Source organism: Neofelis nebulosa, chromosome 7, assembly GCF_028018385.1.
Source record: "Neofelis nebulosa isolate mNeoNeb1 chromosome 7, mNeoNeb1.pri, whole genome shotgun sequence".
In the NCBI taxonomy this organism is placed as follows: Eukaryota; Metazoa; Chordata; class Mammalia; order Carnivora; family Felidae; genus Neofelis; species Neofelis nebulosa.
Window position 1 is genome coordinate 11,040,942 of NC_080788.1, and position 576,716 is coordinate 11,617,657.

At 45.4% G+C, this 576,716-nt stretch overlaps 1 protein-coding gene and 4 long non-coding RNA genes across 8 annotated transcripts; 2 read left to right on the forward strand and 3 right to left on the reverse strand.

The window, feature by feature from the left end:
• The first annotated feature begins 164,747 nt into the window (after nt 1-164,747).
• Nucleotides 164,748-478,599, forward strand: SLCO3A1 (solute carrier organic anion transporter family member 3A1). 4 transcript variants are annotated; one of them, XM_058736684.1, is made up of 11 exons: nt 164,748-165,088; nt 229,759-230,224; nt 397,701-397,799; nt 407,392-407,655; nt 423,401-423,565; nt 428,595-428,793; nt 431,039-431,177; nt 444,716-444,891; nt 449,381-449,445; nt 469,149-469,391; nt 477,918-478,599. In XM_058736684.1, the coding sequence occupies exons 1-11, from the start codon at nt 164,909-164,911 to the stop codon at nt 477,998-478,000; spliced, it is 2,079 nt and encodes a 692-aa protein (XP_058592667.1). In that variant the 5' UTR covers nt 164,748-164,908; the 3' UTR covers nt 478,001-478,599. The 4 variants fall into 4 exon arrangements, with proteins under 4 accessions (XP_058592667.1, XP_058592668.1, XP_058592666.1 ...); XM_058736685.1 differs by lacking the exon at nt 477,918-478,599 and adding an exon at nt 469,687-470,561; XM_058736683.1 differs by lacking the exon at nt 477,918-478,599 and having other exon boundaries at nt 469,149-470,561.
• LOC131516077 (uncharacterized) lies at nt 241,298-244,524 on the reverse strand. The gene is made up of 3 exons (XR_009263845.1): nt 244,297-244,524; nt 243,683-243,796; nt 241,298-241,430 (listed from the first exon to the last, which is right to left on the reverse strand). It is a non-coding gene; the product is annotated as an uncharacterized LOC131516077 (long non-coding RNA).
• Nucleotides 277,488-284,486, forward strand: LOC131516074 (uncharacterized). The gene is made up of 2 exons (XR_009263842.1): nt 277,488-277,767; nt 278,033-284,486. It is a non-coding gene; the product is annotated as an uncharacterized LOC131516074 (long non-coding RNA).
• Nucleotides 399,021-403,263, reverse strand: LOC131516076 (uncharacterized). Its single transcript, XR_009263844.1, has 2 exons — nt 402,406-403,263; nt 399,021-401,779 (listed from the first exon to the last, which is right to left on the reverse strand). It is a non-coding gene; the product is annotated as an uncharacterized LOC131516076 (long non-coding RNA).
• Nucleotides 455,812-469,036, reverse strand: LOC131516075 (uncharacterized). The gene is made up of 5 exons (XR_009263843.1): nt 468,688-469,036; nt 467,343-467,442; nt 465,297-465,427; nt 458,281-460,134; nt 455,812-456,341 (listed from the first exon to the last, which is right to left on the reverse strand). It is a non-coding gene; the product is annotated as an uncharacterized LOC131516075 (long non-coding RNA).
• Nucleotides 478,600-576,716: the final 98,117 nt, after the last annotated feature.

Here is a 576,716-nt window from a genome sequence, read left to right on the forward strand (position 1 = left end):
TGGTGTGGAGAGGAAGATTTTGAGCCCAGGAGCCAATGTCTTCAACAAGGGGGAAGGATAGGCTGTTTAGTTGATAGAAAAAGAGGGGGAGAAGTGCTATGATCATATGAACGAGGCTAAGAGAAACAAAACTTTTTGAATGAGGCAGAATAAGGGTCTGGAAGCAGAAATCAGGGGACACAAAACCCACCTTATTACTGTGAGCTGCATGGGATATGAGAGACTAAACAGCCACCACTAAGAAGAACGGAGCAGAGGGAAGTGATCTCTTCCAGGGGAGGCAGCTCTCAGTTAAGTCAGAACGTAAAGGGGATATCTGGTGAACTTGAAGATGTAGATGAGTCTGTTGGTAATGGAGCAGTAGTCAGGATTCAACAGGACCAAGATGAAGGTGAGGCAATGAGGCCAGGTCCTGCTAGGGCAGGGCCAGAATGTTTTAACCGACTGAGTCACCCAGGCGCCTGTAGAATGTTTTAAAAAATGGATGTTAAGGAAACAGCAAGTTAACATTGATAGAATGTGGTGAATATGGCTATTTGTTATATTGGTGGTGGGACCAGTAAGGGGATAACTAAAGATGGCCGCCGTCCAATGTGAAAGACATGATAATACATGTAGCAAGAGAATAAAAGACTTAAATGTGACTATAAGGACTAATAAGAACCTGTTACTCGTTTTGGTGAGGGATGGAGGAGAGATTTCAGTAGAAGGCAAATGACAGTGAAGATCCAAAAGTGACTACAGTTATGGCCTGAGGATATCAAGAGGATGGTTGGTGGTACATTCAATAGAAATAAGGATGTTTGTAAGATAAGTCGTATTGAGTTTGAAGGAAGTGACCAACATTGAGATGGTTTTTCACAGTACAGGCATGGTATTTGGGGTTGAGACTGGAGATGCGGGTGTCATCCACACATTGCCAGTGAGTGGTCCGTGAGATGGCAGAGATCTCTGACGGCCATGGCAGAGCAGGTAAGGAAATGTTCAGTGGCACAGGATCCTTTCTGAGGACCCCACGTGATCCCCTCCTCTCAAGAGGAGGTCCAGGCTCCATTAACACCAGACCTGGCTTATAGAGCCTCCCTGATTTCTCCTGAAACTTAAGTATTTTCCAAAAGCAACTTTTACTGGAGAAAACTAACAATGATGTAAATTCCAAAAGTCTAACAATGGATGTTTTCGGAATATCATCTGCTCATTAAAATTGAACTTTAAGTAGAGCCTGAATGCAAATAAGATCAGTCTGAAGGCATGGTCCACCAAGGCTCTGATTCACCTTCTTTAACATATGTACACCTGTTTTTCTGGCCTCCTAGCTTGATCTTAATCGTATTTATTGACAGATTGATAAGGCTGTTCCTACTGGTTGGTGACGTGATGTTTCCTCTCCAATTGTTCTAAAGTAGCATCTTAAGATCTCAGGTGGGCACACGCAGAGATAAAGTGGAATTATTGATGTTCTACCAGTGATGTTCTACTAAATACCTTGGTGAAAATGTTTCAGAAATCTACAAAAGAGAGGATACATATAGGCCTCTCCCCCTAGCGTGTATTTTTTGTGTGTTTTCCACAACAAGCGTGCATTACATTTTCAATAGGTAAAAATAAGTTTTATTTACATTAAATAGAAAAAAAAGAGTGGTTTGAAATTTATCTAACAAAAAAGAGAATTGTTAGGTTATCATGGGTAGAAAATTGCAATCTTGGATCTAGGGATTTATGCATTTTCTAGAGGTAGTTCAGGATACATTTGAGAGAAGTCTATTATTTCTTGTATTATTTGGGGCATGCACCATTAGAAAGGCTTAAAGAAGGCTTTTACTGATTAAATATTTACCAGGAAAGACTTGATAACAACCCAACCACCTTTTAAGCATTCAAATGAGTGGCAAAGTGTCCCACAGGGGAGAATCACAGGAAAATTATAAGAGATAGCATTTCTAGCAACTCCCTTAATGCATCCTTTATGACCCCTGAACAACAAAAAGGATATCTGGTCTTTCAAAGCTTCTACTTAGAAAATCCTCAACACTCATTGACAGAGAGCAATTTCCTATTTTTGGAAAACTAAGATAAAGAGTTTGCCCAAAACACACACAAAAAAGCCAGGAATTATAAGAAGATCCCACAAAGAAGCTCTTGGCATACATTCATCCTTCATCCATTCATACAACATGCATGGAGTGGGAGCATGCACTCTAGAAAGCAATACACTTGTCACTGTGGGGGCCAGGAAAGCAAGTATCATCCTGAAAGTGACTTATATTTTAGGAGGAAAGATAAAATATGCACACAAACAATAAAAACAACACCAGGGAGCCTATGACAAATGTCCTAGAAGATCTTCAAAGAAGGTGTCGTGCATAGGGAGTAATCATGTTCTGCGGAAGCCAGAGAAAGTTTCAGTCCAGACGTGGTGTGAAGTATGAAATGTGGGGAAATTGTTTCCCAAAGCAGACTGTTTCAGCAGACAGCAGAGGCACTGAGTATGACAAGGGAGATAAGCAGGAATCAAATTCACATTCTGGGGGAAGACTGGAAGCCTGTACAGATATCACAACACTATTTGAGAAAAGGATATCAAGCTATTTTTTTTTTTGAATGATACGGCCCTTCCATGGCCCATCAGGAGAGGGCCCTAATGCTCAAATTTGCTTTAGCCTCCATTCTTATTTAATTTTTGAGTACTTGAGTACTTGAGTACTCCATTCTTATTTAATTTTTTTTTTTTTTTTTTTTTTTTTTTTTTTTTTTGATGAGTACTCCATTCTTAAGGCCAGGTTGTTGAGTTAAGCGGACTGAGGGGAAGTCTGTCTCTGTCACTTACTACCTATATGATTTTAGGCAAATCACTTATTTTTCAGAACATCAGTTTCTTCAAACAATCCCTACCTCAAACGATACCTACTTCAAATAATACCTCCTGGTAGAGTTGGAAATGGCAACCCACTTTTCCTTTTGGGGAACTCTCCCCTCCCTTATTCTCAGCCAATGAGTCAGAGCCCGCCTCATAATTCATGGGTTGGTTCTATGGCTTTGTCCATCAAATAACCATATCCCCATGGGGCATGGGCCCCAAGCCAGGCCAACCTGGATCAACCCTCCCCCATTCCCCCAGGATATTGCTGCAATCAACAGGAATTCTTTCTCCCCCGGGGCTGCTGAGCTAATAGAACATAAACCCAGAGGAGCTGGTGACCAAATGACCTTCACAATGAAAGAATCTGGAGCCAACACAGCCAACCACAGATCCTAGAGACAGAGATAATGGCCTAATGGTAAATCAGAGCTGTGCTTACAGCAGTCTGAGAAGGTTTCTGCCAACTTCAGCCACCAGTGCCCTGACCAATACACTACAGTGATGGCCATCCTGTGATATCGGATTACCCAGAAAACCTGCCAGTCGATTCAACATTAATAAACATGGTGGATCACCCACTATGTGCTAGGCAGGGCCTTCTGTGCTGGGCTCTGCCAGGAACACAGAAACGAAGAATCTGCTTCCATGGAACTTTCAGTGCCACGTAACTACATGGAATCACTGGCTTCCACTCTGTCCATCCATATTTCCCAATTCCTTCTTACAATGCAGATATCCCCTCATATATTATAGGTGTGCCTGAGACAAATCGCTCCACCAGTTTGACTGGATAAGCTGAATTTACTGATAAAATTAGTCAACAACAGATGTAACTGGATCTTCCATAGATAATTTAAGGTTGTGTAGATTATTTTGTGGGGGTCATGAACAATTCCCAGGCATAACTGTCTCTAATTCTCATTAAATGCTGGAATTTCAGTGGACGAGTGACATTATTTTGGAGATAGCAATACATGCGCCATAATTTCTTTATCTAGAGTAAATTCATTGGAAATCTGGGGACTTTCGCTATGGTCAGTAACACATTACGTACGGCCTTTTAGCAACTGGTGGATCTCACCAATGCCCTGCAGCACCAAAATTGAGAAGCACCGATGTGTAAACAACACAAAACCCAGATCACATGTATACCTGATTCCTGCCCTAAAGAGGGAGCTGAACACAAACTTTCCTTTGGCACTGTATCCCTAGCACCTAGCAGAGAGCTTGACACAGGAAGATCAATTAATATTTGTTGACGTGGGCTGAACCTCAACTCCTACTGTAAACCGATGGAACATGTTTTACCAAAGCAAACTGCGTGCCATTTCTTCTCAGAAAACTCACCTAGAGCAAATCACATCCCTTATCACCTTCAAAAGATACTTAAAGCTCACAGCCTTGATGATAGATTTTTAGCCTACTGCTTCTCAAACTGAGCTGCACAGGAGAATCACCTGGGGAGCTTTTAAAACTCCTCATGCCTGGCTTGCGTTCTGGATCAATTGAATCAGAGTGGTTGGAGGTGAGACGCAGGTGTCGGTATTTTTTAAACTTCCCCAGGTGATTTCAATATGTAGCCAAGGTTGAGGAACACTCTAGTAAAGCTACTTTTATCCAGTTCCTGTATTATCTCTGTTACCCATTCTTATCTGTAATCTCTGCTGCCCTGGTTCAGACCAGCCCTGGAATATAATGGTTTCATAAGAGCAGTAACAAAATATTAGATCTCTGATACCATCCCCACCAGTGGAATTGTTAGAATCCCAGATGCCTCTCTTAAGATTCAGGAGGAGAGGAACAAAAGACATCTCCTGGGATTCCTTCCCATGCCCAAGTTCCTTTCCCTGAGAGCCATCAAGCCCTACCCACTCAGAGAAATGGGCCCCTGAAGTCATGGACACGTTCTATGAAACTTGCTCCCACTCTCCTACAACCCACCCACCTTCTTCTTGCCGTAGCTCAAAGGATTTTAAATCTGAAGGTGCGTCAGAATCACCACGGGTTGCTTGGGAGAGCAGATATGGGAACCCTTACCTCTAGAACTTCTAATTCAGTGAGACTGGGGTAGGGCTTGAGAATCTGTGTTTCAAACACACCCCCAAGTATGGCTGGGGCTGCTGGTCTGAGGACCATCCTTGGAGAACCACTGCCATAGCTGATTAGATCTGACCCAGACTTAGGCATTGGAATTCTCTCCTTGACTCTGGGGTAAACTCTGAAGACTGCTGTGTTTGTCTCCTAGTGTTGCTGTAAGAAAAGACCACAAACTGTCCCTGGTACAGTTCAAGCCCAAGGATTGACTGTATCTTCTTATCTTCTCCAGCCCACTGGTACTCTCCAGTCCCTGATTACTGACTCTTTGCCCTGGCTTTAGACTTCCTGAATTTTTATTTTTATTTATTTTTATTTATTTATTTTTTACCTGACCTTTAGAGTTGAACTTGACCCTTGCCATCAGGTTGCCCTCCTGGATCACTCACCATATCTATCCCCACTGATCGGATGGCCCCTTACTCTTCCTCTTTGACCAGACCATCCTCCACACGTTGATACTTCTGATGTGCCCACAACACCTCCCGTGTTCATGGGGAGCTCTGGGTAGGTATCTGGTATATGTTTGGTCACTTTGGAATTCCCTGCAATGCTTTTTCTGTTGAAAAATCAATATATGAAATACTCTCCCTCCCTTTCCTATGCTCCCAATCTCAAATCCAGGTTTACTATATTACCTCTGCATACAAGATCTGTATTAATCATCCCACTCTTTGTTTTGGGTCACGATCTCACGGTTTGTGGGATTGAGCCCTGTGTCAGACTCTGTGCTGACAGCATGGAGCCTGCTTGGGATTCTCTCTCTTCTCCCTCTCTCTCTGCCCTCCCTTTCTCTCTCTGTCTCTCTCTCTCAAAAATAAACAAATAAACATTTTTTTAAAAAGATATGTGGATTGGATTTGTGTCATTCTTTCTTTTCTCAAAAATGGTGAGTACCTATTTTAGATAGGCAATGGGGCTATGGTGATGGACAAGAGTACCACTTCATCGAATGGGAGAGGAAAAGATCATAAACAAATAAATAAATAATATTCTTACAGATAGCGAGAAGTGTGTGAAGAAAGCTATTTTTAACCTAATGCTTAATTTATACAACTAGTGGTTGCCATCCATATTCAGGGCTTTTAGCCAAGAAAAAATGTGCAGTAAAGCCCAGGAATAACTTACACAGGCTTTTCAAGAAAATATGTGTTCTTTTATTTTTTTTAATGTTTATTTCTTTTGAGAGAGAGAGAGAGAGAGAGAGAGAGAGAGAGAGAATCCCAAACAGGCTCTCTGCTGTCAGTGTAGTGCCCGACGCAGGGCTCCATCCCATGAACTGTGAGATCATGACCTGAGCCTAAATCCAGAGCTGGACACTCAAACGACTGAGCTCCCCAGGTGCCCCACATGTGTTCTTTTAAAAACTCCTTTTTGAGCAATGCATCTAACCTTACACTCCGTGTTCATATTCCAGTTATCCATGAACATGGTAATACTTGTGGCTAATGTAACTGAGCACTTGAAACATACCAGACACTCTGCTAGGAGCTTAATGTGTATAATCTCAGTCACTCATCCAACAAATTTATTCAGGAAGCAGTGTTTTTGTCCCCATTGTACAGATGAAAGACTGAGGCTGAGAGCCCATGCACACTCTGAGTTATAGAGCCTGGGAATAGAATTCATACAAACCCAGGTGAAGGTGGTGTATCGTCCCCCTGAGCAGAAGCCAGGCTCAGAAAGCCAGAGATGGTAGCCTCTACCTTTTTAGCTTTGTGGTGTTGAGTTTACAGCAAGGACTCCACAATAGCAACATTTATTGAGTGCCCAATATTGCACAACAATCCAACAAACCATTATTATCTTGCATTTCCAAATGAGGAAACTGAGGAATAGATATATTTGCTGTAGATCGTGTAGGTGCTAAGTGACGAGCCAGAGTGCAATGCCAGGCAGTCGAGATCAGTGTTGGAATGCGTGCTAGTCGCCTGGAGGGCTTGGTAAAACCCAGAGGGCTAGGCCCCCAACGCCAGGTTCAGCCTATCTTCCTGGGGCCTGAGATTCTATAGAAGATCAAGGGACGCTGACTGGGCTGCTGGTCCCCAGGGGACCTCGTTTTGAGTAAGGATGGTCTAGACCAAGAATCCATGCTCTCAATTACTGAGTCATGGTGTTTCTGCAGTAGATTAATACTTGCAGATTGAGTAACAGGCAATCATTTGTATAATAATAAAGCAGCAATCAGCATATCCCCTATCCATTGACCACGTTAATCAGACATTTGCATTTCTATTCCAGTACTCTCTCAGCTTTTACCCAGATCATTCATTCAAGAATAGGGGGCTCTGCCAACCTCTTTGGAAGAAATCTATGCTAATCAGCGTAGGTCTGAGAGCTTTCTAGAGGGCTGGGGGCTCAGGGCCTCAGGCCAAGAGGCAAGAAATCCTGCCTTGCCCCGATACCTTCAACTCTTCCAACTGGAATGAAACTAAACCCCGTATCTGGGCCCAGAAGGCCCAGGTGAGCCAGCCCTTTTCTGCCTTCCAACAGTTTTCAAAACAAGATAAGCCTTTTCCCAGACACAGGGCCTTTATACTTGTCCCGTTTCCAACCGTTTGTCTCTCATAGTTATTTCTGATGTCACAGAAAACCAGAGCCAGACAGAAGTTAAAACAGCAAAGGCATATTTTATTTAGGATCTATTGCAGGAGTGGGAGAAAGACCTCAGCAGAGAACCGGGTTCCAATTCAAATACAACAAAGACAAGGGGGGATTCACAGCCAAGGAGCAAGGAGGGGGGTGCCAGATGGAAAAAGATGAAGCACCAGAGGTGAGGAGGAACTTTGGCTAATCTGAATTGGTAGGCTTCTTGCTGAAGGCAGGCCAGGGTGATAAGATATGGGGGAGCACGGGGAGACATGGAATTCAATCAGATATCTTGGGTGGTCCACTATCAAGAGGGAAGGATGAGGAATTTGATCAGATGGGAAGGGTGGAGGGGGGTGGAAATTTCCTCTCAACTGATCTAGTAGGATTCTCCTTGCAACTGGACTTAGCAGGCCAAGGACAGACCCCAAGGGCAAAACCTAGTCAGAAAGAAGATGCAGAAAGCCTTTGGTTAAAGACAGGGTCTGTCACTGACAACCCATTGCCCTTACGATCCGTATCATACGCTTTGACACTTTGTGAAGTCTTTCCTGTTTTGTTGTTTTGATTTCTTTCTTCCTTTTTTTTTTTTTTTTCATGTGTATAAATGTTTTCTCTTCTTGAGACCATAAGCACTGTCAGGAACTTTTGTTTTCCTCGCATTTCAAGAACCGTAGCAGATGCCCGTTACCATCCTTGTCTTCACAAGTTTGCAATGTTCCAGGGAAGACTAGGCGTGCACACAGAGCTGGCATGTGAGACGGAAGGGCCGCAGCGGAGATCACAACCGAGTTCTATGGGATCGCAGAGAGGATTGCGGTCCAAGCCAATTCTAGCCTGGAGATTGGAAGTAGGCTGCCGAATGGGGTTATAAAAAGGCTGCAAGGGAGAGAAAGAGAGAGAGAGGAGGGAGAGGAGGGAGAAGGGCATACTTGGCAAAAGAGTCCTTGCAAACATAAGCCAGAGTTTCGTTTGTTTCCTTCTTTTGTTATTTTTGGTTTTGTTTAAATGTTTCATGTAAATGTTTCATGTAAATGTTTCATTGAAGTACGAGATACAAACAGAGCAGTTCAGCACACAAATCTCATCGGTCTTTGGAGTAAATGTTTCCTTTTTAACACAACCCAAACCCAAAAGGAGAGTGTTTCGAGTCCCCAGAGCCCCTTCCTGCCTTCTCCAGCTGTTCCCACTAAAAGCAACCTCTGTCCAGATGTCCATCACCAAGGATTAGTCTGGCCTGTTTGCAAACTTTCTATAGATAAAACCATGTTGTATATTCCTTTGTGTCTGGTTTCTTCTGCTCAACCCGTGTGTGGGGTTGACCCAGGACTATTTCTTTTCATTGCTGTGTAGTATTCTGTCATCTGATTAGTTCACTTCCATGTATCCATTTTCCTGCCGATGGACTTATAGATTGTTTACAGGTTCTACCTACCGCAATAATGTCGCGAAATTGCCGTCTGTGATTTTTGGAAAGCATACAGAACTTTCTGTTGCGTGTATCTGTGCTTGGTTATCCAATATAGGTGCACCACTTAATACTCCCAAGAGCGAATTATGAGTTCCAGCTACCTCAGATCCTTATCAATATTGCCAAAAAGTTTTCTTCCTCAATTTCTCATTTTTCAACAGGATATCTTTTTCTTACTGATTTTTTTGATGTTCTTTTTTCAACGTACGTTTGGTAGGAATCTTTCGCTAGATATACGTGTCATGAATACTTAGTCATGCTCTTAATTTTGATATACACGCTCAGGTCACCTGTGGACAATTATTATTTGAATTCGACTTCTCTAACCATTGTGCCTTTTATTTCTTTCTTTTGCCTTCTTGTGCTACCTGGGTCCTCCCATGTGATGTGAAACAGAAATGGTTACAGAGAGCATTCTTGCCTCACATCCAAATTTGCATTCTTCTCTTTCAACCTGTGTAGGATTTTTGTGGAAGAGTTTCTGTAGAGATGCTTCACCACATTAAGGGAGTTTCCTTCTACTCCTAATTTGTAAAAAAGGATTTTTTTGTTTGTTTTCCTGATTGAGGATTGAATTTAATCAAATGCTTTTTATGCATTTATGAACATGATCCTGAGATTTTTCACCTTTTTTCTGTTAGTGTTAAAACTAAGCTTGCACTCCTGGATTTCAACCTGGCTGTAGTCTGTTGTTTTTCCAGGTCACTGGGTTCAACTTGTTATTACTTTGTTTAGGATTTTGGCCTCTATGTTTGTGAGGGATATTGGCAAATGTCTTTCCTTTCTTACAGTATGCCCATCAGGTTGGGTGTCAAAGTTATTCTGGTTTCATAAAATATGTCCCGATGCCCTCCCCCTTTTTCTATTCTCTGGAGGATTTCGTGTAACATTGGGTTCTTTATTCCTTAAATGTTTGCAAAAATTGATCTATGCATTTCTCTTTTCTCTTGGATTTTGACCTCTAAAATCCAGCTGTCTTGGCTACTTTGTGATGATTTCACACAACTTTTTTTGTTGTTTGTTTGTTTGTTTGTTTGTTTGTTTTGTAACCAGATTTTGTAATGATTCTCGGCACGATGTTGTTCTGATACAACTGAGTCATTATACAGACCTTTCTTAAGGGCCATGTGTGAATGAAGCATAGATTGTGCACAATGAGTGGTTGGAAACACAGCCACGTTGGTTTTCAATCATGCAGCACCTTGCATTGCAGAGAATACTAAGCAGTGGGGCTCGCTGGTGGGTTTTGAGTAGAGATACAATATGATCAGACCTGGAATTTGGAAACTAAATATGACAAACATGGCAAATATGAATAAATAAATGTGCCATGAAAGGAAGGAAGAATAGGGAAGGTGTTATGGCAAGAGTTCAGAGAAAGCAAATAAGGATCTGCTTAGGAGAGTGCCAATAAAAACGTCAAAGACCTCCTTTAAGCCAGTGGTTCTCAAAGGAGGTCCCTGTAGCAGCAGTTTATCACAGTTTCCCACAGTTTATCTGGGAACTTTGCTGGCAATGCAGATCCTTGGCCCTGCCCCCGACCTACTGAATCAGAATGTCTAGGGAGATGCCCAACAAACTGTGCTCTAAGAAACCCTCCAGGTGATTCTGATATTGATTCGATTTTGCAAAATGACCACTTTAGACCAAACTTTAGCCTTTCTCACAGCTTGGGATGACTGTGTGGTACCAGTTCTGGCCCATGAAACATGGAAGAATGTGTTCTAATAAAAAGGACAGATGGAGGGGCACCCGGGGGGGCTCAGTCAGTTAAGCATCCGGCTTCAGCTCAGGTCATGATCTTGAGGTCTGTGAGTTCGAACCCCACGTCGGGCTCTGTGCTGACAGCTCAGAGCTTGGAGCCTGCTTTGGATTCTCTGTCTCCCCCTCTCTCTGCCCCTCTCCTCTCCTCATTCTCTGTCTCTCTGTCTCTCTCTCAAAAATAAATAAACATTAAAAAAAATTTTTTTAAAAAGGACAGATGGAGTTGAGGTTGCCCATTTTTCTTCCTTCCTGCCCTGAGTGCTGATCGACGGAGGCAAAAGCTCTGAGGACCGAGAAGTTCAACGGGTTAAGGATAGCAAGGTGGAAAGACAGAAGATCCAAGGTTCTTGATAACATCACTACGCCTCACACCAGCCCCACACTGTCTACCTTTACATAATTAAATGCATCTGTCACGCAATTCACTGGTAACCGATATCCTGCGGCTTGCAGCGAGATGAATTCCTAGCTGATATCTGTGTCACGTTTATACCTGGCACCTAGTAGGAGATCCTAAGTGATAGTTCCCCTTGATAAAGTCAAAAGAAGGAAAAAAAGGGTTTGCAGCGTGTTCATTTAACCTACTTCTGGGGAAGAGCTACCTGCTAAGTGTTTTTCTCCCCAAAGAGATCACAGCTTTGAGTAACATTCTATTTAATACCTTGGGCAGAAAAGGCAGTTTTGAATGTTGTAAAGACATCTCTTCACTGGATGAAGTCCCTTCTGTGTGTGAGCCCAGAAAGCCAGGCATCACAGTGCTATCTCCTTGGCAAAACCGCTCGCCTGACTCCCATCAGAAAGGGAAATCCACCATGAATAAAAGCCCCACTGAGATACTCACACCAGGGACGAGTCTGTTCCTCTCTTATGCCTGCTGTCGGGATCCATCTCTGAATACAGTTCCGTGCTTTCCCCAGGACTTTGTGGAATGAGAATTGTGATTTCTGGCACAGGAGTCCATCCCACAGGGCAGTGGGAGGTGCCTGGAAGCTCTGTCCCCATGTCTTGGATCTCCCTCTCCAAGTGCGCTCCAGATGGCAGCCGGGACTTCTCCAAGTCTCAGACATGCTTGGGTGGCATTTGTGACTTGCGTGTGACAGTCCCGTTCTAAAGGGACCCACCACAGTGCTCAACAAAAAACTCTAGTGGGAAACATCAGCCCGGTGGCTCACAAGGAGTCTGTCCTGGGGTGTCCCCTAAACCCTTACCTCCTGGCTCCTAATTTCTGCTCTGAGTTGTAGGTGCCCTTGGGAGTCCCAGGCAGGATGTTATGTGAGTACAAATCCGGAATCACCTCCACGGAGAGCTTTTTGGCACTGACCACCCCTTTTCAAATGACAAACCCTCCTCCAAACTAGCATACACGTTCCCGAGTCTTTCCCGTATTTTCTCAGCATAGGACTTATCACCATCTGGCATCTTATATGCTTTACTTACTCAAGTTTTTATTGTCTTCCCTCCTCCACTGGACTGTAGGGTTTATGAGAGCAGTAATTTTTGCTTGTTTGTTCATTACTACATATCCACAATATTTGCAAAAGTACCTGCCACGTAGAAGGTGTTCAATAAATGTTCAAGAACAGACACCTCTGAACTGGCCGGCTGACAGGTCCTGACACATGGCACTCCCTTTCCTGCCATAAAGAATGCTCTAAAGAATAAACCTTAGGGGACATTAGGCTCCAAATTCTTCTGCGGTTTATTCCATGTCAGCAGAGACTGGTTGAATGATAATGCTGACTAACAATAACCACTGGGGCGCCTGGGTGGCTCAGTCAGTGAAGCCTCTGACTCTTGGTCTCGGCTCAGGTTGTGATCTCATGGCTCGTGAGTTCGGGTCCCACATGGGGCCAGCTGCACTGGCAGCTCAGAGCCTGCTTGGAATTTTCTCTCCCTCTCTCTCTGCCCCTACCCCACTCGTGCTCTCTCTCAAAATAAATGAATAAACTTAAAAAAGCTTTTAAAAATAATAACTATTATTAATTTAAGACTCACAGCATGCCAGCCATGACAGGTGCTTTAGATGCATTCTCTTATTTCATTCTCAGAACAGCCCTAGCGGCTTCGGTCCCATTTGATCGATGAGAACAAGGAGGCTCAGAGGTCTCTGCTGACTCATTCAGGCTCTCACAGCTCATCAGTAGCAGATCCGGGACTTGAACTTGGGGCTCTTAGACGCCAGAGCCTGGGCTTCCCCCACCACCTCCCTGGAGAACAGCTACAGCATTAACTTGACAGATTTGGAACCCTGATTTCTCTTCCTCTTGTGGGAAAAGACAGGTATTTTTGTGCAAGCCCAGGGATCCGATGGCTGCTCAGAGATGCATTATTCCAGACCTCCCTCCCGCCCGAATACATAGAGAAAAATACTTGGCAGAAGTGACAGAAGTGAAGCTCTGACGAGATGTTGGCTGTTTAGGTGTTTATGTACCTTCCCGAAGAAGGAAATAAAAGCATTTTATGTGGTATGAACTTACTTATTTTGGCCAAGTTTTTTTTTTTTTTTTTTTTTTTAACAGTGTCAGGGCAGACAATTTCAGAACTCCTATTTCTTAAAGAAATGTCTAATATAGGGGCCCCTCCGTGGCTTAGTCGGTTGAGCCTCCGACTTGGGCTCAGGTCATGATCTCACGGTTTGTGGGTTTGAGACCCGCATTGGGCTCAGTGCCGACAGCTCGGAGCCTGGAGCCTGTTTCCGATTCTGTGTCTCCCTCTCTCTCTGCCCCTCCCCCGTTCATGCTCTGTCTCTCTCTGTCCCAAAAATAAATAAAAAATGTTGAAAAAAAAATTAAAAAAAAAAATCAATAGATGTTAAAAAATTAAAAAAAAGAAATGTCTAATATAATTAGACACTAGCACAAATCTTAAAATTAATAATACTGATAATAGTGACAAATACTTATTATGGGTTGGGCTTCAAATCTGCAACAGCTATTATGAGCAAATAAAGGAGTAAACTCAAGGCTAACCGGTCGTTTTTAAGGAATGGCTTCCTTTGGTCACCCACGTCACTGCTCCCTTGATGAGTTTTGCTCCAACAGCACCAAATGGCACAGAGGTCCTCAACTGCCCCATGTTGTTTCATGTTTTTAAGCCTTCACTCACTCAGTTCTCTCTTCCTGAAATGCCTTTCCCCTCTTGTTGGCATTAGGAACTCCTATCTGTTCCTCAGGACTCTTCTTGGGTCTTAGGTCACTTCTCCTAAGCCTCATAAATATTTTTTTCAAGATGTGATTTTTTAGTAATCTCTGCATCCAATGTGGGCCTCCTTGAGCCCACAACTTTGAGATCAAGAGTCACATGGTCCACCGACAGAGCCAGCCGGGCACCCCAAGAAGCCTCTAAGTCTTAGTTGTCTGTTTCTCCGCTGTGTACCCAAGGGCCCTGTACTTACTTGCTGCATACACAACACAGGGTCATTTTTCCTTTATTAAGGCATAAGCCTCATGAGGGAAGGGACTTCCATCTATGCAGTTAGCAACACTCAGCAATGCTTTGGAACCAGAGTGCTAAAGAGCTCAGCTGAAAGCAAAGAGGCTTAAATGGAGTACATCATAGCATGACTAGGCATGGAGTTAAGGAGGCCTACTAATTGATAATGTAACCAAAGTTTTAGACATCCAGAAATCCCCCACTGGGTGCGCTCAAACATCATCTTTGCCGACTTGTGCTAGTGTAATTTTGGAGCATGCCCAATGACGCGAAGAGAGTGTTAAGCACAATCAGGGGAAAGAGAGGTATAAGACATGATCCTTGAATGACTGCATCAAAGGAAAAAGGACAAAAAGAAAGGCCCACTGGGCTGCAGTCTGTTTATTCCCTGGCCTAAATCTCTAGCAGGAGGTAGAACAGCACCACATCTAAGGAAAGAAATTCCTTTGACCACCCTGCAGGAAACACCTCGAGCTCAATGCCTTCATTATTTTTGATCTGGAATACAGAATTCCTCCTCTGGATCTCGGACACACCACGTTGGAAGACTTCTGCCAAGAGTCAAGTTGACTGGCATCTTAAAGCATTTCTCTGCAGCAGAATTGCCGAAGAGCACCTACCCACGGTTTGTTCAACCAACCGAGGGACGCAAAAGGCTTGGCTTGGAGCCCCACACCTTTCCAGCATGTCTAGGACCCGTCTCTGCAAAGATGATGGCAAAGGTCTGTTCAAGTGTCTGAAGCTTCACAGGCTCTGTGCAGGGAGGGGGCAGATGTTTATTAAATGAAGGAAAATTGGGGGCACCTGGGTGGCTCAGTCGGTCAAGCGTCCGACTCTGGATTTCAGCTCAGGTCACGGTCTAGTGGTTTGTGGGATCAAACCCCTTGCTGGGGTCCAGGCTGACATGAAGGAACCTGCTTGGGATTCGCTCTCCCCACCTCTCTCTGCCCCTCCTCTGCTCGTGCTCTCTCTCTCTCTCTCAAAAATAAATAAATAGAAAAAATGCTAAAAAATAAATCAATAAAAAAATGCTAAAAAATAAATCAAGGAAAGTTTATTTCTGGACTATTGGAAAGCAGCCGACCTCCCACAGGATCTTCAAGGCTTGACTTCTATGGGAGGATTAAAATGAAATTGAACTTTCACATGACCAAGGGATTCACCTCCCCTCTCCAAATTTCCATCTCTACAATCTGCTATGAATCTCCTGTCTCCATCATGTCTCTGCCCTCAGCACACGCAAGAGGCTCTTCGCCCTGGACCCTGCTTAACATGTTTAGAAATGCTGAATTCAACAAAGCTGAGTGGGTTTCTTTGCAGCAGGACTTCTCAGAGCCTTCAGTCTCTTTGACACAGACAGGGCATGCAGCCTTTCCCAAGGTTATCTGACCATGGGATCATCCTCCTCCTTTTCACTGGAGCGGTTCATGGGGCTGGTGGCCACCAATGCACACTGAGATCATCAGAAATCCGATCTCATGTTTGAAAACGCTATACTAAGTGAAAAAAGCCAGTCATAAAAGATCCCATACAGTATGATGTCATTTACATGAAATGTCCAGAACAGGCACATCTATAAAGACAGAAAGCAAATTAGTGTTTGCCAAGGGGGAGGGCTGAAGGTGGTGGGGAGTGACTGCTAACGGGTTAAGAGTTTTCTTTCGAGGTGGTGAAGTATTCTAAAATTAAAATTATGGTGATGATTGCATGAGTCTATCAATATGTTTCAAAACCCTGGAACTCTGCACTTCAAATGGTATGGAATTTTATGATATGTAAATTATATGTCAACAAAGCTGTTAAAATACTTCTTACAAAGATCCTTTAAAGATCATTTTCACTCCTGCCAATTAAACTGGTTCTTCCTTTTTCTTTCCCTTTCTTCTTTTACCTCTTTCCCCTCCCCAGCTTTTTGTTGGTCTGCTGGCCCAGTTCAGTCCCTTCCAGTATCTTCTGACAAACTGATTTTTCCTAATAAGGAACACGCGTGCACAGTGGGAAAATGATGATCAGTACTGAAAAGCACACGATGAGACATAAAGGCATCTAGTCTTCACTGAACTCTCATTGCATTCTCAGATGTAACTGCAATCAACAGTTTCTCACGGGTCCCTTTGGAAAGAGTTTACACATTCATAGCCCGTGTCCATATGGTGCCTATATTTTTGCACAGCTTGGACCACACTTTATTCTGCATCTTGTTTGTCTCGTTTCGTGGTGTATTTCAGAGACCTTTTCGTGTTTGCACATACAGACCAATGATGTCTACTTAACAGCAGCATAGGGGTCATGGAATATTTATGCCATATTTATACAATCAGTTCCCTGTTAAGGTATTTAGGCTGTCCCCACATGTGGGTGATTTTTATGTTTTGCTATTATATAAACGATACTCCAATAAGCATCTTTGTGTATTGATGTAGGATAATTACTAGGAAGTGTTCATGGAGTCAAAGCCATGTGACTGCGGATGTGGATAAATGGAGCTAGACTGTGCCCCCACACACAACCACATCCTCAGGGAATGGGGGAGCCAGTGTGTGTTCCCTTAGCCTGGGACAGTCCCACCCTGTCTCAGTCCAGAGCGCTGACCACCCCAAGCTCTGCCCCGGCTGAAATCCTTCACGAATGTTGTAATGCAAGGGTTTATTCTCAGCCTTCCACCGCTTCCCAGGGAGATGCCCACTGTCCTCCGTTCTCTCCAGTTTTCCTTCTGGAGAGCAGGGCCTCCGTGACTTACACCCAGACACACAGTGAATATGTGGACGGCCTATTACTGCCCCGTCCGAGAAAGGGCCATGTCAGCTCATCTTCTGACTTTATGCTTCTCTGACTAATGGTCCTGGCTCTCCCTCGCATCCCTGCTTAACCTTGAGGACAGTCACTTAACTTCTGATGGCGTCTGTCGCTACGTCAACTTATGCAGATGGTGGAGATGACAGTGGCAGAAGGTGGTGTTAGCCACGTGTGAGGCTTGAGGTATTTGTGTTCAGGGAGGGGTGGGGAGGCCCGTGGAGGTGGGCATAAAACTAGACGGCTACTTTTGAGTGCACGGGCACCCAGTAAAAATAGTGGTAGCATAATAGTGTGAACGTTTCTGGTTCTCCTGTAGATGCTCTGATACAACTGAAAGGATTGTGGTTTCAGCTCTGATATGGGTCTGTCACTCTTAAGGATGAGTGTGGACTAGAGCAAGACAAGCTACCAAAGACTCACCTCACTTACGTCTCAAAATCAGATCCAGTTCTATCACACGCCTAGGCTATTGAAAGTGACCCCAATTCCATCACATTACCTTCTTCTGGGGTCAAATTTCCAGCCCCTGCTAGATTAGAGTTTTGATACTTGTGAACCTAAGTGGCCTTGAAGTGACATCAGATGAAGAGAAAATACTTTCTGTCCTTAAGTTTTGATCCAACGAAGTTCCAGCCTCCATGCCAACATGGGGGTTCGAGGCTCAGCTCTGACATTGATAAGCAAGGGTGGGCTGGGGTGGGGGAGGTCCTTGGGTAGAGGGGCAGCACTTAACTTTTCTGGACACGTTGTTCTTCAGCTATAAAATGAGGGTGTTGGCTTAGGGTCACAACCTCAGATGCCTGTAGGAGCCGGGTCCTTACCCGCATGTGCACAGCGGGCCAGGGAGACTGGGCTCTCAGGGGACCTCAAACCTAACCTATGGGGAGGGGCGGCCACTGCTCAGTGACAGCTGATTGCTGCCATGCAATACTGAGGGCTCCAATACCCCTAGGCCAAACAAAACAAGTCTGCATGCTTGTGGGGGTACTTTCTCTATCACCCTGCTCTGACTCTGATGCTCTACTATATTCCAAATAGCATGAAATAAGAATCATACGGGCTATGCCTTCATTAACAATTTGGCAGGCTTACACACTCTTCCAAGCACTTGATAGTAGTAATGATAAGAATCAGAATTAGCTTATTAGTAAGAATTAGCTTATTCAATCCTCTAAGCAAACCGATGACGTAGAAACTGTAAATTATCCCCATTTTACGGAGGAGAAAACAGAGACAGAGAAACGCAGTACCTGACCTGACGTGACATTTCTAGCTGTTGGTAGAATTAGGTACCGATCTCGGGCAAGTCTAACGGGCCTCCAGACCCCGAACCACAGGGACATGTGGGACCCTAATGTGCCCATTCTTCAGCCCAGTTTATATGGATGCCTTCTTCCCACAGCTGGGCCTCTCCAGCCCCAACCCGTGTGCCACACCACCCAGCCTGTCGTCACCCCACACCGGCTACGTGATCATCTGGCTCCTGCACCAGACCTTCTCTTAGTGCACGCAAGGCCCCCGCTTCACCACGGGAGTGGGACAGTTCTCAGGCCGGCCAATCTCCATGTGCCTAGTTCTTCTACACTCAGGGGACCCCCACTCCAGAGAGTTCTAAGATGCTGTCATACTGATTCCACACTGCCGCTACCTCGCCTCATAAATCACAGGCGAGAGGGGTTCCAGGTCTTCCCAGCCCCAAGAACAAGCTCCTCCAAGAAGATGGGCCATTTGAGGAAGGACAGACAGGTGAGAAAAGAGGATATGAGTCCGTTTGGGAGGAAATCTGTAAGTAACCTTGTAAGATTTGAATAAAGTCCTCCCTGGAGACATAATGGGTATTTCCATCAACAGACCAAAGAAATGGGGAAATGAGTGAGAACCCCTTCATACCACAGTTTCCCATCTCCAGATATGGATCCGATTCCTGCCCCTCCATCCACATAGGCTTGTGTCCAGATCAAACAAATGACTGTTGGTGGTGAAAGTAGCTTATAAATTCTTTTTTTTTTTTTTTTTTTTTTTTTCTTCAACATTTATTTATTTTTGGGACAGAGAGAGACAGAGCATGAACGGGGGAGGGGCAGAGAGAGAGGGAGACACAGAAGCGGAAACAGGCTCCAGGCTCCGAGCCGTCAGCCCAGAGCCTGACGCGGGGCTCGAACTCACGGAGCGCGAGATCGTGACCTGGCTGAAGTCGGACGCCCAACCGACTGCGCCACCCAGGTGCCCCAAGTAGCTTATAAATTCTAACACAGCGGCCAACGATGAAGTATGACTGATTTCCCGAAATTAGCTGGGTGTTAAATGAATTAGAAGTCCAGGGGTGACAGTCCCTACAAACAAATACCTGTTTTTTTTAATAGGCATAATTTCAGTGTGGCATTTAATTGACTCCTATATGAGTATGTCCACCATCATATGTTTGAGATTCTTTCTTTAGACTAAGCTGAATTTCCCTTTATTATAAAGAGGCATTTTAGGAACAATTCTTTCGGTGCTGATCGTATTCTTACCTCTGCTTATTCATATTTCTGCTTTAAAAATCAGAAGGGAAAGTGTCTGGGGAATAATTAAATGTGTCTGGTGGGGTATTTCCCCCCTGATGGGAGAGGAGATGGAATTTGGGGATTTGAAGCGACCCTAAGAATATAATACCGTGCTACAGAGCTACCAAAATCCTGCCTGATTTGTAAATTTGCGTTTCCATGGTAACTCAAGTGTGTAGTTAAATAATCCTCACTGGTGTATGACTGAATTCCAGCAACTCTTCCTAAACCTTCAGCCTATTCTAATCCCACAGCTGTTGCCATGGAAATGATCAGATAAGATTCAGTCCTGGAGGCAGATGGGCCTATGGAGGAAGCTAAGTCCCGGCCTACATACAGCCCCCAAAATACGAGGTTTTGTCTTGCTTTGTTTTTGTTTTTGTGGGTTCCCCCCCCCCACCTCAGACTTTGATCCACAGAAGGAAGGCCGCCTTCGATGAGAGGCTCAGGTAGCATGACATCATGAAAATCAGTCTTGGGGGTTGGAAGTCTGGAGCAAATGAGGAGCAGTCCATTCCAAAATACTACTGAGGAATGGAAAATTGGGATGCTTTCCTCTGACTCCATTTTGGACGCTTGCTCTAAGAGCTCATCACACAAGGGGTGTTCTTGCACGTATGGGTGTCCCCAAAGTGATTTCCAGGCCATGCCCCACCCCACAAGGAGGGTCACACCAGGTCACTGCTCGATGGCTTTGCCAGCCCAGGAGGGGCCCTACATTCCTCATTGTGCGTGGTTGATGGAAGTTTATAGTGTGTCCCCAGGGCCAGCTCAGGCTGTGTCAGCAATGTCCCTAAAACCACAAGTGACAGACTTTTTCTGCGTCTTCACCAGCAGTGTTTTATCATGTGCATTCTTGCAAACAGATTGTTTGGAATGACCTAATATTTAGATCACTGTCTCTAAGCGCTGTGTCGATGAAGTTGTGTTCTGTTCGAAATAGAAGCCATCCCATGTCTCTTTGAGCCGTGTGATTTTGTACATTGTAAAGTCCTTGCCAGATACTTCAGGGGGGGGGGAGAGGGGAGGGCCGCCAGCCCCCAAAGCCACCGTGCCTTTCAGTGGGGCACATTCCCTGCCACGTGCAAGCCCCACCGTGTCGGAGGAGAAGGAGACAAACCTCATGGTAACATTTATGGAATCCCAGAAACGGAAGGGTCCTTACGGGGGGTCTCAGGGAATTACTGTCGGGCTCACAGTTCAGGACTCAGGCATTTTCCTCTGTGGGTCTTCTCACGCTGCCACCGTTTGCCAAAGGATCCAAGAGTTACCACCATTCTGACCTTTATTTTCCTTATCCTACAGAGCCCCAGCTGAATTCCTACAGTGTGGTTCTTACTGATTATTCCCTTTCAGAAGCTTTACTTGTACATGCTATGCCTCATTTCATAAATTTTCACTTACATACGTGTTCAATAAACATCTATTGAATTAATAATTAATCGCTGGAATTAATAATTCATTGTTAATGTAATAATAATGCAAGTAATAATTAATGTACTACATAATTCGAGGCACCAGGGCAGAGTGTTTGGAATAAGAGGCTGCTATCAAACTGTTAATATTTATCTTGGTCTAAGTGACCTCGCTAACCACAGTTATAGAGCTACAGAGTGGCGACTTTTACTACCTGCTTAGTAAGTTGTATATTTGAGGTGACAAAGGTTCTGCTTTTCAATGACACAGAGTAGAATTTCACTGTTGCTCTTGTCCTGTCCATTTTCATGACTATAAGTGATATTGAAAACTGACAAGGGCTGAATCCTTTTTTTAATGAGAAAAATGAAAAACGGGAACTGCAAGTTGGCTGATCTCCAGCTGACTTCTGGGACTCTGATTAGTTCTGCACAGGTGCATCGTCTTTCCCTGAGCTGCATAGCCTAGCGTTCATGCCTACGGACCTCGTGAGCCAACGGAGGTAGCCTTCGTTGACCCACGTGCTCTTCCGGTCATCGTTCCGGCCTGCGTAGTAATTCAAACTTTGTGGACACCCTGTTCTCCTGAAGCTGAGGTCTCTCTAATTTCAGGGAACGCTCTTCATGTGCAAGAATGTGGACTTGTTACTGTGTGGTCCATCAAGGTCATTGCCACCACCCTGAGAAGTTCTGGGTTGGAAGTTCACGGTCATTTGGCAGAAAATGGCCCCAGATGTGGCCATGTTAAGTGCTTGTCTTCAGATGCTCCTTCTCCAGATCCAGCCAGGTTTCAAATGCCCACAAATGCACCTCTGAAGATCTCTAAAATTTGCCCTCTCTCACACCACCATCATCTCCCTCCTCAGGCAACTGTGGTAGCCTTGATTCATCTCCCAGAGGCCCTCTTGGTCCCATTCAAGGCAGAGCCAAAGCACTGTTTTCCTCCCCAGTGTAGCCTGCAGCCAGCTTGTCTGCCGTCCTCAGGCCCAGCCACACACCCAGCTCCCCAAGGTGTGCACCAATCGGGAGCACTCCTGCCCCTGCCCCTTGCCCCAGGCTGACTTCTACTCACCCTGCAGCCTTAGCTGAAACGTCACTTCCCAGAAAAGGCCTTGGCTGAGCTCCCAGATCAGCTTGCGTCTTACTCTCATAAATCCTTCTTGCATAGTGTACATGTAGTTAGAGGAATTTACCACAACTGCAACCACATAGCAATGCATATTATCTATAGTCCCTTCTAGAAGGTAAGCTCCATAAAGACAAAGACTGTTTATCTTGTGCATCTTGGTTTCCCAAATGCGTGGCACAGAGGAGATGCCTGAAAAGCAGCTTTTAAAATAAAGAGTGAGGGGAACCTGGGTGGCTCGGTTGGTTAAGCGTCCGACTCTTCGTTTCTGCTCAGGTCATGATCTCACAGTTTTTGAGTTGAGCCCCACATCGGGCTCTGCACTGAATGTGCAGAGCCTGCTTGGGATTCTCTCTCTCCCTTGCTCTCTGACCCCTCCCCTGCTTGCTCTCTATCTCTCTAAATAAATAAATAAAAACTTTTAAAAACCAAAAGTAATAAATAATAAATAAATAAAATAATGAATCGCAGTGGGTAAATGGAGGGGGAAATTGGACACCGGCAGTGAGAGGGTTTGGGCAGTTAAAAGAAGGTTATTGGGAAAGTCACTGATGCTGAAGAATAGGCAAGAAAGAAGGGACACCTTGGGTCCAGTTGAAATAATTGAGCACCTACGTGCACCAGACCCTGAGCCAGATCTCTTCCCTCAAGGGAAAGGGATCTGTTCACAGTCTAGTGAGGGCAACATACACCTAGGTGTAAATGTATAGCATACACTCTTTTGAATCACACAAGTTCAATCGTATGTGCTTCACCCACACACACAACAGACATTCCATGTGTCATGTTTTATGCCACAGGATATCAGCACGATTTGGCAGATCTAAATATGCTACTCTGGGTTCCTGCCAGCATCTTTCCCCCATGAGGTTTATTCCCGTACTTGAAGATGGGTATTTGTCTTAAATCGTGCACTTTCCCTCCATTCAACTTCTTCACCCGGTGCTCAACTGCAGCAAAGATGACCCACGTCAGGGCCAACAGGAGAAAACGCTAGAAGTAGGATTCAACAGAAGGAGGAGCTGAGCTGCAATGCAGTCTCAACGAAGACCTCGGCCGATCCCATGGAAAGCTCCAGAGCTGTGATGCCTCTCTGGAGTTTATCAGTGGGGCCGGACTTTTGAATCCCCACATTGACCAGCTGTCGGATGCAGGAGGCCCAAGGATTGGGAGCAACCTTTTACGAGGCAGCTCTACTGGGCTGAAGGCATTTCCTGGGGGAGAAATTCAGCCATAAGCAGTCAGTAGGAAACCCTCGGGGACGCTGGGGAATGAGTGCCTTTGCCCTGAAGGTGAGACCAGGGAGAAGAGGCAGCCAAAGATTCTAGACACCAGCTTGCTTCCCCATAACAGGATCCTTTCCCATCATCGACTTGTGCTGACTGGTGGATAGAGGCATGTAGAAATGTGCTGTCCCTTCAAGAAAGAGTTAAAGATGTTTCCCAAAGGTGAGAGCATGAGGATGATTTTGCCCTTAGAAACAGGAGTGGTGACCAGAGATGAGTCTCGGAGAGCTTTGTGGCTCCGAGCAGTGCTGTGGGCCAGAGCTCCTTGCTCCCTTGCTGCCTTTCCTGTTCTTAGAAGGAGCGATTTGTCCTCAGCTGAAGTGCAGGAATGACTGCCAGGGAGGCTCGCAGAGTTGCAAACAATCACGGAGATCTTGCCTCAAGCCTCGCCGAGCTGCTGCTGGGTGGGAAGGGCAAACCCGAGAGACAAGCCCACTGCCCGGCTCTTTCAAGATTCCACGTGCTCCCGCAGTCCTGTGCAAACCCCTCATCCAAGCGGCAGCGCCTGGAACAGTGACAGGCTCTCCATCTTTGCCCACCAATTATACGTGCAGTTGTGCATCAACACTCTGATCTGAATAAACCGTCAGGGGAGCCACGGCCCTTTTGGCCACACACTGCCCACTGTTTTTCCAAAGCTCCAGTCCTTCCATTTTTTTCCGCTCCTTTCTGCCTTGTCCCCTGATTGCAGTGCTGATGGAGTGATGGAGCCACCGCACTGGGAACGCCTCTTGCTGCACAAGGGATGAGAAGGTCAGGTGGGTGTGGCTTTGCCACCTGCCACTACATCATCCTGACACAACCCCTTTCCAGGCCAAAAGCAATTCGATGGTCAGATTCTTCCTTTCCAAGCTTATTACAGAATTGCTCGAAGCTCTTATATCTTTCCAGAGAAACCGTAAAACCTTTGTCACATTTCCGGAACCCCTTTCCTATTGGGACCAGCCTGCCACTCACCACTAACCCACATTTTTGTCTATCCCTTTGTTCAAACACGTACTGAGCACCTGCTGTATGCCAGGCTGTATCCTGGGTTCTGGAGGCAAGGACACGGCAGAGACACTGTTTACTTCCTAAGGCTGTCCCACTGCCAGACAAAGCAGTGATGGGGTGTCCCTGGAGATGCACAACTGGAAGGGTCACCTGCCTCAGAACCTTACTGCCCGGACCTGCTGCTCCCCAATACCCAGCACTAGCCTCCTGTGGGTGTTGGGCATCGAAATGCAACTGAGGGACTGAACTCGTAAGTTTCTTTCATTCCAGTTAACTTTAATTTAAAAACGAAGATCCTCTTCCATTACTGAAAAACTTGTAAGTACACTTAGGACAACTTGAGAATGTGGGTCTCCTTTTTGAACTCTAAATGTTAGGAAGGCTAAGTAGACTTCAAGTCTTCCCAAAGAAAGTTTATCATCCACACGGAACTGTGCCATAAAGTGTAAAACTCACACAAGATTTCTAAGACTCAGACTGAAAAGAAGAATGTAAAATGTCCCATTAGTAATGTATATTTATTACATGTGGAAATGACAATACTTTGGATATATTGGGTTAAATAAAACGTATTATTGAAATTAATCACCTCGGGTTTTATTTTCACTCTTTAAACCGTGGCTTCTAGAAGGTTTTTTGTTTTTTGTTTTTTTTAGAAAATTTTAAATTACATATATGACATACGTTGTATTGGATAGTAGTGTTGTAGAAGAAGAAACAGATGAGGACATTAAAAATTAAAATCTCATGTGGTTATGTGTATGATAGAGAGGTGAGGGACAAACAGGCGGGGTATCTCACACAGGGGTGTGTAGGAGCTCGCAGAAAAGAGAGGAAAGGACGTTCTTATCAGACAACTTGATGCTGTAAAGACAAGGAAGCACAGGAAAAGTTCCTACATCAAAAACATAAATGAATTAGAATTTTTGTTTAAGTTTATTTATTTATTGAGAGAGAGAGAGAGAGAGAGAGAGAGCATGAGCAGGGGAGGGGCAGAGAGAGAGAGGGAGAGAGAATTCCAAGCAGGCTCTGTCAGCACTGAACCTGACTCATGGTTGGGGGGATGGGGTGGGGAGGGAAGAGGGGTGTGGTCACGAACCCGTGAGATCTTGACCTGAGCTGAAATCAAGAGTCGGATGCTTAATCGACTGAGCCACCCAGGGGCCCCTACGTGAATTAGAGTTTGTAACGGGGTTGTCAATAAAAGCGGGATCAGAAATTGAAGGACTTTGTGCACCAAATGAAGGGACCTGAGCCTTATCCTAAAGACAATCAAGAACCATTGAGAGACTTTAAGGAAAGTGGCCGTGTGGAGAATGAATTTAACCAGATGCCTCTGAAGCCCCTCCCCTACCTGCAGAGGACAGCGAAGCAGAAATCCAGGGGTCCAGCCTGCCCCCTGAAGGAGGGGATGATCAGGGAAGGGGGAGAGGAGGGGAAGAAACAATCCAGATTGCTGTTGCCATCTGTAGGAATAACAACGTCAGCCACAGACAGGAGTTTTCAGGAAAAGAAGGAATCTTATATTCATGTTCATGTGACTTTCTTTTCTGAAAAAAGATCAAGTTCTTCTTAGAAAGTACAGACCGAACCTGTGAAAACAAACACATATACTTAGGAAGGCGAGTTACAACCAGAGAACCCTGAAAACATGAGCTTCTGACAAACCAAATCAATTAATTTATACCCTGTGGCATGAAAAATGCAATTACAAAAAGAAGGGGGAAAAAAACTGGCCATGTTGTGAAGACAGATTTTCCAGGATTACATCCAACCTTGACATGATTCTGATCCTGTTTATTTGACTGCTCTGTGTGGTCAGGCCTCACTTTCATGTTCTTGGCCTGGGGACCCTTCAGGCAAACGGCTTTGAGTACAAATATTCTAGTTCTTTTTTGGGATTCTCTCATTATGTGCCGACTGCATCATTAGTTCTAACCTCATTTCATGACTAATTTACATTTACTTTCCTATCAGGAGGTCATAGTTTTTTGTCGTTGTTGTTCTGTTTTGTTTTACAAGGAAATGTAAATTGTTGTATTTCTGTTTTTCCATTAAGCACCTACCATTTGGGAATTATGTGTCATTCTCTATCTCCCAAGAAGGACTGAATGAGTCAGAATTGAAAATGTGTAAAATGCCTCTGGCTTCTTAGAAAAAGAATGGTCTAGAAGTAAAAACAGAAATATGGATTTAAGAGTATCACAGGAAAATCCCTGGGTTTAATCAAAGCAAATGGTAACCAGTTACTGGGCGGCTTCTTGGCACAGACCTGGGAAGAGGAGTCGGGAGGCTGAATCCCAGTCCTACTGTGCGTCTAGCCTCTGTGCCTCGTGGGCCATTCACTTCATTGCCCCTGACTTGCACTTCCTAGTGTGTGAAGTTAAAACCATATCTGTGGGGGCTGTAAGGAGAACCGAAACAAATACCTTCCCGAAAACCAACTGAGGAGTAAACACTTTTCCATTGGGCATCACTAGCAATGACAAATTTTTGAGGACGCTAACCACGATTCCGGTGGTTGGTGTCATTGTTGTTTAAACTTCCTGAGCCCAGCACATCCCTCAGCACATGGGCTACAGCAGGTGCCCGATAAATGTTGCCAAGTGGAAGCCTTATTTCTCATGGAGTTCTTCTCATGATACTGTTTTGAGAGATCCTCCTTCCCACCGCACTTTATTCCTTTATGAATTCTTTTTTTTCTTAATGTTTATTTATTTTTGAGAGAGATAGAGCACTGATGGGGGAGGAGCAGAGAGAGGAGACAGAGAATCCCAAGCAGGCTCCGCACTGACAATGAACAGCCAGATGCGGGGCTCGAACACACTCGCCGGGAGATCATGACCTGAGCCGGAGTCAGACGCTTTACCAACTGAGCCACCCAGGCACACCTCTTTTATGAGTCCTTAGAACCATCTCCTGCCTCCCATATACGTACCTAAGTCCCTGGGTTTGCAAGGCTGGCTCTCCGTGCTGACTATTCCACCAAAGGCTCACTTTTCACCTTTCTTGTGGGTCAAAAGCCACCTCCAGCTTGTCGTCATCTACGCCGCTCTCTGTTGCTGACCTCTGTTTCTCGTTCCTCCCAGTCTGATTTCTAGAAAAATCCATGACCTCCCTCTTCTTTTATATACCCACAAATGACTTTCAAATTTCAGTTTGCCCTTGAACACTTCCCTGGCTTTCTCTCTCTCTCTCTCTCTTTTTAATATCCGCAAATTGTTTGCCTCATTGTCAGGGAAACTCTCTTTCTCTCCTTTCCTTTTTTTACACAGTTCAACTTCTGCTCCACTATAATCTTTCTCATCATGTGGTTTCTCTTTTGGTTAAACCCATTATTTGACACAGTTTACAGCCTCCCCCCAGCTTTACCTTCAGTACCTCGGGCTCCTGTTTAATGCTACGTTTCGCACTGATTGTTTCCTTCTGGGTTAGGGCCATTATTGATGCCATAATATTTTATGATCACAGAGTATTCGGTCTCTAAGAACTTAGGCAAATATAATGCATTTTGGAAAGGGCAAGAGAGAGGAGATTGGCCACCATTTAAAAAGCACAATCGGTGCTTCTGTAGGAAACTGGAATGTGTCACAACCTGTTCTCTCAAGTGCTAATTAGCCCTTTGTCTCACTAGACAGACTGTATTTCAGGACTCCGGGCGTTTGTGTTCTTTCATATCTTATTCTACTTACTGACTGCTTTTCTCAGTGTGATTCCATTGTTCCAGGCCAGCCAGAGGACAAAAAGAGATGAGGAGGATAGTTATAACCGTAACAACTAAAATTTCTAGAGGCTTCACCAGATAAGTCAGGCATCCTTCCAAGAATGTTAACTCCTTTTATCCACCAATGATCCTGTGATGTGGGCATGATTATGATCCCAATGTTATATATAAGAACATTGAGGCATTGAGTTTAAGCAGCTTGTTCGAGCTACTCTGCCAGTAAGAGATGGAACATAAAGAAAGGCATAAAAGCCATATTAAGTGCACAGCTGTGTCTGCAAGAGGTTGATCTGCTGGTAACATTGGGCTCCCGCCAACTTAGAACATGTATTGGTGAAGGAGGGCCCAGGCAGCGCGGTGATTGTGTCAAATATGGAAGGCAGCTGTAAGGGTTGGAGGAGAACACATCAGTGCAGAAGAACTGCTAAGACAGAAAACCAGTTTCATGACCAGTTATATGAGGTCAAAATTTAGGGTCTACTACCCCAAAGCATGTGCCATCGTAGTGGGATAGTAATGCTTTCCAGTGGAAGTACTATAGCTTAAATCTGTGGACAGCTGAGGTCAAATGGTAGCTACCATTTCACACTGGGGACCAAAGGGCCACCAGATTGGGATTCCCTATTATGGCGCCAGAGTCCATATGATTGGACCCGCATTAGTGACTCCATTGTGATTTCACTCCCTAAGATTTCTTTCTGTTTGCATGGGACACTTCAGATTGCTAAGCAGAGAATGGAGGGGGGAAGGAGTTAGTTTTCACAAGGGAATGCATAAATACATGCCTTGGTGCTAAGTCATTCTAAACCTTCCAACACACTGAAAGTCATGAATTGAATAAGGCCTTCTGCAAGGAAGCTCACTGCCATTACTCAAACATTTACACTCTTGTCAGCAGTGGTTTCCATTCCACCAACATAATGATGGCCATTCCTGAAGCCTTTCCCAATCTTGTCCAACTGATGCTCATCTAATACCTCTTAACAAAGTCTTTAATCGCTAAACTGGTACACCGCTCTGGAAAACAGTGTGGAGGTTTTCAAAAAATTAAAAATAGATCTCCCCTATGACCCAGCAATAGCACTGCTAGGAATTTACCCAAGGGATACAGGAGTGATGATGCATAGGGGCACATGTACCCCAATGGTTATAGCAGCACTTTCAACAATAGCCAAATTATGGAAAGAGACTAAATGTCCATTGACTGATGAATGGATAAAGAAGATATGGTTTATATATTCAATGGAATACTACTTGGCAATGAGAAAGAATGAAATCTGGCCATTTGCAGCAATGTGGATGGAACTGGAGGGTATTATGCTAAGTGAAATAAGTCAGTCAGAGAAAGACAGATACCATATGTTTTCACTCATATGTGGATCTTGAGAAACTTAACAGAAGACCATGAGGGAGGGGAAAGGGGGAAAAAAAGCTACAAACAGAGAGGGAGGGAGGCAAACCATAAGACACTCTTAAATATAGAGAACAAACAGAGGGTTGATGGGGGAAGGGGGGAGAGGGACAAGTGGGTGATGGGCATTGAGGAGGGCACTTGTTGGGTTCAGCACTGGGTGTTGCATGGAAACCAACTTGACAATAAATTATATTTTAAAAATAAAAATAAATAAAAAATTAAAAAAAAATCTTTAGTCCCTAAGCAGTATGAGAGATCCCAATGGTGCTTGGTGCTTCTTTAATAGAGCAGTTACCATATTGCATTATAATCCTTTATTTATCACACTGCTGTGAATACACTGTTTCTTGGACGGCAACCCCATTGTACAGAATCTACATTATAGACCTGTAACATTTAGAGCAACAGGATTACCAGGTAGCATATACTCAGTAAATACATGGAAAGATGAGCGAAATCATAAATGAACACGTAAACTGACACAGCCTCAATCTACCTTTCAATTACTTTAAAGTACGTATTCTAACCATAGTTGCACCAGGGTTTGATCAGAAAAACAGAGCCATAATGAGCGATGCAGGATATGAGATTTATTCTAAGAATTTGACCTCACACAATGGTGAAAGCTGATTAAACAGGTCCTTGTAAAGCATTGCTTCTTCATCTGATGCCAGGGCTGAAGTCAGCAGTGCAGGCAGTTAGGAAGGGAAAATGGACATGAAGTGGGGGGGGGGGGGGGTGCGGGTAACAGGGACAAATTGGAACCCTTGAAGACGAATTGGTACACACGTCTGCCTCCAACCTCAAAAATGCAGGCAATATTGGTGTCTCTTACCATGGACTTGCATGTGTACCTTGGCCAAGATTCAGAGCAGCTGACGGAAGAGATCTGATACAAGTTCAAGAAGCTACAAGCATGGTTGCTACTCCTTGCCAACAAGGCAAGCCAACAGATCATGAGCTGCAACATTGCCTGGTAATCCAACACTGACCTTCCAGATCAGGCACGAATCTTTCCCATAGCCAGCCCTAACCAGGAACTGTGGGACAGCGTGGGAATTCTGGGAAATGTAGTTCCAGTTTATCCAGGTTGACACTACACAAAGGCCCCACGATAGATACACTTTCAATAGTCTGTCCCAAGAAAACTGAGTCTCATTGTGACATCTGAGTTTCCATCTTAATTAGGGCACATGCACACGAGGAGGAGGGAATCAGAAGAGCCCGAGAATGCAATCACCGGAGGGACTGTGGTGGTCTGCATTATTGGTTCCAATTTCTCACCCCTCTCCACATCTACACCCTTATTTGCCTCATGGTGGACAGGTTGTATTTTCCTGAGCCTTGACTTTGGGCTTGGCCATGAAACTTACTTTGGCCAGTAACATATGGGTAGAAGGGATAATGAAGTAGATTTCAGCCTAGATCTTAAGAGGCTGCACATGTTTCCTCTTGCCCTCTTGCTCTTTCACTGTCACTGTGGGAAGATCACGTCTAGGCTAGCCCACTGATGGTAGGAGGAATATCAGAAAAAAATGGAGCAGAGCCATACAGCCCCAATACAGGTACATAAGCAATAACAATTCATGGTTGTTCTAAGCTCTGTGTTGTGGAGTTGTTTATTACACCACAATAACTAACCAGTACAACTCAAAGCAGACAGGAGAGGGGCCACTTGGAGGCTGCCTTCCGAGCAGCTAAACCTTAGCTTTTGCATGAGTATCAATGCCAACCACTACTTATTTGGAGTTCTTATATCCAAGCCTTTGCAACTGCTCAAAAGTGAGCCATGTGAAGTAGGAAGTGTGGCTCTCAGGGGGAGGGAGGGAAGAAGACATCTCTGATGGGGGACATACCTGGCCAGCCATGGCACAAAATGGAGACACGTTCATCCGTAGCCAGAGCCTGCAAATTTGATGAAGTTAAAGTTCAGGTGTGCACAGAGGAGGTCAGGACTTGGTAGGACTTGGAGTTTTTGTAAAGTAAACTTATTTTCAGGTGCAGTTTGGCTGATGAACAGCTGAGGACCTGTCCTCAGCATAGCTTCTCCAGAAACAGCTTCTTCTTTTTTTTTTTAAGTTTTATTTATTTTGAGAGAGAATGTGCATGAGTGGGGGAAGGGCAGATAGAGAAAGAGAGAGAGAGAGACTGAGGGAGAGAGAATCCCAAGCAGGCTCTGCACTGTCCGCACACAGCCTGACACAGGGATCAATCCCAGGAACAGTGAGATCATGAGCTGAGCCAAAATCAAAAGTCAGATGCTTAACCAACTGAGCCACCCAGATGTAAGGGAAACAGCTTCTTCGGATGGCTCCCCATCACCCGCAGGATAAATGGCAATTGCCTCAACACAACAAATAAGGTACTTTTCTGACCCCGCCTCGTTGCACCTTCAGAGACCTCTCCAGCCCCTTCTTGTTACTCCTGCTCTCTCACACCTGCAAGTTCTTGTCTAGAGTGTTCCTCTCTCTTCTCTACCCGGCAGGCTCCCATTCTTTCTTTGGAGGCAATCAGAAATGTTCTATTTTGTCTGTGTTTTTCCCACTCTTTATCTACTTCCAGCCTCCTAGCCCACCTCTCCGCAGAATCATTGCTCATCTGAGTACTGTCTTCACTGTGTTACTGCCCTTCTCTACTAAACTATGACTTCTTGCGGGCAGGGAACGGGTCTCCCTTACCACTGTGTCCTTCTTTAGTGTTTAACCCAAAGCCTGGCCCAAGAGAGGTAAGCAGGAGATTGTAGCCATTGAGATTCAGTTGCTAAGATACTTTTCAAGAGGACAAAAGTTGTTCTTTACTGAAGCTTGTATTGTTATCCCCAAAGGTGACCTCCTAGGGCGTTGTTGATAATCACCGGATGCCAAGGCAAAGACATGGATGTTTCAATTCTTTTTAGAAAGGAGGTCAGCTGGGAATAAGAGAAGAGCCTGCAACTTAAAAATATGCCTTAAAAAATCCCAAACACATAAAACGACTAAATTCCTGTCTAATGCAAAATAGCTTAACAGAGACCCAGTTTAAACGGGCCACTTAAATACATGCTCAGAGGACATATGCTTATCAGGGCTTTCACTTGGCTTCAGATCCTTCCCTCTCAAACAGCTACATTTTCTTTTCCCAGAACCCTGTCACATTTCCCAAACACCACTCCTTAAGCTTTCAGCCCTTGGAAAAAGCTGAAGCAATGTTTTTACCTTACCAAATTGACCATCGAGTCAAAGCAGTACTTTGGCAAGGTAGCAGGGAGGCCTCCACTTCTTTCAGTTTTAGACGTAGCAGAAAGGAGTGCAGTCTGTCATTGACCTTCATGCTTTGGCCCACAGAGGCCTAATCACCTCCCGTGTGTTGGGGCAGCCTTGCATCCTCCGGGGTTCCAGATCTCTGAGCAATCTGCGCATCACCCTGCCGCCGGCTGCGGCCCACTAGTCAGCGCCGATAGGGGGCGCTAGAGAGCGACTCTGAGGCTGTGGGAGCCAGAAGGAACTTGCCCCTTTCTCCTCGCTTTCTGTTCCTCTCAGGCCCTGCTAGCCTTGCGTCTTCACCTCTGAAGCAGCAGATAAATACAGTTTTCAACATTTGCAGAAAACAGCTTATTGTACCCTCCAAGCCCATAGACTCAAGCACCATCCCCTCGAAAGGCTCTGAATTTAAATTCCACGGGAATCTGCCTCTACTTTTAAGATATTCCAGTCTCTTCACTTTGCTTCTCCAGCCGTAGAGGTGCTTGCCACTTTGAAGTTGCAACTCCTTGGAACCTTAGAACTGTCTTGTTTTTTTTTTTCCCCTTTCATTTAGCTACATAACGACTTTATACTTGGCTAATCATTCTTGATGTTAAATTCTCTCTGTTTAAGTAACTGGTGTGATTTCTGTCTCCTGAGTGGACTTTGGCTCTGATGGGCTGGTATGTGGAAATACTTCAGCGGACTGTTCCTTCCCCTGCACCCACTGGGAGGCTTCCTATGGTGTTGATGTCCCTGTTAGGATATCCTGACTGACAGGGCTGGTGCGCACCCCTTCCTGTGGTGGTTTCACACTGCCCGCCCCGCACCTTTCCAGCCCCCCTTCCGATCATGGGGATCTCATGCTCAGGTCTCCAGCACCCACCCTTCTACTGTAGCTCACAGTCTGGCCTTCTGCCCTGGGCTCCCTCAAGATTTTCCAAGCCCCCAGACTATGTGAAGTCACCTGATGGTTAACAATTGGCTCTATGGGGGGATGGGGAGGAGTCCTGTTTTGTGGCATTTGCCAACTTCTATGATTTGTCAACGCTCCCACCATGGCCATTTTCATGGAACACAGAGTTGGGGAAAGAGGCACAGTATTACCTCATTATATAGTAGTTTCACCATATGAGTAAAACAGACATAGATGATCTCAAAAGCATACATAATAGGAACATGTAGTAAAAGAATAAAAAAATGATGATGATGTATTTCCTTTATTTTTAACATGTTTTATTTAATTGTAATTTCATTTGGCTTTAATTATTAATGGCTCTGTTTAACAACTGGGTTGTAGAATTTCTGAAAATTAACAGTGAGCTCCCACCAGCCACTAAGAGCTAGCTCAAGTTCACCATGGGTCACAGCTGTATTTTCCAGGTGTCTCCACCACCCTGGACATTCATGGAATCCTGGGCTTAATGCAGACCAAGCGTAGCATGGTTCAATAAACCCAGGCTGCCATTCTATTTCTTCCCCATCACCCCAGCCATACACCTCAGATATAAATCGGTTATCTGGGGGAACAGCCTACAAGGTGTACAAATAAAGATACCCCAGAACTCCAGGGATATCAGCCTCCTACCATTAGAAAGGGATCATGGGGGTTTCTCCACCTTTGCCCAGAACTGCTTTGAGGATTTTCCTTTTGTGAAAAGTCACCAGCTGATTTGAGAAAGAAAATGTGAGAAGAGGACAAATCAGAAAAAAGGCAGGGGCAGGGGACAGTTTGGAGCAGTGGGAATTTCTACTCTTCGCACTGGATCCTAGACCTCGGTCATCCTTGAGTAAGACCTACCAGTTCTCTTACGTCAGAGCCACAAATTCCACACAAACCTCTGAAGGTCAGCTAGTCTTTTCAACAAACTTGGTCTCTGAAAGCTCCCCAAGGTTTTTACCCTTTCAGATACTCAAACTCAGGAAGCAGAGTTCAGGTTCAAGTTCATTTCCCTCTCCAGGACCCACTAATATCTTTATTTCTCTCATTTCCTGTTCATTCCCCCACCTCCTCTACTTCTCAATAGCTCAAAATATCTCCATTTTTTTTAAGGCTGGAAATTCTGGAAGTGAATCCAAGCAAACTCTTCCTTTTGGCTTTCTGCCTGCCTTCCCTGAATCAGTGGACAGTGAAGACATAACCATTGAAAAGCAAAGGAAGGGAACACAAAGAAGAAAAACAGTTAATATTTCCCTGAGGGCTTCTGTGAATCTCGAAGATGATAAATATTAACTATTGAGATTGTAATGTGAAATCTTGTTTAAATTCTTGGTATTTCTGGAAGAAGTCCCTTGTGCTGGGTTTCCCCATTGTGTCAAATGTCTCTTGTGAACTGTTTATGTAAACTGGTTGTAACTGGGGGACCTCCTGATGCAAATGGTTGGCTTGATCAAAATCAAAATGGCAAAACTTTGACCAGAGTTAACACTTGAATAATAAGAAATCAAGTTGTAACCTTGAATTAGTTGCTGATTTTGCTGCTGAATTAGTTGTAACCTTGAATTAGTTGCTGATTTTGCAAGGCAGTTCAGGTCTGTTAAGAGCTAATGTTTTTAAATGCTTGCACGTGCTAGGCACAGGACCAAGCGCAGCTAGCCAAGGACGTGGGCATCATTTTACACCCATTTTAGAGATGAGGATATGGAAGCAATAAATGTAACCACAGTTTGTAATGGCAGGGACAGGAATTGAACCCATGCAGTCTGTTGTAGGTACACTGGAATGATTATCATTTTTACCAAGGAGGAAACCGAGGCCCCGTAGAAGTAAAGCGCCCTGAAGATGTGCCCACCTGGCCACCCTCCAGCCCCACTTCTGATCATGGGGATCTCATGCTCACATCCCCAGCACCACCCCCTCGACCACAGCTCCCAACCTGGGCCGAGCAGAGATTGGAACTCCGGCCCTGCCCATCTCTGACATGTTGCTTCTTAAAGGCACTGCTCTGCGTGGCGGCACAATGATGGAGAGTCCCCAGGCACACATTAGTCGAATTACACTTAACTACTGCAGAGGCTTATTATGCATTTTCATCTTCTTAGTGCTTTCTAATTAAAAAGGAGGGGAGTGGTGATCTTTTTGCTCTGTAACTTCTGTTTTCTCTGAGTGGAAAGCAGAGGGCCCCCAACGAGAGCCTTTGCATAATAGAGCTTATTGTATTGCAATCAGCTGTTTAAGTGTAGAGTTCTCCAAGGTCCCTTTTTACTGGAGAGAGTTAATTAACAACACAGCCACTAATCACTTACCCGTGCTTAGTCTTGATTGCAAAGAATATGTGAACATACTAAGTCACCTTAAAGTCTTAAAGTGTGCCCCTACTGTCGCAGGCTTTAATTAATGGTAATAATAGTAATAATAATGTTAATATGACTTGACATCGAGTGCTTACTAAGGACCTGGTACTTTGCAAAGTGGTTTTTATTCAATCCTCACAAAGAAGATACATACTATTATTTTCGTCTCCACCTTGCTGAGGAAAAGCCAGAGGTGAAGGTCAGGTGAATGTGACACAGCTGGCTTTTTTTTTTTTTAATTTTAAAAAATGTATTAGTTAGTAACTAATTCGAGTTAGTTAACGTACAGTGTAGTCTTGGTTTCAGGAGTAGAACCTGGTAATTCATCTCTTACATACTATACCCAGTGCTCATCTCAACAAGTGCCCGCCTCAATGCCCACCACCCATATAGGTCATCTGCCCACCTACCTCCCCTCCAGCAACCCTCAGTTTGTCCTCTGTATTTAGGACTCTCTTATGGTCTGCCTCCCTCTCTGTTTTTATCTTATTTTTCCTCCCCTTCCTTTATGTTCATCTGCTGTTTCTCAAATTCCACATATGGGTGAAATCATATGACACCGTGACAGAGTTGACCCTTCAACTCAGGTGCATGCAAATCCCGGCCCAGACTCTGAGCCTTGACAGCCTCCGTGTCTCAGGCAATGGGGATAATAAATCATTTCCTTTTCTGTTGAACCAGGGAACCCTTTTACTCATCCAGCAGAGCTCAGAGTCAAGAAATCTAAGAAATTGAAAAAAAGACCCTCCCAGCAATAAACTGAAGTTACAAGACCATTTGATTGTAACGAAGGAAACCTTTGCAAGACTCACTTGAGTTTGGGGAAATGGCAGCCAAACCCAAAGCCAGTAGCGATCCACCCTCCCAGCGGTGCTCCCATGACTGAGACTTCTACATGGCAGCATGTGGGTGGCCTCTGAGTGGCCAAGTACAAGCTCAGCTGAGTGGTACAAGTTACCAACTCTTGTAGCTAAGGCTGACTCTTCAGTGTCCAAGAAGAACCTGTTCCCATGCTCAGGTTGGGGGTGGGAGCTGGGCACGAAACAAAAGAATTAGGAGACTATAACCAAGCCCCCTTCCTATGGTCCTTACGTACGTGACATCACAACCTATCTCCTCTTCCTAGAATATTCATTCATGCCCATCAGATCCTCCTCCCCAACTCCAAAGACGCTTTTAGTCTCAGCTTTAATTTCCTTTTTTCATGGCAACCTCTCCTGACCCCCAGAAGAGGCCACACATCAGTCTCTCTGTGCCAGGGAAGCCTCTGGTGTGTGTAACAATGGGAGTATTTATCTGGGTAAGTGTTGATTAAATATCTCTTTTCAGTGCCTGATTGCAAATTCTACGTCTTATTCTTTGTTCTACCTCCAGCCCAGTTCAGTGCCTGATCCTAAAGGACACTCACAAATACTGATTGTATTAGTGGCCTGGGGCTGCCCACTAAAGTACCGAAAACCCCAGGCAGCTTAAAACAATAGGAATTGTCTCCCAGCTCTGGGGGCCAGAATCTGAAGTTAAATTGTGGGCAGGGTCATGCTCATTCTGAAGGCTAGAGGGAAGAACCTCTCCCAGACTCTTCTGGCTTTTGTCGTTGGTAGCAATCCTTTGTGTGTGTGTTCCCTGGGTTTCATAGATATGTCCCTCCAGTCACTCCTCCCTGGGTGGCTTCACGCTGACTTTCCTTTGTGCATGTCTGTCTCTGTGTTTAAGCTTCCTTCTTTTTTTTTCAAACAAAAGGTCTCACATATTTATTACTGAACCAACCTACTGGTGCAGAGGCAGAGTAACAGAGAAAAATCATTTCCCCGAGAAAGCGTGTCTATTGTTCAGACAGTAGTGGTGTTTGCAGAGTGACAGGATAGGAGCCCGTGACCTTCATGCAGCATAAGTAGATGTGCTGTCTCACGTGCAATCCCTTATAGACCCAGCCTGGTTCTTGTCCAGTTCCTCCTCTTGGAGTTGTACCTGAGTTTGTTACCGGTTTTCACTCAAAGCCCCTGGAGAGGGGGCCAATTCTACCTTTGTTTCATGGCCAGGAATCGCTTGATCCTGAAAGTCTTGTGAGAAGATAAGGCAAGGAGCTGTCACCGGAATACACCATGATGGAGGAGAAAAGGAGACTCTTTGTTTTGTTTTGTTTTTTTTTAATTTTTTACAGTTTATTTATTTATTTTGAGGGAGAGACAGCATGAGTGGGGGAGGGTCAGAGAGCGAGGGAGAGAGAGATAATCCCAAGCAGGCTCCACACTGTCAGCGCAGATCCTGATGCAGGGTTTGAACTCACGAAACCGAGAGATCACGACCTGAGCCAAAACCGAGAGTCAGACTCTTAACCGACTGAAACACCCATGTGCCCCAGAAGACACTTTTTATATAAGGGGGCCACTCATGTGGGATTAAGGCCTACCCTAATGACCTCATTTTCACTCAATTACCTTTGTAAAGAAACTATTTCTTTATACGTTCACATGCGCAGGTCCTGGAGGTTGGGACTTCGACATATCCTTTTTAGGAGACACAGTGTGACCCATAACAGCGACTGAATGAATAAATAAATATTGGGTGCTATAACTTTCCTCATTTGCAACATGATAATAACACTTGTTTTGATTCCAGATGCAATTTTGAGATATGCAAGCAGTAAATGGCAATAGCGCATGGCATTCCTCTGCCTACCAGTAAATGTGATTGGACCGGCCAACGTATCTGGGGGGATGTTTTAAGTGTAATTAGACCAAAGTTTAGGTGCAATCAGAATACAGTTCAAATATCGGATAGGAGAGGATAGGGGAACAGGAATTGCAAAATATGCAAAGGTGAGAATTTCTACGCCCCAAATCCAGGCCTGGGGTATGACACGTGCAGTGTGCTCATGAGGTGAGTGGCCTTCAGAGGCACAGAGGCAAATAGATGGGCTCTGGGGGAGACAGATTTGAGCTGGGACCTTGGCTCTGTGCCTCTCTTGAACTATGCATCTCTCTCGGTGTTAGTTTCCTAATCTATAAAATGGGCTAATAGCCCTTTCATAGCCCCACTGAGGTCCTAGGGGAGGTTGAATGGAGTCATCTTACACACGTGTAGCACAGCAACCGGTGTATAATAACCAGTCCCTAAATGGAAGATTTGTATGTAATATATGTTTGGGCTGTGCTAAAAGCCCGGGCCGTGCAGCTGGCACGACTATGTGGCAACATGGACACACTGCAGGGTGACTCTGGTGGCAGTGACCTGGAACTGGCATCTCTGGTCTCCGGCCGTCTCTCCGGCTTAGCTGAGAGAGAACCATGGAACACCGTCCTCCGTTCCTGTGTTTCTCCCCTCTCCCATCTAGCAGCAGGCACCCAGGAAAGGATGCAGAACGGGTGCAAATACAAAACTGCACCAGTGGTCCATGTCCTGAGTCTGTGGGGACAGATGTGAACGCAGCACCACGTTAGATGCATTAGGATTAGGGCCTCTTTCCAGGAGGTCAAGGAAAAGGAGGTGAGCAGCTGTGTTGATCGCAGGTGGCTCTCTGCCTCCAAGTAAAGCACACAAAAGGCGTTGTTTGAGATGCCAGGAATGCCGGGACATTCTTCAGGGACAAGAGGACTATGGACACAGAGCTCCAGCTGCCCCATGAAGAGGGCTGCAGCCAGTGTGGCCGAGCGTGTTGTTGCTAAAAGTACTGGCAATCCTGGAAGGGCCATTCGTTGGCTCGTTGAAGCATCGGGCTCCCGTGTTTTAAAGCTACGTCGGTGTGACATTTTGGGGTCCACCAGAACTTGACTCAGATCTTGGTGGAGCCACATCCTAGCCGGGTGATCAAGGAGAAATGACTTAATCTGAGTCTCGGTTATTTCAGCAGAGGCACGAGGATGGTTCCTATGTCCTAAAGACGATTGAGAGGAGTTAATGAGACGGGTGTGCCAAAGGTCCAGCACGGGGCCTGGGACAGAGAGAACACCTGATAACAGGTAGCCAGCGCCCCTCCAGGTTACAGGTCAAATATCAGGACTCAAATCCCGGCTCAGCTAGTTACTCTCTATGAGATCTTGGGCCAGTTAACTTCTTCGTATCTCTGTTTTTCCACCTATAAATTGAGAATCTTTATATATGTCCACAACCCGCTATCCACAATTTCCAAATCCAAATGCTTCAGGACACCAAAAAGATTTTCTCTAATTCCACTGGTGATAAAAGCTGACCTCCGCTGGCAGGAAGCTGTTTCCAATCTCCATCTATCCCACTCGGTATAAATATGCACATTGATTATGGAGATGTTGTCCCAGACCTGATTGGGGGTGTTACATAATATATGGTGTATGAATTCCGCCACCTTCCTAAAATTTGAAAACTCTGAATTCTGAAAACCATCTGGCCTCAAGGCGTACTAGAGACCTGCATGTAGGACCCAGTTTGTGGGGCTGGAAGACTGTTGGGACCATCTATGGAGGACAGGACCCAGCACACGGAGGGCTTGGTGAGGGCACTCAGGTCCACGGGTCACAGACTCTCGACACCCAACCACAAAGGTCAAAATCCTGTTCCACCGCTTTTTCTGCGTGACCTTTGGTGAGCTCCTAACCTTTCTCGTTTTCCGCACTGTGAAATGATCATTGTGACAATAATTAACAAATAAACTAAAGCAATTAGTATATGTAAAGCACTTGGTAAATTGCCTAGTACATAATAAATACTACTAAGTGTTAGCTTTGATTATAATAATTATTACATTTGTATACGTAGGTGAAAATTCCTTCTTTTTAAAGGGCATGGCATTACAGCAAAACTCAGAAACCAAGGCACTTGAACTTGGATTGCTATTCCAAGAATTTTCCGGGGACTAGAAAGGTTACCCAGTGTATTAATCTAAACTGACCTTTTGTGCCTTCCCTAATCAGATCAAAGCACTTTTCATTAAAATAGTTTTATTTTATTTTATTTTCACGTAATGTGCTTGATGAATTCTGCCCCCCCCCCCCAGGGATCTGATATGACAAAAATAAGAACAAAATGGTTATTTCTGGCTCTTAGCAACACAAATATTCGGATGGACAGGTGAGGAGGGGGATGGTTGAAGAATCACCCAGGGAGGATGCTGTGCTAGGTGTTGTTGGATGTGACACCTGTTTCTACTGCCTTCTGCCCCTCCCAGGGTGGTCGTGGACGGGTGCCATTCATATTTCCAAGAGAGCTTGTGGTGGGGCTGGGGGACAGCATCATACGCGCCCCCCACCCCACCATTTGCATCTACCCCATGTGTGCTGAGACCACATGTCCCCACGTGGCTGACAACTGGTGCCTAAGTACAGCAGGGGTCCTGGTGCCAGCCCACACCTGCCACCAGTTCGGGATTCCTTTAATGGGCACTGTTGGCCTGGTCAAGACTTTTTTAGAACTTCAGTGGGAGGCTTGTCCTACTCAGGCCTTTCTTTCCCCTCTCCTCAGACAGACGCCTCGTTGGCGTTGGAGTCTGAAGGCTCTCCCTGCCTAGTAGCGCTTTATCACCGTTATTGTTCAGAGACAGTCACTCTAATAGGTATCTTGCACACCGAATCTTCTCTAATGCATCTTGGTGTTGGTTCCTTGATAGGCCCTCGCTGACACAGCCTGTGTTTATTTCACAGACTCCCTTGCCTTGAGGGTTCAGGATGGTATTTGGGTTCTGTCTCTGAGATGTTCTTGCTGGGAACTTGGAAAGGAGAAGGAAAGGAGCGGTGGGGGTAGCTGACCGTTGGGTTTCAGCAGATAGAGGTTTTGCAGCAGCCAGATTCTGCATGCCATACTCTGATCACCAGCTTCGTGGACTCAGGCTACTGTGACATTGGCAGTGGCAGCAGGGAGCCCCAGGTCACAGCTGCTGCGGCAGGATTTCAAAGCCAAGTAGCAGCCCCTTAGCTCCTGCTCTTACAGCAATTCCAATAATTTCAAAAACAATTATTTCCCCGAACTGGGCTTCTTTCTGCTTAAAACGCCCGAGGTGATTTCTGTGTCTTGCACCGAATACTGACTGATGCAGCAATGGCTTTGCAGGTTGCAATGTTGACTTTTCTATGCTCAGGGAAACAATTTAATAAAGCTGTTACCTTCTCTAGCTTGGAAGTGCGACTACAGACCCACCAAGCCAGTAACTCAAGAAGGGATTATAAAAAAAAAAACTAAAGGATTAATTTGTGTTGGCTGCTCCTCACAAGGTGTTTCAAGAAAAATTGAGCTCCCTTAAGGATTAGCAGTGCGCAACCAGAGATGGAAGGGAACGGAGAGTTCGGGGATTAAGGTCGTCGCTCTGTTGGAAAGGCAACTGCTTCCATACCTGATTTTCTTGAGCCAGTCAGTTCTTGAGATAGTCCTTCTTTACCTAGTCAAAGGGGTCTTTCTCTGGACGATGAATTAAATGGCCATCTTATTTATGCCCCAGATAGCTAGACAGAGGACAACTGTTCGAACCTTTTCCAAAGACCTCTTAAGTCCTTCTAGTCAAACGTCAGGTCAAGCAAAGGCATCCATCGCTGACCAAGGATGGAACTGGAGGTGTTAGCTTCCAACCCAACCCCCTCGTCTTCACAATGTCTGCCTGTAGGATTTCCTCTGTTCTGGACTGCTTGACTCTCCCCAAGTTTCCTTTTCTATTTGAGGGTTTTTATTGCCGTTGCCCTGGTCCTGCTTGCTTATTGTATATTGAGGGGTGGAGGTGCCGGTAAACTATCTTCTTGTTTACAGGTTACTGAACCATAAAGAGCCAAAGTCAGACCCGAGATTCTTGACTTTGAGCTTAGTAATTCAGAAACCAGCTGGTATGTAGGGTTGTCTCCCTTGGGGAAAAGTGATTCTGTTCCATGTGTGGGAGGAAGGAGACACATGGATAATTGGAGGCCAGAGGGGTAGGCTGTGTTAGAGACAGATCATTATGCATAAAAATCCTTTCCCCAATTCTGCTCATGTGTTTCAGTCAGGGTCCAATCAGGAAAACACAAACGCCACCAGGCCTTTCCTCGAGAGGGAATTTAACATGGAATCGGTTTCACAGGGACAGATGAGATAACCCAGAAATTAGCAGTGTCCGAAGACTGTTGTTACTTCGGGGATTAAAGGGACAAAGGCAGTAGGCAAAAACCAGAAGCACAATGTCCATCTCTTGGGAGAGCCAGGACTGTGGAGGGAGGAGCTGTCTGGCAAGAGGTGGAGTGACAGAGGAAACACAGCTAAGGCAGAGAGGGAGAAAACTGCCCAGCCTTCTCTCCTGCTCCCACCATCCAGGAGATAAGGTTGGTTCCCTGTGATATATATCGTGGGCCAGGGACTCTGGGCATCAGGCTGGATTGCATTTCCTAACCTCCCTTACAGTTAGCTGTGCCACGTGATTACGTTCTCTCCTTTGGGGTGTGAGCAGAAATCATGTGCCAACTTTCAAAGCTTGGGGCTCACAGCAGTGGGCATGCTGCCTCCTTGTGACCTTCCTCCTACTCCCCAGCTGCCATGGGGGGATTTAGAATTCACTGAACAGACAGTGACATGTACTAGCAGAAGGGAGAGCGATGCTTGGAAGAAACCCAATGACATGGACAATTCACCTGGGAAAAGGTACAAAAGGGAGAGACAAACCATGTTCTTTAAGACACTGTAGTGTTGCGTCTTTTGGCTGCTACAGCTTAGGTCTTTATCCTAATAGAGATGTTTCTCTTCTTAATTTATCTGTTTGTTCATTTATTCAAACATCTGTCATCACCTGTGATGTAGGCATTCGGGTACAGGAGATAAAAGTATGAACAAGTTCTTACTTCTCAGGGAGGTCACTGCCTACTAGGGAAGACTGAACATAATGCACAGAAAGTTACAGCACAGGGTAATGAGTACATATAAATACAACAGATCGAGGACAGAAAACTAACACGGCTTAGGAACCATTCTTAAAGGACAGCATTGAGGGGCACCTGGGTGGCTCAGTGGGTTAAGCGGCCAACTCCTGATTTTGGCTCAGGTCACGATCTCACAGTTTGTGAGATCATGTCCTGAGTTGGGCTCTGCACCAGGCGTGGAGGCTGCTTGGGATTCTCTCTCTCCCTCTCCTTCTACCCTTCCCCAGCTCTCGTGCTCTCTCTCTCTCTTTCTTAAAATAAATAAATAAATATTTAAAAAAGAAAAAGGAAAGAATTGACAGTCGGGGACTTGGAGGAAGAGTATTAAGCATCACTACTAGTGAATGAAAACCTGCTCTGTGGCAGGACCTTTATCAGGTCCCTGGAATATATAATCACTAACACTCACAATATGGAGACATGTGTTAACACTTCTGATTTTACAAGTAGAGACACAGAAATTCAGAGAGTTTAAATTATTTCCCTAGGGCCACACAATTAATTGTTAAGACTGAAGCCCAGGTTGACCTGACTTTAAAACCAATGTTCTTCACGCCGGTCAGAGTGGCCAAAATGAACAAATCAGGAGACTATAGATGCTGGAGAGGATGTGGAGAAACGGGAACCCTCTTGCACTGTTGGTAGGAATACAAATTGGTGCAGTCGGTCTGGAAAACAGTGTGGAGGTTCCTCAAAAAATTAAAAATAGACCTACCCTATGACCCAGCAGTAGCACTGCTAGGAATTTACCCAAGGGATACAGGAGTACTGATGCATAGGGGCACTTGTACCCCAATGTTTATAGCAGCACTCTCAACAATAGCCAAATTGTGGAAAAAGCCTAAATGTCCATCAACTGATGAATGGATAAAGAAATTGTGGTTTATATACACAATGGAGGACTATGTGGCAATGAGAAAGAATGAAATCTGGCCCTTTGTAGCAACGTGGATGGAACTGGAGAGTGTGATGCTAAGTGAAATAAGCCATACAGAGAAAGACAGATACCATGTGTTTTCACTCTTATGTGGATCCTGAGAAACTTAACAGAAACCCATGGGGGAGGGGAAGGAAAAAAAAAAAAAAAGAGGTTAGAGAGGGAGAGAGCCAAAGCATAAGAGACTGTTAAAAACTGAGAACAAACTGAGGGTTGATGGGGGGTGGGAAGGAGGGGAGGGGGGGTGATGGGTATTGAGGAGGGCACCTTTTGGGATGAGCACTGGGTGTTGTATGGAAACCAATTTGACAATAAATTTCATATATTGAAAAAATAAATAAATAAAACCAATGTTCTTTCTGCTGCGGTAAAGTCATCTCTCCATCCAATGAGCTTCTTCAGTTTTGTGATACACTTAACAGAGCACCTGCTGGATGCTTGTCTGACCTGCCCTCAACGTTTATCTAATGCATCGCTCAGGCCTATGAGGAGACGATGGAAGAAAGCGTGGCAAGAAGAAGCCACTGTCATTACATGATTTATTTGCTTTATTTCTGACCAGAATACGGTACTCACCACCAGCATGACTGCCCTCCTTATTTCATATCAGATTTGTTCTAAATGACTTCAGGCTGTTTCCCAAAAAAGCCAGACAAAGATTTACCACCATGAAGGATGTTCAAAAGAAATGCTTCAGGCTCTGGCCACATTTAATAGCTTTGTGTCTGAAAGTTCTGGGCAATTGACAGGACAAGAGAGCCACTTTCCACTGGGCCCGAAGTCCCCATTTTTTAGGTATCTGAAAAGGAGACATTGCAGATTGCATTAACTCTAGGAGACATCTTCTAATGACCAAGAATAGGTGACAAAGCCAACACTTACCTCCAAACACTAGATTAATAATTGAACAAGATTGTGACACTCTGTGCAGCACTGCTTCTAAAAAACTTAAATAAGACCGACTGATATCAACAGGGATTTTATCTGGGTATCTCCTTGACATGATAAGAGGGAATGAGAACCGTAATTATCTATTGGAAATGAACGACATAAGGCTTTTCAGAGTCCCAAAGCCAATCTTTTCCCATTTCAAATGATGTGAAGTTGCCAGTCTCTGCCCTTTTTGCAAATGATAGTTAAAAAAAAAATAAGAAAAGATATTTTGAAGGCAACTGTTTTTAAAACAGGACAAGATAATATGGTCTCAGAGCGAAAGGGTCATAAATTATGTCCTGTGATAATCTAGCCACAGTGTGCCTCTGAGTTCTTATGGAGAAGTCATTATTTAACAGTAAATAACGCATAGGTCATACAATGTTTTCTTTGAGGAAATTTGCAGTATTTGACTGATTCTTCATTCACAAAACATTCACAAAAAGAAGTATGTGAAAGGCACAGGGAGGTCGGTTTTGCAGGGACAGAGGCCAAGGCGTGAAGTGATTATGCCAAAGATGACAGACAAAAAACACACTTTGGCGTACAGAATCTAAATCTCCTGAGTCAAGGGCCCACTAAACCCCAGTTTTTTCTATGCTTGCCTATTAGGCATTTTTGCTAACATTCGTTAATGATCGGAATGACATATCTAATCAAGATCTCACAGAAACATGATGGGATATTGAGCTTGCTGATATACACACCAAATAAATCAGCTCACAAAAAGATAAGAAATCAGATACCCCATTCTCTTCTGGGATGTCTATGAAAAACAAACCAAATCAAATCTCTTCACTGGGCTTGGATTACTAGTAGGTACAGATACATCTTAATTTAGCTTCATTGCTCCTTGAGATCCTACAAATAAACTGAAAACTAAGAAGATACTTTTGGTCCGTGTGACATTATTTATCTTTTTCTGATGTCTCGAAAGAGGTTTCCAGCCTAGTTGAGAATTTGGGGAAAAGAGATAAATCTGCCTTTTTTTTTTTTCTTTTTAAGAATGAGAATACATTGAAGATAAGAACTGTCAGAGGTCTGGAAGAATTTATCTTGTCACTGGCTCACTGACTTGCTTTTCAAGGCAATCCCAAGAACACCAAGCAACGTTTTTGCAATGTCTCACTGTTGGGATTGTCCTCGGTAGCATATCTGTTCCACATCCCCTCAATGCACGCGCTCCCAAGATGAGACGGTAGGAAGAGACGTAACAAACAACGTGCTCTCTTTCACTGTGCTGAGACGCTCAAAATTTTCTCATTTTCACTGTGTGTCCTTCATGTAGGTATCTCCAGTTCACACCCAGCCAGAGGAGGTAGAGGAGAGAAAGGACCCTCCACAGGGGCTGCTCTCTGCTCCCAGCGGGGAGCCTTTTTACTGTCCATCCCTCGTTACTGTTGGCTTGTCCTCCTGACGCGCGGCCACCTGGGGAGGAGCTGTTCTACTTCATCACCACATCTCCATGCTTTCTTTTTTCTCCCTTTGTCCTCCTTCCTCTTCTGCTCCTCTCTTTCCCTTTCAGCCTCGTCAGTTCTTGCAACTCCCCAGATGTGGCCAACATGCTCTCCAACTCCCACTACCCACATGGTGGTCTGGTGAATGTCTCCCACCCCCTGGGTTGCCCTCCAGTTCCTCCCCGAGGTGGTTTTTGTTTATCCACACCAGTGGTCATCTTATCATCAATAGAAAAATTGAGCCGGGGCAACAAAAGGACTCTAGAGCCCTGAGCAAAGCTGTGTCTGAGATGAAAAGTCCTCAGTGTAACTTGTGGAGTCTTCTGGTGACCACTGGGGCTTGTATCCATGCCAGCCAGTGTGCTACTGAAAGCAGCTATTTGCTCCTCTCTGGAGGTAGAGGAAGTGAGCAGATGGGGACTTCTGCTTCCTTCCTCCAATCTTACGTTACTTCTTCAGCCTGTTTTCTGACCTTCAGGAAGTGGGAGAGGACAATCATGTGAGCTGACGAGGGAGAGAGCCTCACAGCTCCAAGACCTCCTGCCACTGTTAGTATGCGTGGCCTCTCCCTTCTTGACTCTACACCTCTACTCAAGAACTTTGCAAGCTCTTACTTCTCCAAACCCCCTTATTCACTCAAAGAAGAAATGGAGCAATTTTGGTCAGACCAAGAGTAGGCAGCCAAGACTGCAGACTCCATATTAGACTTTGCGCTGAGCCCGGTTTTATTCATTTGCTGCGATTCCTAACATACTTGTATGCACCAACATGGTGAAAGTGTGGGGTCCGTTAGGGATGAGTATTAACACCTGCCTGTTTCAGCATCTTCCTAAAGGACTAGGAGACAATTAAGAGAGAGAGGTCCAAGATTTCCAAAGTCTGGGACTCTAAGGAGTCATCAGGGCTCTAAGGAACCAAATGAAAAGAGGTGGGTCACAGAAGCATCTATGAGTCTGCAAACCAGGAGTTTGTGGTGATTCTTAACAGGGCTAAGCGCGAAATAAATGTTTCAGGACAAGAATAATCCAAATTGGAAATAGCATGAATGGTCAGAGCTATTGATGGAAATGAGGTTCACAAAGACAGCCGGGTAGAGACCATTAAAGCTTATTCCTCACAGAAAGCAAAGTTGCTACTATTTTTTATTAATCCTAATAGGTTACTTGTTTATTGTGTGGATTAAGGTTATACATCATCTACATATGTCATATCATCTGTAAACGATACTCACTTTATCTCTCCCTTTCCAACCCTATGCCATTTATTTTCCTTGCCTCATTGCACTAGATGATACCTTCAGCAAAATGTTGAGTGGAAATGGCAAAAGTAGAGGCCAATGTCTTACTCCTCGTCTCAGAAGGAAAGTTTTCAGTATTTCATCATTAAATATGAGATTTGCTATGGGGTGTGTATAGATAACCCTTACATTAAGGAAGACGTCTATTTTGCTTAGAGTTTCTCTCTTGAACAAATGTGAATCATGTTGCATATGTTATCCACTTATTGGCTTAATCACATGCCTTGCCCTATATTACCACTTGGGGAGTTGTGTCATTTGATTTTTCCATGTTAAACTAACCCTGCATTTCTGAAATAATGCCAACCTAACCGTGATGTATTATCCTTTTTGTATGTCACTAGATTCCAGTTGTTAATATTTTATTTAGGACTTTTGCACCTAAGCTCATGAGACAGCAAATAGGTTTTTCTTCTGACGCCCTTGTTCAATTTTGTTATAAAAGCTATGCTAACCTCATAAAATATATTGGGAACAGGTCGGAAAGTGTACCTTATTTTTCTACTTTCTGTGCATGCTGAAAGTTAGCTCATTTCTCTACAGTCCCATTTTCTCTGGATTTTTTGACTTTTCTGATCTTGACTCTCTTACCACCCCTAAATTCCAATTCCTTTTTTTCCCCATCTGTGGGTCTTTGATCTCTGTAACACCATCGTCTTATGCTCTGAGAGCAAAAATGGTGGTAAACATAGAGTTCACATTAATCTGTTCTTCTCCTTTGAATGTCTTGGCCCCTCAAAACCTGGCTCCCGTGGTCACTCTATGATGCCTCAACAGCTTTTTAAAATCCAGATTTTACGGTTTGGGGGGGCCATTTATCGTAACCAAAAGAGGAAATGCAATTCTCATCTTTAGGGTTGATGTCAGATTGAATCACTTCTCATTGTTCTTTCTTTGGATAACAGAATACTGGGGGATATCAGGTGATGTCAGGTGGAGGTATGAATGAGTGGTTACACGAAGAGTGTCAGCAGTCAGAACCAGGCTTGAGTTACAGCTCTGTGACTCTGCAGAACTTCTCCAAACCTCAGTATATCATTTTAATATGGAATAACAATAATGTATGTCTCATAGGTTTATTGCAAAGACTTAGTAAAAAAAAATATATGTGAGGTGGTTTTCCAGTGCCTAAAGCATGGTAAGACAAAGGGCTTGCTAACGTTGAATTAACATTACTATTTGCCCTGATTTCTGTGTCCTTTTTATTTCTCTTTCTTAATGACTTTTGGGTTACTATTTTACCCAAATGTAGAAAAGACTGACTTTTGGCTTTCTGTCCAGTCTGCATATAATAGGTGCTCAGTTACTCAGTTAATATTTGCTGAATGGATTAATCGAAAGCATTTGATTCAACATGTAGAATTCGATGTGGTTTATTTAATTCCATTGATTTCAAAATAATGATGATTTCCATCTGCAGTATTAAGTCATGACCTTATCAGTCATTTTTCCATGAAGCCAGGTGCAATCTCACTCAGTGAAATAATCTTGAGATGCCAACAACCATTCCCACCTCTATCCCAAACAAGTGGAAAGGAACCTGGTGCTTCCAAGGTAAATAATGGAGTCCCACTACTGCAAAGGGCAGAATCATAACCTCATTAAAAAGAAATAACTTTTGGGGCGCCTGGGTGGCGCAGTCGGTTAAGCGTCCGACTTCAGCCAGGTCACGATCTCGCGGTCCGTGAGTTCGAGCCCCGCGTCAGGCTCTGGGCTGATGGCTCGGAGCCTGGAGCCTGTTTCCGATTCTGTGTCTCCCTCTCTCTCTGCCCCTCCCCCGTTCATGCTCTGTCTCTCTCTGTCCCAAAAAAAAAAAAAAAAAAAAAAAAAAAGAAATAACTTTCCCTTGTTGTGATTTTATATTGTATAGTCTTTAAGAAAATATGAATGTTTGGGCTTGGATAAGTTTCACAGCCTGGCAAAGGGACCTATAGACCATAGCTGAAAAGAGCACTTGGATAGAAGGATCTAGTCTTACTCTTGCCCACACAACTGAGCCTATCCTCATCCCCAGTGCCTATGAAGTACTATCACCCACCTGGCTGGAGCCCAAGGCATGTCTCAGAACCTGGAGACTGGACCAGAGTAATCTATGAGAGTAGAAGATGAGATCTCTATTGTGGAAGGAATGGGCTTTCCCAAAGCAGGAGATGGTCTTGTTAGATGATGAGGGCGCCGAAGGGAAGATCAGGTCCGCCTTCAGGGGAGAGTCCTGGGCATGGAGAAGCTCAAGATTTTAGAGGGCTTGACACATACAATTTCAGAGTCATTGCTAGGAAAATAATGCATAAATGAAGACACAAAAATCACATATTCAAAGGTGATCATTTATTTGGAACTTGGAGAGAAATTACTACAAATGACAAATTTTAAAATCATCACCACACACATGCAGTCAATACCATCGTATTTTGATTGACACCCCTCTTGAATAGTGTTTCCCATAGTTTTTGGCTACATACCTGGGATGATTTTGAAATATTTCCTATAGAGAGAAGAGGAAAGGAAAGGAAAGGAAGCTAAAGGAAGCCTTTCCTTTAGCATGTTAGAGCAAAATTTATTTTTTACTATGAGAATTTAGGAAACTTCTTTTAGCTTCAAAATTACTTTTGGTCACGTCATATGCTGATTTTGAAGTTGTTGTCAATTCCTGAAAACCAGGATCTACTTTATTTCCTTTTCTTATGAGGTATTAGGTTTGGAAGAATTTTCCAGACTAATATCTGACTTTGTGTTTCATTGTTTTATGTCTCTCTCCTCCTACCCACATTCTTGTGTTTCTGGGCCCCCATGAGACCTTCTCATGATGTTGGGCCATGGTCCTTTGGGTGGCGATGCTGAATGAGTCAGTACATAGGGCACAGTGACTATTTCTAGAAGCCATTCCAATACAGAATAGCTACTGGTAACTATACAGCAGTGTGTAGTGAGAGCAACAAGATAAATATTTTACATTGAGACAGAAACATCTATGGGCACTCTAATGGCCCTGAATCTGAGGAAATGTGTGACAGAGCATAACATGGAATGGCAAAAGCAGGTGGTTCTTAATTGCATGAATTAAAATATCTTACTTCTGCCATTTGTACAGAAATCTATGAGCACTTGAACACATAGCTAGGCCTCCTCCTAGGGCCTTACAGGGGCTCACGCAGGTGAGGGGCCTAGAAACTAAAACTTCATTAGCTTCTTGCAAATCCACCCCGGCCGGAACACCTATCTTTGACCACTTCTTTCCTTGTGTGAGACAAAGTTCTAAATTAGCTGGAACTTTATTTTGTTTCCCTTCTGAAAATGTCTTCTATTGTTCAGCAAAGAATTTTACATGGACTCATGTATGAGTCTTGTGGAGATGGAAGGGTAGAGCAGGAAAGGAATGGGGGATTTTTCTTCCCAAAGAGATTTCAGCCCCCAGGGGTGAAGAAGCTTCAGCCCATCAAGGTAACTACTCCACCAAATTGCCAGTAGGGGATGACTTCAGTGGATTCCTGCATCCAAAGAGGGCATAGGTGGGTCATACGTCTTTACAAAGCAGGATTCCCAGGATACGATGGATTTGAAAGGTAATGAGTATATCTTCTCCATCATACCCCCCACACACTTGCCCTGCACCTACCATTTGGCCCTCATGGGATAGTCAAACAAGGAACTCAGATCCCGAAGCCATTTGGCAAGGATTAAAAAAACAAGAGGAAGAAAACAGAGCTATGGCTACTGTCTATAAAAATCCTATACTTTTTTTGTTTGGGTCATTTTTATGGTTAAAACATAAATAGAAGACTATCCCCTCAAAATGGGTTCTGGTCCATGAAGCTTTGGCCACTTCAATCATGAGTACAATTCTTCTACTGCTAATCAGCATGGAGGGTTGAGGATATCCACTACTGACTGGGCCCCAGTCTGCCCAGAAGATAGAGGTTGGTTGCTGTCCCTGTGACACCAACTGGGGTCAAGTGGACATGGGAACTGAGGAGTTAAGATAACCCAGACACAAGGGTCTAACAGAACAATGTGTCCCTGTTCTTCATCTTGGGCTGAGGAATTTACCAATGCTGCATTGGACGAAGACCAGGTCCGTTCCCTGGTTACAAAGGCCCATTCTCACTAGGGAAAAAGGCAGCTTGCATGTGCCCTCCTGGAATTCTATAAAAGCAAATGCTATGCTTTTTTGCTTGTGTGTGTGTGTGTGTGTGTGTGTGCGCGCGCGCACGCGCGCCTGTGTGCGTGCACATGCGCATATACGGCAAACATTTGAAAAATGCTTTATGGCCTCATGTTGGGGTCACAATTACTTAGATGTGCTGCCTGATTCCAAAGTTCGTAGTTATTCTACTCCACAGCTGGCTGTCTCATTAAAGAGATTCTCTAGACTGGCAAAAAATAATAGCTTTCTAGAACCACTGAGCTATGCAGACTATGTGATGAGTTGAAATAAAATATACCATCATAAGAATACTTAATAGTAATCAAATGCCTATTGGCACAAATGAATGATAGAATACTAGAGCTAGGAGAAACCTTACACTGAATCATGGATTTAACTAATATTCATTGAGTACCTACCTATTGTGTTTAGTGCATTATTCCATGCACAAGAGATACAAAAATGAATGAGCTACACAGATTATTTGCCCTCATGGAGTTTACATTCTAGTAGAGGAAACAGACAATTAACAAGTAAGATAAATTATGATAATCGTAAGTGTTATTATGGAAATAAACTAGGTGTATGACAGACAGTCGCTGTGCAGAGTGGGAGATCTTTAGGTAAGTGGTCATGGAAAGCGTCCATGCTGAATATCCCACATGTGCCCATACAGATTCTACTGTCTACCCTTCTTCACAAGCTCTGAGACCCTGGAGGTTGATGTCTACTCAATTCTTATGATACAGCAAATTCAATTGATATCTGAAGTGTCTGGGGGCAGACAGGGATGCATTAGGAAGGCCCTGGGAAACCCCAACAGGAGAATCACCATGCACACCCATCGGATTTGGGAGTGAGGCCACACACATGGTACCATTTCCGTGGGGAACCAGCAAGTCAACTGGGAGCAGCATGTGAGATACTCATATCCCACATAAATGCCCCCAAGGGGTATCCATACTGGAGGAAGCTATCAACAATTAGATAGACAAGATTATCTGTCCTGTAAATGTCAGCCAGTCTCTTTTCCAGTCTATGCTAGTGTTTGCTTAGAAGGCCTGAACAGGGTGGCCCTGAGGGCAAAGATAGAGACAACATATGGGTCAATAGTATGGACTTCCCCTTGACTCAGCCTCATTCAGCTAGTGCACCTGCTGAGAGCCCAACAGCTCAATAGAAGAAGACAATATTGAATCCCTGACATGGTGCCATTCTTTTGGGGCACCTGCCAGAAAAGGGCCTTTATATGGTGGAGAGAGTAACACTTTTTCCCCATAGTAGTACATATTCCAGATACGGATTTGACTTCCTTTCTTGCAGCAATTCTGCCAGCCCTGCCATTCAGGGATTTACAGAATTTCTTTTCTCTCTTCTTGGTATCCCTCGTATTGCCTACGCCAGCAAAGGAAGTAAGGCAATGAGAACTTATAGTCAAGACACTGTGTTTGATCCTGTACATGGATCAGTTCACATCACTGTCCCATGATCTAGGCACTATTATTATCCACTGAAATGAAGACTTGGGGAGTTTAAGAAACTTGTTCCAACTGGTCAGCTAGCTTGTACTTTGGAGAAATACTGTACTTCTTTGGAGAAATAACTGATTCCAGAGTTGGGGAAAGGAAAATACAAGGTAAGCCAGATACATCTTAGTGTGTCAGAAAATAAGGAAGTGCCCCTTCCCCAACAAAAAAAATAGAAAGAAGAAAAAGAAAGTAAGGAGGGAAGGAGGGAAGGAGAGGGGGAGGGAGACAGGTATGCTTGTCAAAAAAATACCGGGCAACCTAAAAAGCTCTCAGCGGCCAAAGCCAGAACAATTTGAGCAACAAAATCGATATCATGTTGGGTCGTAACCCAAAGAGTATAACAAAAATCCATGAATCCATACTGATGTAGTTGACCAGCGTGGCTTGAAATCTGTGGGTCCACTTAAATGAAAAAATTTTTAAATAAACACAGTACAGTACTGTAAATGTATTTTCTCCTCCTTATGATACTCTTAAAAATATGTTCTTTTCTTTAGCTTATCTTATTGTAAGAATACAGTATATAACACAATATACAAAGATATATACAAAATATATCTTAATTGGCTATTTATGTTGTCGTTAAGTCTCCTGGTCAACAGTAGGCTATTAATTAAGTTTTTGGGGGAGTCAAAAATTATACATGGATTTTCAACTGTGAAAGAGTCAGCCCCCCAACCCCTGTGTTGTTCGAGGTTCAACTGTATAAATAATTGATTGAACAAATAAACACAAGGAGGAGAAGGAAAAAATCTTTCTTACAGAAGAATTACAAATAATGTATGTAGATTCTCCCTTACCCAAGAGATAGGACTTAATCCCTCTCCCCTTGAATTCAGGCTGTACTTAAAAAGTAGCTTATAGAAAGAGGGACATACTAACCTGAGAGTGGAGAAACCAAGGGATCAAGGTTAACATCACATCACCAGTAATAAGTCACACTGGTATCTTGTGTTGCCTGACACAGTGCAGTGAGAAGGGCACCACACTGTCATGTTTTTCTGCAAAATTCTTAACCTGTATAATCATGAGAAAACACCAAACAAACCCAACCTGAAGGACATTCTGCAAAATATCTGACCGGCATTCTTCAAAACTGTCAAGGTCGTGGAGACATAAGGAAAAATGGAGAAACTATGGAGAAATATGGCTAAGTGCACTGTGATGTCCTGAATCGGAGATCAGAACAAAAATAGGGCGCTAAGTGGGAAAATTGACAAAATAAAGTCTGTGGTTTAAAGTGTTATACCAATGTGAATTTCTTAGTTTTGACAGCTATAGCATGGTTATGCATGATACTAACATTAGGAAAAGCTGAGCAAAAAGTATGTGGGAAGTCTCTGTACCAACTCTTCAGCTTTTCTATAAGTCTAAAATTATTACAAAGTAAAAAGCTTTTGAAAACATTCAGAAAACACACACACACACACACACACACACACACACAAAACAGACCACTGTACTAGATCGCCTCTGAGTCATAGTATTTGACAGAAAGAATTTCCCTGGGTACTCTCCACTTGGGAACATTTAGTCACAGGCCAGAGAAAATTTGCCTCTCTATCCAATGAACAGACAAAATAAAGGATAAAAAGAGAAACATAAAAAGTTGATTAGCTCTCCAGTTTATAGAGACTCCTCTGACAGGCCTGCACTACTAAGAACTGTGAACAACTGAATAAATTTAATGCCACTACCTACCATCAGCTACCAGTTCCGTTGAGTTTTTCTCTAAATAGTCATGAAAACCACAGGTCTTACATCTTTTGCTAAAATCTCCAACTTGACTAGAAAAATATAGCGTACCACCCCTGATGAACAGTCACTGGAATAAATCATTTGAGACAATCAGAAGCTCCATTATGCATTTGCCTGAAAAATCCGCCTCCTTGGTGAATATCTTTGATGCATTTCTCAAGTCTCACTCCACTGCAACTCACTGTTCTGGTGAATCAGTAGAGACAGAAGATGGATACAGCAAACCAAGGAGGTGAAATGGAATTACTGAGAAGTACAATGGAGGGCGCCGGCTTCTCCAGAGCAGCGGGGCTTCCTTTGGTCACGAGTTGCTGTGGGACCCACGCCTCTTCAATGCAGTTGGCATTTAATAACGGCATATTTGCGGAACACCTACCTCTGAAATTCTAAGAAATAACCGTCACCACATGCCAGCACCATAACGATCATTCTTTTATGACCAACCCTGCATAATAGGCATTATGATCTCGATGGCTAGAAGTGAAGAGATTAAGACTCAGAGTCATTAAGCCACATGGTTAACTGGGCACCAAATCTACATTTCCCTGGCTTCAGACCTCAAGCATTTCCCCAGACATAGTGCTGCTTATTCACAGGGAGTGGATCACTGCTAACGTGTGCAAAATAACACATACTCTACACCCTGCACAACAAATGAGAGCTCTGAGGTCACTATTTAAATAATTTAATTTTTTTTAATGTTTATTTATTTTTGAGGGAGAGAGAGAGAGAGGAAGCACTAGCAGCGGAGGGGCAGAGAGAAAGAGATTGGCAGAGAATCCCAGGCAGGCTCCGCATTGTCAACACAGAGCATAACACAGGGGCTCGAACCCACAAACCATAAGATCATGACCTGAACAGAAGTCAAGAGTCAGGTGCTTAACCGACTGAGCCACCCAGGCACCCCTAAATAAATCATTTTTTAAAATGGGAGATCGGTCAAATAACATTCGGTTATTAGTTGACTCCGATTTCCTCTATTTTTTTTTCTTTGAAAGGTAATGCTCTATGTTCCATGAAGCATTGGAAGGAAGTACGAGTTCTCAACGGCAGAGACACCCGTTCCAGATCGAATCCAGGGAACTATCTTTTTAACATTTTTCTCCACTGGAGTCGCAAGAAACTGCTTTCTTCTTTTCAAAAGCAGCAATAACAAAAAGTACGTGTGTTATAGGAGAAAAGTCTCTTGAGTAGAAGCACCGACAGCAGTTTCGGTACAAACCCATAGCTGCTTCTCCCAAAAGAAACATTCAACACTAAAAAGGTGTAGAGAGAAACTTGGTAAACAGAAGTTCACACAGCAAAAACATCAGAGTCACAACCTTGGGAACACGCTCCAGAAATGAAAACAAGATTCAAACAGGCAGTGGGGGCACTGGCTGACCAAACTTCAGCTCTGTTTTTTTTATATAAATATTTTGGATTTGCAGTTGTTATACAATATAAAAAGGCATATAGTATAAAAAGACATCTAGGTATATGCTTTTTATATTTTGGATTTGTATATTTTTATCGAGGTACCTAAATATGTCATAATAGAGAGATATGAAATATAAAAGTATATTTATATATAATATGTATAATAAATTCAAAGTATGAAATAAGGCACATTGTGTTAAATAATATTTTTTATTTTAAAATGAACTGAGGGGCACCTGGGTGGCTCTCACCCGTTGGCTAAGGGTCTGACTTCAGCTCAGGTCATGATCTCACAGCTTGTGAGTTCAAGCCCTGTGTTGGGCTTCCGTGCTGACAGCTCAGAGCCTGGAGCTTGCTTCAGATTCTGTGTCTCCCTTTCTCTCTGCCCCTCGTCTGCTCGCACTCTGTCTCTCTCTCAAAAATAAATAAACATTTAAAAAATTAAAAATAAATAAATAAACATGAAAAAAAAAACTTTTAAAAAAATGAATTGATAGTCCCACTCTTCTTTTCTGACTCAGAAGTCAGGAGTAGTTGATTGGATGTGGGGGCATCCCCTGACTGGTTGAGAACACCACGGCAGAACAGTAGTGTATAACTGGGGGGAAGTTCTGAGTCCTTTAAGAATGTGATAGAAACTATGAAGTGTCTTCTGTGAAAATTAATACATACCCCTTCATGTTGATTTTCTTTCTGAGATGTCCGTGGACACCTGGTAACCATCCTGGTGGAGAGCCCTGGGGCCTCCCAAACCTTCTTCCATATTTGCTTAATAGACTTAGAGAAAGAGATTGATAAGCCATCAGGATTTCTAAAACACAGTCTATGCATCTTTTGTGAAAGGAGCTATGAGTTTATCTACTTGCACATATGGGATTGATTTCTGTGCCTTCCGATTTCTAGGTAATGTTCCAAACACACATAATTGAAATCAGGAAGACAATGAAAGACCAGAGCAGGAGACTAAGCACTCTTAGGCTTTGGTGCATTAGCAAGAGGTCCCCGAAGCTTTGAATCTGATGAGTATCAGCCAGACCTTGAAGGCCAAAGAGTCTGGTTCACAGAAACATGGCTGGGGGAGCCAGAATGTTGTCCTGGCCCTCTCCAGTTCCTCTCCAGGGCAGAGAAACAGGTGGGATATGGTGTCGGAGCTGAGATAATGAAATCAATGTGCTGAGCACATGGGCTGGCCCCAAATAATGGAATGGAGCTACACCATGTACGCATTTCACTTGCATTAATTCAACTGCACCCAACAAGGAAATTAGAAGGCAAAAGCCTACGTAAGGGCAACATAAAGAGTGAATGATTTAAATAATGCAGGCTATGAGGCCATTCCACTCAATGAATACAGGCCAAAAGGCAATGGATGCAAGGCTTTTGTCAATACCAAGGAGAAGGGGAAGAACATGTCAAGCATTTTAAGGCTTTCTTGGCCACTGGCAAGGAAGCCAGGCCATTTTTCAGCCAGACAAAAGAGTGAGTGTTGACGAAAAGCAAAGAGAAATTAAGACCAAGGCCACAAAGTTTCAGAATGAGACAAGCCTGTGAAATCATCTGCAAAAGACAGAAAAACCTAGATATCTTTGGTAGTGGAGGAGGGTAGAGGATGAGTACTTTCTATCATAGAAATGGCCATACAATATTCATTGTTGGCAGAAAAAGAAAAAGGAAAACAAAAGTACATGTTAACAAAGAAATATGGCCAGAGGTCCCAAGTCACTAGCTGCTGTATTCTTGCATCAGTCCAGTATATCATTGGATTACACATTTGTTGGAGGCTCCTAGGTTTTCTCACTGAGAGATATTGAAAGCACTCCCTCAATAAAGTGAAGATTATGTCACACCTGACCTTGAGCAAAAGAAAACCAAATAAGGAAGTCACCGTCATGTAAAATACTAGACTGAGCTCCACAAGTATCCACATGTGTGTGAAAAGCACTTGGTCCAGATTAAATCCTGTCCATCACCATCGCTGACTCAGCCCCAGTGATGAAAGACTGGGGTCACAGCCCGTGAGGGGAAGATGTAGGCCTGAGTCAACATTTCATCCTTAACTCTCTCCAGAAATTACTGACCAGAGTTCTCCAGGGTCTCTGCCCTTGTCATCAATAATTAAACCTCAAAGAAAGTCCAGCCCACGAGAGTCACAGTACATGAAGTGGCCATTTCATTGACTTCAAGGACAAGTGGAAATTACTGTACCAAAGATCAAATGCAATTCAGGGGCAGAAAATGGTGACGAGAGATAAAGAATCCCTCCTTATCATTGTGACCTACCTTAGAGTTGGCAGAAACGAATCATATTTGCAAGTACATTTATCTGTAAAATTCTGTTATCACACCTGCAAAATTGCTACAAAAAGTTATCACTCTAATTCCTATAGTACTTTGCAGTTTACGATGTGCCTTAATACATATTGTCTCATGCCATGGTGGGGGTTAGGAGCCTGAGGCTCAGGGTGTTTGGTGACTCATCGAGGTGCAGACCTGGAATGGGGTTGCCTGTTTGGTCACAATGGTGAGGAACCAAATTTAGTCACTAATAACATCCTGTACTGAGCTACAAAAGAAAAGGAACAGTTTCGTTCTCCATTCTCTTGGGGCAGCAACTTGCAAGGTTCTAAAAAACCAATGAGGCTATTAGGGCATTGGTTCCTCCCATTCTATGACTAACCCAGGAGGAGTGGATGCCCAATTTTACAGGTGACCCTGGAAATAATGCTGGCTTTCCCTTCTTTCCTACACACTCCCAATTCAGTGCTGTTGTTTTGTTACTTTGGATTCCCCTCCTCCGTTTATTCATGATAAAGCCCTTCCAATTCTCAACACTCTAAACTATGTGTGAATACAGATGCAGGAGGCATTTGCAATGTACAGAACGTTCCATGACTCCATCTACCTCTGGACGATGCGGCAAATGTATGTTGGTCTTCTGGCACCTTTGTAACAGGAATTGTCTCATAGAAAACCGAAAAGGGCAGACGATGGCTTATTTTGTATGTAATTTAGGCAGCCTTTTATTTATTCTTGTGTGGTTGTTATAATGTGTCTGGAACTCAATATTATGTTCAAACCTCCAGATCCCTAATACAGTTGAAAATAAAATGGAAGGGACAACTTCAATTTTAAAGAGGAAAACAAGTGCTGAACTCATATAACTCCAGGAAAGTCTCAAGAAGTCCCATGCACAAGTGCTTCTCAGAATGGGCCCTCCTTCCAAATAAAACCCAAATCCAGTCCATACTCTGATAGCCAGAGAGAGGACAAATTTCTACTTCTGGATCGTGCTACCAGGGTAAAATTTTCAAAGTATTCATTTTTCACATGATGGGACAATAGACACACATTCAAATGAAGTTTTCAAACCATTTGCAATGCCATGGGAAGCAAATGAAGATATTAGACTATCTATGTTCTATAATCTCTTTGATATAAAAACCATATGATATACAATATATTTTAAGTGGCCAGAAAGAAGCACATGAAATGTTTATTACTAATGATCTCTGAGCTATACAGTGATGATTGACCCTTGTGCTTTTTCCTTCTCCTAAATTCCTACAGTGGTCATATATTGCTTTTCTCTTTTTAAAAAAAAAGTATTTTTTCTTTAAGAAGCCTTTCCCATTTGAGAGCAATAATGTGTCCGTTTGGACTCCAGAGATGAACTACTGCAGCTCCCCCTACCTTCGGGACTTAACTCTAAATGCTCTACCAGCCCTTGCCTTTCCCAGTCTGACTGCTCTTCCCAGGCAAGCTTGTCTACTCCCATTGCTTCTGTTATAATCCGTACACAGATCACTGCCAAATGTATATCCCCATTCCGGAACTTTCTTCTGAACTCTAAATCTATGCATACAGGTGTTCATTTAGCATGTCTACCACGATCGGTCACTGGCAACTTGAAGTCACTGTTTGCAAATCAGAACTCAGGGCCCCCGCTCTATGCCCAGCCCCCTTCCAGTTTCCCGTGTCAGTGAATGTCATCGCCACATCCACCATTACAGAAGCCAGGCACCTGGCTTGCCCTCCTCCTCTCTATCATACCGCATATACCCAATATGTTAATCAGGCCTACGGCTTCTTCTTACAAAATGTCTCTCAAATCTATCTGCTTTGCTTCATCTTTATGGCCACTCCACTGGGTGAAGCTGTCATCTTTCCATCGGAGCACGGCCACACGTTCCAGAGGTTCTTCTGCATCTACTCTTGCCTTCCTCCAGTCAAATTTATCATTTTGAAAACGTAAATCTGGCCATGTATTACTCCAAACTTTAAATCCTTCAATCCTTCCCTCTTTCTTTTAAAATGAAATATAAAATGTCTGTCAAAATCTACAGGACTCCAAACAATATGGCCGCCTCCTTTTTCATCATCCTCTTCCAGTTCTATCCTTTCCCTGGATTTCTGCAGTCTGGTATTATGGAGGGGAAAAAACCCAGAGAATTTGAAAATGAGGCTTCCTTCACCTTTTATAAAAACTGCATTGCAGGAAGGAAGAAGGAGACATCTTACCTGCCAAGGGTCAGGGACATCCTCAGCCCAGTTTCTTAACACATAAAAGTGACAAGCTTTCTTTCTGTTCTGGACACAACAGAGAGTCCCTCTAAGACTTGCCCTATATTCAGTTAAGGAGAGGACCTTGTGATGCTCAGGTAAGGAAGAAGAAACGTAGTAATGCTTACCAGGGAGGCAAAGGTGAACCCTGACATAAGCCATCAAATAGCAAAAGGCTATTTGTATAGGGGGTCTGAGAACATGTATTTAAAGAAAGTATTTGTCCAGTAAAGCCTTTAGGGTCAATACGGGATTACAGTATTTGCCCAAGAGAGTAAGGCATTGAAGCTCTATACAGGACTCAAGATGTTTGCCCAAGGCAGTAAAACATTAAGGATCTCTTTGGCTGATATTTGTAGAGAATGAATCAAGACCATCTGTTCATCATAAGTGCCTCAAGGAAGAAAGAAAGTGTCTTCCTGCTCAGTTCTGTTTCACGTGCTGTCTGTTCTATTTGAAACACTCTTCTTCTCTTTGCCTCTTCCCCTCTTCCAGGATAATTCCTATTCTTCCTGGGGATCTCAGTGCAACATCTGTGACATCGTCCCTGCTTAACTGATCATCAGCTAATAACTGATTAACTACTTCCCTAATCAACTCTTCTAGAACTCCCAACATGTTGTCCAATGAATTCATTAATTGACTAATTCAGATTAGAGTCTAAGCTCCAGAATATGACTATCAGACTCACCATCACCACCCCTACTCTCAGCACAGGATCTTGCACATTTTAGAAATATTTGCTGAAAGAATAAATTAATTCTTTGTGTCATTTAATATTTGTTTATTTATCCTACCAAACAGTAACTCCCTTGACACAAGGATGTTGTCGGATTTCTCTTTGTATCTCCTCATATGTGATTTAATATAGCACTTGGCCCATGATAAATCTTCAATGTTTTTATACATATCTAAATAAATAAATAAAAAGGGAGACAAATAATAGTAGTTTCTTTTATCATGACCTTATGAGATATAACATAAATTTTTGGCTGCAGGATCCTTTCATTATTTAAACTTATTTAGGACCTCAAAAAGCTATCGTTCATCTGATATGCACACACACATATTCACATATATATTATATATATATGTGAATATGTGAATAATATATATATATATATATATATATATATATATACCTACACATACATACATACATACATATGTGTATTTATAAACTGAGGATTAAAGCTGAAAAAGTTTTTAAAATGTCAACTTAATGATTTATTAAAATAACAAACTGAGGCACCTGGGTGGCTCAATTGGTTGAGCATCTGGCTTCGGCTCAGGTCATGATCTCGTGATTTGTGAGTTTGAGCCCCCCGAACAGCCCCCCTCTGTGCTGACAGCTCAGAGCCTGGACCCTGCTTCAGATTCTGTCTCCTTCTCTCACTGCCCCTCCCCAACTTGCACTCTGTCTCTCTCAAAAATAAATAAACATTAAAAAAGTTTTTTTAATAAAATAATAAACTCATTACATGTTAATAAAAATACCACATTTTTATGAAAAATGTTATATTTCCAAAGCCCAAACAAGTATTTAGTTAGAAGAATGACATTATTTTGCAATCAAAAAAATCTCTTTAGGGGTGCCTGGGTGGCTCAGTTAGGTAATCATTCAACTGTTAATATCAGTTCAGGTCGTGATCTCACGGTACTGAGATCAAGCCCTGCATAGCACTCTGCACTGAGCGTGGAACCTGCTTGGGATTCTCTTTCTCCCTCTTTCTCTGCCTCTCCCCCACTTGTGCTTCCTCTCTCTCAAAATAAATAAACTTAAAAAAAATCTCTTTAAGGTCTAGCTTAAAGAGGACAATTAGCAGAATTCTGATACCTGCAATCTGCCACAATATGTTGGTTTGTTTGAAGTCTGTGAAGAAGATCTGGCACCACCCAGCTGTGTAGTTGGGAGAGATTTTAATAGCCTTTTCCAATAATTATGGCTATTCTCCTTTACTACTACACCAACACTCAACAAGTGGCAATTTCTTAAATATTAGCTGCCATGTAGAATCTGAAACATTATGGATTAACTTTTTTTCACATACTACATTAAAATCTATCAGTTTATTTTGTCCTTTGTCCTTTGTCCTTTGTTCTTTGTCCTTCAACTCATACACGTCTTTGTAACATGGTGCCATGATCATTTGGAAAATATCAGTTCACCGAGTTATGCTGATCCTCTGTCCTAGTTCATTATACAACATGCAAAAATTATGTATATTAATATCACTGTCAATTTCATCAAAAAAGTCATTATCAGAAAGCTGTCAAGCTCACAATGGCAAATACAAAATCTGAAGGTCTAATTTTCACCAGAAACCTTGAATTTCATCATTGGCAAGAAAAATTCAGTTGTTCTATTTAATGTGATGGGTTCACTTCACGTGTTTTTAGAAAACTATTTTCCAAATACCCAAGTCTGAACAACCAGAGCTTATCCATCATTGTTTCAAGTAAAATTGGCTATTCCAGCTCTTAACTTAGGTAATTATACAAGTGCTTTCCCTCTAGATAAAGCATCACGCTTCATATGCAGCAGAAGTGTTTTATATGTGCTTGCTTTTTGACAGTGCAGTACTCAAGGGTGGAATCGAATAGCCGGTGCACAATGGGCATCCACTGACAATCAATATTCCATCCTGGAGTTCACCCTTCAGCCCCTGTTGCTTCTGATGCAAAGTTATGCTTTCTAATACCTCTGTCTTCCAGACAAGGTCATCAAACTCTGCACATACAAATTATACCTCTAAACCTAGCTGATAATGTTATTATCATTATCCCTCACTATAGGCATGCCTTGTTCACATGGCAGACTAGGCAAGAGAATACAGATGCCAGTTAGAAAAGAACAAAATAAAACCAACTTAAATTTCAGTTTCTCTTGCTGCTGGGTGGGGTGACTCCTTAAATATTAATCAAGAGCACATGGAGGTAGGAAAAAGAAAGCTAAACAACACTCGGGGTATGTCTGGGGATTGGAGAGGATGATGTTGGTACAGAAGAGGAAGTAATCAGAGAGCAAGAGACCAGAAAGGAGTCTTGAAGATGGCACTGAGACTGGGGGTAATTTTCTTCCCCATTAAATAATCATAAGAGTTTCCAAAAACACTTACCTCATTGATGTAGTGATTTAGCCAAGAAGTGCAAAACCACTGTCATTAGGGAACAAATAAACGGTTCAGGAAATTAATAATAGAGCAACCACCAGGAGCCACAGAGCCCCCTCCCTCCCCGGAAAAACAGTTTCACCCCTCACTCCCCCTCGATTGGATGCCCTTTTCACTGTCAACAAGTGCTTGAAAACATTCTTAAGCATTTTGAGATTAGGATTTGGAGAGATTTTTAGCCTTGAAATGCATTTGGTGTTTGATGTGTATTTTCTCTGCTAAGTAAAGCTCTCTCAAGAGTATCTTTATATGGGATAAACCAAGAGAAGGGGGAATGTCTTAGTTTTAGAAACTTCATGAAAGATGCTCCTGAAATGAAGATTCTTCCAAGAACAGAATTTCTATGATTTTTTTTTTCTCAAGCAAAAGTTGAATTCCAATCAAGCTCTATCACCTTGGACAAGTTACTTGACCTCTCTAAGCCTCTGTTTCTTCCTTTTTGAAGCAAAGATTATAGTAGTCTTTACAAAGACAGCTGTGAGGGTTAAGTAAGATGCTGCACATGCAGCATTTAGCACTGTCTGGCGCACCCTAATACGTCATAAATAGTGGCACGAGTGATGGTGCCAGCGACCATGGCAGAAATGGCGGTGGTGGCGAGAGTGATTCCGGTGGTAATTGAGATCATAGCGGTGGCAGCAGGGGTGGGAGTGGTGGTGGAGGTGGTGGCAGCAGTGGCAGCAGTAGTGATGGCGATAATTGTGGTGATGATCGAGATGGTGATGGTGGTGCTAGTGGCAATGCTGGAGGCAGTGGTGGTGAGGGTGATGGTAGAGCTGACGCGGGGGGGGGGGGGGGCGGTGATAGACGTGGTGGCGGAGGAGGTGGAGCTGATGGAAGCGGATGTGGAGGTGCTGACAGAGGTGGTGGAGGTGATGGTGATGGTGGTGGAAGCGATGGTGGAGGTGGAGGTGATGGTGGTGGTGGAGGTGTGGTAAAGGTGACGGAGACGGTGGCGGGGAAAGATGGCGGTGGGGTCGGAGTGAAGGTGATAGAGGTGTAGGCGATGGTAGTGGAAGTGGGGCGATGGTGGAGGTAGTGGAGGTGGAGGTGGTGGTGGAGGCGATGGAAGTGATGGTGGAGAAAGATGGTTATGGCGGAGGTGGAGGTGATGGTGGAGGTGGTGGTGGAGGAAATGGAGGTGATGGTAAATGTGATGGAGGAGGCAGTGGCGTGGCCGCACGTGTTTGTTATTAAAGCCAGGGGGGTTACCTCTGAGGGAGAACAACCCGAACTACCTCGGTCGTCAGAGTTGATCGGTCTCTGCAAAGGCATTCTCTTAACGCGTGACAAGTGTAGAAGACCATCTTTCATGTCGGGCTTTACGAGTTTTCTGGCTCTGCAGCTGACAATATATGTCTTCCACTCCTGATACTCCCTGTGGCTGCAAAAGTTGGGAAGAGGAGCTAAAATAACAGAAAATGAACCCTGTTTATTGAATGAGCTTAACTCGATAGAGGGTGAAAAGGTCAATGTAAGTCTTTCTCCTTCTGCTCCTTCAAACCCAACTTTTTCTTCCACTCGTTCCTGGATGAAATCTCAGTAAGATTTTCTGTTTTTAAATTTTTTTTTTATAATAAACAAATAATCCCTTGGTTTCGGTATCAGAGTGTGGGGTCCAATGGCCTCATTGCCTAACTTCTCTGGAGTAAAGTACAATACCGAAGACGCTGTAAATTCCTTACCCAGCGCCATCTTGTTTCAGGCTGGACACCCGGTCTCTGCCTTTCCACGCAGGGCCAGGAGGGCGAGCAGATTAGGGGAAGAGGGAAGCATCCTCCCCACTGACAAGTTGTCATGTGGGCTGGTCCTTCCAGATGGAAGGTGTAAGGCACACATTTGCTGGGCTTTGCCCTCGTAGGCACTGTCGCAGGGTCCTTGCAGATTCACCGCACGTCACACATGTGCACACCACGCACACACACCAACACATACACACCGCTCACACATACCATAAATACTAGACATATAACACACACACACACACACACACACACACATGCACACACACCATACCACTGAGAACAGCTTTCTCCGTTTCTCAGTACAAGCCAGACCTCTCTCCTCAAGCTCTGGACATCTTCTGGCTCACCCTTCCCATAGGATCACACTGTTCCCCCAGGATGTCTTCTTTGGTCCCTTCACCAAGTCCCCATCTGGTCCCTAGAGCACACTCACCAACTTTGCTCTTTATAATCAGACAAATCCAGCATCAGTCATGGCTACTCCTCTTTGGAATCTCTCGACGATGCTAACACACCTTTCTGTGGGCCCCAGATGCCAGGGGGCTCACGCTGGGCTCTCTGATGGCGGCAGGGGGGGGGGGGGGTGGATCACAGCCTTCCCACTTGACTAGGGTAACTAGAAGCCTTCTCTACCCCCCACCCAGGGGACAGAGTGTGGAGCACAGCACCCTGACAACTCTGTCAAAGGCACCCTCCTGCACCAGCCCCTCCCTCCACCCTTGAGCCTGGAGGTGGGTGAAGGGCTGTGGCTTGCACAACTGGTTTTCCAATCTCTCAGCAAGCACTGCTAAGAGGGTGGGGGTACTTGGCACCTACTGTGCTGCTCTAAGGCTTTGAGGCCCTGCTGAAAGCCTCAGACAGACTGAGTGGCGTTTTAACCTTCTCCCACAATAGGGCCGAAATGCTGGCAAATAAGAATGAAACAACAACAAAACTATGAACCTATCGGTCTAGGAAAACAAAAAGAAGACCATAATAATGAGAAAACACGCTGCATTTGCTGGGCAAAGCTTTTACAGGTATTTTTATATAATTTCCAAAGACTAAGCGATGGATATGGGGATCACAGTAATAACCTAACGCTTGGATGACATGGCAGAGTTTACAAACAGCTTTCTCACACATCTCATTCGGTTCTCTTAAGAAGCCTGCGAGGTTGGTGCTGTCTGTCACATTCGATAGAAGAGTCGGGGTCAGGAGTGGCAAAGGGAGCTCATCTCACCAGCTAACCCACGTTAAATGAGACCTGCCGCCTAGGGAGGTGACTTCAAAGTACAGTTTAAATGCAGAAGTAGAAAACAAGCATTCAGGTGCTCATATGGCAACTCAATGTTGCCACAACATATCAGTGTGTGATCAGTGGACTTGTTTCCCTGAGCAGGAAGTGGGCGGGGGGGAGGGGTTGTTATCAAACCCACATGCTGAGTCTCATGCCCATGAGCTGGGTACCAGTCATGAGCGGTAGGACCGCATTCCAGTCTGCTATCTGTTGGGAATTAAAGAGAAAAATCTGGCTCTTTACAGCAGAGAATTTGAAATGTCGTGCCCCACACAGAATAGTGTATTCATGATGAGGTTTTGGGGTGACGTTGGGGTTCAGAGCTGACAGACAAGAAAGAATTCTTGAAGACATCTTTGGTGCAAAAAGGTGATTTTATCAAAGCACAGGGACAGGACCCATGGGCAGAAAGAGCTGCACTGGGGTTGTGAAGAATGGCTTGTTACATACTATGTTGCTGGGGAGGTAAAGGCAAAAGGGAAGTTTCCAAAGAGATTTTCATCTGCTAAAGAAGGCTCCCAGGATACTGGAGGCCCAGCTATTGTCAAGCTAAGGTTGTTTTTTCCCTCTAGCAAATTATTAACGGAAAGACAATAGGGAGTTCCTAGAGAAATGTTATACTCTGCCAGCCTCAACTATTTGTCAAAGGGCTGCAGGTTATAAGGCAACTTAATTTTGCCTGCCATTTTCTTCTTGCCTTTGTTCCCCCACATCACTATGGAGGGGAAGATGATGTCGGGGATCCAGGAAACTAAGTCTATAGGTTTCTGGAGATTAAACTATTGATAAGATTGCCTTTTTCTCGTAATTTACTAATATATTTGTAAACTGATGGAGACTCCTGTCCTTTATGACTGTGGTCTCTATCGGTTAACCATTTGTTTTCTCTCCTTTCTTTTGTTTCTGGGCAGCAGGGAGTGCCTGAGGAATATCACACAGATCCCACCTGGGGTGGGGGGGTTTGTATACTAGCTTGTACTTTGCCTTCAGACTGCCTTATGCTCCCTCTTCTTTCAGAAGCATCCAAAGCCCAGGCAATTGTGCTGTGGTTGAGCAATGATGTCTACTGTTAGCATGCAGCATACCACACTATGCCCTCTCTGCTAGGTCTTGGGGTCCTGGAATAGTAGAACACCCTTAGATCTTGAAAAGAGACATATTTGTGAAAAGGGAAGCTAAGTGTGACACTGATAGACCTGATTACAGAAGCACCTTCTGCCTTCAAAATGTCAAAATTTCAAAGACATTTCACACATACTATCTCATTGGTACTCAGGATGATTCTGATAAGGCAAAGAAAAGAGTATTAATCCCTGTGTTGCAGAGAGGAAAACTGAACCTGAACTGTTAAGTTTCTGCCCATAATCAAGATCTGTATGGGGCGCCTAGGTGGCTCAGTTGGTTAAGCATCCAACTTTGGCTCAGGTCATGATCTCGCGGTTTGTGGAGTTTGAGTCCCATGTCGGGCTCGGTGCTGACAGCTTAGAGCCTGAAGCTTGCTTCAGATTTTGTGTCTCCCCACTCTCTTTACCTCCCATGCTCATGCTGTGTCTCTGTCTGTCAATAATAAATAAACGTTAAGAAACATTTTTTTAAAAGAGCTGGAAAGTGGGGGTAGGGGAATGGGAGCCCAGGACCCCAATATGTCAGGCATCACCACCTCAGACAGCCACCCGCCCATGTTACATTGACATAAAGAGATACATGGGAAAGCTCAGAGCAAAACGAAAATGTCATATGATAGCAGTTTTGCTACAGAAAAGTTGAGATAATTTCATGGATGACATTCCAAGATGGTTTTTAGATTGACATCACAGAAGACAGGCCACCCTGGTAATAAAAAGCAATTTCCACTTTCAAACAAATGTCCTGGCTACAGAGGAACATGGGGCCAAGCTCAGGGTGGCAATTTCTCCCTTCATTTGATATCTTAGGCCTTGTTCTAGATATGGTCCCTTGTGCAGTATTATAAATAGGTCCTGTGTCCAACATACATCTGTGGATCACTTGCTGTGTGTCAAAGACACACAGGCACTAGGGGCACAGACAAGAACAGAAACAAAAGATGCCTGGGTAAATATTTGCAATGATCTGTCTCACGTGTAATAATAATAACTATGTAGAGGTGTCTGGGTGGCTCAGTTGGTTAAGCATCCAACTTTGGCTCAGGTCATGATCTCATGTTTTGTGGGTTCAAGCCCTGTGTTGGGCTCTGTGGTGACAACTCAGAGCCTGAAGCCTAATTCAGATTCTATGTCTCCCTCTCTCTCTTCCCCTCCTTTGCACTCTCTGTCTCTCTCAAATAAATCAACATTTGAAAAATTTTTAAAAAGAAATAATAAATATGTAGGAGCTTCAGAACTGCTTCCAAAGAGTGAGTGATTAATTCCATGAGTGGAGGGGGTGAGGAACGCAGGAAGGAAAAGGATTCGCAAAGGAAATGACCCCATTGGTGGCATATTTTGAAGGGTGAGTAGGCAGACAATGCAAGAAAGGGCATTCAGACAAAAGGAATAGCATAGCAAAGGCACAGAGGCTCCAAACCACATGATGGGTTTGAAGAAATGTTGATGATTTTATTCATCATGTGTGTTGATTGTGGTAAAATATATACAACACAAAACTTAATGTTTCAAGTGTACAATTCAGTGCCATTAAGTACATTCAAATCTAGAGTTGACCTTCACGATGTAGTTTTTAAGAGAAACTCATTTATTGTTTACATGAAGGGTAAACACTGCCTTACTGAAACTAGCCCAGCACTTGACCTTACAAAGACTTAGTTTCTTCTTTGAGTACATAAGGATACTAACAGAACCTGTCTCACTGGGTTGTTGCAAAGGTTTGCCATGTAGAGTGATTAGAACAGCGTTAGCTCATGGTGAATGCTTACTGTTTGCTTGTTGTTGATGGTGATGACTGGTGGTGGTGGTGATCTCCACTTGACTTGGCCATTCACCCCCCACCACCATACCCTGGCTTCTAGGACCAAATATGGAATGAATATGGGATCACTCAATTGTGATATCACAGTATAGAGCATTGCTGAGCCTACAGTGGTTTCACCAAGACTATTCTGCTTGGTGTCTACAGGGTAGGGGTTGATGAACTGCTGGCCTAGCCAGAAGGTCAAGGACATATTGAGCTAAGTCTCTCTTCCTAGAAAACTTACAACCCAGCCACCCACTTCCTGTGAATACAGTTGGGTCCTCACTGTTCACAGATTCCATATTTGTGAAATTACCTCCTTGCTAAAATTTATTTGTAACTCAAAAGTCAATACTCATGGCACTTCAGTGGTCATTTGTAGACCTGCACAGAGTGGTGAAAAATTTAAGTTGTGATGTACGCGTTCCCAGCTGAGTTCAATAAGGTGCCTCTGCCTTCTTGTTTCAGCTCTCATTCTGTAAACAAGTGCCCTTTTCACAGTCTACTTGGTGCACGTTTTTCACATTTCTGTGCTTTTTGTTAGTGATGTTGCTTTTCAAAACGGCCCACAGGCATAGTGCTAAAGTGCTGTCTAGTGCTCCTCAGTACAAGGAGGCCATGACGTGCCTGATGGAGAAAGTAGGCACATTGGCTAAGCTTTGTTGGGGCATGAGTTCTGGTGCTGTTGGCCATGAGCTCAATGTTAATGAATCAACAACATCTACTAAACAAGATGTCTTTACACAGAAACACATCTAAAACCAGCTTACATATGGGTGGGTTGATGAAAATGTGACCAGAGAATTGCAGGAAACTAACCCTGAACTTCTAGAAACAATGGTTCAGGATTTGCTATTTGTGTGTTTGTGGTGACTTTTTCAAACGTTAAGGACTTTGAATAACAGGAATCAGCCAAGCAAGGAAGAAAACGGCCCACGGAGGCCTACAGTGTGTAAACACATTTTCAGAGAGGAGGGTACAGGGGACAATGAAGGCTCCTCTCGGGCACCACATTCTGGTGGAGTGGGCAGGCCTTCTGCTCCTCTGTCTCCTGATTCAAGGAAGATAAATATTCCCTTGGTTGTTTAGACACAAGAAATCTCCATAACTAGTAAAATAAAGGTTTCTGGGAACAGACTTTCGAGGTTAGGTTTGGGGTACATGAACTTTCCTTTCCAGAACGCTGTCCATGTAGCCTCAAAATGGTTTAAATCCCAATTTTCCTTTCCCCTGAAAATGTGGGGTAGCTTCTGGGAAATGACTCAGCTCCTTTGCTGGCCAGACCACCCCATGTCTTTTCTTCTAAGCACTACTCAGAGAGATACTAAAATATCCCACAGATGACTGCTTTGTTATCTGTCTTGGCTGATGATGACATCCACCTCTGGGGCCATCACAAAGTGATGAGATCCTGCTTTTGCACAGTTAAAAAATGTGTTTCCCCTCTTGCCCCTGGGGGTCATGTCTAGAACTGAGTAGGAGATGTCTGGTCTTACGGTGACATTCTGAGAGGGGATACCGTGAGCTGAAATGCCTGGAGGAGGTGGTGCCTCATGGCTGAGGGGGCCCACGACAGACACCTCATTGCCCATCATGTATTTCAGGGCTTCCTCTGCAAAGCCGCTGTGCAGAGCTGACCTGGGGGTGACAGGACTACCTCGTGCATTGGAGGAGAGCCTTTGTACGTGCCCTGAGTGGCACTTCCCTAAGGGCTCCCCTGTTCTTCCTCTCACCTTCCCTCTTTCCTTTCTCCTCCTTCTGTCTCTGCTCCCTGCCTCCCTGTCATCTCTCCATCTGGATCAGCTCAAACACCCTTTAGTACTAATCAATACCACACCCTTGCTAGTGGGTGAATGGAATTTAGAGACCAATGTCTTAGGTCTGAGCCCTTCTTTGTCACTCATTAATTGCATATGCTTGGTCAGCTTGTTCATCAAATATCGCGCGTCTACTCGGTTCCAGGTACCATTCTGGGCCCTCGGGTTAGTTCAGGAAGTCAGCAGAATAGGTGGCCATCCTCATGAAGCTCAGATTCTAGCGGGCATAGAAAGATAACAAATAGTAAATGTAGTAATCACATAAGTTAGGAAATGATAAATGGTAAGGGAGAAAAAACATGGAACAGGATTAAGAGGACGCACACAGCAGTATAAGGAAAGACCACATGACTCTACGTGTGCACATGTAAATGTGGGTGATACTCCCTGGCTCTCCTTCCCAGGATGCAGTGAGACAATACAGATGAAAGAGACATATAAATCATAAACCATTAGATGAATGTTTACTATTTGTGGAAGAATCTTCTCATCTGCACGAGCCAAAGTTATGTGATGGAAATTCGCATGTGTTCCTCAACACATCGTGTGCCATTTATTGTGTCTGCTCTGTCCTCCGGAGAACCTCCTCTTATCTCCAAGCTGAACATCATTATCTCAGTTTTGTGGCTAGAAAAACAAGGCTCAGAAGTGAAGTAACCCACCCAAGGTCAGGTCACAGAACTGGGGGAAACCCAGAACTGGGCTGAGGATCCACTTCCGTCTTCCTGAGCCTCTTTCCTCAGGGGATCCAAAGCGTTAACCTGGCCAGGTGACCTCTAAAATTCCTCCAATTCCAAGAGCGCTCGGCGTCTCCGTGATTACTCTTCTGGGTGAGGATAATTGGATGACCCAGAGAAAAACACGTCTCTGAAGGAAATGCGTCCCTTAGTTTCTAACAGGAAGGTCATTTCTCAGCAATCCTGGCAGCATAGACCTTGGGGGAAACTGCCATCAGGGAGCTGGCAGGGGGGGATGAATGGGGGGCTGCGGAAGCATGACTCAAGGGGCTTCCTCCACCTTGTGGGGTCGTGGAATCCAAGAAGAAAATAAAAGCATGAGGGATTCTGTTGGTACTTCCAAGGCTCCTAATAACAAAACAAGAAGAATGACCACAGCTGAAGAAGCAGCTTCTGACAGAGAGGTAATTATCAGAAGGGAGAAGCCTTCATTCTTTAAAGACAGAGAACTGCCTGTACAGTTCAATTCAAAGTACAAGGTAGTTTAGGAGGGGGGGGGGGAATATATATATATATTTTACAAAAATATATACATGTTATATAAATATATTAATATTTATATAAATATATATTAATATATAAATAATATATATGTATATAATTTCAAGTTCCAAGCTTGTGCACAGAAAGAATTGACAAGCATGTTAAAGATTGCTCACCAAAATGTTGACCAGGAAAAAATGTTTTTTTCATGCCATTTTTCCCAGCGTTTCAGGTTTTGAGATATTAAATCACTTAATATTATAGATAACGTAGTGTTTTTTGGCTGTTATCTCGTGTCTGATCCCTGCCAGGTTATGAATAAAGATAGTCTGATTTACATATTTATTAGCTACATTTCACAAGAAAATAGCAGCCCTGCATCTCCCATGGTCCATAATCTGCACTGACTGGCAAGGACATTTAAAATAAGCCCCTGTCACAAATTCTCATTTTATACTGGTCACAGTGAGAGCTGTGCATAAAATTATAATAAGAACACACTCCCAAGTCTGTGCTGAATATCAAGTTTAAGTGCTATGAGGTCATCTGGTGAGTCTGTGACCCTTCTAATTAGGTAAGGGAGTTACCGATACCCCTGAATCCCCACCTCGGGAACACTGTGGCCTGGATCGGCTCACAGAACAAAGGTTCAGATCACGACATGCTCTGTCTGGAGGCAGTGGCATTGGTGACCTTTGCAGAAAGGCCTCTCACTTAGAGGTGGCATTGAATGGAGCGCCCTGTGTCTGGGCCCTAACATCTATGATGGTTTGTCTAGAACCACTTGGACCCCACTTCCAGTCGTTCTCCTGGGAACACTGGTTCTTCCACCAGAAAGCTCTGACCATAATTAGTCTCCTAGACCAATTTCCATTATCTTGTAGAAAAACATGTGTATATAAAATTTTAGCAAGGATTTATCTTCACAGACAGAGGAGGACCTGTCACGTGGAAATGATTTGGTAAGGAAGTGAAGGTTAGAGTTGGTTCCTAGGACCTCTGGTATCTTCTCATTTCCTGCAGTGGAGATGCCCACCTATGTTGAGGGAGGAGTATACCCTGCAGGTAGGCACAGGAGAATAAAATTGTGAATGTATCCACATTTTCGTTTTCTAACTACATCTTGGGTTTAAATAAAATTTCTAACTACTGGCATCATTGAGTGATGATCCAATATTATGTTAGGGGCACTGTCTGAATTGGACTCGGACCCACATTTACTATGAAAAAGGAAATCTCTCCAATACGCTGCTGCTTAACTTAGTTAACTTGGTGAACTTAGAGGTTAGTCCAACCTCTTGCTGACCTCCTGGTCATGGGCAAGACTGTAAAACAACGTGGGCATCTGGCCCAGAGCTTCTTTAAAAGAGGCATTTATTGGGGCACCTGGGTGGCTCAGTCAGTTAAGCATCGGACTCTTGGTTTGGGCTTGGGTCATAATCTCGCAGGTTCATGGGTTTGAGTCCCACATCAGGCTCCCCACTGACAGTGTGGAGTCTGCTCTGGATTATCTCTCTCCCTCTCTCTCTGCCCCTCCTCTGCTTGTTCTCTCTCTTTCAAAATAAATAAGTAAACATTAAAAAATATTTAAGGAGGCATTTATTGTCTCTTTTTTTTCAAGCACGTGGAAACACCTTTATACCTGTTTGAAAGGGAGGCATCTTATGAAAAGTCACACCAAGCATAATTTGCATCCTTATCAAAGGAGAGCATCACGAGGCTGCTTCAGAGACTTGCTGGCAACTCAGAGATCCTGTTTCTGGGCCATCAGTCTTCTCTTAACTGCTTTAGCCAAGATGTATTCATTTACTCGGAGATTCATTCATTTACCCAGAGATTTATTCCCATAAACACAGAGATGAGACACATAATATGCATCTAAGGATCACTGGTTGAAACTCCAGGGGGAAAATGCTGATAGGTAGGAAAGTGTCTTCCTTCAGACAAATATCTAGTTTTTCTTTGCTTCAATTATCTTGAAACTGGAATGTTCCAACTAAGCTTGACCATCTAAGGTCAGGGACTTCCCACAGACATGTGGCTCTTGTGGAAAATGAGATCGATCGTTACCTAATCTTCCCCAGGACTTCTGTGAACTGGCACACTATTTGGATGACCTGACTTTCTCCTTGAGTAGTTTAAGCACACTGGCAACTCCTCACGGTAAAAACAAGGCTTTCTCTCCAACGTTTAACCTCCCAACCAGAATCAAGACACTTTCAGGAGGGACAATATACACCACAGACTCATCAGAGATTTCCCTGAGATGTTCCATTGTAGCCTTAGAGGAACACAAGGGATGGAGACCAAGCGAGAGCCAATAGGACGCTGCAGGAGACAATGAGGTTGAATTGGGGTGGGAAAGTTGGCCCTGAGAACAAGAACTGCCTCCGACTCCCACCGCCCTCTCCTCCCCACCTACCAAAGAGATTCTCTCTCTGCTGGTCCTCCCCAAAGTCGTCATTCAATAGGAAATTTGGAAACTGCCTAGGAAATTTGGAAATTATGCATGTGTGTGTGAGAGAGAGGGGGAGAGAAAGAATGAATAAAGAAATGAAGATCGTAAGAAAGACAAAAGGTAACAAGAGTTGGCAAGGATGTGAAGAAAACACCCCGGTGCACTGTTGGTGGGAATGTAAATTGGTGCAGTCACTGTGGAAAGCAGCATGGAAATGCCTCAAAATATTAAAAGTAGAACTGCCATATGATCCCGAATTCTACTTGTGGCTGTTTATCCAACATAAATGAAGAGATAGCTGCATTCCCATGTTTGTTCCAGCATTATTCACAATGGCTAAGATATGGAAACAAGCTAAATGTCCATCAGTGGATGAATGGGTAAAGAAAACTGGCATAAATATATGAACGGATACCATTCAGTCTTAAAAATTAAAAAAAGAAGGAAATCCTGCCATGAGCACCAACATGGATGAGTCTGGAGGACATTATGCTGGGTGAAATAAGCCAGACACAGAAAGACGAATAGTGTATGGCCTCACTTACATGAGGAATCTATAAGAGTCGAAGTGGTAGGAGCAGAGAGTAGAAAGGTGGTTGCCAGGAGCTGGGGGAAGGGGGATCTGGGAAGATGTTGGCCAAAGGGAACGAAGCTTCAGTTATATTAGATAAATAGTTCTGGAGATCTGATGTACAGCATGGTAACTATGGCTAACAATAGTGTATTGTATACTTGAAATTTACTAAGAGAGTGGATCTTAAGTGTTCCAGAAGGAGGAGGAGGAGGAGGAGGAGGAGGAGGAGGAAGGTGACATATATGTTAATTAACCTGATTATAGTGATTATTTTACAATGTATACATATTTCAAAATATCACGTTGTATACCTTACATATGTACAATTTTTGTCAATTATACCTTAATAAAGCTGGGGGGGAAAATGAAGGTAACAAATTCGGGAGTACCTACTGAACTCCTGTACCAGGCTCCCTTGAACTTGACTTGCCCCTCTTTGATGATGAACAAGCACCACACTCAATGTGGGTAGGTAGCTTACCTCCAGCTAATAAAAGCCAGGTTCTTTAGGAATAAGGAAATGTCTACACTGAAAACTCTGTGGATCACCCAAGTGGAAGAGAATGATTAATCTGTACAACCTCTCCACACCCAAGTTTCCTCAGCTTAAAATAAAGATCCTAATAAAGTCTATCCCATGGGGTTGTCATAAAGATTGAATTCATTCATTCATGAAAAGCTTTTAGAACATAAGTGGTTAATAAGTGGTAGCTCGCATTTATATTTGCAGCAACACAACATAGTAAAGATAAAAATAAGATCCTGGGGCGCCTGGGTGGCGCAGTCGGTTAAGCGTCCGACTTCAGCCAGGTCACGATCTCGCGGTCCGTGAGTTGCAGCCCCGCGTCAGGCTCTGGGCTGATGGCTCGGAGCCTGGAGCCTGTTTCCGATTCTGTGTCTCCCTCTCTCTCTGCCCCTCCCCCGTTCATGCTCTGTCTCTCTCTGTCCCAAAAAAAAAAAAAAAAAAAAAAAAATAAGATCCTGTGTCCAGAAACTTGCCATTCAGGGGGACGGCAGGCATTAAAATAAACAGAGGGTGGGGCACCTGGGTGGCTCAGTCGGTTCAGCATCTGACTTCGGCTCAGGTCACCATCTCGCAGTTCTTGAGTGTGAGCCCCTCACCGGGCTCTGTGCTGACAGCTCAGAGCCTGGAGCCTGCTTTGGATTCTGCATCTCCCTCTCTCCCCATCCCTCCCCCACTCACACACTCTCTCTCTCTCAAAAATAAATAAACATTAAAAAAATAAAACAGATGGAACAAATAGGACAATTCCTACAGCGGAAGTGAGTGCGTTGGGGAAGCTTAGGGTTTCCCCACATTTTCTGGAGAATAAAGAAAGACTCCCAGAAAGGGTGGCATTTGAGCTAAAATATCAAGGATAAATAGTGGGGGTGTTTTCCACACATTATAGGAATTCTTCTTTTCTCCAAGGCAAGGACAGAGAATATGCAAAGGCACCCAGATGCAACGCAACCATGGTTGGCCAAAGTTCAAATACTTCAGACCCTGAACTCTAAGGTGGCTCATTATGAACCAAGTGTAAAATAAATCAGTGATATGATTTTTTTTAACGGCCAGAAATGTGAAAAGTTGGGCAAGCAGGAACCAATTCACACTTCTTAACTATAGGGAAGTTGATACTAACAGGCTTCTTGTTTAAAGGAAAGCATCAGATGTTTCTGCTCCTAGCTATTATTTAGTTCTAGAGCAATGGAATAACACTGTCTGTATTCTCTGGAAATTATCCTAATTAAGTAAACAATACCCAAGATCTGAAACAGATCCTGAGGCAGTGTTACCAATGTGTAATTTAAGGGTGGAAGCATGTTTTTATTTGAAGTCTCCTGTTTTCCAGGTACTAAAAAGCATCATGACCCTGACCCAGACAAGGTGTCATTTCCTATTGTTATTAGTCAAGTGCTCTCCCCGAGAGACAAAACCATAAGACACGTGTGTCTGTATCTGTATCGTACTCATTTCCGTCTATCTTTCTATAAAGATATTTATTGTAAGGAATTAGTAAATTGGCTCACACAATTATGGAGGCTGGAGATTGACAAGTCCCAAGATCTGCTGTCAGCAAGCTGGAGACCCAGGAGAGCCAGTGAGTTCATTGCAGTCTGAGTCAGAAGGCCTGACAAACAGGAGAGCAAATGATCTCGTTTTAGCTCAAAAGCCTACAGGGTAGAGAGAGACCCAGGAAGAACCAATGTTTCCATTCCAGTCTGAAGGTAGGAGAAAACCAATGTGCCAGCTTGAGGGCAATTCTCCCTCACTCTTGGGAGGATTACCTTTTTTGTTCCATCCAGGACTTCACCTGATTGGACAAGGCCCACCCACAGCATGGAGACAATCCTTTTTACTCAGTCCATCACTTCAAATGTTGATCTCATCTGGAAACACCCTCACAAGACTTTCCCAGATTAATGTTTGACAAAATATCTGGGCACTGTGTGGTCCAGTCAAGTTGACACATAAAATTAATCATAATTGGATACGTAAGATTTAAAATCAAGAAAGGCTTCTTCAGAGTTAGAAGACCTGATTCACATTTCCTTACCCACCAAGATCTCTTATGTCTCTGCAGCAAAGTATAAGGCGACAGAGGATTATTAGAAGGGATCCAAACATTTGTAATTTATAACAAAAAGCTCTGCGGACTCCCATAATGAGAGAGGGGGAAACACTCTGACATCAGAACACTTGACTCTGCTAAGTTTCCAAGGCAGTGCGTGGCTGTTCCTTATAAAATATATATCATTCAAATCCTGCTCCGGGATACAGCAGACTTTACAGCTGCCCACACAGCACAAACAAAAACAATGTTCTGGCGATCACTTCTCAGACCTGATGGATATATACAGGCAACCCTGTTAATTTGGAGCTGGGGTGATTTTTCTCTTGGCCTTCCTTACCGGTCTTTGCTGTGCACATCAATCACACTAATTGGTTAATCGTGAGCTTTGCACTGAGTGTCCTGCTGCTTGAAATCCCCAGGGAGTTTCATTTGAGGCAGAAAAATTTCTACCTCACCATCCCCGCACAAAACCCTTTTCCCCAAATTGGAAAAGAGTCAAGACTTCATTAAGACTTTTCTCCCCTTGAAGTGTCCACTTAATCACTCCCTTTTGCACCTCACTTAATAGCTCAGAGACAAGGTTTCATTCTGGCACCTCCTTGTACTCGAACTCATGAACCACGAGATCATGACCAACTTAGCCAACTGGCAAAGCCTTCAGTCTAGAAACTGTGTAGCCCGTGATTCTCAAGCCCTGCTTACTGTCTCTATGGCATGTGCCTTACAGGAAATCTATATATTTGGGCCTTCAGATGGCCGAATTATATTTCTCATGTGTATTTAGCCTTTGTCCACAGTTTTCTGGCTCGCAATTCCCAAAACCCTTGAAATTTCCTAAGTCAGAAAGATGTCTTTTGTTATGTTAATGACGGCAACTTTTGGACACTCCCTCTTCCGAGGTGAGGCTGGTTGCTGGCAGGATCAATCCTGTAGAACTTTCAGTCCTACCTCCTGACCTCCCAGGAGGGGAGAGGAGTGGGGCTGGAGGTTGAATCAGCCAATGACCAGTGACTTAGTCAATCAAGATTACTCCAAGAAGCCTCCATTAACCCCCCTCCCCCCCCCCCACCACCACCCAGGGACCCCTAGGTGGCTCAGTCAATTGACCATCTGACTTCAACTCAGGTCGTGATCTCCAGGTGTGGTTCATGAGTTTGAGCCCCATATCAGGCTCCCTGCTATCAGCCTGTCAGCGCAGAGCCGGCTTCAGATCCTCTGTCCCCCTCTCTCTGCCCCTCCCCTGATTGCGCTCTCCCAAAAAATAAATTAAAAAATACTAAAAATAAAAAACAAAAACCCAAAAAAGCTGAGTTCAGAGAGTTTCTGGGCTGGTGAACACATGGGATGCAGGAAGAATGATGTCATGCCTAGAGAGGGCATGGAAACTTCGTGCCCTTTCTCCGTATTTTGCCCTCTCTTATATCTGGCCGTTGATTCATATCCTTTAGAGTTACCTTTAATAAACTGGTAAACTAAGTATTTACTAAGCATAAAATGAGTGAGCTCTGTGAGCTGCACCAGCAACTCAGTCGAACCTGAGGAGACCATTGGACCTCCAATGCGTAGCTGGTGGGTCAGAAGCCCAGGTGTCACCTGAGGCTTGCACCTGTCATCTGAAGTGGGGACAGGAGGCTGTCTTGTAGGACTCAACCCTTAACCTGTGGAATCTGATGCTCTCTCTGGGTAGAGTGTCAGAATTGAGTTGAGACACCCTGCTGGTGTCTAGGAATTATTTGGTATTGTATGTAGGGGAATCTCCCTCCCACCTTGTTGGAATTGGATCTTGAAACTTTAAAAAACCCACAAATTGACCAGATTATGTATACAATTCTTTTTAGAAGAAATGGCTTATTAACAGGAAAGATCTTGGGGTGCCTGGGTGGCTCAGTCGGTTAAGCGTCCGACTTCACCTCAGGTCATGATCTCATGGCTCGTGAGTTCGAGCCCTGCGTCGGGCTCTGTGATGACAGCTCAGAGCCTGGAGCCTGCTTCAGATTCTGTCTCGCTCTCTCTCTGCCTCTCCCCTGCTCACTCTCTCTTTCTCTCCTTCAAAATAAATAAACATTAAAAAAATTATTAACAGGAAAGAGTTTTACATTACAGTTGTGAGAATAGCCGTAAGTGTTTAGATTTTTGTTTTCAATAACAGGGAAGACTAAGCCATCGATGGGATATTTCAGAACCTTAAGGATATCAGAATGAAGTATCAGTTGTCAGATTCTTTTAACAAAAATGTCTTCATAGTTTTTACTTCAACATGTAGAAAAGGGCTCATTTTCTTTTTTCAAATCAATGAAACATTCTGGGTGAAGCAATACACTCATTTACCTAGGACTATTTACAGAAGTTATCTTTTTCTTAAATACAAAGTTATTGTACCTATTTTTAATCGGATTTTGCATTGACTATATTTTACTGTATTAATAATAAATGGTGAACTCAGTTTCTGAAATTAAACTTCAAAAAAAATTTTTTTAATTTTTTTAATGTTTATTTTTGAGAAAGAGAGAGAGAGAGAGAGCACTAGCGAGGGAGGGACAGAGACAGAGGGAGACACAGAATCCGAAGTCAGACGTTTAACTGACTGAGCCACCCAGGCACCCCTAAAATTTTATTTAATGTTGATCTTATTTTTGAGAGAGAGAGACAGAGAGAGAGAAAGCGTGAGCGGGGGAGGGACAGAGAGAGAGAGAGAAGGGGGCGCAGAATCCGAAGCAGGTTCCAGGCTCCCAGCTGTCAGCGCAGAGCCCGACGCTGGGCTGGAACTCACGAACCTCGAGATTATGACCTCAGCGGAAGTCGGCGCTTAACCTGCTGTGCCACCCAAATGCTCCTTAAATTAAACTTTTTATTTGCAATTAAAAAAAAAAAAAAGTAGGGACGGTTGCCCTCCTTCAAGCAGTCAGCTTCTAAACTGTATCGATCTATCCAAACCCAGCACCCCTGCCCGTGTGCAAAGGCTAATTGTTTATTTTCAGGCTGGTGGTTCCACCACCGTGTTAGGGGTTTACGAAGCAGCCCCTCCTCCAGGGCTGCCACGTGGAGGCAGTTAGTCCTGCTTCCATCTGTTCTACACCCAAGTCTGCCTAAGAAGACTGCTGAACGGAGGGTCCACGAGCACAAAAATTTGTAGGCAATTATTTAGGAAACTTACTCCCTTACTCCTTGGCACCTTTGTTGGAATTAACTACTTGATTTTATGTATTCATAAACTAGACTAGACTACAGTAACAAGTCAATCCCAACTGCTGGGGGCTTCCCACGACAATGACGTATTGCTTTGGCACAACAACTTATGCGACCAACACTGGTTGGCAGAGGGTCTGCTCCAGGGGACACTGAGGGACTCAGATTGACCAATGCTCTAACATCTCCCTCCAAGCCCTGCATATCACCAGGGCGGGGCAAGAGAGAGATTGAAGGTCAGGCACTGGCCGTTTGAAATCTACAACCTGAGGGGCGCCTGGGTGGCTCAGTCGCTTCAGCGTGGGACTTTAGCTCAGGTCGTGATCTTGTAGTTGGTGAGTTTGAGCCCCGTGTGGGACTCTGTGCTGGGAGCCTGGAGCCTGCTTTAGATTCTGTGTCTCCCTCTCTCTCTCTCTCTCTCTGCCCCTCCCCAAATCATGCTCTGTCTCTCTCTCTCTCTCTCAAAAATAAATAAACATTAAAAAAAATTTTTTAACATAATCTACAACCTAAAAGGATAAATACCTCTTCTACTGTCACCATTGGCCAGAATGTGCACATGGCCCCATCCAAGTGAAAGGGGCTGGGAAGTACAGAATTCCCAGGGCCCAAGAATCAGAGAAGAATGGATTATCTGGTGATGTCCATCACAGCTTGTCTCTTTTTTCTGTCACTTCAGACTTCCGACTTTCAACTCCCTTCCACCCTTTTTCTGATTTTACGACATCTTTGGACCTTTTTTCTGGAAGTCTTGTCATCAGTATCTTTGTCCTTGCTCTCTCACAGTGAACTTCCATACAAGTCAGATACGCACACACACATGCATACACACACATTGGGGAATGGGGTCTGACAATTGGTTGACCAGCCTATTGCTGACTCTGGTCCAATCTCAGTTAGACATGCCCCCCCCCCCTCTGTGTGTGTGTGTGTGTGTGTGTGTGTGCGTGTGTGGTGGGAGAAGGAGATTGGCAGGTACATCCCCATCCAAGTGCAAAAATAGCAAATTCAACTGAAATGATCTGACAGATTTTTTTTTTTAATTATAACACTCATTGCTGGCAGAGACACAGAAAGGCAGACATGCTCATACATTACAGGTGAGAGTGAACTTTGGTACATTTCTGAAGGACAATTTGGCAAAACCTATCAAGAGATTTAAAATCATGTATATACTTTGCCCCTGCAATTCCATTTCTAAATTTGTTCGTAGGGGTAAGCACAAAGATTTAGTTGTAAAGTGGTTCAGTATAACATTATTTATTATAGGCTTAAAACATTCTGGATGCCCAACGATAGGGAATGAAATAAATCATTTCACATTTTTGGATGCTACCCAACAATTAAAATTACATTGTGGAAATATATTTACTGACGTGTAAAGCTGTTCATAAGTTTTTGTTCTTTGTTCCCATTTTGAAAACAACTACACACACACACTTTCTGTCTTCCCATAAGGGTCAACTCCGATGATTTTTCATCTTCTCTTAATTACTGGAAATGGCTTTCTAGCAGAAAATTTGTGTAAAAATACTGTTTTGTTTTGTTTTGTTTTGTTTTTGAGAGAGAAAGAGAGAGAGGGTGCAAGCAAGTGAGGGATAGAGAGAGAGAATCCCAGGAGGGGCAAAGGAAGAGAGAGAGAGAAGAGAGAGAAAGGCGGGGCTCACCTGAAGCAGGGCTCGTGTTTTTTTACCCAAAGTGAGGCTCGCGTTCACCTGAAGTGGGGCTCAAGCTCATCTGATGTGGAACTCAAACTCACAAACCGTGAGGTCATAACCTGAGCCGAAGTCAGACACTTGACGACTAAGCCACCCAGGCGCCCCTAAAAATACTGTTTTGAAAACATTTGAAATGTGGCATTTTGAAGGAGACCTGTTGGTATTGAACCATCCATGTGACATCCCGACTCACCCTGAAACCCCCAGTGGACAGATCTCATAACCACTTGGCTAAAGCTCTCAGTTCTTTTATATGGTATTCACCTAGCAAACACCTGACCCGTGATAAGTCATGCCTGTGGCTTTGTGCTTCCGCTAATTTCACTCTCTAGTTATTTGGGAGGGAATACCTACAAGAGCCTTTTGCAAATCCTCCTCCCGGAACTTTGAATTTAGACCCCCCTTTTCTCTTGCATCTGATTCTAAACTAGCTCCATGGTTCCGAGCACCATGAGCTATGCATAGGAAACTTTCCTCAACCTCCAACCTGCCCCATCCTTCAGAAGCCTATCTCAATAAATGTTATTTATTATCACCAAACCCCAAGGGTCAATTCTCATCCCTTCGTATATTCCCATCATTCCACTCATGGGAACAGGATCAGATACAAAAACAAAGTTGCTTATATTTGTATAACTTGTGTATAACTCATGAAAACCTGGGTCAGCCATGAAACTCGGGTTGACAGTTCGGTCCGGAAAGTTATAAAGACAGAAGAACACCATTAAACCAAATTCCTGGTAAGGGCTTGTTTATCCTAACAGCTGGAGTCTGACGATTTTAAAGGTTTTGAATTACCTTGTATGTTTTTCCAACATTTGTCATGGGTGTTTGACTAAGATGCAGCAAGGCAAAATTTTCTGCAAACAGGCTCTTCTGTTTCAATGTGGAAGTCCGTGACTGCCCTCACAAAAATTTCCTCTTGTTAAGGTTGGGCTAAGTATACCAATAAGTGTTATGTATGTAGCAGGTGCAAATGGAGAAAATAGAGGCTCTTCTATTGACTTGAAAATGAACGTCCACCTTTCCTTCAGATCAGCCTTTGTTTGTATGACTTGTGCTGTTCAGACTCGTGTTTCATTTGGTAACAGAATTGCATCTCTGCCTTTCGGGCCAATTTGTCCGCCATCACGTCAGAATCAATGAGCATTCTTTATTGGTCTAAGAGTGCTAAGCTAAGTGCTAAGTGAGAGGCATTGCACTGGAAGAAAGAAAAATATGACTCTGCTAAGAATTTTTCAGCACTTTCCAAAGTACTTCTCCCTAACTCTACCCTCTGGTGGGGCTACAGTCCTAAGGAAGGCATTCGTACAAACACACATGGAGCCCTCCAAGGCCAGGCGCACACCAGCTATTTGAGGACCGTGTGTGTGTGAGTGACAAATTCTCCTGCTGGGTATGTTATCGCACATCGTGGTGAAACTGAGGAGCAAGCCATCTGGATCGACTTTATACTCTGAAATATAAGGTTTCAGAATTGGATGAAATGCACATTTATTTTTTGAGGTAGCTCGTTAGGAAGAAGGAATGGGCGCGGTGGAGGTCAAAGCCAAACAGACATTGAGATGTCCGATACCTAGGTAGATAAGGGGTGGTGACCCAAGAGGATTTGTTTCATTAGCTGGGATCTGCAAGCTCCCCCCAGGAGAGTTCTTTACTTATAGATGCATATGCCCCACCCCCGTTCAACATACACAGTTTAGGTGGGAGCAAGAGGTTAAACCTATAAGGATAAGATTACCAAACGTAATGTGACTCGCACTATAAACCCAGTAGCCTCTGGGCTGACCAAGGGCCCCTTTTAATATAATGTTACTATTTGCTGTGTATCATCTTGGTAGAGGCATCACCAAATTTACTGTGGCTTTTTTCAACAAGATGGCTAATCACTGTTGAGATGAAAGCCCTCGACTAAATCAGCAATAAATCAAATTCACTTAAAGCTCTATATTGCAGTTTGGTGAGAGAGCCAACACTTGAGAGAGTAACTTACAAGGTCAGCTGTTCGGCTGCTGACAGCAGTCACTGAGTTAAAGTCTCATCTTATTTCATCAACTAGGGGGACTGAAGAAGAGGAAGTGCATTTAGGAAGGGATGGACTGGGCTGGCGGTTATGGATGGCGATGTCCTCAACAGTGTACAGCCAGTGAAAAGGACACAGGCTCTTGCTACTCCTTCTGTGAGCCTAGGGTTCAATGGGGAAGGACCTAGATGCATTGGGGCAGGAATGATATCCATCAGCAGGAAGATGGTAACAGGAAGTAAAGAGGTAGGTTGATGTAGCAGAAAGGGAACTGGATTAGAACCGGAAAAGCTGGTTTCACTGTGGGGCTTTGACAAAGAACATGACCTTTCTTCCCCTGAGCCGTAGTGGTCATTGCATACAGAATGTACATGTTTTCTAGGGCTGCCATAAAAATCAGCATAGACCGGGAAGCTGACATGCCAGAATTTTGTTTTCTCACAATTCTGGAGACTGGAGTCCAAACTCAAGAGTTTGTTTCTTCTGAGGCCTCTCTCTCCTTGGCTTGCAGATGGCCACCTTATCATTTCAGATGTGTCCTCATACGGTCTTTCCTCTGTGTGCACCCAGGTGTCTCTCTGGGTATTCAGATTTCTTCTTCTTATAAGGATGCCAGTCCTATGACCTCATTTTAACATAACCCTCTCTTTAAAGGCCCTATCTCCAAATAGAGTCATATTTAGAGATATGAAGGGTTAGAGCTTTAACATATGCATTTAGGGGAGGAAAATTTGTAAGGTAAAATTGAAAAGGGTGGGTGGGGGGGGGAATGAGGAATAAGGCATATAGACCATATTTAAAAAATATTTTGGCCACTGGACATCCATTGTCCTTCATAATGGTACCTGGATTTCCTTTGGGAATTCACCTCCCCAGCCCCATACGCTGGGTGCTGTGAAAATGCCCTGCATTCCCACCACAGAAGCTTAGAGGTCCTTGCAAAGACTTTCTCCTAGACGCTTCCTTATGTGAACTCTATGCATCCCAGGTGGAAAAGCACACACATCAGTTGGCTGACTGGTTGAATTCTCCAAGAGCTGTGTTTCCTATTAAAATGATGTGATGGTGCACCTGGGTGGCTCAGTCAGTTAAGTGTCTGACTCTTTTTTTTAATTTTTTTTTTAACGTTTATTTATTTTTGAGACAGAGAGAGACAGAGCATGAACGGGGGAGGGTCAGAGAGAGAGGGAGACACAGAATCTGAAACAGGCTCCAGGCTCTGAGCGGTCAGCACAGAGCCCGACGCGGGGCTCGAACTCATGGACCGCAAGATCATGACCTGAACCGAAGTCGGCTGCTTAACTGACTGAGCCACCCAGGTGCCCCAAGTGTCTGACTCTTGATTTCAGCTCAGGCATGACCTTAAGGGTTCATGGGATCAAGTCCCACCTGGGGCTCGGCACTGACAGCATGAACCTCCTTGGGATTCTCTCCCTCCCTCTTTCTCTGCCTCTCTCTCTCTCTCTCTCTCTCTCAAAATAAATAAGCTTAAAAAATGATGTGAGGACAGAGAAAATTTGCTGGGCTTCCCTCATGTCATCTGAAAAGCTCAGATAGTCTCATATCTCATGACATCCTGCTCCCAAGTCTGGTTTTCTGACCTTATTGCTGATCTTAATGGTTCCCAATATCCTTTCCCAGAATTCCCTGTTGTTTAAAGTAGTGAGGGTTTGCATTCTGCTTGCAAAGAGTCACCAAGTAGAAGGGTGGACAGAAAGACATTTGCAAGAGAGGAGGAGGGATGGAAGAAAAGGAGGATGGAAAGTTGAAAGGAAAGAGGTGAGAATTGATGGAACAAAGGGGCTCATGGAAGGAAAGAAAAGAAGCAGGGGTGAAAGAATCAAAAGGTCATGAGGGATAACTACCCGCATCTTCCTTGAGTGAAATCAGCTCCATGCCCAGAGTAGAGAATACGGTTTCCCTCTCATGTTTAACCTACAGAGTTACCACTCAGAAGATCTTTCTGTTCACACAAACTAGTGCGGCCCTGGTCCTCTCAGGTCATTTCAACACCAAAAGGTTTCACCTCCACAAGCAGTCTGTGGTTATGAAGCCTTACATGAGGCTGAAATTTGCTCCCAGTAATCTATACCCTCTGGAGAAATTCAAAACAGGTCTCCTGACAGACTTGCTAATATTTTACAACTGATGGAGAGAGACAAGGTGAAGTTACCACAGAGAGAAGCTACCCTCATTGAGGTCACTATACCCCGGATGCTGGTCCACAGCTTCGTAGGTCCAGAAACCCAAGTTAGCCAAGGAACTCAGAAGGGACTGCTCAACTCAATCAAATTCACAATACGTTTGATGGGTAGAACAGGATCCCAATTTCTCAATACAAAAGTACTAGGTTAGAATCAGATCTGGATCACAAATTGGCCCCTGTATTTCTTAACCGTGTGATTTTATGTGCAACCTCATTAACTTCGTTGGGGCTGAGTAACACCCATAGTTGGTACAAGGGTTGCACTAGGTGTTACCTGTAAAGTGCCTAGAGCATTGTGGGGCTCAGCACATGTCAGTTGTATTCTCTAGCCTTCTGTACCAGTCTCTTCTCCTGAACCTCCTCAGATGCTCCCAGCCTCACCTGTTCATGTTCCAGCTACTACAGCAGCAGCCAGCTCTGGATGGGCTCTGGCTAATTCCATGCAGGCACAACCTAGAAGTGCCTTCCTCTTGCCTGTGCCTGTCCCTGTCCATCATGGCCATCCCTGCTGGCTTGGACATGTGAGAGGCTGCAGACTGCTTCTTGGTGCCCATCTGTGTACAGCCTTGAAGGGTGGGGGAGTTACCATCATAGAGTGAGTCTTTGACCAAGGATATAAATCCTTCCCTTTTTCTCCCCTCCACTGTCCTGAGATCTTTTATAAGGCTTCTCAGAGGACCATCATTTCATCCCTAGAACTGAGTCCCTCAGAATTTGGTAACCAGTGGCACTTGGCCATGGTTAATTCAGTAAGTTATCCTTATATTGGCTTTGTCTCCTTCTCTCCCTTATTCCCTCAGACCCTCACTCCCTGCCTGATAATAACACAAAAGCCTTTTCCTCAAACCTAGGTTAAAAGGAACTCTGACCCCCTTTCCTTTTCTGGCCACCAGAATACCCCCATTGGTCTGTCCACTGTCTGGATCAGGCAACTTCTGTGATACCCAGGAGTTCAGATTCATAGTTAGCAGTTTGCTGCTATTGGTATATCCATGTAACGCAATATCATGCAGCCCCCAAATGAAGGAAATGCTGGCATGTAGTACAGCATGGGTGACCCTTGAGGACATTATGCTAAGTAAATAAGCCAGTCACAGGATGACAAAAACTAGAATAGTAAAATTCATAGAAACGGAAAGTAGGATGGTGATTACCAGGGGCCCAGGGGAGAGATAAATGGGGAGTTTGTAATGGGTAAAGAGTTTCATTTTTACAAGTTGCACAGCAATGTGACTGTACTTTATAAGACTTCATTGGGGCCATTCCTGCTATAATTTGTAAACCATTCTTTAATATAGCCAAAGATTATGCTCAACTTAGTCTGTATTAATTAAACTATAAGTATCACCTAAGCTATGGTTTAGATCTTGGAAGCCCCTATTATGGATTGGATTGTGTCTTTCACACCAAAGTCATATATTGCAAGCCCTAACCCCCAGTACCTTAGAATACGACCTTATTTGGAAATATGGCCATTGAAGATATAATAGTTAAGATGTCATCGGGTGGGTCCTAATCCAATATGAACAGTGTCTTTATGAAAAGGAAAAATTTGGAGATATACACACACAAGGAAAACTCCACGTGAAGGTGAAGGCGGAGATTCTAGAAAGCAGGAAACACCAAAGATCACTGGTAAAACACCCAAACCTAGGAGAAAGACATGTAACAGGTTCTTCTTTATAGGGCTTCAGAAGGATCCAACACTACTGATGTCTGATTTCAGACTTCTGGCCTCCAGAACCCTGAGACAATAAATTTGTGTTGTCTAAGCCATCCACCCCGTACATGGTACTTTGTCACAGCTGCCCTAGTAAACTAATCCAAGCCCCTCCAAAGTCTTTTCTGCAAGTCAGGTCTCCCCTCGCCTGTACTGTGCAATTTTTCTTTTCTTTTTATACCCAGGAGCAAAACTTCATATATATTTTGTATAAGTTTGGTTCCGAAGGTATGCCATCCATATCACTGTGACTCTTGCTTCTGTTATACTAGATTGCATTTGCTTCCCTTCCAGGCTTATATGATCTGCAGACTGAACATTGAGTCCCTCGGGGGTAAGGACTGTGTCTTCCTTCTCGTGGGATTAAGAGTGTGACTCAATGGTGCTTAGAATGACTTCGGCCTCACAGGAAGATATGCATTCCGCCTGGCGGAATGAATAATACTGGTTTTATTATTGATGTCACCGACATGTTTATGTGAATGGCAGATTTCCCATAGGCCAACCCAAGTCAGCAAGATGGAAAATCATATCTCTTTCCATTAAAATGTCTTGGTGGTAATATAACAAAAGAGTCACAATCTTATTATAATTTTAATTAAAAAAAAAATAGAAGCATCTAAAAACCAACAGCTTAGCCTGTGTCTCTACCCGCTCTCTTTCTTTCTCTTTGGTGGAGGTTTTGCCCCAACCCCCCCCATATATATAATATATACTTATACATTATATATATTAAAAATATATATTATATATTTAATAAAAAATATATATTAATATATAATTATAGAGACAGAAAGAGAAATAGCACTAGATCTGTCTATCGAGATATAGACATAGAGATATCATTATGTATCATATATGCATATTCACATAGAGAACGAATGGCCTGGCTGAATTCAATATAGAGGAAGGGCAGAGTATATCTTTTGTATGTTGAAATAACTTACCCCAAATTCTCTATTTGGCTCAGCACAGTTCTCAGTTTTCATTATGGGTAAATCATGTTTCACACTATGGCACATAAAGGAAGCAGCTCGGACTTCATTTTTCTCATTCCAGCCCATCACACCAGTAATCATAGAACCTGTTGACTTGGACCATCTTGCTCCTTAGTTACCATTAACTCTGAGTGATCTCAGATGTATCACTTCACCGTCCTGGGCATCTGGGAAACAAGAGCCTTGGGGCAGCTAAACTTTGAGGACCCCTTCAGCCATGATTCGGGGATGCTTTGGGGTGATGGGGGACAGGGAATGTTTCATCATCAATATATGCTTTCAAAATGGCAATTCTCTTCTTAAGGAAGGCAATTCTTGCCAGCAATTCATAGTTGACAGAGACAGAATTGGAACAGGTTTAGAAATCATAATTTAAATCTCTCTCAAGACCTTTTTTCTAATGTTTGTAAGTGAAATATGTCAAAAGCACTATATCTACTGGTGTGAATTTTTATTGAATATCAAGAGTAAATAATGTATGAATTGGAAAGAAGTTTCTATTAAATCTATTTGAGGCCTTATGTAAATAAAGCTATTCAACTTGTGCTTTGCTTCAATATAGATGCAGCATTAATATTTATCTACAAATAATCCATGGCTATTATTTTTACAGGTCCCTAAAACAATATATGCCTTTGAAAGACATGTGAGGAAGCAGGAGCTGTCCCAAACCTCCAGAGGACACCCTAGATAATAATTCTTCTGTTATCTGACCGCCTAGGCAATGCCAGGCATTCTTTTGTGATCATTAGAGGCAGCTGCAGCCCTGGGGGGAAGAGAAGGCAAAGGATTTTAGGGAGATGTCAAATGGACAGTGATGAAGGAGCAGGGAGTTCCCATTAGTACAGAAGCATAATATTGGGTAAATGTAGAAAATAAATTAATTAAATTTTGCTTTCTCCCTAAAACAGAGCCCCCACCAAAATATTCCTTGAGGAAACAAACCTATGTTGGTGACCAACTCTGCATAGGAAATATTACAAATGCAATCTCATCAAAGCCCACGACAGCTCAGGGAAATACTCCTGTTGGCCTCCATTTATAGATCTGTTAGGCGTTGTTCAATGTGTAAGGTAGGGCAGGAAAAAACAGCGTTTATTCAATATTTATCACATTCCAAAAATTGTGATAGATTTGATTAACCCTCACAAGAATCCTTTGAAATATGAGTCCGTTTCACAGATGAGTAAACTGAGGCTAGCAGATGTTATGTATCTCAACGAAACAAAAAGTGCCAGAGTTGAACTTGGCACTGTAGACTCTTGAGTATTAACACTTTCCATTCTATTCTGCTGCATCATGGAGTATAGTTAGAATTTTATATAAAAAAATTAACAACCCTAAAAACACTAAGTCTCATTAAAATTACTATTAAAGCAATGGGACATTTTCCCCATAGTCCCAAGTTTAGACATATTTCAAAAGGGCAAACTTTTCTCCAACCTTTCTTCCTGAATCCTTCGACACAGCAAAACAGTTTTTAACTCAAGATCCACAGACTGGCTTCAGGGGTCAACGAACCTTCTGGAATTGTATGTAAAATTGTGTGTGTGTGTGTGTGTGTGTGTGTAGCTTTCAATTTTAGAAAAGTCTCAATTTCAAAGAAAGTTAGGAATTAATGGGATAGATTCAAGGAATTATTATTAGCCTCCTGGCCACTGGAGCTTTGATAGACCATTGAGACAATGGACAATATAAGCCACAGAGGAGGTGGTTGAAATGAAGTATCTCAGGAGAAATTCACTGACAAGCTGAAGAGAAGAGAGAGTATAACCAATTCGTGGATCAAATCATATGCAAGTGCATCCCAATCAGTCTTGAGCGCCATAGCTAGGAAGGACCTTGACTGACAAGGGAGTAACCAGAGGCGAATGACTACAGTGAGTGTTGCATCTGGAGACCACATAATACACAGAACTGTTGGAAGAACAAGGGGTAAAAGGAACTCCCAGACATTGAGAGTAGGTGTGTAAATTGTACATATGGCAATATGTAATAATCTAAAAACATGGCTATTCTACAACTCAGCAATTCTCCCAGTTCATAGAGAAACTCTTACCCTGTGTACAAGGAGCCACGTAGAGAACTGCATTTGAGCATTGTGGATAACAGCAAAAAGAAAAAGAAAAGAACAAAAAAGAGAAAGAGGAGGAGGAGAAGGAAGGAGAGGAAGAAGAAAAAGAAGAGGGAGAGGGGGAGGGGGAGGGAAGAAGGCAACTACGTTTATATTTATCAACAGAATAGGTTCCAAAAAAGTGTAAAATATTCACAGAATGGGAAGTAAACAGCAGCTGAAATGAACAAGAAACACATATACCAATACCAGACAAATCTCAACACAAATTCCCAACACAAAAGTAAAAAGGGTTACACAGAATATGATAGTCCTCATATAAACTTTAAAATCATAAAAAAATAAATAAACTTTAAAATCATGCAAAACAAAACATTGTTTATGTACACATACATATGTGGTAAAAGTATAAACATGTGCACGGAAATGATTCTACAAACATCAGAGTGGTGGTTATTCCAGGGGGTCGGGTAAGGAATGGCATTAGAGCACTTACGAAGGGAGTTTCGGCTTTCTTTGAAATGTTTTCTTTATATTTTCTTTTTCATTTTTTTTAACATTTATTTATTTTTGAGAGACAGAGAGAGACAGAGCATGAGCAGGAGAGGGGCAGAGAGAGAGAGAGGGAGACACAGAATCCAATGCAAGCTCCAGGCTCTGAGCTGTCAGCACAGAGCCCGACGCGAGGCTCAAACTCACAAACTGCAAGGTCATGACCTGAGCCGAAGTCAGGCACTTAACCGACAGAGCCACCCAGGTGTCCCTGAAATGTTTTCTTTTTAAAACCCTGAAGCAAATATGGAAAAACAGTACAATTAAACAAAGGTGGTGGTGGGTACATTTTATTACTGTTGTTATTATTTCTTCACATGTCTGTGTTTGACATAGTTCATGATATTGAAGCACAAACAGACATGTGAGCTGCCTTCATTGGAAAGTTTGGTTTGAGACAGCATGTCTTTTGAGGCAATTCCTGTAACCGTCTAAGACTAAATTAAATGGTGGGTCTTTTCCAGGTAGAAGCCTGTCAGAACCTAGTGCCCCCAACAGCATCTTTATGTGCCAATAAGAAGCCTGCACTGGGCTCCTGGGTGTCTCAGTCGGGTAAGCTTCCAACTTTTGCTCAGGTCATGATTTCACAGTTCATGAGTTCGAGCCCCACTCGGACTCTGTGCTAATAGCTCAGAGCCTGGACCCTGCTTCAGAATCCATGTCTTCCTCTCTCTCTGTCCCTCCCCCACTCATGCTCTGTCTCTGTCTCTCAAAAATAAATAAACATTAAAAAATTAAAAAAAAAAGAAGCCTGCATTTGTTTCTTTAGCTGCTTTGTTTCCTGTACTGTGCCAGAATCACCACCAGAGCAGAATCCTAGGAAGAGCTGTGCTGAGCCTCTCCTGCCCCACCAGCAAGACTGAAGTCTGGCTTCCAGCCCTACAGTTTGCCTGTATTTCCTCTCCTGAGCAGGAGGGAGCAGTCTGCACTTCCCTCCTGTGTTCTTTTATTTTTCTACAAGGTTTTTAATTTTTATTATTTTTTAAAAAAATTTTTAAATAATTTATTGTCATGTTAGCTAACATCCAGTGGATACAGTGTAGTCTTAGCTTCAGGAGTAGACTCCGCGATTCATCGCTTACATACAACACCCAGTGCTCATCCCAACAAGCGCCCTCCTCAATGCCCATCACCCATTTTCCCTGTCCCCCAACCCCCCACCCCCAGCAACCCTCAGTTTGGTCTCTAAGAGTCTCTTATAGTTTGCCTCCCTCTCTGTTTGTAAATTATTTTTCCTTCCCTTCCCTATGGTCTTCTGTTAAGTTTCTCAAATTCCAAGTAACCTATCTTTCTCTGACTGGCTTATTTCACTGAGCATAATACCTTCCAGTTCCAACCATGTTGCTGCAAATGGCAGGATTTCATTCTTTCTCATTTCCAAGTAGTATTCCATTGTGTGTGTGTGTATATATATATATATATATATATACACACACACACACACACACACACACACACATATATATATATATATACATATACATATATATACCACATTTTCTTTATCCATTCTTCTGTTGATGGACATTCGGGTTCTTTCCATACTTTGGCTATTGTTGATAGTGCTGCTATAAACATGGGGGTACAAGTGCCCCTATGCATCAGCACTCCTGTATCCTTTGGATAAATTCCCAGTGGTGCTATTGCTGGGTCATAAGGTAGTTCTATTTTTAATTTTTTTGTGAAATCTCCACACTGTTTTCCAGAGCGGCTGCACCAGTTTGTATTCCCACCAACAGTGTAAGAGGGTTCCCATTTCTCCACCTCCTCACCAGCATCTGTTTCCTGAGTTGTTAATTTTAGCCACCCTGACCAGTGTGAGGTGGTATCTCAATGTGGTTTTGATTTGTATTTCCCTGATGGTGAATGATGTTGAGCTTTTTTTCATGTGTCAGTTGGCCATCTGGATGTCTTCTTTGGAAAAGTGTCTATTCATGTCTTCTGCCCATTTCTTCACTGGATTGTTTTTTGGGTGTTGCGTTTGATAAGTTCTTTACAGATTTTGGATGCTAACCTTTTATCTGATGTGTCATTTGCAAATATCTTCTCCCGTTCCGTTGGTTGCCTTTCAGTTTTGTTGATTGTTTCCCTCACTGTGCAGAAACTTTTTACCTTGATGAGGTCCCAATAGTTCATTTTTGTTTTTATTTCTCTCGCCTTTGGAGACATGTCAAGTAAGAAGTTGCTGCAGCTGAGGTCAAAGAGGTTGCTGCCTGTTCCTTCCCGTGTTCTGCCCCTGGTCCCTGTGGTTCTGCTGAGCCATCAGCTGTAGCTCCACGTTTGCCAAGTTGTGATACACTCCAGAATAATTTCATGATCATACCAAACACCTCGAGCACAGCTCCAAGTAAGAAATTCAAGAAAACCAAAGCCTCTTTCCTCCTGTCTTTATCATGCAGCTTTGTTCTCTATTAAAACCTCTGGGGCTTTGAAAGTATTTGATGAGCAAATGTCAAGTAGCTTAGATTGTTGTGGCTTTGTCACTTCCTGCATAGCTGGCCCTGTTCTGCCCCCACCTATTTGCTCCCCACCCACTGCTCTTTTCTGCTGTCAGTTCCCCAGCACCCAGGAGAGCCATGGGCCAGGCTTTGTGCCCCTTGCTTTCGTGCAAGATATCTGCTGCTTCTATGATGCCTTTTTTTTTTTTTTTTTTTTTTTTGCCTGACTGTCCCTTCTTCCTCCTGGAGATCACAGCTCAGGTGCTGGTTCCAGGAAACTGGGCATTAATTCCTAAACCCCAGAATGGTCCCTGTGTGGCAGAGTATAGCACTACCATAACCCTTACGGTATTATATTGAAATGTCCTGTTTGCATGCTCCCCTCCACCATGGGGGCTTTCTCCAAGGCGGACCCAAAGCCATTGTTATTGGCTAGAAGTTATTGTACATGATCTCTTACCAACCACCCGAAAAGTCTAGGCATTATTTTTATCCCCACCTTGCAAGTAAGGAGAGCAAGGTTTGGAATGGTGAAGTCTCTTGCTCAAGGTCATTAGATTAGAAAGGAACGGAGGGAGGTTTCAAGTCCAGTGTGTCAGACCCCAAAGTCCATGAACTTAACCATTCAGCTAGATAGTCTTGTTCACCTTGCAACGCAGCACCCCGCCTCAGCCCTCCATTCTCTACAGGGTGCCTCGCGTGGCGTTGGCGCTCAGTCAACAGCTGTCTAATACAACTGAATTGGATCCAGTTTGGAGATAAGGAAATTACATTCATACCGCTTTCATCGGAGTCAGGAAGAATGCACCGGTCTTTTTATATGTATGGGTTTTAAATATATTTATCTCATTTTTTTCCCCTAAGTGGCAGGATAATGAATCATCTTTCTCATCAATACATGCAAGCACAATGCAAACTGCAGACAAAAGGGCTGCATATTTGCAAATGCAATTCGTTGTTGGCGTGTAACCATCTTGCACTTCTGCACCCCTAGACTCACATCGACCAGGCTAACGTGCGTGAGTAAAAATGAGGGAGAAAGAGCTTTAACTACATTTGCAAACTGTTCAGTAATTTATAAGGTGGCTCTCAACTGTTGCTACGTCAAGCCTGTGCACGTACTGTGTCACTGTCCCTTTAAATATGACTCTCTTGCTCTTTGGGGAAAGGGGAATGATGTATATTTCTAATTAGAACAGACCAGGCTCTTCCACACTCTGTTTGGTTCCCCGCAGGTTACACTATTTGCCAATATCTATTGAACTGTAGCGGTAACAGGAAAAACTTCCAAGTCTAATCAACTAGAAATTCTTTGGCTCCCTTCCTCTTGAGTGGAATCATATTTTTGCTCTTGAGGTCATCTTTATATATGAGAGGGGGGACAGGGCTGAGAGAAAATTGGTATGAAAAATAGAGCAAAGTTCCAGACTCTCTCCCCAGAGCTCATGGAAGATTCTGGCCTTTTATTATTCATGCTTAATGCTGACACCATCCCCCCTGCCTGGAGAGCATGCCAGGATCTTCACAGCACCCTGCCTTCTTCTTACCAGCTGCTGGGGTTGGCATCTGTTAAAATGTTTCATTTTCCTCCCGCCCTCACACCCGGGCACTGCGGTGGTGGGACGGGTCAAGACAGATGGGGTGTCCGTTCATCCCCAGGCTTGCTCCCCACTCTGAAACCCTCACCACTTCTCCCACTTGACCCACCTCATCCTCATGCCTAAGGCCCCCTCAGCCCTGAACATCACCCTCCCCAAAGTTCACCATTTAGGGATGAAGGATACCAGTCAGCTGAAATTAAACACTGAAAAATTAAAATTTAAACACTGAAAATATGCTCCCCATGAAGAATTACTTTAAGGCCGGAAGTTCACCTTTTACTGATAATGCCCCTGCTCTTGTAAATCTAATCCAAAAGTCACTGTAGTGGTAGCATTCTGGAACTGTCAAGAATATATTTTAAGGCAGCTGAAAGCTATTTAGAAAATCTAGGATTTGACTACATCATAACTGGTGCCTTAGAAATAATAGATGACAAGCAAAGGGGCAAGAACATTAGCTGAATACTGTTCATGCTGGGCACTGCATTAGATTCTGAAGTCACATCTCATTTACCCGCTGGATAAATGTAAAAATCCACATTCTTGGGGCACCCAGGCGGTTCAGTTGGTTGAGCATCTGACTCTTGGTTTCAGCTCAGGTCATGATCCCACGGTCATGGAATCGAGCACCACATTGGACTCTGTGCTGAGCGTGGAACCTGCTTAAGATTTTCTCTCACTCCTTCTGCCTCTCTCTCTCTCTCTCTCTCTCCTGTAAGATAAAGTTTTAAAAATCCACATTCTTCTTAACTGAAACCCATGGGGGAGAGGAAGGAAAAAAAAAAAAAAAAAAGAGGTTAGAGTGGGAGAGAGCCAAAGCATAAGAGACTGTTAAAAACTGAGAACAAACTGAGGGTTGATGGGGGGTGGGAGGGAGGGGAGGGTGGGGGATGGGTATTGAGGAGGGCACCTTGTGGGATGAGCACTGGGTGTTGTATGGAAACCAATTCGACAATAAATTTCATATATTGAAAAAATAAATAAATAAAAAATAAAAAAATAAAAATCCACATTCTTGCAGTTGAGAATGCTGAGGCTCAAGGAGGTCAAATAACTCTTCCAAGGTCACACACCTAAGTGCAAACTTGAACCCTGGTCAGGTGACCTCCAAAGTGTTTATTTTACCTCAACCCCATACTGGGAGACCAAGTATTGGCCCAGGCCACATAGAATCAGAACAAGAGAAGGGTGCATGGCCCTATGGGCCAAATCCAATGCCTAGATTAGGAGCTGTGCCCAAGCAAGGGCAAGGTGTTAACAGAGAAGAGCATAATGGCCAGTAGATGCACGAGGTGCATGTGGCGAGGCACGAGGAAGCAGGAAAGAGGTTCCAGGGAGGTATAGAACAGGCCCAAGGAGAGCGATGTTCAGGGCCAGGGTGGACAGACAATGGGCAGAGAATTGCATGCTCAGTCACTAGACCAGAACCTCAGGATTGGGGAGACACTCAAGCCAAGCTTGGCCTGAGGCTGAGGTGCTAAGAGAATAGCCCGGGACCCCTGTGTGCCTGGATCAGGGATGACGCTGAGCCCTCAGAAGCCTCTCTGTTATCTTAGGTCCCCAGGTTGAGAGATCTGCAAAGTTGTGCAAATGTGAGGCTCACTGACCCTGGGAAGGCCTCAGGCAGAGCCCAAATATGATCATGTTTCACAGAAGCCAACAGGATTACCAGCTGCCTCCACATTCGGTCAGTCAGCACATCACCCTCTCAGCTGCCAAACGCTCCATCGGGCCCTTTGATTCTTGTATTCCTCTGAGAGTTGGTGCCACCTCACCACTGTGCAGGAGGCCGAGTTCTACTCTAGGCATAAAGAGATAAAAACCATGGGCACCTGGGTGGCTCAGTCGGTTAAGCGTCCGACTCTTGATTTTGGCTCAGGTCACGATCTCATGGTTCCTGAGATCAAGCCTCCCGCGGGGCTCTGCACTGACAGTATGCTTGGGATCCTCTCTCTCCCTCTCTCTCTCTCTGCCACTCCCCACTCACATTCTGTGTGTGTGTGTGTGTGTCCCTCAAAAATAAATAAATAAAATTCTTAAAAAAGATTGCTAACAATCTTCTACCAGGAAGTGTTCCAAGATGAGATCCCTCTGGCTTGACTTTCCCTTGAGCATACAGGACCACGTGGCTAGAGTTCGTCAGCAGGCCCTTCTTTACCAAAGTACACCTCCTGAAAAGGGGGGCAGAAAGCCACGTTGTTCCCCCAGATCATATTTGAAATATGCATAAAGCAGCTTGCTATTATCCAGTAGGAAATCCTTATTAAACAAAATGATCATTTCAGGGCGCCTGGGTGGCGCAGTCGGTTAAGCGTCCGACTTCAGCCAGGTCACGATCTCGCGGTCCGTGAGTTCGAGCCCCGCGTCGGGCTCTGGGCTGATGGCTCGGAGCCTGGAGCCTGTTTCCGATTCTGTGTCTCCCTCTCTCTCTGCCCCTCCCCCGTTCATGCTCTGTCTCTCTCTGTCCCAAAAATAAATAAAACACGTTGAAAAAAAAAAATTAAAAAAAAAAAAAAAACAAAATGATCATTTGGCATACAAACAATCCCACCCTACGTGTCTCATTGCTAAGTATGAATGCTGCAGAAGGCAGGTTTTCTTGCCTAGATATCTGTGGGTTCCCTGGGTATGTATAATCACGGAAGCTTGACATACCTTGAAATTGTCTTTCCCTTCGAATTGTATGAGAATCTTCAGATCAAAGAACCCATTTTTTAAACTCAGTTTGTAAACTCATTTTTTAAACTCTTGCACAGTGCCACTGTGTAAGGCTTGACTGCTGGCCTGCCTGGCTCCACGATGGTCTCAACCGGCTCAGGGACAACGTGCGGGGCAGACAGGTGGCTTAATCTGTGTGGATGCTGTCCTCTGGTTGCACGTGAGGATGCTGCGTGGAAGGCGGCCCTTCTAGGGGGGCAACGTGGTTCAGGTTTTGTTCTTCAAGTCTTCTCTGATCTACCCATCTGAGGTACCAGAATCCCACAGGCCTAGGGAGTTACATCCTTAGGCTGAACTTCTCTCTCCTCAAAAGGATGAAGCAACATAAAATGATAGAAAGAGAAATGACCCTCACATCGGGCAGGCTGAGCTCAAACAGCATCGTTGGTAATTACTGTGTGGGCAAAGGCCTAAACGTAACCTCTGAAGACTGTTCATTTCTACGATGAGATCAATAGTACCCACTTCAGAAACTTGTGGACAAGAAATGGGTCTGGATCCAAGAGGCCCTTAGTGAGTGACACACAGCTGCAGATAACATTCCTCCTTTGAATTTCAAAATTTTAATGAAAATGATTTTTAAGAAAAACCGAATCCAGGGGCACATGGGTGGCTCAGTCAATGAAGCGTCCGACTTCCACTCAGGTCATGATCTCGCGGTTCATGAGTTTGAGCCCCACGTCGGGCTCTGTGCTGACAGCTTGGACCCTGGAGCCTGCTTTGGATTCTGTGTCTCCCTCTCTCTTTGCCCCTCCCCCACTTGCTCTTGCTCTCTCTCTCTCTCTCTCTCTCTCAAAAATAAATAAACATTAAGGAAAAAAAAACTGAATCCATGCCCTTTTAAAAAAATGACTCCAAGTGCACCAAATTATATTTGGTTTGCTAAAAGGCTGACAAGTTAAAACATATCTCCATAAAATATGTTTATGCACATATACTTTATTATGTCTCCAGATACTATGCACCTGAGGGTGGGTCGGCAGGGACACACACACACACACACACACACACACACACACCACACCCCAAATCAATTGCAGATGTGACGAGTATTTGGTTCCAGCATTGATTTCCAGTCCCTCCTCACTGAGGAATTATCATTGCTAAACTGAATTAATATCACGTCTTATTATTGTAAACACACTTACTGGCAAGGATTTCACCAGGGCTCCTTAGTTACTGGTCCCTAAACCTGGCGCTGGCTGGGTTGGACCAGCGGCCCCAAGTCACCTGGTTGCCATGGAGAGAAACAGAGCCCAGTCCTTTGACAGAGCTAATAGGCCCCTTTAGGATTTGCACTTGCCCTCAAAGAAGAGATGGGGTGCCACACCCAGCGTGGTGACTCCGGCGGGGGGTGGGAAACTTCTGCCACACCCCAGGGGTAACACCCACACCCCACTCTCCTGACGTATTTGGTTGTTAACTAGATCATATCACGAATTGAGTTTCGGTGTAATTATTCATGCAGCAGTCTCTGTCCCGGGCAGGCCTACGAGTTTTTTGTGTGTACGTGGAGTATGGGGTATTCATTTGTGTGTCCCAGTGTCTAGTGTGCCTTATGTAGCTCCTGGCACCATACCTGATTAGTTGGATGGATGGATGGATGGATGGATAGATGGATGGATGAAGGAAGGATGGATAGACGGGTGGGTGGGTGGCACCTTTGCTATTTTAGCTACCTGTATCAACCTTGATCTGGACACACAGGAGAAGTTTTTAAAAATAATAATTTACCCTATTTTTTAAAGATTGTCGATTATCATCTCCCCCATGACCAGAAGCTGAGTCTCTTGACGATCAGTGGCAGGTGGTTATGCTACCCTGTACCACATCCTTGTATATATCAGCTTCTATCTCAAGGCTATGCCTCAAATGATCTTCTGGCCCCCTAACACCATTACCACCCACACCCAGTCTTTCCCTTTGAAGGGGGTTAGACTACGCCACGCCTAAATATGTATGCCACGTTGACATAAGCTGACAATAACTGAGAAGTAGCAGATGCAGGAAAAGCACCCGCCCTCCCCCTATCTGCTTAGAAAGAGTTCTCCACTTCCCTTTGTGAAGGTTTCCTCTCTCTCTCACACCAGGAAGTGAAGAACATCCTCTACCACCAAAACTGGAGATAGCACAGAGATGAGTCTGCACAAACAAAACCTCACGAAATAACCCTTATCTGCCATTCGTTTCCCCCAAATATTTACCTCCTCCAAATGTAACTACCGCGCATAGAAACCCAACCCCATTTTCTCTGTCTAGTCCTGTCTGCACTACATATCCCTCTGTTAGAATGGCCCAGAAGCCCCAGGTCTAACTGACGTTGGGGCATTTCACTTTTTTTCCATGAAAACCTCCCTGGACATGTAAAAATCAATATCAAATAAAACACATGTGCCTCTTCCCCCATTCATCTGTTTAATTCGCAGATCTCAGGAGCAGAATGTAAGAGGGTGGAGGAGAAGGTTTTTCTCTCTTATACCCTTCTGTACCTCTCTCCTGGCCTGATTTTGGACCATTGGGGCTCAGAATAAACTGCAACCCAGAAGGCACTGGAAGGCTTATAAACGAGCACTTTATCTAATCAATATGTAAATACCTGAGAGGTTTACCTGCTTGAAAACACTTCTTTGATACTAGGAGGCCAGACTTCACAGCTGCCAGTTCCCAGTCTTTGAGAAAAATGCTTCCCTCTCCCTCCTCCTTGACAGTGGTTCCAGCTCTGTTCCTTTCTTTCTCCTCTCTGCCCCCCTCCTCTTCTCCCTCACTCCTGGAGGCCCTGTTAGAGACCTCCGATCAGTCTCTAGGTTGTATGCTGGCTGGAAGATCCCCTAGCCCAGGAGGATTTCCTCCTCAAAAAGTCATTCACCCTGATTTAGCTTATTTCATGTCCCAAACCCTCTAAACCGACATGACTGCTAAAAGTCCCAACCTTTGATTAGCCTTCTTAAAAACGCCTTCTTGTTTATGTTGGTCATCAAAAAATTAGGTAAGGAAGCTCCAGCATCTGAAATCAATGCCCAGGGGTTGGCCCCTCACTGTTTGAGCATTAGCCACCTGCCAGACCTGGAAGGCTCTTCAGAGAATGTCTTCAGCTGTGTCTGCTGAAGAGCGCTGGGCAGCACCTGTCACCTCCTACACGTTTGCAGCCACCGGCCCTGCCTGGGAAGATCCTCAGGGCTTGGGACAGAAGCTAGTACCCTCAGAGTATCCCTGTGTTCCTGGACCCCTCCCCTCTGCCTTGTCATTAGATGAGCCCTAACGCAGAAAATGAGCTGGTATTTTGGATTCTCGTTCTCCTCCATATTTCTGTTGATCTACAGCAAGAAGTGGGCGGGGGGGGGGCAGTCTCTGGAGTGGGGAGGAAGGAGAATGTTGACTTGAGTCTGTCATCCTCAAACCGGATGTCTTCCTGTGAGTATGGAAGTGACAACAGGAAGAGTTTCATCTTCACACCCATTTTCCAAAAGTTGAAGGAGGGGCTCTGTTTCCACGCTGTTGGGTTTTTTTGTCGTAATCTGTCTGACTGTCCTCAGCAAGTGCCAGAGTTCCCACTCACCTGCTGTCTTTGGTGCATTTCATTTTTTGTGGTCAAGTCCAGATGCTTGGAGTACCCCAAAACCCAGGAGTGTCCAGAGGGGTGTCCAGCCAAGTGTGTGTGCAGGATCACTGGTAAGCTTCTCCCCGGGAGCCGGTTTTCTGTTTGGGTGGATTATACTGTACTGTCTAGAAGGAGAGAGCTTCCAGAATATTTTACGCCTTTGCTTCAAAAAGGAGCAGTGTCCACAGTGAGTCAGATTGCCTAAGTAGGAGGCCTGGGTCTGTCACTGCCACTAAGAGGTTTAGCATGGGTCACCAGCTTCTCTCAACATGAGTTGTCACAGAGAGCTGTGGGGAGCCAGACTAAGTTCACCTGGGTTAAGGCCTTCTGTGCAGTGTGAGCTCTCAGTGTCAGCAGCTAGGCCTCACGTGCACACCTGCCTCCTGCTGCTTCTCCCCAAGTTTTCGACAGAAGGCATTTTCCAGTGCCAAGGATGAATTTCCCAAACGGTGTTTCCCAACTCTCAGCACCTCAAGAACCCTTGGCCCCTCCATGTCTGATGATTTTATAATTTGTCTCCTCCCTCCCTGGAAAGGGACAGCAGGGTAGAGGCAAAATCATATCTGGGTGGGGCCATGTTCACTCTGCTTTTCCATGTGGTAAAGGATCCTTATTTTTGTAAGTCCTTGGTGACCCCATACAGGGATCTGAGAGGGGCTGTGAAGCTGCCACATTCCAGTCTTCCAGAGACAGAGCTGTAGGGATGGTTTTGGAGAGAGGTATCTCAAGGACATTTTATCCCAAGACCATCAGCAAAAAAGGGATATCAAGAATAGAATCCTGAAAATCCAAAAACATTTTTGATGAGTTATCAGACTGGAAGGAGTCTCTTAGACTCTAGAAAGACAGAGCAGGCTAGGGAAGGGCCTGGACAAGGAGTCAGAAGACATGGGTTTGAAGACATACCCTGACCTTGAGAATTGTGCTCTTGGGAGCACTTGGGTGGCTCAGTCAGTTAAGCATCTGACTTCAGCTCAGGTCATGGTCTTGTGGTTTGTGAGTTTGAGCCCCACATCGGGCTCTGCACTGACGGCTCAGAGCCTGGAGCTTGCTTCAGATTCTGTGTCTCCCATTCTCTCTGTTCCTCCCCCGCTCATGGGCTCTCTCTCTCTCTCTCTCAAAAATAAATAAACATTAAAAAAAAAGAAGAATTGTGGCCTTGATCAAGACAGCTAATGTCTGGGGCCATGACTTCCTCAACTCTCAATTAGGGGTATTAACTTCTTTTTCTCATGTTTGGTGTAGAGGCTTCGTGGGGATTTGTGTGGAAGACATTTGAAAATGATGATGTGCCACACAGCAGTATTATTAAAAATTATGAGTAATAACGATAGTAAGAAGGAGAGTCTGAAGGTTAGAGTTCTTCAGTGCTTTTCAGAATTGTATAAGAAAAGAGGACTTTTTTTTGAAATGCTATCTAACATGACCCTCAAGAAGAAAAAATGTTTTCCATTGTGAGCCAGAATCCATATACATATGTCTGGGTGTACACGTATGTATTAGGGTTCTCCAGAGAAACTGAACCAATAGGACACACATTTAGAGATGATTATAAGGTATTGGCTCATGTAATTTTGGAGGCTGAGAAGGCCCATAATCTGCCATTGGTAGACTGGAGACCCAAGAGAGTCAGTTGTAGAGATGCCAGTTTTAAAAAGATTTTTTTTTTATTTTTTTAATGTTCATTTATTTTTGACAGAGAGAGAGAGAGAGAGAGAGAAAGAGAGAGAGAGAGAGACAAAGCATCGGTGGGGGAGGGGCAGAGAGAGAGGGAGACACAGAATCCAAAGCAAGTTCCAGGCTCTGAGCTGTCAGCATAGAGCTCCACATGGGGCTCGAACCCACAAACTGAGAGATCATGACCGGAGCTGAAGTCGGAGGCTCAACCGACTGAGCCACCCAGGCGCCCCAAAAAAGATTTTTTTAATGTTTATTTATTTTTCATTGAGAGAGAAAGAAAAAGTGCAAGTGGGGGAGGGGCACGAAGAGGGAGACAAAGGATCTGAAGCAGGCTCAGTACTGTGAGCTCAGAGTGATATCATGACCAGAGCAGAAATCAAGAGTCGCCGTTTTAACCAACTGAGCCACCCAGAGGCCCCTAGATTCCAGTTTAAGTCTGAAGAACCAAGCATACCAAGGACAGGAGAAGAGTGATGTCCCATCTCAACAGTTGGGCAGAGAGCAAATCCAACCTTCTTCCACCTTTCTGTTCTAAGCAGGCCCTCAACCAACGGGATGCTGTTCCCCTCCACTGGAGGGAGGGCAATCAGCTTTATTCAGTCCACCTATTTGAATGCTAATCTCTTTTTCTTTTTTTTTTTGAATGTTAATCTCTTCAGGCAACACTTTCAAGACCCATCCACAGATATTGACCAAATATCTGGGCTTCCCTTGGCCCAGTGATGTGGACCCATTAAAAGAACCATCCTAACATATAAAAACAAAAGCGTCACAAAATAATATTTATCTGGAAGACAAAAATGGACTCTGATATTTTCCATTCTTTTTTATTCTACTTGAAATAAAATGCTGGTCATAATTCCTTAAATTAATTTAAAAACCACTCATAGGTCACAACTGCTGCTCGAACAACTCCAGACTAACAGATCAGGAGTCATATAGCCTCCTAGAAAGGGCCTGATGGTAAATCTTTTAGGCTTTGCAGATCATGGAGTTTCTGTTGCAGGAGGCAGCCATGGGCATGCATAAATGAAGGGACATGGCTATGTATCAATAAAACTTCATTCACAAAAACAGGTGGCCAGTCCACTGGCCACAGTTTGCTGACTCCAGGTCTAGATGAATTCGTGTCCTTTAGGTAGAAATGTACTCACCATGGTAAAAACCATCTGGGGCTCAGAATCCACTGTAGAGCTTGCTAACAACCTCAATTTGGCCTCCTGTATCAATCCACCCTCACATGGAGAGAGAGTTCTTCCAACAGCACAAACAGCCAGTCCAGAGTCACATGACAAGTTCTCCCAGTGCAGATTAACAAACTGGCATCTGGTTGTGAGTTGAATTACTGTGAGTCATTGCCCAAGAGCCTGATCAGACCTGGTTGAAAAGAGAAGTCATGTTCCTGTGCCTACAGGTCTAAGGACCAGATTCCAAAATGTCACATCTCACAAAGTACTACATTCCCGGCCCCACTCCTTCCCCTCTGCCACAGCCTAGAGAAGCAAGAATGGCAGAATATTAACTATGGAAACCAAAACAATCCTACACTGGAATGTGCAGTTGCGTTCTCATTAGGGGTTTTCATGTGACACTGCGTGACTATGAGAGAGGAAACTGCAAAGATCACTCTGGTGAAGGGTACATTTTTATCTGAAGTTTTCTAATATGCAATTTAAATTATTTTAAAATTGGAATATCCCAGAAAATCATCTCATTTCTGTTTCAAAATGAGCAAAGCCCATCCTAGGCAGCCCCTGACACAGACAGGCTGTGGTTTTTGCAACCTGTAATATGCAACCAATGACCTTGAATTATTTCCTTTTTCCCCTTGCTTAATGCCTGAAGGGCATTGGCTTCATTGTGAGCCCACACAGGGGTCAGCAAGCCCTTTCATATGGGACCAGATAATAAATAATTTAAGTTTTGCAGGGCCAAAGGCAAAATCAAAGACATCATGTAGGTATTTATAGAACTATTTATAATGTAATCATTTAAAAATGTAAAAATCATTCTTAGTTCAGAGGACTAACAAAAACAAAAGTAAGGCTACATTTAGCCCATAGGCCATAGTTTGTGAACCTCTGGCTTAGAGGGAGAGAGAGCAGGACAGGACCAAGGCAGCATTATTTAACTAGAAAAAAAACATTACAGATTTGGCTTTTGGAATATATGCTTTCGATGTCACTGCCCCTTTTGAAGGGTAGTATTAACCAAAGGGAATGTTTTGTATTAAACTAGAGATACTTACTAGGTGAAAAATTACACATGTAAGGTACATGTGGTTATAAGATTTTAAAGGTAAAATTACATGATTGAGTTTAGTTATAAATATTCTTTATGATTTAGTGTAGATATATGGTATTTTAGTATAGTGGCTATAGGAAAACAAGTCTTCAACAATAAGTTGAAGACACTGGTACGGTGCTGTAGAGGAAGATTCCCTAAGAATTCCATATTCTTGAGACCCATACAATAAAGTCAGAAAGGGAAATGTTTAGAATCTGGCCAGTAGAGCAGAAGTCACCATGAAGATTGCACCCGTGTGTCCTGTTATGTGACCTTGAGCACATGCTAACGACATACAGAAAGCAAAACCATCTGAAAATAAGGTACAAAGAAAATCAGGGATGAGGAAGGATTATAGTAGAGTTGGGTAAAGAACAGAGCGAAATAGTGGAGACCCCGACTGGAAAATACAAGAAAGAAGCCTGAGTCCCTGTGAACGAGAGCATGTGAGACAATGAACATTTGTACCGAACTACGCATCTTCATAATTCCATGTTGTCCCATCTGTTCTGCTCATCGTTATTGCCGAATAACCTGAGGCAGTGTAACCAGAAAGAGAATTAATTGGGAATTTTAGTCAAGGAGGGAAGCATGGTCTTGGCCAGGGAAACAGACTCAAACATCAGGGCTTCGGGATGAAATGAGGCTCAAAGTGGGAGAATCAGTACAAAGATCTGAAGCCATAAGGAACAGCAACGTGTAGCATTCAGGACCCACGGCAGGTAGGCACGCAGATATAGGTGGCCAAGGACAGGGGTGAATACTGTACAAGAGAGCGACGAGCCTCCAAACTTAAACGGCACAGGGAATACTCGATCCAGATGGTTGATATAACAAAAACATAGCCAGAAAATATAAGACCATTTTTCCTATGGGATTATCTCAAGATAATATTGATTATCCATCACTGTTATGCTCATAAGTATACCTTTGTGTGTGTTATCTACACCACAGATGGCAGGCACTTAACAAATGTTCTGTCAATAAAAGATAGTCACTAACTGATCATAGTTCTCTTTTCCCCTGAGCTCAGACGCAGTCTCAAAATTCTTCTCAGAAGAGCCCTTCAGTATTTCACTGATGGTTCATCGGGGTTGGTACATGAAAGGAAACATGTATGCCATCCTGATATGTGGATTGAGCGGTGAGCTTAAATTTTTAGCGTAGCATCCACCAAACTTTTATTTTGATTACCACCTTGAAGGCTTGTTACATTCAGTTCAAGAATTTTACCTGAGTTCTTGCCACTAGGTTAGCATTTCAACAAATATTCACACTGGATTTGCCGTTGGATGTCCCATTCACGTAAGTGACATAGACTCCAGAAATTGTCAATCATTACTAGTTTTATTTCCAATGGAAGGGATTGCCCCTCACCTCAAGTAATATAGGATTAACCTGCATTCATCTCTGAGATCTGGAAAGGTAATTGAATTAAGTTTAGTTTCAACTGATTAAAAATTCATTAGAATTTAGAATCTTGATGAAATTTTTTCGTTGACTATTTTTATGACGTGAGCACATTCAAAGACACTCTAGACTTTTCATTCTCCTCACTGAAATACCTGTCACTGAGGTAACATCATGTAGTCGCTAGAACCCTCCTTTACTGAATAAAAGATAAGGGACAAGATGTTATCCATTTCTGGTAGAGTAGCCTGTTGCAGACCAATTTTGCCAGTAAGAATAACTAGAAAATCTGATCACAATTCAAAAAAAGTGCCATTTGAAGGCACTGGAGAGCTATCAAAGCAGCAGAGAAGAGAAGCACATTACTGTGAGCCTGACATTCTAGATATTTTCCCTTTGAGGCATTTGTTAATTCTAAAGCAGCTTAGAGCCAAGAGACTAAAAAGTTAGAGTATAAAGCAGTATCTAACAGATTGAAAGGTTATGCAGAGATTTTGGTAACCTCATGGAGCTTGAAAGACAGATATTGAAGGTCAGAACTCACCACCAAATAGAAGGATCCCTGGTAAACAGCCCAACTTCCCAGAACCAGCCCAGAACCACAGGAGAAATAAACCCTAGGAGTAAAGGTAAGCTGGAAATTGACCATCCCCCCACAAAAACTGAAACCATTGTTCAAACCACTCAATCCCAAACTGGATTAAAGAGATCTGACCCAAGTTTAATTGACTGCCAAAAAGAAAAAATAAATCCTCTGGGGAGGAAGATGTCAGCCAGAGATTCCTATGATCTTGATAACATTCTACACAATATTTGACCCTCAATAAAAAAATGACTGGACATGCTAGTAATTAGAAAAGCTAATTAAAAATCAAAAGAGGAAGACAGAATAAAATGACAAGCTGGAAGATTTCATTAGAGTGTTTTTTTAAAGAGACTAATGAAACTCTCACACTGAAAATGTAAAAACCAGGACCTTATTAGATGAGTTAAGCAGTAAATTAGACATAGCAGAAAAGAGGATTAGTGAACTGGCATATAGGTCAATAGAAAATATTCAGACTAAATAATAGAGACAAAAAACATCAAGGTACTAAAAGGTTTTATTAGACATACAGGTTACATTAATAAGATTTATATATTTGGTTAATTAGTGTAACAGAAAAAAGGTAGAAAAGTCTGTGACAGAAGCAATATTTGAAGAGATGATAACTGAAAAAAACACCAGCAAACTGCAGAAAGACATCAAATCAAAGACTCAAAAGCTGTTTGACTCCTCAGCAGAGTTGAAAAAAAAAACAACCCCACCTTCCCACAAAGAAAATTCCAAGATAAAATGGCTTCCAGACCATATAGACTAGATTATCTTCAATGATAATTCTAGTCCTAAAATTCTGACTATAAATAATGGATGCATTTTTTATGCATCATAGAATAGAGTTATTTCTCCTGTGCCTTGCCTGAATTTTTGACCCACAAAATTATGGAGTTAATAAAATGATTGATTACACATACATACACACACACACACTTTCTTCTGAAGAAAGCCCCAAGACCAAATGTCTTCATTGGCAAGTATTTCCAAATAGTGAAGGAAAGATCACAATAATCTTCAACAGAATTTTTCAGAGAATAGTGAACACTTTCTAATGAATATTATGAGATCAGTATAACCTTGATTGCCAAAACTGATAAGACATTCTAAAAAATTAAAATTATAGATAAATTTCTCTCATGAACATAGATCAAAAAAATATTAAATAGCAAACTGAGACCAAGAATATATAAAAAAGATAATACACTAGGACTAAAAAAGATAACGCACTTATTCTAGGAGTTCAAGGTTGGTTTTCAAACTCAGAAGTCCATTCATTATTGATAATTCTTCCCACTAACAAAATAAAGGAGGAAACTAAAATAATTATCTCAATAGATGCAGAAAAAATGTTTGACAAAACTCTACCATGACTCATGATTAAAAAAAAAGCAAACCATCTATAAAAAGGAACCTCTTTAAACTTATAAAGAATGCTACAAAACACCAATAGCAAACATCATATTTAATGATCCGCTAGTGCAATTTTTACCAGGGACTAGAAGTAAGACAATGACTGTACTCCCTCCATTCCTATTCGACTTTGGAGGGTGCGACAATTGCAATATATTATGAAATAAAAAGCATACAGACATGCATGCATACTTAAAATAAGCGTGCATGAATTACAATTGAATAGAAATAAAGCTGCCATTTACAGACAACATGATTGTAGACATAGAAAAGTTTTAAGTCTACAAACTGTAAAATTAGTAAATGAATTTAGCAAGGGTTTTGCCTATAAGATAAATATCAAAAATACATTTCATTCCCATATGCCAGCAACAGTTTAAGAAACAAATTAAACAAATAATACCATGTAGAAGAATATCCAAATAAAATTTCAAATATCTACACCCAAACTAATGCACAAGCCATCTATAAAATAGAAAGAATAATATTGAAATAATGTAAATAAAACCTAAATAAGTGGAAGGATATGTTATGTTTCATGGATAAGAAGAATCACTGGTGTAATGTGCAAATTTTTCCAAGTTGACCTAAATCCCAGCAGGCTTATTTGTGTGCGTGTATGTGTGGAAACCAACAATCTCAAATTTGAAATTTACATGGAAATGCAGAGATCCCAAGGTAGCCAGGATAAACTTGAACTATTTCTACCATTGGACATCATAACTTATTATAAAGGCATTATAATTAAGATATTAAGTAGTGTGAGCATAGATAAGTAAGAGTCCAAAGAAAGAGTCCAGAGGCAGACCCACACACAAAGGAGGACTTGATTTATGACAGAAGGAAAAGAGGGTCTGTTAACAATAATGCTGCTGGATCAGCTGAATATTTATATGGAAAACAAACCAACAAAGGAAACTAAAACATGGGCTTTACCTTAACCCACATACAAAACTCAGTTTTAAATGGATTATAGAAGATACAGGAGAATGCTTTCAGGGCTATTTAGTTTGGCAATGATTTTTTTTTTTTTAAGAGAGAGAGCACAAGCAGGGGAGAGGGGCAGAGGAGAGAGAGAGAGAGAGAGAGAGAGAGAGAGAGAGAGAATCTTAAGCAGGCTCCATGCTCAGTGCAGAGCCTGATGCAGGAGAGCTGGACACTCAACTGACTGAGCCACCCAGGTGTTCTGGCAAAAATTTCTTAAACAGGAAAATATAAGCACTACTTGTAAAAGGGAAAATAAGTACTATTGGGAGAATGGAATCACAAGTCACATAGTTGGAGAATATATTTTAATTCATATTAGCAGCAAAAGAATCATATCCAGAATACAGACAGATTGTACAAATAAGGTAAAAGATCACTAGAAATGAAAGAAAATAGAAAAAAAAAATCAATAGAAAATGAGCAAAGGATTTGAACAGGCAGTTTAAAAAAACATATAAAAGTCACTAGGACAATGCATACGAAAGCCACAGTAAAATACCATTACACACTCAGAAGAAGAGAATGAGTGAAAGTAAAAGGATTGGCCATACCAAATACGAGTCCGTTGTGGAGAAATTGGAATCTTCATGCATCTCCAGTGGGAGCATAAATTAGTGCCAATACTTTGGAAAACTATTTGGCATTCTGCAAAAGGTGAGCACACTCATGTTCTGTGATCCAGAAGTTCCATTCTTAGGCATAGATGTACCCAGCAGAAACGCACACATTGGTTGACCAACAGATATGTTCAAGAATACTCACAGTGGCCTTATTCATAATAACCGAGCATCAGATACAGTGCAAATTGTCCATCAGTAGTAGAATGGATCAATAGATGGAATATCAGAGAGCAATGAGATGAACAACTTCCTTCTTCGTGCAAAATATGAGTAAAACTCATGAAGATAATGGTTTCCTCTATAGGAAGTCCAAAAACAGACAAAGCTAATCTCTTGTGTCTATAAATCAGGCGAGGGGCACATTGGCAGAACAGCGTGGTGGTAAGTGGACACACAGTGGCTGACCATCCTGAATTCCCTTGGACTGAGTAACCCAGACACAGGGTTTTCAGTGCTAAAACAATTAATCCCAAGCAAACTGGGATGGTCGGTCACCCTAACCGGCAGCGTCCCAAGAGGTGCCTCTGCTGGGCTGGTGAGGTTCTCTTTCTACGTCTGGGTGATGGTTACATGGCAGTCGCTTTGTGATTGATCACTTTGTGATCAGTTTATGATTTGTCATCCCTTTTTTCATACATGATTCACTAATGTATTTAAGCTGTTCAACCTATCTAGTGTCTATTGACAAATGTAGAATAATGTAGGGTTGTACAGAAAATGAATTGTCCCCAAGTTGTTTATTGATTCATATATGCTTTTCCTGCTGATTGGAAAGGCATCAAGCTAATACTGACTCTCTGTAGATGATATAGATATAGATATAGATATAGATATAGATATAGATATAGATATAGATACAGATATACATATACATATACATATACATATACATATACATCCATATACACCTAGGGGTAGGCACCATTCCAGGAACTGGAAATACAAAAGCGAACAGTGCTTCTATTCTCAGGGGACTTCCATTCAGGTGGCAGGGACAGTCAAGAAACAAGTTCTAGATTGTATAACATACTATTAGGTAGATATGTGTAACAACAACAACGACAACAACAACAAATTAAAAGGGCCAGTGTAAAGGGCAACCAGGGTTGAAATATGGGAAAGAGTGGTCAGAGAAGGTTGTTCAATATAAGTGGCATTCAGTGGAGACCTGAATGGAGTGAAGGAACACACTAACATCTTGGAGGAAGAGAGCAAAAGGGAGCAATGAGTGCAAAGTTCCTGAGATGGGAGCAGAAAATCCATCCCTTTCAAGCACTTATTGCAAATAAAATGATTTGGGGGTGTCAGGGTGGCTCAGTCAGTTGAGTGTCCAACTCTTGATCTCAGCTCGGGTCTTGATCTCAGGGTCGTGAGCTCAAGCCCCGTGTTGGGCTCTGTGCCGGGCATGGAGCCAGTTTTAAAAAACGAGACAGAGGAGGGAAACAAAGGCAAATAAAACTGCTTGTCTAAAGTCTTTCTTCCCCACCACCCACTGGTGGCTCCATCAGGGCACCCACCATACCTGACTTCCTCACCAATCTTTCCCACCATCGTGCATGGCGCATACACTTCCCTGGTACGTATTTGCAGAATGAATAAATTACAGAACTGCATTTTTACATACCCTTCAGTGTGTTCCTGGGCTATCCCTTCTGTCCCAGGAATCTATTTGTGCCTCGGTCCCACACAGGGACTTTAGAGTTTGTCTTACCATTTGGTGATACAATTGCGGGAGGCATGATTCAAGCAGTGGGCTATGTCCTGGAGATACAACTGTGAGTAAAAATAGACAGACGGTGTCATTGTTCTCATGAGGGTCAAATCCTAGTAGGATCTTGGAGGAAGAAGAGCTTAATTTCAAAGGAGAAACTGGCAGGATTTTCTAGGTCTGAGGAATAAATGCATAAAAGTGGGAAATGGGTAGAACATCTTATCAGGATGGATGAGCAGGTTTTCAGATCAGACATAGACAAACCTACTAAATGAAGCTCGGGTTTTTATTCGAGGTGAGCTTCTTGGGAGCCCTTTGTCGGTTCTAAAAAGGGCGTGCTATTTCCAGTCCTGAAACCAAGTGGTGAGTGTTAGTATCTGTGAAACAGAGCCCAGAATAAATTCCCGCTGAGATTGTATGACCAGTGTGGTGCATGGTGTGATCCGTTCATCTGATCCTCCCGAAGTCGCAGCAACACAAACAGCTCGGATTGTTCCCCTGTGCCCTCCCTTTGAACCAGCGCAGGCCTGGGGCCCAAGGGTTAAGTGTGGATCTAAAAAATTAAACGGCTCTCTGAGAAAGTTCCAGACGATAACCCAGTTGTGCCCCGTGGCGGGTGCCCGCTTCTCCACTGCCCCGGTCGGAGATAGTATTTCGGGCTGTCCTAGATTTTGGAGGGTGAGATGGCAGAAGGTAAAAATGTCACTGTCCTTGGCCAGGTGAGGATGCCAAGGCAGATTTAGAAACCTCGTCAACTCCGTGCTCAGGATAGCAATTAGACATGTATTTTGGTCTTTGCACCTTGGTTGCAAATATTTCCAGTGTTTTACGTTTATGTTACGCTCTCTCATTGTGAGCTTCTGCCCCAGTAGGTGAGACTGGGCTCTCTCGTATTTCATGTTTCATATTTTGGTGTAAAGTTTGGTTCTGACCAAATTTTCAGAAGCCCAAACCATGCCCTAGGTGCTCTTGAAAGACCATTTAAGTACATGAATGGAATTGTTTCACAATGCACATAATTGCCCAGTTTCGTAGGTTTGAGTTTTAAAAGCTTGAGCTTTGGTAAAGCAAGATAGACCTGTAGTGACGCCTCACCTCCCTGGTTTCTGCTCTGAGAAGAGGTCTCCCATTCTTTCTGCCCTCCATTTACCTTTTTAAAAATTAAGAGTTTCTAATTTATATGGGTATACAGAGCACATATTTTTTTTTTTTTTGTCTCCTTTCATTCTCGAGACCCTATTAAATTAGGAGAGAAGTATAAAAAAGCGTTAAACCACTAACAGTAAAGAAATAGAGTGGGGAGGAGAGGAATTAAGAGCAACACAATTATTGGCTAATGAGAAATTTCTAATACTTTCCAGAAGGCAAAAGCCAGTGAGAGCATCTGATAAAGAGAATGATGTGGAGAAGCAGGAGTCCGAATTAAATCATACCAGTCATAGATTGCATTTTTGGGTGGGAAGTTTTGGAAGGAATCCGGGACGCTGCCCTACCTAAGGAGCAGCTGTGAAGATCCCAGATCGTTATCTTGACTAACAGAGCCCTGGGCAAACTTGGTTTAGCTTTGATTTCCTATCAGGTCCTTTCCTTATTAATTTGTTTACCCAACACTTACTGAGTCCTGAGAAGTGTCAGGCAATGTTTCAGAAGCAGGGGATCCAAATTTGAATAATATACAGTATATATCTTTGGGGAATGGCAGGGTCTAATGGGAGAAAGAGATGTGTAAACATCATAATTAGGGTGCAGTATGAGAAGCTCTATAATGAAGTGCTTACAGAATCACAGAGCATGTAGAGGTTTCTGGGTGGCTCAGTTGGTCGAGCGTCTGACTTCAGCTCTGGTCATGCTCTTACCGTTCCCGAGTTTGAGCCCCACGTAGGGGCCTGGAGCCTGCCTTAGATTCCGTGTCTCCCTCTCTCTGCCCCTCCCATGCACATGCTCTGTCTCTCTCTCAAAAATAAATGAACATTTAAAAAAAATTTTTTTTAATTAAAAAAAAAAGAGAATCACGGAGCATGGACCCTCCTTTCTTCCAGGGGACGAAGTGAGATTAGAAAAGTTTTATAAAGGAGCTAATGTTTGATGTGAGTCCTGAAGGAGGCTGGGATATCTCAGGCAGAGAATGGGAGAACATAATAGTGTTAAGAAACAACAGGCCCCAAATGGAGTCACTTTCGCTAAGTCTCACTGAAGCTTAAAACCTACATGAACTTCAGTGTCAGCCTCTCCCAGGAGTGGAATTTTAAACCAATCAGTCTAGAATTTCCTGATCAGCACTAAGTGAGGTAATCTGCAAGATAAGACCCCCTGCGTTCCCCCTAAGGGAAGGTGATCTTGCTGGAAACAATCTTTTCTCCTGCCCGCAAACCCATTTCTGCCTATAAAATGTCTCCATTTTGCGCAGCTACTCAAAGCTCCCTTCTATTTGGTAGATGGGACACTGCCCGTGAATCGTTGAACAAAGCCGACTAGATCTTCAAATTTATGCCATTGAATTTTGTTTTTTTAATGAATGAATAAACAATGTCATCAGCGTTTCTGGGCATTTAAAAAAAAAAATCAGGCTCCACCCATGTTACTAAGGCCCAGTGCAGTCATACCTTTTATCAGAGTAGACTGGAAACACCCAAGAGCCTACAGCTCAACAGATATATCCCTAGTATCATTCATCAAATGAAGATCTATGGGGGTCAAGAACTCTTGTTGAGATTTAAAAACCCTCTTGGAGACGCAGGTGTATTAGTTACACGGAGGTGCCATTTGCTTTAATCGTATAATCAATACTAACTACTCAGACTGATACCCGAAATAAAATTTGTTCACGTGTGCATGGAGAGAGGTTATCTTAATAGAAGACTTACGCTTTTGTGAAGTAGGGCATTGGAGATCATCCTATCACAGCTATCATATTTAAGTGCATACCTCTAAGCTAGGCAATCTCCTAAGTGTTTATCTCGTTTTCTACTTCCAAACCTCTATCAAAAAGAGTATTATTATCTAAGTTTTACATAGAAGGAAATTGAAGATAAGAGGAGTGAAGGACAGAGTCCAAGTTCAACTCAGCCGGCCAGTGATAGGATCAGAACTTAAACCAAATCTGCTGCTTTTCCCTACCATTGGGGTGGCAACATTCTTCTAGAAAGGGCCAGATAGTAAATAATTTTAGGTTTTGTAGGCCATACAGTCACTGCCCTGAGTTTTCAACCCTGTGGATGGAATGTGAAAACAGCCAGACAATAAGTAAGCCCATGAGCATGACTGTGTGCCAATAAAGCTTCATTTATGGACTCCAGAATATGGTTTACATATCATTCTCATGTGTCAAAAATAGTCTCATTTTTTTCAACAATTAAAAAACATAAAAATCACTTTTTAAGGGTGCCTGGGTGGCTCAGTCGGTTAAGCGTCCCACTTGGGTTCAGGTCATGATCTCACTGTTCATGGGTTCGAGACCCACGTCGGGTGGGCTCTCTGTTGTCAGTGCAGAGCCTGCTTGAGATTCTCTGCCTGCCTGTCTCTCAATCCCTCCCTTATTCGCATGCGCTCTTTCTCTCTCAAAAATAAATAAACATTAAAAAAATTTAAAAAACCAAAACATTTTTAGCTGCAAGCTCTACATATTTATATTTACCCTTATGTATATCTAAAAAAAATACAAAAAATACATAAAATACCTATCCTATGACCTTCCTATTGAACTACGCTCATTCATTTGAGTCCTACTTTAGCCCGACTTATCAATGCAGTTTTGTTCGCATGTGAATGTAAAATACTTCAGTTTTTATTTCAATTTATTTATTTTTTAAAAAATTTTTTTAAATGTTTTTATTTATTTTTGAGACAGAGAGAGACAGAGCATGAACGGGGGAGGGTCAGAGAGAGAGGGAGACACAGAATCTGAAACAGGCTCCAGGCTCTGAGCTGTCAGCCCAGAGCCCGATGCGGGGCTCAAACTCACGGACCACAAGATCATGACCTGAGCCGAAGTCAGACGCTCAACCGACTGAGCCACCCAGGCGCCCCAGTTTTTATTTCAATTTAATATATTCTCATTTTTCATATGTTTTACTAATAGGGAAGTCATATATGATCGTTACTTCTATCATAATTATTATTTGAGATTAGGTATTTCCATGTGGAGATAATTGGTTTCTTGCTTTTCTTTTATCTATCATTTATGTTAACAATTAGCCAAACTCTGATTCTTGATAAAATTTCATAAAGAATGATTGTTTTATCATTAAAATTTTTTTTTATAGTTTATTTATTTTGAGAGAGAGAGAGAGAGAGAGAGAGCGAGCAGGGGGGAGGGGCAGAGAGAGAGGAAGAGAGAGAATCCCAAGCAGGGTCCACACTGTCAGCGCAGAGCCCAACGTGGGCTTAAATAGCACGAACCATGGGATCATGACCTGAGTTGAAATCAAAGCGTTGGACCCTTAACCGACTGAGCCACCCAGGTGTACCGTTTTATCATTAAAGAAAAAAAGGAAAAACAGGCAATGGGCTGGATTTGGCTCTTGGGCCAACTGCTGACTCCCTACACTCTACTTCCCTCCACTTAGGCAATAGGAATGCTAAAGGTGCCTGCAAAGTGGACTTGAGAAAAGGCAGAGAAGATCTGGGGAAAAAAATGTGTGTCCCTTGAAGTCTAGCCAAGGAATGAGGTGGCACTGATGTGCCAGGACTTCATCTTTCTGTTAAATCTGATGGTCCTTTAGCACCACAGGCTGGTGCAACACCAATTTAGATGCCAGGAATAGCCTATAAGTCTGCAAACTCCAGGAGTCCCTGGTTCAGCTGGTTCAGCCCTTTCTCGCCAGGCCAGTGCAAGGTTTCTCATCTTGTTTTCACTTCCTCATCCTTGGAGAAGGGAGGAAGCAAAAGAATTGGGAATGTGACAATCACACATCTGAAAACAACATGGTCCAGACTCCTGCTCTCATTCATTCTCTCCTCTCCACCTGTATTAATATTTACTATAGACAACTGAAAATACCAAACACAGGGATCTGAAATACAAGAAAGAAGTGCATTTCCTTCTCACAGAAACTTAAACAGTCAGAGTGGATCTTTTCCCCTGACTGTCCGGCTGTCAACTGGCAGCTGTCAATGGGTGGTCCAAGATGTCTGCTCCCTTCTGGCCATCATGTCTGCATTCCCAAGAGAAAAATATAGAAGAGCAGGACTTCCACATTTTAGGGCACTCCCATTTCTGCTTACATCCTGATAGAACATGGTCATTGTCACACCTAGCTGCAAAGGAATCTGAGAAATGTAGACTCTGATTCTTGGCATTCAAGTATGCAGCTAGTCTTTAGGGTAGCAAGAAGGGGAGAAGAGATGTTGGTGCATAATTGGCAGTTTCTGCCACACAGTTCATTGATGGAGAGGGACTTTTCCCACCTTTTGCTCTTGACTTTTACCTCTACCACACTGATATAAAGGATTCTAACACCTACTTCTCTCTTGGACAAAGCCCAGAGTTGCTCATCCTGAATTTACACCTTCCCTGTGTATCTGTCTCACCTGGCTACCACTATCAACATACAGCCTGTCTTCCTGTTTATCCTCTTTCTTTACCTTTCTTCATTAGTACCCTGGCTCCTTTCCATTGGATTCACGACATTACATTTTGGCCACAGACTCTGGGACCACAGTAGGACCTTCCAGGTTGACCTGATTTCCAGGACCCCCATCCTGATCTCCTTGGGTGGCTCCTCCACCCATCTCACATTCAATGTGTCTCCCAGACTGAACCCATTACCTTTAAGCTAACATTGAATATCTGAAGCAGAGACATGAATCCATTTTGATCCCAACGATACATTAAAAAATGATAAAGGGAAAACCACAAATATAGAGAAAAATGCCTAATTAGCCATTGTTTCTCCAAGAAATCAAGTTTAAGTAAAATTTAAAGAGCTACAACATGGTCTCATTATTAGACATTATTAAATCAGTGGTAATAAATTTGATTTGCTGATATGCAAATCTTAAGTTTTGAAAAATATATATATTAGTTGAATGGCATTCAGTAGCCCAGCTACTGATAGGATAAGGTCATCAGTAGAATTCCTAATATAGGTTTGGTTTTTTTTCAGTATTGAAGAGAGCAAAATGAGACATTGCCTTTTGTTCTTTTTTTTTTTTTCATATTTAGAAGTACAATTACATGTCATCAGAAGAGATATTTTTAAAAATGTATTACAGAGTCATTTCTTTGTAAGAAGAGGGGACATTTCCATAGGATAAGCTTTTTTCGTCAAGGCTATTCTCTCTCAAGCTGAAGTCCCCTGGTTATAAGGTTAAAATGACATAAACATGAAATGTGCTAATTGGGTGTCCTGAATTATACAGGGTAGCAAATAGACTGTTCCAGAAATGCCAGTCATGTGTAACATGCAGCCACCCAAGCACCCTCAGGCCAGCATCACTCCTTGAACTTGTCTCTCTCTTATTGGCCAGGTATCTTTGTTTACAGTCTATATATGCAGGTTTGAGTTTAAGAAATTGGAAACAAAAGCATGCCATAGGAGAAACTCATTTTACTAATGAGCAGAGTTTAGTGGATCGTCCTTTTGAGGTTAAGAATATTGTGGTTCAAGTATTTTTTTTTTATCTTTTTCCTCATCTTTACCTCCTCCAAAAAAACTTCTCCAAATGCTTACATTACTTTTCAAGGCTCTTTTGAGTCTGATTTATGTCTTTTGGATGTTATGCTGTGCAGAAATTGGCCTGGAGGCCGCCCAGGATGATTTTGTTTATATATATTTGATTTAGCTTTATACTTTCTACAGATATGGAAGAGTGTCCCCAAAATGGCCTCTGGCAATGTGTTCATCACTTAGTTTAAAGCATATGACACAATCGCTCCTCTCGTTGCAAGCAGGCAGGGTCAGAAGAAGCCACATACATATGCATATGTTGGAAACTAAGTAGACCTAAAATTAGGACATTAGAGTATAAGAGTTTAAAAAACATTACCTCCATCCAGTCCCTTTAGCTTTTCTCAGTGCATCTTCCCCAAATGTCTTCAGACTAGGAACCAAGGTCTTTTTCTTGTTTATGAAAACCTATACACTATGGCCACCAATAGTGCTCTCATTATGGCAGCCATGTACTTTTTCCTGGGTTCACATTCCGTATGCCAGGTGTTTTAGAGAACTCAAAGAAGGTGGTGGTTGAATTTTTTAAAAAGTTTTTTGACTGAAGTGCAGCTGACATATTTAATTTTTTAAGGTCAAATATTTGTTGAACTCTTACTTCATACCAGGTATACATGAAGAGGCAGCTGATAAGTCAGTTGAGAATTTTCCCTCCTACAGTTTTTAGCCCGATGTTCGAACTGACAGTGACTTTGTCACTGCCACTGCTTTCTTTGTGTTTAATTGGGCTTTGAAGGACCATTAGGAGTCTTCCCCATGAAATAGTTCCTGAGAAAAGCAGAGAGGGTTGAGAAAATGTTTCCAGATTCATAAAATTGGCAGTAGGCATAACATAAAAGGCCTAATAAGCAATCCAGGGTTGCCAATGAATGAAAGGCAAGGGTAAGTGGGGAATGAGGCTGGAGAATTGTGAACCAAGAATATATAGCTCCTATAAATACTAAAAAAAGACAGGATATTAATTTCAGAGGTACCACGTTTATAGAATTTTTTTGTCATTATTAAATAAAAGTCAAGGGCTGCGTGATGAGATCCACCAAAGCTTATACTGCTTGCTCTGTTTTGTTCTTATTATGGAAAGGAAATAACTTTAACAAGCAATGCAAAGACCACATCCCGGCAATTACTCTGGTTTTTGCTATTGGTATGAGCCTCATGTCGCTAAAAGCCTATTGGAAAGTAGCAATTATACTGGAAATGTAACGCTCTATTATCATCATCAGAATTACTTCCTCCACATGTTGCTAATTCAGAACAGACACAACATGGACTTCTTTATTGGCCAGAGGGGAATTGACATTATCTCAGGCCTTGTCCATATCAAGAGAGATTTCTGCTTCCTAACACATTTTCCATAAATTTACTACAGAGATCTAAATTGAATATTGTGACTTCAAAGTCAAGGGCCTTTAGGAGATTAGATCATCAGAGTTGACTGAATCAAAAGGTTGGGCTGCTGTTGGATTGTCAGGATGCTCCTAGAGAGTGGTGGGTCAAATCTGAGGGGTCTCTGTTGCAGAGCCTATTGTTGTAACTAGGTTAAGACAAAGAGATCATCTTGGTCTCATCCCTTGTCCAAGGGAGACATGGCCTACGACAAAAGAAGCCAATATATTTCTGTGAGATTTGGGGTGGCTCATGGATTGGAAAAGATGTGGCTGTTGTCACCTGGAGACATTAAAAGACAGCAGGGGCAGGGGGCACCTGGGTGGCTCAGTCAGTTAAGCGTCCGACTTTGGCTCAGGTCATGATCTCACAGCTAGTGAGTTCGAGCCCCGCGTCGGGCTCTGTGCTGACAGCTTGGAGCCTGGAGCCTGCTTCAGTTCTGTGTTTCCCTCTCTCTCTGGCCCCACCCCACTCATGCTCTGTCTCTCTCTATTTTAAAAATAAATACACATTTTTTTTTTTAAATGTAAAAGACAACAGGTATTTTGAGACCATGGTTGGACTACACTTAGTGAAAATGGCCCTAAGCTATAATCATCCTGAAATGTAACATTATCTTTGAAATTTGCATGTGGTTTATTGCTTTAAGTGCCATCACCCTAAGTCTCCAGTGCCTTAGCCCATTCAGTAGAGGCACTAAAGTAACCACAAACTTCTTAGTCTTTGTCCCTCTTCCAGTGAGCTGGCTCATTTGCTAGCTTTCAGGCCTTCTGGGACCAGTCAATTATGAAATAAGATCATACATTTGTAGTGCTAAGGATACCCAAGGGCCCCGTGGGGGAGGGACAGAGGAGGGACAATGATGAAATAAATGTACCCTTGGATGAGTTCCCATTATAAATGGGTCCTGAAGTTTACTGGGTTATCGTGCCATAAAAGAATCTTTGATTGGCTACTGAATGTCATTCTGTCTCCACACAGGTTTCTTCTGTCATCTCCCATCTTTCTCTCTTTCCTCATGCTCCACAATCCTGCTACATGACTTTCCCAAATGCCTCCTCCTTCCCACCTCCCTCCTCATTCTCTGATCTGCCCATAATTAGCAGATATGAAAGAACTGAAACTCAGTAGTGAGACGGTGTTTCCTGTGCTTGGCAGCACTGAAGAAACTACAATCCGCTGTCCTAGGGACTGGGATGGTCCAAATTAAGGCCGCAGCATCCAGGGTTTGGCTTCTGAGAGAGGGAGCCTCTCAAAGAAACCAAGAACAGAAAAAGACAGAAGATGTGCCTAAGTTAAAGCCTGGAGAGAAACACTGTGATGTAGAAAGAGCAAACTTGGGTGTCAGAAAGGCCTGGGTGTAAATTTCAACTCTGTCCTTCATAAATTATGTGGCCTTAAGAGTCGTTTCATATCTATGACCTCCAATTTCCTTGTCTGTAAACTGAGTATAATAAAAGGTTATTATAAGGATTGTAAGGCATATACATTGTATCTGGCACATGGTAGGTATGTGATGAATATGAATTATTATTCTAGCATCAATATCATCATGAGGCTGAGAACCATGCTGAAGATACCAAACTCGGTTGGTAAATCCAAAGGGGAGGTATAGACACCAAAAACAGTAGACAAAAGTCAAGAATCTGAATGGGAATGAAGTGAGTTCTGGGTAGTGTCCATGAAAGCTGAAATGCCTATAGCCTATCTATACTGGTCTCAAGTCCCATGGTATGTGAATGGGTTAGGCTTGTTTAAATGTATAGGGTAGGTCAACACCCTCTACCAGTGGGTGAATTTGAGGCTCCTCTCCTGTCCCCAAACCCAGGATGCAGCTTATCTGATAGGAGCTTCTGGACATAGTCCATCCATGGAGATGCCATCTTTTCTCTCCCCTCTGCTGGGGCCGGGCTTCTGTGAGTGTGAAAGTGAAGGAAGCAATGGAACACAGTCCTGTCTGTGACAGACCCAAATTCAGTTGTTTGGAAGAAATGTTCATATTACTTTCTTGGTTCAGGCATACCTATGAGAAAAGAGAGGATGTCAGGGGAAAATGAGGGAGGAAGCTCTGACAGGTAGAAAAAGGCACCCAGGACTAAAAAACAAACAAAGAGGTTACTGCTCCTTACATTCAGTACAGTACATTCACTTATGAGTGAATTTCGGGCTTAGGAAGGTGATGTCCTCATTGCTAAAATGAAGAATGGGCTTTAGGTAACCACCAACATTAGGCAAGAAAGTAAGCCCTTCTATTTTTCCATTTCCTCATCTATAAAATGGGAAAGCATGAGTCTAGACTCTATTAAAAATCATATTGACTTTTTTTTGTCTTACACCCTGGTGTCACGTACTCATTAATAGCTGCAACTTGTTGTATAAGAAATAGAGATTAAGGGGTGCCTGGGTGGCATGGTTAGTTAAATGTCTGACCCTTGAGTTCAGCTCAGATCATTATCTCAAGGTTTGTGAGTTTGGGCCCCGTGTTGGACTCTGTGCTGATGGTGTGGAGCCTGCTTAGGATTCTGTCCCTCCTTCTTTCTGCCCTTCTCCCCTGCCTGTGCTCTCTCACTCTCCCTCTCTCAAAAATAAACCTTAAAAAATTTAAAAAAGAAGAAAGAAAGAAAGAAAGAAAGAAAGAAAGAAAGAAAGAAAGAAAGAAAGAAAGAAAGAAAAAAGAAACAGAGATCAAGACATGTTTTACACCATTTCCCAGAGGTCCCAACCAAATGAATTCCAAATTAAGGAGATTTTGGATTGTATGTATTTATAAAATGGAAAGATAACATTTTTGCTTCTTCTGTTCACATTTCCCCCAGGACTAATTTAAATCCAGAAGAAATAAAGAGGTTAGGAAGAACTTTCTTTTGCTGAGCTTGTTTTTCTAACATTGCATGTTATTTCATAGCATTGGTAACACAATATGATGACCAAAAACGTGCTAGGCTTCTTAGTTCAACTGAATTGGTTTCCAAGCAATGGTGGGAACAAAGCCCATAGGAAAATTTCACCTGCCAGACACATTGCTGATAGGGAGTCTGTGAGAATTAATGGCAACTCTCTTAATCTTTTTTCATGATTATTATCCAATTGATTCAAACTCATAAAAAAAATTCACCCATTTTTCCCAACCCCAGCCCCAACTCTGGCAACCAACAATCTGTTCTCTGTATCTATGAGCTTGGGAGTATTTTTTGGTTTTGGTTTTGGTTTTTTAGATTCCACATATAATAGAAATCATACACTACTTTTCTTTCCCTATCTGACTTATTGCACTTAGTATAGTGCCCTTGAGGTCCATCCATGTTGTTGCAAGTGGCAAGATTGCATCCTTTTTTTGTGGCTGAATGATATTCTATTGTGTATATATACAAGTTTCTTTATCTCTTCATCTGTCAGTGGACACTTAGGTTGTTTCCATATCTTGGCTATTGTAAATAATGCTGCAATAAACATAGGGGTACATGTATCTTTTCAAACTAATATTTTAATTTTCTTTGGGTAAACGTACCCAGAAGAGAGATTGCTGGATCATATGGGAGTTCTCCTTTTAATGTTTAGAGGAGCCCCCATACCCTTTCCATAGTGGCTGAACAATTTGAATTCCCACCAACAGAGCACATGGGTTCCCTTTTCTCCACAACCTTCCCAACACATGTTCTTTCTTATCGTTTTGATGGTGGCCATTCTAACAGGTGTGAAATGATATTTCATTGTGGTTTTGATCTGCATTTCCCTGATGATGAGTGATGAGCATCTTTTCATGTACCTGTTGGATATCTATATGCCCTCTTTGAAAAGATGTCTATTCAGATCTTCTGCCCATTTTTATATCAGATTGCTTGTTTTATTGTTATTGAATTGTAAGAGTTCTGTATATGGTTTTGATACTAGCCCCTTATCAGATACATGATTTGCAAATATTGCAAATATTTGCACTGCCATTCAGTGTGTTGCCTTTCATTTTGCTGATGGTTTCCTTTGCTGTGCAGAAGGTCCTTAGTTTGATATAGTCCCACTTGTTTATTTTTATCTTGCTGCTTTTGTTTTTGTCATCAGAACAAAATATCATCAACAAGATCTATGTCAAGGAGCTTACCACCTACGTTTTCTTTTAGGAGTTTTATAGTTTTTGGTGTTACATACAAGTCTTTAATAATAATTTGGAGTTAATTTTGTATATGGTGTAATCCAGTTTCATTCTTTTGCTTGTGGCTGTCTAAAGTATTCTGACACCATTTATTAAAGACACTGTCCTTTCCATAGGGTATATTCTTGGCTTTTTTGTTGGAAATTAGTTGGCTGCATATATGTGGGCTTATGTCTGAACTCTCTGTTCTGTTCTATTGATCTATGTGTCTGTTTTTATGCCAATACCATAACTATTTCAATTATTATAGCTTTGTAATATAATTTGAAATCAGGGAATGTGAGGCCTCCAGCTTTGTTTACCTTTCTCAAGATTGGTTTGGCTGTTTGGGGTCTTCTGTGGTTCCGTACAAGTATTAAGATTGTTTGTTCCATTTCTGTGAAAAATGCCACTGGAAATTCGGTAGGGATTGCATGGATTCTGTATATTACTTTAGGAAATACAGACATTTCAACAATGTTAATTATGTTAATTATTATATTTTCTGTCTCTCTGTTGAAGTTTTCCCTGTGTTTACCTATTCTTCTCCCCACTTCACTGAGCATCTGTATGGCCATGACTTGGAATTTTTTTGTTTTTATCAGATAAGTTACTTATCTCCATTTTATTAAGGTTTTTTTTTCTGAGATTTCATCTTGTTCTTTCATTTGCAACATATTCCTGTTTCTTCATTTTGCTTCATTCACTGTTTCTTTTCTTTTTTTTAAGTGTATTTATTTATTTTTGAGAGAGAGAGAGAGAGCGAGCATGTGAGTTGGGGAGGGGCAGACAGAGAGGGTGACAGACAATCCCTGCAGGCTCCACGCTACCAGCAAAGAGCCTTACACAGGACTTGAACTCACTAACCGTCAGATCATGACCTGACCCGAAATCAAGAGTCGGACACTTAACCCACTGAGCCACCCAGGTGCTCCTTTCTGTTTGTTTCTATACAACCATCTCTCCAAGTCGTATAGGAGTGGCTTCGTGTAGGGGGTGAAGCTTATTGTTCAATCCTGTCCTGGCTCTTGGTTGTCTCTCAAATCTTGGTGCTTGTCCAAGTAGCCTTTTATATTCTAATAGTTCCCATTAGTTAAGGATGTGCCAAGACCTGTCAGTGTCCCAAAGGGGAAAATCTCAGCACCTAGATTCAGGCTGACTGGAAGCCAGACCCTCAGGCATCAGCTTTCAAAAGTATACAAATATATACAGTTCCATGGAACCTCCATCATAAGCCCCACTAACCGCCAGAGCCAGGTGATCTAGAGGTGTTCCCTAGGCAGCGACCATAAAAACTGGGGCACCAGACATAAAAAGCAGGACACCAGGCATGGGTAAATCTTCCCTCCGGGAGATACTGGTTCTCTGGAATGTGGCAGAGGGTGGGCGCAAGGATAGCACCTGCCCTCCAGGTCTCTAGAAAGGATTATAGTCAGCTCCTAAATACATGTTTAATTAGAAACCTGCCCTTTAGGCCACAGTCATGATGACTAGGTAATAGGCCTCCACTACAGAAATGTGAGCTCCTGGGTCTATAGCTTATTGCTGTGCCCTGGGGGTGGTAGCTGTTTAAGAATTCTTTCTCAATGGGTTACAGTCTGTCCTGGGGGACCTGCAATCATAAGCCCCAATGGCCACAGGAGCAAAGTGATACAGAGGTGCTTTCTGGTGGGAGTTGCAAAAACTGGGGTGTGTGAACTCCTTTTTGGGCAACACAGATGATTACAGTCAGGAACACAAGCTCTCCTGGCCTTCAGCCTTCAGAGTGAGGAGATCAAGACGTATCTTCTGGAGCAGGGGGGGTGGGGCAGCCACAAAATTCAATGCTCCAAACAAAAAGTGAAGGAGGTGGTTGCTTCTATTAGGACCTCGGCCCCAAGGGCAGGCATCTAATCTAACATGCATCTCTAGAAGCCTGCTGGGACACTCTCCAGGGACGGAGACTGACAGGTGCCATCTTTATGCTTTCCCTATACCATACTCCATAATGACTTTCAAGGATAAGAAATCCAGTTGGGGTGTGTGTGTGTGTGTGTGTGTGTGTGTGTTTGAGTGGATAGGTGGTGGTTGAAGATGAACACAAACATCCACTGCTTATTATCTGCTACATGCCAGGCCCCGTGTTCAGCATTTTTACATTAATTATTTCACTTAATCTTCATGACCATCTCATGAGGCTGGTATATATTATGAACTCCGTTTGAAGAGGACAAACCTAAAGCTAGAAATGCCCAAGTTCACGCAGCTAGAAAATGGCAGTGGTATAGGGCAAACTGTGGTGCCTTCACACATTGACTCAATAAATGTTGATTAAACACCTATGAAGTTCCAGACACAGTGCTCAGTACTTTGGTGCCGGGCTGATTAAACACAGATACGGACTTTAACTTCCATCTACCGAGAAAGAGGAGTGGGCATGAACTATAGAAACAACAACAGCAAAAGCAAACAAACAAACAAGAACCCCACGTGTTAGAAGAGCGACAAACACACGGACTGAAGAGTTACGTGGCACTTGGAGAGCCACCATAATTGGGGGATTTGCCCTCATCAGGAAGGTTGGGAAGATCTCCCTGATGTGTCTGGTTTGAGCCGAGGTTTGAAGACCATTACGGACAGAGGGGAGAGCATAACCAGCATGTGCAAAAAGTCCTATGGCGGGAAAGATGACGGGGACCACGAGGGACTAAGAGAAAGGCAATGTGACTGACATGGAAAGAGCAAAGGGAAGGGTGGTGCACTGTGTAGCCGGAGAGCAAGACAGGACCGGGCCACGGAGAGCCTTATGGGCCAAAGTGTAAAATTTTCTTCTAAGAGCAGTGGAACCACATTGCAATTTCTGAGCAGGGAAAACATGGAGCTACTACATTAGATGCAAATTTTCCTCTTTATTTTGCCAGTGGAAATGAGGTCAAGTAAACACCCACCATGTGGAAAGGGAAGGGAACAGAAGAAACAAGGGGACAGTGTTTTATGCTTTTTTTCCTTGAGGGTATTGACCTAACCAGAGATCATTAGCAATAGAGTGACAGTCTACAGTGACAAACATGACATGAAAACCCACAAAGGGCCCAACGTGGCTTCTAAAGTGCTTTGCCAATGGAAATCTTGCCCCAGTTCCCAGTTACTCTTAAAACACAGTCACATGAGAAACAGATGAGTTTTATTTGCTTTATCTACAAACCAATAGATTTAAGGTGCCTACTCTCCCAATGTGGTGGTTAGTAAGACCAAACATGCATATAAATCAAACACACCAATGAGTCTGATGTCCTGCATTTTAAGTTATCTCTGGTGTTTTTGAGTGATGTATGGGCATTTTCTCTCTCTGTTCAAGGACCCCAGCCCTTTTAGATATACAGGGTTCTCCTAGAAGGAATAACCAGAGCAAGTCAAAATTGGTTTCATTTCTTTTGTTCAAGTGAGCATATTTGTATCAGCTCTGAGAGAGAATTGTGGCATAAGAGAAAGGACTTGAGCACCAAAGATGCTCAACCATTTCTGGGAAAATCAGAAATTTTGTGCTTACTTCTGTATGTGTGAATATTAAGTTTTTGAACTTGAAGAAGTTCCTTTATAGATTAAAAAGGGAAAGAATCTCAAGTTCAGTTCCCCGTACTTCAGAAAGTACAAGGCTGTATGAAAGATCTTGAAAGAAGCAGAAATGAAAGGGAAACCAAGAACATTCTAGAAAACTGGTCTTTCGTTTTGGGGGGACCATAGACAGCAGAGGGTACTCAAACTAGCCCTTTCCATGATCTCAATGTGTCCTGTTCACAGAGTTGATATTCACATATTAATTTCTGCAAAAGTAGCAGGACCATCCCTGCTGCCTCCAGCTGGGACTCTCTCACTCTTCAGCAAGCCCTGCATGATGCTTCTGAGTCTGGCCTCCACCGATGTCTCGACTCTGCTCTGATCTCTCTGTTGTACTTTATGTGGTGGTCTTATAACATGTCCATGGGGTGCCTGGGTGGCTCAGTCAGTTAAGTGTCTGACTTTGGCTCAGGTCACGATCTCACCATTAGTGAGAGCCCCACATCAGGCTCTCTGCTGTCAGCTCGGAGCCTGCTCTGAATCCTCTGTTTCCCTCTCTCTCTGTCTCTCCCCTGCCTTCTTTCTCTCAAAAATAAATAAAAAGTGAAAACCATATATGTCCACAAGTTCAAATTCCTCTTTCCAAAAGGTGGGGCTAATTATTTAGCTTTCTTTTGGGCTAGACTTCTTGACTCACTGCTAACAGATAGAAGATTGTAGAAGTGGTAGGATGTGGCACCTGAAAATAGGTCATAGAAGATATCACAGGTTTACCCTTGCTTACTTGTTTTTTAATTTTAAAATTTTTTGTCTGTTTTATGTTTATTTATTTTTGAGAGAGACACACACACACAGAGCACAAGCAGGGAAAGAGCAGAGAGAGAGGGGGACACACAGAACCCGAAGCAGGCTCCGGTCTTCAAGGTGTCAAAGCAGAGCCCGACCCGGGGCTGGAACTCACAAACTGTGAGATCAGGACCTGAGCTGAAGTCAGACACCCAACCCACTGAGGCACCCAGGCGCCCCCTTCCTTTCTTTCTTGGATTGCTCACTCTGTGGGAAGCCAGCTGTCTTGTGCAGACACTCAGGCAGCCCTATGGAGAGGCCCACATGTGGGGAATGAAGGCTTCCCACCGATAGCCACACAAGTGCCCCATCTTGGAGGTGAATCTAACAGCCCCAGTCAAGCTTGCAGATGACTGCAGCTGCAGCCCGTATCCTGAGTGGCCCTGAGCCAGAGCCCCTGTCTAAACTGCCCCTCAATTCCTGGCCCATAAAAACTAAAGGAAATAAAAGTCTGCTGTTTTACGCCTCTATGCTTTGGCGTAATTTGTTACATAGCAATAGAGGACGCATATATAATAATAGTAACCAAAAAAAAAATTCACTAACACTTTAGTAGAATATAATCTCCTTGAAAAAAAGTCTCGCTATTGGAACCTCAGCGCACTGGCCCCAAGTCAGTGCTCAGTACGTACGTAGTCGTTGGTTAAATGAATAAGAATTTAGTTACATTGACTGGTATTATGTTATTCCTTTTACATGTATTTTCTGACACAATTCTCCCAGCTCTTCTACAGGTGTATTTTTGTCTTTGTTTTACAGGTAACCAATGTAAGATGCAGAAAGATTATGCTTGTACATTATGGGATCTCTGGGACCCCAGGACCGAAGGCTTACAGAGAAGTCTGTAGAAGCCCCGTGGACTTAGGGCTAGTCACGGGGCTTTTGATATCTGTTTTTGCACCTACTGTACCATCAGGTAGAAACACGTTCTTCTCACACCTCGCCTCAGACAGAACTGACAACTGAGCCAAAAAGTGCCAAAGCTCTCGTGGAGGTGCAACGGCCACAGGCTCCTGCAAGAAAGCACGAGAATAAGTTCAGTTGCTTAGGAAGGAAAGACCCGAGAGGAGGAAGGATGGGCAGGACCCACACGGGGTAAATAGGAATAAGCCGTTGACCCTCTCAACAGGGCCCGCCTCCCCCCTGTGGTTTTACACAAGTCACATCTCTAGCATTGGCAGCGAGGCTTTAGGCTGGTTCAGAACCGTAGGAGCAAAGTGCCCAGATCTAGGCAAGATCCGTAAGAGTCTCCCCGGATTCTCCAAACACAGCACACGCCAGGGATTTTCTAAGGCTCCAAGTCTCTAAATTTCATTCCTGGCCCTTCTCTAAGCTTTGATGGAAAAATGTTGAGTTGTTGAAAACAAGGTTAAGAGAGATTAACCTACCAAATCCAACCAACAATTTACCCGTAGTGAACACTAACCAGATATGTTCCTGTCTAAACACACAGTATCTTTGTGGTCACCTACTTTTTCCTTTTAAAACATAAAAATCTGGAATGCCAATGTTCTTTAGGAAGTGCTGGAGAGTTTCCCCTTGTGCTGTAGCACACTGACTTTCTGCACATTTCATGAGATGCTGTGGTTCTGGGAGGAGATAGTTAAACTTGGAAATAATCTTACCCATCTTTGCCTTTAATATCTTTAGTCCTTCCTCTAGGATGGCTAATTTTTTGTGTGTGAAATTAATTTTTGAATAGAGTTTCAGAAGCTTTTATGGCCCACCAGAGAATCTTGAGATAATGCATTTCAATACTTTCCCGACATGCAGCTTATTTCTCTGGTGGGAAAAGAGGGAGATAGGGAACACATTTTATTTATTTTTTAATGTCAAAATAAGTTTTAGAAGAATACTTAGTAACATAGAAAGAAGCTCACTATTGCTACAAGTGAAAAAGAAACAGTATGTATATTATGATATACTCACATTAAGTATATAGACAAATTTAAGTTTATATATATATATATATATATATATATATATATATACAAAAGACCAGGACAGACATGAAATATTAATAATAACCCTCCCTCTCTTCTTCCCTCTGTCCACCCATTCTTTCCTTCCGGCGTCTCTTGTGTGTCTGCTTAGTGTTGGGCACCATCCCAGGCTTCAGGTGCCCAGAGAGGAGATTCACTTCTGCCCTCAGGTGGCTCACAATCAAGTGAGAAAGTCACTGAAATAAACAGAAAAAACTAGATTTATAAAAGGCAGCATGGCATAGTGGCTCTGAGAACATAACCTGAAGATTAACACAGACCTGAGTACGAATCATGGTTTTGCCTTTAAAGATGTGACCTTAGGCAAATTTTCTCACTTCTCCAAGCTCCAATGTCCACAGGTACAAGTGGGAATGAAACAACCCACCTCACATGATGGTCGTAAGGAACAAATGAAAATCCCATGAATGTGAAGCAGTCAGCTCGATCTGGCCATAGTGACCTAACAGATGAGGGAGCCTAAGGCAAGCTGACAGGCCTCAAACATCTCTCCCCACCCCCGACCCCCAGGTGGGATATGTGTGATAATCCTCAGGCACTTCTGGCTGCCCAAGAACAAAGGAAAGGGAAAACCAAATGGTTAACTTGATAGAGATCCTAGTCCTGCAGGACCTAAGTCCCCATCACCCCTCCATAGTCATGTGGGAAACTAAGGCAGAAGGAAATGGCAGACAGAACTAAATTTCCTTATAACCTGTAGCCCACTGGCAACTACTTGAGGCCGGCAGAGCGAAACATTTCTCCAGGAACTCCCTACTGTCTTAATGCTAATGCTTTGCTAGAGGGAAAAACAACCTTACCATGACAATAGCTAGGCCTCCGGAATCTTGTGGGTCTTCTTTAGCATATGAAAATCTCACTAGAAACTTCCCCTGGACTTTACCTCCAACTCCATAGTATATAACCAGTCTCTCCTGGAGATCCCCAGGCAGCTCTCCCTGCCCAAGAGTCCTGTCCCCTGTGCTTTAATAAAATCACCTTTTTGCACCAAAGAGATCTTCAAGAATTCTTTCTTGGCGGTCAGCTCCAGACCGCACGAACCCCACTATCACCCCAAAACCTCATCACTAACCACTCAGTAAATGGCCACCATTGGCTGTTATTACAGAGGGCAGAAGAGGAGTTCAGAGGAAGCCAATAGGCTTCTGAAGATACAGATCCCTGAGTTCATAGTCATATGACCAACCGTGAACTGGTCATGACAAATCACTAACCTAGAGTTTGTATTCTTTGCAAGTCCAATCATTGGTCAAAACCTGCCATTGGTGTCTTACAAAAGTGTCCGCAACACCCAATACAATACCCAAGTCCTGTCTAACAAGACCACTCTTTTTTTTTTTTTTTTTTTTTTTAAAGCTTTTAGCTTTCCCCATGTCTGTAGGCTCTTCTGAAGGAACACTCTGGGGTAGCCCCCTACCACATGGCAAATCCAAAACCCACTCAAAGACCTCCACCAGAGACCCTCAGAGTCCTGGCTTCCTGCATTTCTTCCCTTTTCATTTTTCCTTTTCCTCTTCCTCTTACAGGAAATGTTAGTTCCTATCATAACTAAAAGAATTCCTAAATTCGACTTCCTCATGGTGACAGAGTGAAGTCACAGCCGGTGGAGTCAGGCGGCCCTGAGTCTGAATCCTGTGGCTCAGGGCCCAGGAATGTTAAGCAGCTAACCTGAGCCAGCCCTGTCCTTCTGTGTTTGCCTGAGAGTGAAAATAGAGCTACTTCATGGGTCTGTCGCGGGGATGAAATGAAGGTCACTAGCCCAGTAACCAAAACTTGGCACATCCTCCATACATGTAGGTTTTCTTCCTTTTTCAATAAAAAACGATGGATTGACTGTATTTACACAGACTTTTATGATTCTGCCACTAAATGCCAACAGGCCCTCATTCTCTTTCCGTATGCATTCAGAGATAAATAGGCCTTTCAGATGCTTTTAAAGTTGTAGCCCAGTTGAACTAATTATGTATGTTTTGCGGGGAGGGTTCACACCTACTCATTTTTAGCGTAATCAGACAATAGTGACAAGAGAAGAAAGGAAAACAACCGTTGGTCAGATTGACGGAGCTCCATTCATTACCAAGACCCAGTGGTCTGAATGAAAAAGGGTTGAATTGAAAGGTTGAATTGAAGGATTAAGATACTCCAAGGTCAAGCAAAGTGACCCAAATGTTTTATTCATCCGTTTATGCAGATTGTCACTCCTTGGGCAACTATGAGATACATGCACAGCGCTATCCTAGAAAAAATGGAAGGCGATATCCTCTGTTTCTGCAAGAGAGAATTTGGTAGATAAAAATCAAACCTACATCTGTGATCTCTCTTTACGGGGCTCCGTATTCTGTTGGCTGCAAATCCTGCTCACATAGGTGTCCTCTATTCCCTCACCTCCTTCACATACCTCAGCTGTTTATTGGGTACCTGCTCTTCCATTTTCTCAAAGGATACCACTAACCTTGTAATTGCTAAAACAATGGGCTTTTTCCCCCACCCAGCTCTTCGGGTGTGCACCGAACAGGGAAGGGGCAGAGAGAGAGGGGGACAGAGGATCTGAACCAGGTTTTTTCTGACAGCAGAGATGCGGGGCTCGAACTCAGGAACCCTGAGATCATGACCTGAGCCGAAGTCAGATGCTCAACCACCTGAGCCATCCAGGCACCCCTCCCCCCGCATCCAGCTCTTAGCCAACTCAGTTTCTCCCTGGTTTCTACACAGTTCACTGATCCTTTCTCGAATTTCTCTTGTATCACTCCACTTCGATTCACCATCTTCATTTTTGGCCAAGTTATTTATTGAAAATCCTTTTCTGCCTCTATTGCTCTACTGTGTAGAATCATTTTGACATTTTTCTAGGGCCTATGAGATAAAGTACAATTTCCCTGATGCTACCTGGAAAGGCCCTTTGGACCTTGCTCTGGCCTATCCTGGCAGCCTTGTCTTCTTGTGGTCCCCTTAGAAAGCTTATGTCCAGTGATGTGAAACAACTTTTTTTTTTTTTTTTCCAAATTGGCCATGCCCTTCCAACCCTCCCTTCCTCTGCTTCCATGGGCTTACTCAGATGGGATAGAAAATTCCCGGGCTTAACATCAACTTGGCCCTTGAAACTGTTGTATGCTTATCTCCATCCCTAGCTTTGAGTTACTTTATAAGAAGGACATGCTTCCTCTTGATGCCCCAAGCTCTAGCAAAACGCCTGGCAAATCATGGGAGGAAATCAAACTTTGTTGGATGAACAACAAAACCTCTGTTGGTTTACCTCTATAATTTCTCAACTGTCTTTATCCTCATTTGCATTCTCTCTGTAGTGTCTCAAACTAGAGGGCTAAGTCTCTTACTTAGACTGTCACAGAGGCTTTTAATTCTTCTCCTTTGTGTTCTATGTCACCTCAGTAGCATTCATCCAAAGCACAGAAGTCAGAGCAATGGTCCGAAAGTATTATTTGCACATCAGCAGTTGGTAAATATCCACTGATCCAGTCCCCCAGCGATGCCCTGCCAGCCTAGCCACCAACACACTTCCTCCAAGACTTCGGGTTGGAGGAACCTGGCACATCAGGGGATTTCTAAGACCTTGTCTCCAGAGGAAGACCAGAATTGATCCTACTTGATTGGTGTTTAGCCTATACCTCAGTATCCGCTTACAAACTGTCAATGGTTGGCATGACCTAACTAATAAAGTCAAAATTTTTTGTCATGGTCTCAGGGCCTTCATAATTAGATACCATTTTCAGCCTTATTTACAAATAATAGGTGTGATATCCTATACCTAAACTTAATATGTTTAGGCATCATTCGGAGGATCTTGCTCCAAATGTAGATTCTGATTCGGTAGGGCGGGAATGAGGGTCCAGGACTGCATTTCTACTAAGGGCCAGGTGATGTCGATGCCTCTGCTCCACAGACCATAGCTTTGAGTAATGAGGGACTCAAACCAAACCACCTCTGCCCCTTTTTCTTCTACTTGGAATGCTCTCTGGTCTCCATTAATTAACTGATTAATCCCCCAAAGCCAAGCTCAAATGCAACCTTCTCACTAAAATGTTTTCTTATCTCCTGAAGTAAATATGAACTCTTCCCTCTTGGAATTCTTGTATGTTTGATAAGGGAAATCAATCGCCCAAAAGGTGTAACTAGCAAAGTTTTCACATATATTTCCACTTTAAGAAAAGTTTAATTGTTTTCCTGTAAGGTGACCCAACCATACCCTACAATGACCTACACATTCATTACTAGCTCTGCATAGTAATTAAAGTACTATAGAAGGCTCCCATTCATTCATGACAAAATAACCAGAAGAATCTGAACAACCTAGATTGTGAAGAATTGCACGATAATAACTTATGTTCATGGTAATAACCCAGAAGCACAAGGAGCTTAAAATAGCTTCTGAATCATCAAAGAAAGGTTACAATTACATTCAGCACATTTTAGTGCTAAATGAATTTGTGTTCCAAGTCTCTGAAAACTGACATGTGGCATATGTGTGTGTGTGTGTGTGTGTGTGTGTGTGTTCCAATTCCTTACAAACATATATAAAGACCATATAATTGTCTTTTATAGTTACATACAATATTCACCACTCTCGGCACCAAGTCTGTGCCTGCGTTCCCCTAACACAGGCCACATGATTTCTCATGGAAAAAAAAATAGAAATCTAGGGTTCTACTGTACTTGCTGAATTCCCAAAATAAAGTCCTCAAAGCCCTCGGTGTTTTCCTAAAGTTGAAACCTTACAATTATCTGGACCGAGCCTGGGACTGGTTATTTTATGGACTCCCATAATTGATGCATATTCACTCTTCATGCCATAGAGATTTGCAATGGATTACAAAACACACACAATAAAATTTCAAAAACAAATTGACTTAAATACGTAGAAAGGAAAACAAGGGTTGAGTGTGCATGAAGCCGGGAAGAGTGGTTGCCTGGACATGGGTTTTATAAGATGCTGCATAATTGGGGCACCCGAATGGCGCTGTCCTTTGAGCATCCAACTTTGGATCAGGTCATGATCTCGAGGTTTGTGAGTTTGAGCCCTGCGTCGGGCTTGCAGCTGTCAGTGCAGAGCCAGCTCTGGATCCTCTGTCCCCCTCCACCTTTGCCCTTCCCCGGCTCGTGTTCTCTTTTCCTCAAAAAAAAAAAAAGATGCTGCATAATTGTCAACCTGGAGCAAGGATGTCAGTACATGTAGGTCTGACTTCCTGCTTCCCCTTCCTCCTTCCTCTTCCGTTCCCCTAGCCCATCATGGCAGATGAACAGGTGTCTCCCTTCTTCCTCTTCTCTGGGGCTTGCTTGTACATGAGCCCTCCTCATCCAGAGTTAACATATGCCTCCCTGTCTTCTCTGGGATTATATCAGTATTCTTGCTTAATATATTAGGGAAAATAAATCACACAACTGTTTCACATTTTTAAAAAATTATATATAATATATTCTCCCCTAATAAACTTTTATATCTTCCCCCCACATAAAGACATTTCCTTTTGTCCAGGAATCTAACTCCTTTCAAGAAAGAGGGAACTAGATCTTGTCCTGCACTTGTATTTTCATTCATCTTCCAAGCCTCCTGAGTCAGGCCACATGAATCTTATTATTAGCTGAAAGTCTCACGTCCCATCGATGAAGATCTTTCTCATTTTGAAAAAACTTGACTTTCCCAACACTGGCTCTCTCTTCAGTGGGATCTGGCCACACAATCAGGCAAAGCTTTCCTCTGCGGACTAGCTCTCCAGCCGACATCACCTGCCTCATCCTGCCTGTTGCCTCCAAAGTGTGGTGCAAGAAACAGGTGCTGCCTGAGCATTGTTCCACTTCCTGGTTTCCCAGGAGCACTTGGCGCTGCTCCTCCCCCAACCTCCATCCAGTTACCTTTAGGAAGAAGTCTTTCCCTAGACGTTTAATCCTTTGTATATCATTGTTATCTGTACTTCACAGGGTGGATCTGTTAAAAATTAGGAGAGCCAGGGAGGCCTGGGCCAAAACCCCCAAGAGAGGATAGGCAGGCACAGATGCCAGACTGCAGGATTCTCAGCAGGAGGAGGGGGAGGGTCACGGACCTTTATCACTAAGGCCCCTTCATGGATTCTTAGTCTTTGAAAGAAGTCCCTTCCTAGAGAACACAAAGCCATCTCCATGACATAACCTTAGGTCAACAACAAAAGGCCTGGGACAAATTTGAACTGGCCATGTTATACAGAGGGAGACTGGAGGTCGTGGTCTGGCCAGAAGGGAGATTGAGAGGAAGCTGTCTGAGTGTGCAGAGCTGCTGAAGAGTGGGTCATCCATAGGATGAGGCCAGTGCCAGCAGAAAGCCCGGGGTGTCTTAATCAGTAGAAAAAGTGTCCGTATCTTAGTCGTCACAGCATGAGGAGAGGGACTTCTTCTGTAAGAGAAGATGGAAACAGTGGAAGCAGGCCAGACCTGGTGGCTGCTGACCAGGGCCACCCACTGCCACCATTGGTCTTCCATCCATTGGTAGAAGCATTCTGTGTTTAGAGGCTATACTGGGGTCCTCTCCTTGATTGGCCTATTGCCTACGGACAACGCGCTAGAAACTTGTCAGCACCTGAACAGAGTCTTGAACTTTGATGAGGGGAGGGGAAACTGGCGAGACTGGCAGAATGGACCAGAAGTTTCCCTGAGACAGGGCAGCCGTGGGGCACGCTGCCCCTGATAGACTGGCTCTCCCTTGTATTCTTCCTTGCTTTTCTCTCTGCCTTCAACTTTTAAGAATCCTTTGGTTCCTGGGGAACCTGGGTGGCTCAGTCAGTTGAGCATCCAACTCTTGATTTAGGCCCAGGTTACGATCTCACGCTTCGTGAGATCGAGCCCTGTGTCGGGCTCCATGCGCTGACATCACGGATCCTGCTTGGGATTCTCTCTCTCCCTCTCTCTACCCCTCCCCTGCTCACTCTCTTTCTCTCTTTCTCTCTCTCCCCACCCCCCCCCCAAAAAAAATAAACTTAAAAAAAAAAAAAGAATCCTTTGGTTCCTGATTGGCCATAAATTGTCTTTGGCATGCCTCAAAGCTTCAGGGTTTATGTTGGCCTATTTTTTATAAATCTACTTTACTTCTTAGACACAATTTGCCTTGATCTCAGTAATTTCTCTCTGCCTTGATTCAAAGCCTCGGACTCTCTCCTATCCATGACAAATACCTGACTCTTTCAATCACGTTTTATTTTCCTCAGGCTCCGTTTCCTACCCTTTATCATCAACGCACTGCCATTTACATCACTGCACGAAAATACCCGAAACAATCAAGAAAGGTACCATCTTTGTGTTGTAAAGATGAAGAGAGAATCATATGAGGATTTCCTGGATGACCAAGTTCTCAGCACCATGACGATTGCCTATCTGATTACCTAGGAGAGGTTAGGTGGTAACGATAATGATGATGAACACCCACCCACTTCATTATTATTTTTATATTACAATTGAAGCACAATATATTAGAATTGGAAGGGACCTTGGAGATCATAAGATACGCTACTGTTGTACAGAGACGTAAAAAGTGAACCAGAAAGTTTAAGGCCTTTGCCCAGAATCTTAGGGCTAATCAGTAAAGGTGCTAAGGCCAAAACCGAAGTTTCCAGAATTCCAAGTATAATATTCTTGCCACTGGACTAGAGGCTCATTTAACACACATATGTAAATAGTAAATAGAATTGGACTTCAGTGGTAAAGCTCAGAAGAATTTGCTTCACTCATTTATCCCATTCCTACTTATCGAGTGCCCACTATGTACCAGCACTCTACCAGGAAAAGGAGGTAAGGGTGTGAGCATAGACACCAACGCTATCTATGAGTCTTAGTTATTAAGCAAATATCCATGCAAATTGATTGTAGCGTATCTCATTTATTTTGAGGTGCAACTATTTATTTAAATATCTCAGCGTATCCAATATTAAGACTCTTAACACCATTCTTACCATGGAGTTGGCCTGGGGGTCCAATTCTTCCAGAGAGAATTAGCATTTGTTTCTTTTACCTGGGGCTACTCCCAACTTGGGACACACACCCCCACCACCACAACCACCACTGTCTTTACACTACATTCTCTGCTCCAAGGTTTCCTGGACCACACTTGTAGTCAGACCTCACACCACAAACCTGTATGATGTTCGCCTTCGGGTTCACATTGCCAGGAGAGATTTTTCTACCTGCTTCCACAAGGGGCTAAGGTTGAATGTTTTTAAAATGTTCCCATACGTCCATACTAGAGTGGTGCATTTTACAATCAATGGATCTTAAGTTCTACCTATTACAGTGGCTACGAATTACAGTAAGAGTTGCAAAAGAATAACGCAGGGTGGCCCAAGGAGACATATAGGCTGACCTGATTAAAATTTTTTTTTAATGTTTATTTATTTTTGAAGGAGACAGAGACAGAGCATGAGTGGGAGAGGGGCAGAGAGAGAGGGAGACACAGAATCTGAAGCAGGCCTTAGGCTCTGAGCTGTCAGCACAGAGCCCAACGCGGGGCTCAAACTCACGAGCGGTGAGATCATGACCTGAGCCAAAGTCGGATGCTTAATCGACTGAACCACCCAGGGGCCCCTAGGCTGACCTGATCTAGATGGAAGGCTTCTGTAAATAAGTGATCAGGAAACTGTATTCGTTTGTGAGAGCTGCCATAACAAAAAATCAAAGACCGGGTGGCTTAAACCACAGAAATTTATTCCCTCACACAGTTCTGGTGGCTGGAAGTCCCAGATCAAGGTGTCAGCAAGGTTAGTTCCTCCTGAGCCCTCTCTCCTTGGGTGTAGATGACCATCTTCTTTGTGTCTTCACATGCTCTCCCCTCTGTGTATCTGTGTCCTAATCTTCTCTTCTTAGAAGAAGTGCTATCAGATTAGGACCCACCCACATGACCTCATTTGACCTTAATTAGCTCTTTAAAGACCCTATCTTCAACTACAGCCCCTAACATAAACTGAGGCCTGGTGCTGGGACCAATGACCGAGGAGCTGAGCATTCCATACTGGAGGAACAGTCTGTGCAAAGCCCATTGAGAGAAAGAGGCCAGGGTTAATTTTAAATCCCTTTAGTGTGAAATCTCCAAAGGAAAATGACGTCATTTCGGTGAATCAGTTTCTCTTGAAATCTTTAATAGAAATAAGATGGATTCCTACCTAGAAATTACTCTTAAAAATCAGACTTTTGAAAGTAAATAGGGTTATGCTCTTTGATTATAATGATCACCACGATTTCTTCAATCTGAACTTGACTTTGTTCTTTGTTGCTGTGCTAAACGTGCCGTGCATTGACATGCAGATCTGTAACACGATAAATTACCACCATTACATACATACATGGGTAGGTATTAAAACCATTTCTTCTCACTGCTTTTTCAGAAGAGCCTCATTTCCAGGGGCCAAGTGTTCCGGACAGGGCAAATAGCTTGCGGCACTGGACAAAAAAGTATGATTTGTAACAGTTTCATAGAAGGATGCACTCCATCTGGTGTATGCATGATGCCATTCCTCTTGGCCCATCCTCTCGAAATCAGTGTAGAAGCTCATGCCCATCCCAGCATCCCTTCAAAGGTGTTTCTTGGGACTTCAAAAAAGTGATAATGACTGTTGGCCATCTGTATGCTCAACGTTACTAGTCATAGGGGAAATGCAAATTAAAATCACTATGAGATATTGCTTTACACCTGTCAGAATGGCTAAAATCAAAAACACAAAAAATAAGTGTTGGTGAGGATGTGGGAAAAAAGGAACCCTCGCACACCGTTGACGGACATGTAAATTGGTGCCTCCCCTGTGAGAAACAGTATAGCAGTTCCTCAAAAAATTAAAAATAGAGTTACCATATAGTCCAGTAATTCCACCACTAAGTATTTACCCAAAGAAAACAAAAGCACTCATTTGAAAAGATATAATTACCCCTATGTTTACTGCAGCATTGTTTACAATAGCCAAGAAATGGAAGCAACCCAAATATTCACCTGTACGTGAATGGACAAAGTTGTGATATATCTATCTATCTATCTATCTATCTATATCTATATCTATATAGATCTCATCCTTTTTTGTGGCTAATATTTCATTTTATATCTATCTACCTATATCTATCTATATCTATATCTATATATACAGATATAGATCTATATATAGATATAGATAGATATAGGTAGGTAGATAGATAGATAGATATAAAATGAAATATTAGCCACAAAAAAGGATGAGATTTTACCATTTGCAACAACATGCATGGATCTAGAGAGTATTATGCTAAGTCAGTCAGAGAAAGACAAATACCATATGATTTCACTCATATGTACAGTTTAAGAAACAAACAGGGGCACCTGGGTGGCTCAGTTGAGCATCCAACTTCGGCTCAGGTCACGATCTCATGGTTCATGAGTTTGAACACCAGATCGGGCTCACTGCTGTCAGCCTGTCAGTGCAGAGCCAGCTTCAGATCCTCTGTTCCCCTCTCTCTGCCCCTCTGCAGCTTGCGTTCTCCCCCCAAAAGAATATATATTTTTAAAAAAGAAACAGACAAAGAAAAAAATGGGATAAATGAAAAACAGAGTCTTAAATATAGAAAATAAAATGATTGCTGCCAGAGAGGAGGTGGCTGGGGGGGATGGGTGAAATAGACAAAGAGGCTTAAGAGAAGGGGCGCCTGGGTGGCTCAGTCATTTAGGCATCAGACTTCGGATCAGGTCATGATCTCATAGTTCGTGAGTTCGAGCCCCGAGTTGGGCTCTGTGCTCACAGCTTGGAGCCTGTTTCGGATTCTGTGTCTCTCTCCCTCTCTCTCTGCCCCTCGAGCTCTGTCTCTCTCATCCTTACTTATCCAGTACTTATGCTGAGAAATATATAGACTTGTTGAATCGTTATATTGTACACCTAAAGCTAATTTAACACCATATATTAATTATATGGTAATTAAAAAATGAAAGCGGGAAGGCTCAATTCCTTCCCCGCCCCCCTCCCCATATATGGCTCCATAGCAAACAGGGCGCAAGAATTTTTCCGCTTTTCCTGGACCATCTCAGAACTCAAAGATTTGAAATCCCAAGTTGTTACGAGATTAGACAATAAGGACATCCTTGTATTTTCAGAGTTCTGCTACAAGAGCTTCTTGACAGAAGCCAACGATGCCCTGCATTGTAGAAGTGTCCAGTTACACTCCAGCCCATCCAGATGAAATGCTCGATCCTTTTTCAAGCAAGTGCTCTGATCCTGAGTGACCAAAACACACGTGTGAATTCCTAGGAGCGTGTTCAGCCTTTGCCCTGCTCTGTACTTGGGTGGTGCGGTAAGCAGACCTAAATGTCTCTTTGTGTGTCCTAGGCTAGAATGTGGGGTTCGGGAAGCTCCTTGGCAGGTCGTTCCTTCGGAGCAAGGGCACACTGCTCCAAGGGGTCGGAGAACGTGCTGCGAGCTGCTTCCTTGGTCGCTAGTGCTCTGCCACCCTTAAGTTGAAACAGCAGAGGTGGTCCCCAGCAACGGGAGGTGGGACAGTTGGTCTTTCTGCAGTCTAACCTTAAATTGGGTGGAAGAGGTGGGAACTTCTCACCAGCCGGCTTCTAATTCCATTTCCTTCAAGACCCCACGTTGGTCATTATGAACATTCCAGGAAAAAAAATCTCCCTACCTTCTCCTCCCTGTTTTGTGCTACTGTGATTACTTCATGCAGGGAAGACGCTTTGGCTTTGATGAAGAGCAGTGATGGCAGGTGAACTGATCATTCATTCATTCAAACAGTAAGTAACAGGCACCCACTACGTGCTCCGTGCTGCTCTGCATGTGACACACTCTGTTCCCAGGTCTCTTCCACTGAAACTGTTGTGTGGCATATCTTCATTTTCTTCTTTTTTTCCCCCTCTTACTTTAAGGCTTATATAATTGTTTGGTTAGGTCAAATAATTGTATTTGGTTTGGAAAAAGAAAAAGAGAGAGAGAGAGAGAGAGAGAGGAAGCCTCAGAATGGGTAAGTCCCGACTTGAGTCGTTAATTTCAGGCCGTGTAGAACAAAGCTGCTGTACTACTTCAAAGATAGAAATAAGGCAAATATTCAGCTATTGTAGATCTGAAGCACTTTCAGAGAAAAGAGTGAACTGACAGCAATAACATTCCCAAAGAATTGATTAAACCAAAATTTCTTGCACCTGGGAAAAACTGGAGGCTTATGCGATGAAATGCACCTTTTATTTCAAAGCTAAACTTTGAAGTTTGAAAATAAAAGCGAAAGACTTGTGGCCCGGGACACAAGGGCTGTTCCAACCTAATGTGTTAGTTGGAATTTCAAAGGGAAATGATTAGAGGTGAGCACTCCCTTGTGTGCACGAGCTCTGGGAATCCAGCACTGAGGACCAGGCAGGACCTGCCGCTAATATCACCACCAGGTAATTGATTGGCTTCGATGGGGAAAAGTTTAAGGCACAGAACCCTTGAAGGGAAAATCATCAGATCCTGCCTGCCTGTGATCCTGAGTCAAAGGCTGGGAAAGGGACTATTTCCTCTCTCCTCTGCCCTCCTCCTGGAAATGGCCACATAGAGGCTGGGATTGGGGCTCACAATACGGATCTAGATTACAAGGTGGATCCATGGGAGATGTAGAGCAGTGGAGCTTTTTTACCTGGGAGCTTTAAACTTTTTTAAGTTCATTTATTTTTGAGAAAGAGAGCAGGGAAGGGGCAGAGAGAGAGGGAGAGACAGAGAGAATCCCAAGCGGGCTCCATGCCACCAGGGCAGACCCCCCTGCGGGGCTCGAGCCCACAACCAAACCACCAGATCATGACCTGAGCCAAAGTCGGATGCTTCACTGACTGAGCCACCCAGAGACCCCTACCTGGGAGCTTTTAAAACTTTTGATACTCAAACCATGCTGGAGAGGGGTCTGAGGATGACCCATTAAGTCAGGCTGTAGGGTAGGTGGTTGAGAACCAGGTATTAGCACGTTTTGACGCCCCCCTGTGTCTCCAATGCATAGCAAGGGAGAGACAATTGCTTGCCACTTGGGGCAGGACACCTGCTCTGCCATGACAGACCTTGCCTTCCTCCTCTCACCGTAATACCATGACCCTGGGAAGAATTGTTTGCCCCGTATCTCCATCTGGACTGCCCAAATTCCTCCACCTCCTTGTAATGACACTGCTGGACCAGGAAGGAAAGGACTCAGGTCCCCTCCTTAGTGTAGACATATGTGCAAGCTTCTACTATCTTTAAACCAACAAGCAAGCCAACTCACCTCCATAGACTTGGAGCTCCTCTAGTAAAACCTCTCTTCTTCTTGGCATCCAGATGGCTTCAGAAAAAGAACCCATTGCATGCACTTACTGTCCATACCCTCTTAATTTCCACCCTGTCAGTATTTAAAACATGCTGATATTTTGCTTATCATAGACTTTTTTTTGAATTAACTTTGATATTTTAAAAACACTGCCTTAAAATATTATTAATCATGATTATTTTGTTTTTTGGCACCCCCTTAGATTTTGCTCCCAAGGTGAATGTTCACCTCACGTGTCTTACCAGAGTCCTGGCCCTGTTCTATATACTCCTCAACCTATTATGATCTGCTTCTGTTCCCCAAAATGCAATAGAAACTAACCGTGAAAGGTTCATAGAAAATCCTTGATGTGTTATTTTTTCAAAATACATTTTTTGGGGGGTACCTGGGGCTCAGTCTGTTGAGCGTCTGACTTCAGCTCAGGTCATGATCTTGTGGTTCGTGAGTTTAAGCCCTACACCAGGCTTGCTGCTGTTAGCCTGTCAGTGGAGAGCCCACTTCGGATCCTCTGTCCCTCTTTCTCTGTGCCTCCATCGCTTGGGCTCTCCCAAAAATAAATAAATATTTAAAAAATAATAAAATACTTTTTTAGTTGACATTGTTTTGAGCATTTCAAACACTTCAAACAATAAATAAAACGTACACAAATATAATGATTACAAAAAAACATTACAATACTTGTACCTAAACCTATACCTAAAATGTCAACCTCTTGTTTGCTTCCCAATTTCTTTATTATTTTAATGTCACTTCCATACTTCCTAAAATTACAGTGGTGCTTAATTACAAACCTTCCCAAAGGAATAGTATTCTTACCAGATCAGAAAGAAAATGAGTATCAATTCAGATAGCCAAGGTTACAGGATCTGGTTGATCAATCGATTCCTGGTTATGGCACAAACCCAGGTTATTTCTCCCAATGCTTTTCAAACCCAAGCCAGGACAGCAGGCTGAAACTTTCTTTTTAAGATAATCTTTTCTTTCTATATCAATTAAGAAAAAATGTAGGTCCAAGCTTTTCCCATGGATTATTGTTTTTAGTAACCTGGAACTTCCCTCATTAAATGTTGAAATCTTGGGGTGCCTGGATGGCTCATTCAGTTGAGTGTCCAACTCTTGATTTTGGCTCAGGTCATGACCTCAGGGTCATGGGGTCAAATGGTGTTGGACTCCATGCTGAGTGTGGAGCCTGCTTTGAGATTCTCTCTTTCTTCCCCTCGGCCCCTCTCCCTTGCTTGCACACACGATCTCTTTCTGTCTGAAATATAAAAAGAAAGAAGAAAGAAAAGAAAGAAAGAAAGAAAGAAAGAAAGAAAGAAAGAAAAGGAGAGGAGAGGAGAGGAGAGGAGAGGAGAGGAGAGGAGAGGAGAGGAGAGGAAAGGAAAGGAAAGGAAAGGAAAGGAAAGGAAAGGAAAGGAAAGGAAAGGAAAGGAAGGGAAATGTTGAAGTCCTTCTTGACCAGCATGACATAACCCATTGTCCCGTCATTGTGATTACTGGGTCATTGTGATAACTTGGTCTATTGGCATTATTTAAAATGTATGGATGCCAGACCAGTGTCTCATTATAAGTCATGGTTTCATCTCCCAGGAGCGGGAGAACAAGGTTATGCAGTGAGGGCTCCTTTACAAGGCATTTGGCCTATTCATCATCTTGAAACACAGTTTTGAGCCTCCTTTCTGTCGAGTTATTGTGTGTGAACATTGGTGTCATTAAGTCTCTACTCTTGGTTCTGTATATTTTCTGAGGGTGATTTGGCTTAGTTTCCTGTGTTTTCCCTCCTGTACTCACTCAGATAGACATCAGTTTCATGTCTCTGTTTTAAAATCAAACCATTAATAGAAGAAATAAAATACCAATTTGTGTTAACCTCCTCATTAAAATTAATAAAAAATTAAGCAAGTCCCTTTATAGCCAACTTCTCTGCTCATCCAAATTACCTTTAGTGTACTTTATATGAACTTTTAATAACATTATGAAATTATGGCCTTTCACAAACCCAACATATTTCAATTAACCACGATTATTATACCCATTCTGATGCTCAAATTCCAATTTGGCTGGTAGGAAACTTCTTAAGCTACGTCTTTTGTTCTTTCAGCATTGTTCCTGGCATCTTTGAAAGCATCTCTGCTTTTTGGCAACCGTAGGGTATTCCAGGACGATTCTAGTCTGTGCATATCTGCTCAGGCGCGTGAACTTGGGCTCATGCCAGACATGTTAGCTCCATACCGTGAAGAATCAGGGATCCAAATCTGGGTGATGAGGGCTTCATGTGAGAATAGGCAGTGAAGAGAATGATGCTGCTGTTCACATACTTCTAGCAGGAAAACGATTGCTTTTTAACATCATGTGTTCACATTGATTTTTTTTCGACTATTATTAACATAATTAAGTGTCTGTACTTTACTCACCTTATAGCATGAGGTTTTATTGACCTCGAAGACTTTCTAATATATTATGCAATACATGACCTCAGCTTGAACCTTCCTTCTTTTATAGTTCTACCCATGATATTGGCTTTTGTGTTTGTCTTCACATCACGCTGACATTCAAGGACTCTGAGAAATTGGTCTTTGTTCCACCACCTCGTTGGAGCTATTGTGGTCACCGATTTTCAGTCTCATCCCCAGTGAATTCTCTCAGCCCCTGGACAATGTACCTAAATGTTTCTTGCCCCTGAGGAGTAATTGTTCCGGATGGCCGCATATTGATTTTCCTCAATTCTAAGAAAGGCTTGGCTTCACTGTATCTGAAGAGTCTTCTCTGGTTGGGATTCAGCCTTGGAGAACACCACTTTCCCCTTCGTCCATACGTCCTTTACCACCAGCTCTATATCTGCCCCCATAGTATTTAGTCATTGACTTCCAACATATTCGACCGTAGGAATCTGAAGGAAGAAAGATGTGATCTCTCGAGAGTCTCAGTGACAACATGAAAAGGAGAGCAGCGTCTTTGCCCTGTCTTAGCTCAGTTAATATACTTCCTTCTAGAAATCCTTGTTTTCTTACATTTTTATTGAGTGCCTTCCTTGACTGGTAACTAACTTACTGACCCCTTTGTGTAAGGGATCTGGAATGCCACCAGGGTTCGCTCTGGCTGCTACAGGTTTAACTTCCATTCACCAGTTGGGTGGGGGATGGGAGCCACCATTATCTTTGGAGTTGTGCCAAAGATACCCTGTTACCTTTACACTTAGGGAGAGGGCTCTGGACGAGGAAAAGGGACAACAATTGCTTAAAGAGATAAGAGATGGAACGTAAGAGAAAACAAAGATACGCCTATACATCTGATCTCCTATTCAAAATAACCTTAGCAGGATGGAGTTTAAATCTCACAGCAGCCTGAGTTTCATTTTGTGCCTTTGAGCTGGGGCAGGGCACTTGAGAAATGTTAGTTTGCTGGAGACTTCCCATTAAACAAGACAAACTGGGTCCAGAAATGATGGAGTATGTATAATTTTTTTAAATTGTAATTCTAATGCATATATATATATATATATATATATATATATATATATATATATTTAATGGTAACTTGGAAATGTACATGAACGTCAAACCTGCTATGAGAGAGCCAGGCTCTGTGCCAGGCGCTGGGCATTCCATACCTCTTCCAATACTCATAGCAACGTGCTGGGACAGGTTCTAATTTTATTCCCATTTGAAAGATAGGTAAATTGACGTTTAGGAAGGTTAAGCAAATTATTCATGGTCGTAAACTAGTAGGTGGTAAATTCAAATTCAGGTGACTCAAATTCAGGTAGTCTGACTCTGACTCCAGGACCCATAGTCCTAAATATGCTGCGTATGTGTGTGTGTATGTGTATGTGTGTACAACAAAAATTGGACCACACTACACATCCCATCTGGAGTTCTCCTTGTTTTTTTCACTTATTAGTTTATCAAGAGCAGTTCTCCTTTCTTATAACGTGTTATAAAAAATAGTTTTAAGAAAGGGTGACTACCGGGGCACCTGGGTGGCTCAGTCGGTTAAGCATCCAAACGCTGGATCTGGCTCAGGTTGTGATCTCATGGTCCATGTGAGATCTAGCCCTGAGTCAGACTCTGAGCTGATGGTAGGAAGCCTACTTGGGATTCTCTCTCTCTCTGCTCCTCTCCCCCGCTCACTTGAGCGTGCACGCGCTCTCTCTCTCTCAAAACAAATAAATAAACAAATAAACATTAAAAAAGAAAATGAGTGATTACTTGGGGTGCCCGGCTGCTTCAGTGGATAAAACATGTGACTTTTGATCTCAGGGATGTGAGTTCAAGCCCTACATTGTGTGTGAAGACTACTTCAAAAAACAACCAACAAAAAACGGGTGAATACTGTCTTTCAGTGAAAATGTAATGTCATTTTGCCAGTCCCTTATTAATGAGCATATACATCCTTCCCAATTTTTCAGTATTATAAACAATTATTCAATACACATTAAGCAACAAACGATAAAGCATCGTACTTGAATTTTTGCTTGTGTCTCTGATGATTTTCTTCAGACAGATTCATTAGAAGAGAATTATTGAGCCAATGGAAGTGAAGAATTTGAGTGCCCTGATAGGCAGGACCAACCACTTTCCACAGAGTGGCACGAATTCACACCTCTGCCAGCACTTTGCTAGTGAGCCTTTCCATCAAACTTCCACGAGCACAATTTTTTTTCTTTTTTTTTTTTAATTTTTTCACATTTATTCATTTTTGAGAGACAGAGACAGAGCATGAGAGGGCGAGGCGCAGAGAGAGAAGGAGACACTGAATCCGAAGCAGCCTCCAGGCTCTGAGCGTCAGCACAGAGCCTGATGTGGGGCTCGAACTCATGAACCATGAGGTCATGACCTGAGCCAGTGGGAAGCTTAACCAACCGAGTTACCCAGGCACCCCGAAAATTTTCTTTAGAAAATGTTTTGCCACGTTGGAGGGTGAATAAAATGTATCTTGTATTTGTTTTCATTAGCAGTTGTTTGATTAGTTGCGAGTGTGAATATTTTTGCATGGTCATTGAATTTTGTGTTTCTTTACATTTTCTGTGTGGACCCTCTGACCACATTTCTTTTGGAGTAATAGAGTTTTACTTACCGATTTGTAAAGGCACTTTATGTTTGACATTACCCTCCTGCCCCATTGCTAAATCACCTTTCCCAGTTTGTGAGTTCATTGTTGCGAGTGATGTTTCTTGGCATAGGGTAGTCCTAATTGTGTAATGATAAAGTCTTTCCGGCTTTTCCTTTGTAACTATTTCTGTTGCTCTTGTGTGTAGAATGTCTTTCCCTCTCCAGAGATCTAATAATTATTCACTTATATTTTTGTCTACGTGCTGTTCTTTCATCTATTTGTTTTTATTGTTGTTTTTGTGTTGGTCTGTTCCACGGCGAGGCTATAATTTGAGTCTATCAATTTTCTCAAACATTTGATGAACAACCCGTTCCTTTCACATTTTTGTTGTGCTTACTTTATTAAGCTGGGATACATACTAGACTCTATTTCAGGGACGATTGCTCAATTCTATCAATCTGTCTGCCAGTTCTTGAGTTTCTACCATACTGTTTTGTTGGATGTTGCTTGCAATATATTTTAATACCTCATAGGATGTGCTTCCTTAATATAATTGCCTGATTTTCAATATTTACATCATTTTTTAACTTGTTTTTAACCTGTATAAACTGTAGAATCACTACGCCATATAAGCAACATAATATTGGCTTATCTTTTGGTTTTCATCATATTGAAATATGTAACATGTCATTGCAAAATTATAATAGTATTTATTGTTCTTTGGTTGGGCTATCTTTCCAATTTTTTTTTAATGTTTATTTATTTTTGAGAGAGAGACAGAGTGCAAGTGGGTGAGAGGCAGAGAGAAAGGGAGAGACAGAATCTGAACAGGTTCCAGGCTCTGAGCTGTCAGCACAGAGCCTGATGTAGGGCTCAGACTCGGGAACGATGAGATCATAACCTGAATTGAAGTTGGATGCTTAACTGACTGAGCCACCAGGTGCCCCTATCTTTGTTAGTTTTATATCAGTGTAATGTTAACTTCACACAGTGAATCTTTATATTTTCAGCTTTTGTTTTTATATCTGGAAAAATCATATGACATGGAATTATCTGTCCTTGTGAAAGTCTGAAAGTTATCACTGGTGAAATTTTAAAGCAATGGGATATCTTTATAGGTAATCATTTTAGGATCAGGTCAAGTTTTCCATGAAAATATCTATTTACTTCAGTTTTCCAAATTTACTAACACATTGTTTTTGAATAATACTTTTTGATTTGCTAAAAATTTCCTGTTCTTATTTTTACATTTCTGTTTTACTTTAAATTTTTTTTTCTCCCTCTACTCATATATTCTTGAGTTGCGTTAAAAAAACTGTTCTTGGATTTGTGCACCAACTTTACTGTTTCTATTTTTAATAATTTGTTCATTTTTTTCTATGCTTATCTTTAGAAAATCTTTTATTCTGTTTCCCTTGTTTTAAATACATTTTAATTATATATAGTACAAATCCTTTGAAATGTATCTGTTTTGTCTACTTGTTTTTCCAAAGACCAGTCATTCTATAAAAGGCTTGCATAAAATAATTGTTTCTGTCCATTTCTTCTTGTACATCTTTGCTTCATGTAGTTGATGCATAAAATATATATCCCTTTTATATCTTGAAGGCTGCACATTTTTATGCATACTTTGACTCATTTAATATTTTTGGCCCTGTTTCTAGTCTTGTATGAACTTAATATTAATATCTTCATTTTTTTCTTTGTTTATGTTTTTCTAGTAAGTCTTTATTCATTTTTTATTTTTAATCTATTTGTATCATTTTGTATTTTTGTTCTGGATACATTTCTCATGAGTAGGTCACAGTTGGATTTTCTTTCCCCAATCCTGATGTTTTAACATTTTAATGTAGGAGGATGAATCATTTACATTTATTGTTGTAACTGTCCCATTTTCTCATCCTGGATGATTATTTGGGATATCTGGGGGGTTGCTCAGGCAGAGTTCAGGGGAACTAAGCCTGACCACTGACAGGAGAAACAGCCTCAGGCATGAAAACAAGGGAAAGCTCAAACTTGGTCATAGCCAAGGCCATCTTGCAAAGAGAGGAACATTCTAAATCTCGAGTCTGTGGAATTGGTCAGAAATCTAGAACAGCATCCAAATCAAAGAGTTTTCAAAAAGCAAACACAGTTGAGGAGTAGGTTCAGAAAACAGAGCCAGGAGAGCTTCCTGGGGAAGCTTGGGGAGACCCAAGTATTTTCAATCTTTTTCTGTAAATGATAATGGAAAAAAAAGTAATGATGGCCACAACGATTTACAACAACTTGTTTATTGACATTGGATTAAGTTCTTTCAATAAAGATTCCCTTTAATCCCCACAACTCCCCATGCTATTCTACTTTTACAGACAGGAAAACAGGCTCTGCATTTTCCAGACCAAAGTGAGTCAGTGCCAGAACCACTTTCTGAAAACAAATTTCCCTAACTCAAAAGCACACGATTTTGACCATTATGTTATACTGTTTTCTTCCCAATATTATAATTGTTCTCATTTTTTATCTTCCTAATTTTTACAAGCATATATTATCTTGAATTATTTGAATTAGGTTTTTCAAAATCACACTTGAATGCATACCTTCTCTAATTATCAAATTCATGAGCATAATTCATAACTTCTGATTCCTTCTCCTGTAAGACAAGGAATGGGGCACCCTTCTACTTCCCCACATACTCTTTTTCCCATCTTTGCCAATGTCATTTGCAATTATGGACCTATTTATTATTGGTCTTATTTTTAGTTATTCTATTTCAAGAAACAACAACAAAAACTTTCCATTTGTACTGCTATTTTATTTATAGCTTTTTTTTTTTTTTTTTTTTTTTTTTACTTAATTCTGTATGTTTAGCTGGGACTGTCACAATGGTTTTGAAGCCACCTCTTTTATTCTTGAGTTTTTGTCTTTAATTAATATGTTTTTCCATTTGAACGTATCTTTAGGTAAATTTTTCAAGAAAAGCACAGGGGTGGTATCTTTTTTGAGCCCTTGATTAGAATATCTAAGAATGTCTTTTTTGTTTTCTTTGCAAATTAGCAGCATTTCAGCTTGAGTCAAGACCATTTTCTTTCAGTACCATTTAGACTTTGTTCCATTATCATCTGGCATCCAGTCTTGGGATGCACAGTTGATTTAGACTGTTTTCGTTTGATGATAAGTAACTTTAATGCTTTGTCTGGATGTTTGCAGAATTAAAAAAAAATCCTTTATAGTCAAACAAATTTGCTATATTATGTCTAACTGTGAATATCTCTTCATTAATTTTGCCTAGAGACGGTGTACTAGTTTAAATTGTACATTCCATTTTTTTTTTCCAGCTTGAAAAGTTTTCTTCCATTCTTTGTCTCCAATGTTGTAGCAACATCGTTTGTTCTGGTTATATCTTTCTGTGGGGGAAGGGGGTCCTTCTTATCCATGTCGTAAGTCTTTATTTGTGATCTACCAAATCATCCATCTTTTCTCTCATCATTTTTATCTCTGTTTCTCTTCTCTTGTTGATAGGAAACTTTTTTGGCTTGTTTCCTACATCAGTTATTGGGTCTTCCGAAATTTTTATTGTGATCTTTACTGCCTCGAGATCAGATGTCAATGCCACAATTTTAATTTTAGCTTACCAGAGTCCTATTCTTATCTTCCAGTTTCCTCTTTGAATTCGGTTGGAATCCCAAGCATCACCTTTGTCATCTAATGCTTCATTATTTCAGAAAGTACATCCGGTTAGTATTTTTTAAGAACACAAAGCAGCGGGATTAAATTTTTTCTTGTCTTATCTAGTCAACTTTTTTTTTTTTTTTTTTTTTTTTTTTTTTAATAAGCAGGCTTTTTCTTTGTCTTATTGGTCTGGGGAGTCTGTTTTATGTTACAGAATATTTTTCATAGATGCAATGTATCTTTATCCCACCTTCCAACACATGCACACTCACTGCTTCTTAAAAGAAGGGATACCTATAGAAGTTGGTTGTACTTTGGATCTGCTAGAATCTTCCTCTTAAAAATTAAATTGGAGAGCAAGTTATGGTGCATACTCTCTGCCCTAATTTCCAGTGCCTAGCTAGCAATGTGAACTGTTAGATCATGGCAGAAATTTCTCCTGCTTCCCTGACTATTCCTTTGTAAACGGGAAATGAATTAATTATTAAATAGCTTAAAACATTTCATAGTCTTTTTGTGGCCCAAAACGGTGCATGAGGGGCTTTGATTCCAAGAAAGGCAATGCTTTCAATGTATGTGGCAGATTGTGTTTTCCAAGGATGGCCACAGCAATGTTTACCCCATCTCATAGGTTCTTCTAACAACGCGGCTCTGACCCACTTTCATTGAGAGATGACTTCTGTGATCTCTTCCCCTGAGTCTAGGTGGAGCTTTGTGGCTGCCTCCATCCACAGAATGTGGCAGAAATGATGCTGCATGACTGAAGGCTAGGTCATAAAAGTCCCATGGTCTGGTATCCCCAAGGCTGCCATTCTGGAGAGATCATGAAGAAAGAACACAAGCAGAGATGCCAGGAGCTGCAGGAAGGCACAGATGTTCCAGCCCCCAGCCGTTTGAACCTTTCTAGCCCAGGACACAGGCATGCGAATGAGTGAGACCGCCAGTGATTCCAGCCCTCAGTCCTGCAGCTGCCCCAGCTGATGACAGAGTCCAGTTCTCCCCACCGAGCCCTGCCCAGATTGCAGATTCTGGAGGAAAATGAATCCATGAACATTGTTGCTTAAGCCATTAAGTTTTGGGGTGGCTTGTTACATGCCATTAGATAATCGAAAATGTTTTTCCCATCCCCACCCCACCTGCATTACTATATTACCCACTCCCTATATTACTATACACTTTATATCCCAGGACATACACTGCAACTACCCACTGTTTTCACTGAGGCCCATTGTGCTCTTCGGGGATTTACAACTGCATAGATTTAGCAAGATGAGAGAGCACTGAGCTGAGTGTCCTCGGGCAGCCAAAAGGTGACCATCAGGCTTTCCGACTAGGCAATCAGCCCAGGTCCCCGATGCAGAGCCCTCTTGTCCTTCTTCCCCGTGGAGGAAGGAGGCACTCTTCCTTGGTCATCCCATTCGAAACTGGACAATCCATATTTGGGATCCTGGAGTTTCAGCCAGATTAAGTCCTGGCAGCCCTTTTGGGTATTCATGGGTATTTTAAGGGGAGCTGGGAAAGGGAAGTTCACGCGGCCTTCAGGACCCTGAAGTCCCAGCTTGAGTTCTGAGATTCAGAGGTGTTGCCACAACAACAATCAGACACAAAATGGAACCACAAGAGGACCCCTCTCCCGATGCCCTGGCCTTGTCAGTCACCCATGCTCTGTGGGACTCCGTGGTGCGATGGTTCCAGGAGAAGGAAAATAGCCAGTGCCTGTTTTTCAACTTAGTCTGTCCTTCTAAAGCCCCCAGTACAAAGAAGCGGGGAATACACAGAAACGCTGACGTGCTGCCGGAAGTCGCCTAACTCCAAGCTGCTTTTGACAGCATCCTGGACTGGTTCACTCCTTCCCAAATCATAACATGCATATCAATTGCTTGGGGATCTTGTTAAAATTTAAATTCTGGTTCCGAACACACGGGCTGCGGTCTGAGCGTCTGTGTTTCTAGCAAGCTCCCAGGTGACACCAGTGCTGCCGGTCCTCGGACAACACTTCGAGTGCGGAGGCTCTGGGCACTTCCTGTTGTTTTCACTTCCTGAAGGCAGCTCAGAAAGACTCTCACTTCCCGCCTCCCTAGGTGTGGTTTTACAGCTATTGCCACTATTATGTCCCCTGTCTCTTTGTCTCCCAGTGCTTATGGGCTCCTCCTGCCATTTTGTCCTGTTCTACACCTGTTGGGCAGCTCAGGCAGGGAAGGGTCGCTTCTTGTGTCCTCGATAATTTGTTCCCTGTTCAGTAGTTACTGACCCTTCTGGGCCCGCCTCATCCAGGGGCAGAAATATAGAGATGGAGACACTGATCGGAGGCTCGTCAGGGAGAAGGGCAGCCAGTGCCCTCCACAATGGGACAAACACCAAGGCAGAGGATGACATAGGTGGTAAGGGGATGTAGGTGTGGGGAGGCAGTGGGAAGCTGGGAGGACAAGAATGAGAGGGTATTCTTTAAAGGCTTCCCGGAGGAGGTGATCTTTTAGCTGACTCTTAAGGTACTGGTGGTTGCAAGCCAGCCGAAGAAAGGGGAGGGAAGGGCATCCTGGGCAGAGGGAATAGCAGGCGGATATGTTTGGAGGAGGAGAAAGCATGGTGAGCTCAAGGGACTGCAGTTACTTAATTATGGCCAGAGCCTGGCGTGTACGTGAAGGGCTGGGGGAGGGGTAAGGTAGTGGAGTAGCTTGCTCTGTCTGCCCTAAAGAAAGACAGACTGGGTGGCTTAACCAGAGATTGGTTTTTTTCACAATTCTGGCTGCTAGAAGTCTGACATCAAGGTGTCAGTAGGCTTGGTGTCTTCTGAGGCTTCTCCCCTTGACTTGCAGACCCTCTCTGCTCCCTGGGTCCTCACATGGTTGCCTTTCTTGAGCTTTCTGTGTCCTAATCCTCTTTCTTTTTTTTTTTTTTTTTTTTTTTTTTTTTTTTATTTATTTATTTTTGGGACAGAGAGAGACAGAGCATGAACGGGGGAGGGGCAGAGAGAGAGGGAGACACAGAATCGGAAACAGGCTCCAGGCTCCGAGCCATCAGCCCAGAGCCTGACGTGGGGCTCGAACTCACGGACCGCGAGATCGTGACCTGGCTGAAGTCGGACGCTTAACCGACTGCGCCACCCAGGCGCCCCCTCTTTCTAAAAGGATACTGGTCTTGTATGAGGGCCCACCGTAAAGATCTCATTTCACCTCACTCACCTCTTTAAAGGTCCCTCCTCCAAATACCATCATATTTTGAGGTGCTGGGGATTAGGACTTCAACCTATGAATTTTGGGGTGATTTAACTCAGCCCAGAACAAGCAGTCAGAGGTAGGATGACCTTCTTGGTCGGTCGTTTTGCACTCCTCAACCCTTTTTATTTGCTGTCTCATAGGGGAGGAGCTGGACAGGGTTTGGAGGAAGAGAGTTGGGTATGGGGGAGGACCCTAATCCGAGCTGGGTATTCCTTTCTTTGATCTGCATACGCTTTCTCTATTACTAATACTCTTGTTTTAGGTTTCAGTGGCACCCTACACCCGTGGCTTTTCTTTCCTGGTCTTTTTATTTTATTTTTTAAATGTTTTATTTATTTTTGAGAGAGTGCAAGCCGGGGAGGGGCAGAGAGAAGGGGACAGAAGATCTGAAGTGGGTTCTGCGCTGACAGCTGTGAGCCCGATGTTGGGCTTGAACTCATGAACTGTGTGTGAGATCGTGACCTGAGCTGAAGTCGGACGCTCAACTGACTGAGCCAGCCAGGTGCCCCTCTTTCCTGGTCTTCTCATATGTCCTTTCTTCCATCAGCCAGAGGATTAATGGACTGCAGTGTGCCATGACCACCTGGGGTACCCAGGGCTGGAGCTGACCACCCCTGAAGAGGGCAGACAGCTGTGGCCACTTTCTGCTGGGCTCGGGACCCACCAAACTCTTGTCATGTTATTAACTTGGAAACCTCACAGCTCTTTGCCAGCGATGCTGGCTCATTTCATTTGTTCATTTCATTTGCTCACATTTACCATCAGTACCCATCCTTAAAACACAAGGGTTTGTGTGCATTTTTGAGACTGGGAGCAAAACTGGGAAACTTGCCCTTGAGAGAGAAAAGGCGTTGTGTCGGGAAAGGCACTCATGAGGACAAGTCTTGCTGCTCCAGGAATGTGGGAGCAGGTCCCTGGGGACAATACCTGGAAGGAAGCTGTCTATAAACCTTGACACCTTCTGGGTCATTTTCCTGTCCTTTTCATAAATATTAAGCTTCTTGGCAGGAGGCCTGTTAGACACTGCACAGGACAAAGGATCCTTTATTTTTAAAGTAAAACAGGGGCGCCTGGGTGGCTGAGTCGGTTGGGCGTCCGACTTCAGCTCAGGTTATAATCTCACGGTCCGTTGGTTTGAGCCCTGCATCGGGCTCTGTGCTGACAGCTCAGAGCCTGGAGCCTGCTTCGGATTCTGTCTCCCTTTCTCTCTGCCTTTCCCCCCACTTGCAATCTCTCTCTCTCAAAAATAAATAAACCTGAAAAAAATTCTTTAAAGTAAAACACTCTACTCTTAAGAAACTAACAGTCTATTTGGATAAACACATTCTATGTACCCACATATCAGTTGAAGGCAGCCAACGATGAACTCCCCAAATACACCAATATTGGTAAATGTTTATCATTTGTATTGTTTCTTTTGTCTCAAGGCTCATCTTCCACAAATAAAAGACATTTCTAAATCCCGAGTTTCTCCTATCGGTTGTCCAATTTCCTTGGATGTTCTTTCTTTTGGTCTTTCTTCCATGTCTCCAGTTGGATTTGGGTCTCACATGTTTAAAATTGCATCTACACTGATGTTTATCCTTTTCACTTCTTTGGTGATCTATTCAAATTAAGAGATATAATTGAAAATACTGAGCTCTGAATATAGTAAGTGGCAAACCCAGGCTATATGGTAGAAAGGCATATGGATAAGGCTAATTGGCAAGTGGGGGTGGGGAGAGAAAAACTCTGAGAAAGAGAAAATAGGCTTCAACTCAGCCCAAATATTAGTTTCAAGCCAAAGAAGTTGGCCTAGCCCCAACTCTATCCTTGGTTGGACACAATGTATGATTGCTGTATTTTCAGAAAAAGAAAAAAAAAATCCATCCATAGGGTGAGAATATAAGCATCTATTTTCCATCCCAGCGACAATCAGAAATCATTCTTTGCATTTATTTTTTCCACTTTGTATTTGCCTGTGAACAAAATTGAAGCTGGCAAAGGATGGTTCATGTGAATTACTTGAACAACAGTTTCTCATTGTGTTGAATTACATTGAGGCTGCTTGCTGGGAAATCTTGCCACAGCCCAGTAACAGTGAAAGATATTGTCATTCCCCCCCACCCCATGGCCATGAAGTTAACCCACTTCTCTCCCACATAAATGAGTTGGTGGTGGGGGATGAAAGCTCTCCAAATCCTAATCCCAAGCATTTACGTATGGCTTATTAATATTTTTGGAATCAAAAGCCAGTCTGTCTTCCCAAGTCACCCGACTTTCATCATGCTTCCTTCCCTACGTCACAGATTACGTGGCTTGTCACCGTTTGGAATACCTCTGGCAGCCAACCAAGTAAGGAGTGTTGGAACCCCAGGCCTAGCTAGCAATATTTTCACCTAATTTAGGAAAGTCCAATTTAGAACCTAGGCAAGAAAAGTAGTAGAAAGGCCAAAATAATCACAAGGGTCCTTCAGGCATCTGTAATGCCTACTGTTCCTGAATTTACCATCCACCACTAGGGGGATACATGATGAAAAAGGGTCCAGGCTGGAAGTGGTGGCTATGGCATTTCTCCAAGGGAACAGCTAAGGCCGTCCAGTTGAGGAACTGGATGGGATTTAAGCTCTGTTTACCTTGCTTGCCACAGGATAGTCAACAATCCATTTCAGAGGCTGGTTGGAGGGGGATGCAACAGATCATGGGAGGGCTGAAGGCCCTCTGGATCTCCCCCCTCCTCCTGGCTGCTCCCACCAATTTGGGGTGGAAAATGCAGTTTTCAATTCCCGCCACTGGGGAGCTGTAAGCTCCTAAGAGCCACCTGCTGCTTTTAATCATGAGTGAAACGGGGCTTATAAGACCAGCGCTCCCTGTTGGGAGGCTTGAATCAGCGGTCACGTGCCAGTGGCATGCAGATATGAAGATTGTCCTGTTCCTTTGCTGCTCCCTCTGCACACAGGAGAAACCAAGCACGAGAACCTGCTGCTCATAAACCCACCTCCTCAACCCTGGAGCCCCGATCTACGGGTAAATAAAGGACGACCGCCGAGGGAAGGAAATTGAATGTGTTCAATTCTTTCCGATGGTTGTTGAGGCTGACACATGATTTCTTTCTGGCTGACTCTAACTACTCTTTAAGGCTTCGGCCACAACATTCTTCTCTGGCCGCTTACCATGAATTATATGAAGAAGCTACAATCCTAATCTGGAGTCCTCTCCTTGGCAGAAGTGTTTGATTTCTTTAAGGACAGTTTTTATGTAAAATAAATGACCCCAAACTGAAAAAAGCCTGTGCCCCTCTGGGACTACACACAAGGCAGTGTGGTACAGAGCGAAGGCAGCTGGACTTGGATTCAAGTCCTGTCCCCTTTGAGCTGTGTAACACTGGGCTAGTCACTATATATCTCTGAGTCTCCATTTATAAAGCAGAAACCATGGGAGTTCCCTTGTCCCCAAGAGACAGACCACTGGGTGATAGGGAGTCATCAACAACCTGGACTTGTTTCAAAGGCTGGTCCTGCCATTGACTGGATATGTGACATTGGTAAGGTGAGTCAACCTTTCTGGGCTTCCGTTTTCTGACCTGTAAAATGAGCTAATAACAGTATCTGGTTTAGAGGATGGCTGTGAGGGTTCAGTTGTAAACACAGGTGAAGCACTTCGAATGGGGCCTGGCCAGAGTAAGCACGCAATACACATGAGCTCTTTGGGGGCGCCTGGGTGGCTCAGGGAGTTAAGCATCCGACCCTTGATTTTGGCTCAGGGCACGATTCCACGATTCACGAGTTTGAGCCCCGTTTTGGGTTCTGCACTGACAGCACAGAGCCCACTTGGGATTCTCTCTCCCTCTCTCTCTCTCTGCCCCTCTCCCATTCTCTCAAAATAAATAAATAAACTGAAAAAAATTAGCTCTTGTTATTTCAAAGCACGTGAACAACACTTATGGACTATAATGCACTCTGCTGTTTCAACAGCAGTGGGACAAGTAAACATCTCAGTTTTGCAGCGTGAAGCCACAGAGGCAGGCAGGGAGCTAGCTCATCAAAGGTCTTCTCAGGAAAAGTCAGGAGATGCTCCCTTGACGTCAGAGTGTCGGAGAGGCCCCAGCCCTTCAAAAGCAGGACTCAGTAGAAAAGTCTGCTGTGAGGCAGCGTGGGGGCGGGGAGGGGGGCGGCGAGATTTGGAAAGGGGCTGCAGGAAGGTGACAGACTCTTGGGAATTGGTGCAGCCCCAGGTGACAGGAATTGGGGGAAAAATGGAAAAAGGCCTTTGTTGGGGGGAGCCAATTCAGATAGCAGACAGCCAAGACAAGGAGAGGGGAGCATCTGAAAGGGACACCAGGTCTAGGTGAGATCATGTCTAGAACCAGAGGATGAGGCCGTTTTCATTTCAATGGCATGGCAAGACAGCACCCCCACCATGACACCATCCATTCCCATTCCCATTCTTCGGGAGGAAGTAAACATTTCGGATGTGTTCATTGCTCTTCAGTTTCAGATTGAAGCCTGCGTGTTTCAATTCAAAGCCTTCAGTTTCAATTGAAGCCATTCTCAGGAGCCTAGGAGAAGGGCACATTTTCTTTGACCCGTTATTAAGTAAACTCTTTATAAACAATTGTTTGAACCACCCCTCCTCTCAGTGGCCCAGGCAGAAGTTGCTGAGGGCTTCCTGGTACTGATCCAGTCCTTTCCAGTTTCTCTGAGCTTCCAAAAGCCTGCGGACCACTAGTAGATCTTATTGGTGGTGCCTTGTGGCCCAAACTCCTGGTAATGATTATAAAGAGCGGCTGCCTCGGGGGCTCGGGCTTACAGGCCAAGACCAGGAAGGGCAGCCTGGGCCACAGTACTAGGGGAGGCCTGGGCTAATCGCTTCCCGCTGACTTCAGCCTCGGCTGCATCATTCCTGAGGATGGACTCCAGGCAGATGGAGGGCTGGACAAGGCCCTCTGCTGGGGTCGCTGCGACCTTGCAGCCACCTAGACACTGCGGCCTGGGGGCGACTGATAGTCTGTGCGGTTCTCGACGGATTAATCGAACTTCCCACTAGAAAAGCTTTTCTTCCTTCAGGTCGGGAGCCCTTTAGGCACGCCCAGCGGCCCGGGGGAGCAGGAGCAGGGACCGGCGGGTTGCGGACGCCGCCAGCAGCTCTGACCTCTGGCACCTCCCCAAGCCCCGGGGCGCAACATCTGTCCCCAGAAATACCCGGGCAGAGGGGGAGCGAGCGCGTCCACCCCTCCCTGGGTAACTCGGTCTTCGCTCTCTTCCTAGAAACCGCCCCTCCTTTCCCGTCTAGCGCCGCGAAGCCGCAGCACTCGGTCCCCATCCCGCGGGGGCGCCCGCGCACCCCACCTCGGTGCCCCCAGTTCCTCGCGCAGCACCGCCCAGCGCCCGCGGGGGCGCCCCGTGCCCCGCAGCGCCACCTAGGGGCGGGGCACCGCCTTCCTCCCTCCTGGGCACCCCCTCCCTCCCTGCGCGCGCGCCCCGAGCCGGTCCCCCTCGCGCCTCCCCGAGGGCGAGCTGGCGGCGAGGGGCGGCCCGGCCTCGGGGCAGACGCAGGGAGGCGAGGGCCGGCGCGGCCGGCTGGCGAAGGGAAGCGGGCGATGGCAGCGGCGGGCGTCCGCGGGCGGCGAAGCGGCGGCGGCGGCGGCGGCGGCGGCGGCGGCGGCGGCGGGCGGCGCGAGGAGCCCCTGTGATTGGCACAGCCCGAGCCGGAGGAGGAGGCGCGGGGAGGGCGGAGGAGGAGGAGGAGGAGGTGGAGGAGGAGGAGGAGGAGGAGGAAAGGGGCGAGCGCGCGCGGCGGCGGCAGCGGCGGCGGCGGCGAGGAGCTGTGCCTTCCACCTCTCCAGCCCCGGCAGGACGGGGGCGGCCGCCGCGGGCCCGGGGCGGGGACAGCACGCAGCCTCGCCGCGCACACCCCCGCCCGGCAGCGGGCCCGACACCCGGGGCGAGCGGGAAAGCGGCAGCGGCGGCGGCGGCGGGGGAAGGATGCAGGGGAAGAAGCCGGGAGGCTCGTCGGGCGGCGGCCGGAGCGGCGAGCTGCAGGGGGACGAGGCGCAGAGGAACAAGAAGAAGAAAAAGAAGGTGTCCTGCTTCTCCAACATCAAGATCTTCCTGGTGTCCGAGTGCGCCCTGATGCTGGCGCAGGGCACGGTGGGCGCCTACCTGGTGAGTCCCCGTGCCAACTCCGCCGCGGGGGCCCCCTCCCCGGCCCGGCGCTCGGGCGGCCGGCTGGCACGGGGAGGGGGCCGCCTGGGGCCCGGGGGCAGGCGGGCATGACCTCGGCCCGGCGCGGAGGTTGGCGAGTGGTGCAGCGGCGGCCGCCGGGGGAGCTGCCGGCCCGGGCTGCCGAGCGAGCCGGGAGCGGGCGGGACCGCGGATGCCGGCAGCTGCTCGCGCGGCCGGCGGGGGCCTGGGGTGCCCGGGGAGGAGAGGCGGCGGGCAGGTGGCCGGGAAACCGTTTGCTTCCCCGCCGGGAAGGCGCAGCCAGAGGGTGAGTTCAGGAGCCCCCTTGGAGAGGCAGGCATCGTGGGTTTCAGGTGACCTGCACATGGGAAGAAAAGCCAGTTGAGCATCCTGCGTCCTCCACTCTTTCCATTCCATCCGCCTCGAGAACAAATTCATTATGCATCATTTTCTCCGGGCGCTTTCCCCATGCGCCAGTTACGGAGGGTGGGGGGTGGTATTTAACAGCTTAGAGTAAAATGCACCCGAGTGTGGCCCTGTTCGGAGCCTGGGCTGCAGGGGGAATATTCCCTCTTCGTATCCCAATAGCCATCTTTTGGCGTCTGGGATAAAGTTACAGTACCTGGAGAGCAGCTGCGAGTTTGTGTAGCTCCTGCTACCCGAGCTTAAGACCTCGATTCCCCACCGTGGTCTCTCGCCGGCAAGGGGGTCGCATTATTTTGCACTATGTGCGTCTATTTCATTTGCCTTCTGACAGGGGATATTAATGCTCAGACGGCCCAGGGGTGCCTGGCATATCAGAGGAAACAGCTTGTAATGACTCAGCACTGTCAAATACCTACTTTGTCGCCTTGTCCTGCCCCGCGCGGGTGGTCCCGACTTGAGTTCCAGAGAGCGCACTTCCAGACCCGAGTCCAGCCCTGCCTACACAGGAGAAGATTTTGTCAGTGTATAGTGTTAAGTCATTACTTTGGTGATTGACCTGAAACATGAAATGAAACGTCAGAGACTTTGAGTGTTCCTGAACAAGTTTGACGGAGATAGAATTGGACAGGATTTTGGCTGTTGGAATACCACATCCTCAGATAGAACCATGCTTTTCCTGATGTACCACTAATCCCTCCTTCTTGGCCTTGGGGTGCAGTTAATGAAGGCTGGACTGGTGGGTGCCCTGTACCATTCATAGTCTCCAAAGACTCCCGGCTTACAGTCAGAGGGAAGTACAAGCAGGCTTGTAGCGTAGGGGAACGTCATTTTTGTGGTTAGCAGAGAGGATTGTTCAAACTCAGCTCTGTTCCTGGGGTGCCAAAGTTACAGGGCTCCTGAAAATCAGCTGCATTTCCTTTGCTCCTTGTGAGATGAAAGTGTTTTAAGTCCCCGTCTCTGTGCATCCTTGACTTGTATGCTGCAGGTGAGCCCTGTAGCCCAAAGCACAGTTTTCTTCGGTGTTTAGATTTTTGTTGTACAAAATGCACTTTTCTCGGTAGTTCCAGCACAGACGGTCCCTGTTTGGGGGGTCAGTTTATCAGCACTTTCACGGAGGGAATTTTGACTGTTACGATATTAAGATAGCTATGTGTATTACCAAGATGCAAATGCGTATTAACAAGATATTTGTGGGTCTGTGCTGAAGCATATGCAAAGTATGTACTACCTAACCGGGGTCTGTGTTTGGGGAGGTAATTAGTGTATCAACAGCTGCCTTCGGGTTTACCAGTTTGTTTGCCTGAAGCCAGTTTTGTTCAGTAGGGTGCGTTATTCATGCGTGGCAAACAGGAACGGAACTTTTCACACCATGAATGATAAAGGCCTGGTCTTAGTTTTTTAGCTTGCCATGATCTAAGGGTTTTAGAAAGGAACGAGGCTGAGCTTCAACTAGATGAGTAGCCTGGGCTCCTTTAGAAAGTTAAGAAGCAGAGGGCTGCTGGTGAAGCTGGATACCTAAAGGCAGGGCTGGCTGGCACCGGGAGATAGAAAGTTGACTTTAATCCCAGAGTAGGCCAGTGGCAGGAATTCAGTCCACCTGGTTGTTGGTGGTGGGGGCAGAGGGGGGCTGCTGGCATTTCCAGCCTGGGCTAATAGAAAGCCTGGTTCAGAGGGGTAGGGTAACAGGAGTCGACAGATGACCAGCAGAAGGCGGATGGAGGCCCAGGAGAGGACAGGCCTAGGAAACTGAATTTATTTTGATTACTAGGAGTGGAGGGATAGGGTGCTCAGGGCTCTGCCCTGCCCGGCTGCCCTGGACTCTCTGTGGCCATCTGAACCTCGTGAAAATAAATAGTTTGCTTGCCAGGGTCGACTGAATCAGGTTGCTGTGGGTTTTGTTTTTCTGGGCCACTTGGGAGTTTTCTGTTCATCTGTTAATTTGGAGGTGGAATAAAAAGTTATTCCTGCAGCTGTGTGTGACTTCTTCATGGATAATTTGAGAATGAAACGTTGTAGGATGTTTGCAGGAAAGGCAGACGTCTGCGTTTTAATTCATCATGGCTTTCTTAAGAAACCTCAGAGCCTGCTTTTCTAGGTGATCATACGCACTGTCAGGGTCCATGTGCCAGGGGTGTGTTATATATGATCTTTGCGTTGGCAATCAGCCTGCCTCTCCGATGAAGCATTTTCAGGTACCTGATGAAGGGCACACCGTGGGACATTGCCAACAGTGCTTGCTTTGATAGCAAGAGGGGTTATCGAAAGTTCTATGCCAGCGACATTATTTTAATCTATTTGATCCCAGTAGTCCATGCAGCTACCTTATTATTTTGTCTTCTCAGATGCCGTGTTTTATATTTGGAGGCTTCATTTCATTTCTCCCTTTACTTTCTGAAAAGGGCTTGCCCTGTGTCTTCAATTGCACTGGTGTAAGCTCCCCAACTGCACAACTGAAGCAGGAAGTTGCCTGTGATTTGAGAAGCAACTTTGTAAAGCAGGACTGTGTGTGTGTGTGTGTGTGTGTGTGTGTGTGTGTGTGTGCGCACGCGCGCGCGCGCGCTTTCCCTCAAGAACCTGCCCAGGGAGGAAACTCAAGGGAGACTTGTATATGAGACAAACACCAATTGTTAAGCTGGGCAGGGGACCAGCAACTTTTTGCCTCCATGTGTGTGCGGGTGTGGGGGTGGGATGGGGTGTGGGGGGGGGGTCTCCCAGGGGGATGCTGAAGGTTATTGACCCTGACACCCAGATGCTGTGATAGTAGAGATAAGGTAATCGCGCAACCCCCCCGGCCAGCTGTGGATTCTGAAATCTGCTACACTTGCAAGTGTTGTAACTGGAAATCATACTTCAGATAAGCCAATGTCACAGGGATGTTCTCTCCTAGTCCCTTAAACTGCCTGAGTGGCTATGCGATACTTTGTTGAGCATAAGAAGAGAGACCCATCCGGTTTGATCGGCAAGGTGTGCTCGGTCAAGAATGCGATTTTCCTTTACTTGGGTCTTTGCTTTGGGTGGCTCCAGTCTGAACTGACCTTGCAAGGATGTGATCTCTGCTTAAGTCTCGGCCCCTTTGGAGAAGGCTTAGGCCTATGGGAACTGCAGGAGAGAAAGTTATTTTGTGTGTACTTCATGGTGATGTGTGGAGACCCACTGAGATGTCTCAAGCCATTCTTGGAGGCCAGCCCTGCGTGTAGAGCTTCGTGTGTGTTATCAAATTGCCGAGGACTGGAGTCGATAAGGCTGTGTACAGGAAATTAAAACCTTGACACCTCTGGGCAGTTAGGATTGAGGCTCACATACAAATGCATTTGAATTTCCTCAGGATGCAAACTTGACAAGGCCTGTTGAGTCTCCAGGGTGGGGTGCACAGACAGTGCCTAGGACCCGGGGTGGGCATTTCCCTATTTAGAGTTTTGCAAACCCTAAGTCGGAGGTTGTCGTGACAAAATAATTCGCCGGATGACTGAGTGCATGTAACAGCACTCCCATCTCACTGATTTATAGTCACTTTAAAAAGTGTTAGGCCTGAGAGCATTCAGTGGCTTGCAATTACTTGTAAGATGAAACTACTGGATTTGTTATTCTTCTTTTTTTTTTTTCCTCTCTCCCTAAAGAAGCATCATTTTGAAGATGGGTTTTTACATCTCTTACCCAGAAGCAGACAGCTGAGGGACATTTTTAAAGTCCTTGTCAAATTAGTATGATGACTAAGGCGACTGTATTTTACTTAATCAAATTATTTTACACACTTATGGTTACTCGAAGTGACAAATTCCCTGCCATTTGCATAATTACTATATAGCCCCAGGTAGTAAGAAATACAATTACCCTGATTTTTTTTTTCCTTGCTGTTTGGTTGCACATGTTTAGCTAATAATTATTTAGGGGAAAAATGATTTCTGCAAATTCCTTTCAATCAGCTTTGTGTACACAGCTTAGTTTCTCTAGGGGTTTTCTCTTGTGGGTTTCATGGTCAAAGAAATGGGATCAGTGGGCTGTAAAGCGGGCAAGATCCTTCCTGAATTTTGGAACTCTCCCCCTTTTCCATTTTAGATACCTTACAAAGCAGAGGACACAGAGGCCTCTCCGCAGGGGCACTGTCTTGCTAATCACATGCCCAGCATTTAAGCTCATCTTCTTGCTTGCCTGCTGCCAGAATGGCATTGCTCTGTGTTAAGCTGGATAAGTTTCTACTTGGGCAGAGGCAGTTGGAGCAAGAGGGTCTCTGCATCTCTCTTGCTCATCTTGAAGCAAGCTTTCAAGTGCTGCTTGTTTATGGAGGGGCTCACATAGCCATCACTGGGGATGAGTAAGTGTAACCTAGCAAAAAACAATGAGGAGGCAGCCACAGTTGAAGACGATGAAGGCCTGGAATAAAGACCAACAAAATCCGTGAATGTTCCTGGTTAATTGCAGACAGGGGTGTTCCTTTCAGGGTCTAGGCCTCCTGCAGAGGGAGTGGCAAGGACTCCCGCTGAGCTGACCTTGTTCCTTGGATTGAGGAGGGCTCCTTGAGGTGCCAGGCAAGGAGGGTGGGGCCTGCCAGGTGACTGGGCAGGCAGGTCTGCAGAAGTTGCCCCCCTCTTGCTGGGGTGGAGAATAAAACTCTACCAGCAGTATTTCTCCTTTCAACTTGGTGAACACATTTAACTTGCAGGGATTTAAATTTTTTTTTTTTTTTTAAGTTTATTTTTGACAGAGACAGAGTGTGAGCATGAGCTGGGGAGGGGCAGAGAGGGAGGGAGACACAGAATCCAAAGCAGGCTCCAGGCGCCGAGCTGTCAGCACAGAGCCCAACGCGGGGCTCGAATTCACAAGCCCCGAGATCATGACCTGGGCCGAAGTCGGATGCTTAACAGACTGAGCCACCCGGGCACCCCAAACTTGCAGGGATTTAACTGCAGCACATCATTTAATAAATAACCACATTCCTCCAAAGGAGAATCACCGTACTCAACACTTCTACTCATATTTTGTATACCTACTCCTATTATGTTACGTATGTTAATGTGTGCATTGTGTGCATTACACGTTTACATACGTACACGTTCTGGTGTAGGGTTGCATAGACCAAATATTGAATGCTGTCCCTTTTGGACGTCGTTAAGGGACATTTTGCTGGTAATTTTGATTGTGTGGCTTAAACATGGGTTTAGAACTCCCCTGAAGTCAAGTGACCTATATTCTGTACTCTCTCAGAAATGTTTTTGGTAATCTGTAAGCCGGAAAGATAGCATCCTTGTTCCTTTAACTTAGTTTTGCTTTCTGTTGCTGTATCTGTATCTACAAAATAGGAAATAAGTAGGGGGAAAAAGGGTGGAATCAGTGACTTTGGTTCACAGGATAAATAAAATTGGTATGGTTTGAGAAACTTGTATTTTATGTAACCCAAGTGTCTATGTGTTCATGTTAAAATGACTAAACGTGGTTAAAACCCCAAATGAAATGGTTAAAATTGCCAGGTAGGAGAATGATAAGCATCTGCGGCAACCGTGGCTCAATGGATGAGCTTCCGAAGACCTGGGATTCACACCCACGTTCTCCCCTTCTTGGCTGTGTGTTCCTAAACTGATTACTTAACCTCTCTGTGCCTTGGTTTTTCATTTTAAAACTGGGGTCTAATAATACTCCTAACGATTCTCTGAGGATTCACTGAATTGGTACATGGAAAGCATTTTGAATGCTAACTGGCACATGCTGTTTGATATATACGAGCTATTAATAATGACATGGTTGTACATATTTTCCACAGGCATTCAGTTTGTAGCCCCAACAAATGAGAAATAAAATTATTTCAATCAAACTTTGATTTGGGTGTAGTGAACTGTACTCTCAGGTAGTTCCCTTGTTCTGCATGAACATTTTGTCCAGGAGGTAAAATGTTTTTAGAAGCAAGAAATAAGTACCAGTTGCTAATTCTGTTTATTCCCTTATTCTAAATGTAGCAATCCATTTTGTCTTAAAGACGCTGTAAGAATTACCAGTCACGTGGGAGAGGAGTTCGCTCTAGTAATGGTTCTGTTGAGCGTTTCTAGCCAGTGGGTACTTGGAGGTGGGTGGACAGGGGCGCTTGGGACGGCTGGGAGGGACAGGCGTCCTGATGCCTCGTTTTGGGGGGCCCTGTTTCCCGTCGCTCTGGTCTGTGGCTACAGGATAGGGAATCCTTGATGGTCCTCTATGTTGCAGGCAGCTGAGGAGCAGTGAAGAGTGTTGGCTATGGAGTCAGAAGACTTGGACTTGAACCTGGGCCTGCTACCTACCGGCTCCCGGTCACTTGACTTACCTGAGTCCCAATATTGTCATCTGAAAAGTGGGACCGACTTACAGATGGTTGAGATATTGGAATAAATGGACACATGATAGAGTGCTCTCCTAGGGTACAGGATTCAGTACTTGCTTTGCTGCTAATGACACAACTCTAGTCGCTGACCTTGGCATAACCAAAGTCCTTCACCAGGGCCTGAGAATTTGGGGTATTGTGTGAGGCCTCTGTTTTGTTTCCCACGTTGGAGATTGGGGCCCTCATAGCTCAGTCTGCTTCTCTGGGTGAAGAGTGGCCACTTCAAAGCAGCCTGGAGTGTCAGGATTCGGGGATCAAGGGACATATGTCCTGGACATATGCTGTCCTCCGGTCAGCGACCTTGGAGCTTGGTCCTGGTTGCCGGTGGGGGGGGGGGGGTGCGGGGCGGGGGCTCAGGTCTCCTGCCACACCCACTGCTTCTTCTTAATCCTCCTGCAGTGCTCGACAGGGCTCAGCAGGCACAATTGGGGCATTTTCCTCATCTTGACCCTTTTTGGTTTCTCTGAAGCAGAGCAAGTAGGCTCTTTTTTAAAGTTAAAAAACTTTTTTTTGATGTTTACTTATTTTTGAGAGACCGAGCATGAGCGGGGGAGAGGCACTGAGAGAGGGAGACAAGAATGTAAAGCAAGCTCCAGGCTCTGAGCTGTCTGCACAGAACCCGATGCGGGACTTGAACTCACAGACCTCGAGATCATGACCTGAGCCGAAGTCGGACGCTTAACCGACTGAGCCACCGAGGCACCCTGAGCAGGCTCTTGATAGATGCCGTGCTGTTTCTCTTCCCCCGGGTCCATTCATCTCCACTTACGATGATTGTTTAGGGGGTTACCTTTGCACAGCGCCCCTCTGGTCACACCTGTCCTTGGGAAGGATAAGGAATGGACTGGGCTCTTCTCAGTGAATCAACCTGCAGCATCTGTTTTAGGCGAGTTCTTAGCTTCACATTCAAGGGCCACGGGCTTCACAAGAGAGCACACGCTCTCTGAACACCACTGCATCCCCAGACTCTGCTGGCTGGGTGTCGACTTCCCCGAGGAAGAAACCCTATCAGCTTCCTAAGACCCTGGACCTTCTGTAGCCACAGTTGAGTGAACAAGCCTGGCTGGGGGCAGGGGGTGGGAGGGGTGCTGTGTCGTGGGCTCTCCAGTGACAATACGCAGAGCGGAAACGCTCCACTGGGTGTAGAGGAATCTCTGCAGCCGGCTGTTCCCAGCTTCTTTATTTCTGTTCTTCTTTGTGGCTTCGAGACGAGCCTTTCTGAAAAGGGAACCCCTTCCTAATGGAGGGTTTAGTAGCTCAATTTAATAGAAATGATCGTAACCAGCCCAGCTGTTTCCTGAAACGAGCGGACATTCCTCTTTAAATAGGGAATGGTTATTTCCCTGAGACATAATAGTCGGTCATTAAAATTTTCTTGGACTTAATACAAATGTCTCATTTATGACTTCCAGTCAGCACTTCAGTGGAACAGTTTGAAAGCCAAAGACAACATAGGTTGGCTCCAAGCCACAGGTTTTGAATGGGGCTGGGGAGGGGGTAGTATGGAGCCCACTTACTCCCCTTTGCCTCCATGATTTCCTTCATAAATACCTTCATGAGTTCCTTCATAAATAAAAGGTGCCTTCAACACCTCTTCAATACTCTGTTCTTCTGGGACATCACATCCCCAGTGGCATTTTAAGATGCCTGGTAACAGAATGGAAGAGCCCTGAGTGTAACAGTGAGGTCTTATTTCCTTAGCATTGGGTTTGGTTAAAATCTTTGCCACGAGCACAGAAGCAAGCTGTGGCCACAACCCGTCCAAGTGGGCAGTGGTATGGTGGGTCCCTGGCATGTCCCAGCAGGTCTGAGTTACTGTGGGATAGAGTGAGTCCATTCAAAAGCCTAGGGAGTGCCTTTCTTCTGTCTGTGCGTCTGTCTGTCCACCCACCTACACTCCGTATGTGAGTTCTGTACTATGTGGTGGCAGATTCTGATTTGTCTGGCAAGTTGCCCTTTGGGATGGGTCTCTGGATAATTAACTTGGCTGTCCGGGTGACCCTCGAAACCTTTCATCGGTGGGAATAAAGCCTGTTGTGGCTGTCTCTTCCTAGCTCCCCGAGTTCCCGATGATGCAGAGTTAGCAGAAATAGGAAGGAGCCAAGAGCGGGCTTTCAACACATAGTCCTGGGGAATATAATAGAATATTAGGCATCTTGCTCCCTAAGTCACTGCCTACACAACTACCAGAACTTAAGCAAGATAGAGATGATTCTTTTTACCTCCATTTCTGCACTTGCAAGGTTGGTGCAGGGAGAACAGTGTCACAATGGTGCTTTCGATTAAAGACTATTGTCAGATGTTCTTGGGACTGGCTGTTGTCTTTCCCTCCTCCCCTCTTTGGGAGAAGGCTTATGTAAAATAGACACACTCCGTCTGTAATTGTTGGATCTGCTCCCCCAGCCTGACGCTGCCTCTTTCCCATCCTCGGCTGATTCGAATGAGAAATTACCACCTTGAATATAAGCAAGTGGAAATTGGAAAGCCGCCCTCCGACTGATTATGTAAGCTCTAAAATAGTGTACCTGAAATCTTGTGTTTCCCTCGCTGAGAATTCTCTTAATGAAGGTACAAATTTCTAAGCGCCGACCTGTATGTTTTTGTTATGTAAGCTTCCATTATTGTGACCCCAACCTGTGAAAGAGAGTGGTGTTGATTAGTTAATCTCTCCGTTGGCTTTCAGGGTCAGAGAATCATTGGAAGTAGACTCACAGAGCCACCTAGAGCTCTCCCCCTGGAACTTGGCAGCCTGCTGCTTCAGCACCAGCACCTTCTCTCCAGGGGTGCATAGGCTCGTTCTGTGTCTGAGGTCACCCTGACTCTCCGGGTGGCAGAGGGCAGGTGTCCGTGAAGGCTTGAGAGGTTGCTTGTGCGATTCAGTGGCATGTTCGGGAATAATCCAACACTGTCGATTGTGACGGGCATCCGTGCTTTGGACATTTCATTTCCCAAAGTCCCCCTACCATCGCCTTTGGGGTGTATTTTGCCTCGTGTTGCATAATTTGCCGGTCTTTTGTTGTGGCTCATTCCCACCATCCTCTTCTCAGGCTGCACGCTGCGTGGCCCATTTCACATTTACAGCCTCCTAAAGTGTAGACAAGGAGCTTATTTTGTGGCCAGAGTGGACACTGGGAGGAAATACTTAAAAGAAACTAGACGAGTTGAAAGAGATCCAGAAGAGCTTCAGAAAGGCCTCCCCTGTCTTCATGCGGAAAATTTAGGACAAGACTCACAACTGATTGTGTGATTTATCATGTGGCGGGTCGCATTGTCTCCCCAGTGTGGTAAATACTGTGTCGTCTGGGAGGCTGAAATGCCAAGGGGAGTTTTTCAGCCAGCCGAAGGAAGGATGTCTTCTGGAAACAAAACCCACAAAGTAGCACCTTCGCTTTACCTTTGCCAAATCTGTGGAGATGCATACGAATCGAAAAGGCCGTCAGTGTAGCTCTGTGGCTTGCGGGTGATGGGAGCAGGTGGGGAGGGCGTCCTTACCACACATGGGCTCAGAGGGGCGCGTGGAGCCAGCAGGACTTGGGCTAAAAGCGGATGCAGCCCCGTGAACCTTCTGAGATGCACAGGTGGAACCGACTGTCCACTCGGCATGTCGTCCCTGTGTCCCAAGGTTGGCCTTGGCTTGCGTTCTTAGGTCTCTTTAAAAATAACGGGTGCCTGGGTGGCTCAGTTGGTTAAGTGTCCGACTTCAGCTCAGGTCATGATCTCACAAGACTGTGGGTTCGAGCCCCATATCAGGCTCTGTGCTGACAGCTCAGAGCCCGGAGCCTGCTTCTGATTCTGTATCTCCCTCTCTCTCTGCCCTTCCCCTGCTCATGCTCTGTCTCTCTCTGTCGCAAAAATAAATAAAAAAAACATTAAAAAAAAAAACAAAAATAAATAAACATTAAAAAAAAAATAACATAGCCAAGGGGGGCCACCCGGGTGACTCAGTCGGTTGCACGTCTGACTCTTGACTTCGGCTCAGGTCATGATCTCGTTGGTTCAAGGGTTAGGGCCCTGCGTTGGCCTCTGCATTGACAGTATGGAGCCTGCTTGGGGTTCTCTCTCTCCACCCCCCCCCGCCCCTCCCCTCCCCCAAATAAATAAACTTAACAATTTTTATATTAAAAAATATCTGCCCTTACTGCTTTTCATCTTAGGCAAAATTGGCACAGGATTAAGTAATTTACCCAAACATGCAGCCCCTACCCTCCAGAGCTAGCCCCCCACGTTAGCTCGCGGGGTGAGTAGGTGAACAGTCCAGAAGAGTTTCATTTTTGGAAATAATGATTGTAAACATACAAATAAAAGTAATGTTTTGGTGAATGCAGGAAAAAAGTCCACTTTTTTTTCTCTTTTAAAATATTCCTTTATATATATATATATATATATATATATATATATATATATGTATGTATATATACACACACATATATATACATATATGTATATATAGACCGTTTCCTAATAGGCTTCATACCTATCCTTAATCTGGTGAGCAGGTAAAAATACATACACTTGTATTTATCCGTCTTCTGATACTTTAGATTTCACTGGGGAACGCTTTGTCACTTAAAAGTAGTAGGACCAAGGCAGCTATTAAAAATGCCTCTAGGGCTTCAGGCACCCAAGGCCATCAGGGAGGCTGTGCAGTGTGACAAGGGACACGTTTTAGAGCCCCCATAAGGAAGCTGAGTGTTCCTGTGTTCAGGTCTGTCGCCTCCGTGACTGCTTTTCTCTTTGCACCCGGTGAGCTGAGCTCTGGTGGTCACGGTGGTCAGCTCAGCTCTGTCGCCTCCTGGTTGTTCATTAATTTTATTCTTGCCTCCCTGTGCTGGCCCCTGACGCCACAGGGCCACGCTTCACCAGCCCTGGCAGGATGTCCCAGTCGGATCCATCAGACCTCTGTGAGAGCGTGCTCCCAGGAGTCAAACCCTGGTCACTCCTGAGTAGGACTCCTGTGCCAGGCTTATGCTACAGGCACTGTCAATATCCTTCTTCTAGCTGTTTCCTTTGTTGGTTTCTCACCGTCCTCATTGGGTGGGTAATATAAGCTAAGCTCTCAGTCCTACAGGAGGTAAAGATCCAGTCCCACCTTTGACCACAGACTGTATGTTAATTCTTGCCTTCCCGGATGGACCCTATTGTATTTTATTTGGGGGGTGGGGGTGGGGGTGGGGAGTGTGGTCTTCATATTCTATTTAAACCTTCCCCTGTGGAGTTCAGAGGATAGTAGGGGCATTCCCAAACATTTTCTGTATCTCTGATGTTAGAGAAAAATTGGGTTATACATTCTCCCTTAGATATAGAAAGGTGTGACGTGTAGTACAGAGAAAGTGACTTTGACAGTTCATCCTTTGGTTGGAGGAAGACTTGGACCCAGGGGCGGGAAGGTGGATGACGATATGAATGAGTTTCTAGGGCATTTCTGAAGGAAGAAATGGGGTGTATTGGTTCCCTGGGGCTCTGCTGAAACAAACTAACCATACACGGGGTGGCTTCCAACAACAGATTTATTTTCTGGCAATCCTAGAGGCCAGGAGCCTGAAATCAAGGTGTCGGCAGGTGCGTCCTTCTTCTGAGACTCCAGGTAGGATCGTTTCTTGCTTCTTTGTAGTTCCTGACAGTGGCCCTTGATCTTTGATGTTCCTTAGATAGGCTTTGTACCCCTCCCTTATGTGACTCTGAGGTCACATGGCATTTTTCTTCTGTGTCTCTCTCCTCCTCATAGAAGGACACCATTCCTCTTGGATTAGGATCTACCCTAATGCCCTCATCTTACCTTAACTACATTTGCTAAGACCTTGTTGCAAATAAGGTCACATTTCCAGATATAAGGAATTAGGGCTTCATCCTAGTCCTTTTTGGGGGACACGATTCAACTCATGATACCAGGAGCAAAATAGAGCAAAGGACCCTAAAATGGTTTGATGGTACAAAGAAGAAGAAAAAGAAAAAGACAGACTCTTTGCCCTCTTCAGGGTTTTGGGTTGGGTAGGAAACTTCTGGAATGTTGGTCGGCGTGTCATTCTTTGCAGATGTGCTATCCTGTGACAATCCTTGTTTCCTTTCTGAATAAGTAAGGGGATAACTATGTTTCTGTCTGTGGGGTGGTGGTTAGGCTGCGGGAGTGAGCCCAGTTGCGTTAATGAATAGCTTTGAAAACACTCTTTCCCGATTCTGGGCGTAGCTGAGTGCAGGGAGTGGCTGGGATGAGTACAGCATCTGATTAAGGGAAATGCGTGTAAAAAAAAAAAAGCCTAGAAATACATGTGGGTGAACATTATGTGTGTATATATTTAGAGTGCGTGTAGTACAGCTCTCCTGTGCCTTACACCCGGGACTCCTTAACAGGAACCAGGCCCTTTGAAATGTCCAGCTGGCCCTGTCGCCTCCCTGAAGTCCTACCTGATGCAGGAGGACTGGAAAAGAATATTATGGCCATGCCGGCCTGTCCCAGATTTGGCCAGGTGTGTGTTACATTAGGACCAGACCCCTGCCTTCTAATCTCATTCATCTCCAGGGTTGGGTTTTTTTTTTTTTGTTTTTTTTTGCTGGGGGTGAGACTGTCTGATTCTCAGAGTTTCTCAGCATTGGCTCCTTTTAAAAGACTTCAGCTTGGTCTCTGCCAAACTTGGACAACTTTTTGAAGTAACTGTGAGCAACATTGACTTCAGTAAAGGCATCTTCTTGGGCCTCACGGAGTCTCTTTATCCTGGTGACAGGGATGACATGTTTATATTTTTTTCCACTAATGACTCCTTCATGAGACCGTTCCAGGCCCTGGGCCAGGCCACGGCCCTGCCCTCCTGAAGACCTGCAGCTGGTCTGGCTGTATCCGCGGTCCATGGGACAGCATGGTCTTTGCCATAGAAGCCAAGTGTTGGGTCAAAGTGGGAGGTGATGTTGGAGATGGCCCTGGGAAGAAGAGTAGCTGTCCAGTAATTTTCTCAGCCTTGGTCAGGGTGGATCCAAAGGGAAGGAGACATCAGGCTGGTATTTCAAGAGTCTGGCTGGGGAAAGCCTTCGCAGGTGGGACGGGGGTGGGAAGCCATTTTGGAGGAGAAGGGGAAGGCTGGGAGCACAGGGCCACAGCCACATGCAGGGGCATGTCAGCGCCAGCCAGCATTGCGGGGGCCGTCGGCACCTCTCTTGGCAAGGCTTACCTCCCTCCCCCCAGCTTTGAAGTGGTGCCCTGAAATGCTGCTACAGGCATGTGGAAGGCAGCCGCATCATGGCGTCCTCAGACTTACCTAGAAGCAAGCATGGCCGCATCGCATGATGTAGGCAAGGGTCTGAAGGACACCGCTTGTCCCAGTGTGCTGTGCCCGCCTGGATGGGGGCAGTCGAGGAGGGGCGGGGGCTGGGGCGTCCATACACAATGGCACCTCTGTGGCCAACCTCTTTTTTGACTTATCTTCCAATGAGATTTCTGCAAGATGAGCTAAAATGAGGAAAGGTACTGTCGTATTGGACTTCTTTTTTTCTTTAAACACTTTAGCTCGGCCTTGGATGTATCAGTTCTGGGTAACTTTAAAGCTGGTAACAGAACAAACTGTGTTCACACACAGGAAATGTCTCCAAACAAAAAGTGGGTGTGCAGTTTACAGTTTAAAAATTGGATGGAGGCCATTCGAACTTCCCCTCCCATTCTCCTTGAGAAGGACTTGGCAAGCTGCTGAGAGGGGGCATTCCTCCTTGGAATAATCGTGAGGGTCCAGAGGGAAGCTCTCTTCGGAGCAGAGCTCACCGGCAACTGGGCTGAGGCCCCGATACTGTGGGGGCTAGGAGGCTGGTGGAGCGTTCACTGAGCTGGGTGCCCTTCAACTTCACATCCTGTGTAGAGGGGATGTGGAGTGTGGCCAGAATGCCTCTGGCCTGTTGGCCCACACCTGTTGCCCACAGATGGCCGATCTAAAAACACGGGCTGAGACAGCTCAGGAACCTTGTGTGGCCTCATCACTTGGCTCTACCATTAACTTGAACTTCAAGTTGATGCTTGTGGTATTTTTCTTAATATAGAGACCTACTGTTTTACCTATTGCACAAGGACCACGTGTGTTGAAGATTTGGAAAATATAGAGAAACATAGATTCAATAATTTAACAACAACAACAATAATAATAAAAAACATTATCCATAATGTCAGGGCCTGGAGAGACACTGTCAACATTTTGGGACCTGTGCTTTTCAATCTCTGGGACTACCTGTGTTTCCTTATGACTGTGAGGACAGAGTACAGGTGACCCTCGAACTATGTGGGGAGGTTAGGGGCATCAACACCCACCCACTTCCCCCACAGTCGAGTATCTGTGTGTAACATTTGACTCCCTTAAAACTTCACTACTAATAGCCTACAGTTGATCATGAGCCTTACCAATAATACAGACAATTGGCTAACACATATCATATATATGTATTATATACTATATTCTTATATTCCAGTAAGCTAGAGAAAAGAAAAGGTTATTAAGAAAATCATAAGGAAGAGAAAATACATTTACAGTATTGTACTTAATGGAGAAAAAAATCTGTGTATAAGTAGATCTGTGTAGTTCACATCTGTGTTGTTTAAACGTCAATGATAATAGAAGATATTGGCTTTGTGAAGTCCATGCCTGCTGTGTGTTAATCTTGTGTGGCTTTGGGAAAATGACTTTACCTCTCCATTTTATGTCTAAGATTGGCATGGTATTTTTACCTACTTCATACTAAATGAGATAATCCATTCACAGTGCTTACCCCGTGCCTGTGCAGAATGTTACTATTGTTACTATTATTATTTTATAATAAATCAGATCACACTGCACATTCTTACTCTTTCCCCTAAACCACTGTGACTACTTTCTAAGAATTTTTTTTAACGTTTTACTTTTTATTTTTGAAGGAGAGAGAGAGATGGAGAACACGAGTGGGGGAGGGGCAGAGAGTGAGGAAGACACAGAATCCAAAGCAGGCTCCAGGCTCAGAGCTGTCAGCACAGAGCCCAATGCAGGGCTCGAACTCACAAACTGTGAGATCATGACCTGAGCTGGAATCGGATGCTTAACCAACGGAGCCACCCAGGTGCCCCTGTGACTACTTTTCTGTAATATCAGATGTTTTCCTCTGGTGTCACTGTTATGAAGAAAAATGACCTTATTGTTTTTGTAAAAACAATGGATATTCATTATGAAGAATTTTAAAATGAAGAAAAGTTCAGGTAAAAAATATTTTAAGACATTCCAAATCCCACCAGCGTTTGGAAATAATCGGGACCGATCCTGGTGTTTGAGGGGTAATAGTTATCTTCTCTCCGTTTCCCCCTGCTCCCACCAATTAATAATCAATAGTGTAGCAGACATGTGATGGCCAACCACAGGGGTATAAGAATATCAGCTTGGAGTTTGTATGGAGACATTTGGAGTTCGGATTGCAAAAAACTCAGTTTGTGGCCAGATCCAGGCTTCAGACTACTTTGCTCCTGGTCAGAATGATGGGCTGTCTGTCTCTGCAGGGGTGCATCTGCAAAGCTGACCTCCTGGAGGAGCAAAGAATGTGTGCACCCTGAGGTCTGTTCACAGGAGAGGAAAAGGAAGAGGTCAGGGCAAGACTGTTAGACTTCCTTTCACGATTTTATAGACCAGATAAGTCTCCTGAGCCCCCTTTGGGGAGGATGCAGTGAGGAAGTCAGAACAGATAATTTTTCTTTGTTTCTTCCAGAAAGTAGAGGTTCCTCCTTTAGTATGGATCCGGGTATGGGTTCTGGGAAGAGGAAGGAGTAACTCCCACCCCCTTTATAATGATCATTAGCAGTATAGCATCTCAGAGTTCTTTCCGTTCCATGGAAAATCGGCTGGCTGGCTAGATATACTTTGTAAGATACATGTTCTTAAAATACAAAGTAGTAAATTTAACTTCACTCCAGTTTCACAGAAGACTTAATTAAAACTTGGAAGAAGTCACTGCCTTCTACCCTTGAGTGTTGCCATGGAAGAGTCCAAGGCCAGCCCGCTTTGTCCTCCTTTATAGACTACGTGCTCGTAGATAAGAGGCTGGAGGGGCTCTTTCTTAGTATCCGACATGTAACTTAACGAGTATATCACTGCCGCATGAGATGTGTCATATTTTTGTGGCACTTGGTGTGCTCTTTCAGTCGACAGATTCAATTCTTTATTAATAGTCTCAGGAGAATTTTCTTATATTGTCTCTTTGATTTTTCTTGGTTCTGGGCAGTGAGTTCTCTGATGGAAGGACACCAGTTACTTGTATGTTGGATTGTCTTTGAACTCTATACTTGTTTGTTTTTCTTTGATTACTTGGATCCCTTGTTTTTATCGATCGTCACTTTTTTTTTCATTTTTTTATTTTAGCTTTCCTGTAGTCAGTAAATTGATGAAGCCATCTTTCTTTAGTTTGCTATAGATTTTACTCTATAAATTGCTTTTCTAATGTTTATTTGCTCCCCAATTTATTTCTTTAGGTCTACAATCTCATTCTTTTTCTTTCTTTCTTTCTTTCTTTCTTTCTTTCTTTCTTTCTTTCTTTCTTTCTTTCTTTCCTTTTTCTTTGGGCGGGGGAGGGTTAATGTTGCCTTTGAATTCTCAATTCACTGCACTCTTATTCATATTAAGTTCTATGGCTCAGAGATCTTTCTGGGGGAATCCTCCTCTTCTTGCATTATGTTTTCTTGGAGGCTGAATTCTTTGTCTTTGATGCAATGTTTCACTTGTCCTTTCCTCCAGGAGTCTGTGTTTGTAGAGACCAGACCTTTTTGTTTGCTTTTTATCACTCTGTTCTTGCCTGGGTGAGTCTATGCAGATCTTTGTTGTTCTGGGTGTGGGTGATTTCTGGATTCGAAGCCTCTCTTTTTTGCCCCCTTACCACCCAGTTGTAGTTTGATGGCTAGATTTTTGTTTCTGTCCGTGCTTTCTGCACCCTGAGGGCCTGCAGAGCAGCCAGGACTGGCTATGCCATGGCAGGTGGTATGCAGGGTGCTGACTAGTCATGGCTAGATGATGTTGGCTTGGTGGCTTTTGCTTCTGGGATGTTTTAAAGGTTCTTTTAAGTGGGCTCAGTCTTCCTGTGGAGGAACACCCACTGCATACCCTTGGGCAGTATTCTCTGGCTTTGGATCAGCCCCGGATTTCACCATGTATTCCTGGAACCTTCAGTTCCTCCCAGCAGAGGTAATCAGCACCACGGTTCATGGCCCCCTCTTCATCCTTTTCTCCCCTGAGGATGTTTTCACTATTCCCCACTCAGAAAAGAGGACTATATTGACACCTACTCAGGTGGCTTTTCTCCAGATTTGCTGATATGCATGAAAACTCTCCGGATTTTTTATTTAGTCCCTGGTTCATCTTCCTGCGCGTGGTAGATGCTGGGTTTTGAGCCTGGCCATGCTATCCTGTTCTCTTCTGTTCTACAGTCTTCCTTTACTTTCCCTGGCAGGCAGTGTTTGATTATTATGTACTAATTTTTTCTTGTTTTTTTTTTTTTTTTTTTTTTTTTTTTTTTGACTGGTGATTTTTAAAAAAAAAATTCTGCTTTAACATTTTTTTGGTTAAGTTTTGGAGGAGTGAGATTTTGTAAGAAGTTTGTACCATTTAAGAAAATGTTTATTTTTGAGAGAGAGAGAGAGAGAGAGAGAGAGAGAGCGCTAGCAAGGGAGGGGCAGAGAGAGAGGGAGACAGAGAGAGACAGAGGATCTGAAGTAGGCTCTGTGCTGATAGCAGCCAGCAGGATGTGGGGGCTTGAACTCATCAGCTGTGAGATCACAACCTGAGCCGAAGTCAGATGTTTAGCCGGCTGAGCCACCCGAGTGCCCCAGGAGTTTCTATCATTTGAATTGAGTACCCAGTATCACTTTAGAAGTTTGTATAGAATCCCATTGTATTTCATTCCCCTATATCTGTTGATCAGTCACAACGAAGGAGAGAGGACTGACATTTTCTAAGTGTCTTCTGTGTGCCAGGGAGCACGTAAATAGTCTGACTCGATTCTCGCCGCAGGTAAATGCCAGTATTTCTGTTTTACAGATAAAGAGATGAGGGCTCAGAGAAATCGAGTGTCTTGTCCAGGGGGACACAAGTCGTGTGTGATCCCTATCTCTCAGCTTTACCTTGCTCTCAAATCCCTCCTCTTTCCTCAGACCACACCTCCTCCAGAAATCACAGCCCAAATGGGAGGCTTAAGATGTTTGGTGTTTTGATATCATTTTAATACGTTACTACTTGTAAGAGAACACAGTTCTTGTTTTTCTTCTTTCTTTTTAACTGGTAGCAAACATTGAACACAGCTTCCCTGGGGCCGGAGACCTGTGTTCTCTGTCTCTCCCTTCACCGTGAGTACGAAATGGCATTTGCAGGAGGTGTGAGCTCTGAAAATGAGCCTTCGAACGTTCCGTGCCCTGTGTCGCAGGGCCCCTGTTCTGGGCATGTTGCTACCCATGTGCTCAGCCCTCAACTAGGTTCTCGCTCTCAACAGCCAGCCACTCAAAAACAAGGGCCATTATGTAATAATCCGGCCCTAACAGCCCCCACAAAATTACACACCGCTCCATGCCAGTGTGAACAGACACGCTAATGAATGTTTACCTCTTCACCAAATGGCCATTTTTCCAAACCTTAGTACAAAATCACATGCCCCGTATTCAAAAAGTATTCCACAGGACTTTCCGAGAATTAACATTTTGGTATTTACCGAAAGACTCCTCAGTGGGATGTCATTTATTTACTTTGGGGTCTCAGGTTTATTGTCAACAATGAAAATGGGTACAATGCCCATCTTACGTGTGTGGAATGTTTATGAGTTTCAAAGCGTTGTTATGGGTTAATGTTGTTTAGCTATCTGGCAACCCAGGGAGATAGGTGGGGTGTTTTTGACCCACTTGTACCTTTAACTTTATATTGTAAGTTTTCGGAGCAGAGAAATGGAAATTATAGTGCAGTGAATACTTAGGACCGAACAGCTGAACAACGTATTGAACTACACACACACATGCAAATATATACGTATACTTTTTTAAAACCAAAGGAAATTATAGAAAGGAGGACGTTTCACATCTAAATACTTCACTATGCCTCCACATAAAATATGATTCCTATCCTTATAAAACCACAACCCTATTACCACTCCTAATAGGAGTGGTTAACTATAGGAAAAGGTAACTGTTCCCTGATTTCAACTAATACCTGTGACGTAGTCACATCTCTCCAGGTGTTCCTATGTCCCTAGTTCTTTCTCCAGAATGCTTATTTTTTAGACAGCCCCAAACCAAAGATCCTGCATTTCATTTGTTACGTGATTTTTAGTTTCCCTCTTTTTTATTTTTATTTTTTTATCCTTCGAAAATACACATAACATGAAATTTACCATCTTTAACATTAAAAAATTTTTAATGTGTATTTATTTTTGAGAGAGATAGGGAGATACAGTGCGAGCAGGGGAGAGGCAGAGAGAGAGGGAGATACAGAATCTGAAGCAAGCTCCAGGCTCTGAGCTGTCAGCCCCGAGCTCAATGCGGGGCTCGAACCCACGAATCGCGAGATCATGACCTGAATTGAAGTCGGATGCTTACTCGACTGAGCCACCCAAGTGCCCCTCATCTTTAGCATTTTTAAGTGTTCAGTTCACCGGCATTAGATACATCATATTGTCGTATTGTAGGCACCATCACCACCAACCATTTCCAGAGCTCTTTCCATCTCGAAAAACTGAAACTCTGTGTCCATTAAATAATGACTCCATTCCCTTCTCCCCTCAAGCCCCTGGGAACCACCTTTCTACTTTCTGACTCTCTGAATTTGACTCCTCTGGATGCCCCATGTAGGTGGAATCATACAGTATTTGTTCTCTTGCATCTGGCTTGTTTCACTGAGCATAGTGTCTTCAAGGTTCTATCCATGGTGTCGCCTGTGCCACAGTTATCTTCCTTCTTAAGGCTGAATCACATTCCGTCGTATGTAGGTACCACATTTTGCTTCTCCATTCATCTGTCTATGGGCGCTAGGTTGCGTCCACATTTTAGCTGTTGTAAAGTAACCTTGCTGTGAATGTGGCTCGACAGCTTTCCTCCTTTAATCTAGACTCGTTCCTCCACTTTCTCCTGTGATGTCAACTTTTGAAGACATGAGTCCAGTTGTCATTTTATAGGACATTCTACAGAACATTCCTTGTTTTGACTTTATCTCATTATTCCCTGATGGCTTGACTCGAAGTTAGTTTGGTCTTGACTGGATTTGTTTTGTTTGATCAAATTGGAGAACTGCAAAGGCGTCCTTTTTTTTTTTTAATTTTTTTTTAAACGTTTATTTATTTTTGAGACAGAGACAGACAGAGCATGAACAGGGGAGGGGCAGAGAGAGAGGGAGACACAGAATCGGAAGCAGTCTCCGGGCTCCGAGCCATCAGCCCAGAGCCCAACACGGGGCTCAAACTCACGGACCGCGAGATCGTGACCTGAGCTGAAGTCGGACGCCCAACCGACTGAGCCACCCAGGCGCCCCCAAAGGCGTCCTTTTAAGTTCTTCAGATTAAACGTCTGGCCCATCCCTGTTTGCGATGCTAAGGGGTTGATGTGGGTAGTGACTGCCAGACCTCTCCATGTGAAAAGGGCATTTGTTTCCTTGAAGTGGGTGTGAATCTGTGCTGTCACCCTTTATTTATTTATTATTATTAAACAAATTTTTTTTTATTTTTATTTTTGAGAGAGAGAGAGACAGAGACAGAGCACAAGCAGGGGAGGGCAGAGACAAAGGGAGACACAGATGTAAAGCAGGCTCCCGGTTGTGAGCTGTTCACACAGAGCCCAGTGCAGGACTCAAACTCCCCAACCGCGAGATCATGACCTGAGCCGAAGTCGGACGCTTAACCGACTGAGCCATCCAGGTGCCCCTCTGCTGTCACCTTTTAAAGTCTTTTTAAATGTTTATTTATTTTGAGAGAGTGAGAGAGAGAGAGAGAGAGAGAGAGAGAGGAGAGAGGCAGAGAGAGAGAGAGAACGAATCTGAAGCAGGCTCCTCGCTGCCAGTGCAGAGCCCCATGCAGGGCTTGATCTCATGAACCATGAGATCGTGACCTGAGCCAAAATCAAGAGTCGGATGCTTAACCAGTTAAGCCACCCAGGCGCCCCTGTTGTTACCCTTTAAACAGATGAGGCTGTTGCCGAAATTCTGAACAGGCGCTAACTTGCTTACCGATAATAATCATCTCTCTTTATTGAGTGTTTGCTGTGTGCTGGGCACCAATGCAGAACTTGACTCGTGTTGTCTCATTTAGTCCTTCAGGACTGTCCCCATTTTGCAACTCAGTGTTGAGGACTCTGCTTGCCCTTCTGTTGTGAAGACACTTTGCGGACCCCTCCCCCTCCTGCTTTGCTTTTTTTCCTTGTACTGTGTCCAGCCCGTGGCGGGGGGGGTCATGGCCTTACCCCCTCCCCTGCAGGCTGCCTGGTTTGACGTGGGCACTGTCTGTCCAGTTTATATATCTGTGGAGTGAGGGCTTGGCTTTGGAGCGAGGCTGCCTGCATTCCAACCCTGGATCTACCCCTCCTGTGGGACTCTGGGTTGGTTCTGCACCTTCTGGACTTGAGGGTCCTCATCTGTAACTTGGGGATGATTACTGCCCACCTCAGAAGGTTCTTGTGAGTGTGGGGTACCCTACATGGAAGCCTTGTGTGGTGCCTGGTGCATAATAAATCTCAGCCTCCTTGAGGTCACCCCTTCCTTGGGTCCCTGGGGACGGTTCCTCAGGCTCTTGCCTTGAGGGTTTTGTTGTCATGCCCTGTGGAGAAACACTGCAGATGGCCGAAAATCTGGAGGAGACACAGAGTAGTGAGGATAGTTCCAGAACAGGGACCAGCCAACTATAGCCCGTGGGCCAGATCCTCCTTGTAGGCTGTTTTTGTACATCAAGTTTTATTGGAACACGGCCATGCTGGTTCATTTACATATCATTGTTTCCGGCCACTTTGGCATTACAACAGCGGAGCTGAGTAGTTGTGACAAGACCATATGGCCTGCGAAGCCGAAAATACTTCCTAGCTGGCCTCTTATGGAAACCCTTGTAGACCCCTGCTCTGGAATCTTTTAAGAGTTCTTAGACTTGTGGTCTCTGATTGGGGAGGCGGGGGGGAGGGGGGATCCCTTGGCTTCCCAGAGAAGATGTTGCTTTCTGGTGAATTCCGGCCTCCAGCTTTCATTTCCGGGGTTACCAGTTGCCCATCTTTCTAGTCTTTTTACCCAGACCCTAAGGCTGACGCCTTCCTCCGGGCAGGCTCCTCCTAATGATTTTAGGCTGACCACCTCTGTGCTCACAGCCATTCTCTCGGCTGGGTAACATCTGGGGACTCCGAAGGCCCCACATTGGAGGTTCCTGTACTTGGGATCTTTCCTCCTAGCCAATCAGTGGAGTAGGCCTGCTTGTATTTTGCAGGGTACCTTCTAGACGACCCCCAGGGAGCTCCTGTGCACCCCCCCTCGGCCGCCCTGTGTGGTTACAGTCTGTGGTGGGGGGTGGGGGGTGCGGCCTTCCCTCTAGTGCTGCTCCTGGCCCTCGAACACAGTAACAGCTAATTGTAGGTATTTCACTTCTGCCAATATGTTTGGGGCCCTGCTGCTTGACCCAAATGGAACTGATTCAGTTCCACTGAATGAGAAACCTCATTTCTGTAAGTTACCTCTGCATTTGGATGGCAACACGCCGCTTTCCTGACGTCATTTTCTCTTGCTTACGTTACTTGATTTATTTCCTGGTCTTTCAGATCATTTTTATTGATCTGAGGCATTACATTTAATTCTGATGTGGAAGATTCTCTTCCCTCGGATTTTATGTCGTCTCCCAACCTCTTAAATCATTATTTACCATTTTTAATTAGTTTGGCATGGAGCCTCTGGAAACGATGATGGTAGTTCCCCTTGTAGATACATTTTTAAATTTATGACACCAAGCCCTGCTCTCTCCTCCCTCAACCTTCCCCTTAAGACACTTGAGATGTTTGTATTCTGGAACACCTCGCGAGTTAATCAAGTCCAGTTTATTGAGCCTCTGCGATTTGCCAGGCACTCTTCCAGGTTTGGGGGACAGAGCACTTAGCAGAACACAGAGAAATCTCCGCTCAGAGGGTGGTGACGTGAGGGTGCTTTTCTCAGAACCTTTGCTAATGACGTCAGAGCAATGGCTGGGATTCTTGAAGGAGTGGCTGTGTGTGGCTGAAGGTGAAAAGTGCCTTCCCATCCTCCGTGCACCAGGTGGCAGGGCCACACACACACTGCCCTCCTGTGTCAGGGCATTGCTGAGACACAGAAAACCGCACTGAGGAAATGGGGCACAATCTAGTATCCTGGAAATGAAACCATCGTATGGGAGATCTTAAGCAGGGTGTGGATTTGGGCATTTTCGGTTGGCTGCAAGCCTCCTTAGTCCTTGGTAGGAGCCAGAGGGCATCAGAAGGAAGTAGCTCGGGGCGCCTGGGTGGCTCAGTCAGTTGAGTGTTGACTTCAGCTCAGGTTGTGCTCTCACGGTTCGTGAGTTCGAGCCCTGCTGTCAGCCCAGAGCCCACTTAGGACCCTCTGTCCCCTTCTCTCTCTGCCCCTCCCCACTCACGCTCCCTTAAAAAAATATTAAAAAAAAGAAGAAAGTAGCTCATTGGGTGTTTGCAGGACCTGATCGTCTACATATTGGCTTCCACAGCACAGAGACAAAATGATGGAACTTCTTGAAGCTTCTGTTGAGTATGTTAAATGTGAAGTGTTCAGAGTGACATTTTGACAGGGACAGATCAAGCACTCTGTTCTGTTTTAAAACCAGACTCTCGTTTTGTGTCAAAGCATCCAGAATTGTCACCTCCTCACCGCCTTCTTCGCAGCTCAGAGCGTGGGCTTTTTGCGTCCAGAAAGAACCTTCATTCACCAACGTCCAGACTAAGACATATGTACAGAGACTGAAAAAGTACCCACACTTCCTCAGCAGGACCTTAACGTACGGAGAGAAATGTTGCATTTCCTGGAGATTTTATTATTTGTTTTCCTTACCTTTTGGGAGTAAGAATTGAGGCTCTTTTCCTCTCTCTCCCTGTTCATTCCATTTCTCTCATGAGTGGTAGTGTTCTTTTCTTCCTGGCATTCAAATAGTTCTGGAATCTATTCTCAGGCATAATTACAGCCTAACTGTAAAGCGGAATACGGGACTCTGTTTGCACGATCTGCCTCTGATCTGTACCTGTGCTTTAAACACACACTTTTACCCACATGCAGTGAATGGGGCAGCCATGTTTCCAAAGGCAATCATGTAATGCGACAAGTGCTATTATACAGAATAGCTGTTAGCATAAGGGCTCTACTAAAATATTTATTGCTTGTCCCCGAGCTGGCGCCCTGTAATGCAGGTACATTATGCATCACCACTTATACTATGATATGCTTGGTTTCCATCACTTATTTTGTCTGCCCTTTTTGTTTTTTTAAAGCCACCATATGTATTTTCCACTTTGAAGTCCATTAGTTCCTATGGAAACCGTGATGTCACTGGTGGGGGCGGGGGTTAGTAGCATCCGGGAGGACAGTATGAAATCATTTTATTTAATGGTTTGAAATTTATACTACTCTTGGGGAAAAGTATGGGTATGTTGGAGACAATGGTGTGCTTCTACGATTGTAGCTAGCATGATGCGTGTGCATGTAACAAAAGTCAGCATTTGAATTTTTTTTTTTAGGTTGCAGACAAAAACATACCTGGAAATTAGGAGAAATATACAAAGGAAGGAAAAGGGAAGGCCAGGGGATTCATGTAATTGTTTCGGCTGCTCAGGGGTCATTATTATAGCAGGTGCATAGAGTTCCCTCTATAGGTGTGGTGTGTAGGATAGGTCTTGGGCTCTGTGAGTGACACTTGTGTTCCGGGCAGTGGTCGAATTGATTCTGATGTGCAGCTAAACTCTCTCTCTCTCTTTTTTTTTTTTTTTTTTTACTTTTTTTTTTTTTATTACTTTTCTTAATTTTTGAGAGGCAGAGAGAGAGATAGAGTGCGAGTGGGGGAGGGGCAGAGACAGAGGGAGACACAGAATCCGAGGCAGGCTCTAGGCTCTGAGCCATCAGCACAGAGCCCGACGTGGGGCCCGAACTCACGAGCTGTGAGATCATGACCTGAGCTGAAGTTGGATGCTCAACTGACTGAGCCACCCAGGTGCCCCAGTGCAGCTAAACTCTTAACAAGATCCCTAAAAAGGTGCTGGTGGTCCCAGAATCTTGTCTTGGGTGTGACAGGAGAGGAGGGGGCATCTTGAGTCCCAGGTAGGGCACCCGGATCTTTTTAATAGGTACTCAGGTGCTATGCAGAGTGTCTGAATGAAGCTGGCCTGTGTTCTCCTTCAAAACTGCTCTCTCTCTCTTTTTCCCTTTAAACTTAATTTTGGGGTAATTGAACATTCACACACATATGTAAGAAATACTACAGAAGGACACCCAATCTCAGCGGTAGCATTTTGCATAACTGTAGTACATTGCTGCAGGCAGGAAGTTGGCGTGCATACAATTCACCAGCACACTCCCCCAGTTGTCCGTGCATTCGTTTGTGTGTGTGTGTGTGTGTGTGTGTGTGTGTGTGTGTGTGTTTAGTCTGTTTCATCTCCCGGGTAGATTCATGTGATCACCGCCACAGTCAAGGTACACAGCTGTCCACCCCCCTCCATTGGATTTCCTCCTGCTACCGTTGTGTGGCCACACCCTTCCCTACCCCCTGACCTCAGGCAGTCACTGATCTAGCATCTAACTTGGAAACGCTGTCACGTTAAGAATGTTACGTGCATGGAATCATTTAGCATGTGATCTTTGAGATTGGCTTTTTTTCCCCCCCCACTCAGCAGAGATCTCTGGAGATCTGTCCGAGTTGTTGCATGAACTAGTATTCCATCCATTTTCATTGCTGAGTAATATTCCATGGTATGGACGTACTACCTTTATGGAAACAATCACTCCTTCAAGGACATTAGGTTGTGCTTATTTTTTCAAAGAGAAGGACCTGGGAGAGAGTTTGATGGGGTCCCAACAGCATGGAATCAGGAAGCACTTTACAAGGATCCAGTCTCTGTCTCCTGTTCTCTTCTGGAATTTCCAACAAGGCTCCCTCCAGAAGCAGTAAGGTGCAATTTATTTAGAAAGAAGGCAGGCAGGCAGGCTGTGGAAAGAGCCCACTGAATCCCAGGGGAGCTGACTAGCCAGCTGATATGTCTCCTTTCAAGGGTGGGCCTGAGTCTGAGATACATTTAGTTTATTTGCAGAGGGGAGCGGAGGCACTCTGTGCTCTGAGACCTGCATTTAAGCATCTGCATTTCTCTTCCAGGAGTTGATGGAAGAAGGTACTTTTTGTTTTTGATAAAAGGAGCTGTAGGGGCACCTGGGTGGCCTAGTCGGTTGAGTGTCTGGCTCTTGGTTTCTGCTCAGGTTGTGATCTCACGGTTTGTGGGTTCGAGCCCTGCATCAGCCTCTGCGCGAACGTGTGGAGCCTGCTTGGGATTCTCTCTCTGTCTGTCTGCCCTTCCCCTGCTTGCTCCCTTGTTCTGGGACAGATCATGGGTCTTACGGGTTGATTTTCATGTTGAAAAATGTTGCGCTTGGCCTTTTCAAGAAGTATGTCTGGGGATTGTTTAGCCAGTCACGTGACAGAATTTTAACACCAAAATCATTCTCAGAGTGCCAGCTGCTGGTTTGAGGTTCATCGGAAGTGGCCCAAGCTGACCGACCCCGTGACCTGACGTTGAGAGTCCCCACTGAAAGACTTCTCTTGACCTTGTGTCTGATGCAACCAGCAGACTGTCCCTTTGTCCTCTGCCATTCAAGCTACTGACCTAAAGAAAGGAAGGGATTTTAGCATTGGGACAAGAGGTGGCCCACGGGGGAGACAGAAACATGTGCCTCTGGCCCAGACTTCAGGAGGTGGTCTTCTTAGTGTAAGCAGTGTGGTTTCTTTGCCTGGCAGTCTCCCCGTCATCTCCTAGCACTCACCTGGGATGTCCTGCTGCAGCCAGGTAACCCTGTACGTTCCCCATCCTCACCTCCCCTGCCTCTCCCTGGCCAGGTCCCTTGCCCTCCTCCTGCAGCCTCCTTTGCAGTTGACTCTCTTCTGATCCTAAACCTTAAGATCAGTGCCTTGAAGGATGGCTCAGCTTAGTTCTAAAGCAGCCTGGGACGCAGGCATTGTGTGTGGGTGGGATCTTCCCCGAGGACTTTCCTCAGTTGCCTGGAAGGTAGGCAGTACCTTCAGGGGTCATGCTGTATGAGAAGTGCTTAGCCGAAAATCAGGCTGAGCCTTGGTGAGGTACGTGTACAGGGAGAGGGGCACATGGGATGCACGCACAGCGAGAGGACAGGAAGTTCATGCCTCCTTTCTCAAGCACATGTTCAGGACATGCCTTTACTGAGTGGGATTGTGGATAAACTATTCATACTTGCAAAATAACGTATCATTGAAGGTGTGCGTTTGCTTGTCTCTGTGTTCATGTTCCCAGTGCGCAAGGACCTGGGAGGAAGCCGTGTGCTCCAGCCGTTCGGATTCCGGGCCTGTCTGTCAGTGCATCTTAATCTTTAGGTCGCCAAGATGCTTTGAGGCTGGTTGGTAATAAAATGACTCCCTCCTCCTCCGCCCACCACACCCACCCCCGGGTTTTTTTGTTGTTGTTCTTGTTAGCAGCAGGGCAATGGTGGCCCGAGTCTCCCTTCTACCAGGTGCTGGGAAATGCTTGCTTTGTGAAACTTGAGGATGAAAAGAGAAGCGTCGTGCCCAGGTTCTGGCAACCCCTCTTTCCAGTTTGCCTTTTCACTCCCATCAGCGGAGGGACCAGAGGGAAGCTCAGAAACCCCAGGCTCCTCAGTAGGAGAAGCACCTGTTGGGGATCATAGCATCCATTCCCTGCCTCCCTCTTGCTGGGATGTTGGGGCTTGTGGATGATGGGCTGTCTCGCTCTGGCATGCTGGGGGGGGGGGTTTAGACACCGTTCTGCCCCCTTGCATTTCCTTCCATTTAGCAGTCATTTCCATAGGGATTACCCCTCTCAGTTGTTTGTAATTATCTTCTTTTATGCCATCATATACCCTTACAAGTTGCTGTTGGTTATAAATGCCAAGTTGTGATTTAGATCTCTTAGTAATTACGAAGGTGATCCTCTTGTACATTATTCATACTTCATGACGATTGCAGGTGTTCTCCCGGCTGGTATGTAGAAACGTTGGTTCCAACTCTTTTTTAAGCAGGGTCGTATTGGTCCTATCTCTGGGAGCAGCGTCCTGAGGTACCACGTCTACGTCCTCAGTTCTGCCTGCTGGGCCGGGGACTCTGTTACATGCAGTTCATGCATCGTGCGCTTAACCCTGTCACTGATGAGTGCACGGCAATGTTGGACGGAGCAGAAAGCTTTGCCACTGTAACGTCACATAAAGTTACATTAATGGTCAAAATAGTCACAATGAATGATAAGAGTAGTGATACTGTCTATGACTGTCCTGAGGTTTTTACATCTGTTTAATCGTCTCAGAACCTTGTGTAATAAGTATGGCTTATTACCTTTATTTTATAGCTGGAGAGTGAGTTTCTGAGGGATCAGGAAATGTGTTGGTGTCACCCAGCTTGAGTGGCCGGGCTGGGCACCAAAACCAGGCCTTCTGACTCCAGAACCTATTTTTTTTTTTTTTTTTAAATAATAAAAAAGTTGTTTTAAAATAAAGAAGCCACTATTAATCTCTTCAACAGAGATGATGTGAATCACTAACATCAGAAATGATTATGAAATGTCTGTTTTCCGGTATTAAATGGGGCTTAAGCGATTTCCACAATTTGCGTCTTACTAGAAAGCTTCGATCGTCAGATTTGGGTTCTAATTTTGACGTTTCCTTTTTTAAATCACCACTGTGATTTGTTCAAATTAAGCGCTTTTTGGAAACCCACCTTGTGCCAGGCCCCGTACTACGCGTGTCCCACACATCGCCTCATGCAACTCTTAAAATAGAATGATTCTTTGAGAGCTGAAGAAGCTGAGCTCCACAGAGGTGAACGCATCAGAACCTCTCCCGATTGCTTGGGCTCAGTGGCTGGAGCCCTCCTGGCGAGCTCCCCTCACCTGTGTTCCAGGAGCATGGCGCCTAAGGTCTTTCTCCGGTGCACCAGGAAAGCTTTCCGGGAGAAGGTGCGGTCCTGTGGGTTCTCTGGTTCTTGCTCATTTAGTAGGACAAAGCCTATCCATCCCATGTGGGGGCCCAAGAAGGAAGTGGCTGATGAGGGGCAGGCATGGTGAGCCTGCCTTTCTGCTCTGGGGCAGCTAGTAGGTGGATCCTCACAGAGCAGAGGCCATCTCCTTTGTCCATTTGCATTGGCACTGGACAGCTCCAGACCTGACTCTGCCTTTTCTGTCATCGCCTCCTTCCCCGGGGCTCCCTTCCCAGAGCTTACTCCTGAGGGCAGGAGGGCCATGCTGGCTTCTCCTTGAATGAGCTCAGAGGTCAAAAGCTTCTCAAGGGAAGACTCAGGACATCAGAGGCCGGAGTGCCCTTTTCAAAGCTGTCCCGGTGCCTCTGTCTCCGGTAGAAGCTGGGCAGACTCCCTTTCTTTTCGCAGCCAAACACCAGAGTGTCTGAAATCATATACAAGAAAAGGGAACCCTTCTCCACTGGGCACCTGGGTCAGGAACGCCCGGGGTCTTCTAATAATGCTGAGAAGAGACCCTTGTTAGGTTTTTAGCTTTTGTAAGAAATCAACCCTGAGACTGTGAGATGACCCTTGAACAGGTGCATCAGTCTCTGTCCTTGATTCCATTCACAGCAGGCAGTTTGGGGTAGATGTCCACTGTGAACAGCCATATGCTGCCTGGATTGATCCTCCCACCCCCCCCCCCCCCTTTTTATTTTGCTGTTAATGTGTGGGATGCTAGAGAAGCCTCTCTGGGCAGATGACATTTGAGTAGATTTGAAGGAATCAAATGACGTGGTTATTCAGAGCGTGTGTGTTTCAGGCAGAGGGAGTAGGAAGTGCAAATGGCCTGAGGTTGAAGCATGCTTGCTATGTATGATCAAAGACTAGAAAGGTGAGTGAGTCACTAGCTGGGGGAAAGTGGTAAGAGATGAGAGCCGAGGTAGCTGGAAGACCAGATCCTGCAGGGCCCTGTGAGCCACGAGACGGCTGAATCGATCCTTTTTAAGTATTCTTTCAGGCAGGCAGGAGTGATCAGTTCATTTCTCCAGTGCCCCTATCAGCCTCTGCGTGTTTGCTTTTCCTCCAGTGTGTCCTGTGTTTCCCCCTTGGTCTCTGTTAATTGTGCAGCGGGAACATCTTCCCTCCAGTAATAATAGCACAAAAACCCGTATAAGAAAGCTTAGGAGGTTGTATCTTTTTCCGTGAGCTCTTATTAGCTGAAAAATGACATTATGGCTCATCTCCTGTGCTTCTCTTTTAATTAAGATCCGCCTCCCCTCCCTTCCACCTCCTCCAAACACACAGTCCTGCCATTAGGGGAGATCTATCTCCTATGAGCCCCTGGGTCAGGGTGGCTTCCTCATTTGTCTTCCTGTGGGGGGCGAGTGTCTGAAACCCCTCCCCCTCTCTGCGTGACTATGAACCCGGACAAGAGCGATTTGCCTCTTTATGCTCTGCCCTTACAAAGAGAGATGTGATATCCCACATCGGTGTTGTTTGTACAGTGCGACCCTGTTTATACGTTTACGGACTACGGAGTCCCCACATGCAGGGAGTCAGTGTCCCTACCTTTGTGGCTTTGTTCTTAGGACCTCACACCGACTCCATCGATCTGAACAGCCTGGCTGAACTGCAGCTGAGCACGGAGGGTGTGATGCGTTGGTGCTTTGTGGATTCTCTGCAAAAGTTGGGAAAGTGAGGGATCGTGGGTATTTGACGAGCCCCGGAAGACGGCAGGTGTGGACGAGGGCCTTACATCCTCCTTTTCTAATCCTGCAGTTTATATAGTCTTGTTTCACAACTTGAAGCTGGCAGGTGAAGGAATTTTGCTTCCAGCTGACGTTGCAGTTGACCGGGAGAGGAGGCGGGAGTTATTTCCCTCTCCTTTCTGCGTCCCGTGTTCTGGCCAAGACTCAACGTTCCCAGTAGAATCCCCGCCAGCCTTTATGGCCCTTTGTGTGATGTGTCTGAACGCCCGGTGTCATTATCACTGTCAGTGTGGGGTCACAGATGAGTTTAGAAATGCCTTCGAATTCGGAGTCAGTATGATGATAGTTTTGCTTTCTTCTTCACTACTTTTCTGTTCTCATTGAGAATACGTCACCTTCTCTTCCCCTTCCCCTACCCTCTACCAGTTCCCTCTTGAGTGCAGCCTTTTCCGGACTGTGTCTGGCTGTCCAAGCACCCGTGGCTACCTAACGCCCCCAAGAGCCACCCTGAAGATCTGTATTTTTTTCAGTTTTTTAAATTATTGTGTTTTAATGTTTATTTATTTATTTATTTATTTATACCGTTTATTTACTTTTGAGACAGAGAGAGACAGAAGATGAACGGGGGAGGGACAGAGAGAGAGAGGAGACCCAGAATCTGAAACAGGCTCCAGGCTCTGAGCTGTCAGCACAGAGCCCGACGCGGGGCTTGAACTCACAGACCGTGAGATCACGACCTGAGCCGAAGTCGGCCGCTTAACCAACTGAGCCACCCAGGCGCCCCAATGTTTATTTATTTTTGAGAGAGAGAAAGAGAGAGAGAGGGAGAGAGAGAGAGCACGCAAGCAGGGGAGGGGCAGAGAGAAAGAGAGAGATGCAGAATCCGAAGCAGGCTCCAGGCTCCAAGGTGTCAGCACAGAGCCCTACGCGGGGTTGGAACCCATGCACCGTGAGATCGTGACCTGGGCCGAAGTCAGACACTTAGCAGACTGAGCCCCCCGGGCGTCCCCACCCTGAAGGCTGAGATAGTGCGACAACAAAGCCGGTACCCCTCTCCCGCACCCCACCCTGTCGAGTGCCCTGGTTCTGCCTGAGTGTGTGGGAGCCCCTCAGCAGCTGGAGCCAGCTCGCCCTCATCTTGACACCCCTGGATGGCCTGGTGGCTTTGGCCGTTTCGAGCCCAGCTGGAACCGGTGGAGGGGGGAGGGGGGTTGCTGGGCGGTCCCGCAGAAGTCAGTTGCCGCTTCGTCCTACTAAACAGATTTCAGTCCTAGGACCTTCTGAAGACCCACTGCCCTCACCCGGTCTTCTGACGGACTTTGTGACGAAGGATGTTGGGGAGGTAGCCTCTAGGTTTAACGAATCCAGGCTGGATGCACCGCCGAGGTTTTAACATCTCCTTCTGCTGTGCTAGCTGTGTGCCCTGGACAAGTCGCTTAAGCTCTCTGAACCTCTCCTCCTGGATCTAAATTGAAGTCAGTGATACCTGCGCCACACAGTTTGCGCCAGGATTTCATGAGATCACGCCCGTGGAAGGCGCCGCGTCCGGGTCTTGGCACGCCGTCCGCGCTCGATGGATAATGAACTTCCCTCCTTTCCTCAGCCGGGATCCCAGGCGGGAGAAGAAAAGGCCCGATGAGCTGCAAGGCATGCTGTTTTGCTCTCCGCAGCGATCTGTGCTTGGCAGGTTTCAGATACTTACAAGGAGAAGTAAAAGAGCTTTGATTATGCCCTTGTTTGTGGTTTGCTTGGGTCGTGTTATTTTCCGAATGGAGAAGACGGCGGCCGTCTCACTGCTGCTGGGTGAAGGGCTGGCCGGGAGTCAGGGTGGAGAGTCAGTACTTGGTCAGGGGACTCCCAGGTCCCCCGTGCCTCGGACGTGGGTTGGCGGCATCATCTGAATGGGGTGTGGTCCCCGGGCCCGGGTTTGCTGAGCCCCTCCCTGTGTGCTGTTGCACCTCCGGGCACATCTTCAGGCGGTGTGTCTTTGCCCCTCGTAGATGCACTGGCTTGTCTTTCATCCGCTTAAGTTAATCAGACGTGCACGTGACCCGTGCTTGGCTGTGACCTGTGTCGGTGGGAGCGTCTAGCGGGCCTCTGGAGGTGCACTGCCTGGATTCCAGTTCACCTCTCACTGGATGGCCTGGGGCATCAGGAACCTCAGTCTCTTCGTCTGCAAAATGGAGTAGTGATGGCCCTTCCCTCATAGGATTGCATGAGGATTAGGAGGATTAATCAATCCAGAAAAGTGGTTAGTGTGGAACCTACTCCATAATAAGTGCCCAGGAAAGACTGCTTGTGTTGATATTAATAACAGGTAGTACGTGGGCATTGATGATTACAGAAGAAATATATTCCACGTAAGTGGACATTGTTAGTTTTTCTGTACAGCAAGCGCTATTGACTGAGGTTATAAGGTTGGAGGTACAAACTCCTTAGCTAAAAGTAAATTCTGTATTGTCACCAGGGAAGGACTGTGGGTGGCCACACTGAATCTGGGGTCTGTCCTTCCCTCCCTCCCTCCCTCCCTCCCTCCCTCCCTCCCTCCCTCCCTTCCTTCCTCCTGCTTGCTTTCTTTCTTTCTTTCTTTCTTTCTTTCTTTCTTTCTTTCTTTCTTTCCCTTCCTTCCTTCCTTCCTTCCTTCCTTCCTTCCTTCCTTCCTCCTGCTTTCTTTCTTTCTCTTTCTTTCTTTCTTTCTTTCTTTCTTTCTTTCTTTCTTTCTTTCTTTCCCTCCCTCCCTCCCTCCCTTCCTTCCTCCTGCTTTCTTTCTTTCTTTCTTTCTTTCTTTCTTTCTTTCTTTCTTTCTTTCTTTCTTTCTTTCTTTCTTCTCCTCCCTCCCTCCCTTCCTTCCTCCTGCTTTCTTTCTTTCTTTCTCTTTCTTTCTTTCTTTCTTTCTTTCTTTCTTTCTTTCTTTTCCTTCCTTCCTTCCTTCCTTCCTTCCTTCCTTCCTTCCTTCCTTCCTTCCGTCTATTTATTTATTTTGAGAGAGAGAGGAGCACAAGTGGCACAGGGGCAGAGAGAGGGAGAGTTCGAGCTCGAACTCATGAACCATGAGATCATGACCCAAAGTTTGACATGCAACCGAGCCCACCCAGGCACCCCTGGTGGGTATTTGTAGTACTTTGTAGGCTTTGAAGTACGGTGTCCCTCTGATATCTTCCATTAAACTCCACTCATTGCTCAGCCCTTATTCCGGCGCCTGAGTTTCCCTGGGTTTCTGGTCCGAAGCTCACATTGTTTCTCCTTACACTTGTGGGTGAGCAAGGCCGTTGGTGCTGGGTAGCAGGGCTTGTGTTTTAGTTCAGGGCTCCGTGCCCTGTTGTACACAATGCTGGCTTGTTCTATGAATTTACTAGCCCGGGAGCTCTGTAAGGTAGGTTCATTTCCAGTGCGGTCGCTATCCACTTAGTGTCAAGTTCCACATAATTATTGACCCTTAGAATCTGCCCATACTTACCTGTGTAGCGGCATGGTGAGCCTTGCTTTCTATGTGTTCATTTAGGCTGTTAGCCCAGGCAAGTCAATGTGGCAGTTAAGGCAAATGGAAGAGACTTGACTTGTTTTTCCTTCCTTTATAGGCTGAATGATTTCATTGGGCATCGTTCAGAATTGTTACTATTTTATGACATATAGTTCATAAATACCGTTTCCCCTGAGAAGTTGTCTTGTTATGTTAAAGAATAAGTGACTTTAAGGGGGAGATAGTATACAGTTTGCTGATTTTTGTAGTCGAGGAAACGCTGTGCCATTCATTTCCTGCCAGAACAAAGTACAAACCCAGACTGAGTGTCTTCCCTTTTGTTTACATGCCCAGTCCTCTGCTTATATTTGTGTTTGATTTATTTATGGCTGTGTGCGTATATATGTGTGTATATGTGTGTGTGTGTGTACCTGTATGTGTCTGCTCGCACGTAAATATGTATAAGTATGTACACACTTAACGTGCAGAATATAGGACTGAGATTATGTTTTGTTCCCTCAATACTATCAATCATTTTCCCCCAATATTTTATCATGAATGATTTCAAACATGTAAATGAGTTGAATTGTCCAGTTAATACCCACTGTTACGATTCTGCAGATAACATCTTGCTATATTTGCTTTATTGTATAATTATCTGTCTCTCCATTACTGCATTCATTACCATCCTTTTGTCGTTGTGTTTCTAAGTAAGTTGCACGCTGCCCCTAATCATGGCCATGTGCTCTTTTTGCGGAAAGCATGTTTGACTTATTGGGTCTTACCTGAGCCTTCCCTGGACCTCCTTCTTGACACCTGCTTATGACTAGGCTAGAAGCCTTCCCAGCAGGCACAGAGCCCTCCCATCAGCCTCTCCCAGGGCTGTGTCTCTCTTGGTGTGGCCTTAAGAATTCTGATTCTTACTGTGCAATTTTTTTAATGTTTTTATTTATTTTTGAGACCAAGAGAGACAGAGCATGAGTGGGGGAGGGGCAGAGAGAGAGGGAGACACAGAATCAGAAGCAGGCTCCAGGCTCTGAGCTGTCAGCACAGAGCCCGATGTGGGGCTCGAACTCACAAACCGTGAGATCATGACCTGAGCTGAAGTTGGTTGCTCAACTGACTGAGCCACCCAGGCTCCCCCTGTGCATTAAAAAAAAAATTTAATGTTTATTTTTGAGAGAGAGAGAGAGAGAGAGAGACAGAGTGCAAGTGGGGGGGGGGCAGAGAGAGAGGGAGACACAGCATCCAAAGCAGGCTCCAGGTTCTGAGCTGTCAGCACAGAGCCCGACGTGGGGCTTGAATTCATGAACTGTGAAATCATGACTGAGCCGTAGTCAGGCACTTAACCTACTGACCTCCCCCCCAAGCGCCCCTCTTACTGTATATTTTGAAACAAAGGTTTTCAAGATGCTCTCCATCCACCTTTCTACTTTTTCATGCTTAGAGCCTTAACTAGACTCCCCAGAAAATACTCTCTGCTCCCCATCCCTTAGCACCAGTCAGGTCAGGGCTCTGACAGACACCAACTCCTGATTCAGCTTCAGGTTTTCCCTTTGGCTAGTTTCCAGCATTCTCTGGTCTGGGCCGCCTCCCCTCCTCCTCCAGCTAGCCATCAGGCTGACCTTTGAGATGAAGCGGTTCACAGCTGTCCTGCCTCAGTGGTGCCCCAGTCCTGCCCGGGCTGGAATGTTCAGAAGGAATGTTGGAATGAAGGCCTTGCTGGGAGGAAACTTCCTATTCATTTTAAATAATGGCTTTCTCCATTATGTTTGTAATAATAATGCAATGATTTCCATTTAACATGTGCATTCTGTCAAAAAATAATTTGGCAAAAGTGAAAAATGTGCCCTTCATACAATTACAGAGGGAACCCAAGTCAAATAGATTTTTTTAAATCATTAACGGGGGAACCGGTAGGTTGGTAAAGCTGGCTCGAAGAGCGTTTGAGGAGCTGGTATTTATAGGCATTTTGAAGAAAAAAAGATAGAAGAGAATAATTAGGTAAGTGTGGGGGAAATGGTGAGGTACCATTCAGATGAGCCTTGAGGTGACCCAGCTTCTGGAAGTGCAGCCAACAGAAAGCTCTGTAGTGGAGGAAGAAATTTTCCTCCACCCTTCTAGGTTCTTTTGGCTAGTCTGTTAATTGACATAAGACAGATCCACAGGATGAGAGCAAATTTCATTTCATATGTACTGGAGCCCCAGAGAAATCTGAGAGGCTCAAAGACAGTCAGGCAATTGAGGCTCATATGCCATCCTGAGCTAAGGAGGATATGGGGGTTTAGGGCTTCAATGAGAAAGGAGACAATTTGTAGGAAGATGGGATGAGCGGATGTTTGGTAAACAAATGTTCGTCGTGCCATGAAGAGACAGACCATGGGACGCGGACTGAAAATGAACACATATGCCCTTTGAGGCCCTTATCCCTTACCCCACCTAGCCCAGACTCTTTGTAGTTACCCCTGGCGATAACTCTCTTGTACTAGGACCTCTGTCTAAATTCTTAGAGGCAGTTAAAGGGGAGTTTAAAAGCTCTTCCTGAGTCTTTTGGACCTTGATTATTTTCAGCTTAAAATAATCTACATGCCATAGTGGTACATTTTGGGGAGTCAGGGGACTCGCTCTGAATCCTTTTAACCCTTAGCTGTCACCTCCCTTCAGGGATTGCCTTGGCTGAAGAGAGTCACCTGCCCGGAGACATGCTCCCTCTGGGGGCAGTCTGTGCCCAGTGTCTGATCCATGAGTGGGAAGAAAGCACGGACCTCTCACCCCCTTGCTTGATCTCTTGAGGGGCATCCTATAGTCAGAACTGCCCATATGGTCAGCCAAGGCCAGTCACAAATGCATCCTAGCTTACCTTCTTTCTTTACTGAGTCCTGCTTCCTTCCCGCCCTTCTTTTGGGCTTGACCCCTAGAACACTCCTTCATAAACGTGTGGCTCCATGGAGATCATTCCAGAGTCTGCCTCCTGTGAATCCCAGTCTGTCACAGTTAGATACAAAATCAGTGAGTGTCCTACAGCGCAGCGTAACTGTAACTTTTGGGGTTATTTTTTCCGTGGCATAGAAGGTCTACAACTTGATACATAGCTTCACAGTGTCCAAGCCCTTAATATATAGGAAATAACCAAATCAAATCCAGGTATACTCCTCTAGATCCAGGTTTGGCTGACCTGTAAAGAACAGCCAGATAGTAAATATTTCAAGCTCTGCAGCCCAACACCTCTTTTGCTCCCACACAACCCCATAATCCTGCTGTTGGAACAGGAAAGTAGTCTTGATGGCATGGCCATGTTCACAAAACCAGTGGAGGGTGGGATTTGGCGTGAGGGCCATAGTGTCTGACCCCTGCCCTAGATGGTTGAGTCATCTGCGGGCAAGTCTCTTAAACAGTGTCCTGGTAGGACATGGAAAAGACAAGCTGCCTGCTATCTTTGCCCCTTTGATGCTCGGAGGATTTGATTTCTCAATCCTGCAGCAGCCCACAAGGTGCTCGTGTTTCGCATTTCATGAATGAGGTAACAGGATGAACGAGGGTTCTCCATCGTCTTTCTCTGTAAGTACATGATGGTCCCTGGAAGTGAGTGTGGTGCATCTAGCCCACAGGCTTGGCTATTTCCTCCTCCATCAGTCTATGTCACTGAGTCATGGGAAACACGGAGATAAGGGTTTGAGTCACTTTTGGGAGAGAAGCACTCAAGAAACAGCTGACTGCGGATTCATAGAGCCCAGAGGTATTTGAGGAGGTCCTGCCCAGCACCACACTCTCTCTGCCATGTGTCCTGGAATTGTCACACAATGGGTGGGTGTACCTGTGAGCAGGGCAGCGCAAATGCAGGTGGCTCTTATCCATTTAGGTTTTAGAGAAATTTTCCAGCCTGGACCTCGTGTCCTAGGCTGCATTCCTCTGACAGAAGTAGGAAGTCAGAATGGCTGAGCTCTTAGCTGGGCAGTGGCAGATGCTGGCTGGGCCACTGAGCAAGCCCCCTGGTCAGCCCGAGGCACTTGTCACTGTTAAGAAATATGGAGGGGGGCGCCTGGGTGGCGCAGTCGGTTGAGCGTCCGACTTCAGCCAGGTCACGATCTCGCGGTCCGTGAGTTCGAGCCCCGCGTCAGGCTCTGGGCTGATGGCTCGGAGCCTGGAGCCTGTTTCCGATTCTGTGTCTCCCTCTCTCTCTGCCCCTCCCCCGTTCATGCTCTGTCTCTCTCTGTCCCAAAAATAAATAAAAAACGTTGAAAAAAAGATTTAAAAAAAAAAAAAAGAAATATGGAGGATATTTCCAGTCTTTTCCTGCTCTGCCTTTGTAAACAGCCATTTTTTTTTTTAAGTTTTAGTTTTTATTTTTGAGAGAGACAGAGACAGAATGCAAGTGAGTTAGGGGCAGAGAGAGAGGGAGACACAGAATCCGAAGCAAGCTCCAGGCTCTGAGCTGTCAGCACAGAGCCCGACGCGGGGCTCGAACTCATGAGCCGTGAGATCGTAACCTGAGCTGAAGTCAGATGCTCAACCGACTCAGCCACCCAGGCGCCCCAAACAGCTATTTTTTTTTCATGTTTATTTATCTTGAGAGAGCGAGAGCGAGAGAGAGAACATGAGCAGGGGAGGGGAAGAGAGAGAGGGGAGAGAGAATCCCAAGCAGCCTCCACACTGTCAGTGTGAAATTAAGAGTTGGATGCATAACCAACTGAGCCACTCAGGCGCCCCTATAAACAGCCATTTGACAGGCTCTGGGTTTGAATTCTGACTCCTCACTTCACCAGCTATGTGATCATGGGCAGGTTTCTTAAATTTGTTTTGGCTCTGTTTCCTCATGTGTAAGATGAGGATAATAATAGTACCTTTAACGTGGCTAATATGAAACTGAAATTAACTTGTACATGTAGAGTTTATAGAGTAGTACCTGGTAATACATAGTAAGTACTATGAAAGTGTTTTCTGCTATTGTTTTTGTTATTATTATTACAATTACCATTAGTTTTTAGCACTTAGTATGATGTCTGGCTAGTAACAGGTGCTCAGTAAGTGTACTACTTCAGTGCATAAATGGGTCACGTAAGAAATTAGATTCAGATAAAGTTCTAGAGCAGTGCCCTCCAATGAGTCTCTGGGATGATGGAAATATGCTGTACCTGTGCTGTTCAGTAGGATAGTGTAGGGAGGAAAAAGAAACTTCCCTCCACCCTTCTAGGTTCTTGATGGAGACCTCCCCTGTAATAAAAGAGAGGTTAACAGGGGGCCCTAAAGATATGAGACCCAAAGAAGTGACCAAAGCTGATGGCTTTTACACCTTTTTGACAAGGAAACGATAAAGTTGTAAAGAATTGACAGGACAAAGATGTCTGAGTTTGGGTAATAAATAAAAGGAAGCAACAAGGTTTGTTTACATAGTCTTCTGGGCTCCAGAGTCCTTCTCTCTGGTGATAAGGATTTCTCCTTTCCTCCTGGTGCGGGGAAGGCACCCACATGGGAGATTCATTTCCTGTTTTTAGGGAGACAAAGGACGGTCTGAATGTCTTTGTATCTGCTGTTTCTTATGTGACTTTAATTCAAAATAATCAAAACGCCAGAGTGGCACATTTTGAGATTACCTGCCCTGAACTCCCATCAGCTGTCAACTAGCCGCAGATGGCTAAGGAGCACTTGACGTGAGGCTAGTACAACCAGGGATTTTAAATTTTGTGCAGTCTTAATTTCCACTTACAGCCGCCTGTGGCTAGTGGCTACCATGTTGGACGGAACAGGTCTCTGAACAAAAGCGTTCAGTGGTTGTGATTCTGTTGGTCTGGTTTTGGCATTTTTGTCAGCATCTGCATTAGCCTGCAGCCAGAATTGAGAACCATAGGACTGGAACTTTCAGGCCAGCACTTTTTTATCCACCCACACATCCATCCATCCATCCATCCATCCATCCATCCATCCATCCATCTACTCTTCTTGGCCCTAGCAGTCAGCAAAGAGATCTTGGCTCTCAAAGAGCTTGCCTGCCACTGAGGGAATAGATAATGTGAAGGCACAGGATATATGATGAGAACAAAAGAGGGCTTTGCGCTGGTGACTGGGTTGGAAGCGATGGCGGTGCTTGTTCCAGGAAAGCTGGGACCCTGTTTGGTGGGGAAACAGCCTGGTCCTGATCTGGGATAAGAGTGTTCCTGGCAGAGGGAGCAGCCAATGGTCTTAAGTTGGGACCCTGTTTGGCCTGTGTCTGAAGCAGGAAGAAGGCTGTGTGGCTGGCATGATGAGCCTGGAGAGGACATTGGCCAGAGATGACCTTAGAGAGGAGGGCCCGGTGGGAAATTTCAGGACCTAGTGGGCGAGAGTCTGGAGCTCGGGGTTTTTATTCTGAGCGCCATGGGGAGCTGTGGGAAAGTACTGAGCAGGCCTCCTGTACTGCGTGCCATGTAGTGCGTGGCTGATATGGGGAGGGGATAGCGGTGGCTGGGTACAGATGGTACAGGGGAGACAGAAGAGTTTATAGATGGGGATCTATCAAGGTGGAACCGACAGAACTTCCTGACGGGTCGACTGAGTATGTGAAGGTCGCAGAGTGTTTCTATACCCTCCTTCCCAAATATACCTGGACAGTGAGACTGGGTATTTGGAGTACCCACTGACTGATGAATAAGCTTATCTTCCTTCCACCTTCAGGAGACTGCTTCAAGGCTTTGAGAGGCTATGGAGTGTGGGTGAGGGGGGGGTCATAAAGCACGTAGCCTGGAGCAGTGTTTCCCCGCCAGCAATGTGCGGATCACCTGGGGATATTGCTAAAATGCAGAATCTGACTCCTTAGGTCTGGGGTCTGAGATTTTGCTTTTCTAGAAGCCTCTTTGGGGATGTCAGGGCCACCTGTGTTTGAGCCCCACTTTACCCCCTAACGGCTGACTTGACTCCCTATTGTATGTTCCTGCTACACAGAGCACGGAACAGTGACCCTCCAGACCCCGTGGGTCTCGGGAGCAGGTTGTAGTGAGCCAGGAAGCACTCTCCCAAAGCCGAGTCTGTTCTTGCGGATCTACAAGGGCATCTTGGATGGGTGGCTGTGAGCCCTCTCCAGACACTCAAGGAACTTGCTTTGTGGACAGGGAAGACCCCGTTCCTTTGTCCTTTGGGAACAAAGTTCCACAGCAATTATTTCACAGCCTGTAGCTCTGTACCCTCAGCTCCTCAGGTCCAATCTCTAGAACTACCTTTGAGGGGATGTATTTTACATGAGAAAGAAGGCTTTAAGACAAAATGACCCGTGGGCAAGAAGGCACATGGCTCTCTGTATTTAAGCAACCCTGCGTTCTTTTTTTTTTTTTAATTTTTTTTTTTTTTAACATTTATTTTTTTTTGAGACAGAGAGAGACAGAGCATGAACAAGGGAGGGTCAGAGAGAGGGAGACACAGAATCTGAAACAGGCTCCAGGCTCTGAGCTGTCAGCACAGAGCCCGACGCGGGGCTCAAATTCACAGACCGCAAGATCATGACCTGAGCTGAAGTCGGTTGCTTAACCGACTGAGCCACCCAGGCGCCCCCCTTTTTTTTTTTTAAATTTTTTTTTTTTAACATTTATTTATTTTTGAGACAGAGAGAGACAGAGCATGAACGGGGGAGGGTCAGAGAGAGGGGCAACCCTGCGTTCTTAACACAATGCATTCACTTGGTGTGCCGGTGGGAGAAATGAGACGTGATTACATCACCGGAAATGTTAACAATGGGATGATGGGTTTCAGCAGTTTCAGCCGAGGGGGCATCCAAAGCGGTGCCTCTAGCTCTCATTTCTTTTTTTTTTTTTTTTTTTAAATTTTTTTTTTTTAATGTTTATTTATTTTTGAGACAGAGAGAGACAGAGCATGAACGGGGGAGGGTCACAGAGAGAAGGAGACACAGAATCTGAAACAGGCTCCAGGCTCTGAGCTGTCAGCACAGAGCCCGACGCGGGGCTCGAACCCATGAACCATGAGATCATGACCTGAGCCGAAGTCGGACGCTTAACCGACTGAGCCACCCAGGCGCCCCTCTAGCTCTCATTTCTTAATGAAATGGGTAAGGAAGTGTCAAGAAGTTTCATATGATGCGTTTCCCTGCAGAGCATCACGGTAAGTGAAAACAGTTACCAGGCTGTAGGACTTGGGGTTGTTTCGAAAGGAGTGTGCGCCCGTGTACAAGGGGCCAGCTCAACCGTATTGATCATCCGGGGCCGGCACAGAATGCTTTATTGAGGCAGGATCCCATATGGAAGCTTTTTGTAAGTGAAACGAACATTTGATTACTGGGAGAAAATGACCGTGACTTGTTATTTGGTTTCCTAGCCGATACCATTGATTCATGGTGTCTCTCGTAGTTCTTAATAATCTGCCCCATTTCATACTAGATGGGGATACTGCAGTTGTTCTCTTGGCCCCTAGCCCGTACATTTAGGGCTGTTGTACCAAGCTGGTATGCCAGCTTCCTTCTGTCTAGTCTTTGGAGTTCCCAAGTGCTGTGGCTTTTATCATCGCAGGTTCTTAAATGATTATGTGGTAGTTTGCATTTTTATTATGTTCTTCCCTTCTAATAAATGCAGATCTTGCCTTTAGAGCCCGCACAGATTTAACGCAGGAGACTGGGGGGCATGGAACTGCCTTGACCCACCTCAGTCATAATGAACCGTCCCTTCTCTTGTTTCTGAGTGGAAAGCCATTCAGTAAAGCCACTCACTCTGTCTGTGATTCTACTCCTCCACGGAAGCCTGATCCCTCCAATTGCTGTTTCCCCCTTTGTTTCATTTCTCTTTATGGAATTACAGCTAACGCCAGGGATAGCTGCTGGAAAGGAAGAAACAGGCGTGGTTTAAGAGAGCCCTTAAGGAAATGGTCTTTAGTGCATAATACGGTCCTAGAATTAGGGCAGGGAGGGGGCTTCTCCCGTGTGGATGGAAAAGCTCCCCGCATAAGCCCGTGCACCTCTGTACCCTGTGCTCTGTACACCGGCACATTATTTCCCGGATTCAGAGCGGTGGCTTCTATCACAAAGCTGAAGAAACTTAATCTGCCAACCAAATAAAAGTCCCATGCGTGGTGTGGCCACAAAAGCTTCTCAGAGGTGGGACTCCAGGCAGAAATGGCACGTGGACCAACTTTCCAATGTGAAGAAAGGTGAGCCTTACATAAGATGTTTATCATCAGGACGTGCCTTGTCTTGTAAGACAATGGTAAGAGCTGCACTTAGAAAATGTCTCTGTGATGCCAGCTAAGATTCTGCCAAGACGTATCACGGGTTTAGGAGCCAGACAGTCCTGAGTTGAAATCTGCCTCTGCCACCTTCTAGCTGTGTGATCTTAGGAAAGACACATAGCTGTTCTGATCTCGAGTCTCCTCCAGAAAACACAATAATGCCTTCTTGGCAGCCAGAAGGCTGGGAGAATTAACAATAAAGTATGCTAAGTTCCTATCACACTGTTTGCCACTTTCTCTGCGGATTGTTGTCTTTAAAACAAAACAAAAATATTAGGTTGGGTGTTACAAGTAGGCTCTTATGTAAAGACTTGATGTTTTCACGTTCTTTGGCTCAGAATAAGCCCACAGCCGTCTCCTGATTTCTGACCGTCTCCTTCATCCTGGCTCCTTAGACTATCCCAGAACACACTGTGGCAGGTATCTCTGCTGATGCAAATGCTAGGAGTGTCATCTTGATGCAGCTGTGTCCCGGGACGCTGGCGGCTGAGTGGATGGGTTTGCTCCCATGTGCCAAACTCCGTCCGTGTCACAGCCCAGGCTCTGGCAGGAGCGTGCCAAGGAACGGTGTGCCAGTATTGGAACTGGGTGTCCAAGGCCAGTAATTGCCAAGACCATCTCCTCTGTTTTCCGACCCGTCGAGGCAGCGTGCAGTGAGTAACCTGTCAACCTGAGCCCTAACTACCGGGGCAAAGCCAGGTGACGTTGAGTGAGAGCAGGAGTCTTTTGCTGTAGACACACAGCATTTTCTGAGCAGAAATTGAATGAGATGCAGAAAACACACGCTTGGGCTTTGTGTCTGGCGTTCTTCTTGGCTTACGTGCAGGTGTCTCTTTCAACACATCTTATTTTCTAAGCATGAAGTCAAAGGGAGATAATGTGACCCAGTTAATATGATAGGGCTGCGGCAATCCCAGGGGATGTATCCGTTTCCATCCGTCACATGCGGGGCTGGCTCCCTGCTCAAGAACAGAGCCATGGTCCCCGTTACCAGGGCACACAGCAACACCGCTTGTGCTCAGCTTTCTGGTCTGGAGTTGGGCGGTAGCCACTTCTTACTGATGTGAAGAATCCAGTGCCCTGTAATATCCAACTGGAGAGGCAAATGCCTTTTTCATTCTACAATCTGCAGATTGCAGTCCTTCCGGAGAGTGCATTTTCTTTTACATTTGATATTTCTTTAAAAAAATTTTTTAAAAATGTTTATTTATTTTTGAGAGAGAGAGAGACAGAGACAGAGACAGAGCATGAGCAGGGGAGGGACAGAAGGAGAGGGAGACAGAATCAGAAGCAGGCTCCAGGCTCTGAGCTGTCAACACAGAGCCCCATGTGGGGCTCGAACCCACAAGCAGCGAGATCATGACCTGAGCTGAAGTCGGACACTTAACCAACTGAGCCACCCAGATGGCCCGACATTTGATAATATTTCTAATACCGTCTTAGACCCGCTTGTCTATGTAGTTTCCTCAAGCTGTGTCTCTCCTGGCTTGTAGCTTTTATTAGACATAAACCATGTCAGTTCCATAATAGTTGTCCTTGTTGAGCCTGGTTCTATTATTCCCTGGCCTCTAGAGTCATTTGGGTCTTTTCTGGAGGAGCCCAGAGGGCTGTCTGTCCTTCTTCATCTCCAGTTGAACTGGAAAGATTCAGTTAAAGGAGTTTAACATTTTAGATGCGCAAGAGACTAGCATTATACCCAGTGTGTTGGGGTTCCCCAACATGCCTTCTTGATGGAGGTGAAATCACCCCCTAGTGGAGAGGAAATTGCTTCATGTGGGTGGGGAGGGGCACAAAAATGTACTGCTTTTTTATGTATAAAGTGTAGATTTACATCAGTGTATAAACATGTACAGTGTATCTGTGCTATGAAAATTTCATGGGGGCCAATTAGGAAGAAATGTCTCAAAGGGCTCTTTGAGGGTGATTGTGGGGAAAAAAAAGTTTGAAAAACCCTGCTATAGGATTTTACTATAGATGCTTCTTCCGATGCCCTGTTCACAAAAAATAATGTCCGAAAGGAAACCCTTTGCTCTCTATGTGGGGTGAAGATGTCACCAGGTATAGTTCTAGAAGAAAAACCTGGTATGTTTCCAGCTGAAGAGCTGCTTGGAGCTCTTTGGGGGCAGGCCTTCCATGAGTTTTAAATAGCATCAGAGTCTCCCAGAGAGATTTCAAGAGGGCAACTCCTGGACCCCACCCCAAATGTATCCCAGAATCTTCTGGAGCTCTGGACATCACTTGGGTGATTCCTAAATTGCCAGACTCACACCAAGTCCGTAACTACTGTTCTAGAACGTGGAGAGAAAGTGGTTTAGATTGGAAGCTGACCGAGGGCCAGAAAGGGAGACCATCTTATGGATGTCACTCTCCCCACCCCTCCTGACCTCCCCCTGCCACTATGCTTCAGCAAACCGGATGGTGCACGGGTCACCAAACATGCCTCAGCCTTTCCAACCTCCATTCATTTGCTTCTTAGATTCTCTCCACTCGGATTCCCTTTCTTTCCTCTTAACCTGTCCACTTTCTGCTTGTTCTACAAGACCTCACTTCCATGATTCCTCCTGTGGAAAGCCTTTCGCGAACCTCCCCCGTGTTGTTCCTTCACTCGCGCATTCTGCCTTAACTTTTTAGCTATTTGTACCTATTGTCTTCTTGTCTCCCCCCATTTTTTTGAGGCATAACTTAATATACCATAAAATCCATCCATTCTAAGTATACAATTAAATGATTTTTTAGTTAAGTTACAAAATCATGCAACAACACCATAGTCCAGTTTTAAAACCTTTCCATCACTTCCAAAAGTTTGCTCATGCCTGTTTGCAGTCAGGCCCCACCCCATCCTAGCCTGAGACTACCCTCTTTCTCCCTCCTTCTCTCTATTCCTTCCTTCCTTCCTTCCTTCCTTCCTTCCTTCCTTCCTTCCTTCCTTCCTTCCTCTTCCCTTCCTTCTTTCTCTCTCCCTTCCTCCTTTCCTGGACATTTCGTGTACATGGAATAATACAATATACAGCCTTTTACCTCTAGCTTCTTTCAATTAGCGTGACCTTTTTGTGGTTAATCTGTTGTTTTAAGTTTATTTTTGAGAGAAAAAGCACAAGTGGGGTGAGGGGCAGAGAGGGAGAGACAGAGACAGAGAGACAGAGAGAGACAGAGAATCCCAAGCAGGCTCCATCCCAAGCAGGCTCCGTATTGTGCTATCAGCGCAGAACCTGATGTAGGGCTCGAACTCACAAACTGTGAGATCATGACCTGAAGTGAAATCAAGAGTTGGATGCTTACCCGACTGAGCCCCCTAGGCGCCCCTGAGGTTAATCTAGGCTGTAGCATTTATTGGTACTTTGCTCCATTTCATTGCTAAAGACTATTCTTTGGTATTCAGATTTAGTAGATATTATATTAACTGGACTGGATTAGTGTTGGCTTTATGGCTATACCATGTTTTGTTTATCCATTGACCATTGATGGGAAATGTGGGTTGTTTCCAGTTTAGGGCTATTATGAATACTGCTGTCACAGTCTTTGTGTAGACATGTGTTTTCCAGTCCTCTTGGGTTGCTTGGAGGTGGAATTCTTGGGGCATCTAAATTCATATATAACTTTTTTTTAATGTTTTTATTTATTTTTTGAGAGAGAGAGATAGAGTGTGAGTGGGGGAGGGGCAGAGAGAGAGAGGGAGAAACAGAGTCTGAAGCAGGCTCCAAGCTCCCAGCTGTCAGCACAGAGCCCAGCACGGGGCTCCAACCCATGAACCATGAGATCTTGACCTGAGCCACCCAGGTGCCCCTCATAATGTAACTTTTTAAGAAAGGCCCAATTGTTTTCCAAAAGTGGCTGTGACCATTTTATCTTTTACATTCCTACAAGCAACACAGGAGGCTCCAGTCCCTCTACATGCGTGTGAATGCTTGGTATTGTCTCTGTTTTGTTTATATACCCATTCTGGTGGGTGGGTAGTGGCACCTTTGAATTTCCCTAAAGAAGAATGATGCTGAGCATCTTTTGAAATGCTTATTAGACATTTACATGTCGTCTTTGGTGAAATTGTCTTTTTAAATTACTTGCCTATTAAAATTGAGTCCTTTGCCATTTCACTGCTGAAATGATTGGAAGATCATCGGAAGGAAGTGGTGCTGAAATTATCTTTAACCTTACTGATTTTCTGACTAGTTGTTTTATCAGTTACTGAGAGGGATATTACTGTGTCCAGTTGTTATCACTGAATTGTTTATTTCTCCTTTCACTTTGTCAATTTTTGCTTCATGTGTTTTGGGGCTCTTAAGGTTGGTGTGGTTGGGTGTATATCTGCCATTTCATAATTTATTTTGTCTCATGTCTTTTTTATTACTCTGTTCCTTCTTTATTGCCTTATTCTGTGTTAAATAGATATTTTCTTGAGTTTCATTTTAATTCCTTTTCTCCCTATGTTTTGAATTATTTTCTTAGTGATTGCTTCTACAGTATGCATCTAAAGTCATCACAATCTGTTTCAGATCAGCACTAACTTAATTCCTGTAAAATATGAAACGTTTGCGCCAGTACAGATCTATTACTTTCCCTTGTTTGTGATATTATCAAGTATATAACATCTATATGTGTGATGAATCTTAACAATGAATGCAGTGTTATTGTTTTATGCAATCTTCAGCCTTTTAAAGAAGTTAAGATGGGCACGCCTAGGTGGCTCAGTTGGTTAAGCATCCAGCTTCGGCTCAGGTCATGATCTTATGGTTTGTGAGTTTGAGCCCTGCCTTGGGCTCTGTGCTGACAGCGTGGAGCCTGGAGCCTGCTTCAGATTCTGTCTCCCTCCCCTGCTCATGCACGCACATGCGCGTGTGTGTGCTCTCTCTCTCAAAAATAAATAAAAATAAATTTTAAAAAATAAAGAAGTTAAGGGAAAAATATATTTAAATAGCCTTTTGTACTTAACACCCATATTGAAGTTTTCTAGTACTCTTTATTTGTGTATATTTGAGTTACTGTATGGTATTGTTTTCTTTCCACTTTAAGGATTCCTTTAGTATTATAAGTAAGGAAGATCTGCTAGCAATGAATTCTCCCAGTCCTCGTTTATCTAGGAATATCTTTATTTTGCCTTCATTTTCAAATGATAGTTTTGCTGGATATGGAATTCTTATTTGAAAGTTTTTTCTTTCAGTTCTCTAAATATACTATTCCATTGCTTTCTGACCTATGTTTTTTTCTGATGAAAAGTAAGCTGTTAATTTTATTGAGGATCTCTTGTGTTTTGTTTTTGTTTCTGTTTTTGCTGCATTGAAGATTTTCGTTGGTCTCTACCTTTCAACATATATGTGAACAGACTATGTTTCTGGGCATGGAGCTCCTTGCTTTTGTTGTACTTGGGGTTTATTGAGATTCTTGAATCTATAAAGATTCTGTTTGTTTTTCTTCTTGGTTCTTCAGATTGACAATAGTTATTAATTTATCTTCAAGTTCACTGATCTTTCATCTGACATCTCAAATCTGATACTGAGCCTCTCTAGTGAATTTTTCATTTCAATTACTATACTTTTCGACTCTAGGATTTCCATTTGGGGTGTGTGTGTGTGTGTGTGTGTGTGAGAGAGAGAGAGAGAGAGAGAGAGAGAGAGGTCTGTGTCTTTATTCAGATAATCTGTTAGATTATTAATATAATATTGCTATTTAATTATTCAAACATGGATTTCTGTAATGTTTTGAACATATTTAATAGTAGATGTGTTGAGGTTTTGTCAGCTGTGTCCAACATTGGGGGCCCATTTTCAGATGACTCACATTTAATTCTATTTTTTTTTTTTTTTTCAATTTAAGTAACCTCTATGTCCAGTGTGGGGTTTGAACTCATGACCTGAGATCAAGAGTTGCACACTCCTCTGACTGAGCCAGTCAGGTGCCCCCAGATGACTTTTATTGTCTTTTCTTTTCCTCTTGAGTAAGGAAGGGCTATGCTTTTCTGTTTGTTTTTGCATGACTGAATCTTTTGTTGAAAATTGGACATTTTAGATAATATACTGTAACAACACTGGATTTGGTTTTCTGTCCCTCCCTCAATGCCACCCATTCTTACCCATGGTTTGATGTTACTCTGTTTAATTACCTGCCTGAACTAAGACTGTGATATCTACCTTTTCTGCGGTGTGTGGCCATGGTGTATTTTGTTTTTAATTTTTGGTTCCTGTTTTTTCTTTGCATGTTGTAAATTCTTATTTTATTTCATTTCATTTTATTTTATTTTATTTTATTTTATTTTATTTTATTTTATTTCTTTGCATGTTGTAAGTTATTGTTTTTATTTTTATTTTTATTATTTTTAATATAACTTATTGACAGATTGGTTTTCATACAACACCCAGTGCTCATCCCAACAGGTGCCCTCCTCAGTGCCCATCACCCACTTTCCCCACTCCCCCACCCCCCATAACCCTCAGTTTGTTCTCAGTATCCAAGAGTCTCTTATGGTGTGCCTCCCTCCCTCTCTGTAACTCTTGTTTTTATTAAAAAAAAAAATTAAAAAAAAATTTTAATCTTTCTTTATTTTTGAGAGAGAGCGTGTGAGCAGGGAAGGAGCAGAGTGAGAGAGACACAGAATGAGAAGCAGGCTCCAAGCTCCAAGCTGTCAGCACAGAGCCAGACGTGGGGCTCGAACTCACAAACCGTGAGATCATGACCTGGGCCGAAGTGGGACCCTCGACCACTGAGCCACCCAGGCGCCCCACTCTTATTTTTATTTTAAAGTCTGGCTTCCTAGGGGTTGCCTCTGTGTCTGCATAGTCAGAGTGCATTTTCAAATGCCTCAAGCACTAAGATTGCATTCAGAATTAGGGCAGTTTTTAAGTTTCCCCAGCTTTTACTTTCTTCTGGGTCCTTTTGCACCTCCTTTGTCTACGCACACAGGCTCCCAGTCTGCCAGGAAGGAGTAGAGAGCGAGAACCGTCTCGTTTCTCCTCCGCTTCCACACGTCCTTTCAGTCAACCAGAGCTCTATGGAGAGCTTATCAAAGACTGTCATGGCTGATCTTGCTGTTGAGTTTCTGTCTAGTCCACCGGTCTGTTGCTTGCCCCAACCAGCATCGCGACCGCAGAGTAGCTGATGTTTGCCACTCATTTGCCATCGGGATTGCTATCTTTACTGACAACGCCCCTGAGTGGGGGTTTTCAGGTTCCACTTCAGATCAAGTGGCCTCCTTCCAACCGCGAGGCTGCGGGTTTGCATGGCCAACCCGCGTGATAGAACAGCTGTGCCAAGCTAACATGGGAGGGGCACGGGAGGGAAAGAGCCCGGATTCCCCATCGTCACCAGAGGCTCAGAAGTTTTCATGAACAAATGTTCCTCAGTGCCTGTTGATTTCCAGAGTCTTGAAATAGTGTTCTTTGTTTTGTTTTACAATTTTGTCCAGGTTTATCATTGTTCTTTTTAAAAAAAATTTAATGTTTATTTATTTTTGAGAGAGAGAGGGAGGGAGAGGGAGGGCAGAGAGGGAGGGAGACACAGAACCTGAGGCAGGCTCCGGGCTCTGAGCTGTCAGGGGCTTGAACTCCTGAACTGCGAGATCATGACCTGAGCCGATGTCAGATGCTTCACCAGCTGAGCCACCCAGGTGCCCCTTATTGTTCTTGAGAGACTTTGTCGCGTTTCTCACGCTGCCATTCCAGCTCCGTTGTCTTTTTCCGTCTTCTAGAGAGCAAACATCATGTGGCAGTTAAATAGGATGGACTCTGACACCTGGACTGTCTGGGCTTGACTCCTGGCCCTGCCGTTTACTTACCTATGAGACCTTGGTCAAGTTACTTAACTTCTGGGCCTCTGTGACTGCATCTGTAAAATGGGGATAATAACAATACCTACCTGGGGTGCCTGGCTGGCTCAATCAGGAGAGCACGTGACTTGTGCTCGCTTCGGCAGCACATGTACTAAAATAGGAGAGCACGTGACTCTTGATCTCAGGATTGTGAGTTTGAGCCCCATGTTGGGTGTAGAGATGACTTAAAAAAATCTTAAAAAAAAAAAATAGTACCTACCTAATGGGGTTGTCGTAAGGACAAAATGGATTTCACATACACAGAGTGATAGAGGCTGTGTTTGACACACTGTAGATGTTATAAAATGGTAGTTCTGATTATTAGTTTACTGAGGGAGGGACTCTATCTTATTTACTATCTTAGCTCCCATACCGTTTGGCCTGGTACTTTCCACACAGTCAGCTCATCTGACCTGGGGATCATCTTTACTAATCTCTTTTTTTCTTTTTTTAATTCTTTTTTTTTTTTTTTAAGCTTATTTATTCTGAGAGAGAGAGAAAGCATGCATGTGTGTGTGCGTGACAAGCTGGAGAGGCACAGAGAGAGAGAGAGGGAGAGGGAGAATCCTAAGCAGTCTCTGCACTGTCAGGGTGGATCCTGGTGTGGAACTTGAACTCACAAACCATGAGAGCATGACCTGAGCCGAAACCAAGAGTCAAGATGCTTAACCGACTGAGCCACCCAGGCACCCCTCATCTTTACTGATCTTTACTAATCTTATTTGCTGCCTGTCTTAGCGCCCATATCCATGGCCTGGTACTTTGTGCATAGTCTATTCATCTGACCCTCGGATCATCTTTACTGAGTGATGCTTGACGTTTAGAGGAAACGAGGGCAGCTCTCGGAGTAATTGTGGCGTGAGCACGAAAGACTGCAGGGGACCCAAGGAACAGATGGCTTTGTGTCTCATTGAGGCCAAATGTTAGTCAGTCTTTGTCTTGGGCGCCTGTGTTTTTCCTCCCAGCCCCAGGAACTGCCTGAAATGCCTGGTGCCGCTCACACACCATATTGAGTTCGAGCCCGGGTCTGCCCACTTGTGTTTGTTTCCAAGAACTTAATTAGCCCAATTGCCACCATTTCCAGAGTTCCCTTGCATCAGGCACCTCCAGGAATGGACAGAGCAGCTTGGCTGAGATGCTTATTTAGGTACTTGCGCAAAGCAAAGGGCCACCGGGGAGCTCTGGGAGGGCCGGGAACGTTCCATGTGTGCTCATCAGCCCAGGCTGCACTCACCCGAATGGAGCCATCGTGCCAACGGGAAATCAATGCTCCGTCCTCTGGTGCACACACCTGGGGGGACCCGAGTACCGGCTGGATTCAGTGCTCACTCACCTCCTCGGCAGGACGCCTTTGTGCAGGAGAGCATACGTCTCACACTGCTGTACGCGCTGCTCTGTGGGCTGCAGACGGAAGACGGTCCTTGTCCCCAGGGAACGTTCAGCCTTCCTGAGGGACGCCAGGTGTACCAGAATGATGACTACAGGGGAGTCTGAATCAAGTGTTGTGGTTGCAAGGGAGAAGGTGGAGGCAGGGGGGATTCACGGAGGAGGTGGATTGGTGGCCGAGTAGGGATCTCTGAAGTGAGTGGCGTGAGCTGGGTGGTATTTTGGCCCCTGTGAAAATCGAAAGCTGGGCGCTGAGACCGATCCAGGCCAGTGTAGGAAGGTGCAGCTAGGGATTGCTGAGTTGGGGAGGCAGGGCGGCAGAATGTGGCCAGATGTTGGGGTCTGCTACCCCGAGGCCAGGAGCTTGGACTTTTCTGGTTGGCAGTGGGCATCAACCGGGGTTTTAAGTAGCGAACTGACTGGGGACAGGTGGGGTAGGGAGCCAGGGCTGACTGTCAGGTTTCTGGGACCTGGGACCTAGCAGATGTCAGGGAAATAACTCATGTTCGTAGAGGGAGAGATCAGAAGAGCTGGGCTTGCTGATCCCGGGGCAAGGGTGTTGGAAGGGGTGGAGAGCAGAATTCCGTGTTGGGACCCGTGGAGGCTGGGTGCTGTGGTTATCCTCCAGAGAGGTCTGGAGCATGGAGGTGCAGTATGGCTGCGGGGAGAGCTGGGGTGCCATCGGTATGCTGGAGACAGACTAGGGAATGTACGGATCCCCCCGCGGGGTTGTATAGTGACTCATAAACAGTTGGTTGTGACCTTGGCCATAGAGAACAAGAGAAGAGGAGGAGGTGGGGAGCAGGTGGCAGGGGATGGGGAAAGTGGGGGACAGCAAGTTGTTTGTGTCCTGTGTCAGAAATCAGAGAAGATCTGCGTGAGAAGGGTGGGGAAAATAGCAATCACATTTAGGAAATAGGAACTCAGTGGGGACCTTTATCAAGGGCATTGTCCCATGGCCATAGCACAGTAGGGAAGCCCAAACTCATGGGGTTGACTTGAACATAGAAAACAGGGAAGTCTACCCTGCAAGTGTGGACTTTCTTTACGCCTCTTCTTTTTTTTAATGTTTGTTTATTTTTGAGAGAGAGAGAGAGATACAGAATGCAAGTGGGGGAGGGGCAGAGAGAGAGAGAGGGAGAGAGAGGGAGACACAGAATCCGAAGCAGGCTCCAGGCTCTGAGCTATCAGCAGAGCCTGACGTGGGGCTCAAACCCATGAACCATGAGGTCATGACTTGAGCTGAAGTCAGACACTTCGCTGACCGAGCCACCCAGGCCCCTTCTTATGCCTCTTGATGGAAGGCGAGAAGAATGGCAGTGACAAGAATGTAAATTGATGTAGCCGCTACGGAAAACAGGATGGAGGTTCCTGAACAAATTAAAAATAGAATTAGCAGATGATCCAGTAATACCACTACTGGGCATTTACCTCCCAAAAAAGGAAAACACTAACTCGAAAAGGTCTATGCACGCCTGTGTTTATCACAGTGTTCTTTACAAAAGCCATGATATGGAAGCCACCTAAGCGTCCACTGATGGATGAATTGATAAAGGAAGGGGATCTTAAGTTGTTTCCTGTGGATGAGAATTGGGCATATTTGTGGATAGGATAGAGAAGGAGCAGCTGGAGAGGGTGGAAAGAGGGCAGAGAGGTGAAGAAAGGTATCCAGGAGACAAGGAGGGCGGGTGGGTGGGCAGAAGGACCCATGCTGAGTGGGAGGGAGGGAGGCTCCTTCCCTGGGTGGAGGTCAGCTGGGCATCTTATGGCTGCATTCCCTCCCTTATGCTTCCTCTGAGCAGGATCCCGCCTCTGGCTTTGGCAGGAAGAGGCAGTGTTGTCCCACCTGCCCCAGTGATAACCTCTCCACGACTTTGTTCAGTTACAGCTTTGGTACCTTTGGTACTTCGTTTGGTGTTTATTGGTACCGCATACTTAGCACCTTGGACAAGGTAACATGCATTCCACAAGTAGTAGACTGTTTTACTCATGGTAGAGTGAGACCCCAGGAGCGTTAGGTTTGCTTTTATTTTAATATGGGGGGGGGCAGTGCTCAGAGCTGGGCTGGGCATCAGGAAACATCTCTGTGAGGTACAGGTGTACGATGCTGGGCAAGTGACTTCATTCCTCCGGGCTTCTGGTCCCTCCCAGTAAAGTGTGAGCAACGGGCTAGATCATCCTCAACATCCACTTTAGTAGGAGTGACGTCCATTGTTCCCGTGACCAATCGCTGCGTGTCTTAGGCAAAGCCGAGGGTGTTTCATGCCTGAGATGCACCAGAAGGATGGACGGCGAATCAGAGCAAGTTGCTGAGATTGCTGTGAGCGGACTGAGGAAGATGAACTCTTACTGTGTGTGACTGTTTCCTTCAACGGCTCTGACACCAAAGTTGCGACTTTCTTACGCTAGAAGCTTTTTAGCCATGCACATGAAACAGGCGTTGTTTTGTTCTGATCTGTGTTTATCTTACACCTGGATGTGCAGGCTTTGGTGAACGTATTATTTTCTTATCAGCTTATTTGTGGGGTTCATTTCTTGGAGAGGCTATAATTAAGCAGAAGCAGATTATCTTGGTAATCAGGACGTGGGTATTAGAACTTAAATACCTGTCTGGTGGCTTGCTGTTGAGGAATTTATACGTAATGGTTTTGTACCCTGTTCTGGTAGAAACAATTTGTACGTAGTATACTACGCTGTGTCTTTGGACTGTCTTCGAACTTGTTCATCCTTTGTGATCATTGTCTGTTTTCATAGCTTCCATCTCCGTGATTCTGCCGGTGCGGCACAGGTATTCAGGGCTGGGTTTTTCACTCAGCTGACGGTAAGCCTGCACCCTCGGGCATGTAGAGAAGTTTAATTCAGTGAACACAATTCTGCCTGAGGGGAGAGTGTTGGTATGCGTGAGTTGTTAGTGTGTTAGAAATTTCTTTCTTAAGGCACTGTGTCTGATCCTGGGGTGCCTGGGTGGCTCAGTGGGTTAAGTGTCCGACTTTGGCTCAGGTCATGATCTTGCATTTCGTGGGTTCGAGTCCTGTGTTGAGCTGTGTGCTGACAGCTTGGAGCCTGGAGCCTGATTAGGATTCTGTGTCTTCCTCTCTCTCTGCCCCTCTCCACTCTTTCTCTCTCACTCAAAAATAAGTACACATTAAAAAAAATACTGTGTCTGGTCCTCTAAACAATTTTGTTGAATGCTGAGGAAATCATTTAACTCTTATTGTTCTTGAAGTTTCTCTCACAGAGGAAACCTGGCATCACATCCATTGTGAATTGAAAGCATGACTGAAGTTATTTGTATAAAAGGTGCTAAACACAAATTATTAATAATAGCCTGATGCGAACATTTCTGGTAATGACTTTAAAGCTCAGTAACAGAGTGGAAGAACATTCTATTGCCCAGGGATGGAGAATCTTTGTTTTTTCCATGATGGACCACAGAGCCATAGAGAAGAATCGACGATGAGATTTAGAAGCAGGAAGCCATTAGATTTAGAGATGCTGTTTTAGGGGAATCATAAAATGTTATCCTTTCTCATAGAATTAATTGAACATAAGATTTTGCTAAATATAAGGAGCAATAAAAAGTGTGTTTTCATTGTACTTTAGGGCTATTTAGGGAAGAGAGTTAGCAGGAGAGAGAGAGAAGAGAGAAACTAATGGGATGTAGAAGGAAAAATAGTCTGGGAAAGATGCAGATCATGAATAGAGAAGGGTGCAGGGAATGGCAGAGACAGAGGCTTAGAGCAGAGACCAGTGAGGCCTAAGGAAAGCCAGGTGACGACCCTCACTTGGGGTGACCAGAGGAAACATCGTTGCTCTACATAAAGAGAGAGTCTCTGGACTCTCAGGATGTTGCTGAGGAAGGGGAGGGCCATGTTGCATATTCGCAACACCAGGCACCTGACAAAACACTCCCCCACATTTGAACCTCGTGGCAAGCTGTGAGGGCAGGATTGCCTTCTCCACATCACAGACGGGGGGGGGGGGGGGGTGGGTGGGGGGGGAGGGGGGAAGGAGTTGCAGGTGTATTAAATTAAATGCTTTGCCTACGGCCATTTGGCTCCCTGAATCTGTTGTGTTTTCCTCCGGCCCCCTCACACATACTGATGGCTTTGGTGTCGACCGGAGGCCAGAGTTATGTCTAAATCAGAGATTCTCTGCATAATTCTTTTTTTTTTTTTTTTTTTTAAATTTTTTTTTCAACGTTTTTTATTTATTTTTGGGACAGAGAGAGACAGAGCATGAACGGGGGAGGGGCAGAGAGAGAGGGAGACACAGAATCCGAAACAGGCTCCAGGCTCTGAGCCATCAGCCCAGAGCCTGACGCGGGGCTCGAACTCACGGACCGCGAGATCGTGACCTGGCTGAAGTCGGCCGCTTAACCGACTGCGCCACCCAGGCGCCCCCTCTGCATAATTCTTACTCTGCTTTTTGCGAAAAATGGTTGGAGGATGACAGCCATTTATTATGTGGTCATAATACAGGTTAAATCATCCACCAGAAAGAAAACAATATTGACTTAATGTCTCTCTTGCCTGGCTGACCTGTGGAGCAGGCGAGCAGCCTGTTTCCCGCTCCCCCCCCCCCCCCCCCCCGCCCCGGGTCAATTACCAGAGGCCCTGTCTTCTGTCCCCTGGTTCTGCAAACCTCCCATCCTGGAATTCACAAGTGAATGCCTTGCGTGTAGCATTTCCCTTGTGCCCTAAATTACGTGCTCCAAGCAGCTGCTGTTCAGATGAAAAACAAAACCACCCAGGGTGCCTCATTCACCTGATGGGATTCCTGCTATGGCTTCAGCACAGGACAGTGTTGTCTGGGCCTAAGTGGTTAAGCCCCTTCCGCACCACCCCCTCCCTTACTGCAGGAAGGCGTGCCCTTGGCGCATCAGACAAGAAATTGAAGCTGCCTTGCAAATTACTTTCACGGAATTAAAAAGCTTGCATTAAAGACTTGCCTAGATTGACTTTTCTGTGCCAGCAGCAGGAATGCTTCACAAAGTTGTTATAAAGGGCCAGCGCTTTTACTGGCAGACATAGGAATAACGTGATTTCCCAAGCTGGATTGACAGAGAACAGTAGAACAAGGAGTTGGGGGAATCTGTGGCCTGTGGCCAAATCCAGCCCACTGCTTGTTTTTGTTAATAAAGTTTTATTGGAACACAGCCACATCCATCGTTTCCATATTGCCTATGGATGCTGCTTTTGTGCCAAGATGGCAGGGTGAGTAGTTGCTATGGGAACTGTGTAGCCCGGAAGCTTCAGATATTTACTGTGTGGCCCTTTGCAGAAAAAGTGTGCTGGGCGCCTGGGTGGCTCAGTCGGTTAAACATCCGACTTCGGCCCAGGTCATGATCTCATGGTTCATGAGTTTGAGCCCTGAATCCAGCTCTCTCTTCAAATTCTCCGTCTGCCTCCCGCCCCTCAAAAATACACAAACATTAAAAAAAAAAAGGTGCTGATCCCTGTTCAGGAATCGCTGCAAGGGGACCACACTTCCTTTAGGTGACTACAGTTCAGCGTGAGCTTGACATCTCCTGCATTGTTGTTGCACCTGGTCCCTGACCTGGACCCTGCTGCTGGGCACCAGAGTTCAAGGGCGAGGCTTCCTCCAAGTTCCTTGGGGCAGCCTGCTGCGCTCTCACATCCCATGCCCCTCCGACAGAAGTGCTTCGAGATGGGTCTTCTCCACATTCACGGGCTCCTTCCAGCCAGAGGAGGACCCCCCCTCCACCACCCCCCCTGCGAGGTCCTTTTGCTGTACCTTCCTTTCTCCAGGCCTCCTCAGCTGCCCGCTCTGCCCTGTGTCCCTGCTCCTGCACCTCTCCCATGGGCGCCCTCTGACGTTCTGCCAGCACTACCCTGCTGAAGCCTCATTACCCACCTGTACTGCTGAGATCACTGCCAGGGCAATTTCTCCTCTTTCCATGCTATGCCTCACTGCCTGGATAATGTTGCTCCCGCTCAAGAACCTCCCTTGGCTCCCCATTGACCTCCAAATCAAGGGCAGACCCTCCGTCTGGCCTTCAAGGTTGTTTTCTTTCTGATTATTCCTCACAGTGCCCTGAGCCCAAAAGGTCTCCCCCACCGCGACTTACCCCAGGGTGATCTGGACTGTACCGCCCACGCCCCACTGATCTTTGCTCTTGGAATGTTGTGACCCCCCCCTCCCCCACCCCCCGTTCATCCTTATTGCATCCCAGAATCCTAGATATATTTTCCTTCTCGTGCCACCGAACACCTGCTCTCACTCTCTCGAACCTTCTGCCACTCTGCCCCCCTGTATGGTGGGCTGTGGTGTTCTTTGGTGGCTGCTTTCTGCTCTCCCCAGATTATAAAATCCCACGGGGTAGGGACGGTCTCTCATAGTTCTGTTTCTTGTACCTTGCCACGGAGCGGGCACTCTGGAATGGGAGTCACACAGAGCATGCACACGAGTGACGAGGGCAGCGTTTTTATGTGCACCTACTGTGTGCTGGCAGCCCTGAGGCGTGGCCTCCTAATGCTCGCTCGGGCAAGCATCGTTATCCCCGCTGCCCTGATGTGCAGACAGGCTCGGCAGGATCTGCCAAGTGCCGTCCGAGGCAGACAGGACCTCCAGGCTTCCCTGCTCCCATGCTGCCCCCAGAGGAGCGTGTTGCATGGTGTAAAGATCCGTGCAGGTGCGACGCCTCTGCTGTGTCCGTACGGCATGTCTGCGCACACACAGACCCCTGCCTGCCTGTGTCTTAGAATCGCTGGGAGCTTTGAAAATACGCACACCGGGGCCCATCTCTCTTAAATTACGGGAGAGTGCTGGGGGTGGGGGTGGGGCAGGCACTGGGTTTTCAAAAGCCCCCCCAGGTGATTCTACTTGAGGCCACGCCCTAAGCCAGAGTAAGAAAGCGAACAGACCTCTGGGAAGGTTCCTGGGGGCTGTCCTGACCCTTGGCTGCTGATCCCAAGAGCTTCTCATTCCCTGAGTTCCTGACACCCTCGGCACTTTTTGAAGGTGAGGGAGGGCTCCTCTGTAGGTGGCCGTGGTCTCTCGGTACCTCCCGGCTGAGGGGACTTGCGACAGCATGGACTGAAGGTCTCCTTTTTGGGCTGGGCCCCCCTCGCTGCGGTTGGCCTGAGTGTGCCTCAAGCCCTCTAAAGGGGTGAGCTCCCCCAAAATGCAACCCCAGTGTTGCCACGTGAGTACGTCCCTATGAACTGAAAATGAGAGAGTGCTTGTGATTTGTATTTAATTTAACAAAAGAAACTCTTCAATCTTGAGCAGGGTAGGTTTGTTGAGTATAGAGCAGTGGTTCTCAAAGCGTGGTCCCCGGAGCACCATCGACACCACCTGGGAGCTGCTGAGAGCTAGAAATTCCCAGCCCCACCGCATCAGAAACTCGGAGGTTGGAATCTGGCAGTGAGTGATACCCTTCCGGGGGATTTTACTGCCTCTGAGGTTTGAGCAGCGCAGCTCGGGATGGATGGTGAGGACACCTGGAATCTTGGTGGTTTTCTGCCCCAGCTGGGCATCTGAGACCCCTTCCCCCCGCCCCCGCCAAGTCTTAGAAAATCTCAAGCTCCTTCCTGGGTCTCCTCTCAGGGTTTGGGAAGTTGTATTTCGAACACGTGCTCCCAGAGACTCAAGACGCTTTCCATCAGTCCTGTTACCCATTAAGTAAAGACAGTTGTTCCCTTCACGCATCTTTCTCCTTGCTGGGTTGTTCGCTGCCACATAAAAGCCACAAGTGGGTTTTATGGCTTCATGCATACTTAATTAGTCCATCCTCTCAAAATTGTGTTTTAAGTGAGTGAAAACATTTGCCTCTGATCTAATCCACAAAGCACCTTTTCAGAATGTTTGCATGGCCGAGGCTAGTGAGGGGCCACAGGTCAAGGAGGCAAAGACCTGTCACCCCCATGGGCTGCTCTGCAAAGAGCAGGTTCGAAGCAGGACAGGAGCTGCAGGCACAGACGTCCGCTCTTTGTAGAAGAGCTGATTATTTTTTGTTTGGCCCACAGCTGTCTCTATCCTCACCATCCTTATCTGTCATCAGAAGTGTCCGCACCTGTGTGATACTTTATGACGGGGTGCACCTGGCAGAACAGAGCCGTTGTCACGTTTGAGATCCGCCGCCTAATATGTATGTCATTAAGCCTCATGGCAGGAATGAAAAACGGCTTCCGCTCCAACCTTCCCACCTGTCCACCCTCCCTCTCCGCCCGTGGTGGAGGTCGCCAGGCTCCAGAGCCCACCAGGCAGCTTGAGATGACTCCAGTGTGCCCACAGGACCCTGCCCACACGTGTTCCTCCTCTATTTCTTGGCATCTCTCAAGACTCAGCATGAAGGCCTGGGTGAAGCCCCCCTCCCCCCCCCCCCCCCAGGCAGGTAGGCTGTTGTGTTTTGCACTCCCACGCGGCATTACCTATCATAAGCGTGGCTAGAGCGCGTACTCTCTCATGCGTGTTTGTGTTACAAAGCAAAGGAGTAAATAAATGAAGCCTTTGTTTTTCCTACCCAGAGCTTCCGGAAAGAACTTCTTTGGCAGTATTTGAAAGTCAGTTTAAGGAGACCAGACTTGCTAATAAATTTCTTTTCTCGACAGTTGCAAACACTTGGTGTTGGGAAAATAATCTAGCCGCGTAGTTAGGGCTGTCAGAGTCGCGAGCTGGCTTTGACTTGCCTAGAAAGTGCGGTGGAAATGGGAATCCGAATTGCAATGTGGGCAACAGAGCGGGTACCCAGCTGTCCTGTCACAGTACCCGTGTTAGAACGTGGCTCTGCAGGGCTCGCCCCCAGGGCCAGTGCTGGAGGAAAGACGACAGTAGCGGGTGCCATTGCGTTAGTGCTGTGCACCCTGGACCAAAGCCATCTGGGGACTGTAACAAAATCCTGGGGCCCAGGCTGTCCCCGAGACCAGCTGAGTCAGAAACCTGGGGAGGGACCAGGCATTTGAAATCCTTTCCTAAGTGCTTCCAGTCCAAAAGCGGCATTGAGAACCACTGGGTTAAAGGAGGCTGTTTCTTTCTTTTCTTTTTTTTTTAATATGAAATTTATTGTCACATGGGTTTCCATACAACACCCACTGCTCATCCCAAAAGGTGCCCTCCTCAATACCCATCACCCACCCACCTTCAGCCTTCAGTTCTCAGTTTTTAAGAGTCTCTAAAGGAGGCTGTTTCAACATGTGGGGTTGAAAAGGAGGGAAGGAGGAATCCATCACTTGGCTCTTCTGTTCTTTTTCATAAGGCAAATAAAGGCATGCTAATCCTTCTAGGTATAGCTGTGCATGCGCCTGGTCAGAGGCTGTGGATGCGTGGACAACGGTGCACATATTTATATGTTTGGAGGAAGGCTAAATCCACACGACTCTCCTTTCCGTTTCTTAGCAACACACAGCCCAGCGTCTCCGAAGAGGAGTTTCTCAAGTTCTGCCCATTTCTCTTGCCACTGTATGGACTCAGGCCTTTCCTTGTCTCTTGTTACAAGTTTGCTGACATTCCTTTCTTTACTCTTCCACCATCCATTTGTCACACCGTGGCCACACCTGGCATCTTTTCCACTGTAGAAACCTTTGATGTTCACCGGTGTCCCCTGATAAGTGACAGTGGTTTATAGATCGCCCTTCCCAGCACTTACACCTGTAGGGTGTTTATTTCTGGCATCAGCCCTAAGAGGTAGCACTCTTATCCCCATTTTATAGACAGGAAAGTGAAAGCAGCTGGTGAACTGCCCAAGGTCACAGCTGGGATGGACCCACACATTCTGAACCCAGAGTCCTGGCTCTGCCTACGAGCTCCCGCTAGGTAGGGAAAGACGGCTCTGTGCTAACAGACCTTTCATTATTTCCAATCTTTGTGTGCATCCTGTTAGGTTGTTGTTACTTTTTAGGTTTCACAGTAATCCAGGCTTGGACAGGTTAAGCACCTTGACCGAAATCCTAGAGCTAATTAAGGGTGTAAGAGCTAGGATTCAAATCAGGTGCTCCCCTCTCCATACTCTGCATTTTCCCCCACCACACTGCATGGGATTGTCTCATTTCTTTAGGGTGGCATCTGTGACTCTTTAGAATCCGGTGCCCATCCACCTTTCCAACCATTTTCCATTCTGTTATTAAATCATGCCACATGACTTTTGCTCACACTGTTCCTTTTGCCTGGAGCGTTCTTTCCTGCCCAGCTAGGGCTATGAGACCTCCCAGGACAGGGACCCTTGGTGATAATACCCCCTGTAGAGGCCATTTGCATTTTCTCTCCACCTCACAAGCCCTAAAATGATGCATCTGCTCTTGCCCTCCCCGCCCCCCCCCCCAGTCATGTGATGGTTGCAGCCTGAATGTAAGATCTAGTCACTTTGTGTTTTAGTTGTGCATGTTTGCTTTTCTGCTAGGTGGCATCTTGAGGCCAGGCATCCTTTCTTCCTTCTCTCTCTCTCTCTCTCTCTCTCTCTCTCTCTCTTTTTTTCCCCTAGGACATTTCCAAGCCACCAGGAGAGGTTAGTAAATATTTGTTAAACAAATGAAGGGCAGACAAGAATACAAGGGTGGGGAAAGCCTTAAAAATCTTCCATCCAAGAGGCCTGGGAGGGGCTGCAGTGAGTGCATAGAAAAGTCAGGGATGTGCTTACTTGGTGGCCTTTAGGGAAATGTATGTTGGAAATTTCCAGAAGGAAACCGAGCTAATGATTATCCCAGTGAACTAATCCAGCATATCCATTTTGCCAACTAGGTTTTTGGCTCATTTTATTTTCTTCCGGTGTGCTTTGCTAACCTAGTAAAAAGCCCATGGCCTCTGTGCCCTCCCAGCATGGACTTTCTAAATAGCGTATATTTTGGAGCATGTAATGATGGACTTCAGGGCTTTTCCGGGACTCATGAGCCCTGGTACATGGTAGTGGGGGTCGGGAAGGGGAAGTTGTGCTTCCCAAATGTAGGCAGAACCTTTGAGGAATGGAACAGGTGCCAAGAAAGAACTTCCTTTGCCATTGGGGAAGTTGGGAAAGTTAATTCTTTTAGCCGTTGACTTAAGGCTGTCATACTAAGTAAACATTTTTAGGACTCTTCGGGGTTAAGTTGCTTAAGTCACTTTTGCATCCTGTGGAAACCGCTCAGCGGCCAGGGCCGGCCCGGCAGGTGCACTCCGAGGCCAGAGGGGGCTTCCGCTTGGGTGGCGTCCGTCAGCATTGGCCTTGAGATTTCGTTTTGCACCCCACAGGTGAGCGTCCTGACCACCCTGGAGCGGAGGTTCAACCTGCAGAGCGCCGACGTGGGCGTGATCGCCAGCAGCTTCGAGATCGGGAACCTGGCGCTCATCCTCTTCGTGAGCTACTTTGGGGCGCGCGGGCACCGGCCGCGCCTCATCGGCTGCGGCGGCATCGTCATGGCCCTGGGAGCATTGCTGTCGGCGCTGCCTGAGTTCCTGACCCACCAGTACAAGTACGAGGCGGGCGAGATCCGCTGGGGCGCCGAGGGCCGCGACGTCTGCGCCGCCAACGGCTCGGGCGGCGACCAGGGCCCCGACCCGGACCTCATCTGCCGCAGCCGGACCGCCACCAACATGATGTACTTGCTGCTCATTGGGGCCCAGGTGCTCCTGGGCATCGGTGCTACCCCCGTGCAGCCCCTGGGCGTCTCCTACATCGACGACCACGTGCGGAGGAAGGACTCCTCGCTCTACATAGGTAGGAGCTGTGGTGGTGCCGGGTTCGCTCCCCTGTGGTCCATGCTCTGTTAGTAGCAGGGGCGCCTTGACAGAGGAAGGCAAGGTGGGCCCCCCCGAGCTTCTTGACGGTTGTCCGACGTGGCTGCACATCTGCAGGGGGCGGGGTTGAAAAATGGGGATGCCTGAGTTGCACCCCCAGGAAATCCGGTGTAGTTGGTCTGCCGTGCCACTGGGACTCTCCAGGTGATTACCGTGTGCGGCAGATTTGGAGGTCCTCCTTTGCTCCGGCATGAAGAAGCTCGAAGTGGGAAGACGTGGTCAGGAAGGGTTAACACGTATTAATCTGCCATGGGTATGGGGACTTTGAGCCATCTGGCATTAGCCACCGAGGTCTGTTTGGGGTCTACACCTTGGAAGCCCCAGTGTTTAATAATCAAACTGATCTTCTGGTCATTGTCCTGTTGAAGTTCAAAGAGACGATTACAATCGCCCCCCCCCCCCCCCCCCCCCAACCATTTGGTATCCTTCAGAGTTGGTGACTTCTGGTAACTTTCTGCATGGGGGGTGTGCCAGGAACTGGAGATTTAGGGGAAAAAAGAAGGTATGTGTGCGTTTTAAATTTCACACCGTAATAGCCTCTGTTACTTTGTACTGGCACATTGGAAGCCCCTCACAGGTTACGGGGTTAAGGAACCTCCCCACGTGTGAGCTGTTCTTGCAACAAATGGGGTCCTCGCTGCTCTTGGGCACCGTGGCAAGGTCATTTGTATTGTGAGGGCCTGGCGAGCATCTCTATCCCTTGTTTACTAAGTGTGGATTACTAAGACTTGTCCCCACTCCCTGAGCGCTCAGCTTTGGCAGAATTCCTTCTACCCGTGGAAACTTTTTCCCTCCTGAAGCACTGTGCTTTGAAGTATTAAGTTAATGATCACACAGAGGTTTAGGTTAAGCTAGAACCGGAGCAGAATTTGATGGAAAGCTCTCTACCTGGGCAGCTTCCACTGTTGATGAGCTAGGAGGGTTTGGAGCAGTTACGGGGCTCGGTGCTGGGTTTCCTCTGTGACTTTCTGTCCCAGCTGTGGAGTAAATGCTTTTGTTGAAAACCTGTGCTGCAGGGGCGCCTGGGTGGCGCAGTCGGTTAAGCGTCCGACTTCAGCCAGGTCACGATCTCGCGGTCCGTGAGTTCGAGCCCCGCGTCAGGCTCTGGGCTGATGGCTCGGAGCCTGGAGCCTGTTTCTGATTCTGTGTCTCCCTCTCTCTCTGCCCCTCCCTGTTCATGCTCTGTCTCTCTCTGTCCCAAAAATAAATAAAAAACGTTGAAAAAAAAAATTTAAAAAAAAAAAAAAAAAAAAAAGAAAACCTGTGCTGCAAATGTTCACGGTTCTCTGTGAACGGGCTCAGGGTAAGAAAGGTGGATGGAAAGCGTGTGCCTCTCCATCTAGGGCTGGAGCCTGGTCATGACTTCTCTGTGGAACACGACGTGGGAGAGGGGACTTCCCCAACCCACGATGGCCAGACCCTCTCCCCCTATGGTTAGGGTGGGTACTGGGGATGTCATTTACATTTTGTTACTTCTGAAGCTTGAGCGACAGCGATCCCAAAGGAGTGTGTGGAGACTAGAACGTGGGTCACGGCATGTAGCCAAATAGCCTCCTGAGGTCCAGCCAGACAATTGGTCTAGGACTCGACTGATGGCATCCTACGACCCTGGGAGCGATGTTTTCTGGTAGCAGTTAACAGTAAGTAGATAAAGCTCAGGAGAGGAAATGGGGGAATGAAAAGCGGAGTTCTTGTCTCTGATGACAGAATCAAGCAGAAAAATTTCTCCGGAGTCCTTCCTCCTAGAGGCCTAGAACCCTCTTTTGTAAGTCTCCCTGCTGAGTTAGGTTGGGGTCTTTTCCTGCACTGGCTGGGGCCTGGTTTGGTGCGCAAAGCAGTAGGATGAGGAAGCGCTTTGGTTTTGTGTGTGGGCGGTGGAGGCAGGGGCGGTGGGGCTGACCATTCGAGGCAAAGGGCCGTCTCCAGTTCTGAGGCCACGTCATGGGATTTTCCATGAGTCTTTGTTAGGAAGAATGTTTCGGGCAAATTTCTACTTGGGTACCATTTTCTTTCTGTGATAGCTAGAGTTGGAAGTGTCCATTGGGTGCATGGACATCTTGGTGGCACTGGTCCATCCGGAAAATTCCAAAACATGTGGCCATTGAGATGGGCTCTCTGACTGTCTCTGAACTGGTTTTATGGGTCTGTGTTTCCAGGGAGCAGGAAAGAGTAAGCCTTCTGCAGAGTTTGGCCTCAATGGATGGCTGCCTTATCCCATGCAAGCTTTGGATTGTTCCAGGAACAGTTTAGGAAGACCACAGTATATGTAGAGTATAACTCGTTCATTCATGGGTTGTACAGGACATAAGAAAGTGTTTGTGACCTTGAGGATATTTTAGCATTTATCTCCTCTAATGGGGAGCTAGTTCCTGAAGCCACTTAAAGCTTGAGGAAGTATGTTGGGGAACCTACTGAAAGGGACTGATGAATTATGACCTTACATACTGCCTGTAGAGAGGAGGGGAGTCTGAGGGCACTGGGAGCGTGCGTGTGGATGCACACCCATTGTTGAATAGCATGTGTGTCCCCTGGTTCCAGCTCTTGCAAAGCTGGTTAAGAGAGAGGGGTCACAGCCCGCCATCTGGTCATATGCCTAATAATGTGAGTGTGGGCTGGAGATGGAAAGGATTATGAAGACTTCCATTTGTAAAACACAGACTTATTCATAGCTGATTCTTTCCTGTGGGTGTCAGCGGGGAAGGGGATGATGACCATGTAGTCTCAGCCACAGGCCGTTGGTGGCCAGGCCTGCCTCTGGGTTGCACGTCGCCAGTTGGTGCCATGAGCGTTATCTACGGCCACGCCCAGGACCTCTTCATGCAGTGCAGGGGAGATGGGAGCATTCATTCCATCTTGAGTCAAGCCGATACAGTCCCCTGGAATGATTATTTGCTCTGGACTCCTGTGGCTGAGCCACTGCCAAGCTTCTGGATTCCTCGAAGGGCCATTCACAAGGGGCTTCTCTGGCTGTCACCAGTCTGTGGCTGCCCCTTTCCAGCGTGGGGAAAGGGAGCCAACGGAGCTCATTACCAGGGGACAAAACCTGCTGAATGGGAACACGACTCCGCTGGCAGGCTTTTCACTAATGCACAGTGTGGAAGCCAAGCTCACGGCGCAGCTAGACAATGACCTGTGGGTGGCACATGGCACTCTTTCTTCCTAGATGGACCGAAGGGCCAGGGGGGCAGTGGAAACCATTCGATGTGGGGCCTGATGAGGGTCCAAGAATAGACCTTTCAGGAGTCTCCTCAGTGACCCTCCATTAGCCCAGTTTTCTTAGCTGTTCTGTTTTTTTTTTTTTCCAAGTTCAAAGGCTGGCAAGACATACTGTAGGCAGGAATAAGTAGGATAATGTAATGGACTCACCATGTCCTTTCATTAGGTTGCTATGGCAATTGGTTGCAACCTTGTCCTCTTTGAGGAAGAAAAAGGTGACCTGAGTGGTAGAGATGTTTTAAATAACTTTATTCCTAGTTACAACGTATCACATGTTCACCGTTGACAACTTTGGAAGTATGGAGAAAGAATAAAGAATCCTTACTCTTGGGACGCCTGGGTGGCTCAGTTGGTTGAGCATCCGACTCTTGATCTCGGCTCAGGTCATGATCTCATGGTTTGTGGGTTCGAGCCCTGAGTCGGGCTCCGTGCTAACAGTGGGGAGCCTGCTTGGGATTCTCTCTCTCGGCCCCTCCCTCCCTTACTTGCACACACTCTCTCTTCCCCAAAATAAATAAATAAACTTAAAAAAAAGGAATCATTACTCTTAGCCCTATGATTACAGAAGGTCTTTTTCTGGATTGGTATGTTCTTCTACCAAAAATGTGTTTATAATAAACATCTTTCTCTTAATATTTGATGCACATTTCCCCGTGTTACTAAATATTCTTCTGTGATGTTATTACTGCATGCATAACATTCTCTTGTGGATCTGTACTGTAATATTTAATGCCCTCTATTGTTGGACATAGTTTTTTTTTTCTTTGTTGTTTGTTTGTTTTTAAGTGTTTGCTGTTGTCAACAAGGCAGATGGGACCCTGTGATTCTGAGCAGTTAAATGACTTGTCTAAGATAACTTAGCTGGACTTGTGGTCTGAGGGTGGGGGTTTTTCCATGTACGTCTGGGATGTATCACAAGGCTGGGGTTGGCAGGGGGAGAGGGCTGGTGGATGGTCCAGGGGGTCAGGTACAAGTCCGGGCCTGCCACAAGATAGCCTGAAGCCTTCAGGAGGTAAAAATCTTGGGAGCCAGCCAGGAGGGAAGAGAGCAACGTGCCTCAAAGCCGAGGGGAGTGGTGCGATCGGAAGGGAGAGTGGGTGCCCTGGCCCAAAGTGTGGGAGTAGGAGGCAGAGGGGAGGGTGGTCCCAGCTCACAGTCCAGGACAGGGTTGTGGAGCCACCACTGCTTTGAGTAGAGGTGGCTTCAGACTAGAGCTGGTGCTTCCCAGACAGGGGCGGCTGCGTATTCCGCCTTCTGCTTCCCTCTCTCCTGAGATGCACGGGCCCTCCCCTCACATCGCTGATGATTCCCTTTTTGAACCACGATAGCCGTTAGGTGATTGTACTTCCATTGGGTTAGAAATCTGTCTCCTTACAGCTGCCCACAAGCTGCCACTGGCTCTGCCCCGGGGGCTCCCCCGGAAGACTTGTCTTTGCGCGCGCCAGAGTGTGTGTGTGTGTGTGTGTGTGTGTGAATGTTTTATTCATTTTTGAGAGAGAGTGTGAGTGGGGGAGGGGCACACAGAGAGGGAGACAGAGGATCAGAAAGGGGCTCTGCACTGACAGCCCCAAACCCGATGTGGGGCTTGAACTCAGAAACTGTGAGATTATGACCTGGGCCAAAGTCAGATGCTCCACTGACTGAGCCCCCCAGGTGCCCCTCTCTTCCATGTGTTGATAATTCAGGTAGCTGAGCATCAGCCTCACCGGGTAGGGAAGGAGTTAACCTGCATTTAGCTCTTCTGTGCCGGGACCTTTGTTCCTTACTTGACTTGGTTTTCCTGCCACACTTGAGCCGCCGTTTCCCTGTTGAAGATGGATGCTGTGGGGGCTCATTACCAGGGGACGAAACCAGATGAATGAGGCGTGCAGGATGTGGGTCCTGTGTTAGTTTGCTAAGGCTGTCCTAACCTAACACCACAGGCTGGATGGCTTAAGCCACAGAAATTTATTTTCTCACTGTTCTGGAAGCGGGAAGTCCAAGATCAAGGTATCCTGAGAGCAGTTGTCCTCTGAGGCCTTTCTCTTGGCTTGCAGATGGCTCCTGTTCCTCCTTTTCCTCCCTTCACAGGGTCTTTCCTCTGTATGCTCACACCCCTGGGGGCTCTTTGTGGCCTGATTTCCCCTTCTTGAAAGGACAGCAGTCAGATGGGATTAGGGACCACCTGCATGACTTCATTTAACCTTATTACCTCTTTAAGGCTCTATCTCCAAATGCAGTCATGTACTGTAGTACTGGAGGTTAGCGCTCCAACATGAATTTGTCCAGGGCGGGGAGGGGTGTGTGATTCATCCCATAACCGGTACTGAGGGGATCAGTACCAAACTAAACCAAGACCCTTGGGTCTTTTGCCCAAACTTTTCTATAAGGAACTGCGTTGTTTTGTGTGTGTGTGTGTGTGTGTGTGTGTGTGTATGTATGTTTGTGCTCAAGAAATTATTTGAAGATGTAGCTTAAAAAACAAAACAAAAACAAAACAACTTTTTACTTTGCGATCATTCTAGAATCACAAGTTGTTGCAAAGTACCGGGAAGTTCTCCATACTGTTCATCCAGTTTCCCCCAATGTAACACGGCGCGTGACTGAAACGCAATATCAAAACCAGGAAATTAACATTGGTACCGTCTGTGGAGCTGATTCAGATTTTGCCAGTTTGGATGTGTACTCGTTTGTGTGTGTGTAGCTCTGGGCAGTTTTAATACAAGTGCACCGTGTTTTCAACAGAACGGGATCAAGGGGAAACCAGATCAGTTTGAGTTGTGGGAGTGTGTTTGGTAGGCAGGCACACATGCAACACTGATCCACACATGCGTGTGCGTGGGGAGAACACCGAGACAGAGAGAAGTCTTTAGGTGGAATGGAGGCTGGCCAGAGGAGAGGGATTCTTCCAGAAGAACCCCGTGAGAGCCTTCTGAATTCCCAGGAAGAATGGGGCCCTTGCAGGCTGCCCGAATCCACAGAGCAATTGCTCTGAGTTGTGTGGCACATGTATTAGACACAAATGTGTCATGTTTTTTGATCGCTTGTATTGAGACCCAGTGGAGCCCACTGTGTTCCAGTTGATGCAGAGAGAATTATTCTCAGATTTCATCTGCCAAGTGTTTGTTCAGTACAAAGGTCACTATGATACCAGCCGGCAGCCAGAGAGAACCAAACTTCTCGTCAGAGCCCTGGGAGCCCAGAGTTATTTTGCTTCTGATGAGTTTTTATTTTAACTTGACATTGGGTAAAACGTGTTTCAACTCTCCAAAGAGTGTGGGTCGGGTATGGATCAAATACACTGTGACTGCAGTTCATCTGAAAAAAATAATTAAAAAGCTTTCCCTCGTGGGAGCAAGCATAACTCATTATATTCTTGCAACTTCATTGATATTGAAGTCTCCCTCATTAATTTCTTTTTCTAAAATAAATGGCACTGTAACACTGGTCAATTTGCTTTGGCTGTGTTCCACCCCCTCTCCCCAGCTGCTGGTCACATGCCATTTTCGGTGTGTTTTAGCAACGCGCTAGGAAACATGCAAGGGGCTCTTATCTGGTGCTTCCATATTGCCTGGGCTGCTAGGTGCTTCTTGTTCATTTTCAGCTGCTCATAATTCATGCCCTGTGGCTCACGGAATCGCTTCTGTGCTCTCTGCCTGGGTGACCTTGGACGAGACTCTCAGCGTGGGCTCTGGAGTCTGACAGTTTTGAGATTCAAACCCTGGCTCCCCTTCAGACCTGCCACCAGGATTTTGGACACCTTTCTGGTTAACCTCAGCCTGTTTCCTTAGCAGTAAAAAGAGGCCGGGGTCTACCTTGCAGGGATCCTCCTTGCTATCCTTTGCATCAGGTACCCTGTCTGTGGTGGAGATCAGTAAACGTTGTCCTGTTCTTTTTTTGTCGTCCTATCCTCTCCATTTCCAGATGTGGAAAGTGAGGCGTGAGATAAGTGACTGACTTACTGAAACACACAGGCAGGTCTTTGACAAGAGCAGCTGGATCCTGATTTTCAGCTTGGGACATAATCCACCTAGTAGATCTAAGAATAGCAACCTCTTCAGTCCTGCATTAAATCAGCAGGGCTCTTCTTTGCCTGCAGACCCCTTCCTGTGGCTCATCTCAAAGTACCTAAAGTGCTAGCATGGCCCCAGGCAGCAGGCGATCTGGTTCATCCGAAGTCAGAGGCACCCTAGAGTATGCCCATTACCACAACATGATGTATTGGTTGGCTTTCTGGGTTTTGACACATTACTTCCTAATTTGCTTCTTGATATTGGCTCAGTTTTTCAAAAGAATGTATTCTCACTTTAGTAAAATTGGGAAAACCCCAAATATAATAAGAAACTATAATATCTAATCTGGGTACCTATAGAAAGTTATTGTCAATATTTAGGTATATTTCCTTCCAGCCTTTTTCTTTTGTGTTTTAGTTAAGACCCTACTATACATGTAAATCTACTTTCAATGGACCTGTTGTAAAGTTCGTAATATATCAATTATATGTGAAATTATTGTGTTGTTTATCACAAAGATAACTATAGGGTATTTTGATAATCTAGAAATGCTGGAATGGGCTCGTTGGTCATTTGAACGATGAACATCTTTGTGGTTTGAGCCACATCCGTCCACATTTGCCGAAGACTTAAAAGCTTGGGTCAGTGCCGTGATCCCATGTGAATTGGAAGGCAGCCCTTTGGCCTGGCTGTGACTTTTTCCAGAAGATAAGTAAGTGAGACACAAGTGTGTCATGAAAAGATGCTTTGGGCTGGCCAGGAGTGTGGGTGCCCTTGTTGTCAGCCCCAGGCCACATCTTCTGCCCAGGGTAGAAATTTTAAGTGCTACAGGGGCTCAGCCAGCAAATGAGAAAAGCAGACCATAGATGGAGGCTGAGGAACTGAGGGTTCTTTCTTCATCCGAGTACAGAGTCAGTCTTGCCAAATCTTTGGATTTTTTTTTTTTAAAAAATTTTTTTTTCAACGTCTTTTATTTATTTCTGGGACAGAGAGAGACAGAGCATGAATGGGGGAGGGGCAGAGAGAGAGGGAGACACAGAATCGGAAACAGGCTCCAGGCTCCGAGCCATCAGCCCAGAGCCTGACGCGGGGCTCGAACTCACAGACCGCGAGATCGTGACCTGGCTGAAGTCGGACGCTCAACCGACTGCGCCACCCAGGCGCCCCCAAATCTTTGGATTTTTAAGAGTGATCGGAAATCCATAGTTTGCAAGTGGACTGAATTGCCAACTCGTTGACATCCTCTCCAAATCCTCCCGCGGGTCACCAACACAGAAGCCAGCTCGAGTACGTTGGTGGCTTGCCATTTGGGACCCTTGGCTCTACATCATGCATCTCAAATTGCATTTGTCTTTTGGATAGCAAATAAAACAAGAAAGGAAGCTAGGTGGTAAGGGAAGAAGTTGCACATCATGGATGCCACAGCCAGAATAAATAGTGTTAGCTACTGTGATCGCAGGTGATCTGGGCGTTGGGTTGGGGATGGGGGCGGGGACTCTTGCACAAACACAGGACACAGTTTGGAAGAGAGGAAGGAGTCAGAGCTGTTGCTGAGCCTCTCAGGATGCTATTCCAGCTGAGGCTTTGCCTTTTGCCTCATGAGCATGGGAATCCTAGAATAGAAAAGAAATTCAACCAGTTTTCTAAGCTAAGAATGTCTGGATGAAGAAATCTGTTCCCCAAGAGTTTCCTGAAGGGAGTAGAAACCAATACCATTTGGGGCTAGTTGGGGCCTGTGGATGTTTCCTGTGTGTGTGGGAACATCTTTGCTGAGAGATTTTAGAGCATAGCATTCAAGTGTTTGATGACCCGATGTAAGACCAGAGAGGCCCAGACAGACCTAGAGAAGATTCGTGGGGAAGGTGAAGGTGCAGGTGTATGGGGCAGGGTCGGGTCGGGGCGGGTTCCTTCCTTCAGAACCGCAAAGGCACATTGTTTCTATACCATCAACCTCTTACTGCACCTGCCTCGTGAAAGAAGATTGATTTTATTTTTCCTTTCAACTGTAACAAAGGCATTGTTCTTAAATATAAAAGGTTCTGAGCTATTTTCCTGAATAACCTGCATATTCCTTTTCTTTAGTTTATTTGCAGACTACTTCTTTCTGACATAGAATAATCTCCGCTTTATCTCCTTTTTTTCCTTTCACCAGCAAGGGGCATTCAGTGAGAGCAGCTGTGGGAAGGGTTTGGTTTCTGTAGAGGGTTGTGATTTGCTGTTGTTAACACGGGCGTTAGAGGTTAATGGCCTTCCTCTTCAGGGCAAAGTCAGTTCTTCATTGCTAGGGGATTCTTGTGTTAGGCCTCATGGAAGAGTCTTTGTTGTGGACGTTGGCTTTTCTCCCGTCTAGCACCTCGTTTTCGTGACCGAGTGTTGCCTTTCCCCAACGAGGACTTCAGACATGATCATGTGGTCCAGGCGTGGCTGGCCATGACACAGAGAAGGGCTCCCATGTACAAGGATTGGCCCAAGGATTGTGATAATCAAAGCCTACCATGAGGTTTGACAAATGGACTCAGAGAGAGAGAGAGCGAGAGACACAGAGGCCACTTTCTTTTCTAGGACTGCTAGCTGTAGAAACTTTATGTCCAGAGATTCCAATGTCTGTCATTGCTGCCACATGCAGGGAAGTTGACCTAGGAGTGAAGACCTCGCAAAGGAAGGTAGATCAGGGGGCGAGAAGGCAAGACGACTGCCTGGATCCAGCTCTGCCGGAAGTGAGCCTCTAGCCCTTGGAATCCCAGTTCCTTTAGCACAGAAATGATCCTGTACAATATTTGCAGTTCACGGGCTTGACTGCCCAGTCCTGTCACGGCGAGAGTTGGACTGGATTGCTTTCCTCTTGAGGTTTGACCCCGTACCTTCTGATGGGGATAGCGTTTCTGTGCAAGGAAACCCACGTAGGACAGCTGTGCTCTGATCAGAGCGCTAGCTCTTTTACGATGCACTAAAGACCTGAACGACACCTAACCCCATGCAGTCAATGAAAAGGGTTAGGTTGGAAGTTCTGCGTCAGGTTTTCATTTCATCATTTCCTAGCCTTTAAGTTGCAGGAAAGAGACCTAGAAACCAAAAGGAATGCCCCCCCCCCCCTCCCTGCTTTCTCCCTGACCACTCCAAACAAACAAAGTGTTTAAAAATAACCTGTTGGCAGGCAGGCTTTGTTGGGGAGCAGTAAGTGTTTAATAGCAAATCGTTTCCGGAGGCGGGAGAGTGTCCAGCATGTTGGCTTATTATTCGGTGCTGCTGCTTATCGAATGGAAGAAGGCTGACCAATCCTGGCTCCTTGACGCGAGTGTGATCGCTGGCCCTGCCTTCACTCCCAGCACTGGCTTCGTATCGTCAAGGGCCAGGAGGCTAAACGAGCGCGCGCCATTTGGGACTTGGCTTTGCTATTTCATTCCTGCCGAGACGTGTGCGTGTGCACGTGCTTATTTTTGCCCTTGTGCAGACAAACATCCGAACGCACCAACGCGTTAGGTGGCTGATGGGCGCTCATAAACAAGTTAGGTGTAGACATTAGAACTGGGGCTCAGGAGTTTGCCTTACGAGTGTGAAGAGAAATTGGGGGCTACGTAACGGGCCTGCTTCAAACTGAAGTTTCTCGGATGTGCTTGAGGGGAGGGATCCAGGACCTTCTAAAATTATTTGGAGGTGTGTGCGTGCTCTTGCGGGGAAGCTTTCGCTGGCTTCTCGAAGAGGTTCAGGATCCAAAAAAGGTTAGAATCCCATAAAGTCCTTACGACGGGCAGACTGTGAGGTTGGGCGACTTGGGGTAAGATAAACCAAGATAGTCGAGGTGATGGGCTGTGCGGAGTGACAGATGGAATGTTGTGGACTGCTCAGCTGTCAACTTGATCCGCTCCCTGGGGAGCCCCTGTACCTCCAACAGGAGGCATCTTCGCATCAGTCAGGCAACTGTGGGTGAAAAGTCAGAATGTGTTCCCAGCCACTCAGGAGACGCCCTCCAAGCCCTCCTCCTCCTGTGCCACTGCTACCAGTGTCCAAAAAAAAAAAAAAAAAAATTCCTTTAGGGCTAAAATTTTCCATCCCTTCTTTCGGCCTAACTGTGGGTGTTTTGGGTAATATTCAGCAAATTTTCTGTGTTGGTTTTGCACGGATGCACAGATAGGAAAATCAGCTTTTTTTTTTTTTTTTTTTTTTTTTGCTTTGAAAGCGAAAACATTTTAAAAACGCACTGGTTCATCATGGAATCTGAACTCCTGAAGTCAAAACTTTCCATGCGTTCTTACTAAGAAAAATTCTGCCGGGCAATGACAAACAAACAAGTAGGCAGAAAGTTGTGAGGGACCCCAGAAAATCATCTGGGGACACAAATGCACTTGGCAAGATTAGCATGGGCAAAACTTTTTATCCCACACTTTTTGAGACGGTCTCTGCATTTAAGAAACCCCTTTCTGTCGTTACCAGTTCCCATCGCCACCTAGTTCAGGTATGGGGTTGCAGGGGGCAGGCAGGGTTTGGGGGTTGGGCACATCCCAATCTCTCTCCAAGAAGAGATGTGTTTTTCTCTTTATCTCTAATGTTCTAACTAAGCATTGTGATTTCCCAGTGCCTCCTTTTATGCCCAAGGCGTTATTACCATAAGAACATTCATATTTTCCCACCTGCCTCATGGGCTGTTAATGGAGTTTACAAAGGGAATTTGGATTCCCAGCAAGAGGCCTCATTAGCCCAGCAAGGATCTGATAGATTCTAAAATTGTGTATGGACACTTGGAACCTTTAGAAACCCAGTGGTGTCTATTATTAGATCTAAATTATTTCCCCTACCCCAGCCTCAGTCGGTACATTTGTATCACGGGGGAAAGGACCTTACCTTGATCCAGCCGGATCAGCTGCATTGGCTTATGCGTGCATTAACGCCTGTGATTCTGGGGCTGAAGACAAGACTCAGAAGCCATGGGGCAGCATGAAGAACAAAATGTCTCCTGCATGGGTGCTTTTTTATTTTTTAACATCCACCTTGTTACTGGTCGTGAGCAAGTGTTTAATTTTAGGAACGATTGTGGTCACAAAGAAAATTTAACACCTGTCTGCTTATTTGGACAAGTGCATCAAGCACGTGGGGGTTTGAATAAAGACTGTAACAACACGGGATATACTAGCTGTCCTCTTTGGTGTCCCTGCTACACAACAGAGAATGGGGTGCTTTGCCTGTGGTCTCTCGCTCCCTCCTCCTAAAGCCCAGGGAGACAAGGGTTGCCATTCTCATTGTGTGGATGAGGAAACTGAGGCAGAGGGAGTATTCTCACACTCTTTATCTCTTTCTCTCTCTCTCTCTCTTCCTCTCTCTCTCTCTTCCTCTCTCTCTCTCTTCCTCTCTCTCTCTCTTCCTCTCTCTCTCTCTTCCTCTCTCTCTCTCTTCCTCTCTCTCTCTCTTCCTCTCTCTCTCTCTTCCTCTCTCTCTCTCTTCCTCTCTCTCTCTCTTCCTCTCTCTCTCTCTTCCTCTTCCTCTCTCTCTCTCTTCCTCTTCCTCTCTCTCTCCCCTCTAATAAAATTATTCCTGATTTTAGCAGTAAAGTATGGAATGGTGAGGAGTGTCTCAGCCAGGAGACGTTGATGGCCATAGGGGACTTAGGGCCTGGCTTCTCTGTGGGAATTGTTAAAACTCTCATCTGGTAAAGCTTTGTTCCTACGAAAGAACCACGTGAGTTGTTTTCACAATCTCCCCGTAGTAAAGTGACAGACACTCACCAGACGGTTTTGTTTACATTTCAGGCCCCGCAGCCTTTAATTGGTATACAGTCACTACTCTTACACAACTTGGACTTGGGTTTGTTTGTTTGTTTGTTTTTTTCTCCCTCACTCCCAGGCTTGGCCAAGCTGGCTTGCTTTGCTCCGCAAGTCAGGAGTGATTGTACGTATACCTCACTCGGCCACAGCTGGGACCAAAATGGTAAGAAGGTAAAATAAAAAAGGCTTCGTGGATCATGGAGGAACAGGTGAGAAAGAAGAATTAAAGAACAGAGACCATGAGCTGAAATATTGCAATTCCCGATAGATTGGAGAGGGGTAGAGGCCTCTTGTGCTTTCCTAACGGGCATGATGTGCAGGTAGCTGCGTGCTCCGCCCAGAATATGTTCATCCTCACTGTCCTGCGAGCTTGTTGGAGGTTTGCAGACAAATGACCCTCTCTTATTGGCCTACCTGGCAGAGTGGAAGGTGGGTTCAGAGGTCAGAGACTGGGCGTGAGCCACCAAGTTCGTGCAGAGGGGGAGTAGGGAGCGCCTCTGGCTCATGACTCCAGATTCATATTTCCACCTTTAAAAAAAAAAAATGTTTGGGGCGCCTGGGTGGCTCGGTCGGTTGAGCGTCCGACTTCGGCTCAGGTCATGATCTCACGGTCCGTGAGTTCGAGCCCCGCGTCAGGCTCTGTGCTGACAGCTCAGAGCCTGGAGCCTGTTTCGGATTCTGTGTCTCCCTCTCTCTCTGCCCCTCCCCTGTTCATGCTCTGTCTCTCTCTGTCTCAAAAATAAATGTTAAAAAAAAAAAATTAAAAAAAAATGTTTATTTTTGAGTGGGGGGGAGGGGCAGAGACAGAAAGACACACACACAGAATCTGAAGCAGGCTCTCCAGGCTCTGAGCTGTCAGCACAGAGCCCTATGTGGGGCTCTAACTCACAAACTGAGAGATCATGACCTGAGCCAAAGTCGGACGCTTAACTGAACTGCCCAGGTGCCCCAAGCTTTTTTGTTGTTGTTAATTTTTGAATTGTAAAAAAAAAACAAACAAACACGTAACCTGAAATTCACCATCTTACCTATTTTTTAAACAATGTACAGTTAAGTAATGTTAATTGTTGGCACATTGTTGTGCAGCACTTCTCCAGAGCTTTCGTCTTGCAGAACTGACACTCTTCACCCAGGAAACAGCCCCCGTAACCACCATTCTGCCTTCTGTCCTTATGGGGTCTGACTATTCTGATTACCTCTCCTAAGTGGAGTCCCTACAGTATTTGTCTTCTTGTTGCCGGCTTTTTCCATTTAGCAGAATGTTCTCAAGGTTCATCCATGCTGGAGCCTGTGTCTGAACTTCCTTCCTTTATAAAAGCTGAATAATATCCTCTGGTGTGTATATACCACATTTTGTTTATCTGTTTATTCCTCATTGGGCATTTGGATTGCTTCCACCGCTTGGCGATGGTGAATAGTGTTGCTATGAACATCTGTGTGCAATCTATTTCTGCCTTGTTAAAAGTCAGCTCTCAGGGCATCTGGGTGGCTCAGTCGATTAAGCGTTCAACTTCGGCTCAGGTTATGATCTCCCGGTTCGTGAGTTGAAGCCCCGCATCGGGCTCACTGCTGTCGGCACAGAGCCTGCTTTGGATCCTCAGTCTTTCTCTCTCCCCCTCCCCTGCTCTCTCTCCCTCTTTCTCTGTCAAAAAATAAACTAAAAAAAAATAGTCAGTTCTCTACTTGGGTGTCCTAAGGTGGTGTTGATCCCAGGAAGTGCAAAATTCATGTCCTTAAATTTTCTCCCAAATTTGCTTTGTCATTGTTTCCCCCTGCCCTTTTCCCCCCACCCCTTGCATTTAAAAGCCACCACCTCTTACTGTTCCTGGCTTCTGAAGGTCTCTGGAGTCTGGCCCCTGCCCTCTCTTCATTTGCCTCAGTTGTTTCAGGCCAGGCCCTCAGCACCTCTCACCTGGATGAGTGTGTCCATCTTTGATCAGTCTCACTGATATTTAAGATAATAGTATTACATATTTTTGAGAGACTTAAAGTTACTTGACTCCTTTTTTAAAAAATATTTTTTTTAGTGTTTATTTTTGAGACAGAGCATGAGTCAGGGAGGGGCAGAGAGAGAGGGGGAGACACAGAATCCGAAGCAGGTCCCAGGCTCCGAACTGTCAGCACAGAGCCGGATGTGGGGGCTCGAACTTACGGACCGTGAGATCATGACCTGAGCTGAAGTCGGACGCTTAACCGACTGAGCCACCCACGCCTGCCCCCACTTGACTCCTTTTTAACAAATAGAGACAGGTTAAATTTAATCGTCTCCATTTTACTCATGCATTGATTTAACAAATATCATGAGCTTACCTTATGTCAAGCCCAGTGCAGGGTGCTGGGGGGGTGGTACGTGGATGGATGAGACCTAGCATCAGACCATGAGAGTAATAATATTAGGCATTTATGAAGCACATTCTGTGGGCCAGAGACTGGGCAAAGTTCTCTATGTATTTTATCCAGCGTGATTCTCAAAAAAATCCCGTAGGTTTTATTGTCTGCATTTTATGGAAGGAAATCTGGACATAGAGATTGATAATCTGTCCAGTAAGGGACAGCATAGGGACTGGAGCCACTTCTTTCTCCAAGGGATGTGTTCCTCTGCTTCCCAGCAAAGTCTATCAGCAACTGCCATAAAAACCAAGAGCTTGAAACGCAGGGAGGGCAGGATGAAGCTCCAGGCTTATGGGAATCTACACATGCGTTTGTGTATGTACAGTTGGAAAATATTCACCAAATGTGCTCAGGAATATTTTACAAGTGTGAGTAGTGACTCAGTGCCTTGCAGAGACACGCCGTCTTCCAAACCATAGCTGCCGTTGGAGAAAAGAAACCACGTTGCACATGTTCTCAAAGCAAGAACTTGTGTAAACTTCATTTTTCATCCGTGTCAAGTGCCGTTCCCTGAGGTGATGTGTTATCTGGTCAAGGAAGTGACTTGACAAAGCCTCCCGCCCAGGCTCAGAAAGGAAGGTGATGTCCCTGATGTCTCCAGGCTGGATGTCTGGGGAAAGAAAGCATGTTTAAAACTGGTGAGACTTTGCAGCTGGGAGACGGTGTTTTACTTCCTGTGACTCACATAGGGCCAGCCCGAAAGAGGCCACCTAGCTCTGTGTGTGTGTGTGTGTGTGTGTAGATGGTGGAAATTGCTATTCACCACACAGAACATGAGCATATTCTTTTAAGAATATCACTTCTGCTGGAGACGATTCAACAAGTAATCCACGAGCTCACTAGGCAGGTCTTTGATTTAAAGTTGCGGTGGGGGGGTGGGGAGATTCAGTTCTGTAGCTTGCTGCCTGCTGTGGTGTTGCCTTAGAAAGCTCTGGGTGGTGGAAAGCCTCCATTGGGAGAGTGCATACCCCATGCCAGGCACTCGGAAATGAGTTCTCTCCTTCCCTCTGCATCATAGCCATTTCACAGAGTAGAAGACTGAGGCTCAGCAGAATGAAGTTACTTGTCTCAAGTCTGTATCCCTTGGTAAGGAAGTGATCAGAGTTAAACATAATGTCTGTCCACTGATTACTGTGAACTAATGTCCACACTGTCCACTGTCTGGCCCAAAGCTGAGATTTGGTAGAATAACTGATTTTTATTATGGGATATTTGAAACGCATACAGAAGTAGAAAGGCTAGTTGAGTGGACCTCAGCATGCTCATCGTGGCCTGCCTTGTTTCATCTGTCCCTACCCAGTCTCCCTTCTCCTTGGTTGTATCAGATGTACGGTTTCAGAAATTTTAGATCAATCATTCTGTATGTAAATACTCAGTGTTTATTTCTGGAAGATGAGGACTCTATAGAAACAGAATTTACAATACTACTGTCATACCTTAAGCTCTGATGATAATTTGTTAATGTTAACACCTATGTACTCAGTGTTTAAATTTCTCAATTGCCTCTTTAAAAAAAGAACACACACACTTTATTAGATCCAAAGAGCTCTATGATTTGCAATTAATTGCCTTGTTTCTTAGGTCCCCTTTAATCTATAGTGCCCCCCCCACCCCCCGGTTAAATAAATTGAATCATCTGCCCTGTAGTTTTGTACAGGCTGGATGGTGCTTTTTTAGCATGTTCTTCTGTCCCCCACTTGTATTTTTTGTAAATTGGTTGTTAGCTCTAAAGGACTGATCTGATTCATGTTTGATTTTTTTTTTTCTTTTTCTTTTTTTTGTTGCAAGAAATACTTCATAGGTGATGATGTGTATTTCTATTAATGACACACATAAGGTCTGCTTTCTCTTTCTGTGTCATTGACAGCCATCGATGGTCAGGTCTCTACATAGTGAGGATGTTCAAATTCTCTCATTCCTTTTTCAAAAAATTCTATTAAGAGAAAGTTCCTTATTTTAACCCTTTTATTATATTGGGGTAGCATTTGATTAAGAAAAGCAGGAAAAGTGGCTATGTGATTACCAAAAACAATGTTATTTATGTATGTATGTATGTATGTATGTATGTATGTATGTATTTGCAGTTTGTTTTGTCCTTAAGGTATATCCTTCTAGGGACATATGAATTACTATCTTTAAATATCATTGAAAAAATGGCTTTCCTCTGTGTGGTTTGGACTCGAATTCAGTGAACAATTAAACATGTTCCATTTTGTTTTTGATTTTATAGATTACTTCTTAAGAGATAATTTTGTTTGATAATTACATAAACTATTTACATGGTGTCAAAGTCACATCTACAGAACAAGAATGTTCTGAGAATTCTGGCTTCCAAACCTATCATTGTTTTTCCCTCCCACACCTCAGACATAGCCATTTTTCTTTCAGTTTTTGGTTTTTCTTTGTTTGAAGAATGTAACCAAATATATTTATATACCAACTTCTTTTTCTTTATAAAATGTAACTAATTATATGCATTTTTTTTTCCCATCTGACTTTTTCACTGAACAGTATATCCTATACAGGAAGATTGCATTATAAAGAGTTAGGATAATGGGCATTGTATAAAGATGTATGGAATCATTGAATTTTTAGAGTTGGTGGTAATGTAGCAAATATTCATGTGGCATTTACTGTGTTCTGTGCACTGTGCATAAATTCATTCAGTAATTCTCATTAACAGTAATGCTTTGGGGTATGTATTATTATTGCCACCATTCTATAGATGAGGAAACCAAGGCACGAGGTGGTTGGTTAGGTGACTTGCCCAGAGTCTCAGATCCAGTGAGTGGCTGATCTGGGATTTGGATTCAGGTGTATGCTCTCATATACCACATTATATTGCTTTAGAATTTCTGGAGTTTGATTTCCTGGTTTTTATGAGTTAAGGGAGTTCTGGCCCCTGGGCAGTTAACATTAAATACGTCACTACCGTGTGCCCTGTCCCAAGCTTTATTACTTTTTCAGGTGATCCCCAGCTTGCCGTGCAGCTTCTTGTTGGGTCTAGAATTTGATCTTAACTTACCGTAAAGTTAACCACTTAGCCTGTTTGTTATTTCCTGGATGCTCAGACAGTGAGACTCATGGGTCAGTTTAAGGACTTAATGACTCTTGACACCTTAAGAGTAGGTTGTCACTATTCCTTTTACCTTGAAGTACCACAGAGGTGATGCTGAAGATGCAGGTGGATGTCTGCTGTGCAGGAAGTCCTGTTATAGGAGAAGGATACCGAACTTGGAGTATCCACTGCTTTTATAGCAAGCAGTAAGCAACCCTATCCTTTGTCCCAGAGGGAAGAGTTCTCTCACTCCTTACACTTGCTCATTGAGAAATGGTTGGGTTCTGAATCTAGCCCACCTCTGTTAGCTACCGAATGGGCACTGTTTACTTCCACTAGCCTGATGTTAGAAGCCCAATAAGTCTGCTAGATGGGGGGGTAAGCCCTCAGCCTTTTCTCTTACCTTGTGTCTTGGCAAATGTAGCTGGATGAATGGGAACATGGACACTCTCAGAGAACTTCTTCTCCTGACATTTCTTTGCACCTTTCTTGTTTGAGAATAAAGAGTCAGGTGGGTCCCCATAGCACTTCTTTGACAGATTACAAGTGTTTGAAAATATTTGCCAATGTTCCCTGACATGTTTATGGTAAGTTTTGTATCTCTCAGACTTTTTTTAAAAAATTTTTTTAATGTTTATTTTTGACAGAGCGTGAGCAGGGGAGGGGCAGAGAGAGAGGGAGACACAGAATCTGAAGCAGGCTCCATGCTCTGAGTTGTCAGCACAGAGCTTGACGCGGGGCTCGAACTCACAGACCGTGAGATCATGACCTGAGCCAAAGTCGGACGCTCAACCGACTGAGCCACCCAGGCGCCCCTGTATCTCTCAGACTTTAACTGTAGCAAAACCAAAATCCAAGTGAGATGTCTTTTGAAGGCCACCCTTGACACATCTTAAGCACTCATCATGTTGCAAACTTCTGGATTTTCTTTATGATGGGTAACATTTTGAAACCAGCTGGAGGGATGAGGTTGACAAGCATCGATTAGTCTCTTGACTACATAATGGCAGGTTTCATTTTGATTTCCTTTTATTTTCTTTTTCCTGGCTGAACTCCTTTCAATGTTGAGTCCAGTTTTTCTTGCCAGTGATTTTTTTTTTTTTTTATAATACTGTAAATTACTGCCCTTCCTAAGACGCCGATTATAACTTTACCTTTTCATAGCAACACATGAGGCTTTGAATGGGAACACTTTCTTGGAAGACAGCCCTCCCTAGCAGTTTGGCATCCTCAGTGACTTTCTTGATCGGGTTTCCTGTGTTAAATAAGAACTGTTAAAGGTCCCGGCCAGGTCTGTTTGAGGCAAGAAATGCTCCTTTAAGTTATGAGAGGAAAGGGCAACATAATAAGCTTCTGTAAACGTGGTCCAGGTGATCCATCGAGGAAAACTGGGAGCTGGGGTCAGAGGGATGGAAGGGGAACAGAAACGGGTCCTAGGTTAGAGGAAAGTCAGGCTAATGAGGGCAAAGGTCATCCTTGCCCCCCAGGTCCCTGCACCTTAAAGTCTAGCCCATCCCTGTTGGCTACAGGATGGGCACTGTTTACTTCCATTAGCCTGATATTAAAAGTCTAATGTGTCTGCTAGATGCGGGTAAGCCTCGGCCTTTTCTCTCGTGAATTTTAACAGAAGGCTCTGGCAGCTTGGAGCCCCCAGAAGGGCATCTTTCTTTTTTTGACAGTTTATTTATGTATTTTGAGAAAGAGACAGAAAGAGTGCGCAGGGAAGGGGCAGAGAGAGAAGAGCGAGACCCAAGCAGGCTGTGCACTGTTAGCACAGAGCCCGATGCGGGGCTCGAACTCACGAACCGTGAAATCCTGACCTGAGCCAAGACCAAGAGTCAGACACTTAACCTGCAGGGCCACCTAGGCGCCCCTCCTGGAGGGCATCTTTCAGGTGTTGCCTGTGTATGGAAGAATGAGACGGCTTGGCACTTCCTTCCTGACGAATTCGGAGGGAAGGCTCCACATGAGCGTGCACTGAGCAGTATACCCGTAGTCCCTCGTAGCACACCCTCGTAGTCCCTCTGACACTTCTCGTTGGACCTCCTATTGGAAGGACTTTATGTTTAAAATCAGCTCCCTGGGATCTTTTCAGGACCTTGAAAACCTTTCAGGGATGGTCCCACAGCAGTTAGCCAGGAGCACAAGAGGGAGCATAGCCCTCATTATTAAAGTGATCACAGGTCCAAATGGAGAGAATAAACCCATGTTACACCGACCGCTGAGCAAGGGATCCCAAGTGCGGGAGTGAGAGTACCCCCAGCTCTTGGACCAGCCCCCACTGCTTACTGAGCTCTGTGACTCCGTGTCCCCCTAGGTACAGTGGCAATAATGATAGCATTTCTCTTATCAGAGATGATGTGATGATTATGGGAGGTGACACGAAAAGGGCCATTGCTAGCACGCAGCGAGCGCTCAGCGTGTTACTAAGTAGAGGACGGCGTGTCGGCACAGGCTGGGTCTACTAACCGATGTGGTTTCTGGGTGTAAGTTTGTCTAAACGTGGCCTGGAGCCGCGCTGTCCAGTAGGGCACCTTGCTAGCCACACGTGCTGTTTAAGTGACTTCAAGCCAAACAGAATCGAGAACATCGTTGCTCCATTGCACTGGCCAGATTTCAAGACTCAAGAGCCACGTGCGGCTCTTGGCTACCGTTTTGGAGCGTGTGGGTTACAGAACATTGCTGTCATGCAGAAAGTTCTTTTGGACAGTTCTGTTCGGGAGAGTTTTGCCCCTGAGGGAGTCGAGGGCATTATAATGACGGAGTGTTTAACCTTGGCATTTTTTCCCTGGTACCCTCCCCTTTCTGCTTCCTTTCTGCAAATACAGAAGGGTATATAGTGCAGACACGGCAGTGTGCGTGTTCCAGAGACTGCTGGAGTAACAAAGCCCTTGCAGACGAAGCTGAGGCCGGCCTGCAAGGTGGCTGAGGCCCGCTCAGTGCCTTGCAGCCTCCCAGCCCCCCCTGCACACCCTCTCGGTTACAAAGGCCACGCTTCCTCCTTTGCTGCTGTCCTGGGGACAATCTCAAGTTCTAATATTCCTTTCTGTTTTCCTCACAGGCACCATGTGTCCTAATTTATGTCCTTAAACTCTGGTCACCGTGATTCTGGGACACCCAAGGCCCTTCGTTGACTTGCTGAGTCGGGGTACTGTCCTAGCTGTGCTCCCAGAATCTGCAAAGAAGGTTAAGTCCATCCTCCAGGGGCCAGAGAGTCAGGGCACCTGCGCCTCCCTTTCCTTTGGGTTTTAGCTTCATGAGAAGAGTGTGAGCTGTATTTTGTAGCTAAATACTGTCTCCCCAGTGGGCGACGTAGAAAGGAGAGCAGCCACTTGCATTAAAATGTGTTTTGGCCTCGAGCTCTTCGGGGCTCATTAGACATGGCATGAATAAGAACTCCTGGGCTCAGCTGTCATCTTTGCACCTACCTGTGGAGCACGGAGCAGGAGGAAGGCACCTTGTGGGTGCCAGGCCCTGTGGGGAGCAAGGTCCAGGAGGTAAAGCTATGAATTCTCACTGCCCATAGAGCGAGTAGCGTCTCTGGAGAGGCAGCCTGGCGGAAGGGGTTTCTGAACTGTGTTTCAAAGAGGTGGGGAACGGGGGCGCCAGGGTGACTCAGTCAGTTAAGCGTCCGACTCTTGGTTTCGGCTCAGGTCATGATCTTATGGTTTCATGAGTTCGAGCCCCCCATATCAAGCTCCAAGCTGACAGTGCAGACAGAGCCTGCCTGGGGATTGTCTGTCTGTCTGTCTGTCTCTCTCTGCCCCTCCCCTACATACGCTGCCTCTGTCTCTCTCAAAATAAACGAAATTAAAAAATTTGTAAAGAGGGGAAGACTGGACCTGCTAAGTTAAGGGAGAAGGGGAGAAGTTCCAGGAAAGACAAATTCTACAAAGAAGTTTTCATTTGAAACCATGAACGGCTCGTGAGAAGATCACCACCACTTCCGAGCCTTGCATTCTTGGGTGGATTGCTTAAGCTCGGCTTTCGCATCTGTAAGATGGGAGGGGTCCCAGTAGCCACCTCACAGGGCTGATCTGAGGACTGATGAGCCGGCACACGTAGGGCATTCAGAGTAAGTGCTCAAGGGACAGTCACTGTCATCATTGCGGTCTTCTTCCTCCTAGTATTTTTATTATTAGTAAATGAGAAATAACGTTTGGAATTGAGTTCGGATGCCAGCTTTGCCACTGACGCTGTGCAAGCCCCTTCAGCTCTCCGAGCCTTAGTTTGTTCGTCATTAAAATGGGGAGCATGCCATCCGTCCGTGTTAATAGGGCTCCTCGTGCAGCTTACCGTGAGGTTTTTGTCCGTAAGTTCTGGAACGGGGCCGGGAAGGTCGATTGTTTCTCCTTCTCCTGGTCTCCAGACAGCTTCCCCGGTAGTCCCTTGGAAACCCATGTGGGGGAAGGGGGAGGGGGTGGAATGAAGTTTGAGGAAAGGGAGTCCAGTGGCTGTGGGGGGGGGGGGGGCGGGGACGGCTTACGCTCAGGTGCCGCAGTGCCACTGAAATGGAGACGTCACATGCTTTCTGGTTCCTAGAGGTTTGTGCTACAGTTACAAGACGGCCTCTTTTGTGGTTAGAGTAGCTCTTTCTGTGGGCCGGGCTGCTCTAAATGTTCTACCTGTATTTAACCCTCAAGAAAGCCATAGGTCGTGGGGCTACGATTCCCATTCTACAGATAAAGAAGTTGAGGCACAAAATTAGGGACTTGCTCACGGTCACCCCAGCTAGTGTGTGGTGGTGTTGGGATTTGAACCCAGGCCCGTGGACCTCAATCTGTCTTCACCTCCTTGATTGACCGGGATTTGATAGGGGACTGCAGTATACATTTAGCACTTCTATGTTACAGACGTGGTACGATTAAGACTCACAGAGGTGTAGACAGGAGGGTTAGTGGAGAAAGAAAGCACAGTCGGGTTACCAGTCAGTTTTTTGCCTCATCCAGAGAATTTGGGTGGGGGAGTGCAGGCCCTGAGGTTTTCTAAACTTGGCCCCCCCAGCGCACCCCTCCCCACCCTCCGGCTAGACCTTGGCCTGCAGCCCGCCCTCCTGCTGGAGGCTGCCTCGGGCACCGTGGAGGGAGAGTGTGGCTGTGCAGCGGGACCCCCGTAGTGCCCGGTTTTGCAGGGCCGGACAGTTTTTCCCGCAGCTCTGCAGAAGGACAGACCTTCCCGTCCACCTGTCGCTCGTAGGCTCTGGTCGGGCCAGCAAGGGCGGCAGACATTGGCGGCAGCGGCCGGTTGTGGCGGCTCTCGATGCGGCCTTTTGTGGGGCCTGCATGCCGGTGAGCAGGGGTAGCCAGAGTGGGGGCCGGGCCACCGCTCCTTCCTCAGCCTTCTGGCCCAGAGCGTGTACTCCATTACCCCCTTACCTCCATCCCGCTTCCCCACCATCCTCACCTCTGCCTACAACCTGCCTCCTGCTACAAAACCGTCAGCAGCCCCCACAACCCACAGGGTGTTGCCTGGGACCCACCTGCTTCTGGGGGTTAGTGATTTCTGAGCCCTCCCCGTGGGCTGCCATCGTGTCGGGCTCCCCCAAGTCTAGGTTTTACACAAGAGGCCTGGGGAGGCTGGCTGAGTAGGGTTGGAGCCAGGCTCGAACCTGGGCTGATCCGCTCCAGGCCTGGTAGCCTCACGTGTATACTGAAATAGAGCCACTGAAATAGTAAATTTCAAATTTTTAAAAAAAATTTTTATGTTTATTTTTGAGAGAGAGAGAGAGCACACACATGTGCAAACAGGGGAGAGACACAGAATCCAAAGCAGGCTCAGGGCTCTGAGCTGTCAGCACAGAGCCCAGTGTGGGGCTCGAACCCTCTAACCATGAGATCATGACCTCAGCTGAAGTCGGACGCTTAACCCACTGAGCCACCCAGGCGGCCCTCAGATTGGTATTTAAACAGGGCACTTTCCGCGGTCTGGGGAATTGTAGCAGAGTGATCTTGGAGCATCAGTCTGGGACTCTGTCCACTCACAAAACAACCCCCGACACACACACACACACACACTCACTCACTCACTCACTCACTCACTCCTGCGAATACGCCCTGGTGTTCATCAGTGTCCGTGCACCCGTGGATATTGATCACGGCTCAGGGGCTTCTTGGGAACCCGGTAGAGCCTCCTTTGCTCACAGCTCCAGCCGCGTGCACCTGAGACAGTAGGTGTTCCCTGCTGAGTGCATCTCCTCTGGAGAGATCTGTGTGGCTACCTACATCCTGACCACTGCCTCCCCACTTTCCCCCTGCTTTTGCCACTTTGTGACAGCCCTAGGGCATTCCTGTGAGTCCTTAAAGACCATCCCTGGCAGGTGCTATTAAATGTTAATAAGGGATCTAGCCAGGGCTGGGCCCCTTTGACCTCTGGCCCTGGGCTTTGCTACTCTGCCATTTTAGGTGAGTGATTTATTGAAAGGGAGGCAGAGGCGGACAGTGGGAAGGAAATCGCCCTTTTAAATTTATGGCTGGTTTTGCCCATGTTAATGTGTAAGCCTCCAGCTATGCAATTAGAGGTCGTTAGGCAGCTACAATGCGAAATTAATTCTGCGGGGAAGGGGGGAGTTGGGGGGGTGGGGGGGTGCTGCTTGATTGTGGGCGAAACTGCTCCAGGGTAGGGAGAGAACAAGCTGGTTGCTTTGGCCTGGTGAGGAGAGGTGAGAACATTGTGCTGTTGTGAGAAGGGACTGAGAGCTTACTGGGGTGTGTGTGTGTGTGTGTGTGTGTGTGTGTGTGAGTGTGTGAGTGATTGAATAAGTGAATAGGTGACCAGCTAGGACTGAGCCCAAGGCCCTGAAAGTCCCTGGGACGCATCAGGTGGTGGCTGAATCACACTGTGAGCAGGACCTCTTCCTTCCGGCCTTGGGAAAGGCCAGATCTCAACTTTGATAGTTAAGGCTGGATGACCTTGGCCAAGTTACTTAGCTTCTCTGAGTCTCCCTTTCCTTCTCTATAGAAGGAAGGCATTGGAAATCAGAGAATCTGGAGGTGTGTTTAACCCTCTAAAGGATTTTTTTTTTCTCTCCCTTCCTCCTGCAAGGTATGAAGCTTCTAATCTCTGATCGGTTTGTATTGTTAACAAGCAAAATTCAGCCCAGCTCAGTAAATTTCAAGATCAAATTAGTTTTATTCACTGATTCTTGAATTGCGCAGCGTCCCATCTAGCAAAAAGAAGTACGCTCCAAATAGCTTCGGAAAAGGGAAGGTTTTAAAGGCAGAGAGCGGCAGAAAAAGGAAGTTTATTAGCAAAGAGTGGATTGTTTCAGACTTAGGTTAATCTACCTGTGGGGGACAGAATGGGTCTTGGCGGGTTACCTCATTAGTGCTGACCAGGTAATTTCAGGTTGGCTGGTTAAAGGTTACATTCCTGGGAGAGGCTGAAACTACCATGAGATTGGGTAGAAGTGTTGGCTTGCTGACGTGGGGCTTAGCACAAGGGCCTCCATTTTGGGTCTGTTGTTTCATTCATTCATTCATTCATTCATTTATGTTTATTTCTTGAGAGAGAGAGACAGAGCAAGCGGGTGAGGGGCAGAGAGAGAGAGGGAGACATAGAATCCGAAGTAGGCTGCCATTCTGTCCCTAGGCCAGTTCTTGCTGGGTTCCAGTGACCTCGATCCCTCCTCTTGCCTCTTTAGGCCGAAGGGTTGGTGATCATCTGTCACTGTGACTCATCTTGGGTGCCTTAGTGTCCTTTGATAGGTCCCTCAGCCCTGCCCTTCCATCTGTAAATAGTTCTTCATTAGGTGGTCCTGAGTGGAAGCTTTTGAGCGTACTATTTGCTACCCACACATCTTGACTGATACAACCACTTAGCACAACCTCACTGTACCTCAGTTTCCCTCATCTGTAAAATGCCTTCTTAGGGTTGTTGATGTATGTTGATATTGTGTAAAGGGCTTAGGAACAGCCACTGGCACGTAGGAAGCCTGTGTAAGTGTTTCCTCTTATTTTTATGATTTCCATATTCCTTGTGCAAGGCCCCTCTTAAGACTGTACAGCTGGCTTCAGCCTCTGGGGCTCTGGCATTAGAGCGTGAGCCCCTCAGGGATTCAGCAGCTCCTCATTTCGGGGCTGAGAGGCAAGAAGGATGAGGCCAACAAGAGGAAACAGTATCATCAAGGATGCTTTAGATGTGTTGGGCAAGCTGACTCCCCCGGTTTGTGCCGGCCCCTCCCCCACCCAGTACCAGCGTAGCAAAGTGGCCAGCAGCTGCGAGGTCAAGTTCCGAGTGGTTTCAGCTTCTGTGCCTCACTTGGCCGATGATCTGTCACGGGTCCTGCCTGTTCCTCTTGGAGCCTGGTTGCTGTGCTTAGCTGTTGGCCAGCAGCCAGTAGAGATATGACACAGTGAATCCCGGAGGGTTTGGATCTCTGATCTGGAGGATTTGGTGATCGTCCCCTTTTACTCAGATGTGCATTTCAGGAGGAAACCTGTCTTGAGATCTGAATGCCTGAGTTACTCGTGAAGGAATGTGGGAGTGGAGGACGCTGTCCTGCCAAGCAGAACTGATGATGGCCGTCCTGAGGAGGAGAGGGGGAACAAACACATGCACACTTGTGTGTGCATGCACACACACACAGGCATACACTCACATGCACATGCACGCACACACATGCACACACACAGGCATACACTCCCATGCACACACAGGCATACATGCACCTGCACCATGCACACACAGGCATATACACACATGCACACGCATGCACCCATGCACACCCATGCATGCACAGGTGCACACAGGCATACACACACCTACACGCGCATGCATGCACAGGCACACACATGTACACACATGCACAGGCACCCCCCCCCCACACACACACAGGTGTATACACACATGCACGCCCAGGCACACGCAGGCATACATGCACACAGAGGCACACACACACAAGCACATGCACTCACAGACACACGCATATACACACTCATGTTCATGCACACACGCACACATACAATCTTCAGGTGCAGCAGAAGCATTACACTCCCCCAAAACTTCCTAGAGTGTGCACTAAGATCCCACTCTCACATCTAGATTTTTTTTTAACGTTTATTTACTTTTGAGACAGAGAGAGAGAGACAGAGTATGAACGGGGGGAGGGTCAGAGAGAGAGGGAGACAAAGAATCTGAAACAGGCTCCAGGCCCTGAGCTGTCAGCACAGAGCCCGACGTGGGGCTCGAACTCACTGGCCGCAAGATCATGACCTGAGCCGAAGTCGGACGCTCAACCAACAGAGCCACTCAGACGCTCGTAGATTTTAATCTTCCTCTAGTATTTCCTATTAAAGTGCGTAACTCAGGCCCTAATGGAATTATGTTTGGACAGTTTATATTCTGAGCTGTGGACACTGTGAACTGTGGGTTTAATTTATTCATTCAGCAGTATTAAGTATCTTCTTTGTGGCTGGCACCAGGCTGGGTCCTGGGAATTTGGTGATAGATAAGAGACCAGGGCCCTGCCTCATGCAGTTGACATTCTAGTAGAGAAGAGAGCCAAGAATGAATGAATGAATGCATGCATGCATGCATGCATAAGTAAGAAAACAAACACCATAATTACATGATGTAGTGCATGCTGGGAAAGGAGCACTGCAGACACAGGGAGAAGCATGTGCAAAGGCCCTGAGGCAGAAGATAGTGACTGTATAGGAGGAATCACAATAAAAGCCATGGGGCAGAGTGAGCAGGAGGGAGACGGAGGGCTGGGGCTGAGAGTTGGCTTTGCTGGTCCTGCAGGGCCCTGCCGGTCACAGGAGGGCTTTGGTGTGTTTCTGTCCCCATGAGAGGAGCCATTTTCGGGGTTTTAGGTAGGAGTTATTTGATGCTCTGATGCTTCTCTGCTGTGCGAATGGGTGAGTAGGCTGTTGCCACAGTTTGGGTGAAGGTGATAGAGGCCTCAACTGAGTGGGGGCAGCGACTGATAGAAGCTGATAGGAGTTCCTGATGAGTTGGGGGGAGGGAAGGGCTTAAGAGGGAGAAAGGGAAAAATCCAGGGTAACTTCTAGAATCTGGCTTTCTCAGATGCTGACTCTTTCCCCTCTTGGCTTGGTTAAGAGTGATCTAACATGTTCTCTGAACCGATGCGCCTCACCTGGTGGTAGCAAAGGAACAGCATAAAGCAGTGCTGGCCTGAGTGCACGATCACGGATCCAGTGCGGACTTCTCTCTCCAAGAGCAAGGCCCCGGCTCACCTTGGGTCCTTGGGTCCGCGAGGGCGGTTTCTCCTCATCTGAGGGCTGAGAAGATTTAAAGATCGTTAGTTCAGCTTCTCTGTGGAGTTGAGTAGCTTGTCTGGTGTCCACACAGCCGGTCGGTGGGGGGAGCCGGGCTGCAGTTTTGCCAAAGGGCAACCAGTGGGACCTGGTGACGTCCCTGCCTGGCAATTCCCGGATACCCCTGGGTGTGGCGGTCCCATAGGACCGTGGGCCATGCTCAAGGCCTCGGCGGACAGAAACGCCTTTTGGAATTCATGGCAGATGGGAGGAACTTGGGAGTCCTTGGTGCAGGGCGACTCACTCAAGCGTGTTTATCTCCACCAATGTCTGAGGGAAAGGAGGAGTCTTAAGATGTGTTTAGACATGGACACTTTGAGGCACGATTTGCCCTCCGTGGACGCAAGAGTAAGGCCTGATCTCAGAGTCTACACTTTCCCCTCTGTTGTCTTCCTCTGGTGAGGAGGCTTCCCTTAAAAGCATAGAAAGAGTCTCTTAGAAAATACAGTTAACCCTTGAATAACTCAGGGGTTGGGGCACCGACCCCCCATGAAGTTGAAGATTCCCTGTAATTTTTGACTCCTCCATAACTTAATAGCCTACTGTTGGTCAGAAGCCTTACCAATAATATTGACAGTCCATTAACACATATTTCGTACGTTACATGCATTATACACTGTATTCTCATAATCAAGTAAGCGTGAGAAAAGAAGATGTTATTAAGATCATAAGGACGAGGAAATACACTTCCATCACTAGACCGTATTGGTTGAAAAAAATCTGCACGTTAAGTGGACCCACATGGTTCTAACTGGTGTTCAAGGGGTCAGCTTCCCTGGGAAGTGTGTTAGAGAAAGAGGAATCCTATAAGGTCCTTTTAAAAGAAAGGCTGGAAAGACAGAGATTAGCCTGTATTTATGCACACAGAGGAGGGTCACACGTGTTTGGGACCCCAAGTTCCTTTGCCCCAAGAGGACATTTCAGATGGTCCTGACATGAAAAAGCAAAGGTGTGAACTTAACATTCATACCAAGAACAGAGCAGACCTCCTGTAGGTCCAGTCAGTTATGATATTTGAAAATGATGGGATGTTTTACAATTATTAAATGTAACAGGAGGTGCCTGGGTGGCTCAGTTGGTTAAGCATCCGACTCTTGGTTTTGGCTCAGGTCATGATCTTGGTCATGAGATCAAACTTCGGGCTCTGTATTGAATGTGGAGCCTGCTTGGGATTCTCCCTCTCCTCTCTCTCTGCCCCTCCCCTGCTGTGTGCATTCGTCCTCTCTCCCTCCCCCTCCACCTCCTTGTCTCAAAACAAATAAGTAAACATTAAAAAGATAACGGTTGGTGGAAAAATATTTTGTTACTTTGGCATGAGTAGGGTAGAGAACCGAGGGTAAAAAAATGGATTCCACAACCGTAGTACGGTTTGGGTGTTCACTGCACTTAAGGACTTGAAAGAATTCTGTTTCTTCCTCAAAATGTTTCTCCTCTGATTTTGTCATGTATTAAAAAGAATGCAACCAGAACGCATTTTCCCAGTTTAGTTGTAATGTTTCAAGGCCGAGGAGAGAGAGCAGATGACCTGAGTTAGCAAGATCCCCCCCCCCCCCCCCCCCCCCCCCCGGAAGGAGGACACGGGCCACGGAGCCAGTGGAAAGTGGCAGTGAGGTGAAGACCACTGACCGGGGACTCGGAGTGCTCTTCGTATCCCCAGCGTGGCACCACGTTAAAGCGACACAAAGCAAGCTTCCAGTTTGGGCCCTGAGTGATGGGGTGACCACAGGATGGGTGTGGCCGTGGGACTGTGTGCCTTGGCTCTATGGTCTTGTGCATTTCCTACTTGGACCTACTTGTCCCATGGAGGGCAGAGTGACACAGGAGGGCACAGGAAGCATGGTCTGAAATAACCATGCTGCCCCCTTCCGGGACTCCCCGCTGGTGCACCTGTAAAGATAGGACCCCTCCTGGCTGAGCCTGGCCTTGGCCGAGTGCCCTGTGGCAAGTGGTCACGCTGCCTCACGAGGCAAGAGCATCTTGTCTCCACCCTGGAAATCCACTTTGGGCACAAGCCCTTCTGGGAAGCATTGAGAGTTCTTGGGCCTGGCCTTTCCTGAAAAGGTGCGCGGGCCCTCCGTCCGGGTGGCACTGGCAGATTTAGCCAGGGCTTCTCGCTCAGGGGGCGCCCTGTTGCCTGGACATCTGCCCTCCGCTTCCCTTTCTTCTCTGCTCCCGGGGTTTTTGTGGGAGCCCTTGTGGGCCCTCTCAAGCACTCGGACAACGACACGTGGAGCCTGGTTATCACGGGCAGGAAATGGGCTCCGTTAAGTGTCCCTTATCCTCTGCACCAGAGGCCAGCAGACCTCCAGCCTTTAGTAATTCTGGGGTCCATTTAACCCGCTTTGGTGTTGATCAGAAACGTGAGTTCGTTCAGCTCTGGATTCGGGTTTCCCTTGGAGCGATCGTGGCTGAACCATGGAGATGCTGCACAGGGGACCAGAGCCCCTTTCTCCGTTTGCCTGGGTCCCACCCGACCTGCTTTCCTTGGGTGTGCCCCTTGCTGGCCACGGTAGGCAGGTGACTTCGGAACCCGGGGCCCTGAGTGCTGCTCCCGTTTGCACCCGGGCGGGCACCTTTGGAACTTTCCAGTTCCGTGTGAGGGTGGTTTATCCTCCCTGCTAGATGTTCCAGTCGGGCCATGGGAGCAGCGGCAGAATACGGATGACAGATCTACTCCGAGGAGAGAGAGTTCTCCTACGTTCCATGCTCGGCTCTCCACGCCCTGATACCAGCTTGAGCCAGCAGGTGGGTGTGAGGCCAGGCCTGTCCGTGGTTTCTGTGCCGTCCTCTGGGAAGCTTGCTCTGCTCCTGCCTGTGCCGGTCCTCACCAGCTGTCTACCGTGGACCCAAACGTGACCCTGTGTCCTGTTCCCAAGAGGTGTTGTTAGCATGCAGGGTTTTGAGAGCACGAGCTTAGTTTAGAGACGAGGCCCAGTGTGTGATGTGAGCCGCAAACCCTGTTTCTGCAAGTGCTGTCACGCGTGGCCTTACGGGGGTGGGGACAGCTGGAGTCACAGGTTACGAGTGTGCAGATTTCCCCGTGCAAACCTCCGCGTTCTCCCAAGGGAGGGCTCACCAGAAGGGCAGACCAGGCTGTGTAGGGAACGTGCATCCTTGTACTTTTGGGTAGTTGCTGATGAGACAGGGAGTTTGTCCCCAAGATTGAAAAGCTTTCCAGACAGTGTGGGGAATTGTGGCAGGTCTGTCCCATGTGGGCCACCCTGGTGTCCTGTGCTCACAGACCCTGGGGCTGGGTTTTCCAAGAACAGGAGGATGCCACAGAGTAGGAGAGGCCTAGCGGCGGAAATGCACTTAGCCCGGGCATGTCTGTAAGGTTGAAGGTCAGAGTCAGACTCCTGGGGGTTCTGTATCCCGACCAATGCCTTCGAAGATCTCCCGGGTTTCAGAGACCCAGGAGGCCCCGCATCCTCTTTTCCTGTGATAACTTAGGAACCCATCATCTATAAAGGAATCAATACTGTAGAAAAGCCTTTTTTGGCCTCCTGCTTCCATCATCCTTTGTGGGGGTGACTCCCTCCCTTCACCCCTGGCGTCAGCTCCCCACATGACATTCTGAACATCTTTATGCGGGTCTATGACACATTCCTCGACTGCTTACCCTCTGGCCATTCGTGTCTGGGTGTGGACGGTTAGTGCCAGAGAAAGGGGTGTGAAAACTATCAATAAAAGGCTGGGCAGGGGTCGGGGCGGGGGGGGACAGGTGCTTCTGTACACGGGTGACTCTGATACACAGATAAACTCCGGAGGAGGACGGGGCCGTGGGGGAGGATGCGGATACGAGGAGGCCCAGGTTCGTGCTCAGTTCTGCCATTTCCTGCCTGTGGGACCTTGTGCTGCTCTCCTCCCCAGTAGGCAGGGGTAAGAGTGGTGCCCACCTCCACTGGTGGTGCCCATACCTCCGAGGGTGGTATGAGGAATGAGAGACCAACTTGATGAGAAGTTAAGCGAGTCACAGCAGTGCCTGGTGGCTGCGAGGCCCCATCAGAGATGCTTGCTGCCATTGTAGACGTCACAGCCACTGGAGTCTGTACCAGAGAGAGAGAGAGAGAGAGAGAGAGACGCCATGTCGTAGGAGTGGAGAGCAGGGAAAATCCACTCTGACTGGAGGGCTTTTAGGAGAATGGGAAATTGTAGCAGGCACAGAGGTGGCAGCTGGCACGCCCTGCCTACAGGTGCAGGGCCTGTGTGCTCAGGTAACATGGGGCCACTTCTGTGGCCAGAATCTAGGGTGTGTGTGTAGGGGCGGGGACGATGGGAGGCTGGGGAAACAGCAGCCTAAGGAGCGGAGGGGGGGAGCCTGGCCCAGGTGGCAGAACAGAGTCAGATGTGTTCCAGGGAGAGTCCGGCCCTGGCACTGGCTCTTGGTCCTGAGCTTTGACCGAGCAGGCTCTCTGATCCCTGACTGTGGCATTGGGTGCAGGACAGGGCAGATGAACCGCGGCAGGGGAACCTCGTGCGTTAGCTGACCGGATGCGCGCAGGTGCGTGTTCCCCTAGCGTTTGGCCGTGAGCTTCGTCATCTGGTCCGGTTCTTCTGAGCCCACGGAAGTTCCCAGCCCTTACCTTGTCTCTCGTGGATTTCCCATGTACCACAGCTTCCCACCGTTTCTCCTTCCGGAACAAATTTAAATCTTGCCCACCTTCGTTTCTTTCCTGGATCTCATGGCTGGTACTCCTGCTTTCGGGGGTTAGGGCTGCTGACCGTGTGGTGCAGTGTCTTGGGCGATGCTGAATTTTATGGTATGTGGGACGCTGATTCTGCCTTTAGTAATCTGATGACAAAGATGTCTTGGGAAATACAGCCAGGGAGCCACCCTCTGTGACTCCACCAACAGGTAGCTGATATTCTGATATTTCTCTGGCTTTCACTCCGTTTGACAGGGGAGCTTAAGCTATTGTGCATATTTTCACGCTAAAGTTCCCCTGGGGGCCACGTGGCTTTGAGGGATTTGCTGAACCTCACTGCCTTTATTCACACCCTTAAATGTACGGCATTTGATTGAGATTATAATTTACATACCATAAAATTCACCCTTTTAACATGTAGAATCCTGTGGGTTTTAGTGTATTCACAAGGCTATGCAACCTTCACCATGATCTCATTCCAGAATCATCCCCCAAAGAAATCCCCTTAGTAATCACCTTTCATCCTGGGCTCCTGGCAACCACTCATCGACTTTCTGTCTCTCTAGATTTAACTATTCTGGACATCTCCTATTAATGGAATCATATAATCTGTGGCCTTTTGTGTCTGGCTTCTTTCGCTTAGCGTGATGTTTTCACCGTTCATCCGCATTATAACATGCATGAGAACTTCGTTCCTTTTAATAGCCCGATAATATTCCATGGTAGGGATATACCAGATTCCATACATTCATTCATCAGTCAGAAGACATTTGGGTTGTTTTACTCTCTGGCTTCGTGAATAACGCAGCTCTGAACATTCACGTGTAGTTTTCCATTCAGACTTATGTTTTGACCTCTCTTGGGTATATACCCAGGCAAGAAACTGCTGGGTCATATGGTAACTGTGTTTAACATTTTGGGCAACTGTCAAACTGCCTTCCAGAGTGACCGCTCCATTTACGTTGCCATCAGTCACATAGGAGGGTTCCGGTTTCTTACAACCCTGCCAACAGTCATTATTATCTGTCTCTTTCACTGGAGCCATGCTTGTGGATGTGAAGGGGTTTTGATGTGCATTTCCCTGATGGCAGATGATGTCGAACATCATTTCATGTGCTTATTGGCCATTCGTACATATTTTTTGGAGAACTGTCTGTTCAAGTTGTTTGTGCCTGTTTTTAAATTGAGTTAAGAGTCTTTGAACTGTTGAGTCGTAAGGGCTCTTTATATTTTCTGGAGACTAGACCCTTATCAGATGTATAATTTGGAAGCGTTTTCTTCCGTTCTGCGGTTATCTTAAGTTTACGTGTGATCAAGTGCGTTTCACCAGAATGTTGAGCCCACTGGTAGCCACAGAGGCTGGTGCTCAGAGGCTTTACTAGGGGACAGTGACCTCTTGTATCACCAGCACCTACCAAGCACCAGTGCTTTTGAGTAAACAAATGGTTTTCCTTTGTCACTTTCCAAGGGTAAAAAGGGGGAGGATCTGGGTAAAGTAAGCGGAAGTGGATAATAAATCCCCGGGCGGAACCCCAGAGGCGAGTAGCACGGAACTGCACACTGAGGCATCTTGGACCTGGATCCGCTTTCAAAATCAATGAAGGGAAAGAGAGCACAGAGCTGGGCTCGCACCTGTGCTTCAGATGCAGTAAATATACTTTTCCGGAATCAATAGGGCGGCTCTGCAGTGGCCTGTGAACGTGGTGTAATTATCGTGCCCCAAATCACAGTTGTCACCTATTGATTTCCCTCCTCTCGGCAAGTACTGGCACATTTCCTCCTGCCCCCCACGCCACGCCACTCTGTCTCCAAAATCTAATTCTCATCGACCACCCCCTTCTCCCCAGCTGCCTGGCCCAGGAGGGGAAGAGGGGGGTGAAATCCAGGGAGGGAGGTGCCAGCTGAATTGTTATCGTGTCCTTGGTCAGGGAAGAGGCAGCTGGGAGGGTCTCGGATTTAGGGACAGGGTGGACCAGTCCCACTCTGAGAAGTGGGATTGAAGAATCCTAAGAAATCAGTGGGCATCGGCCTCAGTGGAGGCTGCTGCCTTGGGAAATCATCTGGACGGAGGAGGATTTCTTGTTCTGCAGACACAACCAGGGACAGAGGCTTCTGCAGTCCTGGAAAGTGGTCCCGGGTCATTCCTGTAGACGAAGACGTCTATTTATAAAGTGGCTAACGTCAGAGAGTGTAAGTCACGGACTCCTTCACTCACTCCCCCCTTCTTTCGTCCGTGGAAGAAAGACATGGTGAGCTCTCGGTGAGCCCTAGGACGGGCCTGTGGGAGGGCCGCAGAGCTGGAACAGGGCCTGGAGGGAGAGGTGTGTAGAGAGGAACGGGACAGGGTGCATGGGTGGGGGTCAGGCCTAGGAAGGCTCCCCCTCATGCCCCACTGGGAGGCGTGGAGCCCTCGGGGAGGAACAGGTGTTTATCAGATAGACTGGGTGGGTCCCACCCCTGAAACCGCAGGGTGTGGATGGGAACATCAGGGAGTCTGCTGTGACAGTGGCTGAGGGCTGTCACCAGGAATAGGGAGGGGAGAGTGAGATTGGCGGTGTTCCGCTCTCCTTTGTGGGGGCTCAGGGGTGGGGAAGTGGCTAGAGATTTGCCCAGGAAGCTGCCTGTGGGTCTGGTCTCAGGGTGGGGTGGCAGCCTCCCGCCCACACTGCGAGATGGGTCCTTCTGAGGGCTTGTCCTGCCCTTCGTCCCCGGAACACCCCACCCCATCTCTCTCTGTGCGTCTTTGCAACTAAGCTTCCTTGGTGGTGGGGGGGTGGACTGGATGGAGTAGAACAGTGAGGGGTTCTCAGACTTTTTGTTCTCAGGACTCCTAACACCCCACAAATCACTGAGGAGCATCCCAGTGATGTCGTGTTTACAAGACTTATGTCTGTGGGTATTTAATTAGAAATTAAAACTGAGAACACACAGGTGCATGTTGCATTAGCCATTAGTGACGGCTAGAAACCCCCGCTGCACTCTTGTGGGCGAAACGAGAGTGAAAAAGGCAAAGAAGGTCTTCGTGCTATTTACGTGAACAGTTTTGACCTCATGGAGCCCCCAGAAGGGTGGATTCCTTTGGATCAGAAGCTTTATTTGCACACTCGGCATAAACCATCGGCCGACCGGGTGGGCAGGTCTTGAGTGCTGTCTTGGGGCCAGGCGCTGTGTTGGGGAGGGAGGGATACCACGCTGAGCCAGTAACTCCTGCCCTCCGCTGTTCCAGGGGGCCCAATTCATTCCAGAGTTACAGAAGCTAGTATTTATATTGTGACTGTGATAAGGCTAGGAAGGGGGGTTCTAGGGGCTGAGCCCAATCAGGGGCCCCCATGCTTCCTGGGAGAAGTGAATCTAAGCTTCCAGCTTATGAGGAAGTGGAAGGTGGCCAGATGAGGAGAGTGGCACTGTGTGGTTTTGTCAGGACAGAGGCCTGTGTGGTGGGAGTGCAGTGCGTGGGGGGTACAGAGGCCACGGTGGCAGGGAGAGGGATCTGCCCGCAGAGCACCCTCTGCCCTGCCCTTCCCCACCCTTCCCTGCTTTATCCTTCCCCCTCCCCCCTCCTCCTCCCCCTCTTCTTCCTCCTCCCCCTCTTCTTCCTCCTCCCCCTCTTCTTCCTCCTCCCCCTCTTCTTCCTCCTCCCCCTCTTCTTCCTCCTCCCCCTCCTTGCCCCCTCCTTGCCCCCTCCTTGCCCCCTCCTTGCCCCCTCCTTGCCCCCTCCTTGCCCCCTCCTTGCCCCCTCCTTGCCCCCTCCTTGCCCCCTCCTTGCCCCCTCCTTGCCCCTCCTTGCCCCTCCTCCCCTATCTTGGTAGAAGTCCGCCCACAGCCTGGACACTACACTCTGAACCAGCCTTCATGGGGCCCTGCAGGTGTCCCTCACTGTCCACGGCCAGTACAGGGCTGAGCATCGTCACGCCTCCCAGCTCCTGGCCAGCCCTTCCGTGTCTGTGTCTTGAGCTGCATTCTTCCATCTGCCTGTGCTCCCTGGTCAGGTCTTCCTTGTCTCCCCCACCTCCTCCACCGCCGACCCCAGCTGTGCCTCAGTCGCCTACTCCACTTGTGGTCCCTATTGTATCTTTCATAAAAACCCCAGCTGCTCATATTCTCCTCCTGTGAGCCTCTGCTCCAAGCGCTGTACAAACATGTCCCCGTTCAGTCTTCACCACAACCCTGTGGAACAGGTCTCCTCTCTCCATCTTTCAGATGAGGACACCGAGGCCCGGAGAGGTTAAGTCCGTTGCACAAGGCCACATAGCACCAGAGCAGTAGGACTTGGATTCGAACCCACGCAGTCTGGCTCCGGTCTGTACTGTTAACCAGCGCGCTGGCTGCTTTTCATTCTGTGTTCTCTTCCCAGCTCTGGAACCACGTGGTTGTATCTCAGGTCTGGCATATGAGAGGAGCTCATCAGGGGTTTGATAAATGAAGTTGCTCTTCGTATTCTGCTTGCCTGGGTGTCCAGCTCTGTGCCTCGGCCGCTGCTAACACGTAGACTGCTGGGTAGCGCAAAGAGCAGATGAGCGCCACTGTGCCCCTGTTGGGAAGCTGTCGTTTTCAGGGCAGAGGCGCAAGTTCAAAATGGCTTGACAGATAGGTTCTAAGACCATCCCAGTCACTGGTGAATGTGCTCCTGAAATGACTTTGTGCGCTGTAAAGTCCCTTGCCAACAGGAGGTATTGTTTTCGCTGTTACCAAAAGCAAAAGTCTCTTGGGGTGTGTGCTTTCCAAGTCCTGGGCCGGGGCTCTTGGTTCAAAGCAAGGTCGAGAGGAGGAGAAAATGAGTGATTCCCAAGGCAGGGGGTGAGAAGGCCCATCCCAGGAGTGCACCTTGGGGTCAGCGACCAGCTTTTGGGGAATGAAAATGAGCTAGAGTCTGCCTATTGTCATTCCTTATCTGTGACTTCCTGCTGGGGGCTTGCTGGTTTCTGAGCAGCACAGAAGTCTGGTGGCCTCTCTGCAGGGGGTCTGAGATCCAGAACCTACCTATAGGTCAGTGAGCAAAGGATCGGGAGGGGCTTGGTGCAGCGTGGGCTTGGGCGTTGGGGAGGAAAATTGGCTGTTGGTTGCTATCCCTTTCCCCACATCTGGGCAGCCCCAGTTGCCTTAGTTCTGTGGGTTTTTCCTTCCGGCTCTGCAGAGCTGCTGGCGTATTTGTTTGCAAGTGGAGTAAGCGGAATTTTTCAAAAGAAAGCAGTTTGCAAAGATGAAAATAAAACAACTTGGGATAAATGGCTCATCTGGCAATGGGAAATCGCCCCTGGCATTGGGAGATCTTTAACCTTGTGTGAACATGCAGTTTGGCTCCTGCCTCATCGTAGAGAAACTTGCTGTCTCCCTGCTGAGGCTAGACCCTGGGGAGAAAGAGCCTAAGAGCCAACCTGGCACCATTTGGGAACTTGATAGGTTAGATGCGTATCTTTCCTGCCCAGTGTCTTCTCTGCCCCTCCTGTGCAAGACCTTCTGTCCCCTGGACCTATTGCTATGGTTTTTCACTGGCCTGCTGTTTTCGGCCCCAGCACGCTTTTATTCTCTGCTGCAGAGTGCAGTCCTCAGTGCGGTCTCCCACAAACAAACACACAGTGCTCATCTGTGACACCTGTGAACAAAGCTTTGGGGGAAGTTTGCCTTACCATGGGCCCGTGTGGTTCCGTGTGATCAGGGCCTCTCTGCTTTTCTGACCTCATTTCCTGCTCTGTCTCTCAGCAGCGGCCACACTGGCCTCTTGGCTCTTCCTTACACAGATACCAAGCTTATTCCTACCCCAGGGCCTTTGCATTCACTGTTTCCTCTACTGGCTCACTCCACAAATCCTTGGGGCTCTCCCTCTTTGGATTCAGGGTTCTGCTCAGATACCATCCGAGAAGCCTCCCTCTTGGCCTTATTGAAAGAAGCGAGTGCCCCTGCTCTCTCTCTCACCCTTGGATCCCCTGGCACTTATTCCTCAGCTTTATTTTTCTCCATAGAAATTGGTCCCACTGGCCACAGTACATAGTTATTGATGTATTTAGTTTCTGTCCTGCGACACCAAAATGTCAGTTCCACAGAGACCAGGACTTTGTTTCATTCCCTCTTGTATTCCCAGTGTGGAGTAGGGCAATGTTGGCACAGAACAGGTGCTTACCAAGGTTTGTGGTGCCAATGGTAGTGACTGAGCCTCTCGTGAGTCCAGATCACTATGCTTATCCAGCTTTCTTTTCTTTCTTTTCTTTCTTTTTTTCTTCTTTCTTTCTTTCTTTCTTCTTCTTTCTTTCTTTCTTTCTTTCTTTCTTTCTTTCTTTCTTTCTTTCTTTCTTTCTTTCTTTCTTTCTTTCTTTCTTTCTTTCTTTCTTTCTTTCTTTCTTTCTTTCTTTCTTCTTTCTTTCTTTCTTTCTTTCTTTCTTTCTTTCTTTCTTTCTTTCTTTCTTTCTTTCTTTCTTTCTTTCTTTCTTTCTTTCTTTCTTTCTTTCTTCTTCTTTCTTTCTTTCTTCTTTCTTTCTTCTTCTTTCTTTCTTTCTTTTCTTTCTTTCTTTCTTTCTTTCTTTCTTTCTTTCTTTCTTTCTTTCTTTCTTTCTTTCTTTCTTTCTTTTCTTCATGTTTATTTTAGAGAGAGGCAGACCATGAATGGGGGAGGGGCAGAGAGAGAGAAGCAAGCTCCAGGCTCCAAGCTGTCAGCACAGAGCCCAACGCGGGGCTCGAACTCACAAGCCGTGAGATCGTGACCTGAGCCCAAGCCGGGTGCTTAACTGACTGAGCCACCCGGCGCCCTTGGAGATGCCTTTTTTGAGAGGTGTTCGCCCCTTGAGCCACATCCCATACGCCTTGGTAGCTCCTAAACGCATTCCTTTCAAATGATCATATTCTTAGCGATTTTATTCATTCCAGCAGCCATTCTTTTGTGATAGGACTGATTTCTCATTACTTGCTCACTTATTTACATGACCAGCTGGTTATCCGTTTGATTTTTGCCACCCGTGTGACCCTTGGTGGCTCGTAGCAGTCATCTTGACGTCTCTCCGAGCCAAGCTCTGCCCGGCCACACGGCTTCAGTACGGTCCATCCTCAGAACTCACTGCATTAGCCTCCTCCCTCCAGCGGCCCATTGCTGCATGAAATTTGCCACTCTGCTTCAAGAACCCTTGACTTGACAAAGCAGACTTGTCTGAAAATGTGGTCTTTTGAGTTTTTTCGTTCATTTCCTTTCCAGTCAATTTCTTTATCTCCTAATTGCATTACCGGTGACCCCAGCAGAATTACAGAAAAGCACTTCCAGAAGATTCATTAAGACTCGGCTGCCGGCGAGGGTGTGATAACAAAGGAGGGATGCGGACCGCTGTGGCAAGCGCCAGTGTTTGAACCTCTCAGTCTTGCTCTTCTTCCGGGAAGTCCTGGATTCTTCTCTGAAGGGCATCTCTGGCCGTGGTGGATTCTCTTAAAGGGGGAGGATGGTGATGCAGGAGAGCGGCTCTCTGGGGGGAAATGAAGGCAGATGTCCCCAGCTTGTGTCCAGCATGAAGGTTTGTTGAGACATTTCAGTCCAAAGTGTGGGATTCCAGAGACCAATCGTGTCTCGTGTTTTTAGAGCCCTTTGCTGTGCATTTTCCTGTACGTGATGCTATGCATCAGACCTCATGGCCTTTGCACCCACTGTTCCTCGTTACTCCGGCCTCTCCTCATCTGTCACCACATCAGAAAGGCCGTCCTTCAACACCCATCACCCCCTGACCCCCCACCTTCACTCTTGGGCCCCTTACTTGACTTTCCTTTTCTTCCTAGTATTTACCTCCGCTTGGCCTGTTATATATTTATTTGTTGTTGTTCCTTGTCAGAGCACAGGTCCCGTGAGAGCACATCATTCACTGTCAGATCTTCAAAGCTTAAAAGGGTTCTCAGAACATGGAAGGGATCCAGTAAATACATGTCAAACTAATGGATGTGTATAGTTTTATAAAAACTCTGGGGCGGGGGGCGCCTGGGTGGCTCAGTTGGTTGAGCACCCGACTCTTGATTTCGGCTCTGGTCATGATCTCACAGGGTTTGTGATTTCGAGCCCCACATTTGGGCTCTGCCCTCCCTGTGCAGAGCCTGCTTTGGATCCTCTGTCTCCCCTTTTCTGGCCCTTTCCTGCTTCATGCACGAGCTCTCTCTCAAAAATAAATAAACATTAAAAACTGAAGAAACAGAAAACAGAAACCCAGGGCAAAGGTGTTATTACTGCCATCATGTGGGGAAAGAGAGTCCTTTGTGCTTGAGGTGATCACTCCAGTTCCTGAGGTGGGATGTGGCTGGACCAGGAGTTGAGCTCAGGTCTTCTAGGTCCCCGTGGAGCCGGGTCCCAGGCTTACAGGGCCTGAGAATGTCCTCTGGAGGTCATTTAGAAATTCTCAGAAAATGTCACAGACTACAGCAGGAAGTTACATGCGAGGTCCTTACTGGAGTGGAAATTTTTTTTTTTTTAATATTTATTTAGTTTGGGGAGAGTGTGAGCGGGGGAGGGGTAGACCGAGGAGGACAGAGGATCCGAAGCAGGCTCTGAGCTGACAGCAGTGAGCCTGATGTGGGGCTCGATCTCACAAACCGCGAGATCATGACCTGACCGGAAGTCGGACACTCAACCGACTGAGCCACCCAGGTGCCTCCAGAGTGGAAATTTTAAGAGGTATGGAGTAAGGATTTCCTGTGACCCCAGAGGGAAACCGGGAAATGACAGACACCTTGGAAAACAGCAATGGGAGACTTGGGGCTGAGGGAAGGGCTGGGGGCTGCGGGGAGAAGGACACACTGGATGTGGCTGTGGAAGATTGTAAACCCATGGTGGGGGGTGCCCAGCCGTGCCACTTAGGGGCCCTGTGAGGCATGCAGTCCTTGTGTTCTCGGGCTGTCCAGTGGACCCCCCCCCCCCCCCATCCTGTACCCAGATGGTTCTCTCACGAGGGTCCGGCACTGGGAGGGGCAGGAGGGACATCAGCCCAGGAGGGCTGACTGTCGATTATTGAGCTAACAAGAAAGAGGCATGGGTGATGGAACGAACACCCCAGGTCACACTTGACCTGATGGTGGAACGCACCCGTGGTTTTATTGCAGTAGATGTTAATGGTTTGGATGGGGAGGCTACATGTTTTTCGATTTGTGGGAATAAGTTTGCAGGAAAAGGGAGCCTTGTAATGGCACCAGAAAACCCCCTCGCGATTATAAACTTGCCCGGGATGATCCATAAATCCGATGATGTCTGTGTGACAAATCAAGGGTCAGGTGTAAAAGAAGATTCAGTGGCCCTGTCATTTCTGATGGATTTTTGTTTGCTTGCTTGCTTGCTTTCTGTTTTTGCTCTTGTTAGATGAAACATTAAAAAATTTTTTTTAAACGTTTATTTATTTTTGAGACAGAGAGAGACAGAGCATGAACGGGGCAGGGTCAGAGAGAGAGAGGGAGACACAGAATCGGAAGCAGGCTCCAGGCTCTGAGCTGTCAACAAACTCAAAAACCGCAAGATCATGACCTGAGCCGAAGTCGGACGCTTAACCGACTGAGCCACCCAGGCGCCCCTAGATGAAACATTTAATAGTGTCTCCTCCCCTGCACCCATTATTGGGTCTGGTGAATGTATTTGTTGAAACTGCTCTAACCCGCAAACCCCTACATGTGTCGTTGCTTAAATCGATATGTATTTCTTGCTCGTGTGAAAAGCAGATGGGCTGCTCTTGGCCAAATGGTGGCATTTTATACCTTGGCATTGCCGTTTTCAATGTCCTTTGCAAGGTTGCTGTGTTTGTCTGTGTCAAGAAGGAGGAGAGAATGTGGCAGAGGGGTGTGAGGAGTTGTGTGGGCCGGGCTGGGGGGCTGTACCTGTCGCTTCTGGCCGTTGGCCCGGGCTCAGGCCTGTGCTGTCCCTGGGAGGCTGGGAAACCGAGCTAAGCAGCGTGTCTGGGGAGGCGCAGAAGCAGGCGTAATCACTGGGAGCCCCTTGCTGCCTCAGGGACACTGTATTTTTAAGTACAAGAATCCTTTTACATTCTGTAGCAATCTGTGTACCTTAGGGCATGTTCTTCAGAATTATTTCCTTTTTATAAAAATATTTATTTTTGAGAGGGACACAGGGGAGGGGCAGAGAGAGAGGGAGACATGGAATCTGAAGCAGGCTCCAGGCTCTGAGCTGTCAGCACAGAGCCCGATGCAGGGCTCGAACTCACAAGCTGTGAGATCATGACCTGAGCCGAAGTCGGATGCTTAACTGACTGAGCCACCCGGGTGCCCCGAGAATGATTTCCTTTGATTGCCACAGGAAAGGTGGTATTATTCCCGTTTTACAGATGAGGAAACGGAGGCTCAGAAAGCTTACGCAACTTGGTGCTGGTCACAGAGGACCAGATGTTGGTGATGGTGCTGGAATCCAGATGCTCTAGGCCCCATCCATGTCTCATCCTGTACTTTCTTTTTGTGAGTCTTTGCATGTGGCCAGAGGCCCTCCCGTCAGGCTTCCGTTCGTGTGCCATGCAGCTCCTGGGACAGTCCCCATCATAACCCCCATCTGAGAGGCTCTGGGGGCCTTGTCTCCACACAACAGCACACAGACCAGGCGAGAGCGGGTCCATGGGGACACTCCGTGGTGCAGAGGGTTTACAAAAACTTTTAGGGAGTGGGGCGCCTGGGTGGCTCAGTCAGTTAAGCATCCGACTTCGGCTCAGGTCACGATCTCGCGGTCTGTGAGTTCGAGCCCCGCGTTGGGCTCTGTGCTGACAGCTCAGAGCCTGGAGCCTGTTTCCAATTCTGTGTCTCCCTCTCTCTCTGACCCTCCCCTGTTCATGCTCTGTCTCTCTCTGTCTCAAAAATAAATAAACGTTAAAAAAAAAAAATTTAAAATCCAGGGCCCCAGAGAGCAGGATAATCAGAGAAGAAGTCACACAAAGGGAAGAGCAAAATCAGGACCCACTGCCAATCTGTGCTTGGGAACCCCAGGGCCAAACTTGGTCCCTCACCGACCCCTGAAGGAGACCCCAGGCCCCCCTCAACGACTGGATGTCCTGTAACGAGTGAGAAGCCCGAGATCCTGCTCGTTCTCTGCGGTACTGAAGAAAGGCTTTGACAACCAGACCCGACAGGTCAAAATAAATACCCTCTGTTGTGAGGAACCGTCTCATCTGGGCCTCTGAGGCTTTCTCTGCTTCAGGCTCTCTACACACATCCTTCACTGTCTGTTCCCTTCACGACCCAGATCGCCGCTTCTCTCCAGCTTTCCTGCTTCGCTTGTGCTGTCTGGCCCCCTCCTTGCTCTGCTCGGGAGCCTACCTGGCCTGGAGAGTGGCTTCGGTGGCCTTGCCTTCAGCTGGCAATCCTGGGGGTGTGGCCCGGCGGAGCCCTGGCATCGTGGGCCGTTAGTGGATGTGTGTGCATAGGTGAGTGTGTGAATGTGTGAGAGTGTGCCTGTGTGAGTGTGTGGGAGTGAACATGTGTGCGGTGTATCTGTGTATGTGAGTGGGAGTGTGTAATGGGAGTCTGTGCTCATGGATGTGTGTACATGCTGTGTGTGTGTGTACACGTTGAGGGAAGTGACTGGGCACGTCTGCTCTAAGGTGCTTCTCAGCGTTTGCTCCTGGAGCCACGGTCCTATGAGCAGGTTCAACCCCAAGGACACGGATCCCAGCGCCCAGCCCCTGTTGAGGGAGGAGGGGAGCTCCCGTAGGAGCCCGGAAGGGGGCTTGGTGAAGCCTGCTGCCTTCAGTGCCCCTTCCTGGACAATTCCTTTAATAATCCGTGTAGCTCAGCCTTGCCCGGCTCATTCAGTGAGTCACCCAGAAGGCATCAGAGCCTTGTCATTTTGGTAGCCGCAGGGCATGTGCTAACCGTGGGCAGCTCTGATCTGCACTAACAAGGTCGAGATAGGTTGAGAAACGACCCAGACAGAAAACAGGTGCTGCGCCCGTGGCTGGCAATGAGGTCAGGATGCTCCTGCTTTGTGACAGATTTGGGGACGCAGACAAGAGACAAGTTGAGGCTTTGTGCTGACTGAGGCCCCCGCTGACACCAGTGCAGATGGAGTGGTTCACGGTCAGCGTGTGTGGTGCTGGACAGCCCAGAGTTTAAGGTGAGGATGATTTTTTTTTTAAGTTTATTTTTGAGAGAAAGAGCGTGCGGGTGGGGGGGGGGGCGGGGGGGTGGGGGGCGGCACAGAGAGAGAGGGAGACACAGAATCCAAAGCAGCTCCAGGCTCTGAGCTGTCAGCACAGAGTCCGATGCGGGGCTCGAACTTAAGAACCTGGAGATCATGACCTGAGCCGAAGTCAGATGCTCAACTGACCGATGGAGCCACCCAGGCGCCCCAAGCTGAGGATGATTCTGATTACCAATTCTCAAGTTTCTTCTGTTGTGTTGGGAGCATCAGCAGCTGTCAGTGAGATGTTCTTGCCACTGCGTACAATACAATATCACGTGTCCCCGTGGTGCACGGGGCAGAAAAATCCTCATTCAGTCCGGCACAAATTGTGGCTCTGAGCACTTCAGCCTAGGACCCCACCAAGGTATTGAGCCCTGAGCCTAAATGTTGTGGGCTCAGGTTTGCATGAAAGCACTAGGCAGAGATGTGCTTTTCAAATGCAAATTTTAGGAACATTTGTTTGAATGGGTCCCTTGGGAGCCACAACCATTTTCAGAACCCAATTAACCTGGGTGTGTTTGAATGCCTCAGCAGTGGAAGGGACTCATGCCTGGGCTGCAGTGACACTTCTCAAAGCCAGCAGCTGGCATGTGTCCTGCAAAGAGGTGGTTTCCACCCCAGGCTGACTGATAAGGTGGCAGCTTTGTAGAATGTTAGGAATTGGAAGCCTTGCTTCTGCAGAGAGCTTGGCCGCTGCACCACAAATCACACTCGTATGGCATCTTCCTTCCAAGAGGCAGCTTCAGTCATGGAGAAGACAAAAGTTCTGTACAATTTTTTTTTTTTTTTGAACCGCAAGAGAGAGGAGGCATAATCTGTGTTTTTGAGCTCTGCTTTCAAATAACTTTATAAATGGCGTTAAAACTGTCTGAGTCCATTTGGGCTGCTATAACAAAAATACCACGGGCTCGGTGGCTTAAAGAACGTTTATTTCTCTCGGTTCTGGAGGCTGGGAAGTCTAAGATCAGGGTGTCTGGTGAGACCTCGTTTCCTGGTTCACAGAGAGCCGTCTTCTCCCTGTGTCCTCACGTGGCGGAAGGGACACCAGAGCTCTCTAGGGTCTCTTTTCTAAGGACACTAATCAGATTCTTGAGGTCTCCAGTCTCATGACCATATCTTCTCCCAAAGGTCCCACCTCCTAATATCATCACATTAGGGGTTGGGATTTGAACATGAATTTGGGGGGAATACCTACATTTAGTCTGTAACAAAAACTGTCTTTGTGAGTGATGAGGAAGAGTGGGACTCTGGAGAAGTTTAGGACTACCTTCATCTATTTCCTGTTGCTTATGTTTTCCTTTTTTTTTTTTTTAATGCTTATTAATTTTTGAGAGAGAATGAGCGAGAAAGAGCGCAAGCAGGGGAGGGGCAGAGACAGAGGATCTGAAGAAGGCTTCATGCTGTCAGCTCAGCAGAGCCCGATGAGTATGGGGCTCAAGCTCACAAACCTCAAGATCATGACCTGAGCTGAAGTCAGACACCCAACCAGGCACCCCTGTGTTTTCCTTTTTTTTTTTTTTTTTTTTTTTTTAACGTTTTTATTTATTTTTGAGACAGAGACAGAGCATGAAGGGGGGAGGGGCAGAGAGAGAAGGAGACACAGAATCGGAAGCCCGCTCCAGGCTCTGAGCCATCAGCCCAGAGCCCGATGCGGGGCTCGAACTCACGAACCGCGAGATCGTGACCTGAGCCGAAGTCGGACACTCAACCGACTGAGCCACCCAGACGCCCCTGTGTTTTCCTTTTTAAACATGCCCGGAAGTGGTTAGATCGCAGGAATCTCTGTCTACATAAATACAATAGCTTTTGCATCTTTATTTTAAATAAGAATTCCAAGTGATAAAAGAGCTTTTTAATTATCAGAGCAGGAGGAGAGGTATCCTGAACTAATTTTCTAGTTTGATTGCTACACACAGAACGGACTGCGGGATACATTAATCCAGAAGACACAATAGCTGCCCACTTGAAGCTTTATATGGTACAATGTCATTAGGGTATCTCAGGTAGGCTTTTCTTTTTTTTTTTTTTTTTTTTTTTTTTTTTTTAATTTTTTTTTTCAACGTTTTTTATTTTATTTTTGGGACAGAGAGAGACAGAGCATGAACGGGGGAGGGGCAGAGAGAGAGGGAGACACAGAATCGGAAACAGGCTCCAGGCTCCGAGCCATCAGCCCAGAGCCCGACGCGGGGCTCGAACTCACGGACCGCGAGATCGTGACCTGGCTGAAGTCGGACGCTTAACCGACTGCGCCACCCAGGCGCCCCTCAGGTAGGCTTTTCTTTGATAGTAATGTCCTTTGTCTCCTTCCCTTCCTCCCTAGTATACTGGAGCTGACCTGAGGACAAAATCCAGAGAATTGCCATGTGATAAGGACAGTTGTAGCACTTGATTTATAACAATAGTCTGCTCTCGGATGAGCCACGTGGTTAGTATACGGATAATCCTAGATGAGATCAATTAAACATTTTACAGATGGACTAACCATTTGGTCCTGTGGACTTCCTGCTCCTGTTATCTATCCTATTTCCCTGGATCTTGTCTATCAAATATCAAATCTCTAGATCCTAGTATCTATCAACTATCAAAAGGACAGTTTTGAGTTCTGTTCCTTTCAACCAGCTCACCATCTGGGGGCCACTGGGGCACAGTGGCAGGAATAAAGGTCAAGCTCATTTCTTCAGCATTCTCCCAGATCCCGTTGGCGTAAAGTCTCTTCCTGTCTACTTTGTCTGCAAGACTCGTTGCCAAGAGTTCTCACGGGCAGATCTTCGGGCAGTTGAATCAAGAGGAAGGCTCCACTTCCTTCTCTTCTCTCTCTTCTTCCTGCAGAGACCCAAGGTGGCTTTGAAACACTCCTATCTCCTTTTCCGTCTGATTGCCTTATTTGTTCAGATGCTTCCATCCTGAGCATTTTCTTGATTGCTCCCCCTGATCTCTTTGCAGAGTGTCTTGCACGCAGCTCATGGCCCATCCATCAAAGTGCCGTGCACATCCGCTTTCTCAGACAGGGGTAATACTCCTAAAGGCTGTGGAGGAGAGCAGTGGGCCCATTTTAGCGCAACGCCCAAGACTAAAAGAGGTGTGTGTGCCCATGGGTCCCTGACCCCTTTCGGTTCACCACCTTGGCAAAAAACAGCAGCAGCAGGAGGAGGAGGAGGAGGAGGAGAGAAAGGGAGTTCAGTGCGCATCATTCAGGCGACGCTTTCAGCCTCCCGTGAGCTCTCTCTCAACCCTTCAGAGTTTTGCTGGGGTTATTAGGTGTGGCTGGCTCTCCACAGTTCTCTGCACTGTGTTTATTATGCGTCGTGAAGGTGTTATCACTAGGTCAGTGCCTCTCACGTCTCCTGTCTGGTCACTAGGTCGGATGCAGCGGTCTCCACAGACCATCACCACGAGGCCAGCTGCACCGAATTCTGGTGCTGAGGGAAAGAAGTTCAGCCGCACACCTTGAGCGAGGAGCTGGGGTGGAGATGAGTGACCCCCCACTTGTGAAGTTTCTCCTGCTCTGTGCACACACGCACAGCATTTGTGCACCTGCAGACACGCGTGGTGGCCACCGCACCACCAATGTGCCCCTCGGGCACCACGTGACTTGCGGTCACCCCGAGGGTGGCCTTGCTTATGGGTGCCTTTATGCCTTTTTTTGGTGAATGCGATTATCTCATTTAATATCTATTTTTTGAAGTTGTTTTAATCGCAGCATAATTGACACGCAGTGTTACGTTAGTGACTCAGTGACTCCGTACGTTACGACGTTACGCTGCGGTCGCCACGAGTGTAGCTGCCCTTTATACCTTGCGTGTGCTGGTTCCTCCGCATGGGATTCTTTCTTTCTGCAGTAGATCTGGCAAACCCCTGTTGCTTCATGTTGTGTCGGCTCTAGGGTCCCCTTCCTCCGGGAAGCCTTCCCTGTCCACCACCTGCCGTGCACACACAGGGTCTCACTGCCAGTGCCATCTGCATGTGGCATTGCTGTCCTTCCTCATTGTCCTGCTCCTGTGCCCATCTCCCCACTATAAGCAAGTCTTTTCGTTGCATAAAGCAAACATGCATATAAATGTATCTGGCACATAAAAGCAATTAGTAGATATTTGTTAAATGAATGAATGAATGAATGAATGATTTGGGAGGGGGAAGAGTTGTAGTTTGCAAAATACCTGACCACTCTATGGATACCAAGAGCTAATTGTTTTTGTGGATTAAATTTCTCATGTTTGTCTCTTGATATAATTAGCACTGTCTTCCTATCAAGACCGTTACCAAAATCTACTTTGACTTGGTGCCACTCAACCTATGTCATTTCCCTCCCGGTAGCACCTCTCAGCCTTACTCTCTGCTTCTGCCAAGAGAAATCTCCATTCTCCCAAGGAAGGGATTTAACCATGTCTGTGGGTCTCTTGGTGGTGGAGGCTGGGTATGGGGGATCTGGCTCAAGTGCTGGGGAGTTCGGCAGGGTTAGTCCTCTGGATTGCTACCCAGAAGAAAATTTGAGCTGGGAGCGATGGTCAGCGTGGCTGCTAGTTCCCCAGCTTCATGTGTCGAACTTCTCCAGCATTACGTCTGTCATGGTGACCGAGGAAGTACAGCATTTTCCCCCCTTAGCTAAATGCTAAAAGGCAAAAAGACTTTACTTCCTCACCCAGAAAAACATTTAGCTCCAGTAGCAAAGAAAAAAGTCTATAGCCATTAAAACAAAAAGGGATTGGCATTGAGTTCCAGCACGCTTTTCCCAAGCTGTTTAAAACACTTTTGTAAGCAAAGGTCCTCGTGCAGAGAGGAGAGAGGTAGAGTGTGTTCTGAGCTATATTTTAATGCGTTCTTTAAAATGTGGCCATGGTGCAGTATATTCGCATGGCTGTCTTTGGGCTCTGTTTCTAAAACAATGAGAGTCGTGTTGAAATTTGCAGCTGGTGAGCTGGCCCCAAGCCTGGTCAGTTCGGCCTCCAGCGCACCCTGGAACAGCCAGCAAGGCTGCTGGGGTCACACATGTGAGGTGCCTGCAGGGTGGGGAGAGAGACCTGGGGTCCTCTCCTGTTCCTGCAGCTGGCCTGTCGAATAGAGTTGACATGGAATTTTGAGGTCTGTAGCCATTCGCTGAAACCCTCCTGGAGAATAAAAGCAGGCATCATGGAGAAGGGCCGCGTCTGGCATCCAGGGACCCAGAAAGAGCTCCAGTAAAGCAAGATGGTTGCTTTTTTCCCCCTTTTTCTTTTGAGTAAGTGGATCTTTTTCTCCCAGGAAGCCTTCAAACCTCCAGGTCTCTCTTGAGCTAACGCAGGCGATCAGTGTGGATCCCACCACCACGCGGTGCCTTGCTTTGGCTCGACATCGCTGACACCAAGAGGGTTTTCCTTTTGACACCGAGCAACCTCCCCAGGGAAGAAGAGCAGACAGGCTCTGCTTGCCTGACCCAGGAAGGGGGACTGAGGTGTGTGCTGGGGGTCCATGCACCAGCCTTACACCTGTACTGAGCTGCAGGTAGGCACAGAGGGGGGTATGTGTGCGAATCTTTAGATACATACAGGCGTATACAGTTGGTCCTCATTTTTTTGTGTGTGTGTGTGGATTCCATACTTGCCGATTTGCCTACTTGCTGAAATGTATCTGTAAGCTCCAAACCCGTATTCACAGCCCTTTTGTGGTCGTGTGCAGACACATACAGAGTGGTGAAAAATTTGAGTTGCCCCACGTGAGTGTTCCCAGCTGAGGTCAAATAAGGCCACTTTCTGCCTTCTTGTTTCAGCTCTCCTACCACAAACAATCGCCCTTTTTGTGGTCTATTTAATGCCGCACTTTTGTGCTTTTTGTTGGTGATTTCGTTGTTTAAAATGGCTCTCGAGTGTAGCGCTAAAGTGCTGTTCTGTGTTCCTAAGTGCAGGAAGGCTGTGATGTGCCTTTTGGAGGAAATATACGAGTCAGATGAGCTGCTTTCAAGTTGTAGAGCTGTTGACTTGCAAGTTCAATGTTAATGAATCAACAGCATATATGAAGTCAGGTGTCTTTAAGCAGAAAACCCATACAGCAAGGTTATGTATTGATGTGTTGATGAGCCTGTTGTGTCTAGAGGCTCACAGGAACTTGACTCTGGGCTCTCCAGGGAACAGTCGGTCAGCATTCACTGATTCGGTGTTTGGCCCAACTTTATAGAACATAAGTACTGCAGTTAATGCAGATCGACTCTAAAGTGCTTTGAGAGTTTTGCATATGGCGTCACATTTGGCTGAAGTTGACCCAGATGGTGCCCTCACGCAGGTGTCTGTGCTGGGGTGGGGGATGGGAACGAGAGGGGAGGGGCCGCTGGGAAGCAGGGCACCAGGAGAATGCAGCTGGCTCATCATCTCGAGGTACATGACTTACTAAAGGGGAGGTAGTGCCCAAGGTCCTGTGTCCTCTGGGTGAGAAGAGACTTCCGGAAAACGCCCCGACGTGGCCTCCAGTTTGCTTCCTGGTGCTACACGGATCGTGTGAATCTCGCTGTGAGATGAACTGCACCTGCATCTATCGGACACCTAGGAAGGGACAGGGGGCGGGATGCTGGTGCAGGGAACTGAGAGGGAAAGATGGAAGGGTGGGGGTTTCACTCTTTGTACCTTCTCACCCCCTAGAAGAGAAATGGCCGTGGGTATCCAGGCAATGAACGGATTCCCATGTGCCGACTGCTGCCAGGCATGGCACATGTGGATCTCATTTGAACTTGATGGCAACCTTCAGAGCTCTCATCCTCTCCATTCTGCGATCAAGGAAGACACAGAGAGGTTGCCTGCATTGTCAGAAGACACACAGCGAGTCAGGGATAGAATTTAGATTCAAGCCTAGGTTAACTGAGATGCAACTCATGGGATTTGGTGGCTGATTGGAAAATCAGATGGAACAGCAGCAAAGATGGGGGACGAAGCTGGGCTTTTGTCTGGATGTCTAAAATAATGGTTGCTTTGAGGGAAGTGCAGAAGTTTGAGCGAGTGAGTGCAGGGAACAAGGGTAAAAGCTGAGGCCGTGGTGCTCAGCCTGGGACGGATTTGCCCCTTAGCGGACATTTGGCAATGTCTGGATTCCTTTTTGGTTGTTGGTTGTGTCAGTGGGGTTAACGGCATCTAACGGACAGAGGCCAGGGAGGCTGCTAAAACCTCTCACCGGGCAGAGAACCGCCCTCACAACAAAGAATTATCTGAGCCAAGATATCAGTAAGGCCAAGGCCGAGAACACCTGAATTAACATGAAAGCAGGTCGTGGCAGGATATCGTGGGTCAGGCCGAAGGCAGAACCCACCTTTGGGACAGCAGAGGATGAGGGGGTCTACTTTGGGTTTCCAGTTACATTTCCTCTGCTGAGAAATGACTGCAATCTAGAAACTTCAGTAGAAGTATTTCCTTCTGACCAGTTATCATTCCTGGCTCAGTTCACTCTTTGTTGTTGTTGTGGTACCTTCTCTGTGTTAAATAAGACATACACTGTCTGTGAGCCCGGTCCCCACATGGCAGCAGGCACAGATAGGTGACAAGGTCAGAGAGGAAGCATCCCTGGACCTGGGAGGCCAGGCTGGGGGCCCAGTGCCATCTGTAAAACGACTATAGGTATGGGGCACCTCTTGGAGCTCAGGGACCGTGTGAGGCCTCTGCTGGGGGTCTGAGATAAGGGGGAAGGACAGGGACAGCAAGTCCCAAAAAACCCAGGCTACTCCTGAGAGTTCAGGCTGACCTAACGGGTCACTGTTGGTTTTTACTTCCCTCACTCTTCTGAGCATTTAGTTTGTCCTCAGGGACCTTGCAGTGTTTGCAGGGCAGACCCATGAATAAAACTGAGCTGTGCAAATTCCTGCAGGGGCGGTGTTTACCAAGTGTGGTGGGGGCACAGAGGAAGGGACAGGTGTGTTCTCTTGCAGAAGCCAAAGGACGGCAAAAGTCGCTTTGAGGACCGGAAGGTAGAAGGAGTCCAGGCAGAGGGAGGAAAGTGCCGGAAGGCGGGAGCGCGCTGTGGGTGCTCAGCTTTGGTCAAGGGCGAGGGGAAGGCGGCAGGGAGGACACGAGGTGGCAGAAAATTGGGTGCTGCCCACAGAGTGATCTCTGAGGCCTCAGGGGAGGGTGTCCCCAAGAGGTGAAGCGTCCCCACTAGAAGGCAGAGCTGTTTCCAGTCCCCTGTGGCAGGGAAGCTATGGCCCCTCTCCCGGAGGTGGTGATAGGACTAGTGCCCATTCTGCGTCCATTTGGAGAAGCTAATTCCTTCCTCAAAAAGCAAACCAAGCTGGGCACTAAACACCCTTTCCAGAGGGTGGGCGCTGGGGAGCCTGGGCTCCGTTCCCAGCATCTCTGTGTCCTCACCGTGCAGTTAGGGGAAATCCGCTTCATTTCTCTGGGCCACCGTTTCTGGTCTGTAAAATGAATAGAGGGGCGCCTGGCTGGCTCAGGACGTGATCTCGTGGTTCGTGAGTTCGAGCCCCATGTCGGGCTCTGTGCTGACAGCTCGGAGCCTGGAGCCTGCTTCGGTTTCTGTGCGTGTCTCTCTCTCTCTCTCTTTAAAAAATAAATCTTCAAAATAGAATACCTGCACCTACACCGTTGGATTTTTCTGAGGTGAAATGATTTCAGGTGATTGGCTGGGGTGAGTCCCTCCTTCCCATCTGAGAGCAGCAGTGGAAGAAGGTCTGAGACAGTGACGAGTTTGAGGACTGAGCCTGAGAGCCGCCAGCCCCCAGATGCTCCAGTTGGCTGTCACCTGTGCATTTTTTTTTTTTTTAATTGAATTTGAATGTCCTTGCATGAGGCTGGCAGGGTCCATTCCACACCCAACCCCTTGTCCCAAGAGTGTCCTGCTTCATGCATTTAGTGTCCCCTGCTCTAGGCAACCTAGACAAAAGGCCAGGGGACACCAGAAGTTGTGGTAAGTAGAAGACGGAGAGACTGTAGGCAGGATTAGCCACAAATGGAGCTAGTTGTGACGCCCACGTGCATGGGCGTGAGCCCTGTTCATAAAACGGTTGGGGATTTTCAGTGCTGGATTCTGTCCAGGGGCTCATTGATTATGGTTTCCATGGCAGCAGGTTCTCAGGCCAGGAGGGTCCCCTGCAAGCCTGTGACTCCAGCTGGTGGCTTCAGGCTTGTGTCCAGGTCCGGCCCCGCTCTTGATGTGGCTTCTGTTGGCATCCTTCTCCACCTTGCTCGCCTCTCCATTCCCCTCTGGGCTTGTGCTCACACCCCACCAAGTGGCTGGGGCTCCCAGCAGGAGATGCAGCCTGGAGCCCCTCCCGCCCCTGCCCTGCACATGTCAGCTTGAAGAGCAGAGCTAGTGGCCGAGCAAGGAGAGACCACTGGCCCGGAGGCAGAGCCCTAGGCTGAAGTGTGACCTTGGACACTTTGGACAAGTCACTGCCCCTCGCAGCCCGGTCCCTGCCTGTGATAGCAGGGTACTGCTATGGCTCACAGCACCTGACGTAATTGTTGGGATGCCAGGGAGAGGCAATATGCGTGGAGGGGACCTTCAAAAAAATTGGGTACTCTGCAAATAATCGGAGCTTAAAATAATTAAATCAGCGCGCTGTGTTATTCCTCAAAATATGGCCACGCTGTCAGCAGCCCGGGCCAGCAAACAGGAATCGGGGTGCTGATAGGGGTGAGGACCCTAGGGAGCACTGGGGGAGGGGTGGGGGCAGGTGGAGGGAGGGTGTTCTCCAGGCAGAGGGCCTCCTGCAAAATGGTGCTCATTTTGTGTTGTGGGTAGGGATGAAGTTCTGTGCTGCTCTGGGGCTGCTGTCTTTAGGGGGATGTCGCGGTCAGGGTGCAGGTCTCTCTGGCTCACAGGGGCCCTGCTCTCCCAGGTCCACACTGGAGGGGAATTAGGGCTTTGCTGCTTCTGGTGTAAAGACACTCTCCTTAGGATCCTCTGCTGCCCCCCGCACCCCCAAACCAGGTCCTTCCTTTATCCTGCTCTGTCTACACAGCTAGGAAGGGAGGCTCAGAGCCAAAAGCCCTGGTTTGAATCTCTTGTGATGGAGGGCAAGCTACTTTCCTGTAAGGCTCTTTGTCATTTAAAATGGAAATACTGAAAGACAGTGCCCGCAGAGGGAGAGTGGGCACTGTCTGGAAGATGGAGGGTGCCGATTGGGGTGAGTATTTAGAACACCGAGTGCTCAGTAAATATTACCTCTCATTGTTACAAATACTTGAATATCTGTTACCCTTACCATCTTTAGCCACTGCCCGGCTCTCGTTGTGTCAAACAGTAGAAATATGATGCAGGCCACAAATGCACACCACACAATTGGAAACTTGCAACTACATTGAAGGTAGAGTAGCCATATTTTTTATTTTTAAGAAACTTTTTAATGTTTATTTCTGAGACAGAGCATAAGCAGGGGAGAGGCAGAGAGAGAGGGGGACACAGAATCCGAAGCAGGCTCCAGGCTCTGAGCGATCGGCACAGAGCCCGACGCGGGGCTCCGACTTGTGAACTGTGCGAGATCCATGACCTGAGCCGAAGTCGGATGCCCAACCGACTGAGCCACCCAGGGGCCCCAGTAGCCATATTTGAAAAAGGAGAACAGGTAAAGTGACACATTCCAAATATTTCTGTTACAACAGCGTAATTTTACAATTTTAGTATATTTAATCCACAGTATCTAAAGTCTCATTTCAATACATGATCAATACAAAAGGTATTAATATTTTACCGTCTTTTTTGGGTACTAATCCATGAAATGCAGTGTGTGTGTTACGGCATCCGTGTGGGCAGCTGTAGTCAAGGGCTCAGTAGTCGCACGTGGTTGACGTCCACCTTGGCTGGACTTTAGAGCTGCAGCCAGAATGGACTGTCATCCCTCAAGGCTTGTGCTGATCATTTTTTCCCTTCTGCTCGGAATGCAGGCTCAGCTCCAGCGTCTCTACTGGATAATTCCTGTTTATCCCCCCACAGTGAGGTCTGACATCCATTTCTCCTAGAGTTTTCCAGCCCCTTAGTCTGGGAGAGGGCCACCTCTCTTTGCAGAGCTACTGACCGTTGGTTGCATGGACCCTGGGGTGCACTGTGGATTGTGGGAATAAGAGAGGGATTATGTGAAATGGATGGTTCCAGAGGACCTGTATGTTAGCACTGCTTCTTAGAACTTTCTGTCCTGTTAGCGTGGTCTTTAGATTATAAAGTTAAACGCCTGGGTGGCTCAGTCGGTTAAGCGTCTGACTTCGGCTCAGGTCATGATCTCGTGGTTCATGAGTTCGAGTCCCGCGTCAGATTCTGTGCCGACATCTCAGAGCCTGGAGCCTGCTTTGGATTCTGTCTGTCTGTCTCTCTCTCCTCCCCCTCCCGCACTCACACCCTTTTTCTCTCTCTTAAAAACAAATAAACATTAAAAAATTAAAAAAAATTTTTTTTTAAGTTTGAGGAGTTCTTTAAACCTTCCCTCCCACTCTAGGCAGGCTCAGTGTGACTGTGGATAACTACGAATGGCAATCCGAAGGAGCAGTTGCAGAAAACGTCCACAGTCTTACTTTCTACTCCGATTCTGTAGGGTCACCTCTTTGTGCTCTGCTGTCACTTGCAGGCAGCGGCGTTCCTCTCGATCCACAAGTTCATACGGTTTGGGATCTAGGTGATTTTTAAGCACATAGTAGGTGCATCTGATCACAGAGTTTGGCAGAGGTTGGGCTTAAGAACCTTTAATGGAACAGATGCCACGTGAATTCGTTTTACTCCTTTTCGTACAGCGGGCGAATGATAACAAGGTAATGAGACATAAGGAAATACTGCTTTTTTACATTTCATAGTGGCAGACTTAGGAATGTACTTATTAGGATTGGCTCTTGTTATTTGCATGACAACTGACCTGGATTTGAGTCTCTGTTGCGTTGGCCATGGGCCTTGGCAGATTGCCCCGTATTTATGTGTGTCAGTGCCGTTACCTGCTGGCTGGGCGCAGTGACCATCTGATAGCGTAACAGCAAATAGGTAAAAATAAGACGACAGGTGTAGTAGTTACAACCCATTGACTTCCCATTGGTAGCGTTTGCTGTCGCTTACTTTTTAGTTATTCAGTTACGATTTTGTTAAATAAGGATTCTCTGTGTTCTAAAAACAAAAACTCTAGTGGGTCAAAGAAGTATCAAACCCACCCATGTGGCGATGACCTTCCCATTTCTCCTTGTTCTAATTTTCAGATGCAAAAATAAAACACCCTTTCTTAATGCAGTATATCTTCTCTAAAAGGACCTCGTTTGCTCCTGTTAATTATTATTTTTTCTTTTCTTTTTTAAAAAGTTGGGTTTACTGAGGTATTGCTTCAGGACAACAAAATGTGATCTTTCATGCATACAGTTTGATGCATGTTCCGACGAATGTGTATAGGTAGATAAGCACACCCTTAATCAAGATAGAGAAGTTCCATCACTTTTATTTATTTATTTATTTATTTATTTATTTATTTATTTATTTATTTTTTAATGTTTATTTTTGAGACAATGCAAGAGACAGAGTGCAAGCAGCGGAGGGGCAGAGGGAGACACAGAACCCGAAGCAGGCTCCAGGCTCTGAGCTGTCAGCCCGGAGCTGGACGCGGGGCTCGAACTCACGAACCGTGAGATTATGATCTGAGCCGAAGTCAGATGCTTAACCGACTGAACCACCCAGGCACCCCTGTTCCATCACTTTTAAAAGTTTTTTTGTTTGTTTTTTGTACCTTTTCTCAGTCAGTCCCCTCTTTTTCCCCCCACGTCTCTGGCGGCCAGTGGTCTGATTTCTGTTCCTTCTAGATCTGCCTTTCTAGAATGTCATGTAAATGGAATCATACAGCAGGTGGCCTTTGGGTCTGATGACTTTGATTCAGCCTAATGCTTCTGAAGATGGGTCGTGTGGGCGCATTTAGCCAAACCTTGTTCCTTCTTACGGCAGGATAGTATTCCCTTGTGTGAACATACCACACTTTGTTTGCTCCTGTACCCTTGGGGACATTGGGTTGTTTCCAGTTTTTGACTGTTATGAGTAACGTTGCTATGAACACTCGCCTACAGGTCTCTGTAGTTTCGTTTCCCTCGGGAAAGACCCAAGCGTGGGATTGCTGCATTGTAGAGTTCTAGGTAATGCTCTTCTACTGTGAACTTCACTTTTCCCTCTCTTTTAATATTGTTCTCCTTGGTTGCCTGATACTGCTCTGTCCGTTTTTTTTATTGTCACATCTCATAATTCTTAACGTTTTGTGTGCTTTGTCAATCAGCATATAATTGGGTTATGGCTTAATTAATTTTTAAATTCCTTCTGCACTTTTTGGAGTTTAGTAAAATTTCTAATTGTTCTGGCTTACTTTGTCCTTTCATATAGCATTTTATGTTTGTGTGTATTTGTTTTATCTTTCCCTTTATTAACCGTGCAGTGGTTAATAAAAAGATAGTTTGTGTTAAGCCCTAATAATGCCTTCCATCAGGTTGCAAGCTTGCATTTCTCTAATCATTAAACAAGAATAGAGAAAGATAGGTGTGAGATCTTGCCCCCCTTTGACAAAATAAGAAATTCATTGCTCTTCTTTTTTCAACCTGCCAGCTGCCAGTGTTTCTTTTTTTTTCAACGTTTTTTATTTATTTTTGGGACAGAGAGAGACATAGCATGAACGGGGGAGGGGCAGAGAGAGAGGGAGACACAGAACCGGAAACAGGCTCCAGGCTCCGAGCCATCGGCCCAGAGCCTGACGCGGGGCTCGAACTCACGGACCGCGAGATCGTGACCTGGCTGAAGTCGGACGCTTAACCGACTGCGCCACCCAGGCGCCCCCAGCTGCCAGTGTTTCTAATTGTTAGTATAATCTAAGGTTATAGAGTCTCTCTATAGACTGAGGTTATCATCGCAGTTATTTTTACCATAAAATACTTCTTCACAGCTAGGTTTTGGCTTTCTTATTCCATTTTGAAGCTATAATCTTAATGGCCATTTATACTTCTTTAAATTTAGGTGATGTCGCCGTTCCCTGCCCCTCTTTGTGTATTGGGACCTGCCTGTCCCTGAGTTCTTGATATCAGCTGCTTAGCTGGAATAGGTCTTGGGAAAGTTTTCCCAGTAAAGGTGTGTGAATAATAGATTATTTGAGTTCTTCAGTGTCTGAGAAGGTTTCCTGGTTTCTTTCTTTCTTTTTTTTTTTTTTTTTTTTTTCCATCTCTGTCATAATTTGTCCGGGTGGAAAACTTACTTGTCCCCAGCCATTTTCTCCTGCAGTGGTACAGCTCTTATCTTCCGGTAGAGCCAGGGAACTACCTGAGGTCGGCCTGGCCTCCACTCCTTCGTATGCAGATAACGCACTGCTTTTGCTTCAAGCCCCCTCTGTCCTTGAGGTCCAGGGAGAGGCTGTCCAAGGATGCCATATTTTCATGTTGTCAGTGACGCACTTAGACGAGGTGTCTCCTGGAAGTTTCGGAGAAGACCAGTTAGCTCAGTGCCATTTTGGTTCGTTAGGGAGGAGGGACAAAGCTGTGGAAGAATGTACCCCAGGAAAGTGGAGTCCTAAGACCCCTCAATAAAGCAGGATCAGAGGCAGAGCTTATTAGATATCCTTTTAGGGGCCGAAGTTAAACATTTATTCTTTAAATGCTCTTTTCCAGGAGACTCTAAACTCTGAGGACAAGGACCTTGGTTGTCTTGTCCACGGTTTTCCCAAACCCGGTGTGGTGCCAGGCATGCATGCGGTAGACATGAAGCATTGACCTGGATGTTGAATATATGAATATTGATTATTGAATCAGTTATTGCACCAGATAATCTTCTAAACAAAAAAAATGCCACCTTGTGTTTCCCATTGGTTTTCTCCTGTCACCCACTTTTCAGGAGTTTTTCAGATTTCTGAGACTTGTCAGGACTAGGAAGCCTGTCTTCTGGAGGCCATTGGTCAACGACGAATCTATAAATCAATTACCTGAAGGGTTTTCTCACCAGTAAGGGAGAGCTTCACTTCTGCAGACCCCTGTACCCCTTTGCTGTTTATAAAGATGGATTATTTCTGATTTAGGTATTTCTGATCTTTCAATTCTTTCTTTCCTCAGTGGACTAAACTCTTTCTTTCATCAGTAGAATGGCGCTGCGCATGGGTTTCTGGCATTCAAGAAAGAAAGTTTTTGTGAATATGTGGCCTTTAGACTGAAAGCCAGTGATCTTCAGAATCCTTGATTACCCAGACCACGAACTCGCCTACGCCCTGCTCCACACGCCAACAGGACTCAAGGACTCTGCTGTTGATTTGTCTTAGGATCTGTACTGCATTCAGGGCTCAGAGTATGGGGATGTGCACTCCCTTTTTTCCCCACTCAGAGGGAAGCATTTTCCTTTCTGTTCCCACTATAAAAATTGTATGACGGCTTAGAATTTTCCCACTGGAGTCCATTTAATAATTACCCAAGGCTTTGCCTTTTGACAATTTATGCAAATGATTCTGAGTTCATAGAACAAAATAAACTCTCAGAAGTCATGAATGGATTCATATTTGAAGGCTGTTCTTAGGAACAGGAGTCTCCCCTGAGATTTTAAACTTTCCATGTATCACCATCAATATCCGGTTCAGGGCTTAGCCAACGAAAGCTCTCAGGCCAAATCCCATTTTTGTCAATAAAGCCTAAAATGTTGACTGTCTTGCCCTTCACAGGAAAACTTTGCTGACCTCTGATCTAGTTCAACACTTAGACAAGCCACCCCCACCCCATCCTGCACCCCAGTCTCCACCCCATCTCAGTCATTGACTCCCAAGTCAGTTTGCCATTCTGACCACTGCTCCCTGGTGAGTGTCACGGGGCTCTGATGATCAGTACCGACTTCTGACCTGCTGTTTAACCTCCCTGAGGTACAGCTGCCTCACCTGCAAAAAAGCTGCCAGTTTTTGGCATTAAACGTTGCACCAAGAAAGCTTTTCTTCCTTCTTTCCAACTCTTCCCCAAAGAGTATGACCATTTATCTGGGGCCAAAAAAAAAAAAAAAAACCCAAAAAACAAAAACCAAATTAAATGGCACTACAGCATAGTAGTAAATTTGCCATCAGAGAGCCCGGGTGCAAATCACTGCTCTGCCACTTAGTAGCTGTGTGACCTTGAGCAAGATGCTTAAGCTCACTAAGCCCGCTGTAAAAACATTGATCAAAATATTATCCGTCTCCTAGTAGTATCATGAATGCTTGGTGAGTAGCGCACGTCTGGTGTTTTGCGTAATGCCTCTCACCCAGTATCTACTCATTGAACGATATTGCCTGTTACCTTCATTATCCTGGTGGTTTTATTATTGAGGGTGCAAACTGTTGGTCACGATCATGGCATTCATCTGCGCTGCCCACACTTGTCAGCCACGCCCCTGCCACTGAGCCCCACATTTGCAAGCAAAGAAGATGTGCGCTCCTGGAGAAAACAAACGCAGACTTTTCACCTTCCATGTGTGGCTCCCTGAGATCATTCCTAAAGGCAAGGCCAGGGAGAGGCTGGATTTGCACATTTGCATGTTTCTTGCCTGATTTCCTGGAGACCCCTCGCTGTATTCTCTACTGCCTTCACTGTACCTGTGGCTCTGGTTCCCCTTATGGTTCCCAGGGGCGGCCTGGGGTGGGACAGGATGCCCTACCCATGGGCAGCCGCCAGGGATGCTCATTCTTCCCGTGTATGAATTCACTCACTCCACATTTATTGTACCATTCTGTGCGCAGAGATAGGAAGGGAGATTGATGCTTAGTGCTGCCTCAAAGGGCCCATCATCTTGGGTCCCAGTTCTGAGGGTGTGTTGGAGAGGCAAGAATGCAGGGGCCAGGGAACCAGAGAGTTTAAAAGTAATCCCAGCAAAAGATGGTGAGTGGGTTAACAAGGCAGTGGGGCGGATGCTAGGCTGGGTAAGGATGAAGCTTGAGTCAGTATGGGATGTGCAAGCTCATTCCTGTTTGGAGTGGGTCCTTTCTAGACAGGACTCCTTGACGATAAATCCTTCTTACTCAGGGATCGTTCTGTAAGAGGTCTGAACCTGCCTCCCTTGGTGGTGTTCTCCCTTGCACCCAGCAGCGATTGTTGAACAGAGAGCAGGTTGGGTTCACTGGGACACGTGTAAGTTTCGCCCAGGGCCCCCACGATCCTCGGACACACGGCACCCCCAGAACAACCGTGTTTCTGGTTCAGCATGTGCTGACTTTCCCCAGACTCAGGAAAAACGGTGTGGGGTGGCTCTAGGGAACGAGGTGCCCCCCTCGGTCCCTCAAGTCCAGGTGACCCTGACTGAGGCAGAACGCAGTTTCTGACATGGCCCTTTATGGAACAGTGGGTCCCACAGGGCGGAAGGGCCTTGGCAGCTGTGCCTTTCTTGTCAAACCCTGGCCTGGGAGGACCAAAAATAGACGGTCCCGGGACCAGTGTGTGTCCAGGAGGTGCTGCGGACTGGGCTGCCTCCTGTTAGGGAGTGTGAACCAGCATTCCTGAGTAATGGGCAGCCCTGGAGGGTAGAGGCCAGGGTGCCGGCTGGGCAGGGGTGGGATAGTTGGGTTGCAAGGGTTCCTGTCCCACCGATCAGGCCCTCCTTCCTCTGCTATGTCTGTCTGCCCTCCCTCCCTGCTGTCCCTTCTACCGCTCACCTAACCTCCCAACACACCGCTGCTCAGAAAGTTCCACAGGTACCATCACCCATTCAAAGGATGAACTCAGACTGTGAAGCCCTTAGAATCCGTCTGGATCTTCTCTCCTCTCTTCTTTGACTCCTCATGCCCTCTGTGCTCCAGCCGATTGGGACTCCTCGACGTTTCCCTGGCATGCCCCCTTTCCTACCTTGTGGCTGTTTGCCCTGGCCCCTCCCGAACCCCCTTCTGTGGACCGCTTCCTACCTGCGTACATCCTGTGGGTCCTTCGTCATCAGCTCACACGCCCAGTCCTCTCTATGTAAGGCTGTGGTAGGATTTATCATCCAAACCAGGATACTTCCTCTCGGAACAAAATGCACAAACCACACCTGCCTGCTCGCCCTATCCAAAAAGCTTTTTATGAAAAGGAGAGGGTCCCTCCCTTTCTAGCTCCCTCAATTCTTTGTTGGTAAAAATGGTACAACAGATTGGGCTGTGCTGCAGAGTGTGGACGTCAGTGTCAACACGGAGTTCCTGCCCCAGATTCTAAGCTCCCGAAGGACTACTGTCCCCTCCCTAGTACCCTGCGCGGCCCCTGCCTAAGGATGGGGCTCACTTATTCTCTGAGCAGCTGCCTTTGAGCACGTTTTCATGTGCGTGCTGGGCACTGAGTTGTGCACGCCCTCCCCTTCCTCTGCAACCCCAGTGCCACTTATTCAGGTTCACGCACCTCAGCGCAAACGTGGGGCCATCCACCTCAGCAAAGCCTTGGCACGCCAGACGCGGATGCCGTTTCAGCCGGCAAACCCGGCCTTCCTGACGGCAGGCAGCTGCTGGAAGAGTTCCTGGCCGACTTGTGGCGGGAACAGTTGATGGTTGCAAGAAAAGGACCACTTACAGGTCATGCCAACAACATATTCGTTTGTTTGTTTGTTTTTGAAAGATGTTTGTTTATTTTTGAGCGAGAGAAAGAGCGTGGAGCGCACTTGAGCTGGGGAGGGGCGGAGAGAGAGGAGGGACAGAGGATCCAAAGCAGGCTCTGTGCCGACAGCAGAGAGCCCGATGTGGGGCTCGGACTCATAAACCTCAAGATCATGACCTGAGCCGAAGCTGGATGCTTAACAGCCTGAGCCACCCAGGTGCCCCCACTACACGTTGCTTCAGGCAGGAGAGGTGGACAGTGGCCTGTTTGGTGTCATTAGATCTCCTAACGATCAGAGCAGCGCCCGCACGTGTAAGGTAACTCGGCCCGAGTGCTATTCAAGTAACTTCACATTCTGGCCTTGCCTTTGAGGAAGGCCCATCTGAGAAATAGTTGTAGATAAGACCATTCCACATTTTCTTGAAGAACCCCGCCCGCTGAGGTTTCCTCTAAGAATTCATGAGGCTAATCAAGCTAGGGAATCCTTTGTTCAAACAAAATCTTGGGCAGATGTCCAAAACAAAAACCAACAGAGTAGAGCCGTTCTTGGTGAGGGGGGTGGTTCTATGCACTTGCCACACGGTTCCCCCTATAGAGTGTCTGTGAAAGCAGCATTTGGGGACGAAGACCAGTGACCTGGACTCACTAATGGTTGGCGGTGTGCAAAGCACACGGTGAGGGTTGAAGGAGGACACGTGTCATCCCCCTGCCCCCTAGGAGGCCTGTGATGGATGCTGGTGTGTGGGGTGCTGCCTGGCTCGCCCAGATTGGCACAGCTAGATCTTAAAAGCATACCTGTAGATCTCCCCAGTGCTCCGTACTACATCTGCCATGGAGAATAGGACTCCCTCCAGGTGTGGCTTACCTGTGTCAGCCCCGTCCTGAGACTCCCAGGAGGTTCTCTCCCTTCATAGATTGGCATTCACTGCTTGGGTTTATGGGAAAAGCAGCAAGAGACAGGCTTCATCCAAAGTGGGGTGTCCCCTCCATATATCCCCTGAGTTACCTCCACGAGGCTGGGGGTGGGCCATTTGGAAGCAGTCCCATTTTAGCCAGGTGTGGTGTGTAAGAAGCACTTGACTTTTCGCCGAAGTGATCAATGACTGAGCGTGTGCCCTGGGCCAGCCAGGGTCCTGTGTGCTGGGCAGTCCGTTTCATTTTTACAACACCCCCATTTTTTAGAGGTTGTCTTGCTTAAGAGTTTTAATAACAAGGCCCAGTGCATTTCTCCCACAGTTTTCTTGAAGCCTGGCCCTGAGCGTCATGGGATGGGGGCTGTTTATTTCTAGAAACCTCTTCCTTAGCTGCCTCTGGGAAGAGAGCTGGGTCTCTTCCCTTCACATTCTCATCCTTTGGCCTAATGGGAGAGCTGCCCCAGCTGAGCCAGCACAGAAAGTTTCTTTCCAATTGCAGCTTAATCTGTAATTGAGGGATGGAGAGTCGAAACTCATCAGAAGGAAGCGTGGGGTGGAATTTCCCCTGAGTGCTCAACACACTTTTAAAAGCAAATTACTTCCTTCCTTCTGGAGGCAGTAAAAGCATATTTGTTTGGTTGTGGCACGGGGAGACCGGGCGGGGGGGACTGTAACTTTGTGAAAATCACGGTGTAATATTTATGACAAAGAGAGAATAGCGGTGATGGACAGGAGCGTGAGATCAACATGAAATTTGCCGTGGTAGCCGGAGAGGGTGGAAGGAAGCTGGAGTTCGTGAACCCACGTACAAGTCTCTTTGATGCCATAAGTCCTGTTATAAGATCCTCGACCGGTGGTACGTTCCTGAATCTTCACACCGGTCTAATTCGGGTCTGGATGCCCTGTGTTGGACAGGGGCTCCGTCTGCGGTAACGAGGCTGATAAAATAAGGCGGAAAAGCCACTTGCTAAGACAGAAGGGAGACCTGGGCAGGGTGGGCGGGGCTCCTGGTCACAAGGTTTCCCAGGTCAGCTGTGGCCCCTCTGACTCTCTCCCAAACACACAGCAGTTCTGTTTATCCAGACTGGGGGCCGAGGGGTCAGATCCGCATTCGGTTATTCCTCTGAAAAGTGGGGTTTGCACCTTGATTTTTACTCGCATTTCAGGCTACTCCATGAGCTGCATGACTATGCAATTTGTTGACTTTTCTCAAGGGACAGTGGTGGGAACTCCGTGCTGGGGCATAAATCCTCTGTCCAGACTATTTCTGAAGCTTCAAAGGGAGATAAAGTTACTTTTGATGAGCTCCCTCTTCAGCTGTGTTTTCACATGTCAAGAAAAAAATGAACAGTTTTTATTTTTAAATGAAATAAAGTAATAAAGTTACTTTAAAGAAAATAATTTTAAAAGTCCAGAATGTCCATGGAGTATAGATAGCTCTGTGCCTTTGCCCTGAGAGATGAGATGGTATATTTATGTTCACACATCTAGATAAGAGTTTCCAAACGTGAGAGTTTGTCTAAAAAGTTTCCATAAGTACCGATAATACTTCACGTATGTACATATGTATGTATGTGTGTGTGTGTGTATGTGTGTGTTTAAAATATATAGTTGTATCCCTTTTAATGTAGAATGTAAAGTATAGAACAAGCAAAAATGTACATGAAAAGAGATAAAGATGAACACAGGGCATCTGCGTGGCTCAGTTGGTTAAGCATCCCAACTTCAGCTCAGGTCACGGTCTCATGGTTCGTGAGTTCAAGCCCCTCATTGAGCTCTGTGCTGACAGCTCAGAGCCTGCTTCAGATCCTCTGTCTCCCTCTTCCAGCCCTCCCCTGCCTGTACTCTCTCTCTCTCTCTCTCACTCAAAAATAAACATTTACAAAAATGAATAAATAGTATTTAAAAATGTCTAGCTAAGCCTAATGGTTTCAAACCATCTCAAGGGGAAAAGGTACATAGAGTGATGTTTATTGTTAATGATTTTGAGTATAAATCTGTACTTTAAATTATTTCCTCCATTTCACAACTTTTTGCTGAACATTTGCCACTGTTTTTAAGCTTGTAATATGACTGATGAAAGGTTTTATGGGGGGAGGGAACAAGAGGCCTAGCCTAGCCCCCCCCCCCTTTTTTTTTGGTATTCACTCCGTTTACTTGTGTTTTGCATTATTGATGTTATTTTCAACCCATGCTTTCTTTATAGGAATATTTTTTTTTAAGATTTTTTTTTTAAGTGATCTCTGCACCCAGCCTGGGGCTCAAACCCACAACCCCAAGATCAAGAGTTGCATGCTTCACTGATAGGGCCAGTGAGGTGCCCCGGGAATCAGTTTTTTTAAGCGGCCTTTTTTTTTTTTTTTTTTTTTTTTTTTTTTTTTTTTTTTGCGTACATAGGGAAAAACACTTGTTATGTGAATTTTCACAAAGGGACACATCACCTGGATCAGGAAATGGAGCATTCTAGAAACTTCCATCATGGCTCCCCTAGTCCCTTCCCACTCACTTCTTTCCTGATGTCTGTTACTTCATGGAACTTTTACCTCTCTTTGAACTTTATATGAATGGACTGATTCGCATGCACCGTGTCTCCACGTTCTGTTTGTTGGATTTGCCTGTGTGGTGGGTGTGTGGTTGTGGCCCCCGCTGTGCGACTGGACCTCCATTTCGTTACCACTCTGCTGCTTCAGTACATTTACGTGGTGTCCGGTGAGGGGGCGGGTGTTCACTCTATTGTGAACAGAGCCTTGGCGAGCATGGCAGTGCCTGAGTTTCGGCGAAGGCGTGTACGTGTTTACGTTGGATGTGTCCCTAGGAGCGGGATTTCTGGGTCCTAACATGCCTTCGTGTTTAGTAGACGCTGCCCAAAGTTTTCCACACTGGTCGTACAGGTACACATTTCCAAATGAGCAGGGGCTGAGGAGTGTCTCTGCATCCTCACGATTGGCTTGGTATTTTTGTATTTTTAGCTTCGGCTGTTCTGATGGGTGCTGTTAGCACAGTACTTTGGGCAGACCAGGGGCCCTCCAGGCCCTGCGTGTTAGAGGGCTCTGCTCTGGTGCTCCTCGGGTCTGAGCGGTCCAGGGGCCCCAGGGCCACTTCTGGGGTCTGCTTGTCCTGCAGAGAGTGACTCTGAGGGGTGGCCGACCGGTGACTCTTGGCAGAGATGGGACAGAAGGAGCAGTGAGTGCATGAAGCTCGCACGTGTGTCCACGGAAGGGGCCTCTGAGGAGAAGGGCGGAGCCCAGGATGGGAGGAGGCGGGGCACTGCCATCAGGGCCAGCTCTTCTTATAACTAGCTTCTAGTGCCACAGAGGCTGAGAATTCCAAATTTGGGCCTGCTCTTCCAAGTTATGTTCCCCTAAGGAGTGTGGAAAACAAGGTCGGTGGACGATGGGTGTTGGAGCACCTGGGGGCAGGGTCTGCATGGCGTGTGTTTGTGGGGCGAGCCGGGAACCTGTCGGCCACCGTGTTCCATCTTCACCAGGAGTGGGGGCTGCGGGAAGCGGGGGGCGATGGTGGGCAAGCAGCTGAGCCCCGGCCAGGAGGCACGGTGCTCCTCCGCGCCCCACAGTAAAGAGGACAGGAAAGCGGGTGTTGATCCTGTGGGTTTCCAGAGCAATTGGACTAGGAGGCTAAGGAGCCGCCGTGGGCAGCTGGCAGCGGGGTCCGCGGGGTCCTTTTCCTTCCTCCTGCCTCCCCCAGAGCCTCCGCAGCTCATCGCCCTAGAGCAGACGGTCCCATCGAAATATACAATGTGGGCGTCAGGTGTAAGTTTAATTTTCTAGTGGCCACATTAAATCCATTAACAAGTGAGATTAACCTTCATGTATCTTAACCCACTGTAGCCAAGATTACTGGCAAGATACGTACATTCTCTTTCCATTTCCATTTCTTAAGTGTCAAAATCCAGCGTGTGTATGTGCAGGTAACATCTCTCGGGTCAGACCAGCAGCCACACTGGCTACTCTGCTGGGACCGTACAACCTCCTGGTGGGAAATGAGATTGATTCTGGGTTTGTACTAACCGTGGTTATTTGATAGGAACTGTTGGCTTTAACATAATTTTAATTTTGTTGTTATGAAGATGTATTTGTAAAATTAGGCTGGAACGTACTTAACAGTTTTAGCTTGATTTTAAACATTTAACATTTAGGCGGATGCTAAGTGCGTCTCCTTCTGTATTCATGCCCATAGATGCCTGGAGTGGTTAATGTAAAGACTGGTCAGCCGGGGCGATTAGACACCGTCTGTCTGTGTGTCCATGCCTGCACACAGGCAGGGACCATTTCTTACTCAGCTTTGGGACCTCGCAGCACCTGATTCTTTGCTTTTTGCACATGGGTGCTGTGTGAAGGGAAACAAGAGATCTGCCTTGTTCTTTTCACGTTCCTGGCACCTAGGGCATAGTAGGTGCTAACGTATTCATTTGTTCGTTCAACGCGTATTTATTTATTTATTGAGCACCCATTTAGTGTTGGGCACTGGGTGCTTTTCTGGGTTCTGGGGATACAGTAGTGAGAAAGACAAGGTTCCTGCTGTCTTGGAATTTGTGTCATTTGCTGTCAAAGTAGCCTGCTTTGTTGTCAGTAATAATAATAATGATAAATAATAATACCACTGCAGTCACCATAGCTCCAAAGACAGTCTGACATGTGACTTCTTCTCAAGCACTGAAAGAAAAAAAAGATAGTAGCTGTCCTGAGTCTTAGAAGATATAATTAGTTGGCAGGCATAATAGATATTTAAAGCTCCTCTTGGAGGGATTCTGCTGGCCACATTTGGGGGATGTGGAATTAGGTGAGAAAGGATTAAGGGGATCCGTTCAAGACACTTGTTGCAAATCGAGTTTGACTCAAAAGTCCATCGCTGAGCTGCTGTCTGACCTGACCAACAGTTGTTTCTTATGTACAGATTGGGTGTTTCCTGGGGGCTGATGGGAAGGAGATGTAAATCAAAAAGAAGACATGGATTGAAGTCTGACATCATCACTCAGCTAACGAGTGAAGCAAATAAATTAATATCCTTTAAAAATTTAGAAATGGGGCACCTGGGTGGCTCAGTCGGTTGAGCATCCAACTTCCGCTCTGATCATGATCTTGTAGTTCATGAGTTGGAGCCCGTGTTGGGCTCTGTGCTGACAGCTCAGAGCCTGGAGCCTGCTTCAGATTCTGTCTCGCTCCCTCTCTGCCCTTCCCCTGTTCATGCTCTGTCTCTCAAAAAATGAATAAACGTTAAAAAAAAATAAAGTTAGAATTTCAAAAATTAAACGTTCAATAATCTACAGGAAAATTTTGTTATGTGGGATGGTCCGGTGTAAGGAGGCAGAAGACAAGGTAGAGATCGATTAGAGATATAATCAGAGTTTTGTGTCTGTGTCAGTGACTTTCAAACTTGAGTGAAATCAGAGTCATCTGGGGGTCTCATAAGGACACAGATTGTTGTCCCCACCCCCAGAGTTTGTAATTTTACAGGTCTGGGGTGGGACCTGGAAATTTGCATTTCTTTTTTTTTTTTTTTAAGTTTATTTTTTTATTTAGAGAGAGCACAAGCAGCGGGGAGAGAGGGAGAATCCCAAGCAGGCTCCGTGCTGTCAGCACAGAGCCTGACATGGGGCTTAGTCTTAGGAACTGTGAGATCATGATCTGAGCTGAAATCAAGAGTCAGATGCTTAACCTACCCAGCTACCCAGGTGCCCTGGGAATTTGCATTTCTAGCAAGTTCCCAGGTGCTGCTGTTGCCAGACCAGGAGCCAGACTTTGAGAACCACTGGTCTGTTTCATTAGATTACCATTGTTATAGGCACACAAGTTTCATGCTTCAGTTTCACATGGGTAATGTAAGGTTGGACCACAAGTCCTATAACGCAGGAAGAGCTAGGATGTTGTCTAATCCTATAGCAATAGTACAATGAGAGTTAGAAACAGAATACATTGGTTATGCATATGGTTTTCGTGGCTGCCTTGGGCTTACCTTGATGTCTTTGACCAGGTCACCCAGTCTCTTTGTGTTTTCCTATGGGGATATTAAAATTAGGGTCTCCGTAATCTGGCCCTTCCCTGTTGGCTCTTATCCTGACACTGCCCTTCTTGCAGAAGGTGCCAGAACCAGCATTCACAGTTAACCAGACCCACCATGTTGCTGTTCATTCTGCTGTGCCCTTGGGTCAACTCTTCCCCTGCATTGACCCCCTGCAAGGTTTTATTCTTCCTCAAGATCCTCCTTCAGCTACCACCTCCTGAATTGGCTCCTCTTGGCTTCTCTTTCCTAACATGGACTCCTGCTGCACTTTCCACATTATAATCTGTAATGCGTATAGTCCCCTTACCATTGTGTGGGCTGTTCCCAGGCGTCAGACTCAGCTTCTGCAGCGCTGTGGCCCCCATTCCCAGCCCTGCCCATGGCAGGTGCATGGTAAATATTTATGGACTGCATGATTGGATGATTTAGTGAAAGCATCCCAGATTTCTCTGTCTATAAAAATGAATAGAACAAAACCACAACCAATAAATGGAATGCAGACAGTTCAAATAACGGGTATTTGGACAAGAGTTGCAGAGTCATGGTGCAAATAAAATGATAATGAGAAGTCCTGAGATTTCCATTACGTTGCTCTGTGTAACAAGTCTGAATCTAACTCTGCTTAGATTAATTGTTTCATGGAAGAAACAAAGTGTTATTTATCTACTCATGAAAAGCACTTTGCTGATACCGGCCCAGGGACAGGAGTGAATATTACCGATCAGTTATCCATAAACATCTGTAATCTGCTTTATATTTCGGTCACAGTGTTAGGTTATCAGATGAGTCCGAGGCCCCATGTCTGAGTCCTCAGCTCTAACATAATCACTTGGGGAAATATTTGCCGAGAGGGTAACAAAGCTTATGAGAATGAAAATTTCTTCCATTTACCCAGGAACGAGCAGCCCCAGAATTGCAATCATGTCGAATATTTCAGAGGGTCTACGACCACAGTCCTTATGTGTCTTTTCCAGTGCGATGCTCGACATGTCTGCACAGACGTCATGTCTGTGCTGCACATGACGTGTTTTTACAGGTGTAAAAAATCCTGGAGTGGGGAAGCAGGGAGTCAGGAGGAAGGAAATGGGTAGTTTCTCCCGAGACAGACAGTGGGGAAGGGGGCTGGGCACCCTGTGGGCATGGGAAGGCGGAGTCTGTTTTGGAGAAATTATGGCATGCTAGGATTTTGTGAGATAGCTTTGATAATTTTGTCCTTTTTTTTCTAATCTAACTTTGCCTGACATAAAGCAACAACTTATGAAAAGATCAGGGGAACGGGCCCATTGTGGCAGTCTGTCCAAGGATTTTATGCAGTTTAGTGGCCCCTCTTGGAGCCTCGCCCCTCCAAGGTTGGTTTCCTCCCTCCTCCCTCCAGGTGCCCCGCTCTTGACTCTCTAAACTTGTCCTCAGACTCTTGAGCTGGTTACATTTCTCTTTCTTCCTCTTGCCTCTGGGTGTCCCAAAGGCATTGTTCTTACTGCCAGCTCTTCCCTGTATATATTTAGCTATGTCTTTCCAAATGCCCCTGGGACATCTCAACTTAGATGTCCAGCCTCAAAAAAAAAAAAAAAAAAAAAAAAAAAAAAAAAAAATCCCCAAGCTGAACACATTGATTTGGATGAAATGCACCTCTCTGTCCAGGTCTCTTATCTGCACGTACACTGATCAGACCCTCCCCACTCCACTGCCTTTGCTCCTCCTGGAATCCTTCCCACCCTGAGTCTGGAGTCTGGGATAAGGCTCCCACACTCAAACACCTTCAGAAGCCAGGAAAACAATTTAAGTATATGAAGCTGTCCAGGAGTGGGGTGACAAAATGGCAGCTGACCTTTGTCTCAGTGCTGGGGAGCAGGAGGGCCTGGTGGGGACAGTGGAGAGTTGGGGGTGGGGGGGGGGCGTAGGGGCAGGTGCTCTGTCCAAATGGGACAGCTTCTGCTTAGCTCCTGGCCATCCTTGCCATGTAGGAATGTGGGCCCAGAGTTAGCAGATATTTTTGACTTTTAAAGAGAATTTGGAATCCATCTGTTTCTTTAGTTGCCTGATTTTATAAATGTTAGCTGTTATTTGCAATGAAAATCACCCCTTGACCTCACATTGTAGAACTCATGCAGACTGTCTGTTAGTCCTGTGTAGACCTCGGCTGCCAGTTTGCTACTTCTAACTTAAAGTGTCTAGCCTAGCATCATCTGTTAGACATGTGAGCCGTGTATGGGGTCAAAAATGTCCTTGTTGCCACCTTTTAAAAAGTAAAAAGAGGGGCTCCTGGGTAGCTCAGTCGGTTAAGTGTCCAGCCATGTTCATGGGTTCGAGCCCTGCGTTGGGCTCTGTGCTGACAGCTCAGAGCCTAGAGCCTGCTTTGGATTCTGTGTCCCTCTCTCTGCCCCTCCCCTGTTCGCGCTGTCTCTCTCTCTGTCTCTCTCTGTCTCTCTCTGTCTCTCTCAAATATAAAACATTAAAAAAATTTTTTTAAAGTAAAAAGAAGCAGGTAAGATTATTTTAATACTCTTGACCCAATACTTCACAAATATTTCAACATGTAATCCATAGAAAAAAAAATTACTAATGCGATTATTTTACGTTGTTTTTATGCACTTAGTGCTTGACACGTTTACACTGGTGGCACATCTCAATTTGGACCAGCCCCACGTGGCTAGTGGCTGCTGTACTGGACCTCACAGCTTTGAATGGTGAAGAATAAGATTAATTATATGCATATATAATAAGATGAGGTTTCGTTTACTTAGCTGTGTAGAGCTAAATAATTTGAATTTAGGACACACCAAGGTAGAAGACAACTCTGAGAATCGTGAGTCCAACAGTGACACGTTAGGAAGAATTTTTGGGGTGGCCCCGGAGTGGGGCATTATAGACTTTCTTAAGCCCCTCATGCATGGGTGACCGGAGTTTTTTTTTAAAGGACTTTTCTATTAGGAGCTCTCTCTGCCCATCACACAGGAGTGAAGTTTAATTCACACTTTGAGGTGGGGTTCTCCTTTGGGTTGTACTATGCCCTTGCCCTTCTCAAGGTCAAGGTGAGTATTTGTCTTTAAGCATTTAAAACCCAAAAGAGTGTTGAAGCAGCCAGTATAAAATGGAGAGAATGTTCTGAATTCAGTGGTGATTTTGCCATTTGGTCAAGACTTTGTAAATATCCTCACTGCTTAAAGATGAATGTTTCCCTTTCAATATTTACCTGCTTTCACTGTACATTCTTCCTGTGGAGCAGGGCCCTGGAGCTGTTGTCCGCTTTGGCCTAATAAAGATTATGACCACCGGTGACTCCTTTCTCACCCCTAGCACCATGGTTCTTATGTTTCCTATGACCCCACCCTGGGTACCTTCAGGAATCGGTTAAGGATGGATACGCAAAACTAATGACCATGGAAACCATGCTTACGTCTTCCAAGAGTAAGATCCCAACAACGTGGCATGGAGTGAGGCTTACTCTGGATCTCCTGTGCTCTCACTTGGGCCTCTGTACTCCCAGTGGAGGCCAAGGTGTGATCATTTATGCTCCTGGAGGGAAACCAGGGAAAGTCTGACAGCTTCTCAGGACCGCCAGCTGTACCTGCTTGACCCCAGTGCCGTGACCTTGGAGACCACTTCTTTTGTGCATTGGGGAAGAGGCTCACCGTCTGTTCTTCCCAAGAGCCAGCTGTTGTCCTTGTGTTGAGTTTGGGCAGTGCAGCTGAGAATATCATCCTGGGCTGAACTTCCAACACCACCAGAGAGGCCATCCCAGTAGATGCCTTTGCTGTGACATGTCCCCTTGTCTATGTTTCCTGACACGGATCTGATGTGAGAAGGCTTCCCAGAAGCAGCAGTCTGAAAGACCTTGAAGGGAATCCTGGACCCTCAGGGAGGTGGTTGCTGCGCCAGTCATTAGGTGCCCTCTCTCCCTAGCCTGCCGCTGGAGTCACTGGCTTCAGTGAGCAGCATCTTCTGGATTTCACTCAGGCTTATCTCCTGAGTATAGCTTTGGTGGGGGGAGGAGGAAGCAGATAGTCTGCGTTTGTGCAAGGAGGAGGCTCCCCACAATCGTCTTGGGGCACATAGTCACTGCATGAGTGCGTTCCTGCAGACGTTTTAACCAATGCAGAAAATTTCGTTCTGCTTTTGAGTCTCCTGAATGCAGAGGAAGTATTTCACTCTGAGATAGTTGGCTGAAGGAGAAACCTACATAGCACTCTTGGTTTGAGATTACCATCCAGAACACTTTTATAGGAAGATGAAATTTGAGAACTGATTTAGAGGGATGATGATTTAAAGTCAAAATTGAGAGCAAATCGTTCTTTCTTTAGAAATGGCTCAGAAGGTAGGTGGTAAAAGGACAAAGAGCTGCCATGGAACTTGGCTGGGATGACAGGGGCATTTCCTCTTTTCATCCATACGTCCGTTTTTCTGATAAATGTGTATTGATGATGTCCCTTTGCGCCAGGCACCTGGAACGCAAGGATAGTTGAGATCTGATTCCTTTCTTCATTTAGTGGACCTGGTCCTGTGGTAGCCCACCTGCAGAGTTGGCCTCCGGGAATCCTTGCCCCTTGGCATGCGTGCCCTTGACCAGTCCCTTCCCGCAGTCAATAGGGCAGGCCTGTGTAACTGATAGAATAGTGCGGAAATGGTGATGCATGGCTTCCAAGGTTATTTGTAAGGGGCATGTTGCTCCCCCCGTGCTATCTTAGATCACTTGCTGTGGGAGAAGCTGGTTGCATGTGGTAAGGACACCCCCACATGGAGAGCTGAGGCTCCCCTTACCCCCTCTAGCCAGCACCTACTTGGCAGCCATGTGAATAAGCCGTCTTGGAAGCTCCAGTCAAGCCTTCCATTGCGTGCGGCTTTGTGAGGTCTTGATTGCAGTCTTGGGAGAGATCACAGGCCAGAACCACTCGAATTGCTGCCTTAAACTTGTGTGAGATGATAAATGTTTATTGTCGTTTTAAGCCTGTAGGTTCTGAGATAATTTGTTACCCAGCAATAGGTAACTAATACATATCCCTTAAATGTGCCAGGCATTGTGTTAAGACCTTTGCAAATATCCATCCATCAGTCATCATAACGTCCCTTTTGAGGTAGGTACTGTGTTGTTGCCATTTTAGAATGTGGAAACGGAGGCCCAGAGCTGTGTAAAGGACTTTCCCGAAGTCACAGAATTTGTAAGAGCTGAACTGGGGGTTTGAACTGAGCAGTCCGGCCACAGAGGAGCGTGTTTGGGAAATCAGTTGTAAAATCGGGTGAGTGAAGAGGTGCAGGGTTGAGATCTAGGAGAGTAGTGAACTGGGTTCTGAGTTCAGCTCCGTAACCATCTGGGATTTGGAGGGGTCTTGACTAAATCGCTTCTCGGAGCCTCCAGCCACTTATCTGCAAAGCCTGGGAAATGCCAACTCCCATTCTGAGATGTTTAGAGGATTACATGAGGTCGGTCGTGAAAGCCCCATAGCAGGAAGGGGGTAGCGTCAGCACACCCGAGTTCTTTCCCTTGCAAGGCACCTTGCATCTAGCACCACCAAAGTGGAACTCTGTCTTCTGGAAGGTACTGCTCGGTGCCCAGGGTTCTGCAGTCCTGGGCCATGCCTGGATGCTGCCTGTTTCTGAGCCTCAGGGGATGCCTGGCGTCCCAGCCCATGTGATCACTGCTCTGTGCAGGGGACTCAGCCCTGAGTCCCCACATGGGAAAAATCCCCCGACCTTCATTGCTGGGTTGTAGACTAACAACAATGGACCATTTCCTGTGCTTAATTATATTATTCACAGTACTCCACAGAGTGGGCGGTTTGGAACCCCAACCACTAATTTACAAAGTAACTGGAAAGACAAAAATAAAACAGAAAAAGGAGAGTAGCCCTGCTGGCTCCCTGAGGTCGGCATTGTGCAGCCAGAGGTAATTATGTTGGGTGCACCTGCAGGTTTAGGGGGCGGCACTGTCCGTAGCGGGAAGCACAAAGCAATCCTAATTGTGTCACTTTCTCGGGTGAGACTTGGAACAAATTATTTAACTTCTCCAAGACTTGATTTTGAGCAGAAAATAGGGATAATGATGCCGACCTTATTCACTCCTTGAGAGGATCCCTTGGGGTAACGTGGGTACCTACCATGGTTCAGTATCCCTTCCCTTTCTCTTCATAATGATTGTATGGGGAGCTGGTGTCCCAGGCAGCCAATGGCTAGGAGGTCAAGCTCACGACTTTTTTTCCCCCCCAAAGGAAATTTAGGGACAATTTCAGATCAAAACAGTGTTGAGGCATTCCAACAGGCAACCACAGAGGAATTGCAGACCTCTGTTATCTTTGGAGGTGACTAGTGGGGGGGGGGGTAGACCCCCCAACCTTGGACGCTTGGACCAGACTAGCTGGGAGACTGCAGATTTAGTCTTTTCAAGTCTGTGTTTGTAACCTGGGAGAAGAAAAGTAGTTTTGTGCCCTGAAAGCTTTTCTTTAAAAATCTTATATATCTCAATGCACATAACATGGGTGTCTGGGGTGGGGGGAGCTTTCTACAAAAGTGTAATATGTATTCGTGATTAAAAAAAACAAAACAAGAAAAAACAAAGCAGAGACTCTTGGCAACTTACAAATAGAGGGAAACTTCCTTATTCTGAAAATGTCTGCAGAAACAACTGTGATGAACCTGGTACTTAATTTTGAAACTTCAGGAATTTAAGGATGCTGTCTTTTACTTTTCACATTCAGTATCACATTGGATGTTCTGGTTATTTATTTAATAAGACAAGGAAAAAAGGGGGCATGAAATTGGAAAAGAACCAACAAAATTTTCCATATTTAAGGATGATATTATCATTGTAGAAACAAATCTATAAAGTGGTAGTAATAATTTGTTACATATTAGACGTGTACAAAAATCAATTAGCATTCCTATAGAGAAACAAATATCAAGCAGGAAAGGTTTTTTAAAAATGAACATTTATACTAACAAAAACTATGACTCAGTTAAGGAGAAACATGTTGCAACAATAGGCAAGCCCTTTTAAAAAAAATTTTTTTTTTTTAACATTTATTCACTTTTTGAGAGACAGAGACAGAGTGTAAGCAGGGGAGGGGGCAGAGAGAGAGGGAGACACAGAATCCAGATCAGGATCCAGGCTCTGAGCTGTCAGCACAGAGCCTGACATGGAGCTCGAACCCACAAACCATGAGATGATGACCTGAGCCAAAGTTGGATGCCCAACCGACTGAGCCACCCATGTGTTCCAAAAAATTAGGCAAGACCTTTATGGAGAATGTTAGAAAACTCTATTGAAAAGCATAAAAGAAGACTTTTCAATAAAATGCAAAACCTACAGTGTTCATGGATTAAATGACTCAGTATCATAAAGATGTTCTTTCTCCCCAAATTTATTCTGTACCTTCAATGCCTTTGCAATAAAAAGGAAGCAGGGATTGTATGCATATGTACATGTACGTGTGTGTATGTGTGTGTAAGCATATAAAATAGCCCTAAAGCTCATGAGGAAACTTAACTCGATCAAGAATAATTGGGGTGCCTGGGTGGCTCAGTTGGTTGAGCGTCTGACTCTTGATTTCGGATCAGGTCATGATCCCAGGGTTGTGGGATTGAGCCCCGCATCGGGCTCTACACTGAGCCTGGAGCCTGCTTGAGTTTCTCTCTCTCCTTCCACTGCCCCCCCCCCCCCCGCCACTTTTTCTAGCTCTCTCACTCTCTAAAATAAAAAATAAATGAATTAAAAAAATAATAACATAGGTTTGTGTATGTGGATTATATAAGGAGGGAAATTGCCCTGATAATTATCTGGGTTATAAATTATAGTAATTTAAGTATTGGCACAAGGATATAAAAACATATTATTTAAACTGACTGGTGTGCCTAGAAGCCAATCTGTACATGTGTGGGCACATAAATGAGAACACGGGTATTCTAGTAAGGGACGAAAATGCTTTACACTGTGAGCAAACCGGAAAGGAATAAAAAGAAAGATCCTTACTTCACACTGTACTAAGAAATTGATTACATTTTAGCCAGTTAAAAAGGATGATTAAAGTCCTAAATGTGAAAAGCTAAAATTGTAGAACTTTTAGTAAGAAAAGAAAAACCCTAAAAATGATAGTTTGATTACATTAAAAATTTTTTTAATGTTTGTTTTTGAGAGAGAGAGAGAGAGAGAGGGAGAGAGAGAGAGAGAGAGAGAGGGAGAGAGAGAGAGGGAGAGACACAGAATCGGAAGCAGGCTCCAGGCTCTGAGCTGTCAGCACAGAGCCCGACGCGGGGCTCGAACCTGAGCTGAAGTCAGATGCTTAACCGACTGAGCCACCCAGGTGCCCCTGATTACATTAAAATTAAAACCTTCTTATTAAGAACCACCATAAGCTAAGTTAAAAGCCATATAAATCAAGACAAAATCTAGACATAACCAGCCAGGGATTGATATCCAGAATATTTAAAGAATTCCTATGAATCACTATTTAAAGAGACAATGCCATAGAAAAATGGGTACCAGACAGGAACAGGGAGAAATCAGAGGCAAGAAAAGGGGATGGGCAGTAAGCATGAAAGATTTTAAAATTCATTAGTAGACGGGGCATGCAAATTGAAAATAATACAGGGGCACCTGGTTGGCTCAGTCCATTAAGCATCTGACTCTTGGCTTCAGTTCAGGTCATGATCTCATGGTTCCTGGGTTCGAGCCCCACGTTGGGCTCTGTGCTGACATGTGGAGCCTGTTTGGGATTCTCTCTCTCCTCCTTTCTCTGTGCTCCTCCCCTGCTCACCCAGGCATGCTTGCTCCCTCTCCCTCTCCCTCTCCCTCTCCCTCTCCCTCTGCCTCTGCCTCTGCCTCTGCCTCTCCCTCTCCCTCTCCCTCTCCCTCTCCCTAATAAACTTAAAAAAATATATAACACGGTGGGGTAGCATCCCACACTTCTCAGATTGGCAATAATTAAAAATCTGACAACACTAAGGGTTGGCAAAAAGGGGGGGTTTTCCTACAATGCTTCTGGGAATGAACATTGATGAAATCAGTATGGAGAAGTGACCGTTCTACCCCAAGTTAGCTCCACAGATAGACCTCAGGTTAAATCCAGCATATGTTAGCACAAGGAAACACATTTATGCAGGAATGTTCACCTTGGAGGTGTTTGTAAGAGTTAAAAACTGAGGTCAATCCTTTAGGGAATGGATAAATTATTTTATTTAATATATATAAATATATATATTATTTAATATATATAATATAAAATGATATATAAAATAATATATATTTTATTTGTATATATATATACACACATTTATATGTACATATTTATTTTATGTATATATGTGTGTATGTATACACACACACACAAAATAGAATCCTGTATAGCAATTATTGAATGAATGGATTTGATACATCTGGATAACCTGATGTTGAGTCAGTAAAGAAGTTGCTGTGAAATAGTATTCTTGTTATGTAACTTAAAGCACAGAGTAGCACTTGACATTGTTCGTAGCAACATATAAGTACCAAAATTACAAAACCGTGCATGGGAAAGACTTGTGGGAGTTCAGAGGAGCTGTGTTCTCTGGGAAGGAAAGGAGGGGAAGTTGGATTGGACTTGAGTAAAAAGGCGGTTCGACTCTGTAATGTTCGCTGGAAACAAAATAGAAACAAAATGAAAGAGACTGGAAGTCAGTACTACAGTAGGTTCACACTGGTTAAATTTAAGCTTGGTTTTGGTAATTAAGTTATTTTCTGTATTTGTGTGTTTAAAATCCTTGTTTGAAGCAACAGCCATCAGCACCTTTCAGATTCACCCAAAAGAGCTGTGTGGAAATGCCTCCCTTCTTAGCAGGGAATATTCTCTTCAGGCGTGTCCCTGTGCACAGGCGGGGGGGCAGGGGTTGTGTGTGGGCTCAGTGCCCATGCCCATGTGCGCGGACACTTGGATTCGTCTCGTGCTCAGCTGGTGTTTCCTTGACAGCTTGGGAGGCCCTGTGGCCTGCTGAATCTGGGGCAGGTGAATGGCTTTGCCCATTGGCCGGTCCTTTGCCTTTGGGGAATATAAGCAGGAGCCAGGCTGATCTGTCTGTCTGTCTTCTAAATATGCACTTTACCTTGTCGTGATCCTCTTAGCTCTTCGCCTAGCTCTTCTGTTTCATTTTCAGCCAGTCCTAACCTGTAACTGTGAATGCCTATCCAAGATGAGCCAAATGTACCATCTGAAGCCATGCTCTCTAAGAGGTTAATATGCTCTAAGGACCGTGGGGAAAAGGTACGGTACTTGCCCACCTCTGGGAGTGCAGGACGGCCAGAATCCGCACCAGCACTCATCTTGGACGCTGCTTAGTTAATGCTGTGGAATAAATGCCTGCCTTCTGGTCACTGTGGTCTGTAAGAATCTTCTGACTTGAATTGCCCCTAGTCTGGCTGGGATTTCAGTGGGTTTCAGTGGGGAGAAGGCCAGTGGTGTGTGTGTGCCACTTGGAGTGACTGAGCCCCATACTTGGGGCTGAAGGAAGAAAGTGATGTGCCAGAGGTACCTGAATGCTGCTTAGGCTCTTGCTCTCAGATACACCCATAGGGAGATTTCTTACTGGGCTGAAGGCTGTATGAAAGGACCCAGAATTACCATGTGTTGTTGTTTTTTTTTAAGTGTATTTTTTTTTAAGTTTATTTATCTGTTTTTGAGAGAAAGAGAACACGGGGCAGAGAGAGAGAATCCCAAGCAGGCTCTGCACTGTCAGAGCAGAGCCCGATGCAGGGCTCAAACTCACGAACTGTGAGATCATGACCTGAGCTGAAATCAAGAGTCGGACGCTTAACCAACCACCCAGGCGCCCCACCATTTGTACACTTTATCAGCACAGAAGGATTTAAATTCTTAGAACGTTGAAGCTCGTCACGTGGAGGATTGTTGGTCCAGCCTAAACAGTCAGCCAGCCAGCCAATATTTGTCAAGTTCTTTCTCTTTGGTCTTCGTGTTCTAAAATGCAGTGTCCTGGAAGGTTGCTTGATGACTTTACTGGTAGCTAAGTGGGTACCTCTCCCTAGGTCGGTCCCTTCATTCTGCTTATAAGGGTCATTAGAACTCCCTCTTTTTCCTACCATGCTTTTGGGACCATTGCACTGGGCTCTTGGGTAAAGACTTGATGAGAGTCACTGTTGATCCCTTAGCTGCTGGGATTCAGGATTTTAGTCCAGCAGGAACATGAAGATTCTTAACCCATGGTGTAGACACATGGCTTTCTCCTCCATCTTACCGGATGTACATTCACAGGGAAAGAAGGCTCTTCCCTGCCACAGGGGTCGATTGTCCCTGATAATCGGTTGGGACCCAGTCCCTGGGCAGGTGATACCCATCATTAACCCTTGGCCCAAGACCACAAGAGGGAGAAACCATCCAGTGGGTTTCACTCTGAAGAGGCCCTGGAACAAAGTACTTGCTCAGGACTTGTCTGGACAAAGAGATGGGTTTTTATAGGTCTGGCAAAAGTTCTTGTAATTCGATAAAGCCCAGGTGCTGAGCACAGCATATTGTGAGCATATTTAGTGCTTCTTTATTAAGGAAAAAAAAAACAACATTATTAACATGGAGTGTGGGTCAATTGGTTCCTATCTGTCATTCTGAGAATTTTTCTTCTTAGTGATTTCAGTGTTTCCAAACAATTTTATTTTCTTGGCAGGCATGGCATATTAGGAGTTTCACCATAAGACTATACCCAGAAATTGGTAATAGCAGCTGCCTCTCTAGAAGGGCGCGGCCTTCTGGAGGGGCGCGGCCTTCTGGAGGGGCGCGGCCTTCTGGAGGGGCGCGGCCTTCTGGAAGGGCGTGGTCAGGAGACTCCGCTTTTACTGCACATCCTTGTAATGTTTGAAGTACATTTTCCGAAATGTATATACCTTTTTTAAATTATATGAACTTAGTTAATTAAAAAAAAAATCTTGTTGTCACACGCAAGGGTTGCTTACGCTAATATTGCATGTAGTAAGTGTTAACATTACCCAGTCATCTGAATTACCACATCTGGGTCTTACATTTACCAGCTATGTGACACAACCACTTACTTCCATGCCCGGAGCCTCCGTTCTCAAATCTGTAAAATGGGCGTGAGGACACTGCTTCTCTTGCAGAATGTCTTGAGGAAAGATGACACCAGGGAAGTATATCCCTCTTCCTGCCTTCACTTATATTGCCCAACTCCTCGCTCCCTCCGAGGTAGGAAACACGTTTTACATCCCTTTGGATTCCCCAATCCCTGGCGGCCTGTTCTGTGACATCCTGACGGAAAGGGGCGCTCTGTCCCACGGTTTACTGCAGTATCTTCCGTACCTGGAACAGTGCCTGTGTGTTGCATCGTCGGCACGTTGTAATGTTTGTTCAGTGAATGAATGCAGGCATGCATGATAGGAGTTCAGTTAGTGTTGCTTGATTCCTGAAAACAGCTTTGCTGAAATAATTGAGCCATGTCCTGCCTCGTCTCCAGTGGTTCGTATTACTAGATGCCCTTGGGTCTGGAAAGTACCTGCCGTGAAGTGTGCACCCCTTTTGCTGAGCAGCTGGCCTGTCATGCATCGGCCTCGGGGTCTACCCACAGACCTCGCCATTGTGCCTACTGGCACGAACCACCCCCGCTCAGCAGTGGCCATTCCTCCAGCAGACGCTGTTACTTCTCTGATGTTTGACGGGGGAATCCCAGACCTCATGGGAAAGCCCGGGGGGTGGCAAGCCCAGGTCCATCAGGGACATGCAGTGGTCTTCCTGTAAGGGGCAGGAGCTTTCCCACCTAATCTCACTTGTGCCCCAAGCAGCAACAGTGAACAGGTCAGGCACTCACGATGGCCAGTTTGTCTCGGAATCCATGGATACAGGGCCTGGGATACACTCCCCCCCCCCCCCCCCCCCCACCAGCCAGCCAGAGGATGACACCTGGTGGGTGCCCGTGGCTTGAGTGGGTGGCTCTGGATGCCACCCGGCAGCACCCTTCCCTTGGGGGTCGTGCCCTGACCCACGCAGCAGTCACAGCTGTCAGCCTCTCTGTCCTGTTCCTGTTGACTGTCCAGATCACCTGAAATGTGCCGCCCAGGCAGGGGCATCATGGTATGTGGCACGTGGGCCATCTCAGGCACTTGTTACAGCTACAGATTCCTGGGTCCTATAGAGACCTTCGGGAGAGGCTCTTGGGGTGTGCGGCTTGGGAAGCGCCAGCTCTCTTGGTCTCCAGTTGACCCCAGCTCACGGGAGAGATTTGAGAGCCACGCTGGAGTAGACGGGAGTCTGGCTTTGAGAGCCGGGCAGGCCTGGGTGGCAGTCCAGGCTGTGCCACCTGCCAGCTCTGTGGCTCATGGTCTGCAACCTCGCTGGGCCTCTGTGTCCTCCTCTTGGGGATAGCAGTATAGATGGCCGTGTCGGTAGGTGATACAGCGCTGATGTGACTACGGCCCTGGTGTGGGGGCGAGGGGAGAGTTTCAGTAATTCCATCCCAGACGGGGCTTGACTAGATGCTTGAGGAGTGTGTGACACAAGGACGGATTATTGGCCGTTTTTGGATCAATTAAACACTAAGAACCAGAGATGTTACCTCCCTGGACTAGCTGTCACCGTCCTCCGTGCATCAGCAAACTCAATAAGTGAGTTTCCGGGGGAGTCTTGTAACTGAGTTGAGTAGGGGATGAGCGCCAGTAAGTGAAAGCTGATCTCGCTCGCAGAAGCAATGACTGGAGATTCCCTGCTGTTGTCCCGAAAGGCATGAGTCTTGACTGAACTGTGACGATTTTTCTCATATTAAAAACCTTTTCCTTTTATTTTTCATCCGGGGAAACCCAGATTTGTACCTACCAGAAGCAGTGATGTCCGACAGTAAGCAAAAAACATACAGAGTATGGCATGTGGCTCTAAAGGCTCGTAAGCCCTGAAACCCTGGTTATTTCTTTATGAGAAGACTGAGAAACAACAAACACTACTCAAGTCCCTGAAACTCTTCTCTTGAACAGCAATCAACATCGGTGCCTTGATGTGCTACAGTTTACTTAAAGAGCAGAGCGTTGGTTCCTTGAAAAGTTCACGCTGTTTGCATTATATTTATTCTGAAAACAGTCTAGTGAAATAAATAGCCCCAATCTTCCCCTAGCTATTTCTAGAGGGTAGTATGTGGGGGAAGTGAGGCGCGTGCAGAAATGTGCTTGGGCTTTGAAAAATAGAAGGGGGGAGAAAAGAGAAAGAGAAAACCACCAAGGCAGCCCTGCAGACCCTGTGTTTGCATGAGGAAGCCACGGGCAGCTTAGTGTTCCTGGGGCGGAATAGCCCCCAGCCCAGCATTCAGAGCCTGCACAGAGGTGTAAGTGATGCCCACGTGTGGTTACTTCAAGAACATCTAGAGTCGATGGCCCCCCATCCCTTCCACGAGCAGGCATGTGGGCCCCGCCATCGTGACCTACTTTGCGGCTCAGTATTGTGGGTCTCCGGTGTAGGTGAGAAAGGCCTGTTGTCGCCCTGTTGGTCTCTGCGTTTCAAGGCAAGCATGAGAGTGACCTGGACAGAGGGGTACACATGTCAGGCTCAAGCACCTGTCTCAGCCTTGATGCTGCCTGTTGAAGGGGGTGCTCAGAAATGCGGCTGCTCTACATCTAGAAAGCTGGGGGGCTCCCAGTCCTGCGACCGGTCGGGTCGGGGTATAGCCGTGCCTACTGGGGAGTGGGGAGCGCATTCCAGTAGCTGATTTCCAGGCCGAGGGAGTTCCCAGACTCATTCGCTGGATAATCCTCTTGTGTCCTAGTCACCGTTGCCTCTGTCAGGGTGGCTCAGGGTGGCCCGTCCATGTGGCGGAAGGAACCCAGAGTCAGTTTGACGTGATTTCTGTCCTCTTGAATCTGCTGCAGACCGATCACACAGGGAGTGCTTGGAGTGTTGTAGTTAGCTGCTCAGTGCCTCTGTTGTGTCCTGCTTGGGCATGCGATGGGGTCATTTGCTGATCTGTTGAATGTAAAGCCTATAAAGCAATAATCAGAAAATAGTCAATCCGAGATTAATTAGGTCTCACATAGTCCTGCTTGTGTTGGAGTTAGTTGCCTAAGAATCCTGCCAGTCATTTTTCCTTCCACACTTGGGGAAAAGGCCTGGGTTGTTTATCATCTGAGGTTTAAGAGTAGATGATCTTGCCTTACTGAGATCTGCACAGAGGTGACATTAGCTAAAAATCTGACGTGAGCTAAAAGTTGCATGGGAACCCGATAACACAATTCCTTCGTTGGATGTAAATGAGTTGTTCTGGACTTACAGTACAGGTACCGAGTTAGTTCAAGAGGAAAGATGCTTTTGGATCACAGAGCAGGGGGAAAGAAAAAAAGATTCTGGGCTCCATGATGGTGACTGTCGTCTGCTTAGCGTAGACATACTTCTGTCAGATACTGCCTTCCTGCCTTTTCCTTTTCCCAGCACAACTTTGTTAAGTGCTTTAAAAATCCACTTTAAAAATCCAGTAGGAAAGAAAAAGACATTTCCAATTTATTTCCATAGTTATTTGTTTTTAAGTTTAATATATTTATTTTGAGAGAAACAGAGACAGTAGAAACGGGGGAGGGCAGAGAGAGGGGAGAGAGAGAATCCCAGGCAGCCTCTGCGTTCTCACCGCGGAGCCCGATGGGGGGCTCGTGAGATCATGACCTGAGCCCAAATCAAGACTCAGACACTTAAGCCACTGAGCCACCCAGGCACCCCAAGAATCAGCTCTTTAAAAAAACGAGATTGCCAGTGCCCCCAAAGACAAAACCATGGAAAATTACTCAACAGGATACATGTATTCCGTGCAGTCATGTCATTGCTGGCTAAATGTGCTTCATGCAGCTACCACATCCAGAAATGGAGATCCCCCATCTAGGAAAGCGCGAGTTACGATGCCTGTTTAAACCCCACATCCTCCTGGCAATATCTCTGTCTATTGGATCTCTGGTTTAGAGGGCTGGAGTCCTTGACCCAGAGGAAGCAATTGCTAAAGGAAGTAGCAGAAGGCCCATTAACAGATCTTCTGGGAATCGTGTGACATCAAGTTACATAACTTTTCCACGTCAAAGCATGCATACCATGAAGCGCTGGTGTCCATTGTACAAGAGTTTATATACCAAAAAAAAAAAAAAAAAAAAAAAAGCAACATTCCAGGCAGCACCCAAGAGGACTGGAGTATTTCTATGGTGAACATTCAGGACAACATAACAGCTCGTGTATTTTTCTCTAGGTAAAGGCCCAGTTCGTGTCCACTGCTGCTAAGCATAAGAGAGGCACTGTTTGTTCTCCTAAAAACCTGTCTGGCTAATGTTAAGGTGGGTTATGTAACACGCAAACACCAATTATGTAGGCATTGTTCTGTAGTGAAAAGACAACGATGTTCAGTCACTGTGGACTCCAGGCTTGAGTTGACATGCACGTTGGATGGGTACTTGGCTGGAATATGAGGCCAGGAGACCTGTCTTACGTTGAATCAGTGAAGATCCCCCTCCCCCACCAAGGAAGAAATGAGATAAGAAGAGAGGGCGTCAGATGTAGTTTAAGGTTAAAACGAAGGAAGGGGGTATCTTTTTCAATAGAGAGAATGTGAAGGGGGATCCGTGCACACAGAATGGCCTCGGGTAATCAGGGAGGCACCTCGGCAGTGCATTGTTTTAATTGGTGGTGAGAACCTCTCAGGTTTTTAGAGGCCGTAGGATGAGCCAGCTTTTCTGAAAACGAGAACTGTATGGGGGGTGGGGGAGGGAGAGTGCTTTATTTATGTTTCCTACAGAGCATGAAACAAGGGTGTCCTGAGGTTAATAGGAGTATTTTACCCTAGAGACAGAGATCCACACTCTCCTGGTTTGTAGAGCTACGGCTCTAAACATGTGCCGGTTTCTTTATTTTCTATATCTCTGAAAAAAGTAAGGTGGTACCTTTAGAAGGATACAGATCGGCATCCCTGTTGGGGGGAGGGGGTGTCTTGCCATTCTTGTGCTCTTGGGCCGTATGTCCAGTCTCTTGTGGGGCCAGAGGTTGCCTTTGGTGGAGAAGTCAGCTCAGCAAGCTGGACAACCTCATTGGCACATCATTTCTTGAATGAACTGGGCAACCCCATTCTTGGTCCCCAAATGGCCAACTAGCAAAACCAAAAATACCACTCTCCCCCCCGCCGACCCCGCCACTTGTAAATATAAACACACAATTCGGAGCCTTGGAATTCCTTCCACTTGGGCTGAAGTGGGTCCAACTAAAACTGAGACCCAGCCCTTGAGAACAACCCACCCCCTTCCCCCCAGTAGTCTAGATTCATTTTCACAGGGTTTGGAGAGTCAACATTGACACTGAAACAATGAGAGGTTTAAATTTTGTGTTCACATGGGTAGAACTTAGGGGTTACACACACACACACACACACACACACCACGTAGATAGCTTGTTTTCTCAATGATATTTTTCAGTGTTACTGGCAACTGTGGTTCCTATGCACAGAAAATAATTAGGACTGTGAACATTTTTGTGGTATATGTGAACGTAAAACCGAAACTAAAAGCACATCTTTTCGTAAATCAAATCTGCTTTGAATAGCATCAGTTGTGGTCAGGCAAGGCAGATAAGCCCCCTGCCTCTCTAGAAGAGCAATACTTCAACTATAGACACTCTATTTGACGAGATGTTATGGATTTCTGATGTGTAAAATGAGTTTGTACCGTCTCGTAAGACAGAGTCATTTGTAGGGGGAATGAAAAATGTATGACTTCTGACATCTTTTTTTTCTGAAGTGACGTTTGTATAGATTTCTCTGCTCTGACTTGCTTTCCTTCTCAGTGACCCCCGCCATCACCCGTGTCCAGGTCTAGGAATGCACGCTGCCTCAAATTTTGTGCTCTGCTGAGCCATCCACTGAGTTGCAGTTGGGAAGGCTGTGAACCTTTTACTCCTCGCCAACAGAATGTTTTCCAGAGGAACAACTCTGGAATTGAAATAAGCAAGAGCCGGTTCTGCTGGGGGCCATAGACCAGGGCACGAAGCTCAGCCGTGGCGGCACAAACACAGAGTGCCCTGGGCGTTGCTGCATCTTCCATGTTTCTATCACCTAGGGGATTGGTTAGGCGGCTGAGGCTCCGAGCAGTGCCCCGGCTGCAATTCTTCCAGCCTACTCAATCTCAGGGGTGTGCTTGCCAATTGGATAAGGTCTCCGGCAGGGCCTGCTGCTTGTTGGACAGTTGTGCAATAAATAAACCAGGTGCTTGGTGTATCGGAAAGAGGGCAGGCTTGGACACCAGCCCGGCCTTTGGATTTGGCTGGCCCACTGTGATCTGTGTGCTCTGGGACAGGTCACCACGTGTCTACAGATCCCACTCCCCTCCCGTTTGAGCGATGCCACCTTCTTCAAAGGGGTGTTCTGAGGTCTCCAGGGATGGTGCACGGAGAGGCTTCCAAAAGGCTTCTCAGAGCTTCCTGAGGGTAGAGCTATAATGAGGGCCAGAGGGAGGAGAGTGAAAGGGGCAACACCACGGGTCCAGCAAGTGTTGCTTTTCTCCATTGCCTTCTGATTGGTTCAGGTGGGCAAGCGATGTGAAGAAAAAAAAAAAAAAAGTATGCTTTAAGAAGATGTGCACTCCATGGGGACCTTTTCCAAAGCCCTCTGCTCATGGAGAGGGACAGTGGGGCCGGGAAGTCTATGGACAAGGGCCCTGTATGCTGGACTCCTCCCAGGCTTCCCGGCTTTGCTGTGACCTTGCAGCCTTAAACCCTACTCCTGACCGCCTAGGAGGCTGGCAGGTGGCGGATGGGGGAGCAGGTGCTCCTGATCCTGCAAACCACTATGTAATTTTTTGGTGTTCTCACTTTCCTTTGTACCCCCAGCACTCAGAACAGGACCCTAGAAGGTGACTTTGAATTAGGGGATACTCGTACACGGTGTGGAGGCTTAAGGGATCTCATCTACCTCTTCAGTGATTCCCCAAAATGTTTCAAATAATATTACTCTAGGAAGGGGCTCTGCGAAAACAACAAACAGCAACAATAAAATACATGAGCTGGATAAAGTTCTCTTTTGGAGAATGGTGATGCTCATTAACATAAGGCCCTGAGAAGTCCTGTACAAAGAACTGCTTTGACTTCATTCAAGCCAGTGTTTCCCAGCTTCATTTGGCCTGGGAAGTTTTTTTTCACTTCTTTCCAGGACACACACATTGGCAAGCACTAATCAATGGCATATTGGTTGGTATTAGTCTCTTTAATCCTAAATCCTCATGCATTTCCACATAATTTCAGACTTCTGTGGAGGCACTGTGCTGTTATTGTCCTTGCTCGGCTGGAAAACCAACTACATGTAACTTTTTCTCCTGCAGCTCTGTCATTGATGTCCCTGGGGATCGAGTGTTCATCAGGACTTCTTTTTCACTTCAGAAGCCCAGTTGATCTCTTTGCATGATGACACCTTAGCTTCCTTGAGCCTCAAGTCAGTTGTAAATGATGGCATGCGACCCACCAGGCGGTCTCAGGGAGGCCCTGGTTATTTTATCTGACATCCCTGTTAGTCTGGTCAACTTCGCTGTGGGTAGGGTTGTTCCCATTTCTCGCCCCCTCTGTCTCCGGTTATTCTGATCCAGCGACCATTCCGTCTTGCTGGGACATCACAGTAGCTGCCTAACCAGACTGTTCCCAGCACAGCAGCCATGGGGATCCAGCTAAAACACAAGTCAGATCAAGTCAGTTCTCCCATGTCTGGGAAAATGCCAAAGTCCTGACAGTGACCTTCAGGGCTCTTTGCCACCAGGGTCCCTGCCACTTTGCCCTCCCCACCCTGCTGCAGTCACCCTAGACTTCTTATTCTCCCTTATTCTCAGCATCCTGCCTGATTTGGGGAAAAGAAAAAAAGCTTTGCATTTCCTCTCCCTTCTGCCCAGGACATTCTTCCTCGTGGCTTCCGAGTGGCATGTTTCCTTCCAGTGTCTGTCAAATGCCATTTTTCCAGAGAAGCTTGCCTCGTTGTCCTGTACAAATAGCATCCCTCCATGACTCCACCCCCTTGCCCAGTAGTTGTTCTGTATCCCCTTCTCTGTTTCCCTCTCCCCTCCCCCCCAACACCCATCAATGCCTGACATGTGATATATTTACTCGGTTGTTTATTGTCTCCTCTGCCCACGGGGCTGTCAGCTGACCTAGTGCAGGGACTTGACGTTGCTCTTGGCAGGCTGTATCCCCAGCTCCTAGCACACAGTGCACATCGTGCAGGCAGACCTCAGTACCCGGCTGTTGAACGGATGAGGAACAGTGACCGCCATCCTGTTAGCGATGTGACCAGGGTGGGTCGTATGTAAGAGGTGGTTGAACGTTGGGAACCTTTCAGTTTACTGTGTTCTTTCGAACAGCTCAGGCTGGACGCTTGTCCCGGGTTCAGAGACTGCTGCGCCTGAGTAGAACCGTCACAGCTAGAGGCGAGAGCCAGAGGCTCATCAGGACACGAGGAGACACGGTGCAGACAGGCCAGAGAAGGCTGAGGACAGAGCCCTGCAGAACTGCGGGATAATGCCCACAGTCTGCCATCACCGTTGTTTCCTGTAATAATAACGGTCATTTGCTGCCTGAGTACTTTTTGTTTTTGGGGTTTTTTTGCTGGGTCTATCCTTGTTGCCTCCTCGTACAGATGTCATTGTATTTTAAGCTCCGACAGCTCGCCATTCATTAGAGGTCAGTTTGGATGACAGAGCAGAAAAGGGCCCAGTCTTCCCAGGCCTCAGTTTCCTTACAGTGAAACAAGCAAATCGGAAGTGAAGGTCTTAAAGGCCCCTTCCTATCACGGATGGTCCGCTGTTCTAGGAACGAAGTCACCTCGAAGCCATGAGATTATGCGTGGCGTTTATTTCATGACTCTGTGTAGCAAAGCACTGAAGAAATGAAAGATGCGCCCAAGGGTGGTGGTGGTGGCCTTGAGTGGGTTCTTCCTGCTGTTGACGAGGGGGCTGTAGAAATGGCATGGCTCAGGGATGGTGGGCTGCAGTGAGGAACCTCATTCCGGTGGAAGGGGTCCCCCCTGTCATGACCAAAGGTCAGGCGAATGGGAGAGGCTCTACTCAGAGTCCTGCTCAATTGAGGTAGAAGGATCTTCAGAGGAATCCCCAGGGGCCTGGGGAAAGTTCAGATGAATCACACATGCCTATAAGGCTGAACAACTTCAGAGAAGGACTTGACGAAAAGGAAATGTCGTTTGTTGAGTAAGAGTACGATTCAGGTAGCAGCTCACGGACCAAAGCCGTCGGACTGCAGCTGGAAGATTCCGTGTCGCCTGATCTGCCCGTTCTGACAACGCAGCTCCTTGAGAAAGACGGGCCGATGCCCGCCATGCTGGAGCCGTGTGCAGGTGGCCGGGTTTGGGCCCAGTAGACCCTGAAGCTGCTGGAGAGGGTACCTCTGCCAGACTCCCCAGGGCGGCAAGAAGGGGCTCTTCTCAGTCCAAAGGGAGTATGAATCCTAAACTCAGATTCCATGAACTCCTCACAAATTTCCTACAGTGGGTTTGGTATCTTATTCCCATTTCACAGGTGGGAACACGGAGCCTCACACAGGTTGAGGCTTGCTCTGTGTCATACTGCCTGCTGCTGAGGGGAGAGCATGTTCCCTTCCTGTGGTCTTTCTGTGATACGGGCCTGTCCTTTGGACCAGGTGCTAGGTTGGCTGCTCCGTGATAGGGAGGGTGAGACCGGATCCCGGTCCTGTGGGCCTTCTGGGACAGGGACCCCGCTTTGCGAAAGGCCAGATGCTGTGAGTTCTGCTCCTGTGGGCTCGTGGGCTCTGATAACATGGCGTGGGGAGCTCTTACTTGGTGAGACATGCCCAGGCCATTACCTGACTTATACTTGTCAGCCGAGGACATAAACTAATAAAAATATGCCAAAGGGGGTGGCGCCTGGGTGGCTCAGTCAGTTGAGCGTCCAACTTCAGCTCAGGTCACGATCTTGTAGTTCACGAGTTCGAGCCCAGCATCGGGCTCTGTGCTGACAGCTCGGAGCCTACAGCCTGCTTCGTATTCTGTGTCTCCCTCTCTCTCTGCCCCCACCCCCCACTGCTCATATTCTGTGTCTCTCAAAAATAAATAAAACACTTTTAATTTTTTAAAAAATATGCAAAAGGAGGGCACCTGGGTGGCTCAGTTGGTTAAGCATCTGTCTCTTGATTTTGGCCCAGGTCACAGTCTCACAGTTTGTGAGTTCTAGCCCCGCGTCGGGATCCACGCTGACAGTATGGAGCCTGCTTGGGATTTGCTCGCTCACTCTCCCTCAAAATAAACCTTTTAGGGACACCTGGGTGGCTCAGTTAGTTGAGCGTCCAACTTCGGCTCGGGTCATGATTTCACGGTTCATGAGTTTGAGCCCTGCATTGGGCTAGTTGCTGTCAGCACAGAGCCCGCTTTGGATCCTCTGTTCCCCACTGCTCCCCCGCCACCCGCCCCTTCCTTGCTTGGACACTCTCTAAAAGGATAAATAAAACATTAAGAAAAATCTTCAAACTAAACGTTAAAAAAATAAACTTTAAAAATATGCAGGAGATCATATCCAGGGATATGGAGATTGTCACTTATAATCAAGCTGTATTACTTGGTTTTTCAATCCGGCCGAGACATAGACTCATCATAACATTGTGGAGTCCAAAGGACCTTCAGAGATCCTGCCGTCTGGAGCATGTTGGGGGAAGGACTTGGGCTTGACGTCTAACACCATGGGTTTAGTTCCTGGACTTGCACAGCTCTGTGACTTCCGGGCAAGACTCTGGACCTCTCCGAGCTTCAGTTTCTCCCCTTGCCAAATGGTGTAAGACTAGCGTTCACCTCGTGGGTAACAGAAGGCTGGCAGGCATGGAGTTGGGCAGTGTGTAAAAGGGTAGGCACACAGGTGCTCACCAACAGTGGAAACCGTGACGACAGAGCCCCCCAGCAAGCCAGGCCGAGGCTTCCAGAACATCTCCCCTAATCTAGGCTGAGGCCTCAGCATAAGCGCATTTCCTTTTGTCTGGACGTTGGCAGGGGAGACACACATGGGCACAAGTCCGTGCCTTTGTCACCGCTGAGAAGAGAAGGGAAAGTAAGGAACCTGTTGGGCAGCGTCCCTTAAGCCCCCACCGCTCAGCGGGCTGTGTGGGCATCTGGCCACCTGCTGCCTCTTTTAAACACCACTCTGCTTTGAGCCGAATACCTGCGCACGGATGTGAAGCGTGGGTGCAAAGAGGCAGAGAGAGAGCTGGAAAGAAACCTGGCTGTCTTTGGAAGGCTGTAGGGGTGAAAATACCCTAGATCAGGGTTTCCTTCCAGGCCTGCAGTTTAAATTACAGTCATAATTTATTGCTATTATGGGCACTGAACTGTACTGGCCCCGGGCTCTGCGAACACAGGAAGTCAGCCAGGCCTCTTCGAAGTGGTGTTCAAACAGCACTAGGAGAAAGATGCTCCGTGGTTAGAAAGCAACGGGAGGAAGCCCACCTGCCTTTCCCTCCATCCTGGTCGCCGAAAAGCCCACCCCCTTCCCACTCCATCTGCCCACTCAGACACTTCCCTTCAAAAGTCAAATTAATACAACTTCCTGAGTGCCTGGCTCTCTACTGGAGGAGGTGGAGGAAATGGAACCTTTCGGGATGTCCTTCTCTGGAGAGGGAGAAGGTGGGGATTTTTTTTTTTTTTTTTTTTTTTTTAACCAGGCTCAAGGTATTCTGGGAATTCAGCAATGTGGCCAGTGGTGAGGAAGAGGAGGAGGGTGGGATGGAGAGGGAGTGGAGGAGGTGGAGGAGGAGGGAGTGAGAGCCCTTACCAACGAGGTAAGGCTGGGAGTTAGCAAGGCAGGTTCTATAATGGTGCAGGTGTGTTGGCGGTGACCAGGAAAGTCTCTGAAGGCCAAAGGAAGAAGCTGGTCCTGACCCCAAAGGATTTAGGCAGTGGAGATCTCCAGGGCCTGTGAACTTTGACATGGCGGTAGAGACAAGGAAACAGGGTGCAGAGAGAGCAACGCAAAGCACTCTGGTGTGGCTTAAAGAATGAGTTCAGGTGAATCAGGCTGATGGCTCTGGAAACGAGGGAGAAGGAATGGATGCCAGAGATCCGTCAACGCAAGAGGGGACGCAACCGAGGAAAAAGACCCTGAAGGCTGAGTGTGTGAATGACAGGTGGTCACGGCCACAAAAGGAGGGGAAGGAGAAGATGGGAAAAGCTGGCGGATGTGCTTTGAGTGGGCGGATTGAAGTGGTGACGGGCATCTGAATGTTGGTGTCTCCAGATGAGTTAGGTGAGGATAAGATGCGGGACAGGTCAGGGTTGTGTCGTATACTTGAAAATCTCTTCTGAGGAGCAGATCTCACTAGAAGTATAGTGGGGCCCACTTCAGTCGAGAAGAGTGTAGGGAAGGACGGCAGGCGTTCAGCCACTCCCCACCCACGTGTGATTGGAGAGGAAGGAGTAGTTAAAGGAAGAGCCCCAAGTTAGGAAGAAGCTATAGAAAGCACTCAGTTGCCACTTGTAGAGGAGAGAGAGGGAGTGTGTGCATGTGTCCAAAGAAGAAAATACCACATGTGGACGGTTGCAGTTGATGCCAGGAGATGAGAGAAAATGAAGGTTAAGATCTGGTTGTTGGAACTGATCCCTCAAAGGGATCTAGAGGGATCAAAGGTCTAGAGAAATTTCAAGAAGGTGCCTCCATAGAGCTGGAGGCGCTGGGATTAAGGGGGTAGGGAAATCGTGGGTGGTGGCGAAAAAGTCAAAGCAGAGGGGTCAACCGTCTCCCAAAGCTGTGAGTCCAGATCATGCTCCTCGACGGGGAAGGAGCTGACTCAGCACATGCCAGAGAGAAAGGAAGGTACTGCGTGGAGCCTGCTCTGGAGAGGGTGGGAGAGCGCTGCCCACGAGCAGGGGGGTTATCCCCACAATGGCAAAGTCGTTATCCCCATGCTCAAATACAGGCGCAGCGGAGCAAAATGGGGGTGAGGCGAATATTTGAGGGTGTGGTGGACAGACAACGGGTGCTTGCAGCAAATAGCCACTGTCTTCTTGGGCACCAAGAGAAGGTGCCGGCGGTGGGGTTCGGAGAGGGGGAGAGAAGGCACAGGTGGACATTTAGGGAGGAGAGATTCCGAAGCGACTGTTGTATGGGAGCATTGGCTCCGGAATCCGTGAGAAGGCAGGGAGGGTGAGGCGAGCCCCCATGATGGCCGGGGAATGTGCACGGGGACCCCGTGTTGGGGTTTGCTCCAGTAGACGGGGCTGGAGGGCTGGAGGCTTCAAACTGAGGTTTGGAGAAGTTAAAAGGGAGCTTCTTAAAAGAAGGGAGATGAGCAGGTGGCAGGTGGAGAGGGCTGGGGGGAACATGCAGGGAAGGGGGCTGCAAACCGAGACCGCAGGGATGGAGTAGAGAGGGTGGTGACATGGGTCAGGGCTGGACTGTGGGTGCTGCAGAGCCAGCTGTGGGGGGTCGAGGTCTCTGAGGAGCTGAAAAGACAGGCTGGAGGTGATAGGCGCAAGGTGGGGCCCGGGGAGGAAGAGGTGCATCGGGAGGGCACAGGATGGGAGTCAGCTGCTTGGGACTTAGAAACCCTGCCGCTAAGTGGCCGTGTGGCCGTGGGCAAATCACTCGGGTTTCCCAGATGAGGGGGCTGATGTCCGCACCATCCCTCTGTTATTACGTAAGGTGGCCCATGGGACACCGGGGACCCTGAGGGCGATGCAGAGTCGCGACCTTGTGTGCACCAGCTTCTGGTCTTCATAGCCGGCGCAGGCAACTCCTTCCAGCCCGTCCTACATCCGCGCCCCACAAGCCTCACTCGTGGCGTCAGCAGCAGCAGGCCGCCATCACCTTGTGACCCTGCCACTCTCCTTCTGCAAGAAATGGAATCTCTGGATTCCACAGCCGGGTTTAAATCCGTGCCCTCTCCAGCCTCCTGGCAGAGATAAGCCAGAGCTGCTGCGGCGAGCGAGGAGAAGTGACTGGAGAGACACCCACCTGAAGGGTTGCACCTGTGGGCTGCACCTGACTGGTGACACAGAGCGGAGCCTGATGAAGGCATCGCGTGCAGGAATGCCCCCCACCTCAGCTTCGTCCCCATGCCCACCAGCCGGCGTGCAAACCTCAGCGCCCGGCCACTGTGGGCTGCTGGTTGTGACCTGGGTGTTTCTCAGTCACAGTAACGTGACTGCAGCATCTGAGGCCACTGCTGGCACCCGCCTTGTGCCTGGCCTGGGACAAGGCTCTGGGTGGGGACTTTTTTTTTTTTTCTCTCCCCTGGAGGCTATTTTTACAGGGCTCCAGCCGAACTGCCCCTGTGAACATATATCTTCACTAGGGGCGTATGCGTCACGCGCGAGGTGTGCAGGTGCATGCGTCCTGGAAAGAGCTGACGCTGCTCCTCGTGGGGGCTCCCCAGGCTGGCGGGCCGCCGCTTTCAGTTCCGCTAGGTGGCTTTCCTGCCATGTCACCTGTGCAGGTGGAGGTTGCGTCTGTGAGTCAAGTCAGTCTGGAGTTTTTCCCCTGGGACCCTCCTTTCCTCCACACCTGGGGGAGGTGCTGGGGCTGTGTCCTGAGGAGCTGTGCAGGGCCGGCCCCGAGTCTTTGGCCCTCTCAGCGTCCTGATCTCTGGAGCCTCTCTTTGGCTTGCTGCTCAGAGCGCGTGTGGACGTGCACACTTCTGGTTCCCTGGAGCCAGACTGCCTGCCTTGGAATCTGGCCCCTTCTGCTCATCAGCTCTGTGGCCTTGAACGAACCACTTTCTTAACTTCAGTCTCGAAGCCTCAGCTTACTCGTCTGTGACATGGGATAACAAGAATACTGATTTCACGAAGTTCGTGGGGGAGGCAGAACAGTTAAAGCCTGGAGCTCTTTGTTGTTCAGTTTGTTCAGTGTCCAATAAATACTAGCTCTGCCCTTTCCCTTTTTTTCCCCTCAGAGACGACTTTTCTCTTACGAACTTTGTTAGTCACTCTTCTGGCCAAGCCCTGCCCGAGGACCAGGTGAGCTGGTGGAGTTTGAAGTGCTCATGGTGACAGCAGGGAGACTCTGGGGTGAGCCTAGAAGGGTGACCGAGAGTTTGCTGGCAGAGGTGTGGGAGTCAGGGTGGGGGTGATTCTCCTATGATAACACCCTCCTCTTGAGGCATGCCTGATGATCTCTAGATTTTACCTGGTGAAGATTCAGAGGCAGGCAGGAAAGGGAGGCCCCTTGTCTCTTCCTGAGGATAACCTCCAACCACTGACTGGGCCAGCTCTGCACAGAGCCTGTCAGCGGCCCCTGGAGAGCATGCCCATGTCCTGTGGGAAGGACCCAGTCGAACCCAGCTGTCTGTGGCTGTACTCTGCCTGGATGCGTCTGTAGGGTGTCCTCGGGGGCAGACCTAAGGTTTTAGTGGCACCTAAGGGTGGAAGAAGAGAAGGGGGTCATAGTGGTCTTCATGTCAGGGCAGTGAAGACCGTGGCTTCCTGTGTGCCCAAAGCACAGGTCACACAGGACCATGTGGGGGAAGACACACGCAGGGCCTCTGAGAGAGCATGCTTCCAGAGAGCCGGCACCCTTTTCCCATTGTCCTGACCGGCAGGTATCCCAGCTTCAAGGCGAGGACAGGTTTTCCCAGCTGTCTTGTGTCCAGGACCCACGCCCCTCTCGGAGTCAAGTTTTTTGCCAGCCAGGTAGACCTATAGATTCTGACAGTGCTCTTTTTCCCCGGAGCGCACACCTTTGTCATGTCCTGAAGTTTCTGGTTTGAAGCAATGTTGAGATCTGTCAGCTCAATGAACACACAGGACAATCTCAGCAGATTTATTTGGCAGAAACACCAGATTCCCGAAAGCACGTGGGCTGGCCCGCATGACCCCCGCCCTGGCAAAGCGAGAACGTACGTCACAGGTTTTGGGGTTAACTCGCACTGAAAAGCACTCAGATTCTGTTTCCATTTTCTTACACGGTAACCGTGACCGCCATTGGCACGCGCGTTGGATTCTGTGTGGGTGTTATTGATGAAAGAAGGGAGCCAGATAGGGAGGAGGGCGGGCGGGCCCAGCACTCTCCTACAGGGAGAGAGCTGGCCCTCGTAGGCAGGCTGGTGACAGGAGCCCGGCTGCCTTCTCTTTGACATCAGTGCTCAGAAGACGCATCTTCTCGCTGTGGATCAGCAGTAGAGCATTTGGCAAACCCAGCCCACAGTGTAACGCGTCCCAGAGATACGTATTCTCTCAAGCCACCTTAGAAATCCGTTCGATCGTTTTGTTTCCGTGGTGCATAAGATGTGATTTTAATGGCAGTTCAAAAACAAAAAACAAAAACAAAAAATCAATCCTGGCTTCGTTGTTGTGTGACCTCATGTAAATGGCATATTCTCTCCCAATCAGAGAATTTTAGCGAGGATAAGATGAGTTAGCGTGTGGGGGTCCCCAGACGGTAGCCAGTTCTCAGGGAGTGATAACCCCCAGCCCTTAGGTGTTGACATGATTGTGGTGTCTGTTGCATTGTCACTGTAGCATGTTTTTGGGTGGCCCAAGAGTAATGGGCCTGCCTTAAAGCTGTGGTATGCACTCACTCACTCACTCACTCATTCATTCATCTGAGATTTATTGAACTCCTTCCTTCATTTATTCATTCACTCATTCATCTGAGATTTATTGGGCTCCTATTATGTGCCTTTAAAGGTGTGGCTGGCCGGCCTGCCTTATTATTCACTCATTTATTCATCTGAGATTTATTAAGCTCCTATTATATGCTGTTAAAGATGTGGCCTTCCTTCCTCCCACCGACCCTCCCTCCCTCCCTCCCTCCCTTCCTTCCCTCCCTCCCTCCCTCATTGATCTGAGATTTATTGAGCTCCTATTATGTGCTGTTAAAGGTGTGGCCAGCCTTCCTTCATTTATTCATTCACTCATTCATTCATCTGAGACTTATTGGGCTCCTATATATGCTGTTAAAGGTGTGGTTGGCCGGTCTTCCGGCCTTCCCTCCCTCATTCATCTGAGATTCATTGGGCTCCTATTATGGGCTGAGCATTAAGGCCACAAAAATGAATGAGGCACAGCCCTGCCTTGAAGCAGCTCCCACCCTGGAGAGCTTGTTACCATAAGCAGTCATGTTATTTTCTGTCTAATGATGACACTCTAAGGGGAGCAGGTGTCAAGGGCGTCGATAACCCAGGCAGAGGGGGCTGGTGTGAAGGAGCCAGAGTGTCTTACCATTCCATGCCATTTATGACAGTGATGCCCAGGTTTTAGGAGACAAAAGCCGCAACTGATTTGTAGTGAGAGCCTCCCCCCTTCTGGGAGTGGCAGGAAGACAAGAGTCAATGATGCATTTTGTTGCTTTAGGAGTAGATTCCATCCGAAGGTGTAGAGATGGGGCAGGAAATCCTGTCTGAATCCAAAGCTCCCATCCGTTGGCATAAAATCCTGAGGAGCCCCTGGAGGGAGGGAAGAAAAAGTCTATAGTATTTGAGCAATAACGAGAAATTCCTGACTTTAAAAAGGACAGATTTTTTAGCAAAGGAAGTTGGATATTTAGAGGTGCTTTTTTTTTCCCCCAGAATTATTTTTAGCTTCCAGCTATATAATTTTTCTTGCCAACTTAGGTGCAGTCTGTGGATTAGACTGGTTGTGTTTGGAAACGAAAAACAAGCCACGTCCTCTGGTTGGAGGGGCAGGAAGCGTTCAGTGTTGTCCCGCCTACAAGGACACTGGAACACAGCCTGTAGAGAGTCAGATTCCTGCTAACAGCCGGATGTGTGGAATCACTGAAGGGGGTGGTTATCCCAGCAAACCAGAACCCATTTCACAGGAGAGGAAACCCCGAAAAATCGAGTGGCTTGCTCAAGGTCACGTGACTGCAGGGAAGGGTCTGAACCAGAACTCAGAGGGTCCCATTGAGTTTCCTGCTTCTATAAGTGTGACATGAGGGTTTGGGTGGTAAGTGTCCTAAAGCCTCTCAAGGGTTTCTTGATGCTTTTCCTTCTAAGGATAAGGCTCCACTTAAGGGAATCTCCCCTTCTTTATAGAACATACGGACTCTCATAGCTGCTTACATCCTAAACGGCCACATTGGTGCCAAATAGCTAGCCTGGTCATGTTTTTAAAACTAGGGAACTGAAATTCCTTGTCCTTTAAAAAATCAGTTTTCTTTTTCGTCTTTCGGTAACCCGTAGGAGCAGAAAAGTGGAACTTTCAGAAAACAGGTCCGTAAAAGAGAGATTGACTTTCAATAAACACCTTTGAAAATTGGGACTGATCTTACCCTCCTCCTTCCGGAAATCCTTCTGGAGAGCTCAGTCCTTATCCCACTGGTTCTTATCCTGCATGGTTTTTGAGCTCTGTCTTCTGAGGCTGAGATCCTTGTTTTTCCTTTTGGCATTCATGATGGTGGCAAGAAGGATGTGTTTTCTGTAGAGCCAAATGCAGTGTCAGAATCAGCTAGTGACTTGGTTGGGCCATCTGACACCTGGTTCCTCTGTCTTTGGGGCTCCCAGGGAATCCTCTATACCTGGTTTGGTATGTGGTGCTTTAAATGGTCTCTTCCCTACTGTGGGAAGAGTACCCCACCAGGCTGCAGGACACCAGGCATAGCACAGGTATGTCCCCTGATGAGTGAAAAAATGAATGAAAAAACAAATGATGCGACCCTCCTACTTTCCATATCACGGGCAGAGTTAATCTCAGTGATTTCTTTACCAGGTCTCTCTTTTCTTTTTGTTTCTAGGCTATAGTCTTATAAATAGAAGTGATTGGCTAAGAGGTGACAAGGGATAGGGCTCCCGCTGCCCTCCCAACTAGTCCTCAAAGTTACCTGAGCCTCAGGTCCTTTGGCTATTTATGAAAATATTATGCTGTCCAACTTACTGTTATAATGAGCTTAGACTTTTTTTTTTTTTTTTTTGGAATCCACAGTAATCTGTATTTAAGTTGAATTCTTCCTACCGTATGTTGATATATGTTTGAGTGAAGTGATGTGTGTGTGTGTGTGTGTGTGTATTCCTTGACCCACCCATGTTTTGATCTAACAGATGTTGGTTGAGTTCCTACTATGTGTCAGGTACTTCTCTGAGTCCTGGGGATGCAGCCATGGAAATACAAGGTCCCAGTGTTCACAGGGCTCACACCCTGGTCTAAGGGAAACAAAAACAAAAACAAAAAAGGCACAAATAAAATAATAGTAGTCACAGGGCACCTGGGTGGCTCAGTCCATTGAGCGTCCGACTTCGGCTCAGGTCATGATCTCGCGGTTCCGTGAGTTCAAGCCCCACGTCAGGCTCGCTGCAGTCAGTGCAGAGCCCGCTTGGGATCCTCTGTCCCCCCTCTGCCCCTCCCCTGCTTGTGCTCTCTCAAAAATAAATATTTAAAGGAAAAAGTAACAGTAGTAACAACTGCTCTAGTGAAAGCAGAGCGGGACGAGAGGCTCGACGGTGAGTCAGGAGTATCCTTCCCGAAGTCTGAGGCTCTCACTTTAAGGCTGTGGGTGACGCTTCACGGGGTTCTGGTGAAGAATACTGGGGGACTCTGGGCACTCATGAGTGCTGATTTCAAACAACAGCACTCCTGTGGCTAGCAAGCATGTGCGTTTTGGGGCGGTGCTAGGCACGGAGCCAGGCTCTGGATGTTCTTGATGTCTAATTTTGGCTATAATTCTGCAAGGCGGGTATGCCCCGTTCCATGTGGGAAGGGGATGAGGCTTCGTTTCAGGCCACTGTCGATTCTCTTCCTTCCCTGACCTACCCCGTAGCGGTCTCCTGTGACAGTTCACTGTTAAACTGGGGTCACTCGAGATTATCAGTTAGCAGAACAGACACAGTTTTCTAAGTTCTCCTCCCCGTGAGTGGCTGCTATCTACCTTGCCAGTGTTGTGTGATTCATCACCGAATAGGAGCTAATATTTCCCCAGGGCCCTTTAGCAGCTGAAAACGCTAAAGAAGTGGTGAAGAGGTTTTTAAGTTACTTAGCAGATTTTATGAACTGCTAATTACCTCATAAAGGCATTTTATTGGTCAAGGGTGATCTGTTATTGGCTCTGTTTACACATCTCAGTCCCTTTGCCTGTTTCTTCTGCACTGGAAAACTCTGCCCTCTGTCCAGCAGAGGAAGTTTGGGATGTACAAGCCAGTGCCCACCATGGTCCCCACATGTGGGGACTCTGCTGGTGCTACATCTGGTGACACTTGGAGCAGGATATGACCTCTTGATGTGATTGGTTTAATAGATTAGCAGCAGACAGGAGCCTTGGTTTTCTTCTCTGCAAAGTGGGGGAAAGAAGGATCTGAAGGCAGGTTTGTGTTCATTTGTGTTTATTTGCTTTCTGAATGGGCTCTTTGACTTCTGAGTCTTCGAGAAGTTTCTCACTTAGGGGACAGAAGTGACAGAGCAGGTGGTGAGTTTAATAGATGACAGTGAGAACGGGGAACCAGCCAGCTCCTGCTTCATTTGCATTTTTCTCGCTGGTTAGAATGCCTTAAAATGGAAAGGGTGGGGCACACAGGTTCACAGAGCAGCTGGAGTCCAGAGTAATGAAACAGTGTGGAGGTTCCTCAAAAAATTAAAAATAGAACCACCCTATGACCCAGCAGCAGCACAGCTAGGAATCTACCCAAAGGATACAAGAGGGCTGATGCATAGGGGCACGTGCACCCCAATGGTTATGGCAGCGCTTTCAACAACAGCCAAACTATGGAAAGAGCCTAGATGTCCATCAACTGACGAATGGATAAAGAAGATGTGGCTTATACATACAAGGGAATACTACTTGGCAATGAGAAAGAATGAAATCTGGCCATTTGCAGCAACGTGGATGGAACTGGAGGGTATTATGCTGAGTGAAATAAGCCAGGCAGAGAAAGACAGATACCATATGTTTTCACTCGTCTGTGGATCTTGAGAAACGTAACAGAAGACCATGGGGGAGGGGAAGGGGGAAAGAACAAGTTACAGAGAGGGAGGGAGGCAAAGCATAAGAGACTCTTAAGGACTGAGAACAAATTAAGGGTAGATGGGGGGTGGGGGAGAGGGGAAAGGGGGTGATAGGCAGGGAGGAGGGCACTTGTTGGGATGAGCACTGGTTGTTGTATGGAAACCAGTTTGACGATAAATTATATTAAGAAAATTGCATGGGGCCCTGGGGCTCTCTGAGTTCTGTTTAGTATTTTCTTAAGAGAGTTTGGAGAAATCAGCTCATAGATCCACTACCTGGTTCTTTCAAGAAAGAAAGAGAGAGGGGCGCCTGGGTGGCGCAGTCGGTTGAGCGTCCGACTTCAGCCAGGTCACGATCTCGCAGTCCGTGAGTTCGAGCCCCGCGTCAGGCTCTGGGCAGATGGCTCGGAGCCTGGAGCCTGTTTCCGATTCTGTGTCTCCCTCTCTCTCTGCCCCTCCCCCGTTCATGCTCTGTCTCTCTCTGTCCCAAAAATAAATTAAAAACGTTGAAAAAAAAAAATTAAAAAAAAAAAAAGAAAGAGAGGGAGGGAGGGAAAAAGAGAGAGGAAGAAAGAAAGAAAATAAAAAAATCAGAAAATAAATCCAGGGAATGAGGAAAAGGAGACGACAAGATGACAAGACAGAGTCGTCACAGTTTGTATGAGGCAGGAAATGATGGCTTCTGGAAATAATCGGCAGTACGCGGGAGGGAGTGACAGCATTCTCTACCAAATGTCCAGAGTGGATTAGTTAACAGATGGGCAGCTTTGGGTGAAGATGACTGGGGATTGTTGCGAGCTCTCTAAAAACGAGCAGGGCCGAGTCAATGCATTGCATTCCTGATAGAGTCGCTGTTATATCAAATTGATGCCCAAGATACGATTTCCTGGATCTGTGTTAACAACTTTTCTCATCATGTCCTTAGGAACTTGTTGAATAACACGTTGCTTCTATTTATTGAGAGAGAGAAGTCATGTGTCAGACGCAGGCTAAGGCTTTTATATGTGTTGTCCCGTAGAATCCTCAGACCAACCACATGAAAGAGGTACTCTTGATTTTTCCTATATTGTGGATGAGCAAATTGAGGCTCAGAGAGATTAAGCAGCTTGCCCAAGGTTGCACAGCCAGCAGGAGCAGAATAGGAGTCTCGCCCCGGTTTCTTTGCCTCTCTTACACATGCTCTTAAACGCAATGCTACACTGCCCCTAAAGGATTCATATTAGATTGGCATCGGTCTGCAAATACCTCTGGTGTGGCCCGCCACTGGTGTCCTCCCTTTGCTTTGTGCCATTCAACATTTTTATCCGTGACCTGAATGAAAACATAAAGGCACACTTTTCCACATAAGCTAAGCAGTTGGCACAGGCTGGAGGCACAGATCATGCACGGTATGGCATGAAATAATCTGTCCAACGAGGGGCAGGAGCCACGAGGGCGGCTGCAGAGTGTACATTTCTGCATCTTGGTTTTTAGTTTATATTTCAGGTAAGCCACATGTGTGCAAGAGGGACACTTCCTTGCAGAGCGCATGGAGAGGACGTGCGTCATTTAGAGCGCGCATTGCCTCTCTTCATCAGTATCCTCCTCGATATGCCTAAACCACCTGTTTGAGAATCTTCCCTAGAATCTGCACCAAGGATTAGCCAGTCCCTTCTGCGGACTTGCTGCTGATTACACTGGGTGCTGCAAGACACGACGAGGAAGGAAGACCCAGGGGGCCAGTGGAGGGGGAGAGGAAGCAGTGAGGTGCAGGTCGCCGGTCAGGTGTATGTCAGGTCGTGACAGAGGTGGAATGAGAGCAAGGGCAGGTACGGGCCTCCTGGGAATTACGGTGATTTGCTGCACGTCTCCAGCCAGAGGGTGGTCTCATCAGAGCCAGAATCCAAGCCTCTGGACCCTATTAGTACCAAAGGGAAAAACCACCAGCTCTGAAATCTGCCCCTCCAACCTGGCCTTGACCTGCTGGCCCCCAGAAGAGACATGCACCTGTTCCTTTCCCCTGCCATACTCCGTTCATCAATAAATATTTGTTGACAGCCTACAGCACCAGAGAATGTTCTAGGTCTAGATATGCTTTTACCAAAACAGGAATGAAAAGAGAAAAAGGAAAGAAAAAGACACATACTGACCGTCAAATCGGAAAATGTTCTAACCTAGAAAGAAGACCGCTGGGATATTGGATTTTATGCAATATTTAAACAGCTCAAATATACAATACATTTTTTAGGCTAGAATGGTCAGGACTCCCCCCCCCCCCCCCCCAAGTGGATTTTATTCTACAATGAAATCATTGCTTTTAATTTCCATGAAGAACAGGCTACCACTAGGGCTTTTTCCATGGCTTCCAAGGCCAAGTGCAGAATGCCAGGAGTTGGTGTTCCCAAGAATTTTTGTAGGACCTGGAAATGCGAGCGTATTGCTTTTTGCTGGCATATCTCTTAAGATATCTTGACTTCTTGCTTCAGAAAGAGGGGTGTGTGTGTGTGTAAGCCCGTGAGCCCATGTGTGTGTTTAAACGTCAGAGAAAGTCTGACCCACGGCCAGACAACCACCCCCACCCCCCAACTGCCAGTTGCTTAGAAGAATATCCTGTTTCCTTCAGGCCCCAGAGGGCATACGTTCAAGTAAATGCTTTAATTCAATTACATCCTGTTGCCAAGTAATTTCTTAAAGAAGAGGAAGTAAATGGAATCTCTTCTGGGAAAGTTGTGCTATCATCGTGGCTTTCTTTAGGAGGAACATGTTTATTTGAAAACTCTCCGCAGCCCGTTGTATTTATAAGCCAGATCTCTGACCAGGGGGGAAGAAAGGAAACTTGTTCACTTTCAGAGGATGCCAGATTTAGGATTTGTCCCTGGTGGTGTGGGAACAGCTGTCAGATCTTTTGGCCCGCCCGGACAGGCCCTTATACTGTGGGGAGCATGAGAGACAGGGTTGCTCTGTTCTGGGGATTAAAGATCCTTGCAGTGGGGCCAAAGCAGGGATCGTACCTGGGCTTGGTTAAGTGTCCATATCCAAGCTTTCCATTATGGATCTTTTACCTACTTAGCTGTAGTCATTGCCTGGGCAAAGACCCATGTGAACATTTGCTTTTGAAAAATGTTTTTCTCCTAAGGGAATACATCCTCCCCATAGAAAATTTGGAAACATAATAGAGGCTAACAAGGAAAATAAGATTCATCTATTTTCCCACATTGCAGGAATAAAGTACAGTTTTGTCTGTTTTTTTTTTTCCCCCAGTATTTTTTTTTTCCTGATCACATATATGTAGTCAAGCCAACACTGTATGAGTGAATGATTTTATAAGGTTCTGTGAATGACATCTGCCCTAAGGAGCTGAGTTCCCATCCAGCTGAAGCCTGTACTCTTGCCTTCATTTACATTTTTTAAAAATGTTTATTTTTGAGACGGGGAGAGAGAGGGAGACACAGAATCGGAAGTAGGCTCCAGGCTCTGAGCTGTCAGCACAAAACCCGACGTGGGGCTCGAACTCACAAACCGTGAGCTCATCACCTGAGCCTGAAGTTGGATGCTTAACAGACTGAGCCACCCAGGTGCCCCCATATACATTTTAATGGAACTCTTCTGTCTAGTATTACGAAGGGTAAAAGATCTATGATTCAATCAGGCGCCTTCTGGGCTCAGTGATGAGTCTGTGAGCCCAAAGGCCACAGGTCAGTTACCTAGGAATGATTCAGAATTGCGGCTGCCTGCCCAGTTATGTTTCTTAAGATGCATTATTGCTCTAATAAAATGTTGTGGGCTGTAATTTTGTAACAATTGGTACTAGGAGTCCCAAAGGAGTTGTGCATTTATCTTGAACATGGGCTCTACCCAGGCCCCCACCAGCACAGCAAAGTTTGCTTTAATGATGTTCCTTTGAATAATTTAAATGCCACCCTCCTGTTGATTCTTTCTGTGTATTTTATTCTGCAAAATGCCCCAAAGGGTTAGTTGGTTTTCAAAAGCTGCATGTTAGACACAGTTGGATACTTTTTTTTTTTTTTCCTTCAGCGGCTTTGAGATTTATGCACTGATGCTTTTCTCAGACAAACACCAAGGGAAACGACCTTTGCAAAATACAAAATTTCATCCTGGGAATCCACAGTGGACATTTCTCGCCTTCTGCAGAGCCTCTGGCAGAAGCCAGTGGTGGGGGAGGTGGGGGGAGAGGACGGTGGCATCCTGCCAGAGCCACAGTAAATAGCACGGTCACTACCGCTCCCTAAAATGATTTAAAAACCTGCTCTCATTACTGCTGATTGAACCATGGAAACCCAATGGCGAACTTTGAAGAACTCTGCCCTAAGGGCTAAAAGACTTGGAAAATTTTAGGTCTAACGGGGTCTGTCTGAGAAGTCATTGTTCCCCAGAGCTTGGATTTACAGAGGGGGAGACTGAGGTCTGCCAGAGTTAAGCAGGATGTCTTAAGTCACACCCACCTCTGCGGATGGGGATTGGAACCCACAGCTCCTGAAGCCCAGCCCTGCTTCTCCAGTGCCCTTCGGGACCTCTCCAGCACCTGTCGTGTTCTGAGGACACCAGAGGAGTGTGAAAACCATCCCATGGAAACGGGAAGCACTCTTTGCTCAGCGGTCTGATGGCTTGAAAAGCAGATGCCAACCTGTGGAGCTCCCAGTGCGTGCATCCCGAAATGAACGTGTTTTGTGAATTGCCTAAAGGAACCACTGGCTGCAATGTGGCATCTTGCCTGAGCTCCGTCACGCCCTGTGAGGGAGGGACATGAAGAGGACATTTCATGAGTGCTCTGAATGCTAGCCTTTTAAAGACATGTTCTGCACAGAGGATCTCCAGTGTCTGTCTGGGCTTCATTTACTTGTGCCGGGGCCCCATGTGAAAGGTTAGGGCAAGGAAGAGAGAAGACAAAGGAAATCTATGAAGGCTTTAAAGGAGCTAAACACAAGGGTGCTTCCACCCACCCCCCCCCCGCCCCCCACAAAAGGATGAGTCAGTGGAGAAATAATAGCAGTATAAAAAGAATTTGAAAAGCATGAGGAAAAAGAAAATGTTAATCGTGTTAACCTTTTAGAACTTAGGCAGGGCACAGCAGGAACATGAGCCTATTTTGTTTCCTTGAAATCAGCCATCTGATGACAAGCCTTTCTAGAATCCCAAATCAGGGGGCTGCTTTTGGGCTCAGTTGTTCTGCTAATAAGCCCTCCTGTTCCTTGAGGCCTCCTGTTCCTGGATCCCTAGCTTTGACCCTCTTTGGAACTGTACTGTACAAAATGTGGAAGCGTGGTGTGTCTGAGGTTAGTCCCTGAGGGGGCCTTAAGTCACTGTCCGTCCTGGAGGGGCCGGGGGTTGTGGGAAGAGCCCAGTCCTTGGGGCAAGACTGAGATGGTTTATCCTGGGCTCTGCCCCTTACTGACAGCTGTGCTGCCGGCCGGGTGGCTGAGACTTTTCGGTGCCTCAGGAGGTCGGTAAAAGGGACATCAGCTGTGCCCTCTCAGGTGGCACTGCCACAGGACTCAATGGCGATTTAGCCAGTTGATGGCCATGGTGGTTGGCGGTGGTGATGTTCCGCCTGCCCTCACCCATGGGCCTTTGCCCGTAGGGTACCCTTTTTGCGTTGAGTCTCTGCAGTACCGATCTTTGGTCAAGACGGGGGCCAGAATACACAGTCCCTGAGAGGGGCTAGCGTTAAACTTCGTCCAGAATCGTCTCAAACCCAGAGGGCCACACCGTGTGTATGCACACGCGTGATGAGGGGAAGTGAGGCACGGTGGGGGCCAGGTGTGGGAGAGAGAATGGAATTCTCCCTGGGGGCATCTGGGAATGCTCCCTTGAAGATGTGAAATCCCAGAATCTTAAAGGGAGGGGAGGGCTTTGTCGTGGTGGTGTTGGCGGTGGGAACAGCTGCAGGAAGGGCGGAGAGGTTGAGTGTCTGGTGACCTTGACGGTCTCTCAGGGCTGTGGGCTGTGCTTTCAACCTTTGAGTGGGTGGAGGTGTGGTGAGGGTGTAAATGGAGATGAAGTTGGAAGGGAAGCATTTTGGATAAGGCGGTGGATTTTCAGATTTTACTATGTATGCCGTGGGCAAGCCCATCGGAAGCTTTTGAATAGCGGAGATGCCCTGGGTTTTTGGCAGAAAGTTCTGGCTGCCGTGCCTGGGTGGGTTGAAGGAGGAAGCAGCTGCAGGTGGCAGGCCCCTCGGAAGGCGTTGTGATGCTTCTGGCAAGCCGTCAGGAGGACGAGGACCAAGTCAGAGATGCAGCCAGGAGACAGCTTTGAGGAGCATCACAGAAGCGGTGCTAAAAAGATCGGAGTCTGGTTGGACTGGGCTGATACGGACCGGGAAGAGGTGATGATTACCCTGCAGCCGGCGGCGGGTGACTGGAAGCCAGAACGGGGAAGGGGAGGGAAAGGAGGGAAAACATGTCACGCCTGAGCATTTTTGACTTTGAGGTGTCAGGGGAAGTCTGTGTCACCGTATCGGGCGGGTGGCAAAGGGCTCGGGGTTTGGAGCCTGGAAGACGGATCACAGAAAGAAGTCTAGAGAAAGTTTCACAATGTTGGACTTGTGTAGCATTTTAGAATTTACAGAAGAAGCTCGTATGTCAAAAGACCCCAGGGGATGAGGTATCATCATCGTCTCTGTGGTGCGGAGGGGGATCCCGAGGCCGTGCCTGCGTAGCGGGGTGGATGGTCCAATAGGGAGTGAGTGAGGTTGGAGGCACTTTCAGAGCGCGTTGTCCACACGCCTGAAGACACTGGAATTCACACTGTCCTCCCAGTATTTCGCTCTTTGGAGGAAGATGGTCCTCTTCTTGCCACCCCCAGAGCGGCAGTGTGATCCCTCCCTCCGTGTGCCAGCCGTGTGCCAGCTTGGGCAGCTGGGGGGACACGTGGGGTGAGAGACTGACAGACATAAATGCCCACATGGGGATGAAGAGATGGCGAGGGAAGATCAGAGGGACAGGGAGGCCGGCTTGGCTGGAGCCCAGCGAGGGAAGGGGTGAGGCACAGAGTCAGTGGGGTCTTGCTGACTGTTGGCATGATCTTGGCTTTATGCAGCAGGATGGCGGCAGGGGGCGGTGGGGGGACACGGCAGGGTGCTGAGCAGAGGAGGGACAGAATCTGAGGGCCCCCCTATGCTCCATTGACATTGGGCTGAGGAGGGCAGGTAGGAGGCAGGACTGTATGCAGGGACCTAGAGGGATCCATGGGAGCAGGGAGCAGGGGGTAGCATGCACATACCTTAAAGGGAGGACTGACACATACTCGGATGGGTTCTTTGTGGAGAGTGGTTGATTTGAGGAGTCAAGGAGGGTCTCCGTAACTGGATGGGTGGGCTGCTGTAAGGATGGAGAGGTCTGTAGAGAGAGGAAACTTGGGTGGGTGAGGGTTGACCAGGGGCCTGTGTTTGGAGCCGCTAAGCGTCAGATGCCTCCAGGGTATCCAGATGCCGACAGTGAGTGGGGACTTGGGTACAGGGCCACAGAGGTCGGGAGAAGTGTCAGTTTGGGAGTCATCCGTGTGAGATGGTACCTAAACCAGCAAGGCTGGACGAGATGGCCCAGGGCGTGCGTGCAGACAGGAAAGGGAGCCTAGAGCACTCCCTTGCCGAGGGGGCAGAGCAGGAGGACCTGGGCCAGAGAGAACAGCTGGGAGGCTGTAGCAGGTGCAGTCTGGGCAGCCAAGGGAAGAACGTATTTCCTCCGGGAAGAGGAGGGATCACCTGGGTCTAGGGTGGCAGGTGGATCGGGTAGAATGACAGTGGCCATTGGATTCATCCAACTTTCACGTCTGAGGTGGCCTTGCTTCTCAGTGTCCTCTATCAGGTGACATGTAGCTGTCGTGCAAGAAAAGGGCCAGTGAGAATATCCCCTTCACTGCTCGGTTGTGTCCCGGCACAATCAACTATCAATTATTGATGGCCTGTTAAAGTGTCACGTGATCTCCATTTACTCTCATTTTATCCTCACACAGGACAAGACGGTCACCACGTTTCACAGCGGTGGGAAGTGAGGTTCAGAAGGGTTTGATGGCTTGTTCAAGGTCAGAGTTAAAGGGGCAGAGCAGGATGGGGAATGCAGAACGGTGGACTCTCAGGCATGTGGTTTTTCAAGCTGGGGACAGTTAGTCCAATGGGTACAGGGAGACCCAGGGGGAGCTGTGGTCTAGGCTTTGATACTTGAGCTGGCTGCACAGGGGCCTCCTGGGTTTCTTCCAGTGGCCTCATGCGTCCCCCGGAGGCCCTTAGATGAATTTGTATAAAGAAATAAAACCAGGGGCGCCTGGGTGGCTCAGTCGGTTGAGCGTCCGACTTCGGCTCAGGTCACGATCTCGCGGTTCGTGAGTTCGAGCCCCTCATCGGGCTCTGGGCTGATAGCTCAGAGCCTGGAGCCTGCTTCCAGTTCTGTGTCTCCCTCTCTCTCTGCCCCTCCCCCACTCATGCTCTGTCTCTCTCTGTCCCCAAAATAAATAAACGTTAAAAAAAAAATTTGTTAAAAAGAAATAAAACCAGGCTGGTAACAACTCCAATAAAACTCACTCTGTGCTGTATGTGTTATGAGGATAGTGGTGCAAAGGTAAACTTTGCCAGAGGGAAATGTCACGCTTTTTCTTTGCTCTTTCCTTTGTTAGAGCTCTGTTAGGTAAAAAGCCATGTTGTGTGGCCCAAAGGGATGTAGAAACCCGGATGTGTTTAAATATAAAACGCACAACCTCAAGTAAGTACACATATAGAACGATGAATTCCAACAAAACTCTCAGGCAGGCAGAGTGATCTAAGAGGGGACGATGAACCAGACTGCAGACTGGTTTTAGTTTCTGGCACCAGCTTGCAGAGGGCAGAGGGCTGGACTCTGCTGGCTCCAGGCAACTCAGACAGGGAGCACAGAGCTCACTCACAACTGGGAGTGAGTTCTAACACCTGCACGGCCCCAGACCCCATGATGCCCCCAAGAGCAGAGGCTTTTTCACGAGGGGTCTGTAAGAGTGTGAGTACCTGCCCTCATCCAGTGCCCCTGCCTGACCCAGAAGAGACCCCAGCCTGCTTCCTCCTTGCCCCGGGGCTAGTGCTTTTGGCCAGCGCTTGTGGGGTGTGGGGGCTGATGATGGGGACAGGGTGGGAGTTTTGGATAGCACCGCAGTTTGGGGACCCTGGAGACTGGTCCCCATCCTGAACTTGTCAGCAGGGTGGGGCGGAGCGGGGCGCTCACACAGTGCCTTGTGTAGGCTGCAGGCATTCCCTCTGGTGTCACTGGGGCTTGGCCACTGCCCCAGGCTGGGACCAGCACCTCCTGGCCCCCGCTGTAACTGCAGAACTTCTCTGGGCCAGGTTGCAGGTAGAGAAAGGCACCCCATCTGTTCTCTGGATTTCTCTTGTGTGTCTGATGGTCCTCCTAGCCAGCTGGGTTTCGTGAAGCCTAAAATGGGTCTTGCCTGGAGCACATTCTCCTCTAATGTCTAAAACTAGTTAGAGAGGTTTTTTGTTTTGTTTTGTTTTGTTTTGTTTTTCCCTGGGAAATCTAATCTGTGCTGTTCCTTCACCAGCCTATTGTTGAAGGGCTGTTTAGTATCTGAGGCTTCTGGTACTTTTTAGTGATTCTGTTCAAGTTTTTCTTCTCCTCTTACTGGAAATTCCACGTTGCCAGGAATTAAGGGGCTTCAGGTTTAGAAACTGACATGACCCCATGCTCCCCACCTGGGCAGAAGCATCAATTAATTCAACCTTTTCAGGCATCTTGGTAGGGAACCGTATGCCTCCTTCAAAGCCAAAGTCTTTTTTTTTTTTTAATTACCATTACCATTTAATTACCTTTTTTTTTTTTTTTTTTTTTTTTTTTTTACCATTGCTTCAGTTACCACTTCCTGGTTCTAAGTTCTAGAAATTTCCTCCCTAAGCCTCTACTTCATCCTCTCTCCTAAAGGTGGGGAGGTCAGGTGGCTTCTAAGATGTCTGCTAGCCCAGAAGTCTTGTGACTCTGGATTCACAACGGCCCACATTAATGCTGTACTCGGAAGGGCCCAGAGTTCACTGAGAAATGACAGTTTTTACTCAACGGATCGTTAGAACTTGACCTCTAAGGAGAGGGGAACAGGGAAGGCGGGCCTCAGGGCTGGTTTGGTTAACTTTGATTTGGAAGTCCTGGTTCTAGGTTCTCCTGTTCCCTGGTGACCAGCTCAGGAGGTCATTCCTTCCACAAATAGTGACTGAGTGCATTTGAGAGGCCGTATACTGTTCTGAGTGCTGAAGCCAGAGCAGCAAATACTCACAGGGCTTATATACCGTAGCAACATGCTGTGGGCTGCTGCTTGTGTTCCATGGGTCTTAGAGCCTTGACCCCCTGTGATCTATCTGTTGCTTGTAGCCCCGTCTTTAAGATTGCAGTGGTTTTCACCTACGTAATGTTTTGGTCATAATGTCTGTGCCAGACGCTGTGTTTCAGTGCCAAACCAGATTGTCCTTTCTGGCCTGACTTGAGGGAAGTTCATACCTTATGGATTAGAACCTCCAGGCACCTCAGTTGTGGGTAGGTAGCCATCCCAAGCTCGGAGGCTGGTGCCTGGTGACATTCTTAAGAAGTGGTCGTGCTAACCCAGATTTCTACTCTGAGTCCAGGCTTCTTTCATCCCAAATCTCAACAATAACGATGTGCGTCCACGTGTGGGGAGTCAGTCTAGACCTAGAACTTGTTTCACGACTCCCACGGACCAGCCTCGATCCTCCATACCCAGCGTAAATCAGATTCCTCACGCGCTTCTAAGGCTGTCTGTACCTTGCTGAAATTCTGACCTTGAGACGCTGAAAAGCGTGTGTCACTTCATTCCCGTGCATTACTTTTGGTGTGACACTGACCTTGGGGTCCCGTGGAAGATTCAGCCTAAGACCCGACATCCTCTCCTCTTGCTGCCTGCTCCAGTGGATTCGGTGTTGGAGCTCTAGCAGGCTTCCCCGATACACACCAGGCTTCCTTCCTCTTAGCTTCTGTTTTTCCTTGTTTTCCCCAACCTACAGGTATAGTGACCTACCAGTGAGCATTCCAGCAGGGTCTGGACTTCGGCACCAGCATTTGGGTCCATGTATATTAATCGGATGGTCCGTCCTTAACCATGGCCGCTGGACCACTCGTGTCCTGGGTCATGGGAAGAGCGGATGGCCTTTCACGTGCAGTCATGGATCTGAAGGGACCTCCTTTGCTTATGGCAAAAACTATTTGGAGATGAGTGAGAGCCTCTCGTGAGGGTCAGATGTGGTCAGAGCTGGAAGGCCTGTGTGCAGGTGCTCTCTCTATGGGGACAGGTAGAGCTGGGTGGACGGACGTGCCACCCTATCTCTGCTCCTGTGTCATTGCTAAAATGGAGATCATGATTCCCGTCTGAGCAGCCTCCCTGGCTGGCCAGGAGAACATATCCGAGATAATGTGAGTAAAAGTACTTGGAAGATGATAAAGTTCTATATAAATGTGAGGGATTATTATTCATCTTCTATAAACCAAAAAAAAGATACATGGAAGAGGAAAATGCACAGAGATATAGAAGATGCTAGCCATTTTATTTATTTATCTTAAAAATTAAAATAAAAATTTTTTTAGTGTTTTTATTTATTTTTGAGTCCGAGAAAGACAGAGCATGAGCAGGGGAGGGGCAGAGAGAGAGGGAGACACAGAGTCTGAAGCAGGCTCCAGGCTCTGAGCTGTCAGCACAGAGCCTGATGTGGGGCTCGAACTCACAAAGACTGTGAAATCATGACCTGAGCTGAAGTCGGATGCTTAACTGACTGAGCCACCCAGATGCCCCTTAAAATTTTTTTTTTAACGTTTATTTTTGAAAGAGAGAGTGTGAGCAGGGGAGAGACAGAAAGAGAGGGAGACACGGAATCCGAAGCAGTCTCCAGATCTGAGCTATCAGCACAGAGCCCAGTGTGGAGCTCAAACTCACGAACCGTAAGATCATGACCTGAGCCGAAGTTAGATGTTTAACTGACTGAGCTACCCAGGTGCCCCTCGAAGACACTGGCCATTGGAAAGGATGTGTGCAATTTTGACACTCAGCTTTGCTAATGTTTTAATATTTTCAAAAATAATAGTTATTACAGCTTTGAGAGAAGATGTTTTCTCACGAAAGGAAGCAGGTCGGTTCTTTGAACAGTTCAGGTTTTGTCCAGTGTGGGTGGTCATGCCAGGCCAGGGAAATGGGGAGATCCCGTTGTGTGATGGGCATTTGAATCTGTAGCACTAGGACATAATGCAGGGTGAGAAGAGAGCAGGCATGTATCTTTCTTCTGTTCCAGGCCAAGGAAATGGGTAGTGGCTAAAGGAGCCATCCAGAAGAAGGTCCCCCAACCTCCATGTGAGCCTGGCTTCTCACAGGGTACAACAATGAGCTGCAAGCCCATCTGTGTTCTAGGGGCGATGTCCCACAGTGACACTGGCAGCAACCTCTCCCATGGCCCTCCCTGGTGCTCTGCCCGTGCGGTGAAGTCCAAAAGGAAGTAGTAACGTCTGGACAGTGCTGCCGGCCTCTGCCATCGCCCGTGGCTTCGTAGGCATCCCGGAGAGTGGGGTGATTACTGCTGCTATTGGCATGTGGGTGACTCCTAAGGAGAGCGGACCTGGCATCAGCCCTTTAATTGCTGCCCTTTGGCTGTAGGTCTTGAGCATCAGTGAGCATCAGAAGCGTCTGGGGAGCTGTGTAAGATGTCCAGTTCCCAGTCGCACTTTTACAAATCCAAACTGACTTGGTTGTGGCCTGGGAATATGCGTTTTTGGCAGGCACCGGGACTGACTTAGGTGTCCGTGGTTTGAGCAATCCTAGACCTCTAGGTGCACGTCCTGATTTGTCCCCAAGTGCTGAGGGGCCTGGGCTGGGCCGGCCTCGGACCTTCTGCATCCTCCTTGATGATGCCCGTCTCACGTGGCCGCTCTGAGCATTAAATTGAAGGTGATGCTTTGTAGAATGTGTCCAACCTGCACAGGGGCTCTGTCAGCATGGGTGCTTGCCCTTCCTTTATAGCAACCCTGGACAAAAAAAATAGAACCGGATTTCAGATTTCCTAAAATGCGTGCCCCTTCTGGGTCCCCATGAACCCTTTCTCGTGCATGTAGAGTTGACGGATATGTTTCCATCACTCGGCAAGGGTTTGTCCAGGGCCTTCACCTTACCAAGCAAGCATTTCAGATTTCAGGGACAGGGAGGGAGACACAGATGATATATCAAAAATAGTTGCCAGCACTGGGACCAGAAGCCCTGTTTCTGGAGTTGAGACTTCAGCGCACAAATCCAATAATGTTTGCTAAATAAACAGAACTCTCAAGAAATCAGCTAACAGACCAAAGATGAAATTGTACAATCTTTTGTACGCTCAGACTTTAGAGGAAGGTAAAAGAATAGTAGGCAATGTCCACTCTGGCTTCTAGAACGAATTGTATGGTCTTCTTGACACGTATATTTTATTTACTTGTTTGTTCAAGATGAGCTCTGTGCGCGTCATGGGGCTTGAACTCATGACCCTTTAAGAATCACATGCTCTACCAACTGAGCCAGCCAGGTGCCCCAACACATACATTTTGAATCCAGATGGAGACCGGCAGATTTCACTGAATATATATGTACATGTGTGTGATTAGAGTCATAGAGTTACGGAATCTGAAGGGATCTTCAGGGTGGTGGTGTCTCCCACAATCCTCCCATCCTTCCCACATATGCCCGGTGTCAGAAATCAGAACCACGAAGGCCCAAGGAGCTGTCTAAAGTACAGAAAGCGATTCCGAATCTGAAGCATATAAACACAGAAGGTAAGTGTAATGACATTTCAATATTTAATTTAAAATTTTTAGGAGATCTGTGTGCTGTAGACTCCTAGCTAAGTGACACAGAACACATTCAAATCTACTCATTGGAGGGTTGGAGTTGGGAGGTTTATTTAACTTAGTAGCCATGAGGCTCAGCTTCAAACTCCACAGTGATAAGGATGCATCTTGTCAAGAGAGGGAGAAGTGGCAAGAGATCTCGGCTCTCAGGTGAGCCCCGGGAGGCTTGGAGGGTCGTCAGTGGCTGTCCCGGAACCTGGCACTGTCCTTTCTCAGCCAGGCGGTTGTGGTAGTACGTGCTTATTCCCATCCCCATGGAGCTCTTGGCATCTGTCCTAAAGCAAACACTCTGACTCTTCTCTTTACTGTTACCATCTGACATTCACATAGTGTCAAGAATGTGCCAGGCACAGGCTGTGCAAAAACCTAGTTCGATCATTTTGCCTAGCGAACCTAAAATTAATGTTAAAAGTGAAAAGGTGTTGACTGTTGGCAACAGCCCCCGGTGGTGACTGAAGGGGTTGGCTGTGACCGCTTTGTTGTGGCACTAGAAATGATATCTGGAGCACCCAGACTGTCGGCCCGTCGTTGTGGGGATGAGGCTTCGTGGTGGCCTTAGCTCGTTCATGCACCTCTGAACGCTATGAGCTTTGTGGCAAGTTCCAGACGATTCAGGGGGCACTTCCCACTTCTGACTCGCTCGTGGAGGAGCCCGACATTGCCTGTGGTCATCCAGCACAGAGTGGGCCGTGAAATGTCTTCTGGGGGCATGGAGGTGGGGGTCAGAGAGGGCATCACACAGAAGCCTGAACCTCTAAGGGTGAATCGGAGTCTACCAGTTAGACCAGAGAGGAGGGCAGATGTTCCATGTGGGGGGTGGGGATAGCGTATGCAAAAGTATAGGTGTCCTCCAGAGCAATGCATTGAAAACCAACGAGCATAGGGGCAAGTCCAGGAGAATCAGAGTTGATTTTAATTATGGGGAAACATATCCCCCCACCTCGAGGGACTTAGGTGATCTTTTAGGCCATGGCAACTCATCTGCAGCTTTTCAGATGTGTATTTTAGGAGCATGACTCAGGTGGCCACAGAGCGAAGGGAAGACAAGGGAGAGATTCTAGAAACAAGTTGACTAGGATGAGCTCTTCTGTTCTGGGTTAATGAATGAGATGATTTCTGGTGACCCACCTTTGTGCTATTGATGTGGTCATGGCCGCCTGCTCAGCTGGGGGTCGTTTGGCCCAGTTGCTGGGGGCTGTGGTGTTAGTCACTGTACAAAGCATGCATTTGCTTTCCATAGATGCCAGTTGACTTGACTTTGTTTCTTGGCCAAGGTCAGCCTCCTAGACCTGGCAAGGCCTTAACCCCAAGGGCAAGCGGTGGAAAGAAGTGTTTGGATTGGTTTCAGCTTCAAAACCAAGAGTGTGGACAGGGGGAGGCATCACCCATGGGATTCTAGATACTCTGTCTCTCCAGTGCAGGCCAGAAAAACAAACCATGGCAAAGAGCTGGCTCCTGAAGAAGACTCAGTATCCTTCCTGCATTCATCATATGTCAGCATTATTTGGATGTGAATCTGATCTCAGGAGCAGGCTTTTGATGAGTTTGGTTGTGGTAAGAAGCCAATTTCCTGAAGGTCAAAAAGACCCTCCCCACCCCCACTTCAGACCACATCACACAGCCTCGTTTGCTGTCACTCTGCTGCATGACCAGAAGGAGCAGATTCCAAGTGTCTGAACTCCTGGCCCCTCACTGACCCAGGCAGGCTGATGGAGGTCAAGTGCACTAAGACCGTCCTTGGGCCACCCCGTCCAACCCCAAACAGAGAACTCGGTGTTGCATAAACATAACCTTTGACACCTTTATGTTCAACGGTGCCCAGATTTGGATGCTACTTGGTACGTGGGCTCCATGCACAGAACTTAGTTTTGATTTGTGTTCTTTTCCTAGGTGAGCGTCTCACCCGGTTTCCTGGTTCAATTTTCCCATCCACCACATCTCAGCCATTTTTAAAAATTATTACCACATAATGACAGTCCCTTCCATGTAGTGTGTGTCTATACTGTGTCAGGCATTTTACACGTGGTAACCCCTTTAGTCCTAACTCAGAACTCAGAGAGGTTGAAATTGTAACTCCGGCTATGGAGATCATCTCAGGGAAGCTTGGAGAAGTTTTAGCAGCACATTGGGTCTCTTTCTCCACAGTGGTTTCTGCTGGACTTCTCTGAGAGCCTTCTTCCTCTGTGCCTTCAGACACGTCTACCTCCCCTGTCTTAAAAGGAACTTTTGGGGTGCCTGGTGTTCCCCGACCCAAACCCCCTCTCTGCTAGCTTTCTGTCCTTCCATCTCCAGCCGCCCACCAGGGCTTTGGCTCCAAACCTGCTTCCTCTTACTTCTGACATTTATAAATATGATGTATGGTCTCTTAGAATAATACATGCTTGTTGGAAAATGTGTTTTAAAGGACAGAGAAGTAGGGGCGCCTGAGTGGCTCAGTCGGTTAAGCGTCTGACTTCAGCTCAGGTCATGATCTTGCGGTCCGTGGGTTTGAGCCCCACATTGGGCTCTGTGCTGACAGCTCAGAGCGTAGAGTCTGCCTCAGATTCTGCATCTCTCTCTCTCTCTCTCTCTCTCTCTCTCTCTCTCTCTCTCTCTCTCTCTCTCTTATCCTCTCCCTCCCTCCCCCTCCCCCTCTCATGCTCTGTCTCTATATCTCAAAAATTAAAAAATGTTAAAAAAAATTTTTTTAAGTACAGAGTATACTGAAGAAATTAAAAAAATATAATTCTACCACTCAGAAATTACTACTATAATTTGTATTTATCAAAGATTAATATATATATATATATATATAGAGAGAGAGAGAGAGTATATATTAATTTTATATAATTGGTATTGTGCCATTTATACATTTGATCATACTTTATTCTTTCACGGCTGTGAGAACTTTCCCATTCCGCTAATTTTATCTGTAAACAGCATTTTAAAAAGCTGTGTAGGAACCCATCCTATGGATGTACAATTGATACATTTAGCTCATCTCCCACTGCAGGTCATTTTGTGGCTTCTAGCATTTCATCTGGAGTAACAGATGTCCTTGTTCCTTAACTCTAGCCGTTTGTTTTCTCTGTCATATGGTTTAGCGTTGTTTTTTGTTTTGTTTTTTTAAATTTTTTTAATGTTTATTTTTTGAGGGAGAGCGCGAGTGAGCACGCGAGCAGGGGAAGGGCAGAGAGAGAGGGAGACACAGAATCGGAAGCAGGCTCCAGGCTCTGAGCTGTCAGCACAGAACTCGATGCGGGGCTCAAACCCATGAACCACGAGATCATGTCCTGAGCTGAAGTCGGACACTTCACCGACTGAGCCACCCAGCGGCCCCAGCATTTTTTTTAAATAATGCAGAGACAAATCGCGTTTATTCAGCTGCTGCTGTGTGCTTTAGTGCTTTCCATTCTCACGTAAGCCTCCGAGCCACCTTGCAAAGAAGAGATTAACGGTATGTCAAGTGACTTAAGCCATCCAGTTAGTAGGTTATAAGGTCCAGATGTGGGCCCAGCCCTTGATCCCACATCCAGCCCCCATTGCCCTGCCGTCTCTGATGGCATTAAGGATGCACAGTGGCTCGTACCTGTGGGCAAACTCTAAGACTTAATGAAGGGAGCCTCTGTATTTGACCAGCCCCTCCCAGCTGGGTTAGAAGATCCTCTTAGCTGTGAGATGCTCACCTCTAAGCTTAATCTTAGACCTAATTAGAGCTGGAAGGAACTTTCTCGTTTTATAAATGAAGAAGCTGAGAGGCTTAACAGGGATCCGCAGTGTCACGGTGTAAGCTGTATTGAATAGCCTGTGGCCGATTCCACATCCAGTCCCCTCACACCCACATTTCGCTCTTGCCTGGAGCTTCTGCGCCCATCCCTGGCCCATCAGGCCCGGGGGGCCAGGACCGGCAGCCAGTGCTGGTGGAGTTGAGTTTGCCTTCACTCCATTTGACTCTGAAAGAAGGCTACCACCTCCGTGGTTCTCCCAGGAAAAACCCGGAAGCCCCCTAGTGTTGGTACCTGCTGGCTCTTTTCCTTTCCTCTGCCCGTCCTTGTGCAGAGTCCCAGGTACTCATGGCCAAAGCCACTCTGGAAACAGTCCCATCTTCTTCTGTCACTCCAAGATCTAAAGCCATCTTTCGTTTCCCTAGTGATGTTGGCTTCTCTGTGGCCACAGATGTGTGTGTCTCCTCTTCCTCTGCCCAGCATGATGATCATGAGACCCTTTGTGTAAAGCTGGATCATCTGATGGGCCTTTGGGAGAACAGCCCCAGGCACAGCTGAATGAAGGGGAGAAAAGCAGGGTGGCCATCATCCTCCCCTGTGCTTCCCCTCCTTCTTTTCCAGCCATGGATGTGAACAGGTAAATGTGAAGCCCTCCCTGCTTGGCTTTTGTCATCAGGTCCCTATAGGGTTCTCCCCGAAGAAGGAGAGACTCCTTTCTGAAGAACACAAGGCATTTTCATTACTCTCCTGGAAAGGAGGCTTGAGGTGCTAGAGAGGAGGTAGGACGGGGGCAGGAGGCTAGAGGAGGTGTGGAGGAGACAGGGGGCTTTCAAAGAGGCCACTTTAAAAGTGCTGTTGCTGATGTGAAATGTGGCCCCGTTGTCTGTGGGGGAGGAATTCCTGATGTAGGTGACAACAGAGATCCAGACTTTATAGCACAACTTGTCGACCTCAGCACTATTGATGGTTGGGGCTGGATAATCTTTGTTGTGTGTATGGCGGGGGGTGGGGGGGGGTCTGCCCTGTTTACTGTAGGAAGCTTAGCCGTACCCCTGGCCTCTGCCCACTAGATGCCAGTCACCTCCAGCAGATGTGACAACCCAAAATGTCTTCAGACATTGTCCTGTGTCTTTGGGCAGGAGGTGGGAAGTTAGCTTCTCTTTCCATCTGCATTGAGAACCATTCAGCAGATATTAGCGGGGAGCTGGTGCTTTCACCTACATCAACTCACTTAATCCCCACAATAACTGCATGAAGTGAGTGGCATTAGCCCCGTTTTATAGATGAGGAAGCTGAGGCCTAGAGAGGTTACATGTGAGTGGAGAGCAGTAAGTGCTAGAACCAAGATTTAGGTCCAGGTTGAATCTGACATCAAAGCCCATCACCTTAGAGATACGATTGCAAGGGAAAGAAGTGCCACTGGCGGGGTTTATTTTAAGGATATTTTAAGGATAACAGATATTTAACAGGCAGCTCAAGACAGGAAAGGAGGTATGTATGACTGGGTCTCACAGAAATAGAGTCGGAAAGTTGGGAGCCAAGTTTACGTGCCCGTCTCTCGGCGCTCCGTGGCTGTGTTTTATGCCCGCGTCTTTGCACACGGTGGCTGGAAAGACGCTCCTAGTCTCTGCTTCTCTTGTATCTTCCATGCCAACCCTGTTCCCAGCCTTGTTTGAGTGCCTCCAGCTCTGTGGTCAGAGATCCAGGCTCTCAGGCGAAACAGTGTGATTGGCTCAGCCAGGGTGAGCGGCTTGCTTCTTCGTGGACCAATCATCTGTGTGTGTTGGGGCCTGGGAGGTGACAGGAGGAAGTGAGTGGCCTCCCCGATACCCTGAGCCCTTGCCACTGCCCCCTGGCTGCCCTTGCTGGCCCATCGCCATGATGGCAGAGGCCATCTGCCCGACACGTGGAAGCCAGGGGTTCTACTGGCCAGTGCCTGGGCCACAGTGTCCTGCAAAGTGATGCCATGGGAGGTGTAAGCAGACACATCTGTGTCTTCCATTTAGCAAACAAGTGGAGCCAAGTCAGCCCCCCAGAAATTGATCTTTACCAACACTTAATGAGGAGTTAGCTAGTTAATAGCCCATGACAAATCCAGAGGCCGTTAGGGGTCTGACAACCCGGACATTAGCAGCAGCAGTGGCCAATTTCCAAGAGATTACTGACATTTGGGGCCATTCAGGAAGACATCCGGGAGGAGATACTCACAGAGTTGTTTCGGGCACAGCGAAGGAGGGAGGAAGGGGAAGAATAAGCGTCAGCCTCGTAATACACACTGACATTGGCATCTCTGAGCAAGAGCACAAGTTGTTCGAGGAGCCTTTCCATCATAGAAGAGTTAGGAGCAGAAGGAATGGCGAACTTCAGAATTTCCTCGAGTTCACAATGAATCCAGCAGGCCCCCAGAGGCCCAGAGCCCTTTGGTGTCGTCTAGGGTTAGTCTGTCCCTTGCCCCGTGACTGGGTGACTGTCACTGTGACTGATCTCTAGCCGACACACTTAGGTGACTGTCACATGCAAATGAGCGTGGCCTCTTGGTTTGCTGTTGTATTAAGTCGTCAGCCTCTGGGAGGCATTCGGCACATGTGACAGGGAGCCCACTGGGCGGGGCACTCGGCCCGGCCCCTGCCCTTGGGGTTCCTGGGCTCAGAGGAACGACTGGCTGGATGGCAAAGAGGACATTGCAGTGTGCTGTGAGTCCCAACAGAATGGAGGTAGCAGATGTGGGGAGCACTTTCTGCGGGCCCGGAGCATGGCACACAGTCTAGACATTCGTAAAAGGGACCCCTGCGCTCCAAGAGCTCTTCCTGGGTGTGCTGGGGAAGTGGCCGGAGCCCTTGCCTTCACTCCCGCCTCTCTGTGATGAAGCGCTCTCAGTTCTGTGTGTGGTGTCTTCTCTCCATCTCCCGTCCTCCGGCCCCTGTGCCAGTCCTTGTCACCCTCACCACCACCAGCATCTCCTGTGTCCACTCTGTCACGTGTTCCTCATGCAGCAACCAGAATCGCCTTGTACGTCCCTGCTCACGATGTTCCGTGGGCTTCCTATTCCATGTAGGGTAAACCTGTATACCCTATAAACCTATAAACCGTGAGAGAGAACCCACCTTCCTCCTGGACCTGTGCTCTTTGGCCCCAGCTGCTGTCCATGGTGGCGCAGCCTCCTGGCCCGCTTGCTGTCCCTTAGACCCTTCAGGTTCACTCCCAACGAAGGCGTTCACGCTTGCTCTTCCTCCGTGTGGAGCTCCTCGCCCCCAGAACCCCCTGCCTTCTCCTCTGTCAGTCCCTCACCACAGATCTCTCCGGCCACCCTTCCAGATTTGCCTCTCACTGCGTGCCCACTGTCACATTTTCCTGTTGTGTTTTCTTTGCAGTTTCTAGAAGTATCTTGTCCGTTTATTTGGCTGTGGTAGAGGTACAAATAGGTAAGAAATGGTTCGTGCTTAGGGACATCGGTGAGGTGAAGGCTTAGGTGACGTTTGAGCTGGAACTTGAAGAAGTGCGACTTTCCAGGTTGCGACGTGGATGGAAGGGATTTCAGGAGAGGGAACAACGTAGGCACAGAGGCCAATGAGTGTGCCACCTTTCAGCCGGCACGCCTATAGCCCCGACTCCACGAAGGCAGAGTGGGAGCTGGTTGGGGCTGAGACCCCATGCCAGAGCACCTGAACTTCATCCTATGGGCATAATGTGCTAGACCTGCTGGATTCGCTCGCGGGAACCAAACAGGGTTTGAAAGTGAAGTCGTGTTTTTCAAAATAGGCAGGAATAACTGGGGGCCAAGTCTGGTGAGGAAGGGAGGGTGTTTGAGACCGGGAGCATCAGCTTGGGGTGAGAAGCAAGGAGACGCTTTGGAGTAAGGAGGCCTTGTTTGCTCAACCCATCTCGAACCCAGCAGCCACATGGCGTGGCATTCCTGTGTGTGACGGGTTTGGGCTTATCGTTGGGAGATCTGCAGTGGCCAGGGAAAGAGCCACGGAACCAGCATGTCGTTCCCAAGAAGACACGTGCAGTTTCCACTGACGGTTTTCTCCCTCCCCAGCTAGTTCGAGCCACACACAAACAAAAGCGCTGCCTGATGAGGGTCAGATGCTCTTTGTAATTCCACAGCGATGAGTCTTTTTTGTAACGTCCAGATGTCAGTGCTATTTTGGGCAGATGTTCTGGGAGCAGTTGGTGATGACCTCACGAGGGCGTGACTTGAAACACCAAATGACACAGCCGCTGTGAGTAAAGCCAGGCTCTGCTCTCCTGGTCTGTGTTGCCGGGGTCCCCACGTCAAGGTGCCCCCACATTGTTCCTGCCAAGAGCCACCAGCATGCCTTCAACTCCTCCTTGCCCCAGGCTGCTGAGTGAGCTCAGAACGTGTGTGAGTGGTCTGGGGCCTTTGAGAGAATTTTCTATGGATGGGGTACCTACACTCTGCTACAGGCCTGTTCTTGGCCCTCCACCTTGGGGCAGCCCTTGGTGACCGGTCAGCTTCTCTGGGAGCCTGTATTTCTTCATCTGTAAATAAGTAGATGGATAATCATCTTTTATAAAAAAGAAATTAAAAACATAAAACCTGCCTGGCAGACCCGGCAGAGAATCAGGGCATCAGGTGAGGTCGTGTGCACGGCGGCATTTCACAGTGCGAAAGGCGTCATACAGATGTTAATTATCATGGCAGCAGGCTTCTAATGCATCAGGCCTGGACTCTGAGGTGTGTAAGAATTGGATGGCACCTCAGGGGTTCATCTAGTCTCAACTTCAAGCCAAGGAAAGAGTCCTTTCTCAGGGGTCTCCAGCAGGGAATCACCAGCCTCTGCTTGGATTCCTCCTGTCTGAGGGAGCCTTGTTCTTTTCCAAGTTTCCCTAGTCCAGCCACAGACAGGGTTCGGAGGGAAAGGCATTCCGTTCTGTGGAGCCCGGTCCCCGGTGGTTTCCGGGTTCTGGTTTTCAAGCGACCTAAAGCCGTGCCTTCCAGAGTGGTAGCCCCTCCCCATATGGTTACTGAACACTGGAAATGTGATGAGTCTGAACTGAGATGTGCTGTCCGCACAAAATACACTCTGGATTGCAAAAGACTTACTGTGAAAAAGAATATAAAATCTCAACAATGTACGCACGTGTTACGTGTGTCTTAGGCGTATGTTCATTCATTTTATGTTTGTTTTCATCTTTGCCATGTTGAAATGATAATCTGGACACACTGAATCCTAGAAAATACGTTATGAAGTCAGTTTCACCTGTTCACTTTTATAACGTGGCTCTTAGAAAAAATCGAATTACCTATGTGGCTCACGTGCTACTTTATTATTCTTGGACAGCGCTGCTGTAGAATTACAGAAAAAAAAAAAAAAAAAACCAAACACCTGGATTCAGCCTTTTCATCCAGCACTCCTTCAGATACATTAAGATAAGTATATCATGCCCCCAAGTCTTCTCGTCTATCCCCAGATAGCCATTAAGCCCCTGCTGTGTGCCAGGCACTGTGTTAGGTGCTGAGGTGGGATGTGATGGTGGCCAAAGCAGGCTCAGTCCTTGTATTCCCTGGAGCTACACTTTGATGGGAGAGGCAGACATCAATCAAGTCTCACGAACAGGACTGTGGTTCTGTATGTGGCTTCTCAGCTCCCCATTTTCCTCCTTTTTAATGCACTTGTTATTTTACAGTGAATTTACATTTACAGCAAAGCTTGGAAGACAGCAAAGAGAGTTCCCAGACGCTCGTACCCACTTTCTCCTATTAGTAATGTCTTGTCTTAGTAAAATATACTTGTCACAACGAATGAACCGGTAATGATGCGTTCTCATTAACTGAAGTCCACACCTTGTTCAGAAGACGTTAGTTTTTAGCTAATGGCCTTTTCCTGCCCCAGAATCCCATTCAGGATACGATGTCACTCAGATGCCGTGTCTCTGTAGGCTCTCTTCCTGGCTCTGACTGTTTCGGAGACTTTCCCTGTGTTTGATCATCTCGGCAATTTGAAGATTGCTGGTCAGATATTTTGTAGGTGTGTCAGGTCTGATAGGTCTGCTGCGTTTTCTCGTGATAGACTGGGCGACATGGCCTTTGAGGAGGAGGGGCGCAGAGGCAAAGGACCATTTTCACCCTGTCCTGTCCAGGGCTCGTACTGTCAACGTGACTTATCACCACTGATGCTGACCTCGATCGCCTGGCTGAGGGAGTGTTTGTTAGGTATGTCCACTGCAGAGTTACTCATCTTCCTCTTTTTCCTACTGTCCTCCTAAGAAAGCACATTAAGGAGAGAGGCATTATGCCCCTCCTTCTTGAGGGCGGAGCATCTCTGCGTGTATTATTTGGAATTCTTTTGCATTTATCCATTCTCCCCCATTTGTCTATTTATTCCGTTCCTGATGTATGTCAGTACGGCCTCATGAATAATTTATTTTGTACCTTGGGCTATGATACAGTACTGCTTTAGATAGTTGTTTCAGTTCAAACTTTGGTTATCGGATGCTTTTGTAAGTGGGTCCTGTGTCTTTTTGACGTAGCCCCATCAATGTAGGTTTTTTGTTTTAGTGTTGTTGTTGTTTTTTGTTTTTTAAACACTTCCTTACTTTCTGACACTACCAGCTATAAGATTTTCCAGACTCAGCTGGTATTAAAATAGGGATACTTCGTGCACCTATCTTGTGGCGTTGTTCTGAAAATTGAGTTACTATAAGCAATGCTTTTTCCTGGTACACTTTTCTTCCTTGAGATGCAATTGACATATCTTATTAATTTCTGATGGGATATCTGTGTGTATTGCAAAATGATCCTCACGTTAAGTATAGTTAACATCTCTCACCACACAGTGTTATAATTTTTTTTTCTTGTGATGAGAACTTTTAAGACCTACTCTCTGTGCAGTTTGCAAATATACAGTACAGAATGATTGATGAACCGTCTCACTATGCTGTGCATTACGTCCCCAGGACTTATTTATTTTATAACTGGAAGTCTGTACCTTTTGAACCCTCTCACCCATTTCACCCGCCCCCAATACTTCTTTAATAAAAATTGCTTAACGGCTGTATCACCGCATTGAAGTTTTAGTCAAGCAGAAATCTGATTGATGTTTTTCACTGAAACTCCTCATAAGTCAGATCTCCTTGTTCCATATTTGTGTGATTTTTTTCTAATATGTAATACTTTCTTTCCCTGTTGATTCCCATATTGGGTGTTCCCACCTCATTATTTGCCGCCTGTCACAGTCTCCTGCAGCTTGGATTCCTGTGTTTCATTTCACAGCCTCCCCCCATCTGACAAACAAGGCTCACCATGGTGGACAAGGCCACACGTAGCTCTTCCACCCTGCTGTACCCTCAGCCAATGGAGTTTGCATGTGGCTGTCCCTTGGCCATTGTTCCGCCATCTTGAATTAGGGCTATTAGGGAAGACATTGTCAGATACGACTCACTGTCGGCTGTTCCCTACTGTATTCAAGTTAGTGACCTTACGAAAATGGGAGAGGAGGTTGGGTTGGGCTCAATTTGTTTTCAGGAAAACCATCTTCACTTGACATTTATTGACATTTTTTCTTTCCTTAAGAGTCTATAAACCATTGGTTAAATTCACTCTGTAACTTTACTGATGTTATTTCCAGAATCTGCCTGTTGGTCTCTATAAACTGGATACTTGCCTAGTACCAGTTTTGTGGTATTTTCTTTGTTTTGACACATTTTTCCTGTGCAGTCTCTGTGTGCTTCTGAAATTTGGTCTATATCCAGGACCTTGGGCGAGCAAGGGGCCTTGAAGTCATTGGAAAACATGTTTAGAAACCCTTTTTTTTTTTTTCTTTATTTCTGTGTTCTGTTTCCCTTAGAACCACTTTGTTCATTCTTTTGAGGTTGAAGAACATTTTCCTTGGTAGAAAAAAAATACATGTAAAGTTGTTCAGTGAGTTTGATTTCTTGCTGAACCATCTGCTATGAGTTGGAGACCCATCTTTTGCTGCTGCTACATCCTGCTCCAAAAATGCCTTTCTGAGGTTTTTCCACTTTCCAGAACCTCAGCCCCTTCTGGGCTGTAACAGTGCCAGGACTTTGTTTAGAAGTTCCGGCCGCTTCCATCATTTGTCATTAGCAATTCTCAGTTGATCTGAGCTCCCATTTAAACTACAGACTCGCCTTACTTTTTGTGTCCCGCGTGGTGGTGGGGAGACCATGTATTTCTGAGGGGCTCCTTCCAGAGTCTTACTCCCTCCAAGTTCCCTTTCACACTGTTTGCAGTCACTGTCCTAATACCCAGAGTGGGTCTGTGGTCCTGCGGGGTGGGTCCATCTAGACCTCCTGCACTTCATGCCCCGTGCAGAGAAGGCGCCCCTCCTGTTCTCTGCCAGCAGCTACATGACTGGGTCTCTAGGGGCACCTGAACTTGACTGTCCCCAGGGTCACCTCCTGCACCCAGAGTTATTGGGGAGAGAACAACCTCAGCTCCCCCCCCCCATTTTTGTGTCTTGAGTGCGTGGTTTTCAGTTTCCTTCATTGTCGCCCAGTGGGTTCTTTCATTGTGGATGGACAAACGTCAGGCCACTTCTTCCCTCCAGCCAGAAAATAAGTTCTCAGATGTCTGACGGTCTCTGGGTCTGTCCTCTTCCAGTAGGGCAGCACTGACTAGGAACTTGCCCTTCTGATCAGTCAGAGTGGCCAGCTGGCTGCTACTCTAAGCCTGCCCCTGCCTGGGGGGAAGCCTGACGGACCCAGGAGTCCGTGCCTGGTTCCCTGTCCTCAGCTGGAGCTGAGGCAGGGCTTCAGAAGGTGGGGGTGGATCCCACGCCCCCTTCTGCACTGTCACCTGGGCAGTGCGTCATCGCACTGAACAAAGGGACCCCAGGAAGAGCCAGCTCTGGGAGAGAGGTTATTGGAGTTGTTTTCTTTCTAGCTTTGAGCTGCTTATTTTTTTCCTGAAAATAATGTTTAGAGCTAAGAATGCTGGCAGGCATCAGACATCACATGCAGTGCCTGGAGAAGAAAAAGTGCAATGAATTTTCAATCAGAACATTGAGGTGGGCCTTGGGGACTAACGTGCCTGGAGGTAAAACACTCCTACATATGTACCCATAAGACCAGTCAACCCCTGAGGACCCCGAGTCCCAGAAACATGGGCTCCGCCTCAGGCATGGAGAGTCCAGCCTAGGTGCCACTCATCACTTGTGTCTTGAGTTTTCAAAGTGCAGTGAAGAAGGCAGGTGTCACAGACATTGACAAGAATGTTTTGCTTCTGGATGCAGGTCTCCTGTAGGACCTCCTGGGCCATCTCAGGAAGGACTAATAGAGGCTGCTTGGATCCTCAAAGTCATCCCTTCTCATCCCTCAGTGGACAAATGAGGACACTGGATTCCCCAAGGGAGAGGGAGAGGTCCCTTGTTCTAGGTGACAGCAAGAGACAATAACAACTCTATTTCGAGCCCAGCTCCAATAATGATCAGTGACCATGTCTAACATTAAATGAAGGTCTACTCTGTGCTGGGCAGTGTTCAAGGCTCATGGCATTTGTAAAAATCCCATATTTAGTATAAATCTGGAAGATGCATAGTATTATCCCCAGATTTGTAGATGGGGAGACTAAGACCCAGAGAAGGGATGAGACTCGACCATGGGCACACAGCTGGTCACGGGCCAGGCTGTACTTGGACTTGAACTTCATCACCACCATTGTGTCTTTGAGGGTTGGTCGTGTGGGATTCTTGTCTGAGCAGGTCCACACATGCACACGTATCCTTAGCAGGTAGGGAGTCTGGCTCTACGGATTGGGAGACAGAGACTAAGTCTTGAGGGTCTAAGTTCAGTGTCCTTTCTACTATGCAGAGTTAAGAGCTCTGTCTAATGTGTCCATGGAGTTAAAGAATGTGTGGGGTTCATTTCTTGAGTTTTTACCCCTTCTACTCTGTGAGTTAAAGTCAACCAGGGGTGCCTGGGTGGCTCAGTCAGTTAAGCATCCGACTTGGACTCAGGTCATGATCTCGCAGTTTGTGGGTTTGAGCCCCATGTAGGGCTCTGTGCTGACAGCTCAGAGCCTGGAACCTGCTTCGGATTCTGTGTGTCTGTCTCTCTCTGTCCCTCCCCCGCTCATGCTCTGTCTCTCTCTCTCCCTCTCTCCCAAAAGTGAATAAATGTTTTAAAAAAAAATCAACCAGCAGGCTGAGATCCTTGCTTCAACCTCGTGCCCTGAGTCTGCCTTCAGATGGCTTGAAGGCAGGATGCTGATGCCTTTTGGAGTGTGGTTGCACCCCCCCTGGGTGGCCCCATCTGACAGCTGGGGCAGAGGAGAGCAAGCGAATGTGGTTTGTCATTCCATCCACTTAAGGACACCTGCTCTCTGGGAACCCTCATCACCATGCTCCCCACTAGAGACACTTGCCTGCTGAAGTCTTAAGTTGTATTCAGTCCTTGGGGCTGTTCCAACAACGTACCACAAATTTGGTGGCTTCAAATAACAGAAATTTATTCTCTCACAGCTCTGGAGACTGGAAGTCTGAGATCAAGGTGTCATTACGGTCAATTCCTTCCAGAGGCTCTGCGGGAGAATCTAGTCCATGCCCCTCTTCTCGCTTCTCGTGGTGGTTGGTAGTCCTTCGTGTTACATGGTTTGTGGATGTATCACTCCATTTTCTGCCTGTCTTCACGTGGCTCTCCCTTCTGGGGCTGGTTTCCCCCTCTTTTCTCTTATAACAACGTCGGTCATTGCATTTGGGGTCCACCTGGCTAATCTGGGATCATCTCATCCTGAGATCCTTAATTCCATGTGTAATGTAATTTCTCAATAAGGTTGCGTTAGCCTCCCTAGCACTGGGGTTAGGATTTGACCAGATCTATTTGAGGGATGCTATTCATCCCACTCTGTCAGTGTTCCCTCATGGTTTATAAACAGTTCAGGAAGGAGTAAAGGGTCTTGGAGTAAGTGAGAAGGCGGGTGAGCCCTTCCTGCCCCAGCCTCCCTACCAAATAAACCAAATCCCTTTTTAGGGGAAAAGTCCCATCAGAAAAGAGAGGCTGAAACCAAGACCCTGGAACAGGTTTCTAAAAAGGGCTGCGTTGTCTGTCTGTTCCCAGGAAGCAGATGTGTGCCCTGCAGCTGGACTGGTTTAGCCATCCCTGTGCCCTGAGGCAGGGGGCTGGATTCACTGACTTCCCACAGCCCTACCCTCACCTTGACACACGTCCTCTTCTCTGGCAGCACATGCACTTCCTTGGAGATGTCCCACTACCTTGTCTGTGTCCAGCACCTCGCTCCAGGTCTTGGCAGGACCCATGCCTGGCCTGCGGGGAAGCTTGTCACTTGCCTCATTGTCCAGCCTGTGAGCAGTGGCTGGCGACGTGCCCGCCATGGGTTCTGTGCCCCTGACCAGATGGCACATAAGGAGCCCAGTGTTCTTTGTTCCGCAGGAAGCCTACTGGGGGCTTCCCTGGATCTAGAAAACAAAACCATGATGGGTTGGTGGGGAGGGGGCAGGTACGGAGGCCTTCGTGGTTAGCACGGCAGAACCTGTGAACGGCATCAGCCCAGCGTTGAATGCCATGCAGCTCTAACAGCACAGACGGGCCTCCAGTAAAAGCCTATCAGTGTGTCGGATCTAAGTTTCTGCAGCACCGCTCTCTACGTTCTGGTATCCTCTGTACCTAAGGATGCACCTTACACACGTTAATTGCAGTTACTGTTTGTGAATGAATCGACATTTTCCTTTTCGCTCTCTTTGCACTGGGTCTGGTATGTGGTAGGTGCCCCGTAGGCGAGTCTTGTTTGGGGCGCTCTCCTCCTTCCTCTGCCCTGGGAGTGTTTGGAGGCTGGCTGGCTCACGCCCACTGCTCAGCCCCAGCAGAATGGCAGGGTCGCACCTACCAGGCTGAGAGCTGGCAGAAATGAACCGGGACCTGGGTGAGACGGGGAGCTGGGCTGAGCGCCACCCCAGGGATCACAGAGGGAGCCCCCCCGCCCTCCGCTCACATATGAATCAGACGCCTGGTTCCTGTAAGAGCTGCCCCTCTGAGAGTCCCAGAAAACTGAAAATTCCCCGGGATTTGTTCCTTCAGTCGATCCCGAGGTATTTTCCTACAGTGATTAGCCCTGAAATCTCTAAAACCCCAAAGGGCCGGTATAGTTTCTCTGGGAGGACCTTGAGGGGGCAAAGAGGAGGAGGGTGTACCCCTACCTTCCTGCCGATGGTGATGGTGGCCGTGGAGCCGTGGGAGTTTCCAGAGCTGTGGAATGAGAGAAGGGGCAGGAAAATGCTGGGTTTTTTGGGGCATGCTCCCAGATACCCTCATTGCCCCTTCAGACGCCCCACAGGCTTGTTCCTGCATGAACGTGTGCACCCCTACACCAAGGGGTCCTCCTTCGGGGCCACAAGGTTTGGCTACATGCACAGGGAAGGGGCCCCACTTGGGAAAGCCTGTGGCAGCCACCTTCCTGAGGCCATTCCAGAGAGGCACGGACAGAATACTCCCCCAGCACACACCCCTGCCCCCCCCCCTCCAGGGTCCCCACTCCATCCAGGCCATTCCTGGAGGCCCCATTGAAATACAACCAAGAGCGAACCCTGGACACTGAGGAACTTCAACCAGGAGGCAGACAGAGCCATAATCCAACCCCAAGCCTTTCAAACACCTGTACAAAGAAGGCGAACACACACAATTTATTTCTTATTCTGTTCCTGAAGGTTTTGAAGTATCAAACCACCCTTGCGGGAAAGAGTTTGGGTGAACCCGTAGCCCCTCAACACCAGGCCTTAAAAGGAGCAAGAATGTCCGTGTGTGAGTGAGGGGCCCTGTCAGGGGCGCTCCTCGGAAGTCATCCTGCTCTGAACTGGAATCTGAGCCCCTTGAAAGGAAAAGTTTCCTTTGGGGGCCCTGGAGACACCTGTTGGCGTCTTAGGTGAAAAAGTCACTGTGGAAAATAATAGAAGTAGAATTTCAGTAAAACTGAAGAGAGACCTTTATCACTTCTCATTATCACAGCGATCTCAGGTTTTCTCCAGAATTCCGAGGGCAGCAGAGGGTTTTACATACTTTGAATAATCGAATTCGTCTTTTGCACCTGCACAAGGGAAGAGGGAGAGGTGTTTCCGTTTTGGAAAGCTGTTTAGTAAAGCTGTTTGGGAAGACAGGGGGGAGGTGGCTCCCTTAGGACCAGAATCCAGGTTCTCCACCTCCACCTGTGGCCCCAGCTAAGCCGTGGCACCCGGGAACGTGGGCAGTGTGGCCACCTGTGCTCCCGGAGTGGCTGCCCTTGGCTGGGAGGAGAGGTTAGTGTCCCGAGCTGGGTGGTGTAGGTGTGACCACAGCTCCTTCCCCCTCCTGTGAGAGGGGAGGGCGAGATCAGGAGTCCCCCAGCACCGCCGCTCTGCCCGGGAGCACCGGGGCGCTCGGCTTCCCCTGGTATCTCTGAGGAGCACAGCCCGTGTCTTAGCTCAAGTCTCCCCAGAGCCCAGTCTGGCAGGACCTGTCACAAGGCCCCTTGCGGCCAAGAGAAGCTTCTGCCTGATGATGAAGCCGTTCACTCCCACACTCCTGTCTCTTAAAAGCCTTCTTGGGGGTGGGGTGGGGGGTGGGGGTTCCTCCTCTCCTCACTCTTGGTGGAGTGGTTCAGGGTTTTTCATTTGCTTTCTGCAGCGGACTGCAGGGAAGGGGAAGGGATCCCTGTCTGCATGACCTTTTCCTGTGATTTGCTCACATCAGGCAGCGAGCTTGCCTTTTCTGGCCTTGCTCGTCCGGGAGCAGGGTGGCCCTCCTGCCTCTAAAATGAGCGAAGGAGGGGAAAGAGCAGAGAAAACCCCAGGGTTGCTGTAAGCCAAGAGGCCCGAGTTGGTGGTGCCTCCTAGTGCCATCCGGGCACTAGACGAACATTTACTCAGAAGGGAGGATCAGGTGAGAGTTTATTCAGGGGACTCCTGGGCTATCAATGCCTTGGGAATTCTGGGAGTTCCGGTTAAGAGGTACTAAGCATACCCTTTGATAATCTCCCAAAATAATGCATCCGGTGGGTTCACCAGCATGGACTCCTCCGATCCCTCATTCGTAAATATTCCCTAAGCACTTACCAGGATGCAGGTCCTGTGCTGACTATGAAGGATGTGTAAAGCCCGGTCCCTTGCTTCTTGCTGTGGCATAGCAGTTAAATGAGCTGCTTTCGGAACCTGCCTTTCTGGGTTCAAATCCGTCTCTGCCACGAGTTCCTCCGTGAGCCCAAGTAAGTGGTTTACCGTCTCTGATATTCAGCTTTTTCACCTGTAAATGTGGATGAAGAGAGCCCATCTTCCAGTGCCCTTCTGCTTATTATCTTAAAATCGAAGCACTTAGCACGGAGTAAGCACTTGATGAAAGTTGGCTCTTGAAAGATAATTTGGAGGGGTCTGTTGAGTGTGCATCCTCCTGATGTCTCTGTCAGCTGGCCTCTTTAGCTGCTGCTGAGGTCTGCGTGTGGCCCAGGAGCCCACATGTGCTGTGTGCCTGGGTGTGGGCACCATCTTGCACACAGGAAAGAGGAGAGGACACTGGCTTACATCAACCCATGGCCTTGTTCAGCCCCACGCCTAGAAACCAGAGGACTCCAAAGTCAGCCCTCTTCCTTTCTGCATGGGAATACTTTCATTTTTTTAATTATTTTTTTAAATGTTTATTTATTTTGGAGAGGGAGGGGCAGAAAGGGAGAGAGAGAATCCCAAGCAGGCTCCACGCTGTCACTGCAGCGCCCGATGTGGGACTCCATCCCGCGACCCTGAGATCGTGACTTGGGGACAAAATCAAGAGTCGGATGCTTAACCGACTAAGCCACCCTGGCACCCCTACTTTTATTTTTTTGATAGAAGATTATCCTGAATGTTACCTGTGTCAGCCCCAGGGCTGAGGTTGGATTTCTGTAACATCCAGTCCTCTCAGGCTAGGGACAGGAGCTCGGTCCTCTGTCATCTGGCGCCACTTGGCGTGGGACCCAGTGGTGATCAGCCGCATAGGCCTTCATGTCATGTGGTCGGACTTACAGTATGGTGGCTGGACAGAGATCTTGGAGAATCTCACATTTGTTCTCCATGTGTAGATGACACCTAAGGACACTTGTAGCAGACGGTTAGAGTGAGTTTGAAACCCTTCCCTCCTAATGGACCAGTGCAGACTGTTCTGGAAGGATTGGTTTCCATTCCAGTCTCTTCCATCATACTGTGAGCCCCTTGATTCCGGTTTCAACAGAAGCCAGACAGCAAGACCCAGATATCAGCTCACGACTGCTGTCCTTTACATTATGAAAAGCAAGATAAGGAAACACACACTCAGCTGGGGGAGGTTGGGGATGTGGAAGAAGGGACCACGGGCCGCTAAGTGGCTGCCCCAGGACTCTCCTCCGTGAGCCCAGGCAGGGAGGCAAGGTGTCCCCAGAGTTCTATCTGCACCCTTCTCCCTTCTCGCTGCGTAGGCCCCCGGGCCTCCCTCCGCCTTCAGATCCCACAGTCAGGGAAGCACCAGCAAGCACATTGGCCCAGAAGTGCTAGTGACTTAAAGAATACTTCCTTTCCAGATGAATTTGCATATTTTAATTGAAGGCAGATGCCTTAAGTTAATTCAGTGCAGCAAACTTGCTGTGAGCATTTATTATACTCAAAGGAATAAGATTCTGAGAGCTCAGTGGGGCGGGGAGGGGCAGCTCTGTGGGAAGGTGACGTTGGAGTTCCATATGGGTTTCACGGGGACACCTCCAGAGCAGCCAGACCCTGTCCAGGTTGGATCCGTCTCTGAGTGGTGCACAGGGACCTGGAGTGTGGTATGTCAGGAGGAGGACCCCGGGAGGGGCCAGAGGGCCTCATGTACCGTGCAGGAAGGTGTGTCTGAATTTTGAGGAGGGGCTGGTATGCTCAAACTTGTGTCTTGGAGCAGACAAATCTGGTGGCTGTGCCGTAGAAAACTTGGAAAGGGTAGGGCTTGGCGAGTGGGAGACCAGTTGGCTCAAGGAGGGAATTTCTGACTGGACTCTTAGGTCCTGGTGCACCATTGCGGAAGGCACTTGGGGACGGTGAGACCCAGAGGCGTAGCCCAGAGACACTCTGACATCCAGGCCACTCTCTTGGGCTCCTGCTCGCACGGCCTGCTCAAAGGCTCAGAGTGAGGTCACTGAAATTATCATTTTGGTCCTTCTGCCGGATGCTCATTAAGGCTTTCCCTGGAAATCAGTGTGCCTGGAAGGCCTGGCTCCCTCCAACCTCTCCCACCCCAGGGCAGTCCCGGGAGGGTGCCTGGATCAGAGCCTGCTTGCCTCCTTCAGATCCCTTTCGACTCGTCGGGAGGTACACAGCCCTGTAACTGGGCCAGTCCTTTGGCATCTCTCAAGGTAGGAGTTGGCGAGAAGGAAACACCAGGACAGAAAACATCCGCACAGCCTGTGCTGTCACATCTCCCAAAAAGGACAACGAAAGTGGGTAGCTAAAAATAGCCCCTCAGGGCTCGTTCAGGTCTGCTTGGAAGTACTGAGCTCCGAGCTAGAGGGAAGGAAGTTTAACCATTTGGGAACCTGGTTTCACGCAGGCGCCTTTCGAGGATGTGGCCATGTCAAGTGAGTATGGATCTCAGCAAAGATGGGTGTGTCGTTAATGTGACAGATGCTTATCATGGCCCCTCTGCTGTATAGACAACCAGTTAAATCTGTTTCAGTCAAAACCCCGGAAATGTGGGTGGGGTCCTTGGAACGCCACAGTGGAGTGACAGCTATTTCAAAGTCAAACAGGCCTGGGTTCAAATTGGCTCTGCTCTCTCTGTTGGCTACTTCTTAGACTCCTGGGCTGGTGTCTTAACTTCTGGGAGCCTCTGTTTCCCTGTCTATAAAGTGGGAATGGTAAACCCATTGCAAAGGATCATCAAAAAGATTGAATGAAATCCTATAAACTCACTGCCACCTTGACATAGTGTAAGAAACCTTTTTTTAAAAAAAGTCATCGAGCAAGATGTTGTTCTGAGTTTTGGCTTTTTCCTTGGATTGTCCTGTTTAACCCTTAGGGTTTAACCTTTTGTTATGACGTAGGTACTAAAGGTGTCCTCATTTTATAGAGGAGCTGAATGAGATTTGGGGTGGGGGGGTGTTTAACTTTGGGCTTCATACCATTGAGGACAAGTTCACCTGTCCATCATGCTGACCTTGCAGGGGTTCAAGCCCTGGGCCCCACATTAGAAAGACTCCTAGCAGGGTCCTGCTGGGATTTCAATAAATGACCCCCCCCCCCCCAATGGGTGAGCCCCCTGCTGGAGCTTGTGCTGAACTTTGCTTCAGGGTCTCTAGAATCTTCCCCTCCTCCCCTGCCTGCAGAAATTACCCTAGAATTTAAGAATCAGTTAGCTGAATTGGAGACTCAATCCCCCCCCCCCTTTTTTTTTTTTTGCAAGGAGAAAAGGAGAATGCACTAGATCAGTTAGCTGAGTTGCCATAAATATGTGGCCAGTTTTTCCTGTGTGGCCCCTGCTTCCTGCAGTAATTAAACAGGAGCCATGTGCTCAAACTCCTTTATAGCTCTTTTTAAAACCTTCTTATTTCTTTCCTCCCTTTGTGTTGAAGCCATGTGATTGAGGTATAATTTATAGACCATGAACTTCACCCGTTTTACATGCACAATTTACAGAGTTGTACAGCCATCACTATAATCTAATACTAAAATATTCACAGCTCCTCTGCTATTTCTATTTAAAAGTGCGTAAAAAGTTACATGCTGGTCCTATTGAGCTCGTGACTGGAGAGTGGAAAATAAGAAAGTTCTGCGTTCAGAGGTTCGAAGTTTCTCCAGCCTTGGAAGGGGCGTAAGGAAGGAGCTCAGGATCCAGGATGCAGTTTATGGGTGGTGGTCACAGAGGTGAAACAGAGGTGAAACAGAGGAAGAGCAGGATCCGGTCATGTCCAGTCTGCCTGCGGGAGGCCCCAGGGTTGGTCCCATGCTCATGTCCCTGGTGGGACCATGTCTTCATCAGGGGGCGGAATTTCTGGGAGGTATAAACAGCCTTTAGAGGGTTGACTTCCTGAATCCCTCTCCAAGGAAGTGGGAAGGAAAAGCCTGGCCCCAGTGCAAATTCCAGAGAGAAGTGGGTATGCTTGTGATGTGATCCAGTGGAAAGAACCGGTATAAAGGCAGGTTTCAGTCCTGGCTTCACCAGTGACCCACTGTAAGCCTAGTACCCTCATCTCGACATTGGAGAAAACAGTTGTTCCTGGTTTTGGCACTTCTGTGAAACAAAATGATAGTGTGCATACAATGGGGTGGGGTGGGGTGTCTAGGATGTAATAAGGGCTCAGTAAATAGCAATGATTGCTGCTATTGGTAAAGATAAAGCATTGTCCGAGAGAGGCAAACCTTGAACACACCATAGAGATGTATCTCGTTTGTTTAGGGAAACAAATGCATTTGCTGGTGAGTTCCAATTCACTTTCTTCTGTTTACTGCATTAGTGTGGCTCTAGACAAGTTGCTTGACTTTCCCAAGCCTCAGTTTCCCTCATCTGGAACATGGGTCTCAGGATGGCACCTGGCTTGTAGAGATGGGGTGGGATCAAATGAGACCGTGCACGTAGAGCTTAGCTCGGGTCTGGCACCTGCCAGGGCCCCATCAAGGATGGCTGTTCTCTGTGGATATTAAGTTCTCTGTGCCTCAGTTAACATCAAAGTCCACATCTGCATGAATGCGTGAACCCTTGAAAATACAGGCCTAATGAGGGGCCTCAGGAGAATTTGGATGCGGTTGTGCTGTGTCTCTGGGAGTCCCTGTTGGCTGGTTTCACACCTTGTATGTAAGTATAGGGAGAGACTGAGCTGGGCTGAAACTGGTCCCTGAGGACCAGTCCTGCTGACATCACGCAGGGCATGTGGGTCTGCGTGCTTTAGAGCCCACTGGTGTGTTGTGGCCCATGGTGGCCAGACCGCCGTGATCACACGCCCTTCCACAGACCGGGGGGAGGGGCCCCAGAGCCCTTTGCGTCGTGCCAGCCTGCCAGGCTGCCTGCTCTAGCTTCACATTAGGAAGGGCCATGGAGTCCTAGCAAGGACCCATAAGCTGAATCTCAGGGCCACCCTTGCTTTTTGTAACATAGAGAAGTTGGACTAGATAAGAAAGAGCCTTGATTTTGAAATTTCTGTGGAGCCCAAGGGTTCACCAAGGTGCTTCTGAAGCCCTGGAAGAGGGAGGGGGGGGGGAGGGAAGGGGTCAAGCAGTCTCCTCTCCCTTCAATCAGAATATCTTTCTGTTCACCTGTTTTAGATTGGTCTTTTATGTGAAATTTCTTTGAAGAAAGACTTCTGCAAGAAGAGAAAGACAGTTCTGGCCTCTGCTGGGCGAGAGTATGTCCAAGCGCATAAAGCATTGGGGTTCTCAGACACCCCTCTCCAGGGAAGAGCCTCCTCATCCTTGAGCAGGGGTTCCAAGGGTGTCAGGAGGTGATCCCCCAACCCCCGAGAGGCTAGGCAGGGCTGGGGGTGGGCAGAGCCCCCTGGCTGGTCACGGCAGGAGAGGGTAGCCTTGTCCATTCATCTTGGAGGTCATGCGCATGTTCTTGCCTCTGTGCTTGGCGTTGGTAAGGGCTGGAGGTGCTGTTTTTGGGAAGCACCTGGAAGGGCTCTGTGTCCAGAAATCAGAGCTTCCCCTCCACACCAAGACTCACCGTACACTCCTCACCGTAGGAGGGCAGAGCAAAACTAAGCCCCCAGGAAGGGGAGATGGTCCCTTCCAGCATCTCGGTGGCCCACATCCCACAGTGTGGCTTTTTCCTCTAGTGTTTAAAAGTCAGATATAGGCCCCCTAGTCATCAAGTTCTTACCGGCTTCTGACTTCAGCTTCTTTTCAGTGTCCACTGTGGACTTCTAGAGGATTCCACCTATTTGCTGCCTTTTCAGTCATTGCTCACTGAGGGTCTCTGAGGCTACCAGAGAGCAGGCTCTGCCCGAGCCTTTGTCCATAGGAGACTGTGTGCTCTAAGGGCTTCAGGCCCTGCCCAAGTCTCCGCCTCTGCCACCAGGAACTTAATCAGCAGCTTGAGAACATGGTTTTCTTTGCAAGGAGACTCACCCAAAACAGTAGAAAGGGCTGAGAGTGGTGAGAAGCACATGCCCGGTTGAATCAGTGCCGCACACCTTTCTGGGAGAGCTTCATATGTTGTAGGCGGCTTGCTAGGGACTGGGGGATAGGGGTGGTTGAAAGGAACCTCCTCTTGGGGCTTTTGCCACCAGTAGGGTCCACTGCACCTGCCTGACCGTTGCAGAAAGTGCCATGTGTTCATCTTAGTCCTGCTCTTTTGTATTTCTCCCTACATGCACGCGGGGAGCTGCCAGCGTCACCTTCCTAGGGCATGGTTCTTCTACCCAGAAACCTTTCCACCTGCCCACAGCTGGTTTGTGGGCCTGAGTCTGAGCCCAGCAATCTGGGTCCCCTGAGATCTGGCCCAGACCGGTTTACGGCCCACCGCTCTGGGCCACGTCCGGTCGCTACATCCCTGCCCTTCCCATATGGTGTCCTCAGCCCTGCGTCCCTTCCCCTCACCTCAGCCTGCCAGCGCCCTCCACCTGGGTCCCAGGCCACATGCCCTCTGTTCCTGAGGGAGAAGTGAGGAAGCTCACTGCCCAGCAAGCCAGCTGAGGGGATCGTGCTGCAATATGCCCTGCGTCCGCTTCTCTTTGGTTTTTCTTCTCGTGATACAAATACGAGGGACTTCTCACACACGGGCTGCGGGGAGACTGACAAACATGGTGTGGTTAATACATTAACCTGGTGTTGGGTACCCGGGTGGTTCAGTTGTTAAGTGTCTGACTTCAGCTCGGGTCATGATCCCACAGTTCGTGAGTTCAAGCCCCACATCAGGTGAGCGTGAGCCCTGCTTCTCTCTCTCTCTCTCTCTCTCTCTCTCTCTCTCTCTCTCTCTCCCCCTCCTGGAATTCTCTCAAAAAACCCAAAAAACAAAAACAAACAAACGAAAAACTACCCACTAACCTGGTCAAGTAGTGTCACCAACCGGGTCATCAAAATGCATTAAGTATCGTCTAACTGCAAACTGACCATGCTACACCTTTTGGGACTGCCTTTCCAGAACCAGGATCATTGAGGCAGACGACTATGCTTTGTGGCCTCTTGACCACTTGGAAGCAATGTCACCTGGCCCAGACACTGCTGGGTGACATCATGTGTTACGGGCATGATTGAGCTCCAGGGTAGAGACTCAGGAAAACTATTTGCGTTCTTCATAATTGGCATGCTTTCAAAGGAACGCTTTAGCAGTAGGGCTGCTGTGATAGAGTCTGAAATTAGGCTCTCCTGCCCAGCGAATCGTGTTCTAGGTGACCGACCACGTGAGTCCGCCCCCCACCTCCACCTCGCTTCCACTTTCAAGTATGAATCAGATGGTTTACTCTGTTCTGCTTTCCTCTTCAGACAGGAAAACGGGCTCCCAACCTAATTAAGACAGCACTTTGAGTCTGTAACCAAATTCATTCGCAGCCCGACTGTGCTGGGGTGCCAAGCTTCCCCTGGCTGCCGCATGCTGCAACCCTGATTCAAATCCTTATCATGTATGCAGGCTGAAGCTACTAGAGACATTTTTAAAAGTTAACCCTGCTCTTCTCGTGCTTGGTGGGGCCACGCGGCTCCTGTCACTTTGATCTCGGTCGGTAAGGAGCCTCCACGCTAGAGGAAGCCTCGAAACACGCTCGTTAATTAACAGCTGCAGGCACTCGGAATGTTCTGTCCGGATGGCGCTAATGGCCTCACACCTTTGGCGGCCAGAGCTGGAAAGTGGAAGAGTCCCAGACAGAGCTCCTCTTTTGAACTACCTGCTAGCTCTCACCCTTTACACGGGCTTGGAAGCCACACAGCCGTGGCGTTAGTTCCCAGCCCTGCCACCACTAGCCATGTGACCCAGGAGGTCTGGAACCTCTCTGGACCTCACCTGCCTCATCTGTAACACGCTAGGCCACACAGCTGTTTCATGGGGCGATTGTTAGAGTCCCACCAGCGTTTGGGATTCCCATGCTGTGCCAGGCACCGTGCTAGGCCTATAAGGAGGCAAAGTGGAATAATACGAGGGATGTCCTTGCTCTCTGTAAGTACGTGCTCTTGATCAGTGGTTCCAAATCAGGGGCACTGGGCCATAACTAGAGCCATTTTTGGCTGTCAAGACTAGGGGTATCTAATAGGCCGATGCCAGCCGTGCTGCTAAATATCGTACCAAGCACGGGACGGCCCTCCACAAGCAAGAAGGATTTGCCTGGTCTTGTCGCTTGCGGTGTGGTCGAGAAACTCTGATCCAAGTAGACCAGCCCAGATGTCTAAGCAGATAATTTCAGGGCAGCGTGATAGGAGTTAAGAGCATGAACTAAAGTACTTGTGTTCCGGCGGCCTGGATTTGGTGGTGCTCGGCGACAGGTCACCTGCTGTCCCCCATGCCGTGCTGCCCCTTCCAGAGGACTCACGTGGGTAGCAGGCATCCAGAGAAAGAAAGCAGACTTTGCATCAGCTGCACAAAAGAGGTGTCACTCCAGTTGATGTGAGTCTGGCTCGGGTGATCCGATGCTCTCCTGTCGGTTCCAACCTTGTCAAAGCCCAGAGACAGAGGGGACCCAAAATAGGGCCAGGCCTGCTGCAGCCGGGGGGGGGTGGGGGGGGGCGGTCTTCAGCAGTGAGCATTTCTTTGCACTCGTCTTTCTCATCTGAAGGCTCGCAGCCCCGCACAGAGCTCTGCAAGGCAGAATTCTAAATGAGTCACCGTGTGACTCACTGGGGAAAGCCCTCCTCCCCAAGAGCGGTGGCTGAGAACCCACCCAGGTGACATAAATCCACTTCCTCTGTTCCCTTCTTGCCTCTCCCCACAAAGGACTAAAAATAAAATGTAAAAACAGCTGGATGACTTACTGCGAAGACTTTCATACTTCCGCAATAAGACAATAAATGGAAATTTTTTTAAAGAAGTCGAACTGAGAGGCTAACCCAAATTAGAATGCAGGAAGGTCACGGCGTGATGGGGAGTTTCTTCTGCTGCGTGGGCATCAGGCTCATTCAGAAGCGGTGTTTCTCCAAACAAGTCATTGTCCCAAAGAGGCAAAGAGGGAGTGGAAAGAAATGAGCCTAATTCAGGAACTCTCAGTCCCAACATCAGTGTTCTCAGGAAATCACTCAGCCTCTGAGCGTTGGTTCCTTGGTCTGCATGTGTGTGTGGGGGGGGGGGTGTCTTGATGGCACCCCACCATCATTTGGAGGATAAAGAAGTTTAGGCAAGTGAAGGGGCTTTGAAGGTTAAATAAGCTTCTACAGTTGCTGTTAAATGTTGGGGTTGTGATAATAGCATTGTGGTTTTGTGTTTATCTTTATTTTTTTAAATGTGCATTGATTTATTTTAAGGGAGAGAGAGCAGGGGAAGAGCAGGGAGAGAGAGAATCCCAAGCAGGCTCTGCACTGTCAGCATAGAGCCTGACCTGACTCGGGGCTCAGTCTCACATACTGTGGGATCGTGACCGGAGCCGAAACCAAGAGTTGGATGCTTACCCGACTGAGCCACACAGACACCCCTCATGTTTATCTTTTGAAGAGAGATCCTAACATACTTATGGACAAAATGAGGTCTGGAATTTGCTTTGAAATTGCACAGTGACAGGAGAAGTAGCTGGGGTATGTGCAGCAAACCGTGACTTTACGACAGTCGGGGCTAGTGATGTATATGTGGGCCTTCATTCTTTTAGTCTGTTCTCCACTTTTATATGTGAAATTTTCCATCCTTTGCAAATATCTACCTTTTAGAAAAGAGTTCTGCAGATTGGGTAAGAGCTGGGTGCCCAGCTGAGTGACTTCGACTCAGTAGGAAACCGTTCCCCTCCAGCCTTTCAGAAATGCATGTCAGAGACAGAGCCATTTGAAGCTAAGTGTCACCTATTTTGGAATAATGTTCCTCCAGCGTTAGGGATTACAAAATGATTGGTGGTTCCAGGCGCTCTTCCTGCCGGCCGATGCTAGCTGGCCGGTGTGCAGGGAGCTGAGACAGAGCAGCGGGTCTGTGGGCGGGCTGTGGCCTCTCTTCTGGCCCTAATTCTTCAGTTGTGACACCCGGGGACACATCACTTCATCTTGCAGGCTCTTTGTGTCCCCACCTGTGAAGTAAGGAGCTGAACCATCTCTCAAGAAGCTGATTGACCGGTCGCTCTGTGACTGAACCTAATGACGACAGGCCCTTTGTAGGGTCAGTCCCGGCAGGCACGTCATACAGGATATGTCTTTGCGGTGATTTGGGCGCCTGGCGGTGACGAGCTCCTGTTGCTTCCACTGAGTAACTTGCACCAGCGCCGAGGGAGGTCTCTGAGCCCAGGGACTGTCCTTCCTCGCTGTCCCCAATGGCACAGTTAATGGACTGATCAGTCCTTCCCTTAGCGAGATGCCTGGAGAGCAAGGGCGGCGTGAGGCTTTTTTCTCGTTTCTTCGTGGATTCCATTTCTTTCTGGTTAGTTCATAGATGTCGAAGGATTTTGGAGGGGCAAAATGGAGGCTTTTTGAAAGAAATTTGGAATTCAACATCCCATAGGCTCAGACACCCTTTTTGTTTGTTGTTTCTTTGTTGCTGTTTTTTTTTTTTTTTTTTTTTTTCTCTCTCTCCCATCAGCGGGTCTTGAATCATATATTCGGAAGGAGATTTGGCCCAGCCCAACCTCTGAGCATTGTTCACTGACCTTCCTCCAGTTGTGTTCTGAGTCCCTGCTCTGGGTGAATAGAAGGCCTGGGGAGATGGCCCAGGAGGGGCAGTGGTTTTCAAACTTTTGGTCATGGGACTGTTTAAAGAAAACTGTATTAGGGGCACCTGGGTGGCTCAGTCAGTTAAGTGTCTGACCCTTGACTTCAGCACAGGTCATGATCTCCCAGTTTGTGAGTTCAAGCCCCACATCGGGCTCTGTATTAACCATGCAGAGCCTACTTGGGATTCTCTCTCTTTCTCTCTCTCACTCTGCCCCTCCCCTGCTTGCATACTCTCTCTCACGTTCTCTCTCTCTCAAAATAAATAAAACCTTAAAGAAAAGAAAACTGTGTTAGTTCCCCAGGGCTTCCACACAATTACCACAGACTTGGTGGCTTAAAACACTGGGAATTTATTTGCTGATGATTCTGGAAGCCATAAATCCAAACTCAAGGTGTTAGCAGCTCTAGGGGAGAATCCTTGCTTCCTCCAGCTTCTGGTGGCTCCAGGCAGTCCTTGGCCTGTGACTGCCCATCTCTGTCTTCCCCTGGCCTTCCCTTCTCTATGTGTATATCATAAGGACACTTGGATTTATGGGCCCTATGGGGTAATCTAGGATGATCATGTCTGAGATCCTTAACTTACTTACATCTGCAGAGACCCTTTTTCCAAATAAGGTTATGTTTGCAAGTTCCCAGACGTGGACATGTCTTTTTGGGGCCGTCCTTCAGCCCGCTACAAAAACCTTACCCAGTAGTGCACACGGCAGAGTGGAGAAGGAGGTGGCCTCTGGTTACAGCCCAAGGTGCAAGACCTCACCGCCACACACTCAGCTCCCTCCCTTTCCCACTGGCCAGCAGCCCCTGGCACCAGGGAGCCCTACTTGGAACCAGAGCTTCCGTGGAAGGAGCTCAGGAGACCGTGGAGTCAAAGCTTAGGCTTGGAAATGGACCAGGGAATGGGCAAGACAGCTGGACCTCTCGGTATCATCTGTGAAGAGTGAGATTTGCAGGTCTATGCTGCAGTCTCAATGGGGCCAACCGTCCTTGGGTCCATTAGTTTCCTCTCACCCCATGACACCCCACCACATGGAAACAGGTGACCGGCAGTTATGGGGACACATCTCACTTCACATCAGGGGTGGTCAGGAATCAGTGGACAAGAAGGTTTGTCCTGGCTTTCAAAGACCGTCAAGAGCTTCTAGAATTGTAGGGAGCAGGTGGGTTTTTTCTTCTCTGACAGAAACGAAGGCGCTCCCCAAGCTTACTCGGATGACCATCCATGTTAAATAGGTCCTGGTGAGGGGTGTCTGGGTGGCTCAGTAGGTTGAGCGTACAACTTCGGCTCAGGTCATGATCTCGCGGTTTGTGAGTTCGAGCCCTACGTTGGGCTCCCTGCTTCAGATCCTCTGTATACCCACCCCCCTGCCCTGAAAAATAAATAAACATTTAAAAAAATAGGCCTGGTCATCTCCCTGCACCCTACACCCACCCTGCTTGCTTTTACTCTAAGTTGAATGTGGCCTGAGCGAGGGTCTGAGACCCACTGTAGCCTGACGACTTTAGAGCAGGCTTCCCAAGCTCGGCATGAGTGGCCTCTTAGGCAGGATCTGTCTTTGTTGTGGGGCTGCCCTGTGCATCGTAGGCTGTTCAGCATTCCTGGCCTCTACCCACTAGATGCCAGGAGGGCCCCCACCTCATTTTGACAACCAAAAATGCCTGAAGACCTGGCCAAAATTGCCCCTGGTTAAGAACCTCTGCTTTAAAGAAATCATCCTCTCCTGACCTAGCCTGTCAGGTGTCAGAACTGAGACAGCCGTTCTCCTTGTAAAAGATTAAAAAAAGAGTTAATATATTTATTTATATTTGAGACAAAGAGCACAAGCAGGGGAGGGGTAGAGAGAGAGGGAAACACAGAATCTGAAGCAGGTTCTAGGCTCTGAGCTGTCAGCACAGCGCCCCATGTGGGGCTCGAACTCATGAGCTGTGAGATCATGACCTGAGCTGAAGTCAGACACTTAACCAACTGAGCCACCGAGATGCCCCCCCAATTTTTTTTTTAAAAAGTTAGGGGACTGGGTACAAGTTGCTGTGCCCAGAGCTCCTGATGGGAGGACTTTAACCCTGACTTGAGTAACACAGATAGAAGCAGACTTTTCTCTCTTTGCACAATTATTTCCTTACTCCCTCTCATCTCCAACCAGGACCACAAGCAACTTTCCAGGAAAAGGAAGATCAGTGTTTGGTCGAGATTATTGGGATAGTTTTTCCAGTCCTGTCCTCAGGTGGACCTTGGGGACCGCACCCAGGTGGGCATGGCGTTGTCCCAAGACCAGCTCTCTGCTGTCCTATTGCCTTTTAAAAGCAGACATCCCTCAGCACCTGCTCTCTTCCTTTCTCCCGTCTGTGACTTTGAATCCCACCTCTCCGATTTCTCTAGAAAAATTCAGCACCCACGTAGATAATCTTCTGGGGACTTGAGAGGCAAGGAAATCAAGCAGCTGGTGTTGATTCAGCCTTCGGATCCTGAGAGAGCAGACAGCAGAGCAGTGGGGGATGGCCGAGGGTGACATGACCGAGGGTGGACACCTCCCACGTTCTGCTCTGTATGTTGAGTTTACTCTTGCCCCTTTGGGAAAGGACTTCACACCTGTGCTCACAGAGCAGTTGGTAAGAAGGACCTTCAATCCTGCATGTGCCTGGGGTGGCAGAGAGACTTGAGAAATTTCTGGAAGATTGCCCAGATGAAAGTCCTAGAGTCTTAGGACTGGGGATTCTCTTGTCTGCCTTCCTCCCACCCAGCAGGAGAGTCCTCCCCTTCAACCCTGACATCTGGCCACTCAGCCTCCACTCGCACCCCACCCCTGCCTCTGGCAGCAAGGAGCTCACTACCTCCTAAGACAGCCAGTCTACCTGTCCCCAGTGCTCCTGGTCACCGGCTTTGTTACAACCACATCCTGACCTTGGTTCTGGCTTCTGGAAAGACACACGGCGTTTGAGCTCGTATTCCCCGTGACAGTGTTTCAGACATACCACCTGCTCATGCTTCTTTTTGAGTCTCTTAGTCCTTTCATGGCACGGCTTCTAGATCCCTCTCTCTCCCAAGTTCCCTTCCAAGAGATGTTCCAGGATGGCATGGTCCTCTCTAAATGTCGTATTCAGGCTCATCCTGTGCACATATGGGGTCTGCTTACTTGTGCCCCAGATTCTGTCGTTGCCACTGAGGTGGCCTGGGTTTCTACTACTGTTTTAACAAACAGGGATGCGTTCAGAGATTTCCCCAGCCTCCCCTCCCGTTTCCTATATGCAAATACTAGCTGTATTTCATCCTGATCCTTTGGGTCTATCGATTCAGCCGGCTTTATTCATCTTGAGTCTTTAATCTGCCTCCAGCATATTGGCCTTCCTTCCCTCTCCCATGAGCATAACGTGCCAGCCACCATCCCACTCGTAGAGACCGGGATGGGAGCCCGCACCTGCTCTGTCTGCTGGAGGGGGTTCGGGCGGCTGTGGCTCAGCTCCGATGCTGATTCCCTCTCTCGCGTCGTGAGCGAGTGCTCTTGTCCAGCCTGTGCGTGCCTCAGGTTGCAATGTGTTTGCGACTTTCCCCCGGTCGAATGAGCCCCCTGACCCTATCAGAAAACCACGGAAGGGTTGAGGTCGATCTGGCACACTTGTTCTGAGTGAACTCTGTGGACTTGTGACCGTGACGGCCCCGTGCTTGCAGGGCACATAAACCCAGGGCTTAGTAATAATACATCCTCAACTTTTGTCAGGCATCAGAGCCACCAAGCTGCTGTTTCAGCTGGCAGCCACATCCCCCGTGGGGAGAAATCAGGGTAGAGTTTGCATTTCATTCACACCTCCAGTGTTTTCAAAATCCTGGTGTCAGGGCCTTGCCAGAGGGGAGGTTGGGAAGGGGAGAAAGTAGCTGTCAGGTCCCACTGGCTGTCACCACTAGAGTCTGCTTATCTTGTCCCAGGTGGGGCCTCAACATACCCTGCCTCTAAATGGGAGGAGTTTTGGCAGCTGCAGCCCGTGTTCCAGGGCTTCATTATGGTCAGTTCTCCTGGATGAGGGCAGTTTTGAGAATGAGATTTTTCTGCTCATTTGCTCATGCGAAGGGCTTCTGGTTCGGGAGCCTGGGCCTGACTCCACTGGTAGAACGATGGACAGTGTCCAGAGACCCCCTACTGACCCCCTGTCCCTGCCCCAGTGTCTGGTTATGATGCTTTGCTCGGACTAGGTCAGTTCTCCCCGCCCCCCATTGACCACCATGCAGCTCAGAGCTGGGCCTGCCCCTGCCCTTGCCTGTGCCCTCGGTGGGAGTACCTGGGGGCGGGGGGATCCTTCCCATCCTGCTGTGCCCAGCTGGCTCTCAGAGGCCACTTCATCCACCACCGTGTGTGGCTGTGCATGCAGCCTGGCATCGGGGCCCCCGTCCTCACCCATGACCGTGCCAAACCAGAGTTTGGACTTTGTATTATAAAGTAGGGAGCCCCTGGGGGTGCCAAGCAGGGGAAGAACATGATTTTCACAAGTTTTAAGAAGGTTCATCTAATCAGGTACAGACTGTGTGGGTTGGGGAGGTCGAGGCACCATGGTTGGGGTCCCCTGTGCAGGCATTTGGGAAAGTTGTGTTTTTGACAGACACAGGGTGGGGACCCTCACTAGTGCCCACGGATCGGGCTGGTCACTTGCCTCTGTGCCCTCACGGGTGGGAAAGCCACCTTCAGCAGCCGGTGCGTGACCATCATATCTTGAACTGCATTACTTCCTGTCACCATCACGAAGCACCAGTCCCCAGCATGACCAGGTGTCTGGCTCCCTCTGGTGACAAGAGGAAGCACTGAAGCATTGTCCTCTCATCTCCACTGATGCTGGAACCCACACCTGTTGAGTTGAGGAAGGGCGAGCTGAGGCCCAGAGCCTCCCCCCACCCCAGTGCCGAGTGAGGGGCACAGCTCCCCTGTGTTTGTGCTTGAGTCCTGCTGTCTCCTTCAGGCCACTCGGTGTCCCAGCGACAGGCAGGCTAAGGCTGAGAGTGGGGCCGTCAGCACCCTGCAGATGCCAATTCCTATAGAATTTACTAGAAGGATTCCCACGGCCCACAGCCCTTCTGCTGCTGTTTTTCGTGCCACCAAATGGTAGGTGGGAGGCACCGCAGGCTTGGGGGGCCCACAGAACCTGGGCTCCTAGCCAGTTGTGTGGCCGTGGGCTGGTAACCTGACCGTGCCTCAGTTTCTTTGTCTTTACGTAAGCTGGAGGTGAAAAGACTCCTACGTGAGGGTTGTTGTGAGGATTAAGTTGGAGACCATGTTGGAGGTACCTGGCCTGGCGCCCGAGGTGCTTCGAGGTAGAGAGTGATTTTGTCGTTACCCGTGGTGTCAGTGTGGCTGGATGGAGTTCCTGAGCATTAGTGGAGACAAAGTGAGGTCACTGCGGGTGAACACCCGGGGACTCTGGTGAACAAGAAATACCAAGAGTTAGGAATTGACCTGTGGGGGCACCACCTGCTGGGCACGACCTCTGCCTCCCTCAGGCTTGGGCCCATCACTGGGTTCTCAGAGCTTCAGTGACCTCCACAGCAGCACTCTGTCTGGGGTCTCCCTGAGGCCATGGAGAAAATTCATGATGTCTCTAAAGGCCTTTGAAGATGCAGGTGTGCTGGAGAGGTAAGGAGGCAGACAGGACCGCTTCCACCAGGAACTTCTCTTTGTGAATCAGCTAGGGGAGGGCAGGGAAGCGGGTACGTGGAGGCCCTACATGGAGGTGTGCCAAGGCCGTGGCCAGTGACCCATTTCGGCGTGGCGCCCCCTAGGGGACGAAGGGGGACATGCGTCTCCATGCTGTGAGTCCGAGGGCTGCGGGGACATCAGGGAAGTGTATGCACATCCCTTCTGCACAGCCGCCCATGAGCCCCTACTGGCCTCCCTGTCACCTGTTCTTTTACCCTTCGTTGCCCCCCATGTCCTGCCTCCAGGGTTGTCTTCCTGAAACCCAGCTTCAGCGGGGCACCGCTCATCTGCTGGGGTTCCCCACAGCCGCAGCCACACCCTGACCCTGGAGCGCCTCCCAGGCCAGCACCCCAGACCCTCCTCCTCCCCCCCACCCCCCGACTTGTTTGAGAGGGCCTCCTCCTGCTGCCGGCCTCATGTCCTGGGTGCCACTCCTGCCCTTTCTCTTCCCTCCTCACCTCCCTTAAGTCCTCTGTCTTTATTCTAATTTCCACTTCCCGCTTGTGGTACGTGTGTCGCTGGGCAAGTGACTTAATCTGTCCGTGCCTCAGTTTCCTGATGTGTAAAGTGGGAGCGGAGCTGTAGATAGGGTCGTAGAGAGGATGAAATGAGATAGATAGTGCGTGGAACAATCTGGTACCCAGGCCTCCGCTGGCTCCATGGCAGTGCCCCCCCGTGGTCGGCACTAGTAATGCTCCTGCTTCAAACCCCGCTCCCACCCTTGGCCGTGAGCGGGGTATTTCCCTCCTCTGATGTTCTTCGGCTTTTCTCCCGCACTGACGCGCCCTCCTGTCTGGTGTGCGACGTTCAGCGCGTGTATTTCGCAACCTGCCTCCTGCAGGGCACAGTGAAGCGTCAGAGGTAATGAACAAGACCAGGGTCCTGTGCAGACAGAATTCTCTGCTAGTTTTACGTCCTGCCAGTCCTAACCGGGGAGCAACATGCATGCGGGGCGCCGTGTGCTGACTTCATCCTGACGTCGGGGGGTCCTGGGACAGCTGCGTTAACGCCAGTGGTTCTCCCCGCGCGTCTAATGCCCTAGGCCATTTGGGCAGCACGCTACAGTTTGCAAATACTGTTCCCTGCCTTGTCGCGGGTGATCCTCACACCCCTCTTGGCAGTGCATGGGGTGCTAGGGCGTCGTGACAAAGTACCACGGACCCACTGGCTGAAGCAACAGATGCTTATTTCTCGAAGCTCTGGGCTCTGGGAGTTCAAGATCAACCTGTCAGCCAGGTTGGTTTCTCCTGAGCCCCTTTCCTTGGCTTGCAGACGCCCCGCCCTTCTCCTGGTGCCCGCATTTTCTCTGTGAGTGCACTTCCTCCTCTTTATAAGGACAACAGTCCTTTGGGACGAGGGCACACCCTAATGGCCTCATTTTAACTTAGTCACCCCTTTAAAGGCCCTGTCTTCAAGGCCCTAAAAGCCCTTTAAAGGCCCTGTCTTCAAATAGGGGCACATTGTGAAGTCCTGGGGTTAGGGCTTCCACAGGTCGACTTGGGGGGACATATTTACAGCTGGAGCCGGGAAGGCTAAGAGAGCTTGAGTGCCTTGAGCGTGGCCAGGGGTCTGCTGTGCACAAGCTGAGACTAGGAGCCCAGGCCCCCCGCCCCCCCCCCCCCCCCCCCAGTCTCTCCACTGTCCCCTGCTTGTCACTGGGCGGAGGGATAACAGGAAGCCCTGGATTTCTCCACCCTGTGATCTGAGAGCTTCTGGGAAGACCCTCCTTGGCTGGCAGGCAGGCAGGATGTGGGCCCCTCAGGAAGGGGCAGCCTGTTGTTTATTTGGGTGGGCTTCCTGCCGGCATGCTCATAGCTTCCCAGCCCTCCCTCCGCCAGCTGCATTTGTCATCAGCCAGTGCAGTCTCGGGGACCCTGGGTTTTCGGGGAGCTAGAACAGAGGATGCGGGGGAGGGCAGGCATGCTCTCACTTGCTTTGAAGACTCAGCCAGCTCCAGCCCTGCTCCTTGGTACCTGCTACATACAAAGAAGCTGCCGGAGAGCTTGATGGTGGTCCCTGCCCTGACATGTCAGGCCCCAGAGCTACCAGCCAGGGAGCCACACCCTGGCCCCTGCTGACAGGGGGTTTCTCCCTGGGCGGGGTGGGGTGGGGTTACCATATTCGGATGGCCACTGGCCGGCCAGCCGGATGGACGCATGCCCTCACCCGGGCAAGGCTCTGCTGGGCAGGAGGGGAAGAAGAGAAGCTGGAAGAAGTCTGGCCTTGTAGCATGACCTTCGTTAGAGGCACAGTTTGCATAATGCTGGGACTTCCCACCTCTCCCAGGCCTGGATGGTAATCAGTTCATAGTTCACCAAACACTGGGTCCTTCCTCCTGGCAAAGGGCTGCATCACCCTGTGGAGAACCAGATTGTGTTGTTGTCGTCGTCGTCGTTTTTAAATAAGACTTCCGCCTTCCCTGAGCCTGCAATTCTTATGGCATGCCTGGTACATGGAATTTGATTTTTGTACCCAGGCAGACTATAAGCAGAACTGCAGAAAAAGTCTCAGGGGCTGTGGCAGAGGAAGGAGGGGGAAGGAAGAAGAGAGGAAATCTAGGAAGGCCCCTTGGAGGAGGTGGTATGGAAGGCAGGCTTTGAATGGAGAGTGGAACTTTGGTACACTGTCCAGGGCCTGGAGGAGAGGGGGAATCTGGGTGGAGGACCAGTAAAAGTAAGGACTGGAAACCGGCGCTAACTAGTGGCCGCCCAAGGTATGCCAGGCAGTGTTCTGTGGTCAAGTTCACAGTTCTGGTGGCATACAGGGCTGCTTTGGCTGCACGAGAGAGAGTCAGGTTCTGCCACCAGCTCAGTGACCTGAGCCTGGCCACGCCCAGCGTCCGGCTGCCCCTCCGACTTGCAGGCTGATGTCAGATAGCGTTCACGTCCTTCCCTCTTCCTGTGTGCCCAGATGTATTTTGTACCCACCGGTTCCTTGGTCAAGGTCAGCCAAATCAGAACCCAGAGGTTCTCAAGCTGGGTGCACAGAAAATCACGCTAGAGCACTTAAAAAAAAAAAAAAAAAATCCCAGTGCCTGGGCTGTGCCCCAGATCACCTACATCAGATCTTGGGGGGTGGGACCTATGCATTAGTATTTCCTTTTTTAAGCATCCCACATGATTCCAGTGTGCCCCAACTTTGAGACCTGGGGAAATGGCTGACCTGAGAGGCACCGGGGAGCATGCTAGAGGAAAGGGACGTGTAAACTCTAGCTCTGGGACGTAGCAGGGCAGCATTACAACGTTAGCATTTTGTTTATAAACCTTGCAAGGAGGATAATTCGATTACACAAATTGGCGTCCAGCGTCTGGCACGTCTGTGTTCGGCAAACGCTTGCCTCGTCATCCTCTCTTTCCCTGCCTCCCCCCTCAGAGATAAGCAAGGTCAGTTATGTAATTCTGCCAAGCTACTGGCAGTGGGCACCAGATAAATATGTATTGCATGTTTTGTAGGCCTCCTACTGTGGATGGATCATGTTTTATTCATGCACGTATGATGCACAATGTTCCTTCCTCGGGGAGAAATTTCAGCCTGCAGATTTCAACACGGAAGAATACATTTGTATAAATTGAGGGCACGGAAGGCTAGTGGGAGAGGAGAAGAGCAGTGCTCTGAGGGTTTCATTGGCAGTTAGGAAGTGGAGGCCAGGGAAGTTCAAGGCAGGACTCTCTCTTTTCTGGGCCGGCGCTGCCCTCTAGTGGGAAAAAGCCCTGACTGCTTGAGGGGACCGTCAAGTGTTAAAATTCCTGAGTCCAGCCAAAGAAATAAGGATGCAGGTCTAGGGGAGACCAGCCATGCAGGCCTCCTCCCTTCTTGGACTCATTATCCCTGAGATGCAAAGAAAATTCTAGAAGGCTTCACATGCATTGCATCTAATTCTCACTATTCTGCAAGGTAGCTATTCTTATTCCCAGACTCACAGTTGGGAACTGAGTCATCTAGAAATTGAGACGCATAACCCGGATCCCACGCTAGGTCTGGGGGATTCCAAAGACTTCACGGCTGTACCATTATGTCCTGACTGTTATTTCCCTAAGAACTTAGGTGATCCTCAAGGCCTCAGTTCAAATTTACCTCCACCACATAAAAGCTGTGTAGCCTTGGGGCCATTGACTAACCTCTCTGAGCTTCTGTTTTCTCCTGTACAAAAAGACTAGCATAATACGCATATCGAGTGGTCATGAGAAGTTATGTTTGACCTCAAGCATGTCAGAGGGGATAAAGACTTGAAAGCAGTTGCCTTAGGATGGTAGGATAATAGTAAATTGTCCGCCTTTCTGAATGCATTATTTTTACACTCAGGCAAAAACAAAGGACTGATTAGACTGCTTTCCTTCCAAAGGAGGCCAGAGCACTCACCCCGAGGTACCGGCGTAGGGAGATACTGCTGGAGAGGATGTTCCCTTGTTTTCTCGAAGTTCTGTCAAGTGAGACTCAGGAACCCTCTAGAGAAAACCACAGACTTCCCCTGAAGTGATCTCTCATTTTGTCAAGCCCCAGACCCTCAGCCCTGCCCTTCCCCTGCCCTGCTCAGCGCTCCCAGTCGCTGCTTAGAAGTCAGTGCTGTCACATGAGATCACCGTGTCCTTGGGTGCCCTCCCTCCTCACGGCCAGGGAGGGACCTTGAGCCCGGCCTTGGGTGCTGGGCAGTGCGGTTCCAGCATGTGTTAGTTTTGTCCTTCCCCATCGTCTTGAGGGCAGCAGAGAAATACCTGGACCTTGTAATCTTCCTTTCCATCAGCTCCTTAAATTCTACTTCAGTAGATAATTCTGTTCTTTAAAAATACACTCTTTAGAAAATCTTCCAGTTTTTTTTCCAGACCATCTCTTAGGAGACTTGTGTATTTCTTTTAATTATTGTTTTTATTTATCTATTTAGCTATATTTTTATTTAAATTCAAGTTAGTTAGCATACCATGTAGTATTGGCTTCAGGAGTAGATTCCAGTGATTTGCCCCCTATTCATAACACCCAGCGCTCATCCAAACAAATGTCTTCCTTAATGCCCCTTCCCCATTTAGCCCATCCCCCCCACCTACCTCCCCTCCAGCAACCCTCAGTTTGTTCTCTGTATTTAAGAGTCTCTTATGGTTTGCCTCCCTCTCTGTTTTTATCTTATTTTTTTCCTTTCCTTCCCCTATGTCTGTCTTTCGTGTCTCTTAAACTCCACATATAAGTGAAATCATATTTATCTTTCTCTAACTTATTTCACTTAGCATAATACCCTCCAGTTCCATCCACATTGTTGCAAATGGCAAGATTTCACTCTTTTTCATCACCTAGTAGTATTCCATTGTACGAACACCACATCTGTTTTTTTTTAAGTTTATTTTTGACAGAGAGAGAGAGAGAGAGAGAGCGAGCGAGCGGGCATGAGCGGGAGACACAGAATCTGAAGCAGGCTCCAGGCTGCGAGCTGTCAGCACAGAGCCTGATGCGGGGCCCGAACTCACGGACCGTGAGATCGTGACCTGAGCCGAAGTCGGATGCTCAACCGACTGAGCCACCCAGGTGCCCCATGTATCCATATACCACATCTTCTTTATCCATTCACCAGTCGATGGACATTTGGGCTCTTTCCATAATTTGGCTCTTGCTGACAGTGCTGCTCAATTAACCTTCCATATAGGGACAGACTGGAAGGGATTATCTAAATGAATATCAGTGTTTCTGTGTGGGCAGTGACAGATGATGATTTGTGCCATCATCCTCGTACCAGTAATAGCTAAAATTTATTAAACACTTACTGTCTGCCGGGTGCCATGGAAAGCCCTGGCCATGCACTGACCCCTTAAACTTTGAAACCACCTTGGAGGGGAAGTGCCATTATTATCCCCGCCCTCGCGTGAGCGAGCATGGAGCCCCCACAGCAGATAAATCCCCTTCCCAAGCTCACACAGCTAGCGAGTGCAAGCTCTGGCCAGCCCCAGGGTCTCTGCTCTTGGCCACGTTCGGGGGGCTTCTCTATCCTTTCCTTATACTCAGATCATTCTTCAGCATGTGTTTCCTTTAAAATGAGGAAAAAGGGTTTGAATTTATTCTTTTTTTAAAGTTTTTATTTATTTTGAGAGAAAGAATGTGAGCAGAGAGGGGCAGAATGTGTGAGAGGGGCACGGAGAGAGAGACAGAGAGAGAGAAAGAGAGAGAGAGAGAGAGACAGAGAGAGACAGAGAGAGAGAAATCCCAAGCAGGTGCCACGCTGTCATTGCAGAGCCCAACACAGGGAACAGTGACATCATGACCTGAGCCGAAATCAAGAGTCAGACGCTTAACCAACTGAGCCACCCAGGTACCCTGAAGAGGTTTTATTTTTAAATCAACCTATCTGGTCTCACCAATGCAAAAATACATGGGAAGAAATACACTACAAATACAGGACTGCCCAAAACGAAATAAGGGAATGATGGTATTTTTGTTAGATGATTCAGTATTTTCCAGTCAGTAAGCATCTCCCACCCTAAGTAACCAAAAAAGTAAAACTCAGCAGAAAAGAAACTCCTGCTATTAGAAGTACCAGTGAGAATAACTGACAGCTGTTACTATTTTGTTTTTATTTTTTTGTTTTGTTTTGTTTGAGAACATTCCAGAAGTTCCAGGAACTTCTCTGAAGCATTTTTTATGCATTCACACATTTCACCCTCAACCCCTCCCCCCCCCCCCGTAGGAGATGTTGCGAGCCCATTTTACAGAGGTGGAAACTGAGGTTCAGGGAGCATTTATACTGTGCTCTCAGACACACAGCGGTGGAGGCCATTTCCATGCAGGGTCCTGGAGTATTTCTGAGAGCACTGAGCAGGGCAGAGGAAGGGCAGAGCTAAGGGTTCTGGACTTGACAAAATGAAAGATCACCTCAAGGGAAGCCTATGGTTTTCTCTGGAGAGTTTCTGAGATTGGCTGGGTACAGCTTGGAGAAAATGAGTAGCTGTTTGTATATAAGTACTTATGTTGCAAACGCATGTAATATGTGACAAATGTAACAGTCATATTTTCGTGCAGAAAACATACTACAGTTTAACAAATTGTTGTAAAATAAACATGCATGTAGCCTGTAACCAGACCAGACACAAAACCAGCACCCCAGAACCACCCCCACCACACCCACCCCCCGCCCCCTGCCTCCTTGAAGATCACAGTTCTCTTCTTCCCTCCATCCCTGGCAAGCAGCAACCACAGTCCTGACTTCTATTCATTTCCCTGTTTTTTCATTATGCGCTGACTGCCTAGTTATATCTCACTAAATGGTTTGATTTTGCTGCTTGGAATTCTGTATAAGTAGAATCAGACGAGTGTTCAGTCTTGCCTGTGTTCGTTCTTCTGCTCGGCATTGTGTCTTTGAAGGCTCATCCGTGTTGCTGATCGATGGTTTTTCTTCGCTGTAGAGTAATTCTAGAGGATGGAGATGTCCCCGTGTGTTTCTCTGTCCCACCATTACTGATGGGTACTGGGTTGTCTCCAGTTCCATACGAGCATTCTTGGATATGTCACCCAGTACATGTCAGACTTTCTGTAGGGTATTTACCTTAGAGTTGGAATGGTGGGTCATGGTGTAAGTTTATCTTCAGTTTTTCAGATACTGTCAAAGTTTTTCCAAAGGGGTTGTCCAGTTTACACGCCTACCAGCAGCGTGCAAGAGTCCCACATTCCCCACATCTTTGCCAACATTCAGTATTGTCAACGCTCTTTAACTAGCTGATGTGGTAAGGACGTTTCACTGGGGTGTAATTCACATGTCCCTGAATTCTAATGAGGTTGAACATCTTTGTCCTAGTCCGTTGTTCATTTGAATTTCCTCTTTTCTGAGAGACCTGCTGAGGTTTCTGTCCCCTTTCCAACTGGTTTGTCTTTTTTTTTTTTTTTTACGAGTTTATAGTAATCTTTATATAGTCTAGACATGAGCCCTCTGATTCTTGTGTGTGTTTCTTAAGGATGTATGTTACGCATATATTTTCCCACATTTTCACTTTCTCAGTGGGCTTTCTTGGTGAATCTGATGAATGACCTTCTTAATTTTAACGTAGACCAGTTTATCAAGCTTTTCTTATACGGCTAGTGCTTTCTTTGTTGGTTTAAGAAATCTTTCCCTACCCCTACATCATGATAGTACTTTTGTCTGTTATCTTTCAGAAGTTTTATTATTTTGCTTTTCACACACAGGTCTCTGATCTCCCTGGAATTGATTTTTGCATGTGTTGTGAGGCTGGCTTCCCCTGTGCCACCCCCCCCCCCCCCCGCCCCCCGCCCGCGACTCTAAGTTGAAGTTGCCCCAGCACCATTTATGGAAAAGATCATCCTTTTCCTTGCTGCTTTGTATGTACACTTTGCCATAAATCAGGTGTCCACATAAGCGTGACTCTGTTTTCTGGGCTTTCTCCACTACTTCATGGGTATATTTGTTCCCTAAGCCAGAAAGACACTATCTTAATCATGATAGCTTTATTATTTTTAAATTTTTTTTAATGTTTATTTATTTTTGAGACAGAGACAGACAGAGCATGATCAGGGGAGGGTCAGAGAGAGAGGGAGACACAGAATCCGAAACAGGCTCCGGGCTCTGAGCTGTCAGCACAGAGCCCGACGCGGGGCTCGAACTCATGAACCGTGAGATCATGACCTGAGTCGAAGTCAGAGGCTCAACCGACCGAGCCACCCAGTCGCCCCTATCATGATAGCTTTAAAAAGAAGTCCTGAAAAGTGAAATGAAGTAAAATAAAAATAAAGTAAGTCCTAATATTCAGTAGGGCAAGTCTGGACAATTCTTCTTAAAAGGTGTCTAGGCTGCTCTTGCCTCTCAAGATTTCTATAAAATTAGAATCAGTATGCCACATTATACAAACAAAAACTGTTTTAGTATTTTCATTAATGATTGTATATCAGTAGTATAATAAAGTTGACTAATTCTTCCAGGGCCAGTGAATTCTAAATCGATGTCTCCATGTGGATTTTTTTTTTAACACTTATTTATTTTTGAGAGAGAGAGAGAGAGAGAGAGAGAGAAGGAGAGAGAGAATCCGAAGCAGGTTCCAGGCTCTGAGCTGTCAGCACAGAGCCAGACACGGGGCTTGAACCCACAAACTGTGAGATCATGACCTGAGTCGGAGTTGGATGCTTAACCGACTGAGCCATCCAGGCGCCTCTCCATTTGGATTTTCAAAATTCTTCTGGTTCTATGTGACTGTCCTGGCCCTCTCTGTCACACAGGTCCCCTTGGTGCATTGCATCTAGAAGGAGGCACTTTGATGGGAGCGTCCTCGGTGCTGTGAGACTTGTGCAGTGAACATCGTCCAGGGATATAGTAGGATGGGGGCCGGGCTTGGGCACAGCTACAGCCAAGGAGAGTTGCTCACTCCCTCTTTTTATGGCATTGCTGTAACTAGCATTCTTTTCCATGCATCCTTTCAATAGTGAACTAACTTTTCATCACACTGGGCCAAACCAACAATAGAAAAAAGAATAAAACCCATCTCTGTCTCCTAGGGCTTGGAGTCTCCTCCAGCTTCTCTATGACTGTGCCCCAGTCAACACCAGCTCTGAAAAATGCCCCACAAAAAATGTTCCACAGTCAAGTAATTAACAAACAACTTCATGCAATATCCTGTTCTTGGAGAGTCACGTGGATATTTATAGTTGTAAGGTCTGAGAATTTACTCAAATTTGCTTAATGGGTTGCATTAGTTTCCTATTACGGCTGTAATGAGTTACCACAGACTTAGTGGCTTAAAATAACACAAATTTATGATCTTCCCATTCTAGAGGTCAGAAGCCCACAAGGTGTTTTCTCTGAGCTAAAATCAAGGTGGGCGGGGGTGGGGTGGTGGGGTGGGGGAGGCTGTCGTCTTCTAGAGAATTCTCTCTGGAAGGGAGAATCCATTTTCTTGCCTTTTCCAGCTTCTAGAGGTGGCCCTGTTCCTGGGCTCGTGACCCCATCCTCCATAATCTTCTTTCTCCTTTTGCATTGAAAGGACCCCTCATGATTGAGCCCTCGGGGGTAGTCAGTATAATCCCTTTATCCGGAAGTCAACTGATGAGCCACCTTCCTTCCATCTGTAGCCTTAATTCTCTTTTGTCATTTAAGGTAGCAGTTACAGGTCCTAGAGATTAGGACACGGAAGTCTTTAGGGGCCAATAGTCGGCTTCCCACACGGTGTGGTGGCACATCAGTCAGAGTGCTAATGTGATGTCCAAGACTTGGTTCCATGCGAGGTCTTTCAGGGGCTCTGCTCCTTCATGCACTGGCTTTCCTCTTTGGCACCACCCCTGACCTTGCATGGTGGGTTGGTCTGTTGCTGGCCCTTCTTACACAGCACAAACTCCACGGGAAAGCAGGGATTTTGTTCACGAATGTGTCCCAGTGGCTTGCACCATGCCTGGCACCTAGTAGGTGCCATGAATGTATTTAGAATGACTAACAATGCAGTATTGAAGTTCTCTCTAGGAAGGCAGCAAGCTTCTGGAGGGCAAAATCCATGGCCCACTCATCCGCTCTGCCCCAGCATCCAAAGAGGGCCAGTGCTAACCTGGAAATGGGGTGGCTACACCAGAGGTCGCCAGACTTTCTTAGTTCAATCTGCCCTTTGTATCCTAATTACATTGTTTACAGAGCCCTGAGTCTGAAAGACATATCTAGCTGTTTTGTTTATCAACCAAGTTAGGTTCCAACTACTTAATAAATGTCGGAAAAACTAACACACATCTGTCAAAAGAAAAAATTTTTATTTTATTTGTAAATAAATCTAGCCACAATAATGGGATATGGGTCACTGCAAGGGGACTGCACAGTTTTGCACACCTTGGAATTCGACTGGACTCCCCTGCGCTCATTTCCTGCTGCGCATTGATTTCCACACAATATTTGCTGTTTGTCCCAGCAACTACAGAAGACCCAGTTCACAAAGATGAGTTAGTTGAAAAGAACGTATGTAGCTCGATCCAGCGTTGAAACCCACCAGGTATCTCGAGTGAGTAGTTTCATGCATGGCGCCTAACACATGTCAACTATTGTTGGGGTTTCCCTCAAAAACTTAAAATATCTGAGGCGCCTGGGTGGCTCAGTCAGTGAAGTATCCGACTCGTGGTTTCGGCTCGGATTATGATCTCGCGGTTCGTGAGATTGAGCCGCACATCAGGCTTTGCGCTGACCGTGCAGAGCCTGCTTGGGATTCTCTCTCTCCCTCTCTCTCTCAAAATAAATAAACTTAAGAAAAAAAAAAAATATCTTCAGGGCGCCTGGGTGGCTCAGTTGGTTGAGCGTCAGACTTTGGCTCAGGTCACGATCTCGTGGTCTGTGAGTTTGAGCCCCGTGTCCGGCTCTGTGCTGACAGCTCGGAGCCTGGAGCCTCCTTCGGATCCTGTGTCTCCCTCTCTCTCTGCCCCTCCCCCGCTCATGCTCTATATCTCTCTGTGTCTCAAAAATAAATAAACATTTACGGGGCGCCTGGGTGGCGCAGTTGGTTAAGCGTCCGACTTCAGCCAGGTCACCATCTCGTGGTCCGTGAGTTCGAGCCCCGCGTCAGGCTCTGGGCTGATGGCTCAGAGCCTGGAGCCTGTTTCCGATTCTGTGTCTCCCTCTCTATCTGCCCCTCCCCCGTTCATGCTATGTCTCTCTCTGTCCCAAAAATAAATAAAAAACGTTGAAAAAAAAAAATTAAAAAAAAAAAATAAATAAACATTTAAAAAATTAAAAAAACAAAAAACCTTAAAATATCTTGTGGCACCCCCGTGAGTTCATTGTGGTACTACCCCCCTCCCCAGGCGCCTCTGTTCACATTGTAACCGAAGAGACGCAGACGTCTCTTGTTTAACCAACACTTCCATGGCTCTTTCTGTGTGTCTGACACTGTTCTAAGAGCTTTACAAATAATTGGGTCATTAAATCCTTGGCACAGTCCCGTGAAGTGGGTGTAATATTCCCATTTTACAGAAGAAAAAGTGAGGCACAAGGAGGTTCGATATACCTTGCCCAAGGTCCGTGGAGCTAGGATTTAAATGCAGGGGGCCCATGGCTCTCTCCTGAGCCGCCTCTAATGTGGTTTTCCCCGTAGCGGGTGGGAGAAACCTGACTTGAGATCCTGGCTATGCTGTTTTTCTAGCTTTGTGTTGGGAGTGAGGTGTGAAACCTCTCTGAGATTGTTTCTTCTTCTGTGAAATGGGCACAGCGGATCTCCCTGAGTCATTGAAAAGATTACAGGAGATTACAGGTGTAAACGGCAGGGCTTGGGGTAGTAGGGCCGAATGGGCCCTTCACCTTTAGTGGCTTTTCTGTGACTCAATTTCTACTCTCCCTAATCGCCCCTCCCCTTCTAGTGTCGGTGAATCTGGCAGGCAGCAGGGGGCAGCACTGAGCCATGAAGCACGTCCTCTCCTGTCCTGAAGGCAGTTACTGCACAGGGATGGTGAATTTTAGCACTGGACAGTCTTTTTCCCGTCCGTTTGGGCAGAACGTTTGAAGTGGTTTCGTTAAACAAGAAAAAAATCGCAGCCTAGGAGGATGAATCGAAAGGAGGGCAAGGAAGCGCGTTCAGAAGTACCCATCTGTAAGATTGTAGCCCACCTCATACCCTCTCTGGGGGATAGCGTTCCCCTAAAGACCCAGGGTTGTGCTCTGTGATGCTGCTTTTATTTGACTTGTTATCCTAAGATATTACTCAAGTGGAAAAAGGGTGTTTCCTGATGCGTGAAGACCCCCGCCCGCGTCACTACTGGACTGTTCCTTGGAAAATATTCGAGAATTTGTATTGAAGGTTTCCTTGACATCTCTCTGAGGAAGAGCTGCTTAGAAGATGCCCCTAGAGATTTCAGCTGACGGGGGAAACACCCTTCATACAAAAACTACAATGTGTTCGGGCGCCTGGGTGGCTCAGTCGGTTAAGCTTCACACTCTTGATCTCTGCTCAGGTCATGATCTTGAGGTTCATGAGTTCAAGCCCTGCATCAGGCTCTGAGCTGATGGTGCAAGGCCTGCTTGGGTTTTTTTTTTTTTTTTCTCTCCCTCTGCCCCTCTCTCGCTCTTTCTCTCTCTCTCTCAAAATAAATAAACATTTAAAAAATGTTTTTAAATACACGTGTTCTGTATCTTATGTTGGTTTTTGGAATTGGGTCCTATCAGGTTTCTCTGGCATTGCAGGAGGACTCCATCCTGTGAAAATGGAAAGCCACAACCCCAACACCTTGGAAACCCTTGTCCTCTCCTAGAGGGACTAGAGTTCTTGGCTGATGGAGAGGAAGCCTCGGGGTGTGGTGTCTCCATGGGAGGTCTGTGCCCACCTGAGCTTCCAGAATGGATGGCTGGCCTGTGTGTGGGGTTTCCGTGGGGCTCCCGTGGGCAGCCGAGATTGAGGGATTCCCCTTCTTCTGAGTTACAACTTGCCATGAGGGCAGGAGGCCCGGGGCCTGGGGTCCCCAGCTGTTCCATGAAGGACTGACCTGTCCAGACTCTCCACTGTCCCTAAGTGGGGTCGAAATTACCAAATTGTCTCCACAACCTCTTCAGCACATCAGTTGTTTCTTCCAACGATACTCAAAGCTTAGACCTTTGACCTGTTAAGTATTAGCTGTAACTTGCATTGCTCAATCTCTGGGGGATGCATCAGTGGTTATTACATTGATCGGGTGTTTTATTTAATGGGGATGAGAGAAAGCGTGTTATCCCAAGGGGTGGGGGGTGTCTGAGGGGCTCAGAGTGACTGCTGGGATATCAGCAGTGAGTCACAGGGCAGTTTCAGGGCCCTTGGCAGGAGAATTGTGGTCCTGTCTCCCGTGTCCCTTCTTTTGGAACTACCTGAGCAGATGGTTTGCTCGCAGCCATCTTTTAGGGTACCATGACTGACCAGTGTCTCACCTCCGCCCATAGCCTGGATGGGAGGACATGGCTGGCCTCACAGTTTTGTCCTGAAACAGAAATCCCTTCAGGCTATGTTGGGTGCTGCTCTTGCCTTGGAAACCTCCCTGTCCACGCCCCCACCCCTGCCCCCTGGGTCTTGGTCTTTCTCTGCATCTCTTCAGGGAATAGGGCCAAGAGTAGCTCTGGTCCCTAACTCTACCCGGCTAAGGAGAGCCCCCCCTAATTCTTGCCCATATCTGAAAGATGCCTATATTCTAGACTTTTCCAATAATACCCCCAAACTTTCTCAACTTCCTCCACTTAGTTATCTTAATCTAAGTTGTGACAAACCAGAGCCAGTGTACTAATGAGGTGCATATTGATCCTGTCAAGATTCTTATAAACAGGAATAACTGTGAAATTGGGGGGGTCTCTGACTGGCTATGGGAGCAGGTGTTTTGAGACTCTAGAACTTCGATGTGAGACTCTAGAACTTCTAGATTGCTCCAAATCACAGAGTAGGATTTCACCAAGAGTGGATTTAGCCCCATTTCCATGATATAAACCATTCTCTTTTCAGTCCTTCCTTTATCAAACAATACCCCCTTCTAAGCTATCTTCAAATGATTGCTTTGGGGTCTGGGTTTCTGTCTACAAATTGGGAAGACACGGCTTCCTTTGCCAAGTATGTATAAACCAGGTGAGCTCCTGCCTATAGTTTATGTTTTCTCGCCACCTCTTAAGACAATGAGCTCTGGAAGGTTAAGATTCTTAACTTTTGGTCCAATACTAAATCTCCATCCCTCCGACTGCTGCCTGACACATAGAAGGAGCTTGATAAATACTGAGTGCATGAATGAATATTTGAGTGGTTCCATGTTGACATCACCGAGAGAAATCAGGATGAGTTCGTCTACCCCTGTGAGCAGACCACAAGTACTCTCCACTGAGCTCGGGTTCCCTTTGAATTCATCTCCAACTTTGTTCTTCCTGTGTCCACGGGGGCTGTTAACACCCATCTTTTGGGTTATCTGCTTGGGTCGGATCAAGCCACGTATTGTCTGTCTCCACAGCCAACCAGCTTCTTGAGGGAAAGGCCACTTTTTCACTGCTATTTTTATTCCCAGGGCCTTGGTAACTGTCATTGCTCACGGCATGTTCTACGGAACTGAAATTTAGTTGAATGGATACAGCCTGTGGGTTTTAGTCTGGGCTCGGTACCTTTCCCAGAATGAATAAAAAGGTTTGTGCAAAATCTCAGGTTCTGTCTCCATCGGATACTTACGTACATGTCTAGAACTGTCTTCTCAAGTCGTATGGAAAAGCTTGAATCCTAACAACTATTACAGTAATAGATAGTAACTCCAAAATATGGAGGGGGAAACTGCAAAATTAAAATGAATAAAACATCTAATTAAATGTTCTCAAAGCATACCATTATGTCAGCTCTGGTTTTTTGAGAAATTAATGCCCATAAACATTTTATTACATTTGAAAATAATTTGTGGTTTTGACTTTTCTCACTTCACAACAATTCCCGAATTCGTACAGCGAGTGTTGAGAAATCTTAGCCAACCGTAAATTAAATGAATTACATAAAGCCAAATAAATGTGAAAGCAAAATTATAAAAATCCTTTCAAAAATGTTTATGACAGAAACAATTTAATGACAGACGTGGGTGTGTTTTAATTTGGTTGATACGGTGTGGGAGGGAGTCCTCTAAAAGTAAGTGCTCTCAGGGCCCACGAATATTCAGTGCAACCTACCAAAAAACCAGAGAAGTCTGGCATAACAGTGCTTCAGTACTGGGACTTTTTTTAACTAATTCCTAATGGCATTTATATAATCAGATTTCTTATCTGGTCAATGTGAAGTAATATCCTTGACCTTTGATTCTTTTGGTCATCAGCTGCCTTTTTTTTTTTTTTTTTTTTTTTTTTTTTTAAATCTAATCTCTCTGTTTCATCTTCTTTCAGGAATCCTGTTCACGATGCTGGTATTTGGACCAGCCTGTGGATTTATCCTGGGCTCTTTCTGTACCAAAATCTATGTGGATGCAGTCTTCATTGACACAAGTAAGGAGTGTATCTCAACTTTTGTATCGCCATCCGTAAGCATGCCCTCCATCGTAAGGGAGCCTTCATTCAGCCTTTGGGTTCTAAAACCTTGCTAGTAGGGGCAGGCTCCATGCACGGAGCTGTAGCTGCTGGCTCAGCAGAGGTGGAGGGAAGGAGCGTTGAGTGTTGGCTCCGACGGCCTGGGATCCAGTGTGTACTCCACCAGCGTCTACCCGGGGGCCGAATAATCCCTGGAGTTGATTTTACTCCTCGAATCTGGATCGTCCTCATCTGTCAATGAAGGGTAACAATAATTGTATCTGCCTCGCAAGGCTCCTGTAAGAATTAAACGAGAGGATAGATGTGGCAACGCCTGGCATTTTCTCACAGAATGTCGGTCCATTTACGTGTCTGAGAACCCTGCTTTCTGAACATGCTCTGGAAATACGAGTGGACCCAGGGGGTCAATGAGACAGAAGATTTGAAACTTCTTTCTGTAAGATAGTGTTGTGGTGGCCTTTATGAGGAAACAAACCATACCTCAAAACCATTTTGAGCAACTCTTCTTGTGATCCTAGCAGGAGGAGCAAGGGTATTTTTCGGATTACTCTGCAAATCCCCACCCGCCCCTGCCCAACCCTCGGCACACTTTGAGCTGACGGTGGGTTAGTGAAGATAGGCTAGGTTATGCAGTGGTAACACACAGTTCCCAAATGTTAAGTATTTAATTTATTTATTTATTTTTAAAATATTTTTGAGGGAGAGCACAAGTGGGGAGGGGTAGAGACAGTGGGAGACACAGAATCAAAAGCAGGTCCCAGTCCCTACACTGTCGGCACACAGCCCGACTCGGGGTTCAAACTCCCAAACCGTGAGATAATGACTTGCGCCAAAGGCGGATGCTTTACTGATCGAGCCCCCACCCCCCGCCCCTTGAGTGATTTTATACAACCGAAGTTGACTTCTCGGGCATGCTACATACCCAGTGCAGGCTGGCAGTGCTGGGGAGGATGAGACACAGCTCGTCAGGGACACTCCAGGACCTGGCCCACGGAAGTTTCATCTGACGCCAGCCTGCCCAGTTGCCAAGGCAGGAAACCAGGCTGTGGCGAGGTGCGTGCTGGCTCTTGAAGCTTCTCCTCACGTTTTAGTGGCCAAAGCAAAAGTCATGTGACATCTTAGTCTCCTACTGCTGTGTAACAGATTACCCCAAACTTAGTGACTTAAAACAACAGACAGTTATCCCATTATAGTTTATTTCTGTGGGTCCGGAATCCAGGAGCATCTTGGTTGGGTGGTTCTGATTCGGCGTCTCCCATGAGGCTGCAGTCAGGATGTCGACATGGCCTCCAGTCATCTCAGAGCTCAGCCCGGGGAGCTTCCGCTTGTAAGTTCACTTCCAAGGCCGTTGGCAGGCCTTGGAGGATCCGCGTTCAGGCTCACGTCCATGGGTCTCTCTGCAGGGCTCCCTCACCAGGGTTCCCCCAGAGCAAACAACCCAAAAGAAGGTGAGAGAGAGCGGCTGAGACCAGAGCCATGGTCTGTTTGTAACCTCGTCTCAGAAGTGGCAAGTCACTGCTTCTGCATTCTGGAGGGTTGAAAGCAAGCCTCTGGTTCTGGTTTACACTCCGGGGAAAGGACGTGAATACCAGGGGTAGGATCGTTGGTGGCCATCTTGGACCCTACCTACCACGTGTGGTCACGACTCCGACTATGAGCCCAGAACAGCACACGCTATTTCTGTGCAGTTCAGTGAGCAGAGAAGCCATGATTCCTGTGTCTCGGAGAACTGAGCGCAGGAAGCCATGCCAGCCTCTCCTCCTCTTACCGATCTATTCTCAAGATCAATAAGAGCTCCATTCCTGGTTTTCTCAGTCCATCATCTCTGGGCAGCGCTAAATTTACCAATTCACCCCAAAGAAATAATGTGGTTTTCAATCTAATCAGGTTTCTTTGTGATTCACTCCATTAATCCCACTGATATATTTACTTATAGCTAATGATGTGACGAATATCCAAGTGGGGAGGGAAAAAAGGAAGCAAATGCAGCTTTATTTACTTATTCCTTTCAAGTGCTGGCTTTGTTCAGGAGGTGGTTGGATGCTGCTGTGTTGTAGCAGTTGGTTGACCTTTGAACCCTGACTCCTAGCGAGCCCAAGGACGAGCAGAAGCCTGGTCAGAGAACCAACATGTGGTGGGAGTTGGCCGCCATTTTGATTGCATGAACAAAAAAGCTTCCACCACTGTGCCAAAGGCAGTACCAGATAAGAATCACAAAAGAGGGGGAGGGGAGGGGGTTGCATGCCCCGTGCAACGGGGAAGCCTGCCTGGAAGGAGAGGCCAAGTGGCCAAGAAGCATATTCTGCCCTCAGCGTGTAGGCAGTGGTCCCCTTAGGTTAAGGCCCGTGGGGTAGTTACCAGAATCTCTGAGCCAGAAAGGACCTCACATCATTCTCTTCCAACCCTTTCATTGTACAAATGAGGAAACTGAGGCCTGGGGGGGGGGGGGGAACAGGGATGTACCCATGTCTTCTGAGCAATAGAAGCTCTCTTCCTGGGAATGAAATAGCATCTTTTCTCTGTGCCTGGAATGACCAAGGGGTGGACCTTTGGTTCATTCGTGGTTCCCCTCGGTGTGCCATTCATTCCTTTGCTCAGGCTGTTCCCTCAGCCTAGAGTCCTGCTCGCAGTCCCGGGCAACATCTGTCCTCACCCTCTGGGCCAGTGCGAAGGGACATCATCCATGGTTCTGGGTTCACTGGAAGTTTGAAGCCTCCCCGGATATAAGACAGAGGGGCACGTTTCTAGTCCACCTGGGCATCTTGCTGATGGTAGCCTCCCCCTCCTCCCGCCACGAGTTAATAGCAGAAGTCCCATCCAGCGTGTCTCTAGGAAAGAGAAGGGAGCACCGTGAGTCACCACCATATTTTGTTTGCATCCTTGCTGAGGGCTCTGGGAGCGCTGATGCTGCTCTTTACCAGTAGAGGGCAGAAGAACATAACTTATTCTATTCTATTGGAGAGTAAGACCCAATTCTACAGTTTCCAGCAATTTTGATGACTTCTAATCTTGTGACTAAAACTCGTTGTTCTCTCTGGAGCAGATTTGGGCCGTATTTTGAGAATGGAGTTCTGAATTCTTTAGGGATGACCCTGCTCTATTTTTTCTTCACTGGTGAAGACAGAGCCCCTCTTTAGGGCTGTCCAAAGTGAAGCCTGAATGTAAAGGGCCAGACTCACAGCCACGTGTTTCTGAAACCCCAGCTGAGAGCCGGGAAGGGGACTGGGGAAAACCGTGGTCTGGAACTTGTGGGGAGGCGAGCAAGGCAGAGCCCTTGTCACGGGGCAGTTGGAGGAGAGAGTGTGCCCTCCATGCAGGCTGGCTGCAGCTCAGGACACAGGGTTGAAAGGGAGAGAGCAGCGAGGGAGGCTGGTTGCAGTCTGTGTGGAGGGGAGGTGGTTGGTTGTAGGAACAGGCCACCTGTGGGGTGGAGAGACCCCATGGGCAGCTTCCCAGTAGGGCTCTGCTGGCCATGTTTAGACACCAGGCTCCCTCTGCCCCTCTTCTTAAGGATAGATGCCTCTTCTGACACCCCACGGAAGGAAGGATGCTGCCTCCAGAATTTCTTTCATAGAATATCTTTTAAAAGTGAAACCAGTTGAGAACCGAACCCAGAAAAGAGAAGGACTTGGTAACAGCGTGTGCCCCAAAGCACTGAACTGAGCAGCGTTAACAGTGGGTTTAGCAAAAGCAGATTGGTAACGGCAGCCATGACCTGACCCCTTATGAAGGCTGTATATAGATGGCCTCTTCCGAACCGCAGAACATTCCCATTGGAAGGTGGGTCCTGCTGTTATTCCACTTAACAGATGAGGTGTTCTCATGCAGCGATTTTGAGTTCTGAGCTCCGGTGCTGGAATCAGACCTCCATTTAAATCTCAGCTATGCCCCTTCCAAGCTGTGTGATCCCGAGGGCATTTCTCCTCATGGGTCTGGGCCTGGATGACAAGAGTTAATCGTGCAAAGCATGTAGCACCGTGCCTGGTGTATAGGAAGCACACAGTCATCGAGGGGTTAACTCATTTCCTCAGCTAGCGGGATTCAAACCCCAGGCCTCCTGCGTCCCTGGAACTTCTCCAGGACTTTCCAAAGGCTGCCCCCTTCTGTGGACAAAGGCCTTGCTGAGATGACCTAACCTCATCACATCTGTACAGACCCCTCCTAAGGCATGCACCAGCCGGTTCCCTACCACTGCGTCGTGTTTGCAGCTGGAATAAGATATGTCTGTATGTTTGCTTCGTGAAAAAGGTCAACCAGCCGAGAGCCTCCCACCCTGCCACTCTAGGGCTGGCTGCTGGATTCGCCCAGTTCCTTCATGTTAGACTAATTAGCTCAACAGCCAGGATCCTGAACATTCCATGCTGCCCTCTCCTCTACCCTCAACCCCTCCCTGTCTCCAGTTTCTAATTTGGTCTGTAACTTAATGATACTCTTGGAATGCTTGAGTCCCATAGCAAAAGCTTCACAAAATAGGTTAGACAAATAGGTAAATGGACTGAAAAAATGAAAAAAAAACCAAAAAACAAAAAACAAAAACTGCCCAGAGAGCCATGGTATCACTTACCCATCAGCGTGGCCTGAGAGTAAGAAATCAATGTCCCAAATTTGCTTTGATCTGCTCTTCTCACAGTCTCGGGTGTCCTCGTGGGCTGGTTTGGTTGTTTGCTTCGTTTTAAACTGGTTTGCCTCTGTTCCCAGTGACTGTTCTTTCGTACCTATAATGGTAGCAGTCCTCAGAAGTGGGAGACAGTCTCAGCCCCATCTGTTTACATGACCTTCAACAGAGGAAGCTAAACACTGCCAAAAGCGTGCTCAGCCTACCCGACGAAACCACAAAGACACTCCGGATGTTGGATTCTAAGACGCGGCAGGGTTACAAAAATGGCTGTTGTAAAGCAGAAACCCTTCGTGCCTACAGGCAGCGAGGCAAAGGCAGGCCTGGACTGTGCCGATCTCCTGGCAGGCAGACCTCTCCATCACAGCGATGCTTTCCTTCACTTGTCCACGCCTGGAATGGCCAAGAGTCTGATGAGTGCCTGGGTAGAGCTTAGCTAGTCTGCTCAGAGTCCTCTGAGGATGCTGTGTCTTTGCTTGGGCTGTTCCCCCAGCCTGGGATACTGTCTCCACCCCATTCTTTCCAGTGTCTTTTTTTCTTCACGGTTGCAGTTTCATTGGCAATGAGCTATATCAAGTAAACGAGACAGATAGGTGCTTGTTGGTTTTGTTCTGGACATCTTACTGACCGCAGCCTTCCAGAAAAAGCTGACCCTGCTGTATTTTTTTAACATCAAGACACTACAGGGGCACCTGGGTGGTTCAGTCGGTTAGGTGTCCACCTCTTTGTTTCAGCTCAGGTCATAATCTCACCGTTAGTGAGATCGAGCCCTGCATCAGGATCTGTACTGACAGCATGGAGCCTGCTTGGGATTCTCTCTCTCTCTCAAAATAAATAAACTTAAAAAAAAAAAAAGAAGAAGAAGAAAATAAGATCCAGATACTCCACAGGGGCCAAATTGCAAGAAAAGCAAAGAGGTTTTCACCCCATTGCCCACCTGTACCCAAAATGGTACTTCGCTATTTCAAGCCTTCCCAGGATCACTGTTCCTAAAGAGCATGACTTTTTATTTCCTAATAAGCCTTTTGTACTAGTCAGGGTAGGCTTGGTTCTGCTGTGGTAACAAACACCTCCAAGATCTTAGTTGCTTCGTAACACTAAAGGTTTGTTTCTCGTTCGTGCTGTATATACCGTGCATCTGCTCATCGTTACCTCGGGTACCGTCCCCGGAGGATCTCATGTGCTTCTATGATCAGGCAGGGCAAAAGAGCATGACAAGTCAGGTGCCGGCTCACCTGTGGTTCTCCACGGAAGTGACACGTGTCCCCGTGCTCACATTTCAATGACAGAGTTCTGTGGTGCCTGGCTACACCCAAGGGAGATGTCATCCTCGTGTTCTCAGACGAGGAGATCCGAACGAAGACCTCGGTAACATCTACCACCGCATTCTTTGCCAGCTGACATAGACAAGTCTCCGTCAGCTTTGGTAATGCTGGCCTCTGCTGACCGGTGACTGGCAGGCAGGTGGGGAGGGATTTCCCCCATCTCTTCTCAGGAGGTGCCTCAGCAAGGACTTGTCTCAGGCTGGGTTCCAGCATCGTCTTCCTGTGAACCATGAAAAAATCGGGACTAAAACTCCACCCCCAACCTGGACCTGAGGGCAGCATGCTCCAAAGCTGAGTGGTTTCTTCTCAGAAGGTTCTTTCTCTCTCTGCCGCAGTGCTCTGGATAGTTGAGATGGAGAGGGGAGGAAAAAAAAAAAAAAGTACTTCCGAAAATGGTCAACTGTGATTTTCCTAGATCTACAAAACCCTGCCGCCCTACCATGCCTTCCTACACCCCTCCCCCCCCCACCCCTGTGTGTGTAACAGGCAGGCCTTGGTCTGACACAAGTCACATACTCTTCCCTGTCTTGCAAATTATGAGCAAACGCTGGCTTTCCATGCACGTGTGCATACCTACAGGGAGCGAGTTGACACATGCACATAAACATCCGCCTCCCTACCATAGCCCCTCTGCCTGGGGTGTTTCCTCACACATAGAAGAGACTCCCTAACTTACTAACTAAAATATGACTCTCTACGTGCTACTAATTTTGTTCCCCCTAAACAACTGCCAGGATTTCTCTTTCTCTTTCTCTCTCTCTCTCTCTCTTTGCTGGCTCACATCTGCCAGCTTTCAATTCCCCGTTTATGGAGCCCATTGACAATGGAGGGAGATACCAGGGCTCCCTTTTTACGTCTTTTGTTTTCATTCATTGCTTGGCAGCTGGTGAAGAAACACTGTAAGTGACTGGTGGAAACAATCCTTCCTGCTCAGCTACCGGAGGCAGTCTGACTTCTTCTCTCTTCTCTCGTTTGCATAAAGATGCTTTGAAAATCACCTTGGGTTTCCTCATGCCTTTTGAAAGCTTTCCCATACTTAAAAAAATAGATAGATAGATAGATAGATAGATAGATAGATAGATAGATAGATAGACAGATAGATAGACAGACAGATAGATAAATAATGTGTTTCAGGGGCACCTGGGTGGCTCAGTCGGTTGAGTGTCCGACTTCAGCTCAGGTCGTGATCTCACGGTTCGTGAGTTCGAGCTCTGTGTTGGGCTCTGGGCTGACAGCTCAGAGCCTGGACCCTGCTTTGGATTGTGTGTGTGTGTGTGTGTGTGTGTGTGTGTGTGTGTGTGTGTGTCTGTCTGTCTCTCTCTCTCTCTCTCTGCCCCTCCACCACTCATTCATTCTCTTTCTCTCTCTCTCAAATATTTTAAAAAACCTGTTTCTTGAAATTCCTGTTCCTGTAAATATACACTTATAAGTAGAAATACTAGGATCTGCCATATACTAAGAGCCTCCTATGTTTCAAGTGATTGTTGCTCATTACCTTTATTCCTTGCAAGCCATCTGGGTGGATGTCAGCTTTATTTTGCAAATGATCAAACTAAGACTCAGAGAGGGTAAGTAGCTTGCCCAGCATCCCATGCTAGTGAGCAGCAAGTCCGCGATTCACCCCTAAGCCTGCCAAAGCTTATACCCTTCTCTTCTCTGACATGCAGCTACGCAAAAGCATCTGGTCCTTTGTAGTGCCCTAGATGCAGCTGCTGGGTTGATGTCAAAGCCTCCAGAAGAGAGACCACCAATGCTGTAAAGGCCAACTCCCCACCTGCCGACAAAGTTGGTGGTCTTCGGCCCGTTGCACACAGCGCAGGAATTAATCATCCGCTCAGGGAGCCCAAAACAAAGTCTTAGGCAGTCCAGAGGGGCCGTGTAGCAAAGTGATAAGGATCATGGCCCTTGGCATCTGGATGCCTGTGGCCCAGTCTTCAGCTCTGTGCACTTGGGCAGAGTACCTAAACTTTCTAAGCCTTGATGTAAAATTGGGATCATAGAAGACTCTACCTTGTAGGGTTGTGGGGAGGGTTGATCAGAACAGGTAAGAATACACCCTGCATAGAGTGCTTGGGTGGCTCAGTTGGTTAAGCATCCAACTCTTGATTCCGACTCAGGTCCTGATCTCACCATTTGTGAGTTCGAGCCGCACGTTGGGCTCTGAGCTGGATAGCACAGAACCTGCTTGGGATTCTTTCTCCCTCTCTCTCTGCCCCTACTCCGTGTGTGTTCTCTCTCTCTCTCTCTCTCTCTCTCTCTCTCAAAGTAAATAAACATTTAAAAAAAATACACTCTGCGTGCTGCCTGGTGCAGAGCAAGCCCTCAGTAAATGATGGCTGGGATTTTCATTAGCAGGAACTGACGAGTCTTCAGGGAGAGTTTTACCAATGGTGAAGTGCTCACCCGGTGTCTGTGGTCATTCCTCTTCCCAAGCCTGTCCACTCATCTGGTCCAGGCCTGCAGCCCTGTTAGCTCTTAGCTCATATGCCATGCTCCTGTCTCCAAGAATTTCCTTCTGGGCTCCAGAAGCATGGGATTATCACCAAAGAGACATTTCTGAGCAGCTCATCTGGGAGTGCTCTATGAAAAGCAGTTGTAGAGAAAGACCCCGCCCCCCCCCCCCCAAAAAAAAAATCTACCGAGGGGTAAGCTATATAGTTTATGTCTTCATGACTTCAGCTGGGGAGTCACAGAAGGAATCACAGAAATAATAGCACAAGACAGCCGTACTACGTGCACACTGCCTTTAAGCCCTGCAGAGCTCTCTAATAAAGGACTGCCCAAGCCACAGGCACCATCAAGATTTGAATGAACCTGTCCACTGGCAGTTCGGTAACAGGACCCCGGCTGTAAATATTGGGCTAATGCCATTGAAACGCCCAAGCACGTGCCAAGGACTCTGCTGAGCACTTTATTTCTGGTGTGGCTCATTTGATCTTCCCCACAAACTCCATAAGGTACTGTCCTCCTCCTCATCATCCCGCAGGTCAGTCAGCGAGGTACAGAGGGTTCAAATCACCAGCCTGGGGTCCTGTGGTGAGAAGCGAGCAGCAGGGTTTCACTCCAGGTCTCCCTGGCTCTGGATTTCATTCCGTGCCCCCCGCCCCCGCCACTTTGTGATCTGGGAACCCGATTTAAGATGGGGTGTGGGGTGTGGGATGGCCTGTCAGATGAGCTGCTGCTTGAGGGGTGCCAGCGAGCATCCGTAGTGAAAATAGACCCTTGACCGTGAATGCTTGTGTGCCTTCGTGCGTTCGTCCGTGCACCTCAGCAGCTCTGCCTAGCCAGTCAGTTCCAGCCTTAATTCAGAGGGTGTCTGGCTTCTCACTGTTTTTGTTTAGACTGATAGAAACACAGAGGAGACAAGAAAATTAAGGAGGGGAAGCAATCAGCCTTCAGCTTTGAGAGAAACAGAAGCACTGACGTGGAACAAAAGGCAGCTTTGTGTGGCGTCCAGTCCCCGCTTCCCCCCTTCCACGCACCACCACCCCCCCCCCCCAACCCCAGGCCGTTTCCAGAGCCCTCTCCTGTCTGTGCAGCCGACTCAAAAGCTCAGCCAGGTCCCGGCCCTGCCGCGGCCCCTCCTCCTCACTGCTCTTTCTCGTTGCAGGTAACCTGGACATCACCCCGGATGACCCCCGCTGGATCGGAGCCTGGTGGGGCGGCTTTCTGCTCTGTGGTGCCTTACTCTTCTTCTCTTCCCTCTTGATGTTCGGGTTTCCACAGTCTCTGCCCCCGCACTCAGACCCTGCCATGGAGAGCGAGCAGGCCATGCTCCCCGAAAGAGAGTACGAGAGACCCAAGCCCAGCAACGGGGTCCTGAGGCACCCCCTGGAGCCGGACAGCAGCGCCTCCTGCTTTCAGCAGCTGAAAGGTAGCAGCGCCTTGGACGTGGCGGGAGGCAGGGGGCAGAGTGATGGCGGGGCTAGGCCGCTGGGGGGAAGGTTCACCGTCGGGACTGGGTGCCGGGGAGCTTGAGGTAGCACCACGCTTGTTCCCGTGGTTTGCTTTCTCTGGTCCTCTGCTTCCCTTTAGTCCTGAGAAATCAACCTGATGTTTCATCAACAACCTGATGTTTCAAAACAAAACAAAAGGCAGAGTAACTACCACTTAGCAGAGAGGCAGCAGACCAGTCTCCCCAGCGGACCCTCACTGGTCATTATAGCACGTGCTGCGTCGTAAACAGAACTGTCCGTTGGAAGAAGGTTCTAGACCTCTCATGGAACCCTCAGAGTCTTTGAGGCCACCGCGTACAAGCGCGTTGGAGCAGGAAAGGACCTTGGAAGTAGGGCTTCCTTTGCCTGAAAGAGGCATTCTTCAAAAGCCACATCCAAAGTGCATTCCCTTCGAGTCGCTCCATCCCCTTCATGAGAGATGTGTTCCTCCCGAAAGAAGTATCAACTCAGTCTTAATAACAGAGTCACACTTGAGAACGCGGCAAAGCTCTCCCAGTTGTTTTTAGAAGGTAAAGAATATACATCTCTTCTGACAGAATGGCGAGACACACACAGTGATGTGGAGTGAGAATGAGAAGCAGCCCTCCCCACCCCGTCCCACCCCTGGGTTGTTGCCCCATTTGGTAGGGTCTCTTCAAGGCAAACGGGGACGAGCTGCTTGGTGTCCGTCACGGCCCCCCTCCCCACTGCGAGGTCTGTGCAGGGCCCCTTGAGTCACAGGACCCCTTCGAGGGCATCCCTAGAGAACCTGCTGGGTTTTCAAAGCAGGCAAACGCAAGGCTGGGGCACTCCTTCTCGTTGAGGCTGTGCCAGGAGGAGGGTGGATGGGTCGCCTCTTTGCAGGGTCCGGGAACACCTGTCAGCAGTGACAGTCTTTCAGTGGTCACTTTAGAAACTGGGTGACAGTCAGGGCACCTGGGTGGCTCAGTTGGTTAAGTGTCCGACTTGGGCTCAGGTCACGATCTCATGGTTTGTGGGTTCAAGCCCCATGTCCTGGCTCGCTGCTGTCAGCTCAGAGCCGAGAGCCTGCTTCTTATTCTGTGTTTCCCTCTCTCTCTCTCTCTCTCTCTGCCCTTCCCCCACTTGCACATTCTCTCTCTCGATAATAAATAACGTTAAAACAAAATTAAAAAAAAAAAAAAAGGAAAGTAGGTGACAGTCTCTTCACCGAGCTTTTGTATAATGAAGTGCACCTTCTCTGGAGATGCTTGAGAGCCATGGGGAGGAGCTGAGGCCACCCTGTGCCCAGGTCCCCACTCGGCTGTTCACTAAAGCAGGGATCATTAACTTCTCCACGCTTCGTTTCCACAAGTACACAGTTGTAGCCGCGTTCCTAAGTGACAGTGTGGCCGGGAGAATTAAAGCACTGCCTGCAGAAGACTGACTGTTCATAGTGCCTATTCATTAGGGATCGGAAGAATTTGTTAATCCTCAGCCGAGACTAATTAATAACCTAATGTTATGTCTGAATCCATATTCTGTAATCGTTTCTACCAAAGTATAAATTTGGAATTGCCCAAAGAAGGTCTTAAAAGCCAACTCTCTGAGTTCCAGAATGCATAGGTAGATGAGAAGGCCACCCACCTTGTGTCCTCAGAGGGCACCTTGACTTGGGCCCTCAGAAATCTTAACAGAAGAGCTCCCCCCTCCCCCTGCAAACAGCTGGTTAGAGGGAGATGCCTACTGTTTCCCTAATGGTGCAGGCGGCCACACAGAATATGCCAGTGACCAGATCTGCAGGAATAAATAGGGCTGACGTGAGTGGCCTCGCAGAGGACGTCCTCGACCAGAGCAGCGGCAGCCTTTATGGGTCTTTCCTTGTCCTGGGGTGATTGATTGCAAGGGCTCTGATTGCAAGAGCTACAGCAGTAATCTCTTGCCTTTCATCTCTGGGGGTGCAAAGATGAAGAGACACAATCATGCCATCGGAGTACTCACCATCCAGCATAGGGACAGACCGGCAAGCCAGCAAAGGCAGCCTAACACACAAAGGACTGTAGTAGCGAGCAACTGAAGGGGTGACAGAAATACAGCAGACCGGCAGGGGAGAGCCCACCTCCTGCGTCAGAGGCTGAGGGATGCCACGTCTTCAGAATAATTGCGTTATGATCTAGTTCCTCACCGACTCCACTTGTTCACGTTCGTCAGCGCGCGTCGAGACCCTATTAGGCTCCAGGGACACGGTGCTAGTAACCTAGGAAGCTTCTATTCTAGAGCTTGCGTCGTAGCAGGGGGAGGCGTGCAAAAGACCGAGTCAAAGCAACGGCCAGGTGAGCGTTGGACACGCCATGGCTGAACTGACCAGTACGTAGTTGGGTGGACAGGTCTGAGACTCACTATAGGTCATAGTGATCACAGGTTGTGATGTGTGCATGCACGGGCTGCACTTCTGATAATTCATGATTTTTAATTTAGAATTACAGTTCCCAGAGGCAGTAGGTCTGTTAATGGACCTAAAGAATGTCAGGAAAGGAAAGCAGCGTGTCTAGAAGAATCCCCAGGAGCCAGGATACAGTGATGGGAGCTATTATGCTAATAAACAAGTTTTACACGTGCCAGCACATGGATGGGGGGGGCCATGGTGGTTTACATCCTTTCTTTTTCCATGCGAGACGATGTTTTAGCCACATGGACGTTTCCTCCAAAAGCACCACGTGGTGTCCCTGGTGCTCCCAAACTCTTGATCCCATTTGCAACCTTGGAAGCCCCCGGGGTCTCCTGGCAGTGTGCTGCACATGTATGAGTACAGATGAACTGAGCGGCATTGTTCGTGGAGGAATTAACATTGCTCCAAAAATATATGTGTTGCAACTCCTCCTCTGCTTCATTTGAGCTTGCCTATGGGTTTCTTCTCCAGCCATCTGTCCGTGTCCCCGGCCGTGCCTTGAAGATACGGAAGGCCTCTGGGAAGAGCTGGCATTGTGCCAGGAGCACCTGGCCCATCCTCTTCCTCCTGGGCCTGGGACAGTCCCCCCACTCCTGGGAGAGCAGTGGGGTTGCTCATCTGGGTTCACGCCCAGCTCAGCCACTTCCTAGTCATGCAACCCTGGCCGTGTTGGCTTTAATTCCGTTTGGCTTTCACATACGGTGTCTGGTTGATACTTCGCTTATTCCTGTTTATAGATGAGGAAACCAAGCTCCGGGGAGGTAGGAGTTCAGGCTTGTGGTTCATTGTTCAGGGTGCTCTCCCCCAAAAAGTGGGCTTCGAGGGTCTCTTTGTAACAAAGTTGGCCATTATTGGGTTTGCAACCCTGATAAGAAGAGGAGAGACCAAAAGCCCAGAGTGGTGGTCTTTTTTTTTTTTTTTTTTTTTTTAATTTTTTTTTTTCAACGTTTTTTCTTTATTTTTGGGACAGAGAGAGACAGAGCATGAACGGGGGAGGGGCAGAGAGAGAGGGAGACACAGAATCGGAAACAGGCGGTGGTCTTTAACTGTGTAGAGAAGCTGTTACTTCTTGCACAGCCCGGAAGTCCCCGTCTTGAAGTGACTGTCACATAACTGTTTAACAAAGCAGGCAGCAGGCAACCAAATGCTTGGGTTTGTGAGGCTCCAGTGTCTTCCTGGGTGGGAGTCTGCAAACCCAAGACACGTTTCTGCATCTCAGTTGTGCCACCAAGTAGCTTTTTCTTTGTGCCCTGGCTCTAAAGCCTCCCTTGCCCAACCTTGTTCTTAAGAGCATTTTGCTGATTCGTCTTTCTTCACCCCCTCATGACCTTCTCTGTGTCCACAGCTGTGTCCACTCCTCCTGTCTATGCCAGAGCTGGGGGACAGGGCAAGGGGGGTGGGGTGGGCAGGACAGTGTGGCCTCCTGGATCTAGATGCTCAGGGTTTGTGGAACGATTTGGGAAAGTCAAGACCCAGAGGGAGGAAGGAATTCAGGGGGTACAGATGTACAGTGTTATCACCAGCTAGTGTGTTAAAAATCACATCCGTAGTTTGTGTTTTATTTGGAAATTGTCTCAGGTGTCAGTTGCCCTAGAGGGGCTTTGATGGTTCGGATCCCGGCTCCTTCAGTAGCCTTATGCTATACACCTTCCCCATCACTTTCTGTCTGGTTGCTTGAAGACAACAGCCACTCTCGTCTTTTCTTTTTTTTAATTTTTTTTTTAGTGTTTGTTTATTTTGGAGACAGAGCATGAGCGGGGGAGGGGCAGAGAGGGGGGGGGACACAGAATCTGAAGCAGTCTGCAGGCTCTGAGCTGTCAGCACAGAGCCCGACGCGGGACGCGAGCCCACGAACCGCAAGATCATGACCTGAGCGAAGCTGGACGCTTAACCGCCCGAGCCACCCAGGCGCCCCCTCTTTTTTTTTTTTTTTTTTTTTTTAACGTTTGTTTAGTTTTGAGAGAAAGAGAGACAGAGCGCAAGCAGGGGAGGGGCAGAGAGAGAAGGACACACAGATTCGAAGCAGGCTCCAGGCTCTGAGCTGTCAGCAAAGCTTCACTGACTGAGCCACCCAGGTGCCCCTCCGGTGCGTGTCTTAGGCTACGTCTTGGGGCAATAAATGGACTCTCTCTTTAAGGAAAAGTGGCATCAGCAGGTGCTAGCTGACTTTTCAACAGAGCGTACTTGAACTCCAGCCCTGCTTGCAACAGCCCTGGTGTACCCTAAAACAGTGGGTCTTCTAGACAAGGCTAGAGGCTAAAAGGGAGGGGAGGAACCCACTCCCTGTAAGGATTGGCACATCCTAGCCCTCCGATGGGCTTTCTAGCTGGGATGAGTGTAACTGTTCCAGAGGTTTAAAATCCGAGCAGAGAGCCCTGCCTTTGATCACTGAAAGAGACGAGCAGTTAAAAGCTGCACGCTCTTGTCTCTGTGCACTTCATGCTGACTGCCAAGTGGCCTCTTCCTGTCCCAGAAAAATAGATGAACCGGGTGATGGCAGGGAACAGCTGAGCTGGCAGGGCTCGGGCGGGGCTTCAGGCTCAGAGTCTTAAAAACCACCCCCAAAACGCGGAGGATGGTTTATGAGTTCCCAAGCACTTGTAGGGAGTTCCCACTGGGTCCCGACAGTCCGGCTGATGAATGCCACTAATCTCCATTCCAGCCATCAAACCACAGAGCTTGGGGTTAAACTAGGTTCCCAGGTTGCCAGTGTTGGGGATGATGCAGCCAGGAATGGGGCCCGGTGCCCGGACTTCAGATCCTGAGCTCTTTCTGCTGTGTTCCCTCAAGGATTCACTGGACTGTTAATGCCCTGAGAAGAAGAGGGGAGTCAGCCTGGGGCTGATTCGAACAGAGACCCTTCCTGCGTCAGAGAAATGTCCCCTCTCTCTGTTCCACTTGCTCAGCCCCAAGGGACCTTGACTTTCAGGGGAGATGACATCTGCCCCCGTTGTTACCTTCTCCACCCTCCTGCCCTCCTAATGCCATCCATCCCTGGGCTCCGCTGACTTTACCACCTGAATCTGTCTCCGGCCTGCTCTGCTGTCTCCTGCATTCCAGTCGGCCCTGCCCCGCTGGTCTGTGTGCACAACACAGGGGTTGCAGAATGCGTCTGATCCTATGACCACCTGCTGCTTAAAGGGACAGAGGTGGAGCCCTTCGTGGGGCTTCGCAGCCTCTTCTCACACCACTGCCGCCCTGTCCCTCCACGCCAGCCTCCCTTCACCGGCTTCCATCCCCAGGCTCCCTTGCTCCCCAGACTTCGCATTTGCCGTTCCCTCGGCTGGAATTCTGGTCCCGTCATCAGTCCTCAGCTCCCAGTCACATCCCCAAGGACATTTCCCTGCCCTCCCGGGCATGTTGCTCTCCGTGTCATGGTCCTAACGTTACCGTTGCCTGAGTGATGATTCCCTTACTCTGCCCTGCCTCTATTTTGCCCCTGCTCCTGGACATCGGTGCTTGGTGCACCGTTGATAAACGGGGGGATACGGGGATCGCTGGACGTCAACTGCCACGCCCAGCAGTCTGCTGCTTTCCTTCAAGCTGTCCTCACCCCCAGCCCCCTCCCAGGGTCTTGGCCTGTGTTTGATCCACCTACGGATGCAGGCTCAGTGGGAGCTCTACCTGTGCTGAGTGCCACAGCCAACCCACAGGTGACCTGCCCATGTGGGGCAGGGCCTGCTGGCCCAGTGGCTCGGGCGGACTTGCCCCGGTGACTTTGGGCTGTGCGAGTCCCCTGGCAGGTGTTTGGGTCTGGGGCTGGGTGCTTAGCCCTCCGCACCCACTGCTCTCCCGGTGTTCCGCAGGAGCCCCACGTGTACCAGCCTGGCGGAGGGATGCGGCTCACGCCTCGGGCTTCTAGAACTGTGCCGGGCCTCCTCTATCCTCTTCCAGCTAGCAGCCAGCTTCTGCCACGTTCTCCTTAATGAGGGGCCTGTGCCTTTGAGCATCACGTGATGGTGAAGAGCCGGCGTTCTGAGAGCCCTTGTTCTGCAGGCGAAATGGCTGAGTGTCTTTGATCATGCCATTTGTCTCCAGAAATGTGCTCTCCCTTCGTGTGGATTTCCCATTAAAATCTTCCTTCTTGATCCTGTGGCCAAGGACACCATCCCCACCCTCCCAAATGCTCGGAACCCTGTGCCAGGCTGTGTGGTTCACATGCTGCTGGGCCCAGGAGTCGTGCCTGCAGGTCCCCAGGACCAGTCTGGCCAGTGGCTTCCTCCTGTTCTGACCAGCGTTGGTGGAGGATGTGCTGGGGTGTTATGTCTGTGAACAGGATGCAAGTTGTTCCAGAAAGCACCTGAGATAACATATGACAGTACCCAGCGTGGTGCCTGGCACCCCATGGCAACCCCACGAGTGGTTTCTTAAGGAAAGAAGGAAGGAAACAACCAGAGGACAGCATTTCCCAACGGGGGTTCCTTGGAACACGAGTCCTCAGAGATGCTCAGGGAAAAACAAATCCGTGGGGGGAGGGAGGAAGGTTACATAGCCAAATAAGCCTGAGGAAATGTCTGTGTACTATGTGACCCTCTTGGAGACTCAGACGGTTATATTCGAGTATTAAAGGCCCTTGGGAAACCAGCTCAAAGGAAAGCTGGCTGGTGTTTTATGCCACGGGACCCCAGGACTCTCTTGTTCAGGTAAACTCTTCAGGCCTTTAGGAAATGTTAGCAGAATAAGGATACAAGGTGGTGGGGATCGCAGGAGGTTTGCAGGGATGTACTGAGTCCACAGGGAGTGGACTGAAGACAGGTGCAGAAAGCATGTAGCATTTCAGCCTCATCTGCAAGGATGAGCAGGATCCCTGTGGGTGGAGGGAGGAGAAAGGCTTCTAGGCCCGGGGGCAGGCGCAAACAGAGACAGAGGGCAGAAATGCCCAAGGGGCGCCTGGGTGGCTCAGCCAGGAAAGCTTCCAACTCTTGATTTCGGCTCGGGTCATGACCTCATGGTTCATGAGTTTGAGCCCTGCATCGGGCTCTGCACTGACAGCATAGAGCCTGCTTGGGATTCTCTCTCTCTCTCTCTCTCTCTCTCTCTCTCTCTCTCTCTCTCTGCCCCTCCCCTGCTCATGCCCACACTCTCTCTCTCAAACAGACTTTAAAAAAATGTCCAAGATGGGGGTGGGAGAGAGACATCTGGTTTTGGGGACTAGGACTTAGAAGAGGTCGTGGTAGAATACAGTCCCGTGTCCATTCCTGCACGTAGCAGAGTTCCTGGTATCTGAGGCCACTCAGTAAGTCTTCAGTAAAATTATGAATGGATTATGGAGGGCGTTTGCATTGCTCTTCTGAAGTGTCTGGACTTTATGAGCCATTGTTTCCCAGCTAGGGGTTTGACTCAGCATCACCTGTGGGGTACTTGAAACACGCCCACGCTCCGGCTGCACCCCCAGAGACTGATTCCATGAGTCTGTTAGGGAAGAGGGAGGTGGTCCAGGCACCCGGATGTCTTTAAAGCTCTCCGGCGATTCTAAGTGAAACCCCAACTGAAAACAAATACAAGAGGTGGTGAGGGTCCTTTGGGGGGTTTCCATCAGAGTTGTTTCTGCAACAGTTGCAAATAAGAAGAAATGTGGGGAGGAGACCCTCGCGTGAAATAAGCTTGGGACAGTGTGTGACATGACCCATTTGGGAGGTCCACAGTGACATTGGCACATTGAAGGCTCTGAGAAGGTCTGTTGTAAATGCAGCACTTCAGGAGGTAGCGTTAGGGAGCCTGGGCTTAGAGACGGGCACTTGTATCAACTTGGGTGTCGAAATCCACCATTTCTCTCGTGAGCACTGCTCTTTCTTTTTCCAGCTGTGGGTTCCCCTACAGGCAGTTTTCGTGAATGCTAAATGCCACCACTGATATGGCGCATCATGCTCCCGGAGAGGTTCCTAGGGGCTGGTCTGAAGTTACGAAAGTGGCATTTTGCTTATGCAAGGCTCTTTATTTCTTTAGTCATTCTCTGCTTGCTCCCTCTGACAACAGAAAGACGCAACAGTTGCATCTGAGACAGCTTCCAGAGTCCCAGGCTCCTTTCTCTGTCTCACCATGCTGTTTTTCCGACTTCAGCCTCCTGGGGGTCACCAGTTTGAAGCTGCAGGAGATAGCTGTGCCTCTGGGGGTGCTTGGGCTTAAGCCAGCTAACGTGCCCCCACCACTAATCTTCTTCTCTCAGGCCTTCTTGGCGGTGTTATGAGGAACTGGGGATTTAAAAAAGAATAGAACTGATTGATAGGGGCGCCTGGGTGGCTCAGTCAGTTAAGTGTCCGACTTCAGCTCAGGTCATGATCTCGTGGTTTGTGAGTTTGAGCCCCGCGTTGGGCTCTGTGCTAACAGCCTGGAGCCTGCTGCAGATTCTGTGTCTCCCTCTCTCTCTGCCCCTCCCCCGCTCATGCTCTGTGTCTCTTTTCCTTAAAAATAAATAAACGTTAAAAAAATGAAAAAATGAAAAATAGGACTGGTTGGCTCTGGGTTTCCCTGGCCAGTCCACACCCATTGGATGCTTGGGTTTTAGTGTAAATCCTCGTTTCCTGTGCCGATGGCGTCTTGTTTGTTTGCTCAAACCATGACCTTCTCCATCCATGGGACGTGGTACCTTCGGCCTGTTACCAAAGACGGGTAAATGGAAGCTGGATAACTGCTTGTCTCACAGCTGGCAACGAGAGGGTTCCAGGAAGCTCCCCTGGGTCCCTCAACAGCCCAGAACAGAGCCTGGGGGACAGTCTCATCTGCAGCGACGAGGTCACAATGAGCCCAAGCCAGCCAGTCTTGGGCCTGTACATAGTAGGCACTCGCTTCCAGAAGGCTGTCTGACACCAGGCTTCCCCTCCCACCTGGACTTCTCCCCACCCCATCCAAGGGAATGATGTAGGTACTTCTAGAATCGGCAGTGGAAATGGCCATATTAGCTACTTATTCCCACTTCCGTCATGGCCCCTGAGCCTGTGGCATGTGACCCATGGTCTCTGTTTCCACAGTGAATGTTTCCTAAGAGATTGTGACAGTTACCTTTTGAGACTGCAGTGTGTTTATTTATTGGATTCTTTCAACCATCTTGCGTTTATTAAGCATCTGCTCTCACCGGGCACAGTGCCCACATCTAGGATTGGAGCTGCCCCATCTCTGTGTGCAGGTGGCTCCTCTCATGGGAGAGACCGGAGGACCCAGGCAAGGGTGTCCCGGGGACACTAGTGCACGGATGACAGCCTGCACGGGGTACAAGGGACCCATCTTGGTGACCTCCAAACATTTGTGCCATGCCAGGAAACTTCCTAGGACGCACCCTACCATGACTTCAATGTCATGCCTCCACTTTGGTGTTTATTCACATCTTCTTCATTACTTCTTCTGTCCCCTTTCATTTGGATTTGGTCATGACCTGGAGGCTGTTATGTATCTTAGGCCCACCCCACTCCTTCCGCCACTCTGTTCTCTTCTGCTCCTGGGACCTATGCTCTGGGAAGTGCTTCGTGACAACTTCTCTTTCAGAAAACCGCTTTTCCGTTGACTCACGTCCCCATGCAGAGACCTGAAGATTTAGAAGCGGGTTCTGGAGAGGAGGCAGACCTGAGTTTTGCATTCCAGGAGAGTGGTTTTGGCAGCCGCTCAGGCAAGCCTTGCTTTCCTTGTGTCCGCAATGAGATGGTGAGACCACCCTGCCGGAATAGCCCTCAGAGCGAAATGAAGGACCCTTAGCATGTTGGCCCTCTGACACTGCTGGCCCGGCAAGCATTGCCCGTCACTGTCATAATTACCAAACAGCCACACACACTGGTTCTGTCTCCCCTTCTTGGGAGCATTAACCGTGATGTATTGACAACAATGTTACGAAAGAAAAAGAAGGCCAAGGCCAATTTCAGTAGCGAGCCTAAGGGCTAAAATATCTGAGTCAAGGGCAGCACCACTGAGGCCCACAGCAAAGGCCCACACAAAATTCCGCACCATCAAGGTCCCAGGAAGGGCGGTGGACAAGGTTGCGTGCCCCCGACCCCCTGACCCATCCAGCCTGCTGCAGGAGGGCATCTCCTTGGGAAGCCAGTGGCTCCAGCGGCAGCTCCCAAGAGACCCGCTTTCCCCCCCAGTCACTTCCCAGCTCTGCTTACTTGTCGCGTCTGCTCACACACAGGCCTCCTTACAGCAGGCCTGGTGTCCTCCAGCTTGAGGGCTCTCGCCCTAACGTAGCCAAGGAGCACTTCCGTTCCATTAACTATCGTCATGCTCATCGAGGGCTTACCTGTGTGCCAGGAGCGCTGAGTCACATGCTTGCACGCACAGGTCTCATTTAATCCCCGCAGCCATCCGTGGGACAGGGTGGCAAGCTCTGGGCATAGACCTTCTCAGTCTTAGAGATGGAATTCAGATCCCGGCACCCTGGCTTCTTATGGGACTCTGCAAGCCTTTCTTTCTCTCATTTCTTTCCCTCCCTTCCTGTCCTCCTCCTCCAGAAAAAACAAAAAAAAAAACCAAAACAAAACAAAAAACCTCATAGACTAAGCCCCTGAGTCGTTTCCCCCAGCTCCCATAGGAGTTGTTGTATTATTATTTCTAAGCGTTAAGCTGCACCTTCGATCACCGGGGACGGGGTCTGCGTGCTCAGTCCTCCGGCCAAGAGCAGCGCCTCTGCAAACCGGAACCTGAATAGCACCCTGTTAAGAGCACGTTCTGTGGCAGCCGGTGCCAGGGGTGGAGTTTCTGCTGTGCTTCCCTAACCCTGGGAACCACTCCCTGCCTCGGTTTCCTTATCTGTAAGTGGGGGCTGTACCTTGCCCCAGGATCACAGGTGTGCTATGAGGATTATGTGATTTGATGTGGGAGTGGTTAGAACGGTGATTGGCACCCTCGCGATGCTCTGTCGGTGTCCGTCCACACAACTTCTCCAAACCTGCCTTTTTCCCTCCTGGAGGGACCTGCAAGCTTTCAAGAAATCTCAATCCTACAGGAATGGCTTCAGAAAACAGCAGTGGAAAACCCATCTTCCCTGGAGAACTCCCCCCTGGTGCTGTTTTCAACTCCGTCCCAGCCTGCTGGTGATGGTATCTGGCTCCCGAGGAGAGGTGAGGTCTATCCCAGCTGGTGAGGCTGCCTCCCACCCCAGCTCCCAGCTTCGGAGGCTAAAATCAGCGGGTGGGAAGTAATGAGCTAAGGGGCACCAGGGGTGTTCAGTGGCCTAGTGTGGCCTTGGTTCATTAGTTTCTATTTGTCTGGGCCACCTCATTAGCTACGGCCTCCTTGGAAGGTTAGAATTTTATGGGTTTAGCAACCCATTTGAATGAAGAAGGCTTGAAATACTGGGATGGCCCTAGGATCAAGCTAATTAATACTCTTTTTCAAATTGGGGCTTTGGAGGGTAGGCTGAACCTTTGAAAAGGAATCTTTTGAGAAAGTTACAAGTCATTGCAATAAAACCTAGGATGGAGGGAAGAACCTGGGAGCAAAATAGCTGAACACGAGGAATCTGTCATTTCTGACAGTGAATCGGCTTGGTAGAGAAAAAAAAAAAAAAAAAAAGAAAAGAAGAATGTTCTTCATGCAAATAAGATCCACTGAGTTTTCCCTGGGCCTTCTGTCAGATGATCCTCAAACTTAATAATTTTCACATCTAATTCAATGCGAAATTAGTCATTAGGTATTAAGACAAAAGCAGGCAGGCTCTCCTATCTCAACAAAGAATCTTTCCCACTGAAGTGGAATTATCTCTGGAATAATTAAAATGGTTGCTGAAGTATGAAAACATTCCATTAACCAGAGTTTCTTTTGTCGAGAGGTACCCTCCCCTTTCCCCAAATAAATCGTGATGGCCATGATCAAGGACAAGGAGATACCAAGACCCAAATAATATGATCAAAATGAAATCCTCCTTGGTGTCCTTTCTGAGCCAGAGAACAGAGTTCCTAGTTCGAGGATGCTGGTGATTTCAGCTCAGCAGCGGATGGTCTGCGCCCTAACAAAGGAGATGAAACCTGCAGTGAAAGGGATGATTGTTTTCCTGGAATGTCCCCAACCTGCCTATTGATTGTTGGCAGTGTTTCCAGAGTTTAGACATCTTAATTACAAAAGAACGCAATGATCGCGAGAAGGTGTTTCTATCTGCCAAACATAACCAGCTGGGGGCTTTCGTATTCACTCATTACAGGGAGGTACTGTGGTCGCTAGTTGGGATCCATACCTGTCTCTCTACAGTGTGAAGGTTGGTGTTCAGTGCCACACAGCCAACCAGTCCCTCATCACGGACACATTACCCCATCACAATGTGCCACACACAATAGCAAATCAGCCTTCACTCATTAGCAGTAATTTATGATGATGGAGTCTTAACATCCAAAGGGCTTTTGAACATGAAAACAGATACCTCATTGCCCTCTGTTTACGCCCAATGTATTCATCTTCCATATTTGTTTAGCAGTCCACATTTTTAAATCTTGCACAGTCAACATCCCTGTAAATATTTGTATGATTCTTAAATAATGTGTATTTAACCAAGGAAAATTTCTCAACGTTTAAACACAGATTTAGACACTAAAGTAGACACTTCTAGCATCATTTATTTGAAATGATGTTCCTAAAAAAGTCAGATTATCTTAAATTCTTGAAACCCTGCAAAAACAAACAAAACACATGTAAAGGTCAGTGCGTTTGCAAAAAAAAAAGTATAAGTGAATGAATATTATAGATTCAAAGTTTCTGAGTGTGTGGGGTGTGTGTGTGTGCTCATGTGTGCGTTCTTGTACATGGTTGCATCATCCAACAGTTGCCTTCCTAAGGTTTTAGTAAATTTTGTGAGACTACTACAGGAAAGAAGAGGCCACCAGCCCTGGTCATTTTTTTAGTTGGGATGTAGGACAGAGTTTCTCAGCCCACAGTGATTCTGAGCATCTAGTTGTCTGACTCCATTGCCATAAGAGCGTTCTTCTCATTCTGTCAAAGGATCTTTAAATCCTTCTCTTGGGGTTTTCATTTTTGAAGCTTGGTCTCTTCCATGGAAATGATAAATTTTCGGCCATGCCTATCTGCCATTTCCTGACCCATTGTTCTGTCATTTTGATGTATTGAGCTTGTCTGTTAACATTATTAAAAACTTATGTATCCCCTATTATTATTTTATTCTAATTAGTTGGGCCATTTAGAGGTTTCATCTCCTAGGAGATGAGATTGAGTCTGTGTAATTAGCTCTCTTCTTTAGGACAGCTGGCTAATTCATCACCTTGGAATGCAGTTGTAGACTCCCGGCTCACCTGTTTATTTTGTGTGACCATGAACGCTGGTGGGTTCTTCCGAGACTTAGGATAATACTTGCTTCATCTGGAACTCAATCTTATCTTTTCTGTTTACACAGGTGGAAACAAGTATACCACATGCCAAATATTCTATATTATTATCACAACAGAACAGAGTTTCCCTAACTCCACTGGCATACCGCTTTTATAATTTTTTTGCCGTATCTGCTGACCACCCGTACCATTATTTATCTAAGGCTTATCTTTAAATAACTAAATCTGCTTGTTTTAACCTGGCATCGTTTTAAGCTATGAGAGCCATGAAAGCACACATTGGATATATCAGTTACATTTCAGTTGACTTTTTTGTAAGGACACATTAAAATAACAGCCTAAGTATTGAAGCGACGGGTTGTCCCCTAATACCCGCACCTGCAGGGACCCCTAGCGCACCGCCAGGAAATGTCATCGTACCATAGTTGAGGGGATCTGGTGGAACACCAAACACCAAGGATTCTACTTGCTGGCAATGATCCAAATAATGTGGTTGCATTCAAAGAATTAAAAACACAGCAAGAACAACAACAAATTGCACATTTTTTTAAAGCACCAGTATAAGTGCGGAATCTTAAGTGGTTTATGAAACCACCTGCTTTGAGAAATATAGAGTATAATAAAATAAGATTGAAATGTATAACCTCAGTAAGACCTGCCTTCTGACTCTGGTGGTGCTTAATACGGTGTACAAGTCACCAAGTGCTTTTGCCTGCCGTCGGTTCTCACCTGAGCCCTGGGCACCAGGCTGGGCAGGCAGCTTCTTCTGGGTGGGACTGGATGATGCGAAAAGACCACCTGAGGGTGAAGGAACAAATGTAGCAAAGATCTGGGGCAGAGCATCTCCGGAGAGGGAGGAGCCCCTAGTGCACAGCCTTAGGTGGGGAGGGCCTGCTTGGGATCGGAAAGAGTGGGAGCAGGCAGGCTGGACTGGAGGGAGAAAGGGGTGTGGTAGGAAGTGTCATCCGATTGCTAAGCAGAAGTTTTGAGCAGGATGGTAATTTGAGTTGATCCCACTGGCCACAGTTTAGGGAATGATTATTTCAGATCAAAAGTCAAGACTCAACTGGTCTTGACCCTACCCTAGTTGGGTTGCTCTGGGACTCCCTGATGTGAGAACTCATGGAAACTTTTTCCAAGGAGTTGGCCATAGACGTGTTGAGAAGTGGTGGGGTTTGACTCAGCATATGTATGTATGTATATATGTGTGTATGTATGTATACATACATACATACACACATATACGTGCGTAGGATTCCATTTCTTTCTTGAAACTTCTCAAAGTTGAAAAATATATACATACATACGTGTGTGTGTGTGTACACACGTATGTATGTATGTATGCATTATTTTGTTTTTGAGAGAGAGAGTGAGCAGGGGAGAGAGAGAGAGAGAGCGAGCGCGCGCATCCCAAGCAGGCTCCATACTCAGCACAGAGCCTGATGCAGGGCTTGATCTCATGACTGTGAGATCCTGACCTGAGCTAAAATCAAGTGTCAGACACTCAACCAACTGAGCCACCCAGGCGCCCCAAGATTGAACATATTTTCTTAACATACATATATAGTCCAAATATTTATCCTAGGTCTATCGATAAATATGCTTATATATACTGATGTAGTTATAACATTTACAATTTATAATTTATAATTAAATTCTATTTTTTCCTTTGAGAAACAAACCCCAAACTCTTTTTTTGGCAGGGCGGGGAAATGGAAGTAATTTGTCATTGCTTATAAAATATCTTACCATTTCCAGTAAACCAAGAAAAGGTGTGATATCGTTTACCTCGTTGCATTCATTCTCAGTTTAAATGGCTAAATATCAGCCTGTATTTTGAAGCCAGACTCTTCACGGTTGTGGGTGACTTCCCATCGCTAGGTTTCAGCCTGAGCTACTGGGTGACACCCCGGGCTGTTTACTGAGATACACAAAAGCGTGTCAAGAAGGGACCCAGGGGGGCAGAAGACCTGGGAGTGCAGTGTGTGACCATGGCTCTCTGCTTGTCTCTCCCTGCAGTGATCCCGAAGGTCACCAAGCACCTGCTGTCCAACCCCGTGTTCACCTGCATCATCCTGGCCGCCTGCATGGAGATTGCAGTGGTGGCTGGCTTTGCCGCCTTCTTGGGGAAGTACCTAGAGCAGCAGTTTAACCTTACCACCTCTTCTGCCAACCAGCTGCTCGGTGAGTCCGCCTCTCCGTCCCCCGGGGGGGCAGAGGGCTGCCGTCCTGCGTGTAACACTCTCAGGGTCTACCGAGGCCCCCCAAAGAAAGAGCCCAGGCTCTGCTGTTCCTTTAGCAGCAGTATTCATGGACTCTGTGTGCAGAAGGCATTTCAAAGTATACTCTTGGGCTCAGATTTGCCAAAAGGATATGATAAAGACCTAGAATATAAATTGTATGTAAGAAGCCTTGTGACAGGCCAGGAGATCAGTAGATGGGTGCGAACTGCAGAACTGAGGAGACGAGGGAATGAAGGGAGAGGGGAATAAAGATGTGTCCTGAAAGGCTAGCAGGCTTCGGTCAGGTACGTAAAAAAAGTAAGAATATTTCTGGCAGCATGAAACCTGCAGTCAGCAAATACAGAGGTTGGAGGCCATGCACTCCTTTCCTGACCCCTGCCCGTGGCAGACATAATTTATGGATCATGGTACTCCTTCTCCCCAAGAGTCAGCATGGCCTTCCCATCCTTCTCAGTAGTAGTCTACACGCATCCGTTCCACTGTTTGGAGTTGGCATGGTAAGGAAAATCAATTTGCCCTCAGGGGAAGAGCATTACTAAGGGGGAGTTAGGAAAGTGGCCTCCTCGCAACTGACCAGGGAGACGGGAGAGTTAAGGACTCCAGGGGTCTGGCTCGGACAGCTGGTGGTACCATTTGTAAAACCTGGAAACCTCAAAGAATCAGATCCGTGGGGAAGACGATGGGATCGCTTTTGAAGTTCCTGAGCGCGAGATGCCCGTGGTGTATCCACGTGGCCTCCTGGACTCGGCGGGGGATCCGGAAGGAGACTCGGGTGAGGCAGAGAGGTTTGGGAGCATCGGTGTATGGATGGAGGACACGGGAGTGAACGTTACGTGATGAGAAGGTGGAGAATTAGAGAAAAAGGGTGAGAGACCGACCGTGAGGAAACAGTGGCATCTGTGGGGGAGTTCGAGAGAAATCCACAGGGCATGAGAGTCCAGGAAGAGATGATTCCAAGAAGGAAGCTATTAGCTTCCTCCCATTAGTTGCAACAACCAGGACGCCCTTCCACCTGTGTCAGAGCTGTGTCCGAGAAGTGGCGAAGCGGGGAGCCTGTGCGCTGTGTGCAGAGTAGCCCACACAGAGGGACGGCGTAGTCTGTGACTGTAGGACACTTTCCCGAAGCTCAGGTGTAGAGCAGAGGAGAGTGGCCCCAGCAGGCGGGCCGTGTGTGTCGGGGTCCAGGGGATGGGTGGAGATGCTGCATTGCTGGAAAGGTTGGAAAGGTGAGCAGGTTGCTAAGCGTAGGGGAAAGAGCCAGCGCGAGGGGATTTGCGGGAAAGAGCAGGGTGTGGATGGACAGCCCTCGACAGAAAGGCTCATCCGTCCTACAAGTGCAGAGGAGAGAAGCATGAGTGTGGCCACTGAGAATCCGGCTGGGACAGCCCTGCATCTGAGAGAGATCTGCGGCCACACGAATGACCTTCTCTGGTAAGTAGGGGCGTCAGATCATCTGCTGAGGGGAATGGTCTTCTTCAGCGCTTCCTGTGTCTTTGCATAACGGCCAATAAACAAATGCAAAGCCGCTAACCCGTCGTGAGTCATCAGGAAAACACATAACCACACTGAGATACCACGGACTGATAGCACCGAATGTTGGTGAGGATGTGGAGCAACTGGAACTCTCGCGTGCGGCTGTTAGCAGTGCCCAAAGGTGGGAGCGCTTGGGACAGCTCCTGGGCAGTGCCTGGTAAAGCCAGTGTTCATGCTGGGATCCATCCGTTCTACTTCTGGGCATGTTCCCACCAGAAATGAATGTTGAAATCCGTTCGTTTAGATACGCGTATGTGGCAGCGTTCAGAGCCTCCTTGTGCATAATAGCCCCAGCTGGATTCAGCCCAGATGTCTGTCGACAGGAGAATGGGTAAATAAATTATGGAATGCTCGTGCAGTCTTCACACAGCATGAGAAAGCAAGCCTTTTCCTACCTGTCTCCGTGTGGGTGAATCTGACAGAGTTGAAAGACATCAGGCACAAAAGAGTACATGTTTATATGAGTTCAAAAGAGGAGAAGTTAATTAAAATGATGGAGGCCTTGATGATGGGTACTATCTTTCCAGGAGGTGGGGGGGGGGAGGGCAGCCACCAGGGAACCTTCCTGGGCTGCTGGAAATGTTCTAAGCTTGATTGGAGCCGTGGTTATAGGGGTGTATACAGATGCAGGAATTGATTGGCTGTTCCCGTAAGCTTTGTGTACTTCCCAGCACATGATGTATCTCAATTAAAAAAAAAAATTAAAAACATACTATGATAATGCAGCTGGGTCATAGCACGTCTCCTTGGGAGCTGCTAGGGTTGCACAAGCCTTCTTTCTTTCTTTCTCTTTTTCTTTTTTCTTTTCTTTTCTTTTTTCTTTTTTCTTTTTTTTTACTAATAACGCTTTACCATCCACTTCTGTGTTAAGTGTCACTTCCAAGAAGTATTAGCAAAATGCAGGCAGCCCTTTAGTTCCTGTCTGACAGAGATAGGTAAAACGGGTTTCTTTTATAATTAAAGTCATAACTTTTTCGTTATAACCTGGGGTGTCTCTGGTTTCGCCCTCCGGCAGCCAGTTTCTCCATTTCTTCCTCATTCCTGTGCTGCTGTTCTTACGTGCTGATTGCATTTGCTTGGTTGCTTCTGTGTGGCGCGGGGGGCTATGTTTTATTTCAGAATAGACTCGAGTCCTAAGGTTTCTATTGACAAACAAATCAATAGTCTTCAGGGCAGAAGGTCAAAACAACAATCTCGCCTTCTTGCACCTGTTTCTTTCCCAGTGACTCTGTCTGTCAGAGGGCCTGGCAGGGGAGGACCTTGCGGAGAGGCCACCTGCTGGCCCATCTGTCAGTCCGTCTGTCTGACAGTCCACACAGCATGTGTGCCCTCTCCCTGTGTCCTGCTTGGGGCCTCACTTTAATCAGCATGGACCCTGGAGGGCGGGCGGTGGGGACAGAGCGAAATATGGGAGCACCAGGCAAGGCTCTCATCAGAAAGTGCTTGGTTCCTACAGACCCAGGGGATAGGGCCCAAGCAGTCATCCCTGGGCCTTCGTGCGTGGCTCTGTGCCAGCCTTGAAGCCATCAACAAATGGGACAGAGTCCCAAAAAGAGCTGCATAGATGATTAAGGCGCTGATGGCACGGATTTATGCATGAAGATAAAAAGGACTCAATCTGCATAGGTTAACGTAATGAGGATAGTTTCGGGGAAGTTCTGATAACCGAATGCTAAGGCGGCACACACATCAGGGAGGAAGAGAGAAGGCTGATGATGGCTGGGAGAAAAGGCACCGAAAGCCTGTTATTGCCATAGTTACCATCATCACCAGGTGATGCTCCCTGCGGTCTCTGCTAGGAAATGAAACAAAGCACATGCCTGCTCTCTGGGCGTGGGCATGTCCTCCCAGTGTTCATTCACACAGATCCAACCTGCTCACCTTTCCATGCATCCTGAAAATGAGCCTCAGCGCCCCGCTCTGTGCTAGGCACACAGAACCGTGTGGACTGAGCGGGATGGAAAAGGTTCTTGGGCTCAGGGAAGCTTCGTCTGGGGGGGGGGGGGGGGGCGGAGAGTGAACAAGAAACAAGAGAACTAAAAAGGAATGAGGCAGCTTCAGACAGTGGGGAGAGCCATGAAGACAATAAAATGGGGGTGAGGAATGATAGGGAGGCCCCTGGGTGGAGTGTAGGACCACTCTAGATGGTGTGAGCTGGGAAGGCATCTCTGAAGGGAGTACGGGGCCAGCCAAGTGGAGACATAGTGCAAGAATGTTCCAGGAGGGGGATCAGCAAGTGTAAAGCCTGGGGGGACCTGAATGGGCTTGGTCCATCCCGGGGAGGGAAAGGAGGAACAGTGGGCAAGGGGTGAGCAGAGAGAGGCACTTGGGGGCTAGGTCGTGAAGGTCGTTTCTACGCCAAGAACAAGGGAAAACCAAGTAGATATTCCAAGAGCATCAGGTAACACAGAGATCTTTGTTTCATTTAAATGTGACTTGAGCTATTTTCTTGCAGAGCTCAGCCTTCCTGATTATGTTTTTCTTACCCTAATATTAAAATTAATTTGCATTCTTTTAGCACATACCAGCTGGTTGGTGTAGTCGATTGACCTAGAGGTCTGTTGATTGGCAAGAAGGAGGCAGCCTGCCCTGGGAAATTGGCCATGTACTATCTACATGGTGAATAAATGACACACGGCTAATTTAAAGCTGAGTTTTAGATGAAGCAAATCAGAACAAAGCAAAGACCAAACAGGAGATTGGAACTCTAGGACCCTTCGGCCCTTCTAAAATTCCATGAGCCTCTGAGAATCAGAAATAACAGGTTTATGGTCCTGTTGCCTTGCAGATAGCTCCGTTTATAAGAGAGGGGGGAAATTTTATGCCAATTACTCACCAAGAATTAACAAAACGATTTGATTGATGCTACTTCCGGAGAGGTCTGGGAGCTGGTTAAAAGGCCACCTGCATGGGCCGGTGAGTCCTAGGACCTTTGTTTACACACTGCCAGGCCTTTCCGTGAAGCCCTCCTTGACTAATGAGAAAAAGAGAGAAAACCCCCAAATGATCTTGAGTCCCCTTTTCCCACGTCATCTCAAAATGCACAGAGAGCACATTAGTGCTCCGTGATCGTTACATCCCTGAAACATGTGTTCCAAGTCTGTCTGTCTGTCTTTGTCTCTTGGCTGTTCCCATGCCAGCCGTGTCTCTCCCATGAGGGTACCTCACTTAGCATAATAGGTGTAGGTATTTGGACCCCTAATAACAGAGTGTGTACATGTGTGTCTCCCCCAGTTTTCTGTGAGCTCCCTGAGGCCAGAAATAAGGCCCTTTGTGGAGACCTGGGGGTGGAGGCCAGCATGGAGAAAGGGGTGCAGTCGTGGTATCCCTGGGAATTCAGGTTGGACAGGGTTCAGCCCCCAGCCTGGCACTCATCTGTTGTATTGACTGGTCCCGGTTTCCCTGCTAACAGTTTCTGCTTCTCTGTTTTTCTCCAGGGATGACTGCAATCCCATGTGCCTGTCTGGGGATCTTCTTGGGTGGTCTCCTGGTAAAGAAGCTCAGTCTTTCCGCCCTCGGGGCCATTCGGATGGCCATGCTCGTCAACCTGGTGTCCACAGCTTGCTATGTTTCCTTCCTCTTCCTGGGCTGTGACACGGGCCCTGTGGCTGGGGTTACTGTTCCCTATGGAAACACGTAAGTCCCACAAATGTCTGTTTCCGCCCCTGCCTGCCCAGGGGATGCCATGGTAGGGTAACAGCCAGCTTTGTCTCTGGTGACCATGAATGGAGGGTTCGATGATGCCTCTGTATCTTCCTCCTAGTGCTGGAGAATCAACGTGGACCTCATGGGTAGAGGGTGCAAGGCCATCCCACTCAACAGCTGTCTCCCAGGACGGCCGGGAACACATGGGGGGAAATCGTCCTACATTCACTCCCCACAGTACTCCTATTACCATTTTTAGCATTTGACCTTAGGAATAATTAAAGATAACACAGAGAAATTTTATTTTAAAATTCATCTTAGGGGCTCCTGGGTGGCTCAGTCAGCTAAGCATCCAAGTCTTCATTTCGGCTCACGTCATGATCTCACTGTTCGTGGGTTCGAGTACCTTGTCAGGCTTTGTGTTATCAGCGCAGGGCCTGCTTGAGATTTCTCTCTCTCCCTCTTTCTCTACCTCTTCCCCACTTGCTCTCTAGATAGATAGATAGATAGATAGATAGATAGATAGATAGATAAATAAAAACTTTAAAAATTTCAGCCTAAAAGGAAAGACAGAATAGATTACAACCATTCCTGAAATTATCAGGAGCTATCATTAGGCTCCCATAGTAATTATAGGGTCTCATCCACAGTAGGTATTGATAAGTATGGGAGGGCAAAGGAGGTGGGGAATAAAAGAGGGAGAAGTGAAGGAAGTTAGTTCTTATGGGACACTTTTTTTTCTAGTTATTATCCCAAGGCTTTGACCTAGAGTCCAACTAGAATTGCCCCAGAGGGAATTAGGAAGAGTCCAGCATCCACAGCTGTCCCCCTTTCTGTGTGAGACTTGGAAGCTGCTTGGGGATCAGCCTGGAGCATCAAGGGTGCAGCAGAATTGGCCTGCAGGATACCAGTTCCTCCTCCTACCAGTCTCCTCCTCCTCCAAGCAGGCCATCAGGCTTTCTCCTATAGTCCTGTATCTAGAAGGTATAGGCACCTGCAGGGTCAAGCAGGCTAAATGTGGGAACACAGGTGAAGGCAGCTGTCTGTATATTCATGCATAGTCCACGCATTTGTGTGCCCCTCCGTCCCCTTTACCACCACCGTGGCCACTTCTGCCCCCACCCCAGCCCCGGTTCCTCCCCCTCCCAAATGTGGCGCCTTCTGGTTTGTGCATACCATGAATAACAGCTTTTGGAGAGAAAGACTGCCAACCTTAAACTGTGCCAGCTCTCAAGTAGTAAACTTGTAGCGGTTCAAAGCATAGGGTCTTATGATAATGAAGTTCTTCTTCATTAAAAAAAGAAAAAAAAAAAAGGCTCAGGGACTACGGTCCAACTGCTAACTCTCCCCAGATTGGTAGAGCTCCAGAACCCCCTCCCCCTTTCCCATGTACAAGGTGGGTATGTTTGGGCAGGCGACTCAGCCTGGCTGCCTCAGTTTCTCTCTTAACCCCATGGGGTTACACAGAGAATAAGTGAAATATAATCCGTGCAGTACCGTGAATAGTACCTGCCACATAAATTGTCAGATATCACCGTCATCGTCATTACTATGAAGCGTTCTTGAACCCTGGGAGGCTCAGCTGAAAATAACGGGGCTGGAAGGAGAGCCTGCCTCTCTTTCGGAGCTCACAACGCCCACTCCGCCCTTTTCCTCTTTGCAGTTTGCAGGCTCTGGGTAATTGTGCCTTTAATGGTACAAAAGGAAATTTAAAATAACTCGTGTTCTTTTTCTCAGGAAGTTGAATCACACAGACGATAGTTATGGAAGCCAGTCTAGTTGAGGTGGTGTTAAGCATCGTGAGGCGTACTGCCTGCTGGGGAGGGACAAAACAGAGACCAGGACTGCCCTGAGGAAGGGAGAAGTCTGTGTTCAGCTCTGCCAGGAGGAGTTGCTGGGTCAGGGAAGGAGGAACGGGCGGAGCTGCAGCAATCATGAGCAGCATCCTGGAGGAGGTGGCCCGGAGCTGAGCCCAGAGGGCACGTTGGTGCAAATGATAAGAAGAGGCTTCTTCCGCCTCCGGGCAGAGGAAGCGCGCAGCCTGGCACCGTTGCTTCTGCGCGTGCGCGGCGTCTCAGCAGAGGCGCCAGGCCGGTCCTTGTGGGACGGGGAGGGGGGGGGGAGATCCGAGGAGGAGAAGGCAGGGGTGCCAGGTGACTCATCACAGCAGAGGGCGGAGCGATCCAATCGAAATTGACCTTCCTTTGATGGATTCCATCTTTCGGTTCTTTTCCAGCTCAGCGCCTGGCGTGGCCCTGGACCCCTACTCACCCTGCAATAAAAATTGTGAATGCCAAACCGATTCCTTCACTCCCGTGTGTGGGGCAGATGGCATCACCTACCTGTCTGCCTGCTTCGCTGGCTGCAACAGCACGGTACTGGTGATTTTCTGACCGGAGGGGATGGGGCAGGGGACGCGGGCAGACAGAGTAGTTTAAAACCCACGGTCAGGGTCAGCAGTGGGCCACCACATGTGTTCTATACTTTGTGTTCCTGCCCTGTGACTGTTTCCCAGACTCTACCGCAGTCCAGTGGAGGATCCTTAGCAGAGTGGGTAGACTGCCGGGTCTTTCAGGCCTTCCTGCTAAATCAAGTAGGTTTCCAGAAAGTGTCACGGAGCAACCAAAAGTTAAAAAAAAACATTCAAAGGGAGCTGTACATATGGAGCCAGAGAAAAAGATTATGGTTCAAGACACTCACAAAGGGTGTCAGTGGAATAGCCTGACTCTACTGGTAATGAGCTCCCCATCAACAGAAGTATGTAAAGGAAGGCTAGAATACCATTTATCAGAGAAGTCTTCTTCTAAACCTGAGACTATCTGACACTAATTCAACCTCTTCCTTTTCCGTTTGCTTTGCCTTATTATTCTCAACTAGATACCTCCCACTTTTACCCATCCCCCGCCCCACACTAAACTGTTTTTTGTTTTCCCCCCTTGTCAGTATGAATTTTCCAATTGGCTATCAGCCTGCCGTTTTCCATGTTCTCTGCTTGAAAACCTGATGCTAAGGGACTGACTGGTCACCAAGTCATGCTTATGCACCTGCCTGTCTTCTGCATCCACATCACCACTGCCCTGGTGCCAGCCCTCCTGGTCTCTCCCTTGGACCAGTGTGGCAGTTGCCCAACTGTCCCCACAGCTCAGGGTGGCCCCCTTCTGGCCCATCTTCTACACTGCAGCCGAAATGATGTCTGCAACACTGCAGAGGACCCTGTCTAATGCTACCCTGTCACCTATGAGATAAGACCTAGGCACTGAACTGGCTTTGTATGTGCTTTCAGCACAAGTCTGTTCTCAGCCATTCTCTCTAGCTTTATTTCCTTTTAGTTTGTGGTATTCAGCTTCCCCCACACAACGTGTATGCCTTTTCACACTTCTCTCCCCATTTGGACAACTCCTACTCAGCTGTCGGTACCCTACTCGAATTTCCCCTTCTCTGTGAAACCATCCCTTCTCTTCTTTAGCTTTGATGTTCTTGCCTCTGTGGTCTGATCTGTCTCTCCTGAAGGCTTCTCTCTCATTTCACTGCAGTGATCTGCTAAGCGTATTTGTCGTCTGCTGTGATCTGTGAGTTTCCCGAGTGAGGGCTGTCATCCAGGAGTGCTCTGTAAATGTTCAGGAATGCATAGATGAAGAGAAAGATAAGAAAAAGGCTAGGTGGCTGCTTTAGAGGAATTTAGAGTTGGAATTATTTGTTTCTTGTCCTGCTCACATTCTGTATCTTTTAGAGGCAGCAATTTCTCTGAAGGAAGAGAAATCGATCACTTATTTTCATCTCCAAAGATTTCATTTTTCTTTGCTTTTAACATTTAGATTCCTGGCAAGTTATTAACATTTTTCTATTGAGAAAATAAATCCCGATGGTGGGGGGATGGTGGTGGTGGTGGTGGTGGAGAGAAACTGATTTTTTTTTTTTTTAATTAGATGATAAAGCAATTTCTTTATGTGACTGGAAGCGAATTTTAGAATGGGATGGGGCCTTGTGAATGGTTAAAATAAAAGTACAAGCTATTCTTTTTCATGACAACAATTTTATTAACATTTTAATAGCCAAAAAGTTATATAAATCAGTTTTGGTTCTTGTCCTGCTTTAGGGATTAAATTGACTCAGTATAGGCTGGTATCCTGAGACCAAACAGGTCTCTATTCCAGAGCATTCTCTGACAGCCAAAAAAAAAAATTGTCTTAAAAATTGCATATCCCTTGATCTTGTATGTACGAGTCTTACTGAATAAGAGCCTCGCTGGCCAGTGAGTCTTTGCAGCTGCTGAAACAGGAATGTGTGGAATGCAGTTATTGGATAGTGAGCTCCTCTGATTCCCTCTGGATATACTGCTCCTTCTCCAGACACCTGCCCTTTCCTCACATTGCTGGAGGCCTCCTAAGGCCTCCTATCATCTGCTAGGGTGCAGGCAAATCAGAGAGGTTCTCCTCCCGCGATTACAAGTGAGAGATTGAGGTAGCCCCGGGCCCCAGGACCAGGTGGGAGTCACATTTCTCCTCCATGGAGGCAGATCTCAGGATGTCCTGGCTGTCAACAGGTCGATGAGGTCACGCCTATCCCGGAAAGGGGCCCTTGTGACGACCTAGCCTTAAAAACAACCCTAACTGTAGAGGTCGCAAAGCAGCAAACTTTTTCAAGAGCCTGCGTGGGCCAGGCAACAGGCCTTCCACGTGTCACTCATGGTCCGTGACGGCTTGGCCTGGAGCCAAAGAAATCTCAGGCCACCATCCAAAAATGAGCAGAAAGCAATTTCAATCTTCTAAATCTCTGCTGCAGTATTTTGGGGAAATGCCAAATGGTGGATTATATTCCTGGTACATTCGCTCCCTCCTTCGTTCCCAATTCTTGCCTCCAAGCTCTCAAAAAAGCTCTTCCACAAGCTGAAGCCTTCCTCATCCGTCTTCCCAATTTCCCTTTTTCCTTATTATTCCTTCACCGTCTGCTGGAGTCCTCTAGCTTTCCAGGTGTGAGCGCAGCCATTCTTACCCCTGCACCCCCGGCCCTGTGCGCGTTTTCCCGTCGATCCTCCCGGCAACCTGGGGAGGGAGGTGTTATTTTCACTCCTGATGACAAACTAGTCACTTGCCCCGGCTCGCGCAGAGCATGGTGGTGTTGGCGCTGGAATGTGGATTGGTCTGACCCCAAACCCGGTGTCTTCCTCTGACTCTGCGACTGACCTCTTGAGGATGCTTACCTTCTTCTTCCTTGAAAGGACTTCACTCATGCGCTCCATAGTCAGGACATTGCCTTCACAGGCTGGCCCTGCTGCCTCTGCAGCCTCAACCTCCCCACTCCTCCCACCTGTTGAAGAACAACTTATTATGTTGAACTTCATGGGCTTCCTCTGACACACCCAGCTCTCCCTTACCTCCAGGTCTTGTCACGTGCTGCTCCTTTTATACCTCCGGGCCTTTGCACACGCTGCTCCTTTTATACCTCCGGGCCTTTGCACACGCTGCTCCTTTTATACCTCCGGGCCTTTGCACACGCTGCTCCTTTTATACCTCCGGGCCTTTGCACACGCTGCTCCTTTTATATCTCCGAGCCTTTGCACATGCTGCTCCTTTTCTCAAGGAGAGTCTTCCCTTAAGCCCTTCAGATGCACAGTAGTTCTTTTTCTGCAGCTGAGAAGCCTCCTCCCCACTTATTACTTCTTCCAGGGCTGCATTAGAACCTCGTCCTGCAGAGTTCTCCAGCACCTGCTCTGTCCTGCAAGGTCAGACCCTCCCTCCCCAGTCCCCAAGAACAGCTTGTTGACTCCACATCTCCTTCACTGGGCTCCAGCGTCCAGCGATGGGGTTGGGGTTTTTTTGTGGACCCTTGCATTTCCAGTGCCAGCCATGGCTCTGGATAAAGGCCCCAGGCTTCCTGAACACCTGGCTGGAGGCCCCGTGCTGTCCCCAGGAAGCCGTGGGTGAGAATACTACTTCCTTGAATAGCATTTGGCAGGCCAGTAGGTTGGCCAATGCAGATTTTAACACTGAAGCTCCAGTCCTTGTTCATGTCTCACCCACTTATAACTTCCATCAGAACCTGTGAAAATTTCCCATAACTCTATTAAATGTGAATACGTCACCAGTCACATAATTCTGATTATAGGGAAATCTGGTTGGCATTAGTGGTTTGCTGATGTTAGACTTTCCTTGCCGCCCTGGCTTGGGTTTTGTATTTTATTTTCTTATTGCCTATCTCCTTGAGTGACAGCAATGAAAGTTTCCAGGATCGCATTGACTGCACAATTTCTAATCCGTCTCCTTGCATACGACTGGGAGGGGTGACAAAAAAGATTGCGAGTTAATTTTGTAAGCTTCCTTTGGCATGGATATATTGCCCAGATTGTTCCTGTACCTTTCACTCTCAGAAGTAATTATTCCAACAGAAAGTGTGTTGGTATGCTGCTGACTGACTGCTGGAAGTTGTATCCTTTTGATGTACTGAATAATCGACTAAAACAAACAAACAAAAGGGCTTGTATCAGCCACCAGTAGAACGTTGGAAGTCAATACAGGTCCAGCACAGCAGTTTGTAGGCGACTAATGAGAGACGACTAATCTATGCCCCCCCCCCCCCCCATTCAGGCGATGGATATGTGTCGAGCACCTATTTGAGAAGAGCCTGGAGCCAGTTCTGTGGAGGGGTGGAGGGGAGGGGAAGGGCGGGGGACCCATTACGGACGCACTCAGGCAGTTTGTTGTTGACCGTCGTGGATCTCAGCCCTGCCTGCCTATTAGGATTACTTGAGAGCTTTTAAACTATGAGGCCTGAGCCTCATCCTTAGAAAGTCTGATTTCCTTACTGTGGGATAGGACCCAGGTATCTGTATCTTTTGAAAGCACCCTCCCCCCGCCCCACACCAAATGTTTCTGGAATGTAACAGAGGTTGAGAACCACTGTGCCCCCTACAGAGCATCTCCAGCTTGGCATTGCTGACATTTGGGGCTGTGTCTGTCTTCAGCAGCATCTCTGAGTTCTACCCACCAGATGCCACTGGCAATGCCCGCCCATTTGTGAAACCGCCAATGTCTCCAGGTACTTCTACAGGTTGTGGTTGGGGGCAGGATCCCCCACAGTTGAGAACCACTACTCCAGGAGAAGGGATGGGTTCCTAAGTTTTTATCTTTCGAGAAACAGTGTCCGAGCTGACGCTGAACATCCAGCCTTCGACGTCCTTTCCCTTCTCACCTTTGTGTGGTCAGGCACTCAGGAAACTGAACTGGAGACTGGAGGTGCTGTGTCTGCGAAGTACAGAAGAAACGAACCGATTGCTTATACACCCTCTCTGCCCTACGGATGTGCTTACTGTGTCCTGAAGCAAGGTTTAAATGGCCTGCGCATTTCCTACATACATCTGGGTTCCTGGCCTCTCTGTAAAAGTTGGACGAGAGCTGACTTGGCCCTGGCACCCTCGCAGGGCAGCGACGGGCTGGAGCTGAGAAATGGTCAAACCCACAAACAAGGCATTTGATCTCCTCTTAGCCGTAGTCCCCACCACTGGCTACCCCTTACACCTGTGCCAGTTTTCTTACCTGTTTCCTGTCTTGCCCTCAAAGGTGTGGAGTTTGCAAGCCCTCTCATAGAGCCTGGCCCCGTTTGTCAGAACTGATTTAAAAGTGTGTACTCATTCAGGCGATGGCTTGTCAGAAGATGTGACTGTTCTAAAATAAAGCCCAGCTAGGGCATTGCCACCTGAACCCCTACTATATCTCAGGGCCTGGACTAGGCACTAGAAATAGAGAACTGGGGGGCGCCTGGCAGGCTCAGTGGAAAGGCGTGTAACTTGATCTCGGGGTTGGGAGTTCGAGCCCCCACGTTGGGTATAGAAACTACTTAAATAGATAGGGGCACCTGGGTGGCTCAGTCGGTTAAGCATCCAACTTTGGCTCAGGTCATGATCTGTGGTTCATGGGTTCAAGTTCTACATCAGCCTCTGTGCTGACAGAGTCTGGAACCTGCTTCGGATTCTGTGTCTCCCTCTCTCTCAGCCCCACCCCTGTTCATCCCCTCCCTCCCTCCCTCCCTCCCTCCCTCCCTCTCCATGTCTGTCTGTCTGTCTCTCTCCCTCTCTCAAAAATATTTTAAAAAATTTTAGGGGCACTTGGGTGGCTCAGTTGGTTAAGCATCCAACTCGGCTCAGGTCATGATCTCATGGTTCGTGGGTTCAAGCCCCACGTTGGGTTCTGTGCTGACAGCTCGGAGCCTGGAGCCTGCTTCGGATTCTGTGTCTCCCTCTCTGCCCCTCCTCCTGCTGACACTCTGCCTCTCTAATATAATTAAACATTAAAAAAAAAAATAAAAAATTTTAAATAAACTAAAAAAAAAAGAAAAGAAATACAGAGCTAGAAAGGTAGGAGCTCATGTTTACTGTGAGATGAGATACAACGTACAGATAGAATTATGTACAAAGGAACACCCACGAGCAACAGCTAACCTATTAAGCGAGACGAGCATATTATAAAACAATATACCAGATTATGATCCCTTTTAGTAAAGAAAAGAAAAAAATCTAAACACTTGTATATCTTTACGTGGAAAGATCTATACAGAAGATGTACACCCAGCTGCTCACAGCACATTACCTCTGGCTAGAGACTGAAGCATTAATTTTCATGTTTCCTTCACATTTTCTGCAAACTACTAAATGATCCAAAATGAGCACGTATCCTTTTTTTCAATAAGGAAACAAAACTTTTTTTTTTTTTTTTTTTTTTTTTTTTTTTTATGAAAAGATAATAACCTGACAGTAAAGGATGGGTGGTTACGTGCCCATAAGAGGAAGACACAGACACATGGAGAGATCAGGAAACCCAGAGTGTAAACCCGCTCACGCAGGGATTGCTTCAGGGCAGGTGGAGCTGCGAGGGAGGGGTGCAGATGTTTTCCCCCCAGAGGAGGAATAGTGGCAGGGGAGGCTTCTCGTGTAGGAGGAGTGGGTATCAGGTGGTGGAGAGGCCCGGAAGGATATTCCAGCATGGACTGTGTGTGAGTGCGGGGCTGATGGGAAGGCCTAGACTCTGCGATATGGGGGCAGATCCCGTTTGCAGGAGAGAGAACAAGAGGGAGAGACACAGGGACGTGATGCTCACTCCTAGCAGCAGCCACATCCTTCCCCTTCTGTGTCCTGCCCACGCTTCCTTCCCGAGGTGGCTGGAGCAAAGCGTGGGCCTTGCTGCTCCCCGAAGACCAGCCCTTTCCTCCCCTTTCTGCAGGAGATAATTAAGGCTCTGCCCGGATGTGCTCTGGCTCCTGTGTTACCAGTGATGGGAGCGAAAGGTGGACGGAGGTCTTGCTTTCATCTGAGAATTTTTCTCCCTGGCCATTATCCTTCAGCCAGTGACCCTGAAAGGGAACAAGAGAGTCTATTTCTTCTTGCAGTTTTTCAATATCCCCTTTGCCTCTAGGCACGTGGGTTGTCCTGCACTTTGTGATGAGCGTTGAGGTCGTTACCTAAAAATGCCAGCTTGGGTTGGGCCAATGAGGTGAAGAGAGTCCAAGCTACCAAAGGATAGTAATAAACAACAGGAGGGTGTCTGAGGAACTTCGTCGTCGAATCATGAAAGGAACTGTTAAGTGTCTAGGACGCACAGGAGCGCGTTGTCACTGGAAGGAAAAGGTCCCAGTGTTTCGTGGTGGTATGGCAGCCCTCTGCCGGCCCCTTATCAGGATGTGATGACAAGGGATCAGAGGTCTCACAGACAGAAGCGGGACAGAGCACTGTGCGTCCTAGCATTCTCTGTGACAAACCCTCCTTTAAAGCACAGGACTGGAGCCCGAGTTGTAATAGAAATGGCCATTTCTGCCTCGTAACTGAATACATTACAGAAAGAAAACCGGAAAGAATATTCCAGAATTTGGGGGAGTAACTCTCTACCTTTCCACGTTTCACAGCAGGCTCTCAGTACAAATCACTTCATCACCCCCATACCTGTCCCCTCGCAAAAGTCATCTTTCAACCTAGAAATCAGTTTTATTTGTGCAATTAATTGATCCAAGAAGCAAACACAAACAACTTCATTTGCTGGTATTTTCGAAACATTGCAGATAAGTCTTTTTTTTTTCCTTATAATAGGAGCCATCAAAAATAGCATGCTTCTGAGAACAAACTGAGGGTTGATGGGGGGTGGGAGGGAGGGCAGGGTGGGTGATGGGTATTGAGGAGGGCACCTTTTGGGATGAGCACTGGGTGTTGTATGGAAACCAATTTGACAGTAAATTTCATATATTAAAAAATAAATAAATAAATAAAATTAAAAAAAAAAAGAACTGCAAATGAAATAAAAAAATCAACAGTTAAAAAAAAAAAATAGCATGCTTCTGATTTCCTTCGTCAATAGAAAATTAATCCGAGATTCTAAAGAGTAATTTTTCTATTTTCATGGTCTCCAGCTTTATTGCAATTATTTATCCCCATCATTATATGTGAATGGAAACATTTCTCAGTCTAAATTAATGACTGAATGTGGAGTAGGAGTACGATTTTCAGTGACTACTCTTCATTGATTTCTTCTTTATTTTCTAATGCTCTGGAGTTCTTCATTTTTTTTTGATAGATGATGTATTTGTATTGTTCAGAAGTCAAAAAATATAAAAAAAGAGGGAGTGGTATCTCTCCTTTGCACTCTGTCTCCTGTTCACCTATTTTCCAACCCACTGCTCTGCCAAATAGGTAATTACTATGATTAGTTTCTTGTGTTTCCTTCTGGATTTTAACGCATATCCAAGGTCTTTCTTATTCCATACCTGGTTGTTTGTGGGTTTTTTATGGTTAATAATTTATATTGGTGTTCTTTCCATATCCATACGGGAAGAACACTCTTGTATCTTTTTTTTTTTTTTTTTTCTTACGGCTACGTGGTCTTTCCTTGCCTGGATCCGTAGGAACCTGTTTAACCAGCCCCTGTGATGGGTGTTCAGATCACTGCATAACTTTGGGTCTTGCAAACAGTGTTGTGGCTCACATTGTACTTACGTCATGTTGTGCGCGGGCCCATCTGTCTGTAGGATAAGTTCTTATAGAATTTACAAGCGAGTCCCCTTCTGTCCTCTGGGTCACCGCTGGTTCCAAAGCTTTGCCTGGCCTCCTGTGCGAGCACAGTGGTCGTCTGGTTATCAACATGCTATGTCAGGATGCACTTATTTCCAAGAAAGCCAGGTCCTGCTCCCACCTCCCGCCCCAATACGTGGCGCCAGACAGAGAATGTAACTCCTTCCCCTAGGTTGGTGTGCCGGGAAGATGTTCCCTTGAAACAGAAGTGGAAAATTGGACGTTTTCCAGGTCAGGAATGATGCACCAATCTCCCAGAGCCTAGTGCACTTTGTCAACAGTGAAATATATTGGGGACTTCCAGGGACAGCACTTGATTCAGGCCATGACCGTCTACAGGTGGCTTCTGAGATCCATCTGCTTTTTGGACTGGCCAGATGGAACTGTTATATACAGACAGGGTGAGAATTAGGATCCTAGTCTCTGTCATCTCCTTAGTAAAGTGAATCGTTCTGTCACATCCAGGTTATCTCTGTATTTTCGAGCTTCCTGCTCCTCAGAACTTTTGCAAGTTTAGGGGTTCCCACGTGGATGCCCGGTTAATATCAGCGGAAGAAGGGCTCTTCCCCCCGCTTCCTTTCTATTTGGGATGGCAGTCTGAAAGCCCCCCAGGAGGAAAGTCGTCTCTTACAGTTAGGCACCCTGGGGAAGGCGAAACCTTGTGTCCTCATCTGTGGTTCCTCCCACCACACGTGGACATCTGGGTGGACGTTTCTTCGCACATAGCTGCCTCTGTGGCCAGAGTCCCCACAGCCCCTTTAGCACGACATGCAGGTCCATCTCTTGTGTCATCTAAGCCCAAATGAAGGATGTGACGCTCTCTCTTGCCGTGTGACCACAGGCCCAGCATGTTCCCTTAGATTTCCCTCTTGGAAGGGTTGCAGGAATGTCCCAGGTGCCTGTCCCCCCTGCCCCCCGCCCCCCGCCCAAGACCGTGGGACCACCCAGCATTTCCAGATGCTGTCATTGTGTTGGACTGGGTCCTCTGCCCAGAAAGGAGTCCCATCCATGTCCCTGCTCCGACCCTCTGGCTTACCTCCTCCCCAGCCTCTTCCACGGCTCTTCTCAACTAAGTCTCAATAAATAAATACAGATTTACCGACAGCCTCTGGGAGGGACCCAGCCATCTCCAGCTTCTCTCCTGGCCACTTGCCAGACGACATCTGCCCTGGTTGCATTTCTTACTTCTGCTCTTGTGGTGTTAATGACCCTACAAATGCTTCATTTCTGTCCAGTCGGACTGCAGCTGCCCTTGGCCTGTTCTCGTCCCATCCCTTCCCCTGGCTTTGTGTGCCATCACCTCTGTCCCTTGTCTTGGCTCAACTCTGCTGCCCACTCACTCCATTCCCAGGACATTGGCTTTAGGGGACACACTCATCCCCTCCGCGGACCAGACAGAGCTGTGCAATCCCTGTGTCAGATAGTCTGAAATAAAGATGTCTCATTTTTATCCCCTTCCATTAGAGCAGGAACACAGACCTAATCCAGAGTGGGTCCATTTCAGAAGGGATTTTCTCAGAGCAGAGAGGAGCCAGGCAGTTTTCCTATCATGGTAAATATGATGCAGTTGGGCCCTAATCTAGGTATTGGGCAAAAATCTAAGACTGAGTCTTAGATTAGACCTACTGTAATAGGTCCCAATTACAGACTACTTCTTAAACAAAGCTCTCCAGTCACAGGGTTTATTCACCAGGTTCTGACCCTGATCACTCGGCTGCAGGACTCACGTCATAGTCCTAAGAGGCTATGTGAGTCAGAGCTCAGTTCCTAGGGTGGTTGACTAAGCAAGACCACAGCCATCCTGGAGGGGACTGTTCCTCATTTATACATGTGCATTCTTTGGATATATGTGGTTCTTAGCCCCCTACACCTGAATCTCTCTTTTCTCTCAGGCTATGACAGGGATCAGAGACAGAAGGATTTGAGGGTCTGAGAAGGACTTAGGATACGGTGAAATGAATAGGCCTTGAGATCTATCCATTTATTCAATAAACAGCTGATGAATCCCTGTCATGAGCCAAGCCCTGTTCTCTAGAGCTGAGGATAAATTAGGGAGCAAAACTACAATGATGTCTGGCCTCATTAGCCTCATAGTCGTGAGGAAGACACATCAGACGTGGCAGTAAGGAGCAGGGTCCAGAATTCCCACCTGCTGTCCAGAGACACCATTTCTCGGGCAAGAGATGTAGAGGGAATGGAGGTTGGGGGGGGGGGGGAGGGGGGAGAATTTCATCTGTCTGGGTTTGGTCCGGAAAGCAGCACCCACAGGTATTTTGGAAATGAAAGAATTGAGTGTAGGAAATAGAGCTTATGTGAACGTGGGGGAGTTGAGGAATTAAAGTCTCGAAGAATCACAAGACCGATCTTTGCCATCCCCAGAAGCACCAGCTGATGTGGGTAAGAGGGGGGGCTTGTGGGAAAATCCCAAGAAGCTGTGTTCGTATGGCTGCTCTGTGAGACGAAAGGGGTGCTGACCATGTCAGCAGGTGGACAGCCGAATCGGGAGAGGTGGGCATAGACCTGTGCTGTCAGCAGGGCAGATAGAAAAGAGGGCGGGTGCAAATACGGATGCTAGGGCCAGCTGGCACCTTCTGGGCACCTCTGCGGGTATCATCCTTGTGTCAGACCTTCAGAGCGTAGTGGCCTCTGCTTCACTTCTGCCTTCTAAATCTCACCCGTGTTCCCCTCCCGTCCAGCTGTCACCCCAGCAGGGAGGGGGATTCCAGAGAAGTAGTTCTCAGATGTAGATGGGGAGGAGTGCCACGCTGACAGTGCAGAATCCAGCTTGGGGCATTTGTTCCTGGATTTAGTGTGGAAATGGCGACATGCTTGGAGCCTTGGGACAGGACATAAAACGTGGGTCTGGGACGGTCATGGGCTATGGAAGCCAGGGAGGGGAGTGGTTCACAGGCACATGCTCTTGGGGGCCCCCGTAAGAGAAAAGTGGACGGTGGGGTCGGGTTACGGAGGACCCCGGAGATCTTAGCACCATCTGGTTCCCGCGTGTAGGGACAGAAGCCCCCTGGAGTGAGGGGGAGCTTCGGGAATGAGATGGAGGTGGTGGGTGTAAACAGCTAGGGAAGTTTGGCTGTGCAGTTGGGGTCTGGGCAGAGGGGGGTATAGTTTCCTCTCCTGGGCTGGAAGAAAGGTGACATTTAGGTTGTCGTTGGGGAGCAGCCCTGCCTCCTGATAAATGCAGATGAGGATTCATTCGCCTAGGCATTCTAAAACCACCTACTAAGAGTTACCAGCTCTGTCTCAGCACCGTGAAACACTCAGAACAACGTGCATAAGACATGGTCTTCCTTTGTCCCGGGAGCCACGAGGCCTCCTCCAGGAATGTGGGAAGGTCCCTCAGTGGTGCATAGAGTGTGCCCTCATACAGGGGCTCCTCGGGGCCCATGAAAAACCCTGGCTCAGGGCTGGCTCAGCCAGTGGGGGGCCTCCCAGGAGGTGGAGGTTTTACAGAAGAGCTAGCAAGACCCCTTGGGCAGAGGTGTGTGGGAAGGGCCAGGGGGCCAAGATCTCAGCATCTCCCATGGGAATTACAGTAAACACCATGGGGTGCTGTAACCTGGCCACTTATACAGAGGCACCTGCTCTTGGCACGATGCTTAGGAAGAAGCATCCAGCCCCACACCACGTCTGCCCACATGGATAAGCGCCCCTGGGCAGGATGCAGCCAGGTGGCTCTGATGGGGCGGGGAGCGTGGCACAGAAGGGCTTTTGGACATCCCTGAAAACATCCCATGTGACTTGATGGGATAAGAAAAGACCCTATCTGTGCTCTGCTCTGTGGGAAAAGAAAAGAGGCGAGAGGGAGAATGGAGAGGAGAGGAAGGAGGACAAGGACGAGCAACGTGAAAGCCAAAGGGGATTTGTTTGACCCTCAGGAGGATTTTTCTTGGCATGTGCTCTGAAAGCCGAGCAGTGCTGAGAAGAAAAGCAATGAATCATTTATGATTGTTTTCATTTTGTATTCATTAAAGGCCTCTGCACTATTATTATCGAACCTTAATTGGCTCGGCGCTCGCGTGGCACTGCCTCTCCCAGCCCCTGCCCCTCCCCTTGGCCATCAGAAGTTCCCCTGATGATGAAGCTGGGGCCGGACGTCGCTGGGGAGCAGGGGCAGCTGGGCAAGAATCCACCCGCAAGATCAAATGGAATGTGGCCGCCTTTCCCCCCCCCCCCCCCCCTCCTTGGATCATGTATTAATAAATGTGTCTGGTTTGGGCTTTCGTCTGCTGCCCGCGATCTGCTCCAAGCTCCTGGCATCTCTTAGCCCTCTTTGCTTCCCCTGGCACGTGAGAACTTTCCCATTCACCTGCCCCCCCCCCCGCCCCCCCACCACGGGAGCAGCAACCTCGTGGCTGACAATGTACATCCTTTGTTCCAAGTGCCACGCTGGGCACTGAACCAGCAACAATATGCAGGTTACCTGATTTACTTCTTTTAATACACTTCATTGTAATTATAACTGCATAAAAGAGGACAAATTGGCAAGTAATTATAACGTTAATTTGGCAATGTTTTATCCTATTGTGGAGGCACAGTTTCTTCCACAGTACTTGGGGCGGGGCGGGGGGGGGGGGGGACATGTTTGTCTGGGGTACAGCCTATCGAGGGATTCTTGAACACGGAGATGAAATACACAGGAGATGGGGAATTGGCTCTTCTCCCTGTAAATACTCCTTTATTTGCATGTGTTTCGCAGCCTCCTTAAAAAGCTAACTCGTTTATTCAGGCCTAATTAATGGAATGCCACAGAATGCATAATTAGGCAGTGACAGCTCCATCTGATGGATGGCTTTGGATTTGGAAACTGGAGATACCCCCAGTTAAGAGGACTGAATACTTCCGTTTCAGAATCTCACCGGCTGTGCGTGCCTCACGACCGTCCCGGCCGAGAACACAACTGTGGTTCCCGGAAAATGCCCCAGTCCCGGGTGCCAAGAGGCCTTCCTCACCTTCCTGTGTGTGATGTGTGTCTGCAGTATGATCGGGGCAATGGCGCAGACACCCTCAGTCATCATCCTTATCAGGTAAGCTTAGACCCAGGGACTAGAGAGCCAGGCTCACCTTTCGCCCTCCCCGTCCCCATCTGGTGCTTGTCTGCAGTTCTCTGGGAGGTCCGAACTTCGGGTGTGGCATGAGTCTTACAAGCCAGCTTCCCCAGGTTGATAGGAATCAGTTACACTTGATAGAGACCGGAAAGCATGGCCCGAGGGAGATGATACTTTCATATCCTCCCAAGAATAGATCCTGCAGGAGATTTTGAATGTGGTCCTACATTGATTTTTAGAGAGAGCAGCAGTGTTGGAGTAAAAGGAGAATGGCCTTGGACTAGCCAAGCCCCCAAGTTCAACCCCTGTTCATCCACTGATTAGCCACGTGACCTTGGGCACATTTTCGCTCAGACTCATTTCTGAGTTCGGCCCCAGGAGCAATGTCATTGATCCTGCCAGCCTCCTAGAAGTGATGTGGGTCCCACCGAGGCCACGCATGTGCCAGCAGTGACTACACTTGTCCAAAACCACCCATAATCTGGTCTCTCAGGACCTGTCCTGGCGGTGAGTCAGGTGCCTCAAAGGTGAACTGTGGAGTCATATTCTGAGTAACTTCTTCATTTTCAAAGTTACCTAGATTTGGGTGAGGAACCTAGAAATGGGATGTTCCGGCCCCCAGTGTCTGTCTCGAACTGGAGGAAGTGACCCCAAACAGACAGACCCACCTTACTGGGATGCAGCTATCTACACAGACCAGGGTACTCCCAGGGGCTAGAAGCAAGCAAGAATGAACTACTTGAACTTGACCTGTACAAATGCACATTCCCAGCTTCTGTATCCAGCTTTGCTCCCCTTCTCCCCATGCCTACCACGTTTCCTGATCTCTGTTCTGAATTCCTGAGGAAGAGCATTTCTCCAAAGCCCTAATGTCATCTAGAAGGTCATTAGCAAAGCCTTGTTAATGTGCAGAAGCATTAAGGTAACAATAGCAAATTGCCATTTTACACTTTGTAAACTTGAAAAACCAATTTTCAACATTCACACCCAGCGCTTGCGAGGCTGTGGCAAAACTGGGCTGGGTAAAATCACCTATGGCTGGTGGCATTGGAAAGCCTATCACTCCTTTCAAAGAAGCAATATAGCATTGTGAATCAGGAGTCATAAAAATGTTCAGATTTTTTTATGAGGTAACCCTACCCTTCAACACTTAGGAAAATACTTCCCTCCCAGAAAAACAGCTCAGGGCAGGCAGATTTTTATTACAATGTTAGCTATAATAGCAGAAAAACCTGAATTGGGATAATGAATTAAATTACAGTACTGTACCATAGCTCAAGGGAATAATGAAAAATTCTTAAGAATGTGAAAAGTCCTTATGAAGTGAACTGTTGCATTTAAATTCTATACAGAGGTTGACTGTGTCAAGCATGGATACAGACAAAACCCATCAGGTCCTAGGTATGGCTGTGTTATGGGTGACTTTTCATTTAGAAATCCCTGTGAAGTTGTACTGTGTTGGTCACCCACAAAAGGTGCCAAGATTCAGGAACAATGACCTTCATGGCCATTCGCAGTGACTAGTCCCTTGGTTTCCTCTCCCCATGACTTCTGTGCAAAAACCAGTTCACTGTTTGTGACTAGCAGACCAAACACAGAAAGTTGAAATCTTAATCACTTTGAAATCTCAGCTTGAGAAACAGCTCTTGGGGATTTTCGGGAAACATTTGATTCCTTTAAATAGATCAGCAACAGATGGCCTACGTGACCTAGGCTGGGCCTCGGCCATCACATAACCCTGTGCTCTGTGCGAGGCCCAGGCTCGCACGTTGTCCCCGTCGAGATGGCCAGGGTAGCACCTTATTCTGTCACTATCCCAGTCCATTTGGCCATCACAGGTACTCCAGGCAGGCACAAGGGCACAGTCTAGGCCACCTTCCAGGTATATGCCAGCCCTTGCCCCATTCCAGAGTGACGGCCCCACTGTAGCCCACGTAACAGCAGCTCTCAGAACATCCACAGGTGAGGATACAAGGTAACACCTGCTGCACCCCCCTTCAGAGCCAGCACTGAGCTCCTGTTTTAATTACGTTTACATCCTTATTGCCATTCCCCTTTTACAGAGGAGGAGGCCCGGGGAGTGGTTAAGCAAGCAGTATTCTCGAGGTCGTCAGCTAGTAAGTTGTAGATCTCAGATCCCATCCCTGGCCTTGCCCGGAACTTTCCATAACATTCAGACCTGAACTCGCCATTTCTTCCTAAGTAGATCTGAGAAGGAAGATTCCCCCATGGGAACAAGTTCCTCAACAGGATATGAACAGAGAGAGATCTTAGCACCTTGCTCATTTTATTCCTAGTGACATGATAGCTAAAAGGAAATCAGATTTCAAGTGATAAATATTCTAGCTCATTACGCCAGCACGTTTTCTTGAAAAGGAGAATTTGCTTTTATTTATGTGTCTTTCAACTTAATACCTTCAAGTGGGTATGCAAAAACCAGAACCATGGAGCCAATAATAGCTCCAAAGAACTTGGATTTTGTAACATGCACATTCTAAAGAGAGCTGGCTGTGTTTCTGTCCAGAAACATCGATCTCATCATTGACATTGTACATGTATCTGGCTGAATCAGCCAGAGAGTGGTTTCCCCATCACTCCATGAAAGTCTTAACCTAGTTGCCTGTATCCCACTCTTTACAATTGAGAAGAAATGGGTGTTTTCCCAAGAGTAACACATTTATAGCTTTCACTGAAAATCTTAGAAATATGTCCAAGGCTGTAAAACCTACATCTCTGTTCGTTTTAGTTTGACAGTGTCTTTTGGTCCACTCTCCAACAAGCCAAAGACATGCCCCCTGAGGCTCAAACCAGGTCATTGGATGGATGGCATTGGATGTTTGGATGAATGATTCCTGGGGTCATTTAGCTAGAATCTAATTCTAGCTAAAATAGATTAATAGATAAATGATCTCTCAATCTATCAGTCAATCTATCTATCTACTAAGTCCTGGGTACTAGATATCCTAGTGGACTTAGATATCCTATTGCAATGTAACTTTGTTTCTAACATTTATTTCCTACAGAATTGATTGCCTAGGTCCTCCCTGTATTGCATGAGCCTTCCTGGTCTTTCAGCCATAGTGAAGTGCTCCTGGTATTTACAAAGTCTCAGCCACACTGGACTAGCTCTAGGCCTAACCAGGTCCTTCCAGGAGACATAGTACTGTGCTTACCTCCCCATTTCCCCTAGGGACTCCCAATGGGAATGGGATAAGAGGAAGTTTTTCTGCCTGTGGTGTCCAAGATTACCTGAAGGATACATGTATGTAGTCCGTCAAATACCTCTCTCTTCATGTTCCCTCGCCACCCCACCAGAGATAGGGCCGGTCTGGGTCATGAGTGGGAGACATGTGCTCACCCCACCGATCCACCCACATATATGTTACTCAGTACATCATCACTGCACTCACAATGGACAAGATACAAAGAGTCCCTGGGCCCAGAGAGGACAAGCATTGAATTAATACTCGTTTCAAGGGTAAGAGGCATTACGAAAGAGATGTTATCAGCCATGAGGGCCCCTCTGTCTAGAATTGGTCATCATTTCTAAACGCCATCTACTGTCACACTCATCCCAGAAAACGTCACACTCTGAGAGTGTGCTAGAAAATGTGCGAGAAAGGGGCGCCTGGGTGGCTCGGTCGGTTAAGCGTCCGACTTCGGCTCAGGTCACGATCTCGCGGTCCGTGAGTTCGAGCCCCGCGTCGGGCTCTGTGCCGACAGCTCAGAGCCTGGAGCCTGTTTCAGATTCTGTGTCTCCCTCTCTCTGTGACCCTCCCCTGTTCATGCTCTGTCTCTCTCTGTCTCAAAAATAAATAAACGTTAAAAAAAAAAAAATGTGCGAGAGGGTCATTCTAAGGGACTATTCTGGATAAACCAAAGCCAGGGTGATTGAGTCCATTGAGAACAAAGAACCATGACCAAGGGGTATTGAAACTGGATGTAGTCAAACGGATTATTCTGCAAGTGGCCCATCTGGAGTGTCAAGCCAGGATCATCTGGTTGATATCACAAAATGACCTGAGAAGGACAAGGGTGTTCACAGCACTGGCTGTTTGAGAAACGTTCAGAGAAATGGTCTTCCCAGTTGATACTTCCCCAATATGTGTATTCTATCAACTTAAGATATTTGCCCGTCCTGGCAAAAGTAAAATGCCTTTAAATGAAGACTTTAGGGACCACATTTGCGTGTCTTCCTCCCAATGACAAGATTAGCCTTATTATTAAAAAAAAAAAAAAAAAAAAACCCCACTGTTAATTTCCTACACTTATCTTGTTAGTGCAGTTATTTATCAGACTTTAGGCAGAGAAAGCAAAAAAAAAAAAAAAAAAAAAACCCAAAAAACAAAAAAAACCCATTAATTTCTAGAGAATGGCTCTGATGGACAGCAATGGATGACTCTGGGGTCTGTTAATTGAAGAGGAGTGATAAGGATCTTTTTTTCCCTCTTCATCTCTTTGCATGTAGGACAGTCAGCCCTGAACTCAAGTCTTACGCCCTGGGAGTCCTGTTCCTCCTCCTCCGTTTGTTGGGTATGTATGTTCTTTATTCCCTCAATAATGAATTGGATGCTTATGACCAGGTGAGTAAATATGCGTGAATTTGTCCCACTTCTTGAGCTTGTCTTTTTCTTTCTTCTATGAAGTATAATTATTAATAAACAAGAGAAACCTTAAGTCTGTAAATTTTGCTCTGCATTTAGACCTATGCAGTCTCTGGATACCACAGAGATTTCATTTATATAATCCCTGTCTTGGTGCCACCCTGGATTCTCACCAGCATAAGGAGGGAAAGTGATGGCACCAAAGAGAAAACCATTTGATGGTATAATGTGGCTCCCTCGTTGAGCAACCCCCCGAGCAGCTTGTGAAATGCTTCAATTATGGGCTGCCGGCTAGGACAGAGAAGTCTTCTGACAATGTCTCACAAATGGAAACTTTGATTTCTTTAAATTTTTCCAAACTGGTTGAGTTTGTTTACCTTGGGTTTCCAGGATGGGGCAGATGTGACCTTCATGCTATAGAAGCTGTATTCCAAGGTTTGGTATGGATAAAAAGAATTCAGTCTAACCCTGACATTTTTAAGTTGAGAAAACATAGGATGGGGATATTCCATGGTTCTCCCTGGGTCCTAGGACAGGCTGGGGTGAAGCAGAAAAGGCTGGCCAGGTAACCCAGCTGCCAAGCTTGCCTGACCCTTCTCCCTTTAGACTTCTGTTGCTTTATGAACATCCCTTTGTCAAAGCCAAGATCAAGACAGGGTAACATTTTTTTTTCCTTGAATAATAGTGGTCTTCTTTAATGGGCATTAAATGGTAAATAAATATGCAAAGGGAGATAACCATGGCCTGTATTTTCAGTGTAAAAATTAAACTACTCATTCTAAATATATAACTGTGGATGAGCACATAGACTTAGCTATAGAAAATGTTTATGAAAATGTTTGTAAAAAATGAAAAATTGTCCATAACTCAAATGTCCAACAGCCTGGAATTAGTTACATCCATTATGATCTGGAATCCCAGTAAGATTGATGTTCCCCTTTAACATTCTGAAAAGTATTTATAGATTTGGAAAGGACACATGACATGTGGAGGGGGGACAAGGTCTATAATATACTAAAGTGTTTTTAAAGTATAAGCATGGAAAAATATTGGAAAGCTAAACACAAACATGGTATATTATTGTCTTTGAATAATATGTTATAAATAATATTTTCTAGAGGTTTTAAAATTTTGAATGAATATATATGTGCCTATGACTTAAAAAATTTTTTCTTAATGTTTATTTATTTTTGAGAGAGAGGGAGACAGAGTGTTAAGTGGTGGGGGAGGGGGGAGTGGGCAGAGACAGAGAGGGAGACACAGAATCCGAAGCCGGCTCCAGACTCTGAGCTGTCAGCACAGAGCCTGATGCGGGGCTCGAACTCATGAGCTGTGAGATCATGATCTGAGCTGAAGTCAGCCACTTAACCGACTGAGCCACCCAGGTGCCCCATATGTACCTATTACTTTTATAATGAGGTGAATTGCTGTATAATATATGGAAGAATATGAAGGATCCACTCACAAGGTCCTTCCTGGAGAATGGTAAGTACAGGGTGTGTGCACCTCCTCACTTCCCTTCTCCACCTGTAGCCAGATATTTCTAGTCAGTCACTGTGATCCATCCTGCTGTGCCCAGGACAAGGTCTCAGAGTCCTCCCGATGATTATCAATCCATGTAGGTGGGTAACTAGGGAGACCTAAATGGCATTTTTATCTTACGTCGATTTTGTGGAAAACAGAAATGCTCTAGGTATGAAGATACTCAGTTAAGACAAGTTTAGTAGGAATTCAAACTAAAACATTTGGGCCTTCCGGGAACTTCTGGTGCCCTGTAGAACTCCATAGTCATGGGGTCATCGTTAGGTTGATTCTTTTCTTCTTCTCGGGAGGGTGAAGTCTGCATGCATCATCCTGCCTTACCCCTGTTGCCCTAACTTGGATGGATAAATAGATACATGAATGTGTAACGTCAGGTAGCAAGTTGGGGACCCTTATTTCTGTAAATAGTGAAACCACTTCGCATATACATTCATTCAACGCACTAACATTTATCGAGCACACCCAGTGGGTTCAGATCTCTGTTGACCATACCCAGGTAAGTGGGTATGACTTCCTAGTAGTCATTTTGCGAGCTCACCAGGGAAGGTGGGAATCCCCCATCTGTGGGGTTGTTGTAGGAGAATCTCCACCTCTAAACAGACGCTTAAAGACTCAATATAGCAGGTAAAAAAAAAAAAAAAAAAAGTTACCCTTCAGAATAATTTGATGGCATAAAAGGAAAAAAAAAAGGCTTGTAAAATATTTCTGAAATGTTAATGAAAATTAGAGGGTACTTGAAGACAGAATGGAAAATTATAGAGCTCGTATAATGTGACACTGTTAAGATCATTGTATGTTGCCCTCATGTAATTCCATTATTTATATGTCTGCCCCATGAATAATCAACCAGGCATTATCTATAGTGGTATTTTTCAACTTCTGTGACTGATCCCCAGCCAGAGAGAAGTTTTACATTATGGGCCAGTGTGCACATACATATACATTAATATAGCTGGAACAAAAATCTCACACAAAAAATACCCTTAATATATGTGTGTATTCTTTTCTGTTTCATGCTTTTTAAAAAGTTGGTCATGGGGCGCCTGGGTGGCGCAGTCGGTTAAGCGTCCGACTTCAGCCAGGTCACGATCTCGCGGTCCGTGAGTTCGAGCCCCGCATCAGGCTCTGGGCTGATGGCTCGGAGCCTGGAGCCTGTTTCCGATTCTGTGTCTCCCTCTCTCTCTGCCCCTCCCCCGTTCATGCTCTGTCTCTCTCTGTCTCAAAAATAAATAAAAAATGTTGAAAAAAAAAATTTAAAAAAAAAAAAAAAAAAGTTGGTCATGACACAGTCTATTGATTTTGTTGCCCATTTATGGGTCACAAATCAGTCTGGAGAACTCTGCTCTAGCAGGATAGGACAGCTTCATCTTTTACTTAAAAGAAGCTTATCAAAGAAGTCTTTGCTGTTGGCCTGATTCCATTTCCTACAGCAGCACCCGATGTGATTAACCACCAGTTAATGTTAACGAGGGGTCAACCAAGAAATCGGCTTCCATGACATTGTTGACCTTTGTGCTTGGCCCTGTATGGGTAATGGGAATTCAGTAGAGCATCACAGCTTGGTGATGGTGTCTACACAGGCGCAGTTGGGGACACATGGAGGAGCCACCTCACCTCGCCTTGGGATGGGGCAGGGGTGTGGGTCTGAAACAGTGTGACGTCTGCCTTAGACATGAAGACTGAGCAAGAGTGATGTAGATGAGCGAGGAGAGAGGGCTATAATGGAGGGACTTACTGAAGTCCAAGCCTGGGAGGAAGTACCATGTTTGGGGCCACAGGAAGTCAAGTGTGGCTAGAGTGTGCAGCACAAGCAGGCACTGGCCAAAGATGGGACAGGATGGGTGGCCGTCAGAACAGGACCTGGAAGGGTTGCTGCCCTGTCGATAGCTTTGACCTTTATCTCTCAGGTAAACGAAGTTATTGATGGTCTTTAACCAGATTGTTGTGTTTTGGAGGAACGCCCATGGTCCACTGTATGGACAATGAAAATGTACGGACTGAACTGTAAGCCGCTGGTCTAACAGAGTAGCTGATGGCCTGGGCTGGGGAGGGGCGGGTGGAAGAAGAACCTTCGAGGCCTGGTCTCTGAGTGAAAGTGTACCTGCTGCAGTATGTAAGAGGGAAGAAACCACAATGACAGCTCCTTACAAAGGCTTGGATCACATGATGAATGGGGACATTACCTACTAAAACAGGAAGACTAGGAGGGAGAGGACTTTGGGAGTGGCATAGGCCAGCACTGTCCAGTAGAACTTTCTGAAATAATGGAAATGCCCTATATTTGCATCACATGTGGCTATTGAGTACTTGGCTTCTATAAATTTTAATTACTGATTTTTATTTAAGTAGCCACTTGTGGCCAGTGGCCAATCTCTGATGCACCACCCTTAGGAGAGCGTGAGGAAGTGGGGCAGCATGGGGAGATCACTCTTTCCAGATACAGTGAAACCTTGGTTTGCGAGCGTAATTCGTTCCAGAAACATGCTTGTAATCCAAAGCACTTGCATATATATCAAAGCAAACTTCCCCATAAGAAATAATGGAAACTCAGGTGATTCATTCCACAACCCAAAGATATTCATATGAAAATGATTACAATACTGTGATATAATACAAAGTAATTGAGAAAGTAGAAAATATAAAGAAAAATAAACAAATGAACCTGCACTTACCTTTGAAAACCTTCGTGGCTGGTGCAAGGACAACAAGAGAGAGAAGGGTTATTGAGTAGGACGACTTTCATTATCACTAACAGATGTTGACTACAGTACAGTATTGATAAACTCTTGTCATATACAGTATTTAATGTAACTGGCAATAAGGCAGCAGAGGAAAGGGTCTCTATCTGCAGACAGCCTGACCTAGCATGAAGCAGAGCATTCTAAGCTTACTCTTTGATGGAGAAGCAAAGGACTGTCCCGAGGTACTTTGAAGTGACAAAAAATACACTAGAGCCGGCTGTGGGCACCTTCCAATGTTCTGAAAAATCAGTGATTTCTGCCAAACATCATGGCCTGAGACCGAGCATCTGAGCGTGGGAGATGATCGCCCACCATCCCACAGAGAGAATGGGGGGAGGGGTAGGAGAGAGAGAGAACCATTGGCTCAGTTGTGATCATGTGATGTGCAGCGTCACGTACTACTCCTATTGGAAGACATTGCTCATTTATCAAGTTAAAGATTAAAAATGTTTTGACGTCTTGTGCAGAAGAAATTACTCCCAATCCAAGGTTTTACTGTAATTAGCTATGAAGAGTATAAGGAGAGAGGGTAGGACCCGAAGTGAATGGGAGACTATTTTTTTCCTGTTGCTTTAAATGCCGGTGGAAAGGAGTTGATAGAGCAGAGACTGTAGTGTCAGGGGTCAGTGTGGCTCCGTGAGCTTCCCCAGCAGCTTTGGAGTAGAAGTGGGAGCACGCGGTTGGTTATATCAATGGCAGGTTTGGTAGAAGGAGTGTGGGGCCAAGAAATTAAGGAAGACCAAAGTGGGGTTAAATGGACTATGGTACCTCGGCTGGATAAGGGAAACATGACAAAGCCCAGGGTGTAGAACCGCATTGGTGTCTGTGGAGAAGCCCAAGGCTTCTGGTAGAAATCGAGTGGCGGAGAAGGGCACTGAACTACGTCAGTAAATTCAGAGTAAACTGAATGGTCTCCTCCGAGCAGAATTCCCGATGCAGTCAGATCCGTCCCTCTTCATCCTTTTGCAAATGCCTGCTCGCTGCTTTTCTCTCTGGGTGTTGGCAAGCCATCTGCTTGAAGACCTGATCCAGAATCTTGCCCCTGGGGTCCACTGCGTGCCTTGGATGTTAGGCTAAGTAAAATTAATGGAAACAAATAGTCGCTGAGATCCTGCTACACCCAAGACACTGTTCAAGATGCTGCAAAGAATGTAAAAATATTCAGGAGCCAGCATCCTGCCCTCAGGGGGCTCCAGTGGGAGAATGAAGCGGGTATGAGGAATATATAGGGCTAAAAGGGTCCGGACCTTGAATCTCAAGGGAAAAAGAGATTTTACTTGGCTAAGTAGTTGCCAGTGCGGAGTGCATGACAGATTTAGAGAAGACTGGATATACATTGAGAGCTCTGATTTAGGGAGATCAGCCTGGCAGCAAGGTGCACGGAGGTTCTGTGAGGTGTGGCACAACTAATCAAAGCACCGAAGGGAGAAGCGGCTAACCAGAGCAGGGCAGTGGGCTTAAGAGGCAAGGACAAATGGAGGCCTACAGTGGAGGTAACATCTACTGAAACCCCCTCACCCCGCATCTAACTATATGAAAGTAAGAGAGAACCAACAGAAGCACAAGGTGCAGCAGAGAATTTCAGCCTCAGTGACGGGGCACATGGAGAAGGCTTTCATAGGGCAGGGGATGCAGTCTGTCAGGTGTCTCAAAGGTATTGTTGGGGCTGGGCTGGCCACCACAGACTCTCCTCCCACGAATGCCTGCTCTTAGTTTTCAGAGCACCTGCTAAGCAGAAAGCATCGAGAATCTCAAGGTGCCCGTCTGGACCCAGGTGTCATTCCCAAGCAGACTATCCCCAGATCTTGGGTGATTCATGAAGGTACTGCAGGAGCGGCACATCTGGGAAGCTCCTGATACGGTGCATCAAACATTTGCCGAGCTCCTACCATGAAGTCGTGAATATAGAGAAGTTCTACAGGCAAGTGGGAGACATGAACCCATTAAATGAGTGCTTTGCAAGAAGTAAGTGCGGTGTGCCAGAAGCCCCAGATGAGAAGCCATGTGCCCAGCCGTGGGAGGATCGGGATGGGGTACAATGGGTGGAATGCATGGAACACCCTTCCCACTCGTCTGTGCGTCTGTTTGCTTGTTCATCAAACATTAAGCAACGACGGGTCTGACGTCCTCAAGTGCCGCCATCACCCAGGATCTGCTTCCCTACCTGCACTCAGGTGTCATCACATATTCACCGTGGACTGCTCTGCAGTCAGGCACAGCAGGATTTGAGTCCGGCCCTGCCACTACTGGCCGGATGGCTGTGGGTAGGCTATTTGAGCCTTAGTGACTTGAACATGGAGCCCAGGGATAAAATGAGAGCAGAGCAGCATCACCCAACCTCTCCGATTCAAGAAAAGTGAATGTCAGGTGCCTATGGGCAAAATGCTGGCCAGTGCCAAAAGTCCAGTCTCTTTCTTGGCATTGCTGAAGCAGAGAGAATCTATTTTTCGCCCACCCCCTCAGCGGCTTGTGCTGGTCAGGACAGTAATTCTAATCAGGCTGAAGAGGGATTGCACAGTGACTTCAAGTCTTGGCAGGTAATCTGGAGAGGAACGGATACGTTTTGAAATGTAAATGCCAGAGTAATTTTCAGCTTCCATTTTGTCCCTAAAAGGTAGGTGAATTTCTTTTCCTTACAAAAGCCTTTAAGTTCATCTTTAAAGTTTACACCAAAGAGTATAAATAGGCCCAGCTTTTTCAACCGCGGCGGGGTGGGGGTGGGGGGGGGGGGGCAGCAGGGAATGAATTAAATAGCCAGAATACAAAACCATGGGGTATAATCTCCGTTAATAGATTTCAGGAAAACAGAGACCCTTTCCTTGAACAGTACTGCAATTTTTGCATTGAAATATATAAACATACATGGCTGCAGCTGGGACCAGAGTGTAATAGGAAGAAAGATTTAATCCTTTTAATATTCTCTGTAATAGCACATAACAGCACGGAGCCTCCGGGTACCCTTCCCAACCTACTGTGGGTTTCCGGTGTCTCCGTGATGGGGCACAAGTTCATGCCAACTCCATCCGTGAGTGTCTCCCCAGGAGACATAGGGAGAAGGGAAGGCAAAGGGACGGGAGGCTACCGTAGCCTCCAGGGAGGAAACACACAGTTTCTAGAATACCATACCATCATCACCCTCCCTCCTCATTCCTTAGGTAACTGAGGGCATAACAGAATGAAGAAGCTCAGAGCAGGAATAGGTCCTATACCTTATCCACTTGGCACCCCTTCTGGAAGCAGCTGATTGTCCTCCAAAACAGACTTATTCTTAGGACATGAAGGAGTCTTGCCAGTTAGGGTTATTCTCTGAGTCTTGGTTTGAAGAGTATTTTGCAACTCTTTTCTCTGGAGATGGTGATTTAAAAGAGGGCACATCTGGGGCGCCTGGGTGGCGCAGTCGGTTAAGCGTCCGACTTCAGCCAGGTCACGATCTCGCGGTCCGTGAGTTTGAGCCCCGCGTCAGGCTCTGGGCTGATGGCTCGGAGCCTGGAGCCTGTTTCCGATTCTGTGTCTCCCTCTCTCTGCACCTCCCCTGTTCATGCTCTGTCTCTCTCTGTCCCAAAAATAAATAAAAAACGTTGAAAAAAAAAATTTAAAAAAAAAAAAAAAAAAAAAAAGAGGGCACATCTCCAGGTATTCAAAGAACAGGAACAGAACTGGATTTGTTAAGAGCCCACTACACGAGGGGCTTTCACAAATGCCGTCTCATTCGATCTGTATAAAAATTTAGTACAGGGAGGCATCTTGTGCCCATTTTAATAAGCAATGAGACCGAGATTGAGTGGAGTGACTTCCCACGGTGGCAGGTTCCCAAGTGGCGGAGTTGGAAGCCAGAGTACGTGATCTCAGGTCCCAAAGCTCTCATTTTCTCCCCACCACCGAGCAACCTTCAGATGTGAGCTCTCTCTCTCTCTGAAGAAGGGCAACTGTCAGCTCTTTCTTCTGACAAGTATCTGCCTGAGTTGTTCTGCAAAATACTGAGTTTGCTTACAAAACAGTCTCCCAGCCTTCTCGATGCGTTAATAACCCTGGAGAAGGGAGCACTCTGGAAAGATCAGAACCTCCTTGTATGTGGGTTTCCCCCTCCACACTTTGCAAAGATCAGAACCCCTGTTTCACCTCTGAAAGCTTCAAAACCAGCCTTCCGCAAGCCAGTTATTCCCAGGAGCTTAGCAGCAGGGTAAATAAGATGTTTTCTGTAGCCCTGGAAATCCCTGATAAGAGCCCTAAAATCTTCGCTTCAAATCAACAAACTTTGAATTAGTAAGAAGGAGATTATTGGGTTTGGGGTTTTGAAATGTCAACCCTGAGACAAATAATTAATCTCTCTCAGCTTCAGTTTCTCTGCCCATAAGATAGGGAGTGTTATAGGGTTATGGACGGGGGCTCCTAATACATTCAGAGTGCCCCCCGACAGTGCCGGGGAGAGGGGGTAGTTAATAGACAGTAGTTACTGTGTTAACCTTAAAAATAAAAGTTACCAGCAAAAATGGGTTTATTCAAGAATAACAAAGAATTGAAATTTGGGACATGCAAGTCACTGCAGCACCACAGGCAGGTCCCATTGTAAACAAAGGAGAGGAACATTATTTTATAGAGAAAGAGGAGGAAGTTGGGAGGTGATGCTTCCTCCGTGGCTGAGATAGTCAGTTTCTTGTAGGAGATGCAATGCACTTCATTCCCTCCTGGGACCTGTAATTGAGGATTCTTCTGTTGGGGTCTATAATGAACAGCTCTTCCTGTAATTGACATTGAGTAGGATGGTTCCCCATTTTATTCCCACTCCATTTCAGTGAGGTGTCCCTTTATTAATTTTCACATTTCCCCCCTTTTGATCAAGATCCTTCTCCAAATGCATCACGGAGCAAGAGTCTGGTTTTCACAATTCAGTGGCCTTTTTTGGTCCCTCAGTGCCAGGAAGGATCTTTCCTGGGTGTTACATCACTCGTCCTTGGAAAATTGTATAGATGGGAAACTACTGGGATCCGTTCGAGTCGCAAGGACCACTTCCATCTGTAGTCCATATTTATCAAGACTGTAGGTGCTAGAAAGCATGTCCTTATTGGTCACGGCATTTTTACAAAGGTTTGACAGGCACCGAGTACCGAATCAAAAGTAACATGACCATTCCAAATTATGTGATGGTTTTAAAACAAGATCCTAGATCTGAAAGTAGCCAGTGAGAAATATTTGTGGGCACTTACTCCCACTTAGGGAAGGAAAATCCCTCGTATGGGGACAAACCCCAGAGTCATGTGTACCTCCTGGGAGTCCCCACTGAAATCACTCATGGGAACAGAATAGGGGATACTGCAGGAACCTACTGGAAGAATTAACCGGGTGCATTTGGGAAGATACAGTGCAGGTATAAACACGAAGCAATAGCTGGTGAACTTTTTGCAAAATAGCAAAACTTCAAAGATGTTGAAAAGCAGCATTGTTATCTCAGAACTGCTGGAACTTAGGTGTATTACTAATAATACAGTAAAGTCAAAAATTCAGAAACCATGAATTTTGGGTAAGACTCCAGAGGAGTCCATTAATATCCAAATGAAAGAAACTCCTGTGAACCCCGAACCTTCTAACAGGCCTGATCCAGAGATCTCATCAGATGTCGTCTGCTCCGGGGCCGGGAAATCTGGATTTTCAGGTCATCAGATGGCGTGCAGGGCCAGTCAGTCTGTGGTGCTCTCTTTAGAGGGGTCTCATGGATCCAGGAGTCTGTTCTCTGGTGTTTGTCAGCACAAGATTGGTCAACAGTGCCTTACTGGCAAGGTTGAACAGAATCTTGTCTATTGGAAAAGACACCTCCAGAAAAAAGTCCAGGTTGCAACGTGTGATGCTCAAGGTCTTTGTCTTCCGGTAATACATGGTGAGAAGACTGAAGCATGGCTGTTTTTAAAGAAGCAATTAGGCCTCTCCATGTTGAAGCATGCCTTTTATCAATGGTGGGTTAAAGTGCTACCAAACCCAAGTGGGGCTTCCCATCCCTGAAGATGCCAGTACTCAAAGAGATGAGCTTTTGATTGGAAAGGAATATAAGCTTTATTCAAAAGGCTGGCCACCTGGGGAGAAGGCAGGCTCTTGTCCAAAAGCCAACTCCGAAGTTTCTACCTGGCCCAGGGGGGTTTATAGAGGGTTTAGGGTAATCAGCAAAGGGAGTGCAGTGGCCTGCAACATTCCCTCATCGTGTGCAGACTGGATGATGCCAGCTACAAACGTTATCTCGGCGCTCGGGGCTCCGGTTCAAGTTTGTGATGTGCAAGCATACTGCGTTCTACCAGAGCAAGGTCTACAGACACACAGAGGGAGGTCGATAAAATCATTTGTGTGACCTAAAAAAAAAAAAAAAAAAGACATTTTGCTTAAAAAATTGCTAGGCTAATCAGAAAGCCGAGGAGTCTTCAAACAGACTTGCTGGCTTCTGTGGCCTGGCAGAGTTTTCATGCTTCTGTGCTCCAGGCTAGCGGTCTGCAAAGCTCAGAGTACATTAATTCTGCTACAGATCAAGGGCCTTAGGTCAGCAAGAATGGGTTAACCTGAAGCAAGTTAACCCTTAAGACCAGCTGGAGTGCAGCACATTGGACATCCTGTGACCATCCCAACAGGGCTGGATCTGAGACTTGGAAGGACCAAGGGCAGTGCTCTCAGCCAAGCCATTGGGAGGGTCTCTACCCATTCTGCCAGTTGAGTGCCCATTAGCACCATTACCTGAGGGTTGTGGGTGGGATGCACAATGGAAGTGTTGTAAAACTGGCCAAACAACACAGACTTGTCAAAGCACCTGACTGGTAAAACAGGTTCCCTGATCACTGTGAAGTTCATCCCCCCAGGTAGGGATATTTTCTTCCAACAGAATTTTAGCCACAGAAGAAACAATGGTCTATCTGCAAGGGAAAGCTTCAGTCCAGAGAGAAAACCTACAAACCATGACTATAAAACTATCCAGGAGATGGGGGAAGCTGTATGAATTCACCTGCCAAGACTCGAATGGCCCATTGGGTAATTTAAAAAGTCTTAGAGCATTGCAAACAGGTTTCCCTGCATTTTGTGGTAGGGAGGTGGGCACATTTGTGGTCTTAATATTTCATCAGGGCGCCTGGGTGGCTCAGTCAAACTTCTGACTTGATTTCGGCTCAGGTCATGATCTCTTGGTTCATGAGATCGAGCCCCATGTTGGGCTCTGTGCTGACAGTGTGGAGCCTGCTTGGAATTCTCTCTCTACCCCTCCCCCGCATGTGCACACATGCTCTCTCTCAAACTTGGAAAAATCATAGCTGCTGTCATGTTGTTAGTAGACCAATGGTTTAATACATGTGCAATCGTAATTGGTAGGAAATTTAGAATTTCTGGTAGGGCCGGATTGTTAGTTGGTCCAAACCAGAGTTCTCTTTTTTCACTGAACCAACAATTATTAGATTGCTAGCCCTGTTTTTCATTTTTGGGGGCCAATTGTTAGGCATCTCTGGTCAGTTTTTCCAAATGATTATTTGGGAGAACATCCCTTTGGACCATGACAGGGGTTTGGCTATTGGTTTCCCTAAGAGCAGCATTTTTGGTGGACATATTAGCAAGGTGGTTTCTTTTGGCCTCTAGGGAGTCGGTTCTGGAATGCCCAGAATATAATAATACACCAAATATTATTATATAATATACCAAAGTCACAAAGTATTCCAAAGGCTAACTAGATTATCAGTCTCATTATTCGCGGTTTTACCCTCGGCTGAGGTAAAAACATATAACTCAGCCTGATGGGCCAAAGGTAGAGGGACCGCCAAAGTGACTTCAAAAGGAGCTGCAGTGGTATACCATCATATTTACCATTTTCATCCTTTAAGCACCTTCAGTAAACCATGAAAAATCTGCATTGGTTAGAGGAGTTTCCTATACATGGTCACAGGGAGTCCAGTGATGATCCATCAGCATTAAGTGACTGCAAGAGGTCTGGTCCAGGAAGGAGGCTCAGAGAACAGCAGGTAAAGGTCATTGCAGCGAGAAGGTTGTAGGAGGAGTAGCTGTTAAGAGGATGTCCTCAGAGGTGAGGTGAAGAGAATTTAGGATTCAGGCTTCTAAATGATGTTTAGAGGGGGTCCCATGGCATCAACTAAAAGGGCAATGGCAGGAATGGCTCTGACAAGAGGGGGGTATCCCTGTGCTACAGGGACATGTTGCTGCTGATGGTCCCATGTTTTGGTGGGGACTCCAAGGCATTCCCTTTCCTCTCACATATAAACAGGGAAAGGGGAAGGGGATAATTAGGGTATCTGAGAACAGGGGGCCTTTATTACTCTTTGCTTTAAAGTCTCATTAGCTGTGTCATCTTGATCTTTCCAAATAACAGGGTCAGGTCTGTCTGTTTTTTTTGTTTGTTTGTTTGTTTTTTTAGTAAGGCATATAGAGGTTCAGCCATAAGACAGAAGTCTGGAATCTAATTTCAACAGTAGCCAGCCAGGTCCAAAGAAACCTCGTTAATTGGCAGTTAGTTTTAGGTTTGGGGAGGTTCTGGATGCCATGAAAATTACCTGGATCCACATGTAGTCCTTATTTCAAAACTGCAACTTCTATTTGGAGACTTTTTTAAAGAAAATTCCTTTTCTAATGTCTATTTTTGAAGAGAGAGAGGGAGACACAGAACCTGAAGCAGGCTCCAGTCTCCGAGCTGTCAGCACAGAACCCAATGTGGGGCTCAAACTCAGACTGTGAGATCATGACCTGAGCCAAAGTTGGATGCTTAACAGACGGAGCCACCCAGGTGCCCTTCTATTTGGAGGCTTTATGTCCCTTTAAGGCCAAAAGCTTTAAGCAGGTAGATGGTGTTTTCTATGAAGAAGTTTGAGAAAGGGAGCAGAGATGGAAATCATCTCTGTAGTGTGACAAACATCCAGATCAACTTTAAGGTGTGTGAGAAGTGAGAAGGGCTCTCTGTGTAACCCTGGGGTATTACTGTCCAGGAAGAGCCACAAAGATCCTTCTCAACTAGAACACTGAAAAATGCACTGCAGTTATCAACTACAGGGAGGATTTGCTTTTAGTAAGAATAGATGTCAGTAGCGTATGGAGCTTGGGAATAACAGTATTGAGGGCTAATAATATTTATTGCCTAGAGGTCGTGGACAAACTGCCTCTTCAGCCATTGGGTTTTCTCACAAGTACAACAGCGATGTTACAGGGACTAGTGCAGGGGCTAAGAAGGCCTTGATCCCTGTGATCATCTATTTTATGGCCGTGATGCCTTGAAGGACTACTTTATTTATAGAGTATTGATTATTTCTGGGGCAGGGGGAGGTTTTGAGGGATCTAGTTGAATCGATGGGAGGTATACTGTGCATTCTGCCAATATCGGTTGAAGAGCGTGCCCATAAAAAGGAGGATGGTAGCCAATGTCTCAGGGACAAAGGACTGATAACCCCAGACGCAGCTCTAGTGTTGTCAGAGTGGGAGCAAATAGGTGCCAAAGGGTCACCTAATGCACCAGGTTGGCTAGTTTGATGACCACTGGCAGATTCTTAAGGAGAAAGAAATTCTGGCATGATATTTTTCTAAGAAATCTCAGCCCAATAAATAAATAAGGAGAAAAGGGTGAGTAGCTCTCAGTGGACCTAAACAAAAGGGAGTAGGTTCCAGAGACTGGAAACGGCTGAGGTTTATTAGAGACCCCACCCCCACCCCCACACACTATTTGAACTGGTTTTGTACTCCGAGACAGCGGCTGCTGTGTAGCAGGGGCTTGAGCAACAAGAGTGCAGTTTCTGAGAATGAAACTCTTTGTCCGTATTGACAGCCCATCAGGAGAGTGCTTTCTCTGAGCCGATAGATAGAGAGGCTTGGGAAGAGCCCTGTAGTTCCTCGGGGCCCTGACACTGGGTGCAAAAGCTGCAGGGGACTGTGGCACTTCAGCCCGTCACAGTCTTTTTCCACGGTCCTGGCCCTTTGCAATAATAGCAGATATTAGGGGAGGGTTGGTTGTCTTTAGGGGCATTCATTTGCCAGCATTGAAAACGGAGAATAATAGCAGTCTTTTCTTTTAGATGACTCATCTAGAGCGTAAGTGAGCTGGCTTGCCCGGTTAAATCTGGGGTGTGCAGTTTCCCATTCCATCCTGGTCCTTTTAACAACAACAAAAAAGAAATATCCATGTTCAGCCCATTAATAAATCGAGTTTAAGGGCGCCTGGGTGGCTCAGTCAGTTAAGTTCCAAACTTCAGGTCAGGATCTGACAGTTTGTGGGTTCAAGCCCCGCCTTGGGCTTTGTGCTGCCAGCTCAGAGCCTGGAGCCTACTTCGAATCTGTCCCCCCCCCCCCACCTCAAAAATAAACATAAAAAAAAAAATTGAGTTTAATGCTACCTGGGGGCATTCCACATCTAAAGGAAGACCAGAATTTTCTTTAAAGACAATTTGGAGTTGATTGTAATAGTCATGAACAGGTTCACCAGGCTTTTGTGTGCAAGCCTGAATTTTGTTCCAATCAACAGGCTTAAGTAAAAGCTACCATCATTGGTGGGTACAGCATTCTTGCATCCTGCCAAAAATTAGGGGTCTGTTTCCCTAAATCCCCCTCAGGGTGCTCCCAATGGGCTAGTTTCATCCAGTGTTTGGCCTGGCCCTCCCCAACAAGCACGTGGACTACTATAAATCTGAGAAACCAGGTTGGTCAGTTGGAATAACTGTGAAATTCTTCAGCAAACCTTACGGGAGTCCTTGGCCACTTTAGAAAACTCTTTATGGCTCACAATTTGGCTTTGTTCCAGGGAACAAAGGCAATGTGGGGTTCATTTGGATCCTCAGAGAGACACATATTAATAGGTCCAGGAGAGGAGGGGAAGGTTCCTTCAGAGGAAAAGGCAAGTTCAGTGAAAGGATTAGCCTGAGGGAACATACGGAAGTAAGGAGGCAGTGCAGGGAATAAAGGAAAATGGCACCAGAGATGGGAACCAAGCCCAGAGGCTGTGAGACAAAGGGGACAGAGAAGGGGAAAAGTGGCCTCAGCAGCCCTTTTTTTGTTTGCCTCAGCTAGTATACATTCCAGATTCCTGATGATGTTTGGAAGCTTCACAATACCAGTCAATACAGGTGCCCCGTTCTGTTGACAGTTTTAGAACCAGGCCTGTCCAATTCAGTTTTGAGAAGAGTCAATTTAGGAAGATGGAAAGTTCCCCACTGAAGATCCACATTACTTTTTGTTAAGTTGTCCCGCTTAGTTAGAAATGCACATGAAGAGGGACCACGGGATTTGAAACATAAAACCAGCTGGGCTCGCAGAAGAGGGGAAGGCACCCTCTAAAGCAGTGTGACAGCTGGGGCCCCCTTTCTTAGAGGTTTCTTCTGTAGAGGAAAAATTTTCAGCAGGAGCGACCTGGTTCCAGAAGGAATCAGGATACTTTACCAAAGGCCAAACGAGTACTCTCAGAAAGAACAAAGCCTTAAAACACATCTCAAATAAAGTCTGGGGAGCTCAAAACACAGAGCGGAGCCTGAAATCCAAGAGACAAACTGACCTTCGAAAGTCCAAGGTCAGCAGGAAGGCAGCTCACTGAACTCCGTGGGCACCTGCCCTGGTTGCTCACCAGCTCCCGAGCTGTCGCAGGTCTTCTCTGGATCCCACCTCTCATCACCAAATAATGGTAACCTTAAAAATAAAAGTCCATTGAGGCACCTAGATGGCTCAGTCAGTTGAGCATCTGACTTGATTTTCCCAGGATGGTGGGATCAAGCCCCCCGTCAGGCTCTGCACTGAGCATGGAACCTACTTGAGATTCTCTCTCTCCCTCTGCCCTTCTCCCCTGCTCTCTAAAACCTAAAAGCCCATCATTTTACCAGCAAAACATGGGTTTATTTGGAAGCAGAATTGCAACTCAGGGCACGCACGGTATAGCAAAACCGTAGACAAGTCCTATGGTAAAGGAGAGGAAGGTTACTTTATGGAGGAGGAAGTCGAGAGGGGTTGTTCTGAATGAAAATCCATTGGAGAAAAGCAAGAGTTCAGCGTGATGACAGCTTCTTACTGGCTGAGTTGCTGGGGTAGTTGATTTCCTGTAGGAGATGCAACCTGCATCTTACCCTGTTAGGGTCTGTAATTGACACTTGTTCTTGCTCTATGGCTCCCCCGTCTGTCCTCTCTAGTCTGTGTTAGAGCGGTTTCCCATCATTAATTTCCACCATTATTACAGCACTCTTGTGGGAGTCTCCCATTGGTGACTGGGGAGGCAGTATCTTGCAGGGACAGCCTGAGGTTTTATTTGGCCCACCAGAGTGATAAACAGAATGATGGATGGGTGGCTGCATGGGAGCATTAGCCATCAGGTGAGTTCTAGAATGACCTTTAAAAAAAGAGATCCAGTCAGTTCTTCTCTGGTATTCTTTGCACACCTGATAGCCAGAGCTCCCCTTTGGGGAACAATTTTAAGCCAATATAAAGATGAATCTGGTGGGAAAGCCAGTATGTTTTTTTATAAATATAAAGGGAAACTTATAAAGGTTATGCTTAAAGTATTAATCCCAGAGTTTATTCTAAATTAGTCCCCCAACCCCCTGTACACCATGAATAAGTTAACAAAACCTGTGGGCCCTATGGAAGGACCAGACTTGTGCATAACACCTCATTTATAACAGGGCTCATCTTGACCCTGGCCAGGTGGGCAGTATTAGCTCCATTTTAAAGATCAAGAAACTGAGGCACCAAGAGATCAAGCGACTTGCCCCAATCCTAAGGCTTTCGACACAAGTTCAAGGTTCTTTTCTTCTCCAGCACAAAGGCTCTCCAAAATATGAAAAGCTTTTCTAGGCACTTAGCTTTCTAATTTCTGTTTGAAGGCTTTTTCTGACTCCTTCCAGGCTGTGTCATCTGGTAATGGAGCCTGACAGTAGGCAGGATAAAACCGACACCGTTAGCACAAAGAAGTATGCCCTACTTTAAAGATAACACAGTATTTTAGAAACCCTCACACAGATACAGATTCATGAAGGAGTTACATCTTGGCATTTTAGAGGGATATTTTGGTCCAAGCAAGTATTAAGGAATGGCTCCTTTATATTGTAAATGTCCTCTGATGTGCTTAAAATATGACCACATTTGCCCAATGTGGATTTGTCTGCAGCTCTTCCAGTCCCTCTGCACTGGGAGCAAAGAGCCCGTGTGCTGTCAGTCCCTACCCACCGCAGAGCTGTTGACAGTGTCCTCACAGGCCACTCCCCACTGCGCTGTGACAGGTGAGCTAGGACAAAGTGACCTCAAGAAAGGCAGAAGGAAGAAGAGGGAGGAACATTTGGGGGCTATTGCAACCTCATAAAACCCAGAGAAATAGGTGAATGGAGGCAAGTGATCCCATGAGACCATAGAAACAGCCAGATTTGTCCCATTTTCCCCGAGTCTATCAATTTAAAGTGGCTCCCAATCTCCATTTCTTTACCTAAATAATGTGGAGGGTGACTTAGTTTCTCTTACGTGGTTGGCTCCATTGGGTTAGTCCAGTGGGCTCGTTTTCTGTTACATGAACCAGGGCATTTGTTGCAGGGTGGGGGGCGGGGGCGGGGAGAGCACTCACTGGTTGGGGAGGAAGGCCTCAGACTCATGGACAGACTTTAGGGCAGACAATGCTGGGATTCTAGGAGTTTCCATTCGGCCAGACCAAGCAGGCCTGGAAGCTGCAAAGAGGGAGCAGGTTGTTGATTTACAGAGTCAAGCTGCTTGGGAAGTTTAATGAGGCTTCAACTAAAATTCCTACTCTGGAATTTCTTTCTGGGCTAACACGGGACCGAGCTGGGAAGTGCTAAGGCACCTGGGCCCAACCTTGTTGGCACTGGTGGGACAGTGCAGCACCCCCACCCCACCCCCTGCACGCCCATCCCAGGCCTGCCATTAAAACGAAGGAAGCATGGTCTCCCTCAGTGAGCCTTTTCCCTCCCAGGCTGCCTTCAGGGGGCCCCTCCGAAAGGAGGGTTTGCAGCATGTTTGACACACGTGTTTTAATTCTGGGGATCGTGAATGGACATCAGGGGTTCATGAACCACCTGAAATATGGGTGTGATTCTTGTGGGTAGATGTAATTTTCTGGACTAAGGATCTAACTCTCATCGAATTCTCAGAGGGACCTTCCTTAATGAAAAGTGAAACTGCCGCTCCAGGGCTGGCCCTGGAAGGAACGCTCCAGATAGCAGGATACCCCAGAAATGGGATCTCAGAACTGTTGCCACCTGCTTCTGGTGATCACTCTCTGCCTCTAAGGTCTCTCCCTGGATATGATTGGCACCACATTCTGGCCTTAAGGGTACTTTTTTGTTCTGAGGCAATTAATCTGTATTAATGAGCCATTCACTGATTTCCCATTGCACAGATGAAACAGTTTCCTCCCCTGCCCCCACCCCCCAAACAGGCCAGAATCCCCAGGGGATGACTTCACAATGCTGATGAGCGGGCTACACACCAGACATTCTAACCTAATTGTTCTAGGAGGGAACACCTTGGATGATTTTAATGTGCAGCCAGGACTGATAACTTTTGAGCTTGGACAAGGGACAGAAACACAGAACTGAACTGAGGAGAGTTTTCATCTCCGCCATTTTTGATCGCTGGTTGAAAGTGCCCCAAATACTCTAGGGTGAGGGTTTGAAAACTGGTTCCCGGCTCAGAATGAAAAGGATTCAATCCAGTGGTAACAGCCAGGGGAAGGGAAGTTGTCAGCATGTATGCAGATGGTTTCCATCTTAAACGATACACACATACACATGCTTGTGTACGTAACACGTGCACACGTATGAGGCTGCATGTATGCATGTGTGTATACACACACACAAAGGTTAGGTGCACTCGTTTCAACTTCTGTTCCCTTCTGTTCCCAACTCCCTCCACTCGAACACAGCCTTAGAAGCCCCGTACAGAGAGCACAATACCTCCTTGCATTTCCTCCCTGTGGTTGTACTTCTCTGACACGCAGAATGGTCCCTTCAGGGAAGCTTCTCTGTCTCTTCTCAGACTCTCAGCGGATGACAGTAGTAGCAGACGTCATTTATTTTGTGTTTACTGTGGGCCGGGCACCATCCTAAATGCTTTTCCTGGGTCCATTTAGTCCGTCTTCACAGCAGTCTGAGCAGAAGTGATATTATCCCCATTTTGCAGATGAGGAAACTAAGGCACGGGGGGCTTAGAGACCTCGTGCAGGTTTGGGCGGAGCTGGGGTTCGGACTCCAGGCTGTCCGGGCCCATGCCATAGAGCCACCCAGTGGGACACGCCAGCCCCATGGTCCTGTGTGTGTGTGTGGGGGGGGGGGAGAGCGGTGCACGCGTGTGGACTGGAGAGGCCAGCCTGCAGAGCCCGAGGGTAAGCGTGCCGTGTTCTTTCCCCCTCTCGCAGGCTTCATCCCCCCTCCCCTCATCTTTGGGGCCGGCATCGACTCCACCTGCCTGTTCTGGAGCACGTTCTGCGGGGAGCAAGGCGCCTGCGTCCTGTATGACAACGTGGCCTACAGATACCTGTACGTCAGCATCGCCATCGTGCTGAAGTCCTCTGCCTTCGTCCTCTACACAACCACGTGGCAGTGCCTGAGGAAAAACTATAAACGCTACATCAAAAACCACGAGGGCGGGCTGAGCACCAGTGAGTTCTTTGCCTCTACTCTGACCCTAGACAATCTGGGGAGGGACCCTGTGCCCGCCAGCCAGACCCATAGGACAAAATTTATCTATAACCTTGAAGACCATGAGTGGTGTGAAAACATGGAGTCTGTTTTATAGTGACTAAGGAGGCTGAACTCTGTATTAGTAATCAAAGGGTCATTTTTTCCTAAAAAAAAAAAAAAAAATTTTCAAAAAAAACACACAAAACTCAGTACAGAGACACACACACCACACGTACACAACACCACCACCTTTGTCCTTTTTCTCAAAATCAGAGCCAGACAGGATTCAGAATAAGGAGAGCACGGGATCGTGTGTCTGACGTACGACCTGCTGGGGCCCAGAGTCTTCTCTTTGAAGGTTCTTCGGGATGCCGATCGCCGCAAGCAACAGGCACGGCCAAGTTCAGGGAACAGTGGTGGCCCAGCTTGGAGGATGGACGTTTCTGGATATACATACACACACAAAACATTTTTTTAAAAGTCTACTAAAAAGCCCAAGTTGACAACATTGCCAGGATAAACACTAGTGACATACCCCGTGCCACCCGCCCCCTCCACGCAAGGGTGGGGGGGCGTGCAAGTCGGAGCGGGAGCCCCCCCCTCCTCTAACTTTTGCAATATGGGTCACTGTGTAGACAACTCACCCAGTCTGCATGTGGTTCAAGGCCCCAGAGTTCTCTCAGCGATGCTAATGGGTGATCCGTGTTGGAGTCTGTAATTGGCACCTCTCACCAGCTCCATGTTCAAGACTGAGGGCCCAAGGGGGAGCCGGGCGTGGGGGGGCCAGCACCCCACCTCCCCCCACAGCACCCCCCCCCCCCAGCCCCACAGAGTGACCTCAGGAAGCAGCGGGCCTCACCTGGCTATGACTGACTTTGCTCAGAGCCGGTGAAACCCAGCACAGTCCAAGTCATTTGCTTACATTTGCCAAACATTTTGCCATTTAAAAAAAAAAAAAATGCAATGCATATGAATTTCAAACTGTTGTATGTATAATCCTCTAATACTATTTTTAACCACTTCTAAAATCTGTGTTAACTCTTCAAGTCACTGACACAGTTCTCTAGGCTGAGTTTATTATGCTGGTTGCTTTTACTTTTCTCCTTTTTTTAATGCACCAAAAATATAATGTGATTCAAGGGATGCAATTAATCTATTGTAATTTTTGTTTTATCATTTGGTCCTCATTCGGATATTCTGCAAAAACAAGGATATACAGTGTGTTAGAAGAAGAAGAAGAAGAAAAAAATGCTTGGAGAAAGAGTGTATAGGCAGCTTGCCTTTAAAAGAATCACATTTGAGACAACAGGGGATAATGTGATGAATTGCAAATTCGCCTTCTGGCTTTACTCCCCATGATTCAGTGATCGCTGTCATGGGAAGCCCTTTTATATTCATGCTTCACATTTCGAGAGGCCTTCTTTTCAACCCGTGGAGGAGACACTTAGATGTTGGTTGTGTGCAGGGGTGCGGTGCTTCTGGGGCTAGGCAAGAGGAAGAGCAGTTCCCTGGCCCCAGCTGTGGGGCGGTCTGTGACGGCGAACAGACCCACAAGGTCATGGAAGCTACCGCTTGTCCGATGCATTAACATGTCTCTGTTTTCAGGGTCAGTCTTGAACAAAGAGGCCTTTGTTTCGAAAGTGGCCAAACCTCAAACAGCTAGCAAGCAAACCTCATTGTTTGGGATGAGAATCTTGGGAAAATCTCTCGCAGTCAAGCAGCCTCAGCCTCATAAGGCCACGTCCATAAGGGGACAGAGCTTATGTGAGAGCGTGTGCACACGCACACACACACACACGGCCCGTTTAACGTACCTTTCGTGTTTCTTCAGTGACCTTTGTCCGGGCCACTTGTGGCCCTGGGGAAGCTCTCAGGGGTGGTTTGGTTGGCTGTTTGCCTTTTCACCTCAGACGCATATTTGCAGTTCACCCAGAGGATAACAAAAGAATCAGGAAAGAAAAGAGTGGAGGCTCTGAAGAGAGGGCATTTCTAACACACACCGTTAATGGGGCAGTTTGAGTGACAGCCCGAAAGCAGAGAAAGCACCACCCAGCAAGGAGGACCCAGAGAGAAGCTGGTGTCCTGGTGCGGGGCCACTGTGATCAGCTGCCTGGGACAGGATGCTTCCAAAACACTCCCACGCGTTTACTTTTAGTCTGTCCTTGTCAGTGAGCACAGGGACAGTCATCAATGTGTTAACTAGTAAAAGGAGGGATTGTTCTCCAAGCGATTCATAAAATATGTATGCTCTGTCACTCCAAAGGTTTTGAAACCTTCCTGTACAGGTTTGGGGGTAGTGTTGCTCTGAAATGTATTGCTAACAGGTCACTGCCGTCTGCATAGCTCTCCAAAACTCAGCACGCACACAGCGAGGCCCGATGACCTGGTGTTTTCACAGGGCCATTTGCTTAAAGAAAAAAAGCTTTTTGAAAACTCTTTGCATTTTTGGATTTTTTTTTTCCCCCTAAGATTTTAGGATGAATGAGATGTTAGGATGAGGAAGGAAAACACTGCCAGGGCTCAATTTTGTCAACAAGTAGGTATGAACGGAAAGCCGTCTATTGCGAGATGGCTCTAAAGTGCGTTGTGTTACCTTTTAGGGTTTTAATTTCTCTCCTACTACAGAACAGAAAACGTAGTCTGGTTTTAGTGTTTCCTTTTGTGCTGCAAAGAATCATTGTACATACAGTGTTAGATCGAGCTCCTCGGTTATTTGTTTGGTTTTGACTGAATGAAAAGATTCCCTGCTAAGAGCTCCACTGGACTAACAGAAAACAAAAACTTAAGGGAAAGAATAAACCTAGAAGGTTAATGCTAAGCTTCTCTCTCTCTCTCCTGCTACAAACTCCTCCGCCATCTTGGTCAAACGTGCCCAGAGATGGATGAAAAAGCCTCTCTTTGCTGCGACTTTTGACAGACTTGTGTAACTCCTACGTATATAGGCTAAGTTTTTTGACCAATATTATGCCTGCGTGTGAAGTAAACACCCTTTGTAAAAGTGGATTTCCCTCTGGGGGATGGGGTTTCGGTGTGTGCTGACAGGAAGACCAGCGGCCTGGCCCCCTCCACGCCTCCGCCGAGGAAGGCTGTGAAGCGCCAAGGCACCCTGGGGATGCTGCCACTCCAGAAGGCCACAGCATGTGGGCTTTCCTCACAGCTAATGAAGGAGCAAGAGAGGCTTCCACTCACGGTCCCCCCTAAGGAGTTTGCTAGTAGCGCTTAGCAGGCAAAATAATAAGGGGAAGCCAAGAGCTTCTAAGGAATCCTTTGACAGACTTGTTAATGTCTTCCAAGTAGGAAGGAGTGTGCTGCTCCATAAAAATCACTCTTTTCTCACCACTTTACAGTAGAATAGCTTCCTCTAGTGATGATTTTTTAAAGTTAGGCCTGTACATTTTAAAGTGGTGTCTATACATTTAAATCCCTGATTCCACTTCCCTGTCTCCAGTTGTGACCTAGAACTTCCCCTCAGGCATGGCAAGATTTTCCCATCCCTTCCCCTTGGAAAGCTGCCACTCCAGAAGGCCACAGCCCGCAGGCTGTCCCCACAGCGAATGAAGGAGCCCGAGAGGCCCTCTGAGGTGACCCGCAGAAACGTTGCATACAGGGGCAACCAGCCGGTCCCCGGGATGATCCCCAGTCCACTCCCGAGGAACCTTCTCAGTAAGAGGATTCAGCCATGGTTGCTAACCATCATCACCCCCACCACAACCACCACCACCACGACCACCCTTCTGGAGCAGGCCATTCATTGAGGAGCATATAAAATGGGGGGAAAAGTGAAATACACACGCACACTCACTGAGAAACCCTCTGAGGAAAAGTCATTGTTGGCTTCGATGAACCTGCAAGCTGGTTTCCTTGCTGTATGCTGTTCAGGTCCTTCTAAGTGTGGTGTCTTCTCCACCCAGTCAGGCCTACCAGACCTGAACCATAAGCACTCCTCAGCAGCGTTCAGCAATGCAGGTCAATGTGTAGAAATCAGCAGGCTGATCAGAGGGAGAAGGACAGGATAAACTTGTACCATTTGGTGACATTCCGCTCGAGTGTTGTTTGTGTATTTGGTTGGGTTTGTTTTGAATGAAGGGAGAAAGCCACACAAGCTGTTTTTCAGACCAGCAGAGAATATGTGCTGTCTTGTGGTGGTCTTATCTGACCATTGTGATCGCTCAGGAGAAAATTCCAGACATGCAGTAGGGGCTTGATTGCTGAGCCCTCTCCTCAGCCTGCTCTCAACCATGGTGTGTTGTTTCCCTGTAGGTTAGAATCCAGGGCAAATACTTAAGAGGTGCCACATTGTCCAAGAGAAGGTGCTGGTGAAATGAAGTCCAGCCTGGAAAGTTAGTTTGGAACATAAACATAGTCCTTACCCTCCGAGCTTTCTCTTGTTCATTGTCCCATCACTGCTAACTCAGTCCAAGTTCTTGAGTTCTGAAGGTACAAGGACCTAACCTCTTTGAACAGCTGTCCCTGATGATAGCTTTCAGACCCAGCCCCCGTGGGGGATTATGGTTGCTCATGAATAATTCGGCAAGACAGAAGGATCTCTAACTGGTAGAATGTGCAAGAAGATATTCTTGTTCAGATGTGTCTCAGGGGGCCTGTTGCCCCGGGTTACATGTGGAATCTACACTATCTGCACACACGGCCACCCACCCACACCTCCCGTTTCTCACGTTTGTAGGTGACCTCAGAGTGCTTGGTCATTGTGGCAGGAAGGGGTTACAAAGACCAAAATGGCAAATTCAGAAAAGCAAAGATTGTCCTGTACCTCAGCCAGCCGCGACTGCTCTGGAGACAGAGACAGAACTACTACCTCTCAGAGACCATCCACATGGTAGCTCAGTTTTCCTTTGCACGGTTGTCGCCATTAGGGGATGTATTGCATGAACTTGATATCTTCTAAAGATGTATTTATTCACTCATTCCTTTATTAAGATTTTGACAATATGCCAGGCCATGGGCCAGATATGAAGACAAAAAGACATGGTTCCATCCTCCCAAGAGCTCACAGTTCAGTGAGCCAGACAGACCTGAACATAAACAAAAGCAATAGAATGATTATGTGAAGAGCCCAGCTCTGACTGGGCCCAAGGAGGGCTGATAAATGGTGGTGGTAAGTTTGGCATCGAGAATCAGGAAGGTTTGAGAGACAGAGGCATGGTCCAGAACCAAGAACTAAAGAGCAGTGGGTGGCTGCCAGAGAGCTGGGGGAGAAGGTCGCCTCTACAGAGAGGGCCACCAGAACAAGTTGACAAACTTTCTGTAAAGGGCCAGGTGACAAGCATTTTAGGTTTTGAGGGCATATGGTTCAGACCACTGAACTCTGTTACAGCATGAAAGCCGCTCAAGTGTAAACAACTGTGTAGGCTGTGTTCCAATAAAGCTTTATTTACAAAGACAGGCAGTGGCCAAGGGCAGTCATATGCAGAGGTCCGAAGTCACACAGCAGGGTTGGGGGGTAGGGGACTCTAACAGCCAAGGCTGCCGTGGCAGATGCCAAGTTATGTGTTGGAAGGGTCCTGTAGCCAGGTGCCCATCAGCCCTGATGTTACCACAGGAATTCATGCAGGTAGCCCATTTTCCAGGAATGAGGTGAGTACCCCATCACTGTCAGGGTTTGCAAATGAAGGCAACATCATCTTGCTCTCTGTGGACTGGAATTGGACCTACAGGATCTGATCTGCATAGTTCGACCACAATAATTGTCCTTTTTGTCTTAAGCGATAAAATAGGGATGGGAGGAGGAAATGTAGGAATGGATGAAAAAAGAGTAAATCCAAATAGTATTTCAAATCCCTGTCCACCAACACAAAACACTGGCACCATGGAGCTAATAGATACGCCAGGTGGAATAATTGGTAAGCACTAATAATAACTAATAATAGCTAACATTTACCAAGCACTTACCGTGAACCAGCTTATTACACATAATAGCTCACTTAATCTCAGCAAGAGCCCTGTGAGGCAGGAACTGTTTCTAACATCAGTTTACAGGAGGGGGAAACGAGGTAGGGAAGGCTTCCAGGATTGGCTCAAGGCCACAAAGCAGAGCTAAGATGTGAACCCAGGTCTGTGAATCCAAAGCCCATGATCATTGGCTTTACGGGCATCCCCTGCATGTACTGGGCAAGATGTGAGCCCCCACCCCACCCCCCGCTCCCGTAGGGACTGCCTCAGCAGGAAGATTCTGGCTCAGGGAGACTGTGGGTTCTATACACTCTCACGTGCCCCCTCATGTAACAACCAGCATACCACGACAGGTGTCTTCCAAGGACTTCCGTCCTTCCTGTGTTGTTCCTGGTCTTGACCACAGAGCCCAGTGATCAATTTCTATGGGGTGGTATACGAGAAGCAGACAGGTAAGAGGAAACAGGAGATTCCTTTGCTCTGATGCATTCTGAGATGCCAGGGAGGCATTCCTCAGTGCTGGTCATCGGCTGCAATGGGGAGACTCCAGACACCCTTCCCACCAGGCACCGCCATGGTGCGTAGCATCTACCTCAGGAGTTTGGCTCTGCCCCAGGGCCCTCAGACACACCAACACTGGTCACTGGTTGAATAGGTCTTGCTCTATTATCAGATATTAAGCTTTTAGAAAGAGAGTTTCTAGACATTTCTATTTTTGCATTAATGACTCAGGCCAGCAATCAGTGGTTGGTGATTAGCATAAGTTCTGAATATTTTTCCATAAGGCAAAGAGATTGTCTCCTTCTGCTATGAGCAAATGGAATAGTAAATTTTCTGGAGGTTTAACATTCCTGTAGGTTGAGATCTTGCCATCCCATTTAGTCCCCCAAAATAATGTTTTTTTCTTAAATTCATGCTAACTTGATAGAAGAGAGCTCTCTTGGTGATATGTTTGTCAAACTGTTTGGCTTTATAATCTAAGGCCATAAGATGACTCAGAAATGTGCAATGTAGGAAGTTGCACTACAAAAGGAACCCAGCTAACGTATAGATTGGTCCAGCACCTTAAAGGAAGAAGGGGCTGGAGAGCTCACATGTAAGAGCCTGCTACCCACATGCCACATGCCAGAAGGCATGGTCCCAGGTAATGCACCCAGCAGCTTTACACCGGGTAAAGGTGAGTATCATTTTTTCCACTTTTACAGGTCAGGAAACTAAGGTTCCGTAAACCCAAGCCTCTTAAAGTCACACAGGGAGTTAGAAAAGCCACCAGGAGCCAGTGCCAGGTCTGTCTGACTCCAGAACCTGTGCTCTTTCCACTATACCACCATGTAGCCACCAAAGTGAATATACAGACCTGCTTCTTAGAAAGCTTCAACAAGGCCAGCAGGACATCTCGGGGGGAGGAAATCCCACAGAAATCTAGACTTCATAGAGAAAATGAGCCAAGAGCTGGAGGTGAGAACCTCTGCAAAATTTTGCTGATGGGCACGGGGATCTAAAATGAAAAGGAAAAAAAAAAACTATTTTACTTTAATAATTAAACATTAGAGATCTTTAAACACACCCCTCCTTCCTTCTTCTACCTTAGCCACATCGGGGGAAGTGTCCCTGCCACTCACCATCCTCTACCTTATTCGTTCTGGGCACAAGAACCCAGCTCTCTCGCTTTTATACCACCCTCCCCAACTTTCTGGCCCCCAGGCTTCCAGCAAAACCCCAAGGCCACTTGACCCTCTCGAACACTGAGGAATCATGCTCCCAACTGCCCCCGAACACATGAGCTGCCTTCCATAAGCCAGCTCTCAGCTGCAAAACCCTGAGGACAAGAGTGACATTTCCACGCCGTCACCTTTTTGTAACACCGGGTCGGAGTCTTAAAGAGGACAAGTAAATGAGCAGGGATTTGTATGGTCCCACTGTGCTTATCATTGAACAGCAAAGGTGTGTGCTCTGCTCAATGAGACCTGCCCAGCTTATAAATCATCGCAGGGACTAGCTGGGTTTTTAATGCCTTTTAAGTGAAGCCACAGCATCTATTTTGGAAGTGTGGCATAGGCTTAAAAACTCTGCTCCAGTGAGGAGACCGTGTGACTCAGCGTGCGGTGAATCCTGTGGCTGAAAAGAAAACAGAACGTCCGGGATGCTGGAGGACAAAGCATGACATTATGACGCTAGAGGTATTCTCTGGCGCTCAGCCACATCTTCAGCAGAAGATTGAGACGACATTTGGAGTCCCAGAACACAAGGCTTGTCACTGGTGATTTATAGGAGATGAGGACAAGTTAATGACTGGGATACATCTTATTCGTTCCCATAGAAGAAACAGCCAGTTGAGTGTTGGGATAGATACATAGATAAATACGCCTCTTAGAAAGATTTGGCCTTCACAAAGGCCTCTGGGCTTGGAATCCGGCCGCTTGGGGTTACATGGAGTAAAACCCAGTATTTCATTGCATGACTTCTCTTGTCCATTCCACTGGAAAGCCCTGATGCTATTATATAAGCCTTTAAAATATATATATATATATAGGAAAACCAGAAAAGACCGATCTCTTTTTCCTCTTGGCTCTTCTTCCCTCCTCCCCTTTTAGGCACAGAGTACCAAGACATTGAGACTGAGAAAACCTGCCCTGAGTCACATTCACCTTCAGAAGACTCCTTTGTGAGAAGCTGAGGGCCTGGCCCTCCTCCTCCTCCTCCAGAGAACAGCCCGCCATTATCCACAGACCTCGCAGGCCTGACTTAGCGTGCTCTGCCCTGCCCGAGAGCCCAAGGGTCCCTGTGTGGATTATCTGGCCAGTATGTGGTCCTTTAAGGCCCCAAGTATAGGCCTGTGATGAGGACTAAGGAGGTGGCTGTGGTCAGGAGTCCTCTAAACCCTTGGAGTAGGGCATTTTTCCCAGGCCGCCAAAGAGTAATGTTGACTAAGTGTGCAAATTCCCTTTGGCCCATCCCTCCCTTGGCTCCTGTGGGGACGTCCTGCTGACACGCTTTAGAACCCCCTCCCCCCCTTCTTCAGGATGCTTCTCTGACGGAGGGCTCCAGCAGCTCTTCCGAAAAACCAGCCAAGGCTGGATTGCAATGAGGGGGTGGCAAAAATGACCCTGTTTCACAGAAGGGAGGGGAAAAAAAGCACATACTCAATAGATTTTGAGTGTGGTATTCTGTATTTTTGCAGCTTATATTTTCCAGATGAGCAGTTTAGAATACGTGATGTAAAGTACACACTGTACATTTGCTGAAAATTATATTAAAAGCACTATTTTAATTCTTTCTCTGTCTCATGCTGTAATCTCTAGTCTCTTTTTTTCTCTTGTGTTTTTGGGGTAGAATGATCTTGCAGCGGTTCTTTTGGAGAGTGTTTCTGGCTGTGTATGTTCTGTATTTGTGGGCTTTGAGTTCAAAAGAGCATGAGCTTTGGAGCCATAACAGTCCTGGCTTCGAATCCTTACCCCAGCACTTGGTAACTGGCGTGGCGTTGACCAAGTGAGCTGACTCCTCTGAGCCTATTTTATCACTTTTATATTGGAATGTTGACATCTGCTTTATACGGTTGAGAGAAGATTTAAATGAGGTCACGTGCGAAGGCACGAAGCTCTAGCACAGAATGGTCACTTGGTAAACGGTCATTATTCATGGCCACCCCAACCTCTGTTTGGAACAAGATGCTTCATGGCGCTGATATAGCTCCTACTCCTACGTTTTATGGGCCTGTGCTGTGGCTGTCTGGCTTTCCTTTCTGATTCTCCTGCTGGGACAACTGGGAGGGAATGGCTTCCTCTCAGGATAAACCCACTGGTATTTGGTGGAGGCTCAATGTACAAGCGAGAGAATGAACAGCCTCAGACGCGTCAGCCTGTGAGGCTTTGACTTCAGTCCCTCTCCTCAGAGACAACAGCAGTATTTGCCTTCCCTCCTCTAGGGCCACACACCCTCCTATCAGCCTCACCCCCTGGATGGGGCCCCAGTTGTCTTCCCAGTCCTTGCCAGGATTCTTTGTAATTGGCTATTTTCTCCTCCACAACCTTAGTCCACTGGCTGGACTCCTGCCACATGTGGACAGGTTGGTCAGGTGATGCCAGCCACTGATGTGCCTTTTACATTCGTTACATTGCCAGCCAGACTGGAGCTCCAGAAGCTGGTGCTTGCATTTTGTCTTCTGGGTGAAAAATGTAGGCTGGCCCCATTCCTATTGGGCCAGCCCTGGTAACTTTTTTCATATCCCCTTCCAGCCTGGATCTTGCCTGTGACAGCCTCATTCTTTGAAGTTGAGCTCACTTGAAATCAAAGCTTGTCAAGCTAATGTTCCTGGAAGATTGCACTCACCTCAGCCCTATGCTGTCTTTTCACTCAGGAGTCGGTGGCGTCACAAGCGAGTATGCTTGAGCGGGTTACCTTCTCTAAGGCCTGATTACCCAGCACACTGGTACCTTGAGGACTCTTTTTTAGCTTAGCCCTGCTATTTATGTGATTGTTTATGGTTTGCAAAGCAACATGATTTATTCTCTCCAGCATAAAGATCCCAAGAAAATGCCATTTTAACATTCTCCTTCCTGACGAGGAAAGATGCTGAAGCAGCTCAAAAATGCATCAGTGGTTCCTCCCGGGAACGGGGCTTCATTTACACTGGAAATTCAGCAGGAGGCAGAAGGAAGAAAGGAAGGTCTATTGCTTATGGTATTCCTGCTCTCAGTCCAAAATTTCACATTTGTGTTTCATCTATGCCCCAATTTCTTTTCTCTTGATGCCTTTCTTCCCATAAATGTGGTCAATTTATGGAAAGCTTACTCTCCATCCATTTTATCTTAACTTCGCAAAGATCTCTTATTTCTGATTTGGAGTCAAGAGACTCATCCTTCAATACTTGAACAGGTCCATAAGACATCTGGTCATACAGGTTGCTCAGCCAACTCAGGGAGAATGGGCAGCTTCAACTCACATCCAGCTGTCAGCAATGTCCTCTCAGCCACCATGGCCAAAAGGGGCTTTGAACCACAAATACCTGTCATCCATCTTGATCCACATTTGAAAATCCAACTTTACCCTTTTCTCAGTCTTTGTGAAAGGGCTGGTTAGGCATCCAAGCATTTGGCTCAATCAAAATAAAAACAAGATGTTTCTATGCCCTCAAATATGGATTCAAAACTACTAGTACACCCACTTTGCAAAGAACCTGTCATCTTTTTTTCTTTGTTTTCTTTTTTAGGCTTTCCTACTTCAGGAACTACTGCTATGGAACTATTTCCATAACTCTGCAGAGAAATGTCTATAGTTAACACATAGGGCAGAAACTAACTTTTGCTTTCGAGAACGTACTTTTAAAAGTATAAGCTTGGAGCCCCGCATCAGGCTCTGCACTGACACCATGGAGCCTGCTTGGGATTCTCTCTCTCCCTCTCTCTCTGCCCCAACCCCTGCTCGCTTGCACTCTCTCAAAATAAACTTTATTAAAAAATAAAAACAATTTTTTAAAAAAAGTCTAAGTTTCCTGAGTTTCAGTGTTCCCAGGTATGAAATGCACAAACTTGCATTTATTGGATCCCCAAAGGAAGGCTTTTCAGATCTTCAAGAGTGTTTCAATGGGCAATCCTACCTCTCTGTTCCTCATAAGGGTATTAAGTGTGGGGGGGCGGGGGGAGGTGGATAAAGAAAGAGCACAAAGGCAGAGTGACAAATGCATGAGTTGTTTCACCTGCAAAATACGAAACAGCCCATGGGACTCAAACTTGCCATGACAGAAGTCAGTGGCCTCCTTTGCAAAGGAGACATTTGTCTATGATGTTCCTCTCCATCACCTGTCACTGAGACCTTTGCCACAACCCACAGGGGCATTTGAAATGTCTTCCCAATGCAATGAAAGTGGAAAGCCTCTGTCCTCAGGCTTTATGCCCAATGTAGCAATGGGATCCTTTCTTTCTCCAGATTCTTAACTCACCCCCAGGCCTAGCCTTGCATTTCTTCAAGGAATTATATATTGAGCCAACTATATTTTCACGGTAAAATTAGTGCTTAATATAAAGTTAGAAAAAAAAAAGGCGCCCAAAGAAAATGGCCATTACTTCAGTTTTTGCTAAAATAATCATGGTCTATATCTTTAAGTTTTTGCAAATGATTAGACATTACAATGCCATGTGAGTAAAGGAGACATATCTATCTTGAACAGGACATTGGAGATAAGACTTTATTTAAATGTCAACTCTCCCTGTGAATGTGACACTTGAAGAAGCACAGTATTGTCAACCATTTCTTCAGGTGGTATCAGCAGATCAATCCCCCCAAATATCAGAGGCAGCTACTGAGGAGCTGAGCTACAGGACTCAGACCCATGCTGGGGTGACAACAGGAGTAACAAATACTTCGTGGTCCTCACTCTGACTAGGTCCCACCCTCTACTTTATGGCATCCTATGCTCCCTGGGAACCTGAGCCCTGGGGAAGATGGTGAGTGGTGCCTCCATGCTTTCTATATTTCAAACTGAAATAGTAGGCTCCCCATAGCTGGGAGCAGTAGGGGAACAGGATGGCTTTATGTAAGAGTAGCTAGCAAGTTTGCATGTCAGGTCCACTGTTCACTAGCCTTGCCAGGCTCCAAGTCATGTCACCACTCTGACCCTGTCTTTATGTAGCTCAAAGATGGGAAGGCTTCAGCCTGCTTGGCAGAGTCATCAGAAGTCCATGAATGTACAGCCTAGAATCAGTCCCCATGGGATTCAAGAAGTATTGAGTTTCATTGAGAGGCCTCATCCTTGGCCACATAAATACAAACCAGCTTCTATTTACCAATATTTTCTACTACTTTGTTTTTTGGAAACCCTCCTCTCCACTGGGTAGCTGGTCCCTTAATGACCTCTCAGTCAATTCCTTAATTTTTGAGTCATTTTTAGTTATTAAAACAGCATCACTTCTAGATCTGTCTCCTCAGGCAAGGGAAACAAAAGGAAAATAAACTGTTGGGTCTACACCAAAATAAAAAGCTTCTGCATAGAAAAGGAAACCATCAACAAAATGAAAAGGCAACTGAACGGGAGAAGATATTTGCAAAGGATGTATCCAATGAAAGGTTAATATCCAAAATTATAAAAATCTCATACAATTTCACACCAAAATAATAAATAATAATAATAATCCAATTAAAAAAGGGCAGAGGACTTGAATACACATTTCCCCAATAGGACATACAGATGGCCAGCAGACACATGAAAAAAAATGCTCAACAACAATCAAGGAAATGCAAATCAAAACCACAATGTGATATCACCTCACACCTGTCATAATGGTTAGTATTAAAAAGATAAGAAATAGCAAGTATTGGCATCAAGTGAGGACGTGGAGAAAAAGGAACACCCACGCACTATTTTGGGGAATGTAAATTGTTACAACCACTGTGAAAAACAGTATGGGGCTTCCTCAAAAAATTGAAAATAGAAATACTGTACAATCCAGTAATTCCACTGACTACTGGGTACTTACTCCCCCCCCAAAAAAAACTCAAAAACACAAATTTGAAAAGATATATGTACCCCTGTGTGTATTGCAGCAATTACGATAGCCAAAACATGAAAGTAATCTAAGTGTCCATTGATAGAAGAATAGATAAAGATATGGTGTGTGTGTGTGTGTGTGTGTGTGTGTGTGTGCGTGTGTGTGGTGGAATATTACTTGACCATAAAAAGAATGAGATCTTGTCATTTGCAACAACATGGATGAAACTAGAAGGTATTATTCTAAGTGAAATAAGTCAGAGAAAGACAAATACCATACGATTTCACTTATATGCAGAATCTAAAAAAATAAAACAAATAGACCAAAACAAAGCAGAAACAGACCCATAAATACAGACAACTGGAGGTTTCCAGAGGGGATGGGCAAAAAAGATGAAGTGGGAAGGCCAAGCTTCCAGTTATGGAAAGAATAGGTCACCGAGATGAGAGTTACAAGGTATAGAGTATAGTCAATGATACTGTAATAGTGTTCTATGGTGACAGAGGGTAGCTACACTTGTGGTGAGCACAGCATAAGACATCTTTATGGAATCACTATGTTGTACACCTGAAACTAATGTAACATTGGATGTGAACTGTACTTCAGGTTTTTGTTTTGTTTTGTTTTTAAAGCAGCTTTGCTATACTTAAGAACTCCAGGCACACATGCTGTTCAAGCCTTCCCCAATAAGAACAGGCCTAGGGACCTGTAGCTCTGGGGGCATGGAGGGAAGGGAGTTTGGTGTGATGTCTCGCTCCATCTTCCTCTTCCCTGCCCAAACCCACCTCCAGACCAAGGTGTGGAAGTAAAGAGAGAAGCCCAGTTTGCTTCCTGGACTATGGACTCCAGCCCATGGCTAACCTTGCTGATGGAGCCCCTTCTATGAAGTGCTGGTGTAGAAGCAGCATGCCCCAGAGTAAGCCAAGTGAAAGAAGGATTGCTTCCAAGAAGCTCCCCTGAGCTCTGGAGCTCCATTTGGAGAAGCAGCTCTAATTTCAGGCAGACTTTCACTTGCCACCCATGGGCTTCGTTCCCTTGCAGAAAGCACCCGTTTGCCCTACACTGGGTTAGTCCCTGGGAAACCTGCTATACCTCCAGCCTCACCTTTCCTCCTAGCCTGGGTTCTGGGTGTTAGGTAGGAGCCAAGCCATTATCTCCATCTCCCCAGCTGTCTCTGATAGTGCACCCAGTGTACAAGATGTTAGCCTCCCCCCCTTAATACAATCCTGGACTTTGGTGATCCCGTTCCCTCAATTTTGAGGCAGAAAACCAGTCAATGCCTTTCTTCATAAACATCACTTGTCCCCCTAAACGGTGTCCCCTCACCCCCTGTTCAGCCCTGTGTGTGTGATGGCAGGGGCACAGACAAGATATGGGGAAGGAGAGGAGATAGCAGGGACAGCTTTTCTTAAGAGGGAAAACCCCCCAACGTTTCCCCTGACCTGCCCCCACCACCACCTTATGCTACCATTATCAAGAGAGGAAGGCCAGCTACCAGGTGGCCCTGATGATAGATGACAGTCCCTCCAGAGAAACCTCCAATTTTTCATAATGAACATCCATCTTTCTCTAAGCGCTCAGCACTTTCTAGCCTTCAGGTAGTTAATTATTTGTAGATTTCACACTTAATGAAAGAGTATTGATCCAGGGCCCGGTGTGGAGCCCTGTGCCCTAGGAGGCCCTGTGGCGAGGTCCAAGGAAGCACTGTACTCAATAAATTCGCAATTTAGATGGAGGAAAAACAAGCCTCCGTATAGTAGGAGGACCTTTATGACACAAGTATACATTGAGGCACTGGTGTTGAGAAAGAGACGCCATGATGGGAATTCAGAGAGGACAGAATCCCTAAGGATCAGAGCAGCCAGATGAAGCATTCTCAAGGAGGTGGGGTGTGCAAAGGCCTCAAAGGAAAATGTTCTCACTTAGGCTTCAGGTGTGATGCTTCACTCTGTCCATTAGAATGGGTTTCTGGAAAGAGGCAGGAAGTAGTTGCAGAGGTAAAATCTCTACGAACAGACACGAGGATAACCATAACAACACACCAAGCACTAGGCTAAATTCTTTACAAATGCCGCCTCCTTATCTCAGCCTTGTAAACGCTCTGTGCAATAAACCTTTCATTTCTGTCCTGTTGATCTCAGTTTGAATCTTGGTTTCTCTACTTGCCATCTATGCAGCTACAGTTTTCTTGTTAATAAGGTGAAGGTAATCATGTCCACTTTGTAGGAATACCATGAGAAGTCTGTGGAATAATGTATATAAGGCACTTAGTACTATGCCTAGTACCCAGAAAATGTCTAAGAAAATTAAGGGTTCTTCCTCCATTTTTAGTACATAGGAAATCTGTTCCCTTGTATTGCCAGGTATCCAACCGAGGTTGAAATTTCTAACAGGACTAACTTGCATGGGTAAATAATTATAACAGCAATTATCTCCCTGAGGACCATTATTTGCCATCACCATTTGTACCCACTGAAATTACACGCATTAGAAGCAGTCTCCCATTGGCAGATAAACGTAATTAAATTGGAAGAATGACATCAATGCCTGATTGGATTAATAAAAGAAATTTATTCCCCAGAGGTATTTCAGAAATGTTTCTCCAGGCTAGATCATATTTTTTTTTTAAAGCTTGTACTCTGAATTCAAATTATGTATTAATTTCTTTCCCAAATCAGCATACATTCAACCCTTATAAACACCAGGTACCTCTGAGAAGCTAGGACTATGATGGTTTTATAAACCACACAAACTGATACCAATCGTCCCGATCTTTCTGTAAAATAGATCTATGAATGACAACATTTTGTGATAAAGTCAATTCAGCAGACATTTCAACTGGATGACGTGTTTCTTGGGTTGAGAATTTTAAATAATGGGCAGGTGCTCCTGGGTGGCTCAGTCAGTTTAGCATCTGACTCCTGATTTTGGCCCAGGTCATGATCCCAGGGTCATGGGATTGAGCCCCGCATCAGGCTCTGCACTGAGTATGGAACTTAAGATTCTCTCTCTCTGCCCATCTCCTCTGCTCATGCTGTCTCTCAAAAAAAAAAAAAAAAAGTGCCAAGGGTAGAATATAATGTGGTCACTTCACAAATTTAAATGATTTTTTTGTCCTTAACTCTCCAAGTATCTAATGGCTGTATGCAGATCTGGATCAAAATAACTTTAAAAATTGAGTTTACAAGTAATTTCATTCTTATGAATTCCACTAGTAATGATAGTTGGGCCCAAATTCATGGACCATGACAAAGGAATTTTCCTTTTCCTTGCGTACATGTCCAATACTCGGATTGTTCCTATAGTTATGAACACAGGTGTACATTTTCATTTCTAAATCTTTGCCTAATGTTTATCACTCCAAAAGTCTGAACTGGTATCTGTTAAATAAATTTATATACAGCTCATCATTTATGAATTTGGGTGGCAATCTACATTGGTGTTCCTCTTAGGTACTTGAAATATGTCTGTAAAGTAGAGATAAGAAAGGCATAAAACTTGATTTTACCACTGGAAAAAATCCAGAAGAGGAAAAGTGTCTTTCCCAGTAATCAGAGAGGAAAATAAAACCATCTGGTTATTGAGTTATGAGATGGTTGTCAGAGAAGGTCACAAGGTTTTACTGGTCTGGAAGAGCAATTCAATCACTTTTACATTTCCATACACGAAAAAGAAATTTTCATACAAAACTATTGCCGAAGTAAAAATGGGCACATCTAATATTTTATTGCACACCTGAAAATGTCCTGAGTCTACACTATAGTTTGCTTTGAGAAGTGAAATGTACCATCAGACAAAACCATCAGACCAATGTACCACTGAATGTACCATCAGACCAAACCAAATTCATTAATTATCTAGCCTGATAAGACTAAAGGTGAGGTGCAACGACATTGATACTATCCTCAACTCTTTTGAAAACCATGTAATCATCTTTCTAAATATTTACCAGAAACTGAAGCTTTTGGAATTATAAAGATTCTTGTATTGTCATTTTTATTTCTTTTTTTTTCCCAACATAAGGTCATCTTTTCTAGAGACTAATGCGAACGGATGGCTCATCTTGATGATTAAATCATTAGTAGTTACATGTTGTATAAGTTAGTAATGGAGGGTGTTAATATCACCAATTCTCTACCTGTGTAGGCTCAGATTTATGGTCATCCTTTATTGATAAAAGTCTGCACATTCTATCTGGAGTATAGTGGGTATAGAGACATAGTTCTGTTCCTTGAATGCTGATGCATACCTCTTAGCTTTCAAATTTCTAAAAGAGAAAAATGCAAAATGATAGCTAAAGAAAAGGCTTTACTCAACCCAGTTCATTTACAGAGGTTTCATTACTTCATACTTAATAATACCACAATAATGATACTGACTCTTTATGAGATCAGCATTAATAATCTACAAAAATGCTTAACAGAAAGGTGCACTATCATAAAAAAAAAAAAAAGAACCTGTGAAACCATTTTCAAAGACAAAAGTAGTAACTCAAAAAATAAAAAGCATTGCCATATGCCAAGACTGGATGGATCAATACTTGGAAAATGTAACTTCTCCCTAAATAATTTCAATGCAATCCCCAAGAAAATATGAACAGGAGTTTCTATGGAAATTGACAAATTGATCGCAAAATTCAAATGGAAGTGCTCAAGAACAGCCATCATAATTCTGAAAATAAAAAGAACAATACATGAACAGTAGCCTTCTCAAAAACCAACATGTTAAAAAAAAAAAGCTCTAGTATTTAAAAAGGTGTGGCATTAGCACAGACCAGATAAATAGATCAAAGGCTCAGAATAGCATTCATAAACAGACACTTATATGAAAGAGATGTAGAATATATTAAAAGAAAGAATTTCAAGTTATTGGGAAAACATGGGACTATTCAAATAATGATTTGGGGAGAGAATTTGGAAACAAATCTAACTCATTGCCTCTCACCAATGAAAAATAAAATCCAACATAGCTTACAGAGCTAAAAATCTTTCCAAACTGTAAAGGATTTAGGGGAAACAGGATAACACATTTATGGTTTGGGGATTTTCTAAAAAGATCCAAAATTTAAAAATCAATAAAAGGATAGATCTATTTCAGAATTAAAATATCTTGGAAGAATCAATATTGTTAATATGTCCATACTATCCAAAGTAATTTACAGATTCAATGTAATCCTTATCAAAATACCAATAGCATTTTTTTACAGAGCTACAACAAATAACTCTAAAATTTGTATAGAACCACAAAAGACCCCAAATAACAAAGCAATCTTGTGGAAGAACAAAGCTGGAGGTTTCACAATCCCAGATTTCAAGATCTACTACAAAGCTGTAGTAATCAAAACAGTATGGCCCTGGCATAAAAATAGACATATAGATCAATAGAATAGAAACCCAGAAATAAACCCATATTTATATGTTCAATTAATCTATGACAATGAAAGAAAGAAAGAAAGAAAGAAAGAAAGAAAGAAAGAAAGAAAGAAAATATACAATGAGGAAAAAATAGTCTCTTCAATACACGATGCTGGGAAACTGGACAGCTCCATGCAAAAGAATGGACTGGACCACTTTCTTACACCACACACAAAAATAAACTCTAAATGGGTTTAAGACCTAGGATAAAAATCCTAGAAGAGAACATAGGCAGTAATCTCTTTGACATTGGCCTTGGCAACATTTTTGTAGATCTGTTTCCTCAGGCAAGGGAAACAAAAGCAAAAATAAACTATTGGGACCACACCAAAATAAAAGACTTTTGCACAGTGAAGGAAACCATCAACAAACAAAAAGGCAACGTACTGAATGGGAGAAGATATTTGCAAATGATATATCTAATAAGGAGTTAATGTCATATCCGAAATATGTAAAGAACTTATACAACTCAACACCAAAAAAGTATGATCCAGAAGTTACATTTCTCTACACCTACCCTAAATAAAGGGGTGGAGTCAGAGGAAGGAGATACCATGGCATGATAGGATTTGGGTCTTCAGGATCCTGGGTGATTAGTAATGGAGTTCTTAGCCACCCCCTAATCCTTCTCCATCATAACATGCATGTAGAGCATGGTTGGGTGTACAGCTTCATTCCCTTTTCCTGACATCCCCATTAAAATCCCACTGCCTCCATTGGTTTAAATTCTACCCATCCTTCAACATCAAGCACAAATATTGTATAGAGCCAGAGTACTCTCTAGGTTTAGCTCATTAAACTTGGCTTTTTGCCAAATACTCAATACCTTTTTCACATAATAATTCCCATGTGATGTCTTACCCATCCCAGATATTCCCAGAATGATCGTGGTAAAGCATCCTTCAAACTCAGGCTTGCCCCTCTACTGGAGTCTCACAGGCAGAAGCTGGGCTAGAGGAATCTTAACGTACCAGCAAGCTCAATGGTGAGTCAGTGGAGATGTCACTGATCCATATCCCCCCCTGCTACTCTTTCACCAAAGATGATAGTTTCCCACTAGATCCCACAATCTTTTGCTTTCCCAGCACTTACACTCACTGTATTAATCATGTTTAGTTCATGTTATGTTTCTTGTATTGAGATATATTCTGTACAGGCAATATCTGTGTCTTGTTTAGCTCTAACAGTGCTTAAGATAACACCTATACATACAAAAGTGCATTAAGTATTTTTTAAAGATTTTTTAAATGTTTATTTTTGAGAAGGAGAGAGAGAGAGAGAGAGAGAGAGAGAGAGAGAGAGAGAGAGAGAGAATCCAAAGCAGGTTCCAGGCTCTGAACTGTCAGCAGAGAGCCCGACCCAGGGCTTGAAACCATGAACTGCAAAATCATGACCTGAGCCAAAGTCAGACACTTAACCAACTGAGCTACTCAGGCATGCTAAATATTTTTAATGCACTCAGTGTATTTCCTGTCCAGTAGCCTAAAAAGGTAGAAAACATTGCCAGGGGGAAGGTCTGATGCCCAGAGCCATTCTAACCACATACATCTTCCATGAGTGACCAAATGTCTCTTAAGATTACATGAAGAAAATCAGAACCAAAAATATCTGGTCATTTCCCATCTCCCTTTAGCCTAAATTCAATCAATCACTCTGGACTGATAATTCTTTGTGCCTGGACAGGACTTTAGAGTTCCCACAGGTTTTCTATAGTCAATGTGATCTTTCTTGATTCTCCAACAACACAAAGAAATAACTGGAACTTCAGGGGTTAAGTGGCTTACCCAAGGCTACCTGGCTAGTAAGTGACAGAGCTGGAATTAAGAGCCTAATATACCTTCCTCCAGGACTTGAGTGTTTTTCCTTCCACCATACTACTTCTGTCTTTGCAGGGAAATTGAGAGTCTATTCCTGATCTGAGGTATAGGTGAATATGGGACAGGATCAGTACCCAACCACAGCCTGGGGATACCAAGATTTCATCTTCAGGTAGGTTGGATTACATGGATCCAGGGAGTCATATGCAATTTCATAGACCTTGTAGTAATGGTGGACAGTGTATCAATTCTCAGCCCATCCTTCTGAGAGACAACTGATTTGTCCATTCGGCTAGAGTGGAGCACTTATGTCAGGGGGCAGGCAGGATCTGGGATATCTTTGAGGTTATCAGTCTTCTCTGAGTTCTAGAATGCACGCCCTTTTCCCAATGTCTACATTCTTCCAAGACACTGAGTATAGCCTGGATTATTTATGAGTTCCCTCTGAATCTATCTAGTGCAAACTCTGCAGAATGGGCCACTCCTCTAGAAGAGTGAAATCAGCAGTCTTTTCTCCCTTTTCTCTCTGCTAAGGTCCATTTAAGGAAATGAGGTCAACTCACCTTGAGCACTTAGAGCATGAGAAACTACCCCCGTCTCCTCCAGAAGTCCCACTGGATGTTGGCCAGCATGAAAGTGCTGAGGTCATGTCACCTTAGGTTAGGCAGACTGGGGATACTATACCCTAAACCCAATGAATGTTCAACTCTCATGGGAAAAAGTTTGGGATTACTTCTCCAAAAGACCCTCAAGGCAGACCCCAGGGATTTCTTCTGAATGCATTCGCTCCAGGCATGTGAAACCACAGCCTCACTTGAGATATCCTAGCAACCACCAGGGTAACCCAGGTGCAGCCTGAGATATGAGGCAGTTTTCACAAATTAAGCAGGACATTTCTCATTACACCAGATGGCAAGATCAAATGACCTGCAGTGCAGGAAGTCACTGCTGTTTTTCCTCCTTACTGTTCTACCCTAAAAATGCAGATTATCCCAGAGAGCAGCTGAGAAATAAAAATAGCAGCTATTATTTATTGAGGCCCAATTATGTGGCAGCCACTGCCCTAAGGTGTTTTAAATTTATCCACACAATCAATTTTATAAGGTAGGTACAATTATCTCATTTTTCACAAAAGGTAAGAGGTCCTCAAAGTTCCTGTTAAGAATAGGGGAGCTGGAATCCAAGTCCCAACCTCAGTGACTTCTGTCTCCACTAGAGGGCGCTGGCCTCTGTTTTTCTAGTCTTGGAAGAATGCCATCAGTTGATGGTTTTGATGGGAATGGTGGATTCTGGGGATCAAGAAACTCTTTAGGCTCTGAGTGGAAAGCCTTCTATCCCAATTTGGGACAACCAGCCCTTGGGAGGGTTCGGTAACAATATCCACACAAGCCACCATGTTGCACTCTCTGTGGGCTCTGTTAGGCATAGATGCCTTGTTAGTCTTGAGATGTCCATGTAATAAAGTGATTCAGATTTCACAGAGATTATGACATCGGAGACAGCTTCAGGTAGAGCAAGCAAACCCCTTGGTTGACTGCCCACTCTGAGGCTTCATGACACTGGCTTTCTCAGGCTGAGTAGCAAAGTGTCAGAAATGGTGACAGTGGTAAAACACCCTGGGCAGTAGGAAGTATTAGCAAACAAACAAACAAACACAAAAACCCACCACTGATTGAACATGGCCACATCCAGGGAAATACCAGCTCAGAGATAAGTGACAGAATTCTCTGGACTCTGTCTGCATGTGTGTGTGTATATGTCTGTCTGTCAGGGGGTGGGAAGGAGGAAGTGGTCAGTGGTAATTGGCTTAGCAGGAATAGTGGCAACATCCATAGCTCTGATCAATAGAGCTTCCAGCTATGATGGAAATGCTCTATATTGCACTGTTCAGTATGGGAGCCACTAGCCACACATGGCTTTTGAATATTCAGAATATGGCTAGTGCAACTGAGGAGGTGACTTCTGATTTAATCAATTAACTTAAATAATTACTTGCAACTACCGCTACTATATTGGGGACTAGAACTGCAGGCCCAGAACATCACACTATACCCCCACTTAAAAATGAAGAGGCTAGGAGGCATGGCCTTCTCTTTCTGCAGAGTTTACAAGTCGAAGGTCTAGAAAGTGTCCATTGGCAACCATTACTGATTGCTCAAGAAACCGCAGCCACCACCCTTCTTCTTCTTCTTCTACAACAACAACGACAACAACAACTCTTATGCGAGGTACAGAGGTTACAGTAAGGTCAGTGTTACATCCCCCTTGTCCTCATCACTGAGCTCTCCAGAGCTGGCTCTAATCTCAACCACTTCCACACTACTCTTCTGAGGAATTCCAGCTGCTCTTTACCATTACTAGAAGCCCTAAGGAACTTGCCAGACTGTTTCAGGGTATTTATGCCTAAAGAAAAGCCAAGTGACCATATCTAATCTATTCCTCCCCGTGCCTTTCTGGTCTCAAGGGGATTCTGCAAGGCTTGCCAACTCCCCAGCCTTCACTCTATCAGTAAGACAACTACTCTTGAAGCATCCTCTGACCTCCCTGGGGGTTCCATCATTAAGTGACCCCACCCTGGAATGATTGGCAGGAACTCAAGTTACCTCCTTTGAACACACACCAGGACTTACTTCTGTGTCTCACCCATCCCCTGATTCTCTCTTCTCCCACCTGAGAAGATTTTTATTTAGTGGGTAATAAAGGGGAGAAATTACTTCTGACCAATCACCATCCTTCAAGGCCTTGGAGTTTGATATTCAAAGGTCCAAGCTTTTAAACTGTTCTCTCTGCTTTTCTCATCTACCAAAACTACATTGAGGCAGCAGATACTTTACAAGGAAAGGACTAAAAGGTTTAAAAAGTGGAGTGTATGTGGGTAACTAGAAACATATTGTATTGTTAATCCTGCAAAAATATTCAGGCACAGAGATTAAGCCTCAAAGGTTATAGGGAATCTGCAGCAAGATTTAAAGATTCTTTATCTCCCATCTCAACCTCCATATAGCCCATCTCTGAAAATATGGGCTTTCAACTTTTCTTGAAAGAAAAAATACATTAGAATTGAGAGCTCCTTTTGTTATCTTTCTATGTCAAGAGTCTGGCCTCACATTTGATTTGATTTGCAGGCTGGAGCCTAAACATGTTATTTTCCTCAGGACCCATCCGGGATCACAGTCAGCTCATACTCTCCCAAGCCAATGTGAATATTGATGTGGTGGAGTTCATTGCCAACCACTGATCTCCAACTCCTCCTGTACAGTTCTGCTCCTCACTTCCATTTCTCCAAGATCATAAGGAGCCATGCTGAGTGTCTGTGCTTCTGGGAATGAGACAAACTTAAATCACCCCCCCTTCCCTCCCATGCCCCTACTGGTTTCCAAGGACCATTTGTGTTTCTAAAGATAGCCATGTCCTATGGAAGTTGAAAGGCATCGCTGTGATCTAAGACGCTACGTGAAACCTGAATGGAGTATCACATTCTAATCTCTCCATGAGAGAAGGAACAATTAGCATTCCTTGGATAGAAGGCCATTTAGACTAGAACCAGTAGAAATGATATATCCAGAAGAGGCCAGAAGCCAAGAGTGAAGTGTTACAACATTGAGGAAATGCACATTTTCCATTTCTTTCTTGAGTGGGTAGCTTCTTACAGAGGGAAAACCATAATTAACCCAGAGAATCAAGAAAATAGTTCAGCAGCCATTTTTTGACCACCAAGAAGTTCTGTGTTAGGCTTGTCCTCAGGGATGTGCATCTAGCAGGGAGCCTGAGGTCAAAAACAGTTAACTAGAGCACAAAGCAAAACAATGGAAAGCTCTTTAAACTGAGCATGTAGAAGAGTATAATCATCAGTATACCTTTCACCCAGAAAATTCATTGGGAGCTAAAACAACTTAAATATGTCTAACTCCTCCTTGGGGTTGTCATTTACCCCTTAACTTCTTTAGCTAAAATTTACTGTGCACAAAATCTATAAACTCTTTGTAAAGTTGGGTGCTTATTTCTCGACTTCTACATGGAAAGGTACAAGGAATGACCATTCCGATCCCAGAGAGTGCCACATTCTCAAGAGGAAGGAAGGGGAAGGAGACAGGGCAGTCAATACCCAGCAGAACCACGCATGACTCCATGCAACATGAACCAGTGGCAATTGTGATTCCTTCAGCCAGAGAAGAAAAAGAAGGATAACCCATGTCATGGAGTGCCTTCTGTATGTCACATTCTGCCTGAAGCTATTCCCATAACTTCTCATTTATTTCTCCCAACGTCCTGGGAAGTATTACTATATCTATGTGGTAGAATAATGCGTTTGAAATATTGATGAGCTCTTCCTTTTTGTGTTTGCTTTTCTCTCTTGGCCCTTTCCTCCTTTCGGTGAGGTAGGCCATTTTGTGTTCGTTGATTTAAGGGAGGAATGTGGTAACAGGTAACGGAGAACAGAGCCATTTTATTTTTTTCAACTTTTTTTTTTTTTTTTTTTTTTTTTTTTTTTTTTTTTTTTTGGGACAGAGAGAGACATAGCATGAATGGGGGAGGGGCAGAGAGAGAGGGAGACACAGAATCGGAAACAGGCTCCAGGCTCCGAGCCATCAGCCCAGAGCCTGACGCGGGGCTCGAACTCAGGGACCGCGAGATCGTGACCTGGCTGAAGTCGGACGCTTAACCGACTGCGCCACCCAGGCGCCCCGAACAGAGCCATTTTAAAAGCCAAGGCCCTTTGGAAGTAGGGATCACTCAAGCCTGATAGTTGGGCTGAGTAATAGAAGCCACTACCTCCAACTCAAAACCATCCCGCCAACTAGAAAAATGTTCCCCAGGCTGGGAAAAGGAGTCAGAAAAGAAGTAAAAAGAGGCAGCACACGTGTTGGGGGACCCTGTGAAAGTGGCCTTATGCCCTTATCCCTGCAATGATTCACAGTAGATGTAAAAATCCCCAAATTCATTTCTGGGATGGGAGAGTAAGAGGACTTCTGTCTGATTTGCTGGATATTGTGGCAGGGAGGCCACTCGGATCCAGAATGGGTTACAAGATGTGTCATGCAGTGGTGTGTTGGAACCAGCTAGCAAGAGCTGGTTGATAGATTATCAGGACTTTTGTGAGCTGAATTAGTAGCTAGAAATCAGCATGATGGGAGGAGTATTTACACCCCAGAAGTTGTCAAACGCCACAGATCAGGAGTTGCTTCTTTCCATCCCCCATCCCTCAGAGCTAATTGCTAAACATTTACCAGCACACAGCTGGAGGTAGAAAACGACTTAGGGTCAGAGAATGGCTACCTGTCCTGTCCTCCCAAAAACTGCTAAGGAGGAGAGGAGAGAGTTCCAGATGGAGTCTCCAGGTAGGAAACTGTCTCTGGCAGCTGCATGGATAAACCACAGAGACTTGCACAGCGGGAAGACAGTTCAGTAGATGCCCAAAAGACATCAAGAAACAGTTGAGACTTGGAGTGATACTGTTTTCAAATAAGTCACCCACAACATATATACAAACCTAGGGGGGAAAAAAATCCACAAGAAATCCCAAATGATTTGACAGTACATGTCTTACATTATGTAGAATAGGAATTCAAAGTATAAATGAAACTTACAGAAAAATAAAATTACATAAATCACACACCTGAGTTTGCGAAATTGGTATCTGCTACATCTATTTGACAGATAAGAAATGTGAAGGTTGGAGAGGTTGTCTCACCCCAGAATCTCAGTGTCTATCTAGCTCCCTGATCTCTGCTGTTGTTACTACATTGGGGGAACCAAAGGTAGGGCCAGCAGAACTGGGGGTGAGGGAAATACCACCCAGAGCTGGTTTGGGGAGCAAAGCCTAAAATTGGCACAAGCCACAAAAAAAGTAAAATCCTTCCTAAGTCCCAACCAAAATCAAGAATAAGCTCCCACACTTCTTGTCTAGTAGAAGAATAAAAACACATTAAACAGGGAGATGAAAAGGCTCCCTTTGAGCTAGTCAGGTTTTGCTAACTAATTTAGGAGCAGGGTTTAAGGGAGGGGTGGGAGGGGAGATTATTAATCCAGCTGATGACAAAAGGAATGAAAAGGCAGGAGGTCACAGAGACCAAGGAGGGGGAATGTAGCCATGGCCCCATGGGGAGGAAGAGGTAAATTCAGTGGGAACCAAGCAGTGGGCTACAGAGTCCTGCGTGTGGGGCCTGAGCATAACTGGGGTCAGCTTTCAATAAGCCTTTGAGGACAATGGATGAATGAGGTTACTATTAAAGGTCAACTATACCCCTACTTGATGGCCCAGAGGAAGAATGCACTGATAGAGCCTGAAACAGTGTGTCATCTTTCAGGGCAAGGTGTGCACTCACTCATCCACCCTGCCCTGCCTGCTTCAAAACACATGCCCACCACTGAAATGAGCATAGTGCTCTGACCAACATCAGGACAAGGGAGTCAGGCGGAGTTCAGGGACCAGGCCCTGGAATCTTCTAAAACTAAGTAAATGGAAGAGCCTTTCCAGGGAAGCTTCTTTTTAGCAACTGCATCCTTCCACACATGGGGCAGCACCCTGGGCCTCAGCTCACCTAGGGAGAGGACCATACCCTGGCCCTTTACCTCCTGCTGCCAGGGTCTGGCTAAGTCTCCCCTGAAAGCCTTGCCTCCCTGCTCTTTGGAGGGACACCTCAGCATACAGTTCCTCTAACTAAATAAAGTGCCCCAGCTATGCTGGTCGTTAAGGTTATTTTTATTTATTTTTTTCAGTTTCCTGGCTTTTATTTATTTTTACATATAATTTATTGTCAAGTTAGCTAACATACAGTGTATATAGTGTGATCTTGACTTTGGGAGTAAATTCCCATGATTCATCGCTTACATACAACACCCAGTGCTCATCCCAACAAGTGCCTTCCTCAATGTCCATCACCCATTTCCCCCCTCTCCCCTGCCCCCCATCAACCCTCAGTTTGTTCTCTGCATTTAAGAGTCTCTTATGGTTTGCCTCCCTCTCTGTTTGAAACTATTTTTTCCCCTTCCTTTCCCCCACGGTTTTCTATTAAGTTTCTCAAATTCCACATTTGAGTGAAAACGTATGATATCTGTCTTTCTCTGACTGACTTATTTTGCTTAGCATAATACCCTCCAGTTCCATCTACGTTGTTGCAAATGGCAAGATTTCACTCTTTCTCATTGCTAAGTAGTATTCCATTGTATATATAAACCACATCTTCTTTACCCATTCATGAGTTGATGGACATTTGGGTTCTTTCCATAATTTGAGTATTATTGATAGCATTGCTATAAATATTGGGGTACATGTGCCCCTATGAATCAGCACTCACAAATGTATGGCCAACTAACCTTTGACAAAGCAGGAAAGAGTATCCAGTGGAAAAAAAAAAGACAGTCTTTGGCAAATGATGCTAGGACAAGTGGCCAGCAACATGCAGAAGAATGAAACTGAACCACTTTCTTACACCATACAAAAAATAAACTAAAATAGATGAAAGACCTAAATATGAGGCAGGAAACCATCAAAACCCTAGAGGAGAAAATAAGCAACAATTTCTTTGACCTCAGCTGCAGCAACTTCTTCCTCCACATGTCTCTGAAGGCACGAGGGTTATTTTTAAAAATTTTTTAACGTTTATTTTTGAGACAGAGAGAGACAGAGCATGAACGGGGGAGGGTCAGAGAGAGAGGGAGACACAGAATCTGAAACAGGCTCCAGGCTCTGAGCAGTCAGCACAGAGCCCGATGCGGGCCTTGAACTCATGGACCGCGAGATCGTGACCTGAGCCAAAGTCGGACGCCCAACCGACTGAGCCACCCAGGCGCCCCATGAGGGTTATTTTTAGAAGGCAAGACAGTAACTCTCTCCTCATCTCCTGGATGTCAAGCTGGTATCCAGGTAAGGCTAGGAGGAGGAGTGGCGTGGGGCTCTCGGCTCTGCCTTCACGGGAGCATAAAATCCATTCCAGATTGGGGGAACCAAACAATGACCCAGGTCCCTGACCCTCATCTCTTGGACCCCAGCCAGAGACTGAAGTGTTTTTGGCACCTCAGACTGCCTCTGAGCTACAGGAGGGAAAGGCAGAGGACATTCCCACTCCCATTTTCCCTTCTGCATTATAATCATTGGGTCTTCTTTCTTCACCTAGATTGTAAGTACATTGAAGGGGGGGCTCTGCCTTCTACTCTCTAGAATCCCAGTAAGTGCCCTATTAATATGTATATAGTTTGATCCCCATGTCCAGTAAGAGGTGTCAATATTCTAATTGTTCTCACTACCTTAGTACTACAGAGGAGCATGAAAATTGAAGGCAGGCAGAACGCAACAGACAGCTTCCCCAAAAGTAAGACAGTTCACTAACGGCACATGAGATGTGATGTGGCATAGCATTGCCCAGATAGGAGGAGGAAATAAAATTGGTTATTTACCCTGGTTATTGGTTAATCACATTTGTTACTGAACATGTGGTACACAGACATGTCATTAAAGAACATTAAATCAGGGGTTCCTGGGTGGCTCAGTCAGTTAAGCGCCCGACTCTTGGTATCAGCTCAGGTCGTGATCTCCTGGTTGTGAGATCAAGCCCCTGGATAGGCTCCTCACTGAGCATGAAGTCTAATTGGGATTCTCTACCCCTCTGCCCCTCCCCCACTCAGTCCTACGCTCTTTCTCTCAAAATAAATATTAAAAAAAAAGAATGCGAGGGGCGCCTGGGTGGCTCAGTCGGTTAAGCGGCCGACTTCGGCTCAGGTCACGATCTCACAGTCTGTGAGTTTGAGCCCCGCGTCAGGCTCTGTGCTGACAGCTCAGAGCCTGGAGCCTGCTTCAGATTCTGTGTCTCCCTCTCTCTCTGACCCTCCCTCATTCATGCTCTGTCTCTCTCTGTCTCAAAAATAAATAAACAAAAAAAAAATTAAAAAAAAAAAAGAATGCGAAATCATACATTGGGAAATCAAATCCTCTTTCAAATTTCTTTCAATTCACCTGCTTAGGTTAAAGACAAAGTCTTTATTCGGTTCTGGTGTGTCTACAACACTTTCAAACACCTGCCAATCTCTCATCGAAAGCAGCTGTCTTAGAATCAGTGCTTTTTCAGGCAACAGTGTCTAGATAAAATTAACACTGTTTGTCATATGTTTATTTTTACAGCAACCTTAGAACTTTACCAAGAGATACAGGTTTCCTATTTCTAATGATGATAAGGTTTCACTTTAAAAAAAAAACTTATAAAAAGGAGTTGTTTAAAGAAAACCAGTAAGGAATACCACAGATGGATTGCAAAAAAAAAAAAAAAAGAATATTGCAAAAAATATTGCAAAAAAAAAAAAAGAATGTGAAGGTGTTGAGTGATAGCAGTTTGAGGATGTGACACAAATCATACTAGAAAGATAGAATTTGAATTCAGAAATGCCCTCATCCTCTGCTGGTTACTGCAAGAGCTGGGGAGCCCAGTTTTCTGCCTCATCCAGGCAGGCACTGTGTGCAGTGGGTTTGTCCTGATGGGATGAAGTGTCGTGGGCATCACAGTTAAAACCTAAACTTCCATGAACACGGTTGTGATCTAGAGGAGAGAACCAGTTGGCTTGTGGAATTCCCCTGATGATGGATTTTGACCCAAGAGTGGGCATGTGTGACCTAATTTAGCCCAATCATGTGAAAACGAAAGACTGCTATGTCAAAAACAAAGCTAGTGGCCATTTTCTTTCTCTCTCCCAGGAATAAGAACACACATGGCCCAAATCCTCCTGGTTGCCACCTTAACAATCGTGAAAGAGTTTTAGGGGGAAGGCAAAACAGAGGACACCAGCACGGAAAGATGAAGAGCCCAGGGCCTTGATAGCGTCAATGAGCATTTCATCATTCCATGCCTGGATCCTGACCCAGTTCTCCACAACTTGTTACGGGAGATGATGCCTTTCCTTACTGATCAAGCCAGCTGGAGCTGGGGTTTCTCTTGCCTGCAGATCAAAGTCCCTACTGATTCCAAACACTCTGAGGAGTCCCAGAGGAGCTGGATACCCTACATGATGCCAGTTAATGATCCAGAGGTGGGAGAAAAAGAGCAGATGGCGATCTGTGACTTTCTTCACACCATTCTGCAGCAATGTCTGCCATTCTGCTTCCAAATCTTAACTCTCCTTTTGGAAGAACACTGCCAAAGAGGTTGGGGCATTCAAGTAACCCAAAGGGATGGGGACAGACCTGCCTGGGAAGATAGGTCCTAATCCACCAGTACCACCACAGACTTTCATGGAACTTCTTCATTTACAAGGCTCACATTTGCCTTTAAATTCTGCCTGGACCTCACAGAGTTCTCTTCCTCCACCATCTTGCAGCAGTGAGTAGCTTCCCCTTCCCTTTGCAGTCAATCTTTGTTGTCTAAAGCATCTAAAAGTGCCATCAATCTGCCCCTCACCCTCCTCTCCTTCAGACTAAATCCTCTCTGTCTTTTCTCTTAAATATCGTTTTCTAACTTTTTAACCATTATTTGATTCCAGTACAGATCCTCAAGCAGTCCTCTGCAGTTAAAACTCTTTCCATTGAATGTGGTGACAGAGAGTCCTGAAAGAGCTTGGGCATTTGAAATCCCCTGATAAGCAAACACTGAGGGCCCACAGGACACTGTTACCCAACAGAGAAGGAGCTCAGTGAAGCTCACTATTTTCTGTCACATTGGCTGTTCTTGTAAGGCTGGGTCTAGCCTATAGTCAGGAAACCTCTGCTCTCAATTCAGCTCTTGCATCAGGCAGCTAGCCATGAGTGATCTTGAGCAAGTAACGTTCCCCACACAGGTCTTAGTTTCCTCCTAAACTTTGTGATTTCGTGGCAAAAATGGAAAGTGATCATCAGGTCCTAGACTGAATCAGGGATCATTCTGGGGATACAGACCAAGGGGAGGCAAGCAGGGAATTCCAAGAGTAGGATTTCATTTGAAGTTTATTCCTTCCTGCATCCCAGTGACCTCACCTTCAGGCTGTTCCCTCAGACTCCAGCCAGGTTTATCCTCCTCCTTTTCCAGACAAGGAACCGTGGGGACCATGCAAGAGATTTTCCCTTTGCTATCTCAGCGGGATGTACTTGCACATGCAATAGACCTTAGGACTCCCTTTAGATGCAGAATAAAATAGGCGTCTAGGAGAGGGACTCACTCAGCTGCGGGGAGCAGTCCTACATTGAAGGGAATGAGGAGCAGTGACTTTTGGCTGACAGTTGTGCTTGCTACAGGTCACAAGCTACCACATATTTCCAAACAAGATCCCCTGGATTCTCTGTGTGCCTGGCCTCACTTAACCCTCACAGCAGATCTACCAGGGAGATGTCAGCTTACATGCACACACCTGTGGCACCAGCAGCTGTAAAATATTGAAATACTTCTATGACAGTTGTAGTAAAGAGCCTCTCCCTTTGGCCCCCTGAGCACTTTACCCCCAGCTTCCTGGGTCCCAGCAAATAAAAACTGTAACTTGGCATTAATCAGAGATTCCAGATTCCAGAGCTTAAAACATGTGTTGTTGTTAGTATCTGGCTGGTGCTGAATATTTTGAATACTGTCTTTGATGCATAGTGCATGTAATGCATAGATTAATAGATCGGGGGTCTACCACAAAATTTGGGTGCTAACCCCTAAGAGCAATGATAAATAGATAAATAAAATATGGTATATATCCATCCTACTCAGTCAAAAAAAGGAATGAAGTCCTGTTACATGCTACAACACAGATGAACCTTGAGAACATTATGCCAAGTGAAAAAAGCTAGACACAAAAGGTACATTCGAATTCCATTTACATGAAATATCAAGAATAGTAAAATCTATAGAGACAAAAAAGTAGGAGGCTGCTAGGGGCTGGGAGGAATGGGGTTTCTTTTTGGGGTAATGAAAATGTTCAAAAGTTGATTTTGGTAATCAATGTAAAACTCTGAATATACTAAAAGTCACTGAATTGTGTATTCTAAGTGGATGAATTGTAGGATATGTGAATTAAAAGTTTTAAAAGCTATAGGATACAACCTCCATAAATCTTCACTAAATTTAAAATTATACATACATGCACACATATACACCATTGCATTATGTATGCTATAACACAAATACAGAAACTAGACTTTTATAGGCTGAGATGAAAAATAGAAATTTAGTATATATATCCTTTTTTTTTTTATCCATTTATAGATGGCCATGTGGCCTGCTTTCATAATTTGGCCATTGTAAATAATGCTGCTATAAACAGGGGTGCATGTATCCTTTTGAATTAGTGTTATTATATGTGTGTAATTTAAGAAACAAAACAGATAAGCAAAGGAAACAGAGAGAGAGAGAGAGAGAGAAGCCAAGAAACAGACTCAACTGTAGAGAACGAACTGCTGGTTACCAGAGAGGAGGGGGGTGGGCAGATGGGAGAAATAGGGGATGGGGATTAAGGAGGGCACTTGTTGTGATGAGCCCTGGGTGGTGTATGGAACTTCTGAATCACCATATTGTACACCTGAAACTAATGAAACACTACGCCAACTATACTGGAATAAAAATAAATATAAATTTTAATATTTTTTATCTGTGACCCAGTATATGGCTTTTGGAAACCCCTGCTCTAGAAGAAAAAGCTGAGGCTCCCCAAGTTTGCAGGGTCTTTCTTCTTCCTAGCACAGCAGGCAGATTCCAGGGTTTCCCAGAGGCTGAGGAAGATTAGGAGCAGCTATTGTTTTTTGTTTGTTTGGTTTTTTTGGGGTTTTTTTTTTTTTTTGGTTTCTTTTTGGGTTTTTTTGAGGCTCACAATGCATTCAAAAACAAAGAAATGTCAAAACGATGTTAAAATACCGAGAAATATTTTAATTGTTTACACTTGAAAAATAAAGCCTTTCTGACATGAAAAAAAAAAAAAAACCCAGAATGTAATACAACCGTGCTATTCACAAGATAATTAGATCTTTTTAGAAAAAATTAATTCTGAGCACACAGAGGCAGTGGAACAATACTGGAGAACTGGAGGTTGTGTGTTCATGTCTCCGTTCATCTCAGTCTCTGGGCGAGTATGTGCACAACCTCACTTGGCAATGGTGACCGAGGCTCTCATGTGTATGTGAACCACACTAAATGGACCCTGGGCTCCTGCAGTGATGGCTTGTGCTTTGGGGCTGACAAGAGAACCAGAAAGTGGGGAGTGAAGTGGCCTGTGGAACCTCCTTTGTGCCTACAAGCCGTCATTCTGCAGGATTATGTATCCTTCGCCAACAACAGTAATTAGGAAGCAAAGGGAAGTGGAGGAACCGCTGTAGGAGGGGCCACCAGTTCAACTGGGAGAGGGATTATCAAGTCTCCTGGAGGCAAGGCAACTCATTAATACACAGCTGGCAGGAGGTTTCCTGTCGAAGGGTGATACTTAAAAAAAAAAAAAAAAAAAAAAAAAAAAGATACATTTTCTTTTACCAATAGTACAAGAACAGTGAGGAAAGTGTAATAGCCCCTCCTTTATGTCTCCCTTTGCCCCCAACATTTCCAAAGCCACAGAGCTCTAGAAAAAGGCTGGGTCAAAGACTCCCTCCGGTCTCAGTCCTTGGAAATTGAGTCCCTTCTTTATTTGGAGCCGCCCACTGGTTGCCATGGTAACACAACATCTGCTACCCAACTCTGCTCCAGCGGTCACTGGGTTTGGCATCCTCCAAGCTGTTGCCAGTTCTGTGTTTTGCCTGATTTGCTACTCTGCTCCCCAAGGATTGCATCACACTTTTTCAGCAAAGGAACACTTATTCAAAAGGCAGGGTTAGGGAGAGAAGGGAGGTTAAATCTGTGCAAACTGCAATTCTGAGAAAGCAAGCACTCTTGTGTGTGGGGCCATTAACTCTGCCAATCTTTGGATTAATGTGCTGCACCTGCTGCTGATCTCAAATCCTACTGCAAGCCATCCTCCTAGATTTATTTTATTAGCATTTGTTTCTAAGAAGCATACATTATTTATTAAAACTTCCATAAGACATTTAAAAATATATAAATTCCATGCTCATCTCCCTTGTTTTCTCATTTTAATATATTTCAAGTTTAATTGCTTGTCTGCCAGTCTTTCTATACAAATTATTCTTGAAAATGAACAATATAAAATATAAATATAGGTTTCCTTGCCTACCACTTTCTCCTGTTCTTCCAGGTAGCATTTTTATTCCCACTTCCCCCCAAAGAAACACAATTTGTCTTGCTTGTTTTAATAGTGACAACTCTCCGGCAGTCTCTTAAGAAACTGAGAGGTGGTGTGGTACAGCCAAGAGAATATACACTCTGGAATTAATCACAGGAGTTTAGGAGTGGCCTCCCAGAAAGGTTGATCAACTCATCTGATTTTACTTGGGACTTCCCCAGTTTTAGTACTGAAAGTCCCACATCTGGGGAAACCCTTCAGTCTTGGGAAAATGGGGATGATTGGTCCCCCTCTTCCCAGACTCCTTACCCTTTCACTGTGTGTTCTCAGGAAATTTCCTTCATCTTTCTGACACAGTTTTTCTCATTGGTAAAGTGAAAATGGAAAGAAGCTCCTCCTCAAAAGGTTGTGGTGAAGATGATATAAATTAGCTCATACAATGCCTAAGCCTAAAGCAGAAGTGCATGCCCAGTAGCTCTTATTATCAATCTTGGAATTAAAACTCTAGAGATAATCTTGAATCATTTATCCAATTTACAGCTAAGAAACTAGTTTGTTTTGATCATCTAGCTTTATTTTATTTTAATTAATTAATTAATTAATTAATTAATGTATTTACTTTTAAGGCTGGGAACAGGGCCAGGTCTAGGATAGTATAGGTGAGGTGCCTAGGGCTCAATATTTAAGGAGGAACTGACTCTCAGGGTCATGCAAGTGAAAACTTTCCTGTGAGTACAAGCAAGGTGCCAACCTGCTCACCTGGTTGGGGCCATCTAGGTAACCCAGCCAGGCTAGAAGAGATAGTCATCTGACTTAGTTAAGGATGTCACAGTCTCTACTAGATAGATTCTCCATAGTACCTTTGGTGACATTTAGTTTCTAATAGCAACAGTGTTCCTAAGCCATCCAGAGCTGTGACTGCTGCAAGATACTTGTATTCTAAGCATCATTAAAACAAGGCAAAAAGAAAAAAAAAACTTGATTCTCAAGAGAGCTTGAGAAGCGAATCATTATAGCCAGCCATTTCCCAAACAGCATTAAATTTCCTTTTATTGTCAACAATATTTTATGGAAATCTTTCTCAAAGATATCACATATTTCCTTGCCTTTTTCTTTCTTCTAAATTGTACTCTTTATTTTTAAATAATTTGAGGTTTGCATGAAGTTGTAAGAAATAATGCAGAGATACCATGCAAAACTTTAGTACAATATCACAATCAGGATATTGACAATGATATGGTCAAGATACAGAACATTTCCATCACCACAATGACCTCTTATGTCAACCTTTGGTAAACACACCCACTTCCCTCTAACTCTCATCCACTCATTAATCCCTGGAAATCATTAATCTGTTATTAATTTCTATAACTGTATCATTTCAAGAAGGTTATATAAATGGAATCATATAGTACATAATATTTTCAGATTGTCATTCCCCAGCACAGTTCTCTGGAGATTCATTTGGGTTGTTGAGTATGTCAATAGTTTATTCCTTTTTATTTCTGAATAATATTTCATGGTGTGGATGTACCACAGTTTGTTCAACCATTAACTTTTTGAAGCATGTCTGTGTGATTTCCAGTTTTTTAATATTATGAATAAAAATACTGTAACAGCTCATGTACATTTATGAAAGAAACTTAAAACACATCAACAAATGGAAGATATCCTGTGTTCATGAATTGCAAGACTTAATGTTAAGATATCAATACTATCCAATGTGACCTTCAGATTCAGTGCAATTCCTGTCAAAACCCCAGCAGTTTTTTGAAAAAAGAAAAAAATTTATCCTAAAATTTATATAAAATCTCAAGGGACTATGAATAGCCAAACAGTCTTGAAAAAGAACAAGCTTAAATGTGTCCTACTTCCCGACTTCAATAGCTGTGACAAAGCTATAGTAATCAAAACCAGCATAAAAACAAACGTAGAGACCAAAAACACCAAAGAACAAAAGAACAGAGTAGAAAACAGAAATAAATCTTTGCATATATGGTCAAATGCTTCTGGACAAGAGCACCAAGACAATTTAAAGGGAAGAGGACAATCTTCAAAAATGAATGTTGGGAAAACTGAATATCCATATGCATGAAAATGAAGTTGGACTTTTATCTTACTCCATATAAAAATATAACTCAAAATGGATCGAAGGCCTAAATATAAGAACTATAATGATGAAATTCTTAAATGAAGACAGGAAACAACTTCTTAACATTGGACTTTGCAATGACTAGGACACCAAAAGCACAGGAAACAAAAGAAAATACAGACAAATTGGACTATATTGAAATTTAAAACTATATGCATCAAAGGACATAATCAACAAAGTGAAGAGGTAACCTATGGAATGGAAGAAAATACTTGCAAATCATATATCTTAAAAGATGATTAATACACAGAATATAAAAGGAACACCTACAATTCAACAACAGGAAAATAAGCAACCAATTAAAAAATGGGCAGGGGACTTGAAAAGACATTTCTCCAAACAAAGGTATACAAATGGCTAATAAGCACATAAAAAAGAACTCAAAATTACTAATCATTAGGGAAATGCAAATTAAAAACCACAAGATACAACTTCACACCCATTAAGATGGTAATTATTAAAAAAAGAAAGAAAGAAAAATAACAAGTGTTGACAATGATGTAGAAAAACTGGAACCTTTGTGCACTGCTAGTGGAAATGTGAAATAGTCAACTGCTATGAGAAACAGCTTGATGGATCCTCAAAAAATTAAAAAATAGAATTCCCATACAGCCTGCAATTTCACTTTGGGTAAATACTCAAAAGAATTGGCAGCAGGACTCAAACTGATATTTGTTCATAGCAGCATTATTCACAATAGCCAAAAAGTGGAAGTAACCCAAATGTCCACTGATGGATGAATTGATTAAACAATATGGTAGGAGTGACATCACCAAAATGACACCATAGGTCATTCCTGACTTAGATCCCCTTTACAAGAAAAACAGCTAACAAATATTCATGCACAGTTCTTGCACAAGACGCCACTGAGAAAATCCTAGAATATGATGTGCTGAAGTACCCCTCTGCACCACAAAGACCAAGACAGACCACATTAGAGGGGTAACAGGATCAATTACATGCTGACTAAAATGCTCTTCCCCCAGGCCAGTGCAGCATCACAATGAGGTTTCCTCTAAGACTATAGTTCCTCCAGTAGGAAAAGAAAGCCGGGGGTGCACATCTAGCTCCCCCAGAGTGTGGACCACTTCCTGGGAGCCCCAACTCCAATTTCACTCCATGGCAACTATAGGAGAATCTGTGGCGCTTGACTACTGGAAATCTGATTGTAGTGGAGAAGGGAAGAGGAGCTTCCAACAACCAGCGCTCAGATCTTGGCAGACTGAGTTCCTACCAGCAGCAACCAAATAGTAGTCTAAGTCATTGGTTTTGCTAACCTGCAGAATCAAGTCAATGGTGCAACCTGACTAAGGAACTCCTATCTCCTTGATTTTAGTCCTCAGATGAAGAGCTTTTTGTGGTCCCTAGAGTCTGGTCTGCCAATGCCCAGGCAGAGGAGCTAATTCATACCAACTGCTGAGTAGCTGCCTGCCCCATCTGACCAGAAAGACTGGCTGAACCACTGAAAAGCTGCATTGCGCACTAATGCTCAAGCAGAATACGGCAGGAAGAGCTAAGTGTCCACAGAACAAAACCAGTAACCCCATTCAGCCAGGGAACTTGGAGTGTGGGTTACCTGGGCTGAAGACCACAAACAAAAAATCTTGCTAACCTTAAAACTAGTTCTCCCACTCTCCCTGGGCAAGAAAACTAATTTGCAGCCCTGACCATAGCTAAATACAGCTGTCAACCTGTCTGATCAGGGAACCTAACCAGAACACTCAGGAAGCTATGAAGCTCATCCAACAACCCTGCTTACAGTGGCACTTAAACAAAGTGTACAGCGTATACCTATCTCCATCTGCAGAGCAAAATCCGTGGCCTTGTCCAGCAAAAGAATTTACTGGATAATTTTGTCTGATTCTGGTCCCCAAATAATGAGCCATGAAGGTGCTGGGGACTGTCCCAGGGTATGAAAGATAATTCATAGCCCCAGCTGAGTATAGTACCCAGTACCAACTGCTTAGGAGGCCTGACTAGAGAACCCAAGTAACCATGGAGCCTATTCTACAGCCCTTCGTCTATGCAGGGAACCAAGCAGAAGTCCTATCCAACTCTTTTCAGCCAGAAGCACCAACCTCTGACCTTAGTGCTTTGGCAGTGGCCTCACCCAAAAATGATAGCAAGCCCCCCCTCCTCCAAGAATATTACCAGCAGACACATTTTAAAAAAAGTCTAAATTGAGCTGCTTGGTGAAGAATGGTCTCTGCCAAAGTGAGCCAATAAAATCTGCAAGAAGAGATTGCATTCCAATGCTCAGATACCAAGATAAGGAATAAAAAAGTCAGGTAGACATGACAACACCAAAGGAAACTAATAAAGCTCCAATAAGTGACCCTAAAAAAATGGAGATCTATGAACTGTCTGGCAAAGAATTCAGAATAATCCTCTTAAAGAAGTTAAGTGAACTATAAGAACACACTGACAAGAAAATTTTAAAAACCTGAACAAAATGAGAAGTTTAACAAAGAAAGAGAAACTATCAAAAAAAAAAAAAAAAAAGAGAGAGAGACAGAGAGATATCATAGAGCTAAAAAATAAAACGTAGCTGAAGAATTCAATAGAGAGCTTCAAAAGCAGACTTGACCAGGCAGAAGAAACAGTGACCTAGAATACATAACATTTGAAATTATCAAGTCCGAGTAGCAAAAATAAAAACAAAAAAATGACAAAGAGTGAAGAAAGTCTACAGGGACTTATGAGACATAATCAAAAGAAACAATATCTTCATTATGGAAATTCCAGGAGAAGACAAAGAGAAAAGGACAAAAGGAATATTTAAAGCAACAATGGCTATAACCATTAGAACTTTATAAAAGGAAAAAACTCACAGGTAGAAGTGAATGTATAATAAAGATAGCAGATTAATCACTTACAAGCCAGTTTGGAGATTAAAACACAAAAGTAGTGGGGCGCCTAGGTGGCTCAGTTGGTTAAGCGGCCGACCTCGGCTCAGGTCATGATCTCACAGTTCGTGGGTTCGAGCCCCACGCCAGGCTCTGTGCTGACCAGCTTGGAGCCTGGAGCTGCTTTGGATTCTGTGTCTCCTTCTCTCTCTGCCCCTCCCCCACTTGTGCTCTCTCTCTCTCTCTCTCTCTCTTTGTCTCTCAAAAAATAAATAAATGTAAAAAAAAATTTTTAAAACCCACAAAAGCAGTAAAATCAATTTTATCTATAAAAGTCAGTCAGGAGATACACAAAATAAAAATATATAAATTATAACATCATATACATAAAACATAGAAATAAAAAGTTAGTGCTTTTAGAATGTATTCAAAATTAAGCAACCATCAACTTAATATAGACTGGTGTACACACAAGATGTTACATGTAAATCTAATGGTAACTAAGAATCAAAAACCCATAACAAATACATACACACACACACACACACACGTACACACAAAACTAAAGAGAAAAGAATCCAAGCACAATGCTAGACAAGCTATAAAACCATGAGAGAAGAGATCAAAAGAAGAAAGAAACGAAGAACTACAAAAACAAGAAAACAATTACAATGGCAGTAAGTACACACCTAAATAATTAAATATAAATGCACTAAATGCTCCAAACAAAAGACATAGGATGAGTGAATGAAAAACAAACAAACAAACAAACAAAAGACCCTTCTATAGACTGCCTACAAGAGACCCCCTTCAGACCTACAGAGAAGTATAAACTGAAAGTAAGGGACTAGAAAAAATACGTACCACTCAAATGAAAGTTAAAAAGAAAAAGAAAAAAAAGAACTGGTATAGCGCTACATATATCAAACAAAACAGACTTTAAAACAAAAACTATAGTAAGAGACCAAGAAGGGCATTACATAATGATAAAGGGAACAATCCAAGGAGAGGATATAACAACTCTAAACATCTATGCATGCAACTGAGGAGCACCTAAATACATAAAGCAATTATTAACATAAAGGGAGAAAGTGACACTAATACAACAATAGCAGAGGACTTTAACAACTCATTTCATCAATGCATAGACCGCCCAGAGAGAAAATCAAGGAAACAGTGACTTTGAATGACACATTAGGCCAGAAGGAACTAATAGATACATACAGAAAAACCCACCTCTACACAGAAACATATTCTTTTCAAGTACACATGGAATATTCTCCAAGATTAATCAATCACATGTTAAGCCACAAAATAAGTCTTAATAAATTTAAGATTGAAATCTTCTCAAGCATCTTATCCAACCATGATGGTATGAAACTAGAAATCAGTTAAACAACATTCTACTAAACAATGAATGAATCAACCAAGGTATCAAAGAGGAAATAAAAACATACATAGAAAGGAAAATGAAAGCACAAAGGTCCAAAATCTATGGAACACAGAAAGAACAGCTCTAAGAGGAAAGTTTGTGGTAATACAGTCCTACTATAAGAAACAAACAAAAAATTTCACATAAATAATCTAACATTACAACTAAAAAAAGCTAGAAAAGAAAAAGTCTAAAACTATCAGAAGGAAGGAAATAATGAAGATTAGAACAGAAATACATGAAACAGAGGCTAAAAAAATCAATAATTATGAGATGGTTCTTTGAAAGGAGGAAAAAATGATAAACCTTTAATAAGATGCATCAAAAGAAAGAGAGTCAGGACTCAAATTAATACAGAAGTGAAGGAGGAATGACAGCTAACATCAGAAAAAGGCAAAGGATTATAAAAGACTACTAAGGAAAATTGTATGTCAATAAATTGGACAACCTGGAAGAAGTGGATAAATTCCTAGAAAGATATAATCTAAACTGAATCAAGGAGATATAGAAAATTTGAACAGATTGATTACTAGTAATGCAGTTAAATCAGTAATCAAAAACTTCAACAAACAAAAGTACAGGACTAGATGGCTTCACAGCTGAATTATACCAACACTTAATATCTATCTTTCTCAAACTATTCTGAAAAATAAAGGAGAAAGGAAAACATCCAAATTTATTCTATGAGGCCAGCATCACCTTGATACCAAAACCACACAAAGAGAGAAAGACAGAAAGACAGAGAGAAAGAAAGACTCCATGCCAATATCTCTAAAGAACATAGAGAAATCCTCAACAAAATATTAGCAAACTGAATTTAATACATTTATTTTTTAAAGTTTATTTATTTTTGAGAGAGAAAGACAGCATGAGTGGGGTAGAGGCAGAGAGAGGAGACAGAGAATCCCAAGCAAGCTCCAGTCTGACAGCACAGAGCCCATGCAGGACTTGAACTCACAAACTGTGAGAATATGACCTGAGCCCAAATCAAGAGTCCGTTGCTTAACTGATTGAGCCACCTAGGCACCCCAGTGAATTTAATACATACAAAAAATCATCCACTGGGGCACCTGAGTGGCTCAGTCAGTTAAGGATTGGACTCTTCACCTTGGCTTGGGTCATGATCTCAGAGTCATGAAATCGAGCCCCATGTTGGGCTCTGCACTGAGTGTGGAGCCTGCTTGAGAGTCTCTTTCTCCCTCTGCCCCTCCCCGACTCAGGTGTGCCTCCTCACTCTCTCTCTTAAATAAATAAACTTTAAAAAGAAATTACCCACCAAGATAAGGTAAGATTTATGCCTTAGATGTAAGGGTGGTTCAATATTTGTGAATCAATCAATGTGCTATATCACATTAACAAGAGAAAGGATAAATACCATACGATCATCTTAATAGATGCAGAAAAAGCATTTGACAATATACAACATCCACTCATGATAAAAACTTTCAACAAAGTGGGTTTAAAGGGAACACACCTCAACAAAATAAAGGCCATCTATGAAAAACCTGCAGTTAACCTACAAAATAGGGAAAAATGAAGAGCTATCCCCACTAAGGTCAGGAACAAGACAAAGATGTCCATTTTCACCACTTTTAGACAACATAGTCCTGGAAGTCCTAAAGGATGTCCACACCAAAACACATAGTAATTAAATAGTAATAGTAATTTAATAGTAATTAAAATGGCAAAAAGCAAAGATAAAGATTTTTAAAAGCAGTAAGGGACACCCGAAAAACAAATAACCCAGTGAAGAAATGGGCAGAAAACATGAATAGACACTTCTCTAAAGAAGACATCGGATGGCCAACAGGCACATGAAAAGATGTTCAACGTCGCTCCTTATCAGGGAAATACAAATCAAAACCACACTCAGATACCACCTCACGCCAGTCAGAGTGGCCAAAATGAAGAAATCAGGAGACTATAGATGCTGGCGAGGATGTGGAGAGACGGGAACCCTCTTGCACTGTTGGTGGGAATGCAAATTGGTGCAGCCGCTCTGGAAAGCAGTGTGGAGGTTCCTCAGAAAATTAAAAATAGACCTACCCTATGACCCAGCAATAGCACTGCTAGGAATTTATCCAAGGGATACAGGAGTACTGATGCATAGGGGCACTTGTACCCCAATGTTTATAGCAGCACTCTCAACAATAGCCAAATTATGGAAAGAGCCTAAATGTCCATCAACTGATGAATGGATAAAGAAATTGTGGTTTATATACACAATGGAATACTACGTGGCAATGAGAAAAAATGAAATATGGCCTTTTGTAGCAACGTGGATGGAACTGGAGAGTGTGATGCTAAGTGAAATAAGCCATACAGAGAAAGACAGATACCATATGGTTTCACTCTTATGTGGATCCTGAGAAACGTAACAGAAACCCATGGGGGAGGGGAAGGAAAAAAAAAAAAAAGAGGTTAGAGTGGGAGAGAGCCAAAGCATAAGAGACTGTTAAAAACTGAGAACAAACTGAGGGTTGATGGGGGGTGGGAGGGAGGGCAGGGTGGGTGATGGGTATTGAGGAGGGCACCTTTTGGGATGAGCACTGGGTGTTGTATGGAAACCAATTTGACAGTAAATTTCATATATTAAAAAATTTAAAAAAATAATAAATAAATAAATAAATAAATAAATAAATAAATAAATAAATAAAAATAAATAAAAGCAGTAAGGGAAAAGAATACAGTTACATACAAGGGAAACCACCCCCCCCCATAAGGCTATCAGCAGATTTTTCAGTAGAAACTTGGCAAGTCAAGAGAGGCATGATATATTCAAAGTGCTGAAAGGAAAAAATCCGTAGGCAAAATCTTGCTCTACCCAGTAAGGCTATCATTCAGAATAGAAGGAGAGATAGAGTTTCCCAGATAAAAGCTAAAAGAAGTTCATGACTACTATACCAGCCCTGCAAAAAGTGTTAAATGGGACTTTTTGAGGAAAGACCATAAGTAAAAGTAACAAAAGTAGGGAGCACAAAAAGGCAAAAAATAAGAGTATCTGTAAAAATCAGTCAAGGGACTCACAAAGTAAAAGGAAGTAAAGAATGACACCATATACCTAAAACCTGAGGAGGAGAGGAGTAAAGAATGGGTTCAAACTCAACCGACCAACAACTAAAGATAGGCTGCTATATGCAAATGTTATATATGAATTTAACGGTAACCACAGATCAAAAACCAGTAATAGATATGCAAAAAATAAAGAGAATGAATCCAAGTATATCACTAAAGTAAGCCAACTTATGATAAGAGAAGAGAGTAAGGGAAACAAGGATCAGAGAAGATCCACAAAAATAACCGCAAAACAAATAATACAATGGCAATACATATATGCCTATCAATAATTACTCTGATTGTAAATGGACTAAATACTCCAATCAAAAGACAGTGACACAATGGATAAAAAAAAACACAAGACCCATCTATATGCTGCCTACAAGAGACTCACTTCTGACCTAAAGACACATGCAGATTGAATGTGAGAGGATGGAGAAAGCTTTATTATGCAAATGGACATGAAAAGAAAAACAGGGTAGCAATACTTATATCAGACAAAATAGACATTAAACCAAAGACTGTACTAAGAGACAAAGAAGGACACTATAAAATCATTAAGAGGACAAGCCAACAAGAATACATAACAATTGTACGTATTTATTCACCCAATATGAGAGCACCCAAGTGCATAAAACAGTTAATAAAACAGTTAAAGGAACTGATTGATAGTAATACAAGACTAGTAGGGGACTTCAGCACCCCACCTACATCAATGAACATATCATGCAAACAGAGAATCAATAAGGAAACAGTGGCTTTGAATGACACACTGGACCAGAGAGTTTTAATGAGTATTTTCAGAACATTCCACCATAAAAGAGCAGATTACAAATTCAAGTGCACACGGAACCTTGTCCAGAATAGATCACATATTAGGTTACAAAACAAGTCTCAACAATTTCAAAAAGATCAAAGTTGTACCCTGCATCTTTTCTGATCACAATGCTATAAAATTAGAAATCAACCATAAGAAAAAATCTGGGAAGAGTACAAATACATGGAGGTTAAATAACACGCTACTAAACAGTGCATGGGTCAAACAAGAAATCAAAGAGGAAATCAAAAAGTACATGGATACAAATGAAAATAAAAACAACAATCCAAAATCTTTAGTGTGCAAAAAAATTCTAAGAGGGAAGGCAATACAAGCCTACCTTAAGAAGAAAAATATCAAACAATCTAACCTTAAAGGATGTAAAAAAGGAAAAACAGACAAAACCCAAATCCAGCACAAGGAAGGAAATAATAAAGATTGGAGCATAAATAAATGATATAGAAACTAAAAAAACAATAGAATCAATCAATTAAACCAGGAGCTGGTCTTTAAAAAGATCAACAAAATTGATAAACCTCTAGCCAGACGGACAGACAAAAAGAAAGAAAGAAATACAAAGAGGACTCAAACAAAACCAGAAATGAAAGAGGAGAAATAACAAATAATAGCACATAAATACAAAGGATTATAAAAGAATATTATGAAAAGTTATATGCGACCAAACTGGACAACCTAGAATAAATGGATAAATTCCTAGAAACATAACCTACCCAACATAAAACAGGAAGAAATAGAAAATTTGAACAAATTACCAGTTATGAAATTGAATCAGTAATCAAAAAACCCTTAACAAACAAAAGCCCAGGACAAGATGGGTTCATAGGTGAATTCTAACAAATGATTTAAAGAACAGTTAATGCTTAGTCTTCTTAAATTTTTACAAAAAGTAGAAGAGCAAGAAAAACTTCCAAATTCATTCTATGAGGCCACCATTACCCTCATTCCAAAACCAGATAAAAGTACCACAAAAACAGAAAACTATAAGTGAATATCTTTGATAAACATAGATGAAAATCCTCAACAAAATATTAGCAATTCACATCTAGCAATACATTAAAAAAACTCATTTACCATGATAAAATGGGATGTATTCCCAGGATGCAAATATGGTTCAATATTTGGAAATCAAACATGATACATCAATAAGACAAATGATAAACACTATATGATCATTTCAATAGATGCAGAAAAAGCATTTGAAAAGTGCAACATCCATTTATGATTAAAAACCTTCAACAAAGTAGGGTTAGAGGGAACATACTTCAACATAATAAAGACCTTATATGAAAAGCCCACAACTAACATCATACTCAATGGTGAACAACTAAGAAATTTTCCCCTAACATCAGGAATGAGAAAAGGATGTACACACTCACCACTTTTATTCAAAATAGTACTGCAAGTCCTAGTTACAGCAATCAGACAACAAAAAGAAATAAGACATCCAAATTGGTAAGGAAAAAAATAAAATTTTAACTATTTGCGGATGAAGTGATATTATATATAGAAAAATCTTAAAGACTCCACTAATAAACTACTACAACTGATAAAAGAATTCAGTAAGATAGCAGGATACAAAATCACTTAACAGAAATCTGTTGTATTTGTATACATGAATGAATGAAGCAGCAGAGAGAAATTAAGAAAATATTCCTGTTTACAATTGCACCAAAAATAATAAAATACCTAAGGATAATTTTTAAAAATTTTTTAATGTTATTTATTTTTGAGAGAGAGAGACCGAGTGCAAATGGGGGAGGGACAGAGAAAGGGAGACGGAATCCAAAGTAGTCTCCAGGCTCTGAGCTGTACCCCCTGACATGGGGCTCGAACACACAAATCACGAGATCGTGACTTGAGCTGCAGCCAGACACTCAACCAACTGAGCCACCCAGGCATCCCAGAATAAATTTAACCAAAGAGGTAAAAGGCCTGTACTCTGAAAACTATAAAGCACTGATGAAAGAAATTGAAGATAACACAAAAAATGGAAAGACCTCCCCTGCTCAGGGATTGGAAGAACACATATTTTTAAAATGTCCATACTACCCAACCAACCTACAGATTCAGTGTAATCCCTATCAAAATACCAACAGCATTTTTCACAGAACAAGAACAGATAATGCTAAAATTTGTGTGGAACCACAAAAGACCCCAAATAGCCAAAGCAATCTTGAAAAACTGGAGTCATCACAATTCCAGATTTCAAGTTACATTACAAAGCAGTAGTAATCAAAACAGTATGGTACTGGCAGAAAAATATACACATAGATCAATTGAACAAAATAGAAAACCCAGAAATAAACCCACAATTATATAGTCAGTTCAACTTTGACAAAGGAGGCAAGAGCATGTAATGGGAAAATGACAGTCACTTCAACAAGTGGTGTTGGGAAAACTGGACAGCTATATCAAAAGAAATAAACTGGACCACTTTACTACACCATACAAATAAATAAATCCAACATGGATTAAGGACTTAAATGTGAGACCCAAAACCATAAAACTGCTAGAGGAGAGCAGAGGCAGTAATTTCTCTGACATTGGCCATAATCACATCTTTCTAGATATGTCTCCTAATGCAAGGGAAGCAAAAGCAAAAATAAGCTATTGGGACTAGATCAAAACAAAAATGTCCTCACAGCAAAGGAACCAACAAAACTAAAAGGTAACCTGCAGAACGGGAGAAGATATTATTTGCAAATGACATATCTGATAAAGAGTTAGTATGCAAAATCTATATAGAACTTATACAACCCCATGCAAACAAAAACACCAAATAATCCAATTAAAAAATGGGCAGAAGACACGAATAGGCATTTCTCCAAAGAAGACATAGATTGCCTAGAGACACGTCAATATATATCAACATCACTCATCAGAGAAATGCAAAGCAAAACTACAACGAGGTATCACCTCACACATGTCAGAATGGCTAAAATCAACAATACAAGAAACACCAAGTGTTGGTGAGGATGTGAAGAAATAGGAACCCTCATACACTGTTGGTGGGAATGCATATTGCGGAAGCCACTGTGAAAGACAGTATGGAGGTTCCTCAAAACATTAAAAATAGAGCTACCTATGATCCTGTAATCACACTACTGGGTATTCACCCTAAAAATATGAAAACACTAATTCAAAGTGATACATGCACCCCTATGATTATTGCAGTATTATTTTTAAAAGCCAAATTATGGAAGCAACCTAAGTGTCCATCAATAGATGAATGGATGAAGAAGATATGGCATATATATACAATAGAACCTTATTCATCCATTAAAAAAGGATGAAAGCTTGCCACTTGCAACAATGTGGACGGATCTAGAGAGTATAATGCTAAGTGATATAAGCCAGTCCAAGAAAGAAAAATCCCATATGACTTCACTCATGTGGAATTTAAGAAACAAATGAAAAAAGAAAAAGAAAAAGAGACAAATCAAAAAACCAACTGTCGAGAACAGATGGTTCCCAGAGGGGAGGTCGATGGAAGGATGGGTGAAATAGGTGAAGGGGTTAAGAGTACACTTACCACAATAAACACTAAGTACAGAGTTGTTGAATCATTATATTGTACACCTGAAACTAATATAACACTCTAACTTAATTTTACTTGGGTGTTTTTTTTTTGAAAGGTTAAATAAAAAGACACATAACATATGACTCCATTTGTATGAGGTGCCTAGGGTAGTCAAACCCATAGAAACAGAAAGAAGGATGGTGCTGCCAGAGGCTGGGGGCAGAGAGAAATGGGGAATTATTGTTTAATGGGAAAGAAGTTTCAGTTTGAGAATATGAAAAAAGTTCTGGAAAGGGACAGTGGTGATAACTGCACAACAATGTGAATGTGCTTACTACTACTGAGGTGCACATTTAAAAATGTTTAAGATGGTAAATTTTATGTTACATATATTTTACTACAATAAAAATATAACGTACAGGTTTTTATGATAATGAGTTTTTACTTCCCTCTGATAAATGCCCTGGAGTGCAATTTCCAATTCATATGGGAGTGGCACTTTTAGGTTTTGAAAAACTGACAGATTTTTTTCCCCCAGACTGGCTATACTATTTTCTGCACCAGAAATATTTAAGTGATCTACTTTTCCTGCATTTTTCACCAGATTTGATGTTTTCATTTTTTACTGGAACCATTTTAAGATGTATAGAGCGATATCCAATTGTGGTTTTGATTTGCATTTCCCTAAAGGCAAATGGTTAATGATATCAAATAACTTTTCATGTGTTTGCCATCTGTATATCATCTTTGATGAAATGTCCATTCGTGTTTTCTCTCATTTTCTTTTTTTTTTAACGTTTTTATTTATTTTTGAGAGACAGAGACAAAGCATGAACAGGGGAGGGGCAGAGAGAGAGGGAGACATAGAACCCAAAGCAGGCTCCTGGCTCTGAGCTGTCAGCACAAAGCCCAAGGCAGGGCTCAAACCCACAAACCATGAGATTATGACCTGAGCCAAAGTCAGATGCTTAACCAACTGAGCCACCCAGGAGCCCCTCTCTCATTTTCTAATCAGATTTTTCTTTTTACTGTTGCCTTTTAAGGATTCTTTGATATATTCTAGATACCAGTCCTTTGTAAAAAATATGATTTGTAATTATTTTCTCCCTGACTTTTTATTCTCTTAATAGGGTCTTTTATGGAGCAAAGTTTTTTAATTTTGATGAAGTCTAATTTGTCAACTTCTGTTTTATGGCTCATGTTTTTGGTGTCAAATCTAAGAACTATTAGCCTAACTCTAAATCCCAAAGAATTATTTATTTTTTTCCTGGAAGTTTTAGACTTTTACATTTTATAGCTAATTCCATGGTTTATTTTTAGTTAATTTTTGTATAAGTTGTGAAACTTAGAAAGTGGTTTAATTTTTAATTTTCTTTGGATAGAGAGTTTCAGTTGTTCTGTGCTCCTTGTTGAAAAGTCTATCCTTTTTTCACTGAATTGCTTTGAAATTTTATCAAAACTCATTTTGGTCTCCGTATGGGTCCATTATTGTGTTCTTTATTTTCTTCTATTGATCTATGTTGTCTATCCATTTGTGAATGTCACAGTTTTGATTATTGTGGCTATATAGTAAGTCTTGAAATTAGGTAGACTGATTCTTCCCATGTTTTTCAAAAATATTTTTTGGCTAATGCGTTCCTTTTCCATATAAATGTTGGATTAAAATAGTCTACATTGACAAGAATCTTTCTGATACTTGATAGGAATGGTGTTAAACTTGTATATAAATTTGGAGAGAATTGCAACCTTACTATGTCATGTAGCAACAGTATATTCACCATTTATTCAGATCTTTTATTTCTTTCACCAGAGTACTATAGCTTTTAGCATGCAAGTCCTGCACATATTTTGTTAGATTTATACTTAAGTATTTCATCTTTTGAGTGATTATTAATTGTCATATATTTTAAATTTTGGTATTCATGTATTCATCACTAGGATGTAGAAATACAATTGATTTTTGTGTGTTTATCCAATATTTTATATCTTACAAACTTCCTGATATGATTTTTAGTTCTAGAAGGTTTTTTTTAAATTATTTTTTAAGTTTAATATTTATTTTGAAAGAAAGAGAAAGCAAGGGAGGGGCAGGGAGAGAGAGGGAGAGAGAGAGTACCAAGCAGGCTCTGGGCTGACGGAAACTGGGCTGAGATCAAGAGTTAGACACTTAACCACCTGAGCCACCCAGGCACCTCTAGAAGGTTTTTAAAAAATAGATTTCCTGTGGGGTGCCTGGGTGGCTCAGTTGGTTAAGCATTCAACTTTGGCTCAGGTCATGATCTCATGGTTCCTGGGTTTGAGCCCTGCATTGGGCTCTGTGGTGACAGCTCAGAGCCTGGAGCCTGCTTTGGATTCTGTGTCACCCTCTGCTCCTCTCCCACTGGTGCTCTCAAAAAATAAATGTTAAAAATTTTTTTAAAAATAGATTTCTTGTTACTTTCTATGTAGATAATCATGTTTTCTGCAATTAGAGGAAATTTTCTTTTTTTTCATTTTTGAAATACTTTATTTCTATTTATTTATTTATTTATTTTTTACTTTATTGCATGGGTAGAACTTCCATAACTATTTTGAATAGAGTGGTGAGACAGGAACAAAGGAAGACCTCCTTGCCTGACTTAGAGACTTGATTGAGTTTTTCCACCATTGAGAATAATGTTAGCTGTAGGGTTTTTTATAGATGTGTTTCATCAAGGTGAAGAAGTTACATCTCTGTACCTAGCTTTGTTTTTTCAAGGTGAAAAAGTTACACCTCTGTTCCTAGCTTTGTTTTTATCAAGATTAATGTTATGATAGGCTTCTCTTCTTTAGCCTATTAATATGGCAGGTTTTATTGGTTGTAGAAGAGATGTTGTGTAATTGGTGCTCATTCTTTAAATATTTTATATAATTATCCAGTGAAAGCAACTGGGCATGAAGATTTCTTTTTTTGTGAGGATTTAAATTATAAATTAAATTTCTTTGATAGTTATACAACAATTTAATTTAGTTCATATTGGGAAATTTTAATTTTTTTAATCTAAACTGTTGAATTTATATGTGTAGAGGTGTTTTTGGCATTCCATTACAATCCTTTTGATGTTTGTAGGGTCTTCAGTAACGTTCCTATTTCATCCCCGATAGAGGTAATTCATTTCTTCTCTTTTTGTTGTCAATCTTGATAGTAGATTGTCAAGTTTATTGCTGTTTTCAAAGAAACAGCTCTTTATTTCATTGATTTTCTTTATTATTTTCCTATGTTCATTTTCATGGATTTCTCCTTTTACTTTCATTATTTCCTTACTTTTGCTTGCTTTTGATTTATTTTGGTCTTTTCTAGGTACTCAAGTTAGGAGCATAGATTATTGATTTGAGACTTTTTCTTGTCACTAATGTATGTATTTAGTGCTATAAATAACACTTCCAGCATGGCTTTACTGGGTCGCACAAATTTTGATATGTTGTATTTTCATTTTCTTTCAATTTTTTAAATTTTCCTGGAGATTTCCTTTTTGACCTATGGATTACGTAAAAGTGTGATGTTTAGTTTCCAAATGTTTAGGATAATTCTGCTTTTTGCAATTAATTTCTAGTTTGATTCTATTGTGGTCAAAGAACATTCTCTGTGTGATTTTGTTTTAAAAATGGTTGAAATTTGTTTTACAACCAGGATATGTTCTATTTTGGTATATGTTCATCTCCTTGATGGTTTCCTTCACTATAAAAAGCATTTTATTTTGATGTAGTCCTAGTTATTTTACTTGTTTCCATTGCCTGAGGAGACAGATCCATAAAAATATTGCTAAGGATGATGTTCAAGAGATTACTGCATATGGTTTCTTTTTGGACTTATGTGGTTTCAAGTCTCAAATTTAAGAGTTTAATCCATTTTGAGTTTATTTTTGTCTATGGTATAAGGAAGGTGTCCAGTTTCATTCTTTTTAATGTAGCTGTCCATTTTTCCCAGCACCATTTATTGAAGAAACTGTCTTTTCCCCATTTTATATTCTTGATTTCTTTGTTGTAAATTAATTGGCCATATATATGTGGATTTATTTCTTGGTACTTAATTCTCTTCTCAAATGATCTTTGTGTCTTTTTTTTTTTTTTGTCATTACCATCTTGATTATTATAGCTTTGTAGTATACTTTGAAATCTGGAATTGTGATACCTCTGACTTTGTTGTTCTTTCTCAAGATTGCTTTGGCTATTCAGGATCTTTTGTGGTTCCATAAAAATTTTGGATTTTAAAAAAAAATTTTAAATTAGTTTTATTTTTGAGAGGCAGAGAGAGACAGATCACGTGTGGGGGAGGGACAGAGAGAGAGAGGGAGACAAAGAATCTGAAGCAGACTCCAGGCTCTGAGCTGTCAGCACAGAGCCCCATGCGGGGCCCGAACTCACGAACCATGAGATCATGACCTGAGCCAAAGTCAGACGCTCAACCGACTGAGCCACTCAGGCCACCCATTTAAGAATTTTTTGTTCTAGTTCTGTGAAAACACTATCAGTATTTCCATAAGAGTTGCATAGAATCTATAGATTGCTTTCTGTAGTATGGTCATTTTAACAATATTATTCCAATTCCTGAGCATTGTGTGTATTTCTATTATTTACGTCACCTTTTATTTCTTTTATCAATGTCTTATTATTTGTACAGTACAGGTCTTTCACTTCCTTAAATTAATTTCTAGGTATTTTTTTCTCTTTGAATTGTAAATGGAATTTTTCTTTTTCCTTTCTAGTGTTTTGTTACTAGTGTATGGAAATGCAAAAGATTTCTATATATTGATCTTGTCTCCTGCAACCTTACTAAATTTATTAGTTCTAACAGGTTTTTTTTGTCAAGTCTTTAGAGCTTTCTATACATAGTATCATGTCATCTGAAAGTACCAACAGTTTATTCCTTTCCTTTTTCTTGTCGGATAGCTGTGGCTAGGATTTCCAGTACTATGTTGAACAAAAGTGCTAAACATTCCAGTACTATGTGGAAACCCATTTATTGCTTTCTGTATCTTCTTGTTTCTGTTTCTTAATCCTGTATTCTTGTGGGTTACTTGAATATTTTCTAGAATTCTACTTTATCTCTAGTGTTTTTGTACATATCTCTTTTTAAATGTTCTATTCTCTGTTCTAGGGATTATATACACATAAGTGATCAGTTTGCTAGTAACATCATTCTATAATACCAATGAAGTACAAACAATCTTACTTCCCTTTACATCTCTTTACTCTCCTACACTTATAATTAACTATTTTCTCTACATTTAGAACACATCTGCCAGTGTTATAATTTTTGCTTCAACATCAATATAATTTAGAAAACTTGAAAGGAGAAATAAAGACTATTGTAATTATCCTTAATTTTGCTGACCATATTCTTTCTTACATTCTGACGTTCCCAGTTCTTTCTTATTATTTTTAAGAAATTTACCTATTTTTTTAGGGTAGGTGTGCTGGTGACAAATTCTTAGTTTATCTTTATCTGATAATGTCTTGATTTCCCCTTCATTCTTCATTATTTTTTAAAGTTTGTTTATATTTGACACACACACACACACACACACACACAGTGCATGAGTGGGGGTGGGCAGAGAGAGACAGAGAATCTGAAGCAGTCTCCAGACTCTGAGCTGTTTAGCACAGAACCTGATGTGGGGCTCCAACTCATAAGCCGTGAGATCATGAGAGCCAAAGTCAGACACTTAACTGACTGAGCCACCCAGGCACCCCTGATTTCCCCTTCATTCTTAAAGGGTATTTTCACTATATATAAAATTCTGGATTGACAGTCTTTTTTTCTCTCAGGATTTGAAAAAGTTTTATGCCACTTCCCTTTAGCTTCCATGCTTTCTGTTGAGAAATGTGTTGTCATAATTGTTTGTAAGGTGTTTTTCTTTCAAGCTGATTTCAAGACTGTCTTTAGGTTTCAGAAGAGTGACTATGATGTGTTTGTTGGGTTTTTCTTTAAGCTTTTCCTGTTTGGGGTTCTCTCAGCTTCTTAAATATGTAGGTTTACATCTTTTATCAAATTTGGTAAATTTTCAGCCATATTCCCTTGACTACTTTTTAAGACACACCTTCTCTTCTTCAAAGATTCTGATAATGGAATATTAGATCTTTTGCTATAGTCCCACAAGTCCCTGAAACTGTTCGTTTTATTCAGCTGTTTTCTCTGTGTTGTTCAGATTGGGTAAATTTTATTGTCCTATCTTTCAGTTCATGGATTGCTTTTCCGTTCCCTCCATTATGCTGTTAAGTTGATCCACTGGGCTTTTTATTTTGGTTATTGTATTTTTCAGCTCTAAACTTTTGTTTTTTTCCTTTATGTCTTCTATTTCTTTGTGGAAACTTTTGTTGTTGCTGTTTCATGTGTCTTTAATTGTTTGAAGCATTTTTATAATGGCCACTTAAAATTTTTATCCATTAATTCTAATATTGCTGTTATCTTGATGTTGACATCTATTGATAGACTGTTTAAATTCAGCTTGAGATCTTCCTAGTTCTTGACACAAAAAGTGCTTTTCAATTTAAACTGGTGCTTTTTGTGTGTTACCTTATGAGCCGCTGAATCTTGTTTAAATATTCAATTTTAGCTGAATTCATCTGACGTCAATCTCACAGGGAAAAGGAGAAGGAAGAGGCAGAGGTAGAAGGCCAGGTCCCATAGTTGGTTTCCATTGACACCAATGGTGAGGTCCTCATTATTTCTGAGTGTATGTGGGAATTTTATTTCCTCACTAGGCCTCCATTCCTTGCTGGAAGGGGTAGGAGTATCTCATCATTGGTCCCTACATGGCCTCCACTATCCCCATGCCTGTTTGGGTGGCCTCATTATCACTGGATGGTAGTGAAAGTTCTTACTCTCTACTAGGCCTTCTCTGATAGTATCTCAACAGAAAGATTCAGGGGCACTTCATTACGGCCAGATGGGAGTGGATATAGGCTCCACTGACACAATGTGGGGGAGCCATCTTAGCACTGACAGGGATAAAAACCCTGACTCCCTGCTTGGCTTCCTCTGATACCATTCAGATGTGGTGCTGCCTCATTACAGCCTGGTGAGGGGTAGAGGTCTAGGCTCTCCATTCAGTGCTGGCTGGCAGAGATGGGAGTAGAACTGTGGTGTTTGGCTGTACTAAAGTTGTTAATGTTCAAATATTTTTCTTTGGTCTTTGGACTAGAGACCCCAGGATTTTATTTGGGCTTTAGTGTTTTCTTTACTGGTTGGCCTTTCTAGGTTGCTGGCTTCTTCCATGCCAAGTCTGAAATATATCATGCAAAATGAAAATCGATGATACTTATTGCCCTTTTGTTCTTTGAGTCCCGAAGTTCCTCATGGGCCTATTTCTCCCCACTTTCCAGTTTTATTAGGTTTGTTTAGTATATAATGTCCAGAGTTCTTGTTTGTAGTTAGAGGAAGGAATAGAGAAAAGTCTATTTACTTTCTGAAAGCACAAGTCCCTGCCTTCTTAAACAGAGGTGGTCTCCACATATATTGGAAGACTATTGTTCATTATGGGAACTATCCATTATTAGGTCTGTTTTACTACCCACAGGATCTAATGAACAATTTAATAGGCTTGTTTACCCCAACATGAAGGATCCAAGACGACTATGCCATGGGGATTCCTTTTTCTACCTTTCACAAGCATTTATGTTTATTCTTTAGAAGTCAGGTGAACAAACAGAGGGTTACTGGAGGGGGTGTGGGAGGGGGGATGGGCTAAATGGGTAAGGGGCACTAAGGAATCTATGCCTGAAATCATTGTCACACTATGTGCTAACTAATTTGGATGTACATTTAAAAAAATTAAATTAAAATTTAAAAAAAGAAGTCAGGTCTAAATGCATTTAAAACCTTATTCAGCCACTCACTACTGTGTTATTTGGAGCAAGTTACTTTTCTTAAACCTCCGTTTTCTTATCTCTCAGACTGTTGTATGCTACTTTTCTACTATAATTCAGCCTATGTTTCAATGCCTATTCTACTTCTGATTATCTGTGTCTTAATCACCATGAACAGAGAAAAACTTCAGATTAACTAAGAAAAACCATTCCAGGACACACTCTTCAGTGAGTAATGGGCATGAGGTTAGCTTAGGGCCATTCCTGGTGTTTCTCTTTGTTCCTAGCTAATATAAATTGCATTTTGTCTATCACCAGGATGGTGTCTTTCGAAACCACTTATAATTCTTTTTTTTTTTTACTCTTATTTATGTACATGGCTTAGGCATCTTTTTTAAGTTCAGCATATTATTTCTGGGATTTCTGTGTCACTTAGTATGTGTGTGTATATATATGTATAAATATATATATATATATACGTATAAATATGCGTATAAATATATATGTATAAATATACGTATAAATACATATATACTTATAAAAATTTATATACGTATAAATATGAGCATAAAAATTTACACATATATATATATGTATATATATACATATATATATATATATATATATATATATGTATATATATATAGTTATGTTTGAGAGAGAGAGAGAGAGAGAGCGAGCACACAAGCAGGGGAGGAGCAGAGAGAGAGAGGGAGAGAGAAAAATCCAAGCAGGCCCCACTCTATTGGCATGAAGCTTGATAGGGCACTCGAACTTATGAACCATGAGTTCATGACCTGCGCAGAAATCAAGAATCAGACGCTGAACCAACTGAGCCCCCCAGGCACCCCTTGTTTGTTTAACATCCCAACCAGGGAGAGGAGTCAGATACAAAATTGGAACTGGTTTAAAAGTTTCTGTGTGAGTTGAGTTCTGTGACTTCTGAAATTTCCTGCTTTCAACCACCGTATTATTCAACACACAACTGCATTAGTTAGGGTAGGGTAAATCATTGCAAAAACGGACACTATAAACACAATGAAGTCTATTTTTCATACACATAGAAGTCCAAGGCAAATATTGCTAGTTAGCAGTGGTCTACTTGTGATGTTTCAGGGATTCAAGCACCTTTCACATGTAGCTTTACCCCAGCTAGGACCTCATAAATATTGGCATACACCTATTAAAAGCAGAGAAGAAATATGGAGGGAGCTCAACTATTCTTAAAGGCAATTACACTGGGAAGAACTTGTGGGGAAATGTATTCTAGTCATGTGCCCACCTACAATTTTCTTAGGAAGGAGAAAACATACTGGTGGACACAAATATAATTTTTTTCCCCTGGAAATGTTATGCTGTAAATAACCATATTGCTTTTTTTCATGGCTTACTTGAAATTATAAGCCAGGGGAAAAAAGGCCTCCACAGAAATCAAACTTGATAGCACAATGATCTCGGACTTCTAGCCTCCAGAACTATGAGAAAATAAAGGTCTATTGTATAAGCCATCCAGTCTGTGGTATTTTGTTATGGCAGTTGTAGCAGAGTGATACATGGGTAATTCCATCAGGAAGAGATAACAACTCTAAATGTGTATGTACCTAACAATGAAGCTTCAAGATTTATAAAGCAAAAATTGATAGAAATGAAAGGAGAAATTTTTAAAATCCACAAGTATACCTGAAAACTTCAATGGCAACTCAGTAATCAATTGAACAAGTAGATAGAAAATTAACAATGATATAGAAGACATAAACAACACTATAAAATATCTTGACCTGACAGATACGGATAGAACAACCCAGCCAACTACAGTAATATACATATGTTTTATGTGCACGTGGAACTTTTTTTTTTTTGAAAAAAATAAGCACGTGGAACTTTTATTAAGATCGACCATATCCTTAAAACATTTCAAGGAACTGAAATCATACAGAGCATATTCTCTGATCAAAACAACATTAAGTTAGAATTTGATAGCAGAAATATATACGGAAAATTTATAAATACTTAGAGATAATACATGTTTCTAACTAGTCCATGAATAAAAGAGGGAGTCTCAAAAAATTATAAAATATTTTGGTCTTAAGGAAAATGAAAGTACAACATCAAAATTTGTAGAATGCAGCTAAATCAATGCTTACAAAAAAATTATAGTAAAATATCTGTTTTTTTAAAATTAATTTATTTAAATTCAAGTTAGTTAACATACAATGTAGTATTGGTTTCAGGAGAAGAACCCAGTGACTCGTGACTTATATAACACTTATATCGGTTGCTCATACCAACAAGGGCCCTCCTCCTTAATGGCCATCACCCATTTAGCCCATCAGTTCACCTACCTTCCCTCCAGCAACTTTCAGATTGTTCTATGTATTTAAGAGTCTTTTATGGTTTGCCTCCCTTTTTAAATTTTTTGATGCTTATATATTTTTGAGGGAGAGAGAGAGAAGGGGAAGAAGGATACAGAGAGGGAGACAGAATCCAAAGCAGGCTCCAGGCTCTGAGCTATCAGCACAGAGTACGACACAGAGCTTGAACCCATGAACCGCAAGGTCAGGATCATGACCTGAGCCAAGGTAGGACACTTAGCCAACTGAGCCACCCAGGCGTCCCTCACTCTCTGTTTTTATCTTATTTTTCCTTCCCTTCTTCTATATTCATCTGTTTTGTTTCTTAAATTCCACATGAATGAAATCATATATTTGTCTTTCTCTGACTTATTTCACTTAGCATAATACACTCTGGTTCCATCCATGTGTTGCCAAAGGCATGATTTCATTCTTTTTGATCACTGAGTAATCCATTATGTGTGTGTATACACACACCAAATCTTCTTTATCCATTCATCAGTCAATGGACATTTGGGCTTTTTCCATAATTTGGCTATTGTTGATAGTACTGCTATAAACATTGGGATGCATATGACCCTTCAAAAGAGCATTTTCGCATCCTTTGGATAAATACCTAGTAGTTCAATTGCTGGTTCGTAGGGTAGTTTCATTTTTAAGTAAACTCCATACTGTTTTACAAAGTGGCTGCACCAGTTTGCATTCCCAACAGTGCAAAAAGGGCTCCCCTTCTCCACATCTTCGTCAACATCTGTTGTTTTCTGAGTTGTTCATTTTAGCCATTCTGACAGGTGTGAGGTGGTTTTGATTTGTATGTCTCTGATGATGCGTGATGTGAACAACTTTTCATGGGTCCGTTAGCCATCTGGATGTCTTCTTTGGAAAAGTGTCTATTCAGGTCTTCTGCCTATTTCTTCACTGGGTTACTTACTTTTTGGGTGTTGAGTTTGATAAGTCTTTTATAGATTTTGGATATTAACCCTTTATCTGATAGGTCATTTGCAAATATCTTCTCCTGTTCCTTCAGTTGCCTTTTTTGTTTCCCTCACTGTGCAGAAGCTTTTTATCTTGACGAGGTCCTAATAGTTCATTTTTGCTTTTGTTTCCCTTGCCTCCAGAGACATGTCTAATAAGAAGTTGCTGTGGCTGAGGTCAAAGAGGTTGCTGCCTGTTTTATTCTGTAGGACTTTTATGGTTTCCTGTCTCACACTTAGGTCTTTCATCCGTTTTGAATCTATCTTTGTGTATAGTTTAAGAAAGTAGTCCAGCTTCATTCTTCTGCATGTCGCTGTCCAGGTGTCCCAACACCATATTCTGAAGAGACTGTCTTTTTCCAATTGGATGTTCTTTTCTGCTTTGTTGAAGGTTAGTTGGCCATACATTTGTGAGTCCATTTCTGGGTTCCCTACTCTGTTCCATTGATCTATGTATCTGTTTTTGTGCCAGTACCATACTGCTTTGCTGATTACAGCTTTGTAATACAGCTTGAATTCCAGAACTGTGATGCCTCCGGTTTTGGTTTTTCTTTTTCAATATTACTTTGGCTATTTGGGGACTTTTCTGGTTCTATACAAATTTTAGAATGGTTTGTTCTAACTCTGTGAAGAAAGCTAGTGTTTTTTTGATAGGGATTTCATTGAATGTGTAGATTGCTTTGGGTAGTATTGACATTTTAACAATATTTGTTCTTCCAATCCATGAGTATGGAATGTTTTTCCATTTTTGGTGTCTTCTTCAATTTCTTTCATAAGCTTTCTAAACTTTTTATTTGTTTAGTGTTTATTTATATTTGAGAGAGAAACAGAGAGAGAGAGAGAGAGAGAGAGCATGAGTGGGAGAGAGGCAGGCAGAATCTGAAGCAGGCTCCAGGCTCTGAGCTGTCAGCACAGAACCCAATGTGGGGCTTGAACTCACAAGCTGTGAGATCATGATCTGAGCTAAAATTGATGCTTAACCAACTGAGCCATCCAGACACCCCATCTTTCATAAGCTTTCTATAGTTTTCAGTGTGTGATCTTTTACCTCTCTGGTAAGGTTTATTCCTAGGTATCTTATAGTTTTTGGTGCAATTGTAAATGGAATCGATTCTTTAATTTCTCTTTCTGCTGTTTCTTTATTGGTATATAGAAATAGAAATACTCCACCAAAAAACGATTAGAACTGTTACATGAATTCAGCAAAGTTGCAGGATATAAAATCAACATACAGGGGCGCCTGGGTGGCTCAGTCGGTTGGGCGACCGACTTCGGCTCAGGTCATGATCTCGCGGTCCATGAGTTTGAGCCCCGCATCGGGCCCTGTGCTGACAAGCTCAGAGCCTAGAGCCTGTTTCAGATTCTGTGTCTCCCTCTCTCTCTGACCTTCCCCCATTCATGCTCTGTCTCTCTCTCTCTCTAAAATGAATAAATGTTAAAAAAATTAAAAATAAAATAAAATAAAATCAACATACAGAAATGGATTGCATTTCTATATACCAATAAAAATGCTTATAAAGGTCTACAATAAAGACCATAAATCAATAAAATTGTTAATAGAAAATATATAAAATAAATACAACAAAAGGTGATTAGTTGATCAATAAAATTAACCTCTAACTGCACTGAACAAGAAAGAAAAAACAAATTTCCAATATCAGGAATGAGAGAGAGGACATTACTACAGATGTTAAAGAGATAATAAAGGAATACTGTGAACAACCCTACACTCATCAGTATGAAATTTAGATGAAAATGACCAATCTGTTTAAAGACATAAACTACCAAAACATTCCAGAAGAAATAAAAGTACTATACCTACTATAAACAATAAATTTTTAATTAAAATTTTTCCAATAAAGTACACTCAGGCTCAGATTATTTTACTATTTTTATCAAACACTTAACGAAAAACATCAATACTACATAGTCTCAACAGAAAACAGAAAATTAGAGACTACTTCTCAATGTGTTTTATGAAAGAAACATTACCCCAATATGAAAATAGATTGAGAAAGTGCAAGGAAAAAAAAAAAAAAAAACATCATATCATTATCTCTCAAGAACATAAGCACAAAAATCCTCAATGAAATATTAGTAAATCAAATCCAGCAATATATAAAAAGGATAATATTTGGTGGTCAAGTGTAGCTTATTTTGGGAATGAGATTGATTCAACAATTTAAAATCAATCAATACACACCATAATATTAATAGGTTAAAGAAGAAACCATATGATCATAAAAATAGATTAAGTAAACAAATTAGACAAAATTCAAAACCTATTCTTTTTAAAAAAATTTTTTTAAGGTTTATTCATTTTTCAGAGACAGAGAGACAGCGTGAGCAGGGGAGGGGCAGAGAAAGGGGAGACACAGAATCCAAAACAGGCTCTAGGCTCTGAGCTGTCAGCACAGAGCCCGAGGCGGGGCCTGAACTCAGGGACTGCGAGATCATGACCTGAGCTGAAGTCGGACGCCCAACCGACTGAGCCACCCAGGCGCCCCCCCAAGCCTATTCTTGATTACAAAGGAAAAAACTTGAGAGAAGCTGGGGAAATGGTATTATACAAGGACCCTAAGCTCACCTCATCCCACAGATACAACTAGATAACACTCACATCAGTGTAAATAACCCAGAAAACGACCCAAAGACTGGCAGAACAAACTTTGCAATTAATCGTAGAGAAGCGACCACATCAAAGACGTAGGAAGGACAGAGATGTGGTGGGAAGCAAAAAACTGACTGGGGCAATCCATGGGGCAGAGGGAGCCCTGGGCATGGAGAGGGGAGAGAAACAGACTATCACACTGAGGAGCCTACACAAGGGAGACAAATCCCCCTAACATTTGGCTTTGAAAGAGATAGGGACTAAATTTCATGTGTTTTACAACCAGCAGGACTTAAAGCCTGGAACTTTAAAAATCCGAGGGTTCACCTCCAGGAGAGCCTGGAGGGCAACAGGAAACTGAGCCCCTAACCTTACAGAGACAACAACAAACAGCCCCAAGGAGATAAAGCATAGAAACAGCAGGTTGAAAAATGCCTGGGGCATACAGGAGGGAGTTATTTACTACTCTCAGAGTGTGGAGAAGGGCTTTTCCAGGAACAAATGAGCTGGCAGGTACCATTTCCCTCCCCCATTTGCCAGGATAAACACACAGCAACCTCTAAGAACCAGCACAACACTGGCACTCACTATCTAACTTGCTTACACAGACCCCCACCCCCAACTCTTTGGTGGATCGGACCTTTCCAATTACACTTGCCTCAGTCCCAAGGCTAAGTAAAGGTCACTCCCTCAGAAGACCAGGCACAAAACTTACCAGCAGTGTGTCTCTGAACCTGTGCACTTTGCAGGGCCCCTGTATGGCACTGGTGGTGCCAGCAACAGTGGCAGCAGCAGCATTGGGCCCCACAGGAAACTGATGCACATTTTGTTAAGATTGCATGCCCCACCCATGTACAATTTGCAGATCCACCCCAGTCTCGTCCAAGTGGCAGGGGCAGGCCTCCTTTCCCAAGAACACCAGTGCCCACCTTGTTAAAAGTGAATGCTCCACAAGGCTGGGGATCAAACACGGTCCACAACAGTCAAAGCGAGATGACTGCAGACAACTTGACTGAAGGAAAATATGGTCAGGACACACCAGCAGGGCACATGCAACATATATAGGAGACATCTCTGAAGTGCCAGGTTTTGGTGAACAGGGGACACTGTATTGCAGTCCAGGACCTCCTCCTCTTCTTCTTCTTTGTCTTCTTTTTAAAGATTTTATTTTTTAAAGAGTTTCTTTTGAGAGAGAGAGGGGTGCTCTCGTGGGGGTTAAAGCACAGATCCTGAGGCTGGGCTGGATCTCATGACCATGAGATCATGACCTGAGCCAAAATCAAGAGTAGGAAGCTTAACTGACTGAACTACCCAGGCACCTCAAAGATTTTATTAAGTAATCTCTACACCCAATGCGGGACTCAAACTCACAACCCTAAGATCAAGAGCTGCATGCTGTACTGACTGAGCCAGTCAGGCAACCCAGGATCTCTTCTTATTAAGGCCATTACTTGCAAGGCAGGAGGTGCTGATATTTAAGACACGCAGAAACAGACACAGTTATACAAAATGAGGAGACAGAGCAATATATCCCAAATGAAGCAACACGATAAAACTACAGCAAGAGAGCTAAGTGAAATTGATAGAAGTAATATGTCTGATAGAGAATTTAAAGTAATGATCATAAAGATACTTAATGGACTTGAGAAAAAGAGCAGAGGACGTCAGTGAGACTCTTAACAAAAGGATAAAAAAAGAACCAATCAGAGATGAAGCACACAGTAAGTGCAATTAAAAGTGCACTAGATGGAATTAATAGCATACCACATGAAGCAGAAAAATGAATTAGTGACCCGGAGGTCTAATGTAAAGTAATCAACGAGCACATGAGAGGAAAACAAAAATTTGCAAAATAAGAATAGACTTAGAGAACTTAATGACTCTATCAAGTATAAGAACATTTGCGTTATAGGGATCCCAGAAGAGAAGAGAGAGGAAAGGGGCAGAAGGTTTATTTGAAGAAATAATAGCTAAAAAATTCCTAATCTGGGTAAGAAACAGGTATGGAGATCTAGGAGGCACAGCAATCCCTCAACAAAATTAACCCAAGGAAGTCCACACCAAGACACATAGTAATTAAGATGGCAAAAAGCCCTGATAAAGAATTTTAAAAGCAGCAAGAGAAAAGAAGACAGTTACATGTAAGGGAAACTGCATACATAAGGCTATGAATGGATTTGTTAGCAGAAACTTTGCAGGCTAAAAGAGAGTGGCATGATATATTCAAAATGCCGATAAAAAAAAAAATAGGCAGCCAAGAACACTCTTTTCACCAAAGCTATCATTTAGAATAGAAGGAGAAATAAAGCATTTTGTAGACAGACAAAATTCAAAGGAGTTCATGACCAGCCCTATAAGAAATGTTAAAGGGGACTCTGAGTGGAAAGAAAGGACCATAAGTAAGAATAACAAAAGTACAAAGCACAAAAGCAGTAAAGATAAGTATATCTGTAAAAATCAGTCAAGGTACTCACAAAATAAAAGGATGTAAAATATGACACCACATACCTAAAAAGGGGAGTGTAGAGGAGTAAAGAATTGGTTCAAACTTAAGTGACCATCACCTTACTCGATGCAAAATATGTTATCTACAAATGTAATGGTAACCACAAATCAAAAACCATTCATCAATATGCAAAAAATAAGAATGAAGTCCAAGTATATAACTAAAGAAAGCCAGCAAACCGTGATAGAAGAGAGCAAGAGAAGAAAGGAACAGAGAAAAACAAAAACAACCATAAAGTAACAAAATTGCAGTAAGTACATACCTATCAATAATTATGTACAATGTAAATGGACTAAAAGCTCCAATCTAAAGACACAGAGTGGCATAATGGATTAAAAAAAAAATTAGACCCATCTATATGCTGCCTACTCGGCACTCATTTCAGATCTAAAGACACCTGTAGATTGAAAGTGAGGGGATGGAGAAATATTTATCATGCAAATATATGTCCAAAGAAAGTCAGGATAGCAATTTTTTTTAATTTTTTTAACATTTATTCATTTTTGAGAGACAGAGAGAGGCTGAGTATGAGTGGGGCAAGCGCAGAGAGAGTGGGAGACACAGCATCTAAAGCAGGCTCCAGGCTCTGAGCTGTCAGCACAGAACCCGATTCAGGGCTCGACCTCGCGACTCAAGATCATGACCTGAGCTGAAGTCAGACGCCCAACCAACTGAGCCACCTAGGCGCCCTGCAGGGTAGCAATTCTAAAGTTGGACAAAAAAGACTTTAAAACAAAGATTGTAACAAGAGACAAAGAAGGACACTATATAATAATAAAGGGGAAATCCAACAAGAAAATATAACAACTATAAATATTTTTGCACCCAACATGAAAGCACTCAGATACGTAAAACAGTAACAAATATAAAGGAACTAATCAATAATAATACAGTAATAGTAGGGTACTTTAACACCCCACTTACATCAATGGACAGATCATCCAAACAGAAAATAAACAAGGAAACATGGCTTTGACATACTAGATGGATTTAACAGATATATTCAGAACATTCCATCCAAAAACAGAAGAAAGCACATACTTTTCAAGTGCACAGGGAACATTCTCCAGAATAGATCACGTACGAGGCCAAAAAGCAAGCCTCAACAAATTAAAGAAGATGGAAGCCATACTATGCATATTTTCTGGCCATAATGCTATGAAACTAAAAATCAAACAAGAAAAAATCTGGAAAGAGCACAAATACATGGAGGTTAAATAACATGCTACTACACAATGAATGGGTCACCCAAGAAACCAAAGAAGAAATAAAAATTTACATAGAGAGACAGATGAAAATGAAAATGCAATGGTCCAAAATCTTTGGGATGCAGCACAGCTTTTGTAAGAGGGAAGTTTCTACCAATACAGGTATACCTCAAGAAGCAAGAAAAATATGAAATAAACAACCTAAGTTTACACCTAAAGGAGCTAGAAAAGAAATGAATAAAACCAAAATCCAGCAGAAGGAAGGAAATACTAAAGATTAGAGCAGAAATAAGTGATATAGAAATTAAAAAAAAAAATAGAACAGATCAATGACACCAGGAGCTGGTTTTTGAAAAGATCAACAAAATTGACAAACCTCTAGTCAGATTCATCAAGAAACAAAAAGACTCAAAATCACAAATGAAAGAGAGCTAAACAAACAGCACAGAAATAAAAAGGATTGTAAGAGAATATTATGAAAAATTATGTGCCAACAAATTGGACAACTGAGAAGTAACAGATAAATTTCTAGAAACATATAACCTCCCAAAACTTGAAGCAAGAAGAAATAGAAAGTTTGAACAGGCTGATTACCAGCAATGAAATGCAATCAGTAATCAAACTTCCAACAAAAAATAGTCCAGGATCAGATGGCTTCACAGGTGAATTCCCCCCAATTTTTTTTAAAAAAGAGTTAATACCAATTCTCAACTTTTCCATACATACATACATATCTTCCATACATACATACATACATACATATCTTCCAAATTCATTCTATGAGACCAGCATTATCCTGATACCAACACCAGATAAAGTCACCACAAAAGTAAAGAACTATAAGCCAATATCTCTGATGAAAATAGATGCAAAAATTCAACAAAATATTAGCAATCTGAGTCTTTAACTTTTTAACTTTTTTAACAGTACATTAAAAAAATCATTTAACACAATCAAGTGGGATTTAATATTCCCATCCCAGGATGCCGTGCGGTTCAATATTTGCAAATCAATATGATATATCATATCAATAAGAGAAAGGATAAATGCCATATGATCATTTCAATAGATGCAGAAAAGGTATTGACAAAGTACAACATCTGTTCATGATAAAATCTCTCAACAATGTAGGTTTAGAGGAAATATACATCAACATAATACAAATTTTATAAGGAAAACTCACAGTTAACATCATACTCAATGGTGAACAATAGAGATTTTCCCCTGAGGTCAGGAACAAGATAAGGATGTCTACTTTCACCACTTTTATTCAACATAATACTGGAAGTCCTAGCCACAGTAATCAGACAAGAGAAAGAAATAAAAGGCATCCAAATTGGTAAGGAAGAAGTAAAACTTTCCCTGTTTGCAGATGATATATTATATATAGAAAACCCTAAAGACACCCCCCCAAAACTACTAGAACTATTAAATGAATTCACTAAGATCACAGGATACAAAATCAATGTACCAAAATCCATTGTATTTCTATACAATAATAAAGCAGTAGGAAAAGAAATTTTAAAAACAATCCCACTTACAATTATACCCCAAAATAGTAAAATAACTAAGAATAAATTAACCAAGGAAGTCAAAGGCCTGTAGTCTGAAAACTATAAAATACCGATGAAAGGAATTGAAGATGACACAAAGAAATGGAAAGACACCCCCTGCTCATGGATTAGAAGAATATACATTCTTCTAATGTCCATACTACCCAAAGCAATGCTCAGATTTAATGCAATTCCTCTCAAAATACCAACAGCATTTTTCACAGAACTAGAACAATCCTAAAATTTGTGTGGAACCATACAAGACCACAAATAGCCAAAGAAAGCTTGAAAAAGAAAAACAAAACTGGAGATGTCACAATTCTAGACTTCAATTTATATTATGAAACTATACTAATAAAAACAGTATGATACTGGCAAAAAAACAGACACATAGATCAATACAACAGAATAGAAAACCCAGAAATAAACCCACACTGATATGGTCAATTAATCTTTGACAAAAGAGGCAAAAATATTCAAAGGCAAAATGTCTCTTCAACAAATCGTGTTGAGAAAACTAGACAGCTACATGAAAAATGTATTTCTTACATAATACACAAAGATAAACTCAAAATGGATTAAGGAGCTAAATGTAAGACCTCAAACCCTAAGAACTGTAGAAGAGAGAACAGGCAATATTTTCTCTGACATACACCATAGCAACAACTTTCTAGATACGTCTCCTAAGGCAAGAGAAACAAAAGCAAAAACTATTGGGACTACATCAAAATAAAAGGCTTCTGCATAGTAAAAGAAACAACCAACAAAACTAAAAGAGAGCCTACTGAATGGGAGAAGATATTTGCAAATGACATATCCAATAAAGGGTTAGTATCTAAAATATATAAAGAAGTTACATAACTTAACACTCGAAAAGACAATAATCCCATTAAATATGGGCAGAAGACAAATAGACATTTCTCCAAATAAGACATACAGATGGCCACCAGACACATGAAAGAATGTGTATCACCCATCATCAGGGAAATGCAAACAAAACTACAATGAGATCACCTCACACTTGTCAGGATAGCTAAAATTAAAAAAAACAACAACCAGAAGAAACAACAAATGTTGGCAAGGATGTAGAGAACAAGGAAACATTCAACACTGTTGGGGGAAATGCAAACTGGTACAGCCACTGTAGAAAACAGCATGGACTTTCCTCATAAAGTTAAAAATAGCACTACCTTACAATCCAGTAATGACATGACTATTTATTCAATGAATACTAAAACACTAATTGGAAGGAATATATGCCCCCTTATGTTTACTGCAGCAATTATTTACAATGGAAGCAGCCCAAGTACCATTGATAGGTGAATGGAAAAGAAGATGTGGTATATACACACAATGGAATATTATTTAGCCATAAAAAAGAATGAAATTTGCAACGACATGGATGGATCTAGAGAGTATAATGATAAGCAAAATAAGCCACTCAGAGAAAGACAAATATTATACAATCTCATTCATATGTGGAATTTAATGAACAAATGAACAGAAGGGAAAAGAGACAAACCAAACCAAATCAAACAAAACAAAACCTCTGAACCTCTGAACTATAGAGAACAGATGGTTACCAGAGGGGAGATGGGTGGAGGGATGGGTGAAATAGGTGAAAGGGGTTAAGAGTACACTTATCTTAATGAGCATTAGAGTAATATATGGAACTGCTGAATCATTGGTTGAGCTTCTGACTCTTGATTTTGTCTCAGGTCATGGTCTCATGGTTTGTGGGATCAAGCCCCGCATCAGGCTCTGCACTCAGAGCACAGAGCCTGCTTGGAATTCTCCTTATCCCTCTCTCTCTGCCCCTCCCCAGCTCTCTCTCAAAATAAGTGAATAAAAAAAAAATACATCTTTTTGTTCTATATGTGAAGTCCATATAGATACATAGAAGCTTTGAACTGATTGAAGTACTAGTTTTATTATCTTTTATGACTGTCAAATTGGTTTCCATACAACACCCAGTGCTCATCCCAACAGGTGCCCTCCTCAATGCCCGTTACCCACTTTCCCCTCTCTCCTCACCCCCCATCAACTCTCAGTTTGTTCTCAGTATTTAAGAGTCTCTTATGGTTTGTCTCTTTCCCTCTCTGTAACATTTTTACCCCCTTCCCCTCCCCCATGGTCTTCTGTTAAGTTTCTCAGGATCCACACAAGTGAAAACATATGGCATCTGTCTTTCTTTGCCTGATTTATTTCACTTAGCATAACACTCTTCAGTTTCATCTACATTGCTACAAATGGATCAACTGATGAATGGACAAAGAAGATGTGGTTTATATATACAATGGAATATACTACTTGACAATGAGTTTTATTATCTTTTAAAGGTGACATCTTTGTTGTGTAGACATGAAAATGCAATTTATTCTTGAGGTACCAAAATAAGGAATTTCTTTTACAATTCATGCTTCATTTCAAACCTTCATGCATAAAAATTTAATGATCTTGTATAGAAATTCTTAACTTTTCAATAGTTATTCAAGAGGAGTCTGTCTTTTCATAGTGACACAAAAGTGTCATCTCCAGTTATACTGATTTGAAATCATAGCGCTGGGCAAGATTTCCTAACAATATGGTCACAGAAGGAATTTCTTTAGCTGGATAAAATATACTTACTATGGGATGATTAATGTGTTCCCCTTAAGATCTGGAACAAAGAATTAGTTTCACTCTTAGCATTCCTATGAAACATACTGAAGTTTACTGTCAGTGTAATAAAGCAAGAAAAAGAAATTGAAGGTATATTGGAAAGGAAGAAATAAAACTTTCTATTCACAGATAACACAGAAATTTTTAAAGACTCTAGAAACAAACATAGAACTAACAAGTTTAGCAGGGTCTCAGAATACAAAATCAACAAACAGAAATCAATCCTATTTCTAAATATTAGCAGTGAACAACAGGAAATTTTAAAATATACTACTTACAGGGGCACCTGGGTGGCTCAGTCATTTAGGCTTCAAACTCTTGGTTTTGTCTCAGGTCATGATCTCATCATTTGTGGGTTTGAGCCCCACATTGTGCTCTGTGCTGACAGCATGAAGCCGGGTTGGGATTCTCTCTCTCTCCCTCTCTCTCTGCCCCTCCCCTGCTGTCTGTCTCTCTGTCTCTCTCTCTCTCTCTCTCAAAATAAATTTTAAAGAACTTTTTAAAAAAGTTCCCCTTTCAAAATCCAAGAATAATTTCTTTTTTATACATTTCCAAATAAGGATATTACTTATATGAAAAGCAAAAGAACTAGAATAGTCAAAATAATTTTGAAAATGAAAAACAAAGAATGCTCATGTCCCCTAGTTTTAAGTCTACGTTAAAGCTACAACAATCAAGACAGTGTAGTACCAGTTAAAAGGTAGATGAATAGATCAAAACAACAACAAAAACACCCAGAATTTTAAAATCCAGAAATAAGCCCACACAAAAATGGTCAATTGATTTCTGACAAACACATAGCAGATCAATGGAGAAAGGATAATGTATTTCAATGTTTCTGGAACAAGTGTATGTCCATATGTGGGGGGAAAAACTATTTCAAACTATGTTTCACAACATATAAAAATTGGACTCAAAATGGATTAGAGACTTAAATGTACAACTAAAAACCTTTTAGACAAATGAGATGTTATATCAAAGAGTTCTTATATTTCATTAAAAATACAGTAAGTAACATTACTCCAACACTAAAAACCTCTGCTCTGCAAAACATACTGTTGAGAGAAAGAAAACACAAGCGACAAACTGGGAGAAAATATTTGCATGTCATGTATTAAAGAAGGAATTTTATCTAGAATAAGTATCAAACTCTCAAAACCTAATAACAAGCAACCAACCAACCTAATAAAAAATATTCAGAATACTTAGTCATTAGGAAAATGCAAATTAAAACAAGATACCACTATACATCTTTTAGATTATCTAAAATAATTTTTTAGAATTTTTTTAAGATTTTACTTTTTTAAGTAGTCTTTATACCCAACATGGGGCTTGAACTTACAACCCTGAGATCCAGAGACTCATGCTCCACCAACTAAGCATGCCAGGCACCCCTAGAATATCTAAAATATTTTTTAACTAAAAAATATAAGTGTGGTGGTGAAAAAGTGTAAGATATTTGGAGCTCTCATACATTGCTGTTGGAAATGCAAAATGGTACAGTTACACTGAAAAAACAAAAATTATGAAAAAAAGGGAAAAAAGAGAAGAAAATATATTGTCAGTCACTTCATAAAAAGTGAAATGCAAATGGCACATAAGCAAGTGAGGAAATTTTCAGTTCCGGTAGTAAGAAATGAGAAGTAAAATATCAGGAAGATCCTAGTATTCATAATTCGCCACTGACACAGATTTTTAAAATAACAGTACTCAATATTTGTGAGGATTCACTAAGACATATATTCTCATAAACTACTGGTGGCAATGTAATTTGTTAAAGCTCTCCAGAACATGATTTGTAAATATCTGTCATAAGCTATAAAAAATTTCATCCTCTTTGAATCAGTAATTTTACCTCTATGAATGGATCCTAAGGAAGTAATCAAAAGTGAAGACAAAGATTTATATATAAAGAAATTCAGCATGGCAGTATCTTCAATACAGAAACACTAGAAACAACTTTAATACACAAAAGGCTTATATTCAATTATGGTACAACTATAAAACAGAATATTTTTCAGTATTAAAAATATTTATGAAGTTTTTTTGATGACATGGGAGAATACTTTTGATGAAGTGAAAAAATCAGGATAGAAAATTGTATATATATATATATATATATATATATATATATACACACACACACACTACTATAATACTATATATATATATATATGTATACTGGTAATATATACATAAGCATGTATATATGTATGATTTTAAAAGTTTTAGGATCATTTATATATCAATGGATATATATATATATATATATATATATATATATATCCACACACACATACTTACACAAACAACCATTGAGACTACCAGACTAGACTCTGTCATTTCATTTTTAAAATATTAAACTGTTTCTTAAATATTCTAGCTTTTTCACATTTGAAAAATAATTATACTACTTTTATAATCAGAAAAAATTACATTGTTTTGCCATGATGAGCATCAGGTGCTATATGTAAGTGTTTAATCACTGAATTGTACATTTGAAACTAGTATTACTCTGTAAGTTAACTGGTTTATATATAAACTTTATAAAATTACATCATTTTAAAATGTTTTCCTTTATAGTGAATTATAAGATCTGTTTTTCATGTCTAATTCAGCTGCAGACCCACACCGTTTCAGACATAACTGTCTAAAGGGGAAACGTCAAGGATGTAGTTTTCCTCGGGATTTAGGATACAAGAATCTTCACTCCCTAGGTAGCCATGATCTCTTAGTGACAAAGATAATTTCTGTTGTAGAATCTTAGATTTTTATTGATCACATAATGGCCATCAACATCACACAAAAAAAAATGTGTTGTGTTCCATCCAAACCAGACTCAGAAAATTTCACAAATTATTACATAACATGATATTAAAATATCTTATATGAAATCTTCTTCTAAATATCTCTATCACCATATAACTCACACTCCAAAATGAATAGAATGGGCAGGAAGGGTATCATCTCATTTTATTGACAAAATGAGGTAATTAAGTCAAAGTTTTCAATCATTCTAGATTCCTTGGTGCCTCAGATACTAAGCTTTTATACATGTCAAGTTACTTAAATTTGGGGCACCTGGGTAGCTCAGTCAGTTAAGTCTCTGACTTTGGCTCAGGTCATGGTCTCATGGTTCATGGGTTTGAGCCCCACGTCGAGCTCTGTGCTGACAGCTCAGAGCCTGGAGCCTGCTTCAGATTCTCTGTCTCTGTCTCTCTCTGTCCCTTTCCTGCTTACTCACTCTCTCTCTCAAAATAAATAAACATTTTACAAAAAAGTTACCTAATTTTACCAATCATACTGTTATATAGGAATGCCATAAAATGTAGATTAGGAAAATGGGAGACTTAGGACAGTTTTTTTAAGCAATTAACTGGGGAAAAAAAGAAGAATAAACAATTAACTGGACAGGAAAAATACAAGCTAAAAATAGTGTTACATTGGATACATTCTAAGTAAATTCACCTTAAAGAAATAATGACAGATAAGTGATTCAACTATTTACACAGGATCAAGATAGATTTTTAAATAAATCTATCGAGAAAATCAAGGATAGATTTTAAATACTTTTGACCTTAACTGAAATAATTTTGACCTTAACTGAAAATATTGTGTCTGTATGTAATTAATAATATGAGGGAGGGTATAACATTAAAGGTTTAATTCATGAAGTGACTCTTCAGGGTCTTACTGAGGAGGATGTCTGTAGTTCTGTTGATTTAAAATGAGTGGGAAAAACTTCTGGTTTCCTCTTAGAATGTAGAAAAATGGAGACAGAACATCATTTTAACCCTCAAAACAAGAAAAACAAAATGCAAGATGACAGCCAAATTTACAACTCAACCTGAACCCATCAAAAGCTGAAGTTTCAGGGCAACAAAATCTAAGAAATAAGTATCTTCAAAAGGATATGTGGCATGAGAACATTCTAACTGGGATAGACCTTGCCAGATGCCAGTAAGAAGAATTCAGAGGATATATTTTTTAAGTCAATTACTCAAGACCAAATGTGGGTAAAGACAAAACCCCATGGAGCATGGACATAAAGGGAATTTGCACCCACTAGCAGCCTATTACCACATACCTCACTTGGTACTCACAAAAAAAGATGGGAGGCAGGGAAAGAATTTTAATAAAGCATCCCTTATGGGAACAGTATTTACTGAGGAAAAGAATATGAAACTTCCATTTGGATCCTTCTCTTCTATTTTCCTTGTCAAACAAAAGGCTTAAGCCACTGGAGAAGAACAACAAACTCCGTTGTTCTTAGGGCACTGGTTTTTACACTGCAGTAAAGAAAACAGAACAAAACCTCCACCAATGGGAAAGGTGGGAATATGTACTGGAGACAGACCTACAGGTGGTGTCTGGTTAGTTTAATTCCTGATTTGATTGGCTCAGTGCAGAACTAAATGCCCAGTAGAAACAAAGGTGTGCTCCAGGCATAAGAACTGTTTACCTCAGTCTCTACTTTCCTATACAAGATATCTGATTTTCAACAAAAAATTACATGGCATTTAAAAAGAAAAACACATTATCAGAAGACAAGTCAATCAACAGTAGATTCAGATATTACACAAATTCTGGAAATATTAAACAGAGAACTTAACCATAATTAATGTTTTTTAAAAAAATTTTAATGTTTATTTTTCAAAGAGAGAGAGAGAGAGAGAGAGAGAGAGAGAGTGAGCAGGGAAGGGGCAGAGAGAGAGGGAGACACAGAATCTGAAGCAGGCTCCAGGCTCTGAGCTGTCAGCACAGAGTCTGACATGGGGCTTAAACCCACGAATTGTGAGATCATGACCTGAACCATAGTTGGATGCTTAACTGACTGAGCCACCCAGGCACCCCATAAGTAATACTTTAATAGCCAAGTGGAAAAGATAGACAACATGCATGATCAGATGGTTAATTTGGACAGGACAGGGATAAAAGGATTCTTAGAAGCTCTTAGATGCTAGAAGATGTCCTGTATTGGCTTGATAGGGCAACCTACACTATATAAACAAAATCCTCACTGTGCATGTGCTTCCAGCAAGTCTTTTCCCCCTGTTCTTTCAGTCCCAACAAAGGCAGTACCAGAACTTCAAGAGTCCCATCACCTAAATGGTAGAAAATAGCCTTGTCCCCAATATCCAAGCAGATCTCCCTCTTTTTTCCCTTTCTTCAGCAAGGCCTCCAGGTGCAATTAGCAGCACTGGTATGGATACTCCATAGCTAAGTTCCAGGCTCCTAACGGTAAACCCCTTTATTATGTAGAAAACTGGATCTCCCTTACCTCTTTCAGCCAAGTCAATAAATAAGGCAATGCAGAAATGCAGGCAAACTTTCTCTACTGTGTACTTTGCTTCTTCCATATATTTACAAATTTGTTCACAAAAAATACTATCACTGTTTACACCACAAATGCATTATGCTGTGGGTCACTGTGTGTCCTAATACTTGGCATCCACTGTGGATCCCTGACAGTGCCAGTTGACCTGGTAATGTGTGTGTGTGTGTGTGTGTGTGTGTGTGTGTGTGTGTGTGTGTGTTTTAACTAAGAAAAAGTGTTACATGTAAAGTGGGAGGATAGACAGCCCCCACTGGAGCAGTGTCAAGGTCACTTGGTTGGATGGTTGGTGACTGGATGTTTTCCAAGGGTTGTGGCAAAGGATGGAAGTGTTTTGAGAGGGCTATGAAGGGAGGTACTGTGGTTCATAAATTGATGTCTTGCCTCCTCTGCACTTGGAGGTATTTTTGAGCCCTCAAGTAAAGAAAAACAGGAAGGGCCTGCCACTGCATCCAGGGAAGCTACTGGAACTAGTTATTCACCCTAGAGAGGTCACTTAGCTACTTCAGAAACAGGGAGAGTTACTCACTAAGGGAAAATAGAATGGCTGTTATTGTAGCCATGGAGGCAGTTAGAAACTAATTATCATATACTACATTACTATACTACTTCAGGAGACTGAAGGAGGCACCAAATTAATATGAGAGCTAGCTCCCTCCAGGAGTGCTATCATCAGCATGAAGAGGGGACCTTAAAGGCTTAGGATGTCCATTTGCATGAAGAATGGATTACTACATTAGTTTTATTGCATGAAGCTGCATGGTAAGCAACAGGAAAAATAACATATGACCCTGGATACAGAATTGTTTGGGTTTATCTATAATGCTAAGGAAGGCTACTGCTGTCCAATTCTTAATCAAGAATTTGTTGGATTTGGGAATACATAACCCCATTGGGAGATATTCCTGATATTATAAATATAAAATGGATTATCTCACTGAGGTACTTGCCATTTTAAAATTGTTGTGTTAACATAGTTAGATGAGAACTGGGCATCAAGTGAGAATTCTTCACAATATATCCTTGATACAGACAATGTAAGATGATTTAATATGAGCATGTCCTTTTCAAATGGACAATGTCCTTGCATTTGCTCTTTTCACTGGCAGAAACTTGTATTACTCTACCTTAAGAAATAATGAAGCAATAAGGAGAAAGTAATGAAAGGGCCCCCAGAATGTGTCTTAGGTTTCTACCCAGGATGGAAAAAATGGGAGAAACAAGAAATAAAAGAGAAGACATTTCCCAGTTACAGGCTGTAACAAATGACTACTAAGCTTAACTGTTTTAAAAACAAGGAAAACAAGGGAGAGGGTCTGAGATGGTGATGTAGGAAGACCCTGAACTGTCTTCCATGGACACACCAACTTTACACCTATTTATAAAGCAATTCCTCCTGAAGAAGAACTATGGGATGGCTGAACACCTTCTGCATAAAAATAGACCACATAGAGAGTGGTAAGAGAGACAGAGAAATGGTAATCAAGGGAACCCCTACACCCAACACCGTGAACGGAAGTAGGAAGCAATAGTACTGAGGGACCATGAGCAGATTTGTCTGCCCTGGGACATGGGGACTGATGGGGAAGCCATGGTTTAAAAAAGCAACTAGAATTGAAAGGATCCAGTTCTAGAACTCTGACAAATGGCGGAGGGGCTGCTTGAACTCTCTCTTGGTTGGAAGGGGTGGTGATTACCACAGTTTACATTACCTCTTCACCTTGATAGTACAGATGGGAGCAGGTCCTGGGTATCACAGTCAACCTGCCTCCTCACTGATCCCTGGGCCCCTATACCCAAGGTAGCCCTGGATGCCCAGGGGCACAGAAAAAAAAAGCCACAGTTTATTTATTTTTTTAATTTTTTTTAACGTTTATTTATTTTTGAGACAGAGAGAGACAGAGCATGAACGGGGGAGGAGCAGAGAGAGAGGGAGACACAGAATCCGAAACAGGCTCCAGGCTCTGAGCGGTCAACCCAGAGCCCGACGCGGGGCTCGAACTCACATACCGCGAGATCGTGACCTGAGCTGAAGTCGGACACTTAACCGACTGAGCCACCAGGCGCCCCAAAAAGCCACAGTTTAAAAGGGCAACTAGATCTACCCCCTGGAACTCAATCAAATGGCCGAACGGTGGAACTCTTAGTAAGTGGGGTTGGCAAGCACCCCCATTTGCATTCTCTCCTTGATAGCATAGACTGAAGCAGAGTTCATGTGTCCTTATTAGCCTACTATCTCAGTGAGCCCCAGGCCCTAACCACTCCAGCTCAAGCCATCTCACCAAGGTGGCCTCAGCATTGCACATTGGAAGACACCTCCTGTCAGCAGCATTCACTATAGCTCCAGACACTTTGCCAAAATGAGACGGGTATGAAGCAGCCCAGAAACCTTTAGTCCCACACCACTTTGGCTCTAGTTTACTTGCCAGGCAGCCCCTTCATGGATCACCCCAGGACCCCCCAGCTTGGACCCACTTCACCTTCAGCTGTGCTGCCAGGGAGCCCCCTGTGTGGAAAGCCCTGGGATCACCGTGGCCCATGCCCATTTCAGTTCCAACCATCCCAGGAGGGCAGACCCACTACAGAGTGCCCCAGGACCTCCAGTCCATGCTGTAGTCACAGCTACAGCCAAAGTCACCAGACTCACATAGTCTACACATGGGATAACCATACACAACACCACTCCTTCCAGTTTAGGAGAAATAGCTCTACCTCCTGATTCATAGAAACAAACACAGAAAGTCAAACAAAGTGAGACATAGGAATATGCTCCAAATGAAAGAACAAGGTAAGACCTCAGAAAAAGAATAAAATTAAAGGGAGATAGGCAATCTACCTGACAAAGAGTTCAAAGTAATGATCACAAAGTTAGTCACTAAACTGGAGAGAAGAATGAATAAACTCAATAAGAACTTCCAACAAAGAGGTAGAAAATATAACAAAGAACTAAACAGAGTTGAAGATTATAATAACTGAAAAACTAGAAGTTATCAGATTAGAAAATGTAGAATAGACCAGTGATCCAGAAGGCAGGGTAATAGCACACAAACTGAAGAGCAAAAAGAAAAAAGAATTTACAAAATGAGACTAGGTTATGGGATCTCTTGGACAATATCGTGTAAAACATTCATATTATAGGGGTCTCATAAGGAGAAAAGAGAGTAAAAAAAGGGGCATAAAAGTTATTTGAAGAAATAATAGCCGAAACCTTCCTTAACCTAGAAAATCAAACAGACTTCCAGGTTCAGAAAGCACAGAATTCCAAACAAGACAAACCCAAGGAAGTTCACACCACAACACACAATAGTTACAATGTCAAAGATTAAAGAGAGAATCTTAAAAACAGCAGCAAAGAAGCAAGTAGTTATATACAAAGGAAACCCTATAAGGCTATTAGGTGATTTTTTTCCAGTAGAAACTTTGCAGGCAAGAAGGGAGTAGCATGATATATTCAAAATTCTGAAAGGAAACAATCTATAACCAAGTATACTCTATCTGGAAAGATCATTCAGAATTGAAGAAAAGATAAAGAGTTTCCCAAACAAAGTTGAGAGTTCATCATAATTAAACTAGTCTCACAATAAATGTTAAAGAGGTTTAAGTGGAAAAGTCCATAACTAGAAGAAAATTATGAAAGGAAAAATGTCATTGTAAGAATAATATGTAGTAAAAAAATGTAATACAGCAATCACTTATAAAGTGAGTATGAAGATTAAAAGACAAAAGTAATAAAATCAATTGTATATAAAAAATTAAGGGAAGTCACAAAATAAAACCAAGTAAAATATGACAACATGTAAAACATGAAGGGGAGAGTAAAAATAAATGTGTACAAACTTAAGTTACCATCCACTTAACACAAACTGCTATATACTTAGAATAGTATATATGAACCTCATGGTATCTACAAACCAAAAACATATAATACAGAAAAAAAATTTAAAAAGCAAAGCATAACACTAAAGAATGTCATCAATCACAAGGAAGGAAAACAAAAGAAGATAGGAACAGAAAACTACAAAAACAACCAGAAAACAATTAACAAAATGTCAGTAAGTATCTATGTATCAATGATTAATGTCAATCCACTAAATGCTCCAATTAGAAGACACAACAGGAATGAATGGTAAAACAAAGCAAAACAAACTCTAGGCCCATGCATATGACTCATTTCAGACCTAAAGACTCATACAGATTGAAAGTGAAAAAATGGAAAAAGATATCCCATGCAAGTGGAAGTGGGGGAAAGAAAAGATGGGCCAGCAATACTTAAGACACAGAAATAGACTTTAAAACAGAGACTGCAACAACACACAAAGAAGAGCATTACATAATGATAAAGGGATCAACCCAACAAGGAGGATATAACCATTGTAAATATCTATACACTCAAGGGAACACCTAAATATCTAAGGAAAATGTTAACAGACATAAAGGGGAAAATTGGTAGTAATACAATAATAGTAGGGGACTCTAACACCCCACTGACATCAATGGATAGATCATATAGGCAGAAAATCAGAAAGAAAATAGTGTTTTTGAAGGACACATTAGACCAAATGGACCTTACAGGTATATACAAAGCATCCCATCTAAAAACAATAGAATATGCATTTTTTTCAAATACATATGTAATGTTCTTCAGTATAGATCACATGTAGGCCACAACACGTGTCAAGTTTAATAATATTGAAATAATAACAAGAATCTTTTGTGACCACAGTGATATGAAACAAGAAATCAATTATAAGGGGGAAAAAACTGGGAGAAACACAAACAACCTAAAAGCTAAACAACATTCTACTAAATAACCAATGGGTCAATGAGGCAATCAAAGATGTAATAAAAAATTCATGGAGACAAAAATGAAAACATAATGGTTTAAAATCTTTGGAATGCAGCAAAAACAGTGATCAGAGGAAAATTTATACTGATACAGGCCTACCACTAGAAACAAGAAAAATCTTAAACAATCTAACCTCATACCTAAAGTAACTAGAAAAGAACAAAGCCCAAAGTCAGAGTAAGAAAATAATAAAGATCAGAGTAGAAATAAATAAAATAGATACTAAAAAATAAAGAGAACAGAAAAGAGCTGGTTCTTTGAAAAGATAAGAAAAATGATAAACCTTTAGCCAGACTTATCAAGCAAAAAAGAGAGATGACCCCAAAAGTACATCAGAAATGAAAGAGAAGTAACCATTGACACCACAAAAACACAAGGATTAAAGAAGGCTAATATGAAAAATTATAAACAAATAAATAAATTCCTAGAAACATACCATCTTCTAAACTGAATCAAGAAGAAATAGAAGGGGCACCTGAGTGGCTCAGTCAGGTAAGCTTCTGACTTCAGCACAGGTCATGATCTCACGGTTCATGAGCTGTGCTGACAGGTCAGAGCCTGGAGCCTGCTTTGGATTCTGGGTCTTCCTCTATCTCTGTCCCTCTCCCACTCATGTTCCATCTCTCAAAAATAAATAAATGTTAAGGGGCGCCTGGGTGGCTCAGTCGGTTAAGTGTCCGACTTTGGCTCAGGTCATGATCTCACAGTATATGAATGGGTTCAAGCCCCACATCAGGCTCTGTGCTGACAGCTCAGAGCCTGGACCCTGCTTCAGATTCTGTGTATCCTTCTCTCTCTGCCCCTCCCCTGCCCTGCTCTCTCTCTCTCTCTCTCTCTCTCTCAAATTAACAAACATTTAAAAAAATTAAAATAAATAATGTGTTAAAAAAAAGCTAAAAAAATAGTCTGAACAGATTGATTACTAGTAATAGGACTGAATCAGTAATCAAAAAACTTACAACAAAAGTCCAGAACCAGATGAATTCATAGGTGAATGCTACCCAATATTTAAGTAAGGGTTAAAACCTATCCTCAGACTATTCCAAAACATAGTCTCCAAACACATCTTATTAGGCCAGCGTTACCCCGGTACCCAAACCAGACAAAGACTCACAAAAAAAGAAAGCTACTTTCCAATATCCTTGATGAACATAGATGCAGACCAAACCACATCCAACAAAGTATCAGCAAACCACATCCAACAATACATTTAAAAAAATTCACCATAAAAAAATAAATAAATAAAAATAAATAAAAAATAAATAAATAAATAAATAAATTTACCATGATCAAGTGAGATTTATTTGGGGGATATAAAGGGAGTTCAATATTTGCAAATCAACCCATGTGATATGTCACATTAACAGAATAAATGAGAAAAATGATATGACCACCAGTTGCAGAAAAAGCAGTTGAATAAATTCAACATTGGTTCATGAAAAAAAACTCTCAACAAAGTGAGTTTAGAGAGAACGTACCTTAACATTATAAAAGTCATATGAGGAACCCACAGCTATCATAATATTGAAAATCAAAGAACTTTTCTTCTAAGATCAGGAACAAGACAAGGATGTTCACTCATACTCCCTGTATCTGGAAGTCCTAGCCATAGTAATCAGACAAGAAATAAAAGGCATCCAAATTGGTAAGGAAGAAGTAAAACTCTCACTACATGCAGATGATAGGATACTATAGACAGAAAACCCTAAAGATGCCACCAAAAAAAAAACAAAAACAAAAACAAAAACCTATTAGAAATAATAAATGAATTCAGTAAAGTTACAGGATATAAGTTTAATATAAATTAATCTGTTGCATTTCTATATGCTAAAAAAGTAGCAGTAAGAGAAATTAAGAAAACAATTCTATTTACAATTGCACCAAAAAATAATAAAATACCTAGCTATAACGTTAACCAAGGAGGTGAAGACCTATACTCTGAAAACTATAAAACATTGATGAAAGAAACTAAAGATGACCAAACAAATGGAAAGACATACCATGCTCATGGATTAGGAGAATTAATAGTGTGAAAATGCCCATACTACCCAAAGCAATCTACAGATTCAGTGCAATCACTATGAAAGTTCCAATAGCATTTTTCATAGAACTAGAATAATTCTAAACTTTTTATGGAAAAACAAAAGACAAATAGTCAAAGCAATCTTGAGAAAAAGGACAAAGCTGGAGATATCATGCCCCGTAATTTCACACTATGCTACAAAGCTATAGTAAAATCAAAACATACAGTGTTTGCACAAAAAATAGACACACACATCAATAGAATAGACAGCACAGAAACACACCCCTGCTTATATGGTCAATTAACCTACAACAAAAAAATATGCAATGGGGAAAATACAGTCTCTTCAATAAGTGGTGCTGGGAAAACTAGACATCTCCATGCAAAATGATGAAACTTAGACAACTTTCTTAAATTATACACAGATAAACTCAAAATGGATTAAAGACCTAAATGTGAGACCTAAAACCATAAAACCAGTAGAAAATATAAGCAGGAATCTCTTTGACATCAGCTGTAACAACATTTTTTTTTCTAGATATGTCTCTCCAGGGAAGGGAAACAAAAGGAAAACAAAACAAAACAAAACAAAAATCCTACCAAAACTACACCAAAACAACAAAGCATATGCACAGCAAGCAAAGCCATAAACAATATGAAAACATGAGCTACTGAATAAGACAATAGGTTTGTAAATGATATATCCAATAAAGAGTTAATATCCAAAATCTATAAGAAACAGGTAGAACACCAAAGCAAAACAAAACAAAAACAAAAAACAAAAAACCCCACACATCCAAACAAACCCACAAATAATCAATTTAAAAGTGGGCAGGAGACCTGAATAGACATTTTTCCAAAGAGATTCAGATGGTTAACAGACACATGAAAAGATGCGCAACATCACTAATCATCAGGGAAATGCAAATCAAAACCACAATAAGATATCATCTTACACATACAAGAAAGGCTAGAATCAAAAAGACAAGAAATAGCAAGTGTTCATGAGGACATGGAGAAAAGCCCTCAATTCACTGTTGGTGGGAATGTAAATTGGTACAACTGCCGTAGAAAACAGTATGGAAGTTCCTCAAAAAAGTCAAAAATAGAAACACCATATGATCCAGTAATTCCACTACTGGATATTTATTTAAAGAAAACAAAACAAAACAAAAAAAAAACCTAATTAAATAAGATATATGTACCCCTATGTCTACTGCAGCATTATTTACAATAGCCAAAATATGGAAGCAACCTAAGTGTTTGTCAGTAGATGAATGGATAAAGAAAATGTAATACACACACACACACATACATACATACATACAATTGAATATTACTCAGCCTGCGATCTTGCCATTTGTGACAATATGGATGGACCTAGAGAGTATTATGCTAAGTGACATAAGTCAGAGAAGACAAATACCATATGATTTCACTTATGTGTAGAATTTAAAAACCAATACAGGGGTGCCTGGATAGCTCATTCGGTTGAGCCTCCAACTTTGGCTCAGGTAATGATCTCAGTTTGTGAGTTTGAGTCCAGCATCGGTCTCTGTGCTGACAGCTCAGAGCTGAGTCTGCTTCAGATTCTATGTCTCTCTGCCCCTCCCCCGCTCATTTGTGTGCTCTCTCTCTCTCTCTCTCTCTCACACACACACACACTCTCTCTCTCTCTCTCTCTCTCTCTCTCTCTCAAAAATAAACACTAAAAAATTAAAAAAATAAAAACCAATACAAAGAAATAAAGAAAAAACAGAAACAGACCCATAAAATACAGAGAACTGATGGTTGCCAGAGTGTGGATGTGTGTGGGAGATGGGCAAAATGGGTGAAGAGGTATGAGAGGGTTCAGGCTTCTAGTTACGAAGTAAGTCAGTCATGGGGATGAAAGGTACCACAAAGGAAATATAGTCAATGGTATTGTGATAACATTGTATGGTGACAGGTTATATACACATGTGGTGAGCACAGCACAATGCATAGAGTTGTTGAATCACTACGTTGTACACCTGAAACCAATGTAATGTTAATTATACTCCAGTACAGAAAATAATGACAACATATATTTTGTTCGTAAATCTATTTGAGCAGGGTTTGCTGGGGATAGTTCAGTCTTCCCCACCTGGCATGAACTGGAAGAGCTAAAGGCTAGATCTGGAACCTTCTGAAAGCCCCCTCACTCATATGTTGGGAAGATGTTGTTCAAAACTCAGCTAGGGCTATTAGATTGAAAACCCATATGTGGTTTTTCTATGTGGTCTGGGCTTCCTCACAATATGGTGACTGGATTTCAAGGGCTCCAAGGGCAACAGTATAGACTGAGAGCCAGATGGGAACTCTCATCTTTTCTAACCTAGCTTTCTAAGTCATATAACATCATTTCCCCTGCATTTTATTAATTAAAAGAAAGAACCTAAAGCTAATTTATATTCAAAGGGTTGGGAATTAGACTCCACTTTTTGTAAGAGTCAATTTATGGATATGTTTTATAACCACTACCATCCGTCCACTGGCACAAATTATTTACATTATTCCCACATACAAAATACACTCAGACCCACCCAAGATCCCCTACAACTTTAATTTATTATAGAACCAGGATCAGCATTATCATTTGTTCTAATTGGCTCTAGGTGTGGGTGAAATACTTCAGGTATGGCTCCTTGAGAATAGCTGGTCAAATGAAACTTGTCTTGAGTTGAACACTTATGAATTAAAGAGATCAGTTTTTTACCTCAATTGACCCAATATTTGGTGGTAGTAGAGGCATAGGATAGCTATTTTTCTACCAACGGGGTAAAATTGGAGGTACACAGGAACCACTGTTCTATAGCAATTCTAAAATCTAGCCAAGCACATATTAACAGCTCTTCAATTAGGTTTCAGTCCTGCCACCTCAGAGTGATTCATTTTGGCTCTTTGACCTTCCCCCAATGCTCTTGTTAACTGTTGTATAATAATTCCAAAACTTAGTGGCTTAAAACAATAATTACTATTATTTCTCATATTTTAGGAGGTCAGGAATTCAGGGGCAGCTGGATGACTCAGGTTCAAGACCTCTTGTAGGCTTGCTGTCAGATATTGGCCAGCGATGTAGTCATCTGAAGGCTTTAACTAGGCTGGAGAATGCTCTTCCCAGGTAGCTTACTCATATGGCTAGCAAGTTGGTATTGGATAATGTTTAGAATCCCCAGTCCTTCTTTTTGGGAACTTCTCCACAGGAATTCTTTAACGTTCTGGCTTCTCCCAGAGCAAGCAATCTAATAAAGAATAAGGTGGAGGCCACCACGACTTTATAACCTAGCCCCGAATTACATACTATCACTTCTACTGTATTTTTTTTGTTGTTGTTGTTAAAGAAGCAAAGACTCCATGTAGGAGGGGACTACACAAGGGTATATATATCAAAAGGTATTCAAGGCCATACACAAAGATATACGACTATGGATCATGAAAAGAGACTTAAGAAAACACAAATTGAGCAAGTTCCCACCTGCAAATAATGGAAGATATGTAAGGAGACTGGAAGAAAGTCAAGAAGGTATACAGAGGCAGAAAGGGAAAAGACAAATGGTATACTGCCTATAAAGACAGAGATCCCTGAATAGTCTTATATTAACTATAAAAAGTAGTTCACAGTGAAAACTTACTATGGTGCTGAATTTGTCATTCTCACTCTGAGTTCTGGTGACTTTATTGGCATCTTGTGCACAGAAAATGCTGAGGAAATCACTAATGGCTGGCAGATTCCAGAGTCCCTGTTTGCTCTGCCCTCTTTGGTGTTCTTCCAGTTAGCCATGCTCATAAAGTTCAACAATCTCCATATTTCAGTGTGCAGTGATGCTCTCATCCCACCAACTCACTGCTCAGCAGTCTTGGAAACTATCCCTAAGGGACCTGGTGCTGTGGTTCTCCACCCCAGCACTACAATCAGGCCTAACCCACCCCATAACTATTCCCTAAAAGCAAAGAAGTCATTTCGCCCGCCGCCATGGACAACTGCCATTTTCAAGTGGTTACAGAATGTTACCTTGAACCACCAAGGTGGTTCCCTTGGTGTGCTCCATCTTAGGACATCTTTTTTCTATGTAGATATCCAGCTGTCCTCTACTTTCCTCTAGATTTAGTAACTCTCTCACTCCAGAAATATCTTTATGTTCTTCACAGTGACTTAGAACTCTCCAGAATACCTGTCATTATCGTCTTTGGGACCAGCATTGGGGCATCCCCTCCTGGCATCTAGGAATATTTTTTACCATTTTAGGTTAAGTCTTCCGGACTTGGATTAGCAATTCTAAGACCAAGACATAATCTACAACCTACCATGTACTCTCAAGCATCTTTCCCAGAGCAATTAGAACATCAATCCTGAACAGGCATCGTTGGATCCCTTTCCCAGATCATGTAAGTTAACCAGATAGCCCTAATAGAAGTATAAGTGGTAGAAAACCTCTGACCCTCAAACTCAGGCTCAGTGAGTAATCCAAGCACTATTTCAGGATCAGACTGTGTAGCTGGATATTTCTCAGTCTGTACCTTCGGGTTTTCTTCCTCTTGGCTTAGCCTGGGTTGGCCTAGAAGAGCTCTTCAGATACCTTTGATGTGCTTCATAGAATGTTTTGAGACCTCTCTCATCATATGGTAACTCTGCTAATGTTGTCAGTAAGCTTTAAAGTCTCCATTTAAGGTCTTATTATTTTCCTGAAGGAGAAGGGTGTAGTTTATGACTACCAAAGGTCAGAAGACAAACTGAAGACAAACTTTTGGTCTCCAATGGCCATGGGATGGGATAGCCCCTTCCAGTGGATAGGGAGTTGCATGGTTCCAATGGTTGAATTGGTTCATATGGTCTCAATCAGACCGTGAAAGGACAACAAGTTCTATTAGCAACCTTAGTATTCAAACTCCCTCACTAAGCATCTAATCAATAAGGCAGCTATGGGGGCCAGGAATACATATACTTTCATAGAAACTAAATATTCCCTACTCTATTTCAATCTAGCCTGTAGATATGTAAAGTGGTGGCAGGGAGGAATTTCTTGGAGTTGGAGTGCATATCCAGTTCTTCTGCCTCAGCACATCTTCCTAAAGAGTAATATTGGCACTGAGGGGATACTGTGTGCCCTGTACCATCCTGCTTTTAAGTTCTTATCAATAAAGCTTTTCATTATGTACACCTTGGGTCATTGGTGTATGGGTTAACATGTAACTTGACAACAGTTTAGTGTCAGGTAAGCCCTCTCCCAAGCAATACTCCAGGACTTCATGAGCTCTGAGGGTCCTCTGAGGTTCTAACAGAGTGGGAGACAGGTGCAAGGACTAACTTGGAAATGGAATGGGGCCTGCTGGTACAGCCTGAATATGGATAGAGAGGAAGGGATGTCCCTGTTCCATGGGGGAGTCTGTAATTTAACTTGCAGATGCTATTATGTCCTGGCAGAATGTGCAAGTTGAAGTAACCTAGATAGGAACTAACACAGAATACTGTCATCACATCGTATTGATATTACCTGTTTGCTCCAGCCTGGGAGGGATCTTTCCTACTGTATTCATTTAGCAATAACTGTAAGATATAATCCAGCTCACTTCAAAAGACATGTGATTTCAAACAGACGTTCCCTTATGTTGGATTCCTCCAAGGATTCTACTTAAACTGAACAAAGAGGAAAGATATAATAGTTTGGATTTTAAATTTCAGAGGGAGGATTAAGATTATTTTTACAGGAATGAAAAAGAAATAGTCACTTCTAGGAGCCTTTCCTTAGGGTTGCAGGTACTTTTGGTCATTCACCTAACCATGCACACTGTCACTTTATCTAATGTTTCTCTCTCTTCCTATGCAATCAGACCCCAGCAGGGCCAGGAATGGACATTAAGAGGGTTTACTGCAGGGTGCCTTTAAAAAAATTTTTTTAGACATGATTCAGAGCTGTGAAAGATTTTCTCCTAAAAAAATCATTTTAAGCTAATGACTGTTCCAGCTTTTGTGCATCAAATGTCATTTACAGGGTCAGTGAGTGGAATAAAAAGGAAAATGACAGGCTTTGAGGAGACACATGGCTGGCATTTAACTACCCAAAAGCACAGAAATGGAGGCATTTTTTAAGAGGCCCAGACTATGAGGAGAGAGAAGGGAGAGAAAATGTGTCATGATATAGGAGAAAAAGATGAGGGGGTTGGGAGAGGTGTGGTGGCATGGAAAAAAAGAAGAAACAGAAAGAGAAAAGAGGATGTCTTCACTGCTTTGGTAGACTTTGGGTTTCAAAATGGAGATTTGACTCACATATATATCGCCCCTCCTTCCTGGAAACTCATTAGAATGACCAAAAAGAAAAAAAATCATAAAACATCTATTGCAGCATGGAAAAAGAAGGGAAAACAGAGGGCACAAAATCTTGAGGGACTTCTGAATGATATGAAGCTTGTAGCAGGGTTCTACAGAGAAACAAAACCAATGGGATATACATAGCACTCTTGATAGATAGATTTATTATAAGGAATTGACTGGATTATGGAGACTGACAAGGTCCAGAACAGTATGGTAAGTCAGCAAGCTGGAGATTCAGGGGAGCCAATGGTATAGTTCCAGTGTGGGGTCTGGCAGGTTGAGACTCAGGAAGAGCCAAAGTCACAGCTTGAGTCTTAAGGCAGAAAAATGATAATGTTCAAGTCTGAAGGCATCAAAAAGGAGAGATTCTCTCTTACTCTGGGGAGGGTCAGCCTTTTTTGTTCTATTTGACAGATTGAATAATGCCCACCCACGTTAACAAGAGCAATCCCCTTTACTCAGTCTACCAATTTATAGTAACCTCATCCAGAACACCCTCCCAGAAACATCCAGAATATTTGAGCAAATATCTGGGCACACTGTGGCAAGTCAAGTTGCCACTTAAATTTATCCAGAGACAAAACAAATGAGATTTTAGGAAAAGAAAGGCAGATTATAGTGTTCATACCATGATTCCACAACCAAACTCAGTTGGGAGGGGTTGCCTCTGCCTTCAAAGAAGTGTTTCCACCAGAGCTCCTGGAGAAAAAAAAAAAAATCTATAGCTTTAGCGCTGGAGGCAATAGCAGGCCAGGCTATGGGCAGTTGGGAGAATTCACAAAGGATTTCATGTGGCTCTGGCCACAGCATCTGCACTCAAGATTTGCTTGACGTAGACAGTTAAAGAAAATAGGGGGGCACCAACTAAGTGAACATTCTCCTATCATATCCATTACTTATCTTCCTACTAAAGTTCTGGCCAGATGTGGATATGCCTAAATCTTATCAGCAAGGCCTGGATGATCAGGGCAAACTGGGATATCTTGGAAGAACTGAGAATTTGAACATAAAGTAGACACTTGCCTTAGTTCCCACTCTCTCCACCTCACTCCCTCTGCTCAGGGATCAGTGTAAGGGAGGGATGACAATGGACAGACAGAAATGCAACTTGGTGCTCAAACTAACTTGATGGGGGTAGTATGGGCATCTTGGTCCCCATTATACCTTTTTCCTTCCCTTCAAATTCTTATTTGGAAAGGCCTCAGCATAATAATGTATCTGAAAATATGCAGTGGGTGAATGAAAATTAACTGAAGAAATCCCGCTGTCTCATTGACTCTACTACAAAATTTTGAAAGACCTGAGACTCTCCCCAGAAGATTTTGAGAGTCCACATGTCCTACCAGGAAAGGGCCAAAATAAACACAAAGAGGAGATAGCCATGTCCCCTAGGTTTAATGGGCATTTCTTCAGTATTCCTTCATAACTCCCTTTGAAAGTACAGCTCTGGCCAGATGTAGCCACCTCTCCATTCCCAAGGCTGCAAAGGAGAGGGAGGTATAGGGATCAGACATCAAGAGTTAAACTCAACCTTATAAAGAACTTATGAGCCTTCTAGGGTCTCACATCCACTAAGACACAAGATTATGGGGGGAGGGGATATTCTCAGCAATGCTATAAACATACCTTGTCATTTCATCCTTCCCCTCTAAAACCTCTGATATACTAAAAACAAAGCAAACAAAGAAACAGAAGGAATTGAAGGTTTGCCCGTTTTTCTTTTCCAGAGACTTAGAAATTTGAACAGAAGTCCTTAAAATCTGAGGAAAAAGCCATCATAAATTTTAACACTAAAAAGACCTACATTTTAAAGAATGAGCAAAGAAAAAAAATCAAAAGATCCCAATAGACCCAGTATTTCAGAAAGATTTCCTGAGGAATTAGATAAACATTACACTATGAAAAGTTTCCTCTAGGAAACATAAAAAAAATTATAAAAATCTCTATACAATTCTTTCAAAATAGTTCAAGAGAACATTACATCTCTGGAAAGAGAGAAATTTGAAATCAAGACACAAGGTTGAACTGTATAAAATTGCTTATACTAGGTCACTTTTGAGCAACAAAACTGGCAGTTTTATAGGGTTATACCTAATAGATTGCTTTCCAATGAAAAACTGAAGAATCAAGTGCCTTGGGGTATGAACAGAAATAGATTAACGGATATAGTAAGAAATAAGAATTAAATACAGGGCACCTGGGTGGCTCAGTCGATCAAACCTCTGACTCTTGGTTTTGGCTCAGGTCATGATCTCAGTTTGTGAGTTTGAGCCCCCACATCGGGTTCTGTGCTGACAGGATGGACCCTGCTTGGGATTCCCTGTCTTCCTTTCTCTCTTCCCCTCCCCTACTCTCTCTCTCTCAAAATAAGTATTTTTGTTAAAAGAATAGATATTACAAAAAAGTCAAGTGATATTGTTCAGTTGAGAATGTATTACAAGATTTAGAGGTAAAGGATTGAGAAATTAAGATGAGTAGTAAACAGATAAAGACTATGATTCAAAATAAAAAAAAAAACTCTCTAGCTCCTTCCATGTCACTGGCAATGGAAAGATTTCATTCTTCTTATGACTAATATTCCATTGTTTATATATACCACATCTTTTAGAGCAAAGAGAGAAATTATAATAAGAGATTTAATTTTAAAAATTCCCAGGGGTGACATCAAAATGGCAACATATATCCACCCAATTTCAGCCCCCACACACAAGAAAGCCTAACAACAGCTATCTATAGACAGGGCGCCACCATGAAAATCTCAGAACCTAGAGGTAAGGTTGAAGCACTCCTCTGGACAAAAGAGACTGAGAAGGACTGCATTAGAAGGGTAAAGGGGGCAATGTAACTTTGACCACATTGCCACTGCCCCAAGCAAGCATAGTGTTGTGCATAAAGAGCTTCCCTGGGCCTAAAGTTTATCAAGTGTGAAAAAAACAACCCAAGGTGACATCCAGCTTCCCCGGAATTAGGGAGTGCTTCCTGGGAGGCTCACTCAGGTCCCACCTCACAAAGCTTACTAGGGAAAACTGTGGAGCTCAGCCACTAGAAATCAGACATAAAAGGGGAGTCGGGCTTATAGCAGCCAGTGCTCAGATGTTGGAAGGCCACAATCTTGCTAGTGGTGCTACCTAAGAAGAAATCCCAGGTGGCAGCTCTGGCCATCTGTAGAACCAGACTGGTGACCAGGTTGGAGCTCAACTGGAAGTTCTGCCTGATTTAGATTGCCAGCCAATGAAATGTACTAACTAGAGAGTCCATTTTATTCGCTGTCACACCAAACTTCAGTAGCCTCCAGTACCATCACCACCTCTGCCCCAGGAATCATGGCCATAGATGCATGGCAGCCACAGATGCACAGTGGCCATGGAGCACATCCTATGGCCAGCTCAGACATCGAGCAAAACCAGCATCCCTGCTAAATAATATTGAGCATAGCCAAATAACCAGGGAACCTGATCGTGGCCCTGAGCCTCTCAGAGCAAAGCCTATGGTACTGCCCAGCCACAGAGCACAGTATACACATCCCTGCTTAATTACTGAACATAGTCATGGCCTTGCCTACCCAGAGAGCCCAGCCAGTGACCTCATACAACTTTAAAGTATAGCCTAAGGCCCCACCTGATCAGAGAGCCTAGACAGCTACTCCATATGACCATTGAGCAGACTCCCCAGTCCCACTCAAGTATGGTTACCAGCTACATGAGAAAGCCCAACCAGCAACCTCATCCAAAAGTAGAGCACAGCCAATGGCCTACCTGATTACAGGGCAGAATGGCACCATCTAGTTAGGAAGCATAGCCTGAAGGCCCACTCAATGAGTAGTCACCTGCAGCCCTGCCAAACCGTGGGATGCAATCAGTAAGCATTACCTTGCCATAGAACACACCCTGAGACCAAAACTGATTAGAGGGTATTGCAGAGCCCAGTTAGTGACCTCACCCAACCATAGAACACATCCATCAGTACTGCCAAACGAAGAAGCCCCCCTCTAGCAGTTCCCCTTGAACATGGAGCCCAGTTAGCAGTACTACCCAATCATGGAACCCAGCCAGCAGCACCCTGACCTCAGAGTACGAGCGGTTAATTTGCCCAAAAAAGACCCCAATATCAAGCCCTCCTTGCCCATGGATGCTACCAGCTGACCTATCTGGTATCCCAAGCTGAGCTGACTAATGTAATTCTTTCTGTGCTGAAACAAACCTATAAATATGCCAGAGAAAACTGCTTGCTCAAATGTGCAGATACCAATGCAAAGCATTGCAGGATCATGAAGAACCAAGAAGACATAATACCCCAAAGAAAACTAATAAAGCTATAATAACCAACTCTTTAAAAAAAATGGAGATCTACAAGCTAACAAAGAATTCAAAATAATCCTCTTAAAGTTCAGTGAACTACAAGAGCATGCAGAAATCTAAATGATATTAGTAAAACAATGCATGAACAAAATGAGAAGTTCAACAAATAGAAACTATCAAACAGAAATCCTAGCACTGAAGAACAAAATGACTGATGAATTCAGCAGAAAGCCTCACTGAAGACTGGACCAAGCAGAATAAAGATTTAGAGAACTTGACGACAGGTCATTTAAAATTATCCAGTCAGACAAGCATAAAGAAAAAAGAATTTAAAAGAGTGAATAAAGCCTAAGGGACTTATAGAATAGCATCGAGATAACAATATAGGCATAATGGAAATCTAGAAGGAGAAAATGGACAGAAAGACTACTTAAAAACCATAATAAATAAAAACTTCCCTAACTTGAGAGAAATGAACATCAAGATTCATAAAGTTCAAGTGAAACCAAATAGATTCAGCCTAAAAACGGCTACTCTGAGACTCATTACAATTACATTTTCAAAACTCATAGACAAAAAAAATTGAAAGCAGCAAAAGAAAAGCCACTCATCACATGTAAGGGAGTCCCCATAAGACTATTAGTAGCTTCTCAATAGAAACTTTGTAGGTCAGGAGGAGGATATATTTAAACATTTGGAAAGAAATCCTGTCAACCAAGAATACTCTACCCAGCAAAACTGTCCTTCAGAAAATAAAAGAGAAATAAAGACTTCCTGAAACAAAAACAGAGGGAATTCATCACCATTAGACTTGCCTTACAAGAAATGCTACAGGGCATTCCATATGCTGAAATGAAAAAATGTTAATTAACACATATGAATGTGTGTATCTCACCAATAAAGGTAAAGATCTAGTGAAAATCAGATTTTCTAATTTTGTGATGATGGCATACAAATCCCTTACAATTCTAGTTTTTTAAAAAGAGGTTTAGTAAAGGGATTTAATGGCACAAGTAATCTTCCTAAGACACGGATAAACTAAGAATTTCTATTTTCCCTGATTAGATCTCTAATGAATCAACAGGTATCATTTAGTTAATGGTGATTTCATGCAAGTCATATAGAATACATTTGTGCTGTCTTAAATTTCTTACACATTGATAAAAATTAAAAAAAAACAAACAAACATAAAAACCCACACAAAAAGCTTGTAGACTAATGCTAATTTGGTGACCTTAATAATTTTACATTGTTTCCTTTAAATTCACATTGGGTTTTATTTGATGGGCCAGTTCTTCTGAAATCAAATTTTGTTATAACTTTTCTCCAAGTAAACTTATTTTCTCAATTTTTTGATTCTGAGTCTTCCTTTCGTATACTTGAAAGTTTTCATACATGCACAAGTTTACAATTTGCTTTTCCTTTTCTTTTACATTGTCACATGCAATTCAAGAAATGAAACAAAGAACCAGAAATGACAAATACTATTTGGGGTAAAAGGCTGTTGCTGAGTTAGTCCATGGATAGTATATAAGATTCTAAGATAGACTCCATGATCCCCACCCTGAGAGTCCTATGTGTAATTCCCTGTTCCTAGCACCTTACCTAAATTGCTAGAAGAAACTTTGACCCAATTCCAGCACACAGAATATAGCAAAAGTGAAGAAAAATTTTAGATGTAGTATGAAACCCTCAGTAGTTGACTTTTCAAGTTTTTATTTAAATTCTAGTTAACATACAGAGTAATATTAGTTTCAGGTGTACAATATAATAACACAACTAGTTTTAAAGCTAGAAAACATAAAAATAACTATAGCTGTATTAATTTATTACTTGATACACAATATTAAAAAATATGTAAATTGTAATGTCAGTGACCAAAGGGCAAGGGGCAGAGAAGTATAAAGTTCCTGTATGATATCAAAGTTAAGTTAATAGAAGTTTCAAATAGGATGTTATAACTAAGATACTTTAGGTAAGCCACATGGTAACCACAAAGCAAAAACCTGCAGTAGGTACAAAATAAGATTATGATAAAAGAGTCAAGCATACTGCCATGGGAAGTCATCAAATCACAAAGACAGCAAGAAAGGAAGCAAGGAACAAAGGATCTACAAAACAGTCAGAAATAGTTAACAAAATGTCAATAGTATGCCCTGGCCTATCAATAATTACTTTATTATTGTTTTTTTAATAATTACTTTAAATGCAAATGGAGTGGTGCCTTGTTGGCTCAGTAGGTTTAGCGTCTGACTTTTGTCTTTGGCTCAGGTCATGATCCCAGCTGGGGTCGTGGGATTAAGCCCTGCATCCAGCTCTGTGCTGAGGGTGGAGTCTGCTTCAGATTCTCTCTCTCCCCCCACCTCTATGGTTCTTCCCCTCCTCTCATGTGAAGAAAGAAGGAAAGAAAAGGAAGAAAAAGAAGAAAGACAGAAAGACAGAAAAAGAGGAAGGAAGGAAGGAAGGAAGGAAGGAAGGAAGGAAGGAAGGAAGGAAGGAAGGAAGGAAGGAAAAGTGAAAGCAAGCAAACAAATGGATTAAATTCTTCAATGAAAAGACAGAATGTCTGAACGGATTTTTAAAAAACCCAATATCCAATGATATGCTGCCTACCAGAGACTCACTGTAGCTTTAAGGAAACAAACATAGGCTGAGAGTAAAAAGATGGGAAAAGATATCCAAGCAAATGGTAAACAAAAGCAATCAGGGGTAGCTATATTTATATCAAGCAAAAGTTTTATGTTTAAGCTAAAAATGGTTATAAGACACAAAGAAGATTATAAAAGGGTCAACTAATCAAGATGATATAACCATGGTAAATATTTATGCACTCAACATTGGATAACCTAAATACATAAAACAAATACTAAATTAAAAAGAAATAAACAACGCAATAGTGGTTGGGTTCTTTAATACCCGCTCCATCCAGAAGAGAATCAGCTTTTAAAAAATTTAAAACAAAATTTTTTTTTAAAAAGGTGGATTTTGAACAAAGAACCAAATGGAACTAACAAACAACAAACATATACGGAACATTTCTTCCAATGGCAGAATACACATTCTTCTCAAGTGTACAGGGAACATTTTCTAGGACAGATTATATGTTAGGCCACAGAACAAGCCTCCACAAAATAAAACAAAAAATACCTAATATCAAATATCTTTCCAACCACCTAGAAATCAGTAACTAGAAATCAGAAATCTGGAAACTAGAAGTCAGTAACAGGAGGAAAGCTGGAAAATTTACTAATGGATGAAATTGAACAACATCATGGATCAAAGAAAAAGGAAATAAAAACATATCTTAAGACAAAAGAAAATGAAAACACAAAATACCAAAACTTATGGGATGCAGCAAAAGCAGTTCTATGAGGAAAGTTTCTATCTGTAAATACATGTATTAAGAAAAATAATCTCAAATTATGATTCTGCACTCAATTCTTATGTGTGGGTTTTTCCCCCACACTAAGCAATCCTCTAACACCAACTGGGTGTTCTACAATTTAATTCAATTCTGAAATTATTTACGTATAGATAGCATCAATCTCACAAGTTAAGGGCTCAATCCAATAAGACAGTCCCCTTCTACTTCAGATACCAGTTGCAAGTTCAGACCAGCTACAGATCAAAGGTTCCAATGATCTGCCCCTTGGGTTTCAATTAATTTTCTAGAGCAGCTCACAAAATTCAGAGAAACATTTTACTTATTAGAATACAAGTTAATTATAAAAGGATATAATTTAGGAACAGCCAGATGGAAGAAATGCATATGGCAATGTATGTAGGAAGGGACACAGAGATTCCATGTTCTCAGATTGTGCCACTCTCCTCAAATGTCTACATGTTCATCAACCCAGAAGACATCTGAACCCCACCCTTTTGGGGTTTTATGGAGGTTTCATTACATGGGCATGATTAATTAAATTATTGGCAATTGAGTTCATTCTCCACTCTGCCTTACCCAGATTTTGGAGGATAGGACTGAAAATTCGAAACCGTTAGTCACATGGTTAGCTCCACTTACAACCAGCCCCCATTCTTAGGTGCTTTCCAAAAGTCACTTCATTAACATAGCAAAAGACCTCTGTCTTTCTCATCACAGGGAATACTGAAAGTTTTAGGAGTTTTGTGCCAGAAATGGAAATAAAGACCAAATATATATTTATTATAAAATCATAGTATTACACAAACCACCTAACATTACACACCAAGGAACTAGAAAAAGAACAAATGAAGCCCAAAGTTTGAAGAAAAAATGAAATAACAAAATTAGAATATAAATAAATGAAATAGAGAATAGGGAAATAAAAGAAAAGATTCACATAATTAAGAGTTGGTTCATCAAAAAAATGAACCAAATTGATGAACCTTAACTAGACTAACCAAGGAAATAAGAGAAAACTAAAAATGAATGAAAGTAGATATTACAACTGATATCACAGAAATACAAAGTATCATAAGAGACAACTACAAGCGTTTATATACTAATAAATTAGACAATCTAGAAGAAATTGACAAATTCTTAAAACATACCACTTACAAAGACTGAATCATGAAGAAATAGAAATCTGAAAAGACCAGCAAGGAGATTGAGTAATATAAACTTCCTAACAAAGAAAGTCCCAAGACCAGATGTTTTCACTGGTAAAATCTACCAAACATTTAAAGAAGAATGAATACCATTCCTTCTCAAACTATCCCAAAAAAGATAGAAGAGGAGGGAACAGTGTCAAACTAATTTTACCAGGCCAGCATTATCCTGAGACCAAAGTCAGATAAGGACACTACGAGAAAACTATAGACCAATATCCCTGATGAAATAGATGCAAAAACTCTGAATAAACTGAATTCAATAGCACATTAAAAAGATCATACTCCATGGTCAAGTGGGATTCATCCTTAGTATACAAGGGTGGTTAAACATATACAAATCAATAAATGTGATACACCACATTAATGGAATAAAAGATAAAAATCACATGATCATCTCAGCACAGAAAAAAATTGACAAAATTCAACATCTTTTAATGATAAAAACTCTCAACAAATTGGGCATAGAAGAAATGTACTTCAACATAATAAAGGCCATATATGACAAGCCCACACCTAACACCATACTCCATGGTAAAAGTTTGAAAGCTTTTCCTCTAATATCAGGAACATGGCAAGGATGCCCACTTTTACCACTTCTATTCAACATAATACTGGAAGTTATAGCCAGAGCAATCAGGCAAGAAAAAGAAAAGGCATTCAGATCAGAGGGAAAGAATTAAAACTGTCCCTGTTTGCAGATTACATGATTTTCTACAGAGAAAACCCTAAAGGCTCCACCATTAGAATTAAGAATCAAATTCAGTAAGGTTGCGGGATATAAAAATCAACACACAAAAGTCACTCTCATTTGTATGAATAATGAAATATTTGAAAAAGAAATAAACAGGAGCATCTGGATGGCTCAGTTCAGTGTCTGACTTTGGCTCAGGTCATGATCTTATAGCTCCCGAGTTTGAGCCTTGAATGGGCCTCTGTGCTGATAGCATGGAGCCTGCTTGAATCCTCTCTCTCTCTCTCTCTCTCTCTCTCTCTTCCTCTAATTAAAGATGTAAATAAATGGAAAGATAGCTCATGTTCATGGATTGCAATAGTTAATATTGTTAAAATGCCCATACCACCCAACGCCATCTTTAGATTCAATGCAATCCCTATCACGATTCTAATGACAATTTTACAAATATAGAAAAAAATTCCTAAAATTTGTATGGAACCACATAAGACCCCAAATAGCCAAAGCAATCTTCAGAAAGAAAAACAAAGTTGGAGGCATCATGTTTCCTGATTTGAAAACTACACTACAAATCTGAGGCAATCAAAACAGTATGCTACTGGCATAAACATAGACATAAAAACCAATCAAGAGCCCAGAAATAAACTGACACATAGATGGTCAAGTAATACTGAATAAGGGAGCCAAGACTACTCAATGGGGAAAGACAGTGTCTTCAATAAATGGTGATGGCAAATCTGGATATCCACATACAAAAAGAATGAAACTCTATCTTATACTACTCACAAAAATTAACTCAAAATGGATTAAAGACTTAAATGAGAGACATGAACCATAAAAATCCAGATCAAAACGTGGTTGAAAAATCTCCATTAGTCTTGGCACTGATTTTCTGGATGTTGTACCAAAAGCACAAGCAACAAAGCAAAAACAAACAAGTAGAATTACATTTAACTAAAAAGCTTCTGCACACCAAAGGAAACAATCAACAAATTTAAAAGGCAACCTATAGAACGGGAGAAAATATTTGTGAATCATGTATTTGATAAAAAAATTAATCTCTGAAATATATAAGAAATTCATACAACTCAATAGGGAAAAAATAATCCAATTAAAAAAAATGAGCCAAAGATAGGAATAGATATTTTTCCAAAGAACATGTACAAATGACCAACATGCACATGAAAAAGTGCTCAACATCACTCATCATCAGGGAAATGCAAATCAAAACCCCAATGAGATATCTCACACCTGTTAGAATGAGTGTTATTAAAAAGACCAGATGGTCTTTTGGTGAAGACCTGTAGAAAATGGAACCCGCATGCACTGTTGGTGGGAATGTAAATTGGCACAGCCACTATGGAAAACATTATGGAGGGTCCTCAAAAAATTAGAAAGAACTACCTTATGAGCCAGTAATCCTACTTCTGAGTGTATATATCCGAAGGAAATGAAAAGAGGATATTGAAGTGATATCTACACTTCCACACCTATTATAGCATTACTTAAAATAGCCAAGACATGGAAATAATGATATAGATATACCCACATATCACAATTACTTATACACACACACACACACACACACTAGAATATTGTTCATCCATAAAAAGAAGGAAATCCTGCCATTTGCACCAACATGGATGGACCTTGAGGGTATTCTTTCAAGTAAAATCAAAGATAAATACTGTATGATCTTACTTATATGTGAGATATAAGAAGTCCAAACTTTAAAACTGGAAGGTACAGTGGTGGTTTCCAGGGGGTGGAGGAAATGGTCAAAGAGCACAGACTTCCAGTCATAAGATTAATAGTTCTAGGAATCTAATGTACAGAATGATGACTGTAGTTAACAATACTGTATTGTATACAAGATGCTGAGCAAGAAGATCTTAAAAGTTCCCACCACACCCAAACAGTAACTGTGAAGTGAGGAAAGTGTTAACTAACCTTATTGTGGTTATCATTTCACAACATATATCAAATCATCATGTTGTACACATTAAATTTACACAATGGTATATTTCAATTATATCTCAATAAAGCCAGAAAAAAAAAATCTTAAAAAAATCCCTTGCCTCTTTATTCCCACTTTGAAGGCCAAAATAACAAAAGAAACAGTTGATGAAGACAACAGGTTATGAAGATATCAGGAAATGAGCCCACATAGACTACTGATTTGAATGTAAAATGGTGTAGCCAGTTTGGAAAACTGATAGTACCTTAAATGTTTAAATAAACACAGAGTTATGCCTTAGAGTTCTATTCCTCAGAATCATTCCTATATATTCAAGAGAAGTGAAAACAGGTTTATATAAAAACTTGTACATGAATTATTATAGCAAATGTTATTTATAATAGCCAAAAAGTGAAAAAAATCCAATGCCCATCAACTGATTAATGAATAAACCAAAGCTGGTATACCTATGCAATGGAATATTTGGCTGTAAAAAGAAAGTGTTGATACATGCTATAACATGGATGGACCATTATGCTAAGCAAAAAAAAAAAAAAAAAAAAAAAAAAAAGCCAGTAACAAAAGACCACATATTGTAGGATTCCATTTATATGAAATATTGAGAATAGACAAATCTAGAGTGAGAAAGTACATTAGTGGTTATCTAGGGCTGGAGTGGGGAAGACGGGAAATGAAGGGTGACTGCCAATTAGCATTAGGGTTTTACAGAGAGGAGATGCAATTATTTTTTAAAATGGATTGTGAAGATGGTTGCACTACTCAGAAAATATAAAAAATTGAATGAAGCATTTTAATAAGTCAATTATATGGAATGTGGTTTATATCTCCTCAAAACTATTATCTAAAAAAATTATATGTCCAAATAACATCTTAACTTTTAAGGTATGGTCAAGTTTCCCAAAATATTAATGAAAAACAGGTAAACATGCTCTGGTGAATTAGAATAATCATTTTTTTTCAAGCACAAAGTAAATAAATGTCTTACAAATCCAGGTAGAAAAATCTAGATTACTTAAAAAGGAAAAGAATGATATTGGCATCAGATTTCTCTTAATTCTAAACACAAGAAAATGACATAAAAGCCTTGTTTCTAGGTTTGGGGGTTGATGTGCGCACACAGGAAGAGTAGAAAATGACTCCTAGAGAAGCAGAGACCTAACACATTTATACACACACTCGTGCTGAAAGCAGTTACCTGATAAATTCTTCTACCTACCAAAGAATTGACTTTAAAATTAATATCCTAAAGCACAGGGAGATATCACATATAAGAACAGGAATAGGGCCACCTAGGTGGCTCAGTTGGTTGAGCATCCAACTCTTGACTTCAGCTCAGGTCATGATCCCAGGGTTGTGGGACTGAGCCCCATGTTAGGCTCCACGTTGAGCATGGAACCTGCCTAAGATTCTCAGTCTCTCTCTCTCCCCCTCTGCCCCTCTGCCCTGCTCCCTCTCTCTCACTCAGAACAAACAAAAAACAATAGGCATAAAGCTTTATGGATTGGATGTGAACCAGACATGACCAGGCTACAGGAAGCCAAGTAGTGTTCCAAAAAGATGTTAATAACAGCGCGTTGTTTATACCCCACCAAATTTACATTTCATGGCACCTTCCCATTGAGCATTCATTGTGTTCCAGGTATTAAGTTGTTTTTCATGATCTCTTAATTATTTCAACAACCCTATGAAGGGAATATTGTTGTTTCCCTATTGCTGAGGAAGAAGCTAAAGCTTAGAGCAGTCTGAAACTCAGCACTATTGACATGTGAGGCTAGATAATTCTTTTTTAGGAGGACTGTTCTATGCATTGTAGGAGATTTAGCTGCATCCAGAGCACTAGGTGCTGGTAGGGTCTTCAGACATTGCCAAATGTCCCCTGGGGAGGAAAAGTGACCCCAGTTTGAACCTTTGGCTTCGAGTGATAAAGCAATTTACCCAGTTCAAAGCCGGACCTGTGTGACTCCAAATACTTCTGTGGAGTAAAGAACTGGTAGCAAATTTATGGAAAGAAGCATTCTAGAATTCTGGAGTCCTGGTCTTCACTTTGTACCATCACTAACAGCATTTTAACCTTGGCTAACAGTGCCACATCCTGCCTCTGAGGCCTTTTCAAGCAGTGAGTTATGTGGGCAGTTGGATTTAGGGAACAGGAAGCTATTTAGGTTGATGCTCTGGGCGGTCTACAGCTAAACCACACTGAGGAGAACAAAGCTGCTTTGAACTCACCCTACTTCAGCTACATCAAACAGGGATCCTCTGAACTCTTGAAGGGCTCTTAATATGATTTCACTTTCTCATAAGGACCAAGTCTTCTTTCCTTAATTAGGCAGACTGGCCAGCTAAAATGATAGATTTTCCTGTGAGTAATGCTGTGACTTGGCATTACCCTTCATATTTACACAGACCCCATGAACAATGAAAAGTAGGACTGGCACAATTACCAGTGAAGAGGTTATATGGGCCCCTTGTCCAGGTCACCTAGGACACTCCAAGAAGGTAAAGTAATTTTAATATTTAGCTTAAGCCCAAGAAAATTCAGGATGATAAATATGGGCCTTTAAAAATCTTATCATGCTTTCTAAGACTAAAGAAGGCCTTACGAATTCATAGTAATTATAAAGAAGTTTCCTCCGAATTATCGACCATGTTTCAAGAAATGTAGCTTTATGCTTCCTGAGTTTAATAACTTCTTTTTTTAATTATTTTTTTAATGTTTACTTATTTTTGAGACAGAGAGAGACAGAGCATGAACAGGGGAGGGGCAGAGAGAGAGGGAGACACAGAATCTGAAATAGGCTCCAGGCTCTGAGCTGTCAGCACAGCTCGAAATCACGGACCGCGAGATCGTGACCTGAGCTGAAGTCGGATGCTTAACCGACTGAGCCACCCAGGTGCCCCTGAGTTTAATAACTTCTACCAACAACTACAAAGGGGTTCACAGGGGATATTCAATGAGAGCAGTTCTAATAAACATGGAAGATGTTCTGAAATAGCATATTTAAATTTTTCATAGCCACTGAAGTTTTAGACTCTAGTTGGATGATCAGAAATTCCAAATTGTGAATGACAGACTTCATGGGTTTTTATTTGAAAATCTTCCCTTATACTATAAATTGGTTATATTGTAGAGAGCCCCTCCCTTTATTAATGCAGGCAACTGGAAGTTAAATGTACACATTTCTAAACAAAATGGTGAATATATTCATTAGACTCTGGTCTATCTTCTGGTTCTTACTCTTCTTTGGCCATGAACCTCCCACTTATGATAAAATGATTTATTTCTCCACTGGAAATGTAGAAGTACGATTAAGGCATGTTACAAAATGCCCAATTTAACCTTTCATACACCAACGTGACACAGAGGAATGAAAAACTAAGGCTAAAATTAAGGCCTCTAATAAAATTAGTATTCAACCATATCTTTCTAAGAGGCTAAAGACACGGGGTAAAATCAGGCACATTTGGGTCTTGTTAGAAGGCACAGAACACCCAAATTTCATAGTTTGGGGATCTCTTCAGCAGGGGAAAGATAATATGATTCATTCATTAAAACACCTAATCAGTACTATGAAACCACTCATTCCTCCATTCAATAAGTATTTTTTGAATCATCTTTACTTTGTGCCAGACACAGGGCTTAGCTCTCAAGCAAGGGGTGTCCACCTGCTCCACTGCCTTTCTGTCATATTAGGTTTTATAAATTCCACAAGGCTCTACTTCTATCCTTTCAGTGGTTGGAGCTGTTTCTTTTCCCTTTATCCTCTTCAGGAGACATGCCTAAAACTTAAATATCAAATGGTTCTAGGGGAAAATTCTATAATACTTCCCTTATTAACAAGAGGTCCTACAGGGTGTGATGCCTCTACAGTCCACAGGGGGATGCCCCACATTCATTGTTCTTATCCTTGGTGCAGACACCCTCTGATCTCAGAGGGTAACAGAAAAAAAAAACCCACTTTCCACCAACCCCTTAATCCTGTGCAAAAACCATGTTCTATGATAGCATAATTTGTCATAATGGATAGAAAAAATGACATTGCTTCTGTGAGATGCTCCAGAAGAAATCTCAAAGGTTTAATATCAGTAATAAAATTATAATATACATATATTACATATACATTCAGATCAAGAGACTAGCTCACACATCTGGTTCAGGTCAAGGACTCCCAGACAGCCTTCAGCAATCTCCACTGATGTCAAAATCTACTTGACTAACTAACCCCTGATAATGCATTTTATCTTTTGATGGCCTTACAAAAAAACAAAACAAAACAAAAAAAAAACTCCACTTCAAAAGTTTTTTGTTTTTGTTTTTAACAACTTCATGTGTAAACTATGCAATCTGAAGCTTAAAGCAGTCCCCTGCTTTAAGTCATTTCACTGTCCCCTTGATTCCTTTTATTTTTCTGCCATACCTCCCCCTTACATTCCCCTCAGCTGCCACTCCTGGACTGGTAACCATCACTGAAGTCATTAAGACAAAGATCCCATTACTCCCAATTGATTTATTTGTTTGTTCAATCAAGATGAATTAAGTGCTTTGATATGCTATCACTGTGCTAGTTGTATGAAATGCAAAGATCACTGAAATAATTTTACTCCATGGATCTACAATCTATTTGGGGAGAGAGACAAGTAAAAGATATGCAGAATACAATATGCCAAATGCATGAATGGGGGTATGGAAAAGATGCCATTTGAACACAGAAATGGAACACTTAACCCACCAGCAAATGGTTACAGAAGACTTCTGACAAAGCCGAGACAATCTGAAAGAGAAGTAGGAAGTCAACGGGCAAAGGGGCTTGGGGAAAGTAAGGAGGAAATTGGGCCAAATCCTAGAATTTTGGCAGGGGAAGGGGTTTGAGTCCATGGATCCACAAAGTACGAGCTGGGGAATGGCAAGAGATAAAACAGAAGAGGCCGATCACGTAGGGCCTTGTACAGAAATAAAAGGGAATAATAGAAGGATTTTGTTTGGATGACTGATATGACCAATTTGCATTTTAGTTAGGGTGGCAAAGACTGACACATGTAGCAAGGATGGCTGTTGCCTCCCCAGTCTCTATTTTCCTCTTCTCTCATAACATAATCTTTATAGGTAAAAGCAATATTTCTACTTAAAAATGACATATCCTGGCCTTTGCAAATAGGGGCGCTCCATGAGCTATAAATAAAAGTTAGGGTTTCTGGAAAAGCTCTTTAAAAGGAGACTGATTAGATGACAAATTATTTTGCCCTTGCTATCTTCCTTCTTGCTGCTACCTGCACTGTGGATGCAATGGGTGTAGCACCAGCGTACATCTAGCTATCACGAGGCCGTCCTGAGGATGGAAGCCACATGCTGAGAATCTCAAAACAGAAACTGAATCTGTCCTGTTGTTCATGGAGCTGCCACACCAGCCCTAAAAGTCTGCTTAACTCCAGACCTCTTTTATTTGAGGGAAAAAAAATCACATATTTATTTTAAGTTGTTGTGATATGCATTTTCTATTAGAGGCAGTAGAAAGTAATCATAAGTGGTAAGAGAGGGAAAACAAAGCTAGAACAGATGCACTGGCAGTTTTCTGCATGAAACTAGGTAGTGGTCTCCATGCAGTAGTAAAAGGGATGGACTCTGGAGTGGATGGATTAGGGTAATATGAGGTATGATGAATAATACTGGTGATTTGTGGCAGGTGGTGAGGGGGAATGGCACCCCAAGTTTCTGGCCTTAGAAAATGCAATCATAAGAGACTCTTAAAAACTGAGAATAAACTGAGAGTTGATGGGAGGTGGGAGGGAGGGGAAAGTGGATGATGGGCATTGAGGAGGGCACCTGTCGGGGTGAGCACTGGGTGTTGTATGGAAACCAATTTGACAATAAATTTCATAAAAAAAAAAAGAAAGAAAATGAGATTGCTCAACCATTACCTGTTTATAACAAACTTCCAAAATGTTTGATGCTGACACTTAGCCAACTTGAAAAACTCAAAAACCCAGATGTATGTTCAACTTTCAACCATGCCCTCTCCCAACAAAACATGTAATAAACTCCATATGGTTCTAAGCAAACTTTTGAATCAATCTTATCAAATTATATCCCCTTTTCTCTCTCTCCCTCTTTCTGCCCCTTCTCTGCATGTGTGTGTGCCCACTTTCTCTGTCTAACATTTTTTTTAAAAAAATCACATCCCCAGACTCTCTGAGACTTAAAAGTCTTTAACTTCAAGGAAAAGTTATTTTAGATTTTTTCCTCAAAAGTTAAATGTGCTATGAAAATTCTATGGTGGAATTTCTTTCCATAGTTCTCTATCCCTTTAAAAAATTTTTTTTAGGGTCGCCTGGGTGGCTCAGTCGGTTAAGCGTCCGACTTCAGCTCAGGTCACGATCTCACCATCCGTGAGTTCGAGCCCCATGTCGGGCTCTGGGCTGATGGCTCAGAGCCTGGAGCCTGCTTCCGATTCTGTGTCTCCCTCTCTCTCTGCCCCTCCCCCATTCATGCTCTGTCTCTCTCTGTCTCAAAAATAAATAAACGTTAGGGGCGCCTGGGTGGCTCAGTTGGTTAAGCAGCCGACTTCAGCTCAGGTCACGATCTCACCGTCCGTCAGTTCGAGCCCCGCGTCCAGCTCTGGGCTGATGGCTCAGAGCCTGGAGCCTGCTTCCAATTCTGTGTCTCCCTCTCTCTCTGCTCCTCCCCCGTTCATGCTCTGTCTCTCTCTGTCTCAAAAATAAATAAAAAACGTTAAAAAAATTAAAAATAAATAAATAAATAAATAAACGTTAAAAAAAATTTTTTTAAAGTAAGTTCTGTGCCCAATGTGGGGCTTGAACTCATGGCCCCAAGATCAAGAGTCACATGCTCTACTGAGCCAGCCAGGCACCCCTTCCTTGTCCCCTTTAAAGTAAAACCTAAATTAGTTGAGCAAAAGATAAAAATGGAGACTTTAGTAGTTTAATACAGACCA

Bases quoted from the DNA above. Each gene is read 5' to 3' on its own strand.
- SLCO3A1 (XM_058736683.1), top strand. From the start codon at position 164,909: ATGCAGGGGAAGAAGCCGGGAGGCTCGTCGGGCGGCGGCCGGAGCGGC. The intron at 397,800-407,391 runs GTAAGGAGTGTA...TTCTCGTTGCAG, and splicing joins TGCAGTCTTCATTGACACAA to GTAACCTGGACATCACCCCG. The intron at 431,178-444,715 runs GTACTGGTGATT...CTTCCGTTTCAG, and splicing joins TCGCTGGCTGCAACAGCACG to AATCTCACCGGCTGTGCGTG.